We start from the raw sequence: 546015 nt of genomic DNA, 5'->3' as shown, positions 1-546015 counted from the left end.
ATAAATTTTGTTAAAAATGGAGTGAAAAAATGTAAGACAAGCAAAATGTAAATGAAAAATGTTATCCGAGGTGAAAAAAGGTCGCCGGAGGCTGATAAATAACGCGTCCTACAAAAAAGGACCGATAGGAGTTGACTGTGACTCTGGTTGCGGATGACACGGAGAGAGCGCGAGTCGCCTTTGGCTCTTCGCTCCAGCTCAGAATTGAAACAAAAACAAGTAGAGTAAAGTAAAGAAATCTGAGGTAAGCTCGGCTGTATTTGAGGCCGTAGTAGCGAGGCGGCTCGATTGATTGCGTTGCAAGAAAGGCCAGCTCTCGTGCCTTCCCACCGATTCCGATACACTTACCAGGAGCTGGAACACAACTGGACAGATGGAGGCTACGCAATGTGGATACAGGTGCTGGCTCTGCTACAGGTTCTTTGATATCTTCGACGCTACCATACCATACCATTCACCTTTTATTCATTTTTTCACTTTTATTTTTACCTCTATATGTACATTTATCTTCACTTGCCCACCACCGGTGCCTACTTGTTAAAATTGCCTCGGAGATCGCGATCCAGAAAAGCGAATTCACAGGATGCTCCACGATTTGCTTTTATTTGTTAACTATACCGGACCTGCTTTGATAGTTAGCAAATCATTTTTTATTAAAGATTGATTTTTTTTTCAACTGAACAAATTAATATTGAAATAATTAACAAAGAAAAATAAGTAATATTTATCATTTTAAACCTTAATCAGCTTCATTTTCAATAAAATCATAAATAATACTTTGAAAAATAAGATTAATGACTATTTTTCTGGTAATTATTAATTATTAATTATTAAATAATAAATCTCATTATAATATACAGGAATTAAAGCTATCTAGAATGCTACTCAGTCCCATCTTACATAAATTTCATCACTAATAAATGAGCTGCATAACCATTAAATATTTATAGTTACAGAATATTGGGAATTAAAAGTGACACCAGCATAAAAGTCACCAATAACATTCAAATTAATATTTCAATAACATATTTTGAAAATTGCATTGAAAAAAATGATTCGATAATGTGTTTTTAAAAGCGCCTGATTTAAATGCTCTTGAATTTTTATTCCGATAATTAATTAAAAATTCTTCATTTCATTTAGTTTGCTTTTATTTAATAATAAACCTTATTATTCTTCCAACTTTTTATTCCCAAGCTGAAATAGCTTTTAACAAAATTAATAATTAGCTTTTTTATAAAAATAAAAAAAATGTTTATTACGTTTTGATTAAATAAGTTTATGATTTTATTTTCAGTTTTTTTTTTCAAAATTTGTTCATTGTACATAATACAGTAAATTTATTTATTTATTAATGTACAACCTTACTAATTGAACTATAAATATATAGAAGATAATGAATTAGAAGATGTAGAACAGAGATCAATAGGATTGTTACAGTATTCTTCTGAATGTAACATGCCGATAATTACAATGTATTTGTAACCGAAGTCGGTATTTACAATTGAGAAAATTACTCTGTCAAGTGTCTCTTGTCGCTGAAAAATCCTCGGTACCATCTAACATAGTAATAGCTACCATTTTTCATTGGAAAAATAACTATTCTCTTCTCTACATATTGTTACACCCCCAGCTCAAAACAGTGACGGCCCCGATGTCATTATTTCTGCAAATATCTCCCAATATTTCTTTTTAAACTAACTACAATTCTATTTTTCTTTATTTTTACCGAAAATTTAGATAATTAACGCCAATTTCCACAATATTGTAGTAAATTTGAGAAGAATAAATTCTCGCTAATCAATAAGTAACTCGAAATTTCTAATCATAGACTGATAGAAGGATTTAGTACGGAGTACTAAACTGATTTAGTAACAAAATTTTTATTCATTTATTTGGGAGAAACAAATATTTTGTACCCATCTATATTATTTGTTACAGTTTAATAAATGATTTCTTTATATGAACAAAGTCTTATTACATGAAAATAAATATTTATTTCCACCAAATAATATTTAGTAACAGGTACTAAATATTTCTTTGGCAAGTAGATGGCGGTAGATGGCTATGCTTTAATTCCAATGTTTATGTGATACATAACTTATTCACTGACTTAGATTATTTTATTCAGCTCGATTTTGGGAGATTTATCAAACCTTTAAAAACACACATACTCCCAATAAATGTCTTCTATTTATGTCTTTTCTCAGTGGAGTTTATTTTACATTTTTCAATTTGTCCATTATTGATATGTTAAAAACTTGTTTAATTTTAAATTTTATAAAAGTCTCAAACAAAAAAATATAATTTAATGAGATTCTTTTCTTTATAATACCTAAAATTTTTCTTAAAATTATTTTCATTTATTTTAGGTTAAAAAGTTAGGTTACAGGCTAAAATTAGGTAAAAAATTAATTTTTTTGATACCAATAAACGATTTATTGAGTAGCAATAAATCGTTTGTTAAATACTACTGGATATTTATTTGGTGGAACTAAATGGGCTTTAATTAATAATTTAGTACCTATTACTAAATATTTGGTAATGAAAGGTTTGTTACTAAATCATTTAGTATCTGTTACTAAATCCTTCTATCAGTGTAAATGCTGTAAATATTATCGAAATGACAAGTTGATCTTTAAAACGATAAATTATTTTTAGTTTTGGATATTGACGTCTCTATAATCGGAATAAAAATTCTATTCAACCGAATAAATATCTAATTAGTCAATCAACAATACAATTATCACTTAATTTAATAAATAAAATTACTAAACATACGATTTTTAATGAATTATTATTATTTTATCAACTAAAAAATTATCAAAAAAATATTATAAACTTAAAAGATTAACTGATCAACGATCCATTTAATGAGATTAATTATTAGTTTATTGGTTTAATAGTTTTGTTAGGTTCGGCATGTCTAAAATAGGTCTCGCCATTTATTAGTATAGATATAGATTATTTAAGATATATATTTAGTTTATTTAGAGGACATGTTATTCAAAAATATAAATACTATTATGAAAAGTTAGTTAGAAGGGTAATGAAAGGTTTGTTACTTGAAATCGTCTTGTATCTGTTACTAAATCTTATTAAATAGAACTAAATTCTTCTATCAGTGTAGTATCTAAAACTAAAAATTGTCAAGCAATAATTCTCAACCTAAATTAAGAACATAACTCCTTGCGTGTATAAATCCAAATGTAAGCACCTTGCAGATTCCCTAACCGCCCTTTCCACGAAGCTAATCTAAAAGCGAGCAAGTACTTGCTAGAACACAATCGAGCACTGAAAAAAAAAGAAGCCGAGTCTGTTAATTGTGGTTCATCTGTTGTTACATTCACCGAGAGATAAATTGCGGAATTTATCTCTCTTCTCGGGTCTTCCTCATCGACATCGGATGCTTCTGCAGCAGGAGCACACAACCAGCTCCAGGTAGAAGTACGGGTACTTGAGCAGTAGCTGGGCTAAGCAAAGGTATTCCAGAGTGGCGAACCCAAGGCGGCCACATCAAAGGGAACCGACTCTTGCCATGCTTCGTATCATTCATTCCTCTCTCTTTCTTCATCTGTTTCGCCTCTTCCGTCCCTCTTGGTCCCATTTGCAGTCTCTATCTATCTTCTCGCAGTATAAGTACACCGAGCACCGCTTTCAGCTCCACCGACCGCTGAAATTCACGCACATGCGTTTGTAGTTTATATTGAATCAGATCGAATACCCGATCCAACAGCAACTACTGTACCTTGTACCTTAACTCACGCTTTACATTGCTGCGCTACACGTGAGACCGATGTTCGATCTTCGATCATTCCGGTTCAACTGGTGTAATACCTTGCTTTACAAAAGCTACTTCTTAACTATTTCGCTTCATTTTTTTGCAGAAGAAGAACAGACAGAAGATTCAGTACAAGTATTGAAGACATTTAGAGAAGTTTTGACAAACTTATTTGATTATTAAACCTATAATATACAACCTACTTTTGAATTTCGCACGCCTTAGGTGGGACAACTCAATTATTTCCCCTTTTTATCAAGAAATACGGAAAGTATATCATTTTTAATCGAGCATTCTGGTCTAGGAATAAAAAAAAATGAAATTGTAAAAATTTTAGATATTCAAAAATGTCCGACACGGAAAAAAAAAACTCGAAAAATAACAATATATAGTGTAACGTGGCGCTCCGGGATGAAAACTGGAAAAATTACAGTTTAAAATTGTAATTATTACAGATTTTATAAGAATTACATTGTATAATGTAATATTTACATTGAAAGCTTTGAAAACCCCCATAAAAAAAAATATAAAAAAAATATATGTCGAAATATATTTTAAATATATTAAAAATCTATAAATATATAAAAAATATGAATAGTAAATATATTTTTAATATCTAACTTTTGGCCGATTTTCATATATATTTTAAATATATTTTAGATATATTCAAAATATATCTTGAAATACATAGCTAAAAATATAGAAAAAAAAAACATATTTTGAATATATCTAAAATATATTTGAAATATATATGAAAATCGGCCAAAAGTTAGTTATTAAAAACATATTTACTATAGATATTTTATATATTTTTTATAGATTTTTAATATATTTTTTATGTATTTCGACATATATTTTTTTTATACTGTTTTTTCATGCTGGAATTAACAATCAAAATTTGAATTTAGAAAAATGTTATTTCGAACTGTAATTTTTCTGGTTTTTAATACGACGGGACACTTATTACTATTTATGATATAATTTTTCGAGTTATCTTTTTTCCGTGCTTAAGAATTCTTCAAAATTTCCAATTATTTTACTTTTTTAGATTAGTAATGAATATTTTAAAAGCTTTTTAAAGATCAATTTTTCTTTTTGAACATAAATTTTTCTGAAAGGTTATTCTAGTTAAACATTAAAAAAATTTATACATTTGAAACATTCATCATAAAAATTGTTAAAAATTTATATTATTTACGAAATTAAAGGTATTATTTAAAAACTTGAATCTGTAAATACATTTTTCAACACAATTGACATATTTCAAGTTGTAATCGACCTTTGTAGTCTTCCAAATATGACTAAATTGAAGTTATTTCTAAAAATTTTAGAAATTCCTAAAATGATTTTTAAATTTTACTTTGTTGTTTAAAATTTTCTTATACATTCTCAAAATACAAATAAATAAATGATAAAAAAATAATTTGTTGTTTTTTTTAGTTTTTAAACACATCCCAAATTCGTACCTCATAAATATTTTGTGAACAATTTACTCAATGATTGATAACAACAAAAAAAAATTAAACAATAAATAGCATATTGTAATTACGAGTGCGACCTTGGATCATTTCCTCACTTAATAGGTGATGACAGCATTTTTATCACTATCTATATTTAGATATATTTATAAAACATTGCTCGCGACTGGGATTCACGGATGATAATAATAATGATAGTAAATATATTGTTTAGAGACAAATAATATTCATTGTGATCATTCTGACGCTTAGGAGCGGAAGTCGAGCACTAATGCATGACCACTGTGTTTTTTATGACCCACATACCGTGACTACACATTCTGTGACGTCACGTCCTCTACATTGAGGTGTTTTTAAGTCGGATTTCAAATTGTCAATTGGTTTGACGGTCAATAGCACTAAATCTAATATTATAAAAACTTATTTTGATTTTATGGGTTTTTATATCAAGGTCAAAATCGATGTCGCTGTCCAGAAAATTGGATCGATAACGAGCTAATAATACTTCTCTAAATTGTTAGATAAAGTAATTGAAGAACATTTCACAAGTCTCAATTTTTTATCAAAAGTCGACAAAAATGGAAGCAAAAATAATTATTTTTTCCGTGATTTTTCTTTTAAAAATAACTCCATATTTATTTGAGGAGCGTGAATTCGAAAGTGCGCAAATAGTATTGTTCTACTCGCCATTGGGCGAGAGCAGAGCAATCAGAGGGCAGATTGTTATCTATTGGTTCGTTGAAGAATTTGTAAAAGGCGATTTTTTGGCGCTTTATTATAACTCGGAAGACGAATTGCTTTTTACTTATCAACCTGCAGAAATGAGCGGTTATGTGAAAACAGGAGTGTCGCCTTCGAAGGAATATTATTCGATGGATTCTACTTATGTTGAACAGTGCACAGGTAACAACCATGCTATAGCCGAAAAAAATTAAGATAACATTGATTAATTTTGACTTAATTAGGGTACATTGGAGCTTGGTTTAGAAATGATACTCTAAGAAAATCTTCTTGCCTGTCTACACATCCCGACTGGATGAATAAACATCAGGATATTTTGATGAATATGACGCTTAGGGAGTTGTTTATCCCAGGTACTCATAGTTCTGGATCGTACAGTGAAGAATTGCCGCCAACAATTATTCAACGATACACAATTACACAGGTAATATGTAATAATTGGTGGAGGTTATTCGCACTTAAAACTGTTTTAATGTACTAACTTTCGGATTGAGCTCAAATTTTTGCCGAAAGGTGAGAGATATCGGAAAACTGATGAATGCTTTTTTTGCAGAAAATAAAATTTCCTATAGAAAGTGCCTCATAAGATTTTTTGTGTCTTCACTGATAGAAGGATTTAGTTCTATTTAATAAGATTTAGTAACAAACCGTTCATTACCAAATATTTAGTAATAGGTACTAAATAATTTATTAAAGCCCATTTAGCTCCACCAAATGAATATTTAGTAGTATTTAACAAATGATTTATTGTTACTCAATAAATCGGTTATTGGTATCAAAGAAATTAATTTTTTAACTAATTTTAGCGTGTAACCTAACTTTTTAACTTAAAATAAATAAAAATAATTAAAATAAATAATTTTAAGTAAAAATATAAGGTATTATAAAGAAAAGAATCTCATTAAATTGTATTTTTTTGTTTGAGACATTTATAAAAATTAAACAAGTTTTCAGCATATCAATAATAGACAAATTGAAAAATGTAAACTAAATTCCACTGAGAAAAGACATAAATAGAAGACATTTATTGGGAGTATGTGTGTTTTCAAAGGTTTGATAAATCTCCCAAAACCGAGCTGAATAAAATAATCTAAGTCAGTGAATAGGTTATGGTTCACATAAACATTAGAATTAAAGTTTAGCTATCTACCGACAATACTTGCCGAAGAAATATTTAGTACCTGTTACTAAATATTATTCGGTGGAAATAAATATTAATTTCCATGTAATAAGGCTTTGTTTATATAGAGAAATCATTTATTAAACTGTAACAAATAATATTGATGGGTACAAAATATTTGTTTCTTCCAAATAAATGACTAAAAATTTTGTTACTAAATCAGTTTAGTACTCCGTACTAAATCCTTCTATCAGTGTTCAGTATTTAGTCCAAAATTTCAAGACTTGATAATGTCATATATGTTTTTTCTTTCAAAGGAGAAGAGTATTCTAGATCAGTTAATTTCGGGTATCCGTTACCTGGATCTAAGACCTTGTATTATTGATGACGAATACTGGAACTGTCATGGAGAATACGGTATTCAACCTTTTGGAAAAATAATAGATGATATTCTAGAATTTATCATCAATACTAACGAAATAATTATCGTCGGCTTTAAAGAATTTCCACGAGGTAAGTTTTTTTTTTCAAAATTCATTACTTGCAATTTTCATAAATAATTTTACCAATTCAGGATTTTATACGAACAAGAATTACGATGATTTTTTGATCTACATCACCAAAAACCTAGGATCTCATCATATCTTTCCCTATCCAATAAGCAAGAACATAACTCTAGGTGACGTTTGGCAAGAAGGGAAAAGGATTATAATATCTTACCTTGGAGAGTACAACGGCGAAAGAGATTTATTATGGACCAAAGTACATCACCAGTGGGGTAATGTTCAAAATGCAGCACAACTCGAAGGATTCATTACTAGTTCGGAAAATGACGCCAAAATAAGCACTTTGTAAGTTTTTGTTCATTAAAAATTGAGATTATCATTATTCAAAGATTATATTTGTTGTAACTGAAATTGTGGAACGTGTGTATGGATTTAATAATGTTTTACAATCAATTATCTATTTATCAACATTCAATTGACACCTTGACATATTGTTTAACTAGTTGGGTTATTGTTGACTATATAATTTAGACAGATGTGGAATAATTAAATTATTTGAGCTCTGAAGAAGTCAAAAAATTTTGATGAAACTTTGGCAAGAATAATAAAAAAAAAAAAAGAAAAAAAAAATTCCACATATAGTGGTCCTTATTCCCCGATATTCATATTTAATTATTCAAAGACTTTTGAACTTCCAGGCGAGATATTCAATATGCGAGCCTCAGAGCGATGATGGCGGTGATAACATTGGATTCTTCAATGATAATAGTAGATGCTGCGCTTCATTATTTTGGACGCGGTAGAAAATCATTGCGAGAACTCGCTGTTGAAATTGGCCCTTTAATTACCATGTGGTTTAACGAAGAACACTTTAGAACAGCAAATATCGTGGCGGTTGATTTTTCTGATACCACTGGACTCGTCGAAATCGCTATTAGAAGCAATATTAATCGCGGGTCAAAAAATTTATAGTTAAAATTTTTTTTTTATTTCATTAATTGTAAAGAATATATTTCTAAAAACTTAAATAAAAATTGTATTTTGTAAATTTAATATGAAAACCTGCGTAGAAAACATTTTCTTGTGATGAATCACAAGTTGAAACTTAAGTGTCAAAAAACACTTAATAGCTAATTACTTTGATAACGAATTAAAGATAACACACCATTCTGATAAAAGATTATTTTTTAGTCAACAATCAACAGCAATAAAAAAATGTTTAAACTCCATAATATTATCAATATTATCAGTGCAATAATTTTTATTAAAATTTTTGGCAATTCTTCGGCAAATAAGTGTAACACCAATCAAATAATTTTGTCCTATGCACCAATTAATGATAGCCATCAAATCAGAGGTCAGATTGTTATTTATTGGTTCTTAGAAGACTTCAAGCTAGGTGACAGTCTCGTTCTTTATCCTGATACAAAAGACTTATTTTTTACATACTTTCCGACAAAACGTAATGGTTTTGTCAAAACGGGAATAGCACCAGTAGACACGAGGTACTCGATAGAGTCGATGTACATCGATCAATGTATAGGTAATTTAAGTTCAAGCCATTTAATTATAGTTTATAATAATATTTTTTTTTTCACTTAGGTTATCACGTAGCTTGGTTAAGGAATTTTAAAAAGCTTATGTCGACATGTTTGTCATCTCATGCGAACTGGATGTATGATAACAGAAAAATATTTGAAGATATGATTCTTGCTCAGCTATTTATACCAGGAACGCATAACTCGGGATCTTACAGATACGAATTACCTCCGACAATTTTAGATCGATATACAGTAACACAAGTAATTAAGTATAAATTAACGAATTATTAATTTATTGAAATAACAACTTGAAAAAGTTTTTTGATCTGCTCATTAGGGTGCGTCAAAATTTAATCTCTAAAAGCAGCCTTTTAAAATTGAAATTTTGTGTTCCGCTTTTAGCAGGAGTTAGGTTTGGGCATTTTCTGAGATATTTTGATGTGTCAGGATTTATTTGATGCTCACATAATTGTTTAACAGGAATTTTGTTGATGCAATTGTTCTGGAATTTATAAATTTCAAAATACGGCCAAACGAAACTCCTGTTAAAAAATTCTAAGAGTATCAAATAAATTTTGACACACCAAAATATATCAGGAAATGCCCAAATACAACTCCTGTTAAAAGTGAAACTCTAAATTTCAATTTTAAAAGGTTGCTTTCAAAGATTAAATTATGACGCACCCGACTACTCATATATAATTTTTCCTGATATAAAAATATGCCATTTGGCTTAATATGTCCTAATATTACTCAATATGCCCATATTAGACCCGATATGATGATATGTCCATATATAATTTTTTGAAAAAAGTTAGTTTTATAAACCTCCAACAGGTCGCGCGTGGTAGCTAAATTTTCTCGCTACTAGAGAGCTAAATTTAAGATGCTTAGATCTAAACCAAAAATCAATTTTTTGTTAAAAGTTAGTTTTGAAAACCTCTAACAGGTGGCGCCTGGTAGCTAAATAGTCTTGCTCTTAGAGAGTTAAATCTATACTTATAAATAGAGAGCCAGTTTTTTTGTCTGGTTATACTGCAAAAACTACTGAACCGATCGGAATAATACTTATACCATAAGATGCAGCGTGTTTTGGAGAAGGTTTGGGTATATGATATGGTGGTGATTACTTATCCAGAACCTATTTTTTTTTTACTAAGAAATAATGAATTTTTATTGTACCTTAATTTATTCTATTCGATTGTCATTTGTTTAAAATAAATTTATTAATTCTATTGGTTATGTTTACATACTAGGCAGATTTCTTCACTTATGAGACCTGCAATTTCTCTAACTGAAACATTCAATGCTCATTAAAAATTTTTTTTTTCAAATCAATTATTATTCATTTTTGTAAGAAAAACACGGAAATGTTACAATGATTGCACATTGAAAGTTACAATGAATTATTAAATCCTATCTTGTCCAAATTCCTGAGATAAAAAATTTAGTTACAATGAATATTAGCTAGAATAATTACATGGATAAAAGGTGGATGCCAATTCAACAGAATTGGGAATCTGTGCAAGTTAAAACAATACTCTAATTAAATTTCAAGTCTAGATCTAAAAATACAATTCTATAAAGCGCCCAGCGGAGCGGTCGAGTAACAGCTAGTTTGAAATATTTAGATCCAAACCAAAAATCTATTTTTGATTCTCCTTTTGAGCTTATATGTGAATGTTTTTATTTCAACAAAAACCTTTAATGGCCGAATATGATCAGATCACGCCTGAAGTATTTTAAAATGAAAATTTTCTGACGAAATTTAAAAAAAAATTTGAACAATAACGTTTTTTAAATAGGAAAAGAGCGTTATGGACCAATTACTCACCGGAATACGTTACTTGGACATAAGACCATGTATTGTTGATAATAAATACTGGGTTTGTCATGGACTTTTCGCTATGCAGCCTCTCGACGATATCTTTAAAGACATTAAAGATTTTTTGGACAACACTATGGAAATTGTTATCATCACCTTTAAAGAATTTCCTCGAGGTAAGTCTTTTATAGGCTTACTAATTTTAAAATGAAAAAAAATTTACACTCTTCAATTTGACTTAGGATTTGAAACACTTGACAGTTACTCAAACTTTCTGAGTTACCTTTATGATGAATTTAAGGGATATTATCTAGAAACGGTCCAAACTCATCAAAAGACTTTGGGTGAAATTTGGAAATCCAACAAAAGACTTATTTTTAGTTACGTTACTGAATTCGAAGGTGAAATTTATAGATTCTGGGCATATGTAAAGCAGCAGTGGGGTGATGTCAAAAACGATGAAGAACTTGAGAGTTTTGTTAATGAATCTGAAAGCTCTGCCAAACTTGAATCAAAGTAAGTTGATTTATCAATGCTTGATGGTAGCTCAAAATTTGTTCATTTGCAGCCGTGATTTTTTTATAACGTACCTAAGAGCAGTGATGGCCGAAATAACATTGGATTCTTCAATGATAATGGTAGATGCTGCGCTTTACTATTTTGGACACGGTGAAAAATCACTACGCGAGCTAGCTGTTCAAACTGGACCCTTGGTGACGATGTGGTACAAAAAGAGACACTTCGAAACGGCGAATATTGTAGCCGTGGATTTTATCGATACCACTGGAATCATCGAAGTTGCCATTTGGAGCAACATTTACCGAGCTAAGTGCGATATGTCAAATGAGAATTAGGTGACCGTCTTGTATTTTCATTTTCATTTTCATTTTCATGCAATAATTACCTACGACAAAATTTTTCGATTAATTTTCGTCAGATTCATTTGTCTTGTGATAAATTTTAGTTTGAGAAATTATTGTACTTGAGATATTTTTGTATGCGTAATTTTTGCTGAGAAATTTTGACATGGGTAATTTTTGCGAGTTAATAAAGGCAGGGAGCAGTCTAATTAATTTGTGCAAATGAGCAATAAATCTCTTTGCAAAGCATGTGTTATTGATTCTTTGAATAAACTTAGACTTAATGTATAAATCTGTCGAGCGAGCATTTAAACAAACATTCAGCTAATTTGAATATCTTCTAGACTTTGGTTTTAATGCCTCAATAATATTTTTTCTTGGATTATAAATTCCCGCTTTGAAATTTGTTCATGCTTGCTTCAAAAGTATGTTTTTAACTCAATATAATCTAATTCTCAAACCAACATACATATTTTATTGGGATAAATAAAAATTTAAACACCAGAAGGCGCGTGAGAAAACAACAGCCATATTACTGATGACACTTCATCATCATTTTTTTTTTTTTTTATAGTTGTAAGTTTTAATTCTTTAAATCAGAATTATTCACTCATTTTTTTTTATTTAAGAAAGATTGTAAACGATGAGCAAATAAATCTAAATGTTAAGGATTTTTTTCAGACTTCTTGTTTTGAATAATTAATAATAAAAATAATGATGATTAATTCAAATTAAAAAAATTTTGAAAATTTGACACTTGATTGTAAATATTGAGATTGAATTAATATTAATAATTCACTTGTTGAATTTTAAAAATAAACCAAAAATCATTTTGTTATTTTCAAACATGATAATATATATTTTACTAAAAAATTTATTTTATTTTTGGGCTCATAAAAAATTTTATTTATTATTTATGGTTGAATTTAATTGTCTGTCACTCTTGTAATGTTTTTTTAAATTTCAGATTTAAAATTTTTCTAATCGAAAAAAATTAATTTTCAAGAAAGATATTCTTAAAAAAATGAACAAATGCTTTTTTAATTTTTCCAAACCATACTTATGAATAAATTTATTCTGATTCTCTGATTATCATCAATATCATAGAATAGAATGATGGCGGTGATAACATTGGATTCTTCAATGATAATAGCAGATGCTGCGCTTCATTATTTTGGACGCGGTAGAAAATCATTGCGAGAACTCGCTGTTAAAATTGGCCCTTTAATTACGATGTGGTTTAACGATGAACACTTCAGAACAGCACATATTGTCGCAGTTGATTTTTTTGATACCACTGGACTCGTCGAAATCGCTATTAAAAGTTATATTAATCGCGGGGCAAAAAATTTATAGTTAAAAATTTTTTTTTATTTCATTAACTGTGAAAAATATGTTTCTAAAAACTTAAATAAAAATTGTTTTTTGTAAATTTAATATAAACACCTGCGTAGAAAAAATTTTTTTGTAATTCAACTTCAGTGTCATAAAACATTTTATTGCCAATGACTTTGATAACGAATTAAAAATAACACACCACTCTGTTAAAAGATTATTTTTTAGTCAACCATCGACAGCAATACAAAAATGTTTAAACTCAATAATATTATCAGTGCAGTAATTTTTATTAAAATTTTTGGCAATTCTTCGGAAAATGAGTGTAACACCAGTCAAATAATTTTGTCCTATGCACCAATTAATGATAGCCATCAGATCAGAGGTCAGATTGTTATTTATTGGTTCTTAGAAGACTTCAAGCTAGGTGACAGTCTCGTTCTTTATCATGATACAAAAGACTTATTTTTTGCATACTTTCCAACAAACAGTAATGGTTTTGTCAAAACGGGAATAGCACCAGTAGACGCGAGGTACTCGATAGAGTCGATGTACATCGATCAATGTACAGGTAATTTAAGTTCCAGCCATTTAATTATAGTTTATAATAATAATTTTTTTTTCACTTAGGTTATCACGTAGCTTGGTTGAGGAATTTTAAAAAGCTTATGTTGACATGTTTGTCATCTCATGCGAACTGGATGCATGATAACAGAAAAATAATTGAAAATATGACTCTTGCTCAGCTATTTATACCAGGAACGCATAACTCGGGATCTTACAGATACGAATCACCTCCGACAATTTTAGATCGATATACAGTAACACAAGTAATTATGTATAAACAAACGAATTATTAATTTATTGAAATAACAACTTGAAAAAGTTTTTTGATCTGCTCATTAGGGTGCGTCAAAATTTAATCTCTAAAAGCAGCCTTTTAAAATTAAAATTTTGAGCTCCGCTTTTAGCAGGAGTAAGGTTTGGGCATTTTCTGAGATATTTTGATGTGTCAGGATTTATTTGATGCTCACATAATTGTTTAACGGGAATTTTGTTGAAGCAATTTTTCTGGAATTTAAAAATTTCAAAATTTGGCCAAACGAAACTCCTGTTAAAAAATTCTGTGAGTATCAAATAAATTGTGACACACCAAAATATATCAGGAAATGCCCAAATACAACTCCTGTTAAAAGCGAAACTCTAAATGTCAATTTTAAAAGGTTGTTTTCAAAGATTAAATTTTGACGCACCCGACTACTCATATATAATTTTTCCTGATATAAAAATATGCCATTCGGCTTAATATGTCCTAATATGACTCAATATGCCCATATTAGACCCGATATGATGATATGTCCATATATAATTTTTTGAAAAAAGTTAGTTTTATAAACCTCCAACAGGTCGCGCGTGGTAGCTAAATTTTCTCGCTATTAGAGAGTGAAATCTATACTAATAAATAGAGAGCCAGTTTTTTTGTCCGGTTATACTGCAAAAACTACTGAACCGATCGGAATAATACTTATACCATAAGATGCAGCGTGTTTTGGAGAAGGTTTGGGTATATGATATGATGGTGATTACTTATCCAGAACCTATTTTTTTTTGACTAATAAATAATGAATTTTTATTGTTACTTAATTTATTCTATTCGATTGTCATTTGTTTAAAATAAATTCATTAATTCTATTGGTTATGTTTACATACTAGGCATATTTCTTCACTTATGAGACCTGCAATTTCTCTAACTGAAACTTTCAATGCTCATTAAAAATTTTTTTTTTTCAAATCAATTATTATTCATTTTTGTAAGAAAAACACGGAAATGTTACAATGATTTCACATTGAAAGTTAGAATGAATATTAGCTAGAATAATTACATGGATAAAAGGTGGATGCCAATTCAATAGAATTGGGAATCTGTGCAAGTTAAAACAATACTCTAATTAAATTTCAAGTCTAGATCTAAAAATGCAATTCTATAAAGCGCCCAGCGGAGCTGGCGAGTAACAGCTAGTTTGAAATATTTAGATCCAAACCAAAAATCTATTTTTGATTCTCCTTTTGAGCTTATATGTGAATGTTTTTATTTCAACAAAAACCTTTAATAGCCAAATATGATCATGCCTGAAGTATTTTAAAATGAAAATTTTCTTACGAAATTTAAAAAAAAAATTTGAACAATAACGTTTTTTAAATAGGAAAAGAGCGTTATGGACCAATTACTCACCGGAATACGTTACTTGGACATAAGACCGTGTATTGTTGGTAATAAATACTGGGTTTGTCATGGAACTTTCGCTATGCAGCCTCTCGACGAAATCATTACAAACATTAAAGATTTTTTGGACAACACTATGGAAATTGTTATCATCAACTTTAAAGAATTTCCTCAAGGTAAGTCTTTTATAGGCTTAATAATTTTCAAATGAAAAAAAATTTACACTCTTTAATTTGACTTAGGATTTGAAACATTTGAAAGTCACTCAAACTTTCTGAATTACATTCTTGACGAATTTGAAGGATATTTTCTAGAAACGTTCCAAGCTCATCAAAAGACTTTGGGTGAAATTTGGAAATCCAACAAAAGACTTATTTTTAGTTACGTTTTTGAATTCGAAGGTGTAATTTATAGATTCTGGACATCTGTATATCAGCTATGGGGTGATGTCAAAAACGTTGAAGAACTTGAGAGTTTTGTTAATGAATCTGAAAGCTCTGCCAAACTTGAATCAAAGTAAGTTGATTTATCAAAGCTTGATGGTAGCTCAAAATTTGTTCATTTGCAGCCGTGAATTTTCCAAAACGAACCTAAGAGCAGTGATGGCCGAAATAACATTGGATTCTTCAATGATATTAGTAGATGCTGCGCTTTCATATTTTGGACGCGGCAGAAAATCACTACGCGAGCTAGCTGTTCAAACTGGACCTCTGGTGACGATGTGGTACAAAAAGAGACACTTCAAAACGGCAAATATTGTAGCCGTGGACTTTATCGATGCTACTGGAATCATCGAAGTTGCCATTTGGAGCAACATTTACCGAGCTAAGTGCGATATGTCAAATTAGAATTAGGTGACCGTCTTTTATTTTTCATGCGATAATTACCTACGACAAAATTTTTCAGCAAAAATTTCTTATGCAATATTTTATCCTAGCAGTAAGGTAAAAGCCCTAATTATTGACGGGGGTCTCAATATTGCCACTTTAAATTATTTTTAAATATATTAAATTATCTGTAATAATAATAACGATCAAATAAATTTTTATTAAATTCTAATTAATTAAAAAATAGAAAAAAAGCACTTTCAATTAAAAATATTAAATATTAATTATTAATAAAAAATAAAGTTAGCACCAATTCATCAAATCAGCTTACGAGCGTCTATTTTCTTAACAATTTTGGTTAGAAAAGCATTTTTTTTAACTGCCGAGTTTAAATTAATTTTTTCATGTAATTATATGATCTATTTTTTTTATAATCAACAATATATGAAATATTTATAAAATTAAATAATCGAAATTAATTGTATGCTTTATAATATTTAAATAATGGGAGTCAATAACTAGTTCATAATTTTCATGGTGAATCTCATATTGACAGCCAGTCGACAGGACCATGACGTCTTTTTTTTTTAAGTATAAAATACGTTATGCGATTATTTACAAAGTTTTCAACTGTCAAATAACTCGGCGTGTTTTGGTGTTAAATAAGTTTTAAACAATTCGCGTGCCTGAAGGTTAAAGGACTTATAACAATTTATGCGCTCTTTTACCTTTGCAAAGGTAAAAGGGCGCATATTTTTTTTTTATTGCCAATCGAGTAGTAGACACATTCTGCGCTTAAAATTGAAAAAAAAATTACAAAGGTAAAAGGGCGTATATCTTTAATTATACGCCCTTTTACTTTTAAGAAATTGAAATTTTGGTGATCTAAAGGTGAAAGGGCGTATATTTTTTTTTTTCGGCCAGTTAAGAAAAGAACATATTCGTAGTTTAAAAATGTGAAAAAAAAAACGTTCTGTGGTAGTAGCGGCGTAAAACCTCAACTATACAATTTTTTAAAGTCAAAAAAGACAATATATTCAAAAAAACAATAAATTACGCGTGATTATTTTCTCGCTTTTTATTTTGAGAAATAGTTATTATAAAATTTGGATCTTGGATTGTTGATCATGATGAAACAACTGTTGTGTGAACGGCACCAGTAGTTACCCAAGTGTCATAAAAAAAATGTTGACTTTTTGATAGATTTCACTCAACAAGAAGTTGAAAAATTAATAATCGTCAGCTTAAATTCATCAAAACATTAACAAAACTATTTTTTAACTCACCTTAGAGTTATGGCGCCACTAAACCATAGCAGTTTTCTGTTTTTTATTATTTTGCTTTTTATATTTTATTGTAAAAAATGAGATTGTGAGGCGTGCACTTTTGGAGTTTCCAAAATTTTTGAGTATAACTTGTCTTGTGAAACTATTATTGACCATTTGCTATGAAAAATACAATTTTTAACTTCCCGCTACAAAAATCGAAAATTTTCAAAAATCGGGAAGTTATTGTTTTCACCCCGTTTTGCAAAAACCGAGTTTTCATCAGATCTCGACGTTTGAAGGTCACAGGAAGCTTCCCTGACTATCCCCGCGAGGTTGTCATGGCGTCTGTATGTATGTGTGTGTGTGTGTGTCATACTAAAACTCGACGCTAGCGCCCCTAGCTCGAAGAGCTCAAAAGCATAGGAAAACAATCTCTTTGAGCTTGAAGAGCTCAAAATAGCCAATAAATTGTATTGGTGCAATTTTAAGCACATAAGTATGGAATTAACGGGAAGTTGCAGGGATGGCCTTCAGGGTCAACCGTTTCCCTAATTTTTTTTTTATACGCAATTTTACCTTTAAGTAGTACTTTTCTTAAAGGTCAAAGGGCGTATGTCTTGAGATACGCCGTTTCAGCTTTAGGATATCAACTTTTTTTTTTTCACAGATTTTTACGTTTCAGATAATTTCAAACCGAATGGCAAAAAAAAAATTTTTTATACGCCCTTTCAGCACAAATCCCTATCAACCCTTAGCTATAAGTCCTTTTACCTTTAAGCACGCAAATTATTATTAATTAAAACATAATAATAATAATAATAATAGTGATTACTTTATATCAAGTTTTGATAAATAAGAATATAACCAAATGATTCGACGCATGCGCAGTAAGGGCGTCAATAATTGAGGTTACGGTACGTCAATAATTAGATCAATCAGTTTTTTAACCCGTCAATAATTGGTGTATCCAGATCATCTATTTAACTATTTAAAATTAATTAGTAAATATCACTGATTATCATTTTAAAAAAAGAAATTGATTAGTTAAAACATTACATAAGACATTACCACAAATAAAATTCAACGATATTTATATTTGATTGTTAAAAAAAAATCAAATCATAACTTTGTCTCTTATAGCGTCAATAATTGGGGCTTTTACCTTATTTTCTCATGGTAAAAATATCTTCGAATATATTTTCTCAGACCAAAAGATCTCATACGCTTATTATATACCTTAACGCACAAAAAAAATTATAAAAGGGCCATTTCATGGTTGAAGATACATAAGCATTTTCGTAAATGATGATTAATTTTCGTCAGATTCATTTATCTTGTGATAAATTTTGGATTGAGAAATTGTTGTACTTGAGATATTTTTGTATGTGAAATTTTTGCTGAGAAATTTTAACGTGGGTAATTTTTGCGGATTAATAAAGGCAGGAAGCTGTCTAATTAATTTGTGCAAATGAGCAATAAATCTCTTTGCAAAGCATGTGTTATTGATTCTTTGAATAAACTTAGACTTAATGTATAAATCTGTCGAGCGAGCATTTAAACAAACATTCAGCTAATTTGAATATCTTCTAGACTTAGGTTTTAATGCCTCAATAATATTTTTTCTTGGTTTCTAAATTCCCGCTTTGAAATTTGTTTATGCTTGCTTCAGAAGTATGTTTTTAACTCAATATAATCTAATTCTCAAACCAACAAACATATTTTATTGGGATAAATAAAAATTTAAACACCAGAAGGCGCGTGAGAAAACAACAGCCATATTACTGATGACACTTGTCATTTTTTTTTTTTTTTTTATAGTTGTAAGTTTTAATTCTTTACGTCAGAATTATTCACTCATTTTTTTTTATTTAAGAAAGATTGTAAACGATGAGCAAATAAATCTAAATGTTAAGGATTTTTTTCGGACTTCTTATTTTGAATAATTAATAATAAAAATAATGATGATTAATTCAAATTAAAAAAATTTTGAAAATTTGACACTTGATTGTAAATATTGAGATTGAATTAATATTAATAATTCACTTGTTGAATCTTAAAAATAAACCAAAAATCATTTTGTTATTTTCAAACATGATAATATATATTTTACTAAAAAATTTATTTTATTTTTAGGCTCATGAAAAATTTTATTTATTATTTATGGTTGAATTTAATTGTCTGTCACTCTTGTAATGTTTTTTAAAATTTCAGATTTAAAATTTTTCTAATCGAAAAAAATAAATTTTCAAGAAAGATATTCTTAAAAAAATGAACAAATGCTTTTTTAATTTTTCCAAACCATACTTATGAATAAATTTATTCTGATTCTCTGATTATCAATATCATAAAATAGAATGATGGCGGTGATAACATTGGATTCTTCAATGATAATAGCAGATGCTGCGCTTCATTATTTTGGACGCGGTAGAAAATCATTGCGAGAACTCGCTGTTGAAATTGGCCCTTTAATTACCGTGTGGTTTAACGAAGAACATTTCATAACAGCAAATATCGTCGCGGTTGATTTTTTTGATACCACTGGACTCGTCGAAATCGCTATTAGAAGCAATATTAATCGCGGGGCAAAAAATTTATAGTTAAAATGTTTTTTTTTTATTTCATTAATTGTAAAAAATATATTTCTAAAAACTTAAATAAAAATTGTTTTTTGTAAATTTAATATACACCTGCGTAGAAAAAATTATTTTGTAATTCAACTTCAGTGTCATAAAACATTTTATTGCCAATAACTTTGATAACGAATTAAAAATAACACACCACTCTGTTAAAAGATTATTTTTTAGTCAACAATCGACAGCAATACAAAAATGTTTAAACTCAATAATATTATCAGTGCAGTAATTTTTATTAAAATTTTTGGCAATTCTTCGGAAAATGAGTGTAATACCAGTCAAATAATTTTGTCCTATGCACCAATTAATGATAGCCATCAGATCAGAGGTCAGATTGTTATTTATTGGTTCTTAGAAGACTTCAAGCTAGGTGACAGTCTCGTTCTTTATCATGATACAAAAGACTTATTTTTTGCATACTTTCCAACAAACCGTAATGGTTTTGTCCAAACGGGAATAGCACCAGTAGACGCGAGGTACTCGATAGAGTCGATGTACATCGATCAATGTACAGGTAATTTAAGTTCCAGCCATTTAATTATAGTTTATAATAATATTTTTTTTTTTCACTTAGGTTATCACGTAGCTTGGTTTAGGAATTTTAAAAAGCTTATGTTGACATGTTTGTCATCTCATGCGAACTGGATGTATGATAACAGAAAAATAATTGAAAATATGACTCTTGCTCAGCTATTTATACCAGGAACGCATAACTCGGGATCTTACAGATACGAATTACCTCCGACAATTTTAGATCGATATACAGTAACACAAGTAATTAAGTATAAACTAACGAATTATTAATTTATTGAAATAACAACTTGAAAAAGTTTTTTGATCTGCTCATTAGGGTGCGTCAAAATTTAATCTCTAAAAGCAACCTTTTAAAATTGAAATTTTGAGTTCCGCTTTTAGCAGGAGTTAGGTTTGGGCATTTTCTGAGATATTTTGATGCGTCAGGATTTATTTGATGCTCACATAATCGTTTAACAGGTATTTTGTTGAAGCAATTTTTCTGGAATTTGAAAATTTCAAAATTTGGCCAAACGAAACTCCTGTTAAAAATTTCTGTGAGTATCAAATAAATTGTGATACACCAAAATATATCAGGAAATGCCCTAATACAACTCCTGTTAAAAGTGAAACTCTAAATTTCAATTTTAAAAGGTTGCTTTCAAAGATTAAATTTCGACGCACCTTACTGCTCTTATATCATTTTTCCTGATATAAAAATATGCCATTTGGCTTAATAAGTCCTAATATGACTTAATATGCCCATATTAGACCTGATATGATGATATGTCCATATATAATTTTTTGATAAAAGTTAGTTTTGAAAACCTCCAACAGGTGGCGCATGGTAGCTAAATTTTCTCGCTATTAGAGAGTTAAATCTATACTAATAAATAGAGAGCCAGTTTTTTTGTCCGGTTATACTGCAGAAACTACTGAACCGATCGGAATAAGACTTATACCATAAGATGCAGCGTGTTTTGGAGAAGGTTTGGGTATATGATATGGTGGTGATTACTTATCCAGAACCTATTTTTTTTTGACTAAGAAATAATGAATTTTTATTGTAACTTAATTTATTCTATTCGATTGTCATTTGTTTAAAATAAATTTTTTAATTCTATTGGTTATGTTCACATACTAGGCAGATTTCTTCACTTATGAGACCTGCAATTTCTCTAACTGAAACTTTCAATGCTCATTACAAATTTTTTTTTTCAAATCAATTATTATTCATTTTTGTAAGAAAAACACGGAAATGTTACAATGATTGCACATTAAAAGTTACAATGAATATTAGCTAAAATAATTACATGGATAAAAGGTGGATGCCAGTTCGATACAATTGGGAATCTGTGCAATTTAAAACAATACTCTAATTTAATTTCAAGTCTAGATCTAAAAATGCAATTCCATAAAGAGCCCAGCGGAGCGGGTGAATAACATCTAGTTTGAAATATTTAGATCTAAACCAAAAATTTATTTTTGATTGTTCTTTTGAGCTTATATGTGAATGTTTTTATTTTAACAAAAACCTTTAATGGCCAAATATAATCAGATCACGCCTGAAGTATTTTAAAATGAAAATTTTCTTACGAAATTTAAAAAAAAATTTGAACAATAACGTTTTTTAAATAGGAAAAGAGCGTTATGGACCAATTACTCACCGGAATACGTTACTTGGACATAAGACCATGTATTGTTGATAATAAATACTGGGTTTGTCATGGAACTTTCGCTATGCAGCCTCTCGACGAAATCTTTACAGAGATTAAAGATTTTTTGGACAACACTATGGAAATTGTTATCATCCACTTTAAAGAATTTCCTCGAGGTAAGTCTTTTATAGGCTTACTAATTTTAAAATGAAAAAAAATTTACATTCTTCAATTTGACTTAGGATTTGAAACACTTGACAGTTACTCAAACTTTCTGAATTATCTTCTTATCAAATTTAAAAGATATTTTCTAAGAACGTTCGAAGCTCATCAAAAGACTTTGGGTGAAATTTGGAAATCCAACAAAAGACTTATTTTTAGTTACATTTCTGAATTCGAAGGTAAAATTTATAAATACTGGACACCTGTAGATCAGCAATGGGGTAATGTCAGAAACGTTGCAAAACTTGAGAGTTTTGTTAATGAATCTGAAAGCTCTGCCAAACTTGAATCAAAGTAAGTTGATTTATCAATGCTTGATGGTAGCTCAAAATTTGTTCATTTGCAGCCGTGATTTTTTTATAACGTACCTAAGAGCAGTGATGGCCGAAATAACATTGGATTCTTCAATGATAATAGTAGATGCTGCGCTTTACTATTTTGGACACGGTGAAAAATCACTACGCGAGCTAGCTGTTCAAACTGGACCTCTGGTGACGATGTGGTACAAAAAGAGACACTTCGAAACGGCGAATATTGTAGCCGTGGATTTTATCGATACCACTGGAATCATCGAAGTTGCCATTTGGAGCAACATTTACCGAGCTAAGTGCGATATGTCAAATGAGAATTAGGTGACCGTTTTATATTTTTCATGCAATAATTACCTACGATAAAATTTCTCAGCAAAAATTTCTTATACAATATTTTATTCTAGCAATAAGGTAAGAGCCCCAATTATTGACGGGGGTCTAAATATTGACACTCTAAATTATTTTTAAATATATTAAATTATCTGTAATAATAATAACGATCAAATAAATTTTTATTAAATTCTAATTAATTAAAAAATAGAAAAAAATCACTTTCAATTCAAAATATTAAATATTAGTTATTAAAAAAAAATAAAGTTAGCACCAGTTCATCAAATCAGCTTACGAGCGTCTATTTTCTTAACAACTTTGGTTAGAAAAGCATTTTTTTCAACTGCCGAGTTTAAATTAATTTTTTCATGTAATTATATGATCTATTTTTTTATTAATCAACAATATATGAAATATTTATAAAATTAAATAATCGAAATTAATTGTATGCTTTATAATATTTAAATAATGGGAGTCAATAACTACACGAAGAAAAAAATGTTGCTATTATCACGATACAGTATAGTGATGATCACGATCCACGTATGACTATACTTTAGATGCGCATATGTCCAATCTAGTGGATCGTGATTATCACGATCCACATGGATTCGGATATGGAATGTCTATATTGCTATGGTTTATAGATGATTATTAGTTGTTTTTGATTAAATGTTAATTATATGTTATTGCAAATTATTTTTTTTTTAGTTTTTTCGTATATTATTGTTTTAAACATAAATACGAATTCCTTTTATAGCTTGATTAGTTTAAAATTTTTGTGTAGTTCATATGACAGTCAAGAATTAGGTTAGGTTTAAAAATGTTTAAATAATGACTGACAACAGTTGGAATTTATTTTATCTGACTTTTTTTTTATTTTTAAAAATATTAGTCTAGAAATTTGTATTATTGATATATTCATTAAAAATACGCAATTATTTCTATCATAAGAAAAATATTTTTTAATGGAATTTTTACTTCTTTATTACTCCATGTACTTTGTAAAAAAAATAACATATTTTTGCGTAAAGTAGTATGGGATCAAATTATTTATGCTAAAAAAACCTTTTATGAAAACACAAATGTTATTTATTTAATACAATATATAATGTTCATAGTTTTTCTTTATCAACGCAGTAGAATTATATATAATAACCACGGACACAGCATTAACAGAGTTAACATAGGAGGATTTATTTCTTTACTAGACCTTCAAAAAACGACACGAGTTTTTCAAAATTCCACTCGAGTAATTTATCAACAACCCAATTGTCCATATCGCTGTTAATATAAATTGGTGCAATTCTCGCTATTTCCTTACCAAAATTGTAAATGAATAAATTCGTAAGTTTCAGACTTGGTTATGTGTGGTGGCGCTGAACGCGTCGTGGATAGATAGATAGATAGATAGAAAAATTTATTTGATCCTAGAGTTCTAAGCTCCTTCAGGACCATCAACAATACATAAATTTTATCATTTACATGTATACATTTGATACAGTGTTTTTAATACAATTTAAATATTTGATATTAAATTATTAAAAGTAAGAACATATTAATTCTTAAAATAATAACATATTAACAGAGAAATAATAACATTAACATTTATTGTAAGAAGAAGTCATAGCAAGCCTGTTGAAATTGTTCGAAATTGTCAATTAATGTAATGGATAGTGATAATCACGATCCGTTTCGCTTTAGTAACAAAGCGTTTTAAGATATTCACTACACAGTTGAGCGTGGTATTCAGTATTCACTGTTTCGAGCATAACTGTATTCGTATGGTAAATATGACAATACTGTTTTGAGCTAAACACGATACTTCGTTCACGATCCACTGGATCGCTATAATAGCAATACTTTTTTCTCCGTGTAGTTCATAATTTTCATGGTGAATCCCATATTGACAGCCAGTCGACAGCGCCATGACGCCTTTTTTTAAGTATAAAATACGTAATACGATTATTTACAAAGTTTTTAACTGTCAAATAACTCGGCTCGTTTGGGTGTTAAATAAGTTTTAAACAATTATTATTAATTAAAACATAACAATAATAATATTGATTACTTTATATCAAGTTTTGATAAATAAGAGTATAACCAAATGATTCGACGCATGCGCAGTAGGGGCGTCAATAATTGAGGATACGGTACGTCAATAATTAGATCAATCAGTTTTTTACCCGTCAATAATTGGTGTATCTAGATCATCTATTTAATTATTTAAAATTAATTACTAAATATCACTGATTATTATTTTAAAATAAGAAATTGATTAGTTAAAACATTACTTAAGACATTACCATAAATAAAATTCAATGATATTTATATTTGATTGCTTAAAAATATCTTCGAATATATTTTCTCAGACCAAAATTTCTCATATGCTTATTATATACCTTAACACACAAAAACAATGATAAAAAGGCCATTTTATGGTTGAAGATACATAAGCATTTTCGTAAATGATGATTAATTTTCGTCAGATTCATTTATCTTGTGATAAATTTTGGATTGAGAAATTGTTGTACTTGAGATATTTTTGTATGTGAAATTTTTGCTGAGAAATTTTAACGTGGGTAATTTTTGCGGATTAATAAAGGCAGGAAGCTGTCTAATTAATTTGTACAAATGAGCAATAAATCTCTTTGCAAAGCATGTGTTATTGATTCTTTGAATAAACTTAGACTTAATGCATAAATCTGTCGAGCGAGAATTTAAACAACCATTCAGCTAATTTGAATATCTTCTAGACTTAGATAAGGATTAAGTAATTTAATAAGCTATTGGAACCTCAGTAACGATCAAGCGTCATCGAAATCAAGCCTGAAAATGATTTTAGTTTCGATAAAAACCACTATCAGTATTATTGTAATTATTTTTGTGACTAAAATTCTAGGAAATATTGAAAATTACTCTACTAATGAATTTCACACGGCTCAAATAATTATTTTCTACTCACCACTGAACAGTGAATTGATAAGAGGTCAAATTGTCATCTATTGGCATGTGCCAAAATTAATTGAAGGTGACACTCTGAACCTGTACTACGGACACCCAGATTTGAACGAAATAATGCCGATTTATTCCTACGAACCCGAGAACAAAAGTGGTGTCGTCAAAACAGGAATTCCTCCAAGATATGCGCTTTATGACGTGAGTTCGAGTTTTGTTGAGCAATGCACAGGTAAATAAAGATTAAGGAGACATTCAATCGGTTCTTGTTTTAAGGATATATTAAAAATTTGGTTTATTTAATTTCGATACAACGTTTTGCCACTTTCGCAGCTTCTTCAGGTACTAAAACAGACAGTTATAATAATATCCTTAAAACAAGAACTGATTGAATGCATTATGAACCATGGATATGACCGCGAATAACATTACTACACTGAAAAAAAAAAGTTTTTTTGTACCAAGGAAATGTTTCCTTATGGATAAAAAATTGGTATTCTTATGATTAAAATACGAAAGTTTTTTAACCAGAAGAATACAGTTTTCTCACTGTCAAAAAACTAGCCTTATAATAAAACGTGGTATCTTAAGGTTAAGAATACCAGTTTTTTTTTAATCAAGAAAACTCGAGCAAAAAATTTAGTATTTTAAGTGGAAAAAAAAATTTTTTTTTTTCAGTGTAAGACATTTTATCAATCGGTGTTTAAAGTTTGTTAATATGAAGCATTTTTTAGGGTACTGCGGTGGTAAACGAAAGTTTAATACTGTTAGACTGCGCGCAGTCTTTTATTCTGGGGCCCGATAATCCAGGAGAGGGGAAACGCAAATTCTCCTGAAAAACTGAAAATATTTACTGACGATTATGAAAATTATTCTAAGAATGCTGCTAAGTAATTAAAATTTATTTATTATTTTATTTTAAAATATTGTGTCTTTTAACTTGTCTATAGTTGAATTTCTTTTTTAGATCATGGGATGACGACCCACTAAACTTCCGAGCGATGATGGCTGCTGTAACTTTGGATATGACCTCAATAGTAACTGATTCAGTTGCTCATTTTTTTGGCCAAGAAAGTAATTCTTCGCGCGAAGTTGGTACCCAAGTTGGGCCACTAATTACTGTATGGTACAACGAAAATGATTGTACATTGGCTAATATTGTAGCTGTTGACTTCATCGACGCAACGGGAATCGTCCCAGTTGCGATTTATTGGAATAAAATCCGGGAGGAGCAGAATTATGCAAAAAAGATTAATAGCTCAAATATTTAACAGTAGAATTTATTAGTGTCTTTTTTATCGGGTGTTAATGTCAAGTTTTAAATTTATTGGATGAAGATTAATTGATAATTATTGTAAATTACATTGCGATACTGCTGATTGTGCGACTGCGTCATCAACTTATCAGTGTGACTGCCGAGAATTAAGAATTATGATTAAAGAAACTTTTGCTAATCATTTATTCGTCTTATTAATTTTTGAAAATAATATTGCTATCATAGGTTCAATTGTTAATTAATTGAACCTATGAACAAATTAATAGAACCAAAAAACTATTTAAAACTCCTTCAAAAAATTTACTAACCAAAAAATATATATAATCGAAAAATGACACAAGTTTTGGTCAAAACCTTTTTGAATCATCAAAATTTAACCAAATTTAACTATTTATTACTTTTGAAAATAAAAATATGAACATTACAAAATTTTTATTGCTCTTTTAATTATTTAGATGATAAATTAACAAGCCGAAAAAATATCAAACCATAAAAAAGACATAAATTTTGGTTATAACTATATAAATGAAATTAAATTCAACTATAAAATCCATTTTATAATTAATATATGCTCATCACAAAATTATATAGCTTAATACTTTGCATATAAAATTTATAGGGCAAAAAATCCAGTTATTGACACTGGCCTAATTATTGCCACTTGCAATTTTATTTTAATTAAAAAAACGGTGACTCGACAAAATTTCCCCGACAGAATCTCCTCTCTAAAATCTAATTTTAAATTATAATATAATAATATACACAAAAACCATGATAAAAGGGCACAACGAGATTTTAAAGCGTATTTTGTCGGGGAGATTTTGTGGTGGAACCAAAATTTTCGAATTATAAATTTTAAGATAATTGGTTTTTTGAGAACATTTTATTTTTTTAATTAGAATAAAATTGCAAGTGTCAAACAACTAGGCTAGTGTCAATAACTGGGTCTTTTACCTTATCTACAAACCAAAATGAATGACTAAAGGAACTTTAATAAGCGCAAAATTAGAAGGTTCCACCACAAAATCTCCACCACAATTATCTTAAAATTTTATCTGAAAATTCAATCTGAAAATTATATTTATTAATTTATCAGAATTGGTTTGTTTTTTTTTTTTTTTTTTGATTCCACCACTAGATTTTACGAAAATTGGTTTTTTGAGATTTTATTTTTTTAATTAGAATAAAATTGCAAGTGTCAAACAACTAGGGCGGTGTCAATGAATGGGTCTTTTACCTTATATACAAATAATGATGAATGACTAAAAAATTTTAATAAGCGCTAAATTAGAATCTATTTGAAATTATTAGCATATAAAACTTTGAAAAATGAAGAAATCCAATACCTTGTCAATTATTCTAAATATAACAAAAAAAAATTACATTTTATCCTATAAATTTTCCAAAGCTAAAATTTTCTAATTTAATTACATACACTGCAAAAAAAATTATAAATTCTATCGCAATACGATTGAGCGTATAGCTTATACTTATGTTAAATACGCTATCTGTATAAGCTATACGCTTAAGCGTATTGCGATAGAACTTATACTTTTTTTTTCAGTGTAATCATAATTTCCAAAATTATTCTATAAAAAAATCAAAATTTTTCCTATATTCAGACACTACCCTTTAAAATATCTAAGAGTTTATTCACTCCCATTTTTATTTTTTTTTTTTTGTATATTAATTAAAAGTAATATAAAGTACAAGGCGTTGGTTTAAACCAATGCAGCCCATCACTCTCATCTGATATCAATAATCCACGTGGCGCCACCTCTCGGCAAATTGATCAACTACGAGGTCTGTATAAAGCGCAAAGCGAGCGTGTGTAGACTGATGGACTGATGGTTGTTCTTCTTTATCACCCGCATATCTTGCAGAGATTCACGCCTCTAGGCGCAACAATAATTATTTCTACGAACATGATTATAATTCATGCACGAACAGCACATAACGATAAAAAATAATCTTACGGCGTGTCCTCAATACCAGCGATGTTAATGTATGATAGTCAAACTGAATAAAATATTTATTTATTCTGACCATAAGCACACAGGTTTGTTTTTATTTAATTTTGCGTTAATAATCTTCCACAAAAGATTAAATTTTAATTTTAATCTGAATAAAATAACAATAAATATCTGTTCAATTAATCTTTTTCATTATTCGAAGGTACTTTGTGAATATATTGTTCAATTTAGATTATATTGTAGCATTTTTGTTTCAGTCCGTGAAAATAAAAAGTTGTTACCGAGTGTAGAGTGTGACGATTCACACGTCTAACAGCCAATTAACGTCGGCAAACTGCTTAATAACATAACGGTCAATTTGCCGCCACCTATTAGTATGAGGGTAATGATACCTCCACGAGATCATTTATTGTTAATTATTCTTATACATATATATATATATATATTTGCTATGTATACATATACCACTTGCGTTCATCAAGCGTCGACAACTAAATTGACAACTAATTGAAATATTACTCAAGCAAACTTGTAATATAATCCACAGTTAAGTTGTGTCCCAGCTTTATAAATATGTTTATAATATTCTTGTTCAAACAACACTTAGACACTTTAGTAGTGCAGTGGTTTATTGACGTTCAACCTCTTCAGAATTAATCTTTACTAGCAATGGCAGTCACTTAGTGACTGCCGTGACTTGTTAATTATAAATACATAAAATTTTGCTTTATTAAATAATGACGTTTGTTAAATTGCACTGTACTTTTTCAACCATTGACATTTTTGAAGATATAAGCTCATCCCGATGTTACACTCATCAAGAGCTTTCATTTGAGTACCCACATGCATTTTTGATATATTTTTCATATATACATATATATAATATATATTTTAAAGATATAAGCTCATCTTGATGTTACATTCATTAAGAGCTTTCATTTGAGTACCTACATGCATTTTTGATATATTTTTCATATATACATATATATACATATATATATATATATATATATATATATATATATATATATATATATATACATATGCTATATATATATATATATATATGTTGCTGCTATATATAGCCATATATATATATATATATATATATATATATATATATATATATATATATATATATATATAAATATATGAAAAATTGATGTGGGTACTCAAATGAAAGGTCTTGATGAGTGTAACATCGGGATGAGCTAATATCTTTAAAAATATCAATAGTTCACGGGATACAGGGTAATTTCTTAATTATGTATCTAGAGATAGAGCATTTTCAAATGCAGCCTAAATACTTATCATCATAAATTGACTATTGATAAAAATGATATGAAACCTTGAAAAAGCACAACTCCAGGTTAAGACTTCCAACGATACCAAATTTAACCATAAAAACCCATTTTATCAAATAAATACACTGGCCACAAATTTTTACTTATTATCTTAATAATATAGATTATTATCCGCTTTATTAACATTTTCACTAATTTTTTAATTTTATCGCTTGCAGAAAATAATATAAAAAATTTGGAAGCCCATAATTTAAATTTTTGAAAAGAAAAATTCAAAGAAGAATCTTCTAGTCTAGAGACAAGAATTTAAGACACCAATATCTTTATAAAAAATTCCTCAAATTTTTTTTTGTTATTTATTTATTAATTATTTTTAGAATATAAAAAATTCATTGGAAAATGGATCATTAAAAAATTTTTATTGCCAAAAGAAAAAAATTAAAATAAAGACTACGAATCTTCCGAAGTTACCATAAAGAAAAAAGAAAAGAAGCGTCTCCCCAGCAACCGGCAGACTAAAAAGGTTGTAGCCAATGAAACGGAGATGTAGGTGGTTTTAACTTACATATCTGTTGGATCGCGTGGGTGTCTCACCGCGCTCAAAATGGTGCCCGCGATATATAAACAACCGACATCACAAATCATCCTTGTAAAATTCTTAAGAATTTTAACTTGTAACCCTCGATAGGAAGAAACGACCCGCTAAATACCGGTTGTCCAAGCATACAGATAGTTTTTCGAGTTTTTATTGTTGGGCGCTTATTTAACGATCGATATCTGATCTGCAATCGATATATTCCGAGACTTACTCACATCTTACGTCTTACATATTGGATGAGATCTCACACCGAGATCCATTTCGAGGTCCTTGGCCTCGTGTCCTCTTATCCTTGCATCATAATCGAGGCGACGAATCATCTACTCAAGTATGTAATGTAACTAGAAAACCAATTAAATCGTTCAATGGGATCCTGTTCTATGGCCACCCTGTAGACTGTAGACTGTAGACTGTAGATCAAAATTATCTTATGATAATAAGGTCGCTTCTAGTTCTCCGAGCTAAGCTCCATTCTCTGCATCCAGCTTGGCTGAAAGATGCAAACAGGTTCGCGGTTCCACTTCTTGCTTCTCGATGACGACAACTTCCTTTTTTTACATTAATTTAGATTGCTGATTTGCAATCAAGGCAGCTTAGCTTTTCCATTCACTTTTGCTTGACTATTTATATTTTACTTTTACTTAGAAAATAAAATTATCTTGAACTGAGAAAATTCGCAGGATAAAAGCCGATTTTAATGCCTCAATAATATTTTTTCTTGGCTTCTACACTCATAGAAGGATTTAGTACAGAGTACTAAACTGATTTAGTAACAAAATTTGTATTCATTTATTTGGGAGAAACAAATATTTTTTACCCATCTATATTATTTGTTACAGTTTAATAAATGATTTCTTTATATGAACAAAGCCTTATTACATGGAAATAAATATTTATTTCCACTAAATAATATTTAGTAACAGGTACTAAATATTTATTTGACAAGTAGATGGCGGTAGATGGCTATGCTTTAATTCCAATGTTTATCTGATCCATAACCTATTCACTGACTTAGATTATTTTATTCAGCTCGATTTTGGGAGATTTATTAAACCTTTAAAAACACACATACTCCCAATAAATGTCTTCTATCTATGTCTTTTCTCAGTGGAGTTTAGTTAACATTTTTCAATTAGTCTATTATTGATATGTTAAAAACTTGTTTAATTTTAAATTTTATAAAAGTCTCAAACAAAAAAATATAATTTAATGAGATTTTTTTCTTTATAATACCTTAGATTTTCACTCAAAATTATTTATTTTAATTATTTTTATTTATTTTAAGTTAAAAAGTTAGGTTACACGCTAAAATTAGTTAAAAAATTAATTTCTTTGATACCAATAAACCATTTATTTAGTAGCAATAAATCATTTCTTAAATACTACTAAACATTTATTTGGTAGAACTAAATAAGTTTTAATAAATGATTTCTTTATATGAACAAAGCCTTTATTACATGGAAATAAATATTTATTTCCACCAAATAATATTTAGTAACAGGTACTAAATATTTCTTTGGCAAGTATTGTCGGTAGATGGCTAAGCTTTAATTCCAATGTTTATCTGATCCATAACCTATTCACTGACTTAGATTATTATATTCAGCTCGATTTTGGGAGATTTATTAAACCTTTAAAAACACACATACTCCCAATAAATGTCTTCTATTTATGTCTTTTCTCAGTGGAGTTTAGTTAACATTTTTCAATTTGTCTATTATTGATATGTTAAAAACTTGTTTAATTTTTAATTTTATAAATGTCTCAAACAAAAAAATCTAATATAATGAGATTTTTTTCTTTATAATACCTTATATTTTTACTTGAAATTATTTATTTTAAGTTAAAAAGTTAGGTTACACGCTAAAATTAGTTAAAAAATTAATTTCTTTGATACCAATAAACAATTTATTGAGTAGCAATAAATCATTTATTAAATACTACTAAATATTTATTTGGTGGAACTAAATGAGCTTTAATAAATGATTTAGTACCTATTACTAAATATTTGGTAATGAAAGGTTTGTTACTAAATCATTTAATATCTGTTACTAAATCTTATTAAATAGAACTAAATCCTTCTATCAGTGTAAATTCTCGCTTCGAAATCTGTATGCTTGCTTCAAAAGTATGTTTTTAACTCAATATAATCTAATTCTCAAACGAACAAACATATTTTATTGGGATGAATAAAAATTTAAACACCAGAAGCCGCGTCAGAAAACAACAGCTGTATTACTGATGACACTTGTCATTTTTTTTCGGTCAGTTGTAAGTTTTAATTCTTTACGTCAGAAGACCGTCTTCAAGGTTAATTATTATTGTAATGCATAAATAAATACTATTTTTTATTAGAACAAAATCCAATATAATTAATAACTACTGGGTGTAGAGATTTATCCAACTAACGTATGCAATTAAAGATTTTTATTTACTAGATAATCTTAAAGTGTCTGACGTTGATTATTTAGTCATTAAATATTAAAGATATTAAACAATAACTAGTTTCTTATAATTCGAACAATTGTTTATTTAATAAGATGACCCTGACATCATCACAGATTAATTATTTTTTCATAAGAAAAATAATCTACAGTGGATAATTGTAACTACATGCAAGCTCTAATATTTGTAAACTAAAATTTTAACAAATTAAAAAATGGATTTTATTTTATAATCAGGATTTTATATGAGTATTGTAGAAATTAATTGGTTAATAATTTTAAAATTTATAGATATATTTTAGAAGCTAATTAAATAATAACCTGATTGAAAAATATTTGGTATTTTCAAAATAAGTCGGTATTGTCTTTAATCAAGAAATCGAAACATTTAGCAGAAGAACTGAAATTTTGAAGAAAAAAATTTTCTGAACCATATTAAGCCTCAAATTAAAACTCTGGGATGATCCTGAACAAAAATTTCTCCACATGAAATTTTTTCACTATACCGAAAGACTTTACAGCCTTAAGAAAAGCAAGAAACAGAAAAATATTTGCAAGAATCTCCGGCAGTAAAAGTAGCGAGCTGCAGTTAGAGGTCGCATAGGTGATAGATTTATGAGGCAATACATCTTAGCGCATCACATCCATGCACTGAAGAATATTAAATTTAACAGCGGATTTTTTGCAAGCATTTAGTGGTAGCAAAGTCAATGCTGGTTGCTGCTCCAGCCGGGTTCAGTTTAAACTTAAACTCAGCTTAGGTTTTGCTGGAGTGATGCTAACATTGTTATTATATCTTTGCGAGGATAATTGTTTCCAAGGAACCCGAGACATGCCTTAGAGACCTTGGCTGATGGGAACCACGGAGTAGGTGTTACAAACCTTACGGGGCGTTCCAAAGATATTACCAACAGTCACGACTGGCACGACATTAGACGTGCCAGTTCTACCTAATGTTTTTACAAGCTTTCATGGATTTTTGATAAACATCAGTCCTCTTGTTCGGGAGTCATCGGAAGAAAGGGATTCATTTGTTCAGAAATTCTTGTTTTTTTTTTCTTTTATTTCTAAACAATTAAAGAGATCCAAGTACCCTTCTAGTGTAAAGAATGTCTATAAAAAAATAATACGTATAAATACTTTTGTTATGCATCTTAAAATTAATTTTTAAATTAATTAATAACATTTTTGAGGAAATTTCCGATAAATTTATCCATTAAATAATTATTAACATTTAATTGACTAATAAAAAATACAGCACTCTGAATTATCAGTATACACTTGACAACACAAAAAGAGTTCCCTAACCTTCAAATTTATTTTTGTTTACTGTCTAACTAAAATTACTAAGATCCTCTAGCATTTATATAACCGCGGTTACTTATGCTTTAAGTAACTGCGCAAGCGGTGTTGCCAAGTCAAATACAAGACTTTAAAGAACGCAAGTTCCGAGTGATTTTTCATAAAAAATATAAAATATCTCCGTAATACGTTCGGAAAGCTACTTTTTTATTGTTTTAATCTTTAGCTTATTATTTTTTCAATCAAATTCAATGAAAATAAAATTTTTTTTAAATCGGTAATTGCATTAAATTCTTAACCAAATACCGGCTGGTGGAATCTCCATTCACATGTAAAAATTACAATTTTCAAACCTAATTATTTCATTAAATATCCCGGAAACCGACTGTTTTTTATTAATTATTATGCTACGTAGATTGAATTTACAAATTTTCAAGTTTTAAAAATTTGACTACTTCGCGTGAATCTCCTTAATTATAAATTAAAAAATTTTCTGATACTTAAATTGGCTATATAAGAAAACACATATGGCTTAATATATTTTTCTATGACTTGATATAAGCCTATATTAGGCCTGATGGCCATATATACCCATACATAATTTTTTTATCAAAGTAGTTTCAAAATTTTCCGCCAGGTGGCGCATAGTCGCCAAATCTTCTCACTTCCAGAGAGTTGTTTTTGAGGAATTATGTATTAAAATAATATTATAGGTAAATAATTTATATAATATAATAATCTACTACGTAGATTTAATTTACAAATTTACAGGAAGTTTTAAAAATTAGACTACTTCGCGTAGATCTCCTTAAAAAAAAAATAATAAAAAACGAAAGAAATAAAAGCGCTGACTCTTGTGTTGCCGGACCAGTAATAACCCAATAAATCAGAGTACCTGGCGTTGCAATTACGTGTTGTGATGCTGCAGTGGAACCCCTCTTAAAGTTAAAACCCATCCCCACACGTAAATATTGCCCACGCAGTTGGTTATTCCACTGAGCATGTTCTTGGCTCTTGATTTTTTATTTTAAGCTATATTTTTAATCTCGAGCTCTCACGACTCACGACCCCTAGTCCGGTCTCCCTGGTCGGCGTTTCTCAAACTAAAGAGTCCAAAAAGTCGAGGCTGCAGCCAACATCCAACACCGTTATTGTTGCTTTGCTTTTTGTTTATTTATCTTGTTTTACTCTTACTCTCCTCCATGGGAAGCGTCCCGCCGTCTCACGGCTGCGTTTGGTAGCTTTAATTGCAACTTACGAGACTGTTAATTCACCAGTGTCAGCCTGAGAAACTTTTACCGAGTCATCCACTATTTTTACAGGCCCTATACTCCCAGCTAGAGCTTTTAAAGAAAAAACTTACATCCGTCCAAAGTGTTTTTTTATCCTGTCATTATTTCACCCTCCTTTTATGTGGGTACAAACTTTTTTTTGCAAAACTCTCGAAAGTTTCGAATTATTCGATTGAAAAAAATTCATTATGGACATTAGGGTGGTAATAATGAGACAAAGTTTGGTGATTGCTCGTATAATGTCTCTATCGATAGGTAATTATATTTTTTACAAGATGGGTTTATTCAGACGAGGAAATTTAAATTAGTAATGGAGAATTAGTGTTGTTGCAATGAACAAAAATTTACTTCAGTTTGGAGAAATAATCTTGAATCAAAAAAAAATTTTTTTGAATGTCTAGTTCGAGAAAAAAATTTAATGAATCTTTTTATTCAACAATATTGATGATAAATAGAGATTAGAATAAATTTATTCAAAAGTACGCTTCGGAAAAATTGAAAAGAAATAAATATAATTGATTTAAAAAAAAAATTATTTATAAACTAAATGAATGTTTTTATTCAAAAATTTAGTTTCTTGAAACTTGATTTTTCTAGTTAGAAAACTTTTTATAATAATATAAAATTATATGTAAAAAATAAAAAATGAAATAAATTTTTGAGTAAAATATATATTACAATGTTTAAAAATAACAAAATGAATTTTTCAATAAGTGAATTTGTTTAATTAATTAAAACTTTCTTAAATATTGACGTTTTTAAAGATATAAGCTCATCCCGATTATACACTCATCAACAGCTTTCATTTGAGTACCCACATGCATTTTCATATATTTTTCATATATTCATATATATATAAATATATAAAATATATGAAAAATTGATGTGGGTACTCAAATGAAAGCTGTTGATGAGTGTAACATAAAGATGAGCTTATATCATTAAAAATGTCAATAGTTCACGAGATACAAGATCATTTCTTGATTACGTTAAATTGCACTGTACTTTCTTAACTATTGAGGTTATAGAAGATATAAGATTATCCCGATGATACACTCATCAAGAGCTTTCATTTGAGTACCCACATGTATTTTGATATATTTTTCATATATTCATATATGTAAATATATAAATATATGAAAAATTGATGTGGGTACTCAAATGAAAGGTCTTGATAAGTGTAACATAGAGATGAGCTTACATCACTAAAAACGTCAATATTTCACGAGATAATTTTGAGTAAAATATGTATAATCATGTTTAAAAATAACAAAATGATTTTTTCAAAGAGTGAATTTGTTTAATTAATTCAAACTTTCTTAAAATTGACGTTTTTAAAGATATAAGCTCATCCCGATGATACACTCATCAAAGGCTTTCATTTGAGTAGCCACATGCATTTTGATATATTTTTCATATATTCATATATATAATATATATAAATATATGAAAAATTGATGTGGGTACTCAAATTAAAGGTCTCGGTGAGTGTAACATCGGGATGATCTTATATCATTAAAAATGTCAATATTTCACAAGATAAAAGTCATTTCTTAATGCAGCCTAAATACTTATCATAATAAATTGACTATCGGTGAGAATGAAATGAAACCTTGGAAATGCAAAAATTTCTTTGCAATTACACTAAATTTTACTGAAAAAACTGATTTTATGACTATCCTGGAAACAAAATTTTTCTAATTCTTTTAACAATATAGATTATTTTTATTATTAGTTATTTAAAACTATAAGTCCAAAAAAATGGTTAAAAATTGTAAAAAAAATTAATTTTTATACAACTGTAGTGAATAATTGAAAAAAAAAAAAAAAGAGTCTAATATTGAAATAGCAAAGATGTTAATTCAAAAAAAAAAAAAATAAAAGGGAAAATAAATAATCCGTAACACCTAAGGTGTGAGGATGTTTTGAATAATGGCTTCCTGATTCACGGTAATAGAAGGCAAATTGTTCTCAAGGTAATTCTTTCTCGGCTTAACCAGGGCTTTCGACGACTTAGCATCATCATCTCATAAACGTGAGCGCAATAAAACCGGCATCACATGGAGTACATAAGTACAAAAGCAAGAAAATAACAACATATCGTGAAATTCTAAATGGAAATAAGAGTATATACTTTATTTTTCATCGCATTGAGCATTCATTCCGTTCTCCATTCTCCGGTCTCGATTCTTGAGCCGATGGATCACGACCACAACCCGATCGGCGATCCCGATGCTTCCAGGATTGAAACTTTTAAGAATAGTGCACAAAGCCAGCTTATAATGCAGCCACCAATAACTAAAATAATAATAATAAAAAAGAGTTACGTGTACGATCGAAATGGAGCGTCAATTACAGGTGCCTGAGGCTTGTTCTCCACCACTCGATCAAAAACGCGCTCGGCTATACATCAATGCCATCTATACGTATAATCTCGTGTGTCGACTAGCCTTCGCCTTTTTTTTCAGCCATCCACTCCAGCGAGATATTTTTCTCCTGGGACCAGCCTCCTTACTGGTGCATCCACACTCGAGATATTTCTAAAAAACCTTCTGCAAATCGAAATGTGCATGCCTAGAGCGCTTTTGTCATGGAAATTAGATGAATTTTGGTGATTTGTTGCGTTAAATTCGTATTTTTAAAGAAAAAGTCTCTCTTTTGACAGAAAAAACGCCATTTTCATAATATTTAAATTTAATTAATCTTAAAATAAATTTTTTTGCTGTTTTTAATAAAGAAATTTATTTTTGATTAAAAATTATAAAATTTTTAAAGAAAAAAAATTTTTTCGGTAATTTTTTATGTCGAATTTAATTAATAATATATAAAAATTTGTAATTTCTCGTCGCTAGACTCACAAAAAATTGACTTAATAAAAAAATAAAATTTTTTTGGAACTAATAACATAGTTTTAGAGATTTTGAAGAAAATTGTGAATTTAAAAAATTATTTGTGACTCAAAATAAATACAAATTTGAACCAATAATTTTGAAGAAAATTCTTAAACTTAAAATTATTTTTAGTTCAAATAAATTTTACTTAATTCATAAATTTTTCCAAAAAAATTTTATTTGATTAAAAACAGTACTTTTTAATCAAATATTTTTTTTCCAGTTAAAAATAGCAGAGAATTTTTTTTCCTGAATAATTGACCGTTAAAAAATTGAAAATTTAATCAAAAATTTTACTTAAACTTTATTTTTATAAAAAAAATTTTTTTTTCAATTTTTTTAGTAGAATTTTTGATCAAATTTTCAATTTTTTCACAGTCAATTAAAAAATTTCTTTTTTTATAAAAATTAAGAAAAATTTTTTTTTTTTCTGAATAATAATTGACCGTAAGAAAATTGAAAATTTAATAAAAAATTCTACTTCAACTTAAAAAAATAAAAAAAAAAAATTTTTTATAAAAATAAAGAAGAAATTTGATTAAATTTTCAATTTTTTTACGGTCAATTAAAAAATTTCTTTTTTTATAAAAATAAAGAATATTACTTAGAATTGTTTGCCATTTTCAGAACATTTACTTACACTGAAAAAATATATATGCGCATATATGCTGACAAAAATACATATAGGTCGCACATATAAAATATATACGCCACATACTTTTTTTTTGCCCCGTATATGCGGCATATATTTTTTTTCAGTACGGGTATTAAAAAATGAATATTAACAAAACCGAACTCCTATTCGCCATTAACGGTAAAAAGCTGCTTACGATACCAAACACGATAGATGGAATATGTGCGGAAAATAGTTTTGAGCGACTAGACCAGCAGATAAAACTAGTGAGTACTAAATAGACAAAGACACCGTTTAGAGTGCGTGTTCACCCCGAACGTGGGATCCTCCATGTAATTTTTCCTATTTCTCTGTATTGTGTATTAAAAAGGCTGATTGGCGTTAGACGCACGCCATTATGCCGAGTTTTAGCTTTCCCTTCTCCTCGTGCGGCTTAGCTGGCACCTCTTCTACGGGATAGGGAACGGGAGATATCCCATATACACATAACACTAAGTGTATATCCACAACATACACCAGAGCAGTCCACGGCAACGTTATTCGCTGTTTCTGTTATATTATGAGCCGGTATAGTACGCGGAATAGAAAGAGGAGGAGAATGAGAATGAGTAGATGCGAGGCTGGCACGCGATTCACGAGGATATAGCGTGTGCACCCACAACATACGTCCCGTGGAGACTTGCTGACTAGCATACACCTCGGTTTTTATTTTTTTTTTTCAGTTATACTGAACATACTTTTTACTTTTGAGGGAAATAAATTTAAAATAGAAAACACACGCGTCTATTATATATATTGAAAATATTTACGCGATGATTGATGGTTCGGTGCAAGTTGCCCCAAAATATATAAAGGTGTTATTTTATTTGTGGTTTTATTTTACACTTGCATGATTTGGAGTTATGTTTTTTTTTCCGCTTGGAAAATATACAAAAATAATTTTTTGATCTCTATATTTTGTAATTTTGATCAAAATATGATTTATAAATTTTCAAATAAATTTTGAAACTACTGTAGGGATCAATTTAAAAATTTTATTAGCTTGTAAGCTTAGAAAACTATTAATTTTTTTGAATAACTTTCAAATTTATTTAAGAATTCATTTTTGGCACTTAATCATTCAATTTTTGAGATAAAAATTGAAATTAGTCCTGCCAAGTAACTTCTCAAAAATCAGATGATTTATTTGGAAGATATTAATAAAATTTAAAAATGATAAAAAATAGTTCTTTTTCAAATAAATAATAAGTTTTTACGATATAATCTATATTATTAAGAGAATAAGCAAAATTTTGTGGCCAGTGTATATTTATAAGATAAAATGGGTTTTTATGGTTAAATTTGGTATCGTTGAAAAAGTCTTGACCTGGAGTTGTGCCTATTTATAGTTTCATATCATTTTCACCAATAGTCAATTTATGATGATAAGTATTTAGGCTGCATTCGAAAATGCTCTATTTCTAGATACATAATTAAGAAATGACCTTATATCTCGTGAACTATTGACATTTTTAAAGTTATAAGCTCATCCCGATGTTACACAAGACCTTTCATTTAAGTACCCACATCAATTTTTCATATATTTTATATATTTATATATTTATATATATGTATATATGAAAAATATATCAAAAATGCATGTGGGTACTCAAATGAAAGCTCTTGATGAGTGTAACATCGGGATGAGTTTATAACTTTAAAAATGTCAATAATTAAAAAATGACCTTATATCTTGTGAACTATTGACATTTTTAAAGATATAAGCTCATCCCGATGTTACACTCGTCAAGACTTTTTATTTAAGTACCCACATCAATTTTTCATATATTTTATATATTTATATATATGTATATATCAAAAATATATCAAAAATGCATGTGGGTACTCAAATGAAATCTCTTGATGAGTGTAACATCGGGATGAGTTTATATCTTTAAAAATGTCAATAATTGAAAAATGACCTTATATCTTGTGAACTATTGACATTTTTAAAGATATAAGCTCATCCCGATGTTACACTCATCAAGACCTTTCATTTAAGTACCCACATCAATTTTTCATACATTTTATATATTATATGTATATATATATATATATATATATATATATATATATGAAAAATACATCAAAAATGCATGTGGGTACTCAAATGAAAGCTCTTGATGAGTGTAACATTGAAATGAGCTTATATCTTTAAAAATGTCAATATCTAAGAAAATACAATGCAATTTAACAAAAGTAATTATCTAATAAAGCAAAATTTTATTTATTTATATTTCACAAGTCACGGCAGTCACATAGTGATTGCAAGGTTTCTAATTATATGTTAAAGCTCACATATTGTAAAATACATATTTTTAAGGACTTTAAATTAAAAAATAATAGAAATTTTTACCAATAACCAGAAAAGTCACCCGGATTTGAATATATTATTTTTCTCCTAAAATTTCTCGAACAAATTTTGAATTTAAAAATAAACTCCGAAGGCGGCTCTTAAATAAAGAATTTAGCCGATTGGTGGGTGAAAGAAAACGGTGTAGGCGGCGCGAGTGTCGAGTAGAAGATTTATTACGCGTGGGCCAGTTTTTGCATGGAATGCGGCCGGAAGATTTTATTTTTATAATTTTTTTGAATTTTTTCACTCAATAAGTTCGCTTTTTTCAAACACACTAGCATGAAATTGATAAAACACACTTATTGTGGCTTGCGGGGGATGCCGACCACTTTCATCCGCATTTCTGTGTCCGTAAATATATTGAAGGCAGCTTACAATTGCTATGTAGCTTGAACGTATGTACTCATACGTAGAACATAAGGCCCAGACAGTCGGCACGAATTGTCGAATCACGCAACATATCGGCTGGAGGTTAACCCCATCGCACCTCGCTAATTCCATTAATCTACACTGGCACCCTAGCGGTTTCTCAGCCCCAGCTAGAGTGTATTATTTATTTTACACAGACAAATTTAAATCAATATTTAATTCACCTTTATACGTTTGTTGAAGGTATGAACCTTACACCGCTCTATTTTACCACTCTTATTATCAACACTTTACTATTGACTACTTAAACTCTTTTGTTCGAGCTGTTACCGAGCACACAAATCGAAATTAAACTGTATAATCAACCGCTTTAAAGATCAACCTTTTTCAATGGGTTATTATTTATTTTTATTCATTCATCTATTTTTAAAATATTCTAAAAATTGCATTTAAAACTAACTAAAGAATAAACATCACCATAATATAAAGGGATTAAAGCTATCTAGAAAGCTACTCAGTCCCATCTTACATAAATTTCATCACTAATAAATGAGCTGCATACCCATTAAATATTTATAATTACAGAATATTGGGTATTAAAAGTGACACCAGCATAAAAGTCACCAATTACATTCAAATAAATATTTCAATAACTTATTTTGAAAATTGCAAAGAAAAAAATTATTTGATAATGTGTTTTGAAAAACGCCTGATTTAAATGCTCTTGAATTTTTATTCCGATAATTTACTAAAAATTCTTCATTTAGTTTGCTTTAATTTAATAATAAACCTTATTATTCTTCCAACTTTTTATTCCCAAGCTGAAATAGCTTTTAACAAAATTAATAGTTAGCTTTTTTATAAAAATAAAAAAAATGTTTATTGAGTTTTAATTAAATAAGTTTATGATTTTATTTTCAGTTATTTTTTTTTCAAAATTTGTTCATTGTACATTATACATTGTACATTATACAGTAAATTTATTTATTCATTAATGTACAACCTTACTAATTGAATTATAAATATATAGAAGATAATGAATTAGAGGATGTAGAACAGAGATCAGTTGGATTGTTACAGTATTCTTCTGAATGTAACACGCCAATAATTACAATGTATTTGTAACCGAGGTCGGCATTTACAATTGGCAAAATTACTCTGTCAAGTGTCTCTTGTTGCTGGAAAATCCTCGGTACCATCTAACATAGTAATAACTACCATTTTTCATTGGAAAAATAACTATTCTCTTCTCTACATATTGTTACACCCCCAGCTCAAAACAGTGACGGCCCCGATGTCATAATTTCTGCAAATATCTCCCAATATTTCTTTTTAAACTAACTACAATTCTATTTTTCTTTATTATTACCGACAATTTAGATAATTAACGCCACTTGCCACAATTTTGAAGTAAATTTGAGAAAAATAAATTCTTGCTAATCAATAAATAATTCAAAATTTCAATAACATATTTTGAAAATAGCATTGAAGAAAATGGTTTGATAATGTGTTTTTAAAAACGCTTGATTTAAATGCTCTTGAATTTTTATTCCGATAATTTACTAAAAATTCTTCATTTAGTTTGCTTTAATTTAATAATAAACCTTATTATTCTTCCAACTTTTTATTCTCAAGCTGAAATAGCTTTTAACAAAATTAATAGTTAGCTTTTTTATAAAAATAAAAAAAATGTTTATCACGTTTCAATTAAATAAGTTTATGATTTTATTTTCAGTAATTTTTTTTTTCAAAATTTGTTCATTGTACATTATACAGTAAATTTATTTATTTATTCATGTACAACCTTACTAATTGAATTATAAATACATAGAAGATAATGAATTAGAGGATGTAGAACAGAGATCAGTTGGATTGTTACAGTATTCTTTTGAATGTAACATGCCAATAATTACAATGTATTTGTAACCGAGGTCGGTATTTATAATTGGGAAAATTACTCTGTCAAGTGTCTCTTGTCGCTGAAAAATCCTCGGTACCATCTAACATAGTAATAACTACCATTTTTCATTGGAAAAATAACTATTCTCTTCTCTACATATTGTTACACCCCCAGCTCAAAACAGTGGCGGCCCCGATGTCATTATTTCTACAAATATCTCCCAATATTTCTTTTTAAACTAACTACAATTCTATTTTTCTTTATTATTACCGACAATTTAGATAATTAACGCCACTTTCTACAATATTGTAGTAAATTTGAGAAAAATAAATTCTCGATAATCAATAAGTAACTCAAAATTTCTGATTATAGTATCTAAAACTACAAATTAATTATACTTAAAAAATAAAAAATAACGTTAAAAAAAAATTATTTAAGTAAGAAATTAAGAACGGCTGTATAAACAACCTCAAAAAGCTTTAATTCATTATTTATTTCCCTCATGTGAGTTCCAAAGTCAGCGATGAATATTCACGAGTAAGAAAAACGATCAGTCTTATCGTGACGCGAGTCCCTTAACTCTTCCCTCCCTCAGTAATATAACACAACTATATTGCATATTTATATATATATATATATATATATATATATATATATATATATATATATATATATATATACATATATATATATATATATATTTACACATACATCCATCCAGATACATGATCTGATTTTTATTATGACATGAACGAGGAGGAGACGATCCCCGTGGACATAATCCATGCCTCAAACAGCCGTTCTTTCTTCCCTCTGGTTTCGTTTAGCAAAAACACACACCCTCATATTTCTTATCGTCCTCCAGCGCGACTAATAAATCCCCTTTATCATTACACACACATCCACGCTCAACTGCTGTACAAAGTATCGTAATCTTACCGAAGATCGGTCTCTTAGACGTAACGCATAACTCCGTTTTTTATTTTTCACTTCCACAACATAACGTATTACTATTATTATTTTATTAATATAATCCTTTATCCGATTTCCGATAACTCGCAAGATATCCCGATTTTATCTTAACTTAAATATAAAAACCGCGAAATTATAAATCACAAATATTTTCCATTGTATCTAAAATGTTTTTTTAAGTTTAAGCATTTGGTGGAGATTCGCGTGCAACAGGCGTATTTACAAATGAAAATACCTGGCCCTTACCCCCCTCCCCTCCCTTCTACCCCTCAAGAGGTTCCTTTACGTCGAACGTTCATCTCGCTGAATTGGAGGTCGTGCATCACACAAGTCTGGCAGGATAATTACTGACCTCACTATCTTACTGCTCTTTCTTTGGACCAACATACCACATATACGTGATTGATAGACACAGACTCGCACTTTTCAACCCTCCAAAGGATTTTTATCCCTGGTGATTTTTTTTGCATTCCTTATTTCGTTAAAAGAAAGATTTTTTAGCAAATTCCGTAAATTTTTTTCTTATTTAAAAAAAAATCGACGATTAAAAAAATTTTAAATATTAATTATTAAATTTTTAATTAAATTAAATTTAGTCTTTTTATCCCTGGATATTTTTTTTGCATTTCTTATTTAGTTTAAAAAGAAAGATTTTGTAGAAAATTCCGTAAATTTTTTTCTTAGTTTAAAAAAAATTGATGATTAAAGAAATTTTAAATATTAATAAAATATTAAATATTAATTAAAAATTTTAGTATTTAAAAAAATTACAATATAATTTTATAAAATTTAATTTTAAAAAATTTTTAATTCAAATGAAAAAAAATTGAAAATTTTTTCAAGCAAAAAAAAATTAATTAGTGATTTATAAATTTATTAAAATTGTAAGAAATTTATAAGAAGTCTGCAAAAAAAAAGAAAAAAGAACCGAATTTGCAAATAAAAAGTGATCGAATAGCGTGTTTCGCATCAGCGGGAGCATGAACGCCAGGTGGAGCCACGCAACGGACCGTAAAGGCTTTTATTCTTGTATTGAATATCGGGTACTCGGTATACAGATACAAGTCAAAAATACCACAAGACAAGAACACACTGCAGACAAGAGCACGCAGCACACGTTTTTGTTGTTATTTTGTATTCTTAAAATTTAAACATGCATATCATTATGAAAATTGCGTTTCAAAGGTGTAGCCGATGAGCCAGTTGCCCAACGGGATTACATTTTTAATATTATTCACGTCGTGTAGCTTTCTTATAAAATCGATCGAGACTTGAAATCGATAAATAGGGACAAGAGTTGAAAGTCTGTGAGAGAAATTGTCCAAAAATAATTATTTACATCAATTTTTCTTAATTAAAGAGCAAATATTTAACTAATCCTCAATTGCTCAATTGTAATCTTTTTTTGGATTAATAATTTTATAAATTATAAATTATTTTCGATTTTCATTTATGGAAAATGAAAATAAAAATTCAGGGATTTATTTATTATTTATTAATCAACATTTATTTATTCAATAATATTTTATTTAATATTAAATAAAATAAAAATGATAAATAATTAAAAAAGTTTATTTTAAATATCAGGGTGAAATTTAACCAACCAAACTAACTAACTTTTCATAATAGTATTTATATTTTTGAATAACATGTCCTCTAAATAAACTAAATATATATCTTGTGACTAATGCAAAAAGGGCACATAGCTACAGGTTAGTAGGGATCCATGCTAAAAGGGCGCATAAAAAAATTTTTTTTTGTCATTCTTCTTGAAATCACTCGAAACAAAAAGATATGTAAAAAAAAAATTCGAGTATCCTAAAGCTAAAAGGGCGTAACTCAAGACATGCGCCCTTTTAGCTTTTAGAAAAGTAGTGCCTAAAGCTAAAAGGGCACATAAAAAAATTTAAGTTTTTATAAAAAATTTTGATAAATAGCTTCACAAGACATAAAATAAAAAAGGTTTAATGAATAAAAAAAAAAATTTCTTACCAGCCGGTCCCTACTCGGAAAAAACAAGATGACACTAGGTATCATCCCAGATTATACTCCGCGATATAATCACTTTTTTTCACCATAGTGTTTATATCTGTGGTGAAAAAAAATTTCAGATAGCAGCTTAAAAAAATCCAGATTATACTGCGTGATATCTGGATTATACTCATTGTAATCTGGATTATACTAACTACTATCTGAAATTTTTTTTACTCAGTATAATGCGGGATGATATCCAGTGTCATCTTGTTCTTTTCGCGTACGATTGCAGCTTCATATTTCTCTTCTAGACAAAGAATAGAAGCCATTTATTGGGAGTATGTGTGTTTTTAAAAGTTTAATAAATCTCCCAAATTGAGCTGAATAAAATAATCTGAGTCAGTGAATGGGTTATGGATCAGATACACATTGGAATTAAAGCATAGCCATCTACCGACAATACTTGCCAAAGAAATATTTAGTACCTGTTACTAAATATTATTTGGTGGAAATAAATATTTATTTCCATGTAATAAAGGCTTTGTTCATATAAAGAAATCATTTATTAAACTGTAACAAATAATATTAATGAATACAAAATATTAGTTTCTCCCAAATAAATGACTAAAAATTTTGTTACTAAATCAGTTTAGTACTCCGTACTAAATCCTTTTATCAGTGTAGCGATTGACAGTAAAAAATTTTCCAAATTAATTGACACAAAAATGATTAGTCGTAGAAGCTTGAGGTTCAAAATAAAGCATGTTTTTGGGGTCCGTCTGGGCCGTGGGCCCACGGAGACGTAATAACACGTCGCGGAGAAGCCATCACGAAAGAAAGAACGAATTAGGGTAGCATATCTCTGGGTTCCGCGAAGTTGAGCTCGACAGAGTGAAACCGCGTATTTATTTGCCTTTTTTATTTCATTTTCATTCTTTTTTAATGCTCACTTATAACCATTTGTATTTTTTTTTTAATTTTTCGCTGGGCAAGAGACCGATAGATCCCTCGCCCGGCGTTCACCACTCAGACTTTGGACTCCGAGCGGAGTTAGTAGAGCTGAGACCGATTCCCGGTCTTATATTCCGCAAAGCAACTTCCAAAGTATATCTCTCTCATGCGCAATTACGGGGGCCCAACGGCTGCGGCAAACCCGGCATTATCCCCAATTATCCGCCGTACGTCGAGGTTAGGTTAGGTTTTCGGGCCCGAGGGCCCCGCGTGGCGAGCACGAGGCGAGAGTTGCCGCAATTCCCCGAGGCTGGCGCCCTCCCCTGTATCTCAAGAGAGAAAAATCCTACAAAACCTCCACCTCACATCTCAAAACTCTAGAATATGGATATATTTATTATGTTTATGTGTGTGGTGACTATTACGAGCAGCTATTAGCTCGCCACGGAAAAGAGTTATCCGTCATGATAGTTCAGGCTCAGGGCAAATTGTCAATTCAACGCGGTATTTCTAGATTTGCATTAGATTGTACAATTCCCGTCGGATTTTCAAACTAAAAATTCACCGTGGAAATATTATTAAATATTCATAAGCTAATTCTATAAAATTAAACCCTAGGCGCTGCATATCATTCGAGGTTTCTATGCTTTGAGTTAACAAACTGCCAATTAAATCTATAGGCTGCTTTAAATTCTGTAAAAAGTTTCGCCAAGGCTGTTGACTCCACGAGGGTGTGGATTTTTTTTTTTTTTTAATTAAACTAGGGCATTTATCGAAATGTTACTGTCTTGTCTGCTTGAAATTGTGCAGTATTTTAATTTTTAACTGCAATGATTAAAAGGTAGAAAATATTCTCCAAAGTTTTGGTTTAAGAATTTTTTAAAGCATCTAATTTATTTAATATCTAATAATTTTTCCATTAAATTATAAATTTTTTATTTTAAGTTACTAAAAAAGCCGTTATAGATTTTTCATAGGATTCAAGTAAAATTTTTAATAATAGTTTAATTTTTTGGCAAATAATAACCAAATTTTGCATCATCAAAAAGGTCTTCACGTAAATTTATGGCTTTAAACAATTTTTTTATTTTTAAATTTTTTGTATCAAGCTTTTGGGCAAATTTTGAATAGTTTTTTAGTTCTAATAAATTATTTTGTCAAATTTGTCCATTAAATAATTAATAATTAATCATATAATAGTAGTATTATTTTAAAAATTTGTCTTAGAGGTACCTAAAGTGTATTTTGTAATAAAAAATTATTAATAATTACCAACAGTTTCATAATTTAAAATAATTATTTTATTTTTGGTTTATTTTCCTAAAAACTGAAATAATAAAATTTTCTAACAAAGAGTTTAGAACATTTGTTACCTTTTCTGACAATAACAACCAGTAAAAGTAATTTCCGGTGTCATTTAAAATTATATCTCCAAAATTACAGTGAATCTATTGCCGAAATAATAAATAATAAATCTAATAGAAAGAAGAAATAGAACTGCGTAGGATACCAGCAGGCGCGATCTTCAGCTGCCGTTTTGGAACACATGTACTTTTGATTTATTCGAAGCCTTTTTCTCGTATTTTCATATAGGTAATTTCGAAATCGATTATTATTGTAATTCGTCTGCCGTTAAATTCAAAATGTGTTTTCTTATTTCCGATAAACGAAGCACTTTCTATTTAGATTCATTAATTGTTGAGTTTTTCTTTAGGCTAGCCTTTGGGAAGACAAAAAAGCGAGGGCCGTCAGCCAAGCCCTCTAGGACCCACCGGCCTCTAATTACCTAAATTTAACGAGTCTCTGAGAGAAGTCTCGTTTTGTCATTTGTTTGTTAAGGCGCCGGAAGTTTTAACTAATTGATTATCTGCTAATTTGTAACGTTAGTCAAGAATTACTTGAATTTTAATAAGTAATTAGTCTGATAAAATAATTTTATATTTCATTAAGCAAACTACCAAATCTTAGTATTATTATTCTTTATTTAATTTCATTGGTTTTTTTTTTTTTTTTTTTTTTTTAATTAAAAATTATATTTTTTTACGCAGATCAAAATTTGGAACTTCAAAAAAATAGAATTCAATTTTTAACTTCCCGCTAAGAAAATCGAAGATTTTCAAAAATCGGGAAGTTATTGTTTTCACCCCGTTTTGCAAAAATCGAGTTTTCATCAGATCTCGACGTTTTAAGGTCACAGGAAGCTTCCCTGACTATCCCCGCGAGGTTGTCACGGTGTGTGTGTGTGTGTGTGTGTGTGTGTGTGTGTGTGTGTGTGTGTGTGTGAAAGTATGTGAACCGCTTATAACTTTTGAACGGCTTAACCGATTTCATCGCGGTTGGTGCCATTCGAAAGGGCTTGACCAAACTTAGATTCTAAAAACTATTTGGACCGATTCAGATCAATAGATTTTGAGAAATCTTCAAAAAACTGAAAAAAAATTTTTTTCAAATGTGGTTTTTTTGGAATAACTTTTAAACGGCTCAATGGTTCAATTCCAAAAACCAATCAGCTCTTAACCTCAAAAAACCACGTCGATCGCCACCAGTCTGGTCAAAATCGGTTGATTCGTTCGAGAGATATCGTGAACGAAAGAAAACCGAAAAAAGTGTTTTTTCGGAATAACTCCGAAATTTCTAGCGCGATAAATTCAAAATTTGAGATTCTTTATGAGGCTTAAAAAACTGCGTCGAATGCTGCCAACCACGTGAAAATCGGTTTATTCATTGAAAAGTGATTGCGGTTTAAAAATTCAAAAAATAGTGTCTTATCAAATCCCTATCAGACTTTTGAGCTCGAAGAGCTCAAAAGCATAGGAAAACAATCTCTTAGAGCTCGGAGAGCTCAAAATAGCCAATAAATTGTATTTTTGAGCTCGAAGAGCTCAAAAACGTCATTGGTGCAATTTTAAGCGCCTAAGTATGGAATTAACGGGAAGTTGCAGGGATGGCCTTCAGGGTCAACCATTTTCCTAATTTTTTTTGAGTAATTTTCATGAATTTTTTTAACACAGAAGGAATTTATAAAATTTATCAAAATTATAAGAACATTTTAAGAATAAATTCAAGTAAATATTGTAAAATTTTAAAAGAATTTTCTCGGAAATTAATAAAAATATCAGCTGCCTTTATAAATTATCATTAGAGTGTTATTTATCTTTTTTTTTTTCAAGACCACAATTTTTATCGGAAATCAATAGCATTCAAAAGATAATTTTTATTTAAATCAAAATTAAAAAAAAAATCATTTTTTAGCGTTTAAATAAAAAATAATTATTTTTATAATTTTTCAAGACATTTTTTTACAAGAAAAAAATAATATTGTTCTGAATTTTATGCACGGCATAATTTTATTAAAGGAAAACTGCCGGTCAAATTTAAAAATAATTGATTGAAAATTTTTTATAAGCAATTTATGGAAAAAATAAAACTTTTTCCGAATTATTGTGAACTTATTTTTGTTTTAAATTAAATTTTAACCTAAAATTAAAGTTAATTTTTTCTAAAAATAATTAATAATAAGCAAGTAACTAATTATAATAATTGTATTACAATTGAAGAGTAAAAAAAAATTTTTTATAGATTTAATAAAAATTCAAAAGAAACTTGAATAAATTTTCAATAAAAGTATTTTTAAAAAATTAAAAAAATAACCCAGAAAATAAAAAAACTAAATCAATAATAATAAAAACGAAGAAGCTAGAAAAAAATAAAATTTCTTTGAGTTTTGTTTTAAATTAATTTTTAAACTAAAATTAAAGTTTATGTTACAAAAATTATCAATAATAATCAAATAATTAATCATAATAATAATTGTAATACAATTGAAGAATTAAAAAAAATTTTTCATAAAATCATTAAAGATTCGAAATAAATTTTCAATAAAAAAATTCAAACAATAACCCAGGAAATAAAAAAACTAAATCAATAACAATAAAAACAAAGAAGCTAGAAAAAAATAAAATTTCTTTGAGTTTTGTTTTAAATTAATTTTTAAGTTAAATTTTAAACTAAAATTAAAGTTTATGTTACAAAAATTATCAATAATAAACAAATAATTAATTATAATAAATAATAATAATTGTATTACAATTGAAGAGTAAAAAAAAATTTTTCATAGATTTAATAAAAATTCAAAAGAAACAAATAAATTTTCAATAAAAATATCTTTAAAAAATTCTAAAACTAACCCAGGAAATAAAAAAACTAAATCAATAACAATGAAACAAAGAAGCTAGGGTAGCAGCTGAGGAATCAGAGCGTCAATCCGACGGCATTTGATCCCTCAAATCAAATCATATCATATCATATCAAATAGGTATAAAATGGGGCGTTTAATAAAAAAAAGTATCCTAGATTCCTGGCGCCAGTTCGCTGTTCCTTTTGCTTTACTATGTATAAACATAAAAATAAAGATAGATCAGCGTAAAAAATAGAGAGTAAAAAAGGAAAAGGACGAAAAGAGCCAGAGGAAGAAGCCGGACACATCACGCGTATCCGGGCTATCATTATCCACATCTGCCGACTCCTGAGCTCGGAACCATAATTACAGTTCTAAACACACCGCGTATTCCGTCATCTTTATATAAAATACAAAACTTATAGCTTTCGTCCTTTGTTTCCTAAGTAAACCCTAAGGGCAAGTCCGTCTGAGCCAAAATATTTCTGTCATCCTTATCCTTCTATCCCTGTTTTGTTCACAATTGTGAAGCAATACAAAATCTATATACTATATTTACTTGCTTAGATTAGATTATTGTGATGATTATTGTGACGGTCCTTTTTTCTATTCACTATTGATTATTATTTTTTACCTTTAACTTACAGAAGACACTTTTGTTCTTTGGAAGAAATAATGAGCTGGTAATTAATTGGTACACGTGTTGAACACGCGCCGTACGAATTATCTCAGCAGGATGTCCAGCAACCTGTCATTTAATGTGATCTAGGAAATCCTCGTGTTTTTTCACAGTACTGGCTATTAACTTTTTATTTTACTTCACTGCTATTTATGAATAAGATCGCCAAGGAAATAGAATATATATCTATGTGGATGAAATATGTAAGAGGCAGCTTTCACTGGATTTTTTATAGAGTCGTTTTGTAGAAATAAAAAAAGAGGTAATTGTCATTATTGAGAATAAAAAACTCGGAATTAAATGAGATGAAAAGTTGGCTTAGTACTTTCTGTACTGGAATTTACTTCCCGACGGATATGTTTGCCGTCGCTGTACTCTCTGTCGATCACGAAAGAAAATTATTTTTTTTTTATTAAAAATTTTTTATGTTCAAAATAAAGAACTAATAGCGCTTCTATGATACAAAATTTAAATAGTAATTACTATTTAATAATTTTTTTTATTTTTGGTAAAATGTATAAATTATAATACTATTTTCTATTCTCAATTTCAATTTATTAAAATATCAACTATATTAATAAAGAAATAAACTTTGATAGAAAAATGAAAGACAAGTTTCTTAAAATTTTGAATCTGAATTTTTATAAAATATAAATTAAACTTTATTAATTATAATAATTATTATAAATAATTATAGTTTATTATTTTTATCTAAATAATGAAGTGGGAATTATTAAATAACAAAATGATATTTCTAAGCAAGCCAACCCATGAAAAAATTTCTAGTATGTCCATATTAGATAATTTAATCTAATAGACCATATGAAAAAATTTAATTTCATTATACATCCATATGTGGTTGAATATGTCCTAATATATACCTTAATGAGTTCATAAATATCTTAATATGACCATAAACACTCATCTATAATTTTTCGATTAAAATTAGTGTCAAAAATCGCCACTAGAGAGCGAATGGTCGCTAAATTATCTCTTTACTATAAAAATTATTTTTTGACTCTTTTTAAGAGCTTATTGGTCATTGATTTTTAGATTAATCGATTACTAAACCATTTTTATTGAATATGACTTGATAATTGGATGATTTTTTTATTCTTGTCCATATCAAAAAATTCAATGTGAATATACGTTCATATGTGGCTGGATATGTCCTAAAATACCTTAATAAATTCATAAATGGCTTAATAAAGTCATAAACACCTATATATAATTTTTCGCCTAAATTAGTGTTAAAAATCGCCACTAGAGAACGCATGGTCGCTAAATTATCTCCTTACAAGAGAGTTCACTTCTAAAATACTTATTTCTAAGCTAAGAAATTTTTTTTGACCCTTTTGAAGAGCTTATTTGTCACTGATTTTCATATTAATCGTTTACTAAACCATTTTTATTAAATATGAATTGATAATTGAATAATTTATTTTCTTGTCCATATCAAGAAATTCAATGTCAATATATGCGGCTGAATATATCCTAAAATACCTTAATAAGTTCATAAATGGCTTGATAAAATCATAAAAAACTATCTATAATTTTTCGCCTAAAATAAGTGTTAAAAATCTCCGATAGAGAGCACATTGTCGCTAAATTATCTCATTAACAGAGAGTTCAGTTTTAACATACTTAGTTCTAATTAAAAATTATTTTTTGACTCTTTTTAAGAGCTTGTTTGTCATTTATTTTCATATTAATTGATTATAAAACCATTTTTATTAAATATGACTTGATAATTAAATGATTTTTTTATTCCTATCGATTTTAGAAAATACTAGTATACGTTGCGCGAGCAAGCGCGCATATGAATATTGGTATGGAATTATATATATTTTCATGCTAATGATATATTTGACTAATCACGTGACGAATAGTTTGTTTACATGATATATTTTCATATTTTTATCTAAATTATAAGAGTGGATTTTGATAATTAAATGATCTTTTCTCCTATCTCTTAGAAAATATTTTGATAGTAAAGCAATAGACCTAAAATAAATTGTTTGACACCAATAACAAAGAGCCTTGAAACAACTTAGTAACAAAAAGACTGAACGGTGAGCAAACACCTGATGATGATGATGATGATGATAATGATGATGATAAAAATTAAACAAGCTTATTAAAGTAATTGATGCCCGGAATAATCAACAAATCAACTCGATTAGTATTTTAAAAAGGTTGATAATTGAAGGAGGTGTGGTGATCCAGAGAAACCAGGAGTCCGTGTGATAACTAGGAGGATCTTATCTCTGTTGCTCCCAGTTTCGTGGAGCCATCGTAAGCGGGATTATTCACCTTTACCTCCAGGGTTGCCCTTTTTGCCTGTGCCTCTTCTTGATCATCAGCTCTTCTTCTCCAAGTATTCTCGTTCTGGTTATGGCCCTAGCTCGGCATCAGCATGGCCCCTCGCATCGTATCCCTCGAGGGAAGATCAAGCTTTTGAGGGCACCGCATATCCGCGCCAACCACGCCCACTCCACCGTTATTTACCTCCGTCCTCTTCTGGCCTTGCAGAGCACTTTTATTGCGGTATGTAAGCCGAGAGTCTGGACATTCAACATTCAGCATCCACCATCCAACATCCAACATCCAACATCCAACTTCTACATCCTCATCCTCGTCCGTGTCTTGCTCTTAAAGCTTGCATGTGTGCTCATATCAAGTGGTATTCTCCAGATCTCCATGCACCAAGCCCGGGAGCGATAGATCCTTCTGGCATCAATAACCGAGCTGATGCTGCGCCCACCGACCGACCAACCGACGGAGCATTCCCTTTTCTTATTCTTATTCTTTATTTTTTTCACTCGAATTTTTCGACGTTTTTATGGACCAAGTCGTTTTTAAACACCAGGATCCTTAAGGCCTCTCCTCAGGCGTTGTTGCTCTTCTGAAATATATTTCAGCTGGCCATCATCCCTTCTAGGAGAACGAATCCTCGAGTCACCAATAAAAAATGGGGAAATTTTCTAGGAAGATTTTCTTTGTTGGTAAAGAAATAAATAAAATTGCCGGGTTGCTAAAATAAATAGAGGTTATCTAAGATTACTGCTTCCAAGAAGCAACATCAAACATCCGATGCATACAAATGACCTTTTTTAATGATGATGATGATGATAATAACAAACGTGGAAAAAGATGAATAATTTTAAGTTGCAGTGTATTAATCTTTTAGCAGAAAACTCGTAACTGATGCCTCGAGCATTCGAAGGAAGACCGAGACATGACCAACCAGATGACCAAGATACACTGAATAAACTAAGAAAATACAGAGCTACTGCTCTTGAATAGTAACCTTATAATAACTTGGATAGTTCGTTGAAAAACACAGTATTTTTTTGGATTTTTGGAAAAAATTTACACTAAATTTATAAAAATTCAATATATTAAAAGAAAAATTTTTGGAACAAATATTTTATCAAGAAAAATTACAAATAAAAAAATTTTTTAATTGGAGAGATGAAATGATAAAAATTAACAGACGTTCTAACAATTTTTTTGCTTCATTTAAATGCTAAAAATTTGTATTCATAATTTTGACACGTGAAATTTTTTTCTAAATTTTTTGCATGATAATTTGTGATTAAAAAAAAATTGTAAAGGTAATAAAATGTCTGTTAATTCCAGTATTACATAATTGAACTGTAACAATAAATACACGAAATGACTATTAGGTTAAAAAACACAGTAATTGCAAAATTTGTAAATGTTTTTTGTATTGTTGCATTTTTCATTGATTTACGGAAAAAATTTGATGTTTTTTTTTACAAATTTATTTTTAGATTAAAGATTAAGTAATAATCTTAAGTAATTAATAAAGATTAAGTAATAATGTTTTGAAATGAGAGCCGGGAGTTTTTTTGATAGAAAATGGAGAGACACAATAAATATAAAATATCTGTTAATTATTCCTTGAAAAATTCACGAAGCGACACCAAAAAAATTCACACAATCGAAGAATGCTAATTTCAGAAGGAAAATTCAGGAGAAACTTATGGGAAGCTAGCAAGCTAAAACAGGTGTAACTCCTGGCAACAGTAGACACCAACTGATCTCACATATAACAACGGATAAAATTGTTGCGTTTCCACCAAAAATAATCCCTCAATTTTAAAAATGTTTTTTTGTTGTTTTACTCTCGCTCGGTTGCTTTCGCTTACCGGAGAGGCTGAGGATAAAAAGTGCAAAATTGTGGTAATTTAGGATCCCCACTTAGAAGACCGCGCCCGGGAGGACCGTGATCATCAACATCCTTGGCTTTCAAACTGAGATCTCTAAGTCCGAATGCTCGAGCAATGGCAGGTCTGATAGGGGCGGAGCCGATTGCATCCTCATATGCATACTCATATCTTGGATTTAGTTCATAGAATAAAATTTTCTTTTAAATTGGAACAATATGTAGAGAAGAGAATAGTTATTTTTCCAATGAAAAATGGTAGTTATTACTATGTTAGATGGTACCGAGGATTTTTCAGCGACAAAAGACACTTGGCAGAGTAATTTTCCCAATTGTAAATACCGACCTCGGTTACAAATACATTGTAATTATTGGCGTGGTACATTCAGAAGAATACTGTAACAATCCAACTGATCTCTGTTCTACATCCTCTAATTCATTATCTTCTATGTATTTATAATTCAATTAGTAAGGTTGTACATTAATAAATAAATAAATTTACTGTATAATGTAAAATAAACAAATTTTGAAAAAAAAAAACTGAAAATAAAATCATAAACTTATTTAATCAAAACGTAATAAGCATTTTTTTTATTTTTATAAAAAAGCTAATTATTAACTTTGTTAAAAGCTATTTCAGCTTGGGAATAAAAAGTTGGAAGAATAATAAGGTTTATTATTAAATGAAAGCAAACTAAATGAAATTAAGAATTTTTTGTAAATTTTCGGAATAAAAATTCAAGAGCATTTAAATCAGGCGTTTTTAAAAACACATTATCAAATCATTTTTTTCAATGCAATTTTCAAAATATGTTATTAGAAATTTTGAATTATTTATTGATTAGCAAGAATTGATTGTTCTCAAATTTACTACAATATTGTGGAAAGTGGCATTAATTATCTAAATTGTCGGTAATAATAAACAAAAATAGAATTGTAGTTAGTTTAAAAAGAAATATTGAGAGATATTTGCAGAAATAATGACATCGGGGCCGTCACTGTTTTGAGATGGAGGTGTAACAATATGTAGAGAAGAGAATAGTTATTTTTCCAATGAAAAATAATAGTTATTACTATGTTAGATGGTACCGAGGATTTTTCAGCGACAAGAGACACTTGGCAGAGTAATTTTCCCGATTGTAAATACCGACCTCGGTTACAAATACATTGTAATTATTAGCATGTTACATTCAGAAGAATACTGTAACAATCCAACTGATCTCTGTTCTACATCCTCTAATTCATTATCTTCCATATATTTATAATTCAATTAGTAAGATTGTATATTAATAAATAAATAAATTTACTCTATACTGTACAATGAACAAATTTTGAAAAAAAAATAACTGAAAATAAAATCATAAACTTATTTAATTAAAACGTAATAAACATTTTTTTTATTTTTATAAAAAAGCTAACTATTAATTTTGTTAAAAGCTATTTCAGCTTGGGAATAAAAAGTTGGAAGAATAATAAGGTTTATTATTAAATGAAAGCAAACTAAATGAAATTAAGAATTTTTTGTAAATTTTCGGAATAAAAATTCAAGAGCATTTAAATCAGGCGTTTTTCAAAACACATTATTAAATCATTTTTTCCTCTGCAATTTTCAAAATATGTTATTGAAATATTTATTTGAATGTAATTGGTGACTTTTATGCTGGTTTCACTTTTAATACCCAATATTCTGTAATTATAAATATTTAATGGTTATGCAGCTCATTTATTCATGATGAAATTTATGTAAGATGGGACTGAGTAGCATTCTAGATAGCTTTAATTCCTGTATATTATGGTGAGATTTATTCTTTAGTTAGTTACAATGTTTCTTGGTAATAATTACCAGAAAAATAGTCATTAATCTCATTTTACAAAGTACTATTTATGATTATATTGAAAATTAGGCTAGTTAAGACGTAAAATGATTAGTATTACTTGTGTATTTTCTTTCATCCGGGTAAAGAAGATGATAAATAATAAATCTCTTGTTAATTTTCCATCAGTTCAAAAAGATGTCAAGCAAAATTCACAAGAAAGAAAAGTACCGTTACTCCGGAAATGCGTGAGTGTGATATATGCATGCATAAGTCGACTCAAAGTTGGTCGGTGGCTAAATCAAACTAGATATATATAACCCGTACAAAGTAATATGTACATTCATACAGAGCGGAGTATTATATTGCAAAGACAGGATGAAATAGGCGTTTGCGAGTTTACACGCGATGTATTCTCCGTACGTCATAAATATGTAAAGACTCTGCTTAGCAAAAATATATCATACATGAAGGTACATTGTACAAGTACCCAGTGCTCAGTACCACCAACGCTGACATGAAGAACCAGCACAGGAGTCAAGAATTCTTGGGTTTCTGTTTTATGAATGTATAAATATTACAAGTATGAGAAGAATTTTAAGTTGGTGAGATATCTCAAGGGTCATCATTGTCTTTCATCGCTCCATTGATAATTACTCCTTAGCATTACGCTCAAACTATTCCTTGATTCAAGTTTTATATGCTAAATTATTGAATAATACTTTAAAAAATTTATCTCAAGCTTAATTTTGTAAATATTAATTATATTTTTCTAAAATTTGATAAATCCTGACGTTAAAAATTAAAATAATAAATTATCAAAATTAATATTGTATTTAATTAAATAAAATCAATTACTTAAAATGAAATTAATTTTTTATAATGGCAATTTTAAAAATTTTTTAACTAATAAATTATTATAGAGAAAATTTATAAAAAAATTATACTTGTATAAATTTATAAAAAATATTGATGCACTTTTTTGAAAATATTAAAAATTTTTGAACTGATCTATATTATTAAGAGAATAAGCTAAATTTAATGGCCAGTGTATTTATATGATAAAATGGGTTTCTATGGTGAAATTTGGTATCGTTGGAAAAGTCTCAACCTGGAGTTGTGCCTTTCCATGGTTTCATATCATTCTCACCAATAGTCAATTTATGATGATAAGTATTTAGGCTGCATTCGAAAATGCTTTATCTCTAGATACATAATTAAGAAATGACCTTATATCTCATGAACTATTGACATTTTTAAAGATATAAGCTTATTCCGATGTTAAACTCATCAAGACCTTTCATTTGAGTACCCACATCAATTTTTCATATATTTATATATATTATATATATGTATATATGAAAAATATATCAAAAATGCATGTGGGTACTCAAATGAAAGCTCTTGACGAGTGTAACATCGGGATGAGCTTATATCTTTAAAAATGTCAATAGTTCACAAGATACAAGGTCATTTCTTAATTATGTATCTTGAGAACTATTGACATTTTTATATTTAAAGATATAAGCTCATCCCAATGTTACACTTATCAAGACCTTTCATTCAAGTACCCACATCAATTTTTCATATATTTATATATATATTATATATATGTATATATGAAAAATATATCAAAAATACATGTGGGTACTCAAATGAAAGCTCTTGACGAGTATAACATCGGGATGAGCTTATATCTTTAAAAATGTCAATAGTTAAAAAAAATACAGTGCAATTTAACAAAATTCATTATTTAATAAAGCAAAATTTTATTTATTTATAGTTCATAAGTGACTGCAAGGTTGCTAGTAACAATTGTTTTTTTATTTTTATTCAATAAAAATAAATAAAGAATTTAAATTCATCAATAATATAAATAAAATTTTTTATCCTAGTGAAAAATTGTATACAGTGCAAAGAATTTGGTAATTAGAAGCTACCGAAGAAACTGACCCACATCTCCAAGATCTGAAGCCCCAGCACATAATCTTGGACTATTTCTCCACCCGAGGCTGAACCCGGCCTCGAATCTCGGCAGGACCTCGAGCAAGAGCATAGTAAATAAAAAATGATCCAAGGACTGAAGACTTATCGTCATTTACAGTACACGGAATCCGGTGAGGTGACCCGGGGCGCGAATACGAATGAGAATACCCCAGAAGACGATGTTAGGGACAAAGACGGACCGTTTTTGAGGCTCAGTTTGAGATTGAGAGCACCTTAGGCACCGGAGCTGCTGCATACCGACCGGGTCTAGCCACTGCTCTGCCCTCTGTAATTATATACCAGCACAACCCTCCGAAATATTTATTCTTCTTGTTTTCGCCGGTCCCCGGGCTAAATTTTAGACTGCCCAAAAAACGACCAAGTTATTCTGGGTAAAGTTACGAAGTTACGTTTCAACGTTCCGAGCATTAACGAGATTAGATTTATTTATTAATCAGATGTGGTATCGGAAAACGGGTTTTCCCGTTTCCGAGGAACTAGCTGATCGCTATCTGGTGTACTTATATGCCTACGCTTCATGTTACATGTTTGTTTTTTTTTTTTTTTTTTTTTTAATATATATTCATTCGATATGGCTGATTCTAAAGTGATGAATATTTATGCCTGATACGTTGAATCATTTTAATTGCGATTAATACCGAGAGTCACAGTTCGCTGCTAGAAAACTTGCTGATGTTATTTTTACGCGATTCAATTTCTAAGCATAATAATGTTATTAAATTATTATCCTCTTTAATCATATTGTACGGCTATATAATATTTTATAAATTTATAATATATATTATTATAATATCACAACTTTGTTCGTAATTTTTTTTTTTTTTTTTTTCAATAAAAAATTGCATTTTAAAATAAAGAGAGGCAAAAATATCTCCATAAATTTTAGATGTAATAATAATTAAAATTTTAATAGTAAATAAATTGTTGGAATATTTTTTAATAATAAATAAATTATTCGGATATTTTTTTTATTTTATACAATGATAAAAAAAATTGAATTTTTAATTAAAAAAATTATTTTTAAGAATTTTTTAACTGAGTAAAATTAAAAAAAATTTTTTTTAATTTTTTTACTGAATAAAATTAAATTGAGACAATAAAAATTTTATAAATTAAAAAATTTTAAACAATTGAATTTTTTTTAATTATTTATATGATTTAAAATTTTTTTCTTGGCTCAAATAAATTTTTTTATCAATGTAAGAAATTTAATTTATTAAAAAAAAAATATCAAATGTTTATGTTAAATTTTTATGAATAAAAAAATTGCTATTTTAAAATATTCCAACAATTTTAAGCGATAAAAAAATTATAAGCACTTACCGAACAGCATTCTGCATCTAAGAATTTCTTCATGAACTTCCAATAAAATTTTTCTGCAACAAAATGAAAAAACATAAAATTTAACGACACTTTTACTCGACCAAAATTAAAAAGAAAAAACTATCCATAATTCTTAGAAATAAATAAAATTTTAACGACTTACTGACCGCAATTTGCTTAAACTTTAAATACAGTATATAATGCATCTATTTGGTCTAAAAATGACGATGATATAACGAACAGTAGACGGTAGGAAGGAAAACCCAGGAATTAAATTAGCGTTTATATAAATCAAGTCGACGTGGCTAAAATACTGCTGACTAGCACGATAAAACGATAAATTCGATCACATTAGATGCAAAAATATCGATCGGTATTAAGTACAACAAATAATATATGTAATGCATATAATAATAATAATAAAAGAAAAATACTATGCTCTAATTAGCAAAGTTAGGTTCATTTCTTATCAGCGTAATAAGACTTGGCTAAAGACTCGGACTCTAAAGAGTAAAGAGGGGAAGGCAAATTCTGGGAATCAATTTGCGAAAATACGAAGCCGTTTGCCTGAGGCTTTCACCAGCAAAAGATAACCAACGTGCGATACGACTCTCAACATATAACATATCGTTTCTTAAACTTTTTATATTTTTATTTTCATTATTTTATTTTTTACTTACACACTCAACCCCCGGATGTTTCCAAACGTTTCGCGGAAACCAACGCCGTGCCCTCGCGTGTTTCCCGTCGTCTTTCAACTCTCATGCTATACGCGTGTTCCCTTATTGACTCTTTTTTTAAATTTTGCATTTATGTTCCTTGTATCACCCAAAAAAACAACATGTTTTATTAGTAATCTGATGTTTAAAAAATTTTTGAATAATTTATTCAGTAATAAAAAATTAAAAATAATTTTTATTTTTAATAATTTAAAAAATAAAAAAAAAAAAGTGAAATAATTTTTAATGAGTTTAAAGTAAGAAAAAAGCGAGTCAATAGAAACGCGCCACCTTGCAGTCACTACGTGACTGCCGTGATTTGTAAACTAAAAATAAATAAAATTTTGTTTTATTAAATAATGACTTTTGATAAATTATACTGTAATTTTTTAACTATTGAAATTTTCAAAGATATAAACTCATCCCGACGTTACACTCATCAAGAACTTTCATTTGAGTACCCACAAGCATTTTTGATATATTTTCCATATATACATATATATATGATATATATTTTAAAGATATAAGCTCATCCTGATGTTACACTCATTAAGAGCTTTTATTTGAGTACCCACATGCATTTTTGATATATTTTCCATATATAGATATATATAATATATATTATATGTATAAATATATGAAAAATTGATGTGGGTACTCAAATGAAAAGTCTTGATGAGTGTAACATCGGGATGAGCTTATATTATTAAAAATGTCTATATTTCACTAGTTACAAGTCCATTTTTAGTTATGTTTAATTGCACTGTACTTTCTTAATTATTGAAGTTTTTGAAGATATAAGCTTATTCCGACGTTACACTCATTAAGATCTTTCATTTGAGTGTCCACATGCATTTTTGATATATTTTTCATTTATACATATATATTAGAGTGGTCCAAAAAAAAAAAGTTTTTTGCCTATCATCTTAAAAGCTTCTCTAAGGTATAAAAAAAATTCCCTTCAAAGCGCAGCTTGATATCTCAATTCTTCATGAAGCTCAATGAATTTTTATTTTCCCATTTAAATAACACGTAAAAAAATTTTATTTACGTTTTTATCCAGCAATAATACGAAAAAAAATTTTTTTGTATTTTTCGTCAATTATTCTTGTAGGAAATTTAATTCTCTACAAAAAAGTACTGAGGTAGTTTCTTCGTAATCTTAACGAGTAAAAAGTTATTGAGCTTTAAATACTTGCACAAAAAAAATTTGAACGAAGATAGTTTCAAAGCAACTTTTCGAAAACTTTTCGGTAACTGCATGTATTTATTTCAAAATTTATCAAACTAGACTGTTTCTAATATAATTAACACATGTCTTTTGGTGAAGTATTAACTGTGAATGATGAATAATTTCTCTCATTACAATTTGGATATTTTTTCCTATGAGCAGTGATTTATTAAAATTGAACTTGAATTTCATTACGGAATCTGAATCAAGAGCAAGCTAGTACTTCCGGATGTATACCGAATTTAATTTTTTTATTTAAGAAGATGTAGGACAGGTAGAACAGGTGAATATTTAAATTTTGAACATGATGCTGGGACGCTTTTTGACCGAATGAAAAATCACGAAACTTTGCAGGAGTACGTAAATAGAAGTCCTTCGTGAATTGATTCTTTTATTTTTAAATTTAATCATTGAAAAAAATGATAAATAAACAAGTAGAGTTAGTGCGGAAAACTGCCTTATCTCAGGAGTCATCACATATTTAAGTAAATAAGCTTGACTATAAAAAAATTGCTAATAAACATACAACCAATATAATCTTTGAGACTGATTTAATTTTTTGGTTATTTCTTATTTTAGTTTATATGACTTATAAGACATAATTATTAAAATGCAGCTAGGTTGAAGTAAAAAACTAATTGTCAACAAAAAATTTAATTTACTATATATCTTCATGTAGGCCGCAAGAGAGTGCTAAAAGTAAATTATCTAGTTTAATTTTTTTAAGCAGTGGTTAGAGTATTTACAAAGTCTGGTAATCTCCTTCAGTGCATTTAACATGTGGTTCAAATAAACAAACCGATATATTGAATTGTCATTTGTTATCACTGGTCCAGACTGAATGACCGATATCAGACTGTATACTATGTTTTTAAGAAAAAAATATAAATGACTTAATCAAATACTTTAAAACAGAAAATGTGATACAACATGGATTCTAAAATCATATCTGATTAAATTTTCTTTTATTGCGAATATTTAAAGCTTAATAACTTTTTACTTGTTAGGATTACGAAAAAACTACCTTAGTACTTTTTTATAGAGAATTAAATTTCCTACAAGAATAATTGACGAAAAATACAAAAAAAAAATTTTTTCGTAGTTTTACCGGATGAAAACGTAAATAAAATTTTTTGATGTGTTATTTAAATGGGAAAATAAAAATTCATTGAGCTTCATGAACAATTGAGATATCAAGCTGCGCTTTGGAGAGAATTTTTTTTATACCTTAGAGAAGTTTTTGAAACAGCAGCACTTGAAAAAAAAAAATAAAAATGTTTTTTTTGGACCACTCTAATATATATATATATATATATATATATATGTATGTATGAAAAATTGATGTGGGTACTTAAATGGAAGGTCTTGATAAGTGTAACATCGGGATGAACTTATATCTTAAAAAAAAGTCAATAGGTCACAAGATACAACGTCATTTCTTAGTTATGTTAAATTGTACTGTAATTTCTTAACTAGGGACGTTTTTAAAGATATAAGCTCATCCCGATGTTACACTCATCAAGAGCTTTCATTTGAGTACCCACATCTATTTTTGATATATTTTTCATATATACATATATATAATATATATAAATATATGAAAAATTAATGTGGGTACTCAAATGAAAGGTCTTGATGAGTGTAACATCAATATGAGCTTATATCTTTAAAAATGTCAATAGTTCACGAGATACAAGGTCATTTCTTAATTATGTATCTAGAGACAGATCATTTTCGAATGCAGCCTAAATACTTATCATCATAAATTGACTATTGGTGAGAATGATATGAAACCTCGAAAATGCAAAAACCCAGGTCAAGACTCAATAATATAGATTAAAAATAATTTTTATTTTAAATAATGAATAATTAAAAAAATTAAAACAAGTATAAAATAATTTTTAATGAGTTTAAAATAAGAAAAAATAAAAGCGTAATTTGCATTTTAATTTAAAATAAAACTCGCATGATTAAAATTATAAAAATAATTTAAATTGGTCAGTATTTATTTAATCTATTACAAGTTTTATTTATCATGTAACAGAGTTAACCCATCAAATTGCACCGTGATATTAACCAACGTCATGCAAACAGTATAAACACACTATATGATACCAGCGAGTTAACTTGTTTAATCTTTAAGCCATGATACCGTTTAATTCGATAACCATCAATAAAAATTCGCATACTTTTCTCACTTATTTATACCTACTTTTAATTACAACAAGATATATTGCTTTCGTTTATATAACAGCCTGCATAAATTTTAATTCAATGATTTAAATTGAACTTTAATCACTAAATAAATTATTTTCTTGTGATTGAATATCGAAAATTAATGTCTTTATTGAAGCTATGAATTTTAATTTTTGTAATTGTTCATTATTTCACAATAAAAATTTTTTTTAATTAAATAACTAAAAACTAAAAAATTATTTAATCATAAAAAAATTTTTATTGTAAATTTTTATATAGCTTAAATCCAAACAATTCCCTCAATTTAAAATATCCGAGGTCAAGAAGTTAAAACCAACTCATAGTTGAGATCATTGATTTCACATTAAGCTTTGTTTGGCTATTTTTTTTTTTTTTTATTTTATTTCTTGGTGCTGTTGGATAATAACAATAGTTCTAACAATGGACTGTAGAATATATATTTGATATTTGTGTGTTTATCCACACAGCGAGGAAAAAATAAAAATAGAGAAAATGAGGTAGAGTTGTATTGGATAAACGGAAGGGCGCAAATATCACGCAAAGTTATGGGCGCAAACGACCGCAATATTAGATTAATGTCCCTCGTATGTCTTTTATTTCAATATTATGAATGTATATGTGTGTTATTCATTAATTTAATTATTTTTTAAATTTACAAGATTGAATCGAGGTGAAAAATGCCAGGCATTTATCTTATTTTATATAATTGAGTTGAATGCTAGAAAATTGCTTACAAGTATACAGATAAAAAGTATTTTGCTTCAAGTAAATATTTTTCTCGAGAAATATTTACATTTTATAAATTAAAAAATGTTATTTGGGTTTAAAAATTTAATTGTTTTGATATAAGTTACATATTTATTCCACTCAAGTATTTTATTTTTTTAGTTTAAGGCGACAAAATTAATTTAAGATATCAAATTTTTTTTAATTTATATTTTTGGAGGAAACTTAAAAAGATTTGGGAATAAAATTTATAAACCAAGAAAGCAATTTTTAAAACAATAAAATCAGCTTATAATACTAAAATTAGCAGACGTTTAATAATTTATATATTTATTTTTTTATTACTTAAACTAGCAATCTTGCAGTCAATGTTTGACTATCGTGATTTGTGAAATATAAATAAATAAAATTTTGCATTATTAAATAATGACTCTTGTTAAATTGCACTGTACTTTCTTAAATATTGAAGTTTTTAAAGATATAAGCTCATCCCGATGTTACACTCATCAAGAGCTTTCATTTGAGTACCCACATGCATTTTTGATATATTATTCATATATATGATATATATAATATATATAAATATACGAAAAATTGATGTGGATACTCAAATGAAAGGTCTTGATAAGTGTAATGTCAGAGTGAGCTTATCTTTAAGATATATCTTTAAGAATGTCAATGGTTCACAAGATACAAGGTCATTTCTTAATTATGTATCTTGAGAACTGTTGACATTTTTAAAGATATAAGCTCACCCTGATGTTACACTCATCAAGAGCTTTCATTTGAGTACCCACATACATTTTTGATATATTTTTCATATGTATGATATATATAATATATATAAATATACGAAAAATTGATGTGGGTACTCAAATGAAAAGTCTCGATGAGTGTAATATCGGGATGAGCTTATATCTTTAAAAATATCAATAGTTCACAAGATACAAGGTCATTTCTTAATTATGTATATTGAGAACTGTTGACATTTTTAAAGATATAAGCTCACCCTGATGTTACACTCATCAAGAGCTTTCATTTGAGTACCCACATGCATTTTTGATATATTTTTCATATATATGATATATATAATATATATAAATATATGAAAAATTGATGTGGGTACTCAAATAAAAGGTCTCGACGAGTGTAACGTCAGGGTGAGCTTATATCTTTAAAGATGTTAATAGTTCACAAGATACAAGGTGATTTCTTAATTACGTATCTAGAGATAGAGCATTTTTGAATGCAGCCTAAATACTTATCATAATAAATTGACTATTGGTGAGAATGATATGAAAGCTTGAAAAGGCACAAATTAAAGTCGAGACCTTTGCAATGACACTAAATTTCACCAAGAAAACCGATTTTATCATATGACTATCCTAGACACTAAATTTTTCTTATTATCTTAATACAAATAAAACTAAAAAATTGCACTATTATTTTTAAAATTTTACATTCGTAGAATTATAAAAAAAATTTTTTTTTCATAAATTTTTTAATATACTAAATTATCAAATTTCTGTTAACTTTATTTTCATAATTAGCTTTCTTCTTCTACATTTTTAATTAAAGAAAATTTTTCATATATAAAATTAATTTTATTTTTTGCGCAATAAATAATTAATTAAAGCCTAAATAAATAAAATTTTTCAATATAATTAAATAAAAATTAAATAGAATAACACATCATAATTCCTGATTAATTTATATGCCGGCTAAAAAACCTGAGAAATTTAATCCTCTAGCAATACTTAGTACTTGGCTCGATGAATATACATACCTTGCGGATCTCCTCCTTCTCATTCTGGTTCCCGTGCAGGATCCTCAGAGGATCTTGATAAGACAGTGGCGGTTGACAAAGGGCCCTAGAAACGCCCGGCAATATCCGTGGAACCTCTACGTCCGAGGGCGTCCATATTTAAATCTTTCACCCCCTTAAATATCGCGTCCCCCCGGCCCACCCACTCCCTCTTCTCTCCGGTGAATTCTATCATCATCTCTCGCTCCCTCCCGCACTCGAGCAATATCTCTTGGTCGGACGCGAGGTTTTAGCTTCCCATCTTCCACCGTTCCTCCCAACTTACAACTTCCAACGTCTACGTCCTCACTCTACTTTACCATTCATCGCCTCGGGATCTTGTTTATTACCGTATTATATATACTAACTACTAACGTTCGCTACTCTACTCGCATTTAAATATCTCCTGCATGAGCCTGAAAATAAATATTAAATTTATAATGTAATATAATTATTATTATAATTTTAATCTTAATAATAAATACATTTTGTGCCCACCTATATCTCGCACGCGCTATTTGCTTCACTGCCAGTTCCTTGAACAGTGAAAATTTTATGTAGCCAAGAATTGGAATCAGAATTTTTAGTATACATTTTTTTTAAGAAATAATCTATATTATTAAGAGAATAAAAAAAATTTTGTGTCCAACAAAGTCAATTTATTATGATAAGTATTTATGCATTCGAAATTGCTCTATCTCTAGATACATAATTAAGAAATAACCATATATCTCGTGAATTATTGACATTTTTAAAGATATAAGCTCATCCCGATTTAACACTCATCGAGACCTTTCATTTGAGTACCCACATCAATTTTTCATATATTTTATATATTTATATATTTCACAAATACCATATATATATAAAATATATAAAAAATGCCATGTAGGTACTCAAATGAAAGGTCTCAATAAATATAACATCAAAATGAGTTTATATCTTAAAAAATGTCAATTATTAAGAAATGAGCTTGTATCTTGTGAAATATTGACATTTTTAAAGATATAAGCTCATCTTGATGTTACAGTCATTAAGACCTTTCATTTGAGTACCCACATCAATTTTTCATATATTTATATAATTCACAAATACCATATATATAAAATATGTGAAAAATGCATGTGGGTACTCAAATGAAAGGTCTCGATGAATGTAATGTCGGGATGAGTTTATATCTTAAAAAATGTCAATAATTAAGATATGACCTTGTATCTTGTGAATTATTGACATTTTTAAAGATATAAGCTCATCCTGACATAACACTCATCGAGACCTTTTATTTGAGTACCCACATCAATTTTTCATATATTTTATATATTTATATATATGTATATATGAAAAATATATCAAAAATGCATGTGGGTACTCAAATGAAAGCTCTTGATGAGTGTAACATCAAAATGAGCTTATATCTTTAAAAACGTCAATATTTAAGAAAGTACAGTGCAATTTAACAAAATTCATTATTTAATAAAGCAAAATTTTATTTGTTTGTACTTAACAAGTCACAGCAGTCACGTAGTGACTGCAAATTTGCTAGTTTTTATTAAATTAACAGACATTTGATAATTTTTTTAGCAAAAAAATTTTTAAAATAATTAATTCAAAAATTTTTAAATAATTTTTTATTTTTTATTTAATTTTTTAATGTCAAATGTTTGCTAATTAATTTTAGTATTATTAAAAAATCAAAAAATATCTGACAATTTTTTAAAATATTTGATAAAAAAAATTAATTTTTTTTATTTTAATTTATTTAAAATAATAACAAAAATTGTCAGATGTCAGATATATTTTTTTTATTATACATTAAAAAACTTACCTGAAGTCTTCTTTTAACCCAAGACGATATTTATAAAGATCCACCGCCGATTTAGATTTTTTATTTTTAATAATCATTAAATTATCAATTCCAAAAAAATGATTAAGTTGGAACTGGAAGGTGAACAAAACTGGTATACTGAGGCGTACATATTGAATTATTCAAATCACCAGATCAACCTCCTACTTGGACTTGTTTATTATCCATATGCATATGCTCAAGCTGATACGCGCCGGCGAGGCCCAGAAGCCACGACAAGAAATATTGCCCATTTTTTTATTCTCTTAATATTAAATCCACTTACTATTAATGATATTAATATTGCTAATATTTATTTTTATTTAAATCACGGAAAGATTGACTCCAAAATTTCAAAGCACGCAACCGTCATATATGACATAAATATCCGAATTTAATTTTTAATTTTTATACGCGAAAAAACGCAAGATTAATTGAAATTTATATAAATTACTAAGACTTGCGGGTCAAATAATAATTATTAAGTATTTAAATAATTTACAACAATGAAAAAAGTGATTAATTGAACAAAATTGCGGAAGAAAAAATTGACGAACTTGCTCCCGTGGTAGCTGGCGCCATCTTGTGAATGTTTCTGCGCACTGCGTCGCAATAGAGCTGCGCGTTAAAACGCGGGAATTTGAATTTTTAAGAAGTTTCTTCTGTACCGACTAGATGTCGATAATTTAATTTAAAAAGATAAATTTATAAAATTATTTAAATTAAATTAATGATTAAATCAGCTGACTTTTAACAATTTATTTTTTTTTTTTTTTTTTTTTTTAATTAATTATAAGAAAAAATATTTTTAAAACATTTTTGAATAAAATTTTTAAAAAATTTTAGATGTAGAATTTTTTAAATGAAATTTTTTGACAAATGCAATTATAATATTTTATATTATTTGTATATGTATGGAATTTTTTAATAACAATTTTTTTTATTATTTATTCCAAATCAATTATTTCAAAAATAAGTTTTTTTTAAATATGCAATTTTAATTTAAAAGACGAGCGACCTTGCAGTCACTATGTGACTGCCGTAACTTGTAAACTATAAATAAATAAAATGTTGCTTTATTAAATAATCATTTTAAATTGCATTCTACTTTTTTTTTAATTATTGACGTTTTTAAAGATATAAGCTCATCCCGATGTTATACTCATCAAGAGCTTTCATTTGAGTACCCACATGCATTTTGATATATTTTTCATGTATACACATATATATATATATATATATATATATATATATATATATATATATATATATATCCCATAATAAAATTGAGATTGAGATGAAATGTATGTGAAACCAATTTATTCGTGATGTGATTGGTTGAAAATATTTATTCTCATTCTGATTGGTTGAAAGTGAATATAATATTCATAAACTACACATAAATATATCATGACCATAAATATGAGGCGCGCGCTTGCGCAAATTTGAATTCCAGTCCACTCTTATAATGCAGATGAAAAATATGAAAATATCATATCATGTAAGCATACTATTCGTAACGTGATTGGTCGAATATATCATAAGCATGAAAATATATGCAAACTCTATAGTCAGGCGCGCGCAAATTTGATTTCTAGTAAACATATAAATTATATGAAAAATTAATGTGGGTAATCAAATGAAAGCTCTCGATGAGTGTAATGTCGGGGTGAGCTTATATTTTAAAAAATGTCAATAGTTCACAAGATACCAGTTCATTTCTTAATTATTAAAATTTTTAACTTCCCGCTAAGAAAATCGAAGATTTTCAAAAATCGGGAAGTTATTGTTTTCACCACGTTTTACGAAAATCGAGTTTTCATCGAATCTCGAAGTTTCGAGGTCCTAGGAAGCTTCCCTGACTATTCCCGCGATAGTGTCTGTATGTATATGTATGGATGTGTGTGTGTGGATGTATGCAAACCTCTTATAACTTTTGAACGGCTTGACCGATTTGATCGTGATTGGTGCCATTCGAAAGGGCTTGACCAAACTTAGATTTTGTTTATATTTTGGAACGATTCGAACCGGTAGATTTTGAGAAATTGCAAAAAAAGTACAAAAAAAATTTTTTTCAAATGGGGTTTTTTTGGAATAACTTTTAAACGGCTTTACCCATCAATTCCAAAAACTAATCAGCTTTTAACATCAAAAAACCACGTCGATCGCCGTCAGTCCGGTCAAAATTGATTGATTCGTTCGTGTGTTATCGTTGACGAAAGAAAACCGAGAAAAGTGTTTTTTCGGAATTACTCCGAAATTTTCCGTTCTATCAATTTAAACTTAAAGATTTTTCATGAAGCTTAAAAAACTGCGTCGAATGCCACCAACCGCGTGAAAATCGGTTTATTCATTCAAAACTTATTGCGATTTGAAAATTCAAAAAATAGTGTTTCATCAAACTTCTATCAAACTTTTGAGCTCGAAGAGCTAAAAAGCATACAAAAGCTATTTTTTTGAGCTTGGAGAGCTCAAAATAACACACAAATTGTATTTATGAGCTCGAAGAGCTCAAAAACGTCATAAGTGCAATTTCAAGCGTTCAAGTATAAGATTGGCGGGAAGTTGCATCAGGGATGGCTTCAGGGTCAACCGTTTTCCTAATTTTTTAAGATATAAATCCTCAGGGATCAGTATTGGGTCCAATTCTATTTCTAATAGTTATAAACAATGTGGTCAAAAAGCTAAAATATTGCAATCATGGCTTATTTGCAGACGATAAATGGGCTTACTTGCATTTCAAGTTATATCATCTATATGAAGCAGCTTCAAAATTGACTACTGATGCTCAAGCAGTAGCAGACTGGGCTCGTGAAAATGACCTTGAAATAAATTACAAGAAGACCAAAGTCATGATCTTGGGAAGTAAACATAAATTGAGACTACTTGAAAACTTTGAGCTACCAGAGATCATTATAGATGGCAATGTAATACCATATACAAATTCAACCAAACATCTAGGAGTCCATCTCTCAAATAATCTTTCTTGGGATACGCATATCTCGCAGGTATCACGCAAAGTTTATGGTTCACTAAATAGTTTAAAACGTAGGAAGAACTTTCTGTCTACACAGACTCGCAAGTTATTAGTCTCTGCTACTATCCTTCCTATTATTGACTATTGCTCAGTAGTGTTTCTCAACTTATCGAATGAACTTGATTGCAAATTGCAGCGACTTGTTTATAATGCTATTCGATTCATTTTTAATCTGAGGCGAGATGAGCACATCACACCATATCGACGGTCATTAAATTGGTTAAATGTAAAGTCACGGAGGTTATACTTTCTAGCCTGCGTGTTCTTCAAATTGTTATCAACAGGCGAACCAAAATTTCTACGTGATTTATTTATTGAAGAAGACCCTGTTATCAGACGATCACAAAGAATAGCCAGCAGAAATAATAATGTCACTTTTAAAATACCCAACTTTGTTACCACAATCTACGAGCATTCGTTTGTTATATCAGCTATACGGTTCTGGCAAGATCTACCTCCTGAAATTACAAATTCTCTTGGTCTAGAATCCTTCAAAACAAAAGTATTTGATTTTCTTATAAATCTCGAACAATGACAAAATAGTGAGCTGGTTAATAAGTTTAATATGTTTAAAAACATTATGTCCATTTGAACATTATATAAATTCTATATTTTATACTATCATGCAAATTTCATATTTCCATTATGTATATATTAGCTGTACTTATGTGAATTATAATTTTATGTATATCATTTTTGCCATTCGGCTTTGTGCCTTGGCATTTACACCAAATAAATAAATAAATAAAAAAAATAAATTCATTTGGATGTTCCATTCATCGAGACATGGCATTTTTTATATATTTTGTACACAATCGTGATGATTAATTTAAGTAAGTTTTTAATTTTACTGAAAAATAGCCGTTTGTAAACTAGAACGTTTATTAACACTAAATTTGGAAATCAATTGATAATGTTATTTGTAAAATTAGTCGCAAGTAAAAAATTATGTTAATAAAATTAGCGAAATGGAAATTTCACCAAACATAAATTCAGTCATTCATAAAATAGCGAAAAACAAAAATCTGTGGCTACTTGAATTGAGTCAATTCTTATTGCAGAAACTTACAAAATTAGCTAATTGTAAACCTTACGAATTATAAAATTAGCCATTTTTAAACTTCTTATAACTTTTGAATAGATCGGTCGAATCTGCTCTAATTTTCAGAAAAATGTGGTAATGTGAGACTCATTCTTTATTTTTCAGGAACTGTGTGTGTTTTTGCTTTTTTTATAGTTTAGTTTGAAGTACCCAAAATCAACTAAATTAACTAATTTATAATGCTAACTATACAGTTGATAAATATTATTTGCAACGGAAGGTTCGCTACAGTGATAAGCTTAGAATTGTTTTTTGAATACTTAGCAGTTGTTGATAGGACTATGTTTGATTGTAAAATCAAACAAAATGTTATGGAAAAAAAATTATTTTAGGGTAATTAATTAGTTTTACATTTAAAATATTTAATGTGTTTAAGTATTCGGCCCTAGCGTGTTAGACTAATAGACCGGGAACTTCCGAGTTTTAATTTATTGAGAATGATAGGTTTGTTTGAATAATTGATGTAGTTGAATAATTTTAATACATATATTGTTTAAATCCAAAATTATTATTAGTTTTTACAATAATTACAATTATTACACAGTGATTGAAGTTAACTTTTTCTTTCATATAACTATTTTACAATATTACTAAATTCACAAATATTAATAATTTAAAATATACCTGATAAAAAAATTGATGAACCTTGTTGATTTAATTTGTTTTAGTTGGTTTCACTTTACGATTTTACTTTACCTTTACAAACGTTTTACTTCGTGGTCTATTGAGACTTATTTAAACTATGCACGATGTCACCACTAGAGAGGTCAAAGCACGAAGAGAGCGAACACTCAGAAGTTTTCCGGGTCCGAGATTTTTGCGGTCTGTTAATTGTTAATTGAAGGGAGAAACCAATGCCCAATTAGCGATCGAATTTCGGGGACTCACCCGCTCTCCGGATGTTTCGGAAAACTACTATAGTGGCGGTCTACCTTGTATATTGACGCACAAGTATAGGTCTCAGGTTATGCACTCCCTAGCGGTTTCGGTGCCACCGATAAAACTCTGTAGAAACTCGTCCGAAATGCAGCGTAACGACGGAGTATAGCCGGCGTATATGGGGAGTAAACTCGGAGTATTGTGTGCAGTTGTGACACATAAGGACGATAGGGGTTACTTGGTGTTTAATTGGTATCGCTACGGAGTTTGGTTGGAGTATTGCTGGTGTTCTTATAAAGTTTTCCCTGAGCTTTATCAGTGTTTTTTCGGATTTTCTGTCGAGTTTAGTCGGCGTCTTCACCGAGTTTTTGTGGAGCTTTCCAGGAGTATTTTGCGAGTTTCATCGGAGTTTTCCGATGGATAATGAATGAAAAACTGAAAAAATCATTTGGACAGACCGGGATTCAAACCCGAACCATTTGGCTCCACGTCAAAGGCTCTACCGGTTAAGCTATCCCAGACATCGTCCATACCTTCTATTCAGTCACCTAATAAGACCCACCGAGTAATAAACACCACTGTCTATCTTACGGAAACCGATTAAAGTTTTGAATTGCTTCATTTATTAATAAAATTCTAATTTTAGTTATGATAATATTGTTTCAGTGTATTATCAACTGTAAACTTTTGAAAATTTTTTTTTTGATGTCACTTTTTTTATATATCGTATATTTTACTTATAACCTTTATAATATATTTACAAATAAATAAATAAATTAATAAAAGGTACACCGTAAGTGAGAAATGATTTATTTATAGTCATCTTTGTGAAATCAAAATTAATTTTCATGTTATAAAGTATCATTAATCGCGAGTGAACTCCACAATAACACTATTAAAACTCCGAAAAAACACCAGCGAAACTCTTATAAAGCTCCGCAAAACATCAAAAAAAACTTGACAAAAACTCCATAGCAACTCCGAAAATACTCGACAAAAACTCGACGAAAATGCCAAAAAAACTCCACAGCAACTCCGAAAATATTCAACAAAAACGCTAGGAAAACTCCATAGCGACTCCGAAAAAACTCGTCACAAACTCCAACAATACACTATTGTGACTCCGTATCGTAACTGCACACAATACTCCTTGCATACGCCTCTAAAACTCCACGTAAACTCCGCTTATGCCCCGATTAAACTCCGAGAGGGAGTTAACTCCATAATAACTCCGCGTAAACTCCGAGTTTACGCTGAGTCGTCGAAACCGCTAGGGCTGTACATTTGTGATAATGGATAGGCGCATCTATACACACACACACATATGCACACAGAGATCTTAATGTTAACTTGTACTTTACTATATGAAAAATTTAAATATTAACATTTCTTAAATTAATTAATACGTAATTAAATTATTTGAGCGATTAAACTACAATTAAACACTTTATATTAACAATCGACTGAAAGTTTAATGGACAATTAGTCAATCATTGTTAATAATTAATTAGTAGTTCAATTTGTTCATTCATATATCTTAACATTTAAACTCTATTTTACTTTGTAGTTTTATTAATTAACTATTTATTTTGAGTCATTATTTGTCTATCTTTATCTTTAATTATTTATTATTCTTAACACCTGTCTTAACTAAAATTTATTTTCGGTTATAGTTAAAAAAAAATGTTGTTCAAGAGTTTTCCTTATTATTGCAAAATTATTATTTTTCTAACTTAATTTATAAACTCATTAAAAGATATTTTTCTTAATGAGTTTATAATTACGAAAATTTTCACCTAGACTTTATTGCCACAGTGCATTTAAGAGTATCTTTAGATTTGAAGATTTCTGGATAATACCTAATATTTCTTTCAATCGGCTACAAATTCACTTACGTATAACAAAACTCCCATTTACTTGTTTGTTAATACCTTAAAGCTTTATTAACTGTTAACAAATGATTTCTTAACATCATAGGATTTAATGAATATTTATTAACAGTTTATAAATTATTTATTAAATGTTAATAAATATTTGTTAACAGGTAACAAATATTTATTAACAGTTAATAAGTAATTTGTTTAGTACAATTTATTAACTGTTAAAAATATTTATTAATGGTTAATGAACATTTGTTAACTGTTAACGAATATTTATTTAAAATAAAAAGTAAAAATAGCAATTCCCTTTTGACACTTTTTATAACCTTATAGCTGGAATACATGATAATAATTAAATTCACTAAATAAATTAACGTTTTTAATATTTAAAAATATAAAAGATAATTATGAGCTATGATAAAATTTGGTATTTTATAATAAATGTTATTATAATGTAATATAATTAATGCAAATAATTTATAAAGATGATTTTTATTTGTAAGCCATATTTTCTTTATATCATATGACATTGCAAATTGCAAGCGAAACAAATTCACTCTATAAAATATTTACTAATTGTTAATAAATATTTCTTAACTATTAATAAATACTTATGAACTATTAACAAATGTACTTTCCACCCAAATAGATATTTATTTAATGTTAAAAAATATTTATTAAAATTTAATAAATTAAATAATTGTCTTCAAATAAATTAAATTATTAACAGTTAATAAATCCTTCTATCAGTGCATAACCCATTCAATTAATTAAACTAATTTTGTTACTACTCTAATATCAGCATAAGAGATATAACAATAACGGATAGACTGTTCTACCAGGAGCATCCACTGATAGAAGGATTTGTTTATAGTTAAAAATATTTGTTAATATTTAACAAATCATTTATTAGAGACGACTTTTTAGTCCTTAACAAATATTTCTTAGTATTTAAAAAGATTTATTAATATTTAATAAATGAATATCTGAATTATTAAATACAAACAAATCATTTTAAATACTAAGAAATATTTGTTTGATACTAAAAAATGGTCTCTAATAAATGATTTGTTAACTATTAACAAATATTTTTTTAATACAAATAAATCCTTCTATCAGTGTCGTAAATGTCGCCAATCAGTATGGGTCTGACGCCCATAGTGACATTGGCGTATCAGCTATAACTATTGTTGATGTTACTATTCCCACCATAGCCAAATCATCTATGCTGACCATTTTTATATCGAATCAAAATCTTCTAAGCCATACAGTATAGTGTTCACACCCATAGTGACATAGTGATATCCACAATGTATTTCTTTCCGTGTATGTGGAACCCATGCTGAATCCAAATTAGTAATTTGGAGACTAAAACATTCTTCATAAATTTGTTTGATCTTATCAGATAACGATCTTCGATTCCTTTCCAAATTGAATCCTCCACAAATGTAACAAAATGAATCAGGACTTTTATTACACAGATGAGAATTACTTCTTGTAATAGTATACTCTCCAGTAGCCAAGTTTCCCACTTCTGAAGAGCTGCAGTCGCTTGATGACGGCGCCTGCGAGCCTGATTTCTCACCCTGACCAGACGCCGATACTGGGGCTCCGACTCCCTGCATCGTAAAGTACTTATCACTTGTACCTGCCATGACGGCACACATGCCGTTAACCCAGGGACTCTGCCAGATGGTTCTGTTGCCCACCGTGTCCACGTGGAGATGCCCTGGTTACAGGCTCAAGCAATTAAGTCTTCAAAAGTCAAAAACGAAAGTAAAAAAACAAAAAATAGTATATTACGCATCTAGGGCAGTAAAAAAAGAAATGTCTCAGATCACATGTAATTGTTGTCCGAGGCGAAGCCGAGGTCAATAAACATGTGATCTGAGGCTTTCTTATTTACTGCCCGTGGTGTGTATACTATTTTTCTCCTCGACGGAGGCGGAAAGCGGCATTTTCGTTTAGCGCAGCGGGAGGAAAATTGACGCTTTCCGCCCGGAGGTGAGAAAAATTACTTTTTTCGGAATTTTCGAGAGTTTGTGTGATTTTTTTACATTTAAAACGGCTCGTGGTCTCTATAAAGTTTCAATTCATATTCAGCGGATCGAAATACATGAAAATCACGCTTAGTTTAGTTCCAAAAAAATTTTTTATCATTAAAACTACCGATTTTTTAATAACAATTTGATTTTTACAAAAATTCAAAAAATTGACCAATGTCTTATAAATTAAATTTATCATAAAAAAAATTGCATTTTTTATAAAATATATGATAACTGAACATTTTTAATAATTTCTAATTATAAAAAAAAATTGTTAAATAAATTATAAGCTAAAAACTAAAATTCGGAATGAATATCATTTTTAACATTGATTCTTATATGTTATCGACTTTATCTCTCTATTGAAATTAAATAAAAAGAACAAGAGAATTTATAATAAGCTGTCTCATTTGGTTTTAAAGTTTAGGTCTGGATACTTAGTTTGGATTTGAGATGTATTTGCTCGTTAACAAAAGTGACCAACTCCCTTAAAAATTAAGTAAATATCATTGTTGCAATCAAAGTTTGCCTAAATTTGAAACAAAAAAATGATATTAAGATAATTCGATAAAAAAATAAATTACGGAAAAATAATAAATTAGCAATAGACAATAGCCAACAATAAAAAATTTAATTTCAACCGTAAAATTCTAAACTTTCTTAAGTAAACAATAGACTTATGTAATTAAAAGATTATCAATGGGTCATTAAATCTCATCAGGGATAATACTTCAACTGAAAAATAAGGTAAGGAAATGATGACAAGGAATAATAAATCAATTGCATACCTTTATGTTTTGAAAATTTTACTAAAGTTTAAACTATTTATTTTTGAACATAAATTTTTGTTTTGACAAATTTTCAACAAAATCAAATTGTTGTTACAAGGAAACAAACTATTTGGAGCGTAATTGGTCAAATGTATCATAAGCATAAAAATATATATAAGTATATATAAGTAATACTTATACATATATATATAATGAGTACTCATATATAATTCCATACTAATTAATAGAATTTAAACTGTCATTTAAGCTAATAAATCATTTTTAGGTTTGATAAGAACGAACAAATTAGCTTATATTTTGAAGCTTGTACTGAATTCTGTAAGAGGGCGAAAATGTTGAAAAGCAAGAATCTTATCGGCCTCCATTTTGTAACTCTTACTCATGATGCACCTATATAAAGTCCGCGATTTCTAAATCTTTCCTTAGTTATGTTCCAGAAACTGCATTTGAAATAATTTTCATGGATATAAATTTCAACGTAAGTTCAATTAAGCCAACATGCTTTGCAATCAGAGCACGTGGAAATCTCAAATCAAGAATGGAATTTCACGGAAAATTAGTTTCTTTAAAAAAAAAAAATTTCTTTTCTTTAACTAAAATTTATTTTTAAATCAAAGTGAATTTTTTCGCGGTTTCAAAATTTTTTATCTCGAAGCACGTGAGTTTTTTTTATCTCAAAAATAGACGCGTGTTTATGGATTACGTTTTATGGAATACTTGTAACTGAATTTATTGCAATTAATAGCATCTGTAAGAACGTTTTAAATTTTAATAATCTTACCAATTGTGCGATTCATTTTCCAGGTAGGTTCTTATCCAAATTTTGTGCAATTCCGCGGATTCCAATTATAAAAAATTGACATTGTTCCAAAAACATCCAGTGATTTTCTAAAGAAGGAAGTAATAAATAACGTTTTATGGCAACTCGAAACGATTTAGTGCGTGCAATAATGTCAGGAAATGTGCGTAAAGTTAAAAAAGTGTTAAGTAAACTCCGCAAATTCGATGTCAAATTTAGCGGACTTTTAATAACATTAGCAGTTAGCCGTAAAGAATCGAAAATCGCCCAACTTCTGATCCAACATTTCGCCAGTTTGAAGCAGCAGAAGAGAAGTTATTCTTTCACCACTCCATTGTTGTACGCATCTTATCTGGGGGATTTGGAAGTAGTCAAGAGTCTAGTGAAAAATGGTGCGAATTTGAACGGTCAATCAAGAAACGGGTGTTCTGCACTTCATTTCGCAGCTTTGAGCGAGCGTATCAACGTCCTTAAGTATCTGACCAGACACGGAGCACGTGCTGATTTGAAAGGCCGAGGAAAAGACAACCGTGGATTCACACCGCTGCACTACACCTGCATCTACAACAAAGTAAAGTGTGCCAGCATATTGGTAAAGTACAATAGCGAAGTAGTAAACCCAAAAGGCATTGATGACATCCATCCAATTCAGCTTTCTGTCTCGTACTACAATTGGGAAGTAACATCACTCTTGTTGAATTACGCTTCCAATATCAACCTGACTTTTTCTGAGAGTATTTATGAAACGCGCAGGGATCCTTTCGACCAGATTTTTGGGCTGCCAAATGAAGAGCCGACTTTGCTGCACTGGGCAGTGATTAAACGCGATCTACCCATTATCGATTTGTTAGTTAACAGAGGAGCAAATGTTAATATAAAAACAAAATCGGGTATAACTCCACTTATGATTGCTGCGCAAGTAAACGAATTGGAACCACTTCAGATGATTTTGAACCGACGGCCTTCTGTCAATGACGTCGACTCTTTTGGTAATACCGCTTTGCACTATGTATACAACGTCCGTGAAGCCCACCAATCTCGGTATTTCTTTTTGACTTCTCCTGATCCGCAACATGACAAGGAAAAAATCGAAATTTTGATTAATAATGGTGCTAATATTTTCGCTCAGTGTTCGTTTAAATTTAATCCGAATTTCATATCAATTCTCGATCTCGCGATTTACTTTGGAAGGACTCTGGCAGTTCGGTTTCTTTTATACATGACGCCGTTAGGATTCAGAAATTTGGACTATTCTCTTATAGAGTTTGCAGCTTTTGATCTAAAGGCCATCGACGAAGATATTAGAAATGATTACACTATTAAAGAAAGTTTACAAGTTGACGCTTTGTTGTTGCAGAGTTTTTTGGCAGCTTTTATCGAAAATCGGCATAAAATTGGCTTCTACGCAACTGAAAATACTCTGCAGAACATCAAAGCTTTTGTTTCGAAAATTCAAAGAGATAATGCGGACTTTTATTATTGTGAGGACAAAAGATATATGTTAGAAAGTGAAAATTTTTTAAAGAGTCTACAAATGGGACCAAGTGGAATTACTTGCTGGGATTTTATTGTTCAAGATCGAGAGAAATTGGTGAAACTTGCTTTTAATCAGGATTTTTTAGTAGGATTCGATTTTTATAATTTTTATCGTGAAAAGTGTACCTTTTATTATTCAAAGTGGTTTTCGTATAAAGTTAACTATGCCCTAGCCAAAAGCGAGACACTAGGAAAAAGTATTGAAATAATCTCGAATTTATTTCAGCAAGTAATTCCTTTTGATTGCTGTGAGTATATTGCTTATTGTTTTAGTAACAAAGAATTAAAACAATTGGTAGTGAAGTTTCAGCCGCCTAACTTCAGATACAGAAACTTTTAAAAATTGAAATTTAAGAGTTTACATCTGACGTTACATACACTGATAGAAGGATTTATTTGTATTAAAAACTATTTGTTAATAGTTTACAAATTATTTACTAGAGAGCACTTTTTAGTATTAAACGGTGGGTGTCATATCTTTCACCCACTCCTTTGTAATATAATTTAATTATTATTATTTATAATTAGTAATATCTAATTATTATCATTATTTCACTATTATTATTATTATTATAATTATTTGATTATTATTATTATCATATACAGGGTGTCCCAAAAGTCACGGACGCCATTGTAGCATCTGAAGAAACAAATAATTCTGAGACGAAAAATCCCTTAGCCATTTTTCAATTAACCGCATAGATAAATAATTATTAATTAAGAATAACGTCTCTTTATTTGTTAGAGAGAGAGCGCCAGTGTCTAGTAAAGTATGTGCCAAACAAAGACACAACTAACTGTATGACTAACTAGTTTCTATAGCTACGTAGTCACACATATTTACTTACACATTCACACGTGCAAGCGTCTTCGTTGGAACGCACTTGACTTGACACTAATGATCTCTCTCTAACGCATAAAAGGACGTTATTTTAATTAATAATTAATTATCTATGCGTCTGATTAAAAAATGGCTAAGGACTTTTCGTCTCAGAATTATTTTGTTTATCAGATGCTACAATGGCGTCCGTTACTTCTGGGACACTCTGTATAATTATTTAGTCAATAATCATTATTGTTTATTAGTAATGGTTAATTGATGTAGTTATTATTTAAGTTGTAGATTTTCTACAACGTTATTAAGTTTTTTCTTAGAAAACGGTTTCTTAGCAGAAACGGTTCCGTCAGTAGTACTTTCAACTCCCGCGTGAAGTATTTGTTACTGCGGTTTGCAATAGAATTTACCGCAAGATTGGAGTAAATTCAAATTATTGACTTAGTAAAATTTGACGCATATTGAGTAACTGTTATCATTTATATAATATTTGTAACTACAGAAACATTTACTGCAATCTTGTAGTAAATGATACTGCACATTATTTTCCGTGCTATAAACAAATTCTTCTATCAGTTTATTATTATGTATCGGTCATCATCATAAATAAAATTATTAAAATCACCTTCGATCGATCCCATGGCAGAAAATCGCGTTTAAATTAATTTTTCTTAATTTAATCATGGGATCTCATCGCATAACATCCATCGAAGGTACTTTGGTAAGATAGCGAATTTCTGGGTGTTTTTAATTAGAAGTTAGCTATTTTACTAGGGTACAATCGATATCACGCATCAGATATATTAAGGTGAAACCCTGATTATAAATACTGATTGAAAAGAATTGAAAAGCGGTCACTCTATGCAAACTCTATATCTATAATATATATAAACACAAGAATTGAAATTATTGAAAAGAATTCAAATTTCATCATTATCAATTCTTTTCAATTAATTTTTTTAAACAGGGAAGACCCAGTTATTGACACTGGCTTAGTTATTGACAGTTGCAATTTTATTTTAATTAAATAAAACAAATCGTTTTTAATAAATTAATAACCCTGATTAAAAAATCTAATTTGAAATGATTAAAAATTATTTTAAATTATTTAAAAAAATCTGATTTGAATACTATATAGATATACAATTAAGGGGGGAAATACGTGTAGAAGGCCGTTTTCATGCTGATTTTCATTAATTTTTTTAAGGTATAAGAAATTAATATTATTTATTGAAACTATCAGGTTATTTTATACATATATTTATGAGTATTTTTTCGTATTAAACAATAATATAAGTTAACAAATAGCGGAGATATCAGCTAATACACATCGTAGGTTGTCATCCGATTTAGCAATCTGTGTGCAGTACGGAAGCCACAATTTTTATTTGAAATCAATGGCACAGAAAAATTACTTCATTTATATGTGTATCTTCCATATGAACCTCAATTCCACAAAAAAAAAGTAAAAATTTCCATTTTTTACAGGGCTGTAAAATTAAGTCGTGATTTTTTATCACTTTTTCATACATTGTCTATTAAAAAAAAATAGTTTAAATAAAAATATCGCTTTCGATTGAGGTTCATATTCAAGGTAATTGTATAAAGCAAATTATAAGCCATATCGCAAGATGATTGGTTTAAAACTCTTTGAGCTAGACTGCACACAGTTTTGAAAAAACTCGTTTCGAGAAAAACGCGTTTGAAAAAAAAGTGACAGAAAAAGTTAATGTAAAATAGTATTAAAGTAATTAATAAATCGCTTATAACTTTTGAACGAATGGAAATTTTGACTTTAAATTTTCAATCTATATTTTTGAATAGTTTAACAAGCGATTTATAAAAAAAAAAAAAATTGAATCGTTTTAAGCCTGTACACGTATTTCCCCCCTTAACATTAAGGTAATCATTTAAAATCATCTTTCTGAATCAAGGAAATATAATTTTTTAATTATAAATTTTGAGATAATTTGGTTTTTTGAAAACATTTAATTTGTTTTATCAGAATAACAATTACAAGTGTCAATCAACTAAGCCAGTGTCAATAACTGGGTCTTCTATTTTACTCTAAAAAAAAATACTGGAATCAATAATAATCAACTGATATTAAAATTAACAGACATCGACAATTTTTTTTTTTTTTTTTTTTTTTTGTAAGTAATAATTTAGTTTTAGAAATCTTTAAAATTGACAGATTGTTAATTTCAGTTCCATACTTATGAAATAAGCTTTAATTTAGAAATTGATAGACATAATTATTTATTTATTTATTTATTTAGTAGTAAATTAACGGTTGTGCAATAATTATTGAAAGTGTAATTGTAATTCTTTCACGACTTTAATTTATTTATTTGTATAGCAGCTTAAAAAAATCTCTTTTCGGATTTTGTATCTACATATCAAATTAAATTAAGTTATTTATTTGTTAATTTAGTTATTTAGTTGTTAATTTGTTAATGTACAAAAATTATTTATTGTTAAATTATTCTTATTGCTAACACCAAAAATTGTTACAACAAAAAAAATAGTTGTTAAATACAATAATTTAAAAAATATATAAAATTTATTTGTTATTCCTAACTTATAAACTAATTAAATATAATATTATTAAATTAATTATATTAGAATATTAATTAAAATTTCAATTTTTTCTTAAATAATTTAATAATATTCATTATAAAAAAAAAATCATTATAATTTTATAAAATTTTTAATTTAATTATTCAAGACTAACAATTTTATTTTTTTATCATTTTTTATTTATTAAAAATTTTTTAATACTCTCTGATTCAAGCGCCAATATTTAAAATCATCCCGATAATAAACAAAAGTAATAATTAAAAATAAAACTTAACATAATATTTAAACTAAAAATAAAATTTTCGCAGATACCAAAATTTAAATTTTCCTAGACGACAAATTAGTTATAAATTATTATTACCATTTCCTTTTGTTATTAGAAATACAAAATTTAAAAGTACAATTAAAACTAAAGTTTAATTCCCTTTCATAGTGCATGACCAGGTAAAATCAAAAAGAGATAGAATGATAACCTAATGAAAAACTCATTAACCATCCCTACTGACCTGTGAAGTTTGTCTGCCACAATAAGGGCTTGTAAGTTGTCTGCCACAATAATTAAAGTACTGTCTCTCCAGTAAACTCTAGCTTCAGTTCGACAAGTGAAAAACTAACTTCTATCCGTTTAAATTCAAAGATAACCAACGTGTTTGTGAAAAAATCAATGATTTTCCAAAGAAAATAATAAGTTAACAATTATGGAGGCTCAAAAAAATTTATTCAGTGCTATCATCTCCGGAAATGTGAAAAAAGTTATTAAATTATCAAAGAAATTTATCCTCAGTGGTGCAAAGTTCAGTTCTTTAGTATTATTAGCAATCAGACATAGACAATTCAAAATCGCGCGGTTTTTGTCCAAAATGAGTATTAATACTGCACTCCATTTTGCCGCTATTCGCAACTATGCTGACTTAGTTAAGTATTTATTGAAGCAAGGAGCTTTTGCGACTTTAGAAGGTTGCGGAAAATACAATCCTGGGTTCACACCTTTACACCACGCTTGTGAAATGGGTCATTTTAAGATGATTAGAATATTAGCGAAGCATGATAGTTCCGTTGTAAATCCAAAAAATCAAGACGTGATCCATCCATCCATAATGTTCATTCATTCAAAAGTTATTGCGGTTTGAAAATTCAAAAAATAGTGTTCTATGAAATTTCTATCAGACTTTTGAGCTTAAAGAGCTCAAAAGCATAGAAAAGGTATCTTTTGGAGCTCGGAGAGCTCAAAACAACACACAGATTGTATTTTTGAGCTCGAAGAGCGGCCAGGTATTAACGGAATTAGCGGGAAGTTGCAAAAAATTTATTTGCAAAAAAAAAAAAAAAGTTATTTCTAATGTATATAACTCAAATTTGTGATAAATACAATAAATTAATAGCAAATATAAAATTTTTAATGTTATGCTACTAAATACTCCTACAACATCCCCAGACGTGCTAACAGAGCACTGGGGAGGGGTAAGTTAAGATAGGCCGAGAAGCACCGCTGTCCATTTAGGGTTAACCGTTTTCCTAATTTTTAACTTCCCGCTAAGAAAATCGAAGATTTTCAAAATTCGGGAAGTTATTGGTTTCACCCCGTTATGCGAAAATTGAGTTTTCATCAGATCTCGAAGTTTTAAGGTCACAGGAAACTTTCCTGACTATTCCCGCGATGGTGTCCGTGCGGCTTTATATATATATATGTGTGTGTGTGTGCGTGTGTGTGTGTGTGTGTGTGTGTGTGTGTGTGTGTGTGTGTGTGTGTGTGTGTGTGTGTGTGTGTGTGTGTAAACTTCTTATAACTTTTGAACGGCTCAAAAATAAAATTTTCAAAAAATCGTTTTTTTTGGAATAATTTCTAAACGGTTGCATCGATCAATTCCAAAAACTATTCCGCTGTTGAGTTTGAAAAACCACGTCGATTGCCACCAGTCCCGTCAAAATCGGTTGATTCGTTCGAGAGTTATCAAAAACGAAAAATTTCAAAAAAAGTGTTTTTTTTGGGATTACTTCGAAATTTCTTGTTCGATCGATTAAAACTTAAAAATTCGTTATGAGGTTTCAAAAATTGCGTCGAATGCCACCAACCACGTAAAAATCGGTTCATTCATTCAAAAGTTATTGCGGTTTGAAAATTCAAAAAATAGTGTTTTATCAAACTTCTATCAAACTTTTGAGCTCGAAGAGCTCAAAAGCATACAAAAGCTATTTTTTTGAGCTTGGAGAGCTCAAAATAACACACAAATTGTATTTATGAGCTCGAAGAGCTCAAAAACAAAATAACTGAAATGTTGTGCGTTTAGGTATGGAGTTAGCGGGAAGTTGCAGGGATGGCCTTTAGGGTCAACCGTTTTCTTAATTTTTTTTCTTTAAAAATAAACTGTCCAGCAAATTATTTATAATTTTTTATATTATCTAAACATAGGATGTTAAAAATAAATTTATCTTGCTGTAATTTATTTGTTAAAAAAATTCTAAAAATTATCAAAAATCTGCTAAATTAATTTTTAAATTTAAAATTTCGCGCACTTTTCTAATTTCGCGCGCTTCTTCCACAGAAAAGAACTACTAGCGCCAACGTGGCAGTAGATGAGGTTAAGTCGCTGTATACAAACTTACCAAGAACAGTGTTCGGTGTTTGTTGTTATTCTGTAGATCAGACTAATATATAATTTTATTTAATTACATGTCAATTGTCATAAGATTGATAAAATTTAAAAGAAAAAATGTTTTCAACGAGTACGCAAAAAAAATATTGGATTTTTTCAGATGAAAAAGATCTGACAGCTTTAAGGCAAAAAGCAAATGCCGCTTACGTTGATAAATATGGTTCAAAAATGACAGTATGTATTTATAATTAAATATTTTTTTAATTATAATTAACTTTTTTTTAAATAATACTAAAATCAGCTGATACTTGTCAAATTTTTTTATTATTATTACTAATTAATTACACTAAAAAAAAATGAAAATTAATTTAGCAGACATTTGATAATTTTAAGAATTTTTTAGCAAGTAAATTATGGTAAAAAATAATTATAAAAAAAAATTGACATGTAGAAATTAAAAAAAATTAAAATGCAATTTTTGGAACAAATTTGGTTGTTTAAAATAATTAAAAAATAGTCAAGTGACTGCTAACTTTAATGGCATTAAAAAAAAGGCTTTAAAAAAATAATTTACTTTTTATGACAAGTCTAATAATTATTTGTACTTAATAATTTATTTTTTTATTTATAGCCTGAAGAAAGAGAGCTGTATTTTTTATCTGATACAGAGGAACGAATGCTGTTAAGATTTTATGAACTTCAATTACGAGATTTTTGTAAAAGATTCTCTCCACCAATGCCGAGAGCTACCATCGCGACAGCTTTGCATTATTTCAAAAGATTTTATTTAAGAAATAGTGTTATGGATTATCATCCCAAGGAAATACTCGTCACTTGTGTTTATTTAGCTACAAAGGTATTTTATTCAGTTAAATTTAGTCAATAATTGTTAGCTATTTTATGACACTTAAATATGAGAATTAATTCAGCAGATATTTATTAATTTTAGGAATTTTTTTAACAAATAAATTATGAGAAAAAAAATTGACACGTTGAAATTTTAAATGCAATTTTTTAAAAACAGTTTTTCAGAAAAGATTTATTTTTTAAATAAAATTATCAAGTGACTGTTAACTTTAATGTCATCACTAAAATTAAAGAACTTTTGGTGGTTTTTTAATTTTAATAATTTAACTAAGCCTTCAAAATTATTTTTAAAAAGTGGCAGTCATAATTTTGTGTAAATTCTAAATGTAGAATTTTTTTGTCGTATATCATGGTTGTTTATTTGTATGATAATGAAATTAAAAGACATGTGATAATATTTTTATAAATAAATTACGACAAAAAAAAATTTGATCAATGACAATTCTAAAAAAAAAAAGGCCATTTGACAGTCGAAATGGATGTAGATTTCATGATAAATAATGAAGATACTACTAGGGTTGGATACGAAAAAAAAAAAAAAATTTCTGTTTGATTAAACAACAATGACGTCAAAACGAATGCAAAAGTAAAATTTCATTAAATCTGTCTGAGAAAGTAGGTGATTTTTAGCCTAGACTGATGAAGAGGTACACAAATTAAAGCTTATTTGATAAGCTTTCAGATGCCATTCATAGAATTTTAATAAGATATCGCGTTCAATTGTAATTACACGGAAATACGGTAAAAGTGAAAATTTTTGGGATTTTTTAAAATTTTTTAATTGCTATTATTCCTAAACTATTTAATTTGGAGAAATAAATAAGTACACAAATTATAGCTTATTAAATAAGCTTTCAAATGGAATTTACAGAAATCCGATAGGATGTCGCGTTCCATTGTTATTGCACGGAAATAAGGTAAAAGTGAAAATTTTTTGCGATTTTGAAAATTTTTGAATTGCTCTCATTTCTAAACTAATCGACAGATTTAGCTCATCTTAGAACTTACCTCGGAAATCATCCTAAGAATAAGTATGTTACGTTTTATTGAGATCCGTTTAGCATTACGGAAGTTAGAGAACAGACAATGCCGATTATATCGTATATATTATATATATGTATATATAAATACATACATATATAAACTTTTGAACCATATGCATTTTCTGAATCCGCTTAACGAGCTGAGTCGAAATAAAGCAAAATTTTTCAAAAGTTCCGTCATGAGGACCAATGCAATAGTTAGATTTCTATGAAATCTACTAAAAACTAAGAATACAATTGTTACGTCAGAACGCAACTAAAATTAATTATTTTTATCCTAGCCGTTAGGCTAATAGATAAGGATCTGAAGCTTATGGGAATTGGTTAAATTAAATAACAAAAAAAGAAATAAAATTAGAATTCAAATTATTAGATGTATTCAAAAATTCTAATACATTACTTTTGGACTTACACTATATGTCGATGTCACCGCTTCTTGCCTGTTTCAATAAAAAGAATAAGAAAAAATATAAAAAATAAAAGGAAAGATAAATGCAACTGAATCTACTTTAACTTGACTCGTAACAACGTAAAATTTTACTAATTATAATAGACTGAGGAAAATATTGTGTTACGTTAACCTACTAAACTTGACCTCGTGTTGAGGGTGTAAAAACTAAAACTGGACTACTAGAAAACAAAAAAACTGAAACTGACAAGAATTTTAGGTGGTGACATTTTCCTAATTTCTATGTTTGGGGGAAACTCTAGGCCAATTACAGTAACACCAAGTAGTCACGAGTTTCCCTTTCTTCGAGAGGGCCCAACGTTTCGGGTAGCGCACTACTCCCTCCACGTTGTCTCAAAGGCCTGTTGTCTCCCTTCTCTTAAATTCTATGTTAACAATCGAAACGTAAATCATTGTTAAATTTTTACTTTGTTAACTAAGTTATTTATTTAACTAAATCTAAATTTACATTACTGTAGTTTATTTGTTTATTCGGGAGATTCTATTAAATTAATTAACCGAGTAATTAATTTATCGTAAGTTAAAATGTTTCGCGAATTATATTTAATTCGAAATAAACCTTATAACATTTATTTCCTTTTTCTAAACTTAAACTATTGTTATTTATTAATGTTATTTAACTATTAATATTTTAAGTATTTTGCTTTATTATTACATACGTTGGTGTTCCTTATTTAAATTATTATACTAAATTATCATTATTGAGGAATATTATTTCTTTCAATATTCAAATTTGTTACTTAGATTATCATTATTTAAAGATATTATTTTTTTATATTATTCAAAAATTTGTTTACTTAAAATTATCATTATTTAAAGATATTATTTTTTATATTATTCAAAAATTTGTTACTTAAAATTATCATTATTTAAAGATATTATTTTTTATATTATTCAAAAATTTGTTACTTAAAATTATCATTATTTACCTTTTTTGTATTATTTAAAATACTGTTATCTTTATAATATTTTCTCTTTCTGTACATTTATTTTATTATCACAAAAAAATTTCTATTCCGGATCTAGACAAAGGTTAAAGTCCATTAGACTATTTGTTCAGGCTCGGAGCTCTTGGTCGGCCCAACCAAACGCGGAAAATTCCCAAGATGTAACTAGATAAATAAGACTATTTCCTTGAATGTTCGGGTCATAAAATTATGGTTTACAACCCGACCCATATAAACCGATTACCTGGCGTAAAATAGAAAAATAAAAATATTCTTTTTGGAAAAATTACTAATGGCAATGTCTAGAGAGGAAAGTTTTAAAACAATAAAATAAATGTATGTAAAAATATGAATTATTAGTGGATAATTTATATCCAATTAATTTAAAATGTCGAACGTTGAGTCCGACATAACACCCCCATCGTTTGATGGAAGTACGATTGAAATGAGTACGACATCAGTTTGATGATCGTACTTTAATTATTTTCAAATTATTCTATCAATTAATTTATAAAAGTTCGGCCTCCATTCGTCGCTGCTGTCGCTGATAAATCCGTTGGAGTTGACGAAACTGGTTGGTCTTTTGGGTTAGGCGAAGCTGCTGGCAACTTAGGGTAGAGGTCAGGGTTCATTATCGGGGCTGTAGGTCCATTTCCTGGTTCAGGATCTTGTCGTTGAGCACTCGTTGGATCGTTTGGTTCGGCTAAATGGAGCAATAGGTGAGTTGCTGAGGCCCACAAGGCTGCAATTAATTTTACTGACCATCCATAAACTGAATGGAGAGTGTAACCGTGAATGACTGTATCCGCAATTGCCTTGAACATCTTTGCGATGACGTAGATTCCAATTACTCCGGCGCTGAAGGTTCCAAATTTCAGGAACTTCCCCAGGTCTTATCCCAGGCGTTTTCTGCTAATTTTTCCAGGGCCTCCTCGTCCAGTAGATTCATTACCGATGGTTGGTTGCTGTATACTCCGTTGGTGATCCTCTGCATAACGTTGGCAACTATAGCGTTTTGTTCCATAGTGAACATTATGCGGTTCTTCATGTCGTTCAACTCCTTTTCAGTGTACACCCCACTTGTGGCTAGATGGTTCGGATTCTTATAATTCCATGTTACCTTCGTACTAGGCTTTAAACTAATTGGAGCTACGGTCTCGACAGGACTAGGCAGGAGTTTATACCAAGTTTGTCCCACCAAGTAATATTGAAGGAGTAAAGGGTTGCAAGGAATTTCAGCTGCCTGTGTGGTAATGACATGAGTGCGAGGTGTGAGGAAAAGAGTTTGATTCCCTCTTCTGACTGGTAATCGGTTGTAACATTTTTCTGCTGCCCAAAGTTTTAGCTCCACTGGCACACACTTAACTAGATGAATGACCTCTCCCGCTAAGATCGCCATGTAACCTGGCCCTCCCATGTATCGGTAGGCGAACTCATCTGGCTGGGTCGCTGCTATCGCTAGGCTATTTCGTAATATCTCCCTCTCTATTCTACAACGGTGTAACAATACATCTCTATACAAATCACGGATCTGAGACCTAATGAACCTTTCTACGTATATAAATTTTGTATTCATGTAAAGGAAAATATCCATGTTATCTGAATGCATAGTTACGATATTCTCTTCATTTAACATATTTAAATCGGATTTTTGAACAATAAAAAGCTTAGGATGTTCGGTTCTAAGTATAGGTAGGCCGCATGAGGTCTCTTCCCCGGTTACAATTAATGAAAAACTCGTATCTCTTACATTTACTGAATATATAATGTCATTATTTGTTTTGAGCTTAGTTACGGCTCCTTTGTACAGTACAGAATAGGTATTAGCCTTACAAAATTTTTTAGGTAGAGGGTTCCAGAAGGTATACCCTCCTTCAGGGTCAATACAAGATCCCGTTTCTAACTTGCAAGTGGATCCTGATGGCATATAAATTTTATTAGATTCAGACTTTACTCGGGCCCAAGAGGATTGAATTGTGATCGTTACGCTTCCTGTGACTACAACATTGTCCCAGGTACCGTAAGGATCCGAATATTGGCCCCTTTACAAGTTCCATCAAGACCCGCTTTTCCTGCAAGGGTAATACTACGAGTAGTAGTCGAATTTGGTGTTAAACCATCGATTATTGCGTTACCGAGGTGAAACGTGCCATGATCGTGCGCTATCTGACACGCTTCTCGCTGGATCGCATGGACATACCCCATATAGGCATTATTAACTATGTATGTATGTTCCCAATATCCGCAATAATAAATTAATCGAGTCACTTCAATTTTACATTGAAGGATCTCGGTATGTTCAAAATCATTTAATTGTAATAAATGTATGTCTACTAGGGTTATGTCCACATGATCCGGTTCAATATCGCAATCATCTATGTCCACTAACGATATGGTGGTCATGTTCGTTATTTTATTACTACAATCATTTCCTATAATTGCGTAGCTGTAATAAATAAAATTAAATAAGAAATACAAATACGAAATAGCCATTGGTATATTAGTTCCCATCCTGTAAAACAAATAGTATTAATAGGTGGAAATTAAGGTTTAAAATCAGGATCTGGGTCCTTTCGTTTCTTGTCCCCTTTCGTTTTAGGTTTCATTTTCGTTTTGTTTCCGAAATTTTCGTTAATTTTAACCGATTTGGATGTACTGTTTTAATTTGATTGTTCATTTTGATTTGAATATTTCCGTTAGGTAAAACTTGTAAAATTTGGTAAGGTCCATCATAATGGTCACCAAATTTGTTTGGTTTAGGTCCCTTTAGTAAGAATACTAGGTCGTTTTCTTTAAAATTAACTACTTTTAAATGTCTGTCATACTGAATTTTTGACCTTTCCTTAGCATTTATTAGATTCTCTCGTGCAAGTTTTCGGATTTCGATTAGTCTCGTTACTAAATCTTTGATATAATTGTTATAAGTAGGTAAGCAATCTAAATCATGGAGGGGTTCTTCAGAAGGAACTCGCGCAACCTTTCCATAAACTAATTCAAAGGGAGTGAATCTGGTTCCTTCATGAACGGAAGTGTTATACGAAAAGGTGGCTACTTCCAACCATTCATCCCAGTCTTTTCCTTGTTGACATATTGTTTTAAGAATTCCCCTAACACATGATGCGATCTTTCCAAAGAACCGTTAGATTGGGGTCGGAAAGCCGTGGTTTGGATCTTCTTAATTTTAAAACGTTTAGCGATTCGCTGCATAAAGGTACTGACGAAATTCCGTCCTTGATCTGTAAGTAGAGCTTTTGGGGCCCCATAAATACAGATGAAACGTTTAATAAAAACGTCAGCAACAGTTACAGCTAACATATTGTTAATAGGAATTGCTATACAGAATTTTGAAAAGGAATCTTGTATCGTCAAAATATATTCATTACCTCCCTCTGAAACTGGCAATGGACCGACAATATCCATTGCGATCTTTTCGAAAACAGTTCCCGGTGTGTCGGTAATGAGCATAGGTTGACGAGTCTTGATTCGTACTAGTTTTTTTAATTGACATTCGAGGCATTGTTGAATGCGACGTTGAATGTCATCTTTTAGACCCTCCCAATAATACGTGTGCTTAATCCTATTATACGTTTTAGAAACTCCCTTGTGTCCCCCAAGAGGAGCTTTATGAGCTTCATAAAAAACTCTGTCACGCTCCTCAGGTGAAACGTAACGAACTTTCCCTAGACAGACGATAACCTTGATATTGATCTGACTACTAAAAACTTCGGTCAACATTTTTTGAACCTCTATCCAAGGCACATTAGCGATGTGTTCGGATGAGGCTATGGAGAAAGTATTCAAATTTTTATCTCGTAAGATGCCCTTTAATTTTACTAAGGTTTTCCCGATATTGCTTTGAATGCGCAGTGAAGATTCCCCACTGGCATTCAGTACAATTAACCCAAAGTAATTTTTCTTGTTAATTTTAGTCCAGAAAACTTGTCCTGTTTCTATTACCCCTACAAACGGTAATTTGTTTAATTTCTTTAAAGCTCTTGAACCGTTGTCACAAGGACAACCGTTCGAATCAAGGAAGTATACTAAATTATCTTGTCTATATTGAAATAATTCTTTTGACGTTACTATATTTGGTGTTTGTGTTGGTAAAGTAATATTGTTATTCTCAAATGCTACAGTGTTCCCTATTCGATTTGACTCAACATCGGATGGTTCGTCATCCTCCGTATCAGAGTCACTACTCTGGGAAGTTTCCGAGTCTGAACTTGATTCAGCTCGTTCGACTTCCACTGGATTTTCCAAATTAACAACCACTTTGCGTGGCCTTCCCCTACGTACCTTAGATAATCCGCATGTCTTTCCGGGGACTATCTCCGTACCTTTTGATCTGTCAGCAACCGGTGACAACCGAAGTTTAGGGGATTCTGGTTCGTTTGATTCTACTGTTTGAGTTGTGTTATTCTGTGTAATCTCTGACTCAGGCCTGCCAGCAACCGGTGACAGCTGAGGCTCTAGGAGTTGTGGCTCCTGAAAATTATCTGATTCTACAATGTTTTTCTGAGAGTTCTCGAAATCATCTATTTCTTTTTGTAATCGGTCTTCTAAAATTTCACGTTCTTCTATCCTTCTTTGAGCGCGGGTTGTAACGTTAACTGTTTCTGTTGGATTTCGTGATAACGCGTCTGCATTTAAATTAATCTTTCCTGGCTTGTAAATTACGGTGTAATCGTATTCCGCTAAACGTAACCGCCATTTGAGAATCCTCGCGTTACCGTCCTTTGCGGTTCGAAACCAAACTAACGGTTTATGATCAGTTACCACAGTGAAAGCTTTACCGTATACATATGGTCTGAAATTTTTAACCGCTTGTACAATCGCTAAAGCTTCCTTTTCGTAAGTGTCATATCGTAGTTCAGCTCCTCGCAGGACCCTTGAATAATACGCGATTGGAAGATCTCGACCGATCTCTCCTTGAGATAACACGGCTCCCAAAGCAAAACCCGACGCATCCGTAGTTATAATGAATGGTTCTGTAAAATCGGGGTATTGAAGAACCGGAGCGGTACATAATGTTTCTTTTAAAATGTCAAAAGCTTGCTGAGTTTCCTCAGTCCATATAAAGTCTACTTCTTTCTGTAATAGCTCGGTTAATGGTTTAGAAATTTTTGCAAAGTTCTTAATGAATCGGCGGTAATATCCTGTTAAACCCAAAAATTCTCTGATGTTTTCTGCGTTTTTGGCACCGGAAATTTCCTAACTGCTTCAAGCTTCGACGGATCAGGTTTTAAACCCTCTTTACTAATGATGTGACCTAGATAATTTACTTCGGATCTAAGGAAGTGACATTTTTCGGGTTGTAATTTTAAATTGGCTTTTCTCAATCTAGCCATCAAATCATCTATGTGTTTTTCGTGTTCCTCCAAATCTTTAGCAAAAACAATAATGTCGTCCAAATATACAAACATTGATATTCCTTGGAGTCCCGTTAACACCGAATCCATCAATCGTTGAAACGTTGCAGGAGCGTTTTTCAATCCGAAGGGCATACGAGAATATTCCCAATGACCTTGCGGAGTGGAGAACGCTGTCTTACAACTGTCTCTCGGATCCATTTCGATCTGATGATAACCGGATGCCAAGTCGAAAACGGAGAAGTATTGCGAACCTCCCAATTGATCCAGAATCTCTACAATGCTCGGCAAAGGATAGCGTCTGTAATTGTTCGTTCGTTCAAATTTCTGAAGTCGATTACTAACCTCCAACGTTTATTTCCTTGTGAGTCACATTTTTTGGGTACAATCCAGATGGGACTGTTATAGGGCGACTCCGAAGGCTTAATAATGCCTGAGTGGAGTGCCTCGTTAATTTGATTTTCTACTTCTGCCTTTAAAGAATGAGGTAATCGGTATTGCTTAGTCGTGAAGGGAACATCGTACATTGTTGGGATTCTATGTTTGTAATTATTAGTTGAACCTAAAGGTTCACCAGGGATGTGGAAACAATCTGAATATTTTCTTAATAAATTTTCTACATGAATTCTCTCTATTTTCTCCAAATAATCTAAGTTTATTAAAGGTTTTAATTTTTCAAATCTACATTCATCGAATTGATTTTTAACTACTGTAAATATTCTCTTTGTGACTCCAAGGTTTTCGATTAGATTTTCATAAGAATTTTCTGGATCAATCGTACGAGGTGCGTACGCTTCTTCTACCTCTCGTATAGCTAAGATTGGAATTTTAATTCCTACTTCATCATTAGTTGTGTTAAAGATCTGCATATAAGCTCGGCCATTACTAACACGGACTAGACAATTTCCTGTAAAAACTCCTTTACAGATCTTAACTCGAGGGAGGTAACCCTCCTTTAATTCCGGATTTTTGACCTTAATAAAAAATGTTGACTCGCTCCGAGGAGGTATATACATAACTCCGTCTTCAATTCTATTTGTTTTTTTAAAAGGGTGTTTGACGTTATCAATTTCTAAAACGCGGTTTTCGTAATCTATTTTCGCTTTGTGTGAAGAAAAGAATTGGGAACCTACAAGACCGGCATGAGGAATTGCCATTTCATCCGGTACAATATGGCAAACCGCTTCCTTTCCGAATAATACCAAACGAACACTACCTAGAGTAAATAAGGGTACATCCGCTATTCCGTGTAATTCTATTATGTCCTTTGAGTTTATTATCGAAGTTGATTTTACATATTTTCGTTTAATTAAGTTTGGAGAGGCTCCTGAGTCTAACATCATTATTATATCTTGGTTTTGGGGCGATTTGCCTGCAATCGAATATGGCAAATCGTCCCAGTCATAATTATTTTCTATTGTCATTACTCGATATTGTCGTCCAGGGTAACTTCCTGAACTACATGGACTGGGCGCACAGAGCGATCGTTCATCCCTGCGCCCGAAGGGTTGAACTGTACCCGGTTTCCCTGGGAGATTTTCATATTTTTTAACGCAAAACAATTATCTTCGCTGTGAGACCTACTATTATGATAACCACAATATTGTGAAATTGGTGTTACTCTAGAATTACCGGTTAAGGTAGGGCAATTTTTAGCTAAATGCCCGTGTTGACTGCATAATTGACATCGTACGGCTCCCGAATTCCTATTTTCACTATTTCCCATTACTACTGGACAAGCTTTCGCTGTATGTCCATTCATATCGCAGACTTGGCATTTACTTTCAGGACAATTTCTTGTAGTATGTCCGGGGGTTTTGCAACGATAACAAATTACGGTTCGACTTTGACTATTTGTTTCGTTATTACTATTATTTCCTTTGAAGTTATTATTATTATTAGGTTTATTAAACTGATTATTATTACCATTATTAGAGGCAATATTTTGATTATTGACTTTATTATAGTTGTTGTTATTTAACGTTTTCTGAGAAGCTATGTTACCGACATTACTACCCGACGTAAAATTAACCGGTTTATGAGGTGTGCCCTTTTTCTTTTCTTCCGTCTTATTTATATTCGAATCTTTCCTTGATTCCTTTCGTGCGTTGATTTTGTGTTCGATTTTAAGAGCTTCCCGGAGCGCATCTTCTGTCGTTTGACAAGATGGCATCCTATGGTCAATTTCGTCGTTTAAATTTTGAATGAAACATTCTGAAATGGACTTATCTATTGTGTCTTTAAATGCTGCTATTTGCTCAGGGGTTGCTTCAGGGTTTTGAGTTTGATAGCAATCAACTATTTCCCGACCTTTCCTTTTTAATCTATTCACGAACTCTGTTACCGTTTCGGAATTTCCTTGAAAAATACAGGCCAGTTGCCTCTGTAACTGAGTAATTGACGATACCGGAATATAAATTTTTTCAGATCTCTGATTAAACTTTCTATATTAGCAGGTGCTGTGTTATTGAGAGAACTTTTGACATCAGTACTTAATTTACTAGAATATATTAATTTAATTAAATTTACTTCCGCGGCTTCAGGTAACATTCCTTTCGCATCCCTGCAGCATGTCGCAAAATCTATTAAGTCACCCGGATTGCCTTGAAAACGGGGTACGCAGACTAACGCGTCGTTTAATGATATGTGTTGATTCGCGTTTAATGCCATTCTTTCTAAATTAAGTTCGATTTCTGGGTCGTTATTATTAGGTGGATTAACTACTAGATTTTGAGGTGGATTATCAACTACTTGAACTTGAGGTATATTAATAACTACTGGAACTTGAGGTTTTGGGTTATTAGGTGGTTCTTCCTCCGAGCTTTCGTCGTCTGTAAATTCTGGTATTGAAAGAGCGGATACTCCTACGCCAGAATCTTTAAAAGTTAAATTATGCTTCTTTTCCCGCTTAACCAAAGGTAACCCAGGAAGAAGTTCTTGTTCTGGCTTACTTCTCAAAGAATAGGATGATTTAGGTTTATCATCAGACATTTAGTTGATTAAAACTTCGGAAAATTCTGTGCTCATATTCTCAATAGATAAAAATTAATGTTTTATATTGGATAAAAATAACAAATAAAAATAAAAATAAAGAAAAGAAAAAAAAAAAAAATTATTATTTTTTTTTTTCATTGAGTCAAAAATTCATAAATTGTTCGATTTAGATTATTAATTATTCCTAGTATTCAAACATGAGGGACTATTTTTCATGAAAAATCGAGAAATTTCAGTTATAATCATATGAGCCTACCAAATTTGTTTTACCCCGAAAATAATTTTTAAAATAAAATAAATTTTTAAAATAAAATAAAATTTAACGAAAGGTTCCAAAAAAAAGTGTATGTATAACCCAGTAAATCAATTAGTAATAAAATTTTATCGAATTAAATTTAAAGCCTGGTTAATTCTTAAGTTAATTGTTCGTTGTAAAGTATTAGGACAAAACATTATACAATATTTTGAAAATAAAATCAATAAATCATAAAAAGAATTTTAAATAAATTTAAATTTTAGAGTATATCTAGTTTAATTAACTATAAACTTTATGAAATCTATCTTTATTCCGTAGTTTTTGGAAAAGAAAAAGGAGGAAAAAAAAAAAAAATATAAAAATAAATTTTAAGTAAAATTTAAAAATGTGAATTTCTGTATCAAATATTTCTTAGTAATTTTCCACATAAAGCTTCATGATCCCGGCTGAGCCCCCAAAAATGTTACGTCAGAACGCAACTAAAATTAATTATTTTTATCCTAGCCGTTAGGCTAATAGATAAGGATCTGAAGCTTATGGGAATTGGTTAAATTAAATAACAAAAAAAGAAATAAAATTAGAATTCAAATTATTAGATGTATTCAAAAATTCTAATACATTACTTTTGGACTTACACTATATGTCGATGTCACCGCTTCTTGCCTGTTTCAATAAAAAGAATAAGAAAAAATATAAAAAATAAAAGGAAAGATAAATGCAACTGAATCTACTTTAACTTGACTCGTAACAACGTAAAATTTTACTAATTATAATAGACTGAGGAAAATATTGTGTTACGTTAACCTACTAAACTTGACCTCGTGTTGAGGGTGTAAAAACTAAAACTGGACTACTAGAAAACAAAAAAACTGAAACTGACAAGAATTTTAGGTGGTGACATTTTCCTAATTTCTATGTTTGGGGGAAACTCTAGGCCAATTACAGTAACACCAAGTAGTCACGAGTTTCCCTTTCTTCGAGAGGGCCCAACGTTTCGGGTAGCGCACTACTCCCTCCACGTTGTCTCAAAGGCCTGTTGTCTCCCTTCTCTTAAATTCTATGTTAACAATCGAAACGTAAATCATTGTTAAATTTTTACTTTGTTAACTAAGTTATTTATTTAACTAAATCTAAATTTACATTACTGTAGTTTATTTGTTTATTCGGGAGATTCTATTAAATTAATTAACCGAGTAATTAATTTATCGTAAGTTAAAATGTTTCGCGAATTATATTTAATTCGAAATAAACCTTATAACATTTATTTCCTTTTTCTAAACTTAAACTATTGTTATTTATTAATGTTATTTAACTATTAATATTTTAAGTATTTTGCTTTATTATTACATACGTTGGTGTTCCTTATTTAAATTATTATACTAAATTATCATTATTGAGGAATATTATTTCTTTCAATATTCAAATTTGTTACTTAGATTATCATTATTTAAAGATATTATTTTTTATATTATTCAAAAATTTGTTTACTTAAAATTATCATTATTTAAAAGATATTATTTTTTATATTATTCAAAAATTTGTTACTTAAAATTATCATTATTTAAAGATATTATTTTTTATATTATTCAAAAATTTGTTACTTAAAATTATCATTATTTACCTTTTTTGTATTATTTAAAATACTGTTATCTTTATAATATTTTCTCTTTCTGTACATTTATTTTATTATCACAAAAAAATTTCTATTCCGGATCTAGACAAAGGTTAAAGTCCATTAGACTATTTGTTCAGGCTCGGAGCTCTTGGTCGGCCCAACCAAACGCGGAAAATTCCCAAGATGTAACTAGATAAATAAGACTATTTCCTTGAATGTTCGGGTCATAAAATTATGGTTTACAACCCGACCCATATAAACCGATTACCTGGCGTAAAATAGAAAAATAAAAAATATTCTTTTTGGAAAAATTACTAATGGCAATGTCTAGAGAGGAAAGTTTTAAAACAATAAAATAAATGTATGTAAAAATATGAATTATTAGTGGATAATTTATATCCAATTAATTTAAAATGTCGAACGTTGAGTCCGACATAACACAATCATTTAAAAATAAATTCTTAAATAAAATTCTGAAATAGTCAAGTGACATTTGTTTTTTTAAATTTGAAATTTATTAATAATAAAATTTTTTTATAAACATTATTATTAAATAATGAAAATAATAACATTTATAAAAATTAATTTTATTATTTATAAACTATATTCAACAGGTGGAAGAATTCAACGTCTCAATTTCACAATTTGTCGCTAATTTAAAAGGAGATAGAGAAAAAGCATCAGATATTGTTTTAAACAACGAATTATTGTTAATGCAACAATTAAACTATCATTTAACTATCCACAATCCTTTCAGACCTGTAGAAGGTTTTATGATTGACATTAAAGTAAGTATCAAGTTTAGACTTGTTATTTAATACTCAGTTGGTTTATTTTTTATTTTATTAAATTAATTAATTTTATTAAATTAATTAATTTTATATATTTTATTAAATTAATTAATTTGATTTATTTTATTAAATTAATTAATTTTATTTATTTTATTGAATTAATTAATTTGATTTATTTTATTAAATTAATTAATTTTATTTATTTTATTGAATTAATTAATTTTATTTATTTTATTGAATTAATGAATTTGATTTATTTTATTAAATTAATTAATTTTATTAAATTAATTAATTTCATTTATTTTATTAAATTAATTAATTTCATTTATTTTATCAAATTAATTAATTTCGTTTATTTTATCAAATTAATTAATTTGATTTATTTCATTAAATTAATTATTTTATCAAATTAATTAATTTTATTTATTTTATTGAATTAATTAATTTGATTTATTTTATCACATTATTATTTTGATTTATTTAATTAAACTAATTAATTTTATTAAATTAATTCAATAAGATAAATAAAATTATTAAATTAATTAATTTTTTTTACTCTATCAAATTAATTAATTTTATTAATTTTATTGCATTAATTTGATTCATTTTATTGAATTATTTTATTTTATTAATTTTATTTAATTAATTAATTTTATTCTTTTAGACACGATACAGTTCCCTAGAAAATCCAGAACGATTGAGGTCTCACATTGATGATTTTCTGGAAAAAGTATTTCTCACAGACAGTGTACTTCTTTACGCACCTAGTCAAATAGCTCTGGCAGCTGTGCTTCATGCAACGTCCAAAATTTCTGCTAATTTAGATAATTACGTCACGGATATTTTATTTTCAGCTGAGCAGATTAGTGGAATTATTGAAGCTGTAAGAAGTAAGTTGATTTTATATTGATAAAAATTTTTTTTTATTTTAATTAAGAGATATTTTTTTTTATTTTTTTCTTTTCGTTTTAATTAAAAGACCTTTTTTTTTATTTTAAAAATACTATTTTTTTTTTTAATTTTTAAATTAGAAATCCGATCGATGGCTAAAAGTATCGAAATACCTAATAAGGAAATAGTTAAAGCCCTTGAAAAGAAATTAGAAAAATGTCGAAACCAAGAGAATAATCCCGACAGCGAAATGTAAGTTATTAAAAAAGCTTATAAAATATTTTTAATACTTACAATTAATAAAAAAAAAAAAAATTTTTTATTATTGTATTATATTTTTCAGCTATAAAAAAAGAATGCAAGAAATGTTGGATGAAGAAGACTTACACGATGATGATAGATACGCTAAAATCGTGAAAGATCAAGCAGCCAACGACGAAAAAATTCTAGGAGTTGATAGAATTAATTAGCCTTCAATTTTCCTAATTTTTCCTGAGTTCCTCCGTTAATATTTCCCAGGTTTTTCTTTTGAAATATATTTTCTTAATTTAATAAGTAAAAAAGAGAGTAAATAAAATATGAAATCTCGAAAGTGTATTTAATTATAAATGCACAATTAAAAAAATATAAGTTAATTTAATAATAACTGTGGTTATTGTTATTGAATATATATATATTTTATATTAAAAAAAAATTAAATTTTTTCACGTATTTTGTGACATTGATTATTTAGCTGAATCTTAAATATTAAAAATAAAAAAAAAATTATATATTTTTAAATATTTTATTTAAAAATAATTTTTTTTAACAATAAAAAAAAAATTAAACAATAAAAATCAGTTTTGACAAAACAAATTAACAAATAAATGAATAAATAACTAATATTAATTCAATAAGTACTAAAAACAACCAAAAACAAAAATTTCTTTTAGCTGCTATAGAAATAAATGATAAAAGTCCTAAAAGGATTACAATTTCATTTTTAATACTTATTGTTTTCACTATGATTAATAAATAAATGAATAAATAAATAAATAGGTTAATTTATTTTTAAATAGAAGCTGAGCTTATCGGTAAAAATTGTCAAATAACTGTTGATTTTAGTATCAGTTAATTTTTAATGATTCAAGTATTTTTACTTTTTTTATTCTAATATATCTGATGCGCGACATCAATTGTACCCCAGTAAAATAGCGAACGTCCAATTTAAAATACCCAGAAATCCACTATCTTACCCAAGTACCTTCGATGAATGTTTTGCGAGGAGATCCCATGATTAAATTAAGAAAATTAAATTTAATAGCGATTTTTTACCATAGGATCGATCGAAGGTGGTTTTAATAATTTTAATTATGATGACCGATACATAGTAATATCGCGTGACTAATGCAAAAAGGGCGCATAGCTACAGGTTAGTAGGGATCCATGCTAAAAGTGCGCATAAAAAAATTTTTTTTTGTCATTCTTCTTGAAATCACTCGAAACACAAAGATCTGTAAAAAAAAAATTCGAGTATCCTAAAGTTAAAAGGGCGTAACTCAAGACATGTGCCCTTTTAGCTTTTAGAAATGTAGTGCCTAAAGCTAAAAGGGCACATAAAAAAAATTTGTTTTTATAAAAAATTTTGATAAATAGCTTCACAAGACATAGAATAAAAAAGTTTAATGAATAAAGAAAAAAATTTCTTAACAGCCGGTCCCTACACGGAAAAAACAAGATGACACTGGGTATCATCCCAGATTATACTCCGCGATATAATTACTTTTTTCTCACCATAGTGTTTATATCTGTGGTGAAAAAAAATCTCAGATAGTAGCTTAAAAAAATCCAGATTATACTGCGTGATATCTGGATTATACTCATTGTAATCTGGATTATACTAACTACTATCTGAAATTTTTTTTTACTCAGTATAATCCGGGATGATATCCAGTGTCATCTTGTTCTTTTCACGTACGATTGCAGCTTCATATTTCTCTTTTAGACAAAGAAGAATTTTGAAAAAAACGCTCTGTTACGTAATAGATTTTTTAATTATCTATTTCGTATAGCAGGGTGTTTTTTTCAAAATTGTCATTTGTTTAAAAGAAAAACATAAAACTTCAATAGCTTTATAATCATGAATGCACCGAGGATAGTACCGTTTCTTGCAGTGAGTGCGACGCGAGAAAAAGAGGGGATCGGTTGTTTTTAAGTACTTAAAATAATATTGAAAAAATAATAATTTTTAACTATTTTTATACAAGCAATGGATAATTAAATTAATCGAAAACTAATGGGATTGAAATAATTTTCAAATAAAAAATAAATTAATACAATCACGCATATTTTGCAATTTTTAAAAAATATTTTTAATTGTAATTTTAAAAGAGTCTATGTTGAGTTAGAATACGCCTCTTTCGTGTGAATCTACCGTTTTTTTTTTTTTTTTTTTTTTTTTCAATTTTTAGGCTAAAAATGAGCATTTTAATGAATTATTTAAAAAAAAAAATTTATAAGCCCTTTTAGCTTTAGGTCATAAAATTTTCAAATTCCTAAAGCTAAAAGGGCGCATAAATAGAGACATACGCCCTTTTAGCTTTAGGAAATCAATGGTTGATTTTTCGATGAAGAGTATGTCAACTAGTCGATTGGTGATAAAAAAAAAAATTATGCGCCCTTTTTGCATTAGTCACGCGATATGTAACGTCCAATGTGAGCATTTGAAGGTCAATTTTTAAAAGTCAATGTGTCTAAAATTAGGCGGATTAAAACTTACTACCAACTGCTTTAATTCCTCGTTACTAAAACAATAGGCTATGTACACACAGCAATCATGTGGAATTACTTGCTTAAATAAATTCGATATTGTCTCAATACATTCTTCCAATGTCGCACTTTTGGCCATTGCATAGTTAAATTTATCCGAAAACAATTTTGAATAATAAAAGGTTCGTTTATCACTATTAAAATTAAAGAAATCAAATTTTGCTACTAAATCCTTATTAAAAGCAAGTTTCACCAATCTCTCTCGATCTTCAACAATAAAATGCCAGCAAGTAATACCATTTGGTCCCATTAGTTGGCTCTTAAAAAGATTTTCACTTCTCAATAGATATTGTTTGTCCTGACGATAATAAGTATCCAAGTTATGTGTTTGAATTGTAGAAACGAAAGCCGTGACTTTCTCCAGAGTATCTTTCGTTGCCCAGATGCCAACTTCATGTCGATTTTCTATAAACGCTGTCAAATAACTTTGCAACATCAAAGCGTCATCTTGTAAATTTGTTATAAGAGCTCGATTATTTCTACTACCTTGGTCGACGGCCATTATATCAAAAGCTGCAAGCTCTATCAGAGAATAATCCAACTGTCTGGATCCCAACGACGTCTTGTATAAAAGATACCGAACTGCCAGAGCCCTTCCAAAGTAGATTGCAAGATTAAGAATTGATTTTAAATTCAGATTAAATTCAAACGAACACTCAGCGTAAATATCAGCTCCAGCATTAATCAAAAGTTCTAATTTTTCCTTGTCATATTGCGAATCAGGAGAGTTCAAAAAGTAATACCGAGATTCGTGGGCTTCACGGACATTGTATACATAATACAAAGCGGTAATTCCAGAAGAGTCAATGTCATTGACAGAAGGGTTTTGTTCCAAAAGAATCCGAAGTGGCTCCAACTCGTTTACTCGCGCAGCAATCATCAGAGGAGTTATTCCCGATTTTGTTTTTACATTAACATCAGCTCCCTTGTCAACCAACAACTTGATTATGAGTAGCTCGGTTTCAGCGACTGCCCAGTGCAGTAAAGTCGGTTCTTCATTTGGTAGCCCAAAAATCCGCTCGACAGGATCCCTGCGCGTCTCATAAATACTCTCAGAAAAACGTAGATTGATATCTTTAATGTATTTCAATAAGAGTGATGTAACTTCCAAATTGTTGTATGAGACAGAAAGGTGAATCGGATGGATGTCGTCAAGGCCTTCTGGATTTACTACGTCGGTATTGTATTTGATTAATATGCTAGCGTACTCCACGTTGTTGTAGACGCAGGCGTAGTGCAGCGGTGTGAATCCACGGTTGTATTTTGCTCGGCCTTTCAAATCAGCACGGGCTCCATGCCTGATCAGATACTTAAGGATGTTGGTATGCTGCTTCTTAACTGCGATATGGAGTGCAGAACACCCGTTTCTTGATTGACCGTTCAAATTTACACCATTTTTCACCAGAGTCTTTACTACTTTAAAATCCCCCAGATGAGATGCGTACAACAATGGAGTGGTGAAAGAATAAATTATCTTCCGCTTCTTCAGGCTGGCGAAACGTTTGATCAGAAGTCTGGCGATTTTCGATTTTTTACGTCTAACTGCTATTGTTACTAAAAATCTACTAAATTTGACACTGAACTTGCGGCGTTTCCTTAACACTTTTTCAACCTCACGCACTTTTCCTGACACTATTGCACGCAATAAAGCCTTTCGAGTCACCATTGTAGTTTATTTCATTCTGAAAACGTCGCTGGATGTTATCGGAACAAAAGTAATTCAAGCTTTCTTTAATTTTCTATCTCAATTTTTCGAACAAAAAAAATCATTTTTTTCGATTTTTTTTTCACACGATTTTGGGCAGTTCCAAATTTTCAGGGAATTTTCCACCATAATGAGAACCAATAAGATTCTTGCTTTCCAGATTTTCTCCCTCTCCTACAGAATTTTACACAAAAATCCACAAAAGTCGCTTCGTTTGTCCTTGCTTAATTTAAAAACTATTTACATAAATTATTCTTAATTCAAATTTTACCCTGATTAGAAAAAGAGATTTGAAAAGATTTGAAATTTCTTAAAGAGATTAAGAAAAATATAAATACATAAACTTTGCATTTGTTTAATCTTTTTAAGTCTTTTTTTTTAATTAAAGTATTACAATTTTTAGTTATTATTGATTAAATTTCTTTAAATAATATTACTTATCTTACACTTGTTTAAATTTATAATATATAAATGTATAAAATTGACTTATTATTCATATTTACTATTGGAATATTCAATCTCTATTTTTCGATGAATGACTCATAAATAATCTAACTATAAAATTCTATTGTTAAACTACTGTAGAATTTTGCTATTGAATGAAATTCTTTTCTCTATTGTCTTTTGCTAATTCATAATTTCTCCGAAAGATTTTTAACTTCCCGCTAAGAAAATCGAAGATTTTCAAAAATCGGGAAGTTATTGTTTTCACCCCGTTTTTCAAAAATCGAGTTTTCATCAGATCTCGACGTTTGAAAGTCACAGGAAGCTTCCCTGACTATCCCCGCGAGGTTGTCACTATGTCTGTGTGTGTGTGTGTGTAAGTATGTGAATCGCTTATAACTTTTGAACGACTAAACTGATCGGAACCAACCAAACGGCGTTCTAAAGAGTTCCCTCAAACTTAGATTTCCTGAAAATTTGAACCGATTCGGACCGATAGATTTTGAGAAATTTTGAAAAATCTCAAAAAAAATAAGAAAAAAATCATTTTTGAAAGTGGTTTTTTTGAAATAACTTTTAAATGGCTCGATCGATCAACTTCAAAAACTAATCCGCCCTTAACCACGTCGATCGCCGCTAATCCGGTCAAAATCGGTTGATTCGTTCGAGAGATAGCGTGAACGAAAGAAAACCGAAAAAAGTGTTTTTTTCACATAACTTCGACATTCCTTATCGGATCGTTTTTGATGAAATAGAATAATTTTTAGAGCTTAAAAAACTGCGTCGATCGCCGCCTAAAACGTAAAAATCGGTTGATTGGTTCGAGAGATATCCTCGACGAAATATTTGGAAACAAGTGTTTTTTCAACATAACTCCGATATTTTTTGGAATAACTTTTAAACGGCTCTACCAATCAATTCCAAAAACTAATCAGCTTTTAACATAAAAAAACCACGTCGATCGCCGCCAACCGCGTAAAAATCGGTTTATTCATTCCAAAGTTATTGCGGCTTAAAAATTTGAAAAATTGTGTTTTATCAAACTTCTATCAGACCTTTAAGCTCGAAGTGCTCAAAAGCATAAAAAGTTATCTCTTCAAGCTCAGAGAGCTCAAAATAACATATAAATAGTATGTTTGAGCTCGGAGAGCTCAAAAACATCATTAGTGCAATTTTAAGCAACTAGGTATGAAATGAGCGGGAAGTTGCACGGATGGCCTTCAGGGTCTACCGTTTTTCTAATTTTTTTTTTTTTTTTTTTTTTTTTTCAAAGTATCTTAGTCTATTTTGTTTCTAGCTTAAATTTTGCTTACAAAAATTCACTTTTTGAAAAATTTGGTCACTCGTTAACCAGCAATTTTTTTTATAATTAAAAATTATTACAAATGTTAAGTTTTCATATATTTAACATAACAACGGCAATATTTATGTTCTATATTATTAGAATAGTTTTTTTTCAATAATAATAAAAATTTAAATGTTAATTTATGGAATTTTTTCTATTATAAATTAAATTTACAAGACATCTGTCTATTTTTTTAATTTTATATGAATTGAATAATTATTAAAAAATTCTATAAGAATTTTCAAAAATTACTATTGCATGTTTAAAAAAAAAAAAACTTTTTTTTACATAATTGATTTGTGATAAAAATTGTTATTAAAAAATTGCATGTCTATAAATTAATAGTATAGTAAATACCTAGGCCAGTGTAAGAAAAGTCTTAGATTACCTGTAATTGTTGGGTAAGACGAAGAAAACTTTTAAGTTTAAAAAAAAAAAAAAAATAGAAAAAAATTATTTTTTTTTGTTCGAAAAATTGAGATAGAAAATTACGGAACAGTTCCTTTTAAATTTTAAATATATATTTAAATCAAAATTTTTAATTTTAAATTTTTTGTCAACAAAATAAAATACAACAAATAAAATGATATAAAAGAGAAAATTTAGAATAGAGTCCAGTACTTCCGTTTATTGTATGAAAATTATGATCTACTCCTAAATTTATTAAACTTTTGGCCATTTTTAAACTATTATACCGAACTGCGTATTTTAACGGAGATTTTAATAAATTATATTCTATTTTCTGATCATCCGCACTAACACCCATTTTGGTCAACAGCCGCGTGATTATGAATTTTTTGTATTTAGCACCAATTTTGCTGGATCTATATTTTTTAAATATTTTATTAACTTTTTTCACATTTCCGAATATGATAGCACTCATTGAATTTTTTCGAGCCTCCATAATTGCTAACTTATTATTTTCGTCACAAAATCACTGAATTTTTTCACAAAAACTTTGATTTTTTTGAATTTAAACGGATAGAAGTTAGTTTTTCACTTTTCGAACTGAAGCTAAAGTGTTTACTGGAGAGACAGTACTTTACTGATGGTCGGTTGTAATTGAGATCCGACAACTAGAGATCCCGATGAAAAACTAACTAGGATCTGGAATTTGCAATATTTATATAGGGTAACATTCAATCTCAGGTAGAAGGCGCCATTATGGGGACTCTATACCTGCCCCAAAATCTTCTACTATGGCTATGAGCCCTTATTGTTGCAGTCAAGTATTTAATGTCATTAGTAACGGTTAATCAGTTTCTCATTAAATTATAATTTTGTCTCTGCTTAATTTTACCTGGTCATGCACTATAAAAGAGTCTTAGATTTAAATTTGAATTGTAATTTTAACTTTTCTTTCCTTGTTCGATCAATTTAAACTTTAAGTTTTTCATGAGGCTTTAAAAACTGCGTTAAATGTCACCAACCACGAAAAAATCGGTTCATTCATTCAAAAGTTATTGCGGTTTAAAAATTCGAAAAATAGTGTTTTATTCAACTTCTAGCAGATTTTTGAGCTCGAAGAGCTCAAAAATATAACAAGTGTAGGTTTGTGCATTTAAGTATGAAATGAGCGGGAAGTTGCAAGGATGGCCTTTAGGGTAAACGGTTTTCCTAATTTTTAACTTCCCGCTAAGAAAATCGAAGATTTTCAAAAATCGAGAAGTTATTGTTTTCACCCCGTTTTGCAAAAATCGAGTTTTCATCAGATCTCGACGTTTGAAGGTCACAGGAAGCTTCCCTGACTATCCCCGCGAGGTTGTCACAGTGTCTGTATGTGTATGTGTGTGTGTGTGTGTGTGTGAAAGTATGTGAACCGCTTATAACTTTTGAACGGCTTGACCGATTTCATCGCGGTTGGTGCCATTTGAAAGGGCTTGACTAAACTTAGATTTTGAAAACTATTTGGACCGATTCAGATCAATAGATTTTGAGAAATCTTAAAAAAACTTAAAAAAAAAAATTTTTTTCAAATGTGGTTTTTTTGGAATAACTTTTAAACGGCTTAAAGGTTCAATTCCAAAAACTAATCAGCTCTTAATCTCAAAAAACCACGTCGATCGCCATCAGTCCGGTCAAAATCGGTTGATTCGTTCGAGAGATATCGTGAACGAAAGAAAACCGAAAAATGTGTTTTTTCGGAATAACTCCAAAATTCCTAGCGCGATCAATTCAAAATTTAAGATTCTTTGTGAGGCTTAAAAAACTGCGTCGAATGCTTCTAACCGCGTAAAAATCGGTTTATTCATTCAAAAGTTATTGCGGTTTAAAAATTCAAAAAATAGTGTCTTATCAAATCTCTATCAGACTTTTGAGCTCGAAGAGCTCAAAAGCATAGGAAAGCAATCTCTTTGACCTCGGAGAGCTCAAAATAACCCATAAATTGTATTTTTGAGCTCGAAGAGCTCAAAAACGTCATTGGTGCAATTTTAAGCGCCTAAGTATGGAATTAGCGGGAAGTTGCAAGGATGGCCTTCAGGGTCAACCGTTTTCCTAATTTTTTTTTATTACATTATATCTAATAACTAATAAAAAAAATACTTAATAAAGAAATAGTAAAAGCCCTTCCCCTTTTTTTTTATTTTAAAAATATTATTTTTTTTTCAATTTTTAAACTAAAAACCCGATCGATGGCTAAAAGTATCGAAATACCTAATAAGGAAATAGTTAAAGCCCTTGAAAAAAAATTAGAAAAATGTCGGAACCAAGAAAATAATCACGACAGTGAAATGTAAGATATTAAAAAAGCTCATAAAATTTTTTTAATACTTACAATTAAAAAAAAAAAAAATTTTTTATCATTTTATTATATTTTTCAGGTACAAAAAAAAAATGCAAGAGATGCTGGATGAAGAAGACTTGCTCGATGACGACAGATACGCTAAAATCGTGAAAGACCAAGCAGCCAACGACGAAAAAATTCTAGGAGTCGATAGAATTAATTAGCCTTCACTTTTCCTAATTTTTCCTGAGTTCCTCCGTAAAAATTTCCAAGGTGTTTCTTTTAAAATATATTTTCTTAATTAAATAAGTAAAAAAGGGAGTAAATAAAAAATGAAATCACGGCAGTGTATTTAATTATAAATGCACAATTGAAAAAATATAAGTCAATTTAATAATAATTGTGATTATTGTTATTGAATATATATATATTTAATATTAAAAAAAAATTTGATATTATTTCACGTATTTTGCCGTCGATAGTCCAAATGCGTTAGGTAGTTTATCGAATGCGGGACATTTTGATACATTGATTGTCCTGGAAGATTTGTCGGTAAGGGCTGGACGATTGGCAAAGACGGTGGTAGTGCTAGAGGGTTCACATGTGATGGTAGCAACGGTGATGTTGCTGCTTGTGGTTGTCCAGGGTAATTGAAAAACCTGGAACAGTGATCATTTTTCAAGTAAATTTTATTTATTCAATAAAAAATAAGTCATTGTACTTAACTTACTCCATAATATCAAAAATTTTTATAATAATAATATTAATAATAGTAATTAAATTTTTTTTTTCAGACTTTTTTAAAAAATCGATCTATTTGATCAAAGACACAAAGATTTTCGAGGATAAGAAAATTTTTTTAATGAAAAAACGAATAAAAATCGAAAAATTGCTTGTAATGGTGATTTTTGGGAAAACATTGAATTTGAAGCTTCGGGGCACTAAGAAGAAAAAAATCGCAGCGCTTTAAATTTTCAGAGATTTTCCAGGACACTTTAAGGTTGAAAAATTACTGACAACATCTTTCGTTCATTCTTTTTATCAAAAGTTATACCAAGTTATCCAAATATCCTTAATTAATGCGAATGTTTATCTTTTTTTCAGTCAAAGTTTTCGCTTCGAAAAAAATTTTTTCTCTAAAAGTTATTCAAAGTATCTCATAGAGAATATCGTGTTGTTTTCAAAACGCTCCTTTGATTTTTTATACGATCATTATTTCCCAAGTTATTGATTATCAAAGTTTAAAATAACTTTTTTTCTGAAAGAGCTTTTAGGTGAAATTATGGGAAAAAATTTTTTTTGGTAGTTTCTTTAGGATTACTCCAGAACCAAACACGATAAAAAATTTTTATGGTCAGATCTGAAAACTAGACACTTGGAGCTACAATTTGCTTTTTTCGTTCTGCTGTACAATAATTTTCCTCCGAATTACACGGCTGCCCAATTTTAAAACACAGTAACTGCAAAATTTTGCATCGTGCCTCATAGCGCGAAGCGCGTGAGGTTGTGCTTTATACTCGACTCGTCAAGGTCAATCAATTTTGTGATCTTTAAATGTCTCTATCACAACCATATTTCACTTATACAATAATATAGGTAGATGTACACGGAGAAATCACTTAAATCAAACCACTTTTTACTTTCTAAAATCATTTCTTGTTGCTATTTTGAAAAAAAAAAAAAAACGTTTTGAAAAAAATTTTACGTGGACGTTCGGATGTCACCCCCATTTTGATGTACTAATGATTACTGCCGAACAAACTGATATTTCAAGACCGGACCTTTTTATTAGTTTACGAATGCGATGAACTGGTCCGTATTTCATATCAGTAGCCTAGTTTACGTATTTTTTTTTTTAAATTGAATTTTTATTAAAATTTATTACGATATAACCGTACAAAGACAAACGAATTTTTCTTATTTGTCACGTGAAAACTATGGCGCCACTTGATAAAGCTAGATTTTTTTAGACTGCGTACGCATATAACAAGAAAAAAGGGCGCTGATATTTAAAAAAAAAAAGTACTCTGTAAGAAATTACTTAATTATAATTTTCTTTTTATTTATCAGTTACACAATTTATTTTTTCTTAAGAAATGAATGAGCGTTATGAGGCGTGCACTTTTGGATTTTTCAAAATTTTTGAATATTACTGCATTTTTTATAACTTTTAGACCTTAATTTCAAGTATTTTTTCTTAAAAATATTTATATTCAAGTATTTTCTATTCATAAATAAAATTTTACATCAATTGGGCAAGCAAACTTTTTTTTAATAAGAAAAATTAAAAAACATTTCTAAATGTTAGTTACTGTGTTTTGAAATTGGACAGCCGTACAGCTTGTTGAAAATTACTCAGAAATTAAAATTTTTTTTATATGTCTTAATTATTGTGACTAGTGTATTAACAGGCGAGACCATCTTTTTCTCGCTTTGCTCTCACGGAGTTCAACGAAACTATCTCTGTCGCACTCCCAACAGCAGATCAATTGCAGTTTCGATTGGTTTCACGAAACGAATGAAATTTTTGAAAAAAACGTTTTGTGGTGAAATAGTTTATTAAATTATCTATTATCTCTAAAAACGTTTTTTCAAAATTTCCATTCGTTTCGCTAAGCCGATTGAAACTGCAATCACTGGTCTCGCCTGTTAAATAAATTTTAATTTCAGTGAGTAACAGCAGAGAAGAGTTATCCATTGAGTAAGAGACTAAACTTACCACAATCGATCACCAACAAAAATAGGTCTTGGCGCTGGTATGCCTAGACTGGAGTAGTACTGCTGTGCAAACAGCTCAACATCATTAGTATACTTGCGTTTCCACTTGGTTCGCCGATTTTGGAACCAAATTTTAATCTAAACAATAAAAAAAAAAAAAAAAAAAAAAAAAAAAAAATTTGCTTTAATATGGCTTTAATAAGTCATGAGACAATGTAAATATATCATTTAAATGATAAAATTGATGATTTATTTTGCTAAAAATAGGCAAAAATAATGCTCCGGGTGAGGATCGAACTCACGACCTTAAGATTATTTTTGGGTGTAAAAATATCATTTAAATGATAAAATTGATGATTTATTTTGCTAAAAATAGGCAAAAATAATGCTCCGGGTGAGGATCGAACTCACGACCTTAAGATTATGAGACTTACGCGCTGCCCACTGCGCTACCGAAGCACTTGAGTGGTAGGAAATGATTCTCATATTTATTCGGAAATTCTTAAAAAATAATTTCAATGTTCGGGCAAAAAATAATGGCATGACAAATGCGTGTTGTGTGTCTTAATTATCGTAGTATGACATTAAAATAAACGTTTTTATTCACGCGGGGGTGGGAGCCAGTCAAAAGCTTCGAGAGTGGCGAACGCGGCTCGTTAACTCTGAGAAATATTGTGACAGTTATGTCCCGGCTTGAAAGACTGAATTTTACGCTACTTTTCAGAGCTTTCAAGTTTTTTATTTATTGGAGTATTAAGACCAATTTTTTTTTGTAGTCTGTTTTATTTTTTGAGAGAAATTTTCGCTCTTAAATTTTTTCTGGACTTTTTTTTATTTATTTATTTATTTATTTAATTTATATGCCAAGGCATATTTTTTGTTTTTACATTGTAAAAATTTTATCGAGTAAATTCTTAATTTTTTTTATTAAATAAAAAAATTTTTATTCGTTTAAAAATTACAAAATACATTTTTGGAAATTTAAAAATTAATATAAAATTTTTTTAGATTGATATGAAAAATTTTACGTATTTTAAAAAAATTGCATAAATATTTTATTATCATTAAGCCGTAAAAATTTTTGGAGTGAATTTTTTATTGAATAAAAATAAAAAAAAATTTATATCAGTTTAAAAATGACAAAATACGTATTTAGAAATTTAAAAATTAATTAAAAATTTTTCTTAATTTTATGAAAAAAATTTTTAATATTTTTAAAAAATTGCATTAATATTTTTTTATAATTTTTTCAAGTAACATTTTTATATAAATTTTCTCTATAATAATTTATTTATTTAAAAATTCTAAAAATTAAATTTAATTAATTAATTTTATTTAATTAAACGTAGTAATTTTAAGAATTTATTGTTTTTAAATTTTTACCTCAAAATTTATCCCCAAAATAAAAAAAAAAATTTAATTCAATATTCTAAAATCAAATTTTTAAAAAATTAAATTAATATTTACAAAATTAAACTTGAAAAAAATTTATTGAAGTATTTGTCATTAATTTTTGGATTTAAAACTTGTTTCAGCAAATTAAAATTAATTTAATTTAAAATCTTGGATAAAAATTCATAATTTCCCCCAATTTTACAGTAAATTAATTATCTTTTCGATTTTATTTATTTATTTATTATATTTTAAAACAAAAATTGATAAAAATCTCCTAATTTAATAGTAAATTAATTATCTTCCCGATTTTATAACAAAAATGGATAAAAACTCGATTTTTTCCACTAAAAAAAAAAAAGACATAATTTTTTACAGCGTATTATCATTGTTTTAGAGTTTAAAGGGTAGTTAGGTGCTAATTGATCGTAGACAGAAGCCCTAGACTCTTCTAATTATATGAAAAATAAAGTGAAGAATGGCGCCAGTGCATGAGCGGTACACATGTGGCTCTGTAAGTAAATATGCAGCCATAATTCATGCAGTATTGACCTAATGACTCTAAAACCCCTCGAGAATTACAGAAGAAAGGAGAACAAGAAAGGACGAGCATTATTAATAAGCCCTTGTACTAAGAAATCCATAAATTTTCATTGTTCAATACAAATAAAAATAAGCCAGGTATTTAAATTTTAAAGATAAAACAAAATTACTTTATTTTGTGAAAGACATTTGTCATTTTTAATTTATATAATGTCTTGTCATTTTTCAGAAGCTTTTTCCGGTTGTTAAAGTATACATTCTTATTTCTAAAATAAGAAATTATTAATTTAAAAATTTTATTTGTAAATTAAAATTGATTGGAGCGGAAGGACCCTTCTTTAGATCGTGAGTAATTTTTAAAAAATAATAAGAATAAAAAAAAGCTAATAAATGAGATGAAAAATTCTTAAAATTCTTAAACAGCGTGTTCAAAAAATTCTCAAGTGTTGATTTGTTAATTAACGAACTTAATAATCCTAAGTCATAACTAACGCATCATATGCAGTCTCGCCTTTTTATCCTTCTCTGGCGACTGTCGTCCGCTTTTTTACTCCGCAATTAATTAAAATCAACTATTAAATATAAAAAGCAGTGACATTAATAAATTATTTTGCAATGTAAAAACTTGTGAATAATTACCTGAGTTTCTGTGAGTTTTAGACTCTTGCTCAGTTGCAGTCTCTTAGCAATACTCAGATATTTACTCCGCTCGAATTCAGTCTCCAGAGACTTTATTTGAGCGGCAGTAAACGCTGTACGCGGTCGTTTTTTCTTATCATCCTCACTGGTTACGCTCCCACTTCTTTCGGTAATCTCTTTATCACTGGGATCTATCGCGGGGTTTATATTACCGCTGCTGCTGGTACAAACTTCTATAAAAAATCTTTTATTTTAGTTAGAGTTACATTAAACTTAAAATTGGTTCAATTTTTTTTTTATTTTATTTTTTTTATTTTATTTAAGAGCCGGTCCCTATGATTGCAGCTTTTCATTTCTCGTCTAAACAAAGAAGATTTTCGAAAAAAACGCTCAGCTACGTAATAGATTTTTTAATTATCTATTTTATAGCTGAGCGTTTTTTTCGAAATTCTCATTTGTTTAAGAGAAAAACATAAAACTGCAATTAGCTTTATCATCACGAGTGCAACAAGGATAGTACCGTTTCTCGCCGTGAGTGCGACGCGAGAAAAAGATGGGATCGGCACTTAATAATAGTATATTACACACCTAGGGAAGTAAAGTAAGAAATGTCTCAGATCACATGTAATTGTCGGCCGAGGCGAAGCCGAGGTTGACAAACATGTGATCTGAGGCTTTCTTATTTACTTCCCGTGGAGTGTATACTATTTTTTTGCTCGACGAAGGCGGAAAGCGGCAACTTTGTTTAGCGCAGCGGGACGAAAGTTGCCACTTTCCGCCCGGAGGGCAAAAAAAAAATTTTTTATTATTTCATTTAAGGTATTACCCTCGCGACTTCCGTCGTCAAAAGTTTATGCTAGAATGTATGGTACACATACTGGATAGTAATTATTGACAAGCTTAAAACTTTTTGCTGTTTATGTACTTATTTCAGCCAATCACGAACGAGAAACTGATCGTTTGAAAAGTCTGGCAACACTGCGTGAGCGTTGAGGCATTTTATAGTGGTTATACTGTAGTGTTTTGGACTAACTGTAGACTAACCTCTGTTTTGACACATGCGTTTATTTATTTATTTACATACATTTATTCAGAAATATAATTACAATGTCTGAAAAATTGACTTATAAAGGACGATTCATAAAAAAAGTCCTTGAAAAACGACAGAAATCTCTAGCAAATATGAAAATAACAATGCAAATAACAAATAGAAAAAAAATAATTGACAATAATGTTTTGTTTTTTCAGAAAAATCAGTAACTAATTTTTTTATGTTGATGTATTAACTGATTTTAAATTTTAGTATTTTTTTTATTTTTTCATCTGACTATTATTTTTATAACTTATGAAAGATTAATAAATATTATTATATTAAAATTGATAACTTTTTGAATTTTTATAAATATAGAAAAATACTTATTTTCATAAAATAATCATTGTTATTTTTTTTAAATAAATAAAATTAATAACTATAATATTAAACCTAACGTAAATTAAACTTTTCAAATTTGTCAGCGCATGCGCGTCTCATACTTCTTTTGCGGCTCACAAAACTTGCGCTGTTGCCACAGCTTTATTAACGTATCCCCTCCTCGGCTAAAGTCTGGTAAATTTTTCATTACTTATTAATAAATATCTCTGAAACTGTGTGGTAATTATCAATGATTTTTTTTTTTTAAATTGTTTAGTTGTTAGTTAACGTTACTCTAGTTTTTTAAAAAGATCCTAAGAAAAGTTTCTAAGATATAAAAATGTTTGTAGGTAAACTTTTCGATATCCCGTATACCGTAATGTATAAGAGCGTTCAAAACTCAAACTTTGAAATTAAATATCTCGGAAACTAGATGGTCAAAAATTCTTAAATTGCGCCAATCGATGCAGAATTATATAGATATTAATCTGCCAAAGTTTTAAAAAAATCCTAAGAAAACGACTCTGGCGAGGGTAGTACCTTAATAAAAAAAAAGAAGAATTCGCTCCAAAAATTTTTACGGTGTAATAATAATAATAATAATAATAATAATAATAATAATAATAATAATAATAATAATAATAATAATAATAATAATAATAATAATAATAATAATAATAATAATAATAATAATAATAATAATAATAATAATAATGTATATTTAATATATGAAGATCGGTGTTTTTTAAATTTAATAAATCAAAGATAGTTAATATTATAAGCCAGCTACCCGATCCAAATTGTCGGAGAATGACTAATTTTTCATTATTAATTGTTCACCATAATATTTTATCGGTATAAAGTCTCAATACCATCAGAGAAAATTTAGGTGACGATAACAATTAATAGTATATTACACATCTAGAGCAGTAAAATAAGAAATGTCTCAGATAACATGTAATTGTTGTCCGAGGCGAAGCCGAGGTCAATAAACATGTGATCTGAGGCTTTCTTATTTACTGCCCGTGGTGTGTATACTATTTTTTTCCTCGACGGAGGCGGAAAGCGGCATTTTCGTTTAGCGCAGCGGGAGGAAAATTGACGCTTTCCGCCCGGAGGTGAGAAAAATTTGTTTAGACAATTATTATTATAGAAAGATGTAATTTGCCACGCAAAATTGTAAATTCGAGTAGCTTACAAGTCTTCAAAAAAGAAGTATTTAAGTATTTATTAAATCTTGATAATTAAACAAATTCTAATAAATAACAAATTTAAATTAATTCATTGAAAATCAAAGATTAAAGTAAGGATGAAGAAATTGCTATTCGTAAAATTATTATGCTGAGTTATCATCTGATCTGATGACATTAAAATCCTATATTTTAAAATTATTGTTTTTATACTTTAAGTTCCAAGTTTAATATGATTTTTTATTACCTTGTTTATATATAAATAAATTGAATTAATTATAGTGCAATATTATATTATATTATATTATGTACTCACAGAAATTGCTTTCTTGTAAAAACTGTATTTACTATGTAATTGAAATTGCCATTTGGCCTGTGCCTTGGCATTAAATAAACAAAATCTAAATCTAAATCTAATTTTTTTACTCAGTGTAACTTTTTTCAGTGACTGAAAAAATAATTCGGACAGCCCAGACCAGGACTCGAACCTGGATCTTTTGGTTACGCGTCATATGCTCTACCAGTTAAACTATCCGAGACCTATCCGTAATTACTATTCAGTTACACTGAGTGAAAAAATTACATCTTTCTCTATAAATAATTATCTAAACAAATTTTAATTGTTATCGTCACCTAAATTTTCTCTGATGGTATTGAGACTTCATACCAATAAAATATTATGGTGAACAATTAATAATGAAAAATTAGTCATTCTCCAACAATTTGGATCGGGTAGCTGGCTTATAATATTAACTATCTTTGATTTAATAATAATAATAATAAATTTTTTTTTTCTAGAAACAAAATTAAAAATAAATCATCAACATGTTTGTAGTCGAGTAAAAATATGTCAAGAATATTTCACTCACCAGAAAAAAACTATCTGTTTTAAAAAATGAAAAATGGGAAATTGATTTTAACCGCGATGTAAAACCGTGAAAAAAAGGATCCATCGAGCATGTGTCATCGTAGATGAGTTTCTAGTGACACAAAAACTAACTCTTTTCCGCTGAGATGATTAATGGGCGGATAATTAGAAGCTGATTCCCTGGATGAGGCTCTCAATGCAATATATAAATATATATTGTACACGTTTAGGGAGCAGAGCTAGAAAAAGAGCCAGAGCGGTCTTTCGATGGACCAAAGAGTCGCTGGAGGGACATTTTTCATTTCGGGCGAGTGTAAGACATGAGACGACACGACGTGTGTTATTCACAAACACATAAATGGGCCCTCTCTCTTCATTCCGTTTTATTTATATTTATTTTATTCATTCTAGGCGAGTCATTTAAAGGCGGATAAATATAAACATAAACAACGTGCAAGACACGTATAAAAATGTCGCTGGTGCGATAAAGATTCCCTGGTAATTGGCCGGCGGAACAAAATTTGTCTCTCAAGGAAAATTTTCTATTATTTTTCATTTTTTTTGTTTTCAATTTTTCATTTAAAATTTATACAATTTTTTGATCAATTTTTAATTAATTAATTAATTTTTTTAATATCAAAAAATTAAATGACCATCTTACCCAATTTTTTCCAAATTACAGAAATTAAAATCCCCAAATACTTTTTTAATTACTAATTTTATATTCTTTTAATAATTTTGTAATCAATTTTAATCAATTAATTAATTTTTTTAATAACTAAAAATTAAAGGACCATCTTACCCAATTTTTTCCGCGCTAAAAAAATAGAAAAAATTAAATCCGACGGAACTAAAATACTTAAACGTGATAAATATCCCAAAAAACTTTTTCAATTTTTAATTTAATATTCTTAAAATTTTTTTAAAATAATTTTTGGATCAATTTTAATCAATTAATTAATTTTTTTAGCTAAAAAAAATCAAACAACCATCTTACCCAATTTTTTCCACGCTAAAAAAATAAAATCCGACGGAACTAAAATGTATTTGATATTTAAACACGATAAATATCCCAAAAAATTTTTTAAATTTTTAATTTTATGTTTTCACAATTTTTTAAAAATAATTTTTCGATCAATTTTAATTAATTAATTAATTTTTTTAGTTACAAAAAATTAAAGGACCATTTTACCCAATTTTTTCCGTATTACAAAAATAAAAAAAAATAAAAGCCGATGTCTAAACGCAATAAATATCCCAAAAATACTTTTTCAATTTTTAATTTGATATTTTTACAATTTTTTAATCAATTAATTAATTTTTTTTAATACCAAAAAATTAAAGGACCATTTTACCCAATTTTTTCCTTGTTACAGAAATAAATAAAAAATTAAAAGCCGACTGAGCTAAAATGTGTGCGATGTCTAAACGCAATAAATATCCCAAAAAACTATTCGTAGCTAAATATTTCAGGGGCTACGAAGAAGCGTTTACTGGCTACTAATTGTCAGATGGCGACGTAATTGTCGCATTTCTCAAGATTTTTTAGCTGATGGCAACACGGGGCGTTACCGCAACTCCCGATCTAAGTGTAAGTCTAAAATCGTATATTAAGACTCGTTAAACTTGTTGTTTCTTTTCGTTTTATTGGACATACATTTTATTTATCGCTTCGATAGTGACAACTCAATTTCTTTGCGGTAATAGAAATAGTAATGTAATTATAATTAAGCGAACTTATTTACTTATTTTCTACTGTGATAGGAAGCTCTCTTTCCATGTCAAAGCTATGTTAAAGAGTTTGAAACTGTTTAAGTGCAGGAATAGAACACACCACGCCTTATAGTTTACCTAATTGCTTTGAGCTGCGGTGAACTTGTCTCCTAATTATTCGTTGATTGATGGCTTTTTACGCATTCTACAAATATTTGATGCGCCTATTATAAACTCTTTAACGTCAGCTCTAATTAAATTGTCATTCTGCAAGTTATTAAGCGACGGCTAAATCACAGTCAATTAAATTTGTTTCAACTGATTTATTTTTTTTATTTTTTACTTTTTTTTTTCTTAAGAAAGTCTTTAACTTTATATAAATTTCAAATTATTAATTAATTATCAATTAATACGCTACCATTAAATTAATTTTTTAAAAAATCTAAAACTCAATTTTTTACTGATAAATTTATAATAAAATTTATAAATTACTAAATTAATTTTTAAATTTAAAAATTTAATTTTTAATTTATTTTTATTTGAATTTTTAACTTGTATAAATTTTTATAATTAAAAATTTTTAATTTTTAATTAAAACAAAAATTTATTATAGTAATTTATTAATTACTAAATTAATTAATAGACTCAAAAATTTAATTTTTATTTGATAATAAAAATCATCCAAGTTCAAAAATATTAAATAATAATAAATCAAATATTTAATTAGAAAAAAAAAAAAAAAACTTATTAATTAATTATCAATTAATATGCTATCATTTAATTAATTTTTTAAGAAATCTAAAACTGTCAATTTTTTACTGATAAATTTCTAATAAAATTTATAAATTACTAAATTAATTATTAGATTTAAAAATTTAATTTTTAATTAATTTTTATTTGAATTTTTAACATATAAATTTTTATAATTAAAACAAAAATTTATTATAGTAATTTATTAATTACTAAATTAATTAATAGACTCAAAAATTTAATTTTTAATTAATTTTTAATTGATAATAAAAATTATCAAAGTTCAAAAATATTAAATAATAATAAATCAAATATTTAATTAAAAAAAAAAAAAAAAACTTATTAATTAATTATCAATTAATATGCTATCATTTAATTAATTTTTTAAGAAATCTAAAACTGTCAATTTTTTACTGATAAATTTCTAATAAAATTTATAAATTACTAAATTAATTATTAGATTTAAAAATTTTAATTTTAATTAATTTTTATTTGAATTTTTAACATATATAAATTTTTATAATTAAAAATTTTTAATTTTTAATAAAAATAAAAATTATTAAAGTTGGAAAATATAAAATATTTAATTTAAAAAAAAAAAGAAAAAAACTATTAAAATAAATAGATCTTTAAAGTCAAAAAGACTTTGATTAATTGCTATATAACGTAACGGACAATTAAAAAAACTTGTATAGTGATTACTTAAATTCAAACGCGTGCCTAGAAGTTTTTATCCTCAATATATTAAGCGAACTCGTTGGAAAAGTAAATATTTATATTCATTATTTCAAAACAACTTGGAATACTACCCTCAACATAAAAATCGGAAAGCTTTTAATTTATGAGGATAAAAATAAAAATAATGTAAGCCGTAAATTTATACTTTAAATTTGTAGAATTTGTTTGATGATTAACAATAAAAAATTAATAAGATGTTAAATTTTATTTTGCAGAATCTAAGCGAAATCTAATCAGGGAACAAGGGAGTTTACCACCGGATTTCCATGGCAAAATTAGCAAGACAGATAAATACTGACGTGAGACCAAAAACATTGAGTAGGCGTGGAATCTGCAGGAAGCAATGGATCAAACAACTAACCAGGGGCCGTAAGTAGGGCTACAAACTACGAATGCTTCATATTTTATTATATTACTTTACTTATGTCTTCTGTACTTTGTTAAATACTCTAGATCTTCTATTCACGCGACTCGATTCGGTTCCTGCGATCTACGATCTACGATCTACGATATTGTAGCTTTACTTCTATGGAGCGCGGGTGGAATACTCCGTTCAAGGGTGGGAATTTATCTCTAAAACTGTGAATTAATTCAGCAAAAAACGCCGTGCGTACTTGTACTCACTGTCACCTTTTCCTGCGATAAATTTTATGAGAAAAGTATGCCCTTTTCTTGGATCAAGTACATCCGCGGTACGAATCACAAAGTTGATAGTATTCAATGAGTTCCGCAAAAAAAATTTACATCCTCCAGATTTTATTTAGACTGACTGGTGAGTATAAGTGATTTTATTGAAAGTTTACTTTCAATTTTATTTAATTATTCATACTATGATTTTGATTAATTATATTTAGATAAGGCGAGTGTGAATGTAGATGATATACAATTGTTATTATTATTATTTTAATTTTTAAAAAATATATAATAATAATCATAACTAGCAATCTTGCAGTCACTATGTGACTGCCGTGACTTGTGAAATATAAAAAATTAAAATTTTGCTTTATTAAATGACTTTTGTTAAATTGCACTTTACTTTCTTAAATATTGAAGTTTTTAAAAATATAAGCTCATCCCGATGTTACACTCATCAAGAGCTTTCATTTGAGTACCCACATGCATTTTTGACATATTTTTCATATATACATATAAATATATAATATATGTATATAAATATATGAAAAATTGATGTGGGTACTCAAATGAAAGGTCTCGATGAGTGTAACATCAGGATGAGCTTATATCTTTAAAAATGTCAATAGTTCACAAGAAACAAGGTAATTTCTCAATTATATTAAATTGCACTGTACTTTCTTAACTATTGATGTTTTTAAAGATATAAGCTCATCACGTTGTTACACTCATCAAGAGCTTTCATTTGAGTACCCACATGCATTTTTGACATATTTTTCATATATACATATATATATATAATATATGTATATAAATATATGAAAAATTGATGTGGGTACTCAAATGAAACGTCTCGATGAGTGTAACATCAGGATAAGCTTATATCTTTAAAAATGTCAACAGTTCACAAGACACAAGGTAATTTCTCAATTATATTAAATTGCACTGTACTTTCTTAACTATTGATGTTTTTAAAGATATAAGCTCATTACGTTGTTACACTCATCAAGAGCTTTCATTTGAGTACCCACTTGCATTTTTGACATATTTTTCATATATACATATATATATATATATATATATATATATATATATATATATATATATATATATATAATATATGTATATAAAATATATGACAAATGCATGTGGGTACTCAAATGAAAGGTTTCGATGAAAGTAACATCAGAATGGACTTATATTTACAAAAATGTTAAGAATTAAGGAATGACTGCTGCATTTTGTTAACTAACGACGTTTTTAATGATATAAGCTCATCCTGATGTTACACTCATCAAGAGCTTTCATTTGAGTACCCACATGCATTTTTGATATATTTTTCATATATTCATATATATAATATATATAAATATATGAAAAATTGATGTGGGTATTCAAATGAAAGGTCTTGATGAGTACAGTGTCGGGATGAGCTTATATCTTTAAAAATGTTAATAGTTCACAAGATACAAGGTCATTTCTTAATAATGTATCTAGAGATAGAGCATTTTCGAATGCAGCCTAAATACTTCTCATAATAAATTGGATATTGGTGAGAATGGCGAATTTTCGCTCGAAATATTATTATTATTATTATTATGATAATGTTAAATTAAATTTACCATAACTTATTCCAGGTTCTGACGAAGTAGATCCAATATCTGGATCTTCAAAAATTTCCATTTCATCTGTTGAAGACATTGATGAATCTGGTACCGTTAATCTTGTTTCTTGATCGTAAGCTATAAATTTATCAATTAAATTTTTTTTTTTTTTCCCAATACATAATCATATAATTAATTATAAATTGCTACATAAATTTTAAAAATACAAAAAATATAACACTCGTAAATTTTTTCCATGAAAGTTTTAAAGAAAATATCAATATTATATTTTACTAAAAATTTCTTTAAACTTTTTTTTGTTATTAAAAAATTAATGTAGAACTCTTTAACATTAACAAAACAATGAAATTTAATTTTATTAAAAAAAATACAAATTATTATTCAATATTATAAAAACAATTTTTTAAAAAATAATTTTTTTCAGAAATTCTTAAATTAAAACTGAAAATTTCAATTTTTTTCCAAACTTAAATTAAAAAAATTAAATTTAAATTTTTTTTTTTAAATTAAATTCAAATTTTTTTTTAAATATCAAATTAAAATATTTTTTTTTAATTTTAAAAAACTTTATTTAAAAAAAAAAAATAATTAATACTTACATTCAAATGAATATAAATTATTAGAATCAATAAATTGATTAACGGGAGGATCTTTTCTTAAAATCCTTTCAATACTAAAAGCTGAAGATTTATTACTACTTAAATTAGTATTGCAATTAGAACTTTCATTAACACTTGTACTTTCTTCCATTTTAAAAAAAATAAAATCAACAATTATTATTATTTAATCACTAATCATAAAAATCAAACAATAATAAAAATCACAACCGAATAAAATGGAATAAAAAAATAACTTATTGATATTAATAATAAATGAAAGCGAATGACTCCCTTGTCATCGAGATTAGTCTCAGTTAAGCACTAGCTGTAAACTGTAAAGATAAAGATCATCGAGGATCAGTGGAGGACAATATTTTATAAATTTGCCAGAAAAAAAATTTTTTTTTTATTTCTAGTCAACTTACAACTAGAGTGGAAGGGTAAGAGTGAGGCGTAAACCGAAAATCCCACGTGCTGATGACGTACCAAGTGGATGGACCAATGATGCTGGATACTGGGCGTTACTTGGCAAGATCATCAACTCGAGATGATGATTTAGGGGTGAGCAGTTGAGCTTTTAATAATCATATAGTCAAGTGTTAACTTTAACTAACTGTATATGCATATAGTTATAACATATAATAGAGCAGAATGGTTAAATGACAGTAATGAAGTCTCGATAAATTTTGCATGTTCATTTTAACATCTCGCCGCCTAACCGTGGCGTGTAGCTTAATAAACTATTCGACTATACTTAACTTTACACTGTCGTATAAAGTTTCTCTACTTACTATTATTAATACTAACTACTAAGTCATTAATTTTATTCACTTGTAATTTAGATTTTGCATCGTTATTTTTTTATTATTTTTATTTCTAGATACATAATTAAGAAATGACCTTGTATCTTGTGAAATATTGACATTTTTCAAGATATAAACTCATCCCGATGTTACACTCGTCGAGACCTTTCATTTGAGTACCCACATCAATTTTTCATATATTTTATAGATTTTGATATACCATATATATAAAATATATAAAAAATGCCATGTGGGTGCTCAAATGAAAGGTCTCGATGTATGCAACGTCAAGGTGAGCTTATATGTTAAAAAATGTCAATAATTAAGAAATTACATATTTTGAGAACTATTGACATTTTCAAAGATATAAGCTCATCTCGATGTTATAGTCATCGAGAGCTTTCATTTGAGTACCCACATCAATTTTTCATATATTTATATATATATATATATATATATATATATATATATATATATATATATATATATATATATATATATATATAAAATATATAAAAAAAACATGTGGGTACTCAAATGAAAGGTCTCGATGAGTGTAACAGCGAAATGAGTTCATATCTTAAAAAATGTCGATAAATAAGAAATGACATTGTATCTTGTAAAACATTGACATTTTTTAAAATATAAGCTCATCCCGATGTTACACTCATCGAGACCTTTCATTTGAGTATCCACATCAATTTTTCGTATATTTTATATATTTATATATTTCACAAATACCATATATATAAAATATATAAAAAATGCCATGTGGGTACTCAATTGAAAAGTCTCGATGAGTGTAACATCGAAATGAGTTTATATTTTAAAAAATGTCAATAATTAAGAAATGAGCTTGTATCTTGTGAATTATTGAAATTTTTAAAGATATAAGCTCATCTTGATGTTACATTCATCGAGACCTTTCATTTGAGTACCCACATCAATTTTTTATATATTTTATTATATATTTATATATATTATATATATGGATAAATGAAAAATATATAAAAAATGCATGTGGGTACTCAAATGAAAGCTCTTGATAAGTGTAACATCGAGATGAGCTTATATCTTTAAAAACATTAATATTTAAGAAAGTACAGTGCAATTTAACAAAATTCATTATTTAATAACGCAAAATTTTATTTATTCAAGTTCACAAGTCACGGCAGTCACGTAGTGACTGCCAGGTTGCTAGTTTTTATTATTTTAATAATAATAAAAAAATAAAATAAAAATATTTATTTAAATGATTAAATATTTTATTTAATCTTTCTACAGTGCGGATAGCCTCAATTTAATGCAATTAATTTAACAAAAAATAATTCTTATTGTTTTTTTAATTTTAGTTATTTTTTTAAAACCTTATTTGGTCCAATTCCAATTAATCGCAATTATATACAAGCCTACTTAAAATATTTTTACTCAAATATTTATCAAGTAATACGCTACCATTAAATTAATCTTTTAAAAAATCTAACACTTTCAATTTTTTACTCACAAATTTATAATTAAATTTATATATTATCATAAATTACTAGAGTAATTAACAAAATTATCAAGTAAAAATATTTTGGTAGACCTGTTGGTTTTTTTTTTGACTTGATAAATTAATTATTGAATTTAAAATGTTAATTTCACATCTGCTGGGTTGAGTTTCCGTTCCACGTGTTGTTTTCATCGTCATCATCATCCCCGGAGTGTAATCGATGAACGTTACCTCTTGCTCTTACAGTAGTGCTTGACCCACCGAGCGTCCTCCTAATCGAACTATTTCAATCATAAATAATGCATGTTAATAGTAATAAGAAATTAATTGCTCATTAAACATAGAAAATTTACCCAGGTTGACTAACATTAGGGCGCGAACCAGAAGAGTAGACTCCACCGGTTCGTGACTCTCCAGTGGAACCTCTGGAATCGCTAGTGCGGTCATTGGGACCTCTGTTACCCGAAAAATACCCTGTTATGTAATTAAAGACAGTAACCAGAGGTGCGAATAGCGCCCACATAAATCTTGAGATGAAATTTGTGCCGTCTGATGGAATTATCGCTGATGGTTTTGACTGAAATGATAATGATAATAAAATTCAAAATTTTATAATAATAATAATAATAATAATAATAATAAATAGCAATCTTGCAGTCACAATTAAGATATTTTGTATACTCTGTATATGCTTTTGGCCGTTAGAGGACTACGTCCTACGGCCTCTTTCAATAAATTACAATTACAATTACAATTACTATGTGACAGCGGTGACATGAACTATAAATAATAAAATTTTGCTATATTAAATAATGACTCTTGTTAAATTGCACTGAACTTTCTTAAATATTGACGTTTTTAAAGATATACATGCATTTTTGATATATTTTTCATATATACATATATATAATATAAATATAATATATAAAATATATGAAAAATTAATGTGAGTACTCAAATGAAAGGTCTCGATGAGTGTAATGCCGGGGTGAGCTTATATCTTTAAAAATGTCAATAGTTCACAAGAAACAATGTCATTTCTTAATTATTGACATTTTTTAAGATATAAACTCATTTCGATGTTACACTCATCGTGACCTTTCATTTGAGTACCTACATGGTTTTTTTTATATATTTTATATTTATGGTATTCATGAAATATATGAATATATAAAATATATGAAAAATTGATGTGGGTACTCAAATGAAAGGTCTCGATGAGTGTAACATCGGGATGAGTTTATATCTTGAAAAATGTCAATATTTCACAAGATACAATATCATTTCTTAATTATTGACATTTTTTAAGATATAAACTCATCCCGATGTTACACTCATCAAGAGCTTTCATTTGAGTACCCACATGCATTTTTGATATATTTTTCATATATACATATATATATAATATATGTAAATATATAAAATATATGAAAAATTGATGAGGGTACTCAAATAAAAGGTATTGATGAGTGTAATGTCGAGATGAGTTTATATCTTGAAAAATGTCAATATTTCACAAGATACAATATCATTTCTTAATTATTGACATTTTTTAAGATATAAACTCATCCCGATGTTACACTCATCAAGAGCTTTCATTTGAGTACCTACATGCATTTTTGATATATTTTTCATATATGCATATATATAATATATATAAATATATGAAAAATTAATGTGGATACTCAAATGAAAAGTCTCAATGAGTGTAATGTCGGAGTGAGCTTATATCTTTAAAAATGTCAATAGTTCACAAGATACAAGGTCATTTCTTAACTATCTATTCAGCGACAGAGTATTTTCGAAAAAACCGATTTTATCATGACTATCCTGGAAGCGAAATTTTTCTTATTCTCTCAATAATAATAATAAAGATAATAATAATAATGAAATTTTGACTATTATTATTATTATTATTATTTTTGATAGCACTATAAAAATAGAATTTCAAATTAAAAAAAAAAATAATTACATTTTTAACCGGTAAAATAAGCACAACAGCAGTAGGAACAAGTTCAAGCTCTACAAGTGTCTTATCATCATCTTCCTGACTTAAATCCTTCCTGGGGAACGACGTGGACATTGAAAATTGCTGGAATGGTAGCTCGATATTATTAACAACATAAGCTCTTAATTCTCTGAGTGTACTCGTCGATTGGAATGAACCAGTGTGTGGGTTTCCAGAAGGTAATCTGAACTGTATGCGAGCTGTTCCGTCAGCAAGGAACGCCCTTGATGGTGGTGGCAAAGCTGGACGCTCCTCTGTGTTATTTTGTTGCTAGAATTTATCATTTATCATTTTAAAATTGTAAAAAATATTTTATAATTAATTATTATCAATTAATTGTTATTAATTAATTAATTAAATTACCAGCAAAGCTTGCTCGCGTTGTTTTCGCTCAATTTTATCCTGAGCAATTTGAGCCCTGATTCTCTCCCTAGCCTCCAATTCAGCAGCTTTTTCCTTCATTCGTTCTTCATGCGCTAATTTCAACTCTAAATCCTGTTGCTTGCGCTTGGCGCTTTGGACATTTTTACCCATCTCTCGTCGCTCCATTTCTCTCAATCTTTCTTTTTCTCGTTCTTGTTCCAATCGCTGTTTTTTTTGTAGTTCGATTAATTTTTTAGCCCGTTCTATTTTTTCCTAAAAAAAAAAATCAATAATTAGAAAAATTGCAATTTAAAAATTAATTGAAAAAAAATTTTAATACTTTAATTTAAAATTTAAATATATTGAAAAAAATTTTAATATATTAAAAAAAATTTTAGTATATTGAAAAAAATTTTAATATATTGAAAAAAATTACTTCAGCGGATATTGAACTATCTACATTAGCATTAGCATTAGCATTAGCACCCGATGACACTGTAGTACTTTCAGGAACATTGTTATTACTCGTAGAAGTCTGGGGAGTATTTGAAACAGTAGCCTCAGCATTGGATTGTTCCATCTTAATAAAATTATTTGACGCGTCTCTTTTTCCAGCTTTTGTCAAAACTGAGTCTATCTTTTCCTTTAAACTCGTGGGAGTGACAGTTCCTGCGACTATCTCCAGTGGCTTGCCATTGTCGCCAATAAAAAACAATGATGGTACTGGTACCAATTGATCTAATCAATTTTACGTTAAGAAAAAAATTTTTCCACAAGAAAAAAAGTAAAATAAATTTTTTTTTTAACAGCTGATGATTTTTTTTTAACAAATAAATTATTATAAAGAAAATTTTGTAAAAAATTTTACTTTTAGACATCAAAAAAATATGAAAATTTTTATAATTTTTCTTATTGAAAAAATTAAATTTCACATGTGGAAAATTTTAAAAATTTACTTGTAGTTTAATTAATAAAAAAAATTAAAAATTGAAGGTCAAATAATTTTATTATCATAAAAAAATTATTATTTTTTATTGTTTTAAAAATAAAAAAAATTATCAGCTGTTTGCTAATAATTAAACTTAATTTTTTATGACATTAAAATTAGCAGTCACTTGACAATTTTTTAATTTTATTTATTAAAAAAATTAGTTCCAAAAAATTATTTTTAAAAAATTGCATTTTTAATTTCTTTAAATTTTTAGATGTCAATTGTTTTTTATAATTTTTTTTGCTATAATTTATTCATTATAAAATTTTAAAAATTATTAAATATCTGGTAAAATTAATTTTCATTAATTTTTTGATACTGAAATCAGCTGACACCTGTCAATTTTAAAAATGTTTATTAATTTTGACATTAAAATTAGCAGTCACTTGACAATTTTTTAATTTTATTTAAAAAAAAAAATTGTCCTAAAAAATGATTTTAAAAAAATTGCATTTTTTATTTTTTAAAATTTCTACATGTCAATTTTTTTTCTAATTTTTTTTGGCGATAATTTATTTGTTATAGAATTTTTAAAATTATTAAATGTATGCTAAATTAATTGTCATTAAATTTCTATAATTTTTATTAATTTTTACGTATGGAATTTTTTTATTAAATTTTTTGATAATTTAATTGCTGTAAAGTTCTAATGTTGTAAAAAAAAATTCTAATGGCTGTCAACATAATTTTTACTAAAGTATTGATACTTAAAAAAAAAAAGGATACAAATTTGAGCAAAAAATTTGTAAGACTCGCTGCCAGATTCGAGTTTTATTGCAACAAATTCATCTTTCTCCAAGGATGATGACACTTCTGGTGTATCGATCACCTGTGACGTTTCCTTTGATGCATCATCCTCACCTGCAACCACAATTGCACTGAGTAATAATATTTATTTAACAATAAAAGTCATCGAGGGATCAAGGTGATAAAAATATCAAGACCAAAAAATCTTGGAATAATTAATGGCCCCCCGAAGATGACATTTAAAAATATATAACCTACCAGCAATAAAAACTACAAAGATTGCGTTTTTGGACTTAGAAGTCGCGACAGCATCGTTAATGCTTCCAGGAAACCACTTCATTTTTCTAACAAATAAATATTTGAATAATTATCTGAATTTTAAATCACAAAATTTTGTTTATCTCCCGAAAACGTTTGCTGACGTAATTAAAGTATTATTTAGCTGTCGATCATATGAACACGATAATTTGACACACAATAGCCATTAAATAAACAGTAATTATATCAATATTTTTTATTTGGGTACATATTTTTACTAAAAGACGAGCGATGGCGCTACTAGTTTGTTTTCAATTTTTTTTTTAAACTCAAAATTCACCAAAAAAACAAATAATATTAAAATCAGCTGATCACTGTCAATTTTTTAATTTTTATAAAAAATCAACTTTACTAAAAAAAAATTCTCAAAATTTTAAATAACAATTTTTAACTTCCCGCTAAAAAAATTGAAAATTTTCAAAAATCGGAAAGTTATTGGTTTTACTCCGTTTTTCGAAAATCGAGTTTTCATCAGATCTCGACGTTTTGAGGTCCTAGGAAGCTTTCCTGACTATTCCCGCGAGGGTGTCACTATGTCTGTATGTATGTGTGTGTGTGTGTAAGTATGTAAACCTCTTATAACTTTTGAACGGTTGAACCGATTTCATCGCGGTTGGTGCCATTCGAAAGGGCTTCGCCAAACTTAGATTTCCTGTTAATTTGAACCGATTCGGACCGATAGATTTTGAGAAATTTGGAGAAATCTAAAAAAAAGTAGGAAAAAAAATTTTTTCTGAAGTGGTTTTTTTGGGATAACTTTTAAACGGCTCAACCGATTGATTCCAAAAACTAATCAGCTCTCAATTTTGAAAAACCACGTCGATCGCCGCCAATCCGGTCAAAATCGGTTGATTCGTTCGAGAGATATCGTGAACGAAAGAAAACCGAAAATAGTATATTACACACCTAGGGAAGTAAAGTAAGAAATGTCTCAGATCACATGTAATTGTTGGCCGAGGCGAAGCCGAGGTCAACAAACATGTGATCTGAGGCTTTCTTATTTACTTCCCGAGGAGTGTATACTATTTTTTTGTCCGACGAAGGCGGAAAGCGGCAACTTAGTTTAGCGCAGCGGGACGAAAGTTGTCACTTTCCGCCCGGAGGGCAAAAAAAGTGTTTTTTCAGAGTTACTCCGAAATTTCTAGTTTGACCAATTGAAACTTAGAAATTCTTTATGAGGCTTAAAAAACTACGTAGAATGCCGCCAACCGCGTAAAAATAGGTTCATTCATTCAAAAGTTATTGCGGTTTGAAAATTCAAAAAATACTGTTCTATAAAACTTCTATCAGACTTTTGAGCTCAAAGAGCCCAAAAGCATAAAATAGGTATCTTTTTGAGCTCGGAGAGCTTAAAACAACACACAGACTGTACTTTTGAGCTCGAAGAGCTCAAAAAAGCGGCCAGGTATTAACGGAATTAGCGGGAAGTTGCAGGGATGGCCTTTAGGGTCAACCGTTTTCCTAATTTTTTTTTTAATTTTCACCTGTGCAATTTTTATTAAATTTTATTACTAAAAAATTATTAAAAACATTTTTAATGTCAGTTAACTTTAGATTAATTAGATTAATTTATTGTTATGCCAAAGCCAATTTGGCCATGCAGATGGCAATATTCAGAAATTAAGTACATAAATTTGTTTAACAGTTAATTATACAATGATTATTTGCTATACCTAAATAATGACAAAATTGATATAATAAGTATTTATAAATATTAACGATTTTACATATTAAGTAACAATGTTAAAAATAAGAGTTTAATTCTGATAATAGTAAACAAATAAAACGATTTAACCAATTATAGTAAATAAGACAATAGAGATTAAATATCCAGATTAAATAAGTAATCGAACAGTTTATTCTTGAAGATTTCTAGGCTAGATGAGTTAACAATGTCTACTGGAAGTTCATCCCAAAGACGTATGACCCTTACAACAAAAGAATATTCAATCAGCCCTTGACAGTCAACGTACTAGCAACCATTTTAGTATCTAAGAGAACAAATTATGAATTAATAACCACCTAACGTTTTTACTTGTGCATTTACTATATTTTTAATATTACTTATTATTAATCTTATCTATTTCATAAAGCTATGTTGGTATTATTTATTTAATATGCTGGATGGATCACAATTTGGATTGACTATTTCAATTATTAATATAATGCCCTTGGCCGCTGTCTCTCCTTATTGTAATAATACACTGATAGAAGGATTTGTTTATAGTTAAAAATATTTGTTAATATTTAACAAATCATTTATTAGAGACCACTTTATAGTCCTTAACAAATATTTCTTAGTATTTAAAAAGATTTATTAATATTTAATAAATGAATATCTGATTTATTAAATACAAACAAATCATTTTAAATACTAAGAAATATTTGTTTGATACTAAAAAATGGTCTCTAATAAATGATTTGTTAACTATTAACAAATATTTTTTTAATACAAATAAATCCTTCTATCAGCTGTGTAATGTATAAATTTATGTATTTGTATCTCATTTGTATACTTATGTGGCCCTGTTAATGGCCATTGGCTGTTGGGTCTTTCAAAAAGAAATAAATAAATAAATAAATGAGTTGTAGCAAAATTCGGCATTTTGAAACTACTGTTTTTCTTTGCTGCTAATCTTTCAGAGTGCCTAACAGTAAGATCTTTACAGAATAAATCTCGCAAGTAACAAGGTTTTTCTATGTCTAAAAGTTTATAAAAATAGCAAACAACATAATAAATACGGCGATTTTTAATAGACAGCCAACCAAAAGTTCACGTCTGTAAGGCGTGATGTGTTCGTCACGCTTCAAGTGAAAGATAAAGCGAATAGCTGAGTTTAACGCACGTTGAAGTTTACGATCATTTTCATATAATGAATTTGTTAAAACAATAATGCAACAGTCAATTAGGGGTAAACTTTAGTATCTTAAAAAAAAATAAAAATCAAACTGTCTCTTTATTTTAAACACTTGTCAGCTGACACTGAAATTTAACAGCCACCTGTCAGTTTTTTATATTTTAATAAATGAAAATTAAAGTAGCAGATATTTAATAATTAAAAAAAAAAATAAATTAGTGCAAAAAAATTGACTTGTAGAAATTTGAAAAAATTAAAAATGCAATTTTTTATATGATACTGAAGTAAACCGTCAGCTGTCAATTTTTAAAATTTTTTTAACAGATCAATAACAATAAAAAAATGGTTTTGAAAATTTTCCCTTGTAATTTTTATTAATTATTACATGTGGAGCTTAATTTTTAATTAAATTTTTTTTATAATAATTTAATTTAATTGCTGTAAAATTCTAAAAAAATTTTTAATATCTATCAACTTCACTGTCATAATTTTTTAAAAACAATTTTTAGAACAAATTTCTATGAAAATAAATTTAGCAGATATTTAATAATTTTTAGAATTTTTTTTAACAAATAAATTATGGCAAAAAAAATAAGAAAAAAAATTGGCATGTAGAAATTTAAAAAAATAAAAAATGCAATTTTTTGAAACAAATTTATTTGTTAAAAAAATTAAAGAATTCTCTAATGACTGCTAACTTTAATGTTATAAAATAAAATAAAAAAATTATTAAATAACAGCTGACTAATGTCATTTTTTATAACTAAATAATTGTTAACATATTTTAAAAATGGTTCTAAAAATTTTCATTTGTAATTTTTATTAATTTTCACATGCGGAACTTTTCAATAAAATTTTTTTATAATAATTTAATTGCTATAAAATTCTAAAAAAATTTTTATTATCTGTCAACTTCAGTGTCATAATTTTTTAAAAACAATTTTTAGAACAAATTTCTTCATTAAATAAAATAAAAAAATTATTAAATAACAGCTGACTGTAATGTCACTTTTTATAACTAAATAAATATAAATTACAATAAAATTAGCAGTTATCAGAGAATTTTTTAATTGTTTTTTAACAAACAAATTTGTTCGTTGAAAAAAATTGCATTTTTTGTTTTAAAAATTTTTAAATGTCAATTTTTTTTTGCCATAATTTATTTGTTAAAAAAAAAATTCTAAAAATTATTTAATATCTGCTAAATTCATTTTCATTAATTATAAAAATATTTTAATTAAAAATTTTATGTCTAGCAATTAAAAAAATTACAAGTGTAAACTTATAATAATTAATTTTTAAATTAATAAATTTGTCAGAGGTCAGCTGATTTAAATATTTTAACACCAGGCGGCAGTAGTCGTAAAAGACTAAAAATTTTCCGCAATTTAATTTCAAAAAAACTCCGCTAGATGTCAGTGTCATTAAATTCAATAAACACAAAGGTGTATTACATCTTCTGGAAATAATCTCACAGACTACAACTCGAGTTTCATCTATACAAATTTTAATGCGTATTTTTTCGGCTTCCTCATTGTTAAATTTACAAATCAGGTAAAAAATCTAACAAATTACTTCTTAATTACCTGCTATAATTACTATTTACTCTTTTTGAGACATTAACCTAGCAATGAAACAATAAAAATCCGCCTGATTGTTTTACAATCATAAATATAAATAAAATTATATTTATCGTATCGTAATCGGTGGTCGTGTTTACCACGTTGGTGGTTTAGAAATGGCGGAAATAATATAATTACATACTCGTAAATTAGGTTATCTTTAATTACAACAATTTATTGCAGACAAGGTGTTGAATATTGTGAGCGCTTTGACAGCCGGTTCAATAATGGAGACAGAGTCAAGGCGAAAAGGACCCCGGAGTCCAAGCGCAGATTCAGACGACTCGTCGCGCAGAAGACGCTCGAGGAAGTACGACCGCGACAGGTCGCCGTCGCCTAGACGCTCCAGGTACAGAAGGTCCAGGTCCCGAGGTCGGTCCGGCTCACGGGAGAGAAGGAGGAAAGACCCGGCGAGGAACTCTCAGGACTGGAACAAGCCCGGGCAGAACCAGGCCCAGACGCCGACAGCTGCTGCTTATGCACCGCCGGTTCTTAATCAATATCAGGTATAAATCTAGAGCAGAGATTATAGCTCCGGTGGACTCTAGAGCTTGTTATTTTATTTTATTATTTATTGTTTTTTATCTATCGATTGTGTTTGACATGACATCAAAGTTAGCCGTCACTATTTTTTAATTTTATTTAACAAATAAAATTAAAATTAAGTTAGCCAACATCTAAGAAATTTTTTTTTTATTGAAAAAATTATTACAAAAAATTAAAAACTGTAATTGCAATTTTTAAAAAATATTTTTTAGTTCTAATTTAATAAATAAAAAAATTTTAAACGTTTGCTAACTTTAATATTATCAAATTTGTTCCGAAAAATCATTTTTAAAAAATTGCATTTTTTTATTTATTAAAATTTCTGCTTGTCAATTTTTTTACTCATTTTTTTTTTAACTCTATTAAAAAATTCTTAAAATTATCAAATATCTGTTGAATTAATTTTAATAATGTTAGAAGTTTTTTTTGACCGTTTTACTAATTTTATACCTCGAACAAATTCATTTAAATGCATTTTTAATTGGGTTGCGGTCAACCAGTCAGATCAACAGCATTCCAAATTATCAAAACTTTAGAAAATTTAAAATTCCGCTACATTCAAAGTTTATAAAATACATTAACTTAAATAGAATACCAGCCGAAAAACAATTTTGTAAATTATAAAACACCGGGTTATCGAATATAAGTAAATATAAATCTTATATTCCTCAAGAGTTAAAATTAATTTGATTTCGAAAAAGGTTCATTCCGACGTATATTCATCCGAATAATGATCCGGCCGAAAATTACTCATCCAAAAAATTGGAAATTTTTCTTAGATGGTCCACCTTTACAAGCATGAAATTTGAGTGTTTTATATACATGCTTGTAAATTAAAATAAAATTAATTTAAAAAAATGAATTAATTTAAAATTAATTTAAAAAAATTTCTAATCTAAATAGAAAATTATTTACATTTTTCGGCTAAATGAGTGTTCGTCTGTTCATTCATTTTGGCGTACAAATTTTCGTTGTTATGTTTTTTAATTTATTGAGACTTTTTGTGACTTTGAAAGATTCTATTAATATAGCTTTAGTTTTTTCTTTATTTAAGACTATATTTTTCGGAATTTTAAAATTTTTAAAATTAATTATTTTAAATTACATTTAATATTTACTTTCTAAGTTCTAGTAACTTATTAATTCGGAATGTTGTCAATCTGACCAGTTGACTGCAACCCTTTTAATTTACTAATTTTTAAATTCCCGCTAAGAAAATTAAAAATTTTCAAAAATCGGGAAGTTATTGGTTTTACTCCGTTTTTCGAAAATCGAGTTTTCATCAGATCTCGACGTTTTGAGGTCCTAGGAAGCTTCCCTGACTATTCCCGCGAGGGTGTCACTATGTCTGTATGTGTGTAAGTATGTAAACCTCTTATAACTTTTGAACTTCGCCAAACTTAGATTTCCTGTTAATTTGAACCGATTCGGACCGATAGATTTTGAGAAATTTGGAGAAATCTAAAAAAAAATAGGAAAAAATTTTTTTTCAGAAGTGGTTTTTTTGGAATAACTTTTAAACGGCTCGACCGATCGATTTCAAAAACTAATCAGCTCTCAATTTTGAAAAACCACGTCCATCGCCGCCAATCCGGTCAAAATTGGTTGATTCGTTCGAGAGATATCGTGAACGAAAGAAAACCGAAAAAAGTGTTTTTTCAGAGTTACTCCGAAATTTATAGTTTGACCAATTGAAACTTAGAAATTCTTTATGAGGCTTAAAAAACTGCGTAGAATGCCGCCAACCGCGTAAAAATAGGTTCATTCATTCAAAAGTTATTGCGGTTTGAAAATTCAAAAAATACTGTTCTATAAAACTTCTATCAGACTTTTGAGCTCAAAGAGCCCAAAAGCATAAAATAGGTATCTTTTTGAGCTCGAAGAGCTCAAAACAACGTACAGATTGTATTTTTGAGCTTGAAGAGCTCAAAAAAAAGCGGCCAGGTATTAACGGAATTAGCGGGGTTGCAGGGATGGCCTTTAGGGTCAACCGTTTTCCTAATTTTTTTATTCTACAATTTATTTGTTATAAGAATTCTAAAAATTATCAAATTACTAAATTAAATGATGCTAAAATTAATAATAATAAAATCTAATTTTTTGATTTTTTTTCTCTTATTAAATTAGAACTAAAAAATATTTTTTTAAAATTGCATTTTTTAATTTATTGAAATTTCTACTTCTCAATTTTTTCACTCATTTTTTTTCTAACTTTATTTATCAAAAAAATTCTTAAAATCATCAAATATCTGTTAGGTTAATTTTAATAAATTTATCAGTCTTTAAATTAAATGATACTAAAATTAATAATGATAAAATGTAATTTTTTGATTTTTTTTCTCATTAAATTAGAATTAAATATTTTTAAAAAATTGCACTGATAGTTTTTCAATTTTTAAACAAATGAAAATTTTATTTTCAATAAAAAAAAATTGTTAAAATTTTTAGATGTCAGCTAATTTAATTTTCACCTAAATTAATTTTCATGGATTAGATTTGACACTTTATTTATGACTTATAGGCTCCGCCGCCGCCAAACACCACTCAGCCACCTCCACAGATTCAGCCGTACAATCAGGGATATAACTACAATTATAACTACAATCAGGGGTACGACTACGGTTACCCACAACCGGCTGGCTATCGCAGTGTAAGTTGATCGCTTGATTAATTATTCTTTGATTATTTTTCTTTATTTAGTATCATAATATAAGTTTGCGGTTTCAATAAGGTGGTCATTGCTTTTTTAGGAAGAAAAATTTTTTATTCAAGTTTGACAATTTTTTTGAGTTGAAAAAATTTTGTTAAAAAAATTTAGAGGTTAGTTTTTTATTTTTCTCATTTTTCAGTCATTTTATTCTATAATAATTCTATAAATAATTAAAAAAAGAACATATAGTTATAATTTTGCCATATTTTAGATGATAAAAAAATATTCTAGGCAGTATTTTTATAAATTAATTAAATGAAAATAAATAAATAAATCTTCAGGTGAGATGGCAATTTAAAATGGCGGATTAAGAAGCCATAAATCACATCAATTTTAATGATACTGAAGTTAGTTGACTTAAAATTTTAATACAATAAAATTACATTAAAAAAAAGTCAATAATTTTTTTTTTTAAATTTTTAATTGTGGAATTTTTTTATTAAATTTTTTTAAAAATAATTTAATTGCTATTAAACTATAAAAAAATTTTTATTGTCCGTATAACTTCAGTATTTATTTTTAGAAGCCTAAAAAAATTTATTTTTTTACTGATAAAATTTTTTAAGTCTTAAAAATATTTTTTTCCACTCAAAAAAAATTTATTTTTACAATTTATCTAATTACATGACCACCTTGTTAAAAAAAAAAAAAATAATAAATAAAACGAAGAGTCGGCTGCGTTCCTGAAAATAAAAATTTAACTCGGCAAGTTTATAAATTAAACAAAAAGTCTAAAAAAATATATATCTATATGAATATTTATCGTGTACAAGGTACTTTTTACGTATAATCAGCTGAACATATTGCGTAATGCGTAATTACCACCAAAGCAGTAAGTATTCACCGCGTTGTTTTATTTTATTGATATGGTTGATGATTCGCCGTAAATGATTAAATAGTACCAAGAATTGCAAGGTAAGAAAATCCACAGGATTATAATTTTTTTTTTTAACACCTTCACCGTAGCGATCGTTGATTGTACCAACAATATTTATAGGATTACCCACCACCTAATTGGCAAGGAGGACAAGTACCTTACAATAATCAGCCAGCGCCCGCTCCGCCCGCAATGACGCCAGCGATTGATCCACCGCGACCTGTTGAAACTGCTCCTTCTATCGGAGCTGTTTCTCGTCCTGAGGAGAGCAAAAAAGAAGGTTCGTTTTAGTTAATTTTAAAAAAAATTAATTACTCTGTTATTTTCCTTGATTTTGTTTAAATTAATTATATTTTAGCAATTGCAGCTGAAAAAAAACAACAACAAGCGACGTTGTTGAAACAGCGAGAGGAATATGTTAGAAAAACTACGACCTTGCAAAGAGAGTTAGAAATTTTAAGACAGCAGTGTGATGAAATTGGTAAAGAAGATGGTCGTGAAAATCGAATTGTCAAAGAAAATCAAAAACTACAGGTAAATTTTATTTTCTTATTGTTAACCCTTCAGCACTCTCGCAAAACGATTTACTATCATTACTCGCGCGATGAGAAAAACTCTCACGCCTTATGTGGAAGCGCACGCATGCTTATAGTCCCTTTAATTTAAAAAATCTTAAATAAAATAAATTTCTTAAAAGAAAAAAAAATTGACTTATTTGAAAATAATATTTAATAATAATACATCCAAACATTAATGCACTCTTACGGGAACCTCCGAATTGTACCGATCAGACCCGATTTTTTAAATTCTGACCCCCCTACTTTACTATTGCGATGAGAAAATATCTCACAGAGTTAATAAAATTTATTTTATTTTTTTATAGTATAGAACAATTAAAATAATAATATTGCAATCTGAAATAATAATATTAATTTTTTGACAGATAGAAAAAAAATCACATAGTCATTCCATTTGAAATTTGAAAGAAAATTTGAGTTATTGATGAGCGTGAGAGAAAATTTTACAGCGAGAGTGCTGAAGGGTTAATTAAAATTAAAATAATTATTAGCTAAAAATTTATTATTTTTTATATTACGGAGAAAATATTGGACCTGTAAAAAAATTTTTGAAACAATATTTCCAAATTTAATTAAAAAAAAAAATGTTTCTTGATTTTTTTAAAAAATCAATATTTTCGCTATAATTTTGAAAATAAAATTCATAATTATCAAAAAATTGGAATCTTTTATTATATTAATGCTAATTTTAGAATTCTAGCTAAAATATTGATTTTTTAGAAAAATCATAAACATTTTTTGCACAAAATTAAATTTTGAACAACTTTTGTTCAAAACATTTTTTTATATGACCATATTTTAGTTGTAATACAAAAAAATAAAATGATTTATTTTAAAATTGCGCCAAAAAATGTAAAACTTTAATTATAAATCTTAATTGCACGCCTCATAAGCGAAACATTGAGGTAGTGCTCTATTCTCGACATTTCAAAAAAAGCAGTTTTCTCGAAACTGAAATTGATTTTTTTTTATTTATATCGCACTTACAGGCTAATATGAGTGCACTAATATCAAGTCAAATAATTTGTCAGGCACATAAAATATATTTCAATAACAATTATTTTGTTTAACATAGTAAATAATAACATTAAAAATAATCTTTTCTGGACATCCGTGTGTCTGTGTTTATGAATTGAAAAAATGATCGTACCGTAATAATTTTTTTTTTTTTTTTATTATCTAAAGTAACACACTTAGGACTTTCTCAATTAATATGAGCTTTCAATTCACTGTCGTTAAATTATTATTTATAAAAAACTGAATTTTTTTGTATATCTATCTATAAATTTTATCATAGTATTTTTTTTCTTCACTTTTGAATTACGGCGCCACTAAACCATAGCAGAGTTTTCTGTTTTATTATTTTGCTTTTTATATTTTATTTTAATCAATTTTATTGTGAAAATAAGATTTTGAGGCGTGCACTTTTGGATTTTCCAATCATTTTTTTTAAATTCTAGCTAAAATATTAATTTTTTTTTAATCATAAATCATAAGAAACATTTTTGTACAAAATTACATTTTAAACTTAAGTTCAAAAAATTTTTTTATAAAATCAATATTTGAGCTGTAATAATAAAAATTTTAACGATTTCTTTTGAAATTGTGGCAAAAAATGTAAACCTTTAATTATGAATTTTAATTTTCGAATTCCAGCTAAAATATTGGTTTAAAAAAAAATTATAAGAAACATTTTTTGTTAAAAATTAAATTTTGAACTTATGTCAAAAAAATTTTTTTATATGATCAATATTTTTGCCTTAATATAAAAAATTGAATTGAAAAAAAATGTAGGCCTTAATAATCAATATTTTATTTTCCAGATTGAAATTCAAAATAAAATGAAGTCAATTCACAATGTAATTGACATGTTAACCGGAATAATCGGCGACAAGGCGACAGTCGATGACCTGAGAATAAAATATAAGTCGGACGCACCATTGAAGCGCGGGAAGAGTCCTAAAGAGGACTTTCCCAAAGCTAAATTAATGGAGTCTCCAACAAAATCCTCAAGCTCGGAGGGAGACCGCGAGGCTAAAGCCGAGCGCGAGCGTAAGCTAAGATTAAACGAAGAGGATTCTAAGCCAACTTACAATTTTGTACATTATGACCCGGAAATGCATTGGTGTAAGGTCTGCGATATCTTTCCTAAAACAGCTAAGGAATATTTGAATCATCTTCACTCCAATGAACATAAAGAAACTTGTCTGGTTAGTTCATTAATTATTTTTTTTAATTAATTATTTTTCTAGTTTTTAATATAAATTGTAAGCATAGTTTTAATTGTTAATTCTTCAGCGAATAATTAACATTTTTAAGTACTGTGTACGGTGAGACAGTAATGCAAATTTAGATGCAATTTTTTTTAAATTATTTTTAATTAATTCGTTCTAATAAATTGCTATTTTGTTAATGTAGGAAAGGAAGATCGTGGATATGCCCTGGCACAAACGTAATGGCGAGGGAACGGAAAAGGAAGTACCGTATTACCCCGGTCTGCCGACTAAAAGGACTCCCATTAAAGGTATGCCTTATAAAACAAGTATTTATTTTTACTAATTAGTATTATTATGATAATTTGTAGCATTTGCACTGTCACAAGTTACTTTTTAATAAGTATTTTTAATTCTATGGTATGTATTGAAGATGAGAATTATTTTAGAGTTGATTAAAAAATTATTCATCAGTTCTTTGATAATTTTATTACATCGTTTTTTTTGTTTAAAATTTTTTTTTTGATTCAAAATAATTTATTAAAATTTTTTCGAAAAAATTTTAATAAATTTTTTTAGAAAAAATTTTAATACATTTTTTTTAGTTTTTTTTATGAAGAAAAAAAATTTTTTTAATTATTTACACTAAAAAAAAAATAACAAAAAATTTTTATTAAAAAAAAAAATGAATAAAAAAAAATTTTTAAGCAAAAATTTCAAGAAAATTTCGGAGAAAAATTTTTTAAAGAAGAAGAAAGAAGAAAAGAAGAAAAAGTTTTTTATTTAAATAAAAAAAAGTGAAATAATAATTTTTGTGATAAATATTGTGAAGTGTTAAGTGACATGTGTGTTATAATTTAAATTAATTAATATGTTGTAATTATTAATTATTAATTTAATTTTAAGATTAGTTGATAAGTTAAATTATTTATTTAGTTATAATTGTATTTATGTTGTATTGTAAAAAATGTAATGTATTAAAAATGGTTATCAATAAAAGACTAATAAAGAAAATTTGGTAACTTTCAGAGAAACATTAAAAAGATACACCGAGTGAAAAAAGGGGAAGATAAATAAATAACTGTAAAAAATTAATTAGGAAATATAATAAAGAGCAATAGGAGACTCTATCAGCATTGTAATAGTTATCTTTGTTTTTTCAGTGCATTGATTATGTATCGTGGCTGAGCATAAGGTCATTCTTTATGAACTTACGAATAATAGTTTATTTATAATTGGGTTTGTTTTTTGACTAATATCATGTTTTTTATTTTTGGTTATAGGCTTGCAATTCTTCAGCCCGGCTACTGCTTGGTACTGCAGGCTCTGCGATTCTTGGATAGGCGATCTCCACTGTGCTAGTCTTCATCTTAAATCTAAACGTCATTCTGAAAACTTTTGTGTAAGTATTTTTTAGTTATTTTAATTACGTTCATTAAAACTTGTGTAGATATTCGTGTAAATGATCGTGAACTATTGATATTTTTTAAGATATAAGCTCATCCCGACATTACATTCATCGAGACCTTTCATTTGAGTACCCACATCAATTTTTCATATATTTTATATATTTACATATATTATATATATGTATATATGAAAAATATATCGAAAATGCATGTGGGTACTCAAATGAAAGCTCTTGATGAGTGTAACATCGGGATGAGCTTATATCTTAAATAATGTCAATAATTAAGAAATGACATTTTATCTTGAGAAATATAGACATTTTTAAAGATATAAGCTCATCCCGATATTACACTTATCGAGACCTTTCATTTGAGTACCCACATCAATTTTTCATATATTTTATATATTTACATATATTATATATATGTATATATGAAAAATATATCAAAAATGCATGTGGGTACTCAAATGAAAGCTTTTGATGAGTATAATATCGGGACGAGCTTATATCTTTAAAAATGTCAATAGTTAAGAAAGTACAGTGCAATTTAACAAAAGTCATTATTCAATGAAGCAAGATTTTATTTATTTATTGCTAGTAATTTATTATTTTAAAATTTTTACATTAGAATTTATCAACAAAACTTTAAAAAACAAAACAACCTTTATAAAAATTTTATTAAATAAATCTTCTAGTCAAATTAAAAAAAAAATACATTCTAAAATCTGCAAAAAAAACATTTTTATTTTATTCCATGTAATTAATTTCTTAAATTTCAAATTAATAATTACAGAACTATGTTGACCAAAATCCTCACTGGGAAACCGACTGGATGGCAGACCGCGAGAAGGCATTTTCAGACGAGCGTCAGAAGCAAATGCAATTAGAGCTCCAAAAGCAAAAAGAAGACGAGCCTTCGGCAAAGCCCAAGAAGTCTAAAAAGTCCAAAAAGAACAAAAAAAAGTCTAAGAAGCGTAAGAACAAGAGTAGCAACAGCGAGTCAAGCAGTGACTCAGAGAACTCGTCAGACCAGGAGTCGGACCAGGACACGTCCAAGAGCATCCGCGTGGCGATGCGTAACAAGATGAAGGCCTCGACCCAGGCGATCCTCAACGAGGAGATTGACTACCACGGAATAAAATTAAAAGGTCACTGGTCCCAGGTCGCCGGGGCTAAAGATCCCGAGAACGACGACCGCGCGCTCCTGAACTCTATCCGCGACAAGCTGAAGGCCAAGCAGGAAGAAGAGATAAAGCGCCGGCCAGGAGTGATTGTGGGTTCGGATGGTCAAGAGATTAAGGAAGGCAACGGGTTCTCGGACAAGCCGTCGGAGTCGACTTTGGAGGCCTGGGGGCCCAAAGAGCCACCGAAGCCTTTTTGGATTAAAAAAGACGAGGACAAGGCCCAGACAAGACAAGACCAGGGCAAGTCGGACATTCCCAAGCCGGAGGAAATTCCTAAGCCTCATATGGGCTTCTGGACCAAGCAGCAGGTAATTTATATTTATTTTTTTTTTTTCTTAAATTAATTTTTTTATTAAGGAGATCCAAGTACCCTCCTAGTGTAAAGAATGTCTATAAAAAGTAATACGTAGAAATACTTTTGTTGGGCATCTTAAAATTAATTTTTAAATTAATTAATAACATTTTTGAGGAAATTTCCGATAAATTTACTCATTAAATAATTATTAACATTTAATTGACTAATAAAAAATATAGCACTCTGAATTACCGGTATGCACTTGACAACACAAAAAGAGTTCCCTTATCTTAAAATTTATTTATGTTTACTGTCTAACTAAAATGACTAAGATGTTCTAGCATTTAAAAAACCTTGGTTACTTATGCTTTGAGTGACTGCGCAAGCGGTGTTGCCAAGTCAAATACAAGACTTTAAAGAACGCAAGTTCCGAGTGATTTTTCATAAAAAATATAAAATATCTCCGTAATGCCTTCGGAAAGCTACTTTTTTATTGTTTTAATCTTTAGCTTATTATTTTTTCAATCAAATTCAATGAAAATAAAATTTTTTTTAAATCGGTAATTGCATTAAATTCTTAACCAAATACCGGCTGGTGGAATCTCCATTTACCTACATGTAAAAATTACAATTTTCAAACCTAATTATTTGATTAAATATCCCGGAATTCTAGTTAGTTAGTTACAGATTTTCTAGTGTATAGGCGTGATAACGCCCCTTTACACTCCTAACCCTTATCATTTGCTTAGTTACTGCCTTAACTCTGCATTATCATTGCGGCTGTGGACCGACTTGTGCCTTCTGTACCGTATTCACCCTGATCCTCACCACTCGGCTAGGAACAATAACATGGGAAAACCACAGAGAAAACCCATGTTAGTACCCTGATAGCCACAGTTTCAGACCAACCAAGTTGGTGTCAGATAGTTGCCACCAACTTAGCGACAACTTGCGGTCAACTTCCGAATTTGTAACTGTTGGCGCCAAGTTGGCTACAAGTTTCTGAGAAAAAAGAGACCAATCTACTGCCGCAATATGTCGCCAAATTTCTTGAGAAACCTATCGTCAACTTGGTGTGAAAAAGTTTCAGAGCAACTTTTGCCGACAACTTGGTGACAACTTGGTGAACAAGTTGACACCAACCGAGTTACTTTCCAAGAGTTGCCGCCAAGTTGGTGACAAGTTGCGGCAGTAGATTGACAGAAAGTTGCGGCCAACTTGGCTATCAGAGTACAGTCGGAGCTGGGTTAAGTCTACAGTGATTGATAAGAAACTCTTCTTTATCGACCACTGGAGCATTAGGCCCTTCTCCTACCCTGATAGCCACGCTTTGATTAAAAGTAGTTGCATTTCAGCAGTTACAGTTAACTTGACATCAAGTTTGCCGTAAATTTTTATAGTACAATAGTTGTAAACAAATTGAATGCAATCTACAGCCCCAATTTGAATACAAGTTAACACCGAACTTTTAGTTAAATTGTACTACAATTTTACTACAACTTGAATAAAATACTTGTACTGCAAGTCTTGACGTCAAATTGCACTGTAACTTGTAGACAACTTAAGTAAAAACGTTTGGTTTGCAACTTTTTTCATCAAGTTGGCTACAAATTTCGGCAGTAGATTGAATAAAAGTTTAAGTTAAGATGGCTATCAGGGTAGTGTGCAGAGATCCCTCGCGCTAGCCAACGCTGACTACAATAGTCACTCATTCAAGTTGTTGCTTAAAATGGGTGATCACCCAAGTCAGGCGTGTGCCGCCCGGCTATCTCTGCCACTTCCAGAGGCTGGCAATGTAACGCACATATTTTTAAATATAATTACTGAAAAATATTGGTGCGTGCCGGGATCGAACCCGGGTCCCACTATTTCGAAAAGCGGGCACTGAGCCGACTAGGCTATTACCAACCTCATATCCCGGAATTCTACTGTTTTTTAATTTTTTTTATTAATTATTAGGCTACGTAGATTGAATTTACAAATTTTCAGGAAGTTTTAAAAATTTTACTTCGCGTGGATCTCCTTAATAAGTTTTATTAACTGTTAGTAATTGATTTTTTAGGGACGGCCTCTTTTACCCAGATTCCGATTACACAGATGGCGCTATTACCCAGATCCCTTTGACACATATCCCGATTACGCAGATAATTTAAATTTTTAAATGATAAATGCCATAATAAAGCCAAGCACTAAAAGTGCCTGAAATTTTTAAATTGCCGCCATCAAAACATGCCGGATGAGCATGTAATCTAGCTATTGGTTGAATTTAAGGTTCAAGGTGTGCACGGAGCGCTTTATTGAAGTATCTACAGTGTATATGTGTAAAATCCCGCGTTGGTTGAATTTTTTATTAGATACTTGATATAATGAATCAACAAATGAATCAACAAAATTACAGGTTAAAGATTAGAGCTATATAGGTAAGTAAACATATTTATTATTTATATTAAAAATTCGGGTTTGAAGTTTAAATATAATTAGTTCAATTACCCCCAAGCGGGGATGAATCGAACCATTTGACGCGTTTGCATAAATTAATCATTTAAGAATCAATGTTGTTTATAGACTAATTTATGGATCGATAATTAGAGAAGACATAATAAATTACCATTGAAAAAAAAAAAAATTAGACAAACGGTTGACCCTGAAGGCTATCCCTGCAACTTCCCGCCACTTACATACCTAGGCGCTTAAAATTGCACTAATAATTGCGCTCTTCGAGCTCAAAAAAACAACTTATGTCTTATTTTGAGCTCTCCAAGCTCAAAGAGATAGTCTTTCTATACTTTTGACATAGAATTTAATTTCACATAACTTCACACTAATAGATTTGTTTATAGTTAAAAAGATTTGTTAATATTTAACAAATCATTTATTAGAAGCCATTTGCTAGGCCTTAACAAATATTTCTTAGTATTTAAAAAGATTTATTAATACTTAATAAATGAATATCAGATTTATTGAATACAAACAAATCATTTTGAATACTAAGAAATATTTATTTAACATTAAAAAATGGTCTCTAATAAATGATTTGTTAGCTATTAACAAATATTATTTAATACAAATAAATCCTTCTATCAGTGCAGTCAATTCGTTCAAGAGATATCATAAACGAAAGAAAACCGAAAAGTGTTTTCTGCACATAACTTCACATAATTTCACATAATTTCAGTCGATTCGTTCAAGAGATATCATAAACGAAAGAAAACCGAAAAGTGTATTCTGCACATAACTTCACATAATTTCACATAATTTCAATCAATTCGTTCAAGTGTTTTTTCCACATAACTTTACATAATTTTGCATAAGTTCACATAACATTTCTTTTCGGATCGTTTTTGATGAGATAGTATAATTTTTAGACTTTTGAGCTCGAAGAAGCATAGAAAAGCTATCTCTCCAAGCTCGGAGAGCTCAAAATAATACATAAATCGATCCAATTATTATACGAGGGATTTTCAAATCGAAAAAATTTACCCTGATTCGTTCTTATATTTGGTCCTATTTTAATTTTTACATATGTTCACTTATGTACATTTTCTTTATATATTTCAATATATCTTTTAATATATAATATATATTAATATATATATAACTTTACTTTTTTTTAATAAATATTTGTATTATTTTTAATAGTTTTTAAATTTATTAATTACTATTGATTTTATATATTTCTTAATATATAAAGATTATAATCTATAAAATTTTTAATTCAAAGTAGGGGAGAAGGGGGTCAATTGAACCCAAAAATTTTCATCAATTTTTTATTATTCGAATTAAAACTAAATAATATTTTTTTTTTTCTTGGAATGGTAATTTATTATGTCTTCTCTAATTATCGATCCATAAATTAGTCAATAAACAACATTGATTCTTAAATGATTAATTTATGCAAACGCGTCAAATGGTTCGATTCATCCCCGCTTGGGGGTAATTGAACTAATTATATTTAAACTTCAAACCCGAACTTTTAATATAAATAATAAATATGTTTACTTACCTATATAGCTCTAATCTTTAACCTGTAATTTTGTTGATTCATTTGTTGATTCATTATATCAAGTATCTAATAAAAAATTCAACCAACGCGGGATTTTACACATATACACTGTAGATACTTCAATAAAGCGCTCCGTGCACACCTTGAACCTTAAATTCAACCAATAGCTAGATTACATGCTCATCCGGCATGTTTTGATGGCGGCAATTTAAAAATTTCAGGCACTTTTAGTGCTTGGCTTTATTATGGCATTTATCATTTAAAAATTTAAATTATCTGCGTCATCGGGATCTGCGTTAAAGATTTTCTGTGTAATCGGTTATCTGAGTAATAAGTAATCTGTGTAATAGAAAATCTGTTTAATCACAATCTGCGTAATCGGGATATGTGTAATCGGAATCTGGGTAAAAGAGGCCGTCCCATTTTTTAACATCATGGGATTTAATAAATATTTATTAACAATTAATAAATTATTTATTAATTACGATTTGTTAACAGTTAACAAATATTTATTAACAGTTAATAAGTAATTTATTAAGTACAATTTATTAACTGTTAACAAATATTTATTTAAAATAAAAAGCAAAAATAGCAATTTTCTTTTGACACTTTTTGTAACCCTACAGCTGGAATTCATGATAATAATTCAATTTACTAAATAAATTAACGTTTTCAATATTTAAAAATATAAAAGATAATTATGAGCTGTGATAGAATTTGGTATTTTACAATAAACGTTATTATTATTATTATAATGTAATATAATTAATCCAAATAATTTATAAAGATGATTTTTGTTTCTAAGCAATCTTAATATCATATGAAATTGCAAGCGAAACAAATTCAATCAACAAAATATTTATTAACTGTTAATAAATATTTGTTAACTATTAATAAATACTTATTAACTATTAATAAATGAACTTTTTTCCCAAATAAATATTTATTGAATGTTAAAAAATATTTATTAAAATTTAATAAATTAAATAATTGTCTTCAAATAAATTAAATTATTAATAGTTAATAAATCCTTCTATTAGTGTATTAAATTAATTTTTTCATTAAATTAATTTTCTTGTTAAATTAATTTTTTTATTAAATTAATTTTTTTAATAAATTAAATTTTTTTTTTAATTAATTATATTTATTTTAATGATAATTAATTTTTGTCAGGTCAACATGCCCGCTAAAGCTCAAGAAAAGTCTCTGTCCGACCGCGAGGATGACCGCGAGCGAGATCGTGATCGCGATCGCAAATATGACCACAAAGACGACCGCGACAGGAAGTATGATCGCAGAGACCACGGCAGGTATGACAGTTACGACAGACGGGGTCGTGGAGGCCGAGACCGTGATAGAGAAAGAGACAGAGACCGCGATCGCGATTATTATGACGATAGGAACGACAGGAGGAAAGACAGGCGTCCTGATGACTCTCCTAGGCGCTGGAGAGACAGTCCTAAGAGAGGATATGATAAATACAAGCCTAGAGATGAAGACTCTAATGATGAAAAGTATGATAAAAAAACTGCGGACGCGAAGAAGAAAGTGCCCCCGAAAAAGCCCCCGACGTCGAATCCAGGGAAAGGAAAGCTTCCCTTCATTGGAAGACTTCCACTTTTTAAAAAGAAAGAGGAGAATAAGCCAGAAAAAGATATCACCCCACTGCCTTATACTACCAGCAAGTTTGAAGATACTCCGAAGGTGCCGAATGAGATTATTAATCCTCCTGGAGTCGTGCATATTACTAAGCTAGCTGGACCTGTAGTTAGTAATAATGTCCCGGTTAGTAAACCGGCGATGAAGATTCTTGTTGCTCCGCCACCTCCGGTTCTCAATGCGCCTAAAACGGCAGCTAATCCGCCACAGGTAAGATTTTTTGTTTGAGAAAATTGAATTTTTTGGGAAATTTTTTAATTGTTAAAAATTGGAGTTAATTTTTTTATTTTAATTGAGAAATTTAATTTTGTTATCTATATTGTTGAGAGAATAAAAAAAATGTTGTTTAAGAATTAAGAAATTACCGTGTATCTGGTGAACTATTGACATTTTTAAAGATATAAGCTCATCCCGATGTTACACTCATCGAGACCTTTCATTTGAGTACCCACATCAATTTTTTATATATTTTATATATTTATATATATTACATATATGTATATTTAAAAAATATATCAAAAATATATGTGGGTACTCAACATCGAAATGAGTTTATATCTTAAAAAATATCAATAATTAAAAAATTACCTTATATCTTGTAAACTATTGACATTTTAAATGATATAAGCTCATTCCGATGTTAAACTCATCGAGACCTTTCATTTGAATACTCACATCAATTTTTTATATATTTATATATTTCACAAATACCATATATATATATCAAATAGATAAAAAATGCCATGTGGGTACTTAAATGAAAGGTCTCGATGAATGTAACATCGTAATGAGTTTATATCATAAAAAATATTAATAATTAAGAAATTACCTTGTATCTTGTGAAATATTGACACTTTCAAAGATATAAGCTCATTCCGATGTTACATTCATTGAGAGCTTTCATTTGAGTACCCACATCAATTTTTCATATATTTTATATATCTATATATTTCACAAATACCATATATATGAAATATATGAAAAATTAATGTGGGTACTCAAATGAAAGTTCTTGATAAGTGTATCATCATGATGAGCTTATATCTTTAAAAATGTCAATATTTGAGAAAGTACTTGTAATTTTTTCAAATTTTCAATGTTTCGCCCAAAATAATTACAATAATAGTATATATTATAAAAAATGATCTTTTTTTAATCAAATTATTATTCTTCATAAAAAATCAGACAAAAAAAATTCACAAGGACCTTTTTATAGCAAATTTAATTTCTTAAAAAAAAAGTCTCATATTTTCAATATTTTTCCCAAAATAATAAAAGTTTTTAAATTATACCAATATTCTATGTTAAATATCCAAAATACATAAAAACTCAACCTTTTTTTTACTGAAAATTAAATTTCAAAAAAAAAAGTCTCTTATAATTTTTCCATATTTTCAATAATTCTCCCAAAATAATAATAAAATTCTAATTATTAAATTATTGAAAAAAAAAATAAATTTTCCAGGTAGTAGACATGGAAATAGAAGACCAACAAGAAGAAACGATAATCGAGGACACAACCAACGACACCTCGAAAGCAGCGACGACCTCCTCAAAGCCAACCCCAGCATCAACGGCCATAACAACCGCATACAGCCAGCCGCCACCGTTCATGACGAGCAACGCAGCTTACGTCCCGGGCCAGCAGTTTCCAGTCCGACCACCAGTGATGCCGACGACGATGCCGACGTACGCTCACCCTCCACCCATGCAGACGGCGTACGTAGCCCCTCAAGCCATGCCAATGATGCCCATGGAGACGCCGATGGTGGTCGAGGGCGTCCCGGCGGAGCCCGAGACCGATAAACGCGCCGAAGGGCCCCTGCCCGAGGACCTCCAGGAAGCTCTCAACATTATTTTCCCCAAAGACGAGGTCGAGGCTCGAAAAGACCTCCAGGCCGACAACCATATCATGTACGCCTCTATGTACAGCAGCATGATCGGGTGCGTCGGGTACGGTCCCGAGTACATGGACCAGCCTCCTCCCGAGATCACTCAGGCCGAGACCGAGACCGAGGCCCAGCCAGGGCCCGATGACCTCAAGATGCTCGGGATCGACGAGGGTGACACTATTTTTTAATTTTACTCTTTTGATTTTCCGCAAGTTACTTTTGCGCAGTTCAACTTAATTTTTCTTTAAAATTTTGTAATAATTATAATAATAATAATAATAATAGCTATTATTATCAATGTTTGAATATGAGAAATCTATTCAGATATTATTAATGTTAATTAGTATAAATTAAACACTCCATTTTAAATAATTATTATGTAATGTAATAAATTTAAATTAAACATTTTTCTTTGTTTAATACTAATTTATTTAGTTAAGAATTTTTTTTTGTAGGCAATCTTGTAAACTATTGACATTTTTAAAGATATAAGCTCATCTTGATGTTATACTCATCGAGAGCTTTTATTTGAGTACCCACATCAATTTTTCATATATTTTATATATTTATATATTTCATAAATATCATATATATAAAATATATAAAAAATGCCATGTGGATACTCAAATGAAAGGTCTCGATGAATGTAACATCAAAATGGGCTTATATCTTAAAAAATGTCAATAATTAAGAAATGATATTGTATCTTGTCTACTATTGACCTTTTTACAGATATAAGTTCATCCCGATGTTACACTCATTGAGACCTTTCATTTGAGTACCCACATCAATTTTTCATATATTTTATATATTTATATATATTATATATATGTATATATATATATATATATATATATATTATATATAATATATTATAATATAATATATTATAATAATATAATATATTATATATATATTATATATATGTATATATGAAAAATATATCAAAAATGCAAGTGGGTACTCAAATGAAAGGTCTCGTTGAGTGTAACATCGAAATGAGTTTATATTTTTAAAAATGTCCATAATTAAGAAATGACCTTGTTTCTTGAGAAATATTGACATTTTCAACGATATAAGCTCATCCCGACGTTACACTCTTCGAGAGCTTTCATTTGAGTACCCACATCAATTTTTTATATATTTTGTATATTTATATATTCCACAAATACCATATATATAAAATATATAAAAAATGCCATGTAGGTACTCAAATGAAAGCTCTTGATTAGTGTAACATCGGGATTAGCTTATATCTTTAAAAATGTCAATATTTAAGAAAGTACAGTGCAATTTAACAAGAGTCATTATTTAATGAAGCTAAATTTTATTTATTTAAAGTTTACAATACTCTGCAGTCACATAGTGACTGCAGGTTGCTAGTATTTAATAATTTTTTAAAATTAAAATTTGAGCTAATTTTTTAGAGTAAAAAATTCTGAAATTTTTACAAAATTTACTATTTTTTTAATTATAGAAAATTTGTTAATGATAATTTACAATTGAAAAATTATTAAAAAAATTTTAATTAATTTTTTTTGCAATATAAAAATATTTAATAATAATTTGAGCTGATTTTTTTGAAAAAGAATTTTTTTACGGACAATAGGAATGAATTAAAAAAATATTGAGCTATACTATTAATTATCACTTTTAATTTATTACATAAAATTACATAAATACTGCACAATATTAACATTTTATTCACTTAGGCATTTTATAACTTTAAAACCAACACCGGCAACAATTCATTTAATTAACAAGCGCATCACATTTTAATAATTGACCAGAATAATATACAATAACTAATTACAAATAATTAAACCAAAATTAATTACGTAAAATAATATAATGGCACAAAAAATTTTCAATTTAAAAGAAATCTGCGGAATTCAGTCAGTGGAATGAACTAATTACATAAATTATTTTACGTGGCGAAAAAAAAAAGTGTAATTGCAATTACAATATTTAAATTGTATAGGAATGCATCTAATTAAATTTTTTTTTTTTTTTTTTTTTAATTACTGGTATGTATTTGTATTAATATAATTTTAATATTTATAATTGTAAAATTCAACACATTTTTTAGTGGCAGATATCTCAGTTTCCTTAAAACTAATTAGTCACAGTAATTGATTTTCAATCAATCGACAGAATTAAATCTGGAGTACTAGACCGGCGCTGGAAATATTATCACCGCCGCCGGCAGTCTGGCTGGCCTCTGTGCAGACTAAAACAGGCGCGACGCAGACTTCCACCGCGTAATCTTGGAGGCTGGTCTTCAGGATCTCGTCCCAGCAGGAAACCGGTTTCTCGATGTCCAGTGGGATACGCTTGCCAGACACTTTCGATGTCGAGAAACTCTCGTCCATTATCAGCGTTGCTTTTTTTACGTCAATCTATAAATAAAATATTATTTTTTAAATAATATTTTTTAATATTGTTTTTTTTTTAATATTTTTTTTTTAAATAATATTTTTCAATATTTTTTTTGTTAAATAATATTTTCTAATATTTTTCTTTTAAATAATATTTTTTATTTATTATTTTTTATTAAAAATTTATTAATTTATGATTAAAATATTTTTATTTAATTATTTTAGATTTAAATAAATTTTACAAATTTAGAATTATTTTTTTTTTTTTATAATTAAAAGGATTAAATGTCTACTAATTTAAGCACTAATACGTCGGCGATGAACTTTTTAAATGTCACGGCAAATGACAAGTTTTCACCTTAAATATGTGAAAGAAGAAAACCTCTAACATTTATGACATTTTATTTTTATAATACTGGAGAATTTTACATTTGTTCATTTTTTTTGGTTTGTTTGAAAAATAAATTACCACTTAGAAAATTAAGAAAATAAATGCTCTATCTCTAGATACATAATTGAGAAATGACCTTGTATCTTGTGAAGTATTGATATTCTTAAAGATATAAGCTCATCCCGATGTTACACTCATCAAGAGCTTTCCTTTGAGTACCCACATCAATTTTTCATATATTTATATATATTATATATATGTTTATATGAAAAATATATAAAAAATGCATGTGGGTACTCAAATGAAAGGTCTCGATGAGTGCAACATCGAAATGAGTTTATATCTTAAAAAATGTCAATAGTTAAGAAATGACCCTATATCTTGTGAATTATTGACATTTTTAAAGATATAAGCTCATCCCGATGTTACACTCATCGATACCTTTCATTTGAGTACCCACATCAATTTTTCATATATTTATATATTTCACAAATACCATATATATAAAATATATAAAAAATATCATGTGGGTACTCAAATGAAAGATCTCGATGAGTGTAACATCGAAATGAGTTTATATCTTAAAAAATGTAAATAATTAAGAAATGACATTGTATCTTGTCAACTATTGACATTTTTAAAGATATAAGCTAATTTTGATATTACACTCATTGAGACCTTTCATTTGAGTACCCACATCAATTTTTCAAATATTTTATATATTTATATATATATTATATATATGTACATATGACAAATATATCAAAATTGCATGTGGGTATTCAAACGAAAGGTCTTGATGAGTGTAACATCGAAATGAGTTTATATCTTAAAAAATGTCAATAGTTAAGAAATGACCCTTTATCTTGTGAATCATTGATATTTTTAAAGATATAAGCTCATCCCGATGTTACACTCATCAAGAGCTTTCATTTGAGTACCCACATAAATTTTTCATATATTTGTATATATTATATATATGCTTATATGAAAAATATGTGAAAAATGCATGTGGGTACTCAAATGAAAGGTCTCGATGAGTGCAACATCGAAATGAGTTTATATCTTAAAAAATGTCAATAGTTAAGAAATGACCCTATATCCTGTGAATCATTGACATTTTTAAAGATAAAAGCTCATCCCGATGTTACACTTATCGATACCTTTCATTTGAGTACCCACATCAATTTTTCATATATTTATATATATTATATATATGTTTATATGAAAAATATATAAAAAATGCATGTGGGTACTCAAATGAAAGGTCGCGATGAGTGTAACATCGAAATGAGTTTATATCTTAAAAAATGTAAATAATTAAGAAATGACATTGTTTCTTGTCAACTATTGACATTTTTAAAGATATAAGCTAATTTTGATGTTACACTCATAGACACCTTTCATTTGAGTACCCACATCAATTTTTCAAATATTTTATATATTTATATATATTATATATATGTACATATGACAAATATATCAAAATTGCATGTGGGTACTCAAATGAAAGGTCTTGATGAGTGTAACATCGGGATGAGCTTATATCTATAAAAACGTCAATATTTAAGAAAATACAGTGCAATTTAACAAAAGGGATTATTTAATAAAGCAAAATTTTAATTTTTTTTAGTTCACAAATCACATAGTGACTGCAAAATTGCTAGTTATTATTATTTTGAGCAAAATATGAAATTAAATTTCCTATAAAAAAGGTCCTCATGACTTTTTTTATGTATTTAATCTTTCAGACAGAACCTTTAAATCAAGAAATAATTTAATTTAACAAATAAAAAATTTTTATTTAATAAATTAAAAAAAAAAAATTTTTTTTTTAATTTTATTAAATCACTTAAATCTCCTCTGATTGATTCGTAATAACAACCAAGCCTAAAAAATAAATATTTACACTCGCAAACAAGATTACTCACATTGCTGGTTCCGCAAACATGACGATGAGCGACAAGGGAAGCCTTAGCAGCCGCGGCCATCGTATTCTTCCACTTGGACGACTTGACGGTCAATATCGCCTGGTAAGCCAGAGTGTGTACGTGGATTCTCGTGAGCTCACGTGCGCCCTGGATCTCCTTGCCCCGCATCCTCACCAGCTTGAAGAGCACCCGCATGTAATCCAATATTGTAGCGACTCGCGGACTGGAGTCCGCGACCAGTGAGATGTTCCCGTGGTACATTGAATTGTAGAGGTTCGCGACCTCCTGCTCGTTCATCCCCAGGCTGTCCGCGTACGGCAGGACCATGTTCTCCAGGTCTGTTATCAGGTCTTTTTCCACGAATGAAGCCATCTCAAAGTGGATCCTCGTGCTCGGTAGCTGGCTTATCATCTGCTGGCGGATTTTATTCAGTCTTTCTTTTCTTACTCCTGAAAAATTTTAGTTCAATTATTAAATAATTACCTTATTAGTAAGAATAATAAATTATACTGTTGGTTTATTATTATTATTATTGTAAGTTTGACGTTATTATTCAAGAGCGATAACAAGTTGTTAAATATTTTTTTTTTTTTTTCAAGTAATTATTTTCATAATTGTTGAAGAAAATTTTTTAGCTTAAGCAAATATTTTTTTATTTGTTGTTTAAATATTTTTTATGATTTTAAATAATTTAGATTGAAATTAAAATAAAATAAAAATTTTTTATGAAAATTGTAATGCAATTTAAAAAAAAATGAAAAATTAGAAAAAAAAATTATTAATACAAATTTAAATAATTAAAAAATTTAGCTATTAAAAATAGAAAAAGGAATGATTAATAAAAACTAGCAATCTTGCAGTCACTATGTGACTGCCGTGACTTGTAAACTATAAATAAAATAAATAAATAAAATTTTTCTTTATTAAATAATGAATTTTGTTAAATTGCAATGTACTTTCTTAAATATTGTCGTTTTTAAAGATATAAGCTTATCCCGATGTTAAACTCATCAAGAGCTTTTATTTGAGTACCCACATGCATTTTTGATATATTTTTCATATATACATATACATATTATATATTTTAAAGATATAAGCTCATCCCGATGTTACACTCATCAAGAGCTTTAATTTGAGTACCCACATGCATTTTTGATATATTTTTTATATATACATATATATAATATACATAAATATATGAAAAATTGATGTGGATACTCAAATGAAAGGTCTCGATGAGTGTAACATCGGGATGAGCTTATATCTTTAAAAATGTCAATGGTTCGCGAGATACAAGGTCATTTCTTAATTATGTATTTAGAGATATTTTTGAATGTAGCTTAAATACTTATAATAAATTGACTATCGGTGAGAATGATATGAAACCTTGAAAAGGCACAAATTTAAATCAAGACCTTTGCAATGACACTAAATTTCACTAAAAAAACCAATTTTATCATATGACTATCCTAGACACAAAATTTTCCTTATTCTCTTAATAATATAGATGTAAAAAATATTAAAAAACTTTTTTTAATAAAAATATTTTACAATCAACATTAGTTTACTAATCTTAGTATCATAAATTTTTTTATTATTCCTAATAAAAACTTTTTGTTGTCACTGATAATTTATCAGCTAATAAAGATAGCAAACTTACTAATACATAAGAATGTATCAATACATAATAATATAAAAAATATACTCACCATCAGCAAAAGGAAAATTATCCATCATCTGTAGTCCACTGACAACCAGCAAATCAGGCTTGAACTCCTTCAGAGCTTTATCAAAAGCCTCCAGAGAACTCACAGTCGGATTGTTGTTGTCATTGTGAATAATATATCTATTAGCCCTGGCGCTGGTGTAAGGACCCCATTGCTCGCCGCGCTTGTACTCCAGGATTAGGTGAATGTCATCCCTGTCAACTTCTCCCCCGACGACTTCTATGTCGTCGGGAATCATCAGCCTCAAAGAGTCAGTCATTTTGGCGGCCAGCAGGACATCACAGCCCTCTTTGGCGAACCTCATCGCCATCACCGGAGCGTTTCCTCCGATTGAAGAGTAAGAAGAGTCAAAGGTCCTGGCCTTGGCCACCAACTTGTCAAACAATTGTTCATTCCTCATGTAGCGCCTTTAAAAGATAATTAAATAAATTAATTAAAATTTAACAACATTTTTTTATTTATCCTTAAGGACTTTTGTAAATGTTTAATCATTTTTTATTTGCAAGGATAAATGCAGTGAATATTATCGAAATGACAAGTTGATCTTTAAAACGATAAATTATTTTTAGTTTTGGATATTGACGTCTCTATAATCGGAATCAAAATTCTATTCAACCGAATAAATATCTAATTAGTCAATCAACAATACAATTATCACTTTATTTAATAAATAAAATTACTAAACAAACGATTTTTAATGAATTATTATTATTTTTTCAACTAACAAATTATCGAAAAAATATTATAAACTTAAAAGATTAACTGATCAACGATCCATTTAATGAGATTAATTATTAGTCTATTGGCTTAATAGTTTATTTATTTATTTATTAATAATATATGCCAAGGCACAGGCCGAATGGCAAGGTATTTAATACAATGAAATTTGTGATGACTGTATTGTAAGATATAAATATAAATATAAATAAATAGTATAAAATATAGATAGTATAGTATAGTAACAATAATGCATAGATTATATATAAATTTTTAAGTTATAACATCATATAATGGTTTAGATTTAAGATTTTCAATTTGTTTAATATTAACTTAAGATTTAAGTAATACAATTACTAAACAATTGATAATTTTACAATTTTTACAATTTTTACAATTTTTAGAAGTCAGTAGAGATTAGATAATCATACATTTTCTTTTTAAATATTTCTAAGGTGGTTGCAGCTACTATATCAGCTGGTAACTTTTGCTATAAACGTATTGCCAAAATTGAAAATGAATGCTCAAGATGTAAAGTAGAAAAACTACACTGATAGAAGGATTTGTTTATAGATAGATAGATAGATAGAAAAAATTTATTTGATCCTAGAGTTCTAAGCTCCTTCAGGACCATCAACAATACATAAATTTTATCATTTACATGTATACATTTGATACAGTGTTTTTAATACAATTTAAATATTTGATATTAAATTATTAAAAGTAAGAACATATTAATTCTTAAAATAATAACATATTAACAGAGAAATAATAACATTAACATTTATTGTAAGAAGAAGTCATAGCAAGCCTGTTGAAATTGTTCGAAATTGTCAATTAATGTAATTTCGGCCGGTAACGAGTTCCAAACTTTTATACCATGAATTAGGAAAGAGTTTTCATAAATTGCACAATTACTTCTTGGCAGACGTAGATAATCATTCCTGACGTCACCTCTCCTTAGCACAATCGGCAGAAATTCTAAATTCGATTTAAATAATTGACAGTAATTTAACTTAATTTCTTTGTAAAATAAACAAGCTATGAAATAATCTCTTCTAACATCAAGTTTTAACCAGCCTAATTTTTTATAATACGGAGTAGTGTGCTCAAATCTCGAAATTTTAAAAATATATCTTATACATGAGTTTATTTTACGCTGCAATCTATGCTGTAATTTGCCTGAGATGTTTGTATAAGCAGCACAGCAGTAATCGAAGATGGGAAAAATCAAGGTCGTAACCAATTTTATGCGTAACTGTTCATTAAAAATTTCATTATTAATTTTTAGTTGCGCTAGCGTTTTCATCGCACGATACATACGCTTACAACTTGATTCTCCCACGATAGAGTATTATCAATTATCAAACCCAAGTATTTAACTGATTGTACATATGGAATCACATGATTACTGACAATTATATTTTGGGCACTTTTACAAAAATTACTGCTAACTCTCTGCCTACTTCCTAGTATAATTTATAGTTAATTTATAGTTGAAAGATTTGCTAATATTTAACAAATCATTTATTAGAAGCCGTTTGTTAGTCCTTAACAAATATTTCTTAGTATTTAAAAAGATTTATTAATATTTAATAAATGAATATCGGATTTATTAAATACAAACAAATCATTTTAAATACTAAGAAATATTTATTTAATACTAAAAAGTGGTCTCTAATAAATGATTTGTTAACTATTAACAAATATTATTTAATACAAATAAATCCTTCTATCAGTGTAGGAATAAAGTAATTTACATTGTTGTTTTTACTCGCTAATCTTTCTGAGCGCCTAGCATCGTCTTCTACAAATAATTCCCTTAAATAAATAGGTTTTCCAGTATGTAGCAACTTATAGAAATATGTAGCCAGAAAATATGTTCTTCTCGATTTAACCGATAACCATTTCAATTTGGATCGATAAGGAGTTATATGTTCATCTCGTTTAATATTAAAAATAAACCTTATTGTACAGTTTACTGCACGCTACAGTTTTAAATCATTATCAGCATTTGAATCGATTAGTACAACCGAACAATGATCTATCAGCGGAAGAATAGTAGCCGAAACCAATAATTTTCTGATATCAGAATTGAAAATATTTTTTCTCACTTTTAAGCAATATAATGCAGAATTTATCTTTTTTATAGTTTGAGAGATATGAGTTTTCCAAGATAGATCATTATTTATGTATAAACCGAGGCATTTAGTTGAATTAATATAAGGTAATTTTACATTATCAATAGTTATGGATGGAAGAGTAGCCCAGTCGATTAATTTAAGTTTACCGTTCCCGTGTAAAAAAAAAATTGTCTTAAAATTGTCGTTCGTTTAAGATCTTAAACGTGACACAAACCAAGACTATTTTAAGACTCTTTTAAGACGCCAAAAAAAAAAAAAATAAAATCCGAGAGCAGATTTTTGAAATTTTGCTTCTCGAATTTGTTGTAAAAATTAATTTTTATACATTTTTTAGACGATTTTACGACTTTCTAACCGCAATATTTTTGAGCAAGATGTTTTTAAATTGAATTTAAAATTGTTAAAAAATTATCATCCGGCAATTTTAAGACTTTTTTAAGACGTTCCGTTTTAATGTTCCGGGGCTCTGTCGCTGTTAGCGCATCTTAAAATAGTGTCTAAATTTATTTTTAAGATTTTTTTAAGACCAATTTAAGATTATTTTAAGACAATTTAAAGACGCTCCATAATAATTTTCCGGAGCTGTCATTGTGATATCATCTTAAAAAAGCCTGGAAATTTTTTGATAATTTTTTTAAGACATTTTTAAGATTTTTTAATATTATTTTAAGATTTTTTTAAGACTATTTAAAGACGCAAAATTATTAAGAAGCGTCTTTAAATTGTCTTAAAATGATCTTAAATTAGTCTTAAAAAAAAATTTTGAGACTATTTTAAGAAGAGCTAACAGCGACAGAGCTCCGGAACATTAAAACGAAACGTCTTAAAAAAGTCTTAAAATTGTCGGTAGATAGTTTTTTAACAATTTTAAATTCAATTTAAAAACATCTTACTCAAAAATATTGCGGTTAGAAAGTCGTAAAATCGTCTAAAAAATGTCTAAAAATTAATTTTCACAAAAAATTCGAGAACCAAAATTTCAAAAATCTGCTCTCGGAATTTTTTTTTTTGGCGTCTTAAAAGAGTCTTAAAATTGTCTTGGTTTGTATCACGTTTAAGATCTTAAACAAACGACAATTTTAAGACAATTGTAAGACGTTTTTTTTTTACACGGGTTAGTTCCAAGAATCATCGCTTTTGTTTTACTGTGATTTACTATTAGACCATGTTCACGAGCCCAATCAGAGTTTGGCTTAATAGTTTTGTTCGGTTAGGCATGTCTAAAAAAGGTCTCGCCATTTATCAGTACAGATATAGATTATTTAAGATATGTCGGAAAAGCATTATTAGGGGCGTTAGTACAGTCCATTGGATTCGTTTATTCAATTATTTATAAATTTAGAATAATTAAAATATACGCTAACTTGTATAAACAATACTACGATTAATTATCCAAATATAATTAATATACAAGGTAAAAGCGCTGGGGAATGAGACCGAGAACGAATCCGGGGTCAGCAGGATGTATGCGGTCTTTACTTGATCAATGTTCAACGAGAACTACTCGTCTCAGTACCCTAAGTACTTCTTCTCTCAAAAAATATTTCGACAGCCCTCATTGTCTGTCGATATCTTTAACTGTATACTTATTACTTCTATCCTGTGACCTCGGCTACGTTTGGTGACCATTGTCACTCCGGACTCAAGCCCATCGCCATAGCCATAAAAATTATAATCGGCTTAAGTTATAAATAATTATTAAATATTCTATGCTTTACAATTTTGCTTGAAACTAACAGACAAACTAAAATATTGGGAATTTCCCTATCTCTAGGAAAACCCAGCTCGATATTATCTCCGACAGATATATATTTAGTTTATTTAGAGGACATGTTATTCAAAAATATAAATACTATTATGAAAAGTTAGTTAGTTTGGTTGGTTAAATTTCACCCTGATATTTAAAATAAACTTTTTTAATTATTTATCATTTTTATTTTATTTAATATTAAATAAAATATTATTGAATAAATAAATGTTGATTAATAAATAACAAATAAATCCCTGATTTTTTATTTTCATTTTCCATAAATGAAAATCGAAAATAATTTATAATTTATAAAATTACCAAGCCAAAAAAAGATTACAATTGAGCAATTGAGGATTTATTACACCCTAAAATTTTCTTCTAAACCCCCTGCATTTTTTGTTACAAATTTTGCCTATATTTATTTAGTCGTTTCTTCAGTTAGTCCTTAATAAACTTTCTATTTATTAGCATAGACAAAAACAAGTTATAAAATTAGCGAAATTAAAAATCAACAAATAAATTAAGTTTATGTAAAGTAAACTTTTTAAATTATTTATCATTTTTATTTTATTTAATATTAAACAAAATATTATTGAATAAATAATATTGATTAAAATAAATAATAAATAAATCCCTGAATTTTTATTTTCATTTTTCATTAATAATTTATCAAATTAATTATTTTCCAAGCCAAAATTAAATTATAAATTATTAATATTAAAGATATATTATATTCTAAAATTTTTTTTTAAACCTTAAAAATTTCTTCTTGAAAAATCACTAATTTTTTCTTAAACGTAGTAATGTAAATAATTTATTATTTCAAATTTTTTACATTAGAATTTATCAACAAGACTTTAAAAAACGATCGAACCTTTATAAAAATTTATTAAAAAAAATCTTCTAGTCAAATTAAAAAAAAATACATTCTAAAATCTGCAAAAATGATTTTTTAATTACTTTGCAAAATTTCAAATAAAAAATAAAAGATTCCATATTTATTTACTAATTTCTTGTTAGTCTTAAAAAAAAAATCTTTTTATTTATTAGTAAGCTAAAAAACAAGTTTATAAAATCAGGAAAATCTAAAATCAACTTTCGCTTTGTTAATTCAGGTTTTGAAATTAAAAAAAATAAAATTCCACTTACTCAGCAGCAGCCCCATGACGAAAGTAATAAGCGAAACTCTTTAACAATTGCTCCTTGGTGTCAATTTCGTCATAGTGATGGGGATCTCCGAGCTTTTCGGAGTACTTGAGCAAATATTTCGCATCAATATAAACATCCGCACAGGCACCATACCCTACCGCTATTTTGGGCTTAACCACGATCTCATGTTTGGACTCCAAGTGCTCCAGTCCATTTAAAACATGAGTTAATCTGCTCCTTAGCTCAAGATCGCTGTTCCGGTAGTAAATCGCGATTACTATTATAATTACCGATATCAAAGTGCCGAAAGTTATTTTACTTGATCCCATAATTTTAGTCAATGATTAACCACTTAAAAACTCTATTCTTCATTAAAAACTACTGTAATAATTAATTAATTACATTTATTAACGATTAATTTGTTATACAAATCATGACGGCAGTCGAATCGGAACTGGGGGTGAGGCTGAGCTTTGAGCTACTGGAGGTTTAAATCGCCATTTTTAAATGACGCGTTCAGAACTGAGTTAGCTTATATTAATTTAATGTTTCTTTTTTCCTCTTATTTATCTATTCGTCGGAATTATTGGTATTTCTCTGGGAGGGAGAACCGAGAGTGGGGGGGGGCGAAGACGCCCTCTGGAGGAGGCTTGGCTGAATTACATACAACAGTGCTAATAGAGAAAGATCGCAGGGTAAATATGGCGGCGGCTGGTATGGAGGAGAATAATTTTTTATGGGAGCGTTTTGTCCAATTATTGGACATATAGGCTTGATACTAAAATTATTTATTTATTTATTCAATTTTTATGTCAAGGCAAACTAGCCGAATGACAATAATATAAATAATTTTTATAATAAAGTACACGTATAACAATATTAAATATATAAGACTAACAGCATCATATTTTAAGGAAGTTAATAATTTTGAATGATTTAATAACATAGTTGCAAAATTCAATAGTACTGTGCTATTTGCGAGTAGACGTAGAGAGAATATTTCTCCTATATTTCAGGCAATTTAACGTAGCGTAGGCTTTAAAATTATAAGATAATATTTAATAAATTTTTTTAGTTATTTAATTAAATTTTAAATAACACTAGAATTTGAATTTGCGCGCGCAAGCGCGCGCCTGACTGTAGCATTTGCATATATTTTCATGCTTATGATATATTTGACCAATCACGTTACGAATAGTTTGATGCCACATACATTTCATCTCAATTTTATATTAGGATTTTTGTTATAAATTCTTGAAACTAGCTCCAAGATTTTTGCCGCAAATTTATAATAAATGGTTGTTATGTCCAAGGGCGTTTAAGTGGTAGCGTAAACGGTGGAGGTTTGGACTAACGGTTTAAAGAATACGCAACGGAGTTTTAATTCCGTTGTTTCAATTATTTATGTGGGACGTTTTCGACGGACGAATTTACCACGCCTTCGTTTGAGACTGAACACGGATTTTATTAAGAATAGATGTACTTACTCTTTGCAGGATTTTTGTTGTTACCGGATCCGTGATTCCGGGGCTGCTGTTAGCGCCTTTTCCTTGAATTGGCCCTCTGGTTGATCCTTGCAGCGGATGGAGTTGGATGGATTTGGGGCTGCTTACTTTAAGGGCTTCTTATTTTTAAGAAATGAATTAACTCGAAACTGATTTCACTTCTTTTGATATTTATTTTCATAACCACAAAACTTACACTTTCACAATTTTAATTTTAACGTAATTTATTTTAATGAATTTTATTGATTTGGTTGAGCTAACGTCCTCCAGTCCCCCGTAGGGTAAAGTGCGCAAAACTAGCTTTTAGGAAATTTTGAATAAACTTAATGACCGAATTCTCGCCTAAGTGCAGGGCAAATTAGAACTTTGAGAATACGACTCTCTAAGATACTTAAAATTAATACGTGGCCTGCCGGTTAAACCGCGTCCAAACTTCCTTTAAGTGCAGTGCAAATTAAAGCAAAGGACTCTACAAGGCACGGGCCCGTCAATTAAACGCGGAAGTCGAATTAATTAACAAAGACAAGGCGTTGGCTGTTGATCGCCTTTTTAAATACTCGCGGTGCTGAGGTTGCAGAAGTCCCCGCTAGTTAACCAGCAGTCGCGTAGCTTCTATTTTATTGTGGCTTTCGCGCATGGAGAAGTCTTTCATCTGCGCGGACGATTTAAATTTAAAGAAAGAGAAGAGAGAAAAAAATTTGCGGGTGGACATAACAGGTTCTAATTTTTTATATTACGGCGAAAATATTAGTTTATATTTAAAAAAAAAAAATGTTTATGATTTTTTCAATAAATCAATAATTTCGCTGTAATTTCGAAAATAAAATTCATAATTATCAAAGAATATGAAGTTTTCATTATAAATTTTAATTTCAGTAAGGTAAAAGACCACATTAGTGGCACCTTTAATTAAGGATTAAAGATTCCTATTTGTGGCAATTTTTCTTTCAATTAAAAAATGTTCTACTTGGCACACTGATAAAAAAATTATCTTGACTCAAGAGCCAAAATCTTGAACCAAGAATACCATTTTAAAGAAATTGTTTTCTTGAGTCAAGAGAATAAATTCTTGAAACAAAGAAAATTTTTCTTAGAACAAGAATAATTTCTTGACACAAGAATTTATTATCTTGACTCAAGAAAATCATTTTCTTCAAAATGGTATTCTTGGTTCAAGAGTTTGGCTCTTGAGTCAAGTCATTTTTTATCAGTGCATAAAAATTAAAAATCTTAAAGATTAGAAATAATATATTCATTATTAAAATTAATGATTTCATTAATTAAATAAGTATCAAAATCAAAGAAAGTGTCAGTAATGAGGTTTTTTACCCTATTACAGCGAAAACACCCAGTAAAAAATTTTTCGTCATTGTGAAAAGTGTAAAAATTTTTGTGTAGAATACTACACTCTAGTGTGTAGAATTTTACATTCTCATGTGTTGATTTAACACACACTGATAGAAAAATTTAGTTCTACACTGAAAGAAGGATTTAGTAAGGAGTATACAGAAAAAAAAAATTAGGAAAACGGTTGACCCTAAAGGCCATCCCTGTAATTTCCCGCTACCTCCATACCTAAGCGCTCAACAATTCACTTATTTTTTAAGCTCTTCAAGCTCAAAAATATAATTTTTGTGTAATTTTGAGCTCTCCGAGCTCAAATAAATCGCTGTTCTATGCTTTTGAGCTCTTCGAGCTCAAAAAGCTAATGGAGGTTTTATAGAACACTTTTCTTTGAATTTTCAAACCGCAATAACTTTTGAATGAATTAACCGATTTTCTCTCGATTTACGGCATTCAACGCAGTTTTTTAAGTTCTTTAAAGAATCTTTAAGCGTAAACTGCACTGATAGAAGTATTTGTTTATAGTTAAAAAGATTTTCTAATATTTACAAATCATTTATTAGAAGCCATTTGTTAGTCCTTAACAAATATTTCTTAGTATTTAAAAAGATTTATTAATATTTAATAAATGAATATCGGATTTATTAAATACAAACAAATCATTTTAAATACTAAGAAATATTTATTTAATACTAAAAAGTGGTCTCTAATAAATGATTTGTTAACTATTGACAAATATTATTAACAAAAAGGAGTAATATTGAGGCTATTACCACTTCTGAGTAGTGGAAACTGAAGCTTATAAAAAGAGCTTTACGATGCATTTTACCGAATTTTGATATCTTGTCTCGATCAGTAATTATATCAAGTTGAAGTAGTAAAAACATCAATTTTTACGATTTTCAAAATTTCAAAATCCTGTCATTTCCAAATTACTCGCCCGATTAAGCTCATCTTTATCAAAATTTGTCTTGGTGCTCGTACTTCCTCAAACGGGCTGGTGAAAATCGATAGATAAAAGCATGCTGAGTTTTTGAGAATCGGATCGGTCATTTAAAAGATATTTAGAACGCTATCGTGCTGAATCGTGCTGATCCGCGTTATATCGTATAAATATATATATATATATAAATACATACATACATATATAAACTTTTGAACTATATACATTTTCTGACTCAGCTCGACAAACTGAGTCAGAAAACGACTAAATTTTTTCAAAGTTGCGCCATGACGACGGCTGCAATAGTTAGATTTTTATAAAATCTACTAAAAAATAAAATATGAGTACAATTTTTTTTTGTACAGTTAAAAAAAATTTCAACCCCAAAGTCTACTCAATTGCAGAAATATTTAAAATTATAGGTAAAAAAAAATCAACAGCCTGATTTCAAAGTCCATTAGATGGTGTAATTACGGAAAATAATACGTGATATTACGGAAAATTACAGAAAATGAAAAAAAAAAACTAACTTGAATAAAATAAAATTTTTCACTGAGCTCAAGTACACCCAAGTTTTCTATTTGCAGGGGCTATAGGATGTCAGTAAGTCCCCCTGCAGCTCAGCCTTAAGCTAACAAAAAGTGACCTGAAGAACAATCCTCTCGCCCCAACCCCCTTTGCCGCATTGTGAGTAATAAGGGACCATCCGTAGATAATGACTCACGATATTCCGGATTTTTGGACTCCTCTTCTCTCCCCAAATGTCTAAGAACTAAAACTAAATCTCTAAATCATTAAAACTAAACTTTCTGACGCAACATCACCCTATGAATAAGTAATCATAGTTACTATTTATCAATAACTATTCATTTTTAATTTTAATTTACTATAAAACATTTTGAAATTAATAATTTTTCTGTTTAAAAAAAAAGTTAAAAATTTTTAATTCTATTTTTTAATATTAATGTATGACATGACAAATAGATAGCTAGCCTAGTTGGGTGACAAGGAAAGAAAATGTGGGACGAATATTCGGGAGTTGCAACTAAACGTATATTCGTTATCATCTATTGCATTTCGTACATTAAACAATGCAGTAACCCGCATACCGTCCTTAAGTGATTGTTGATTATTACATTCAAATATTAATCCAACATCGTTTATAAATATTGTTTAATATTTTTTTTTTAAATTAGATACTCTTAATTACTACTGAGACTTAAGTAATAGTCCATCATATTAAAGTTGCACGGACAGTACCCCGTAAGTCATAATAGAATCTAAATTTTTTTTTCATTAAAATTAAAAATTTTAATACGAAAATTCATTACAATAATTAAACCGTTATCTAATGTTACGTTCTGGATTTTCCAGCTCATATTTTTATAATTTACCAGGCAGATGTCTATAGGAGATCTATAGATTCCAGGCGCACCCTACTCTTCGATACTCTATAAATTTTTAGAATAATTATTAAGGGTATTATATTTAAAATAATACACACGATTATATAAAATTAAAGTAAATTGTTTAATTAATTATATAATTTGGGCCAGATGGCACCGGACATACGTCCGGAGCCCCAAGATGATTGTCGCCTGATTGCTCAGGGCAGACTCCTCTGGATTTGCATCCAGTACAATAGATTTTAATAATTAAATGTCGCAACGCCGCATCTCAGGTTACCCTAGTGAACACCATCGAGGCCCGAATCTCATGCAGCGTCATGAGTTTTGAATTCGAGTCGCGATGGCGTTCGCAGAATTTCTTTATCTCCTCGTCACTCCGTTAAATAATTCTTGCAGCGGAATGATCGAGGTTTTATTTAATAAAAATAATTTCTAAGAACCGTCAAATAAATTTCGAAATTCGCTAGAACGTTACACTAACATTATTATTAATTAAAATAATTTAATAATTTAATTAACAAAAACAATAAATAGTCAACGTCTGAGTCAAGTATTTTTTCACAAAATGTGGACCTGGCAACACTGCGCTTAACAGCTGTTTATATTTATCCCACCGTGTAGTGTTAAGTTGAAAAACATAACCCGCAAAAATACATAGGAATTATTAAAATTCAAAATTCGCGCGTTATATTCTGTGCAACGTTGCCACACTGCGCTGAATCACGTGGACTATTTATTTTTAAATATGTCTATTTATTTATTTGTTTATTTTCAAATATGCGGATAAAGAAAAGTGATTTCATTTTAGTGGTAAAACTTTCTTATAAATTATAAATGTAGTTTTTTATTATAATCATTATTATCATTAGTGTTTTAAAGTTTAATGACTGGTTATGATAAATCACAGATTATACAATTGATCTTGTCTTGTTGATTTTTTAAGGGAGTATTCTACTGTAGAGGCATGAATTTCGCCCGGTTTTAGAAGCGCTGTACGAAGGAAACAAAAAATATTTTTATAATCAATTTTTTTATCATTTGTTTATTGATGTTTCATTATTACATAAAAAAATTATTAAAAAAAAAAAATTAAAATTGACAAAGTTATGAGCAGTCAAAGTGGGGGGTAAAAAAAAAAAAGGGTGTCCTGGCGTGCATTATTCCAGCCCTCCTGGTGATCTGAAACATAAAAAACAGACGGATTCTTAATTATTATAGATGCCGCTATCGTACAAGCCTTGGATAAGTTAAAAAAAATTTTTTTTTTAAAATGGCGGCAGTTTGAAAAAAAAAACTTTTTTTTTTTCATATTTTTTTAACAATTCCGAATTTTTTAAAAATACTAAATGAGAAGTTATAGTTTTGGACAGGGTTCACGAGATGAAGCGACGTATAGAGAACATCCTCTTCAAATTTGAAGTAAATCAGTTCATTAGAACTCGAGATATCCTTACCGCCAGCTCGAAAAAAGTAGTTCCGAGAAAAACCCGTTCAAAGTTTTGAGACAAGTTTTCGACAATTTTACTTGTAGAATGGTACAGAATACTTACATATTTTTAATCGGCGATTCCTGCTTTATATAAGAATCCTTCCTCTACTTCAAAATGCTCATTCTCCGATGTTCTCTTGTGAAGACGTGCAGTTCTACCCTCCTTTGACGCCTCTGAAGTCCGGAGTTCCGAGCGCTCGATACGCGCTTCGTCCCGTCTCGCTTCAAAAGCATTAGCTTCTGGGCCAATCGTGATTCCCATAACATCTAAGATTTTTAATATAGGTATAAAACCTTCATTAAAAATACTAACTGCGAAGAAAGTGGCAATTTCAATTGTCTTCGGTCCAGCGTGAATGTGCTTCGGAGCAAAAGTCCAAATTAACGAATTCAAAGATTCGTTATTATTTTGGGTTTCAGAACCCAAACATTGTTCCAATAAAGAATCAGCTGATAAACTTTTATAAATTGGTTTTATTACTTCTAAAACTTTGTCATTTAGAGGAGGATTTTTGTGGTCAAATTCGTCAATAGTGCCGTCTTCTATTGCCTTCTGATACTTGCACCAACTAGATGAACAATTCATGTGCTGAGGATTTTCGTTAGTTGAAATTTTATAAAAGTAAGTTGCCCACATCTCTCTTTATGTCTTCAACAGAATCTGGATTTCGACGAATTGCCAAACCATAATATAAAGACAATTCATTGATAAGCTTATCAGTGAGTTTACCAGCGCCTTTGCCACCAATACCTTTATTATCTTTTTTTGCTTTACGTAACCATGAACCCATGCGTCTTTGAACATGCCCAACACACTCCTTTTTTAACTTCCCGCTAAGAAAATCGAAGATTTTCAAAAATCGGGAAGTTATTGTTTTCACCCCGTTTTGCAAAAATCGAGTTTTCATCAGATCTCGACGTTTGAAGGTCACAGGAAGCTTCCCTGACTATCCCCGCGAGGTTGTCACGGTGTCTGTATGTGTGTGTGTGTGTGTGTGTGTGTGTGTGTGTGTGTGTGTGTGTGTGTGTGTGTGTGTGTGTGTGTGTGTGAAAGTATGTGAACCGCTTATAACTTTTGAACGGCTTGACCGATTTCATCGCGGTTGGTGCCATACGAAAGGGCTTGACCAAACTTAGATTTTGACAACTATTTGGACCGATTCAGATCAATAGATTTTGAGAAATCTTTAGGTATATTAAAGCAAATTTTAAGGGAGTTGGGAAAGAACGGATAGGGGAAAGGGGGGACCTACTCAGTGGGAATTTTTTCCGTAATTGAAAAAATAATCAGACAGCCCAGACTGGGAATCGAACCCAGATCTCTCGGTCACGCGCCAAGGGCTCTACCAGTTAAGCTATCCGAGACAAGTACTGACTACTTTATTCAGTCACGTATATTTTTTCAAATGTGGTTTTTTTGGAATAACTTTTAAACGGCTTGATGGTTCAATTCCAAAAACTAATCAGCTCTTAACCTCAAAAAACCACGTCGATCGCCACCAGTCCGGTCAAAATCGGTTGATTCGTTCGAGAGATATCGTGAACGAAAGAAAACCGAAAAAAGTGTTTTTTCGGAATAACTCCGAAATTTCTAGCACGATCAATTCAAAATTTGAGATTCTTTGTGAGATTTGAAAAACTGCGTCGAATGATGCAAACCGCGTGAAAATCGATTTATTCATTCAAAAGTTATTGCGGTTTAAAAATTCAAAAAATAGTGTCTTATCAAATCTCTATCAGACTTTTGAGCTCGAAGAGCTCAAAAGCATAGAAAAGCAATCTCTTTGAGCTCGGAGAGCTCCAAATAACCCATAAATTGTATTTTTAAGCTCGAAGAGCTCAAAAACGTCATTGGTGCAATTTTAAGCGCCTAAGTATGGAATTAGCGGGAAGTTGCAGGGATGGCCTTCAGGGTCAACCGTTTTTCTAATTTTTTCTACAGTCAACGCTTTCTGTATTTGACTCGCCCGTACAGAACCATTCTCTGTATTTGACTCGTCCTTATCCATAAGAGCTGTGTAAAATCGTCAAATACAGAAGAAGAATGTGGTCAAATACAGAGAGCGGTCAAATACAGAGAGGTCCAATACAGAGAGCGTCGACTGTACCACCGGATTATCATTGTAGGGGTTAATATCAAGAATGCCCTTGAAAGTAGGATAAAGGACATAAGTAGGAACTCGGGAACGCCTACCGTCTTTTGTTAACTTGTAGCGGTCGGACCGGAACCGATGCTACGTCACTAAAACGGCTATAACTCATGAAATAATAGGAATTTTGAAAAATCCTTTTAATGACATATTTTTGAATATCTAAACTTTGAAAATATGAAAAAAAAATTTTTTCGATTTTTTCAAAATTCTACAGTAGAATACTCCCTTAAATCATCATCATTTAAAACATTGTAATTTTTTATATGTGAATTTAAAGAATTATTAAAACTTCTAACATTTTAGCGAATGTTTAAATTTTTATCACAGTATTAAAAATTTTTCATTTCTAATTTAATAATAATATTGTTAAATCTTTACGGCGGATTTTTTATTCAAATTTTCTTTACTAAATTTTGTGAACTATGTTTGAATTTATTAAAAACAATTGTTATCAATTTTTTTTATTAATTAATAAAAAAAATTACAAAATTCAAGATTATTTTTTAAATTAAAAAATGAATCTTCATGCACGAGGATTTAAGCGTAACTTTATGAAAAAAAATTTAATCAAATAGTCGACAGCTCGTTTAAATGAATCACTAAAACGTGAATCATAATTTCAAAAATAACCTGGTTCATTTTTTTTTGGTAATGATTTAAAAAAGTTATTACTATTTAATATCTCAACGTTTTAATAAATAAATTTTTTTTCAGTCAAAATGATTTTCAATCAAAAAAATTTCTCATCTTTACTTTTATTTATTAAAAATAAATAGTACATTATTTTTGAAGGCTAAAATCCATAATAGCTAAATTTAAAATGCCTGAATTTTCTCGAAAAATCACGTATTTTCATTGTATATATTTTCAGGTATGACTCAACGAAAATAAAAATTCTAGGAATTTTCCATTTCTATTCTATTGTTATACTTCAAAAGAGTGTCTGCAGGATTATACCTGCTAAACGAGTATAGGATCCTCGAAAAACGGTTAGAAAAGAAATTGACGTCATAGTGACACACAATTTCAAAACCAATCAACGTGCGGCATACTATGCCCAGAATGGCCCACCATCCCTTCCTCCCGACAAATTTTCCGGCTTAAATACAGGCTTGAGGACTCAACTACTCAGTTCCAAATTCTAAATCACAGTGGTCAAAAGTTTAGCTAGTAAGTTAAAAGGCCCAGTTATTGACACTTGCAATTTTATTTTAATTTAATAAAACAAATCGACTCTAATAAATTAATAAATATAATTTTTGAATTATAAATTTTGAGATAATTGATCATTCGAGAACATTTATTTCTTTAATTAAAATAAAATTGCAAGTGTCAATCAACTAGGCCAGTGTCAATAACTAGGTCTTTTACTTTATAGAATATTTCATACAATTTATATTTCAAATTCAAGAATTGTCGGTAATCAACTTATTAAACATGAAGATTGTGTACTGTATTGCTCTTGTCGCTGCATTGGCTTTGTTCAGAGAATCATCAGGTAAGACTTTTATTCTATTAAATTTGCAGTGATTCCAAAACCATGTGATTTTCTATTTTTATAAAAATTCGGAAAATATTTTCTTTTTTTTTTTTTGTATTAAAAAAAATTTTCGTTTTTTCTAGAAATAATTCATTGAAATGTTTTAAAGAGTAAAGATAATTTTTTTGTAAACGAATTAGAGCTGAGCTTAACAAAATTCTTTCGTGTAAATTTACCACTCACGTGGTTTAATATAAGAGCGTATTTAACTAAATAATTCACTAATTAAAAATTTCAATAATTCAAAGCCGACTTTCCCAATCCAAATTTTGGGCATATTTCAAAATTTATTAATTCATACCACGAAGTTTCGTCATGAGCACTCATGACGTCCTCAGGTGAAACTACAAATTATTAAATTATATGAATTAATTTTTACATACTTTTTACATTAAGTTCCAATGCTAATAACAAAAATTAAATTATTTTATATAAATTTTTACTTAATATAATTCAAATTAAGTCGAAAAACATTTTTTAATTTTATAAATCACGTGTATAACTTTTAATATAATAATGTTCGTAGATTGCACTTTTAATTATCCATTATTCTAGTCAAAATTTAGTCTTTTTTAAATTTCACTTTTGTACCTGCTAATTTTTACAATGAACATAATAGTTAATTTATATTATCAATAAACAAAGTGAGATTATTTTATATATCCGGAGTGTGTTGCATGCGTTTAGAATTTGAGTAACTATAAATTGTAACCCATAAAATAACATTGGAATTACAGTGTTCGTTATTATTAATAGCGCGCTCTTTTTTAAGTTTTAAACTTATGCTATATTTATTTTTCTGAAATATTAATTAAATTTGTATATCATCTATGTAACGATTGTAAGTCTGTTCTTTTATTCATGGATGTTAGTCTATTTTTTTTTTTATATATATTGGGTTATATTACGTGTATTGGGTTAGAATATTTTTGTTTCTTTAAAATAAAATCTTTCTGTTAATTATTTTGTGAGATTGAGTTTATTTATGTAACAATATATTTTGAGAATAATAATAAAAAATATTTATAATTTGTTTTTGCATCGCCGGGAGATTTCATTAACTTGAAATATTGAAATTTGAAAAAGCTGAAGAGCTTTTTGTACCGAAATTTTTTTTTTTTAATTTTTATTTTTATGCAAATTCAGAAAGTAAAATCATACTTCATATTTTGAAAGAATTTTCACAGTATTTTAAAATTATAACAAATTTTAAAAATAAATTAAAATTGATACTGTCAGTAGTGTTTTAGTAAAATTTGAATTGTTGGCTGGCAGTACGGAGACGTTAGCATGTATAATTATTGTTACAGTTAATATTTTATACTATACATAATTTATTTGTGCTATTATTACAAGAAAATATCTTATTGTAGGATTTGAATTAAACCATGCCGAGGCCATCCGTGTACACAGAGAGGTAAAAACTACTGAAGTACCAACCACCATTGAGGCTATACATGAACGCACGGACGCCGAAACTACTGAAGTACCAACCACTACAGAAGCTACCCGTGAACACAGAGACGTCGAAACTACTGAAGTACCAACCACTGCTGAAGCTACCCGTGAACGCAGGGACGCCGAAACTACAGAAGTACCCACCACTACAGAAGCTACCCGTGAACTCAGAGACGTCGAAACTACTGAAGTACCAACCACTGCTGAAGCTACCCGTGAACGCAGGGACGCCGAAACTACTGAAGTACCAACCACCATTGAGGCTATACATGAACGTAGGGACGCCGAAACTACTGAAGTACCAACCACTACTGAGGCTTAAACGAAACATGTCGTTTCTCTCAAAGAGCTGAGACCACTGGTCTCTGCCAGGACTGAATAGTTTTGAATTTAATATGACTGTATAACTACATTTACATGAACTTTTTACATGAATTTAGTTAGGTATCTGTACAATAAATTATTAGTACTCTCGTATGAGGAGCATTAAAAATACATACTCTTTGCATTTAATTTATTTAAATTATACGTACATCATTCTTTTTTTGATCATATTAATCTTTATCTTCATTTTCAAATTTGAAAACTTAACACATTATATTATCCCCCATGAAAAAAAATATATGTCGAAATATATAAAAAATATATATTAAATATATTAAAAACCTATAAAAAATATATAAATATCTGAAAAATATGTATAGTAAATATATTTTTAATAACTAACTTTTGTCCAATTTTCATATATATTTTAGATATATTCAAAATATACCTTAAAATACATAAAAATTGTATTTTACATAGCTAAAAATATAAAATAAAAAATTAGGACGACGGTTGACCTTAAAGGCCATCCCTACAACTTCCCGCTCATTTTGTACTTAAACGCTCAAAATTACACATTACGTTTTTGAGCTTTTCGAGCTCAAAAATATGATTTTTGTGTCATTTTGAGCTCTTCGAGCTCAAAACTCTAATAGCAGTTTAATAAAATACAATTTTTTTAATTTTCAAACGGCAATAACATTTGAATGAATGAACCGATTTTCGAAAAATAAACTTTTTGAATTATTTATCATTTTAAAAAATTAATTTCTCTGATAACAATGAACGATTTATTGCGTAGCAATAAATCATTTGTTAAATACTACTAAATATTTATTTGGTGGAACTAAATGGGCTTTAATAAATTATTTAGTACCTATTACTAAATATTTGGTAATAAAAGGTTTGTTACTAAATCATTTAGTATCTATTACTAAATCTTATTAAATAGAACTAAATCCTTCTATCAGTGTATTTAATAAGATTAAGTAACAAATTCTAAATGATTTAGTAACAAACCTTTCATTACCAAATATTTATCAGCACGACTTTACTAATTAAGAGTAAGTTACTCTTAATTAATTACAAGTAAAGTATTTTTTTATTGTTTTTTTAAATACATCTATAAAAATAATTTTTTGAGAATCTTCTTGCTTATTAGTGCATTGTAGTCATATTATTTTTTTCATTTACTTCAAGAGTATTCAAACTGTCTACATTGTGATTAATAATATAAAAAAATTGTTTTAAAAGAGACGAATATATTGAACTTTATTCGGAAAAATCAAATTAATAGCCGGAATTTTTTTAATAAAACAATTACATTTGATTGTTATTAAATAATCGACGAAAAATTCTTTACTCTAGTAAAATTAATTAAAAAATTTTTCTACTCAACTCAAGAAAATTAATTTCTTCAAAATTATTTTCTTGATTCAAGTTAATTATTTTTTCTGTGTACATCAAAAAGCTTCATTAATATTAATTAAACACTTTTAAAAATGAATAGTTTTGTTTTCTGCGTTGTCTAGCTCTCGAAAGTTACTAAAACGTGACTGAATAAAACGAACATCATTTTTAAGTAACTTGAGACTGGCATCAAGTTGATTGAACTCTGCTAAAGTTCTGTCCATCATCTTCTCAACCCTCGATTGATGTAAAAGATAATCATTGAACAGCGATTTCATTTGAAGTTTAATACTCGAGAATTTATGCTTCATCTTTTCAAATCCCTCTACAGCATCTATTTAAGCCAATAAATAAATAAATAAAATAAATGAAAAAAAAATTTTTTATCATATTGAGAAAAGATTACGAAAGAAAATTTACCATCCAGCGCAATAATGCCATTATCGAGCGTTATATTTATTTTAGATGAAACGCGTTTCTTCAATTGTGGAGCGATATATTTACACTCATAGACTCCTTCATCTTTACTACTTACTCCTGAGACAATTAAATCTTCGGTGAGTTTATAAGAATCCTGGTCATTCCATGCTTTAGAGTATCTGTAAGCTATACTAGCATTCTGAAAGTAACATTATTAGTTTCCAGTTTGACGGTAAAAAATTTAATCGAATAAAAATGAAGCACTAATAATTAATGCTGCCACTGATAGAAGGATTTGCTTATGTTTAATAAGCTTTATTAACTGTTAATAAATGATTTTTTAACATTATAGGATTTAATAAATATTTATTAACAGTTAATAAATTATTTATTAAATACGATTTATTAAATGTTAATAAATATTTGTTAACAGTTAACAATTAATAAGTAATTTATTAAGTACAATTTATTAACTGTTAATAAATATTTATTAATGGTTAATGAATATTTGTTAACTGTTAACAAATATTTATTTAAAATAAAAAGCAAAAATAGCTATTTTCTTTTTACACTTTTTATAACCCTATAGCTGGAATACATGATAATAATTCAATTCACTAAATAAATTAACGTTTTTAATATTTAAAAATATAAAAGATAATTATGAGCTGTGATAGAATTTGCTATTTTACAATAAACGTTATTATAATGTAATATAATTAATGCAAATAATTTATAAAGATGATTTTTGTTTATAAGCAATCTTCATATCATATGACATTGCAGGCAAAACAAATTCACTCAGGGCCGGTTTTTCAATCCGGGATAAAATTTATAAAATTTTATCCCAGATAAAAGTACTGCCATTATGATAAAAAAATAAATAATTCAGCACAGTGATATTGCCTACGAGTAATTCTCCTTGAATTTAGTCACTTATTTTGAATTAAAATAAATAAAAATTAGCCACATGTCACAGAAATATTCACCTCCAACTGTGACAACTTCCTAATTGTAAATAAATAAAATAAAAATTAGGAAAACGGATGACCCGGAAGGAGATCCCTGTAACTTCCCGCTAATTCAATACTTGAGCGCTTGAAATTGCACTTATAATGTTGTTGAGCTCTTCAAGCTCCAAATTACAATTTATGTATTATTTTGAGCTTTATGAGTTCAAAGAGGTAGCTGTTCTATGCTTTTGAGCCCTTCGAGTTCATATCTTGCGTTTGACATATACACCCTGATAGCCAAGTTGGTCGCAACTTTCCGTCGATTTACTGCCGCAACTTGTCACCAACTTGGCGGCAAGTCGTGGAAATGAACTCGGTTGTCACCAAGTTGTCGGCGAAAATTGCTTGCGAAACTCTTTCGCACCAAGTTGACGACAAGTTTCTCAAGAAATTTGGCGACATATTGCGGCAGTATATTGGTCTTGTTTTTCTCAGAAACTTGTAACCAACTTGACACCAACAGTTACAAATTCGGAAGTTGACCGCAAGTTGTCACTAAGTTGGTGGCAACTATCTGACACCAACTTGGTTGGTCTGAAACTGTGGCTATCAGGGCAGAGTGTCCCAGAAGTAACGGACGCCATTGTAGCATCTGATAAACAAAATAATTCTGAGACGAAAAGTCCTTAGCCATTTTTTAATCAGACGCATAGATAATTAATTATTAATTAACCCTTCAGCACTCTCGCTATGAGATTTTCTTTCACGCTCATCAATAACTCAAATTTTCTTTCAAATTTCAAATGGAATGACTATGTGATTTTTCTATCTGTCAAAAAATTAATATTATTTCAGATTGCAATATTATTATTTTAATTGTTCTATACTATAAAAAATAAAATAAATTTTATTAACTCTGGGAGATATTTTCTCATCGCAATAGTAAAGTAGGGGGTCAGAATTTAAAAATCGGGTCTGATCGGTACAGTTCGGAGGTTCCCGTAAGAGTGCATTTGTGTTTGGATGTATTATTATTAAATATTATTTTTAAATAAGTCAATTTTTTGTTTTAAGAAATTTATTTTATTTAAGATTTTTAAATTAAAGGGACTATAAGCATGCGTGCGCTTCCACATAAGGCGTGAGAGTTTTTCTCATCGCGCGAGTAATGATAGTAAATCGTTTTGCGAGAGTGCTGAAGGGTTAAAATAACGTCCTTTCATGCGTTAGAGAGAGAGAGCACCAGTGTCAAGTCAAGTGCGTTCCAACGAAGACACTTGCACGTGTGAATGTATAAGTAAATAAGGTAAAAGCCCCAATATATGATCATGTACCAGTATATGATCACTCCATGTATTTGTATATCTATACAAACATCTCAGGCAAATTACAGCATAGATTGCAGCGTAAAATAAACTCATGTATAAGATATATTTTTAAAATTTCGAGATTTGAGCACACTACTCCGTATTATAAAAAATTAGGCTGGTTAAAACTTGATGTTAGAAGAGATTATTTCATAGCTTGTTTATTTTACAAAGAAATTAAGTTAAATTACTGTCAATTATTTAAATCGAATTTAGAATTTCTGCCGATTGTGCTAAGGAGAGGTGACGTCAGGAATGATTATCTACGTCTGCCAAGAAGTAATTGTGCAATTTATGAAAACTCTTTCCTAATTCATGGTATAAAAGTTTGGAACTCGTTACCGGCCGAAATTACATTAATTGACAATTTCGAACAATTTCAACAGGCTTGCTATGACTTCTTCTTACAATAAATGTTAATGTTATTATTTCTCTGTTAATATGTTATTATTTTAAGAATTAATATGTTCTTACTTTTAATAATTTAATATCAAATATTTAAATTGTATTAAAAACACTGTATCAAATGTATACATGTAAATGATAAAATTTATGTATTGTTGATGGTCCTGAAGGAGCTTAGAACTCTAGGATCAAATAAATTTTTCTATCTATCTATCTATCTATCTATATTCACAAATATAGGTATACAAATACATAGAGTGATCATATACTGGTACATGATCATATATTGGGGCTTTTACCTTATGTGTGACTACGTTAGCTATAGAAACTAGTTAGTCATACAGTTAGTTGTGTCTTTGTTTGGCACATATCTTACTAGACACTGGCGCTCTCTCTCTCTCTCTAACAAATAAAGAGACGTTATTTTTAATTAATAATTAATTATTTGTGCGGTTAATTGAAAAATGGCTAAGGACTTTTCGTCTCAGAATTATTTTTTTCATCAGATGCTACAATGGCGTCCGTGACTTTTGGGACACCCTGTATATTATTAATTTATAATTGTGTTAATTAATTTAAAATAATTTAAATGACTCTATAAGAGGTTATTATTATTTTTATGATATATTTATTTATTTTTATTTAAATAAACGACCAAATTCATGGAGAACTAATTGAGAGCAATATCACGTCGCTGAATTATTTATTTATTTTTTTTTATTTTATTGGCGGTACTTTTCTCGGATAAAATTTTATCCCGGATTGCAAAACTGGCCCTCAACAAAATATTTATTAGCTATTAATAAATATTCATTGAATGTTAAAAAATATTTATTAAAATTTAATAATTTAAATAATTGTTTTCAAATAAATTAAATTATTAAGAGTTAATAAATCCTTCTATTAGTGTAGGATTTTACTAGTTAATGTACCTGATTAGGAATTTTCCAGTCAAGTAAATACAAGTGGCCGTGAGGAACAATAACAGAACATCTTAATCTTAACGTTCTACCAGGAATTAGAGACTTAGGTGAATTGTTAATTATTACTGGGTTGTAGAAAGTTGAATTATCTAATTAAATGGTGAAAATATATTTTTTTAGATTAATTTTATTATAAGATGGGATTTTATTATATTTAAGGAATGAGTTTTTATGAAAATTTACAATTTCCTTTTGAAAATTACGGACTTATTAATTTACTTGATTTTTAGTAAAATTTTTTTAAATTGTTTTTAATAGACTTTAAAATAGAAATTTAATAGACTTTTATGAAGTTTAAAATTTGAACTTTGATAAAATTTCAGAAATAAAATTTGACACAAGCTTAAAAGTTTATTTTGATGAAAATTTTATAGATATTTTGGAAGTAAAATCTAATTTTATTAAATTTCATAAAATATTATAAAAATATTTTTTTCAGGGTATACTTTTATTTTAAAATGGATACAATTAAATAATAAAATTTTATCTACCTGTAACTTTTAATTGATATTGAACCATTTTATTCTCAAAATCACCATCAGCGTAACAAAAGTATTTTCCAGAATCAGCCAATGTAATATTTTTCAGCGTAAATCCTCTTTCAGAATCATGTATAATATTCAAATTCCTTTTCGTTGTCTAAAATTATTATTTTATTACTGTTATAAAATTCACAATCTGTAATAAAAAAGGTTAAAAAATCTTTATTAATTAACTTACCATCATGAATTTAGCCTCCGTATTTGGCGAGGTTGATCGACACGAAAAAAATACGTCATTCCCAACATTTTCTTGCAAAATATATTCATACCAAGATTCTTCAACAAAAATAGACTTTTCTGCTGCAATAAAAGACCCCAGAATAATTTAAAAAGATTGTTTTTTTTTTTAATAATTTTTTTGAATTAAAGATTTACATTTTATGTAAACATAGGTCCATGCAACATCGGATTTGTTAAAGTGATCGGGCGTTAGGCCGATCCATTCAAGTCCGCCCCAGCTCTCGGCAATTAATTTATCACTTTCGATGCAACCGTACCATCCAGTTTCTTGGAAGATAACACCTTCGCGTATGAATAGAGCCGAATATTTTTCGCCGTCAAATTTGTAAGTAATATTCGGTTTATTTGAAGAACACTAAATAATTTAAAAAATTATTGACTGTTTAATTGTACTGATACTTTTTGTAAAAATTTTAGTTTACCTGGTATTGGTATCTTTTCGCAGGTTGGATAATATAATACTGTACAAGTAATTTAACAGATTATTTAACAAAATTGATATTTTTATGAGAGTTTTTAACTCACCGTACAAGATGTATCAGATGAATAGACGAATGTTACATTTTTATGACCGGTACACTCCAATTTTAAAGTATCATTTTCTGATAAAGTTATTTCTTTAATATTTGGAATCAATGATGGTGGACTAGCCCAAGATTCTACGGCTAAATTATTAGTAAAAAATTTATAATTAGTACACTGATAGAAGGATTTGTTTATATTTAATAAGCTTTATTAACTGTTAATAAATGATTTTTTAACATCATGGAATTTAATAAATATTTATTACCAGTTAATAAATTATTTATTAAATGTTAATAAATATTTTTTAACAGTTAACAAATATTTATTAACAGTTAATAAGTAATTTATTAAGTACAATTTATTAACTGTAAATAAATATTTATTAATGCACGGAAAAAAGTAAACTGTAATAAATAACAGTCGATTTATAATAAGTAATGATCAACTGCTAAAAATTACCATTTCAAACAGTAAAATCGTGATTTTACTATTCACTTTATAATATTTACCATCTAAACGTTACAATTTACTCTTTACATGGAAGAAAATACTATTTCAAACAGTAATATTGGCTATGTGAATGTCTAAAATGTTTAAGTATAATAATTAAGAATTCAGACTTTGATATTTATCATTTCGTACCTAAAAAATGATCTTATGATATGTAAAAAGTATAAAATAAAGTTAGTAAATTTCTAATACAAGCAACGTCAATATTTACAAAGTAAAACGGTAAATTTCAAACACAACGCTAAAAATAAAACGGTAATTATTGACTTATTCGGACTGATAAAATGTATATTTTAAAAGTATAATTTTTACTGTTTCAAACGTTAAATTCTCCCAGAGTGAGACCCCCTTCTCTTTCATCTGAGTTCCCCTTCTCCTCATAATATCGACTATACAGGGTGTCTCAAAAGTCACGGACGCCATTGTAGTATCTGATGAAAAAAATAATTCTGACACGAAAAGTCCTTAGCCATTTTTACACGCTTTATATTAGCTTCACTTGTATGTCAGTATGTCAGTATGTAACTCTCCGTGGGTAATTTGCGCGCCTGAATATTTTTGATAATCAACAAATAATAGTTTAAAAAAACTAAAAATCACGCTTTTATAAATAAACCAAACTAAAAAGTAAAAATAAATAATAGTATAAAAAACTAAAAACACGCTTTTATAGAAAACCAAACTAAAAATAGAAAATAAATTTTAATAAATTTAAATTAAGAATAGTGTTAAAAATTTCAATAAATATAAATTAATAATAGTGTAAATAAAAAAATGTATTTTATTTTAAAAAAAGCGTGGGGTGCATGGTGTCAATAGTTATAAATATTTTATTGACAGATATGAGTAGAGTGATTATCATTTTGATAATATCTTAAAAAGCACCCCACGCTTTTTTAAAATAAAATACTTTTACACTATTATTAATTTATATTTATTGAAATTTTTAACACTATTTTTAATTTAAATTTATTAAAATTTATTTTCTATTTTTTAGTTTGGTTTTCAATAAAAAGCGTGTTTTTAGTTTTTTTAAACTATTATTTTCAATTAACCGCATAGATACAGTCAACGCTCTCTGTATTTGACTCGCCCGTACAGGACCATTCTCTGTACTTGACTCGTCCTTGTCCATAAGATCTGTGTAAAATCGTCAAATACAGAGAGGTCTAATACAGAGAGCGTCGACTGTAATTAATTATTAATTAAAAATAACGTCTCTTTATTTGTTAGAGAGAGAGCGCCAGTGTCCAGTCAAGTATGTGCCAAACAAAGACACAACTAACTGTATGACTAACTAGTTTCTATAGCTAACGTAGTCACATATATTTACTTACACATTCACACGTGCAAGCGTCTTCGTTGGAACGCACTTGACTTGCACTAGTGCTCTCTCTCTCTCTAACGCATGAAAGGACGTTATTTTAATTAATAATTAATTATCTATGCGTTTGATTAAAAAATGGCTAAGGACTTTTCGTCTCAGAGTTATTTTGTTTATCAGATGCTACAATGGCGTCCGTTACTTCTGGGACACTCTGTATATTGAAATGGCAATTTTTACTGTTTGAAACTGTAATTTTTAAAGATGAAAGAGTCGTTATTTACTATAGTGACAGCTACTAATCACTTATTTTGGATATTAAATTATAAATTGTGGCTTTTATACTTTCTACATTAAGTTCTGTAATATTTATATTTTTGCCATCCCGATGTCCAATTTACTGTTTGAAACTATAAAAATTAACCGGAATCCGAGTGAATATTACAGTTTACTTTTTTCCGTGTGGTTAATGAATATTTGTTAACTGTTAACAAAGATTTATTTAAAATAAAAAGCAAAAATAGCAATTTTCTTTTGACACTTTTTATAACCCTGTAGCTGGAATACATGATAATAATTCAATTCACTAAATAAATTAACCTTTTTAATATTTAAAAATATAAAAGATAATTATCAGCTGGGATAGAATTTGGTATTTTACAATAAACGTTATTATAATGTAATATAATTAATCCAAATAATTTATAAAGATGATATTTGTTTATAAGCAATCTTCATATAATATGACATTGCAAGCGAAACAAATTCACTCAACAAAATATTTATTAACTGTTAAGAAATAATTGTTAACTATTAATAAATACTTATTAACTATTAATAAATGTACTTTTCTCTCAAATAAATATTTATCGAATGTTAAGAAATATTTATTAGAATTTAATAAATTAAATAATTGTCTTCAAATAAATTAAATTATTAATAGTTAATAAATCCTTCTATCAGTGCAGAAACTAAAAAAAAATCAAGCAATTATAGTTCATAAGAATAGTTTATAATTTTAAAAGTTTAATTTTTAAATTAATAAACAATTATATTTTTATTGCAATCGTTTTCTTACAAGTTTTGTAATTATTAGTGCGGTTAAATTATTAGTAAAAAATTTTTAGTTATTAAAAAAATTATAAAATTAACTAAAAATCTAAATAAAATTGTTAAATAATATTTTTTGAATTTTAGAAAAATTACAATTTAAAGTATTAATTTTTTTTAATTAAATTAAAATTCTTAATTTATAAAATTAAAAAAAAATAAAGCAATTATAGTTTATAATTTTAAATTAAAATTTTAAAAATTTAATTTATGAAGAACTAATTTTATTTTCAGTTAAAATTTTATTATTATTTTTTTTAAATCATACCGTAAATATGAACAAGCAGAAAAAGTGCTCCAAAATTCTTCAAATCCATAATTTTTAAATCAAACAAAAAAACACCTTTTAATAGTATAAGAAATAATGCATGAAAAATTTACTTGAGCTTGAATTTATACCGATAAAATACGCCTGTTGTTATTTTTTAATCGTTCGGAAAAAACCCAAAAAACCCAAAAATTCCAGGCATTTTACTGACATCGATAATAACAATTGATTTCTCAGAAAAGAGGCCATTATTTAATAAAGTTGTTGTTAACTTACCAGCACTTATCTTTACTAATGAGTAAATTCGATTAATTAGATCCAATTTTTTATTTTTATCAAGAAATAATTTATACATTAAAAATAAAAAATTTTAATTAATAACCACACATAATTTTAGAGATCAAAGTTAATTAATTAATTAATTTTCCTAGCTAATAAATAATAAAAATCCTACACTGTAAAAAAAGCGGTGTTAAAATGGACTCATTTTAACACCGCTATGTAACACCTGTGTAGCGGTGCTCTTTTGCGGTGTTAAAAATTAGGTGTTAAACCAGTGTAATATCGGTGTAACCGGTATAATACCGGTTTAACAGTAGAATAAATTTACACCGTATCGGAATATAAATATTACATGATCCATAAAACACGATTAATATTCAGTATTTATCAAAATGAGACAAGTAACATTTATTTAAGAATTTTCAATTTATAAAATTACGCAGAAATCGATTTAATGAATGTTATACAAGTTAAATAATATTTACAATATTAAATGTTTAGGAACAATATAATAATTATTTTCATCGTAACCATGATGTTTCTCACAATATAATGGATGTTTTAAACATGAAAAATCTACATGTGTGCAAAAATGAATTATCTCTATGAAAATCATTTAAAAAACGTTCAAAATTGTCGTAAAATTGTTCTAAAAATGTTTTAAATTTGTTGTAAAAACACTCTAAAACTGTCCAAGAAATGTTTCAAAATTGTCTCAAAAATATCCGAAAAATGTCTCAAATATATTCAAAATTTTTTCTCAAATAGTTAAAAAAATGTTTTAAGATTATTCAAAAAAGGTTCCATATAAGATTTAAGGACAAAATTTCAACTAAGGTAAAAGCCCCAATAGATGATCACGTACCAGTATATGATCACTCCATGTATCTGTATATCTATATTCACAAATATAGGTATACAAATACATGGAGTGATCATATACTGGTACATGATCATCTATTGGGGCTTTTTTACCTTAAATTGCTTTTTTACCTTTAATGGCTTTTTTACCTTAAATTTTACCTTAAATTGCTTCAAATAAATTGCATTGATTCTAAAATTATCTTAGAAGTATTCCGAAAATCTTAAAAAAAATAGTTAAAAGTTATGAAATGATTACTAGAATCCATTATTTTAGAGTTTCCAATTATCTATATGATGTCCTAAAATTTTCCTTTAATAATGGTGTTAATTAAAGTAACACGGATCGAAAATTTACACCGAGAGAATTTCACAGCATTATTTCACACTACACGGCGGTATAAAGTGCTCTGGATCCATTTTTACATCGAAATTTTTTACAGTGTATTTATTTTAATCAAAAATTTTTATCTACTTAATATATTATTATTTTCAATTTTCTAAATTAAATATTAACTTTTTTTGGTTATTTATCGTTAATTATTAAACATAAAAAGTTTAATTATAAAAATTGTGTTGGTTAAAATATTATCAACACCGGAAAATTTATAACACCGATTTAACACCGAAAAAAAATATTTACACCGCAACCGGTGTTACTGCTACACCGATTTTGGTGTTGAATTTAACACCGTACACCGCATGGACTCACACCGGTTTTTTTTTACAGTGTAAAAATTAATTCAAAAATACTGATTCAGTTTAGATTTCATCGACGCTAATTGCAATTCAATATTCTTGCTAACGGATTGTTCAACCGCGTTTACAATCAATGCTTCAAGCCCGGATTTTATCTCCTGGAGTAAAGAATCCTTCAACCCAGCGATTGCTTTAGCCAAGTCTTTCTTACTGGAACAATTAACAAGCGGCGGTTTCTTCAGCTGGAGGTTTATCTTCGCGGAATTCGTTTTCCTACCCGAAGAAGCTGTGCACACATATTCGCCCTGGTCACTGATGTCTGCTTTATCGATAACCACTTCCTGGACTAGGACACCTGCGCTCATGTCACTTTTTAATTCATAATTGTTGATAGATACTCTGTCACTCTGAAATTCACGGCAAGAATCTTTAAGTGTTGTTCAATTTAAAATTAATTTTTGACAGATAAAACGCAGCTTGCTAACCTGGTGAGGAATTTTCCATCCTAAGTAATAAGGGTTCTCATAAGAAACTTCAGCAGTGCAATTTAATCTGATTTGCTCGCCAAGAATCAGATTGTCTTCGTCAGGCTTACTTATTACTAGATTGTAAAAATCAGCTAGTTTTTCTGAAACGAATTATTTTTTCTAATTAAAATTGAATTAAAATTCAACTGCACTGAAAAAAAAATTAACTTGATTCAAGAGAAAAATTCTTGAACCAAAAATATAATTTTGAAGAGGGTAATTGTCTTGAATCAAGACAAAAAATTCTTGAATCTAGTAAAATTTCCTTAAATCAAGAATATTAAGTTCTTCAAAATTATATACTTGATTCAAGAACATTTTTTTTTCTGTGTGAAAATGTAATTTGGATGCTTACTTGTTACATGAAGCATGTAGCTCATTGTGTGATGATAAATGTTATCATAACATTGATAATACCCAGAATCTTTAGTGGTTACATTTCTTATAACAAGTCCTTCTTTTGAATTATATGAAATTCTTATTCCTTCCATGTCAATTTTCTGTAATATTTGCTTTTTTAATGAGATTATTGGCTCTAAAAAATTTTCATATCAGGCTGCATATAAAAATAAAATCTTAAATAGTCATTATAATTATTAATTTTTAATTTATGTCTATGAAAAAGCTTCTCAGAATAGTCAAAAAAAATTACTTTTACTTCAGAATTAAATATCTTAGGTATAATTCTCTGGTAGTGAGAAAATTTAGGTATCATGCGCCACCTGTCGGTGACTTTAAAAACTAAATTTGTCCAAAAATTAATTGTGGGCACATCAAACCTGATAAGTTTATGCATGATATGATAAAGTCAATTTTCATTCAGGCAATATGTAAAAATAAAATTTTAAATTATTTTTTACCTATAAGCTTCTCAAAATAGTCAAAATAAATTATTTTCACTAAAGTCTTAAATATCTCAGGTGTAATTCTCTGGTAGTGAGAAAATTCAGCAACCTTGCGCCACCTGTCGGTGACTTTAAAAACTAACTTTGCTCAAAAATTAATTGTGGGTATATATGGTCATATCAAACCTGATAAGTCTATAAATGGTATGATAAAGTCAATTTTCATTCAGGCAATATGTAAAAATAAAATTTTAAATTATTTTTTACCTATAAGCTTCTCAGAATAGTCGAAATAAATTTTTTTTATTAATGACTTAAATATCTCAAGTATAATTATCTAGTAGTGAGAAAATTCAGCAACCCTGCGCCACCTGTCGGTGACTTAAAAAACTAACTTTGTCAAAAAATGATATGTAGGCCCGATGAGTCTATATATGGTCTAATACAGTTAATTGTCATAAAAAAATTTCACTCTCGTCTTAAAAAATTTAATTTATAAAAATAAAGTTCTTGAATAATACTTACTTCGTCATCATGATAACAAATTACACCGTAGTCCGGAGAGTTCACTTTACAAGGAAGGACCACGTCATCGCCTATTACTTCGTACAAATTTTTGTACTTCCCAACATTATCGTGGAATGCTTGTCGATTTGCTAAAAACAAATGAAAATGAAAAAAAAAATGAAAATTTGATCAAGCTTGAATTGGAAAGAATCGGTAGAATTACATTTAACATAAAGATAAGCCCGTTGGACATCAACTTCTTTAAAATTTTCAGGACTTAAGTTGATCAACGAAGCTTTTGAACTTAAATTTATCTAAATCCACGCAGCCGTACCAGCCAGTGTCGCCATAGACAGTTTCTTTCCGTTTTGCTATCGCTTTGTGCGTGTTGCGGATGTACTGATGCTTTATTTCTAGGTGCGATTGAGGGATCTAGGTAAATAATTTTCAGGAGCTCTGATAAATAAAAAATTTCAATTGCTAAAAAAAATTTTCTTTAAAAATTAATATTAAATTCACGGTAATCGTAGAACGGATAGCGCGGCTTTATCATTTGTCGGTAAGTGAGATCATTTTAAAGTTTTATTGAACTATTAAGAAATTTTTTAACAAGTAAATTATAGCGAGAAAAAATTTATTTAAAAAATTCCATTTTCAGAAGCTCTAAGAAATTACAAGTCCAATTTTTTTACAAATAATTTTTTAACTTAATTTATTATTTAAAATAAATTTGAAAATTGTAAAGTGTATACTGATTTCAACGTCATAGATTTTCCATAAGTTTACACAAAAAAAAAAAAAAAAAATAAACTTGAATCAAGTAAATAATTTTGAAGAATAAATTTTTTCGTAATTTCTATTTAAAAAATGATAATAATTTAAATGCCGAATTATGTCTCACAATTACATACACAGTGAATTTAACGTTAATTTTAAAAGAAAATTTATTTCCGTATATCACTCACGCTATAATGGTTCCGAGGATGAATGAATGTGATATTATCTAAGCCTGTGCATTCTAATTCTAATAGATCGCCTTCGGATAAGTGAATTTCATTTAAATCTAGTTGTTTTCTAGTTACGTGTCTCAACGAAGCTGCAATAATTTTATTTTTAGTAAATTTTTGTCCAGCAAATTATTCTGTAGTCTTATTTAATTTTTCGTTTGTAATATATCATAGATAAATAGTGAGACAGTGAAGCTCGAAAGAGTGAATTTCATTAAAATTTAATTAAGTTTGATAGAGGTAATTTTAAACCGATAAAATAACTATTTGCCGTATTATTAAAAGTATAATTACTTTTAAAAAAACAACTTTAAGACTTTCACCGGCAGTCAAATTTATAGATAAGTTATTGGAAATAATTAATTTTTTTTTTATTGGATAAATATTAATTTGAGCTTTTAAGTAAAGTCAAATTTTTATCGAGCAAAAAAAATAAATAATTCTTTGTTTGAAAATAATGATTGATTTTTTTTGTCTTAATTTATTGTATTAGCTTTGTGTAAGCTTAATAAATTATTTTAATGCAAAATAATTTTTTTTTTCGAAAGAAAAAAAATTTTTGATCAAATATTCATTTTATTAATTATTAAAAAAAAAATATTTACTCTTTATTCCACTGTTGGTTAGTTGAGAAGATGCTTTCACTCCAAATATCAGCGATACTGTAAATTAATAAAATAATATTAATTTATTTTCCATAAAATCTTCAATTTAAAATACTAATTATCAATATTTTATGACTTTTTTTAATTAATGTGAAAGTATATTATGATTTCCCGTAATAATTTTTGTTTCAATAAAAAAATTAGAACGATAAAGTTTTATAAAATTTATAAATTTTTAAAAATATTCGTAAGGATTTAAAGTAAAAAATTTGAAACTTACCGCAAAAATAGCAGAAAAAAGTACTTGAATAATTAAAACGCATGTTTATTTGTTCGGAAAAAAATTAAATTATAATAAAACTGTAATTTTTAATTATTTGTGGATGACTAACTCTCGAGACTAATTGTAAGGTTAATGTTTAGACACTCTGGCACACTCTCAATTTAAAGCAGTGACTCTTATCATACTAGACGATGATTGGTTCAATTTAAATGGATTTTTCTAAAAATATATGATCAATTCTTGCATCAAATTTGGTTGCGAGTTCATTCCTAAGTAACCGATAAGCAAATTGATTTTTGAGATTATGGCTATTAATATATTTGACCTGTCAATATTCAATGTCAATTAAATTAATCAAAGCTATCACTTGATAAGATACTGACTATTAAATTAATTGATAGTTTGTCGAGTCTCATATTCTTTGTCTAGTGGAATTTTTCGAAAGATAGAAATTACGTCAGCGTCAAATTGATAATACTTTTGCCTACGAGCAATTTTATTGGTCGTTATATTACTACATAGTTAATGCAATGAAATGGTATAGATAAACCTTTAAGATATCTCTTCACTCTTTTGATTTCGAAAAATAAAATTTTTATTTTTAAAAGAGTGAATTCTACAATAAATTAACAAGATATATTGTTAGAAAAGCTGACTCATAGCTTACATAAGATACTTTAAAAGCATTTATTTGAAATATTTTTTACTTAAATAAATTTATGAAAATTTTTAATTCTAGAAATTTGAAAATCGAAGCAGAGTGCGACCTAGAGATCGTCGGCCCGAGTAAAATGACTACCCACACTTGTATATTAAGTGAATGATTAATAGAAAATTAACTGATTAATATTTTATTAATCAATTAATCAAAAATTTGACCCAAAAGGTATTGTAATGTGCGAGTAGTCTCCTTTGGTGAAATTTTCTCAGCTTTTCAACAAGCCTACTCAAATTGCTCTAAAAAATTCCTGAGCCTCTAAATTCGAACTTTTTCTCTTAATTTTCATTTAAATTAGATTTTTTTAAATACATTATTAATTGTAAAATTTGACTTCATTTCAAGTTCATTTTTGAGACTATAATTATATATTTATAACTGACCTTTCATTATAAATTGTTAATCAAAGTTATATGTTGATAAGATATCGCTCATAAAACTATATTTATAATTTGTCTAATGGGATTTTTAAAATGATAGAAATTCCGTAATTTTTCTAATATTAGAATATTCTGGTCTTAATGTTTTTATTCAAAAGTAATTTTATTAATCCTTACATAAGTGCAAAATTAATTAGAAAATGTCCTAAAAAACACGAAAAAAAAATTCTGCAAATAGATTATTTATCCATATTTCAAATCCATACATAAAATAATTTTAGTCGTAAGCTCTATTATTAAATCAATTTCTTGGTTACAAAGAAATTAAAAAAAAAACTTCAGAAATTGTTTGCATCCACTGGATCCACTTGAATTTCAACTGCTTTTAACTTCTGGTACTCTTTCTTAGCATCTATCGGAAAAAAAATTACCATAAGCACAAACATAAAATATCAATCATCAAAAAAGTATGGAGAATTTACCTTCCATAGTTACATAAATATAGGAATAAACTATATCTTCTATATAACACCTATAAGGGCCCTCATCATTTTTCGTGAAATTGTGTAATGTGAATTTAATGGTCGATCTTTCTAGACATTCTGTTATTTTTAGCTTCGGAATAGGCTTGAAAGTAATTCTAGATTTATCGAACTGATAAAAATAATTTTACAATGAAAAATTAATTATTAATAATTATAAATAGTATAATTATAAAATATTAAATTTATGTTTCGAAAATGTTTAAAATACAATTTTTTTGTTTTAAATAATCCAGAATTTTCGGTACCTTTGAAAAAGGGTAAGTTAGAATAAGTCGCAGCTCTCTGGAAATAGGTACAAGACCTGCACAATGTACTCTCAGCTGGCCATCTTCTACCAAATGTTTAACTGAGTATCTGATCCGCGTTGGCTTTTTCATAGCAATAACATTGCAGTTTTCTGATAAAAAAATGGCAATATTAATAACCATAAAAGATTAATCTTTAATTATTATTTTAATTACCATTAACATCAACATAGTAGTCGAGTTCTTCAGTTCCTTCTTTATTTACACATTGGTATCGTCCTGAATCTGCAGAAGTTACGAGTTTCAATGTAAACCCTATTTTTGGATCGTAAGTTAGTCGGTCATTGAGTTCTAGTTCCTAAATTGATTCAATGGATCTAATTAGTATTATTTTTGAATATTAGTATTATTATTATTATTATTGCTTTATTCATCGACCATGAAGTCGAAAGTTTATGCGGCTGTCCATATAAAAATAATACATAGTATAGCATTTTATGAAAACAATAAAAATGAAAAATAGATGTAAAAATAAATAGTAAAAATTGAAAGTTTAAATATGTTATTAAAGTCCAAACTATATTTGAACAATTCAATCAACGTAGATCACTCGACCTTATTGCAAATTGCATATAACAAAAAACTCAAGTAATAATGTAATGTAATGTAATGATCTAATCGAAGTCGGTCTTGAAGTAAATTTTCATAAAACTAAAGTTATGATACTAGAGAGTAATAAAAAACTTAGAAATGTGAACAACTAGGATTTGCCTCAAATTATCATTGACGGTAATATTATACCTTATGTAAACTCAACCAAACATTTGGGCATACACCTAACTAATAATCTTTCTTGGGATATCCATGTGGCTCACATTACTCGTAAGGTCTATTGTACATTAAATTGTCTAAAACACAGAAGAAACATACTCTCTACTTCAACGCGTAAACTACTAGTCATGACTACCATAATTCAAATTGTTGAATACTGTTCCATAGTTTTGATTGACTTATCCCAAAGGATAGACTACAAACTTCAACGTCTTATAAACAACACCATCAGATTCATCTTTAATTTAAGACGAGATGAGCATATCACTCCCTACAGGCATTCATTAAACTGGCTCACGGTTAAATCTAAACGAATGTACTCGTTAGCGTGCTTCATCTACAAACTTCTAAAATCAGGTGAACCAAAGTTCCTTAGAAGTCTCTTCGTTGAAGAATCCACAGATATGTTAGAAGATCGGAAAGAATTGCTGCTAAACAAATCAATGTGTCTTTTAAAATGCCAAACTTCTCAACTACTACTTTTGAACATTCCTTCGTAGTTTCTGCGATCCGAATTTGGAGGGAATTACCATTTGAAGTCACAAATTCACTTAGCTTAAATTCTTTTAAGACCAGTACTTTTGAATTCTTCATGAAACGTCAACGAGATAATGAATCTTAATTTCAAACTTTTAAAGGAGACAATGAATCCTAATTTTCAAACCTTTGATATTCATTTACACATTTCTGTTACATGAGTTTATCGTTCTAGATCATCTCAGATTATCATCTTCTATAATTTGTATAATTTTTACCACTGAGTTTAACTCTTAAATTTTTAATGCTCAATTTTTATACTCAAATTTATTTTTAACTTCCCGCTAAGAAAATCGAAGATTTTCAAAAATCGGGAAGTTATTGTTTTCACCCCGTTTTGCAAAAATCGAGTTTTCATCAGATCTCGACGTTTGAAGGTCACAGGAAGCTTCCCTGACTATCCCCGCGAGGTTGTCACGGGTGTCTGTTGTGTGATGTGTGTGTGATATGTGATGTGTGTGTGTGGTGTGTGTGTGTCTGTGTGTGTGTGTGTGTGAAAGTATGTGAAACGCTTATAACTTTTGAACGGCTTGACCGATTTCATCGCGGTTGGTGCCATTCGAAAGGGCTTGACCAAACTTAGATTTTGAAAACTATTTGGACCGATTCAGATCAATAGATTTTGAGAAATCGTAAAAAAACTGAAAAAAAATTTTTTTTCAAATGTGGTTTTTTTGGAATAACTTTTAAACGGCTTAAAGGTTCAATTTCAAAAACTAATCAGCTCTTAACCTCAAAAAACCACGTCGATCGCCACCAGTCCGGTCAAAATCGGTTGATTCGTTCGAGAGATATCGTGAACGAAAGAAAACTGAAAAAAGTGTTTTTTCGGAATAACTCCAAAATTCCTAGCGCGATCAATTCAAAATTTGAAATTTTTTGTGCGGCTTGAAAAACTGCGTCGAATGCTTCTAACCGCGTAAAAATCGGTTTATTCATTCAAAAGTTATTGCGGTTTAAAAATTCAAAAAATAGTGTCTTATCAAATCTCTATCAGACTTTTGAGCTCGAAGAGCTTTAAAGCATAGGAAAGCAATCTCTTTGAGCTCGGAGAGCTCAAAATAACCGATAAATTGTATTTTTGAGCTCGAAGAGCTCAAAAACGTCATTGGTGCAATTTTAAGCGCCTAAGTATGGAATTAGCGGGAAGTTGCAGGGATGGCCTTCAGGGTCAACCGTTTTCCTAATTTTTTTTTCTTGTATTTGTCATAATTGTATTCCAAAGTAAAGTAAAGAAAAACGATCAATTCTTAATATCTAATATTTTTGAAATTTTATATTTTCATTAGTCATACGTGTACTTTTATTGTAACTCTTTTTGTATACTTTTGCCATCTGGCTATACTGCCTTCACTGATAGAAGGATTTATTTGTATTAAATAATATTTGTTAATAGTTAACAAATCATTTATTAGAGACCACTTTTTAATATTAAACAAATATTTCTTAGTATTTAAAATGATTTGTTTGTATTTAATAAACCTGATATTCATTTATTAAATATTAATAAATCTTTTTAAATGCTAAGAAATATTTATTAAGGACTAAAAATTGGCCTCTAATAAATGATTTTTTAAATATTAACATATATTTTTTAACTATAAACAAATCCTTCTATCAGTGTTGGCATTGAAATTAAATAATAAATAATAATATAGAGAGATAAATTAAAGCGTTTTATTGTTGATCATTACCACTCCATTCATAAGTAGCTTGACTTTCTGTTCGGGTAAAGTTGGATGACATGGAAATACACCATCATCACCAGTTTCTAGATGGAGTGTTTTTGTTACATTCGATTGTCGTGCTAAAGGTGCTGCAATTTAAATTCAATAAAATATATTGATATTTAGTAAATATTCTTCTTTAATCTTCAATAAAAATTTTTTGCGCAGTATTTTTTCTTACCTAAGATGAAATTTTAAATATAAAATTAAATTTTGACTTTTGATTTTAAAACTAAATAAGGTAAAAGCCCCAATAGATGATCACTCCATCTATTTTTATATCTATATTCACAAATATAGGTATACAAATACATGGAGTGATCATATACTGGTACATGATCATCTATTGGGGCTTTTACCTTACTAAAATTTATTTTTTCCTTAAAAATTAAATGAACTATATAAAGTTTTTTATTATAATTCTTGTAAATTAATTAAACATTGTGTGCTTTAATTTACAAATTAAAAAATTTGAACTTACCGTAAATGTATAAAAGTACAAAACAAAAAAATTTAACACCCATTTTAAAGCGCAATAATAATCTACGAACTTATGTGAAGTTAACTTTGCAAAAGAATGCGAGCAAATGAAGATAAAATCTTGGCTTTATATTATTACTGCTATGACGTGTTTACTAATAGTTCAGATAACATAAATGTTGTGAGTAATTATCTATCGTTACTTCTGAATACTAAAGTGACCTAGAAAAATATTATGAAACTAAGATATTGCAATTAGACTACAATGTAGAAAAAATCAGATGTTTGTTATTTTAAAAAATTGCCACTTTTTTCCATTGAAGAAATAATAATCGATCATGCTTTCATCAAAACAATATTTTTTAGCTATGATAAAATTAAATAATTAATTTTTTTATTTAAAGATTCGGATTCTGTGATTAATATTTAGAATTTTAAAGTCAAAAACAATTAAATTTATTACTTTCCGACAGTAAAATTTTATCACAGCTTTAATTGCTATTTAATGACTGTTACGTTGAAGAAACTAAAAAACAAAGTCATTACAGATCGGTCGTGAAGAAAAACATCTTTAGTTCTGATAAAGATGTAAAAAATAAAAAAAAAAAGATGCCTTACCTTTTAAAAAAAATTTTATGACCTAGTCATTTAAAGAATGTAAAAAAAATAAAAAACTCGCTTCCATTAAACATAATTTATTGAATTAATTACTCAGTTAACAATCGACTTTTCAAATTATCTAATATTTCAGTCATCCTGCTTTCTAAATTACTCTGCCGTAGCTTTTCCTCCTTTTTGTCCTGTAACAAAATTCGCAATCAATAAATCCATCAAAGATACAAAAGTAACAAAGAAAAAAAGTGCAAAAAGTAAAAAATCAATTAACTAATATCTCCACAAATTTTTTTATTACAACAAAAGATTACAAAACAATCTTCAGTTTCTCGATCGACCGCGAACTGACCGAGTTGAGTCAACATTTCTCTTCACATTAATAGGAGTCGAGAATTGACCTCTATTCTCATTCACAATCTCGGGATTTCTATTTCTAGACCCAGAAGCGCCGCTTCGTCTCCGATCTGTTCTTCGTTTTGTTTCTTCCCTTGAAGAAACCGGAACTGAAGTTGAAGCTGGCGCTCTCCTGGGACTCACAGGAGTTGAAGTTGAAGTAGGTTCATTTCGAGGATTCGACGTTGAAGTTGAAGCCAAACTATCTCTTCTTTTCGGCGAACTGGACCTTGAAACAGTAATTTTTTCTTCTAACTTTCTAGAAGTTTGCGACAAAGTTCTAACAACTGGCTCTTCCCTTTGATCTCTTTTATCACCAATTGTGCTCACAATATTTCCTCCTTTATTGGTCGAGATATTCTGGTCCCTCGCCGCTATCCTCTTAGCAATCCTCGGGCCCAGATATTCCGGATTAGCTCTGATGAAAGCCTCTCCGCTTGGTGGAAATCCTTGATTCATATTTACGAAATTCGGATCATTCTGATATGAAGCAACGCGCTGTGCAGTTCTTTCAAGCGAATCTGGCGAGTAAAAATATTGCACAGGCTTGTAATAAGGATTCAAGTTTCCAAAATTATTGTAAGGTTGCCCTCCAAAAGGAACATTTTGAACCCTTGCATCATTTCCTGGCGAAATTGCAGAATTTTGATTATACTGTGGAACATTTTGCAAATTCTGCTGAGGTTGCCTTACAGATTTTTGATTCTGCATTTCCTTTAACATTTCAGCCGCAACATTTCCTTCCTCTTCTTCCTCATCTTCTTCCTCACCCTCTTCTTCTTCTTCTTCATTATCATCTTCATAATTCTCCTCCCTCAAATCTTCATTAGAAACATTCTGAATCTCATCATCCTTCTCATCCTTAAGATCATACTCCTCATACTTATTCTGCTTGTTCAAATACTTCTCCGGAAGCTTTTCCACCGAGTCTTCAGGAACATCGATCTTCAGCGGCTCGAAGACTCCAGTCCTCGGATTTTTGTACTTGGCAAAAAAGTCCGCAACACTAGGATCAATTTTTCCATCGTGTTCCAAACTGTGACCGTAACTATTCATCAATTGTCCGCGGAAAGGTTTGATTTCTATCGGCAAATTCAGTCCAAATCCTTTCGAAAATTTGGGAAACTTCGGAGCATACTCTTCCGGGCTGCTTAACGACTCCTTCAGCTTGGCCATCATCTCCTCACTAGATTCGTTTTCATCCACCTGATTCCCTTCAGTCTCCTTACTTGCCTCCCTTTCGTCTTCAAGCTCTTGAGACTCATTTTTCTGATACCCATTTCCACTCAAGTCTTTTTCTCCACTTTCTGCAGAACTGGGCCGCTCTTCAATACTTTCTGGTGCAGGTGTGGGTTTAGGTTGCGGCTTTGAAGGGACTCGTGGGTCTAGAACGGGATTTGGTGGATCGGTTGCAGAAGGTGCGGTTGAAACAACCGAAAGCAGCGGCTTTGGGTATCGCAGATTTTCGGCTAGAGGAATTGGAATTGGAAAAAACACTGGTTGCAATAATGGTAGGGGACTTGGAGGTACTGGAGCAGCAGTAGGAGCTGCAGTAGGAGCTACAGGAGCTGCAGGAGGTGTCCCATTTCCGTGGAAGATCCCTTCGTACCTTCTTAAGTGATCTGCGATGTTTGTTCCATTTCCAAAATTCACTACTCCAGTAAATCGCAAAGTTTCTCTTTGTCTTGGAGAGTTTGCAGCTGTGGCCATCGTTGGAGCAGGATTGGGGCTTGAATTGACCACTCGAGCATTCCGTAGGTCCAGCGTTATTGGTCCGAGTTGCATTGATCCAGAATTTGGCAACGAAGCAATCTGAATTGGCGTTGTGTTGTAGCCTAAAGCTTGAACCAAACCTTGCAAAATGATCCCCAGGGCCCTTTTGTCCCTTATATTGTCCGCGAAATCAATTTCTATCAACTCGGTTTCATTTTCTAGGCTACCAGGAAACTCTAAAGTGTACAGAGTCTCTTTAGTTGCCGTCACATTTTGATCTTCCGCGAGCACTTTTGAAAGAAACAGAATTAAGACACCAAAAATGTTAACTAGATTCATTTTGAACACTTTTATTTTGTTAGCACATGATTTCAGCGGAAAGTTGAGAGTTGGTTTGGTTACAGAATGTCTTGGATAGACTGACAATCACTGACTGAAGCTTGAAGCAACTACATTGGAACGGAACATTGGAATAGGCTTTTTTGCATAACGCCGGAAAGTTAAGTTATGAAAATTTCACTCGGATTGTCATTACAAACCCATTGATTTGATGTCAAGCCATGCGAGAAGCATACTTGGACATTTATTACAGAGAAACAGGCGTGCTGTTTTTTTTTTTTTTTTTTCAAATATTTACTGACGTGGAACGCAATCGTTTAATTGTAATCATTTGGACGGAATTGTATCCAAATAGATAGTCGCCGATTATACAATCTTTGTCGTTTGTCATTATTCACTCGATAGTCACTTTCGATGTCTAATTGGGTATAGGTTATTGATTACTGCTGAGCATTGATATTTATTTTGAAGATATTGTGGATTATAATGGTAAAAATAGTGAATTGTTGGAAAGAGAAAGAGACTTTCGATTTTCAATAGTCTTTTAGTTCAAATGTTGTCGCGGTGGCGAAGTGAAAGGCTTGTTTCTTTTTCTGTATCAATGAGAACTGTCAATTCAATAATAAATTCGATTCTTGCTTCCACTTTTTGTACACAAATTTCTGAGATCTCTATTTTTAAGTTTTTTATTTAAAGTAGTGTTAAAAATCTTCAACAGAGCGCGCATGGTTGCTAAATTTTCTCACTACAAAATAGTTTGATTTAAAAATACGAATCATTTTTTTTAAATTTATTTTTTGCATGATAAAAGTGTTAATTTTTATATTAAAAAATAATGTAAGTGTAAAATAAAAAAATTTTTAAGCTTTTTTTTCAACAAATTGCACATTATAAAATTATACAGAGCCAAAATTTTTATAGAAACATTTATTTATTATTTTTATATAATTAAATAAATAATTTTTTCTTAACATGTTATTTTTTAAAAATCATTCTTTTAAATTTAATGTAACTTTTTTTTTTTTACGTAAGTATGACCGAAACTGACCTTTATAATTTTATAATTTTTATAAAATAATTTTTGAAAATATCAAAAAGATAAAAAAATTTTTTTTACTATCGAATTGATCAGATAGAACCATATTAGGTCTTATATAAAAATTGGCTGCATCAAAAAATTTTTCCCCGATTCAAAATCATTTAAAAAAGTTTCCAAAAATTTCTGATATAAGTTTTTTATTTAAAGTAGTGTTAAAAATCTTCAACAGAGCGCGCATGATTGCTAAATTTTCTCACTGCAAAATAGTTTAATTTAAAAATACGAATCATTTTTTTTTCAATTTAATTTTTTCATTATAAAATTGTCAATTTTACATTAAAAATAATGTAAATTTAAAATTAAAAATTTTTAAAGCTTTTTTTCAACAAATTGCATTTTATAAAATTATACAGAGCCAAAATTTTTATAAAAACCTTATTTATCATTTTTATATGACTAAACAAATAATTTTTTCTTAACATGTTATTTTTAAAAATTTATTCTTGTAAATTTAATGTAATTTTTTTATTATGTAAGTATGGCAGAAACTGACCTTATAATTTTTATAAAATCATTTTTGAAAATATCAAAAAGCTAAAAAAATTTTTTTACCATCCAATTGATCAGATAGAATCATATTAGGTCTTATATAAAAATTGGCTGCATCAAAAAATTTTTCCCGGTTCAAAATCATTTAAATAAGCTTAATTAAAAAAAATGTTAATAACTTTGCGATCTTAGAACAATATAATAGGAAATTATCATTTCCAAAAATGGATAACATACCGTCAGTATGTATATTATCATATTATCCAAACACTCTCTTTAACAGTGGATGGTAAGAGATGGTAACTGTACTGACGGGAAGCAGGGAACTTTCCGAAGCGACTGGGAACAAAAAAGGGTGAAACAACCCCAAACAAAACACCCCTTGTGTGTCGTGTGCAAACGTAGAATAATTTATACTGCGTAAATTTCTCCGATTACGGCAGTAAACACTCTTCAAATAATTTTGAATCACACCAAAAATTGTGCATTTTCTACTCCAGCATCGTGAGAAATAAATAGTATTGTGCAATCGTGCTTTGATGTGTTATTCAACATACCCTCAATCGATTTTCAATGTAAGTTTTTAGGATATCTTCACAAGCTGTCAAATTTTTGTCTGTTTCCTTCAAAAATTTTAATTGTCAAGCTATTTAGTTAAGAAATATATAATCATTTAATAAATAAATAAATAAATAAATACCTTGAGAATAAAAGTGAGTTCTTGAATTTTTCTCAACTTGTGCTGGTCATCTTCAGAAATGCCACTTTGATTAATTGGCAACATTTTAACATTTATAAAATTAATATTGAGTTTGAAATTTGATTTGTTTATTTGATGGAAATATTTACTGTGCGGTCTGTTTATACGCTTGAATTTATTGATATGTCGAGTTGGTGTTGTGATATCGCTCGGTTGCTTGGATACATGAATGGCCAAAATGTATATATGTTATAAATTGATTTTAATAATAATTTAACAGTTCTCCTTCATATCGACTTACGTTCAGTGGTTAATTTTTGATTTTGTCATTGATTGAATTAAATACAATGGACTCAAAATAATTTATTCTTATCAATTATTGGATTTAATCTTTCAATACTCGTTTCTGTTCGTTGTAAATTAATATTGGCACTTCAATGATTTGTTTTTATCAATATTTACTCGAGAATTAATAAGAAAAAAGTTTCAATTTTTATGAAGCTAATTTAAAATAAATAAATTTATATTTTAGTTATAAAATTAATTATGGATTAAATAAAAAATATTTTAAAGGAATTTTTGGTGAAATAAAACATAAATTTTTGGTAATTATCCATTTTTAAAATTTATTCTTAAAAATTTTAATAATTACATATTTATTTTCTTAAAGTTTGTTAAAAATAGCAAAATTAGAAAAAAATGAAGTTAAAAAATTTTATTAATAATTTTTGGAGAAAATAAAAATTTTTTATAAAATTACAAGCATCAAAATTTATTAAAAAAATATTATTATAACAAATTTTCATAATTATTATTATAAATTTGCCGTGAAATTTAATTTAAATAAATAAATAAAATATTAAATTAAATTTTATGAATAAAATTAAAAAAAAAATGTTTCCAAATTTTTTACAGCAAAAAAAAATGAAATTATTTTATTAAAGTTTGTTAAAAATTAGAAAGAATCATTTTTTTAGAGTCTAATTTTTTACAAACAATTTTTGGACAAAATAAAAATTTTTATAAAATTAAAAGCATCAAAATTTATTAAAAAAATATTAATATAACAAATTTTTATAATTATTATCATAAATTTGCCTTAAAATGTAATTTAAAAAAATAAAAAAAAACGTTTCCAAATTTTTTACAACAAAAAAAAATGAATTTTTAATTTTCTAAACTTTTAAACATTCAAAAATTGTCATGAAAAATTTTTAAAATTCTGTTTTAACACAAAATAAAAATAAAAACAGAACAATCAACTTGAAAATCTCATAATAGGGAAGAACAATTGATCCGATTGTCGTCGAAATATATTTATAGTAAATAGCAGAAGGGTTTGGAGGACATTTGGAAGCAAGAGCCTGAAAAATGTCAGGTTTGAGCGTCCTTAGAGCCGTCCTTATATGCCGGGTGGATGATGGACGGGTGAAAGAAGTGGCCAATGTGGGCCGGTTCCGGCGTCTCATGTGACATGCACATCACAAACTTGGCTGCTTTGTTTTCCTGGTCTTTGATTGAACACGCGGTTTCTTTGTCCTTCCACCCCATTTCTTCACAACGCTCTTTCGCCTATCCATGGAACATTATCCAGGAGCCAACAATCCGCCTCTCTTTCTTTATTCTTTGTGCCTCTCGCCTGCATTTTCCTCTTTTAATTCAGAGATAAAAATTCCGTTTAGATGAGAAAACCGCTAACTTTTATACCTTCGCTGGCGGCTGCTAACAGGTGTCTCGTTAATTGGCCCAACTTGCGCAGGAGGATAATAAAAACTCTTGGCGTGAAAAAAGTAAAATAAAGATGTTCAATTTTTTTGGACATGATCTGCTTATTGAGGTCAAGCGTAAACTGTTTGGAAGATGGACCAGTTTTCATTGATGTGATTGCTCCACCTGACCTCAAGAAGGGTCCAGCCAGATTTCCGTATCACCACTCTTGTACCAAAATAACTTCTGTAAACGAAAACCTGTTGGCTCGCGTGCCGAGGTCCGAGTTCACGCCGCTCAATGCTCTTGTTTACTGTCAATTCCACCCGGGAGATACCAGAAAGACTGGTCCACAATGGGATGCTGAATAATCTCCTTATTAATATTCCCGACTAGAGTGACCGGTGTCCAGTTGGATTGTTGGAATCCTGTGATACGGCATTGTTGCTCTCTCCCGACTGTATTCACCGCAGAATCATCACGGTTAACCCTTTTTGACTTGTGTCTAACTCGGGTGACTGATCACCCCTTCCGTTCAGAATCTTCATGCCAAATGCCACCAGTCGACATAATTATCTCGCTCTTATTATATTAGCTCCACGGGAAATCCCCTTTATTTAATGTTAATAGCGTTTATGGATATTATTATTTGGCTATCATTATCAAAAAAAATTTTTTTGGATGCTATAATTCAGTTCTCTTGGTAATTTTCAATTTTTGAATTTTTTACAGCATTTTATTATTAAAATATATTTTAAATATTTTATTTATTTACTTTCTTTATAAATAAACTTAACAAGGGCCAATTAAAGGGTTACAAAAAATTTTAAAAAAATTTAATCTAAATAGCGCAAGTAGCTATCAATTTTTAAGACGTTATATTTAACAAAACATTAAATTTTTAAAAATTAACAATTATTTTTTCTTTGAACGATTGTGTATATATTTAATTTTTATTTATAAATAAACATTAACATTATTTTAAACAATATATTTAACTAGAGAATTGACAATATTATTGCTAATTATAATAATGACCAAAAATAAAAATTTTGACGTTCAAATTAATTAATTTTTAATTAATACTTGACCAAAAACAAATTAATTTCTTAATATTAGATTTTTATGTTCAAAATTTAAAATTTGAACATTTAAAAAATTTTTAAATATTCTTCCATCGAATAAATTTGAAATTAATTTTTCTTTTTATTATTGATTAATATTCAGTACATTTTAATAAAAAAATTTGAAATATTACAATTTTAATAACCAGAATTTTAATTTTGAATATTAAAAATATTTTTTTCAATATTATTGCGATATAAATTGAAAATTATTATTTTTATTTATTAGATCAATTTTTAATAAATATTTCTTTATAAAATTTTGTGCTGTTTTGGTTAAAAAATCAAAAGAAAAAAAACAATTTTATAGAATTTTTTAAATCTTTTTTTTTCAGTAAAATTTCCTAATTTTGTTACTAAATTATCCTTATTCTACAAATAAAACAATAAAAACTAATTAAAAAAAATTTTTGAAGATTACAAAAGTCTAAATTTGAAATTTCAAATTTTTTTTTCTAAAAAACATTAATTTGATAAATTTTCAATAATAAAAAATGACAAAAATCCAAATTTTATAAATTTTGCATTAAAATTTAATTAAAAAGTCACCAAAAAAAATGAGTAAAAATAGAAAAGAGAACTCAGTAATTTTTCTTATTATCAAAAATAAATCCTTATTTCCAGGATGATGATACCATGAATCAGCATTTTATCTAAAATAAAAAGAAAAACATTGTTGATAGGCAATAAAAAGCCTCATGAAAGTAAGAATCCCTTGCATATATTGTAAAATGGCCGGTACAGCAGAGAAATCTTAGAAAGCTTTTTGCTGAGGAAAAAATACGATAAATCCGGTAACACAGTTAATTTACCGAATGGGGTTGTCTGTCTAGTCCTAACATGGCTACTACTACTCTTTACCATCCGGTTGATCTATTCTCATCGGTCTTCACCAACACAGAGGAGCACGAACCCCGTAAAACCCACACACACACACACATATATCCGGGCGATCTCGATGGAGTCTAATAAAAAGCATCCCCGTGCCGGGCTCGAGGGATGCGGGGTCAGAAGTCCATTCGGAAAATGGAGGGACCCGTCCAACTAAATCTGCCCGATACCGGACTCCAATTGTCCAACGCGCAAGTTTAATTCGCAATTTGATCGCCAATTTTTGAGGGATAAATTTTCCAAAATTTATCCCTCAAAATTTAGTCAGAAAAATTTTTTCCTTCGTGAATTTTCGGGAGCTTGGAAGTTTGTTTTTATTTATAAGTGACTTAACTTCCCGGAGATGTAAGACTAAATTTGTTCGGTCTGTTAGGAAGACGTATGGGAGGCGGCTAGTCGTGGCCAGGGTTTCGACTCGACTTCCGACTTTCTCTGCAGAAAACATTGAGTCTGAGGGGCTGCTGCTGGTGGCCTTGCTGTACTATATACTATATACTACCCTTACTTTATTTTATGTTTGTATGTATGTATACAGAGTTTTTCTCACTCCAAGCTCCTATCCAGAGTTCACCGCGCAAAGACGCTATAAATTTAACTCAACTCTCTTACTTACACTGGTCTCTTTCTCGCTAAAATATTATGTAGCCCACGTAATCCTGGCCAAGTTCCGAGTACAGGCGTCGATGCGTAAATTCTCAAATTTACCAAATAACTACTTTTACGGAAAACAAATTTTATAGTCCTTGGTTTGGGTGCTTTCCAAAAATTATTCATGGAAATATTATCGATTTTTATTTTAGAAAAATTGTAGTCAAATTTTTTCTCATTTTTGTTTAAATACATATAAATTCTGTCTAAGATTTCTAAGATCCGAAAAAATTTAATAAGACTTTTTTAGTAGAGAATTTAATTTTCTACAAAAGGTATCTTATACTTTTTTAGGATGGTCAATATTTTGAGCAAAATAATAATAATAATAATAATAATATCTTTTCATTTTTTTTTAAATCAATATTCTGTCAAAATATCAAAAATATCGAAGTATTAACAAGACTTTTTTTCAGAAAATCACTATGTGACTGCCGTGGCTTGTGATCTATAAATAAATAAAATTTTGCTTTATTAAATAATGACTTTTGTTAAATTGCACTGTATTTTTTTAAATATTGACATTTTTAAAGATATAAGCTCATTCCGATGTTATATTCATTAAGAGCTTTCATTTGAGTACCCATGTGCATTTTTGATATATTTTTCATATATACATATATATAATATATATAAATATATGGAAAATTGATGTGGGTACTCAAATGAAAGGTGTCGATGAGTGTTATGTTGGAATGAGCTTATATCTGTACAAATGTCAATAGTTCATGAGATACAGGGTCATTTTTTAATTATGTAAAATTGCACTGAACTTTCTTAACTATTGACGTTTTTAAAAATATAAGCTCATTCCGATGTTACACTCATTAAGAGCTTTCATCTGAGTACCCACGTATATTTTTGATATATATATATATATATATATTAAAAATTGATGTGGGTACTCAAATGAAAGATATCGATAAGTGTAACATCGGGATGAGCTTGTATCTTTAAAAATGTTAATAGTTCACGAGATACAGGGTCATTTCTTAATTATGTATCTAGAGATATAGCATTTTAGAATGCAACCTAAATACTTATCATAATAAATTAACTATCGGTAAGAATGATATGAAACCTTGAAAAGGCACAAATTCAAATCAAGACCTTTGCAATGACACTAAATTTCACTAAAAACACCAATTTTATCATATGACTTAGATACAAAATTTTTCTTATCCTCTCATTAATGTAGATAATAAAAAATTGATGAAAATTAAAAGTTAATCAAATCTTTAGTGAATAAAAATTTATGATTAATGATATTTTGTAAAGTTTAAAAGAAAAATCTCAAATTATTAAAATTGAACCTCAGAAAAAAAATATTACAATTTATTTAAAAATAAAATTTTTCCATAAACCTAATTTCTTTCCATGAAAATAAATTCGGGCATTTCCGTGGTCGGATATTCGACTCGAGCAAGCCCAAAAACAAAAAAGAAAGCCTCATAAAAATGACATAATAAAAAATATCGTCCATAAACGTTAGGTGATTCCGGAGCGGAAATCTTGGCCTAAGGCTCAACCAATCGAATCTCACAGAAAATTTAACACCCCTAAGAAAAATATATTTATAAACGAATGCCCATTTCCAATTCCATCAAATCTCCGGCCGTCGCATCTTCACTTTCACCTTCACCACTTTTTCTCCCTTTTCTGTTATTTCTTTTTTAAACTTACATATACCAAACATGATCCAGTTAATTTTACGTCAGACTGACTCGCAAATTAAATCTTCCATTCCGAAATAAAAATTATCTGGCCCTTCTATTAATTTCCACCTAAATTAGTATAATAAAAAAACTCTTAGTTATTTTTAATTCAAAAATAAACTCTTGTTAGTTTACAGATAAATAAACAAACATTAAACGTGTTTTATAAGCGTTTATGCTTGTAGCAAAAAGAAAAGCTTGAGATATTTTCCAACTACAAACTAGACAGATCACAAAGAAGAAAAATCCCCACATTCTCTATCAACCGTAGCAGTAGCAGCGAATAGAAGTATAAAGAAGAACCAGCGAGAGAAAGAGAAAAAGATAATAAGTTACCCCATTGGAAAGTCGTAAAAGAGCACGCGATCCTGCTCATAAATTAGGATCGCGACAAAGCACACACTGGACTGACTTCCCCAAATACTCCTCTCTCTGCTTTACCTTCTACATTTCTTACTACAGCTTGTAATATATACGTCCCTAATATACACTCGTATAACCGGACTACGCCGTAAAAAATTTAGAGTAGATTTTTAATTTATTTAAAATTCACTCCGAGAAGAATTTTATTTATTTTATTAATAAAATATTTTATTATTAATTATTCTATAAATAAATAAATAAATAATAAAAAAAGAACTCCGCATTTTCATTTAATAGAAAGAAATTGTTATTTATTATAAAAATTATAAAATGCCTGTTTAAATATTTTGAAATTAATATAAAATTTTTTTCTTAGTTTACGATAAAAAATTTTTAATATTTTTAGACCACGCTTTTTTTTTCTGGAACTTTCAATTTTATTTTTTGAGCGAATTTTTCGGCCCTAAATTTTTTCTGGACTTAAATTTTTTCTATACTTACATTGTGAATTATTAAATAAAAAAAATTTTTATATGTTTAAAAATTACAAAATACGTATTTAGAAATTTTAAAATTAATGTAAAGTTTAAAATAAATAATTTTAAAAAATCAAAATGAATTTAGCAAATAGTTGATAATTTTAAGAGTTTTTCTAGCAAATAAATTGTGACAAAAAAAAAAAAATAAAAAAAATTGACATTTAGAAATTTTAAAAGACTAAAAATGCAATTTTTTTAAAATGATTTTTTGGAGCAAATTTATTAAAAAAATTGTCAAGTGATACCTAAATTTAATATCATTTTTAAATAATTAAAAAAAAATTGCATCAATATTTTTTTTTAATTTCTTCAAGTCACATTTTTTAATAAATTATCTATAATAATTTATTTGTTTTAAAATTCTAAAAATTTTCATATAAAATTTAATTTTATTTAATTAATTGTAGTAATGTTAATAATTTATTATTTTTAAATTTTGACCTCAAAATTTATTAAGAAAACTTTAAAATAAAATAATCTATATAAAAATTTAGATCAATGTTTTAAAATTAAATTTTTGAAAAATAAATTTAATATTTACAAAGTTAAATTTTTTAAATTTTACATTTGAAACTTTTTTTAGTTAATTAAAATTTATTTTACTCTGAAAATTTGTATATAAAATTCTTTATAGTTTGTAAACCAAAAAAAATTCAAACTGACAGTCCTGAAAAATAAAATAAAAATAAACTCTCCAATGGAGTCATTAAGGTTAAATTTTAGTATCGACCATTAGGAGCTCGCTGTTTTAAAAGTATTCGAAAGGTCGCGGCACAAATAAAACCCATTTGAGTGGTACATAAAACATAAATATGGCTACTGGAAGACTGCGGTTATATGGATACGTCGAAACAATGGGAGGGTGGATGGTTTGCGGGTTAGTGCTGCTGGAAGCTAGTAACAAGAACAGCCTGGTATAATTTTAAGAATTCCGAGCACGTTCCCAACCAATGCCAGCAGCCAGCAGTAAAACAAATACGCGAAAGCTCACCAGTCTTCAGCTCCTATCCCTTTCCGTCGAGGACTCTGGCCACTATTGCGCTTTCATATGTACATATAGATATATGAAGCTCGTTATATGCTACGTCAAAGAGCAATAGCACGTATGTCTTTACCGAAAGCTCCAATTCCGTTGTTATGACTCGGCATCGTCATTGGTTGCTTCCTTTATAATAAAACCAAGAAATTTTTCGGTCTAATTGGCTTATCAAGAAACGAACCTCGTAAAAAAATTTTTTTAAAAACCTAAAAAAAAATATTAAATTGAATTTTATTAAATAAAAAATATAATTTACTTATTTTTTGTATTAATATAGGATTTTTTCAAATAAAAAATAATTTATTTATTAAAAACTACTTGACATGCATTTATATAACTTTATAAGATCAGATTTGTCCATAAATAATTTTTTTATCAAAGTTAGTTCTGAAAATTGTCAATAGGTGGCGCATGGTAGTTAAATTCTCTCATTACCAAAGAGTTGAGCTTTTTAAAATAATATAAAATTGAATTTTATTAAAAAAAAATATAAATTACTAAATTTTTGTATTAATATAGGATTTTTTCAAGTAAAAAATAATTTATTGACTAAAAATGACTTGGCATACATTTATATGACTTTATAAGGTCAGATTTGTATATAAATAAATTTTTATCAAAGTTAGTTTTTAAAAAATCCAACAGATGGCGCATGGTCACTAAATCTTCTTACTACCAAAGAGTTGATTTTTTAAAAATTAGTCATAAAATAATTTTAAATTGAATTTTATTAAATAAAAAATATAATTTACTCATTTATTGTATTAAAGAAAAATTTTCTTCAATAAAACATAATTTACTAATTAAAAATGACTTGACATACATTTATATGACCTTATAAGGTCAAATATACCTTTAAGTTAAATAAATTTTTATCAAAGTTAGTTTTTAAAATTTTCAATAAGTGGCGCATGGTCGCTAAATCGTCTCACTACCAAATAGTTAAGTTTTTTAAAATGTCCTAAAAAAATATTAAATTGAATTTTATTAAATAAAAAAATTAATTTACTTATTTTTTGTATTAATAAAGGATTTTTTAAAATAAAAATAATTTATTAATTAAAAATAACTTGACATGCATTTATATGACTTTATAAGGTCAGATTTGTATATAAATAAATTTTTATCAAAGTTAGTTTTTAAAAAATCCAACAGATGGCGCATGGTCACTAAATCTTCTTACTACCAAAGAGTTGATTTTTTAAAAATTAGTCTTAAAATAATATTTTTTTTTGTCTTTTTCAAAGAATTTATCTGTTAATTTTTTTTTTAATTTAATATAATAATCAACGAACATATTTAAAAAATATATCGAAATTAAAAATGAATTTGGGATCGATTTAAGCCATATTGGGATTGATTTTATTTGATTGCTGAGTTTTGATAAGTTATAAATTATAATTGTAATAAATGTATAAATTAAATTGTATGACAGGGTATAGTAATAGCAGTTACTAGTAGTAGGAAGAATGCAGAGTGTGTGGCGGAAAGAGGGGAAGGAGAAGAAGGTGGATAGTGAAGCATCGCCTCTAGGTGATTTAACTAATCTTTCATCCAACACCTTCATCCTCACATCCTAAGGACGTTTTGGGATCACGGGAATTGGATTAGTAGTGGCGGTTCCTAGCTCTCTCTTGAGTAAGACTTGAACTATACTCAATTTGAACTCCAAGATCGAAACTGGAAAGAGGAACGGGGAGGGGAAGGGTTAGTGGAACGAGTGGAACCACCCAAGAAGGGGTACTGGGTACTGTGAATTGCTAAATCACATTTTACGTGATCACCTATTCAGAAAGTTATTCCTGGCTCCACCGTTGTCACTTACTTGGTAATGTATATCTACATACATACATTTGGATAAATACGCTGAGTACAGATACACATTCCACTTTCCACTTCCTACTTCACTCCCTCTTTCAATCGCAATCCCAACTTAATTTGGTTAATACTTTATTGTAATTAGGTTATTTACTTCTTGTAAATTTTCAGTCATTTTTGGTTTTTCTTGTCTTAATTTTTTTATAGTACTATAATTTTATTTCATGAAATATATAGAATTTCAGAATATTAATTAAACCGTACGTCTTCGATAAAAGTTCCATTAATTCAAAATTTATATTTATGAATAATTTTATTGGATTTATATTTTTATATTATCAAATTTTATTGTTAGTTTTTTTAATAATTTTTTATCAATTAATATTTACTAGTCACTATGTGACTGCTTTGACTTCTGAACTGTAAATAAATAAAATTTTGCTTTATTAAATAACGATTGTTGTTAAATTGCACTGTACTTTCTTAAATATTGACGTTTTTAAAGATATAAGCTCATTCCGATGTTACACTCATCAAGAGCTTTCATTTGAGTATCCACATGCAATTTTGATATATTTTTCATATATACATATATATATTTTAAAGATATAAGCTCATCTTGAAGTTACACTCATCGAGACCTTTCATTTAATTACCCTCATGGCAATTTTGATATATTTTATATATATGGTATTTGTGAAATATATAAATATATAAAATATATGAAATATTGATGTGGGTACTCAAATAAAAGGTCTTGATGAGTGTAACATCGAGATGAGCTTATATCTTCAAAAATTTCGATAGTTCGCGATATACAAGGTCATTTCTTAAGTTTTTGTCAAATTGCACTGTACTTGCTTATCTATTGATGTTTTTAAAGATATAAGCTCATCCCGATGTTGCACTCACCAAGAGCCATCATATGAGTACCCACATGCATTTTGATATATTTTTCATATATACATATATATAATATACATAAATATATGAAAAATTGATGTGGGTACTCAAATGAAAGGTCTTGATGAGTGTAACATCAAGATGAGCTTATAACTTAAAAAATGTCAATAGTTCGCGAGATACAAGGTAATTTCTTAATTATGTTAAATTGCAGTGTACTTTCTTAATTATTGACGTTTTTAAAGATATAAGCTCATCTCGATGTCGCACTCATCAAGAGCTTTCATATGAGTACCCACATGCATTTTGATATATTTTTCATCCATACATATAATATATATAAATATATGAAAAATTGATGTGGGTACTCAAATGAAAGGTCTTGGTGAGTGTAACATCAAGATGAGCTTATATCTTAAAAAATTTCAATAGTTCACAAGATACAAGGTCATTTCTTAATTATATATCTACAAATAGAGAATTTTTAATTTTTATTTGACAAAAAATTTTAATATCATTATTATTATGCTTTACTTGTACACCTCTCGGTTTTTACAAGGCTGATTCCTCTTTTTCTCCTAGCTCTACGCTTTTTCTATTTCTCATATTGGACCTCAGCAAGTCCCACCCGACACTTCATTTCTACTTTTAATTTTTGCGGCTGTGGACCGACTTGTGCTTTCTGTACCGTATTCACCCTGAACCTCACCTTCTCAGGCTGTTGGAACAGAATCATGGGGAAACTACAGAGAAAACCCATGATAATACAGTCGGAGCTGGGCTAAGTCTACAGTGATTGATAAGAAACTCTTCTTTATTGACCACTGGAGCGTTAGGCCCCTCTCCTAGTGTGCAGAGATCCCTCGCGCTAGCCAATGCTGACTAAAGTGGTCACCCATTCAAGTTGTTGCTTAAATGTGTGATCGCCCAAGTCAGACGTGTGCCGCCCGGCTATCTCTGCTACTTCCAGAGTCTGGCAACGTAACGTAACGCACATATTTTAATTATAATCACTGAAAAATATTGGTGCGTGCTGGGATCGAACCCGGGTCCCACTCTTTCGAAAAGCGAGCACCGAGCCGACCAGGCCATTGGCAGCCTCTCAGAAAATTTTTAATATTATTTTTAATTAATAATTCTTAATTTTTAATAAACATTTTGTTAATACATTATTAAATTAAAATTTAAGCAAAAAAAAAACCTAAATTATATTTTTTCTTTAAACATTCGTCTCAATAGAAAATTTTTCCACCTAAAAAAACAAATTTTAACAAAAAACTCGATAAATTAATTAAAAAAATGACTTTGACAGAAAGGTAAAACTTAAGAGCGATAAAAAGAAGAGGAAAAAAAAAATAAGGCTGAAGCAGCATTTGAGAATATTCAAAGTAATCCCGGGACTAGCAAACAAGACTGGGCAGAGAAAGAGGGTGAGTCTCCCTCGTCGCACGACTGAGTTGCCAACCCGAGTAGCGCCCGGGGGAGGCAGGGGCTCAACCAGGGGTTAGTTGTGTTGCAAGACGAGGGTAGGACGTTTGAGGTCAGTTCGGGGCGGTTTTTTCGACCCTCGACCGGCTAGCTCGCTCAATACTCCGGCGATCCCGGGTGTCGCGCTGACCAATGGTCTGCCGGCTTTCCCCACCCTCCGAGCCGCTGACCAGCTCCCCATTGGCTCCCTCCGGCGACTTTCTATCCCGATCTCGTTGTGTATCATTTCACATCAAATGATATCAATTCTAAAGTGGAACGCTACTTTCTATCGATCTCTCCGCTTTGTTTGATTGACAGTCGCTAATTTTTTAATTCCAAGTTTCGGTTCTGAAATTCCGGAGAAGTTAATTTTTAACGTAACCTCCTATCCAGAATTTCAATTCGATCAATTATTTTCAAGCCAGGTTAACGTACCAGCTAACAATGGCTTAATATAATCAATGAACTCCATTGATTTATTTATTGCTCTCGATTAATGTAAATTTTATTGAATCTCTTCAATATCAGTCGCTAAATTTAATATTTTATGTTTTGACTCTGATGGCTTTAAATAATTATTTTTCTCTTGCAAATTAAAATTTAATAGTTGAGAGAATTTGTTTAAAATTTAAGAGTTGTAATAAATTGTTATTTATCGAAAGAAAAATTTTTTTGGGTCAAATTTTGAATGTTTGATATTTTAAAAATTTTTATTGTCTCGTAAAAAAATTTGTATGGAATTTATGCAGTAAAATAAATTTTTATTTATTACTTTTAAGAGTATTTTTAATCTAAAATAAATTTTAACCAGCTGAAACATGTTTAATATGCAAAATTACGGATAAATATTTTTAAAAATTTATCTCAAGTTTAAATTTGAAAATATTGATTATATTTTTTAAAAATTTGACTTTAGAATAGTGGAATAAATTTTTCTAAAGATTATTTTGAGGTAAAAAATTAAAATTAATAAATTATTAACATTTCTACGTTTAATTAAATAAAATCAATTATTTAAATTTTATATGACAATTTTTAGAATTTTTAAACAAACGAATTATAGAGAGAATTTATAAAAAAATACTGTAATTTTTTAAAAGTATCTAAAATTTTATACTAATTTAAAAATTTCTAAATATTTATAAATAATTTTTTATTTTAAATAAAGAATTCATTCTAGAATTTTTTTATAAATAAACTAAAATTCTTTTTATACGGCTTGATTAACAAATGTTTTATAAAATACATAAAAATTAATAATTATAACAATTCACATTTTATTCTCTCACATATTAATAAAAAACTAAAAATTCTACTTGAAGAAATTATAAAAAAATATTGATACAATTTTTTTAAAATAGTAAAAATTTTTTTCATCAAACTAAAAATGTTATATTAATTTTAAAATTTCTATATGCACATTTTTAAATTTTTAAACGAATAATAATTTTGTATTTTTAATAAAGAATTTTTCTATAAATAAACTAAAGTCCTTTTCAGCCTGCTGGAAATTTTTTTTTTATAAAATAAATAAAAATTAATAATTATAATAATTTACTTTTTATTCTCTCACATATTAATAAAAAACTAAAATTTCTTCTCTAGTTGATATTATTGAAAGTGACGCTAAAGCAGACAGAAACTTGAAACTTAGCCAAAATTCGCTCGCAGCTAGTCCGAACTTAAGGACACCTTAAAGTTTGCCGAATTCGATCGGATATCCCAACATATAACACGAAGAGTTTGCTGACGTTACTGGCTGTCCCTCTCCAGATCCCGGTCTACTGTCTCATCCGTGGTGTTACCAAAAGGTTCTTATAACTACCCACTATCCAGCAGCCCGCAGACCCTCCCACCCTCCAGCCTCACTAGCACTTGCCGAGATCCAACTGTCCCTCCAGATCCAGGCTCCAGACTAGTTTCGCCTCAACTTCATCTACAATTCACAATCCACAATCCACATAAATGATTGAATCCCTTCCGTTCCTCGGAATTCTAACTCCGCTCTATAGAAATCAAAATTAAAATCAAAATCTCGGCTCGAAATTTCTCAATTTAATCAAACCAATTTTTAGTCGGACTCAATCTGTTGTCAAAAAATTCTAAAAAATATTTACAGCGGACATTAAGATGAGATTCTAAATGTTTTTCGACTCGGAAGATCTCGGGTCTCCAGCTGCCTACTCTCTGGTACGGCGAGCTTATCGCGGAGGACAAGGAGGGAACCCGAGGGACTTTGGGCTCTACGGAGCTGGATCAAAGGAAGAATTATCAGGGTTGTGAGCGCAGTCCGGGATTTCGTCTCGTAGGAGACTTACCACATGTAAATAACCTCCGCAGGCCTTTCTAGTCTCAGTGTATCCACCGCCCGACACCCACCGCCCAAGATCTTGTCCTACGTAAATAACCTCAGCTTTTTTATAGATAACTCCTTTGTTCGGGATTTAACTCACTTCTTTTATTCTGTTTCACTTGATTTTTATAATTTTATTTCTATTTTTTTTTTTTAATCAATTCTTTAAAATTGATTCTCAAATTATTCAATATTATTAGCTGAATTTTTTTTAGTATTTATTTAAATTTAATTAGTTATTTTTTTTATTCCTCGGTCATTTATTTTGTATTGAATTTTTTTATTAAATCTTTGTAATCAACTTTTTTATTAAATCTTTGTATTAAAATCCTAAAAAATTTATTCGGCTTTTTATTTACAAAAAATTCATTAAACGATTTTTAAAAATTTTATTTAAATTTATTAATTAGTTATTTTTTTTTGTTCCTTGGTCATTTTTTATGTATTAAACTTTTGTAATTAATTTTTTTATTAAAACTTTGTATTAAATCTCCAAAAAATTTATCCGGCTTTTTATTAATAAAAAATTCATTAAACAATCTTATTTAAATTTAATAATTAGTTATTTTTTTTTGTTCCTCGGTCATTTTTTATGCATTAAATTTTTGTAATAAATTTTTTTATTAAATCTTTGTATTAAATCCCCGAAAAAATTTATCCGGCTTTTTATTTACTAAAAATTAATTAAACAATTTTTTAAAATTTTATTTTTCAGTTTTTTGATATTTTTTATTACTTGTTAAAAAAACTCGGCTTAGAAATTTTTTTTTTAATAGAAAATTTTAAATATTGTAATTTTTTTGAAGAAATTTTAAAATTCAAAAATAAAAAAGTTTGTAGATTTTTGTAATACACCCTATACATATTTAGAATATTCCTCCGGGTATATTCAGTCGACGTCACGACTCGACATTTCCTTTTATTTAAAGTATGCAAAGAAGCAGGGCACTGTGCGCATCCTAACAGACCGAAATCAACCCTTATACGATCGGGTCTTTTACGAGCGGATCATCGGAGGCACCAATCGACATTAACATTTTATTTTATTCTCAATATCATCTATTTTTTACTATTTCATAAATACCTGATGCTCACCCGCCTATTTTATCTCCAGCACGCAAACCTGGAACAAAAATATTTTTAAAACTCGACCTTTTTTATTAAGAAAAATTTATGGTAAATTTTACGCCCAGAAAAATATGTAAAATTTTTTTAAATTTTTGATTTGAAGAAAATTATAAGTACAAATAAAATAAAATAGGATGTTTACTAATAAAATAAAACAAAGAATGTAGAAAAATGAGAAAAGTCAGAAGAAGAAGAAGTAGAATGAGGGAGAAGAGAGACTTTTATTAGCCCTGACTTGGCGCCCTAAAATGCTTGTCGTTTGCCTCCCAGATTTTCATATGTTTTCATTCACTTGGAAAATTACAATGCTTTACGGTATCCGGTGAAATTTTTTTTTATACTTTCCTCTTTTTTTTTTTATTAAAAAAATTTTTTTCTTTAAATTATTAATTAAAATTGATAAATATAATTTTTTTTTTAAATAATTAATTGAAATTATTTTATGTTGTTTTAAGAATAAAAAAATAAATATAAAATTTTTTTTATAAATTATTAATTAAAAGTATTTAATGTTTTTTAAAAAATTAAAATTTTCTTTATAAATTTTTGTTAACATAATTAAAAAAAATAAAATATTTTTTTTTGTTTAAAGAGCTTGTAAAATATTTGAAAATAAAAAGCTCCAGAACGTCATATTGTACAAGAATGCTAACATTTATGTGAATAACGGACACCGAGGGTGCGTCTGTTCTATCCAAGTTTTATTTTATTTTAAAGTTGTACGGCGTATAATGTAAAAGAGGCCACAAGTTGCCAGCGTTAGAATACCATTTGGACAGAACACAAGTCGCGGGGAAAGGAAAAACACATAAAAAACATATTTCGGTCCACCATCACAACGACGACGACATTGCCAGGGTGGACGACGGGGTAATATATCAAAGGGAATCGATAACACTTTTTTGACTCGAGAATAAATACAAGATGCTGAGTGAGATCCACTGCTTTCTTTATTTTTACTTTTTTAGAGAGGATAAATATTTATTTGGTAAACACTAAAGACTGTACTTGTGAATTGTTGATTTTACCGAGTAATTATTTAAGAGATGCGTGCGGTGTTAAGTCTACTTTGAAACTGCGCTTGACACTTTTTTAACAGGGGTTGATTTTTAAGGTACTAGTTGTCAAACCAGGTATGTATCCCCTCTACAATTTTATTATTATATATTATGTACGTTGTTTGATAAATAAAAGTTTTATTATTTTTATTTTTATAGTGTTCAATTTTTTTAATAGTTAAAAAAATTTTAAATATAATAAAAAAGTATTTTTAAATTTTTTAGCTAAAATAATAATAAAAACTAGCAACTTTGCAGTCACTATGAGACTGCCGTAACTTATGAATTATAAATAAATAAAATTTTGCTTTATTAAATAGTGAATTTTGTTAAATTACACTGTACTTTCTTAAATACTGACATTTTTAAAGATATAAGCTCATCCCGATGTTACACTCGTCAAGAGCTTTCATTTGAGTACCCACATGCGTTTTTGATATATTTTTCATATATACATATATATAATATATTTTTTGAAGATATAAGCTCATCCTGAGGTTACGCTCATCAAGAGCTTTCATTTAAGTACCCACATGAATTTTTGATATATTTTTCATATATACATATATATAATATATATAAATATATGAAAAATTGATGTGGGTATTCAAATGAAAGGTCTCGATGAATGTAATGTCGGAGTGAGCTTATATCTTTATAAATGACAATCATTCACAAGATACAGGGTCATTTCTTAATTATTGACATTTTTTAAGATATAAGCTAATTTCCATGTTACACTCATTGAGACCTTTTATTTGAGTTCCCACACGGCATTTTTTATATATTTTATATTTATGGTATTTGTGAAATATACAAATATATAAAATATATGAAAAATTGATGTGGGTACTCAAATGAAAGGTCTTGATGAGTGTAACATCGGGATGAGCTTATATCTTGAAAAATGTCAATATTTCACAAGATACAAGGTCATTTCTTAATTATGTTTGTAGAGATAGAGCATTTTCGAATGCAGCTTAAATACTTATCATCAAAAATGGACTATTGTTGAGAATGATAAAAAACCTTGAAAAGGCACAAATTCAAGTCAAGATCTTTGCAATGACAAAATTTTTCTTATCCTTTTAATAATATAAATTAAAAAATAACCTGAAAAGAAGAGATGAATTGAAAAAAAAAATTTTTATAACATAAATTTTTTGACTTATTCCTGATTTTATCACCCCGAATTATTTTTACACATTTTACAGCGTAATAAAATTTTTTTTTTTCAAGCATACCATTATAAAAATTTATTGAGGAAGATTTTACATACAAATTTAACGATCCATTAATTTTTCAGACTATAAAATATTTCATTAAATCATCAAATTTTGCATTTTCTGAATTTTTGACATTTTATATGAAAAAAAGTAAAGTATTGGTTATAAATATACACAATATGTAATATGTATGATTCAAAAAGAAGCCTCTAGTATGAAAGATTCGATTTATATCAGCATCGAACGGATCACGCGCTTTTTTACGCTCCCCCAAACTCAGAAACTTTTTCGCGTATCATTTTTCGATCGCGTGGCTACCGAAGATGACTCGTCGCGTTCCCTAAGTTCCTCAGTCAGCTCTCGACATATCCTACATCTTACATCCTAGGAAGGGAATCAAAGAGAGTACATAAGCCTACTCGACTATATAAAAATATCCCTTGTAGCTCAACTTCGAATCTCATACAATATTGGACCGGGACTCGCCGACTAGACGGTGAAATAAAATTCTTTGTGCCTGGCAATCTCCTCAATCCTGAAGAGTCCTCCCGCCTTTTTTAGCAATCGCGTCACATGATTAAACCATTACACATGTGACATATCTCCGAATCTCAACATTCATTTTCTCTTTTTTAATTTTTGCATGCGTTATATTTTCTACATCGATAGAATATCTTCCGTAGTATAGAATGGCAAGTGATAGGTATGAGCTAAGGAGAAGCTTTATAACGATCGATTGGCATGAGGTGTATCTGGGGGTTGAGATAGCCGCATCCGCTTCAAGGAGCACGATGAGAAATTGGTGAGACGAAAATTCTTTTTTATATTTATTATGACATGCTAAAAATTTTTTACATTATAAATAATCTTATTTTTTAATCTATATTATTAAAAGAATAAGAAAAATTTTGTAGCCAGGGTATTGCAATGGTCTTGATTTGAATTTGTGCTTTTTCAAGATTTTATATCATTCTCACCAATAGTCAATTTATGATGATAAGTATTTAGGTTGCATTCGAAAATACTCTATCTCTAGATACATAATTAAGAAATGACCCTGTATCTCGTGAACTATTGACATTTTTGAAGATATAAGCTTATCCCGATGTTACACTCATCGAGACCTTTCATTTGAGTACCCACATCAATTTTTCATATATTTTATATACTATATATATTTCACCAATACCATATATGTGAAATATATAAAAAATATCATGTGGGTACTCAAATGAAAGCTCTTGATAAGTATAACATCGGGATGAGCTTATATCTTTAAAAACGTCAATAATTATAAAAGTATAGTGCAATTTAACGTAATTAAGAAATGACCTTGTATCTTGTAAAATATTGAAATTTTTGAAGGTATAAGCTCATCCCGATGTTACACTCATCGAGACCTTTCATTTGAGTACCCACATCAATTTCTCATATATTTTATATATTTATATATATGTATTTATGAAAAATATAACAAAAATGCAAGTGGGTACTCAAATGAAAGCTCTTGATGAATATAACATCGGGATGAACTTATATCTTTAAAAACGTCAATAATTATAAAAGTATAGTGCAATTTAACATAATTAATAAATGACCTTGTATCTTGTGAAATATTGACATTTTTTAAGATATAAGCTCATCCTGATATTACACTCATCGAGACCTTTCATTTGAGTACTCACATCAATTTTTTATATATTTATATATATTATATATGAAAAATATATAAAAAATGCATGTGGGTACTCAAATGAAAGCTCTTGATGAGTGTAACATTGGGATGAGTTTATATCTTTAAAATTGTCAATATTTAAGAAAGTACAGAGCAATTTAACAACATTCATTATTTAATGAAGCAAAATTTTATTTATCTATAGTTGCTAGTTTATTATTATTATTGTTATTTTGGGTAATATTTTGAATATAAATTATAAATTTTTTAATATTTTTGATATTTTAGTCAGAATATTAATTAAGGAAAAAAAAAAAAATGATCGATATTGTCAAAAATATTTAAAAAATAAATAAAATATGTAATACATGTTTAAATCGTCGAGGATTACGTATAAGAAAAAATAAAAAACTTGAAATTCATTCTTATCCCTCGGATCATGCTCCAGCGAATTATCTACTATACTTACAACTCTATATATCCAAACATGTAATGCACATAAAAAAAAAATAAAAATAAGAAAGAGTAAAAGTAAAAGTACTACTGTACAGAGCAAAGAGTAAAAAGCATAAAAATAAAGTAAAATGCGAGCAGAGGGAAAGCTTAAGACCAGCGCTCGGGTTTTCATGTCGCGCATGGGCAACTCTTACGTCTTTTTATTTATTAATTTTTTTTTTTTTTTTAAGGGAAACTCCGTATAAATAACAATATTTTTGGTTACACCGCGAATTCGAAATGAAGAAAAAATTTTTGTATGAGCTGTTGAAATGTTGCAATTTTAATATTTCGTGAATTTTAAAAATTTAAGAGTTTACGGAAAAAAAGAAATATATGCGTGTATATTTTAAATGTATGTACATAAAAAAGTCCAGAATGGGGCTCGGAAAATCGAAAGACTCGTAGAGGCGTAAACAGACCACCATTACGTTCGATTTCAAAATAAATTGAGCGCCATAAAAAGGGCGGTCCATAAGAATACATATGACCAGTTTATCCCGGGCTACTTTGGCTCCATAGATTGCCTCTGTGATAAAAATACAAAGTAAGTATGGCAAGGTTTTGAGTAAAGCATAAAATATCCCTCCTTTACTACACATACACACTTACGAGTGTTCGCTGTAAATTTAGTTTCTAAAATAAAATCGCAAAATGCCATGGAAATTTTTTGACTGAGTTTCGAGAAAACGGAGCAGTGAGCTTGAGCTTTTCAAATGGCCGCTGTTCCAAGGCGATAAGAACCGAGGGAGCGATGCGTGATGTCCAGGGGGTCGACGAATGGCCCGTCACTTAGTCTCGTAAATCATAACCTGGTACATTGTACGGGTACTTTTTAACTGATAGGCAAATGGGATTTTCAAGTTGGTTATTTTTTTTAAATCTTGAAACATTTTAGACGGGATATTTTTTAGGAGTTTAAAGTAAGGCTTAGAGATTTTTTTTATAGAATGAAAAATATCTTATTTAATCAACAGATTTCAAGGACATTTTTTAAAAGTCTTAGATGACAATTAGAAAAGTAATTTAATAATTTATACGTGAATAAAAATTTTTTATTAATTGAAAATTGATGTAGTAGCCGGTAAAACTAAAAAAATAAACGACAAAAGAAAGATTATTGCTGTAGGACTAATTTTAAGAAAATTTAATCTTTAGTAGTGAGAAGATTTAGCAACCATGCGCCACCTGTTGAATTTTTTCAAAACTAACTTTGAAAAAAAATTATTCAAAGGTATATTTGGCCTTCTAAGGTCATATAAATGTATGTCAAGTCATTTTTAATTAATAAATTATTTTTATTTGAAAAAATCCTTTATTAATACAAAAAATGAGTAAATTATATTTTTCTTTTAATAAAATTCAATTTAATATTATTTTAGGACTAATTTTAGAAAACTTAACTCTTTGGTAGTGAGAGGGTTTAGCGACCATACGCCACCTATTGAAATTTTTAAAAACTAACTTTGAAAAAAAATTATCCAAAGGTATATTTGACCTTCTAAGGTCATATAAATGTATGTCAAGTCATTTTTAATTAATAAATTATTTTTTATTTGAAAAAATCCTTTATTAACTCCAAAAATGAGTAAATTATATTTTTTTTATTAATTTGGACTTGTGTCATCATATCAAATCATTTTAAGAGAAAATGGTCACTTTTTTCATGAATAAAAATATAATTAAACTTTTTTAAAAGCTAAGTTTTTAAATTCAAATTTTTGTAAGAAATTTATTGAAAAAAATATTTTAAAAAATTCGATTGAATTAATTTTTAAATTAAGACAATTTTGATATTTTTTCTCCAAAATTTTGCTAAAGATTTATTAAAATTTTGATATTAAAAAAATTACCTGAATATTAATTTGTCAATTGAAAAAAATAGATAAATTTTGAATTCTAAATAGGCGTAATAATAACTTTAGTAAAAAATGATCGACTATTTTCTTTAAGAAGTCCAAATTTTCTCTAAAAAATCCATCGCAACCCTTCCGATCTTCTCAATAAACCCAGCGCTTTTTTTCTCACGCGATTCCCTCGTTTTTTATTCAAAAGAGTCTATACTCAGTATCGGATCCTCAGTTCGGTAATGATTCTTCAACCCTTTGGACATTTTTAGTCAAGGGGTTGGTTTCGCAAAGAATGAGGCTAGAGTTACCGATCCCAGGTATAAACCAGTGAATAGCGAAAGGGTTGCTCTTGCAGTAGCTATTTTACAGCGGAACGTTACGCAAAAATATATCGCGGGTCTGATTTTAAATATTTGAATTAATCCCGACTACCTGGCTCAGAAAGGATCGAACCTTTTTTGCATCTGGCGTCGGGCGTCATCGGGAGATCGTCATCCTTCAACACAATATCACCCAAAGCCTCTCCATGTTAAATTATGTTAATGGATTATCCTTCAGCTCCATGTAGATTTATGTATGAAAAAGCAGGACGGCCTCGGGTTTTCAGGTACCGGGTACAGGAGTAACAATTGCCGGGCCCGATCTTTTTTCACCCCTTACGTTCCATTTTCTCCGATATTACGCTTACGCATGCTAAACACTAAACTGTTGCTTTTTATTTATTTATTTAATAAGATGGATATCGCTGCGAGTTTTCACGCTAGTTTCCTGTCGGAATCCTTCCCCACGTGCTTACGCATGCATATGTGGATAGCCGATCGATCGGTGGATGTATTAGATACATTTTACAGCGTATGTATATTGAGGCACGAGTTTACCGCGAAAGGGATGAGCACGAGCGACAGATGGGTTAAAAAAATTGTGAAAAGGATTAGGGATGCGGTGAATTATCGATCCGGTTTATGAGTTACGCATTTTTTACTTTTCCGTTACTTTTTTTGGCTTTCAGGATTGTTAATCCCGGCTTTCGAGAGTGACTAATGGATTTCATGAAAAATTTAAGGGTTGATTAATAATTTTCTATTTTTATTATACAAATTATTTAACCAAATTTGGGACGTTTAACTATTTTTATTTTGTCCTTTATAATTTTTTTTTAAAGGCTAATTTTTATTTAAGATTATTTAGTCAAATTTATAATTTTTAAATATTTTCTAGAAAAATTTTTTTTAACTCAATAATTAATTAAATAAGAAATTGACTTACTAGATAATTAAATTGAAAAAAAGTAAGTATAAGCTTCTTAAAGAACCCAAAAAAAAATTTTTTTATTTAGAACTAAATATTTTTAAATCAACTTTCTGGTAGTGAGGAGATTTAGCGACTATGCGCCGCCTAGTGGAAATTTTTAGAACTAACTTTAATTAAAAAATTATATATTGATATTTATGACCATATAAGGCTTGATATTGATATTTTAAGTAATATATTGACTTACTAGATAATAAAATTGAGAAATAATTAAGTATAAGCTTTTTAAAGAAGCTAAAAAAAAAATTTTTTATTTTAGAACTAAATATTTTTAAATCAACTTTCTGGTAGTGAGAAGATTTAGCGACTATGCGCCACCTAATGGGAATTTTTAGAACTAACTTTGATTAAAAAATTATATATTGATATTTATGACTATATAAGGCTCGATATTGATATTTTAAGTCATATATTGATACATCAAGATATATAAGGCCTTATTAGAAATTTTTTCAATAAAATTAATATTAAATTTTTTATTAAAAAAAAAAAAATTAAAATTCTAAATTTTTTTCTTAAACAAAAGAAAAATGAATGCAAAGTGACAAAAGTCAAGCGACCAACAGATTTGTAATTCAAAGCGTCTATTGTAAATGCGTAAGTAATAGATATCAATGATGGTCTCGCCGATAGCGATCAGTTACGAGGACTCTTTCTGAGCATTAGGGTACTTTTGACTCTAACTTTAGTCAAGTAGTCCTGCAGTCCTGGAGATTTTGGATAATTTTAAACGCGTCCGAGCGTACCCAAGATCGAGGGTCCTCGAGATCTAATGTAAGATCCAAGATTCTTGTTCCAGATACTCGCTACATGCCGCATCATTCGTCATGGCTCATATCAACTTTATAATTTTTTCTAAAATCTAAAATACAGTAAAATGAAGAGGATAAGTAATACGTGTTTTCTAAAGCAATTTTAACCCCAATATAACACAACATCCTGTTTCAGATTGTTGGTACTCCAGTAGTTTTATTTTGTAGTTTTTTCACCCAAAATCAGTCGCGACCCTCGTTCCCTACGTCTTTATTTTCTGAAAAGCGCGTAATCTACCCCAATGGGGTGAATCGAATAAGCCTGCTATTGACTTGTGTTACTACTGCTACTATTGCTACTGACTGAGGCAGGTTGGTCATTGCAGGTACACTTCACTGACATCTAATCTCCCTTTTTCATCTAAAAAATTTTTTATTGCCGAAAAAAATTTCTAGATTTAGGGGAATTCTCAATGTCAGGTGTCGAGTCAATTGTCGGGTTTATTTGAAGATATTTCACACTTAATACTTTTTTTTTTAACTTTAATTTTCTATAAAAAAAAAATTATGAATAATTTTAATTGGAAAAATTTTTAAATCAAAATTCTGTTTAAAATATCAAAAAAATTTATAGAGAATTTTATTTTCTACAAAAAAGGTCTCATAATTTTTTCCTACTTTCAATATTTAGCCCAAAATAATAATAATAGTCACAATAACTGCGAAATTGAAAATTGCGTCATCTGGTAAGTCAAAACTAAATCAACCCTTTGCGTCATATCACTCTTGCTATAAATTAAATATCTCCCTCGACTTAAATCGCGTGGGCAGGGATAGAAACTTTTATACCATCTTGCTAAAATGAATTCTTCCTAAAAAAAATTAATAAAATAAAATATTTTGTAGCTGGATGCAATGTGGGGCAGTTATTATTTAATATTGTATTCAAATTGAAGAATGCGTGTGACAGAGGCCTGCCAGGTATAGCGACCCGGCCTTTTCATTAGCGATCTGAAGTACTCTACTCTACTCGGTGAGAGCCTTTTTTATCTACACATAAATTGGGCCAGGCCCAAGGGGTCTAAACCCTTTCGGGTCGCATACCTGGACCCCCACCAGATTCAGATTCGCTCTCAGGTAAGATCCCGGGTCCTATCACACCTTCCTAGACATTTGAAAGTTCTCATCGCTTTCAGTCTACCTTCAAACTTATTCTTGTGAAGATCTCGGTGGAAAATTACTCTCGCGATTTTATAGGTAAGTTTTTTCTTTATTATTTATATTTTTTTATTTAATCTTCTGACTTAAACATTTTTCCAACCTAAATTTGAAGCTTAAAGTTCAATAAAATATTTTTGTAGTGCGAAATTTATCACGAACTTTTTTTTTTTTTAAGTACAATTTATTCTTATGAATTCTTTTTAAGTAAAAGTGAAGAAAATTTGCTTTAAATGTTGGAAAAAATATTAATATAAAATTATTTGAATTAATAATGTGTTAAAATTATTTAAAATTAAATTATTAATAATTAAATTATTAAAAATTTTCAAAGTAAAGTTAAAATCAAACATTTTGCATTATGAGGCGTGCAAAACTTAGAAAATTAAAAATATTAATTTTTTTAATTAAAAAAAATTTTTTTTAACAAGTTTTAATTCTTACAACAATAAAAAAATTAATTTTCTTTGAAATAAAACCAAAATTTTAACCAAAAATATTATTTTGGAAAACTTCGACTAAGTAAAAAATTTCTCAGTCCCAAAAATTTTCTTCTTAATATCATTTTATTAAAGATTTATTTTTCTTTCATAAATTCAATTTTTTATTAATTACAAAACTAAAAAATTCAAAAATAAATCTCAATGTATTATTAAAAATTAAAAATTAAACTGTTCATTCAAACGCGAATTAAAAATTTATTTGACAAAATTAAAATAGATAATAAATCTCTTGAACGATAGATAACTACAATATTGAGTGCTTCGATTAATAATTAAAAATAGGTAATCGATAATCGCGAATAATTAATTAAAAGCTTGCATCGAAAATTCATGGAAGCTTTATATTTAAAGGAATATTATTATTGTACTTCATTGATGATAAAATGGCGTGGAAATAATTTCAAAAATAAATTACAAGGGCTGGAAAAAATCGTTCTTATAAAATACGCTTGGTCAGCGTTTTTAGGGTGATAAAGAGCGACCCTAAGTCCGGCGACCAATCAGATTGCAGGGTCTATTTTTTATATCAATGTGATATGAGGGTGGGTTTGATGTAGGAGAGGAGAAAAATGGCGTGAAATATTTTTAATGGCTAAATTTTTTGGTTATTACCATTATTGCACTGAAAAAATATAAATTGTGTCTAGAATTTCTTGAAATTAAAATATTTTTGACAGAAAAAAATTATTTTGAATAAAATAAATTAATTTAATGCAAAAGAAAAATTCTTGAACCTATAAAAAAAATTTTAATGAATTTTACTTGACTCAATAATTTTTTTATCAAAATTAATAAAATTGAAGAAAATAAAATTGTTAAAAATGATTTTTTTAATTAAAGATTTTTTTGCTTTTAAATCAAATTAATTTTATTTAAAGTTGATGACTTTAATTGATAATTATAAATACGGGAAGTTATTTTTGTTTTTCAGTAATTAACGTAAATGATGAATGGCTGAATTAGATATTAAGAAAGCCGTCTTGTCTCCGGGGGATTAAAATACCCGGGCGGTGGCTTATTGATTGCTAAGACATTTATATGGTACTAGTGGTTGAATTTTAGACAATTATGTCATAGACGAGATTTTCAATGAACCCACGGTTTATTTAGTACCTTGGTCTCAGTAAGTCGATTCAAGCTTTAAGACGTCCCACAGGATGTCGAGGTTATGCTTCATTCATTTTTCGAGAAATATTTTAGTACCGAGAGCGCAACAACTGAAATAGACGGACCCGTTACTTGCTCGGTGCGCTATTATTCATTTACAGTCGAATCTTTTTTTTCTGGATTTAGAAACTGATACAATATTCTTCATTCGATTTGACAGAAATTTTTAAGATAAAATTTTTTACAACTAAAAAAAATGGTCAAAATTTATATTCTACATTTTATTTTTGAAGAAAAAATTCAATTTTTCGTAATTGCTAATTTTCACAAATAAAAACAATTTTATAAGTACAAAATAATTTTTTTTAATTATTTTAGAGTTTCTAGATGCGATTTAAAAAATAAAATTCCAAAAATTGTGATTAAAAAATTTTCTACAGTCAACAAAATAAACAAATAATTTAGTCAAAATTTTAAGTTTTAATTTTTCTTGAAAAAAATTTTTTTTTAATAACATCATTTAAATTAATTCAATAAAAATTAAATTACTGTCTGAAATAAATGATAGAAAAATTTTTAAGAATTATTGCAGTGAATTTGGTCGCGTGTCCGGTTTTTGACCCGCGAAGGTTGCGAAGCCTCTTGTATGACCCAGAACGCCCCAAAACGGAAGTGTAAAACTAGTTTTGACACATCGACCACGTGCCTTAGGGTTCTATTCTTAAGAAAGAATGAAGACTTACCCCTAAAAAATAAAAATAATAATAACAAAAGTATATTATGCCAATTTGGACGAAGCGAAGATTGTTGGAGTGATTTATCTATGATATTGATATTATTATCTGAATAACCGTACAATTGAGGACTTAAGGAGTCTATGTATCAATAAAAGTGGCGAAAATAATGAAACGAATATACGGAGGAACAAAATAATAATAAAGTGTACAAAGGATGTATATGTGTGCTCTCATGCAAAAAGTAAGATGCCTCTTGTTATCCTTGTTATCTCGAGTAAGCGGCCGGCGAATTTATGTGTACCTTGCGGAAATAGCCGAGAGCATCTCGTTAAAAGAATATTTGTGTACGTATATATCTTTTTTATGTACATTATATACCTACCGGTATTTATCAAAAAAGATAAAAAAATCAATGACAATAAAAACTTGTGCGTTTTTTCTCACGCATGTTATGTCGGGTTTTGTTTTTATAAGGGACGATTTATTTTTGAAGAGTAAATATATTGAGTTGGTTAGAAAATTTGTATTTTTTTTTAAGGGATATTTTAGTCTAGAAAAAAAAATAAAATTAATTATTTATTAAAATTTTAATTATTTAGGAAAATTTTGCCACTAAGTTAGACTCAAAATTTTGAAAATTAATTGACACTAGCAACCTTGCAGTCACTATGTGACTGCTGTGAGTGTGAACTAAATAAATAAAATTTTGCTTTATTGAATAATGATTTTTGTTAAATTGCATTGTACTTTTGTTACTATTGACGTTTTTAAAGATATAAGCTCATCCCGAAGTTACACTCATCAAGAGCTTTCATTTGAGTACCCACATGCTTTTTTGATATATTTTTCATATATACATGTATATAACATATATTTTAAACATATAAGCTCATCCCGAGGTTACACTCATCAAGAGCTTTTATTTGAGTACCCACATGTATTTTGATATATTTTTCATATATACATATATAGAATATATATAAATATATGAAAAATTGATGTGGGTACTCAAATGAAAGGTCTTGATGAGTGTAATGTCGGGGTGAGCTTATATCTTTAAAAATCTCAATATTTCACAAGATACAAGGTCATTTCTTAATTATGTTAAATTGCACTGTACTTTCTTTACTATTGATGTTTTTAAAGGTATAAGCTCATCCCGATGTTACACTCATCAAGAGCTTTCATTTGAGTACCCACATGCATTTTTGATATATTTATCATATCTACATATATAAATTATATATATATATATATATATATATATATATATATATATATATATATGAAAAATTGATGTGGGTACCCAAATGAAAGGTCTTGATGAGTGTAACATCAGGATGAGCTTATATCTTTAAAAATGTCAATAGTTCACGAGATACAGGGTCATTTCTTAATTATGTATCTAGAGATAGAGCATTTTCGAGTGCAGCCTAAATACTTATCATCGCATAAATTGAATATTGGTGAGAATGATATGAAACCATGAAAAGGCACAACTTCAGGTCAAGACTTTTCCAACGATACCAAATTTAACCATAAAAATTCATTTTATCATATAAATACACTGGCCACAAAATTTTACTTATTCTTTTAATAATATAGATGATATTTCAAGTTCTATAATTAACCGATCTACTTGAAATTTAATATCAATTTTTTTAATACATCCTTTTAGAGCTCTTGTAAGAATAAAAACATAATTTCAAGTTTACTATTTTTTAAAAAATCTTAAAAGTAAAAATCGAGCTTTTTTTTTTAAATATTCACAATTATTTACAGTAAAAATTTTTTTTTTTTCTGAGGTAAAGAATGGACTAATATTAAACAAATTACTCTTCTTCACCCCCTCCTTTATTTGTCAGTAATTTTTTTTCGTTAAAATATATGTTAAAAAAAAGAATCAAAAAATATTTGTTATTTTTTTTTAATCGAGCTTTAAAAAAATTCCTAATTTTATGCTTTTAGACTAAAACATCCCACTAAAATATTTTTCACGGAGTAAAATATAAAAAGTGTCTAAACTAAAAAAGTAAATTCAACTGTTAATGCCGTAGTTTAAATTTGTTGTTCGATTTTCCAAACAGCGTAAATTTATTCGGTGATCTATGTTTATAAATAAATATATATCAGCGAAGCCCTCGTAGGCTGGTCCCGCGGGAGCTTAGGCGGAGCCGCTGAAAAATTGAAGACGGTCTGGCAGACCTAAAACTGCATTCGAAGTGACCAAGGGTTGACGTCTTGGTCCCTGGAGAAAAACAGCCCCATCGAATTTGAATTTAAATTCGTTGATTTTCGCTCTTTTTCTCCGTTTTCTGTTTTTCATTTTGGAACGCCCACCTGCCCGGTACATCCATATATTTATATACTTATACATATATAACTTTTCCAAATTACCACCCGAGCTAAAGTACTTTTACTTCTGAAGTAAGGACTTGCTAAATTTTTTATGTGAATTGGAAATTTCTTTCATTTCTTTTATTTTTTTTTGCCAACGAAAAAATCCACATAACTCGTGCTCACTCAAGTCCGATATATTTTGTTGTGCCTCGCTATTGCACGTCAAGAATTTAACCGTGTAATATACGATCATACCTGAAAACGGAGCGAACATATGCCAAAAAAACTAGTCGCTAAATTCCGGTCATACTTGAACCCTTTTTTTTATTTATGTCTTTTCTTACCTAAAATTTTATTTCTGCATGAATAAATTTATAAAAATATTCTTTGTCGATAAATTTTTAAATATTCTTAATAATTTAATTTTTTTTTTAATTTTTTTAAAAATTTAATTTCCGTCATAAAATTTTGGAATATGGTCAATTTAAAAGATAAATAAATTGCCATATATATTTATATATGGCTTTATATGGCTTTAATATGGTCATATATGATTTGATAGGTCTTAATATAACAATATATGGTTTTATATGGTCACATATGGCTTTATATGGCCATATATGGCTTAAAAAGGCTTAATGTAGCCATATATGTCTTGAAAAGAAAATATATGGCTTATTATAAGTCTGTAGGGTTTTTTGGAGTCAGATTTGACTTAATATGGCCATATATAACTTTATGCGGTCATATATGGCTTGATATGGCCATTTATGGCTTGGTATAGCCAATGATGTGGCTTGATATGGCTTAATATTGCCATATATGTCTCGGTAAGACGATATATGGCTTATAATAACTCTATGTATGGTTTTTTAGTCAAATTCAGCTATATATGGTTTTATATGACCATTTATGGTTTGATATGGCTACATATGGCTTTGTATTGCCATATATGTCTTGATAAGACGATATATGGCTCATAATAACTCTCTGCATGGTTTTTTAGAGTCAAATTTGGCCATATATGGCTTGATATGGCCATTTATGTCTTGATAAGACGATATATGGCTTATTATAAGCCTGTATGGTTTTTTAGAGTCATATTTGACTTAATATGGCCATGTATGACTTGGTGTGATCATATATGGCTTAATATGGCCATATATGTCTTGATAAGACGATATATGGCTTATAATAACTGTATGGTTTTTTGGAGTCATATTTGGCTTATTATGGCCATATATGGCTTGAAATTGTCTTAAAAAAATTCTTTTTACAATTTATTATTAACTTTTGATTAAAAAATTCTCTCAAGAAATTTTTGGTCTAAGATTTTGAGAATTTCGAACCATAAAAAATATTTCTAAAATAATTAAATAAGCAAAGAGAGGTCGACATAAATATTGAGGACAATAAACAGCAACACGAGATACAAAACCGATATGGCAATAAATATCCAATGAATTTCTGGCCGGGTGGGCTCTCCTGGCGCCCATTTTTTACTTTATTTTTTCCGACAGAAGCATCCCGTAATAAAAAAAAAAGTAAAAATGACACACAGAGAGAAAGAGAGAATATAAAAAAAATGAAAAGGTAAAAGGTGAAAATAAAGCAGCGGGAAGGATAGAAAGGGTGATTGGAACGGGTGCATCCAGACAGAAGCTCTGGCCCGTCGGGTGACGTCTCGCTACAGAACCCAAAACAGTTCGCCCAGCTACAACAACTTTTTTTTTATTTTATTTCATTCTATTCGATTCGATTCTTTCTACCTCTATTTTATATTTTTGACTGTTTTGCCGGGATGTACGCTGTCATTTATATAGTTATTTATTTTCCGTACGTGAGACGGGTCGCGGGGTCGCTGAAAATCGTCACTGTCCGTGGGATCCATGTCGATATATGTCGATCTTTAGATTTTTAGGTCTCGCTTACACGAAATGTAATGCTCACGTAGTGTACACGATTTAAAATGCATTGTGGAGTCGAGTGCGGATTCTTTAACCCTTGCCCGGGTGATGGAGAATCGAGAATCGGGAATAGAGAGCGTGTTGTTACTGAGGAAGGGGACGCTGCACCGGCTTGAGGAGCCTCAAGGGGCGCTCGTCAATATAAGGGTGACATACGGGATTTTTTCAACAGATAAAAAAATACCTAAGTTTATATATATCTATACATAAAATATAAAATGACATCCCTTTTACGTGTGAGGATTACAACCGGATTTTGGTTTTCGCGTTTCATCTGGAGTAAAGCCGATTTTCTCATTTTAGGAAAGGCATCATCCTTATAGTCTATAATACGACACTATTATCATCATTATTCTTGTTATTATTTTTTTTCTTATTAATTTTTAATATATATTTTATTAACTCAAATTAATTATAATAAACTATTTTTTATTTCTTTAAATCAATATTCTGTCTAAAAAATTAAAAATATAATATGAAAAAATTCATAAGGACCTTTTCTATAGAAAATTTAATGCTATAAAAAAAAGGTTTTTTGCAAAATTTTGAGTTAATAATTATTGTTAATATTTAGAGTTTGAAATTTAAAAGTTTTTTTCTTCGGAAATTAAGGAGCTTTCTTTGTTTGCTTTTTTGAACTATTTTTAATTTTAGTATTCAGATAAAATTATAAAAAAAAAAATTGGGTACTAAGTAAATTTTTAATAAATAAAATTATTTATTATTTTATTAATATTTATTTATTAATTAATTAATAAATAAAATAGTCAATAATTATTTACTAAAATTATTAATAATATTTAGAGTTTGAAATTTAAAAGTTTTTTTCTTCGGAAATTAAGTCAATATTCAAGAAATTTTTTATGATAATATTAATAAATTCTTAGCAAAATTATGGAGAAAAAAATCAATTGATATTTACTAAAATTAGTATCATTGAAATTCAGTACTCTAAAATTAATTAAAATTTTTATTTTCAATTTAAAAACCAACTCAATAATCAATCGAATTTTTTCCAATGATTTTTTCGAAAAATTACTTACAAATTTTGAATTTAAAAAATCGAATCAATAAGTTGGCTAATTTATATTAAAGTACTCGCGGGTTAAAATCTTAGTTAAGAGATATTTGTAATTAAAATAAAACTATCGATAAATTTAGATGTTAATAATTATTTAAGGACATTTTATATGAAATATTACTAACAAAATGGCCAATTTTACTGTAAAAAAAAAAAACAAAATTAAATATTTTAGGTGTAGTAGGGTAATAAGGGTAATATGGCTTCAGCATACTTACTTAAATTAAATACCTAACAAAATAATAGTAGTGATAAAAAAAAACATTTTTGAATTTTTACTAAAATTCATATTTTGTATTAACGATCAAAAATACGTAAAAATTTACGAGAACCTTTTTTGTAGAAAATTAAATTTTCTACAAACAAGATCTCCTATAATTTTTCAATATTTTGCTCAATATAATAAAAATAATAAAATAGGGTCAATAAGTGTCATAAAAAAAAATATGACTTCGTGATTACGCATTAATTTTTTTTTTTTCATGCGTACGCATTTCTCACTTTAATTATTCCCCATTAATTCCGTAACATACTCTAATTTAAATCATTAGATAAAAATACTTATTTTATTATTATATATTACAACTTTCAACTATTACAAAATTAACATTGTATTGAGCAGTGAATAAGCGTCTAATGAGAGAGCAATACACTTTTATTAAAGTTTAATTCCAAATAATAAATTTAGGGTTACGGGATTGGAATAGTCTGCAGGTCATTAATTTGAACAACCCGTACTTTGTTGTGATACAGGTACCGAGGTATAGAAAATTTTTTACGCAGGTATGCAATCCTTTCAATCAACAATAATAACAATCGATTTGGAAAAAAAAGGATAAAAAGAAGAGAAATGATTTTTTTACCCCAGATGGGTGACTGCGAACACTCGCCCCGGACCGATAGAAAAACACTCCGCACTGTCATATCGGGACTAATATATTTTTGATCGATATATGTGTATCTTTATGTATATACGCATAAAATGAATTGCTTTTTGCTACCTCGCAGCTTCTGTATTCTTTTCCCACGACGGTACTACTCTGTATAATGTCTGCCGGGTTATGGCTCCGGGTGAAGAGCAGAGGACGGGGCTGAAAAAACCGTTGTCCAAACAAACATTCCTATTGTACAATTTTTTAACACAAACATTTTTTTAGTCATAACATTTTTTATATTACACCCAATATTATTTTTGTTTATTTGCTTTTTTTTTTTGCGTTTGTAATTTAATTAGTTTATAGTTTTGAACTAAATTTTTTTCACAAAAAATATAAAATAAAAAAATTACAAGGATTATTTTAGTATAAAAGCATAATAAAAGCCCTTGATATAATTGGTTTCCCAGATCTTTAGTATTTAAAATCAATAATTAAAGTGTTAAAAAATTAAAAATATTCTTCTCAAATACAGATAATTTATTAACTATAGTTTAATTATTTAAGCAAGTATGCTGAAGCCATATTACCCTTATTACCCTACTACACCTAAAATAATTAATTTTGTTTTTGTTTACAATAAAATTGGCCATTTTGTTAGTAATATTTTATATAAAATGTCCTTAAATAATTGTTAATATATAAATTTATCGATAGTTTTATTTTAATTACAAATATCTCTTAACTAAGTCTTTAACCCGCGAGTACTTTAATATAAATTAGCCAACTTATTGATTCGATTTTTTAAATTCAAAATTTGTAAGTAATTTTTCGAAAAAATCATTGGAAAAAATTCGATTGATTATTGAGTTGGTTTTTAAATTGAAAATAAAAATTTTAATTAATTTTAGAGTACTGAATTTTAATAATACAAATTTTAGTAAATATCAATTGATTTTTTTCTCCAAAATTTTGCTAAGAATTTATTAAAATCATAACATAAAAAATTTCCTGAACTGACTTAATTTCCGAAGAAAAAAACTTTTAAATTTCAATTAAATATTATTAATAATTTTAGTAAATAATTATTAAAAATTTACTTAGTACCCAATTTTATAATTTCATCTCAAAATATCTATATTATTAAGTATTTAGGCTGAATTCGAAAATGCTTTATCTCTAGATACATAATTAAGAAATGACCCTGTATCTCGTGAACTATTGACATTTTTAAAGATATAAGCTCACCCCGACATTACACTCATCGAGACCTTTCATTTAAGTACCCACATCAATTTTTCATATATTTTATATATATATGTATATATGAAAAATATATCAAAAATGCATGTGGATACTAAATGAAAGCTCTTGATGAGTGTAACATCAGGATGAACTTATATCTTTAAAAATGTCAATATTTAAGAAAGTACAGTGCAATTTAACATAATTAAGAAACGACCTTGTATCTTGTGAACTATTGACATTTTTTTAAAGGTATAAGCTCACTCGGACATTGCACTCATCGAGACTTTTCATTTGAGTACCCACATCAATTTTTCATATATTATATATATTTATATATATTATATATATGTATATATGAAAAATATATCAAAAATGCATGTGGGTACTCAAATGAAAGCTCTTGATGAGTGTAACATCGGGATGAGCTTATATCTTCAAAATATATGTTATATATATGAAAAATATATCAAAAATGCATGTGGGTACTCAAATGAAAGCTCTTGATGAGTGTAACATTAGGATGAGCTTATTTCTTTAAAAACGTCATTATTTAAGAAATTACAGTACAATTTAACAAAAGTAATTATTTAATAAAGCAAAATTTTAATTTTTCTTGGTCATATATTGACTGCAAGGTTGCTAGTCAACTATTATTTTTTTATTTTATTTTATTTAAATACTAAAATCAAAAATAGGTCAAAAAAGCAAACAAAGAAAGCTCAGAATCAATAAAAAAAAAAAAAAAACACGAAAAGCTTACACAGTCTAACTGACGGTTTAGATTCATTTGAAGGAAAAAGTATTGAGGAAAATGCAAATGCTCAGGGCATCTGGCAACAATGGCCGTGGCGGTCTTGCCCCTATTTTAAGGGTCTGGTTGGTTTTCGGGGGTGGTCGGTGGCGGACGGTCCTCACCCTTGCCCTCAGCCTCAGCTCAGCCACTAGACCGGAGACGTAGCCTACGAAGACCAACAGAAGCTTCAGTCTTAGTATTAGTAGCAGAGTTAGTGTAAGTGTTAGTGCCCACGTAGACGATATGAAGGAACGGAACACCAGATGAGCGTCGAGAGACGAGAGACGAGAGAGTGGAAAGTGGATAGCAGACCTTTGTAGAGTGACGTGGTTAGCATCCCACGGATAGTATAAGTATAAGTAAGGCCAGGGGGCTGGGGCCGGGGGTCGGGCGACGTTTGGCCGGCCATGCAAAGTAGGAAGAAGGAAGAAGGGAGCAAAACCCAGCCGGTACGGGGATTCAAACCCCTGATAAGGGTGGACAGCCACGATCGATTAGAGGCTACTACTACCTACTTCTATCCCTTAGCCAACCATCTCACCCCCGACTGCCGGCTACAGAGTCGAAGAGTACAACAGTAGAGTAGAGTAAGAGTACCTTATCCAGTATCCAGTGGCTCTCACTCTTTCGGCTTGAACTCACTCACTCCCACCCTTCACCCTCTTCCTCTTTCTCTCCGACCGTACTTTTGCCCCCTCTGTATATTTTATCTGCTGGGTGTTTAACTGCCAGCCCAAAACCCCAAACCAGGGACCATCTTTCACTCGGCCGCTATGGCTATCCATATTTCGGGGTTGCCGGCTGAATTTATAATCGAAAGTGTTTCATTTTAGGAAAATTTGTTATTAGAAGTTTTATAATGCACATATTGTAAAAATTTTATATTAAATTTTAATTAGCTTAATTTATCTTAATAATTAATCTTAATTTATTGATTTAGATTAATTTATGACTAATACGCATACGTTTACTATAAAACATTTTTAAATGTACTATGTGCAATTGATAAATTTTGTTATCAGTCTCGTTATAGTCCACTGTAATAAAATTTAATAAAAAATTTTTATAGTGCAGAAAAAAACTTAAATTGACGTTTTTAAAGATATAAGCTCATCCCGATGTTACACTCATCAAGAGCTTTCATTTGAGTACCCACATGCATTTTTGTATATTTTTCATATATCCATATATATAATATATATAAATGTATGAAATATCGATGTGGGTACTCAAATAAAAGGTTTCGATGAGTATAACATCGGGATGAGCTTATATCTTTAATAATATCAATAGTTCACAAGATACAAGGTCATTTTTTAATTATGTTAAATTGCACTGTACTTTCTTAACTGTTGACATTTTTAAAGATATAAGCTCATCCCGATGTTACACTCATCAAGAGCTTTCATTTGAGTACCCACATGCATTCTTGATAAATTTTTCATATATACATATATATAATATATATAAATATATGAAATATATGAAAAATTGATGTGGATACTCAAATTGAAGGTCTTGATGAGTGTAATGTCGGGGTGAGCTTATATCTTTAAAAATGTCAATATTTCACAAGATACAGGGTTGTTTCTTAATTATGTATCTAGAGATAGAGCATTTTCGAATGCAGCCTGAATATCCAAATTTTGTAATATTGATCATTTATATAATTTAATCAATTCGTTATTCTTTACAGTGAAATAATTACCGAAGTAAATCATTAAATTCAATAAAAAATTTTTTCACACAAAAAGAAATTAAATTGAATCAAGAAATTAATTTTTAAAAGTTTCAGTGTCTTGAATCAAGACGAATAATTCTTTAATCAAGTAAAATTTATTTAAACCAAGTAAAATTTCTTAGTTTAATCATTTTTCTATTCAAATCAAGAAAATGAAGTTCTTCAAAATTATCTATTTGATACAAATTAATTTTTTTTTTGTGTGGGAAAACTTTTTATTGAGTTTAATGATTTATTTCGGTAATTAAGAGAGTAAGGAAAATTTTTACTCTAGTGTATTTGTATGATAAAATAGATTTTATTGGGTAATTGTGTATTGTTTTAAGATTGCATGTAATTTTCGAGAAAATTTAATATAAATTTTTGAATTTTTAGAATAAAATAAATTTTAATTAGAAAGTTTGAAATTCAAAATTATTAATTAATACTTCAAACAATTTATTTCAAATTTAATTTTGTAAATATTAATTGTATATTAAAAAAATTTAATTTTAGAAAATTGAATTAAATTTTTATAAAGATTATTTTGTTTTAAAGTCTTGTTGATAAATTCTGAGGTAAAAATTTTAAAGTAATAAATTATTATAGAGAGAATTTATAAAAAAATAATACTTGGAAAAATTAAAAGAATGTTAAAATAATTCCTCCATAATTAAGTTTATCCAAAATCTAATTTATAAAAAAATAAGTAAGCATTTTTATGACTCGCGTGTTATTGACATGACTGACGGTGGTATGAAAATTTTGGGTAAGGTACAGCCGAAAGAATAAAAATAAGAGTTCGCGTTCGAATAAGAGCCAGAAGATGAAAAAGGAATTTAATATTAAAAAACTGTCATTCTGTGTCGATATGAAAATTCCAGAGACAGCGGCTACATTTTTTTGCTCGGTTTATTTTGCTGCCTCTTCCCTCCTCCTCCTCCTCCTCTCTTACTCTCCCTATCCTTGTACTTTGTTTATTTATTTAGCGAATAAATTCCGAGCGCAGCTGAGAAATACATTTAATTTGAAAACTCCACATTAGGCATTAAATATTAAATATTAAAACATATAAAATTCGGACTGCGTTTAAGAGTAAACTGGAGCACGATAAGCGCGATTATTACGCTCGTAAACTCAAGCGGTACACGGATGCCGGATATTACAAGCTGAAAGCTCGTTAAACTTTCCCCTGAATGTCCAAGAGATTCTTCGCCATGTGCAACCCACTCGCCATATTTACATCCTTCTATATATTTATTTATGCTCATATATTTGCATGCATACTCGAGAGTTAATTCTCAGGCTCGAGTGCTGCAAGGACATGTCAAGATCCAAATTATAAAATCAGCATGTCGCATATATATTTATATATACAACGTGTATATATGAATCTTTGTCTTGAAAATGGTCGAATGTTTGAATGCGTTTTAGTTTGCATTTAACGTCAACTCGGCTTCTACCTTCACTCTACACTCTACAAGACAGGGGTAGAAATTCTCATTCTGGGACTAGACCCTCGTTCTAGACCGTGACAATAATCCTAACCCTCGGACATTATTTTTAAAATTAAAAACCATTTGCTAAATTAAAAAATACACTTTTGGGGTTTTAAGGACAATACTAATTTATTGCTTTTTTTGAGGGATGCCCGCAAGGGGAGAAACGGTTTAAAGTTTATCTGTGAGGACCAATTTTTTGGGAAGGATAATCGAGGACAGGGGTCCTTTTGGTAGTTATTTTTGACTAACAACGATGCAGTCACTATATGACTGCCGTGACTTGTGAACTGTAAATAAAATTTTGCTTTATTAAATAATGAATTTTGTTAAATTGCACTGTAACTTCTTAAATATTAATGTTTCTAAAGATATAAGCTCATCTTGATGTTACACTCATCAAGAGCTTTCATTTGAGTACCCACATGCATTTTTGATATATTTTTCATATATACATATATACAATATATATTTTGAAGATATAAGCTCATCCCGATGCTATACTCATCAAGAGCTTTCATTTGAGTACCCACATGCATTTTGATATATTTTTCATATATACATATATATAATATATATAAATATATGAAATATCGATGTGGGTACTTAAATAAAAGATTTCGATGAGTATAACATCGGGATGAGCTTATATCTTTAAAAATGTCAATATTTCACCAGATACAAGGTCATTTCTTAATTATGTTAAATTGCACTATACTTTTATAATTATTGACGTTTTTAAAGATATAAGCTCATCCCTATGTTATACTCGTCAAGAGCTTTCATTTGAGTATCCACATGTATTTTTGATATATTTTTCATATATACATATATATAATATATATCAATATATGAAAAATTGATGTGGGTATTCAAATGGAAGGTTTCGATGAGTATAACATCGGGATGAGCTTATATCTTTAAAAATGTCAATATTTTACAAGATACAAGGTAATTTCTTAATTATGTTAAATTGCACTATACCACTATAATTATTGACGTTTTTAAAGATATAAGCTCATCCTGATGTTACATTCATCAAGAGCTTTCATTTGAGTACCCACATGTATTTTTGATATATTTTTCATATATACATATATATAATATATATAAATATATGAAAAAATGATGTGGGTACTCAAATGAAAGGTCTCGATGAGTGTAATGTCAAAATGGGCTTATATCTTTAAAAATGTCAATAGTTCACAAGATACAAGGTCATTTCTTAATTATGTATCTAGAGATAGAGCATTTCGAATGCAGCCTAAATATCCAAAATTTGTAATATTGATCATTTATATAATTCAATGAATCCGTTATTATTTATAGTACAATATTTTAACATACAATTTTTTAACGCAACAATTGAACCATTAAAAAAGTGCTTATCAGAAAAATAAAAGAAAAAAAAATTAGTAAGACATATTAAAGAGTAGTAGTTGTAAATTAGTTTATCTTATTATCAGAGTAAACAGAATTGCCGGCTCCATCTGTATTTGAACTTATCCCGTACTATGAAGCGCGGGAAATCCATATTTACGCAAGAAACCACAGATACAAAATCTCTGCTAGTAGATACCAGATAGAAGATAGGAGATAGAAGATAGTGAAGGAAAAGAGAAGACTCCTGCTCGAGTTGAGGATGAGCAAAGAGACTATTTTATCTTGTACGCCCTTTAGGCGGTTGCTCGATCTAAGAACTTTTGCACACACATGTAGCTCCGTCTCCTATCCGGCGGACTTTATTTACTCTGGCGTCCTACGCGAGTCTCAAGGAAATTCAATAGCCGATAAGAGCATGAAAAATAAACGCGATTAATTTATGAAAATTCATCCTCTCTATTTTTCATTTTTTTTGCTCCCCTCAGCTTGGATTTGAGGCGAATTTTTCGGTCCATGACACGTCGATTAGATGTTATTTGGGAAATTTATGTATGGATGTATGTGCATAATGCTGTACGTTTATGTATTTCCGTCCGGTATGGCAGTCACCAGTGGATCGGCGTAACCGAGCGGTCGTAATGGCAATGGCACTCTTTCCACGGCCATGGGGAGTGATAGATTCTCGCGTGCCGGGGAATGCTTAATGGAAAAATCCGGGCTTGTCACGTACAGCTCCGTCGGCGATACGTCAGTGCTTTTTTACGTTTTTTCCTCATTCCTATTTTTATACTTTTCTATTTTGTAAATTCCGATAGAAAAAGTTACTCGCTCGGATTATTCACTCATTTTTTAGATATTTTTAGTCAATTATCATTTTTATTCTGCACTAATAGAAGGATTTATTAACTATTAATAATTTAATTTATTTGGAGACAATTATTTAATTTATTGAATTTTAATAAATATTTTTTAACATTCAATAAATATTCATTTGGGAGGAAAGTACATTTATTAATAGTTAATAAGTATTTATTAATAGTTAACAAATATTTATTAACAGTCAATTAATTAATAAAACAGAAGATTGCTTATAAACAAAAATCATCTTTATAAATTATTTACATTAATTATATTACATTATAATAACGTTTATTGTAAAATAGCAAATTCTATCACAGCTCATAATTATCTTTTATATTTTTAAATATTAAAAACGTTAATTTATTTAGTGAATTGAATTATTATCATGTATTCCAGCTATAGGGTTATAAAAAGTGTCAAAAAAATTGCTATTTTTGCTTTTTATTTTAAATAAATATTTGTTAAAAGTTAACAAATATTCATTAAACATTAATGAATATTTATTAACAGTTAATAAATTGTACTTAATAAATTACTTATTAACTGTTAATAAATATTTGTTAACTGTTAACAAATATTTACTAAAATTTAATAAATCGTATTTAATAAATAATTTATTAACTGTTAATAAATATTTATTAAATCCTATGATGTTAAAACATCATTTATTAACAGTTAAGAAAGCTTATTAAATATAAACAAATCCTTCTATCAGTGTAAGGTCTATTCTAAGGTTCTATGGTTAATTAGAAATGTTCTAAGGTCTGAAAATATGTCTTATGTAATCAAATTAAAATTATTTTATTTTATTTATCATTTTTCATTGTTTCTATTGATAAAAACTTGCGATTCTTTTTAATTATCAAGGTAATGAGGCTTGGATAAAAAATAAAAAATATTGAATTTAATCAACAAGTTTTTATATTAATAATTACTCAAGTAAATTTTAAATATTTGTAAAAATAATTAATTCTATCGTAAAAATATAAAACAAAAAAATTACAAAGAATATTTTAGTATGAAAGTATAATAAAAGACCTTGATATAATTAAATAGTTTCACACATCTTTAGTATTTAAAATCAATAATTAAAGTGTTAAAAAATTTAAAATACCCTTCTCAAATACAAATAATTTATTAATCATAGTTTAATTATTTAAGTAAGTATGCTGAACCCATATTACCCTTATCACCCTACTACACCTAAAATATTTAATTTTGTTTTTGTTTACAGTAAAATTGGCCATTTTGTTAGTAATATTTTATATAAAATGTCCTTAAATAATTATTAACATCTAAACCCGCGAGAACTTTAATATAAATTAGCTAACTTATTGATTTGATTTTTTAAATTCAAATTTTGTAAGTAATTTTTCGAAAAAAAAAAAACATTGGAAAAAATTCGATTGATTATTGAGTTGGTTTTTAAATTGAAAATAAAAAATTTTAATTAATTTTAGAGTACTGAATTTTAATAATACAAATTTTAGTAAATATCAATTGATTCATTAAAATTATAACATAAAAAATTTCCTGAATTGATTTAATTTCCGAAGAAAAAAACTTTTAAATTTCAAACTCTAAATATTAATAATAATTATTTTAGTAAATAACTATTCAAAATTTACCTAATACCCAATTTTATTAATTTCACCTTAAAATTATCTATATTATTTAGAAAATAAGAAAAATTTTAATAATTATTGACTCAAAAGACTTTTAAACGGACTCTCCAACCCTTTGAATTAAAACAGAAGCCGAATTCAGCCGAACTTTAGAATCTAACAACCAGCCCAGCGCCATCTATTAACAGCGTCACTAACTACCCGTCGATAATTCAGCGGCCTGGTAAATTCTCCAGCTCATAAACCAGCAGGGGTTTTCATTCTTATTCTAGTTCCTCGTCCACAATTATTTTTATTATTATTATTATTATCCCCCCTTGAACTTTAAAACAGCGAAACAGCCGTTGTCCCTCGTACCCCAGTTTCAACCCTAAACCCTTTCCCTTTCTCCCTTCTTTCTACAATAGGCCGTGCCCCCTTCTGTACAGTCCCTTCAAAAATCTCCCAAAATTTCCTTCAGAATAAATTAAAAAAATTAAAATAAAAATTCTAACTAAAAAAAAAAAATAAAATAAAAATTAAAATGCAAATTTATCTAAATTCAAAACTGAATTCTAGATCTAAAACTCCTTGGGCGGTTCTCGACACGTTGGGACTGATTAATTTAGCAAATTAACCGTTCTTACATATATAAATATACATTATATATATATATATATATATATATATATATATATATATATATATATATATATATATATATATATATATATATAGTTGCTAGTGTGCAGTACAGAACGTTAGTTAAGTTCGAATTGGATGTCCCGCAAGTTGGTCGCGAGGAGCTTACGGTTCGCGAGCTCGAGACGAATTAGGGATGGAGAAGGAGTTAGGGGGTGGGTTGAGGTGAGTCGAGTTCTATTCGTTGGTTCGTATTCTGGGAATCGAATTAGAGGCGTCAGGATATTGCGTACCGCTCTGGGAGCCTCAATTGTTTTAAGTCGACATCTCCGGGACTTCGGGACGAGATCTGCAAGTCCGGACATTGAATTTGAACTAAACTATCGGGTTGGGTATCGAGTTATCGGCAATAACTTTATGTCTATAACTATCCTTTGCTCTCTATTTTACATACACAGATATATAGATATAGATTTGTGTGTCAGGGGATGAGAACCATCACGTGTATTTACACCTTACAGATGTCAATTGGGACGTCTGATTGGGGCGTTTCTCATTTCGTCAATAGGAAATCATTTCACGCAGTCAATTATTCGTTTAATTTACAAAAAATTTTGTTTAACATTTAAAAAAAATGTTTTTTTGTGGTTTTTTTAATTTTTATAAAATTTAAGTCGTAAAAAAATTATTATTAATTTTTTTTAGAAAAAATGAACATTTTTTTTTATTATCAAATTTAATATATCGATAAAAAAATTAAAAAAATAAATTTTGAACTATGAAACAATTTTTTTGATTGTAATAATTATATAATAAATATTTAAAATATTATAATTTAATAATGATCTATATTATTGATAGAATAAGCAAAATTTTGGAGCCAGTGTATTTATATGATTAAATTTAGTATCGTTGCGAAAGTCATGGCCTGGAGTTGTGGATTAGTTTTTTAATTTTTCAGAAATTTAGAATTTTCATTTTTACATTCCCGCGTGCCTAGTTTTAGTAAGTTTAACTAAGGGTAAACTAGTGTAAGGTTTAAAACTCACGATAAATTTTTTTCCAATAATCATTATGTACCAATCGAATCGTTTTTGAATCCTCTACAAGGTTTTGCGACTCAAAAGTTGATTAGTCTATTATTTTTTGAGAAGTTCAGTATTTTCGATTTTACATGCCCGCGTGCGTAGTTTTAGTAAGTTTAAGTGCCGGTCCCATCTTTTTATCGCGTCGCACTCACGGCGAGAAACGGTACTATCCTTGTTGCACTCGTGATGATAAAGCTAATTGCAGTTTTATGTTTTTCTCGTAAACAAATGAGAATTTCGAAAAAAACGCTCTGATATAAAATAGATAATTAAAAACTGTATTACGTAGCAGAGCATTTTTTTCGAAAATCTTTGTTTAGAAGAGAAATGAAAAGCTGAAATCATAGGGACCGGTTCTTAACTAAGGGTAAACTAGTTTAGGTTTTAAAACTCACGATAAATTTCTTTCCAATAATCATTGTGTACCAATCGAATCGTTTCTGAATCCTCTACAAGGATTCATGGCCAAACAGTCCGTTAGTTTATTAATTTTTCAGAAATTTAGAATTTTCATTTTTCCATTCCCGCGTCTCACATAGTTTAATATATAAATTTTTTAAGAGATTTAAAGCATATTGTTCCTTCAGTTAGAAATTCTCGAAATCAATCGAAAAAATGGATTCTCATTCATTTAAGATTAGAGCGCGTAATTTGAATTTCTAGTTTCTTATTAAAAAATTCATTGAATAATTTATAAAAAAAATTAGAAAAACGGTAGACCCTGAAGGCCATCTGTGCAACTTCCCGCTAATTCCATACCTAGGTGCATAAAACTGCACTAATGACGTTTTTGAGCTCATCGAGCTCAAAAATACAATTTATGTGTTATTTTGAGCTCTTCGAGCTCAAAAGTCTGATAGAAGTATCATAGAACAATATTTTTTTAATTTTCAAACCGCACTAACTTTTAAATGAATCAACCGATTTTCACGCGGTTGGCAGTATTTGACGCAATTTTTTTAGTTTCATGAAGAATCTTCAAGTTTGAATTGATAAAACTATGAAATTTGGAGTAATTAAAAAAAAACACTTTTTTTGGTTTTCTTTCGTTCATGATATTTCTTGAACGAATTGACCAATTTTGACCGGCTTGACGGCGATCGACGTAATTTTTTTATGCTAATAGCTGATTAGTTTTTGAAATTGATCAGTGCACCCGTTTAAAAGTTATTCCAAAAAATGTCGGAGTTATGTTAAAAAAACACTTGTTTCCAAATATTTTATCGAGGATATCTCTCGAACCAATCAACCGATTTCCACATTTTTGACGTCGATCGACGCAGTTTTTTAAGCTCTGAAATTATTCCATATCATCAAAAACGATCCGAGAAGAAATGACGAAGTTATGTCAAATAAACACTTTTTTCGGTTTTCTTTCGTTCACGATATCTCTCGAACGAATCAACCGATTTTGACCGGATTAGCGACGATCGGCGTGGTTTTTCAAGCTTAAAAGCGGATTAGTTTTTGAAGTTGATCGATAGAGCCGTTTAAAAGATATTCCAAAAAAACCACTTTCAAAAATGATTTTTTTCTTATTTTTTTTGAGATTTTTCAAAATTTCTCAAAATCTATCGGTCCGAATCGGTTCAAATTCTCAGGAAATCTAAGTTTGAGGAAACTCTTTAGAACGCCGTTTGGTACGTTCCGATCGGTTCAGTCGTTCAAAAGTTATAAGCGAGTCACATAGTCACACACACACACACACACACACACACACACACACACACATATACAGACATAGTGACAACCTCGCGGGGATAGTCAGGGAAGCTTCCTGTGACCTTCAAACGTCGAGATCTGATGAAAACTCGATTTTTGCAAAACGGGGTGAAAACAATAACTTGCCGATTTTTGAAAATCTTTGATTTTCTTAGCGGGAAGTTAAAAATTAATTGTAATTCAAACTAGTCCAGAAAAAAAGGACTTAAAATTGTCATAATTAAAATTAATGAATCCTCTTAAATAAATAAACAGAATAGCAGATAATAAAAGAAATATTATCTGAAACGAGTACGAGTATGAGTATCATAATCAGTATCACCGACAGACAGCCAAGTTAAAGTGGGCTTAATGAAATACAAAACAGTTAAGTTTTTAGATGCTTTAATTCCGACAAGCTCTGCGGACTCTGGCTGGAGGAGTCTTGTCGGCAGAAACACTCGAGGACTCTCCTGAAGCCTGTTCGCTTCTGGATACGCTCTGCTGAACGCTTTACTCTCAACAAAATTTAAAATATTTTTTATTTTTATCATATTTCCCGTTGATTTTATTCAAGTGGCTCATGAGTTCATGGACAGCGAGCAGGGATGGAGGCCTAGGCTGACTGGCTTAATTGGGTCCGCCATTTCGGAGAAACCTGAGCGTCATCCACCATCCACCCCTCATCGCAACCGCTACTATATATTACGCTAGCTACTAAAGGGTTGCTCGCTGTCCTCTTCAACTCTTTGCTTCACTTCCAAGTTTCTCTCCTCTCCTCTCTCTTCTCGTCCCTTCGGCTTTGCTTTGCAGACCAGAGACCAGAGACAGAGATGTAACTCGCCGACAGCCGACCCTAAAGCGGGAACGGGCTTTGTTTTCGCCACCCCCGTCCAATCCACCGCCATTTTGAATTTATGATACCCTGTGTGTCCTGCCGGCATTGCCACTGTGTGTAAGATCTTTCGGACACCCGCTGACGGAAAAGTTTCCTCGTTAGCGGATAATGTAAAGCCGACCCTTCGCCACCCACCGTTTCGGGGTTTAACCCCGAGTTTACATTTTTTTTTAGTTTTATTAACGAAATTTTTAATTACACACGGGGAATATTGACTTTTGTTAATTGAATGTCTCTATTTTATTATCGTTCGCTTTTTTTTTTGTACAGATAAAAAGGAGCTTGGAAAATTTCCGATGGAAAAATTGACAATTATAAAATTAACGTCCTGAATTTTTTTATCAAGAATTCAAAATTTCAAACTTTAGATCCTAATTTTGGATTTTTTTTTAGTGAGAGTAAATTTAAAAATTTTAAACTTCTTAAAAAATAATAAACTAACCTTGTACACAGAAAAAAAATTAATTTTAATCAAAAGAAAAATTCTTAAACCAAGAAAATAAGTTTGAAGAATTTCAGTGTCTTGAATCAAGACGGAAAATTCTTAAATCAAGTAAAATTTCTTAGTTTAAGAATTTTTTTTTATTTAAATCAAGAAGATTAAATTCTTCAAAATTATTTACTTGATTTAAATTAATTTTTTTTCTGTGTAGAGGATGCAAAAACAATTCAATTGGTATATGGGTGATTCTCTGTAAGGATGTTTTTTGCTGTGTCAGGCATTTTTTTATTAGAAAAATTGTTATTTTGTTACTAAAAAAAATTTGTTACGAAAGTAAAAAAAACATTTCTATTTGGAGCATTGAAAACTAAAATGAAATAAATTTTGGTTTTTTTTGCTATAAATTCGTAGATCACCGAAATAACAGTCCTCTGGGCTGTCCCATTCCCAAAATTAAAACTTTAAAATTAAATTTTAAGTTATTCGTCCATAATATCTAATTTAGTCCATAATGTTTATAAACTTAATTAGTTAACTAACAATCTTTTTCAATAAAAAGTACCGAAGATTAATTTGTTTCATTAAATTCATTAAACCAAAGTTTGTCCCAGGCATTTTGAGAACAGTCCCCTGCCAGAAGTTCAAAGCCAAAAAAAAAATCCAGCGTGTTATTTTGTACCTTTTGTAAGGTTTATAAGGACCTAACTAGCCTTGAGTTAATAACCATAGGGCTGTTAGCGCTTTATCGCCATTTTATTTAGTGTCAAAGCACCGTTTGTGCTGGAAATATGTGTCTGGGCCACTTCAAAACTCAGTCCCCTGGCAACTATTTTTATTTATAATTTATTTATAAAATTGGATCCATAAGTCTTAATATTATTCTAATTAATGTAAACATTCATTGAGAACTTGAAAAGTTGAATGCATTGAAATAGTTTGCTTGATTTTTCTAAATTTGATAAAAAAAAAAACAGTCCCCTGTCATGTTATATGGTAAAAGATACACAAATATCGAAAAAGCAAAAATTAAATCGGCTGTTTATTTATTATGATTAAGCTGATAGCTTTGTAGCCCTTGTTAATTTTTTTTCTAATAAAATCAAAAATAATTTGGTCGGACAATTTTGTACAGATTTAAGACGTCCTTACAGAGAATCACCCATATAATAATTAGAAGGAATAAATTTATCGAAAGTTTTAAAGCCCAACTTCACTAATAAGCCTAACTTCAAAAATTTTTTGCTTTATTTAACATATGATAAAAATTTTTTTTGAAACAAGTAAATTTATTTATCAATATAATTTTTGTATTTTAGAGAAAAATGAATTATTTTCGAATAAGAAGAATTATATTGAGACATTTGTATGTATTTAACAAGATTTATTTATTTTGCTGACTTCAGGTGGTGAGAGGTCATCATTCATCTCCTGGACACAATACCGCAGGCTCAAAAACTAGAAATGTGAGGTTGCTTGACCCAGTCGCAAGCATCAAGTGTCTGAAGGGATGCTGGTACATGGACCTATGAACCGAGATTTTAAAAACTTGTTTTCTATATTATATTGTAAACCATAACTCAGAAGCTTATTATTATTTATCCCCACAAAAACTAAATCAGTAATCCTGCAAAAAAAAATTTTGAACTCAAGAAAATATTTTATAGAAAAAAATTTATTTTAGAAAAAGTGAAATTTATTTCTCAAAAAAAATTTCTGTTTTCTCCAAAATTATTCCGATTTTTTCAATTTTTTTGGACCAAGTTAATTTTTTTTTTTCGTTTTCTAAAAAATGTTATTGATTTTTTTTAATTTTTTAATTAATTACTCCGCGTGAGAATTTTTTTTCAATCTTTTGTTTCAATAAAAAAAAAATATTCTTACAAAACTTGAGATTTATATTTCTTCGATCGTCGATCCGTGACGTATTGTCTCGCCGTCGTCGCCGTGGCCGCGTGAAAATAAACAAAAGACGCATGACACGCACCACTCGGGAATTGTATCGCCTCGAAAAATCCAATTTCACTTTCTCTGCAATTTTCATCCCCTTCTTTGAAATTCCGTGATTAAAAACCAAATAAAATAAAAAAACGCGGTCATTTTTCCAAGAAAAAAACGAAAATTAATTAATTAATTATATTATATTAATTAATTAATTAAGAAGTAAAATTTTTCTAAAGTCTCTTCTTTAAAAAATCAGCAAATAAAATGAATATTCTATTAACATGTGTGTAATATTATACTCTGTGTATATTTGTCCAAGCAATAACTTGGCATCTAGAAGAAGAGGAGAAGAAAGAGGGGAATAAATATAAGAGTAAGAGGGTTGTGTGTTGGCGAGTAATACACAGAATACACCAGAGTAGAAAGTACAGAGTACAGAGTACAGAGATGAGAGAGAAGGAGTTAGGGGTAGTAGTAGCTTGGCGACACTCAACGTCTCCTCGAGCTCTTCTACAAGGGTCCATCTCGTAGCAACGCCCACGGGAACTCGAATCGATAGCGACGCACTGCTCTGGAAACTATGAATTTCAAAAACATTTTTTATATTTACATCAATCATTATTATGTCTTTTATTTTTAGTTTTATTTAAATACCCAAAGTTGTTTTTACGTCAAAAAAAAATAAAAATATTTTTAATGTTTAGTTTTCCAAACAAAAAAATTTTTTTTGGGTCAAAAATATTTTAGTAGAAAATTTGTTAGATTTTTTGGAAAAAAAAAAAAAAAAAATATTTTCAATTAATTTTACGAACAAGAAAAATTTTTTTGGGTAAAAAATATTTTATTAAAAAATTTGATAGATTTTTTTTGAAAAAAAAAAAAATATTTTCAATGTTTAATTATACGAACAAAAAAAATTTTAGGTAAAAAATATTTTAATAAAAAATTTGTTCGATTTTTTTGAAAAAAAAAATTAATTAAAGGAACTGTTGACAATAATTTGAGAAATATTTGGACTGTATGGGTAAAGGTTATCATTTATGGTATGGATAAATATTGATATTGATATTGTAAATTGATTAAGAGGTGGCGAGGGGAAGCTCCCGGTTTTTTGGTAATAACTTTTGTTTCAGTGGGAAATCCGTGGGGCAATAAATTAAACGCAACTACCCTTAAGTGACGGGCAGAGTCTACCCACCTCCGAGTATTCCGCGTATAACTTGACTCGGTTCCCAAAAGACTGTCTTATCTTTTTTATACGTGTTTCACAGTTTAATTTACAGTTGGGATTTAAATTATCAGGGTTCATTTTTTTACCAAAGTTTTACTGAGGTAAACCTTTTTTATTTTTTTTAGAAATAATAATAATAATTGAGTTTTTAAAAATTATTTAATGTCAGAAAAATTATCATGTATTGAAAATACGAAAAAATAATAAGAAACATTTTTTGTAGAAAATTTAATTCTCTATAAAAAGTTTTTTATTACTTTTTTTTTCATTCATATTTTTATAGAATATTAATTAAAACTAAAAATTAAAAAATTGTATTAATATAATTATGATTATTAAAATAATTTTTAAAAAATAATAATAGATTTTTCATAACGATTTTTAATTTTTAATATATTCTTTCTTAAAAAATTATTATTGTTGATATTTACAAAAAATAAAACATCAAACTTGTATTTAAGGGTTGAGGATTTAATGAACAATAAAAATGAAATATAATATATTGATATGAAGTGAAAAGAGTGATTACCGGTGTTGTAAAATTAGTCTACATGGCGATTGTGGTCACTCGGAGTGACATGTATCAAGCGAAATCGAATAACTCGTTTTTACTGGTCGATCCAGTCTAGCTTATTCCCGGGACATACACAATATACAATTTACAATATAATAAACTACAATGTATTATGTATTATACTGTAACACGCACACATACAGAGTGAGACTCGTCCGGTTTACTATAATTTTTTATTCAGTTTCCCAGTTTCGTTTTTGAGGTGAACTTTGCCCCAGAAACAGCCCCGCGCCTGTCAACACACAAGGCGCGCGCTCGCTGCTCGACATGATTAATGCCTCGTGTCCACAATATTTTTTTCTTTACATCAACAAAATTATAGTCACAATCTAGATAAACATCTATGTTCTTTTATTATTTATTGCCAATAATTTAATTTCTTTTTTTTTAGTTTTACAATTAATTTTCTGCGATTCTCAAAAATTTCTATCTATAAGCCAAATTATCAATTGTCCAAAAATTGATAAAAAATTCCTTGAATTATTATTAATATCTCCATTTTTTTAATTTTCATTAGTCATGAGTTTTAAATACTAAATTTTAAAACTTTTTTTAATAAATAAAAATTTTATTAATTCAAAAACTTTTTTGTTTCAGGTCTAAAAGATTATCACAAATAATTCAATAAGTTTTTTGAGATTAATAAAGAGTGAAAAAAAATCCTTAGATCCTTTTTTTTTCTTCCTAAAAAATTCACAAAATTTATATTAATATTAATGAATATTTAATACGAAACCCAAACATTTTTAAATAAAAATAATCCTATATCCTTTTTTAATTCCAATAATTTACAACAATTGTTATAAAAACGAAAATTACGGAAATTAAATAATAATTAATAAAAATTAAATCCTAAATCCATGTTTTGAATCCCAAAATTTCAAAAATGTATACTGAAAATTGAATTATCATTAAAAAAAATTAAAAAAATATTGAAATAATAAAATGATAAATAAAAAGAAACCCTAATTCCTTTTTTTGATTTCCAAAATTTCAAAAATTGGTAAAAAATTATTAAAAAAAAAATCAAATTTACGGAAAAAAAGAATGAAAATAAATATTTGTTTTTTAATTTCCAAAAAATTCAAAAATTCTTACTAAAGAAATTAATTATGATTATAAAAAGAGAAAAATATTGAAATGATAAATAAAGAAAAACCCTAATTTCTTTTTTTGACTCCCAAAATATTAAAAATGGGTAAAAAATAAAAAAAAATGAAATTTACGAAAAAAAAGAATGAATCAATTAATATTTGTTTTTTAATTGCCAAAAAATTTAAAAAATGCATACAAAAAAAAATGAATTATGATTACAAAAACAAAAAAATATTGAAATATTAAAATTATAAATAAAAAGAAACCCTAATTCCTTTTTGTTGACTCTCAAAATTTTAAAAATTGGTAAAAAAATCAAATTTACGGAAAAAAAGAAATAATCAATAAATCCTTGTTTTTTAATTCCCAAAAAATTCAAAAATGCATACTTAAAAAATTAATTATAATTACAAAAAAAAAAAAAATATTAAAATAATAAAAAGAAACTCTAACTCCTTTTTTTGACTCGTAAAATTTAAAAAATTCGTAAGAAATTACGGAAAAAAAAGAATGAATCAATAATAAATCTTTATTTTTTAATTCCCAAAAATTTAAATGAATAATAACAATAATTATAAGAACAACAAATAGTGAAATACAAAGACATGTGTTCCTTTGTTCTTGATTACAGTAGGTATTCACATAAATGTATATAAAGAGAAAGGAGAGAAAGCGTTTGAAGGTGGACTCAGAAGTTTATGCCAGGGAATTCCAGGCCTCAGATTACAATTTGGGTCCAAAAGCATTCGCCAAGGGTTGAGAGAGTTAAAATGGCCGCCGGCAAAGGGTAGTTTTGCTGAGTATGCTTTAGTAGTTGCACCAGTATTATTATACAACCGTCTCACTAGTATTTGTCAGAAGTGCTCGTGGTGGCAGGAGTTGTAGTAGTGAGTAGTCAGAGAGAAGAGAAGAGAAGAGTGTGAGGGCGGAAGGGGCTGCCGGGTTGAAAGGGGTGAAAGCGTGCACCGAGTAGACTATTCGGACCGCCGAGGGATAAAGAGAGAGGTCGGTTGGTCGGTCGGTCGGAAGTAAGGGTCGCCGGAAGGGGTTGGAGGCGGTAGACGCTAGCCACAACCCCTTAAGGGTCTCCCAGCCAACCTATTCCTTCATCCCCCGTATCCCTATTCATCTACATTTACATTTCCCTCTATACAGATATTTACATACACCTACAGATATTTACATTTACATTTACAGCCAGAGTTATTTTCAACCCCCCGGAACAGTCTTGTTATTATTTCAATCCTGCTAATTATTTTGCCGATCCATGATTTCAACCTTCGTCCAAATTTTGGATTTTCTATCTTACTTAATACTTCTCAGTAAGAGAATTTGGTTTTGAACAACAAGAATGCGGGGTTGTGTACTCTTATTCCGACACCGCAAACACCGCGTCGGACTCTGTGGAATTTTTACACCCCGAGGCGCTCGAGAATTTCGCTGTTAGCGAGAGCTATTTCAATGGCTCTGAATAAATAAAAGTGTGGTGTGTGCTTGTATCGCTGAGGGTAGTTTCTCCGCTACTATAAGATCTGGATGAATTTCTAGGAGCTGTGAATTATTTTATTTTATGTCTTGGTTTGTGCTGCCAAGATTTTTAATGGAATTTATTGGACCTCTTGTTTGACTGTTTTTATTTTGGGATTAATTTAAAGTTTTAGCATTTGGAATTTTTAAATTAAAATTTGGGCAATTTTGGAGTCATTTTTAGTGAGTTAAAATAATATTGATTATTATTACACTAATAATAATAGTAATTATTGATATGAATAACAATATAATCAATTTAGTGAGTTAAGTAATTTAAAAAAATTTGGTAACATTTTTTTGGACAAAATTAATTACTTTTTTAACTTTCAGCAGTTTAAAGGGTTTTTTTGAAATAACTTTTGAACTCTTCATCCAATCGACTCAAAACCTTTTATTCACTTTTTAAGCTTGAAAATCCGCGTCGATTGCCGCCAAAAAAATTGAAATTGAACGAGGCGTTCTATAGATATTAAAGTTTGAAAATTAAAGAAAAAAAGGTGTTTTAAATCTTAAGATTTTTGAGGTAGAAGCTCAAAAATTAAAAAAAAATTTTTTTTAATTAATTTTCATGACAAAAGTAAGTAATATATTTTTTTTTCAATATTACTATTGTGTTTAACAAATTAAAATTTGATCACTTATACTTAAATTTAATTAAAAAACATTTTTCTAAAGTAGTAAAATTTGATAAATAAAATTAATTAAAATTAAGAATCAAATAAATGAATATAATTTAACAATTAATTATATCGATAGTCTAATTATCAATTTGTCTAACTCCTTATTTTGTAGAGGGTGATTTTTTAACATTTCGATGTAGCAATAGTCCAATTATAAATCATTTGAATGATCCAAAATAAAATATTATACCTCTATTAAATATTAAATGGTTTTTTGAAGTGATTATAAATTTTTAATTAATTGTTTTTTCGTACAAATGGAAAATTTTCTAAAATGAAGTTAGACAATTTGCTAATTAGAATGTCGATATAGTGAATGAATTGAAACTTGAAGAATTTTACGATTATTTAAAAATTTTGAGACTCTTTATAAAAAATAAATTTTTATTTAATAAATAAAAAATACCCAATTATAATAACAACCCAAAAAAATCCCAATTATCAATCCAAGTAATTAAATCCCTCGAAATAAAAACGAAACCCCATTCCATAATCGATCGTTAATTTTATTTTAAATTTACAAACTTTATAAAGTTCCTCTTTCAAGGTCTTCCAGCCGTTGCTCGAAACTTTTCCCGATATAAAAGATCGGGTTTTATTTGTAAGCAAAAAAATAAATACTCTAAAGAAAAATAATTAAAAAATTCAATTATTAATCTCAATTAACGCCCCAACAAATAAATTCCAAATTAATTAATTACCAAAAATTACTAAAAAAAGTGTCCGTCCTCGGACCAGTAAGAGGGTAGAAGCTCATGAACACAAGACACAGTAAAGTCGTCGGTCGACGGTCGTCTCGGTCAATACCCACCGGACAAGATGGCCGACGCATATAACCCAACACCGACTCAAAGTTACATACATTTATGTACTCAAATGTATAATATAACCCGTGCTTGTTCCCCATGCCATCTCTTACCTACGACTCCATCACTTCCTCTCTACCTTACACCCTATACTAGGTACCTTATACTAGCAGTACCTAGTAGCTACAACTCACCCTCCAGCTTCAGCCTGAACTACCCAGCCCTCATCTTCGCCGCTCGAAAGCATCCGCAGCTTCCCTGCATGCTTTCCTCCGGCTCCGAGTCTCGCCTCCACCCTCCACCCTCCACCCTCTACTCTGCCCACTCACTGAGTTGCCTTTACGTTTGGTATCCTCTGACGTCTCCCTCTAACAAAACCCTCACGGTCTTCTTCACTACTCACCCTTAGGACTTTACGGACACCGAACTTGCCCGTTATTATCTACCACTGCTCTCAGTAAAATGCCAAGCTACTGCTCTATATCTACCTCCTCCCCCCTCCCTCCTACCTCCTCTCCACTTTACTTTACTTCACTCCTGCACCGAGATATCAATGTGAGTGTGTGTATGCAAATATCTGTTATATGTTCGCATCTTTTGCTGCTATATATCTGTGTGGGTATCTTTCAACCAAAGTAACTAAACGGACCCCGTGGATATGATATGTATTACGCACCTAGGTGTGTAAAGAAATTATTTTGACAAATAAAACCTGTTTGCTAAGCGAAAAGACCGTGCAGTTCTTTTAAAAGCTTTTATACAGATGGGCTTTTAATGACGATAATTTATTTTTTTTTCTTTTTTTATTACTTTGAAAGAAAAAATTGTAGATTTAAAAGACTCGGCGATTTTCGGTAAGTTTATTTTAGGCTGGAAAAAGTTTTAGATCTCAATTTATAATGATAAAAAACGACGAAAGAACAAGATGACACTGGATATCATCCCAGATTATACTCAGTGATATCTGTAGTGAAAAAAAATTTCAGATAGTAGCTAGAAAAATCCAGATTATACTGCGTGATATCTGGATTACACCCATTGTAATCTGGATTATAATGATAAAAATCCAGATTATACTGCGTGATATCTGGATAACACCCATTGTAATCTGGATTATACTCATTGTAATCTGGATTATACTAGCTACAATCTGAAAATTTTTTTCACTAAGTATAATCTGGGATGATATCCAGTGTCACCTTGTTTTTTCAGTGTAGATGGCACAATCCTGATATATATGGCCTGCTACAGAAATTTTTTTCATTGAACTATATATCTGAAACTTAACTCTCTTCTAGCGAAATGCTTTAGCGACTATGCGCCACCTGTTGGCAATTTATAACATTACTTTTAGTCAAAAATTATATATAGACTGTCATTTATTTTTTTTTTAACTATCAATTTTGTTCAAGATAATAAATCTTGAATAAAGAAAATTATATTGAAGAGTTTGAGTAAATTTTTATTAATTTAAGAATTTTTCTGATTGAATTAATTAAAAAAAAATTTTTTTTTTTTAATTGTTCTGGTTCAGAATTGTTTCTCTTGATTCAAGGTCAATATAATTTTAAAAATATTTGTTTGAATAAATTTTATTTTAATAATTTCAATAAAAATATAACAAAATTCATTAAAGTCTTTGATTTAAAATAAAATTTATTGAATATTAAGTCTACTTATTTTTGAATATTTAATTTGGAATGTTTAATAGAATTAATGTAAAATTTTAAGATATTTTGAAATAAAATTGTTGCTTTGAAATTCTTTAATAAATTAATTACTTAAACTTAATTTAATGTAAGCCATGCAAATTGTTTATTACATATTATAAAAATTATAATTAAATAAAACTCACTATTAATTTCAGCCCCATCATCTTTGTTGAATTAATTGGTCACAATATTGAAAACTATAAAAAATGTACAAAAAGAATAATTATTTACTTGAGTGAATAAAAATAATTAAAACTATATGGATGATTGATTTTTTTAATAACAACCCTTCCAATTAGTAGGAATCAGATAGTCCTATTACTTGGATAAATAGGAAGCGTGAACACGGGAGCGTGTAAAGTTTCGGGTTAACGATAAGGTCATAGCCGAGAGCGTGGATTGGTCAGCAACCCCGGGTGGACAATCCCAGTCGCCGATTGGTCCAGACCCACCCTAAGTGTGACGAATACTGACCCTTCGGGGGAGGGTATGCGCTCCCACAAGCGAAAGCCGTTTGAATCAACACTATACTACACATACTATTATTATATATATTCTTATGCTTACATGCTCAGCTTTAATTAATTAGAAACATCTGCTTTAATAAACTTAATTAACAAGATTATTATTATTATTATCATTAAAAAAATTATAGAAAATACTAATAATAAAAATTTTATTTGTTTTCTGTTTAAATAAATATTTTGTCTAAACTATGAAAAAATTTCTTAATTATGTATTAAGAAATGACCTTGTATCTCGTGAACTATTGACATTTTTAAAGATATCAGCTCATCCCGATGTTATACTCGTCAAGACCTTTCATTTGAGTACCCACATCAATTTTTCATATATTTTATATATTTATATATATTATATATATGTATATATGAAAAATATATCAAAAATTCATGTGGGTCCTTAAATGAAAGCTCTTGATAAGTGTAACATCGGGATGAGGTTATATTTTTGAAAATGTCAATATTTAAGAAAGTACAGTGCAATTTAACATAATTAAGAAACGATCTTGTATCTCGTGAACAATTGACATTTTTAAAGATATAAGCTCATCCTGATGTTAGACTCATCAAGACCTTTCATTTGAGTACCCACATCAATTTTTCATATATTTTATATATTTATATATATATTATATATATATGTATATATGAAAAATATATCAAAAATGCATGTGGGTACTCAAATAAAAGCTCTTGATGAGTCTAACATCAGGATGAGCTTATATCTTTAAAAACATCAATATTTAAGAAAGTACAGTGCAATTTAACAAAAGTCACTATTTAATAAAGCAAAATTTTATTAATTTATAATTCACAAGACTGTAATGTTGCTAGTAATTATCAAAAACTTAATTATTATTTTTATAATATTTGACATATATTGTCATATAAAACCGACAGATCAGGGCCAGCAAGTACCACTAGCACATTGTCTCAAACCTCTAAATATATCTACCAACTCTATACACCCGTGTTTCTGACGTCTAGATTAGTGTTCACCATTGTTGTTACGTCACCAAAGCCAACACGCATTCAGAGCAAGAGGGTACTGTACAACTTACAACTGGTACTCAATATCACAATTAATCACCCAACAAATAAATATTTTAATAAAAATTAAAAATTAAAATTAATTTAAAAAAATTAATATTAGTTTAACAGAAAATAAAGGTAATTGTGGGTGTTTTGACATTATTGTAGCTTAGTAGATAAATTATCGGAAAACTGTGGTGACGTGAGTCTCGAGATCTATCATATCTGTAGTGGAAGGTGGAAGGTAGAAGGCAGAAGTATGTCGGGAACCGGTTGACGGATGAATCCAGAGCGAACAATGGAGCTGCCCAAAAATTAACGGCATTGTCCTAACTTTGGCTTCCAGGTTCTCGAGTCAACAGTATAGATTAATTATTGCGTATCTCTCTTGGTTTGTGTTGTGCTCCGGTATTAAATGCTTTCTATTATTGTTTAATGCTTACAACTCCCTCAACCCCTTCTCCTTACCCTGCACCTTCTTCTAACAACTGTTCATGTCGTTTAATTAATTATATTCAAATCAACAAATCGGTAGTGAGTTTAGTGACTAGTTGTTAGAAATAAATTGTATCGCTTAAAATAATTCAGGGAATTTTTTCTTGCATCCAATAAATGTTTATTTTTTGTAAATTATATTAATTTTAAATTGATAAAATAGTCAATAATTATTTACTATAATTTTTAAAATAAAAGGTCACAATTAGCGTAACATCAGGAAGAGCTTATATCTAAAGAATGTCAATAATAAAGAAATTACGTTTTATATTGTCTACTGATGATATTTTTAACGATATAAGCTCATCCTGATGTTACTCTCATTGAGACCTTTCATTTAAATACCCACACGATTTTTTTAATATATTTTATATATATGACATTTCTCATATTTGTGAAATATATAAAATATATCAAAAATTCGTGTGGGTATTCAAATGAAAGGTCTCGATGAGCGTAACATCAGGTTGAGCTTATATCTTAAAAAATGTCAATAATAAAGAAATTACATTGTATTTTGTCCCCTGATGATATTTTCAACGATAGAAGCTCATCCTGATGTCACGCTCATCGAGACCTTTCATTTGAATACCCACACGAATTTTTTATATATTTTATATATTTATATATTTTACTAATACCATATATATAAAATATATAAAAAATGCAATGTCGGTATTCAAATGAAAGGTCTTGATGAGCGTAATTGCAGGATGAGCTTATATTTAAAAAAAAGGTCAATAATAAAGAAATTAAATCGTATTTTGTCCCCTGATGATATTTTTAACGATATAAGCTCATCCCGAAGTTACACTCATCGAGACCTTTCATTTGAATACCCACACGAATTTTTTATATATTTATATATTTTACTAATACCATATATATAAAATATATAAAAAATGCAATGTCGGTATTCAAATGAAAGGTCTTGATAAGCGTAATTGCAGGATGAGCTTATATTTAAAAAAATGTCAATAATAAAGAAATTAAATCGTATTTTGTCCCCTGATGATATTTTTAACGATATAAGCTCATCTCAAAGTTACACTCATCGAGACCTTTCATTTAAATACCCACACGATTTTTTTAATATATTTTATATATATATATAACATTTCTCATATTTGTGAAATATATAAAATATATCAAAAAATCGTGTGGGTACTCAAATGAAATGTCTCGATGAGCGTAACATCAGGATGAGCTTATATCTTAAAAAAAAATCAATAATTAAGAAATTACGTTGTATTTTGTCCACTGATGATAATTTTAACTCATTACCTTGATAATTAAAAAGAATCGTAAGTTTTTGATTAGTAGAAACAATAGAATATGATAAATAAAATAAAACAATTTTAATTTGATTACATAAGACATAAAGGATAAGAAAGCGCGGTGACCGTGGCTGTAAACGTGCCAAGTTTGTTAGAACAAGAAATTAGTCGACCGTTAAGCAAGATAACCATGAGACATTAATGAAAACAATCTTCAGACGTTGCGTCTATTAATATCTAAATAAAATTGATTTAAAAGAAAAATATTAATGTATCAATCAATCATCCCAATTGCAGCGATAAAATTTATTAAAATGAAAATTTAATAAATTAACTTGACAAATTAATTTTATAAAGTAATTATTAATTTACAAATTAAAAGAGAAAAGAGACGTAACAAAATTGAAATAAAATAATTATATGAAATTCGATTATTCCGATATTTGGATAATGTAATTTAATTATAATTAACTTTAATTATAAAATAAAATTATAATTTGTGTCTGAATTTATTATTCATAAAATAAATTATTTAAATAGAAAATTAATGAGCAAGTACAAATGATTTAAACATAATACGCGGGATAATCAAGCAAAAAAATTGAGAGACATTGATAACTATTGCATAATATATATAATAATAATAATTATTTTTATGAAGATCTGAATAATATTGTATTAGTAATAATTTTAATAAAGAAAGTAAGACAGATTTTTAATTAACGATTCACTAGAATAATTTTTTTGGTGTTGTTATTTTCATTTTTTTTTTTTACCCTATACTTTTATATCAAGCGGATATTAACGAGGGATAATTAAAAATGCGATGCCGAGGGCATTAGTTCTTAGCAGCTGGGGAGTTAGATTGTTATTTTTATTATTTTTATTCGCGACTAGCGTAACCTCGCGTCCGCTCTCTAGAGACACTCTTGTCAACGCTCGCTAGATATGTATTTTATTTCATTTTATTTTATTCTATATACTGTATGATGTATGAGATGAATGATATGTGTGCTAGGGATATTTACTAGGCATACATGTAAATACGCGGGACGCGTAAGGGTGCAAACAAGGGACGAAGGAATGTGGAATATGGAGTGTAGGGTGTGGAGTGTAGAGCGTGCCCCATTCTTAGGGTTCCATTTGATCGACAGGGGCACGGGGACCACAAGCTTTGGGGTTTTTACGCTAGAGGGATTAGTTGTTGATTTTGATGTTAGATTTATTTAGAATTTTTAGGAGTCGATTTGCTGCATTTTTTTTTCTTTTTCAAAAGGAATATTATTATTATTATTAAAAATGAAATTTAATTAATATTTTGCTGTATTAATAATAAAAATCTAAAAAATGAGAATACTGATGAATCTTTAAGTCAAGAATATTATTTTACAAATTCATTAATTTAATCTATACTATTAAGAAAATAAGAAAAATTTTTAGAAGTCGATTTGCTGGATTTTTTTTTCTTTTTCAAAAGGAATATTATTATTAAAAATTAAATTTAATTTATATTTCGTTATTTTAATAATAAAAATTAAAATGATAATAATAAATTTTTAAGGCAAGATTATTATTTCATGAATTCATTAATTTAATCTAAATTATTAAGAGAATAAGAAAAATTTTGTCTCCAGGTTTTCAAGGTTTCATTTCATTCTCACCGATAGTTAATTTATTATGATAAGTATTTAGGCTGCATTCGAAAATGCAATCTCTAGATATATAATTAAGAAAGGACCTTGTATCTTGTGAACTATTGGCATTTTTAGTGATCTAAGCTCATACTGATGTTACATTCATTGAGACCTTTCATTTGAGTACCCACATCAATTTTTCATATATTTTATGGATTTGTATATTTCACAAATACCATATATATATATATATATATATATATATATATATATATATATATATATATATATATATATATAATACATAAAAAATGCGATGTGGGAACTCAAATGAAAGGTCTCGAAAAATGTAACATCGAAATGAGTTTATATTCTGAAAAATGTCAATTATTAAGAAATGACATTGTATCTTGTCAACTATTGACATTTTTGCAGATATAAGCTCATCCTGATGTTACACTCATCAAGACCTTTCATTTGAGTACCTACATCAATTCTTCATATATTTATATATGTTATATATTTATATATATCAAAAATGCATGTGGGTACTCAAATGAAAGCTCTTGCTGAGTGTAATATCGGAATGAGCTTACATCTTTAAAATTGTCAATAGTTAAGAAAGTAGAGTGTAATTTAACATAATTAGGAAACTACCTTGTACCTTGTAAACTATTGACATTTTTAAAGATATAAGCTCACCCCGAGGTTATACTCATCAAGACCTTTCATTTGAGTACCTACATTAATTTTTCAGATATTTTATATATTTGTATATATTATATATATGTATATATGAAAAATATATCAAAAACGCATGTGGGTACTCAAATGAAAGCTTTTGATAAGTGTAACATCAAATTGAGCTTATGTTGTTAAAATATATATTATATATATGTATATATGAAAAATATATAAAAAATGTATGTGAGTACTCAAATGAAAGCTCTTGATGAATGTAACGTCGTGACGAGCTTATATCTTTAAAAATGTCAATATTTAAGAAAGTACAGTGCAATTTAGCAAAAGTCATTATACTACTCATATTTTTTAATTTTTATTAAAAGTAAAGCTTTTAAAAATTATAAAAATGAACTATAATTAAAAATATCTAAAAAAAACTATTTGAGAGCCATTTTTTTAAATTTATAAATAATAAATTTAATAAAATACTTATCCTCAAAAAAAATCCAAGAGACTATTTAAATTTACAATTATCGTATTAACTATCAATTACTTCTAATAATAAGGAGGAGGAATAAATAACAGCATTATTTTTAAAAACAATTTTGTTTATTTCGCACAAGACATACACCGTATCTAATCATAAATGTCGATCGTTAAGTCCAAACACTATTTTAATTACTTTAATTCAATATATTTATATTAATATAATATAATATTTATAATTTATAATAAATAATAACTGAGTTGTCGATGATTTGTTGATTTAATTCCTTACAGTTTCATTTAATTAATTAATTAATAACGTTCGGACTGGACTGTCTTGTCGTTGAGTCAGTTTCCTTTTTATTTCTTTCCTCTTCAATCTGTCTCCTTATCTTCGTATTGACCAAATATTATCAAGTCTTCATAATAATCTATCAAAAATCCTACAGAGCTCCCGATTAAATACTCCATTTTATTTAATTACTTATAATTATTATTTTTATTATTATTAAATCGCTTCAGTCACGTCTAATTTTTTTTTCCCTTGTCCAATTACTCATTCATCCCTGGCTCAATTTTTATTTTTTTTTTTTACCTCAAAGAGTCTCTATATAATATAACTACTCGTGAGTTTTTAAACTAACGTTTTTATTTTTATTGGAATAATTACTGTTTATTTTGTTACCCTGTATGTAAATAGACGCATTTTATGACAGAATAAGTGACTTATTTTCCAATTTTCAAAAACTTTCCTTAAAAAAAAAAAAAAAAATTTTTTTTTCTTATTCTTTCATTAAAACACGTTTTAAATATATATGTAGTACAATTTAAATTACAGTAAGTGTAAAAAGGACGAAGGTAAGGACACAATTTAAATAAAAAAAAAAAAAAAATTATAATTTAATAATTTATATTACGTTTATTTATTTTACACTACTGCGATAAATAAAAAATGAGTGACAAGTCGTAGAATTAAATTTTTGGTAATTATTTACAAGTCGGGTCAATTATTTTAATTTTTATTTTTTTGAAAAAAATTTCTATTTAATTTCATTCATATTTTTTATTAATAATTAAGATTTTGTTAATTAATTAATAATTAAGATTTTTATTAAGATTCTATTTTTATTTTTGAAAAATAAATTAAAAAATTAACAATTTAAAAAAAAAAGTTGACTATCACAATTTTAAAAAATTTATAAATTTTTAAATTTGAAAAAAAAAATTTAATTTTTAAATTTAATAAAAAATTGTGATATTCAATTTTTTTTTAATTATTTATTTTTTTATATACTTTTCAAAAAAAAATATATCAAAATGATAAAAAAAAATTAAAATAGAAATTTTATCCAAAAATATGAGAGCTAAAAATTTTTTCCAATTTTTGAAGACAAAAAAAGCTATTAAAATCTTTAATTTTTTTTTTTTCACGACATTATATATCATAAATGCGTCTTAAAAACAAGCAGAATAAAAAGAAAATTTAAAAATATCAATTTTTCACCTAAATATGATCAAAAATAGAGTAAACCCCACTTGTAAATAATTACCAAAATTTTTAATTACCATTTAATCAATAAATTGTTTCCTTTAAGCTCAAATATGTACGACTAATTAATAAAGTCTTACCGCGTACGCTGGGGGCAGTGCTATTGTATGTACAGTACTGGATATTTATTAATTTTATTATTTATTAAATAAATAATTTTATTTATTTGTTTTATTATAAACAGGGACAGAGAAATTGTCTAATAAATCAGCCTCTCAACTAGTAATAATCGATTTAATTTTAATATTTTTATTTAAGTAATAAATGTACTTTTTTGAGTACATTTTATTTCGTATGGGTATTTAATTTTATTAAATGTTTCATTTTATTTATATTACTTTAACGCTACAACTAATATCGAGACTATTTGATATGAGTGTATTTTTTTATTTAATTACATTTTATTAATTACCCATTTTTTCACTCACTCTCACTTTTTCGATTATTGTTTCAATAATCAAGCTTATTGCCTACTTTTTAGGAACAGTTTTATCATTCAAAAATTTTTTTAATCCCCCGAAAAAATTTTTTTTTTTAAATAAAAAATGAAATTTTTTTGTAAGAGTTAAATAAATTTTTTTCTGCTTTAAAAATATTTTTTTATTCAATTTTTATGATTCAAAATGTTTTTATTTTAAATAAAAAATTTTTTAATTCAAAATTTTTTATTTTCATAAAAAATTTTTTAATACAAAATTTTTTAATTTAAAAAAAAAATTTTTTTTCTCAAATAAAAAATTTTGAAGATTTCAAAAAAAATTTTTGAAATTTTTGGTAAAAATTTTTTTAAGAATAAAAATTGACTAAAAAAAAAATTGTGTCTTAAACCAAAAAAAAATTATTAATTTTTTGTGTATTAAAAAAAAAATAATAAATAACTGATTTTTATAAGAAAAAAAAAAAAAAAAAAAAAAAAATAAACGAGGGATTTTTATTAATTGAAATAAAATTTAAAAAATTGATACGAAAATTGAAATTCAAACGAATGCTTACAGCATTAACAATCAACTGCAATAAATAATAATAATAATAATAATAATAATAATAATAATAATAATTATAAAAATAGTAATAATAATATTCAATAATAAAAAAAAACAATCACACAAAATCCCCGAACAATTTTCAAAACATGAAAATCCCTCTGGAGGCGATGATCATCCTTAATAATAATTAATAATCAATAGCGATAAAAAAGAGCTTTAAAAACAACTTTGGCATCTTCCTACATCAACATTAAAAACAAAACCTCAAATGCTTATCATAAATTTAAAATTAAATAATCAAAAAATAAAATCTAATATGTAACTAATAATAAACCGTAAACGTAACCATTAATTAATTATAAATTAATAATTAATAACTCGCTCGGAAAACAATTTACACCTTCCGATAATTTACAATGTACAAAATAAAATAACCAATTACATATTCCATCCTCGCATCTACAATATCAATATACATTTATTTATATATATTTATTTATTATATATATATTTACCATTAAATAAATAATCTTCAATGCGATAATAAACTTGCTATCGTGTATTTTTTTTATTATTTATATTTATATATTTATATATCTCTTAAAACTACCTTAAAGTATTTAAAATTATTATTCACATAATTTTCATACATATAAATTATTTATATACTTCTGGATGCTCCAGTGGTAACCATTAATCTTAGTATCGTTAAGTATCTTCAATGGTTTCTTCAAACCCCGTCATAATAATAATAACTAATAATAATAACCATCAGACTTGTCCCTAATAAACAGTATAGGGCGGCTGGGGCCAGAGCGGCGGAATAGGCGGCGGAAGACTGCCGCTCCAGGATCAAGTGTCCTTGGTGCTAAGACTTGAGTCCTCGTCCTGGCTCCCGGGATAGGGCAGTCCCAATTTGGGTCCCTGTTGAACAACAACGACGCACTTTCTCATATGTTTTTCCAACGTACTAGGAACCGAGAAGGGCATTTCGCAGAACCGGCACTTGTAAGTATCTTTCCCGTGCCTACCGTGAGTTTTCATGTGCCTAGTGAGCTTGGAACTCTGAGCGCATGCGTAGGAACAGAGCTCGCACTTGTAAGGCTTCTCACCAGTGTGAGAGCGCCTGTGCACCGTCAAATTGGAACAGTTTTTAAAAACCTTCCCGCAGTACTCGCAAGTGTCGTTCCTGCCGTGGCGTTCCTTCTTTAAAAGCGGACTGGGCAGTCCTTGAAGTGCCAAACTGGACGTGGTGGCCTTGGTGACCTTCCGGAACTCACTGTTCTCCAGATAATGCGCACTAGGCAGCCAAAGGCCCCCAAAATCGGGTCCAGCGCGCGGAAAAGTCCCCGAGAAAATGTTCGCAGTCGCGGAAGAATTAAAATTCGGAGAAAGAGCGCTGTCCTTTTCTTTGTTGTTGTTCAGGGAGTTCGTGAGATTCGAGGGACTCTCGGTTTTAAGGAACCCCCCGCGGTGGTTCTCCTGGAGGGCCTGGCGGTAGGCTTCGGAGTACTGAGCAATATTATTGAGGCCGAACTTCTCCATAAGATCGCCGACTAAGCTGGGCTTTTGGTCGGGTCTTTGGAGGCCCTCCTCGGAACTCTGACCTTGAGTGGTACTGAGGTCCTCGGGAGTGTTCTCCTCCTCGGTTCGGGTCTTTTGGTCCGTCTCGTCGCCCTCGTCGAGGTCCATGTTCTCGTCGCAGCTGGAACCGTCGTCAGGAACGGTCTCAACGCTGCCTTGGGGGCTCGCGGGGTTTAAAGAATCGGAGTGTTCTTTGCGCATGTGCTTGCGGAGTTCCGAGAAGTTTGAGAGTTCGACGTCGCAGACCTCGCAGCGCGCTATGGCGCCTCCGTCCTGGGACTCCTGGAACTGGTGGTCTTTTTCCTGGTGGCAGCGTCTGTGGACAATTAGGTTCGACTGGAATCGGAACTTTTTATCGCAGACCTCGCAGGTGTAGACTGTTTCTGCGGAGTCTGTGATTATGGGGGTGGAGGGGGGATGGCTGGTTTTATCACTGTCGGTGGAGTTGTTGTTGTTGTGCCCGGGAGGGCTCTGGTTGTAGCAGGGGGAGTTCCCTTTTTGGGTTAAAGCGTGGACTCTCAGGTTCGCGGGGGTCGTGGGGCTGGAGGACAAGTGCGACTCGCTGGAGGAGTTCTGGGGGTTGTTGTTGTTGTTGTTGTTGTTGCTGTTGTTGTTGTTGATGTTGATGTTAGTTGGCTGGGCCGCTAAAGGGGCCTGGTGGGACTGTGGGGTGGCGACATTCGAAACGATCGTGGGATTTGTCGGTGGATTCGTTGGAGCCGCGCCTAAGGGCGGATTAGCGAGGCTCCTTAGGCGCGCCGAATAAAAATCCAGATTCGCTTCGAGTTGGGGTGGGTGGCCCTGGGTTCCGAGACCCCGCGCGTGCGAGAGTTCCGTTAAATTAGCTAGGTTCCGGGCGTTGTTCAGGGTGTCTAAAGAACTCCGGACGAGAGGGTCACCGAGGTTCAGCCCGTCCATTGCGCGGAGCGGGTCTCCGAGGTTCTGGAGGTTCCGCGTCGCGGTTTGGAGGTCCTGGAGGCCTCGGTAGCCTGCCAGGGGGTTTAGGGCTAGAAATTCCGGCCTGAACATCGGGGGCAGGCTCCGTTCCAAGTGCTGGGGCAGTCGCAGGAAACTGTGTAGTGGGTCCGCGACTAGGGAGGAACTTTGAAGTTGCCGGCTGCTGCTGGAACTCGAGGTTGTTCCGCCGGAGGAATTCGCTGCGGAACTTCCGGTGGATTTTCCGCTGAGGTTCAGGTGGTTCGGCGGGCTCAGGTGGTAGGAGTGACTAGGGTTCGGCGTCGGTGGGCTCGGCGCCGGTGTGTTTGATGATGTGTTCGCTGAGGAGTTTGGCAGGCCGTATAATCTTGCTCCGTGGACGCTTTGCACGTGCTGGATCAGGTCCCACGCGGATGTTAGGCGCCGCGAACACTGCGAACATTGCAGGCATCTTGGCTCTGAAACATAAAGTAAGGGTGATTGTTAGATTTTTTAAATTCTAAGGTTTTTTTTGGATTTTTGGAGGTGGTTTGGTAGAACATGAATTTTGGTTTAATGGTTAGAGATATCGAGAATGCTAAAGACCTTTTTTGTAGAGAATAAAATTTCCTACAAAAAATAAATTTTATAACTTTTTGATATTTTTAGTCGAGAATTTTAAGGTTTGATTATTTTTTATTGATTTTATGACAAAAAGTTTGGAAAATCCAAAAGTGCACGACTCATAATACTCATTTGATTAATGACATTAAAGTTAGCTGTCACTTGATCATTTTTTAATTTTTTTTTAACAAACAAATTTGTTTGAAAAATTTATTTTTTAAAAATTGCATTTTAAAATTTTTTAAATTTCTATATGTCAATTTTTTTTTTGCTATCATTTATTTGTTACGTAAACTCTTAAAATTATTAATTATCTGCTAAATTAATTTTTATACTTAATTATGAAATATTAATAAAATAAAGAATATGAAAAAAAATGTATGAAACAGCAAAAATAGTACGATAATGTGCAAGCGCCTCTAGTCGGATAAATGTACACAAAATATATAGTCTTCTGGTTTTTGTTTTATTTTATTAATTGTATATAAACGACACTGAATTACCAAGCCATTCACATTCGGTGACCTACAATTCTTCCAAAGAATTAAAAAAAACAAAATTTAACTCTATTAATGCATTTTTTTGGAAGTTACAGTGTTTTCAGAGTTTCATACATGACGAACAGAAAATTTTTTGACCTATTTTGATGTTTTTTTCCGTTTCTATTGCATTAAATAAATTTTTTAAAAGTGTTAAATTAATCTCTGTTAAATTATCTTGACAATAGTTTGCAAAATATATTGATTTCGTGAACTTACGAGACTATAATAGTAAAAATAGTTGCCGAAATAAGGAGAAAAAAATTTTTCGATTGTAAAGTACTCTCTGATGCTTCGGATGATTTTTTCAGCCTTTTAAATTTAAAATAATTGAGAAAAAATTTATATAAATTTCCCTGGAAAAATGTGTTGGTTGGCAATATTGTTGAAGTAGATCGAAACACATGGCGCTGGGTAGCGATGACACCAGAATGAATATGCGGTGAAAAATCCCGACAAATATGATATCCGGGATTAAAAATATTGAAATTCAAAACCCGTAGGCGCCCCCACCTCCCCACCTCCTAAGGCTGCCGGAACGAATGTCGTTAAGGGTCAGTTTCACAACCCCCGGTTATGACAATGCTTCCTTTCCTCCGTTAAATTTCGGGTTATATTATTTTTTAAATCGCCTCACGGTCCATTTTACTCTCCAGCCCTTACCAAAAATGAAACCGAGACGAGCCCTCGCGTCTGTGATTATGGAGGCATGTGTGAACTTGCAATTCGATACAGCCGCGGCCGACTTACTTGGAATTCTATAGACGACCAACTGATAATAAGGATCACCATCTAGATGTCGACGAAATGATTTATTGATGGATTTTCTTTATTATTTTTTTTACTTTAAAGAAAAATTCACGGTTAAAAATAATTTTTCAAAAATTATTCAAGCTTATTAAATAATAACAAAATTTTTTTTAATCAATAAATGAATTTTTATGCATGCATAAATTTTTAACATAAAAATTGAGCAAGCAGTATAATAGTTTATTTTATTTTCTCATTGACGTTGCGGTTAGAAATTTTTAGCGTCTCGCCTTTTATGTGGCGAGTGACACAACGCAGTGGTCACTGAATGTTTATTCATAAAAGCGCAATAAAACTATCCAACAAAGAAAAATTAACTTCCATATAAAGATTTATAATCTCAATTATTTTAAACAAAAACGACAACAACAGAGCAAAAGGATTTTTTTACATAAAAATGCACCCCACAAAGTGCATTCGTCGCATACGTTATCCAATCGATAATTTAATATCACGCGAGATTAAAGAACCTTTTACCGTTTACCCATCGCAAAAACAATAACTACGTCCTGAGGCCAAAGCTGCACTATTTCATTACATTGCAATCCGCATTTTTGCGCCAAAACCTTTCGCGGTAATTACAAACAGTGACTCATATGTAAATACAAGGCTTATACTGGTGAGGTTTTGTAGATTATAGTGAATGTGAATTTGGTTGTGGAATTAAATAGGAGAAATTGAATGTAAGAAACTGAATGCAAGGTATTAGGAGATGTAGAGTTGGACTACTTGTCATTGTGAGGGTCCTTTGTCATTTTTTTATGCATGAGAAAGGAAGTCCGCGAGATGACCAAAAGAACCGTTGGCTGTTAAACAATGCCATTCCGAACGATTAACCCGTAAACTGCCTTCCAGGCCAATTTGACGGGTAATTTAGAGGGAAAATCACTTGGCCACTACTACCCTTCCTTACTTTTATACTTTCCCATGATTTTTTTTTAAGAAAAAAATTTTTTATTTTATTTAAACGTTTTTTAATAAAATTTTTTATTATTATTTGTAACTTTGCAGTCACTATGTGACTGCCGTGACTTGTGAAATATAGATAAATAAAATTTTGCTTTATTAAATAATGATTCTAATTAAATTGCACTGTACTTTTTTAAATATTGAAATTTTTTAAAACATAAGCTCATCTTGATGTTACACTCATCAAGAGCTTTCATTTGAGTACCCACATGCTTTTTTTATATATTTTTCATATATACATATATATAATATATATTTTAAAGATATAATCTCATCCCGATGTTACACTCATCAAGAGTTTTCATTTGAGTACCCACATGCATTTTTGATATATACATATATATATAATATATACAAATATATAAAATATATGAAAAATTGATGTGGGTACTCAAATGAAAGGTCTTGATGAGTGTAACATCGGGATGAGCTTATATCTTTAGAAATGTCAATAGTTTACAAGATACAAGGTCATTTCTTATATATTGACATTTTTTAAGATTTAAACTCATTTCGATGTTACACTCATCGAGACCTTTCTTTTGAGTACCCAACGGGATTTTTTATATATTTTACATATATGATATTTGTGAAATATATATAATATATAAAATATATTAAAAATTGATGTAGGTACTCAAATGAAAGGTCTTGATGAGTGTAACATCAGGATGAGCTTATATCTTAAAAAATGTCAATAGATCACAAGATACGTCATCTCTTAATACCATAAAAACCCATTTTATCATGTAAATATACCGGCAATAAAATTTTGCTTATTCTCTTAATAATATAGATTATTTTGAATAAAATGTTAAACATACGAAAAAATTATAAAAAAAAATTTTTGTAAAAAATTTAATTTTCTACAAAAAAGTTCTTGCCAATTTTTTCGTATTTTTTATTCTTTAGAAAAAACACGAATTTTATAGTTGTTACTAATTATTTTTCAAGTTTATTAAAACAAAAATAAATAAAAATAAAATAAGAGACCTTTTTTGTTGGAAATTAAATTTTCTATGACGAAGATAAAATTTTTCAAATTTTTGATATTTTAGGGAGAATATTGATTTAAAGAAAAAAAAAGTTTTCTTCAATTGATTTTTTTTAAAAAAAGTATATTTAATTTTTTATTGCAATTTTTCAGCGGCGTATTCTCGAAACTCCAGCTAAGCGACTGGTTCTTGTCATCTATTAATCGGAGTTTGGAATTAATTCGAGTGACAGTTGCTAAACTAAAAAGTAAACAAGTAAATACGAGAAAAGCTTAAAGGAGATGATAAATCTCGGGTATGAATTGAACTTGTTCGCGAACTTTTAAAATGTCGCCGTTATTGTTTGCCGCAGTTGTGAAAGATTAAATAAAATCCGAGAGAGACCGGGTATCAAAAAGGCGAAAGAGAGATGAGCAGAAGAGCAAGAACAAGAAGGAGGAGAAAGAGGAGGAGGAGGAGGTGGAGGAAAAAAAGAAGGGCGACGAGATAAAGAGATCCTAATTGGAACGTTCTCTTTAGGATTTCTTGAGACGTATCGGGTAATCTTTGTAGCTGAGAGATAGACTCTCGAGAAAGAAGAAGAAAAAGGTCTTAAAGTACAGCTTTTAGTTTTTTTCGACATCAGAGCCCGATTGATTGTAATTTCTGGAGTGTCTTTACTTGCTGGAATAAAGTTTAAGTAAAGGCTGTACTACTTAGTATGTATAAATCCAATTGATTAACTATTTGTTTTACGCTCAGCTGTTCCCTGTCCACCCACGGTCTTTTTTTTTATTTCTCGAGGTTTGATTTTCTGGAAGGAGGATTTCGAACCAGAGCCAGAAGCCAGGAGCCAGATCAAGGATAAGAAGTTGTGTGAAAAAAATGGTAATGGAGAGTCGTAGTAGTCGGAGATAAGCAAGTGTCTGAGTATATTATGAAGGTGTATCGATTCGAGCTTTCATATGCAAACCTTGTGAGCTGACATCCCTCAGGATTATTTTTCTCTTTATTCTCTGGCTTTTTCCACCCTTGGATTTTTTATTTTTATGTATAAATACGTAACTGCTTTATTCGCGAGTGTGTTACGTTAAATTTAAAATGCATTCTTTATGTTCTAAGTCAGTTCTAAGTTAACAATATCTTATTCTATTCATTTTATAGAAGGGCAATATTAACTATTTTTTAAAATTTCAAGTCCAAAGTTGATGTGAGACCACTTATGGTCATATAAGATCACATATGAACAATGTAAAACATCGATGATCATATGAGATCACATTTAAAGCATATGGGACCATATCTGATCACATAAAGCCACATATAATCAGAAATGAAGCATACAAGACCTTAAATCTTTATAAAAGATTACATTTGATCATAAAAGTTTATATGTAAGGCATATAAAATCACATATTGACCATATAAAACCACATTTGATCATATATGAGGTATATAAGGCCCTGAATAATCATATAAGACTCCATATGATCACATAGAGCCACATATAATCAAAAATGATTCATATAAAACTATGTAGGATCTTAATTGAAGCATATAAAACCTTGAATCTTCATACAGGATCACATATGATCGCAAAAATTTATATTTAAGGCATATAAAATCACATATTGACCATATAAAACCACATTTGATCATATATGAGGTATCTAAGGCCCTTAATAATCATATAAGACTCCATATGATCACATAGAGCCACATATAATCAAAAATGATTCATATAAAACTATTTAGGATCTTAATTGAAGCATATAAAACCTTGAATCTTCATAAAAGATCACATATGATCGCAAAAATCTATGTGCAAGCCATATAAAATCACATATTGAGCATATAAAACGACATTTGATCATATTTGAGGTATATAAGGCCCCGAATTTTCATATGAGACTCTATATGATCTCATAAAGTCACATATAATAAAAAATGAAGCATATAAAACCATATATGAGTATATGAGGTCACACATGATTTTTTAAGAACTCATATAATCATATTGTATCATATATGAAGCATATAAAACCTTACACACATCTTTTACCTATTAATAATTGATATTAAATAATTTATTTACATATCTCACGTTAAAAAATTACAACAGATTGGAATTTACTACAAATCTTTAATTAAAAAATTTTTTATATAAAAACTATTACTTGAATTCTATAAATTCTTTAATAATTTTAAAATGTGATAAAAAATTTAATGATTGACCATTCAATTAATCGTTAATAACCTCAACCATAAATTAGAACGCAGGTGATTAAGTCTACAGTAGTAGATAAAATAGTTATGTCGTGACAGTAACAGAAACCACTTGGACGTTAGTTGATCGAATTAAAAATTTTAGATATTAATTTTACAAAATATCAGTGACTTTTAACAATGGATAAAAGATTGATGTTTCTATTAATTTTATTTGTCATTGAATTGACACATTCTAAGCCGCAAGAAAATAAAACTCTAGGTGCTTGGGAAATTAATTTTGATGGGAATTTATTCAGTGAGGAAAACTGTGAAGCTGTTCTTATTTCGCCGCAATCACTTCTTGCAGAAGCCGAGTGCGTTCAAAGGTTCGTTTAAAATAAATAACTTTTATCACTATTATTTTACTGATTTTAATTAAATCACTAATGATTTTTTTAGGGGACTTAATATCAGTGATGCTCACATTTCCGTAAATTACCGACACGTTTTAGGCGTGTACGTTAATGTGGCCACGATAAACAAGAGCAATGTCCATTTTTCCGAAGGCATAAAAGAAAATCTCAATATAATTGTGTCAAAAATCGCGTTATTGATCACTGATCAGCCGGTCATATCTTCGGATTACTCGAAATTGTCAACGGCTGCGTTGGTCCTCACTTACAACGATCCTTGCGGGTACAAAGAGGAAAATTTGATAGTCGAAATGGCGCTAAGTAACGATGGATTGATTGATTTCACGCATTGCTTTGTTCCTGCGTTTAATGAGACTGACATTAATGTCAGTCCTTGCAAAGCTTTGGATGACAATATTTTTTGTACTTACAACAAGGAGGTAAATTTTTTATTTTTTATTCATATTTTGTATGGTAAATTTTTGTAATAGATCAAATTAATTATTGATATTGTTTGCAGATGCGCGACAAAAATTTGAGGCTAAGAAATTTTGTCTACTGTCAAAAAAAAAGTGGAGAAGAAAAATTTGTGATTGGAATGCTGATGGAAAAGACAATAAATGATTTGAAAGGGTTAAGTGATTCGGAAATGCCCGAAAAATTTTTTGTAGAAAGTCTTATTGCGTCAGGATACATTTATTTTTAGTAAATTTTGAATTTTTTATTTTTCTTCATCCATTTTTTAATTTTATATTAATTTTATTGATAAATATTTGAAAAAACTATTTGAAAATCAAAATTTTAATTGTACAGAAAATGATCGTGGAAAATTTATTAAAAATAAAAAAAATATTTTTAATTGTACCTGCGTTAATCTTAATTTCTTGTATGAGATTTTATGTATATACGTTTTAAAAATAATAAAGTACATGTATAAAAAAAATTGTTTTTTTTTTTTTAATTATTAGATTTGATATTTATTTAAAAATTAATAAGCTTATATATTTTTGTTTTTTTAATTAAAATTTTTCTAGTGGAAAAAAATCTATAATAATTACTGCCAATAAATTTCTCTTAGCAACAAGAATGTGTACAGAAACTTGCAGCGCGGGAGTCTTGGGTTCGAAACCCGGAGCGGGTTAGTGATTGACATTAATTTTTCCAAAATTTATTATTTAAAATTTTTTAAAAATTTATCATTTAAAATTCTCTCAGAAATTATTTTAAAAATAAATGATACTCTTTTTATCTTCAAAAAAATTCTAATTTTTTTTTTGGATTAATTTTAGATACTTTTTATATCTTTTTAATGATTAATTTTTGACAAAAATCAATTAAAAATTTTTAAAAAATTTATTTTAAAATAACTGATACTTTCTTTATCTTCAAAAAATTTCATTTTTTTTTAAATTAATTTTAGATACTTTTTATATTTTTTTAATTGTTAATTTTTGATAAAAATTACTTAAAAAATTTTTTATTGATCATAAAAAATTCAATAAATACTAATGTGAAATTTAAAAAAAAATTTGGAATTTAAAATTAAAGTAACAAAAAATTACCATGGATAAAAAGTTTTTGAGAGTATGTATCATTTTTATTTTGTCTGGGTCGCGTCTTGTACAAGATTATAAAGTTTGAGCCAGAAGAATAAATATAAACATAAATAAAAATAAAAAGGGATGAAAAAGTGAGACAATTCCGGAGATAGAGCCAATTCGCGGGCAATTCTCCTTAGCCCTCGGCGACCCGGGAGTCCGGACATCTCGCCGAGGGTCTGGTCTTGGGATTTGAGTTCTCGACCGAGTTATAGACGCGATAAACAGGCGGAAAAGGGAAAAGCACATATGGGGCCACCAAGTCGTGCAGTCACAGTTCACGGATCACGTCATATTGCGAATATCGAGACACTATAGAGATTGAGAATTAATATTCCAAATATTCCAGACAGCTTTGACACCTATCAAGCCTTTGTGTCGGATCAAAATTTCATCTGGTTTTTAATTTTAATGTTTTAGAAATAAAATAAAATGACAAAATTATATAAATCGAACACGTGTGCCGATGAATAGACAGGGTGGCCTGTCCAGTGGGACAAATGAAACTAAATAATGAAAAGTAAAAAATATAACAACATCCCCTGCACTGTATCGCATTGAGATCGCAGAGTAGCGTATGATCGCTTATTTGATACGTTCTAGCTTGGACGAGACGAGCAGACCGATGCCCTCGGACAATAGTACCGCAGATTACGTTTTTTAAATTTTAAATCATAAAGCCCAGGGGGTCACAACTGTCCACTGACAATCGCTTTTGTTCGAGAGGTTGCTGTACAAGTGGGTGGAGAATAAAAGTTTATGTTGGACAGAGGTAGTTTATTTATTTATTTATTTTTGGGATCTGATTTGAAGAGTATTTTTTTTTTTTTTATTCTTGATGCTAAAGTGTTTAAAGTTCTAGGTCATAATAACAATATAGAGAATTATTTGTAATAAGGAAGAAAATTTTAAAAATTTTTTAATTAAATAAAATTTTTAATATTAATATTTAGTTTACTATTGAAAAAATTTTTTTGATATTATTTTAATAAATTTTTAGCAAAATTTTGGAGAAAAAATTAATTGATATTTATTAAAATTTATATCAATATTATTAAGAGAATAAGAAAAATTTTGAATATTCATATGATAAAATCGGTTTTTTTAGTGAAATTTAATGTATTACAAAGGTCTTGGTTTGAATTTGTCCCTTTTCATAACATTCTCATGATAGTCAATTTATTATGATAAGTATTTAGGATGCTATATCTCTAGATACATAATTGAGAAATTACCTTGTATCTTGTGAAATATTGACATTTTTAAAGATATAAGCTCACTCCGAGAGTACCCACATCAATTTTTATATATTTTATATATTTATATATATTATATATATGTATATATGAAAAATATATCAAAAATGCATGTTGGTACTCAAAGGAAAGCTCTTAATGAGTGTAATATCGGGATGAGCTTATATGTTTGAAAATATCAATATTTAAGTAAATACAGTGCAATTTAACATAATTAAGAAACGACCTTGCATTTTGTGAACTATTGATATTTTTAAAGATATAAGCTCATCCCGAAATTACACTCATCATGACCTTTCATTTGAGTACCCACATCAATTTTTCATATATTTTATATATTTATATATATTATATATATGTATATATGAAAAATATATCAAAAGTGCATGTGGGTACTCAAATGAAAGCTCTTGATGAGTATAACATCGGGATGAGCTTATATCTTTAAAAACGTCAATATTTAAAAAAGTACAGTGCAATTTAACAAAAGTCATTATTTAATAAAGCAAAATTTTATTTATTTATTTTATTTTTAATTAAAAAACCAACTTAATAATCAATCTTTTTTTTTTTTCGTAAAATTTCTAACAAAATACGAATTTAAAAATTCAAATCAAGTATTAATTATCTTTTTTTTTGTTTATTAAAAAAAAATTCTAGACCTTATTTTTTTTAACTCAATAACATTTTTCTAGCATTTAAAAATTGACTAAACATTTAATGTTTAAAATTCAAATAAAAAATTCAAAACAATAGAGACGACAGGATGGGATTCAGCTATTCATACCGTATAGATTGTACCTCGTGTGCTCGCACGAGACAAGATAGGGAGCGGAACTGGATTTAACCCTTTCAGGTGAGACAGTAAGCAAAGCTAAAACATCTGATGATCTCTCATCTTCTCATTGAACTCGTCCACGCGCGCAACCTCGACCCTTTACAAATTAAAGCTCAACACCGGACTTTTTGTGATACTTTTTTGCCCAGCGAATCCGCGTGGTCCCCCGAGCCCAATTAGAGTCGTCCTATTGTCGAGCCACGTGGTGATCACGAGCCACTCAGTGTCTTTTGCAATTCTCTTTTTTTATCTCTCGAAAATTTTATACTTTTTTTTAAACAAAATAAAAAAAAAACTCACCGGAATTAATAGTATTGGTGTCAGCATCGACGGACTCGGTCTTGACTTTCTTGGTGAGTTCCTCCTTGTCCTCGTCGTTCTCGGTCCGTCTCTTGGGGGTCGAGCTCGCACTGGCTCTTAGCTCGATGGGGCTGCCACTGTCGGTCGCGCTGACCTGGGGCGTAGGAGGGCTTTCGACTCTCCCGATCCTCTTGTTTATCGGCGCGGATATGCTCGGCACCGAGTTAAGCTTCTCGGGGTCCGCGGATTTCAACGCCAGAGCGTCCTCAGGGTCGGAGTCCTCGTGGGCCGTCGTCGGGGGAGGACTATGACACCCCTGGAGGGTACGACAGTGGTTTACCTTGTGCTCTATGAAGCGGACGATCTCGCTCAGAGGGTACGAAATCCGACAGCCTCCACAGTGGACTGTGTCCGGCGGAATCGAACCTTGTGATGGTTCCGCTGTAACGATAAATACATTTTATTTATTATTATTATTTTGAGAAAAATATTGAAGATGCAGAAAAATTATAGACCTTTTTTGTGGAAAGTTAAATTTTATAAAAAAAAGTCATAGTATATTCTTCATATTTTTGATATTTTAGACAGAATATTGACTGAACAAAATTGCATTATCTGTATTATTAAAAAAATAAGCAAAATTTTGTGGCCAGTGTATTTATGTGATAAAGTGGGTTTTTATGGTTAAATTTGGTATTGTTAGAAAAGTCTGAAGCACAACCTGAAGTTGTGCCTTTCCAAGGTTTTATATCATTCTCACCAATAGTCAATTTATGACGATAAATATTTAGGCTGCATTCGAAATTGCTCTATCTCTAGGTACATAATTAAGAAATGACCTTGTATTTCGTGAACTATTGACATTCTTAAAGATATGAGCTCATCCCGATGTTACACTCATCGAGACCTTTCATTTGAGTACCCACATCAATTTTTCATATATTTTATATATTTATATATATGTATATATGAAAAATATATCAAAAATCCATGTGGGTACTCAAATGAAAGGTCTCGAAAAGTGTAACATCGAGATGAGCTTATATCTTTAAAAATGTCAATAGTTATGGAAGTACAGGGCATTTTAACAAATATCTTGTGAACTATTAACATTTTTAAAGTTATAAGCTCATCCCGATGTTACACTCATCATGACCTTTCATTTGAGTACCCACATCATTTTTTTATATATTTATATATATAAATATATGAAAAATATATCAAAAATTCATGTGGGTACTCGAATGAAGGCTCTTGATGAGTGTAACATCAGGATGAGCTTATATCTTAAAAAATGTCAATAGTTAAGAAATGACATTGTATCTTGTCAATTATTGACATTTTTAAAGATATAAGCTCATCCCGATGTTACACTCATCGAGACCTTTCATTTGAGTACCCACATCAATTTTTCATATATTTTATATATTTATATATATTATATATGTATATATGAAAAATAAATCAAAAATGCATGTGGGTATTCAAATGAAAGCTCTTGATGAGTGTCACATCAAGATGAGCTTATATCGTTAAAAACGTCAATAGTTAAGAAAGGACAGTGCAATTTAATAAAATTCATTATTTAATAAAGCAAAATTTTATTTATTTATAGTTCACACATCACGGCAGTCACGTAGTGACTGCAAGGTTGCTAGTTTGCAATTATTATTGTTAGAAAAAGTGAATAAAATTAATTATACATAACAATGTCACTTTGATGAACAAAAATTTATAAATTTATCAATTAAAAGAAAAATATTTTTTACAACTAAAATCACAAAAAAATAGTGATAGAGCGAATTATTAATGGCGTAATAAAAATACGGGGCCAAGTGTAATCGAGATTTCTCGAGTCAACGAGTGATATTATATTATCCGAGTCTATCTCTGTGAGTAGATATATATAATAATTCAGCGTGACTACTTCGGCCGCAGAAAGAGGTCCGAGGTCACCCGCAGACGCAACAATTCACTTTTAGGGCCCTCAGACTTGATACCATGTACTTCTTATATTATATTCGATGGTATTATTCCCAAAAAGGGAGAAGTATTAACATAGAGATTGGCATTAGTGGGTATCGATTTTTCACTTGAATTATTTTTCCCGACTATTAGATTCCCTTTTTTTAATCCCCAATATGCTCATAAGTAATAATTTACGTAAATTCAACAATTAAACTTGCACTTTTTATATTTAAATTCAATTTTATATTTAATAGAAAATGAATTGGTTAATTCTCGAATAATAAATTCAAAAGTTGTACATAGTAACAATATTAATACAGAGAAATAAATTTGAATTTATTACGACCAGAAATTGGAGATTACAATGACGGAGCATAAGAATTACAATAATAATAAATGATAATAAATAATAAAAGTATGTAAATAAAAGTATTTTAAATTCTTTTATCTCGTTTAGTCCTCGTACTCTGCATATTTTAAACTAAATATATACAGACATATTTTAAAAAGTCCATATCTGGGTACCAGTCACTTGAGATAAGTGATAATAGATTTTCTGGGGCGGAGTCACACATACGGAAGACTTTAAAGTCCATTGCGCAAGCCAGAAGGTCCAAGGATTCTGATTGAGAGTGCAGGCCACTCCTCGTATAACATATTTAATGTATGTCGAGTTTTATACGAAAAAAAAAAAATTTGAACTCAGAAAATTCGTAGGAAAAAAGCCGATTTTATTGCTTTAATAATATTTTTTCTTGGTTTATAAATTATCGCTTCGAAATATGTGTATACACAGAAAGAAAAATAGTCTTGAGTCAAGTGTAAATTTTCTTAAATCAAGAAAATCTTAAGGAAGACTGAAAATTTCTTGAATAAAGTTAAAATTTCTTGAACGAAGTTAAATTTTTTTAAGCCAAAAAAATTTCTTCTTGCTCCAAAATAACTTCGGTCTTCCTTATAATTTTCTTGGTCCAAGAAATTTTTTTTTTCTGTATACACTAATAGAAGGATTTATTAACTATTAATAATTTAATTTATTTGAAGACAATTATTGAATTTATTAAATTCTAATAAATATTCGTTAACATTCAATAAATATTTATTTGAGTGGAAAGTACATTTATTAATAGTTAACAAGTATTTATTAATAGTTAATAAATATTTTGTTGAGTGAATTTATTTCTCTTGCAATATGTCACATAATATGAAGATTGCTTATAAATAAAAATGATCTCTATAAATTATTTGCATTATAATAACGTTTATTGTAAGATACCAAATCCTATCACAGCTCATAATTATCTTTTATATTTTAAAATATTAAAAAGGTTAATTTATTTAGTGAATTTAATTCTTATCATGTATTCCAGCTATAGGGTTATAAAAAGTGTCAAAAGAAAATTGCTATTTTTGCTTTTTATTTTAAATAAAAATTTGTTAACAGTTAACAAATATTTATTAACCATTAATAAATATTTATTAACAGTTAATAAATATTTGTTAACTGTTAACAAATTTTTATTAATATTTAATAAATCGTATTTAATAAATAATTTGTTAACTGTTAATAAATATTCATTAAATCCTATGATGTTAAAAAATCATTTATTAACAATTAATGAAGCTTATTAAGTATAAACAAATCCTTATATCAGTGTGCTTGCTTCAAAAGTATGTTTTTAACTCAATATAATCTAATTCTCAAGCCAACAAACATATTTTATAGGGATGAATTAAAATTAAAACACCAGAAAGCGCGTCAGAAAACAACAGCCGTAAAACTGATAACACTTGTCATTTTTTTTCGGTTAGTTATAAGTTTTAATTCTTCACGTCAGGAGACCGTCTTCGCGGTTAATTATTATTGCAATGCATAAATAAATACTATATTTATTAGAACAAAATCCAATATAATTAATAACTACTGGGTGTAGAGATTTATCCAACTAACGTATGCAATTAAAGATTTTTATTTACTAGATAATCTTAAAGTGTCTGTCGTTGATTATTTAGTCATTAAATATTAAAGATATTAAACAATAACTAGTATCTTATAATTCGAACAATTTTTTATTAAATAAAATCATCCTAACATCATCACAGATTAATTATTTTTATATAAGAAAAATAATCTAGTGGATAATTGTAACTACATGCAAGCTCTAATATTTGTAAACTAAAATTTTAACAAATTAAAAAATGGATTTTATTTTATAATCAGGATTTTTTATGAGTATTGTAGGAATTTACTGGTTAATAATTTTTAAATTTATAGATATATTTTAGAAGCAAATTAAATGATAAACTGATTGAAAAATATTTGGTATTTTTTAAATAAGTCGGTATTGTCTTTATTTTATTAAAAGATGTAAATATTATGAAAAAAATGTGATATTTTATACATATAATAGTGACCACTGCAATGTACTCATTATTTTGATACTTTCACGCGTCAAACAACCACCCACTCACCTAACCCCTCAGACGAGAGACTGAGGCGAGGAAAAAATGAATATAAATATGAGTATGAATACTAAACACATCCGACCCGGTTTGATTCGAAAAAAAATTAAAAACGCGAATGAATAAAAGTAAAAAACAGTATTATACATAGTACAGTAGTTTAATACTGTACGGGATGACTTGAATGGTGGACCATGCTACGAAGAGTCCGTTATTCGCCTACGATTCAAAAGCGCTCGGTTAGAAATGAGAGACGCGCGACCAGACCGGTCGTTAACGACAATGGGCTTTTGTTTTTTCGGGGGCAGATGTTAGTCTCAACACACTGAGATTCTGTGCACCTATAAGAGAGATGTTGTAATATTTCTGTGTGTGAATGGGGAGCGTGCAGACGAACACGCGATACGCAGTAGTACGGTTTTAACCCTTTTTCTTAACCCTATTTATAATCAAGAGACACATCCTATCCTTTTGGTTTTTTGCAGACTTAATCTTTTTTAAATATTTTTACTTGTGTATATATTTTTACTTGACAAATTTTTTTTTAATAAAAAAGTTAAAAATAAAAAAAAAAATTTTTTTCTTTTTTAATTAATGTTATTATTTTGATAGAAGGATTTGTTTATATTTAATAAGCTTTATTAATTGGTAATAAATGATTTTTTAACATCATAGAATTTAATAAATATTTATTACCAGTAAGTAAATTATTTATTAAATGTTAATAAATATTTGTTAGCAGTTAAAAAATATTTATTAACAGTTAATAAGTAATTTATTAAGTACAATTTATTAACTATTAATAAATATTTATTAATGGTTAATGAATATTTGTTAACTGTTAACAAATATTTATTTAAAATCAAAAGCAAAAATAGCAATTTTCTTTTGATACTTTTTTTAACCCTATAGCTGGAATACATGATAATTATTCAATTCACTAAATAAATTAACCTTTTTTATATTTAAAAATATAAAATAGAATTTGGTATTTTACAATAAACGTTATTATAATGTAATATAATTAATGCAAATAATTTATAAAGATGATTTTTACTTATAAGCAATCTTCATATCATATGACATTGCAAGCCAAACAAATTCACTCAAAAAAATATTTATTAACTGTTAATGAATATTTGTTAACTATTAAGAAATACTTATTAACTATTAATAAATATACTTTCTTCTCAAATAAATATTTATTGAATGTTAAAAAATATTTATTAAAATTCAATAATTGTCTTCAAATAAATTAAATTATCAATAGTTAATAAATCCTTCTATCAATATACGAAAAATTTTTTGTAGGAAATTAAATTTTCTGTAAAAAAGCTCCTCATTTTTTTGATATTTTATACAGAATATTTAAACAAAATATAAAAAGTAGAATTTTACAAAACATCAAATTTCACTGCATAAAAAAAAATTTACAAAATTTTTTTTTCTCCTAAGATGTAGAGTGGATAAATGTCACGTATATAAAAATAATAAAGAGCAAAAATGCAGATAAAAATCATGAGTAGAAAACTTGAAGATTGTAGTTAAGCGACGGGAAAAATAAGAAACGGGTAAACAGTTACGGACAACGGAATTTTATTGTGTTGAAAGAGAGTGTGGTAAAAGATGGAGATGAAGATGAGAGGAAGAATAGCTGGCGGAAGTGCCCGGGAAGAACAAAACCGAGAATAGTAAGTAAATAGTGAAAACTAACTATAAGATCTGGGGAAGAATAAAATCTTATGGGTTGAGCAGTGGCACATACTCACACAAACTATCATATATATATTACACACAAAAATATGGGGATGGAGTATAATGGACAATATTGCTCGGGTATAACTTGGATTGCTTATAAATTGCTCCATACATTTATAATACTGATACCGACATAATATATTTTTATACTGGTTGATTTTTGGGCAAGACGTTGGAAAATTTTGCTCTGTGTCGAGGAACAGTAATAGTAATAGTAACGAATTGAGTGGCTGAGAAAATAGTGGATAGAATTGTGAGTTGCGAGGAGGAAATTCGATGTTAGACGTTATGTCTCTTGCTCGGGATCTGGAATGTCCCGAGGCAGCCGCTTGTTAGAACGTTCGTCCTGTCAAAACGTCCAGAGGACACATTGATGCAATCGAATTACGATCATCCCCGGGGCCGTCCCGCTCAAACCAATAATTTCATTATCCATTAGTATTGGGTCGCGCCAATTTCCTCCAGGTTTCTCCCTGCGCCCTGCCGATATATATCTTTACTAGTCTCTACATCTAGAAATATATAGACATATAGATAGATGTACAGATGAACAAGCCACCCGACGTCATGTCATGTGTTCACGTACTTCACTACCCCCATTGTTACGTTCGGTTATAAATCCAGAGACTAGACCGATACAAAAAACCGATTGATTAATTCAAATTCAATTATTATATGTCGATATATAAATTTCATCGAATTACTTTTTTAAATGACAACTCGATATTTAATTATTTGCCTTCTGGATTTTTTTTTTGATGGGGAGTCAAGAGTTCGAATAAAAAAAATTTTTTTTAGCCTCGGATTTAATTATTGAAATTTAAAGTCAAATTAATTGATAGTTTGGAGTATAAAAATTTTTTTAATTTATTTTTTATATAAATTATTGAAGAAATTAATTAATTCTTTTATTTAGAGTTTAATTTTTTTGTTAAATAATTTTTTTTGGACTAACAAAAATTTATGAATTAATTTTTGATAAAAATTAATTAAATCTTTAATTTAGAGTTAAATTTTTCTGTTAAATAATTTTTTTTGGACTAAAAAAAATTTATGAATTAATTTTTGATAAAAATTATAGAAAAAATAAATTAAATTTTTAGTTTAGAGTTCAATTTTTTATTAAATAATTTTTTTTGGACTAAAAAAAATTTATGAATTAATTTTTGATAAAAATTCAAGAAAATTAATTAAATCTTTAGTTTAAAATTCTATTTTATAATTAAATAATTTTTTTACTGTAAAAAAATTCATTTTTTAAATAAAAAAAAATTGAGAAAATTAAAAATTTTTTATCTGAGACGCAAAATTAATGTCTAGAGTTCGAATCCTGATCAAAGTAATTTTTTTTACGATAAATCTGAATGAAATTAAATATACTTAATTTAATTTTATAAAATAAAATTATTTATAATAAAAAAATATTGACAAAAAATTCAATAAATAAAAATACGAACCAAAGTATCGATTAATTTTGTACGCCATAAAGGATTTAAAGTATAGACCACAAATTTGAGAACAATAAACCACAAAATTACCGAACTAACTCCTTAATTTAATTAAAAACAATCACATTTTGCGTTAAAAGTAAGCTCCTGCTCAACCAACGGCCTCGACAAACAAAATGAAGCTTCTGTAACCGAAATTTGATAATTACAAAACACACATGAGTGTAGATCGGTCCATGCTTGAATGCTGACTGGGTTAGACGGCGAGGAGGGGGCCGGGCCCCAGTTACATCAAAAGAATTTAAAATAAGGACCCTAGCGCGCGCACACTGCCCTCCGTCAGAATCATTTCTTGCGAGGAGGGGTGGGGGCCTTATTTCCACTCACATACTCGCACATGTCCATCTATGAGCAGCAGAGTTTAAATTTGAGACGGAGAAAGAACGGCTTTCTATGATTTTTTGTCGTCAACCCTTACCAGTGTCTCCTTCGGGCCTTTCACCCAGAGCTGCTTTTTCTTCCCCTTTTTACGGATCCGTTTTTTAGAGAGCACCCTCGTGCTGGGGCATGACGCGCGATATCCGCGCCCCAACAAAGAAATCGCCGTTTTTCCTTTCCCATACTCTCCCCACTCTCTCGCGGATCCTGTCCTGGTATGACAGTAAAAAACTCTGGTACGTTGCGAGGATCAAATGCGAATCGTTTTTTTTATTTATATACTGCTTATTCTGGACCTTGTCATACCTTGTACCTTATACCTGTATCCTGGGAGTTTTTTAATCCTCCTGTTTTTTTCCGGTAACGTGCCCTCGATTTTTTTGCCAGTAGTTTTGATAGTAAAAATTATTTTTATTTGCAATGGGCCATTTTAATAAAAGTTATGTTTTTTATGAATTATTTGTTGTTTTTTTAGAACTAAGCTTAAGACAATTTTCGATAAAAAATTTTAATAATTATTTATTTTCAACTAGCAACCTTGCAGTCACTATGTGACTATAAATAAAATTTTGCTTTATGAAATAATGACTTCTGTTAAATTGCACTGTACTTTCTTAAATATTGACTTTTTTAAAGATATAAGCTCATCCTGATGTTACAATCATCAAGAGCTTTCATTTGAATACCCACATGCATTTTTAATATATTTTTCATATATACATATATATTTAATATATATAAATATATAAAATATATGAAAAATTAATGTGGGTACTCATATGAAAGGTCTCGATGAGTGTAACATCAAGATGAGCTTATATCTTTAAAAATGTTAATAGTTCACGAGATACAAGGTCATTTCTTAATTATTGACGTTTTTAAAGATATAAGCTCATCTCGATGTTACACTCATCAAGACCTTTTATTTGAGTACCCACACGCATTTTCATATATTTTTCATATATACATATATATAATATATATAAAATATATAAAAAATTGATGTGGGTATTCAAATGAAAGGTCTTGATGAGTACAACATCGGAATGAGCTTATATCTTTAAAAATGTCAATAGTTCACAAGATACAAAGTCATTTCTTAATTATGTATCTAGAGATAGAGAATTTTCAAATGCAGCCTAAATGCTTGTCATAATAAATTAACTATCGGTGAGAATGATATGAAACCTTGAAAAGGCACAAATTCAAGTCAAGACCTCTGCAATAATACTAAATTTCACTAAAAAAAACGATTTTATCACATGAATATCCTAGACACAAAATTTTTCTTATTCTCTTTATAACATAGATTATTAGAACAAATAATAAATTTTTATTAAAAAAAATTAAAATAACTTACAATTAAAAATTGTTTAACTACCTTTTGAACCTCAAATTTTTCCAAGTACTTTTTTATAAAAATAAAACCAACTCTATCTCTAAACCGACAAGTGACGATAATTTATCAAAAATAAGCACAATACCCAATTTCAAGCCCATTTAAAAAAAATTACCATCTCACAATTCGCAAAATAAGAAACCCTTTCCCATAAGTCTCTCCAGGAATCCCAGGAGTCCATCTAAAAATAATTACGGCCGTCTATTTTTCATAACTCATACATAATAAAATCGCTATAAAATAAAATCCGAGTCACGGTACCCAAACAAAAAATGACAATGAAAAAATAACGTATGTCAAAAATCGGTTTAAAATATTTGACGAGGAAAATGCCACTCATCTTATATTTTATTTTTCACACATTATATTTATCCGTATATACATATATACATATGAAGACCAAATTCTGTTCTGTTCTATGCCGGACTGGGTTCTCACGGCAAGTGAATGGATCACATTTTGGCTGAACATGTCGTCTATCGTGGGAGGATCGGAATCGTGAGTCGGTCTTTTGTGACCGACACTGAGTAGTGTGCAGGACATTGTCCATTTACTACACTCCATTTACCAGACTACCGTACACTACACACATATATATGATGTGTATACAGGATATACCTTGCTATACAACAGGTCCCGGGCCCAGTAGAAACTGACCTGTCCCCTCGGGACCTTTTCAAGACGTCACTGCTTCTCCATCCCATACACAACACAACTCACAACATACAACACATATCTATATCTACTCGACAATCCACAATAATATAATAAATATATATTTCCTTTCATCTAAAAAAAAACCCTTTCGTGATTTTTGATCAAAAAAAAGGAAAGAAAAATAAAATAAATCATGTGGGTACAGTTATGATCTTCCCAGGTGCTCCAGGTGCTTTCACTTTTATAGTTCAATCCTTCTAAAATCCGTTCTCACGCGTTTTACTTTGTACTTTGAATTTAATTTACGCGGCTACTCCTACACAACTACACCGGATAATTTTTCTTTTGGCTTCTGTATTTACACGTTTTATTTTTTTTTAGATTTTGGGGACAGTGAACTTTAATAAAAAAATTTATTACATTAAAGTTAGCAGTCTTGACCATTTTTTAATTTTTTTTTTAATAAACAAATTTTATTTTAAAAATTATTAAAACTAATTGCATTTTTAAAATTTCTACACTGATAGAAGGAATTATTAACTGTTAATAATTTAATTTATTAAGTTTTAATAAATATTTTTTAACATTCAATGAATATATTTATTAACAATTAATAAATACTTAGTTGAGTGAATTTGTTTCGCTTGCAATGTCACATAATATGAAGATTGCTTATAAACAAAAATCATCTTTCTTAATTATTTGCATTAATTATATTAAATTATAATAACGTTTATTGTAAAATACCAAATTCTACCACAGCTCATAATTATCTTCTATATTTTTAAATATCAAAAACGTTAATTTATTTAATGAATTTAATTATTATGATGTATTCCAGCTATAGGGTTATAAAAAGTATCAAAGGAAAATTGTTATTTTTGCTTTTTATTTTAAATAAATATTTGTTAACTGTTAACAAATATTTATTAACATTTAATAAATCGTATTTAATAAATAATTTATTAACTGTTAATAAATATTTATTAAATCCTATGATGTTAAAAAATCATTTATTAACAATTAATGAAGCTTATTAAAAATAAACAAATCTATCAGTGCAGTCTTGACCATTTTTTAATTTTTTTTAACAAACAAAAAAATTGCATTTTTAATTTATTAAAATCTCTACAGGTCAATTTTTTTGCCATAATTTATTTGTTAAAAAAATTTTTAAAACTATTAAATTAATTTTAATAATAATAATAATAATAATAATAATAATAATAATAATTTGAAATATAAACAATTTAATTAGACAATTTATTACACGGTTCAACAGATAATAATAGTTATAGTCAGTACCTATGGTTTCAAATTCGTCGCGTTGTTAAGCTGTACACACATTTGTTATTACATGGGACGCCGCGGAGAAATGAATGCAAGTTGTGTGATACGATGTACAATAAATCCAGTGAAAAGTAAAGTTTTGCGGTGCGTGGCTAGCAGAGGTATCGCGAGCGAGCGGTAAAAGTTCACAATGAATTCAAACAACACAACAATATAATAATGTAACGAGCACCGTGATATTCACCGTGAGTTATAATTAACCGGTGGTAGTTTGACGTCGGTTGTAACTGGTGGACACACAATGTCGCGGGTTTGCGATTCGCTACATCTTCATAATCCCAAACGTAATTATTATTATTGTAATTATTATTACTGGTGGTGTACATTTGTAATATTACCTACGTTTTATTCACTTTCTATTCGAGGCATATATTAATGATAAAATATAAACAATGACAATTATGTTCAACGTATTGTAAATTTTAGATTCTCGATTTTAATTAATTATTAGCAACCTTGCAGTGAACTGTAAATAAATAAAATTTTGCTTTATTAAATAATGACATTTGTTAAATTGCACTTTACTTTCTTAAATATTAACGTTTTTTAAGATATAAGCTCATCCCGATGTTACACTCATCAAGAGCTTTCATTTGAGTACCCACATGCATTTTTGATATATTTTTCATATTTACATATATATAATATATATAAATATATAAAATATATGAAAAATTGATGTGGGTACTCAAATCAAAGGTCTTGAAGAGTGTAACATCGGGATGAGCTAATATCTTCAAAAATTTTAATAGTTCACAAGATACAAAGTCATTTCTTACACGGAAAAAAGAAAACTCGAAAAATTACAGTATAAAATGTAAAATCGGTCCCGTCGTAATCAAAACTAGAAAAATTACAGTTTGAAATAATATTTTTCTAAATTTAATTTTTTAATTTAATATTCAGAGCTTTCAATGTAAATTTTATATTTTACAATGTAATTTTTATAAAATCTGTAATAATTATATTAGAAACTGTAATTTTTCCAGTTTTCATCACGAAGCGCCACGTTGCATTATATACTGTAATTTTTCGAGTTTTCTTTTTTCCATGTAATTATGTATCTAGAGCCATGTAATTATGTATCTAAAACCCATATTATCTTAATAATATAAAAACTCTTAATAATATAGATTATCATTTTCTTTTTTTTTTTTTTTGATATTATAAAGTCAGCAAATATTTACAATTAATTTCAACAAAATTAAAAACATATTAATAAATATTTATCTGTTAAATAAAATATTTGTGTTGGTACCCAGTAGAGAGTGAAACTGCAACACGATACAGCAACAGCTCCAGATATTTATATATTTAATGTTTACTCTGTTCTGTTGGGGATCTCTTCAGACTTGAGACTTCTCGACTAGACCCAAAACACTTAATATAATGCTTAATACTATTCTAACACCAAACTTTTCTGGTCGGACACTGCTGTAGATCTCGTCGCTTTACATTGGTCGCATCTTCTATACATAAACATATGTATACAATACACAACTCTAGTCTTATAGAATACATCCGAGTTTTAGAGTTTTAAGTCTGTTGTGTTGTGGGTAAATTATTTATTCTTTAAAAAGTAAACCTTATAATAGCCCGGATAAGTTACAAGTTTCAAGTGGAGAAGAACTGTTTTCTTCTTTAATATTTTGGAGTTTATTTTTCAAATTTAAGATCTAGTTAATTATTTTTAATTCATTTTAAAGAAATAGAAAAAATTTAAGTGTGTTTTTCAATAAGGAAACCTTCGAGTTCCCCAAAAAAATTCAAAAAATTTTAACATACAAATATATTTAGAGCCCTCGGACAAGAAATTATAAATAGCGGCTGAAGTTGTGGAGCAAGTTCACGGGAACTCGGTATAGTGTTATATATTATATATATAAATATAAAGTTTAAGTTATTTAGCGTAGCGGAGTAAGTGAGGGAGACAGTGGGAGGATGTTTTTAGATTTTGTTATGTTTTTTCTCGCTCTTTTTACCGCTCAGGGTTAGCTAGGAGTTCATATTAATATTCAGATAACTGATCGAGTAGAAATAAGATCAAAATCTGTCTTTTCTTTTTTTTTTTTTTTTTATATATTATTAATAACTAGCTGGCTGACCTGAGACATTTTTTGTCCAAATTTTAAAGTATTTTCTCATAATTTTTTTTCATCAATTAAATTGATCAAAATCGCGCTATTTAGTTATTAATTACAAGATTAAATCTTGTAAGAAAATAAAATAAAAATAATTAAAAGATTAAGTTTTTTTGATTGAAAAAATAAAAAATTACCCTTTTTTTCCTTAAACGTATAAATAATTATAATATTAATAATAATTTGAGAAGAAAAAAAATTAAGATAAAATCTCGATTTTTTTTTTAATAATAATGTTTAAATCTCTATCAAAATTCTGTTTATTTTACAAGATTCTACTTTGTCACATGTTAGAACAAAATAAGTATAAATAAATAAAAGACAGTAGAGTGTCTTTTCATACGTATTCATATACATAATAATATACCGACTTTGTACCGTAATATATGCAGATATCTGATCAACAAAGATCTCGTGGAAAATCTCCTATGGGAACGCCGGAAGCTCGTTATTCAGATAACAAAACTATTTTTACGCGTCGCCATGTTACTTTTTAGAAACTTTTTACTTTTAAGAAAATATTATACGCTATGTTGTTTAATTTAGTGTTAATAATTCCATGCTAGTATGTAGTATGCACTGTTACTGCAAAGAAACAGGGAGGGATAATTGAATTGTTAATAGCGGCCATTGCAATTGTACCATTGGCTCACGAGAGTCAATAACTCCGCGTGATATAATTTTTACAAATGTAACTTGATGTAACTATTGTAGTTAATTGGAGAAATGTTGAGGCAAGGGTTCTTTTTTTTACCGGCCATTTTTATCTTTTATATTTCATAATAATTTATTAAAAATAATTATAAAATTTCTTGTGGATCAAAATCAAATAATAAAAAATTTTTCATTAAAAATTGATAAAGATCTTTAATATAAATCAAATTTCTATCAATAGAACTCCATCTACACTGATAGAAGGATTTGTTTATATTTAATAAGCTTTATTAATTGTTAATAAATGATTTTTTAATAAATATTTATTAATAAATTATTTATTAAATGTTATTAAATATTTGTTAACAGTTAACAAATATTTATTAAAAGTTAATAAGTAATTTATTAAGTACAATTTATTAACTGTTAATAATTATTTATTGATGGTTAATGAATATCCCTATAGCTGGAAATCATGATAATAATTCAATTCACTAAATAAATTACCGTTTTAATATTTTAAAATATAAAAGATAATTATGAGCTGTGGTATAGAATTTTGTATTTTACAATAAACGTTATTGTAATGTAATATAATTAATCCAAATAATTTATAAAGATGATTTTTGTTTATAAGCAATCTTCATATCATGTGACATTGCGAGCCAAACAAATTCACTTAAAAAAATATTTATTAACTATTAATAAATATTTGTTAAATATTAATAACTTCTTATTAACTATTAATAAATGTACCTTTCTCCCAAATAAATATTTATTAAATGTTAAAAAATATTTATTAAAATTTAATAAATTAAGTCTTCAAATAAATTAAATTATTAATAACTAATAAACCTTATTAACTGTTAATAAATGATTTTTTAACGACATAGGATTTAATAAATATTTATTAACAGTTAATAAATTATTTATTAAATACAATTTATTAAATATTTATTAACTATTAATAAATACTTACTAACTATTAATAAGTATACTTTCCTCCCAATTAAATATTTATTGAATGTTAAAAAATATTTATTAAAATTTAATAAATTAAAAAATTGCCTTCAAATAAATTAAATTATTAGTAGTTAATAAATCCTTTTATCTGTGTGGAACAAAAATTTCATAATAATTTTTTTTAAATTTCTTGTGGAACAAAATAAAATATTTCAGCTAAAATAATAAATAATTTTCAATAAAAATTGATAAAGATCTTTAAGATAAATCAAATTTCTATCAATGGAAATCTATTTAGGCCCTTTTTTTATTACTTTTTTTTTAAGCGCTAAAAAGCTACCAAAAAAATGAAGACTCAAAAAGTAATAAATAAAATGTATTAAAAAATAAGTTGAAAGGTTTAATGTAACAGGTAGATAAAAAATGGGACAAGGTGAGAAATAGGTACAAAGTAATTGAATATAATCTTATAATATTATAGGGGAAGCACTTTTAAACTGCTGCATTACTAAAATCTCTAAAGTGTTTAAAGTGACCCTTAGCCCAGTGGTCAGGTAGAAGCGGATGCTGGAAAAAGGATCTGCCATACAAGCCAGTTTTTATTTAAGCGTGTGTCTAAGTGTGCAGGGGGAGACTGCCCTTCTTCTCTCCGCTCGGCCAACTTACATTATATTATTGTATATATTGTATATATTATATTATGCAGAGGACAAGTGAGTATGAAGGAGCGACAAACCGTGCATAATAGGAGCAGATCATTACCGAAAGGCATTCGCACCTAGAAGAGGAGGGTCTCCTCGGACAATGCCGGACAATGGCCTGGGAAACCGAGACTCCACAACATAAAATGCTAAATATAAATATCTATTCTTTTCTTTTCAACCTGACTTGGATTAGACTTAATCTTTAGTCTTTTTTGTCTGGTGGTTTATTTTTTACAGTCTTATTTATGTTTTTTAATTTACTAGCGAGGAAAATTGTTTTGGAAATGCCTTCTGTCTCTGCAAGCTCGATTGGGGAGCAAATTTAGGAGCTAATAACCCATCCCCGGTCTGGGTTACGGCCATTGCCCAGATTGGATTGACGATATACTGTCGTTGATAATAGTTGGATTTGCGGAGATAAATATCGGATTACTATAAAGAAAATTTAGCTTTTTTTTTTAGTTTATGACTTAATTATTTTATTTATTTTGTTAATTAATTAATTTAAAATAAAGAAGATAATATTTGAAAATTAATTGATGAAAAGTAAGAAGATTAATTTAATTTTTTAAAATGTATTTTAATTATTATAATGATATTAATTATAATTAAAGAAGAAAAGATCTATTATCATAATTTGAAATTAATTATTAAAGTTAATTAAATAAAGATAAAAGTCTTGGATTTATTGACGTAAAACATTAATTTTTTAAGAATTTATGATAATTTTATTAATGTGAATAAGTGGGAAAATAAATTGTAATGAATATTGAGAGTAAAATTATCTTTTAATCAATAAAAAAGCATTCTGAGATTTATTATTGTAAGAAATTAAATTTGAGATATTTATAATAATTAAAATTATGAAAATTAATTGAATTAAACAATTTATTAAGAAATAATAAAATTCTTAGATTTATTATCGATGTAATAAAATTAAAATTTATATTTTTTTTTAGTATTAATAATTAACAAGATAATATTCTGATTATTAAAAAAAATATCTATTGATATAATTAAAAATTAAACGATAAAATTTTTAATAAAATAATTTTTAAATTGATTTTAAATAATTAATAACCGAAATTTTGATTAGAATTATTAAAAATCAATTATTTTACGTCAAAAAACTTCTTAATTTTTATTTAAATTAATTCAATAAATTGAATAATTAAAAAGTAATAAAATTCTCAGATTTATTATCGATGTAATAAAATTAAAATTTGTATTTTTTTTAGTATTAATAATTAACAAGATAAAAGTCTGATTATAAAAAAAAAATATCTATTGATATAATTGAAAATTAAACGATAAAATTTTTTATTAAAATATTTTTTAAATTGATTTTAAATAATTAATAATAGAAATTTTGATTAGAACTATTAAAAATTAATTATTTTACCAGAAAAACTTAATTTTTATTTAAATTAATTCAATAAAAAAATCATAAATTCTTCAAAAAAAAAAAAATATTTAATATCGATTTTAAAAATATCAAGTAGCCAACACCGACGACTTGTCTGACTGGTGATGTGCCGCCACCTGGCCGTCATATTGTCGAACTAAACATCTTCTGTCTATTGTCTTATTACTTATCACAAAAATTGATCAGTTTTTAATTTAATTATTAAAAAATCTTTCTAATAAAAAGAATTTAAGCTTGTATTAATATTAAAAAAAAAAATAAAAATGAAATAAAATAGTTTGGAAAGTAACAATTTATAATTCTCGAAGCATAAGACGGCTTACGTTACCTGGGCGCGTGCTGAGCCCAGTGTCTGAGAGGATGAGACAAAAAAGGGGTAACGCCACGCGCCAGGTTAATCTCTACTAAAGTCAGCGTGTTTTTTGCCGAGCCGTTTATTTGAGCTCGCGTCGCTGAATGACCTAGAATAATAATAAAATAAAGAGTAGGCCTTGTGGAATAGAAGAAAAAATAGAGAATAGGAGCTGTAGACTACTGAAGACAGCTCGAGAAATAGAAGAAAAATACATAAGAAGAAGGAACATGTGAGGAAGATAAAATAAAGCAATGCAACGCTTGCTTAAACTATTCAAAAGTAAAGGCTGAAGGCTGCTTTGTAATTTATAGTAATCAAAGACAATATTATATGAATGTGTGATGGTGTATAGTATAGAGGCATATGTCTCGCACGTGCCGACACCGACACCGACACTAGATGTACTCGATGTTTGTTAAATAACATCTTCCAACTCTTTAAGCTCACGGCGGTTCTTTAGCGAGATTATTCTGCCCTAAGTACCGCCGACTATTTTCATTCCGACGACGCTTTTGATTCATCGCCGTTTTGTTTATCCTTAGCTTGTTTTATTGCAAGGGGTAATTATCATTGTTAGATATTTTTTATTGTTATTATTAATGTTCAATAGAAACAGTCAATAGAAAATTAGATAACTCTCTTGTTTGTAGTCTTAGTGAAGAAAATATTTTAAAAATTTTTTTAATGGAAATCTTGGGTGTTTACACGGATAGAAGGATTTCTTAGCATTTAAGAAGATTTCTTTGTATTTAAGAAATTATTTCTTAAACATCATTTCTTAGCATTTAATAAATATTTCTTAGTATTTAATAAATATTTTTTTGTATTTAAGAAATATTTCTTAATATTTATATTTCTTAGTATTTAAGAAATATTTCTTAAATACCAAGAAATGATGTATAAGAAATGACTTCTTAAATACAAAGAAATCTTTTTATATACTAAGAAATCCTTCTATCAGTGTACACAGAAAGAAAAATTTCTTGATTAGAGAACAAAATTCTTGACTCAAGAAAATTTTCGGGGCTTTTTTTATAAAAAATTTAATTTCTTAAAAAAAAAAGATATCATTTGTTTGTATCTTTAATATTTTACTTGTAATAATTATAAAAATATTATTAATAAATTTTTTTTTTCATTTTTTATTTAAATTAACATTAGGTCTAGAAAATTAAACATGCGGAAAAATTTATAAGGAATTTATTGAATAAAATTTATTGACTGGAGAACAAAATTCTTGGCTCAAGAAAATTTGTCGGGTGCCTGAAGGAAGACTGAAGTTGTGTTGGCCGAAGTAAAAATTTTTTGAAATTCTGTTCTTGGTGGGTCATTTTTTCTTAATTCAAATTATCATAAATACTTGATACAATAAATTTTTATATTTGATCAAGATTTTTAGATACTTTAGGAAAGCAGCGCCACTTACTTCTGAGAAAAAAATTTTCTCACCTTGAGAAAATTTTTCTCTTGAATATTTGATACCCATTTTATATTATTTTAGCGTGCAATTATACATATTGAATGAAAAAAAATGATGAAATATTATTTGATCTTCTAATTTGACATGTTAATCGATAAAAATATTAATGAGAATTTACTTCTATCTTTATATTTAATTTTTTGGAGCAAGAGGCTGAATTTTCTCAAAAAAAAAAAGATTTTCTTGACTTTAAAAATTATTTTTGATCAAGATACGTATTTCTTAAAGCAAAAGAATTAACTTTGTTGGAATAAGTGAAGTTTCTTGTCAAAAAAATTTTTTTTTTCGCTCAAGAAAATAAGTAGGAAGAAAAATATTTTCTTGGCTTAAGTAAACCTTTTTTTCACTTATCACTTATCACAGTTTAATGGGTGATATTTATGATTGTGATTATTTTTTTTATTGAAGTAAATAACTCTTTTTTAAAAATTTTACAAATAGACTAAATATTTTTATAGCAATAAATTTAATTAAAAAATAAATCTTATAATAGTTAATTAAATTTTTACTGTTAAATTTTAAAAAAATTTTATAATTTTTTTATTAAAATTTTGTCTTTATTTTATAAACAATAAAAATTTCTTATTAATTAAAAATGTAGTTAATTAATAATAATATTAAAAAAATTATTAACTTTGTAGGTTTAGATATTGATGTAAATTTGTGAAGGCAATTTTATAATATATTTTATAATTGTTAAATTATTTTAATGAATTTTTAATAAAATGATTGAGAAAATTATTTTAAAGATTTAAATGGCCAAAAAATTGTAAAAAAAAAAATAATTAATGAAAAAGGTGAAAAATAATGAATGAAAAATTAAAGATACGTTTGAAAAATAATAAACGGTGTTTATTCATAAAATGATGAAAGAGTACAAAGTGTAAATAATATGAAAACTAAACAAAAAATATTATAATATGTATTCTGTATAAATTCTGGGTAAAAATATAAACTGTGTATCGAGTGAATAAGAGTCGCTGAATGTTGTATATAGTGAGTACAAGTCGGGTAAGAAGTAAAGGAAGAATAAAAAGAATTATAAAACTCTTGCCCGGAGTACCAGAGTTAGTTTAAGTAGAGATAGAAAGTAAAAGCAGACGGAGTTAAAAAAGTGAGGAGAAATTATTAAGTAGGGTGGGTGGGGGTTTTACTTTTTTAAAAAATAAACTCGCGCATGACATTGCCCTAGCGACGTTTGTCACGCCGACTTATTCGGATACTAATTAAAAATTCAAACGCCGACACTTTAACTAGTTGCGCCCTTTTTACTTGTGGATTCTTATCTGTTTTTCTTTTTATTCTGCCAAGTCTCTGTTGCTGATTTTATATTTTTATCTTTTTATTTTGATATCACTTCCGACGGTTCGACTGACACTTGAATTTTTTTTGGTAAATTATTTTTATTCTTGTATTTAGGATAAAGTATTTACCAAATTTTTATATTAATAACAAATTCAACTACTAGGATGATTTATTTTAAAGATTATAATTAACCTTTTATAGATTTGTTAAAATTAGTATAAGGAAAAAATTTATTGGATAAAAAAATTTAAGATTGTTTAGTTGAAATAATAAAAAATGTAACAAACTAAAAAAAAATCGTCTAAAAATTTTGCTGATGTCTTTTAAATTCTTTATAAAAATTCTAATTTTTTTGAATGAAAAAAAAAAATAAAATTTTAAATATTGTAATAAAAAAAATGTGGTGTTATTTTTTAAAGAATTAAAAGAATCTTAAGTACTGAATTTTATGAAAGAATGCAGAATTTAAAGTGATCAAGACAATTATAGAAATTTTTTTATTTAAAATATTTAAAGCAGGAATAAAATTTTTATTTATGAATGAATCGAACTTATAAATTAAAGAAATTAATAAAGAAAATTTTGTAATTTAAATTTATGTGTGATAGAATTTTTTTCAATTGTAAAAAGTGATCAAGTTTATTTTTTTCAGTTATTTTAACGAAAAAAATACACTAAAATTTTCACTGGTCGAATCATAAAAAAATCTTAGAAAATGTATGAATAAAAAATGTTAAATGTTTTGCTAAACTTTTCAAAATTAGTGTATTTAAAAAAGAAACAAAATTCTGAAAATTTTCACACACTTAAAAGATAATTTTATTAAGAAAATTTGGCACAAAAAAAGAATTCATTTAATTTTGATAATTATCAAGAATATTTTTTTTCTCTAAAGAATGGGTCGAATTGAACAAAATAATTTTTACCCAATTCAAACAAGCTATTCAAATATTTACCAATGATAGTAAAGACAAATATTATTGACATTCTTTAGCCAGAAATTAATAAACTAAAATTATGAATTTCACCAACAAAAATTTGTTTTTAAAATTTTACCATTCTATAAAAAAACTCCTAAAATAAACCACCAAAAAAATAAAATTTAAGAGTATTTTTGACTTAAAAAAAAATAAAGTAACCAATATTACCTTGAGCGATTCTAACAGCGGGCATTTTGATCCTCATGGTGCCGAGGAAGGAGCTTTTCCAAGCTCGGTACCAAAAATCCAAGGTCTGTAGTCTAATTTACCAGTAACTAAAATCACTAGTGAGTTCTTTCTCGCATTGACCAGTTCTATCTCCGCGGCCACATGCTTCCAAGTGAAATAAAATCCCAGCAAATTACAACCATCTACTACTTCATTCAGATTTAAATCCCTCGGTCATTTCGACCGTCTCATCATTAATACTACTAATTACAATAATAATAATAATAATATAATAATCTTACAAGAAATCCCACTATTTAAATCCCGTATCACCGTGATCACAATTTTCTAATAATTTAAATATATAATAAAATAAATAAATAAACACCTCACTCGGTCCACCTCTTGTCCACTCACAACAATAACCACTCGATAATAATAATTTAATTTAATTATATTTATTTAAAATCACTTCACTTGCTTGCTTAAATAAATATCAGAGATTATTTTGAAATGACATGTCGAATTATTTTGTTGAACGGACGGTTTTTAATAAAATATAAATAAAAATAATTAATATTGTTGATATTATTGTTTGTGAAAAATCTATAGAGAAGCGTGGTCCAGATACGTCGGATGCTGGTGCTCCGGCGTGGACCTCGGATGATCGTCCGGCATGGGTCGTATCTCTGAGTGGACTGTGCCGGACGTGCGCCTAGTAGTGGCTGGTTAGTTGTGTCAGGAGCTGCTGGTGTGTGTCTCTCTCGGTCTCGGTGTCTCGGTCGGGCACTGTGCTCCGGTTCGGACAACTTCGGCTCGCCTCGTAGCTCACCATCCACCATCCACCATCCGTTCGTCTCTCTATCGGGCTCTACTACTACCCAGCCGGACTCGGGACACCCCACACGTCCTCGAACTCTAACTCCGCTGCGCTTTGCCGAGAACTCGTACACCACTGGGGTAGTTTTCACCCCGAGAAGAGTGGGGGCTGCTCGCGCATCGGGATACCTACATTACACTCTACATCCACATGTCTTGTTGTTATTATTATTGTTATTATTATTATTGGCATTGTTAAAGAGTGGGAAAGGGATGCTCAGCGAAAGGCGGGCTGACGAGAAGAGAAACAGAGTTTATCAGTTACTGAGGCTCTGAGAGAGCACACCGGATATGGAGGGATTCAAGATTCTGGAGTAATCAACTGCGCGGGTGGCGGAAATTTTTAGGTGGGGAATATTGTGAATTGTATAGATGTAGCGTGTACTCCTCTACTCTTCTCTATCTGGACCGCAGGTTACATTGTTGAGGTGGGGGTGTTTATACACGCGTTTTTAGTCTCCCGCCAATATTGTCTGTTATTATTATTATTGTTTTTAAAAGATTTTTTTTATTGGTAATTTTGAAGAAATTTTTTTTTATTCAAAGATTTATTATCTATATTATTAAGAGAATAAAAACAATTTTTTCAATTTATTATGATATTTAGACTGCATTTGAAAATGCTCTATTTCTAGATACGTAATTAAGAAATGGCACTGTATCTTGTCAACTATTGACATTTTTAAAAATATAAGCTCATCCCGATGTTACACTCATCAAGACCTTTCATTTGAGTACCCACATCAATTTTTCATACATATTATATATTTATATATATTATACACATATATATACACATACATATGCATTTTTGATATATATATATATATATATATATATATATATATATATATATACATATATATATATATCAAAAATATATCAAAAATGCATGTGGGTACTCAAATGAAAGCTGTTGATGAGTGTAATATCAAGATGAGCTTATATCTTTAAAAACGTCAATAGTTAAGAAATGACCTTGTATCTCGTGAACTATTGATATTTTTAAAGATATAAGTTCATCCCGATGTTACACTCATCGAGACCTTTCATTTGAGTACCCACATCAATTTTTCATATATTTTATATATTTATATATATGAAATATATGAAAAATATATCAAAAATACATGTGGGTACTCAAATGAAAGATCTTGAGTATAACATCGGGATGAGCTTATATATTTTAAAATGTCAATATTTAAGAAAGTACAGTGCAATTTAACAAAAGTCATTATTAAATAAAGTAAAATTTTATTTATTTATTTATTATTATTATTATTTTTAAAGGAATTTCTGTTTTTGTTGAAGTTGTTGAAGAATGAAAAAAATTTTTCAAATTTTTATTGAATATTTAATTTCTTTTGTAAAATAAATTTATGAAAATTATCATTAATAAAAAAGTTTGAAAAGTTAAAATGAACTTTTTTATTTTATTGTTTTATCAAAAACATCTTCTTTTTTTTTTTTTGTATAAAAAATTTTCATTAATAAAATACTGAAAAGTTCCTTTATTATTTAATGACCCAAATTCTTGTCTAATTTTTCAATTTAAAAAAGAGCATATTTTGTAAATATATTCATTAATAAATAACCTTGTTAAAAATAAAATGTCTTGAGAATAAAAGCATTAATTTGTCAAAAAAAAAATGTATCCTAAAATGATAATAATAAATGTGTTAGTAATGAAAAGAAATCCAAATATTATAATCTCTGGTTTATAAATAAAAAATGATAGCAAGCGTATCCTGTTATTTATATTTCCTTCTTCATTATATTTACTCAAGTACGCTGTAGTTAGTATCAGCAATCAAAGAGACTTTAAACATTTTTAAATTTTCCTCACATCAGTATCCAGCGTATTCCCCAGTATTTATACATCTGTATACTTGAAATATCTGTGACGATAAATTAAGCGCCCTTTAATTTGTTCTTGGGCACTTACTAGCACTTTAAGTCGTCCTAGGGCGCCAAAAATATTTCCCAGTCACTTTACTGTCTCTTTTCTATTCCATAAACCTCTGTCCTCTTTCTGGATACTAAATTCTCTAATACTTCCGCTTTTAAAATTACTTTTAATCTTTAATTCTCGTGTCCCAAATTTATATCGAGAATTTTTCCAAATTTCTTCTAATCAAATAAAAAAATTAAAAATTAATTTTAGTTCTTGAAACTTTAGAGGAATAAAACAATCTGCGAGGAAGTCGACAGCCTAGACTATAAAATAAAAATAAAATACAACACGAAAAGCGTGTCGGTGTCCCCAAGAGGACTAAAGAATTCCTGAGAAACTGTAAAAATCTAATTCCCGAGCAGAAAGCCACGAACTGACCGCGTCTGATGAGATTTTGCTTTTGAGTAACAGCGAGCCTCTCTCTTCTCTCTCTTCTCAATCTCTAGTACCGCGATCTTTACACGTACTCGAGAAAAAATACCGAGAGAGAGCTCGCGGGTGACGAACAAGGCCTCAGGCTTGGGGGAAGGGTAAATAAATTTCATAGTACGCTATTGTATGTATTATGTACGTCTATATAGTGATCGTGTAATGCAGTTGATAGGGACCCGCGTTTGATGGTGTGATGCCGAGTTGTATAATAGTTTTCGTAGTTGTGGAAATTTAAAAGTTTTAGCGCGAGCGTCGACCGTTGAGAATACTGATTATAACCTTTGACCATCGCAGACAGATATATATTGCTTTTATTTTATTATTTATCGAATCTTTGATATTAATTTCTTTACTTTAATTTGAGGAAAAAATTATTTTTATTTTATTTTTGAGTAAACTATTGAAAATATGAAAAAATAATGAAAATTTTTCTTTCAGAGAATTAAATTTTCTATAAAAAATATTTTATGTGACTGCAATTACTTGTGAACTATAAATAAATAAAATTTTGCTTTGTTAAATAATGACTTTTGTTAAATTGCACTGAACTTTCTTAAATTTTGACGTTTTTAAAAATATAAGCTTATCCCAATGTTACGTTCATCAAGAGCTTTCATTTGAGTACCCACATGCATTTTTGATATATTTTTCATATATACATATATATAATATATATTTTAAAGATATAAGCTCATCCTGATGTTACACTCATCAAGAGCTTTCATTTGAGTACCCACATGCATTTTTGATATATTTTTCATATATACATATATATAAAATATATAAATATATGAAAAATTGATGTGGGTACTCAAATGAAAGGTCTCGATGAGTGTAACATAGGGATGAACTTATATCTTTAAAAATGTCAATAGTTCACAAGATACAAGGTCATTTCTTACACAGTAAAAAATTTTTCGTCAAATTTAACACAAAAATTTGTGTTGATGACTTTTTTTACACAATTTATGTTGAATCAACACTCTATCGTGTTGAATCAACATGCTAAAATGTTAAGTTCTACACACTAAAATGTTAAATTCTACACAAACATTCTTACACTTTACACAATGACGAAAAATTTTTTACTGTGTAATTATGTATCTAGAGATAGAGAATTTTTGAATGCAGTCTAAATACTTATCATCATAAATTAACTATCGGCGAGAGTGATATGAAACCTTAAAAAGATACAAATTCAAATCAAGAGTTTTGCAATGACACTAAATTTCACTAAAAAAACCGATTTTATCATATGACTATCCTGGATACAAAATTTTTCTTATTTTCTTAATAATATAGATTATTTTGGATAAAATATTGAAGAAAAAATGATGTGAGATTTTTGGTTGAAATTCAAATTTTCTATAAAAGAAAGTCTCTATGAATTTTTTCATATTTTTCACAGAATCTACTTTAATTATTTTCTCATCAAATATTCATTTTAACTTTTAGTAAAAATTCAAACATAATTTTCAAAATTATTCAATAAATTTTATCCTCAAAGTGACTTTTTACTAAAAATATCTAACTGTCTGAAAGACTTAAAAATTCATCATTACTCTAAAATTTTAAAACCTAAATCATAAAAGTCCTGTAAAACAAAAAGCATCTCCATTGAAAAGTAAAAAACCCGAAAGCGGAAACACGTGACTCGTAATAAAGCCAGATTTAAAATAAAAGTTTGAGGAGAGTGGGAGGGTGGGAGCGTTAATTCTGGCCAGCGGTCCAAAGGGTGAAAAAAGCAGCAGCAGGGCATGTCAGTCCATTGGGTACAAAAATACAAACATAAATGAAAAAAATAAAGTTAGGTGACTCTTTATACATTATATATCTGGAAGTCCCCGTTGTTAAAAATTCCTATCCGGCATATAGTGATAGCAATACCCATATAGTTGGACTAAAGTAAAGAGAAAGACGGTCTAAGCATCCTGTTGGGGGTTTTAAAGATTATTTTTACTCCAAACTCGAAAGCATCAGATCGGAGCAAAAAACTATCTGTCTGGCGACTATTACTATATAGCCATATAATATAACCGGGCTTGGTAAGCCAAAGCTCGCTCTCGTCGTCTAGTAAATGTAAATCTCATCTGTATTATTCCGAGTACGAATACGAATGCAAGCCATGGAGTATAGAATATAATAAGTAAAGAGCACATGTGCGACGTATCGCTTTAACCAAACTAAACGTTCATCTCGAGCCGAGTGGTCCAGTGTAATGCGAATAGAATAAGGTCTTGGTCCTCACTATTTTTATTTTTATTTCCATTTTTTATTCCTTCCAAAAGACCGCTAGCTTCTATCCGTTTCATTTGGTCTGTCGCCTTCGTGGGAGTTTACTCCACTACTTATTTATATTTATATTTATATTGTATGTGGAGCCTGGATTCTGTATGCAAGCACGATACCGTCTTAAAGAAGTTTATGTACGGACGTATGTGGATATGGATGCAGAGTGCTAAGAAACGTACTAATACTCAAGTGAACCCGAACCAAAACAACTGGCTCCTGTCATTGACCCTCGCACTCTGGACTTTTTTTAAAAATACTCCGCTGCAATGCCGACGTATAGACACATACGCTCGGACGCACTTTGTTTGTCGTCTTATAAACAGTTTTTGGAGACGGAAATATTTTTTTCAGAGAATTTATAAGAATTTTTTAGTTAATTAGTTATCCAGTCTGTTATAACAATTTTTTTCTCTAATTTTAAGTAAATTTTTTATTACGAAAAATTAGAGAAAAAAATTCTTGTATTAGATAGCCAATTAACTGAAAAATTTACACTGATAGAAGAACTTATTTCTATAAAAAAATAATGAAAATTAAGTTAGCCGACATCTGAAAATTTTAAGAATTTTTTTTCATTGAAAAAATTATTACAAAAAAATTAAAAGAAATTTCATTTGTAAAAAACTTAAAAAACTTTAAGTGCAATTTTTTAAAAATATTTTTTTGTTCTATTTTAATTATTGAAAAAAAAAAATAATAATGTCGGCCAACTTGAGTATTATCAAAAAATATTTGTTAATAGTTCACAAATCATTTATCAGAGATCACTTTTTAGTATTAAACAAATATTTTTTAGTATTTAAAATGATTTGTTTGTATTTAATAAATCTGATTAAATATTAATAAATCTTTTTAAATACTAAGAAATATTTTTTAAGGACTGAAAAATGGTCTGTTAAATATTAAAAAGTATTTTTAATTATAAACAAACCCTTCCATCAGTGTAAAACATATTATAAACCAGTCTTTAGGAAAAATAAATATTAATAAGAATATTTTTATAATTTAATATTCAAATAATCAATAGTCAGTTTATTTAGATTAATTATTTAAGTTTTGGGCCAAAAGTAAGTAACTCAAATTTTGTACGCTTCTATATATTGCTGAAGGAGCGTAAAAAATTTTTTTTCTCTAACTTTAAAATTTGAATTTAAAATTTTTAAAATTCTTTAGTTTAGATTTTTCTAAATGTTTTTTTTTTTTTTTAATGCCGATATTTTAGTGTTTCGGCTTCAGATTTTTGTCCATCAAATTTGAAATATTTTGAACAAAATCATGCTGAGAATCGCCGTAAATTTTGCTTTAAAAAATATAAATAAAAAAAAAACAAAGAAAGTATTTTTTTATTTCAGCTCGAAAATATTTTCAACATGTGACAGAGCTCGGGTTACACTTGAGTTTGAATATTATGAGGGTACGTGAAAAAAATTAGACCGTGGTCACTTGTGTGACTCTCGTTTTATTGCTGTCTCAAGAAAACTACAGAGAAGGGTAATAAAAAAATTTACTGGTTACGACTTTCTCAATGTGACGATGGAGTAATTTACTGCACGTTGTAAATTATAAAAATCAGATTAAAAAAAAAACAGTACATTTTCCGTTGGATTTTAAAATGTGGTCCACATATGTTGTTTTATTTATTCAAAATTTCCACTTTCCAGCCAAATAAAAACGTATTTATTTAAAAAAAAAAAAACATTTTAAATGGTCAGTAAAAATTTTAATTATTAAATAAAATTTTTTTAAAATGAAAAAAAAAATTTTTAAAAGTTCCGTGACAGATTTAAATATTGTACGAAGCACATGTGAACCAAAAATATCTCAAGTCCAAGGGAATGATCTCTCGGCTGTCCTCCTATCCTCAAACTAGGTCCATCAGAACCCGTCAATTACGTTCAGAAATAATTCTCGACTGACGAAGAAAGAAAGAGAGAGAGAGAGAGAGGTGAAGAGAGAACTGAACAGAAGACACCCGAAAATATCTAACGAACTAAAAACTCTTAGCTCTGTCCCCACACACATGGTCCAAGCCCTTTTTCCGCTCAGCTTCTCCGGTTCCAGATGCCCGCAGTTTATAAATAAACAATGACAGCCGCGAGAACTCCCATCCCACTAATAATAAAACCCCGTACTGGCCCGTCGTATTACCCCCAGAGCAATTACATTCGAGCTAAAGCTCACATGAACTTCCCATGGCCTCTCAAGATAAAAAAATCTTCCACCTTTCCTTAAATTTTTATTCCCCGTTCGTGGAAAGCAGGATAGGAAGTTTTTTAAAATTTCTCATAAAAATTTTCGCACGGACCTGTGTACCCTTGAGTTACGGGGGGTCGCGCTAAAAAACTCTCGTGGGACCCAAACCCGATGATCGGGGAGAAAATATTATATCAAGCTATTCTGCAACTGTTGTTATATTATATTATATGTATGTGTGTAGAAAATCCTCCACATAAATCTGTAGAAATCATACCACATGTTTTTTACCTATAAGTATTTTTTAAGTGCCAGTTTTTGAGTCCCGTTTTTTATCCCGCTAGAGCAAGGACGGTGTTTAGGGGAGGACGTTCAATATTTTTCCGCCCGGAATAAGAGAGACGGAAACACCTTGTAGGGAGAATTTGTAATAATAATAATAGTGGTGGTTGAAAAAAATATTACGGTACTCAAAGTGGCACAGATTCTACGACCGGAAGGTGGATAAAAAATACCGATGCCGATCCTGGTAAAAAAGTTTACTAGCACAGGGGTACAGCGAGTTTTTTACGTCAAGCTGGTGGATTTTTATCCCTTGGAGAAATCGTGAGAATCCCGTTTTTTGGAAATTTTTTGCCGGTGTGGGAATTTGGGGAGTTAATTTTAATTTTTGAGTAAAATTTCTGATAATAATAAATCAAAAATCAGGAAAGCGTCTTGTTTTTCTAAAAAATTGTTGTAATTAGTATTATTATTTTTTTATCTTTTTTATTTTTATCAATTACTATTATTTTTGTGGGTTGCAATTACTAACACATCGATAGTCTACTCATTTAGCAATCTAATTATTAAATTACTGTACTATTTATAAGTCATCTTCCCCCATAAAAAAAAAAGTATATGTCGAAATACATAAAAAATATATTTTAAATATATTAAAAATCTATAAAAAATATATAAATATCTATAAACTATGTATAGTAAATATATTTTTAATAAGTAACTTTTGGTCGATTTTCATATATATTTTATATATTTCAAATATATTCAAAATAAATTTTTTTTATATTTTAAGTTATGTATTTTTTATGTACTTTAAGATATATCTTGAATATATCTAAAATATATTTAAAATATATATGAAAATCGGCCAAAAGTTAGTTATTAAAAATGTATTTGGGGGTTGTTATACATTATACATTTTTTATGAACTAACTATTGTAACTATTGACCCTGTTAATGGCTTAAGCTGTTGGGTTTGTTTATTTGAATACATAAATAAATAAAAATCATTATGGAATAATAAAATCTAAAATTTCTAGGCTAAATAATAAATATAAAAAAAAAATGATCAGAAAACTTTTTTATATAAAATTAAATTTTATATAAAAAAATTCTATATAAATTTTTTCATATCTTTAATTTTTTAGACATAATATTAAACAAAAAATAAAAAATTCTTATAAATACTATTGATTTGAATTTTTTAAAATTTATCGGTTTAAATTAAATTTTAATTTAATATTGAAATAATGAATAAATAAATAATTGCAGCAATATAATTTACTAGTAATTAAAGAAAAGTAAAAAAGTAAAAACTAACGGAACTCGAAAATAAAAAAAGATCCCACTTTAGCTGATTTTCCCTCTCCCGGCGTCTTACAGTTCCCTTTTCGGCAGATGGCCAGCCAAGGGGTAAGAAAAAACCGGGTATAAAAACGGGGTTTTTTATTTCTATAAAAAGCGATTGAAAAACGGACGCAGGGCCTCCGAGTGACGCTCCGATGGACCACGTGTGTTCCACTCCCTCTCTCTCGCTCGACACTCTTCCTCGCGCTATTTAGTGCCAACACACATGCACCGAGCACCGAGAAGAGCAAAGTACTATTATATACACGAGCAGAGCAAGAAGCACAAAGAATAGATGAGTATCGCGTTCTTTTGATCGCCTCAAGGATCCATCCTCTATCGTATTACGGCATTGAACATTTTTTTAAATTTACCGTTTTCAACGTGAACCTTATACGCCTCGCGTAAACATTATACTCGCTCAATGCTCTGTGTCTACTCTATTTAATAAAGAATCCGTATCATTCATCTCAAATTGAGCCCCGTCAATTTCCCTCCCACTTTCTTAAAAAAAATATATTAATAAATTTTAGCCAACAATAAATTTTTATTAATCTATTATTCATCCCTCTTAAAATAGCTGGATCAAATAATAAACGTCAATTAAGCTCAATAATTAATTCTCATTTCTAATGCATAATAATTTCGGGTCTCATCTAATAATTATCCGCTTAAAATCATAAGATAGTAGATGAGATATTAATAAAACACTCATCAGCTTCTCCTATTTTTGATTTCCATCAAAATTTTATACCTTATACGTACACAGAAAGAAAAATTCGTGACTGGAGAACAAAATTCTTGGCTGAAGAAAATTTTCGGGTGCCTGAAGGAAGACCGAAGTAGTGTTGGCCGAAGTAAAAATTTTTCTCGAAATTCTATTCTTGGTGGAAGCAATTTTTTCTTAATTCAAATTATTATAAATACTTAATACAATAAATTTTTATATTTGATCAAGATTTTTAGATACTTTAGGAAAGCAGTGCTACCTACTTAAGCTGAGAAAAAAATTGTCTCACTTTGAGAAAATTTTTCTCTTGAATATTTGATACCCATTTTATATTATTTTAGCGTGCAATTATACATATTGAATGACAAAAAATGATGAAATATTATTTGATCTTGTCATTTGACATTTTGATCAATAAAACTATTAATGAAAGCTTACTTCTATCTTTATATTTAATTTTTTGGAGCAAGAGAGAAATTTTCTCAAGACAAGAAAATTTACTTCTATCAAGAACTAAATTTTTTGAAGCAAGAGGCTGAATTTTCTTAAAACAACAAGATTTTCTTGACTTAAATAAATTTTTTTGGATCAAGATACGTATTTTTTAAAGCAAGAGAATTAATTTTGTTGAAATAAGTGAAATTTTTGGTGTCGAAAAAAAATTTTTTTTGCTCAAGAAAATAATTAGGAAGAAAAATATTTTCTTGGCTCAAGTGAACCTTTTATCCTGTGTAGTTATAAGAAAAAATAAACTAATTAATTTTTATTTCTCAAAAGGAAGGTCATAAATATAAACACCAGAAGCGCACCTATTAAAAAATAATTTGAGTAAATACCCCCTTAGCTTGATGTCACTCGAACAAAACAAATAACAATAAAATGAGTTTAAAAAATGACTCGGTTGTGTAGACATTACTCATTAAATTTTCTCCTTAGACTTATTTATCCCGCGATCCTCTCTAACTATGTTGTGTATAGTGCAACTACGGAAACGACTTAATCGTTCCGCATATTAATGTGGGAATGCCTACAACGGGGAGCCGCGAGACAATAGGACTAATTTCACGGTATCCGGAAATGGATTCCGGATCTGCCTTTTCCTCGTCTTCAGTACAAACTCTATAGTAAAATAAAAGTATCCCGGTTAAGTTCACAGTCTTAGTACACTGTTAGTCCAGCGGTATCGCCCTAGCAATTTTTCCCCTGCACGCTACACTTAATTCTTCTTAAAGACCGCGATACCTGTTCCATTATTTAAGCCATCGCAAGCTGCTACATTAGACAACAAACTGCCTTCAGACTTACAAAGGATACGTTTAATGAAAAAGATTGTTAATATGGCGAATGTTTCTTCCCACGCCGGTCAGCTGGTCTCCGGCCTTTGCTAGTTATAAAAAACTCCTTAGTTTAAAGTCTAAAGGTCTATAGGCTCTACCTTAGATCACTATTTAGCTATATATACTTTTATACTGCTATACTATTACTTGCTCCCTTTTCTACTTTAATTTTTTTTCGCTGGAGACTGGTCAGTCTATTTCCACTACCTAGACCCTACATTCGGGTCTAGGGTCAACGGGACTTTTTTTTAATTCTTCGTAAGTGTTAGATTTGGGTTTTTTAAATTAGGGGAGATTATATTTTTGACTTTTTTTTTTTTTTAATAAAATTTAAAATAAATACACAGAAAAAAAGGTTTGATTGAACCAAGAAAATATTGTTCTTCATAATTATTTTCTTACGCGAAAAAAATTTTTTTTGACACAAGAAATTTCATTTATTCCAACAAAATTAATTCTCTTACTAAGAAATACGTATCTTGATCCAAGAAAATTTATTTAAGTCAAGAAAATCTTGATGTTTTGAGAAAATTCAGCCTCTTGCTCCAAAAAATTTTGTTCGTGATAGAAGTAAATTTTCTTGTCTTGAGAAAATTTTTCTTTTGCTCCAAAAAATTAAATATAAAGATAGAAGTAAATTTTCATTAATATTTTTATTGATTAATATGTCAAATGGGAAGATCAAATAATATTGAATCATTTTTTTCATTCAATATGTATGATTGCACGCTAAAATAATATAAAATGGGTATCAAATATTCAAGAGAAAAATTTTCTCAAGGTGAAAAAATTTTTTTCTCAGCTGAAGTAGGTGGCGATGCTTTCCTAACGTACACTGATAAAAAAATTGACTTGACTCAAGAGCCAAACTCTTGAACCAAGAATACCATTTTGAAGAAAATGATTTTCTTGAGTCAAGAGAAAAAATTCTTGAGCTAAGAAATTATTCTTGGTCTAAGAAAATTTTCTTGAGTCAAGAATTTATTCTCTTGACTCAAGAAAATCATTTTCTTCAAAGTGGAATTCTTGGTTCAAGAGTTTGGCTCTTGAGTCAAGTCAATTTTTTTATCAGTGTATCTAAAAATCTTGATCAAAAATAAAAATTTATTGTATCAAATATTTATGATAATTTGAATTAAGAAAAAATGACTTCCACCAAGAATAGAATTTAAATAAAAAATTTTACTTCGGCTAACACAACTTCGGTCTTCCTTCAGGCACCCGACAAATTTTCTTAAGCCAAGAATTTTGTTCTCCAGTCAATAAATTCCTTATAAATTTTTCCGCATGTTTAATTTTCTAGACCTAATATTAGTTTAAATAAAAAATGAAAAAAATTTATTTGTATTGCTATTTATTTTTTCAATATTATTATAATTATTACAAGTAAAATATTGAAGATACAAAAAAATAAGAGACCTTTTTTTCTAGGAAATTAAATTTTCTATAAAAAAAAGTCATCATAAAATTTTTCATCTTTCATATTTCAGCCAAAATATTAATTCAAACAAAATAACTATTCTATTTTACATCTAATTAGAATCAATATTAAAATAAAATTCAAATAACTAACCAAAAAAAAAAATTCCTCTCCTTTGTTCCCGACCAAAATCACAATGAGATTTTTAGCCTTTTAAAAATAGTCAGATACCACGAACTGGCCAGAGGTCAGTAACTCCTTGGAAGAAAGCTCCAAAAATAGCCGTGACTCCGGATACCGGGAGTTTGCTAAAAAATTAAAGCTCCGTCTTGATGTGTATCAACACATAAGAAGAAATAAGCGCCATTGCCATAACAAGAACAAAAAGAACCTGAACAGCAAGCGCAGTAATAACTAAGCGTACATACAATACAGCAGCCTAGCAGTAAAATGTGTGGTGAAGCGCATCATCGTATAATATCAGCGCCACGCGCGACCTTCTCTCCCACCTCCCCTCCTCCCTCCCTTTATTGCGGCTGCTAGTACACAGTGCTGGTATGGAAGTTACCCATTTTTTCGCGGCGATGTAATAACAAGCCGAGTGGTATTGAGTCAAAACGGATTATTCGCGATGGGAATGCATGTGATGCAGACACATGTGTGTAATGAATACTCCCGTACATATGTGTACACATACCGGCTCCTTTATTCGTACCGCGTATCCCCATTTCGATTAACTTAAATGTGTAAGTACAAGTAGGTACTACCTACGGCTAACCATCAGTGAAGGGTACGGAATAGATGCGGGGGAGTTGGAAGCCGGGAATAGATCTGAGTCGGTACTCAGGATCCGCGATCCGCGATCCTTGATGCTCTGTACTATGTTAATCTATTCCATGTAACGTATGCACAGTTTGACGGGGTCTTTCTCTTTTGGGCTCTGTACTTAACTCTTTGCCTGTATAATGTGTATATATCAACTCGGTACATATTGTAGCCTTTTTCTAGTGATGTGTGTACATAAGGATGCCACATCACGACTCATTCTCAGGCACGTTCACGCCGAGCAGTGAAAGTCTTAGGTCGCCGATAGATCCAGCACACATGCCGACCAACCACAACTAAACTATCAGTGGAAGTATAAGTGTAATAACTCAAGTATAAGTATAAGTTGAGAATTAGAGAGAGAGAAATCCCGACTGGGATCGACGCTGTCAGCGAGCCAGATTTTCCACGCTCGCGATTTATAACTGATGTTTGTTTTTTATCTATCTAAGCTAATTTTTTTATTTATCTTACAGGTTTTGTAATTGATAATTTATCGATTTATCTATTACACAATCGGTTAATTTGCTGCTAATGAATTTAGATCGGAGATATTTAATTAATTTTTTTGGTATTTTGTACTAAAAAATTTTTATTTTAATTTTTTATGATTTAAGAGAATGTTTGTCGAATTAGGATTGAGCTGAAATTTAGGGTGAAAGAAGAGAGATAGCGAAAAAATGGTAACTATTTTTGTAGGAAATTAAATTTCCTACAAAAAAGATATCATAATTTTTTTTTCTTTAGTATTAAGCTCAGAATTTCAAGATTTAATTACAGATTGTTTTTCGAATTAATTTTAATTAACTATTAATTACTTTTAAATTTTAGTGGATGTAAAAAAAAAAGAATATTAATAATTAAAAAAAAAAAAATTGTATATTTAGAAACTAGTAACCTTGCAGTCACTATGTGACTGCTGTGACTTGTAAACTATGAATAAATAAAATTTTGCTTTATTAAATAATGATTTTTGTTAAATTGCACTGTACTTTCTTAAATATTGACGTTTTTAAAGATATAAGCTCATCTCGATGTTACACTCATCAAGAGCTTTCATTTGAGTACCTACATGCATTTTTGATATATTTTTCATATATACATATATATAATATTCATAAATATATAAAATATAAGAAAAAATGATGTGGGTACTCAAATAAAAGGTCTTCATGAATGTAACATCAGGATGAGCTTATACCTTTAAAAATTTCAATAGTTTACAAGATACAAGGTTATTTCTTAATTATGTATCTAGAGATAGAGAATTTTCGAATGCAGCCTAAATAATTATCATCATAAATTGACTATTGGTGAGAATGATATGAAACCTTAAAAAGGCAAAACTCTAGGTCAAGACCTTTCTAATGATACCCAATTCAACCACAAAAACCCATTTTATCATATAAATACACTGGCCACAAAATTTTGCTTATTCTTCTAATAATATCGATAATTTAAAATATTTTTCTTTAAAATTTTTCAAAACATAATTAATGGAAATTTTCGTTCATGTAAAAAAAAAAAATAAAAAAGTACATCAGAAATGGCTGTAAAATAAAATCAATCGATTTTACGTCATTTTGAAACCTATGAAAATTATTACAACAAAAATTTCCCAACGAATGACCACCCCAACTGTCTACTCATCCCATTACCGCCCCAAAAGATCATTAACCAATAAGAGAATTTGTTCTCCAAACTGTAACTGCTCCCTATAAAATACAAAACACAAAAAGACTTTTTTATCAAATCATGACGTATAATTTTGAGGATTATAAAAAACGAGTCATTGTCCAGCGAACGTTTAAAATTTTAAACGATCGAGTCACGTTTTTTACGAGTTGGCGACCAGCCAAGTAAAATAAAATGAGTGAGAGTACAGAGTACAAGTTAAGTCGGGTGTCCGAATCCGCCGAGTCAGCGGAGATTATTTACGCTCAGCTCTGGGCCATTATCCGTCAGGGAGTGTGTCATATTTGCCTATGATTGACGATTCGCCGAAAAGAACAAAATATAATGTAACGTGTAAAGGAGACGACGCAACACCCAACCGATCTTGATCTGATGCATCCAGCTTCTGAGTTCCAACAGTGGGTAAGAGCAAACAGACACAGAATGACGAACGTCTTTCATTCATTTCCGCTTTTTCATTCATATCCATATCCACTCTGATTCCCAATCTATCTTCGTCCTCGTCACTCCCTCGCACCACATTTTTGCAATCTATTATTATATATAATAATACATATATACACACAGACTTTTCTCCCTCATTGTCATTATGCCACACATTTTTTATGCTTTTTTAGTTTTATTGTCCGTGATTATTACCGGTTGGTTAGGTGCGACAGATTATTTCACGTCACCTCAAAATATAATCAGCTGGACCCTTGGACTTTTACAATTCAAAGGAAAAAAGAAAAAATACATTTCTCTGCTTTCTAGTGAAAGTAAAAAAAAAATAATGTTTTCTTTTTTTATGATTTTAGTTTGTCGGACAAATAAATTTCTTTGTTTGGAAAATTTTTTTAACTTGTGGAAATAAAAAATTTTAATGTAAATTAAAATAATTAAATACTAGCAAACTTGCATCACTATAAGACTGCCGTAATTTGCAAACTATAAATAAATAAAATTTTTCTTTGTTAAATAATGACTTTTGTTAAATTGCACTGTACTTTCTTAAATATTGACGTTTTTAAAGATATAAGCTCATCCCGATGTTACATTCATCAAGAGTTTTCATTTAAGTACCCACATGCATTTTTTATATATTTTTCATGTATAACATATATTTTTAAGATATAAACTCATTTCGATGTTACACTCATCAAGAGCTTTCATTTGAGTACCAACATGCATTTTTGATATATTTTTCATATTTACATATATATAATATATATAAATATATAAAATATATGAAAAATTGATGTGGGTATTCAAATGAAAGGTCTCGATGAGTGTAACATCGGGATGAGCCTATATCTTTAAAAATGTCAATAGTTCACAAAATACAAGGTCATTTCTTAATTACGTATCTAGAGATAGAGCATTTTTGAATCCAGTCTAAATACTTATCATCATAAATTGACTAATGGTGAAAATGATATAAAACCTTGAAAAGGCACAAATTCAAGTCAAGACCTTTGCAATGACACTAAATTTCTCTAAAAAAAAAAAAAACCGATTTTATCATGTGACTATCCTAGACACAAAATTTTTCTTATTCTCTTAATAACATAGATTTTTTATAAGTAATGTTCAATTTTGTCAGCGCTGGAAAAAAAATACTTAATTTAAGACAAACATTCTCTTGAAATATTGAATCTTAGAGATTATAAGTTTGAATTAAGTTTAGAAATTCAATCGTGGCTGCAGAAAATAAAACTAAAAAAATAAAAAGAAATTTTCTATTTAAGAATTTTACTTAGTTAAAAAAAAATTATTTTTTGAACAGAAAATAAATTTTTGAAATTTTTATAAATGTTGAATTAATAAAAGACAAAAAATTTACTTCAAAATACTTTTTTTTCACTTAAAAAAAATTTCTTCAAAATCAGATAATTTTTTTCAGTAAATTGAATATTTTTAATATAATAAATTTAATTTTATACCTGTCATAAAAAATTCTCTAATAAAATACTTTGACCCTAAAAAAAAATTTCTATCAAACTAAATCCGGCAATAAATTAATATCTAGATCAAAAACTGATTTTAAAAAAATGACTCGCGATAGATCAGATTTACGTGGACATAAAAGTCCAATTGTCGGGATTAAAAGCCTTGGAGTGCGCGAATAAAGCCACGGTGTAATGTAAGAAGCAAAAGAAGGTGTGAGGAGATATGACAATATCCTGTAGACTGTCCGGCGCTCCGGGCGTCCTCATATCCCATATCTTATATCCTATACACCGGTATATTGAGCCCGACAAATCGAGATAAATTTGGATTTTTCCTGAGGGCGTCAGCCGGCCGGTAAAAAATAAACCAGCAGCAATAGTCACTAAGGAAACGGGGGACGGACACGGTAAGGTATACAGGGTATTAAAAAGCATCATGGGCATGATATATTTGTACAAATGGAGAACACAAAGCTGAGACGTCTAATCGTTTTAAGCTTGCCCTGGACCGCTCACCGATGTAAGGAAAGTACGTCAAGCTTGCGAAATTTAAGTTTACACAGCCGTACTCCCGTCCAATCTCTTGCTCTTTGCTCTACTCCACTGTACTCAGTTGTTGCCCGTATCAAAAGTTTAATTGAATTTTCGACCGAAGGCCTACCACACTGGAGATTAGGATCTCCATTCTTGGCTACTCTCCCGTGTGCTTCTTATATTATATATTATGTATTATATATACCTTCCATTATTACGCTTATTATTATTATTCTTATGCTCTGACTTTATTCTTTGATAATTCTTTACACGCGTTTACCTCACTAATTCCAACTGTTATGATTCTATCATTGTTTACTTAAAAAATAGTATCGATCATCTGATGAATTTTTTGAAAAAAATAAATTTATATGTGCTAATAAATGAAGAGTTTTTTTTCAAAGAAACTACTAAATAAAGATACATTCAATTTTTAACAAAAAATACACTTATAAACTAGATTTTTTGGCATAAGATGATAAGTATTTAGGCTGCATTCGAAAATGCTCTATCTTTAGATAAATAAATAAGAAATGACCTTGTATCTCGTCAATGATTGACATTTTTAAAGATATAAGCTCATCCCGATGTTACACTCATCAAAACCTTTGATTTGGGTACCCACATCAATTTTTCATATATTTATATAAATATTTTATATATGTAGATATGATAAATATATCAAAAATGCATGTGGGTACTCAAATGAAAGCTCTTGATGAGTGTAACATCGGGGTGAGCTTATATCTTTAAAAATGTCAATATTTAAGAAAGTACAATGCAATTTAACATATCATTATTTAATGAAGCAAAATTAAAATTTTTTATAGTTCACAAATCATGGTAGTCACATAGTGACTGCAAGGTTGCTAGTTTATTTTAATCGACATTTATTTATTCAATAATATTTTATTTAAAATTAGATAAAATAAAAATGATAAATAATTTGAGTTTATTTTAAATATCAGGGTCAAATTTAACCAACCAAATTAACTTTTTGTACTATTATTTATTTGTTGATTTTTAATTTAGCAAATTTTATAGCTTGTTTTTGTCTGTGCTAATAAATAAACAATTTTTTCAAGACCTAACTAAAGAAACTACTAAATAAATGTCGATAAAATTTGTAACAAAAAATGCAGGAGATTAAAAAAGTTTATTTTAAATATCAGGGTGAAATTTAACCAACCAAACTAACTAACTTTTCATAGTAGTATTTATATTCTTGAATAACATGTCCTCTAAATAAACTAAATATATATCTTAAATAATATATATCTATACTAATAAATGGCGAGACCTTTTTTAGACATGCCTAACCGAACAAAACTATTAAACCAATTGACTAATAATTAATCTCATTAAATGGATCGTTGATCAGTTAATCTTTTAAGTTTATAATATTTTTTCGATAATTTGTTAGTTGAAAAAATAATAATAATTCATTAAAAATCGTTTGTTTAGTCATTTTATTTATTAAATAGTGATAATTGCATTGATTGACTAATTAGATATTTATTCGGTTGAATATAATTTTGATTCCGATTATAGAGACGTCAATATCCAAAACTAAAATGAATTTATCGTTTTTAAGATCAACTTGTCATTTCGATAATATTCACAGGATTTTTCCTAAATAAAAAATTCTAAACATCTACAAAATTCCGTAAAAATTGCTTTTTTTTTTTTTAAATAATGAAAATCGAGGATAATCCAAAACATGAAACGATTAAATTCATCGAAATAACTCTGCGTCACGGGATTACGATAGCTTAAGTGACTGATATTACATATGAAAGACCGCTGACTGGATACGTGAGTATGTGCTCAGCTGATGTATGTTCTATATAATATTCCACATGTAATATGTACTCGCAATCGAAGTCGTTCCAAAAAATTTAATACCAAAAAAAATTCTAACAAACTTTTATCCCGGTAAGATATGGTGCTAGAGTAACTAAATAAAATCCTTTAGTTGCTCTGAGCCTCAAATATTTACACACCATTTATCAGTCAGCTACACATTACCGATAATATTTATATTATTTGTTTGTATTTATAAATGTTGACTAGTTTTAACCTTAATTTTTCAAGGTCTAGCCGAAATATCGTAATTGTAATTCGTAATTAAACGACTTTACGTCACTATTTTCCACACCTGTGCCTATTGTTTTGACATGTGTCCTATTGTTCGGGGAATCCCTGGTCTACGTTCATACATATGTACATTTATTTAAATGTATGTGTGTAAGATGAACGGATCCACAGTTAAAGGCATATCAGAAATATAATCCACGGACACGCCTGTGTCACTTCTATTCGAAATGAAATGCGGGTCGTACAGTTGGTCATAAAAAAACACGACTCATTGCTCACCTAAAAAGTTATATCTGGCATTTTTATCACAACTCTTTTATTTAATTAATGTTTCATTCTTTACTTTTCCAATTTTTAAATCTAAACTTTATTTTTGTTTCTTTTTTTGAGAATTTAATTAAATGATAAATCGAGGCTTCGTTTTTTATAAATATACAGTTATATTATATTTAAGTGTATTAATAGAGAGTTGAAAAAATTTTATGTTTGAATACAAAAGTAGGGACCGCAGTGTGGTCAGTTGCCCCATCGTGGCCCGCATTGGCGAGCCAACAGGTGAGGGCCAAGATAAATTCGATCTGACCCTCATCGTCGGATGTCGAGTGCATGTGGTTTTTTTTTAATTTACGTGTAATTATGTAAATCGAATACGAAAGTAAATATAAATAAATGAAAGCTGGCTAGAGACGATTTAGGACAATTAGTAGCTTTAAAATATTTTTTTTTGGGCATTAAGAGTAAAAAAAAAAATTTTTTTCTCACTTAAATTTATTTTGAAATAATTTAAAAAATTATTTTATAGTTAAAAAAATAGAAAAAAAAATTTTTTACACGAATTTTTAATCAATTACTCAAAAAAAATTTTTTTTCAATTTAAAAAACTCAAAAAAATTTTTTTTTGACTTGAATTTGTTTTGAAATAATTAAAAAAATTATTTTATAGTCCAAAAAATAGAAAAAAAAAAAATTTTTACACGAATTATTTAATCAATTATTCAAAAAAAAATTTTTTATTCACTTGAATTTGTTTTCAAATAATTAGAAAAATTATTTTGTAGTTAAAAAAAAATTTTTTTAATGTTTTAGAACAAGTAGTAACTTAGAAATTTTTTTTTTCTGATCAAAAATTATAAAAAATTTTTTTAAATGAATTATTTAATGGATTATTCAACAAAATAATTTTTTTTCAATTTAAAAAAATTTCTTAAAATGTTAATTATAGCCAGAAATAATTGAAGCAATTTTCTTGAATAAAAGTTTAAAAACTAATAAAAGAAGAAAGTATTGAAATTATTAGACAATAAATTTACAATCGATCAATAAAATGAAAAGACATTAAAGTTCTCAAGATGAGATATCTGGATAGTTAATAATAGGAGATAAAGTGTGTAGGAGTGATCATCAAAGTCTCAATAATAACGTCCGTATCTATAAAGCAAAATAAGAGACAAAACAACAATAAGAATAAGCAAAAAAACAAGTTGAGTCGAGTTGAGACAATGAATTACGGTACTGAGCAGAGTACGAGTGAGAGTAAACGGTACGGGGTACGGGACAAATTCTTCTTACTCTACTCCTATAGTAATGTTAACATTATTATATTATATTAACATTATTATTCCTCTCATTCTTATTCTGTTTTACATAAACTTTCTTGAGAGGAGGTGGCGAAGGCGGGCCACTGAGTTTCGAGCATGTAGAAAAATAAAATAATGCAGGGGACGAGATGACGAGCTGAGGAAAAAATGACAATCATCGTCATTTTAATAGTATGCAAAGGGGCTAAATGATATTGTATTGGTACCTTTGGATGTAAATATACATGTGATATGATGTCTACACGCTACAGACTGGATACTTATTCCAAGACCGGCAAGTGTGGCCACAATAGCGTTATATAATGACAAAGACACCACACACACAAACAAACAAACTTATACAAACTTGTCTTGGCAATACCTTTCGCTGTTTGGTTCTCTGGCTCGACAAAAGGCGCGGCGTAGGGTCATCCTACTGGACCGGACATGTTTTGTCCGGTGTCATGTATGTCTACAAGACCCTCACTCACTCACCTCTAAAATATCTATTCTTTGGTGTTACCTACAAGTCTAAATATCTTGTTGATACATTGTGTTCAATTATCTCTTCTATTTACCTTCTTAACTCCTTTGGTATTCTAAATAATTTTTTTTCTTTGATTTGAATTATTCAATTTCTTATTATGTGGAAAAAAAATTTATTTTCAATAGAATTATTCTAATTTTTTTAAACTTTAAGCTAGGAGTTTTGGTATAGTCATTTTTTTTAATAAAATTAAAATTTTTAATTTTTTTATATTATTAATTTTTGAATTAATAAAATTTAAAATTTTTTTATATTATTAATTTTTAAATTAATAAATTTTAAATTAAATTAATAAATTTTCTAATTTTTTTAAATTATTAATTTTTTTTCATTTTCAATTTTTTTAAGGAAATTTCTATTTGATTTTATTGATATATTTTTTTTTTTTTTGAAAAATCCATTAAAAAATGAAAAATTAAAAAAAAAGTTTATCACAATTCTAACAAATTTTCAAAAAAATTTATAAAATTAAAAAAAAATTGTGATACTCAATTTTTTTTAATTGTTCATTTTTTTATGTATTTTTCAAAAAAAAAAAAAAATATATATATATATATATCAAAAAAAGATAAAATAGAAATTTTATCCAAAAAAATGAGCCAAAATTTTTTCCGACTTTTGAAGGCAAAAAAAGCTATTAAAATCTTTATTTTTTTCTTTAACATTTTTGATTATAAATGCGCCGTAAAAACAACCAGAATTAAAAAAATATTAATTTTCCACCTAGATATGGTCAAAAATAGAGTGAACCCTTGTAAATAATTACCAAAATTTTTTAATATAAATTATTTAAAGCAAATTAAAATAAAAAATTTTCTGAAGTCTAAAAAAAATAAAATTGACGTATTAGCTAATAAAAAAGATCCTTGATAAATAGAAACACTTGTCCTCATTACACACATAGAGCCCACAGCAATAAAATAATTATCATCAGCACAATTAACGAACCATCTTTCTTTCCCAACACAATTCCAATGCAAACCAAAAAAAAAAAAATAAATAAACACCTCTAACATCTTGAAACAGAATAAGTTAAGTATTCCTTCTCACCTTAAATGCCCAGGAATGATCTTTCACGATCAAGCGCCAGGACATAAAATCCCCACAACTAACTAAATGAACTAATCTGAATAATTACCCGTGAACTTTCGTTACAGCTCCTCGTCCGTTGACAAAACCATCCAATGATTCCTATAAATAATTTATGACTAATATATTAGTTAAAAATCAAGAATGATGATAAGGAAGCTTCAGAAAATGTGAAATGGACCGTAGTTGGCAGCTGGTGCGACCAAATTACTTTTTGTCTAGCTTATGATCCTCAGCGAATCAACAGAGGATCCAGGGATTGGAATTTTAGAAGTCAAATTGGTCGCGGTGGTCGCGAGGTTAAAAAAATCTAAACTACTCTGTAAATATCCACGGCTTATAAATTTTCTTCTCGGCTTAAGGGTCGGATAAATTATTAATGTTTGCTCTGGAGTAAATATCCTATCGACGACAAATAAATATTAAATCGATGTTATAAATTTATGGTTTAGTTGAGGAATAACGATAAAAATATGCGGTGCGTCTAAGAGATAAACTGTCTGAAAAATTGGGGACAATAGATTTCCGTTGGTGTCGACATTTAAATGTATGTATTCATATATAATACCTCACTCAGCCTCTACTCTGCTCGGTGTATCGACTGACGAGAGGTGTGGTCAAAATTATTCAAACTGACCCGGACTCTTTTTTTTATTATTTATATTCATTTCATTTGTGTATATACCTTCAGCTTATTCTTTAGCTCACTTGGCGACACTTTCTAGCCTCTACTCACACTCATATTCGTGTTCAGATATATAATAATATAATATAATGTAACCCATAAGCATAAGCATAAGCATAAGCATAAGCTGCACCCACGTATTAAATATTATTATTTTCAGAGTTGAGGTGTTTTTTATTTCGGTACTTTAAATTCAGTCAATCAACCTCTTCTTATCTGTACGCTGTACGCTCTACAGCGACCCAAAACCTTTTTATTTGGAAGAACCACACATGCACTCTCATTCGCTCCGGAGTTTCATTTTTTTTAAATTCAATGGTAATTTCTCGCCGGAAGTCTATTCAAAAATTAACTCACCGGTTCCGCTGGCTCTTCAAGATGACGTTATTCCTTAGTTTACTGTTTTTGGAACTGGACGTGCGTGCTGCCGTACCTGGAAAATTTTTTTTTCATTAATTTGGGTTATTAGGAATGTTTTTTTTTCTTTTTTAAATTACTCACCGGTATTTTGATGTTAATGATGATGAAGATGATTTATTAGTTTTCACTAAACACTACACTTCTTATTGCGCTCACTATTCACTTTTTTTATTTAAGCACTACTTATTTTTATAAAACTCATTTATTATGCGTATAAAAAAAAAAGAAAATAACAACACTTTTTAAGTTAATATAAAATTTAAAATTAATTTACCAGATATTTGATGATTTTTTTAACAAATAAATTATAGCAAAAAAATGAGAAAAACAAATTTATAGAAATTTTAAAAAATTATTTTTTAAAAAAAATTTATTTGTTAAATAAAATTAAAAAATTTTTAAGTGACTTAACTTTTTAGTGTCATAAAAACTAAATTATCATTCATAATAAAGTTAGCTGATATTTAAAAATTTTTAGAATTTTTTTATTGAAAAAATTATAAAAAAAATTTTTTTTTTTAATTTCAATTACAAAAAATTTAAAAAACTGTAAGAACAATTGAAAAAAAAATTTTTTTTAGTTATAATTAAATAAATTAAACAAAATCAAAAAATAAAAATGTCGGCTAACTTTATTATTATTTAACTCTGAATAATTATTAAAAAAAAAAAAATTTTATACAACTTGAGAGTTTTTAGACTTACCACATGATGGAAGTTGATGCGCGTTGATTTCTTGAAGTGCTCCAAAAAGAAGAACTAAAACACTTGATCACTTGTCAACTCTCAAGACACTTGTTAAATATTTTAATTAAACACTTGATTACTAATATTACTAACTACTCACTATTATTATTATTTCACTACACTTAAAATAAATATTCAACTTCACTTAATGTCATTTTGGTATTTTGTTCAAGAATTAAAATTTTATATCAAAATTTATAATTTTTTTAATTTTGTCGAATTTAAAAAAATAAAATTTTGTAATTGCAGAAAACTAAAAAAAAATTTTTTTTTACCACTAAATTAATTAAAAAAATTAAAAATAATTCAAGTCTGTCCATTTTAGTGTCATAAATATTTTAAAAACATTTTAATAAACATTAGACAATTTTTATTACTTAGATAAAAATTAATTTAGCAGATATTTGATAAATTTTAAAATTCTTTAGAATAAATAAATCATGGCATAAAGAATGAGAAAAAATATTGATATGAAGAAATTTAAAAAAATTATAAATGCATTTTTTTAAAAATAATTTTTCAGAAAAAATTTGTACATTAAATAAAATTAAAAAATTATTTAAAAATTAAAATGTCTTAAGAAAAAAAAATATCAAAGACAATTAAAAAATGTTTTGATTTATAATTCAATAAAATTTATCAAGTTCATTATTAAAATTGTCTTGTGTGAATTAAAATGTTCCAGAGTTCGATTGTAACTTATAAAAAAATTATTTACCGTTCATGTTTGACAAACAAAAAAAAAACAAGTGTGACGGACAATGTCCAGAGCAGCGAGGATGAAATTCGACACCTCTCAATGTTTGTATGAAATATTTTCTGATTTTTCCACGAACGTATCTATCAACACTCAGCTAAAATAACATAAACAATAAATTTTAATATTTTTACTCTATTTATTTATTTATTATTACAAAGAAAATTTATTACCTTCCATATTGCGTCTCTTGTCCGCTGATTCACAAGCTTTGGGATCAATTAATTCAATACATACATTATTTTTGCATTAAAAGTCATTCATTTGTTTAATTAATCTATTGTAATAATTTATTTTTGCATATTATTGTTATTTACTTATTATTTAACAATAATATTCATTTATTTAACCGGAATGTAAAAAAAAAACGACAATGACGTGGCAGTTTCCGAGCAAGTTGTGAAGTTGGCGACAGAAGCACTTATAGTTCTTATTTCTGCCGATAGGAGGCATGCGCGAAGGAATTCAAAATTATTGGTCGGTTGAGCGACGCTCTGATTGGTCGGTTTTAAATTTTAACCGTTAACTCGAAGGAATAGTTCTCAGATTGCACACTAGACTCAACAGTTGTAAAAATGATGCGTCATTGTTCTCGGGTCATCATCCGGACGATTTTAATTGATTAAATAATTAAATACTTGATTAAAATTAAAAATAAATGCAAAAAAATAAAGAGTAGGATTGAATTATTAATAATTTTTATAAATTTTCATTAGCATTGTCGATAAAATTGCGGGACGGATAATTATAAAATTTTGCTGTCATTTTTGCAAAAGTAAAAAAAAAAAATTAACAATAAAAATAAAACAAAAAATAAATTAGTGAATAAATAAAGAAGTAAAATATAATAAAGTTATTTTTTGAGTAGTGTCGGTAGAGCTTCGCGAAAATTCGTGGAAAAATCGATCGATAAATTTCTCGGAAGCAAAGGCTTGAAGTTTTGTTCCGAGCTACAGACAGATTTTATTGTTATGATTATTATAATACTGAAGTGAAGTGACAGGTGACTTTTAGAATTTTTTTTGATAAATAAATTATTATGAAAATAACTTTTAAATAAATAAATTAGATTATTAATGTAATTTATTTAGTAATTTAATTTAATTTTTTAATAATTTAATTTATTTAGTATTTCATTTATTTAACCGAAAAGTTAAAAAAAAAAACGACAATGACGCGGCAGTTTCCGAGCAATCTGCCTAAAATTTGCGACAGAAACACTTTTAGTTCTTATTTCTGCCGATAGGGGGCATGCGCGAAATAATTCAAAATTATTGGTCGGTTGAGCGACGCTCTGATTGGTCGATTTTAAATTTCAACCGTTAACTCGAAGGAATAGTTCTCGGATTGCTCACTAGACTCAACAGTTGTAAAAATGACGCGTCATTGTTCTCGGGTCATCATTCGGACGGTTTTAATTGATTTAATAATTAAATACTCGGTTAAAATTTAAAATAATTGCATAAAAATAGAAATCAGTAATTAATTATTGATAATTTATATAAATTTTTATTAGCATCCTCGATAAAATTGCGGGACAGAGAATTATAAAATTTTTCTAAGTAATTTTTACAAAATTAAAAATAAAAATGAGAACAAAAATAAAATAAAGTTATTTTTTGAGTAACGTCGGTAGAGTGTCGCGTAAATTCATCGAAAAATCGATCGATAAATTTCTCGGAAGCAAAAAGGCTTGAAGTTTCGTTCCGAGCTGTAGACAGATTTTATTGTTATGATTATTATAATACTGAAGTGAACTGACAGGTGACTTTTAGAATTTTTTTGATAGATAAATAATAATAAAAATAATTTTTGAATAAATAAATTAAACTATTAATATAATTTTTTGATAATTTAATTTATTTGATCGAAATGTTAAAAAAAAAAACGACAGTGACGCGGCAGTTTCCGAGCAAGCTGTGGAATTGGCGATAGAAGCACTTATAGTTCTTATTTCTGCCGATAGGGAGCATGCGCGAAGGAATTCAAATTTATTAGTCGGTTGAGCGACGCTCTGATTGGTCGATTTTAAATTTCAACCGTTAACTCGAAGGAATAGTTCTCAGATTGCTCACTAGACTCAACAGTTGTAAAAATGACGCGTCATTGTTCTCGGGTCATCATCCGGACGGTTTTAATTGATTTAATAATTAAATACTCGATTAAAATTTAAAATAATTGTATATAAATAGAAAGTAGTAATGAATTATTGTTAATTTATATGAATTTTTATTAGCATCCTCGATAAAATTGCGGGATGGAGAATTATAAAATTTTGCTGAGCCATTTTTGCAAAAGTAAAAAAAAAAGAGAACAAAAATAAAATAAAAAATGAATTACTAAATAAATAAAGAAGTTAAATAAAATGAAACTATTTTTTTTGAGTAACGTCAGTAGAGTGTCGCGTAAATTCGTCGAAAAATCGATCGATAAATTTCTCGGAAGCAAAAAGGCTTGAAGTTTTGTTCCGAGCTATAGACAGATTTGATTGTTATGATTATTGTGATAATGAAACTAACTAACGGGTGATTTTTAGGATTTTTCTTAACTAATAAAATATTATAAAAATAATTTTTAAATAAATAAATTAAATTAAATTAAATAAATTATTAATTTAATTATTTTATAATATTTTCAGTGAAGGAATTTTTTTTTTTAGCCAAAAAAATTCCAAATTTTTAGTAATTTCAGTTTTATTGTGATTATTGTTATTATTATCGTTATTTCTACTACTGTAATTTTTGTATCGTGAACATAAGTTGATAGTGATATTAATTGTTAATTGAAAATAAAAAAGTGAAGTGAAAAAAAAGTAAATATATTCAAAGTGTGATTTTATAGTTCAGTGATTGTTTTAATTGAAATTTAAGTGCGTAGTTAGTATAGTAAGTGAGTGATTATTGCTACAGTGTCAGTGGTGCTTAGAAGAAATCAAAGCCATTGTTGGATTACATGAAGAAATAAATACATTTATTATCCATTTATTATCATAAATAATATGCAACTGGTGAGTATTTTTTAGTTTCCTTAAAATTTATTTGGAAATAAAAATTAATAATTCAATTTTATTTTACAGGTATTTTGGCTGCGAAATTGATTATTTTGGAAATCCAGGTATTTTGTGATACAAAAATAGTGTATTGCAAAGACAGTCGACAAATTTTTGTTTTTATTTTATTGAAAATTAGAAGTTATAAAAAAATTTTGTGCAATTTAAGAAATTATTTTGGCTTTTAATTACTTAATAATTTTCGCTAGGTTAAAAATTACAGAAATATTACAAAAATTTATTTTACTCAAAAATTGTCGAGTATCTAGAATAACCAACCGAGCAGATACTGACAATTTTCAAAATTTCTTATCAAATTGAACAGTTATGTCAAGAATAGTTAAAGACTTGCAAATATGAATCACGTAAATTCTTTATTGATATTTTAAAAAATTTATTTTATTCAGAAATTGTCAAGTGTCTAGTGGAATAAAAGGAGCAGATACTGACAATTTTTAAAATTGCTTTTTATAGTTGAATGATTAATCAGAAAATAATCAATAAATTCCATGAATTAGTCTTTAAGTTATTTTTATGTATTTTAAAAAATTTATTTTATTAAAAATTAAAAACAAAAATAAAAATTAGTTTAGCAGATATTTGATAATTTTAAGAATTTTTTAACAAATAAATTATAGCAAAAAAAAATTGACATTTAGAAATTTTAAAAAATAAAATATGCAATTTCTTTAACATAATTTTTTGGAAAAAATCTATTTTTTAAAAAAACTTAAAAATTGGTTAAGTGACTGCTTACTTTAATGTCATAAAAAAATTAATATTTATGATGGTAAATTCAAAAGTTATTAATTAATTAATTAACGATAGGAAATTAGATCACAAAATTGCACATATGATTTTTTTTTTTTTTTTTTAATAATTTAAAGAAAAAATTGTCGACTGTCTATACTATTAATTTCACAATGTCTTCTTCCAATTGTATCAATTATCATATTCTGCATCATCCAACAGTTGGTGAGTAATTTAAAAAATTATTGGAATAAAAATAAATTTTACAAAAACTAAAATAAAATGTTTTGGCATTTAGTAAAAATTTTTGGATATTTTATACATACAATGTTTGTTGACCGCGCGGTATGACGTTTCATGATGCATCGTCCGGCTTTTGTCACTTTCGGGTAGCTTACCGTAGAGTAAGAGTGACTACATAAAAGAAGGGAATAAAAATAAAATAAAAATGGAAATGAGAATAAGAATGAGAATGGGAATAATAAAGATGAAAGAGTGCAGCGAAATAGCCACCCACAAAATTAAACCGCACGTATGAATGGACAGCGCCTGAGCCGGAGCCCGAAGCTGCGGTTTGTATGCGATGGCATGCTCCAGCTCGTCCTACACACAACCAAAGTATTCACCCGGACACATAACACTACCCTGTATGATAGATGGGTGGCGCAAAAACCGCCAATGCTGATTGATTAGTCACGCTGGTCGCAGCTCCAAATAGCCCTCGAGCATTCACACATCCTCTATATAATACCACGGCTCTTCAACTAAATAATAAAAATATTTTTTTACTTTTTTTAAATTCAATGCTTTTAAAAAATATTTTTATTAATTTTATCAGTCAGTTTTTTTTCTATAAAACTTTTTTTTTAATTATTTTCACGCAAAATATTTCATTAAAAAAATTTTGCAATAATTTTTGACTTTAAAAATTAGAAAAAAAATTATTTTTTAACACAAGCTAAAAAAAATATTTTTGTAAAATTTATCAGTTATTTTTTTCTCTATAAATTTTTTTTTTTAATTATTTTCACAAAAAATATTTGTCTAGAAGTTTTCTGGAATAATTTGTGACTTTAAATATTAGAAAAAAAAAATTTTTTTTAGCACTAAAGCTAAAAAAAATATTTTTATAAATTTTATCAGTCATTTTTTTCTCAATAGAATTTTTTTTTAATTATTTTCACAAAAAATATTTCTCTAAAAATTTTCTGGAATAATTTGTGACTTAAAAAATTACAAAAAAAATAATTTTTTATTTTATTTTTAACACTAAAGATAAAAAAATATTTTTTTTCTATTTTAAACTCAATTAATATTCTTTTTTTCATAAATTTAATTAAAAAAAAAAAACTGTTTTTTAATTATTAAAGCAAGAAAAAAATTATTTCAATCTTAAAAAATCAATAAATGAATTCTAAAACTCAATAAAAAATTAAAAAGAAATTTTTATTAGCTTTAAAATTGACGTGAGATGTTCCATTAAAATAACAACTCATCTATTGATCATCTCCTCGCTCTCAGATAATTATACATTTAATCATATCGTGAATAATTAACAATTTCTCGAGATGTAACCTGTTAATTCCGTAATGAGCCTCGGATGTTAAAATTTACAATCGAAAATCGTGAATAGAGTCAAGAATAATTAATAACCCTGATTAATGCACTCCGATAAAATGTATGTCCCATGTCCATCATCCACTATTTCACGAACTCATCAATAATTTCTTCAATTTCCTTATAATTATTTAATGAGATCCAAGTACTCTCCTAGTATAAAAAATGTCTATAAAAAAATAATACGTAGAAATACTTTTTTTATACATTTTTAAATTAATTAATAACATTTTTGAGAAAATTTCCGATAAATTTTTATTAATTATTAGGCTACGTAGATTGAATTTACAAATTTTCAGGAAGTTTTAAAAATTTGATTACTTCGCGTCGATCTCCTTAAACATTTATATAATTAAAAACCCCGTCTAAATTTTAAAATTTCCAACAAAAAGTCTAATTATCAAGCCAGCAATAAATCATCTTTGAAAATTAATAATACTTTCCTTTAAAACAATAATAGCCCCCATAAATTTTCATTAGAAGTCCTGATGATGCCCGCGGAAGTTCTAATGCAAGCTCATAGAATAGAAAAAAAATATAAATAACAAGAATAGCATAGAAGTATAAGAAGAAGTTTCGCACGATCGTGCACTCGTGGCGAGGTCACCGGGGCTTCGAATGTTGGTCACTGCATGCGACGTGTCTTGACTCGGAGTCTCTCCTCTTCTATCACCCGCTTCGTCCTCCTCCAAACAAACTCTCCACATCTACTATTATATTATGTACAGCCTCTTAGTCTGTACTATTACAATAATACTTCTCAAGATGGACCTTAGGATGTAGGTGGACCCGGTCCACTCTGCCTACCCACTCATCCTTCTTTCTCCGTATCAGTTATACTTATTTATATTCTTATCTCATCTCTCACTCGCTAGGTGTCTCTCTCTTCTCACAGACACAGACTAGCTCTTGCGAGTACATAAAGTTCATAGGTAAACAGTTAACCAGGACTCAATAGCGATCATCTTCTTGCGGACTCTGTCTGCTTAAACTTGTCTGCACTCTCAAGATCGTGGATCGTGGCTACAGTTAATAATAAAAATCTCCCGACCCGCGGATAAATTTTATGCTTAAGATATAATACTCTGTACTGCGATTTAAATCTTGTCGGGCAATAAAAGACACCGACATTATATATTAAATATCTTATACATCTTTAATTTAACTAATGTTGAATTATAAATAATGTGTGCTTTACAACTCTGTAATTTCATATAAATTTATACATATTTCCAGCTAAAAGGATATTTATTGAAGCTAAATACCAAATCTCAAGTCTCATCTCACCTATTTTTGCAAACATCTAGTTAAATTTAATTAAATAAAATCAAACTAAACGGTTTAGGTTGTACTCTAAGCTTCAGGTGGTCTATTGAAAAGAGTCTGAGAAGAATTAGTTGGGTATATTATGTATATAGAAGGGTATGAGATGGAGGAGTACTGTAGAATATATGTATGTATTCCATATTCTGTAGATGTACATACAGCCAGTCAGATACAGAGTGCAGAGTTGGAGGTAGACATGGACATCGTGAGTGTAACTCGCGGCGGCACTTGCCAGGTATATAGGGCAACTGTAGTCTCACGGTTTCCGCGTGCTATTCATCTGCATGGCACATAACCATGCGATGCAATAGTCATCAACATTACTCTACTCGGACGCTGCTTATTTTAATATCATTTTCTTCTTTGGGTCTATGGGATTTTTTGAGATTGACTAACGGAGATTGGAAGTTTTAGAAATTTTTCATTTATTATTTTTTTCGTAATTAATTTGATAGAAAATAAATAAATAAAATTTTGCTTTATTAAATAAGGACTTTTGTTAAATTGCACGGTACTTTCTTTAATATTGACGTTTTTAAAGATATAAGCTCATCTCGATGTTATACTCATCAAGAGCTTTCATTTGAGTACCCACATGGATTTTTGATATATTTTTCATATATACATATATATAAATATATAAAATATATGAAAAATTGATGAGGGTACTCAAATGAAAGGTTTTGATGAGTGTAACATCGGGATGAGCTTATATTTTTAAAAATGTCAATAGTTCACGAGATACAGGGTCATTTCTTAATTATGTATCTAGAGATAGAGTATTTTCGAATGCAGCCTAAATACTTATCATTATAAAATGACTATCGGTGAGAATGATATGAAACTTTGAAAAGGTACAAATTCTAGTTAAGACCTTTGTAATGACACAAAATTTCACTAAACAAACTAATTTTATCATATGACTAGAAATAAATTATTTCTGATTATATAAATAATCATAATTATTTTTCTAGTCTTCGAATTTTAGAAAATAATAACTTTATAAATTCTTTATTTTCGATTATCATTAACGGAAAATATAAATAAAAACTTAGAGATTTATTTATTCACTGTGCAGAAAAAAAATATAAAAATAATATAAACAGTTGTCCGGCATGAAAAACACCAAAGATAATAGATTTCTGCGCGGCAACCTTTAATTTAAAATAAATCTAAGAATACTTAGGTCATGAATTATGATTACAGCGGGAAAGAATGAAAAAGCAGATAGTTGACGCGGTCGGTAGACCGATGTCACGAGGAGGTCGAGTCGCCACCAATTATTCATTAAAATTTTCTTAATAACAATAGCAATAGTAATACTCGGCTCTATAGAGAAAGAGAAAGAGAAGCGCCTTTGCTGAGGCGGAGAGTGAATAAAAAGTACGAAAGGTGGCTCAGTGTACAGTACAGGGGATCCCGCGTCCTCTACTCCATCCAAGGATCGCCTGTACTCGTGTGACGGAGCAGATAAAGCCCGCTCCGGTAAATCGTGACGCTGCTAAGCGGTATTCAGATTGCGCTCTTAGCGGTTTCCACTGATTTTTCCTTTCATTTATATTATTTTTATTCTGACCAAGCGAAATGAGACAAAAGGAGTCTTCTAGTGACATCTAATAGAATTTTTTAATTGAAAAAATTTCTATCTTATTGATATGATTTTTATTAAAATTAAAAAAAAAAAATTAACTTCCAAAATTGAATTAGTCTCAAATTTTTTTTAATCAAAATATAAAATAGAAAAAATAATTGCTAAATTATTAAATTGAGTAAATTAAGATTGGATATTATTATTAAGTGTGAAAAAAATAACGAGAACACCTTAAACTGCTGAGCGATCTCCCGGGAAACCGACAAGATTGGTATCACAATACGGATGTATAATACACGTCACGAGAGCTTGAGAATGTCTCGTACTCGGTATGGGTCTTGTATTATGTATTCGCACGTATCTTACCTCGCTGAGTAAAGGATATATACATGTATAAACACTGTATATCATACATCGGTGAGGAGTACGCACACAGGCTTGATATACATAAATATAAATATAAATATACATGGATTGGATATGTATACATGTATCGAGCACTGAGTAATGTAATAGTCAGCAGAAAACGATAAAATGTTTCGCCGTCTAGTGCCTCGCCTGATCGGCTCTCACTCTCACCGACTAATCTCACCGAGATATAAACTCCTCATTATTAACCACCTCCATAACATACTTTTTTTTCGTGGAGATTTGGAAAAGGATTTGGTCGGTCAAAATTATGTATTTTTATCAAATTTCAGGCTTTTAAAATTATTTTTTTCTCCAAAAATAAGATTAAGTAAAACTAGACATTTATTAAAATGTTATCCAATAAACAATTTTGTTTTTTTAATATTATTGAATTAAAAAAAAAAAAATTATTTAATTGAGTAAAAAGAGCTTTTCTAGCCCAAGAACAAATTTTTGAAGACTAAAACATTCTAGGTTTAAATTAATTTCTTTTTTTGTATAGCTGAACAAAAAAATATGTTATAATTATCAATAAGATTATTTGTAGTCACAAATTAATTTTTTTTTTTTTTTTAAAATGAGAATAATTATGGTAAAACATTGATTTTCAAGCAAAACCCGCGGAAAAAATTTTTTATGCATTTTTTTACAAAAGAAAAATTTAGTAACTATTTACAAGTAGGCTCAACCCCATTTTGGGCTATAACTAGGTGAAAAATTAACATTTCGACGTTCTAATTAGCAAATTGTCTAACTCTATTTTAGAGAAACTTCTATTTGTACTAAATAAACAATTCAAAATTTATCACCACTTTAAAAAACCATTTAATATCATTATAATATCTAATAGAGATATAATATTTAGATTTGAATTATTCAAATAATTTATAATTGGATTATTGCTGCATGAAAATGTTAAAAAATTACCCTCTAAAAAATAAGGATAGACAAATTTCTAATTCGACCGTCGATTTTCAAATTTTTTTTTATTCTGCTTATTTTTACGGCGCATTTATGATAAAAATTTTCGTGAAAGAAAAAAAATAAAGATTTTGATAGCTTTTTTGCCTTTAAAAGTCGGAAAAAATTTTGGCTCATGTTTTTGGATAAAATTTCTATCTTATATTTTTTTGATGTTTTTGTTATATTTTTTTTTGATAAGTACATGAAAAAACGAATTAAAAAAAAAAAGTTGAATATCACAATTTTTTTTTAAACTTATAAATTTTTTTAAAAATTTCTAAAATTTTTTAAAATTGTGATAATCAACTTTTTTTTTTTATTTGTCCATTTTGCATGCCTTAAGCGCGAAGCGCGCAGGTATGCTCTACTCTTGCTTAAAAATCGTGATTTCGATTAAAACGTGATTTTCATAATTTAAACGAAAAAAATTATGGATAAAAAGCATATTGAAATAAATAATAGTAACTACAGAACACGTTAAAAAAATTTTCTTATCGATTAAATAAGATTTCTCAGAAAAAACTCGTTTTTCTGATGAATTAAATGAATAAGAGCGTGGTATTCACGGGAACTATGGGCTTGACACCACAACTTTGTCAAAAATCACTTTCACGATTTAATTTTTTTTTTGTTTTATTCCTGAGGAAGTTTATCAAAACCCTTGTGAAAATTGCGTGTCAAAATAATTCCGTTTCGATACAGTTAATTTTTTTCGATTGTCAGTTCGGTGACTTTTTCTGCGATTTCGGCAGCCATCCACTCTTATAATTTAGATGAAAAATATGAAAATATACACAATAAGACAAACTATTCGTAACGTGATTGGTCAAATATATCATAAGTATGAAAATATAGATAACTCCATACTAAATTCACACGCGCGCTTGCGCGCGCAACGTATACTAGTATATATTATTTTTCATAAACAGAATTGAAATAACTATAAACAAGCAGAAACTATACATACATGATGGTATAATTACTAACTGTTTTATCATCTGTTAAAATTTTTCTTTAGTTCGACCTACAGAGGGGATAATACTACTCGCGGGAAAATTCAAATTAAAAACGAATAATTTTTGTTATGATCTAAATAATTTATGTATGACATGAGCGCTTAAGGCATGCTCATTTGGATTTTCCAAACTTTTTTTATATATTTTTCAAAAAAAATATTTCAATAAAATCAAAAAGAAATTTCGTTCAAAAAAATAAAAATTGAAATGCTTGACTCTTGTAAATATTTCCCAAAAATTATTTTACTACCCAATTAAATTAAATTCTAAATAAAATTTTTTAGTCAGCTCTCTATCTCCCAGTAGCCTTTCCATCTTTCTCCAAAAGATTCTTTCCTCTGAATAACTAAAATCGGAAACTTTCCTAAAAACTAAAATCACGAAACAATGCAGAGATAAGTTTGTGGGAGATACGGTGTCAGATCCCGCGATAGACACCTCGCGTACACACACTCTCTCTCGGTCTCTCACACATAGACAGAACAGCTCACACAGTCTCGAAGAAGACGTGCCAAGAGGCTAGGCCGCTGTACTAGCCGATCAGCGAAGTGAAAGTTAGATGTGTGGGCACGGGATGCGCACGAATTCATTTTTTCGGCCTATTCTCTATCTCTCCCGCTCCTGCTGCACCTAGAACAGAGTACAGAGAGCCTAGAACATCGAACATATAACACAAATCCAACTGGGGATACCGCAATATAAATACTAGAGACTAGAGACTCCTTAGCCTGGAGCCTGGAGCTAGACCAGCAGACTTGGGACTAGGACTGGTGTTGACTTGAGCATTTGCAAATGTTCCCATGTACTTTTATACTTATAATACTCGAGAACTCTTAACTCGCACACTGCACACTGTATTCTGCATATGTATGGCCGGTTTAGGTTCAGTCGTAGTAGTTGTAGGTATATAATACAAAACGATCACGAGAGTATGAGGCCTCTACTCCTCTGCTTCTATCCTCACTGTGCAGTTGCAGTATCCACCATGAGTATATGACTACTAATACCGAGTTTTCCTGTTTGCTAGTTCAGTGTGGGCACACACACCGCTAGACCAGAATTTAACCTATGTACTTGTATGTAGTTATATTTATACATATATCTTGTGGCCTAACTCCGTGACTTATCGACTTGGTGCCTACTGATGTGTCGTGTACACGAATCGAAAGGCCTCATAGATTCGACCATGTGATATCCAATTGTATCGTATGCTTCTCATGTTTTTTTTTTTTATTTATATTATTTATGGTATAAACGGAAATATATTTTTTATATAATAAAAATTAATATATATAGAGCATTTCGTAATGACTACTTTTGAATCCAATCTCCTTTAATTAAAAAAAATATTTTTTATCTCGTTAAAAATTTTTCTAAAAAAATTCAAATTTTTTTATACAACCTAAAGAGGCTTTTTTATTTTTTTTTTTTTTTTTTAATAATTTTGGTAATTAGTTACAAATTCGTTTTTTTTTATCTACTTTTCGAAAAAAAATATATTGAAAACATCAAAAAAAGGTAAAATAGAAATTTTATCCAAAAACATGAGAGCCAAAATTTTTTCCAACTTTTGAAGGCAAAAAATCTATCGAAATCTTTTTTAATTTTCTTTCACGATATTTTTAATCATAAATGCGCCGTAAAAACAAGCAGAATATAAAAAAATAAATTAAAAAATGTTAATTTTTCACCTAGATATGGCAAAAAATAGAGTGGACCCCTTGTAAATAATTACCATAATTTTTTTTTTTAATTTTAAACACAAAGATCTATCGAATTTTTCATTTTTTTTGAAAAAAATCATTGAATTTTTTCATTTTGTCATTTTTTACTTTTTTTTTTGTTTCAAAAAAAAATTAATTAATCCTTTAAAAAATCTAATTTCGAACTACACCTTTTACTCTTTTTACTAAACATTTCAAAAAATTTGTTTTTTTAAAAAAATAAGTGGATAATTTTACTATATTTTAGATCCTATTAAAAATCCACCGAGAAATTATTTTTAAAAAAAAGTCCAACTTAGAAAATGGTCAATTTAATTTTAAATATTGCAAAAAAATTCATTCAAATAAATAAAAAAATTTTTATTTATAATAAAGAACAAAATTTCACTCTTATCAACATTTCTCAAAGACTTTTGAAGAAATAACGGAAGTAAGAGAGGGTTTATTAAGAAAAGAAACGATTAAAATAGGGGTTTACAACAGAAGTCATTGTCTAACAACCTCGATGAATTAATTACACCGTGAATAGATGATGATAAGATAAAGACGCCGGTTAAGATCCGAGATCCGTTTTGTTTTTTAGAGGGTGCAAGACAACGAATATCGATCCCCAGAACAATTGATGGTTCTGTCTCGCGTCTAAATCTATCCGAGGGGGTAGGATGATGACAGTTGATTTGTTATGGTCAAGGGAAGAGTCGATTGATGGAATTTTTTGTCCAGTAAAGATTGGAGTGCTTTTTTCACCAATAATTTTTCATTTTTTAGAATAAATAATCCTCCATTAATTAGCTCGCTAGAAAAATTTATCTCGATGTAAAATTTCATGCACAGGGCCCTATCGCAGTACAAATAAGATAAGAGAGTAATTTATGGTGGTCACTGAAAAAAAATTTTTTTAAGAAACTTTCTTACGTAAAAAAACTTAATAAACTAGCAACCTTGCAGTCACTATGTGACTGCCATGACTTGTGAACTATAAATAAATAAAATTTTGCTTTATTAAATAATGACTTTTGTTAGATTACACTGTACTTTCTTAAATATTGATCTTTTTAAAGATATAAGCTCATCCTGATGTTACACTCATCGAGATCTTTCATTTGAGTACCCACAAGATTTTTTTTATATATTTTATATATTTCACAAATATCATATATGTAAAATATATGAAAAATTTCATGTGGGTACTCAAACGAAAAGTTTTGATGAATGTAACATCGCAATAAGCTTATATCTTTAAAAATATCAATAATTACACGGAAAAAAGTAAACTCTAATATTCACTCGGATTCCGGTTAATTTTTACAGTTTCAAGCAGTAAAGCGGACATCGGGGTGGCAAAAATATGAATATTACAGAACTTAATGTAGAAAGTATAAAAGCCACAATTTATAATTTAATATTCAAAATAAGTTATTAGTAGCTGTCACTATAGTAAATAACGATTCTTTTATCTTAAAAAATTACAGTTTCAAACAGTAAAAATTGCCATTTCAATATACAGTCCATATTATGAGGAGAAGGGGAACTCAGATGAAAGAGAAGGGGGTCTCACTCTGGGAGAATTTGACATTTGAAACAGTAAAAATTATACTTTTAAAATATACATTTTACCAGTCCAAGCAAGTCAATAATTACAGTTTGATTTTTAGCGTTGTGTTTAAAATTTACCATTTTACTTTGTAAATATTGACGTTGCTTGTATTAGAAATTTACTAACTTTATTGTATACTTTTTACATATCATAAGATCATTTTTTAGATACGAAATTATAAAGTGAATAGTAAAATCACGATTTTACTGTTTGAAATGGTAAGTTTAGCAGTTTATCATTACTTATTATAAATCGACTGTTATTTATTACAGTTTACTTTTTTCCGTGTAAGAAATGATGTTGTATCTTGTCACCTAATGATGTTATTGAAGATATAAGCTCATCTTGATGTTACACTCATTGAGACGTTTCATTTGAGTACCCACATGATTTTTTTTATATATTTCATATATTTTATATTTATGGTATTTATGAAATATATAAAATGTATAAAAAATTAATGTGGGTACTCAAATGAAAGGTCTCGATAAATGCAACATCAAGATGAGCTTATATCTTTAAAAATGTCTTTAGTTCACAAGATACAAGGTCATTTTTTAATTATATATCTAGAGATAGAGCATTTTCGAGTACAGCCTAAATACTTATCATAATAAATTGACTATCGGTGAGAATTATATGAAACCTTGAAAAGGCACAAATTCAAATCAAGATCTTTGCAATGATACTAAATTTCACTAAAAAAAACCGATTTTATCATTCGACTATCCTGAAAACAAAATTTTTCTTATTCTCTTAATAATATAGATTAGTACACTGATAGAAGGATTTATTTGTATTAAAAAATATTTGTTAATAGTTAACAAATCATTTATTAGAGACCATTTTTTAGTATTAAACAAATATTTCTTAGCATTTAAAATGATTTATTTGTATTTAATAAATCTGATATTCATTTATTAAATATTAATAAATCTTTTTAAATACTAAAAAATATTTGTTAAGGACTAAAAAGCGGTCTCTAATAAATGATTTGTTAAATATTAAAAAATATTTTTAACTATAAACAAATCCTTCTATCAGTGTACCTACTTATTAAATACATGCGGTTTGAATCCACTGGAAAAAACTTCTTTTAACCCCGCGGTAAAAATGAAATAAAAGTTAAATCAAAGAAAACACAGGACAACATCAATTACGATTGAAAGGCAACCGAAAGAAAAATATTGTCATTATTTGGGTGGTCCACAAAAAGGAAGAGGGAGTGTTCAATATTATATCCTAAGCACTAATCTCGAGTTGCCTTATGAATACCACGGGCACGGACAGTCCGGGTTTAGTCCTTCGGCGTTGACCGACGCATCTTGCATCCTGTCGTTATCCATCCTTGCGTGATCCATGATCCATGATCTATACTATGGGATAGCTTTTCTATATTTATCCAAACTAAAACCGTACGTGAGAAGGCATACGTTTAGGCGTGAAACGATCCGTAATTCGTCAGGGTCCGGCTTATTTTTACTCGACATAATAATAACCAGCATTCAGATCTTCTATTTCTATTCCTCACAAAGTGGGTACTAGTCTGTTGTATCCATCCAGCTAAACTCATCTTCATCCTCAACTTATTCACCTTTACTTTGTGTCTCCGAATCACAATCACATTTAATATCCCAGATATTCTTCACAAATCATCTTCACTTTGCTATATACAGATTTAGCTCGACTTATTATACAGCAAATAAAGCTAGAATTTATTATTTAAAATTTTGAATTTAGAATTTAAATAAAATAAAAAGTAAGACGTGATCCAGATCGAGATTTTTTATCTGAGAACACACAGGGTGATTGTAATCGAGAACAATGAAAATACACTTTATCAGTTTGGATTGAAATTTATTTTATAATGATATATTTATATGTTTATATTTATACGAGCAAGATGACATATTATATTGTATATCGGAGCGGACGTTTAGTTCCACGAACGGATACGGCTTGTTTGTCCAGATAAGGGCACAGGTGGGGCAGTGGACAGTGCAGTATTTCATCTCTCAGCCAACAGCCACGTCCGTTTTTTTATTTTCATTATACATATATACTCATATTAGTTTATTCAGCGATAAAAACACACTTATCCCCTGCTAGAGCTTCAGTTTCTTAAAAACTTTATAAATTTTACAGGTTTGCTTTTTATTAAGGTAACATTTTATTGTTGACAAACATTCTTAGTTAAATTTACAGAAATTCATAATTTTTATAAATATTTTTGGGAGTAAAATTAAATTTTGTTAACAACGTCCAATTTTTGCCTTAGTTTTTCGTTTATAAAATCGAGTACTTTTCGGCTGACTATCTTGTGGAGTCTTTTAAGTTTTTTTGCTAGAGTTACAGTAGCAGAAGTCTGAAATAATTAATTTTAAAAATTGAAACTTAGAAAAATTATTAGTTATTTTTTAATTGATAAAAAACATTTTTAATTACTAAATTTTGGCTAATTTTCATATAAATTTTATATTTTTTAAATTAAAGAGATCCAAGTATCCTCCTAGTGTAAATAATGTCTATAAAAAAATAATACGTAGAAATACTTTTGTCATGCATATTAAAATTAATTTTTAAATTAATTAATAACATTTTTGAGGAAATTTCCGATAAATTTACTCATTAAATAATTATTAACATTTAATTGACTAATAAAAAATATAGCACTCTGAATTACCGGTATACACTTGACAACACAAAAAGAGTTCCCTAGCCTTCGAATTTATGTATGTTTACTGTCTAACTAAAATGACTAAGATCTTCTAGCATTTAAAAAACCGCGGTTACTTATGCTTTGAGTAACTGCGCAAGCGGTGTTGCCAAGTCAAATACAAGACTTTAAAGAACGCAATTTCCGAGTAATTTTTCATAAAAAATATAAAATATCTCCGTAATACGTTCGGAAAGCTACTTTTTTATTGTTTTAATCTTTAGCTTATTATTTTTTCAATCAAATTCAATGAAAATAAAATTTTTTTAAAATCGTTAATTGCATTAAATTCTTAACCAAATACCGGCTGGTGGAATCTCTATTCACATGTAAAAATGACAATTTTCAAACCTAATTATTTGATTAAATATCCCGGAAAGCTACTGTTTTTCAATTTTTTTTATTAATTATTAGGCTTCGTAGATTGAATTTACAAATTTTCAGGGAGTTTTAAAAATTCGACTACTTCGCGTGGATCTCCTCAATTTATAAATTTTTATTTATAAGACTCTTTACTGAAAAATTTTCTAAAAATTCGTATACTTACATCAGTTATTAAACTGAAGACGACTATCATCAAAAATATCAAAAGAATAAATTTGTACATTTTAGTGTTATAATCTTTAATTAAAAAAAAAAATTAGACTAACACTCTGCTGGAAGTGAAGGCCCTTATATACTATAATTGAAAAACTAGGCTATTTTGTAACAAAAATCTAAACATTGGATAAAAAAGTCAAGAGTAATACCTCAAAATTACTTAAGATTAATTGCCGTTAAAGATAAGCGGTAATCGGAAAAAATAGACCGGAAAAAATAGACCCGAAAAAAATTTTAAAATTATGAAAAATTCATATTATTTCATTAAAATTATTATAAAATAAAAATTATAATAACATTAATAATTTAATAAATCTGAAATAATATGAATTTTTCATAAGCCTATATTTAAATTAAGATAATATTCTGTCCTTATTAAATAAAAAAATAGAACGAAAATCGAAAGTGATACATAAAATAATTGGCCATAAAGCGTGGCCTAAAAAACTTAGGAGGATAGCTGGAAATTCTCTTACGATTGACACCTGGATAAGCCGATATAATCGAAAATATATCGAAGTATATTCGAAGCAAGCAGTAATAGCAAAGAAAGTAGAGTATAAGTACTGGTGTTCCATATACTCGGCAGTTTCCCATGAACCTAACTGTTCGATACGTTCGTTCGTTCTATTCGGGTCTACTCGCGATGTTTGACGAGATCTCGTTTCAATCCAGCCCGCCGAAGAATCAAACGGTACACAGCATCACTGAGAAAACCCCGGTTCTGGTTCACCTATAGAACTCGCTCTGAAAACAAATGTAAGAGAGAGAGCACCGGGATTTTCGGTAAAAAATACTTGCAGAGTGCCGGGAATGGTAAAAAAAAAATATCCTCGTCTTAAAAGTATAACATAACATAACGGAATCTGTGGAAAGGGGGATTTTATTCAGGGGAGGATCGCCAGGGGTACATGTGCATGTATGAGGAATAAAAAACTTTAGAATAAGTAAAGCAAACTTAAAAAGAGACCAACGTAAACGGGTCGAAAAAACTTGAAAAAAATTTTAGAGTTTTTGTTGAATAGTTTCCTCATACTCGTACTCATACTCATACTCTACATGACCTCGATGTTACTCTTATCTTTATGATATTTGCGAGCATTATCTAAGCATATACATGGGATTTATTTAAAAAAATTTTATTATTTATTTGTTTTCTTTTTTTGGTCTTATCTGCGATAAATTATTTCGTTGAGTGTGTTTTAGTTTCGTTTTATTAACATGAATTAAGAGCGGGTACACCTGGACGCAGATGGGGGAAGGGGGAAGGGGAAGGAGTGGATGAAGAGAAGATGTATAGAAAAGAGTTGCGCGTGCTTTGGACAATAAACGGGTCCACTTTGAAACAATGCGGCTATCTGATAGTCTTTTTCAATCTGAGCTCTTCTGGGGCTGGGGTGACATGAGGGCTGTCCACCGCAGACCGATCATACGCCTCGATTAACTAGACTGGGCATAAAAGACTTTTGCTTGTCCGGTTTTTTTTTTTGGTTAATTAATTGATTTTAATTATTACTTTAGTTGATAAGAAAAATAATTTACGGTAAAATTTTAAATATTTTTTCGCTCTTTTTATATTTTTAATATTTTGCCCAAAATAAGTACAATATAATAATTTTAATTTTAAATTTTATTTGTATCTATATTATTAGAGAATAAGGAAAATTTTGATTTCAGGATAGTTATATGATAAAATCGGTTTTTTTTAGTAAAATTTAGTGTCATTGTAAAGGTCGACTTGAATTTGTGCCTTTTCAAGGTTTCATATCATTCTCATCGATTGTCAATTTATTATGATGAGTATTTAGGTTCCATGATAACTGATCCCAGAAATTTGGTCACACGACAACTAATCCCAGCGACAAGTGATCCCACCAACATATTTAGGCTGCATTTGAAAATGCTCTATCTCTAGATACATAATTAAGAAATGACCTTGTATCTTGTGAACTATTGACATTTTTAAAGATATAAGCTCATCCCGATGTTACATTCATCAAGACCTTTCATTTGAGTACCCACATCAATTTTTCATATATTTTATATATTTATATATATGCATGTATGAAAAATATATCAAAAATGCATGTGGGTACTCGAATGAAAGCTCTTGATGAGTGTAACATCGGGATGAGCTTATATCTTTAAAAACGTCAATAGTTAGGAAAGTCCAGTACAATTTAACATTATTAAGAAATGACCTTGTATCTTGTGAAATATTGACATTTTTAAAGATATAAGCTCACCCCGACATTACACTCATCGAAACCTTTCATTTGAGTACCCACATCAATTTTTCATATATTTATATATATATTATATGTATGTATATATGAAAAATATATCTAAAATGCATGTGTGTACTCAAATGAAAGCTCTTGGTGAGTGTAACATCGGGATGAGCTTATATTTTTAAAATATATATTATATATATGTATATATGAAAAATGTATGTGGGTACTCAAATGAAAGCTCTTGATGAGTGTATCATCGAGATGAGCTTATATCTTTAAAAATGTCAATATTTAAGAAGTACAGTGCGATTTAACAAAATTCATTATTTAATAAAACAAGATTTTATTTATTTATAGTGACTGCAAAGTTGCTAGATATTAAATTATTTTAATTGATTTTTTTTTTTCAGGAAGATAAGAAATAGAAATTTTTTAATCAATAAATACTCGAAAAAAAAATTTTTGTAAAAAAAAAAATCTCGTGAATAAAAAACAAAAGTAGGAACTGAGTAATCATCTAGTTCATCAGGTAAATAGTCTCTGAATGGCGAATGGCGTATAAGACCGTGTATGTTCTAGTATAGTTTTCAGTTACAAGCCGTGAGTTATATTAAGAGTTAAGTGTGTATTGTCCAATAAATTGAGAAGACGAGTTAAGTCGAAAGTCACGGAGACGTTGCCGGTAATGAGGCAAAACATACGCCGCAACATAAACACAAGTATAAAGAGTAAAAGAGCATAGAACATAGAAGTAAACTCAGAGGATAGATGAAGACCATGGAGGCCAGGCAAGGCATCACCGACTCGTTCCTAGTACTATCATATCCCAATACAACCTCCAACACATAGATAGGACTGAGACCGCGACTGGTGTTTCTCACAGACGACGCTGGTCCCATCACAACTTTCTCCACACATCCTACATAAATACCCGGTACATAGATTTGCAGTAAGTGCACTCGTATTCGTATAGGTCATGGCATCGGGTCAGGAATGCCCTTAATAAAGTAACCGAGCCGACAGAATCGCGTATCCTCAACTCAACTCCTGCTCTAGTCTCTGCTCGTTAAAACACCATCATGCTGATGTTGCTCCACTACCACTTTTACCATTTACCATCACCCATCAACCATTACCACCTTTTTCTATTTTTTTTTTCTCTTAACTTTTTACCTCACCATAATTCGTTTTATTCTCGCGGATAAATTTTCTCACATTCGCGGAAACTATCACGGCTCATTGCTTATTAATAATCGATGATTAAAATTTATTCATTTACATTACCTTTTTGCGTGGATTTTATTAAAGAAAGTCACCCGAGAGTTCTATTTGGATAATTAATGCTAATTAGATATAGACTCATCTAGCAATAGGATCTCTGGCGCTAGTATATATATCATCATGTATTATATGTATATTGGTATATGTGTCGCTGAATGCTGAATCAAAGCATCGATGAGATGTGCAATTAGATAAGAAGCGCTCGGTGAGGGGGAGGTAAATTGATTCGATGAGTTTGATCATCCGATATACAATTATACGAGCTTATGCTTATGCTTCAGGTTAGTGTCGGCTATTCAATTCAATTGTTATTGTGGTTTGTTTATTCAGTGTTTTCTATTGAAAGAATTTGTCTATTGAAAATTTTTTATTCATACGGGAACTTTGTACCTTTGAAAATTTTATATTTTATTGATGGAAATTAACAATTTTTTATTGTATTCATAATAATGACTATAATAACATGTAAAGATTTAAGTTAAATATGTGAAAATATTACAAAGAAAAGCCTACTCATATTTAATAATAATAAAATGGAAATTTTGCTTTATTATATAGTGACTTTTGTTAAATTGCACTGTACTTTTTTTAAATATTGAGGTTTTTAAAGATATAAGCTCATCCCGATGTTACATTCATCAAGAGCTTTCATTTGAGTACCCACATGCATTTTTGATATATTTTTCATATATACATATATGTAATATATATAAATATATGAAAAATTGATGTGGGTACTTAAATGAAAGGTCTTGATGAGGATAACTTCGGGATAAGCTTATATCTTTAAAAATGTCAATAGTTCACGAGATACAAGGTCATTTCTTAATTATGTATCTAGTGATAGAGAATTTTCGAATTTTAGGTAAAATATTGAAGATGTGGAAAAACCATAAGAGACTTTTTTTTTAGAAAATTAAATTCTCTATAAAAAGTTTTTTATAATTTTTTTCATATCTTTGATAGTTTAGACAGAATATTAATGTAAAAAAATATTTATTATCTTAATCAATTTTGAGATTAATTTTCACCGTGATTTAAACTCGAATAAATTCCCAGTAGACAGTAGGTTATAAAAACTTTAATGAAAGAAGTAATTAGCTGTAAAAATGACCGGAAGATGGACATGAAATAAAATGAGCGATGACTTAAAGATAAGAATAGTGAATAGTAATATTAAAGATGATATGAAAAATGAAAGAAAATGAAGGAGTTGTACGTAGAGCTGGAAACGAAAGAGGATGTGAGGGCGTGAGAGTCCCCGAGTGTGGGAGAGTACAAGGCTTATTGTGGCGACTTTGAGAATAACAACAACAGCAGCATAAGCAGGAGATACAACAACAGCAGCAACGTTATACACATACGTAACGTGACCGAAGTCTCATTTCTCGTGTGAACTGACCACATGGGTCACGTACCTATTATCATTTCCCCCGAGTCCCCAGTCCCGAGTGCTCTTCCAGCGACTCTCGTAGCAAGGTATAAAGACCAAAGGATAGGTTTAGGCCGCTACCTATGTTCTCTAACTTTTATTCTACCCACCGACGAAAGAATGAAATCTAGATCGCCGGAAGTCGCTCGTAATTAACGCCGAGCACTACCGCTTTACTTCGCCGCTGCATATACCCACCACTCGTGTAACATTTACACGACTCGACTCGTTAATATCAAAGGATAGGTGGATAGTTTCAGCGAGGAGAGGACTCTTAGCGAATTATTTTATTATATATTACTCGGGATTTATTATATTAATACTTATGTTATTCTGGGTAATGAGAAAGAGAGAAAGCTTATCAATGTACGACTCTCCAGTCTAGTTATGTACTCTTATTTATTTGCACACATGCATCCATTGTTTTAATTAATCATAGGCGCGAGTGTTTATTAAGCTTGACAGAGATAAAATCTCCTTGTGAAACTTTGGTCTTAATTGCTATTAATTGATGGGCTAATTAACATTTTTTTAAATAAATTCAATATTTAAAATTTAGATTATAAAAATTTTTTGATTTTTTTATCCAAAATTTCGCTAAGAATTTATTAAAACTAGCAACCTTGTAGTCACTTGTGAACTATAAATAAATAAAATTTCGCTTTTTTAAGTAATGAATTTTGTTGAATTGCACTGTACTTTCTTAAATATTGACGTTTTTAAAGATATAAGTTCATCCCGATGTTACACTTATCAAGATCTTTCATTTGAGTACCCACATCCATTTTTGATATATTTTTCATCTATACATATATATAATATAAGGTAAAAGCCCCAATAGATGATCACGTACCAGTATATGATCACTCCATGTATTTGTAGATCTATATTCACAAATATAGGTATACAAATACATGGAGTGATCATATACTGGTACATGATCATCTATTGGGGCTTTTACCTTATATAAATATATTAATATATGAAAAATTGATGTGGGTACTCAAATGAGAGGTCTCGATGAGCGTAATGTCGGAGTGAGCTTATATCTTTAAAAACGTCAATAGTTCACAAGATACAACGTCATTTTTTAATTATGTTAAATTGCACTGTACTTTCTTAATTATTGACTTTTTCAAAGATTTAAGCTCATCATGATGTTACACTTATCGAGAGCTTTCATTTGAGTACCCACATGCATTTTTGATATATTTTCCATATATACATATATATAATATATAAATATATGAAAAAATTGATGTGAGTACTCAAATGAAAGGTCTTAATGAGTGTAACATCGGGATGAGCTTTTATCTTTAAAAATGTCAATAGTTCACAAAATACAAGGTCATTTCTTAATTATGTATCTAGAAATAGAGCATTTTTAAATGCAGCCTAAATACTTATCATAATAAATTGACTATCGGTGAGAATGATACACAGAAAAAAAAATTAACTTGATTCAAGAGAAAAATTCTTGAACCAAGAATATAATTTTGAAGAGGGTAATTGTCTTGAATCAAGACGAAAAATTCTTGAATTGAGTAAAATTTCCTTAAATCAAGAAAAATGTTCTTAAATCAAGAATTTTTCTATTCAAGCCAAGAATATTGAGCTCTTCAAAAATATATATTTGATTCAAGAACATTTTTTTTTCTATGTATGGAAACAAAATTTTTCTTATTCTCTTAATAATATAGATTAAAACATTAAAAAATTTTCTAAATATTGAATTAGTTTCTGAAGTAAATACAAAAAATTCTAGTAAATTATTATTGACTTTATTTGATTCAATTTAAAATTTTAAAAAGTAAAAAATTTCATTTTATTTTTTTCATTATTAAAAAAATCTCTGAGTTATTAATCAAATAACTAAAATTTTCTCAAAGAATTATTACTAAAATCCTATCAAAATTAATTAAATCAATTGTCCAACAAATTACCCCAAAATTTCGGCAAATCATTGCACCAAACTTGAAAAAATAATTATTCATAAATTCAACAAAATAAACTTATGAATAAAAGGGTTGACATTCGGCAGCTGCGTTGCGTAAGTAAAGCGATCATCACCGACCAGCTGAGTATGAGAAGTTGAGGGTGACTATAACAACAACAACAATAATAATAATAACAGCAAAATAAAAGATTCGTCGAATAAAAAGGGTCAGTGACGTTCTGTTGCGTTAGTGTATTTAATTTCTCTTTGCTCAAACGCTCTGCGGCTGAACGGATCCCGCCCCCGCACTAGTGTGCCATACGTGTTGCGTTATACATATATGACATGTATAAATGTTATGAATCCTTGCAGCTCTCGGACGCAACATTGTACTGACTCATATCACATAATACCTACATTTCATCTGGACCATCGCCATCAGATTTACTCAAAGGGGTTTATTTTCCGTTGCGTACATGACTCGCCGTCATGCACATGTGGAGGCTGCATATATAGCAGTTATTATTATGTATGAATTAGAGTCAGATGTCGTCACCTTTGGCACCCCCACCAGCTTCAATAATAACTGTCAATATCAAATATTAAATATTAAATAATAATTTTTAATACAAGAAAAAAAGTAGAAAGTAATTTTTAAAAATTATCAAGAAAAAATTCGTTAAAAGTCAACAAACTATCACGGTTGTATCTACCGCACAAGAGGTTTTTTACTTTATTTTTTACACCCGACAGATTTTTTCTAAACATGCCAGGATAAAAGAAAGGGTAGAGAAAAATTTAGGGGCTGGATGGCCATTAATATATTTTTTAATTCACCCCTGCTTAGCATACCTATTCTTACTTCTATTATCCCAAGATTGAGTGATTGAAAAAAATAGTGAGCAACTATTCTGTAAATATTCGCGAGCTTGTATACAACCTATCATACCTTCCTTCATATTTTATTAATCAATTTTTTTTTTTTATTGAGATACAAACCGAATATTTTATTCATTTATATTTATCACGGTTCCGTTTTAATGGAACGCACATCAAGAGGTCAGTAAAACTAGCCCCGGGTGATTCGCGATGTAGCTTTCAGCTTTGATCACTAAATAGCTCGCTGGATAAAAGATAATGGTTTATTCATTACATTTGTTTCAGTAATTAATTCACACCTCAAAGGACGTTGTGTGTTTTTGTTAATAGTGGAAATATATATTATGCCAGTAATTATCCTCTGGATAATTTATTTATTATGCATTTTAATTTTTTGAATGGTTTAATTAGTTGATTAATTAATGGCAATTTAAATTTATTATTTGTTACAGCCATTATAGAAAATTTATTAAAAGATTATAGAATTTTTATTTTTTACACAAATTTTTCATAATTTTCATTTTAGTTAAAAATTTATGCATCAATTAACATTTTTATAGAATAAAAAATTTATTAGTCGATTAAATTAAAAAATAAAATCATGTAAACCCCTAATAAAAGCCAAGAACATTAATTTTTACTTTAGAACTAAATATCTTAGATTTAAATCTCTGCTAGTGAGAAAATTTAGCGACCATGCACCACCTGTCGGAAATTTTCAATACTAAATTTTATCAAAAATTAAATATTAACATATATGTCTATATCAGGCCATATATAAACATATTAAGTCATATAAAATGTATCAGAAATATTTATAGCCATATTAACAAATTTTTATAGGGATAAATTGATTAAAATTTTGATTTTATAACAAATTAGAAACTGTAAAAAAATCTATAATATTTATTTGTATAATTACTGATCATATGGGTCCATATTGCGAAAATCTGCCTATTAGTAAGTCACATAAAAAAAAATTGAACCTAAGGCGAAAAAAAATGATGGATTATGAATAAAAAAAAAAAATCACGGAATACACATAATAAAAATAATGAATATTTACGGTAAACTATTTTTTTCGTCGTCATACAATATTGCGTTATATGTATGGCGTAATTTGACCAAGAACGCAACACAAAAAGAATAATCTAAGCATATATACAAATACAGGAGGGTTTTAGGCATCCACAAATACAAAATCATCCCTCATTTTCTCAGTATCCGAAAATCGATTTCATCATTCATTGTCTCGTGTCTCTTGCTCCGACGCGTTTGCATATGGCTAACCCAAATACAGACTCTTATACATATATCGTAACCCATATGGTCAGCCCTTCGTACTTGATATTCAGCTAGGGTACCTACACCTATACTCGATAAATTACCGAGTATTATAATATGTTAAAAAAATCTCTTAGGCCTTTAATAAACACCTCAAAAAATTTAAATATTTCATTTGATAATTGTCATGTAAAAAATCATAACTGACAAATTATAAATTTATTATTTAACCCTCGGGAAATTGATTTTAAAATTGATTAATTTAAATTTATTATTAAAAAATAAATAATTAAAATTATCGTCGTTATTTAAAAGCACCTGGTAGTAATTTTTTTAAAATAATTTTGAACGTAATAATTTTTCGCATGATTTTAAAACCGTAAATTTTTTTCCCGAACAAGAACAATTTTTTGCCCGGTTAAATTTTTTGTTGTTTAAATCTTGACGTACATATCTCGGAGGCTTACGGCTTGCGATCGGTTACGATTTCACACCGATTATAATAAAGTAAGGGAGAAAAAAAAAGCTGGCAGTGACAAAAAGCCTCTGGCCGGTGGAAAAACAAAAAAAAAAGACTGCAAAAAAGTTAAATAAGTATATAATAATTCCGTGGGGATAACTGAACCCTTTTGTACCTTACACTCTCTCGTGCTCGCTATCTCACCGCAATACCCCAACTTTTTCAGGGTAGTCTTTCTCCGGTGTATTGCCAGGGCCAACGGATAAAATCTAAATTAACTAAATTAAAGGGTCTTCATTTTTTTCATCAAAAATTTCCACTTTGCATACAATTTATACACACGTTTTTTGCCTCGGCTTATTGTTAAATTTCGTGGGTCACTTTTTTATGAATTTTCATTTATTTTTTCGTGGGTATTTTTTCATATACTTAAAGCTCATACACACTTTGGTATTATATTTTATTATGCTAGGGATCATGAGTAAGAACGTCGTTGAGAACTCGATTTACGGTTACGAATAATCACTCTGTGTAATTCGAGACAGGCGCGTTGCATTTAGAATTATTTATATTTTTCACAGGTGGTATTTTGTTATTTATTATCTATATTTTTAAGAGAGTAAAAAAAATTTTGTCTCCAGGATAGTCATATAAAATCGGTTTTTTTAGTGGAATTTAGTGTCATTGCAAAGGTCTTGACTTGAATTTCTGCTTTTACAAGGTTTCATATTATTCTCACCGATAGTCACTTTATTATGATAAGTACTTAAGCTGTATTTGAAAATGCTCTACCTCTAGATACATGATTAAGAAATGATCTTGTATCTTGTGAGCTATTGACATTTTTAAAGATATAAGCTCATCCCGATGTTACACTCATCGAGACCTTTCATTTGAGTACCAACATCAATTTTTCATATATTTATATATATTATATATATGTATACATGAAAAATATATCAAAAATGCATGTGGGTACTCAAATGAAAGCTCTTGATGAGTGTAACATCAGTATGAGCTTATATCTTCAAAATATATATTATTTATATGTACATATGAAAAATATATCAAAAATGCATGTGGGTACTCAAATGAAAGCTTTTGATGAGTGTAACATCGAGATGAGTTTATATCTTGAAAAACGTCAATATTTAAGAAATTACAGAGCAATTTAACAAATGTCATTATTTAATAAAGCAAAATTTTATTTATTTTTAGTTCACAATTCACGGAAGTCACACAGTGACTGCAAGGTTGCTAGTAAAATAAATTCGATTTGTAATTTGTTTGATAAAAAAAATTTTCAACATTATATCAGCATTTAAGAAAAATCTCCGTATTTATCAGTATAAATTTTGTACTAATTAAATTTAATGATTTATTTTCGATTGAAATTTAAAAGGAAAAAGAAAAAATCTTAAAATAAATTCTTAATGACAGCCTTTAGACACCCAGCGGAAGTAAAAACTATTTTTATTTTAAAGCATGAAGACATACTAGTTCAATCATCGAGAGACGAGAGTCATTAATTTTCCCCAAACATTTCTCGGACAAGAAAAAATAAATTAGGAATTTTTTTCTCCGTATATGGGGTAACTATATTGATGATATTCATAGTTAAACGCACACAAATACAAACGGATGTACATCAAAATTACGTATACAAAGTAGGAGAAAGTGAATATCGATCTTTGTTTGGCAATAGATTGTTAGCCGGTGAGCTAGATTGCTATTGACAATAAAATAGTGCGAGTTTTATTTCTCCCACTACTGTTTTATTCCTCGGATCCGGGTGTATGCAGAACGTACTGTTATGTACAGTACATATATCTATTTAATATATATAGAGCCTTAACTTGGTATGGTCATCTTTGTGCGTCCCCTATTTGAATACGCGTGGCCCGGCATAGACAAGAGAATGACACGTACGAAATCTCCCCTATTATGCGTAAATTTTATTATTTTTACCCCAAATGTCCTAAGGACCCACGAGTCTCGCGCTCGCCCAGGTCACAGGTCAAATTGCACATGTCCGGTGTACACTTACCCTCCGGCAGATTTTTTTTATATGGATTTTTTGACCCCCAAAGTCATAACGCACTTATAAATATTTTTTTTCGCCATAGTAGTCGAGTAACAAAAGTCTTAATTATTCAATTATTTGTTTTTTTTAGTCCTAAAAATTTTCTAGTTAATAATAAAATTATTTCCAAAGTACTAATAATGTAAAAAACATTTTTAAAAGCATTCATAATAATAAATTTAATTCATTTTCTTTCGATTGAAACAAAGGAATTTTTTTCCTCGCGTCTTTTGAGATCAAACGAATTTTTTAAATGTTTCAAATGGACAATTTATTATTCTAATTTTCTAGTTGAATTCGTCTTTATAAAATTCTACGTTTGAAAGCAGTTTTTTATTTTAATTGAGTGAGAATTAATAAATTGATCTTAAAATTTACGAAAAATAAAAAAATTTTTTTTATTTCTAAATATATAGAGGCTTTATTAGAGTTCTTTTAAAAATATTTTTTTTCAATTCATTTTCTTTTATAAATCACTAGCAACCTTGCAGTCACTATGTGACTGCCGTGACTTGTGAACTATAAATAAATAAAATTTTGCTCTATTAAATAATGACTTTTGTTAAATTGCACTATACTTTTTTAAATATTGAAGTTTTTAAAGATATAAGCTCATCCCGATGTTACACTCATCAATAGCTTTCATTTGAGTACCAACATGCATTTTTGATATATTTTTCATATATACATATATATAATATATATTTTAAAGATATAAGCTCATCCTGATGTTACACTCATCGAGAGCTTTCATTTGAGTACCCACATGCATTTTTGATATATTTTCCATATATACATATATACAATATATATAAATATATGAAAAATTGATGTGGATACTCAAATGAAAGGTCTTGATGAGTGTAACATCGGAATGAGCTTATATCTTTAAAAATGTCAATAGTTCACGAGATACAAGGTCATTTCTTAATTATGTATCTAGAGATAGAGCATTTTCGAATGCAGCCTAAATACTTATCATCATAAATTGACTATTGGTGCAAATTATATGAAACCTTGTAAAGGCACAAAATTTTGCTTATTCTCTTAATAATATAGATGAATTTTTGAGAAAAACCATATAATCTATATAATTATTTAGATAATAAAATGGATAGCAAAATAAATTTCAAACAATATTGTAAACAGAAAATTAAGCTAAAGTTATTTTATTTATAATTCATAACTCTCGGCAGTCACATAGAGACTTATTATTATTAATGAATTTTGAAAGTAAAACTCCCGAGTAATAATTAATAAAAAATGTTAATAAATCCGTACTTTCACCTAATTACTCATTCTTAAAACAGCAAACAATTATTCCTTACTCGAAAAAGTAATCCTAATTGTTCTTCGCATCACTAAGCCGCATCTCGTCTCCGTGATTAGCATATATATGTGTACAAGCATTATATTATTGTGCAATAAAACAAGTGGGTAAAACAATTATCTCTCTTGTAATCCACCCGTTATGGTTATTACGCGGAAATTTGCGTCAGGTGCAGTAACACACAGCAAGAGTAACACGTATCAGCGACTTCTGATCTCCGATAGTTAGTTAACTACAAAACCTTCTCCTCTTTCTATTCCATTTATCCTTGCATTACTTTGCTATCATCATAAATATCATAAATTTCTCCTTATAAATTTCTACGGTCATAAATTCTATCGATACAAATTTTAATAATAAAAGTAAGGAAAATTTGTAAACTTTTTGATCGACTTTTGCTTGCACAGTCATCGACAGTTCAGTTCTTATTCCGGAGGGTTGTGCAATAAGGATTATGTAGTATGTGCATGTGGATAGTACATAAAGCATCCGTGGAGGTCGACAGTATTGACCGGTGGCCCTCTTGGTACCGGTTGGCACCAGCGAACTCGGGCCAGATAGGAGTAAGGAGCCCAACGCCCACCGGTACATGGATACTCCTGGCTGGCACCGTCTATCGAACAAACTGACCAGTAGTCACGATATATAAGCCGCCAGTAACAGCCTTCACCTGCTTACACTCCGCTTTTACACCTTAACTATTGTATACAGGTACTCAGCTATTCGCTATTGCCTTTCGACTCACCCGATAGGATCTATACTTAATCCTTCTGAAAAAAATTCTGGCCGTGAGAAAAAAATTTACGCTCAATACTCTGAGCTTTCAGCGATTGATACGATGATTAAGAATTTTTCATTTACATTATAAAATTAAAAACTATTTAAATTTATTCTAGTCTAAAAGTACGAATAAAAGCTCGATAAAATAACCAAAAAATATTTTTTCTATATATTTTTTTTACCATTTATTTATTCATACTCAAGAATTTATAAAAAAATAAAATTTTTTTTAGCAAAAATGATGAATTTTTAAAAAAAGAAGTCGATTTTTTGCATATTTTTCACTTTTTGGGATTTTTTAAAAATAATAAATACAAAAATTTTCAATTTATTTTATTTATTTATTTATTTGAAGAGTTTAATGCCAAGGCGATAGCCAAATGGCAAAAGTATACATTTTAATTATGTTAAGGTAGCTCAAGACAATAATAATAATATTTATTGTTTGTTAGCTTTGCTATTTACAATATATATAAACATAAATAATTTCTTCAAATAAATAAATACAATAAATACATATATACATTCTTAATAACTATTTATATTTTTAAAACCATCAGCATTATTTATAATATAATTTTTGAGCTCTATTTTAAATATATTTAATCGCTCTTCATTTATTATGTCACATTAGTAATTTGTTATACCAATGTAGACCTCTATTTACAATTGTTTTTTCCGCAATAATTGTTTTTGTTTTTCTTATTTTAAATTTGAAGTTATTTCTAGTTTCATAATATTCCTCATTAAGTTCAAATTCATTGTAAAGATAATCAGGGTAGAGCCTATTTTTTACTTTAAAAGGTACACATAATCTAGTAAAACATGACTTTAAATTATTTTACCATTTAATTCTGAATATTTTTCTGTGTGCGGATTGAAATTAAGAAATTAAAAAAAAAAAATATGTATGATAATCAACAAATCTCTGAAAAATAAGTTTATGTAAACAAACAAAGTAGTAATAGAAATCATTCAATTTATATGGATGAATAATTAGTTGTTTTAGGTAGATCACATCAGGTAGATTCCTTAGTAGCAAAAGCAAAAAAAAGGTATTTCTGACTAGTTTAGTAGATTATTTTACTAAATTTCAAAAATATGTAAAAAACCTATCGATCTTTTTAAATTTCTAAACTACAATACTCTTTGAATGGTCAATTATCCATTAAATTATTTGTCTGAGGCGTCAATATAAGGTCAAAAGTTCGAATCCTGATCAAAATAATTTACAATTTTTTTTTTCATAATTTTAAAATTCTATTTTTTTTTATTTCTAACTTATGATACCCCTTTAAAAAAAAAAAAAAAGTATCCATTCGTCCATCTCTGAAAAAGTATCTAAACACTTTCCGTCTATTTATAAATATTTTTTGTCCATTGAAAATTTTTTTCACACACTATCTCCACCGGTCTCCTTGTCACATCATCGTCATACAAAACATATAACATATAAGATAAAATACATATAATAACACATAATATATATAAATATATAACAGAAAATACAATAAAAAATGGTGAGAGAAAGAGTTATGCTGGTAAGATCGGCAGTTGCGAGGGGTATTGTCTTTTTTGTGTCCCTCAAGGTGAATCTGAATCTGAATTTTTTTATCCTGGCAGACACACAAGAGCGTGCCCATGCAGGTAATAGAAAAGAAAGGGTTCATAAAAAATGATCGCCAGGATCTTGGGGATAAAAAACTGGCATTAGAGATGCTCTCTTCATCTCTTCTGAAAACTTCTCGAGGGGTCACCGGCATAAAAACTGAGAGGACAAGGGGCACAGGGACCAAAGGTTTCAGCAGCTGGTCCTACAACAGATCCGATAGATCCGACCCAAAGGATTCTACGCCCATTCTCTATTTTCGGGCAACTACTCCCGTCTTATATTAATTTAACCTTTTTTTTTTACCAGGCACGATAGTATACATTAGTATTGAGGAATTGCGTTGTGTTGGTTGTTAGTTGTAGCTTGGACGAGCTTGAAAGGACCTGCGATCTCGACCTCTATCTTACATTAGGACCCACGAGATTTGATGACCCTCACTGCTCGCTTCCGATCTCCGTGCCCTCGATTTCGTTCAATAGAATCATTGGGTACTCATCTTATATCCTTTTCGCTTCGCCTGGAGCTTCGGACGGTTTTTTATTCGTTGGAATATTCTCTACAGACACCCTTCAACTTTCTACCGTGCCCAATAGCCAGATTGAACCCTACCGTAGTTTTTTTCTCACGATCTTCTTGTCACTCATTCTAGAACCGATTTTTATCGAATCCTTTATTAATTATTGATTTTATTAACCTTCACACCTACTTTACATGTCAAAGTAACAATCATCAGGTATTTCCAACTGTTTTCTTGGTGATCATTCTATTTTTGACTCGTTAATGCATCAATTCAATTGGTTACCGAGCTATTATGTGAGCTATTGTAACAAAAAAAATTTATTTCTCAATAATAGTACCCTGTAACATTTTATTTTTTTTAAATTCAGCTGACCCAATGTCGTAAAAAATGTTACTTCGCAATTGGATACTTTTAAAAGGATAGTCATATGATAAAAACGGTTTTTTTAGTGAAATTTAGTGTCATTGCAAAGGTCTTAATTTGAATTTGTGCCTTTTCAAGGTTTCATTTCATTCTCATCGATAGTCAATTTATGACGATAAGTATTTAGGTTGCATTCGAAAATACTTTATCTCTAGATACATAATTAAGAAATGGCCTTGTATCTTGAGAACTATTGACATTTTTAAAGAGATAAGCTCATCCCGACGTTACACTCATCGAGACCTTTCATTTGAGTACCCACATCAATTTTTCATATATTTATATATATTATGTATATGAATATATGAAAAATATATTAAAAATGCATGTGGGTACTCAAATGAAAGCTTTTGGTGAGCGTAACATCGGGATGAGCTTATATCTTTCAAAATGTCGATATTTAAGAAAGTACAGTTCACTTCAACATAATTAATAAATGACCTTGTTTCTTGAGAACTGTTGACATTTTCAAAGATATAAGCTTATCCCGATGTTATACTCATCGAGACCTTTCATTTGAGTACCCACATCAATTTTTCATATATTTATATATATTATATATATGTATATATTAAAAATGCATGTGGGTACTCAAATGAAAGCTCTTGATGAGTGTAACATCGGGATGAGCTTATATCTTTAAAATATATATTATATATATGTATATATGAAAAATATATAAAAAATGCATGTGGGTGATCAAATGAAAGCTCTTGATGAGTGTAATATCGGATGAGCTTATATCTTTCAAAATGTCGATATTTAAGAAAGTACAGTGCAATTTGACAAAAGTCATTATTTAATATAGCAAAATTCTATTTATTTATAATTCTCAAGTCACGGCAGTTACAAAAGTGACTGAAAAATTGTGAGTTATTTTTAATTTTATTCCAAATTTTTTTTTTTAATGATTGAAGTTTTTGTAAACATTCATAGCAAATTTATTTATTTATTAATGTGTAACCTTACTGATTAAGTTATAAATATATAGAAGATAATGAATTAGAGCATATATTTTAATATTTATAGTATTCTTCTGAACGTAACATACTTATCATTTTACATTGCAGAAATAATTATTTCATTTCATCATAAAATTTTTTAAAACTTTTAAAATTAGAATTGGACTGACTAATGAAAAAATCAAGTAATTAAAACAATAATTTCCTGAAATATAATGAGTAATGAGAATGAGAACAGGTTAAATATCAATAAAATAATGAGAACAATAAAATAAAAAATAAAAAGAGATGATTAAGTAAATGGTTTATTTGATCGTAAGTAAAACGCGTTATCGAATCGCCTCGAGTCCCGAGTCAGACCATAACGTCGAGAGTGTGATTAATAATTAAATGTGACTTATGAAATATGATGAGTAAATAAGAGCCGATTCACGGACTAGACTACCACAACTCAGCAGCTCGCGATACATACAACATATTTGTGTAAGTAATGTGTAATAAGTTACAATATTATAAAATGGTGAACAATAGTGGCAAGACAGCCGGCGGCGGACGCTCGTTCCTATGAGCAATAAATTAATTTAAACATCAAAATCCCGTTTGCTTCTCGTATCACTATCACTATCATTATCATTATTATTATTATTGTTATTATTATTATTATTATTATTATTATTATTATTATTATTATTATTATTATTATTATTATTATTATTATTATTATTATTATTATTATTATCATTGTTACTATTATTGTCGTAATACCTGGTCTGGGTGCGAGATCTCGAGCAGTTGACTGTATCAATGTTACAAGTCGTATGTTGTGTGTGTACTTGGGCTAATACTCGGAGACGTCACCGCGGGCTTATACTTAAGGCTCTTTGGAATTTTATTCGTGTGTGGTCATGCAACAAGGCAATAATATGTCGCCACGTTTGTGGAGAAGCAAACAATTGTACAAACACTGCTGTATTTCATGATAACACATGTGTGCAAATAGCCTTACGTAAAACGTTTTATGCTTTTTAAAACTGGACCAGATATAGTAATCATTGTAATTATTTTTTTTTTCAAGTATTTTTTACTATTTTTTTAATACAAATTGAATTTTTGGGGGATTTTTGATAATTTTATATGTTGCGGAATATTTAGAAAAAATAAGGAAGATGAAAATAATTTTAATCTATTTTATTTTAAGCAAGAAAATTTAGTTTTGCATAAGATTATCTTTTTAATATTTTTTTGAGTCAAAAAAATTTAATTTTGATATATACCGAAAAAATTTTGAACAAAATTTTTTTTTAGAAATTTTAAGTTGTTTTAAAACAAAAAAAAATTTTTTGAGACGAAAATTTTTATGGTTGAAGGAAAATTTATTTCAGTTAAGAAAATTTTGGATTTTTTAAAATATTTTCTTTATTAAATTAATTTTTTAATATATTTTCTAAGTAGAAGTGAAATTTAAAAAAAAAAAAACTATTGGAAATTCGTTTCTAAAAGTTAAAAATTAATTATTTTTTGTAAAGATTGATTTTTATTTTTCACCATAATTTTTCAACAATATAAAATTATTTAATGATTTATATTTTAAATTAATTATCAATAAAAAAAAATATATTTACTATTTTCTTGTAAAATTCAACAAATTTTTTAATCTCTAATTTTATATTAAACATAATTATTTTTGTTAGTAAATATAAAAAAAAAAAAAATTGGGAAGTAGTCTAATTTTTATTAAGTATTTCCATAAAATAAAAACTGAATTAAAATCAATAAAAAAATAACACTTGAATTTCTTTTAAAGATTAGACCTATAAAACCATCTTCTAAATTTTAATCTTCAACCAATAATAATAACAATTGTCATTTAAAAAGTATAAACTTAGATGTCAAGGTTAAAGCAACCCCACCCTGGATCATCCCCTCTCTGTTAAAAATATATAAATATGACTACATACTACATAGCACAAAACAGATATGAGTTTCATACATCTATATAATATCTCTCACGTCTTAAATATATATCTATACGGAAAGGAATAATAAAAATAACACCCGAAAAAGTGGAAAAGATACTGGCTGATCGGACAAGAAAAACCGGGCAGCGCTCTCCAGCGGTCAGACCCGGAAGCCAGTTGATGAGAAGTAAAAGGAGCATGCGCCTAGGGTCATTAACTACCAGGTATCTGCCGTATCGATCGTTCCCTGCTACACGCTACATCTCAACGGCAGTGTGTTCGTAGGTAACATAAATAGCTACATCGATAGAAATAAAATAGAAGATAGAAAGTAGACGGGGAACGCTCGGATTGGGACTCAAGCTTGTGGGCCAGGCTCGTTTTGCTTCCTTAAGGACGCGATAGATGGGCCTGACATTGTCGGGCAATCCCGAATTGCGAATAGCGACAACTTGAGCCTGTCAAAGACATGTAGGAAATTCTAAAAGGGGATTTTATAATGTATATTATATAATATATATATGCTCAGTGTGGGTAATGTATATTTATATGTACGTAGATTCGTATTTTTGCAAGTATAAGAGTTGAGTAGCGTCGAGTAGAAGTAAGATTCTGCTCTGAAATGGGGGATGATAGGTATGCGATACAGAGACAGCATTCACTACCCCTCAAACGCAGATTCTGAGATGTGATCAAAGAAATGAAAAAATTTATATGTATATCAAAAAGAAAATTTTTATTATATTGGGATAAGAGACTGTCGATATGAAAAGGAATTTTTTTTTTTTATTTAAGGAATAAAATTTTAGGGGTGGGTAGATTTGATTCTTTGTTATCAATTTAAAAAATTTATTTATTAGTTGATTTATTTATTATCAATTCAGAAATCAGTAATAATAAAAATTTTTTGTTTTTTGTTTGAATTAATATTCTGAATTTAAAAGAATATTTTTTATAAGAAATTTAATTATCTACAAAAAAAGTCTCTTATTATTTTTTTGTATCTTTAATATTTTAGCAATAATAAAAATAATAACTATATTAACTATAAATGAATAAAATTTTGCTTTATTAAATTATGAATTTTGTTAAATTGCACTGTACTTTCTTAAATAACATTTTTAAAGATATAAGCTCATCCGATGCTACACTCATCAAGAGCTTTCATTTGAGCACCCACATGCATTTTTGATATATTTTTCATATATACGTATATATATAATATATATAAATATATGAAAAATTGATGTGGGTATTCAAATGAAAGGTCTTGATAAGTGTAACGTCGGGATGAGCTTATATCTTCAAAAATGTCAATAGTTAACGAGATACAAGGTTATTTCTTAATTATGTATCTAGAGATAGAGTATTTTCGAATGCAGCTTAAACACTTCGAATGCAACCCATTTTATCACATAAATACACTAGACACAAAATTTTGCTTATTCTCTTAATAATATAGATTATTTAATCAGTCTACATAACTAAAAAAATTATGAGGAGACTTTAATCATATTAAAATTGACATTTTTTAATTAATTTATCAGTTTAATGAAAAAAAAAATATTCTAAAATTCTATTCTTGTTATAATATAACAAAAATCAATTTATAGTTAATAATAAAATTCTACATCAAGGTTAATATTATTATTTTGGATGAAATATTGAAGATACGAAAAAATGACAAGATTCCTTTTTTTTTTTTAGAAAATTAAATTTTCTATAAAAAATGTCTAAATTAATTTTTTTACACCTTTGATTTTTTAAAATAAATATTGACTTAAAAAAATTATTATTATAAAATAAAGAGCAAGTTTGAATGTAATTTAGTAAAAAAGTAAGAAAAAGAGTATTTTCAAATGCAGCCTAAATACTTATCATTATAAATTGACTACTGGTGAGAATGATATGAAACCATGAAAAGGCACAACTCCAGGTAAAGACTTTTCTAATGATACCAAATTTAACTACAAAAACCTATTTTATCTTATGAATACACTGGCTACAAAATATTACTTATTCTTTTAATAATGTAGATAATAATAGTGTTAATTTGAAATTTTATAATTATTGTTGTTTATATAAAAAGTTATTTAGTTGAATTAAATTTTATTTCTTAATTATAATGATAATAATTTGAAAAAAAAAAATTTAGTAATTTTTAAAATAATAATAAAATTAAAAAGAAAATATTTGTAAATATTAAATCGAATTATTGATGTACGAGAATTGAATTAATTATTATATTAGTGTTTAAACAAAAATTTTATAAGGTTATTTTAAACGGAAAAAAATGATACAAAAGTAAAATAAAATTAATAAAACGAAACAGCAAGATGTTAATCGGTGGTTAAACAAATTCATAACGATACCAAGTTAGATAATAATAAAAGAGCGATAAAAGTATACAAGTTACGATAACAAAGTTTATAAGGAGAAAGTATTCTGTTTAAAAGTTTGAAGGCCGAGGAAGTTTCCCCATTAACCCGCCGACAATTATCTTATGAAAAACCCGTCGACAATGAAATAAGGGCGCTCTACGACCAGGAAACCTTCTATACAGAAATATACATCCACATTTATACTATAATCCGTACCCGTCAGTGAAACTACGTGCCGGAAGAAAAAGAATAAGAACGCAATAATAAAATGAAAAGGGAAACTTGTGAATGAAAGTATAACAGCTTGAATTATTTTTCCGTGCATCGACCTCCTCTGAATAATTTGAATAACTCTGCTAAAACTTTTATGTCTATATCTCGCCATTTTTATCATTATTATTATACAAAATACAATATATTTTTCTGTGGGGTGCTGGTGCAGATAGATCTTGGGCTCACTTTCGCGCTTTTCACCCAGTTGGCAGCCAGCCAGAAAACTCCCCGGAAAACAAGGTAAGAAAAAAAGCCTCAACTTTGTTTCCTTCGAGATAACGACCGAACTTTAATCCGCGGAAACCTACTTGTAGTTCTTATATCAAGGTTCAGCAAACATACCACCCCCGCTGAGAAAATCATCATATATTGTAAATTGCTTTGTAAATTTATTAATTAATTATAAAAAGCACTCTCGTTTTTTTCTTTTTCTGGGAATAAAATGATAAATTTGAGAGAATTGAAGAAATAAAAGAGATTGTGATCGACGTGGGGTCAATATGAGGATTTTCTCGGCTCAGACTTGAGACTCCAGTGTGTCCACGGGGCTACAGCTGGACCTGCGCGTGAGTGTAAAGAGATAAACTAACGCGGATTGGCTTATGGAGAGTCCGCGGGGCGGTTCTAAGCCGGTTTAGGGGGTAGTTTGCTTTCGGCACTCACCCTCGCTTTTACCGGTGTATATGTGTATTAGAGTGTTTTATTTGAGAACAATATTTTTTCCTCGCTGAAAAAATTCTCTCGAATTATTAATTTTTAAAGGTCAAGTCTTGTCGTTTGTAAAAAAATGTTTCTCATAGCTTGCAAGCTCTTTGAATAATTGCTTGAGATTTTTTTACGAAAAAATGTCAATAATTAAGAAATTACTATTTTAAATTAATATTTTTAACGATATAAGCTTATCTTGATGTTACACTTATCAAGACCTTTCATTTGAATACCCACATGAATTTTTCATATATTTTATATATTTATATATTTTATAAATACCATATATATAAAATATATAAAAAAATCGTGTGACTACTCAAATGAAAGGTCTCGATGAGCGTAACATCAGGATGAGCTTATATCTTAAAGAATGTCAATAATTAAAGAATGACGTTGTAATTTGTCTACTGATGATATTTTTAACGATATAAGCTCATTCTGGAGTTACTCTCATCGAGACCTTTCATTTGAATACCCACATGAATTTTTTATATATTTATATATTTTACAAATACCATATATATAAAATATATAAAAAAAATCGTGTGACTACTCAAATGAAAAGTCTCGATGAGCGTAACATCAGGATGAGCTTATATATTGAAAAATGTCAATATTTAACAAATCACGTTGTATTTTGTCTCCTGATGATATTTTTAACTATATGAACTCATTCTGATGTTACGCTCATCGAGACCTTTCATTTGAGTACCCACATGCATTTTTGATATATTTTTCATATATACGTATATATAATATATATATAAATATATAAAATGTATGAAAAATTGATGTGGGTACTCAAATGAAAGGTCTTAATGAGCATAACATCAGGATGAGCTTATATCTTGAAAAATGTTAATGATTAAGAAATGACATTGTATTTTGTATCCTGATGATATTTTTAACGATATAAGCTCATCCTGTAGTTACACTTATCAAGACCTTTCATTTGAATACCCACACGATCTTTTTCATATATTTTATATATTTATATATTTTACAAATATCATATATATAAAATATATAAAAAAAATCGTGTGACTACTCAAATGAAAGGTCTCGATGAGCGTAACATCAGGATGAGCTTATATCTTAAAAAATGTCAATAATTAATAAATGACGTTGGATTTTGTCCACTTTTTGTTGCTATGGTAACCACTTTGGCAACTGTTTAATATTAACGAATAAAATTTATAAAAATATTAATAAATCAAATTGTTGATAATAAACATGTTGGCAAAAGCGCGCTCAATTTTCTAGCTTAAGAAAAAATTCATTTTTAAATTGACGAAAATATCGTATTACACTGGACGTTCCGGTTTGTAGACGACTAATGACCTCCGACCCAGTACTCTTGCAGGTGCTAATTTTTCTCCTTAGCTCGTTTTACCCGCGCTGTTGTATAATAGCCAGCCGGCTAGCTAGCCTCCTGAAAGTCGAGGGAGGAATTTAAAGTAAAGAGGAATTTAAAATTGGAACAGAATGAGAAATGGGAGAATATTGAGCTCTCGATAATCGATAGGAAACGAATCCCGAGAAGAGAGGAGCCAGTATTGTTGATGGTACCTCTCCTGGCAGCAAAGGCAGCGTTATATATAAGAGATGAGTGTACTATAGAGGAGTTGAGTCGAATGGCCGAGCCCGGCCGCCAAACAATCGATATATGCGTTCAAAATGGCCGCCAGGACCACCACCCACTGCTCGACACTCGGATCCATCCGCTCCCTCGTCCGCTGTCCCTGTCCCGCTACACACAACCCAACCACCCCATAAAGCCTCCACGTATGCCTTCATAGAAGCTCTTTAGCTCCGGGACAACCCCGAAGCTCCCACCCTCCTTCGAGGCTCCGAGAAAGCTCTTCTGGAATTCTAACGCTGTATTACATCGAATAAATTTATCGTAATTGTGAGAAAAAATGTCCCTTGGAAAAATATTTCAAACACTTTTTTTAGTCTTTTCAACAATTTTACTGTTTAAATATTTTTAAAATCAATTTTTATAAAATTTATATTTAAATATTGAATTTTATATTTGAGGTTTTATTTAATTTTTTTATATAATATATAATTTTATTTTAAACATAGAATTTCTTTTTATTCAATACTTTGATTTGATACAAGTAAATATAGAATTTTTTACATTAATTTAATTATTTTTTGGTTAGAAAATTATTTTAAAGAATTTTATCATCTTTAATCAAGAAAAAAAATTCTAATTAATAAATTTTATTTAATTTGAATCAAAAAAAATTTTTTTTTGGTTAAAAAATATTTCTTTTTGGTAAAATTAATTTTTTTTTTCAATTTTTTTCATTGAATTGAAAAAAAGTTAATTTGATTCAATATAAAAATGATTAAACTAAGAAAATAATTTTAAAGAATTTTCCTTGTTTTGAATTAAACAAAAAAATTTTTAAATCGTCAAATTTACTCAAATTAAGAAAAATTTTTGAGCTTAACAATTTTTTTAGCTTGATTTAATAAGATCTAATTCTTCTAAATTATTTTTTTAGTTCAATGATTTTTTTATTTGTTCTAAAAATTCTTTAATTAATATTTGAGATTTTAATATATTAATTAACAAATTTTTGTTAAATTCAAAGAATTAAAAACCTAAAAAAAATATTTCCAATTCAATATTTTGTCAAGAAGTCAGTGGGTTAAAAATATCGTTGGTGGATTTATTACGGGGGCTTAAATGAATGAATTAAAGCGTGTCGAGTCTGAAGTCTGTTTGGAAAAAGTGGCAGGAGCAGGAGGTTAGTAAGTAAAAATAAAAGAAAGCAGAGAGGAGAGAAAAGGAAAATAAAACAGAGGAGGAAGAGAGAAGCAGCGAAAGAATTTAACCGGAGACGGGTTCACCCACTTACCCCGAGGGTTTATTAAAATATAATGGCGTTATCGCGGGCGAGGGGGAAAAAAGAGCAAGAGTCTGTTTGGAGGAGCAAGGAGAAGAGTGAGAGTGAGAGTGAGTTTTAGTTTGAGGAGAAAAAGAAGAAGAAGGGGGCGTCGGCTTTAAGAGCCAAGTTTTCTTAAGTGTTCTTAATTAGAAGGTACCTGTTGCTTCGGAAAAAAGTGGGTCACGGGCGTTTTATGCCCCGACCACGCTTTTCACTGCTCCACTATTTTCTCCCGTTTCCGTCCAAGTCGCTCAGAGTCATTATTTTCCTCCTTACTTACTTTTAGCTTTCACTGCCTTATTTTCTTACGCCAACTCCAACGCAAACTCTTCTTACTCCTTTTTCTTTCGACCTGTTATACTTTTCTTAACTCAACTCTATTTCTCACTTTTCTCTACTCCCGAGATTTATTTTCCAAGACTGCACTTTTTTTTTTGTTTTTCTACTTCAATATTTAACAGATTGCTCTTTGCACTTGACTGAGATTCTTCTGTCATCTCAGTATCTCGTAATTAAAGATTTAATTTTGAGAATTTAAATCAAATCTGTCATAAATAAAATAAAATAAAAAAGCAGCAATGATAAAAATTAATTTTTTAATTAAAATTCAATAAATTGTCAAGCTAAAAAAAAAAAAAAATTAGCCACTGATGTTTGTTAAAAATTCCAACAATAATCTAGTAAATAAAATCAGAAAATTTTTTTAAAAGTCGTTTTTATTTTAAAAGGCAATTTAAATTTAAATTTTATATTTTCCAAAATTTTTTTATTTAAATTTGTAAATTTTTATGATTTTATGAATTTTTAGATTTCTAAATTTTTTGTGTCAAATTTTTGAAAGAGTTTTGAATAGTTTGTTGGTTAAATAAATTTTTTTGCTGATATTTGCACGTTAAATAATTTGTGATTGATTCTATAATATCGAAATTATTTTTAATAATTATTTCAAAAGTACCTAAACTATTTATATTGTCATTAAAATTTATTTAAAAATGTAGAGCAAAAATTTTGAACTCTTAACAGTAATATCTACTTCTAGTTTTTGAAAATTGAGTTCAATAAAATTTATTTCCAAAAAAAAATATTAAAAATTTCTCAATAAAATTTTCCGTATCAAAAAAATTAATATAAAAATTTTTCTAAAGAAAAATAATTGGCTAAAAAATGTTTGCGATTGAACAGTTGGACTAGACGGTGACTGTGATTGATTTTATTAAAAAATTAAATCTAAGGACGAAGTACCAACTGATTACGGGGAATAGTAAATGTATCGCCTGCGGGTCTGGTGGTTGGGTGTTAGGTTTTGATGGCAAGTACAAAGCCGGTACTCTGGTGAAGTATACAAATAATATAAAAAATATATGAGAGGTAGCTTGCGAACGAGGAGGCCCGCCCCGAGATACCTTGTTACCCCGGTGAGAATATTTAAATCGCAACCCTTTCGGTTATTGAAAAGAAATCTCGCGACCCTTCGATCGAATTCAATAGCATCGATATTCAAATTTATTTTTATTTGTATTTGTAGCCGAGCTTGCTCACTCTTCCTCTTCCACCCCGGGACTTTTCTCATCTGGGCTCTCGGCTTTCGTCACGTCAATCTCAAGCCAAATAATCACCAGAGGAACCGTTAGATCCTCCATTCCCTTTTTAAATTTTTAATATTGTAACGATACAATTTGCATTTTTTTAGACTTAAGTAGAACGGAAACAGCAGCTGGAAGTTACATGACCCCGCCAGTACATCTAGGCGTTTCTTACAATGTCTCATCTAAAATCAAATTGGGTTACTTTGTGACAGTTACAAAAAATTTTCCTTTCTTGTAATTTTTTTCTTTATCTAAAAGAATTATGTCAGAGATTTTTCTTACTTTTTTACTAAATTACATTCAAACTTGCTCTTTATTTTATAATAATAATTTTTTTAAGTCAATATTTATTTTAAAAGATCAAAGGTTTAAAAAAATTAATTTAGACATTTTTATAGAGAATTTAATTTTCTAAAAAAGAAGGACTCTTGTCATTTTTTCGTATCTTCAATATTTCATCCAAAATAATAATAATAACCGTGATGTGAAATTTTATTATTAACTATAAATTGATTTTTCTTATATTATAACAAGAATAGAATTTTAGAATATTTTTTTTTTTCATCAAACTGATACATTAATTAAAAAATGTCAAATTTAATGTGATTAAAGTCTCCTCATAATTTTTTTATTTATCTAGACAAATTAAATAATCTATATTATTAAGAGAATAAGCAAAATTTTGTGGCCAGTGTATTTATAGGATAAAATAGGTTGCATTCAAAGTATTTAGGCTGCATTCGAAAATACTCTATCTCTAGATACATAATTAAGGAATGACCTTGTATCTCGTGAACTATTGATATTTTTAAAGATATAAGCTCATCCCGATGTTATACGCATAAATACCTTTCATTTAAGTACCCACATCAATTTTTCATATATTTATATATATTATATATATGTATATATGAAAAATATATCAAAATGCATGTGGGTACTCAAATGAAAGCTCTTGATGAATGTAATATCGGGATGAGCTTATATCTTTGAAAACGTGAATAGTTAAGAAAGTACAGTGTAATTTAACATAATTAAGAAACTACCTTGTATCTTGTGAACTATTGAAATTTTTTAAGATATAAGCTCATCTCGAAGTTACACTCATCAAGAGCTTTCATTTGAGTACCCACATCAATTTTTCATATATTTATATATATTATATATATGTATATATGAAAAATATATCAAAAATGCATGTGGGTACTCAAATGAAAGCTCTTGATGAGTGTAACATCAGGATGAGCTTATATCTTGAAAATATATATTATATACTAGACGACCCGGTGAACTTCGTATCACCTACATAAATATATATCATAAATATATATATTTGTGAAAAGTATAGTCAAAATTTAATACAAAATTCTTATTTACATTCAATGCAACATAGTTATACACTTAATCAATTTAAAGCTTTTTGATGGACTACATTTTTTATCTTTTTTTGCGGTGCGTAAATATATAAAGATGATGGTTTTCCGATTCACGAACACAGGACGTATAATTTCCCATGCACGAAATAGGGAAACTCCGATTTGATTCCGTAAATTTTCAACGACTGGCCTGGCGATTTATTTATGATCGTCAGTACGGTTTGAACGTGAGATAGCTCGTCCCACATCTCATTAACTGGCATGACCTTAGTCAGGTTGTCTTCTCCTTGGTATTTTGAAACAATAACAATCAAAAAGTTCTTACGCACTGACAAACTGATAATAAATAAATAGATTTTATTAATCGGCTTGAAATTAATAATCCAGTGTTTGAAAAATGCATTCATTTTCAACCGTTACATTTCCGCAATCATAAAATCAATTAATTAGTTATGTGATTAGCAAAAATAACATGTATAAAAAATTCTTAGTCCGTTGACTGAATAACTACATGTCATGTTAAGTTTTGAAAACCTTACAATGACTTTTTCCCCGCTGCCAAAGAGACGATTATTCTAAGGAAATTTTTATTAAATGTTATTGAAGTTTAATAGATATGTCCTTAATTTCATGTCTCAAAAAGTCCTAGTTTATGGACAAAAATATTTCTTACATTCTACTCACCACTCTGACACAACCTACATATCAATTGAATTATCACGAAATTCGTTTTTGGTTGAAATCTAATCATTGACTAAGAAAAATATTTAAATCGGTTGACCTTGAAGGCCATCCCTGTAATTTCCTGTATCTCTTGAGATTCTTTAAATTTTATATCTGTAGGAACTGTATTTGAAGAATATGAATTTTTTGACAATTATCACTTCCGCACTCCTATGCGGGGGAAGAATTTCGTAAGATCCTATTCGAGATGATGTCTACATTGTAAATAAAATATTCCAACAAAACTTCGAGTCCATAAAAACTATCGATTGGAATTGAGAAATTTTCATGGCTAATGTCCCCGCAATCCCTTTTGAGGTTAGAATTTGATGAAATCCACTCTTAGCTGAACTTAACATCATACACGAAGATTCCTACTAAATTTGGAGTCTGTAGAAGTTACAGTTTGAAAATGAAAACTTAACATTCTAACACCCACCCCCGTAATCCTTATTAGGGGTGGGTTGTAAAATCCGCTCTTAGATCATTTCCGCATCACATATGAAAGACTCCACCTAAATTTGACGTCTGTAGGATCGACAATTTGAAAGTTAAAAATTTTCATTGTCAATATCCACCCCCGCAACTCCCTGTGGAGCGAGCTATCGTAAAATTCGTTCATAGATTATTTCTATATCTCTTACAAAAGATTCCTACCAAATTTGGGAACTATAGGAGCTATAGTTCAAAAACCGGAATAATTCATTGTTAACGCTCCCGCAATCCCCTTTGGGGGAAAATTTTTTAAGAATTTTTTTACATACAAACCTTCTCCTAACAATTCTGACGATAACAAAAAAAAATTTAGCTCAATCGGTCCAGCCGTTCTCAAGTGATGCGTGGACATACATGCGGCATTTTATTTTTATTTATATAGATATGTATATATGAAAAATATATAAAAAATGCATGTGGGTACTCAAATGAAAGTTCTTGATCAGTGTAATATCAAGATGAGCTTATATTTTTAAGAACGTCAATAGTTAAAAAAGTACAGTGCAATTTAACAAAAATCATTATTTAATAAAGCAAAATTTTATTTATTTATAGTTGCTAGTTTTAAATTATTCTATTTTGAGTATTCTTTCGAAAAAAATTTTTTCAACCATCAGTATAAAAAATGTCCTAATAAAAACCCAAATAAACGTATAATTGCGCTTTTATTATCTTCAAAAAGGATAACTATCGAAAGCGTAAAGTCGAGCTCTCGACGAGTGCCACCTTTAGCTGAGAGTTTATAATAGTACAGTGCCGTCGGGTTTTAGCTGGCTGTCATCAAGTACCCTCGAGAGTGCTGCAGTAACTTGGATGGACTATCTCCAAAATCGACGAGCCCATCGAGTACCCTCGAAGATAAGAATCAAATAAAATGTGTTACTCTTTTATACACACTTCTACATATATTTATATATATGTATATGTACCTAGGTACTGTTAAAAAAGGTGCGAAACCTAGGCATGCATGGGTGACCTCATTGTCATGCCCGGTCTGACGTCTTAACTAAGTCCTACGGGCTCTTCACTACAACTTTTTCAGCATTTCACCAGTCCACCCCACCAATCCAAAGGGTTGTTCCCGTTTAGTTGGTAGTTGGTAGTTGTAGTAACGCGGATCCATCCGTTTTTTATTTTTAATTCTATTTCTCCATCTGCCTCGGGCATTGGAAAAACAATTCCAATCCCAATCCTAGATCTAGACCGAACTATTCCAGTAGAACCAGTATCCTGACGAGTTCATTTAACGTTTTTAAGATTAAGCCCTTTTGATAACAAATAACAATATTTAAATCATCCTTCGAATATATCAACCCTTTTATTTTTTAATAAGTCACTTATGAAATTGCTCATCCAGGATTTTAGAGAAAAAATTATTGGTTAGAAAATTTATGAATTTTTTCGATTAAATTTAAATTTATCTAGTGCTTTACATTGAAAAATGTAAAGAAAATAAAATTAATTTAAGAGAAAGCTCTCGAGTTTAAAGAGCAAACTTTTAAGAATAAAAAATAAAATTAGTTTGAAGAATATTTTTATTCTTGAACTAGTAAATTTTTCTTGGCTTGAGTTAACTTTATTTCATTCAAGAATTTTTCTGCTTAAATCATAGAAATTTGTAAATTTTTTGGCTCAATAATTTTTCTCTTCAATTAAATTAATCTTTTTTCTAGTAAATAAATTTTATATTTTTATACTGAAAAAAATCAATAATTTTTAGCCTAATTCATTCTCTTGAAGGGATTAATCATTTTTAATCAAATAAATTTTATTTAAACCAAAAAAAGTTTTTTTATTAAACAAATCATTAGAAATTAGTTTTTTTTTCAGTGAATAAATTTTAAAATATTTTTACACTAAGAAAAAATCATCAATTTTTAGTCTAGTTCATTCTCATGAAGGGATTAATCATTTTTAATCATATAAATTTTATATAAACCAATTAAAAATTTTTTAATTAAACAAATTATGAGAAATTAATCTTTTTTCCAGTGAATAAATTTTAAAATATTTTTACTTTGAAAAAAATCATTAATTTTTAGTTTAGTTCATTTTTTTTGAAGGGTTTGATCATTTTTAATCAAATAAATTTTATTTAAACCAATTAAAATTTTTTAATACAACAAATTTTTTTTTTCTAAATAAATTTTGATCTCAAAACATTTTTAAAAACTTATTTTTCTTCAAATTTGAAAAGTTATTGAATCAATTAAAATTTACAGTTTTTTCTGATCAAATAAATTTTATATTCAACAAAATCGTCGATTATCTTCTACTAGTCTGATTAGGAATGCTCAAAAGTAACAAGATAATTATTAATGATAGAAAACCGTGGAATCAATCGTATTTTCCGGTAAAAATCGCATTGTTATAAATCAATGTTGCACATAAGCTCATTGTCAGATAATGTAGATCGTGTGTACAGTGTCTATTAACCCGCAGTACATATAATAAGTATATAGACATTTACTGAACTCGTTCCGGTGTCGGAGATGATCATTAATAACGCGCTTGCCGTCTATGAGGATATATGATGCATCCGGGCAATCTGCTCATCAAAATCACATTACGATAACCAATAAACCGAGTGTCTAGCCCGACTAGCAAGAAATTTAAAGAGAAGGGTGTAGTGAGTGATATGAGTGAAGTTAGTCAGATTTTACCGAGTCAGAGATCGAGAGATCGACCCCATTGATATCCAGGTAAAGAAATGATTCGAGAGACGAAGACGGGGACTAACTTGCGTAGGACCCGAGGGGGTCCCACCTGGGACCGAACAACAAAACTTACAAATACACAGCACAGACTATGACGCACAATGGATCCGCGTGTCGGGGCCCCGTCACATGCTACGTGGTACATGGTACCCCTATTTTGTGTTTTATGTTTTATGTATGCATGCGTTAGTTATATATTCTGAATATTTTAACCCTTACACTTTTAGTCTTTCTGAGAGCATCACACCAGTAACATCGATTCTTGCTCTACTTTTTCAAATTATCTTGTCTTCTGATTTTTCCTGGTTGTCTTTTTAGGTAAGTTTTATTTGTGAATTTTTATCTGTGGAAAGACTCAGTGGTTAAGAGGTCTGACTTATTTGGTGGTAAAAAAATTTTGGTATAAAATTATTTTATAAACATTTTCTGAAAGTGATTTTTAGTTTTTTAACTCAAGAATTTTTTAGTGAATATTTTTTGAATCAGTTCTTAATTTAAGAAGTGAAAAATAAATCCTAATACTTTAATTTTTGATAAAAAACTTTTTTTTTAACGTGATTGGATCCAAAATTAGTTAAAAAATTTGATAGTTTTTCAGGATAATTAATTTCATTTTTTTAATTTTTTGCAACCACTTTTTACACAATTAATTTTCACCAAGCTATAGATTAGTCTTTAGACTACAATTTTTTATTAAAAAAATTAGTTATTAATGTGGTTAGATCAGAAGTTAGTTAATTTTTAAACCTTATAGTTTTTTTGACAATTTATTATATTTTATTCTATCCAAAATTAAATTTTTTTAAATTAATTTTTATGAAGGGAAAAATGAATCTTCAAACTTGAATTTAAAAAAAAAAATTTTTTTTTAAATTACTAGATCAAAAGTTAATGATAATTAAATTCAAGAATTGAAAGAAAAATTTTATTTAAATAAATATTTTAAAATTAATTTGTGATATTCTCAAAAATTCTGATCTTAAATTTATCATAAAAATTTATGTTTAAAGTTCTAAAAAGTAACTTTCGTCAAATAAAAATCCATCTATTTTTTATTTATGAAATTAAAATATTTACAATTCTTGTATATGCAGAGCATTATAAGTCATCTCGAATTGGATATACTGGAGACGTCTCACATTATCCCGCGAGACGTCGAAATGAAACTTTTTGATGGACTTTCCACTTTCCAGACTGAGACAAACTTGTCTCGTAATATACATCTAGCATTTTTACCCACTTTTCATATCTTATATTTATTTTATATTCGCCTTCAGCATAAACACAAGCATGACATGATCCGCGACAAAATACCTTCGGACATTAAATTCACATAAACGTCCTTACTTCTATTCGTTATTTCTCATATTCGTCAAATACTAAAATACTATTATAAACTTTACCGCCACATTAAAATTTATTTCGATAGACAATAGATAAAACAAACTTTACCTTTAAATAAATTTAACACCTCTTCATCAATAATTTAAATTATAATAATAAAACAAAATTAATTCGACTCAAATAAATTATTTTAAAGAGTTTCAACAAAAATCTGTACAGACTTAAGAATTTTTTGATCACAAAATAATAATTTAATTTTGAAATTTCAATATAATTATTTGAACTGTTAATTTTTAAAGAAATTTCCTTTTCAAAAATTTCTCAATAATTTAAAATAATAAAATTTTAAAAATAATTTTTTTAATTCAAGAAAATTTTTAAAAAATTAATTACATTTTTTTTTTTTTACTATGTATTTTTATTTACATCCTTAAATTACATTTATTTACTTTCTAATAAATAAAATTCCATTGGTAGCAAGGCAAGGGTCTCTTCGGACAATTAAGTCCATGGAATAGGTCAAGACCGCCCACCGAGCACGAGCTGACCACTGGTCATAAAAAGTCGTTTGACCATATAAAATTTAATTACGTAAGCAATCGCGTAAGCAAGTAAAGCAAGCGAAATCGTGCATTAAACAATTAAAGTGCCGTATTATGTTCAAATTAAAATTAAAACTGTGAAAAATATCTATACGGTAGAAGAAAACAAATACAAATCACATGCAATGAATAATGCTTGCAAATTACGGCAAACCGCCTTGAAACTCGGACATAAATCACGGCTCGTGCCGACGTACGGAGGAGTGACCGGTGGTATAAATGTATACAGATAGATATTATTATTGTTATTGGCGAGTGTAGGTCAAAGCCGTACCGGTTTCGATATGTTTCCTGTTGTTGGCAACTTCTGGTTTTTTTATGGGCTCTGGGTCACGAGGTACGGTCACTAGGGTCAAGGGTTAGCCCAAACAACTCTCAGGTCAGTTGTCCGTCGCTACTTTTTAATTTTTGATTTATTGCTATTGGTTTATTTAGTTTTAATTTATTTGGTTTCAATTTCTGATCATTTAAGTCACTTACAATTAAATTATTAATAATTTAATAATAATTAATCATTAAACAGTCGGTTAAAAAATAAATAAAATTAAATATATTAAAGGCAATTTATTTTTTGTTAACAAATTAATTTATTGGAATTTTTTTTCATTAATTTATTTAATTTAATTCATTATTTTTAATGAAAAATATTTTGAAACTTTAATGGGGCGATTTTTAGAATTTTTTATTAAATAAATTATTAAAAAGATAATTTATTAAAAAATACTACTAGTAAAAATAAAAAAAAAAATATTTATGCAATTTTTTTCAAAATTAATTTCATTATTAATTTAAATAAAATCCTTGAAGTGAATTTCAGACTTATATAATTCGTTAAAAAACTAACATTGCTATTGGTTTATTTATTTTTAATTTATTTGGTTTTTATTTTCCGATCACTTACGTCCCTCACAATTAAATTATTATTACTTTAATAATTATTAATCATTAAACAGTCGGTTAAAAAATAAATAAAATTAAATATATTGAAGGCAATTTATTTGTTTTTAATAATTTAATTTATTTGGAATTTTTTTATTAATGTAATTAATTTAATTAATTATTTTTAATGAAAAATATTTTGAAACTTTAATGGGGCGATTTTTAGAATTTTATATTAAATAAATTATTAAAGAGATAATTTATAAAAAAATACTACTTGTAAAAATAAAAACAAGATAGTTATGAAATTTTTTTCATAATTAATTTTATTAATAATATAAATAGAATCCTTGTGAATTAAACTAACTGAAAAAATAATATCACGGCAAACACCTAAACTATAAATTTCAATAAAACAGGGGATTAATAATAAGGAAATTTAGAAATTAACTGGCTGTAATTGGACAGAATAAAAGGTACAGTTATAGACATAAGGGCGTGAATATTCCCGGAAATTAAAATTTGCTGCTAAATTTATTCCTTGTTATCCGCGACGTTAATTAAGTTTCGCAAAATCTTTTCATTATTTCCCCCACACTGATAGAAGGATTTGTTTATAGTTAAAAATATTTGTTAATATTTAACAAATCATTTATTAGAGACCGCTTTTTAGTCCTTAACAAATATTTCTTAGTATTTAAAAAGATTTATTAATATATAATAAATGAATATCAGATTTATTAAATCCAAATAAATCATTTTAAATACTAAGAAATATTTTTTTAATACTAAAAAGTGCTCTCTAATAAATGATTTGTTAACTATTAACAAATATTTTTTTACAAATAAATCCTTCTATCAGTGCAGTTGACTTAAAAACTAACAATTATAATCCCCAACTTTTCTCAAAAAAAAATTTCAACCAGTCCAAGTTACCCCGCGTACTACAAAACTCTTGAGTTCTCGAAAAAAATTCTCATTTCTGCGTATCTCCCTTCAAAGAACGGATAAGGAAGTGAATAAAAGAAAATAAAAAAAGTAAGAAGCATTTGAGCATATGTCTTTTGCATGGCTTGTGTACCGAGACGTTTTGAAGCATCTTCGACACATGAATATATATATAAATGTACAAAATATATATATATAAAAGCGCGGAGTAAAATTGCCTGCTAGCGTTTTCATCCCCAAAGGCACACGACATCTATATACCTTATTTTCTCGTTCTCGCTTACTCGTTTTCTTCAATTTGGTACGTACTCAGTTGTCGAGAGTACGTAGCATTTGGTGTGTGTTCCATGCAGTATGCAGTATGCAGAATGCTCAATATAGTATTATGTGTATATAAGGCAAAAGTATAGAAGCACAGTGCCTGGAAGTGTATTGGGTGCTGTACCTAGACGGTTAAGCTTACTTCTGCAGTAGCAAACTGTGTCTGTACCTTGGTATAGTTCTCTATCTGGAAACTGGAAGCTGGAGCTTCAAGGTAGAAGTAGAAGCTGCAAGAGGACTTTGAATTGGTTGCCAGCGGCTTAACGTCGCTTCCACATCCAGAGCTTCGTTCTGGTTACTGTGTCTTCTCTTCTCTTCTCTTCTTGTGCATCTACCTTCTCATCCTCATCCTCATCCTCAGCGCGGACTACGCTTGCCAGGCTTACACCAATATGTGCCAATTTTCGTGTATCCTGGTTTAAATCGCGATATATTAAGCTTTAATAAGCTCTTCTGTCATCTATATTTTCATTTCTTTCCTTTATTTTTGGAAATTTTGCAGATACTTCAATTATTTATTTTAAATATTTTAGATTTTTTATTTGGAAGTACCTTAATAAGTCAAATTGTTCATTTTTAATTTAATAATGATCAAAAATAGAATCTGATTCAATTTTAAATAAATCTTAAGAGAAATTTTGAAGGTATTCAAAAGAGAAATTTTTGGGAAGTTTCTTTGAGATAACTTATAAAATATTGGACCAATTGGTACAAAACCTTGTATACATTTGTTTGGCGTAAAAAGCTGCGTCGAATACCGTCAAAAAAATCAAAATCGAACAACGCGTTCAAAAGATATCCTAGTTTGAAAGTAGAAAAAAATAGGCTATTGTGAAATCATCAGATTTTTTAACTTAAAGCTTAAAAATAAATTATTTGGTAAATTTTTTTGAGATAACTTTCAAAATATTGAACCAATCGATTCAAAACCTTGTATACATTTTTTCAGGATCAAAAACTGCGTCGAATGCCGTCAAAAAAATCAAAATCTAACAACGCGTTCAAAAGATATCTTAATTTGAAGTTAAAAAAAATAGCTTTTAGAAAATCGTCAGATTTTTTAATTTAAAGTTTAAAAATAAATTATTTGGTACATTTTTTTGAGATAACTTTTAAAATATTGGACCAATTGGTACAAAACCTTGTATACGCTTGTTTGGCATGAAAAACTGCGTTGAATATCGTTACGAAAATTAAAATCGAACATCGCGTTCAAAAGATATCCTAGTTTGAAGTTAAAAAAAAATGGTTATCATTAAATTGTCTGATTTTTTAACTCAAAGCTTAAAAATAAATAAAATAAAAATAAATAAAAAATAAATAATGCTTATTTAGTAAATTTTTGAGCTTTCTTATCGATACAGTTGTGTTTAATATAATTTTTGTGGATCAAAAATATTTATTTATTAATAATTATTAATAATAATAATAAATTCTATAAATTTTAGAATAAATTGTTAAAATATTAGAAATAATAAAGTAGATGAAGTCATTTTTGAAAAGTGATTTAATAGTGCTTCATGAACAATTCGAAACCTACAAAGAAACCCTTCTACGACAGAGTTCTGAAACTGCCTTGATGCCTCGAAGCAAGTACTGGTACATACTGTGTAGTACATACTATACTTATAATGTATTATATATTATATATAAAATGTTTAGTATGTAATGTACTGTGTATAGGGTGTATGTATGTGTAAATGTATATTATATAGAGAGACTTCTCCATATTGACTGGTGGGGCTCGTTGAGTCGACATGATGAGGAATGAGGATGAAGGATAGAAGGAACAGAACGGAAGACCCGGCTGACGACGTTCCTGCGTCACAGGCAAGCCAACCTCATACTCGAGCTCATGATAAAGGATGAGGCAAAATGGGAAATGCATATATAACATTCGGAGGTTGATGAGAGAGAGCTAGACGCCAATTGCTCGAGTTAACTTGAAACTAATTTAAATTTACCTCTGTACTGGTGTCCTCCTTGTAGTTCCTAGTTCCTCTACCTGTGCTGTAACTTTCTACCTGTTTCATCATCCGACGAAGTTACTTTTTGAAGTTATGTACAATTATAGCTAGGGGGTAGCAAATATTGAGTGGCTTCGTATTTTTGACGAGCTCTTCTCGACATTCTAGTTAGTTTGTTTTTAATTGATGTTTTGTTTTTAGTCCCAACACTTGTAGAAATTATTTTTGTAATTTGGAAAACTAATAATCGGATCAAGTTTAATTTGAAAAATTTTTAATTAAAAATTAAGTTCTTATTGTTGATTTAAAAATTGAAATTAATAGTTAATTTTTTTAATTTGAATCTCAACGATTTCATTAAAAAATTCATTTTTTAATTATTAATCCAAATATTTGACCAAAAAATTAATTTTTTTTATTTTGATCTCTATATTAAAACTGAAAAAATTTATCTAAATTTTGAACTCTAACAATTGACCTCATAATTATCTAATTTTAGCAATTAAACCAAAAATTAATTTTTAAAATTTGTATTCTAATATTTTAAGAAAAGCTTTAATAATTTTTAATTCAAAATTGAATTTTCCGTCGAAATTTATGAGTTAATAAATTTGGACTTCTGATAAGGACATAATGTAAAAATTTTGAACTTTAATATGATCTAACATTGTTGTTGATTGAAAAATTTAAATTAAAAATTAATTTTTTCAATTTTAGTCTCAACGATTTCATCAAAAAATTCATTTTTTGTTTATTAGTCCAAATATTTAAACCAAAAATTAATTTTTTTTTTATTTTGATCCTTTTATTTAACCTGAAAAAATTTATCTAAATTTTAAACTCTAACAATTGACCTCACAATTATAGCAACGAAATCGGAAATTAATTTTAAAAAATTTTGACCCAATATTTCAAGAATAACTTTCATAATTTTTAATTCAAAATTAAAATAAAAAAGTGAATTTTCCGATAAAATTTATGGAGTAATAAATTTGGAACCCTGATTAGGACATAAAGTAAAAATTTTGAACTTCAATTCAATCTAACATTGCAAAAAATAATTTTTAAGAATAAAATAATAACTTAAAGTCATTTAAAACCAGAATTGTTCCAAAAATAACTCATATATTCGTTTTTTAAAATTGATTTAAATTCCGAACAAACATCTCGACCAAAAAGTAGAGTAAGCCTGGACACTTGCGAGTTATCAGAGGAGTTGTGACAGAAGATCGGGGATCAGCGGACGGGCAAAGACGAAAGACGAGAGGTGAAGAGTGGCGTGGGTTGATGGTGGGTGGTGGGTGGTGGGTGAATGATGTTTAGGGCTGGTGGGTGGGAAGAATGTATTCGAGATAAGGGTGGTGTGAGGACAGAACGGAACTCGGGAGCACTCTTACCAGTAGAGCACAAGAGAGCAAGATGCGCACGCGTTCTCGATGTCAACGTCGTATCGTTGTTCGTACGTCGTCCTATAACTGACAGAATGTTGTATAAAGCCCGTACCCCTCGCCCTCTCGTCTTTCGTCTTGAGCCCAGAGGGTTACCATGCCAACGGCACACCGCGTGACGTAACCACCCACCAACGTACCCGTTGAAACAAATGAAGGCACGTCCTATCCCGTCGACGATCGACCTCCTTCAAGTCTGCAAGCACGCCGTTCCCATACCCCAAAACACCCCAATTTCAACATCTATTTTCTCTTCTTTACCTTCTTCTTCTTCTTCTTCTTCTTTGACATTTACTTTTACTTTGGTTCTCTTCTTTCCGCACCTTCTTCTTATTTTTATCGTCAAGACCATCCAGAACAATTTCAAAAGTTACGAGGGACGTAAAAATTTTATCTATTTTTGTTTTTATTCAATTTTTAACTTTTTACTTAAAAAATTAACAAATTCTAAAAACCAAGACAACTTTTTTTTATATAACTTTCAAACTCTTGGAACAATCGACTCAAAACTTTGTAGTAAATTTTAGAGCTTGAAAAACTGTGTCAACATACTCAAATTTGAACCACGCGTTCAAAAGCAATCGTAGTTTAAGGAGATCCAAGTACCCTCCTAGTGTAAAGAATGTCTATAAAAAAATAATACGCAATAATTCTTTTGTTATGCATCTTAAAATTAATTTTTAAATCAATTAATAACATTTTTGAGGAAATTTCCGATAAATTTACTCATTAAATAATTATTAACATTTAATTGACTAATAAAAAATATAGCACTCTGAATTACCGGTATAAACTTGACAACACAAAAAGAGTTCCCTAACCTTCTAATTTATTTATGTTTACTGTCTAACTAAAATGACTAAGATCTTCTAGAATTTAAAAAACCGCGATTACTTATGCGCCGAGTAACTGCGCAAGCGGTGTTGCCAAATCAAATACAAGACTTTAAAGAACGCAAGTTACGAGTGATTTTTCATAAAAAATATAAAATATCTCCGTAATACGTTCGGAAAGCAACTTTTTTTATTGTTTTAATTGAAAGCTTATTATTTTTTCAATCAAATTCAATGAGAATAATAGTATATTACACATCTAGGGTAGTAAAATAAGAAATGTCTCAGATCACATGTAATTGTTGTCCGAGGCGAAGCCGAAGTCAATAAACATGTGATCTGAGGCTTTCTTATTTACTGCCCGTGGTGTGTATACTATTTATCTCTTCGACGGAGGCGGAAAGCGGCATTTTCGTTTAGCGCAGCGGGAGGAAAATTGACGCTTTCCGCCCGAAGGTGAGAAAAATTTTTTTTAAATCGTTAATTGCATAAAATTCTTAACCAAATACCGGCTGGTGGAATCTCCATTCACATGTGAAAATTACAATTTTCAAACCTAATTATTTCTTCAAATATCCCGGAAAACAACTGTTTTTTATTTTTTTATTAATTATTAGGCTACGTAGAGTGAATTTACAAATTTTCAGGAAGTTTTAAAAATTTGACTATTTCGCGTGGATCTCCTTAAAGATTTTCAAAAATTGACTATCTTCTGGTTTTTGAGCCCGGGGTTCAAAAATCAATTAATTTGTAAATATTTAAGTATTTTAGGTTTTTGAATAATGATACAGATCTGCGAGACATTTTACAGAGTTTTTTCAAAAATTTAATGCTTAAAATTATGTCCAAATTTTTTTTGGAATTATCTGTGACAATAAATTGATCTGAAGGATTATTTATAAATATTATTACAATAAAAAAAATAAACTATTGATTGTGACGTTTTTTATCTCACCAAAGATACGCGTCCCCATATAACAAATAAAAAACGCTGAGAAAAAAACGGCCTTTCACCCCACGGAATATCATCTAGCAGGTATCCCTCTCAAATATATATAGTAATAGATTGAATATCGGCATTACTTGTATTTTATTTAATATTTTTCATACATTGAAAATGTAGAGTATACCTGAGGAGCGGAGACATCCCTAGGGATTTACTCTCCCAGCATCCCCCGGAATCCTTTACAGTTCGGATACACCTATCGTGGAATACACAGATCGACAAAATACGCTCACCTGTCTCGGCTACGGGATTATATTTGTCGTTCCTCGGCACCCTACTGCCTGCAGGTTTTTCTCTTTTAGTCTTTTCCCATTATAAGTATATATACGGGGAACTGAAAAATATACTGAAAGAGACACACTGATCAAAATGACTTGTATTTTGAGAAAGACACACTCAATGCTACCCAATAGAGTTTTGACAATAGAAAAACAACGTTATTGGCTTTTCACAATAGTATTTACCGAAAATAACCAATTTGAAGGGATAATCAGTAACTCGTGGCACTTGAAAATAATAAAATAAGTGTTATAATTCCCTACGACAATAATTACCAGCGTTATTACATTTTATTACTAAATCTCGGCGGGTTGTTTTATTATTTATTACGGCATTCCCTGCTCGACCCTTCGCTCATTAAAATTTAAGTTATTCCAATTAACTTGTGAGTGTGATGTTTTAATTATTACGGAAAATATTCGGGTTATTTTTATGATACGATTAATTTAAGTTAATTATTTTTCTGCTTTATATTGTGATCCTTTGAAGCGACATAACTTTGATAAATATTTGGTGGAATTTCAGTAAATTATTATGAATTTTTTTATAATTATTTATGAGAGTAACATGTTAAAAAAGTAAAAAAATAAACAACTCAAAGATTAATTAAATAGTTGATTGTTTCAAAGTAAATTATTAGGAATAAATATATAGACGCAAAATATGTCAAAACTCATGAAAAAAATCATACATATAACCTGTTGTAAGTTGATCTGATCAAAAATGGCCATATCAAGCTTAATATGAAAAAAAAAATGTATTATTATAATTTTTAACTCTTATTAATAGGCGCGCAGTAGCCCTATCGGATCCGGCCCTTGCTTACCAAAGCATTGGACCAGGTTCGAGTCCGGCGTACACCAATGAATATTTTCAATATTTAAATGTATTATTCTGCTCAGGCCAAAAAATAAAACGAGTTCCAATCTCAAAAATTTACCCCCTACCGTACTCGCTCATGACCTCAGTAGTTTATGCGACTTTAAACAAATTAAAAAAAAAAAAAAAAACTCTTATTAATTTGATAAAAAAATTAATTATTTTATTGGATTGGGCTAAAATTAGTTTAGAAGTTAAGTAAACTCAAAACTAGCGACTTATCAGCTTTTCAATAGACAGAAAAAAAATTTTTTTATGTAAAACTAAATATCTCAAACTCAACTCTCTTATACCGAGAAAATTAAGCGATTATGCGCCACCTGTTGGATTTTTTAAAAACTAACTTCGATAAAAAAAATTATAACTCAGTATTTATGATCATATTAACCTACATATAGATATATCAAGTCACATACGGATATATCAAGCTTAATATGAAAAGAAAAATGTATTATTATAATTTTTAACGCTAATTAATTTCATAAAAAATTAATCATTTAATTAAATTGGGCTAAAATTGGTTTAGAAGTTAAGTAAACTAAAAACTAGCGACTTATTCTTAGCTTCTTAAAAGAAAAAACGATTTTTTTTAAATTTAAAATTATATATCTCAAACTCAACTCTCTTGTAGCGAGAAAATTTAGCAATCATGCGCCACCTGTTGGATTTTTTTAAAACTAACTTCGATAAAAAATTTATATCGGTATTTATGATCACATTAAGCTGCATATAGATTTATCAAGTCAAATATAGACATATTTAGCCATATATATCCTGATATGGCCTAATATAGCCAATTTTATTCTTAAAAATTTTTTTCTAGGAGTTTAAAAAAAAATTCAAAAACTAATGTTCGATAAGTAATTAATTATGAAAAAAAAAAATTTACTAAAGTAGGCAATAAGAAATGTAATAATTTAAAAGCCTTAAAAACTTTTAATGGGAAGCAAATAAAATAAATGGGTAAGATAAAAATGTAAAACGCGTAATATCTTTTTATCGAGGTAGAGTTGATAGCTCGGGGATGATAGCAGCTGATAGTTGGAAAGGAGAATCCTTGACGTAGACTCAGACGGGAGATTCTCATTTACGTAAAAGTTCGCGTTGGCAATGACGTTCTTTACTCTTTAGTTGTTTTCTTTAAACTAAACGAACAAAAGAACTCTGACACGTTTAAAATGAACGCGCTACTTGTTGCTTAGACAAAGAGAAGACGGTTTTCGCGTTCGCGTTTGGAACAGGGACAGGGGGTAAATCTGTGCCGTAAGAAGGAGGCTCCTTTATTTCTGGAGCCTCGGGAGCGAGGAAGACGCGAACAAAAGTTAAGTGGAACGAGAAAACTGAAAGTAAGTAAAGAACGAGGAAAGAATGATGGCGATGGTGCAACGGTAGCGGGAAGAGTCGTAACCGTCGACGTCGACGTCGACGCCGCCGGTACTCTTCTTTTTCATTTTGTTTTCGCTGGTACGGCGCGAATAGAAGCGCGAGCAAGACGTCGGGTTCAAGAAGTCGCAATTAAAAATCTAGTTCAAGGTTGTCACCCCCACACCATCTCCATCAGCATCAGCATCACCAGAGGGTCACAGTCTCTCTACTCCTTCCTGAGTTCGAGAAATTGTGTCACCGAGTTCTTTACCCTTATACACTTATTTTTTTTATTTTTACTTTTTCTTATTATTATTCTTCTTCTTCTTCGTCACTACTTTCACTCTTAAACGACATTTTCATTATCTTTCGTCACTTTTAACATTTTTTCCTGCTAGCTTATTTTTAAATCCTACTTGTTGAATCTTCATTATTTTTCATTTTTAGTTTCTTTTTATCAATCATTTTGTCACTTTTTTTTTTCAATTACATAGACATGATTTTCTAAATTTAGTGATTTTATTTTGTAAAAAAAAATATTTTACCCCTTAGTACTAATTTAAACAGTAAAAATCAAATTTTTTATTAATCCAATATGTTTACAGATAATTTTTAATGTCTTGATGTTAAAATTTATCATATAAAGCCTAATAAGGCCAAATATAATTTTTTGACTAAAGTTAGTTCTAAAAACCTCAAACAGATGGCGCATTGTCGTAAAATTCTCTCGCTAGAAGAGATTTAAGTCTAAGATATTTAATTCCAAAGTAAAAATACCTTTTTCGATTATCCAAAGGAAGCTAATAAGTCACTGAATTTTTATTTAAGCATTTTTTTTTTTTAAATAAATTGCAAGTGAAATATAAAAAATTCCTAAAATTGTCAGATGTTTGGTAATTTAAATTTGATCCACTCTTTGATATCCAAAATATATCACCCATAAAAAGTAATCCCTTGAATCCTGAACAAAAAAAAAATAATAGAATAAATTCAGCATAAAAAATAGCATATATGAATTTCTAATTTCCCATGCATCAGAAAATAACTTTATAGTTATTGAGAAAACACTATAGCTTCCGCAACCCTTTGGTTGTTCGACTGTCATTCGCGTCATATAAATCAAAATCAGCAGCATTGTATCGAGAGTATAATAAAAAAAAAAAATCGGTCAAGCCAGGGCGAAACAATTGAGCTCAGGTATAAAAATACTGCGAAAAAATATACATAATAAAAATAATATTTGATGCGTGCATATACGAGCGAGGATAGTGCCAAAAGTTTGGAGCCTCGTTTGGGGTTTTACGTATCGGTCGGATATACATATGTATGTCGACCGAGGACCGAGGGTACAATGTATTCAAATTGGAAGAGGAAGAAATAAAAAAAAAAGGGTTGCCCTTTCGACGGATGATGGGTAAAAAATGCGACAGACTGGTTAACGAACCGAGATGGTCCATTGAATACCGTCTCAATGGGATGGATGCTGGATGCTTTTTCACGTATCCATTATTCTTATTATTATTTATATGTATCCGATGGATATTGTGAATGCGTTGCATAGTTTAACTGTTTGTGTTTGCGTTAACTAGCGAGATGTGTCCCACGAACATTACCATATGTCACAAAAGATTATTTTATAAGCTCTATCGTTTCACCTTTTTTTATTCGATATTGTGTTCGATTGGAAATTTTTTTTTCGGGCTCATTAATGATTGGTGTAAAAAGGTAATTTAATATTCGGTTTTTGTTAGAGGAAATTTATTCAGGGGTAACATTTTTTTTAATAATATTAAAATTTTAAATGAAGATTATTATCTATATCATAAGGGAATAAGCAAAATTTTGTGGACAGTGTATTTATATGATAAAATGGGTTTTTATGGTTAAATTTAGTATCGTTGGAAAAGTCTTGACCTGCAGTTATGCCTTTTCATGGTTTTTTATTATTCTCACCAATAGTCAATTTATGATGATAAGTATTTAGGCTCGATCTCTAGATACATGATTAAGAAATGACCTTGTATCTTGTAAACTATTAACATTTTTAAAGATATAAGCTTATCCTGGTGTTACATTCATCTAGACCTTTCATTTGAGTACCCACATCAATTTTTCATATATTTATATACATAATATATATATATATATATATATATATATATATATATATATATATATATATTATATATGATAATATTTATATATGAAAAATAGATAAAAATGCATGTGGGTACTCAAATGAAAGCTCTTGATGAGTGTGACATCGGGATGAGCTTATATTTTTAAGAATGTCAATAGTTAAGAAAGTACAGTGCAATTTAACATAATCAAGAAATGACCTTGTATCTTGTGAATTATTGACATTTTTAAAGACATAAGCTCACTCCGACATTACACTCATCAAGACCTTTCATTTGAGTACCCACATCAATTTTTTATATATTTATATATATTATAAATATGTATATATGAAAAATATATGAAAATGCATGTGGGTACTCGAATGAAAGCTCTTGATGAGTGTAACATCAAGATGAGCTTATATCTTTAAAAACGTCAATATTTAAGAAAGTACAGTGCAATTTAACAAAATTCATTATTTAATAAAGCAAAATTTTATTTATTTGTGGTTCACAAGTCACGGAAGTTATATAGTGACTGCAAGGTTACTTATGATTATTATGTTGGGTGAAATATTGAAGGTAAGAAAAAATGATAAGAAAACTTTTTTTAGAAAATTTAATTTTCTATAAAAAAGGTTTTCATAAATATTTTCATATTTTTGATATTTTCTACAAAAAAAAAAATTTTTCTTAATATTAAAATTTTTCTTGTCTTATCTCAAAATTTTTATCATAAAAAATTTAATTTACCGAAAATAAATAATTCAAGATAAATTTTTTACCAAGGAATGTACTTACATGTCATAGAAAAAATACAAGTAAAGGCAAGGCCGCGATGAGAACGGAAGAAGGTCCATGGAAATTCGAGATCTATTTCTTTTGTCGCCTCTTTCACATGGAAGTAAAGTAACCCTTTTTATTTCACATTCTTCCTCATAGTCTCTTTTATACCGTGTCTGAGATGACATGAGGACTGGAAACCCTTTAAAATTTACGTGACTTCATGTCTATCGGAATATTCCCCCTTTAGATCGCTATGAATTCATCCACCTTTTTATCCGGCGAATAGGTATCGGGTTGACAAAGGAATTCAATAATTTTCCCTTTAATGAGTCTCTGTGATCTGTAAGGAAAAATTCTCCCATTAACACAAAAGAGTTATTTATTTATTTGGATAACTCTAAATGAAAATGAACGAAAACGGGTGTGACTTTGGGCAATAAATAAAAAGTAGAATAAAAGGTGAACGACCGAAGTTAACCCTGGCCTGGATAATAACCCGAGTCTTGTGAATAATTCAACTACCTAGAAATAATGAGAAAAGAGTTTTCTCGGCCAAGTTTTCTCAACTATTTTTCCTTACCCTCGCCAACATTTTTCTATCCACTTAACTTTAATGCATACCCGCATGTTATAACACTTTAAGAGCTTGTAAATAAACCAAAAGATTTTTCTCACTATTTCTTTTACTCTATAAATTTATATAAGTCGGCAAAAATTTTATTTCAAAATCGAATATTTTTTTTTTCTCATAAAAAATTTTTTAAATAATCATATATGGTCTATATTCATACATAATTTTTAAAAATATAAAAGTTAGCCATATTGAGTCATAAATGCTCATACCTTATTTAATATATCTTAAAAAGCTCATTTATAATTTTTTTCAAAATAAGTTCTAAAAATTCCCAACAGGTGGCGCATAGTCGCAAAATTTTCTCACAACCATAGAATTAATCTTGAGAATATTAGTTTTAAAATAAAAATCATTTCTTTTGACTCTTTTAAGAAGCTTATCTAACATTAATTTTTATTTATAATTGACTATTAAATTAATTTTCGCTTCATATATATGGTTTGTGTCCATATATAATTTTTAATTATATAAAAATTAGCCATTTTGAGCCATACATGCCCATACTTTGCTTAATATACCTTGAAATATCCATATATAATTTTTTATAAAAATTAGTTCTAATAATTCCCAGCAGGTGGCGCATAGTCGCAAAATTTTCTCGCTACCAGAGAGTTTATATTGAGAATATTAGTTTTAAAACTAAAATTATTCCTTTTGACTCTTTTAAGAAGCTTAACTAACATTAATTATTATTTTAATTAATTATTAGATTAATTTTTGCTAAATATGGCATCTTTATGACAGTAAAAATTTTTAGAATGTATAAAAATTAGAATAAAAAATTTTTTTTATTTTCAAAATAGCCTCGGACCATATCAAAAAAATTTATTACTTTAAAAATAAATATTAATGCTTAATAAAAAATCCAGACGATAACATTGACTTTAAAATAAAAAGTAGAACAAAGGTTGTATGCTAATAAAGCCGTGGAAAAATTAATAAGACTACAATTTGGGGATAGAAACGTCAGTTTATTCGAGATTGGTCCAGCAGGGGGCATGAACACGGTGATATGCTAAAACAAAGAAACTCTGGGACAAATTACGGATTCAAACGGCTCCCTCTTTGTCTTTTCATGTTTATTCCTTTGTTTTAGCTCGCCGACTGCATTGTTTAGCGCCCGAGGGGCCACCGCTTTGTTATTATTCCCAAAGCTTTTCTCTCTACTCCTTTTCTTCTGTTTTGTTTTATTCAAACTCGACATATATTTCCTCGTTTTTTTGACTCTGGCCCCGCGACCTCACTCGACTACCCTCATTGTCACTAACCGTTTGCTTTTAATCCAATACACAAACATTTGAGTGACAATTTTGGCTCTCACACCAAAAATTTTCAGCATTTACTTTAATTAAAATCGTACGAAGTTGATAACGCGAATCGGAAATTGATAAATGATTAAATATTTCGACTGAGAATTTATATTTTTAGATATAAGTCCGCAGTTGCTTAAATCTATAGACTCAGAACTACTGTAGGACGTGTAAGTGGATAAAGGAGGAAACGAAAGAGCGTTAACTGACAAGCGACGTGACAAGACTCAAATTTTATTCGCTTCAGGAATATAAAAATAATGTACTTTCTATAAATGTTTCTGTTCTTAGAATTTATATTTATACTTTTTAAATATTTAATTTAAATTGTAATTTTAATTATTATGCAATAGTAAGTTGATATTTTCGAACTTTTATTAAAGAAAAACTTCAAATTAAATTATTTTATTAATAATTATTGTATTTATTCATAAAAATCAATTTTAACTAAATAAACTTTAAATATTTCACTGATAAAAAATTACTTAAAAACTTTTAAAGCTTTTCTAAAAGAAAAACTATGAAATTTTTAACTATAGAAAAATTATTTCAAGAATTATTAACTTATTAGATTGCTGAAAAAAAAATTTTTTTTTTCATTTAAAAAACTGATAAATTTTTTAACTTCTTTAAAAAAAAATTTTGAACCAAAAACACTTCTTTAAAAATATTTTCCAATTCAAATAAAGCAGAAAATTTCTTGGTACTAGTTAAATTCTTTTAGATTAAAAAAATTTCTTAGTTTAAGAATTTTTTTCTTAATTTAAAATAATGAAACTCTTAAAAATCATTGGTAATTATTTATAAGTGGAGTCAACCACATTTTGGACCATAATTAGGTGAAAAAATTAATATTTAAAAATTTTTTTTATTCTGCTTGTTTTTACGGCGCTTTTATGATCATAAATATCGTCAAAGAAAAAAATAAAGATTTCGATAGCTTTTTCGCCTTTAAAAATTGGAAAAAATTTTGGCTCTCATATTTTTGGATAAAATTTCTATTTTATCTTTTTTTTAAAAAGTACAAAAAAAAGAACGAAAAAAAAATTGATCAATTTGATAAAAAAAAAAAAATTAACAAGTTTTATAGATTGATCCTACTTGTAAATAATTACCAAATAATTTTATAATAATAAAAAAAAATTATTTCTTTCGACCAAAATCAACCTTTCAATATAAAATTTCAATCTCTTAAATAAAAATAAAAATCAACGGCTAAAAAATAGTATGTGGAAGTAAACTTAAGAACAAAAAGCTGGATTTGATGGAAAAAAAAATTAACAGGGGCTATAGATTGATTCCACTTGTAAATAATTACCAAATAATTTTATAACAATCAAAAAAATTATTTCTTTCGAACAAAGTCAACCTTTCAATGTAAAATTTCAATCTCTTAAATAAAAATAAAAATCAACGGCTAAAAAATGGAATGTGGGAGTAAACCTAAGAACAAAAAGCTGGAATATTCACACACGTGAGTAAAATATTTGGTGATGGTATTGGTCAGACGACCTTCTGGTGGTTGGCTTATGCGGGTTTGGGTCGGAGGGGTGAAGCGTCTGTGGGTTCGGGCGAGGGTGAGCTGGAAGCTAGGGACAAGAGCAAGGATGTGGGGTAGAAAGTACAGCGAAGGGTGAAGGGCTGCGGGGAAGAGAAGAAGCTTCGAAGGAAGAGAGCTGCGAAGGCGGGAGAGCAAGGACCACGAGATCAATATGTATGTAGGGTGGATGTGGACTTGTGGGTCGGGGGTGGCCAGCCTCTGATTGGCCAACGACCACCGGGAGGCCACGCCCAGCACACACACGCTCACACACTCACACACTCACTTGTCCTAACTTTGTTGGGCTTAAACCGTAGAATATCCGACAGCGGAGCAGCTTGGGGCTCAACTCGGGCTGAAGCTTGGGCTGGGTTGGGTTGTGGGTGGTGAGCACCACATGCAACCGAGTTCAAGTGCTTCTCGCGGTGTTCGCCACCCATCGCCCGTCACCCGTCACCCATCTCCCATTCACCCACCGACGCCTGTTACTGCTACACCGAATTCGCTGGAATCATCGAAAATTGAAAACCCGAGCGTGCACCAGCCCTGTCTTACCACGTCTTACCCACTCTCTTTGTGTTTATGAACGCCAGCACCGTCACTCTCTACTCTACTAGACTCTCTACACTCCACCGGCTTTAAAATCAGACTCTAGACACTCCGGATAGGAATCTGGATAGAAATAGCAGCGGAGGAAGGACTCTGTGCTTCTGTTATGTGCTAAGACTGCATCTTGTACTGCAGAGTTGCAGACGAAAGACGGAATAAGGAATTCCGAGGATGGGATTTTGCTTCAATCGGTTTTGGCACGCCCTCCTATCTGGGCAATGTCAGTTTAATCTTTTTTCGAGGTTTTTTGAGGGTTAATTTAATATAGTTAGCTTTTATTTAACGCTCTGAGGTTTATTTTGGGGATTCGTTAATTAGATTGGACGCTGATTGGAAAATTAACGATCCGAAAAAAAGAATTTTGAAAGAAGAAAGTTAATTTTAGTTAACTTTTTAAAAGTTAATTTTAATTAATTAATCAAGTTTTTAAAAGTTAATTTTAAGAGTTTAAATATGATAGAGAAATTTTTGGACGGAAAAATTGGTCATTTTAGATTTTTTTTTATCAATAAGCAACAAAATCTAGTAGTTCAATAATTCTTTAATTAGTTAAAAACGATCTCTTTAAAATTATTTTTTTTTTTTTTTTTTTTTGTGAACAAAGACATTTTTTATCAATCTAAATGAAATTTTATAAAAAATATTGAATAAATTCTTTGAAATTATGTTTTTGATTTAAGATTTTTCTTTTTTTCATCAAATTAATTTTTTTATCAATGTAAATAAAGTTGTAAAATATATTTTGACCAACTTTATTAATAAAAAAATTATTGAACCAAGAAAAATTCTTACTTAATAAAAATTAAGTTGTTTCCGGATAAAAATATTCTGATAGAAAAATCATTTTTTTCTTTCAAATCAGGCAAAAAAAATTTTAAGTAAAAAAACGATGCGTTTATTCAATTAAAAATTTTTATTATTTCTCTTATCAAACTTGAATTTAAAAAAATGCATTATTTATCTACAGTAAAAATTTTTCCTCAAACTAGAAATAAATTAAAAAAATATCGAACATTTGTCAGGTGTTTAGTTCATTCCATCAAATTACGCCAATGAAGGTAACAAAATTTCAATAGATCCGTCTTATTTCACAATATACAATCCAACACAACTAACTTTCTTTATCTAAGAAATTCCTCGCGAAATGAATGCTCGAATAAAATGAAGTAATTGTAATCTCACTAGCGACTGAAACTTCGAGACATATATAAGTATACAAGTCTTACTCATTCGAGTTTTCATTCATAATTAGAGAAAAAACAGAGCGAGTAGTAAGCGGGGATATTTTAGCGCGTGCTTACTATGCCGCGTAGTACGCTTGAGCGTAGTAGAAAGAAAGAGTCAATGAAGAAAGTACCTATACTTACTAGCTTTTAAAGTAGGAGTAAAACACCCAGAGGTAAGGAGTAAGGAGTAGAGTAAGAAACTACCTCTCCCTCCTCTCTCTCTCTCTCTCTCTCTTGCTCGTCTACTGAGTCAATGAATACTCTTAAGAAAGAACTTTTAAATGCTCCGACTTCCAATGAGCGATGCGTTAAGTACAGCATTCAAGAGTCTTGCTCTCTTTTTCTCGTCATTCCACCACCAAGCTGCTTCGTTTCCCTCCTTTCCTTATTAGTAATGCAAGTAGGTTAAATTATTTTTATTTTATTTTACTTTATCACTTTTAAAGTGCCAAGATAGAACCCTCGTCAGATACCAACCAGCTTTATTGTTATCATTGAAATCAGGCATTCATTTTTTCGTCTGCTACTTGTATTGCTGAGCGAGAAAAAGGACGGGGGTGATTTACATATCGAGATAAATTGGTACTTTAAGTTTTTTAGACCTTGAAAAGGTCACTTTTAGATTTTTTGGCCAATTATAAAATTTTATATGGCCATATATGGATTGATATATTAATATATACCCATATATAATTTTTTAACCAAATTTAGTACTGAAAATTTCCAACAGGTGGCATGTGGTCGATAAATTATCTCGCTACCAGAGAGTTAAGTTTAAAATATTTTGTTCTAAGGAAAAATTATTTGTTTTTAACACTTTTAAACTCATCTGAAATTAATTTTTATGGCTTGATATGTCTATAGGACATATTGATAGCCTATATTATTTTTTATATGAAAATTGGACACATATATCCATAAATAGTCACTTTAAAAAATTATATCTGTTCATAAATGGCTTAATATGTCCATATATTAATTTTTTATATGGCTTGATATGAAAATTGGCTATATTATGCCATATATGTCCATATATGGCTTAATGTGTTGTGATATAACCATATATGGCTTGATATATGAAAATATACCCATAAATAATTTTTTAATCAAAGTTAGTACCGACAATTTCCAACAGGTGGCGCATGGTCGCTAAATTATCTCGCGACTAGAAAGTTAATTTTAAAATATTTAATTCTAGAATAAAAATTATTTGTTTTTAACGCTTTTAAACTCACCTGACATTAATTTTTAGATTAATTTGCTACTGAATCAATATTTAGTTAATAAAATATATTCTTTAATGCACAAATTTAAAAAAACTATTTTTATTATTATGCATAAGCCATAAATATAATTTTCAATTTTTTTATATGTAAAATTTATTGAGTAAAGACAATTTTTTGTGAGATTCCTCGCGTGTTCCAATAACGAGCTAGTGTGTCTCGCGAGTTGTGATTTTAGATTTTCGAGGGTTTTTAAAAGCACCCCAACGCACCCGATAAACCAATCACCTAGAAGTAATTGCATACTGACGAGCACGATATTACTTTTTCCCATGGCAACAGTTGTTTGAGGGAAACCCCGCGGGAAATAACTGAGAGCTTGCTTCGGTATGTACATCTTTTATATTTAAATATATATACATTACATGCATTTATACATTTTTGCATCCAGGGTGCGCGTTTAATGTATAGATGCATAGACGATCCTTTTTCACTTTTATTTTACCTGACGTACAGTTTTTTTAGAGTTTTTAGACCTCTACAATTAAAAATCGTGTTTTAACCATTTTTTTACTATTAAATAATTTTTTTTTTTTTTTAAATTATTTTAATTAAAGATAATTTTTTTTTAACATATTAAAATATTTCCTGCTAGAAAGCCATAAAAAAATGATTAAAAAAAAAATTTAATAGTATTTATCAATATAATTTAATTCATTTAATTATAAGCACCATATTTACATTTTTAACTAATTTTCAAGTCATAAAATTCAAATTTACTGTCCAAAAAAAATTTGAAACATTTTTCAACCATTTTATTATCTATCAATTTCATAAAAGTGTCCCAAAACGTAAAAATAATTTTTTTTATCATTTAATAACATTATAATTAACAATATTGATAAATTTTAAATGAAAATGAAGTTAACCGACATTTCAAAATTTTTAGAAATTTTTCATTGAAAAAATTTCAATTAAACAATTAAAAAAAAAATCGTCACATGTAAAAAACTATAAGTGCAATTTTTTAGAAATATCTTTTTAGTTGTAATTTAATTAATAAAAAAAATCAAAAATTTTAACACGTCTGCCAACTTCAGTTTCATAATTTTAAATGATTTAAGCTCAAAAAAAATTCTTTTTGTCATTAAAATTTGAAAATATACTTATTAAAGTTATTTAAAAAGAAATACTAATTAATCAAAGTAGCAAAAAAAAAGTACTAACCCAAGAAACAAAGAGCAAAAAACAGCAGCAAACAAAAAGAATGGAGTAAAAACATTTAGGAATAGAAATAAGGTATTGGAAGAAGCTCTAGGCCGGCCAATGGCGCTCCATCCCGCGGCGAGGGTGAGTTTCCATAGCAACTGGCACACACTCGGCGGTCTCCACCCTTGGACAAGCCCAATCGATCGAGGTGTGCTTCGGCCGGACGAAACTACTCACCCTCTATATCACCCTCCCACTCACCCTCACCCTCCATATATATATATATACACCTCTACTCGACTCAACTCAGCTCTGGCAGAGACTACGCTGGCTGTTATTTGAATGGTGAGCTAGTAAAGGATACAGAGGGAAAGCATTTTCTCCCTCTCACCCTCTTGTTCGTTCCCACTAATACCAATGCGAATCTACATAGCGGGGACTAAAAAGAGAAGGATTTCAATGTGACAGAGTGTTACCCTCCTGAGGGCTGTAGTTCTATGGCTCTGTAGGTGTATAGATCTATCAATGTGTGTGTGGCTCTCACTCAGTTATGTGCAGTGTACTATAAAGAGCTTCGGCTTGAGCTCGAGCTTCAGCCACAGCCACAGCAGCCTATATACTACTTACACAGGGTTTGTACCCTCTACTGCTCAATAGCGAGGGGATGCCGTGGACAGAAATCAATATAAGACGAGACGGCATACTCGCTCACTCACTAGCTCGCCTCTTCTTCCTTTTCCTCTCTGTTGTGTGTCTCTCATGTTTTCGATGAGGACGAGGGTTCACCTCCGCCCCGCAATCCTCACCATCGACTCTCAACTTTCTTCTCTCCAGCACATTTCTTCCCCTGGGCGTTCTCGCTCTCGCTCTCGCTCTACCATCAGGGTGGACTACACACTACACTCACGTAGTTATGCAAATATTCCGATGGATGTGTGCACACATATTTTCACTATCTTGCGCACTAACCATTTTTATCTAAGTTAAATAACTTTTTACCTTCGTCAGCTAATTATTTTGAGTTTTATTTAATTACCTGTGAAAAAAATTTTTCACAGCTTCATCTATATTATTAAGAAAATAAGAAAAATTTTATGTCCAGGATAGTCATATGATAAAATCGGTTTTTTTAGTGGAATTTTGTGTCATTACAAATGTCTTGATTTGAATTTGTGCCTTTTCAAGGTTTCATTACATTTTGACCCGTAGTCAATATATTATGATACGTATTTAGGCTGCACTCAAAGATGCTCTATCTCTAGATACATAATTAAGAAATTACCTTGTATCTTGTGAAATATTGAGATTTTTAAAGATATAAGCTCATCCCGATGTTACACTCATCAAGACCTTTCATTTGAATACCCACATCAATTTTTCATATATTTATATATATTATATATATGTATATATGAAAAATATATGAAAATGCATGTGGGTACTCAAATAAAAGCTCTTAATGAGTGTAACATCAGGATGAGCTTATATCTTTAAAAACGTTAATATTTAAGAAAGTACAGCGCAATTTAACAAAAGTCATTATTTAATAAAGCAAAATTTTATTTATTTATGGTTCATTAGTCATGGCAGTCACATAGTGACTACAAGATTGCTAGTTTTTTAATATTTGATCTGTCTATTTTAGGTCTGACATTAAAATTGCCAATATTAGACCATATACAATTTTTTGATCAGTTTTAATTTTAAAAATTTCCAACAGATGGCGTTTAATCGCTAAACTTTCTCCCTTTTAGAGAGTTAGGTTTAATTATTAATGATATTTTGATTTTATTAATGTAAATTAATAATATTGATGATTAGATACTAATGGATTGAGTAGTGAAGACTTAAATAGTCAGCCGACTGAAAAGAGATTGAATTAAAAACAAAAATTGCCGGGTTGACCAAAATAAAAAATGCCGAAGAGAAGAATGAGATAATTGGCTAAAGAGTCGTTGAACTTTTGAATAATTCAACCTTGAAGATCGTCTTACTGAATTAGTATTCGAACGGGTTTCTGTAATGAAAAGGGCTAATGATTTCATTCCCACATTTAGTGTCAATCAAATTCCCAAATTTTATCAACTTAACTTCTGGTGAGACATCAAGAAAAATATAATTACCTTCAATTATTGTACACTTTCCCTTAATCTTTAATTTCACCCTTTGAATAAGCCTTGGAAGTTTTCGGCAGTTTTAATTTGACGTTTTTTAGAATCTTTAAAGCCAGTTCACAAAAAAAAAATTTTATTTAGATATTTTAATATCCAAAAAAATTTTTTTTTTAAATTGTATTATTTAGTAGTTAAAGGATAGTTATATGATAAAAACTTTTTTTTTTTTTTTTTTTTTTTTAATGAAATTCAGTGTCATTGCAAAAATCTTGATTTAAATTTGTGCCTTTTCAAGGTTTTATATAATCCTCACCAATAATCAATTTATTATAATAAGTATTTAGGCTGCATTCGAAAATGCTCTATCTTTAGATATATAATTAAGAAATGACCTTGTATCTCGTGAGCTATTGACGTTTTTGAAGATATAAGCTCTACCCGATGTTACACTCATCGAGACCTTTCATTTGAATACCCACATCAATTTTTCATATATTTATATATATTATATATATGTATTTATAAAAAATATATCAAAAATGCATGTGGGTATTCAAATGAAAGTTCTTGATGAGTGTAACATCGGGATGAGCTTATATCTTAAAAAACGTCAATAGTTTAGGAAGTACAGGACATTTTAAAAAATATCTTGTGAACTATTGAGATTTTTAAAGATATAAGCTCATTCTGACATTACACTCATCGAGACCTTTCATTTGAGTACCCACATCAATTTTTCATATATTTCATATATTTATATATATTATATATATGTATATATGAAAAATATATCAAAAATGTATGTGGGTACTCAAATGAAAACTCTTGATGAGTGTAACATCAGAATGAGCTTATATCTTCAAGAACGTCAATATTTAAGAAAGTACAGTACAATTCAACAAAAGTCATTATTTAATAAAGCAAAATTGTATTTATTTACAGTACACAAGTTATGGCAGTCACGTAGTGACTGCAAGGTTGCTAGTTATTTCTTAATTAAATCAAAACAAAAATAAGATTATTTATCAATAAAGAAATTAAAGTCCTCAGGGAGTTTTAAGCCGATGAATATCTCAAAATAAATAACAAATAAAGCCTAGCACGTAAAAAAACTCTAGATAAGACTTAGGCGTCACCCTGTATCACATATACATCACACAACCGGGATCAATAGAGGGCCAGCGAGTGTGTGGAAGGAATATGGGGGAGTTTAGGTATCCTGTGGATAAGGGAACGGTATCCATAAATTACGCGGGAGCTATACGGGGTAAAAGTCCTGTACAAGAGCTCATACCGAAGATGCCGAGAATATATATGGAGACTCCCTTGCTCTTACTTACACCCTGATCTGGCTCTATACAACTTCCGCCGTGACTTCGGTTTCTGGTGCCTAATGTGAGTGGAGGCATTCTTATTCACGGTTCCGGCAATCCTCGTCCTCATCCTCCGAGCCATTTGCTGTCGCTGGCACTATTACGCTGCCCGTGTTGTGTTTATGGACCTCATCGAGTTCATCGAGACCTGAACCGAAAACGTGGCCCCTTCCAACAGAACCTCTGGGCGGATTGTGGGACTATAAATTTTGCCATCAAGTTGTTTAGATATTTCAGGCTACCCAAAACCGAGTTCTTCCCACTTGCTTTTATTAAACTTCATAATATTTTTAGTTTTAGATTTCAAATTTTTTTTTACTCGGGTAATTTATGACGTTTAGTTTTTTATAAAAAGTAGCAAAAGTTTATCAAAAAAAAAAAAATATTTTAAAGATTTAGAAATAAAAATTAATATTTTAAATTCTACATTAATTAAAAAAGAAACAAATTGTTGAACTAAAAAAAACATTATTAAGAATTTGATAATTAAATTAAATAAAAATTTTTTCTTGTTTTAAAGAAATTTTAATTAATTTAAGATTTTTTTAAACTTACCTTAAGAAAATAAAAATTTTCCAAAGGATTTTTTTAGTTTAAAATTTAAAATTTCGAATAAGAAAAATTTTTTTTAAAATTCTAACATTAAAAAAAATTTGAATTAATTAAAGATAAATATTATTTAACTAAAAAAATTATTTTAAACAATTTAATTCTTTAAGTAAACAATTTTTCTTGTTTTAAAGAAATTTTAATTAATTTAACAATTTTTTTTACTTAATTTAAGAAAATAAAAATTTTCTAAAGGATTTTTTGGTTTAAAATTTAAAATTTCGAACGAAAAAAGTATTTTTAAGTATTTTAATATTGAAAAAAAAATTGAATTAATTAAAAATAAAAATTATTTAACTAAGAAAATTATTTTAAATAATTTAATAAAGCAAAAAAATTTTCTTTAATTCAAATAAATTGACCCAAGAATTTTTCTGTTTGATTTTAGCTATTAAAAACCATAAAAATAATTATTTTTCTTCAATCAATTCAATTTTTCTATCAATTTAATTATTAATAATTAAAAAATTTCCAGAAATAAAAAAAACCTTTCTATTGAAAAAAAAATTAGGAAAACGGTTGACCCTGAAGGCCATCCCTATAATTTCCCGATAATTCCATACCTGGGCGTTTAAAATTGCATTTACGAAGTTTTTGAGCTCTTCGAGCTCAAAACTTTTCTATGCTTTTCTATGCTTTTCTATGCTCTAACTTTTCTATGCTTTTGAGCTTTTCAAGCTCAAAAGTTTGATAGAAGGTTGATAAAACACTATTTTTTGAGTTTTCAAACCGCAATAACTTTTGAATGAATGAACCGATTTTCACGCGGTTGGGGGCATTCGACGTAGTTTTTTAAGTCTTATGAAAAATTTTTAAGTTTATATTGATCAAACTAGAAATTTCGGAGTAATTCCGAAAAAACACTTTTTTGGTTTTTTTCCTGCACGATATCTCTCGAACGAATTAATCGATTTTGACCGGATTAGCGGCGATCGACGTGGTTTTTCAAGGTTAAGAGCTGATTAGTTTTTGGAGTTGATCTATGAAGCCGTTCGAAAGTTATTCCAAAAAAACCACTTTTGAAAAAATTTTTTTTTTTCGTTTTTTTTTAGATTTTTCGAAATCTATCGGTCCGAATCGATCCAAATTGTATCCAAAATTGAGCCATTCAATAGTTATGAGAGGTTTACATACTTACATACACATACACACACACACACACACACACACACACATACATACGTACATACATACATACAGACATAGTGACACCCTCACGGGGATAGTCAGAGAAGCTTCCTGTGACCCTCAAACGTCGAGATCTGATGAAAACTCGATTTTTGTAAAACGGGGTAAAACCAATAACTTCCCGATTTTTGAAAATCTGAGATTTTCTTAGCGGGAAGTTAAAAAATAATTTTTCAATCGCAAATAATTCCTTTGTTTATTTACAGCAAAAAAGTGGCAGCTCGGAAGCTGAGTAATAATGACAGTTAAGCGAAGAAAAAAAAGGAGCTTTTTATTGGAGTAGAGCGCAAGCGAACCAGCACAGTCGAGGGAACAAAGCCACGAAAAAACGAAATAGGTAAAAAAATAATTGTCTATAGCAAGTGATTTCTTGAATCTGCATTAACTAAAGTGCAGAATGTAAACGCGCGAGTGATTACGCTCCTAAGGGCAACGCAACGCGCGTTAGCAAGCAGGGGCTTGATTTGTCATGTGGAAAAGCTCATACTCCAGCCAGCTCTCTCTCGAGAGGGAGAGAGGGCAAGGAGGGGAAATATTGAAGGTGAAACAAAGAAATAAATTCTCGCGGGATTTGGCTGGTGATGTGCGCAAACATAAAAAATATCTCTTTATAGATGAGGGTGTAAATATGTGTGGGTGTAGGTGCGGAGAGGGTCTGGGGTTCGAATTCGATTCGTCGGAAAAACTGTGCGTTTTTCTCGCTGGTAGAATGGCCGAGACGTCACCTGAATACATTATGTGTGTTCCACCCCTGGGGCTAGGATATTGAAATTTTTAATATCGAGGCCAGAAAAAAATATAAAAAATGATAAAGCGAGTGATAGAGGATGAGGACGATGGAAAACTCCGCTAGAGAAGGGAGGGGGGTGTATATAGATCTGTGGGAAGAAAGAAGAAGAAGAGAGTGGGCGTAGGAGGATGACGGATGAAGAGAATGTTCATGGTCTCGTGAAAAAGCACCCTCACTTCACACACTTTTTTATTTTTCTTCTGCTATTACGTATTTCATTTTTCTGTAGCATTATTAATATACGTATACTATCTATCTATAAATATAAATGCATGGATGTTTTGATAATGCATCTACAAATGAATGGAATCGATATTTCTACAGTATAATCTACCAATTTTTATGCAGACATTTGCGATGTTATTCTTATTTTACATACGTATAGTTTTTATTAGTTGTACTTTTCGAAAGGTAATACGCTGAGAATTTTATTAGTTTTTTAAATTAGTTAAGAATATTTTTGGACATTTGGAAAATTCATTTTTGGATTAATAATTGGAAATTATTAATTATAAATCACAAAACTTTTGGCTTAATTTTTGCATGAAATAAAGTTTACTTAATCTAAAAATCATTTTTTAATTTAATCATTTTTTTGATTAATTCAAGAATATAAAAATTAATTTTAGACTAGCAACCTTAAGACTGCCGTGACTTGGGATTTTTATTAAATTGCACTGTATTTTCGTAACTGTTGACGTTTTTAAAGATATAAACTCATCCCGTTGTTACACTCATCAAGAGCTTTCATTTGAGTACCCACATGCATTTTTGATATATTTTTCATATATACATATATATAATATATATAAAAATATGAAAAATTGATGTGGGTACTCAAATGAAAGGTCTTGATGAGTGTAACATCGAGATGAGCTTATTTCTAAAAAAATGTCAATAGTTCACAAGATATATGGTCATTTCTTAATTATGTATCTAGAAATAGAGTTTTTTCGAATGCAGCCTAAATACTTATCACAATAAATTGACTATTGTTGAGAATGATATGAAACCTTGAAAAGGCACAAATTCAAGTCAAGACCTTAGCAAAGACACTAAATTTCACTTAAAAAACCGATTTTATCATATGACTATTCTGGACACAAAATTTTTTCTTATTCTCTTAATAATATAGATAAAAAAATAAATTTTAGGATTAATTAAAACTTATTTAAGCTAGCAAAAGTTTCTTAATTTTGAAATTTTTGTATAAATTTAAATAATACGAGAATTAAAATGATTAAGAAGAAATAATTTTGAACTATCATTTTTAAAAAAGAAAATAATTATACAAATAGTCTTTTTAATATAAACTAAAAATAAAAAAAATTAATAAGATATCAATAAATATAAAGAACTATTGAAAAAAATTATTATACTTATCTTAAAAAATTGATTACTATAAAAGTCTCGATAAAATTTATCTCCAGCAGGCCAGGTTGTCGAAAATAAACGACTACTTTCGTGAAATTCACCAAATGAGATTTCCATCATATCAAAAGTGGAATCGATCCAAGCTTCTTACACTTATAAATAATATAAAATATAAGGGTGACAGTTTTATTTCGCCGGTTCTCAATGACGGATGCTTGCGTTGAAAAAATTCCGCGTGAAGAAAAATATATATTTTTTTACACAATAACCCGGGGATTGTCGGGTTTGGTTTTGGGAGCCGGGGGATAACCAATTTGCATGCTTGGCAATTTATAACTCGAGAAACATTCTAACATAGTCACCTTCATATTCCGAGTAAATGCCGCGTGATAAAAACCATAAAAAAACACATAAATATATTTTCGGGTTTGGAATAAAAAAATAAAAAATTTAATTTTAAATCTGCAGATGCAGAGCAAAGATAGTTGCTTTATATACTTTTTAAAAATTATACAATGTGAAGATGATCTAGTTTTATTTTATTACCTGAAGTGGATCGGATGGTTTGGCGACCTAACCGGGCTCTCGAAAAATACACGACGATAATTTGCCGTCGGTCATCGGACCCCGACGCGTGTCCGGCGATTCAGAGAAAGAAATAAGAGTAAAGGTAAAAAAGTCGGTACCTGAAAAGCATTTAAGGAACGGGTTTGATAGGCGCGACGTACTTCTGGCATTGGACAGGTCATCCCCTGTGACCCGGGGCGTGCGGCTCGGCCCCGACCCCTTTGGCGGTCAAAACAGGCGGAAACATGCCCTGACCCTCGTATATCAAATCCTCGAGCTTGGCCACCGATTTCATTCTTCCCAGTCCTGAGTTGTGAGTTGTGAGCTGTCCCTACTACCCCCGTCGTGCCAAACAAAATGTCGTTTGTCGTTTTCCTCTGATTTATCACTAATTCCCGCTTATTTATTAGTTTTCATTATTTTACGGTCACTGGAACTAATTTTATGGTCGGCGATAACTCTTACCGTTGCCGACGAGCCCACTTTTTATGTCTCGTTATTTTTGGCCGAGATAAATTCACTAAAATAGTCCGCAATTTTAATAACAAATTTAGAACGTCTTGTTTTTATTATTATTATTATTCAATTAGCGGGTGAAGTGTCATTTATGATTAACTCAGATTACTGAGGCGCTAATATATCATGGGATGGGTTTATTTTTATTCGACAATTCGCGAAATTATTTTGTACCTCAAGACGCTGTTCTATAAACTGTAATTATTTATAATTTCTTCAAATACGGAATAAAATTAATTATTGATTAGAATAAAATTAAGAGACATTTATAATGAGTTTAAAATAGTTCAAAATAATTTTTTTGCTCAATTTAAGATGGTTAAATTCACCCAATTTTTTTCTTCATTAAAATTCTCGTATTTATAAAACAAGAATTGATTTTTTGACTTAAATCAAAATTATAGCCAGCTCTTCAAATTAATTTTTTTGTTCCAAAATTCTAATTAATTAATCACTTCTATTTTTATATTTTTGAACCCAGCAAAAAAATTTCTCAAAAATTAAGGGTAAATATTTACAAATGGGGTGCACAATTTTAATTTTAATTTTTTTGAACGAAATTTTTATTTGATTTTATTGGTATATTTTTTTTTAAATGCATAAAAAAATGAATTTGGCCTAGATATGGCCAAAAATAGGATGAACCCCACTTGTAAATAGTTACCAAATTAAGTTAGCTTAATCCAAGAAAAATTAGTCAATTAATATTGTATTCAGCTTGATTAAAGCTTTCAAAATTCTCTAAAATTATCCTTTTTTTCCAAATTTTGTCAATGCTTCCATTAGTACATTTTAGAGAATGTAAATTTATGTTAATTCTCTTAATTCAACACAAAAAAGTGTTAAAAATTTACTGCTGTGTCCAAAAAATTCATCAAATCCCAAAATAATCTATACTAATAAATGGAAAGCCGGTTTTTTGTCCGATTATACTGTGAAAACTTCTGAACCGATCGGAATAATACTTACACCATAAGATGCAGCGTGTTTCGGAGAAGGTTTTAGTGCATGATATGGTGGTGATTACTTATCCGGAACCTATATTTTTTTGACTTAGAAATAATGAATTTTTATTGTAACTAAATTTATTCTATCGATTGTCATTCATTTAAAATAAATTTTTTAATTCTATTGGTTATGTTTATATACTAAGCAGATTTTTTCACTTATGAGACCTGCAATTTCTTTAACTGAAACTTTCAATGCTCATTAAAAATTGTTTTTTCATATCAATTATTATTCATTTTTGTAATAAAGACACGGGAATGTTATAATGATTGCACATTAAAAGTTACAATGAATATTAGCTAGAATAATTACATGGATAAAAGGTGGATGCCAATTCGATAGAATTGGGAATCTGTGCAAGTCAAAACAATACTCTAATTAAATTTCGTCTAGATCTAAAAATGCAATTCTATAAAGTGCTCTGCGGAGCGGGCGAGTAATAGCTAGTAATTTATATATATTTATATATTTTTTATGTATTTCGACATATATTTTTTTTATATTTTTTTTTTTCATGGGGGAAAGTTTTCAAAATTCTATAAAATTGTCCTTTTTTCCAAATTTTGTCAATGTTTCCATTAGTGCATTTTATAGAATGTAAATTTATGTTAATTCTCTTAATTCAACACAAAAAAGTGTTAGAAATGTATTGCTGTGCTCAAAAAATTCATCAAATCCCAAAATAATGACTCATAAAATTTTTCTTAGCTCAAAACACCGATTTGAAACGTAAAAAAGAAAAAAAGAATACCACCCCAAATAATTACAAAACTCAAACAAATCCTTCTATCGCCTACACAAAATCCTCTTTCGCATCTTAATCCATCACATATATATTTATTAAAATCTAAAGACACAACTATATCCTCTTTCTCGAGAAAATAGCATTATATTGTGGGGTTGTCGTCATTACACTCACGTAGATAGAGTAACATTATATTTTCCTTTTCGCTTTTGGAGCACGGAACGTTATTACATCCGTGGTGCCTGGATAGACGGCATGGCATATAGCTCGAGCCTCCAATAGACACACAAAGGTGGAGAATACAGACACATAAGGGAGGTTTTCCCAGCATGTGTGTATTCTAGAGCATGTGGATGTGTGTGTATGCCCGTTAGCTTTGGTGTCGGCGCAGCGGGGTGTTTTGGGGCTCTCTTGCTCATTACAGAATCTCCACTCTGCAGATTCAATATTCTAACCAAAATCCCTAGGGCAACGACGATGAGGATGAGGGAAAGGGGCGGGAGGAGACGCGAAACTTTCCAACCGTACACTATACTCTCAACGACGTGAACACGACGTTTGAGCACAAGAAATAGCTTCTACCTAGATCTTGTCCGCTTTATCTCGCTCAAGCTCAACTACTCTTACACTCTTCTCTCCTCTCTCCTCTTCTATTTTCCTCCTTGCTCTACTCTTGCTGGTAAACTCAACCCTCACAACCGACACACGGCATTCGGTCTATAATTTTGCTGCAACGTCAGTGCAAACTTGTAGTCCACACACGAGACACAAAGCTCCGCCAAGTTATTAGACAATCTCGTACTTTATGTTCTAAACCCAAAGTTAAATCATCTTTACTTTGTCATTAAACTTTTTACTTCCTTTGTATTTATTCGCTGAAATTTCCTCAACAACTCTGCTTCAAGATTAACTATTAATCACTTTGCTGTTTATTTTTTAACCCTTCATGCCAGAGAACTCATCTGTGGTGTAAATTACACTTGTCGACAATTGCCATGTAAAAGTTCTTTTTTTGAATCAAAAATTCATTTTTTATCGCTTTTAGAAATACTTTAGGCATTAATTGAATAAAAATTAATTTTAAATGATTAATATATATTAAATTTATTTTTTAAATAATTTTTAATAAAAAAAAATTATTTTAGCGATAGAATTGACAAAAAAATTGATGAATCAGTCAATTTTTAAGCTTCAAATTCAAAATTCTAATCTGACTCTTTTTTGAATATCTTTAAACTGTAATATCTTTTTAACGTGTCGTTCAATTTTGATTTTCTTGATAGCATTCGACGCAGTTTTTCAAGTCCAAAAAGTGTATACATAGTTTTGAGTTGATTAGTCCAATAATTTAAAAGTTATTTAAAAAAAAACTTGGAAATATTTGAAACATCTCAAAAATTAACTTCAAATGATTAGTATATATTAAATTTATTTTCAAAGGGAATTTTTTGGAATTATTTTCAAAGGTAAAATGCTCAAAAACTCATCAATTGGTCAATATTTAAGCTTCAAACTCAAAATTCTAATCTGACTCTTTTTTGAACATTTTTAAACTGTAATATCTTTTGAGCGCGTGGTTTGATTTTGATCTTTTTGATAGCATTTGACGCAGCTTTTTAAGTCCAAAAAGTGTATACATGGTTTTGAATCAATTAGTAAAATAGTTTAAAAGTTATTTCAAAAAAACTTGAAACATCTCAAAAATTGACTTTAAAATTTATTACAAAAAAATCTTAACAAACTTCTATAGTTCTCAAAAATTAGAAACTTGAAAAAACTCTGATCAAAATCAATGACTTTTTCTTCAAAAATTATCGCAATTTTTTAAAATCAAATTATAGTTTCTACATGTAGAATTTTTTAATTAGTTTCTTTCTAAAAGTTTTCAAATTTAAATTAATTTTAGTATCATTTAAATTTCTTTATAAAAACCAATAAAAGATTTTTAATCTGCAAATTTCCAAAAATCTATATAAATTACTTAAATTAAAAAAAGAATTTAATTAAAATTGAGTCTAAAGTAGGCTGACAAATATAGGTTCGGCCTTGAAACGTAAGCGAAAAAATAAACCGTCTGTAATCCGTTGGATTTAAATATAATGCAGTTCGGAGTGTCTATATGTAAGTATTCATAGAAATATATGCATACATATAGGCGTAGATAAAAAAGTTATTCAGATTCAACTCTTGGATATTTAACGCGACTCTAATGAGGTCTATACGTGTCCCGGAACCCAAAATCCAATGCAAAGGTACATAAACTGCTTATACATTATATTTATATAAATCCAGGTATAAATAAATTTTTTACTCTAATGCGACACATTGTGGATCGATTCCTCGAGTCGTAGGCCCGGGATCCTCAGGTATAAATTTTAAAGCTTCGGCTTTCGCGATAGCCAGACCCGCGGTGGATAGGAAAGGGAGCCTCGCAGCTTTAAAAATATGTCCGTCGCGCTGCATATGCAGAGATTCAAATTCAAATGAGACCGCGGATATTGTAATTCCAAGTGCCAAGGCACCCCTTTTTACTTCTATTTTTATTATTTTTTTAGTTATGCAGACTCACAGCTGCCAGACCTCAAATTATATACCTACGCTCTTTTCCGTTTATATTAATATCAACATTAACATTAGCGTGCCCATGCCCTCCGCACGTTGCTACTTTCTAACAAATTTGAATAATTCTCTCAATCAATCAATCAATAAGCTTCTTTTGAAGCAAAGAAGTGTAGAAGAAATTTTAAAACCAGGAAGTGAGCTCAGATATTTGGAGAATTCGAGGAATGTAAGGAATATTTTTAATCGCAGGTAGATGTTTAGGGAGAGTACTTTAAAGACACATTATTTCAACCCTCGGAAATTCTTAGCGAGCTTAGAAAACGCCCTTGTACCTTGTACTTTATACTTGTTTTTACTTCGTCATTCATATACTCTGATAATTGTCGTAAAGTTTGTCTTTTAAATTAAGTGACTTATATTTCAAGTTTAAGTTATATTACTTTGTATAAGATTTTTTAACCAAGAAGATAATTTTAAGAATTTTTTTATTTTGAATAATTCTTGAATTAAAAATTTTTTATTAGTTTAAGGAAAGTTTTTTGCATTGATTCATAAAGAAACTCTTTAAAATAATTTTTTTGTTCAAAAAAAATTTTTTTTAGTGTTCATTTGCTGGAGAGATTTCTCTGAAAGTTTAAATTTGATCAAACAAATTTATTTATTTATTTATTTATTTATTTCCTTATTATAGACCCAACAGCTTACGCCATTGACAGGGTCACTTACATATACAAAATAATCGGTGTCCTTATAAATATGATAAACTTAAAGCTCAAAATAATGACATTGTACGGTGCAACTTACATGGTTATATATAAAAAAATTAGGAATTTTGTAATGATCCTGTTAAAAATATCAACTTGATTAAAATAAAAAATATAATTTTAAAAATTTTGATGACCTTAAATCAATTAAAATTTACCAGCAAACTTGCAGTCACTATGTGACTGCCGTGATTTGTGAATTATAAATGAATAAAATTTTGCTCTATTAAATAATGACTTTTATAAAATTGCACTGTACTTTCTTAAATATTGACGTTTTTAAAGATATAAGCTCTTCTCGATGTTACACTCATCAAGAGCTTTCATTTGAGTACCCACATGCATTTTTCATATATACATATGTATATAAATATGAAATATATGAAAAATTGATGTGGGTACTCAAATGAAAGGTCTTGATGAGTGTAACATCGAAATGAGCTTATATCTTTAAAAATTTCAATAGTTCACAAGATACAAGGTCATTTCTTAATTATGTATCTAGAGATAGATCTTTGCAATGACACAAATTTCACTAAAAAAAACCGATTTTATCATATGACTATCCTGGACACCAAATTTTTCTTCTCTTAATAATATAGACTAGAAAAATTTCTTAGAAGCTTTTCTGCTTGCTAAAAAATTACCAAAATCTTCAAATTTTCTCAAATTACCTAAAAAATTTCTTCACAATATCAATTATCAATATACTTAAATTTCTTCTTTCTCCGATCAAAAATCAATTATTTTTCAGCTAAATACACAATTCTTCTTTCAACTTCAAAAATTACCACCAGATAAAATCCCAAAAATCAAATCTCACCCTCCAAATTCCTCTCACACTATTTCTTCTCCCACCTCCGACTAATTTTCCCCCTGAAATTTATCTATTTGATGAACGAGAGATCGTTTTCTTAAAAAAGTAGATAATTCCTCGAAAAAGGTTGAGTAGCATTCGTTATCAACATTTGACCCCGGTAAATTCCCAGCAAGCTCTCAGTTCAATTCTTCTCCCCTCTTGGAATTCTAGAAGTTTAAAAAATCCGGTGGCATTTACCTCACATACACATATTCAGATCTCCGAGATTCGATACGTGGATGGCATCCCCGGGTTAGAATTCCCTTGGGTGGAATGAGGATGTGGCAGAGTATGTAGAGAGTCTGGATCTGGCGCCCAAGTTGGTGCTAGGCGCGACCCTCGTCAAAATGGACGCTAAGCCCGTATAACTCTAACGGGATTCTCAATCGTGGGTTTGCGGGCTGAAGTGTTGGAGTCGGTGTGTGTTGGCTTCACTGGTGTGGGCGGATGTGCGAGTCTGCCCAAGGGATGGAACGGGGGGTTGGGGAGAATAGCTTGCTGAGTAGGAGGATACTGAAGAGTGAAATACGGGAAACGGGAAGGGAGATCGGGGTAGTTGCTAGTTGGTAGTTCTCTTGAGGGTGTGGGCGTCCTTAAAGATGGCGGCGTAAGGGATGGCTAAGGGCACGAGGGTGAACACGAGAGGCAATATATCACCGGGACAAACCCTCCGAGAAAAGGGACCTCGAACGTAACGTAACGTCGGTGCCCATTACCGGGAGCCAAACCACCCTATCTTTATTTTTATTCCTGTATTCTAACTTTTTGGTAACTTGTTCGGAAAACGTAGCCGTAGGGTCCGACAAGAGGTAATCGACTAGATATTGAGACACGCACTACACTACTCGATATTCTCCGAAGCTCTTCCTTTATTTTCCTCACAGGCCTCACAGCTATTCCATTTCCGAGGGGATTTACCTACTGAAGACCAAAAACACTCGGAAACGGACGCCATCGCCCTCGGGGACTTTAATATATATTTATATACGTGAATATCCTGATATTGGAACTCCCTCCCTCAATTCAGGACATTTTTTACCCCGCGTTCTGATAGGGGATGACTTATTTTATGCTTATGCTTATAAGTTAATGCATGGGATGAATAAATAACAATGTGCACAAGAACATGTGAGGGGCTAAGGCTACTATAGCTTGATTTTTAAATTTTGTTGTAAATTGGCTTCTTATTTATGGCTCGGATGTTTTTTTGACGGAATATTAATAAGATTTAGCTTGACGGAGGGAAGGAAGGTACTTGAGAAAATATTTCATTTTCGGGAACTGTAATGCACGTTTTTTTTATTAATTTTCGGTAAATATTAAAAACTTTAAATACACTGATAGAAGGATTTATTTGTATCAAAAAATATTTGTTAATAATTATCAAATTACTATTAGAGGCGATTTTTTTTGGCATTAAAAAATATTTCTTAGTATTTAAAATGATTTGTTTGTATTTAATTAATCTTTTTAAATACTAAGAAATATTTGTTAAGAATTAAAAAGTGGTCTCTGATAAATGATTTGTTAAATATTAACAAATATTTTTAACTATAAACAAATTCTTCTACCAGTGTAGGTTCCAAAAAATTAAAAAAAATTTTGGAGGACATCCTGCGCTTTTTTTTTGAGAAGATAAAAATTATTGTAAGCCTCAAGGTTGAAGAATGTTAAATTTAAATGTTTAATTACTGTTTAATTTGGTGGAAAAGAATCGAAAATAACATTCATCACTCTAACCCTCACTTAGAATCATAAAAATGCTAATAAAGTGATTAATTCAATTTACTAACCAAGATTTGACTCAAATATCCAAGTTAATAAATCAATTTCTTGAGATTTTATTCGTGTAATTTAACCTATTTGAAGTATTAAGCGGATTATAATGTTGGTTCGTAACACCTCCCCTACGGGACCAATTAAATAAAATATTTTTATTGATATTTGTACGTTTAATGTTTTAAAAGTGATTACTTATATTATAACTGTATAATTTATTTATTTATGCATTGATATAAAAATATAATTAATTTTTTTATTTTGAATTAGCAGAAAAATTCTTAAATTAGAAAAAAAATATTTTTTTTCTTTTTAAAAAATTATTTTGACTAAAAAAATTAAGTTATGATTTATTATCAATTTTTTTGAAAATTTTAAAGAAAGAAAAATTTGAATTTGACTTTTTAAGCTCAAAATTTCGATAAAAGTTTTTATTATTATAAATTGAATTAAATAGTGATGTCTAAATTAATTTCCGACTTTCTGACGGATAAATACTAAAAAAAAAAGAAGTCAGTGACCAAAATAATAAAATAAAAGTAATCAGTATAAATAGTTACAAAAAGTGCAAGCTCATGTAAGTAAAAGTGAAAGAGAATAAGTGAAAAAAAAAAGAACTAGTGGGAAAAAAGAAAGCGCGAAGCTGCGGGTGGGTGGTGGTGAAGGGGGAAATGGGGATGAGAGCGAGAAGGGAAGAGAATGAAAGCTCGGCGTTTTCGCAGCGAACATCGAGCGTGTAATTCGCTCTTTAAAGAACACTTGGACGATAATTAAGCCGCGATGCTGAAGACCGGGGGCTGGGGTGAACCGGGGATGCAAGAGGTTAGGTTAACCGAGATGCGAGAATTCGTTAGGAGCTATTTCAAAAGATCCTTTCCTGTTTATTTATGCTTTTTTTCTCGTCTTTATTTCCAGTCTTGTTTTTATTTCTAGCTTTTTTTTTTTTTTTAGTTTGCGCAACATGAAAAGACACGCGAGTATGTTGTTTTAATTAGCGCTGAGAAGGGTAATACGACTAACTAACCACATTTACTTCATAATCCTCTACTTAACTTTTTATGTATACATTAATGTTTTATAAATAAGGCATTATTTATTTTTGTCTCTAGGCTTTTATTTATTTATTTTTAATTATAATCATTTTATTTTCAGGTGTTTAACAATTTTTTCTTTCAGTTTAAATTAATGAATTGCAAAATTATTTTCAAAATACTAATTTTTAAATTTTATCGTCATTTATTAATTTATTTAATATTTAAGAAAGAATTATTAAACTTACTAATTAATTAGAACTAAAACCTAATCATAAATAAGTTCCTTAAAGGTGAAAAAAAATTTTTTGACAATAAAACTAAGTTTTAAAAAATTAACTCTCTTCTAGTGAGACAATTTAGCGATCATGCGCCACCTGTTGGATATTTTTAAAACTAACTTTAGCCAAAAAAAACTATAAATGGCCAAATTAAAAATTTTTTACGGGCATATATCATCAATTTTGAATAAATAATTATAAAAATAACAAATATACACATAAATAAAATTTAAGAAAGTAAATTTTGATTTTTTTTATCAAAAATTAATGGATAGATGTCTCTTGTTAATTTCAATCTTATAATTTTTTTTTTTTTATTATTATTATGTTGAACAAAATATTAAAAATGATAAGAGACCTTTTTTATAGAAAATTAAACTCTCTAAAAAAAAGAAAAAAAATTTTCTGTAGCTTCAATAGTTCGTCCAGAATATTAATTTAAAGAAATTTGTACTTATTATTTAAAAACTTGTTAAATTTTCTCTATACTAACCCAAAATATCTCCATTAGTTGATTAGAACTAAAACCTAATCATAGATAAGCTCCTCAAGATCTTAAAAAAATTTTCTTACAATAAAATCAAGTATTAAAAAAATTAACTGTCTTTTAGTGAGACAATTTAGCGATCATGCGCCACCTGTTGGATATTTTCAACACTAAAGTCCGTCAGAAAACTATAAATGGCCTTATTAGAAATTTTTTACGGGCATATCTCATTAATTCTGAACAAATAGTTATAAAAATAACAAATATATACATATTAGGTTACATTTAGTCCAAAAATAATAATTTCCATTAACCTATCAAAGTTTTCTCCCACTCTGAAAACCAAATCTCCAATTTCCAAGCAATTTATGCTAAGCGATTCACCTAAGGTCGCCAAAAAGTCAACAAAAACCCGGCTGCTTAGATCCCTGGGTCACCAAAACTCGTTTACGCACGTGTCCATCCAAACCAGTTCCTACCAAAGTAAAACTCTATATCCAGACTATTGAGCTGGATCTTTAATCGAAAAATAATTAACCCTGAAAACAAAAAGTGGTAGTACCAACTGAGAGCTCCTGGCTCCCATTAAGCCGAAAGCCCCAGTAAATTGATTAGAATTAAAGGGTTGCGGTGTTGGATAGCAGAGCCACCCCCAGCTGAGTTATACCTCGAGTTTGAGTTTAGCCTCTGTTTTTAGGAGTGGAGTGAGGTGCCTCTGAGGAATTGAGAGTACAACGGTGACCACAGCCTCGTCGCTGATTGGTGGAGTCAGCGTTTGTGGCAAGATGGCTGCTCGAGGGCAGGCATTCTCCCTCTTTATCTTCATCTTTATCTTTCTCTGCTCTCTCATTCTGTACACAACCAGCATCCACAACACACACTGGATATATATAATATGTAACGCTGTGGCCTCGGCTCTAGACTACTCCACACTCCTTATTCTAGACTACACCCTACCCTAGATCTGGAAACCTCGAGCAGGATCCTTCTCCAGCTTCTTCTTGTTCTTGTTCTTGTATATGTGTCAAATAGATGTATGCACGTGTACCAAGCACCAGTTTTGAAACAATACCGGCGTTCCAACCTCCACTCAACTAGCTCTAACTCGGAAAACCTTTTCCTTTTTCAGTTGCGGGTCTCCTCTTCTGTTTTCCAGAACAAGTCTCAACTACCGAGAGGAGAAACTTTAATCCACGTCTCTACTAATTTTCCTACTTTGCCTTAGCCTGTTCTTGTTCTCAGACCAACCCTCCTTTCTTGCTCCTTGTTCCTTGTCATTGTCAACCGAAGGTTATGTGGACCCATAAATATATATAGAGCTGAGCAAAGAGAATGTGATAATAAGGACAACTGAAGCTTAATTAGTTAATAGTTGGTGTTAGGTGCTACTGCAGCTGCTGCTGCTGCTGGTGCTGGTGGAGGTTCTTTTGGAGTTTCGAGCTGGGACGAGAGATTAATTGCATGGAGGAGAATATTGAACGGTTAGGGGCGAATGAGGAAATCTTTGGTATTATTAGACTTTAATTAACGGAAAAGCTTCTGATATTTGTGTTTATGTTTGATGTTTTGGGTTTGTTGATTTTTTTTTGGTCAAAGAAATTTTATTGGTCGCTTTGGTTTGAATTTTTTTGGAAGTTTCAGGGTGACCATTTTTAATTGTTTTTGGCAGCTAAAAATTAAGGAGTTAATTCTGCGGTAAATTTAATTATAATTGAAAATTTGGTAAATATTTACAAGTAGGGTCAAGCATTTTAATTTTTTGAATGTATTTTATTTGAATGAAATTTTCATTTTATTGCAATAAAAAATTAGTTAAAAAAATATATTATTTATCTAAGAATCAAATTATTTTTAAATGATTAGATAATTTATTTTTTTTTAATTTTTTAAGCAAAGATAAATTAGAAATTTAATCCTTGAAGAATTTTATTCTAAAAAAATTAACTTGATTTAAAATAGAAAATTTTATAAAATTATTTTGAAAAAGTAAACTTTTAAATTTAGCAAAAAATTTTTTGAATTAAGAAATTGTTCTGGATTTGTTTTTTTTTCTTTTGAGCCGAGAAACAAATGTTTTCTGCTTATTCAGAGCAAAGAAAATTAAAAAAACAATTTTTTTCTCTTAAATCAAGTTACTTTTCTTGTCAATTTATGTAGATTAAATTAAATTAGCTATAAATGATATATGTAAGGACTTTGTAAGTATGTATGTATATACATAGATATTTGTAAAATACTTTGTAAGCTTATGGAAGAATTTGAAAATAAAAGCAAAAAGAAAAACTGGAGAATGATTTTTATTAAACTCGATAAAACGTGAGACAACATCGTACACCCTTTCATCCACGTAAATAGCCTGTAAAATAGGAGGAAAATCGAGCTGGATACTGGAAACTGGAAGATACGCGGTCTCGTTTTCTTTCTCCTCCTCCTCCCCTTTTTTCTCTTTTCTTCGTTCTTCAGTAAGTAAACACCCGCCTTATGAATTTTAAGCAGCGGCGTTACGTGTGCATGAGTGTTGAGTGTGCTAAGTATTTTCCCGTTTGACAACAACCTTTTACCCTACCTGATGCTGATGATACTCCATATAAAACACCTACACTTCCTTCTAACCCACGATCTAACCTCACACTCTCGTATTATATAGACAATAAAAAATACAAGTTTCGTTCAACAAATACAAAATTACTCGCAAGTAGATATTTTAAAAAATTTATCTCAAGTTTAACTTTGTAAATATTAATTATATTATTAAAAAATTTGTCTTTGAAAAATTAAACTAAATTTATATAAAGATTATTTTGTTTTGAAGTCTTTCTGATAAATCTTGATGTAAAAATTAATTAATAATAAATAATTAATTAATTAATAATTAACGCTACTACGTTTAATTAAATACAATTAATTATTTAAATGTAACTGAAATTAATTTTTATATGGCAATTTTTAGAATTTTAAATAAATAAATAAATAATTATAGAGAGAATTTATAAAAAAATGTAACTCATAAAAATTAAAAAAAAAAATTATATTAATTTTGAAGTCTCTAATTATGCATTTTTTAATTTTTATTAAAGAAAAAAAAAAGAATTCCTCTACAAATTTTTACAGTGTAGTAAATATAAACAATTAATTAACTTTTATTACCTAAAGTCGAAAATTCCTTATATAGAATTGCAGTCTAATTGTTTCACCGCTATTGTAAATGAGAAGGAGGAGGAGGAGGAGGAGGAGGAGAATGGGAATGTGTGTTTATAATAATAGTCGATGTACACGAAATGTTCTTGTAGTTTAAATGAGGGTACATATATCCACGTTGTATTATATAGCGACAAGGAATATAGAGGGATATAAGTTGAGTGTAATCCGTCGTCGTAAGGTAAGTTGATGGCACATTGGAGAACACGGGCTCTGGCTCGGGTTAGAAGTGGGTGGAAAGGTTGAGGATGAGCGAGAGGAAGAAGGGAGAAGAGGACCCTATAGAAGACACATGAGTGAAGGTATGTAAACTCCTGTGGGATTCTTAAATGCTGCACTACTCCGAAAGCTATTAACTGGAGCTATTAAATGCCTTTAGCTCATCTCTCAAACTCTCAAAGGCACTATTATTGTTGGTGGGTGATAAGGTCATACTTTTGATTTTTTAAGGTTTGTATAATTATTAAAAAATTTTAGGTTATTAATAATATTTTATTTATTTTGATGTAATAATAATTTCAAAATGTAAATTTTAATAAAGATTAATTTTAATAAAAAATATATTTTGTAAAATTGTTGATAATTTTTATTTACAATCCTACTCCTTATTTTACCAAAAAAAAATTTTTTTCTAGTTAAGATATGACTTATTTAAGTAATAAAAATTATATAAGTTTAATATGACTTTTATGTTATAAATTAATAAATTTCAATAGATAAAAACATTAAATTTTATTAAAAAAAAAATCTTTATCTAAGAAAATCATTTTGAAAAATTATAAGTTATTCTAAAGAGTTAAAAAAAATTATTTATTAATAAAAAATTTCTTAATTCAAGAATTTTTATAAGTGAAATATTTAAATTTATTATTTCAAAAGAAAAATATTAATCATATTTATTTTTTAAATGTAATAATTTGCTTCTATTATTAATAAATAAACAAATCAATAATTTTATGTCCAAATTTTGGTGAATAAGACATTAAATCTTTCTCTAAAAAATATTTTTGTTACAAAAAATGGCTTAAAATTTCTATTGTACAGTTAAATAGTGTAAAATTACTGTTTGTATCCAGTGTATCTTTTTTGGCCACTTTATTTCCAAATTATTATATAAATCGACGTTCTAATTAGCTAATTGTCTAACTCCATGTTAGAGATTCTTCCATTTGTACGAAAAAACAATTAGTTAAAAATTTCTTGTCACTTTAAAAAACCATTTCATATTTCGGCTGCCCAATTTCAAAACACAGTAACTAACATTTAAAAATTTTTTTCAATTTTTCTTATTAAAAAAAATTTTGCCCGCCAAATTCATCAAAAATTTGATTTGTGAATAGAAAATACTTGAATATAAATATTTTTAAGAGAAAATACTTGAAATTAATGTCTAAAAGTAATACAAAATGCAGCAACACTAGAAAAAATCAGGTATAAAAATTTTGCAGTTACTGTGTTTTAAAATTGGGCAGCCGATCTACTAGAGGTATAATATTTTGGTTTGAATCATTTAAATTATTTCTAATTGGACTATTGTTATATCAAAATGTTAGAAAATCACCCTTTAAAAAATAAGGAGTTAGACCAATTGCTAATTAGACCTTTCAAATATTTCTATAATCGCAAGATGAATTTAATTTGTATAAATGTACTAATTAATAAATTCTATAATAATTCTATTTGAATAGTTAAATTTTTCTCAAATTAACTAAAATATCGTGGCCAAAAATGGTCCTAAGATGGGCAAAGCCGGTATTTTTACCCTAATTATCCAAAAAATTTCTCTTTCTATTTCCAAAAAAATAAATTTCCCCTATCAATCTTTCGTCCGAAAATCCAGCCAATGTAAATTAACAATTCCTCTTGTAAATAAAAGAGTAAAAGCCATAAAGCATCGAATGGAGCTCCTGAGAGATTGATGGTCTAAGTAACTTCAATTAAATTTGAAGGCAGCTTTTTTCGTAGCGTAGGAGAGTAGATAAGAAAAGAAAACTCTTGAGATTTTTATAAAAGTCACACACTGATCCCCTTATCCTCAATAAATGTAGTATGTAGAATGTCGACCTTGCTTTATACTGCTACAACACGATCACTGAAATTTTCTCTCCTCTTCCATCTTCTTTCTCTCTGTCTTCCTCCGGCCTCGTCTGCTCTCCGGTTTTACTAGAGTTCGATTTAGAATTTAGTATATAGGTATTCAAAGCCCGGGATTGGTGGACCCTGGCCACGCCCTGCATATAAGGGTGAAAGGTAAGGGTAGCTACCCCCGGCCGCGAGCACATACGTCCTCATGTCATGTGTGGGTAAGTATATACAGTACATATGCAGATAGCTACTGTACACTACATGCTATGTACTACATACCTTATATACCTCACCTACCCTTTCCACGATCCGCGATCCGCTGTATTCTATAGTTTGATATATACATATATGCTATATGTTATATGCATAGGTAGGTAACGAGCAGAGACGGACTTGATAGAACATGACACATGGCCACGGGCGAATAAACAGGGTGCGGCTTTACTCCTATTCTACCCTCTGTTCCTCTCGACTCTTCCTACGATCCTCTGTTCCTCCACTCGTGCTTGTTACGTCTCGCTATGCTTCCTCGACTCTCAATGCTAGAGATAAAGATTCTGCATCTGCATTTAAGGAATTACAGAGGATGTCGATGCGATAAAAGGATCTGTGGGTCTTGATTAATTAATTTGGTACTCTGTTTTGGTTTGTGGGTTCTTATCGTTGAATTTTGGATAGATTTATCTCTTAATTTTAATTGTGTGAAAAATAAAATGTTTGATTGATAAATTCAGAAATTAGTATTTTGAATTTTTTATAAAAAAATTAATAGGCAATTTTGAATTTAATTAGGATTGAAATTTTTTAGAGAAAAAATATTAAATAATTTTAAAACAATGTATACATATTAATTAAATCTACCAAATTATTATTTTGTAATGATTTTGGTAAATTTTTAATAATTTAAATTTTGAACAATTAAATTATCAATTTTTCATTGAGATTTCTTTTATAAAAAATTATTTTAGAGATACTTTAAAAATAAATTTTTGCAATAAAAATTTTATTTCTATTGAAATTCTTTTAGAGAAAAATTTAAACAAATAGTATACATATTATTTTAACATACCAAATTATTATTATTATTTTTTTTTTAATAATTTTGGTAAATTTTTAATAATTTAAATTTTATACAATTAAATTATCAATTTTTTATTAAGACTTTTTTTATTAAAAATCATTTTAGAGGTACTTTAAATATAAATTTTTTAAATAAAAAATTTATTTCTATTGAAATTTCTCATTGAATAAATTTTTAATTAATTATTAAACATATAATTAGGAATTTTATTTTTAAAAATTAATTATTGAGGATTAATCTCAAAAGTTTAGAAATAAATTGGATGGAAAATATAAATTATTCTTGGAGATGTATTTATAGGACATAAAGTATCTAGATAAATTTATCTTTTGAAATTTATAAATTATAATAACTAGTTTAGATTCGTTACCGACAGAGTGGATGAAACCATCCCTTACCGAGATAAAATAGGGGCTGAAGGTTTATATTAAGGGGCAGAAGGTATTGAGAAAGAAGCAGCGTTCGTTGGTAATATAGAAAATATTTTATTTTAGTATTCAAAAATTGACGGTGAAATTACGGTTTATTATAATAATTGTTTATTTATTCTTTGGATAGTAGATTTCTTTAGTAGCTAATTTATACAGAAGAAACGCTTTTGAAAAAAATAAATTTTAATGAATTTATTTATTTAAAAATAAAATAAAATTAAAACTAAAATTAAAGGATTTGTAACAACAACAAGATTTATTTATAAAATTTTTAAATTCTATTATTGAATAATTACTTTTTATAAAATTACATTTATGTACAATATAGTATAAGTAAGTTAAAAAAAAATAAGCAGCTGAGTATCGGTATTTATTGTCGCAGTTTACCATTTTGCGCGAACACTCCAGTCTTTAGGTTGCCAATTTAAGCATCTAGAATCTATCCTGATAGACCGCTTTGCCATTGCTTCTGCATGGTCTATTATTGTTTTTCTGAAAATATAATAATAATCTATATTATTAAGAGAATAAGAAATATTTAGGCTGCATTCGAAAATGCTCTATCTCTAGATACATAATTAAGAAATGACCTTGTATCTTGTGAACTATTGACAATTTAAAAGATATAAGCTCATCCCGATGTTACACTCATCAAGGCCTTTCATTCGAGTACCCACATCAATTTTTCATATATTTCATATATTTATATATATGTATATATGAAAAATATATCAAAAATGCATATGGGTACTCAAATGAAAGCTCTCGATGAGTGTAACATCGGGATGAGCTCATATCTTTAAAAACGTCAATAGTTAAGAAAGTACTGTGCAATTTAACGTAATTAAGAAATTACCTTGTATCTTGTGAAATATTGACATTTTTAAAGATATAAGCTCATTCTGATGTTACACTCATCAAGAACTTTCGTTTGAGTACCCACATCAATTTTTCATATATTTCATATATTTATATATATGATATATATGAATATATGAAAAATATATAAAAAATGCATGTGGGTACTCAAATGAAAGCTCTTGATGAGTATAACATCGGGATGAGCTTATATCTTTAAAATATATATTATATATGTATATATGAAAAATATATCAAAAATGCATGTGGGTACTCAAATGAAAGGTCTCGATGAGTATAACATCGGGATGAGCTTATATTTTTAAAAACGTCAATAGTTAAGAAAGTACAGTGCAATTTAATAAGTCATTATTTAATAAAGCAAAATTTTAATTTTTTACAGTTCATAAATCACGGAAGTCACATAGTGACTGCAAGGTTGCTATTAAATTAATTAATCAGATTAAAAAAATATTAAAAAATGCAAGACTGAAAAAATAAAAAATTTTCCAGTTTCTATATTTAAAAATAAGAGCCAAAATATCTAAAATTTCCAACTTAAAATTAAAATAAAAACTCACTCATTAAGCGTAACGATATATTGCCCCTTGTAATAATTAATAAGCCCCAAGTGCTGTAAAGTCGAAATAACATCTTCCTTTTTAATAGCAGTGAGCTCGCAGATTTCATTGATAGTAATCTGTGCTTTTTCATTTTCCACCAGCGGCTTAACATTGATAAGAATATCCACAATCGTGTGAGTCCAGTAGCTCCTATAAGACAGCAGGCCCAAATCAGACAGCGGTTTTTCTGGAGATCCAGTTTTTCCTTCAAATTTAGACAACTCGTAAGAAAACTCGATCAGGAGTTTCCCGTAACCTTTTCTCTGATACGGTGGCAGGGTGAGGATACAAGCGACGTTGTAGTCTTCGGTGGATTCTTTCTCTTTAGAAAAATATCCGACGATGTGGAAGCCCCTGCTGTCGAACTCAGTCATCGCGTAGAAGAGGAACGGGTCGGTGTCGTAGTAAAGAGTCTTGTGGTCCAGAAAAAGCTTCGCTAAAAGACACAAATTCTGTGCGTAATTCTTGTTCTTGCGTCCGTCGATTTCAAAGAAAGAAATTGAGCCCTTGCGGTAGATTTCGTTCCCTGGCGGGTGTCTTAAATTGCACTTGACTAGATGCCGCTCGAGGCACTTCCGGCTCTTGCGGTATTTAAGACAGAATTCACAAATATAAATGCAGGGCAGCGTGACCATAGCTTCGGGGTAGGGACTGAAGTACCAGGGCCTGATCCGGTGGCGACCCAACTCGATTAATTCGATGTTCTTCATGCGCGTCACCACGTCGTCGTGGTGGTGCGTCACCATCGACCCCGTGGGACGCGGACCAGGTGTTTGCTGGACTCCGGAAGGGTTTGTGGCTTCTTGGGAGTCTTCGTTGTCCAAAAAAGTCCCCTTTCGCTTCCTCGAGATCCGCTTCTGAAGTGCAGCTTGGAACGCCGCGGAGCCGTTCACTGGCTCGGTGGGGGTGTTCGTTGGGCTTGGAGGCCGGCTGATTTTTTTTGGAGTCGCGCATCCTGTCCCTGGAGCTGTCGTTCCGTCGCGGTGAGGGTATTGGACCTTTCGCGTGTCTAATCTCTCTTCTGTTACCCATTCGTCCAATCTTTTGTTGACTGTAAATTTTTAAGAAGAATATTTTTATTTTTTACAATACATGATAGTCAATTTATTATAAGTATTTAGGCGGCATTAATAATACTCTATTTTCAGATGCTTAATTAAGAAATGACCTTGTATTTTGTGAACTATTTACATTTTTTAAGATATAAGCTCATCACGATGTTACACTCATCAAGACCTTTCATTTGAGTACCTACATCAATTTTTCATATATTTTATATATCTATGTATATTATATATATAAATATATGAAAAATATATCAAAAATGCATGTGGGTACTCAAATGAAAGGTCTCGATGAGTGTAACATCGGGGTGAGCTTATATCTATAACTACGTCAATAGTTAAGAAAGTACAGTGCAATTTAACATAAATAAGAAACGACCTTGTATCTTGTGAACTATTGACGTTTTTAAAGATATAAGCTCATCCCTGTGTTACACTCATCGAGACCTTTCATTTGAGTACCCACATCAATTTTTCATATATTTATATATATATGTATATATAAATATATATCAAAAATGCATGTGGGTACTCAAATGAAAGCTCTTGATGAGTGTAACATGAGGATGAGCTTATATCTTGAAAAATGTCAATAATTAAGAAATGACATTGTATCTTGTAAAATATTGACATGTTTAAAGATATAAGCTCATCGCGAGGTTACACTCATCGGGACCTTTCATTTGAGTACCCACATCAATTTTTCATATATTTATATATATTATATATATGTATATATGAAAAATATATCAAAAATTCATGTGGGTACTCAAATGAAAGCTCTTGATGAGTCTAACGTCAGGATGAGCTTATATCTTTAAAAACGTCAATATTTAAGAAAGTTCAGTGCAATTTAACTATAATCATTATTTTATAAAGCAAAATTCTATTTATTTATAGTTCACAAGTCACGGCAGTCACATAGTGACTGCAAGATTGCTACTTATAATTTATTTTTCTTTTTTTACTATTGATTTTTTTTATTTTTGAAATAAATATTCAACAGTATTTTAAATAATTCTATGATTCTCTATTTAATAGACATTTAAAAATTTTTTAGGTTTATTATAACAATTAAATTATAGCAAAAATAATTTACTAAAAACAATTCCATATTTAGAAGCTTTAAAAAATTATAAATGACATTTTGTAATTTCAGGATCATTTTTATTTTTTCAAGATAAATTAATTATTTTTTAAGGTAAAAAAAAATATTAAACACATAAATACTTACAATCAACATAATGGACATAATAATATTTAACTGGTCCAACGTCTTTTACACTAATTAATTCCGCCAATGCTGTGAGAAAGAAAAAGATAAATATTATTAGCAAATTGAGGTGTCAAAAAAAAGTAAACATAAAATTCAATTTATATGTCAAGTACCAGAAAAATAAATAAATTTTATAATAACAATAATTATTATTATTATTCTTTATTATTGATAAAAAAAATGAGTAATAACAAAATAAACAAACAAAATACAAATTGAAAATTGAACTCGGTGTTTATTGACTTAAAAATTACATAAATAATAAAAAATAGTTTAATTTGGTTAAAAAAAATGATATTATTATTAAAATTAATAATAACTTACTCCAATCATTGGTACTGTGCATACGAACCGGCAAACGACAGCCTTCTTCAAGTAAATTCTAAAAAAAATTAGGTTATGATTGTGACTTTAACAAATACTTGCGATCTGTTAGTGACATATTTGAAGATATTTAAATTCTGAGGGTGAATATTTACCAGTGAGTCACATAAGGAGTGAGAGTCCTCATTGTCACCGATCATTTTTGTTAATTATCTAATGTAAATAGTTTTTAATTATATTTATGTTTGTCGAGTTTTTCTAAATCTTATTCTGACGCCGAGTGTTTGAATGCTACTGACTGCAGAGAGCCACTGTCACTCGCTCTTTAGGTACGGCAGAATTAAACAGTAGATGGCGGTAAATTTTAATTTTTTAACGCGGAAAATTTTTAATTATTTAAAAAATTTTTGGAATAAAATAATTAAGATCAAAATTTAATAATTTGAAGATTTTTATTTTTATTTTTAACTTTAATTATTTTGTTTAAAAAATAATAAATTTTATATATTATAAATTTATTATTTATAAAAAATTAAAATTCAAGGATTTATTTCAATCAAAATTTATTTATTAAATAATATTTTATTTAATATCAAATAAAATTTAAAATTAATTAAAATTATAAAATTAATAAAAAAAGTTTCAAGACTGTTTCTGAAAAACTTAGCAAATTTAATAAACAATTAAAAGAGACAATACAATCATTTAAATTTGGTCTGTTTTCAAAAACAAGTTATGATATTTAAACTTTTTCTTGGAATCACAAATAATAAAAATTTTAAAATCAATAGTAGGCTCTGAAAGTTTACATATTCTTCTCTACACAGAAAAAAAGATTTCTTGACTGGAGAATAAAATTCTTGGCTCAAGTAAATTTTCGCGTGCCCGAAGGAAGACCGAAGTTGTCTTGGTCGAAGTAAAAAATTTTCTTGCAATTCTATTCTTGGTGGAAGTAATTTTTCTCAATTCAAATTATCATAAATACTTGATACAATAAATTTTTATATTGGATCAAGATTTTTAGATACTTTAGGGAAGCAGCACCACCTACTTCAGCTGAAAAAGAAATTTTCTCACCTTGAGAAAATTTTTCTCTTGAATATTTGATACCCATTTTAGATTATTTTAGCACGCAATTATACATATTGAATGAAAAAAAATGATTCAATATTATTTGATCTTCCCATTTGACATGTTCGTCAATAAAAATATTAATGAAAATTTATTATCGAGATATTTAATTTTTTGGAGCAAGAGAAAAATTTTCTCAAGGCAAGAAAATTAACTTCTGTCAAGAACTTAATTTTTTGGAGCAAGAGAGAAATTTTCTCAAAACAAGAAAATTGTCTTGATTTAAATAAATTGTCTTGGATCAAGATACGTATTTCTTGAAGCAAGAGAATTAATTTTGTTGGAATAAGTGAAATTTCTTGTGTCAAAAAAAATTTTTTTTTTCGCCCAAGAAAATAATTAGCAAGAAAAATATTTTCTTGGTTCAAGTGAACCATTCTTTCTGTGTATGGAAACTCGCGAGCGTGTGCAATTTTCTGTACTGCGATGCACTTAACATTTATTAAATTGGTGACGCTTCGCGAGGAAGTCCTCTTGCAAACGGACACGTATCCTCAGCAATTACTGTGGTGAAGTAGGTACTTCATTTCAAAGTATCACTGAGTCATTCTCACGCAAGCAATTCAATAGAATAGGCGTGTTAAAAGTGACTATTTATTTAAATAATGAAAATTTATTCGCAATTTCTTCAGTAAATTTTCTTAATTTAGCAAAATAATAATCGAATGATTCAAATCATTGATGATAATGAAAGCAATTAAGGAAATTAATCTATCTTTTTTATTCATAAGTGTAATTCAGTGCAATTTGATAAAAATTTACGACTCTTCAACATCCAGCAGACCAACTGTTCACTTCCATGCTGTAAGTTTTTGTACTTTTTTAATAAACTTTTAAGGTCAATCAATTATAAATAATATTTACATTTTTTTGTAAGCTACATTTATTTTTAAAAGATTTTGTAAATTTTGATTCTTTAAAAAATTTTTGTAAAACGCATGTGATGTGATACAAATGAATTTTATTATTATTAATTGTAAGATTATGTAATAAATAATTAATTAAAAAATATGAATTTCAAACAGCGTAAGCTGCTAGAGTTGTGTTTTCCAAATGAACTTAATCCCGTTGCAATTTCGGTGGATTTGCTCGACGTAATGGACGAAATGCAGAGGAATGAAGCCATAAACTTCTCCATCCTGGTAATTGATCAAGATTTCAGCTCAAAAGTCATTAAAAAATACTTCACACGCCACCCCAGTTATCTAATAACAGCGGATTCGATGAAAATCCTGCGGAAAACGCTTCAAGAAATAAAATCATCAACAATTTGGAACGTGGCGTCGGTGATTGTTATGATTGGAGAAGACTGCGACCGAGCAGCGGAAATTCTTCAGGAAGTTTGGAAAATTGAAGCTCTTAATTCTTTTTACGTTTGTCCGAACAAGTCTTCAAGTGAGAGCGGAGCAAGTAAATGATAGCTGGACACTCTATAGACAGCCATTTCGAGATGGTAAGTCATAGCAAGATCACAGTATAATTTTTATGCTTGCAATCCCTCATGGTTCACTGCAGTATGAATTTTTTCACAGAACAGAGTATCTGTTCCAGCGTTATATTCGACAAGACCCGTTCGCTGGACGGATATTCTCTGACAGGCAAAGAAAATCGAGTCTTCAAAGGAAAAAAAATTTCGCCAGAAGTATTTACCGATCTATCACCCAGTGAACAATATGTGTTTATTGAATTGTTCACTGCATTAAATGTTACACCGGTCATTCATACCAAAAATACAGCTACAGCTGATTTATTCGTCCTGACAAAATTATTAGCCATTGGTACGTACGATATGTTGTTAGAATATAAAAAAAGTGTAAATGGCTTGCGTACTGCCTGAATATCTTCTCGATGATATTACGATCGGTGACCTCCACATATCGAAAGAATCTTTCTTTAAGAAGTATAATTTTCTAACGACGCGAAAAAACTTTTCACTAAAAAACAAAATCGATAAAACTGCTATGCACTTGGTTGAGGCTGGTTTTATTGACTATTTCGGAAAAAAAAGTCCAGTGAAACGTTACATAAAGAAACAAAAACTCATTGATTGGATTAAGGCGCTTGAACAGGAAGAATTTTTGGATTTACCTGATTTTTCTTACTTTTTTTGGTGTCTCGCTTTTATTGTATCCTTTTCAATTTTTGTGTCTTTGATCGAATTCGCCATGTATAAACTCAAAAATTATGTCAAAAAACGAGCGCGATAATTTGAAGTTAAAAAACTTAAAATTTAACGACGAATCGCGAATTTTGTTAAACAAAATATTTTAACAGCGCAAATTGTTTACGTCTCTATATATATTTATCGATTACCGTGCAATGTGCATGTTCCAACAATTATTTCCATGTAGCTCTAAAATATAACGTTTGCAATACAATATATTGATTTTTTTTATTGACTTCATTATATCACACGTGTGACTTTGAAATTGCGACCGTAAATTTTTATATTTTTTTACTATATTGTCTATTTATTAATTGCAATTTAAATAATAAAACTCACACTGAAAATTAGCTTTCGGATGTTTGTCTTTAGTTTGATAATTTATTTTTCCAGCAAATTGCTCGGCTGCCCAATTTCAAAACACAGTAACTAACATTTAAAAATTTTTTTCAAATTTTCTTATTAAAAAAAAGTTTGCGCGCCAAATTAATGAAAAATTTGATTTGTGAATAGAAAATACTTGAGTATAAATATTTATAAGAAATAATACTTGAAATTTAGGTCTAATAGTTATACAAAATACAGCAATACTAGAAAAAATCAGGTATAAAAATTTTGCAGTTACTGTGTTTTAAAATTGGGCAGCCGTGCTATTGATTGATAAATATATAATTGTTAGCCGAAAAATGGCGCACTAATTTTAATAAAATAAAAATAAATTTTCTATTTCGACATTTTTAATTAAAAATAAAGATAAATAACAAAAAATTGAATGTTAATTTTTTTAAATAATTTCCTTTGAAATATTTCTTCCGTATGACTCTGAAAGAATTTTTTGTAATGTACAATTTTAAAGATTAAGGTTCTTAAATTAATGTATTTATTAAAAAAAAAAAAAAATTCTGATTGATAAAACTTATTATAAAAGCAATTTTTAGTCATACGTAATTATATACGTACATAGGTACATATATATATATTTTTTTATTCATATATATGTATAACAGTAACATCACAGTGGCTTACAATAAATCATAAAATATCCAAATCGGCATGCGCTTCTTCATTATCTTTATTATATTCTCAATTATTTTAAATATTGTTCAGCAATTTTTTAAAAATAAAATTCCACACACAAGTCGTTGATTTATAAACAAAAAAAATTTTAGCTTACAAATTTTCGATATTATTGATACACTCAACATCGGAGAGACGGCAATAGTCGGACACTGTCCATTCAGGAAACAAAATATATTAATATAGTTTTATTTTTAATACACAAAGTCTCGATTTATCGAACAATATACCATGATTCGTTCATCAAAGTGATGTGAAACACATTATTTATTAGCTTTATATTTATATATTTTTATTTACAAGTATGATAAAATATAGTCGGAGATACAAAGACAGTTTTATTATTTGTACTGATAAACTATAGTTAATTACTGATTATTGATTATTAATCGATGGCCAATGACAAATATATGCATCATGTATTATTGGTATATATTTTTAATCACAACAATCGTATCGTGGTTTTTTTATTTTATTATGATTTATATTTATCAATTATCATATATATTAATATTATTATTATCGATTATATGAATGTTTATATGATAGAGAATTTTTATGGAAATTTACTTTCGTCCAGTCGTTTATTTATATTCAGAACAATAAGACACTTATCAGTTTTAATTTTTCATAAGGAAAATTCATTTTTTTTTTTTTTTTAATTAATTTTAGCTGAATTTTTTGAGCGGAAAATTTTTTTAGAAAATTAATAAAAAATAAAATTTCTTTTAAATTAAATTATTTCAGTAAAAAAAAATGTTTTTATTATTTATAAAATTATACATAAAAAAATTTTATATTGATTCCAAAAAAAAAATATTAAATTATTAAATATTAACTATTAAATTATGAGAAAAAATTTAAACACTAATAGAACGATTTGTTTATATTTAATAAGCTTTATTAACTGTTAATAAATGATTTTTTAACATCATAGAATTTAATAAATATTTATTAACAGTTAATCAATATTTATTGAGTGTTAATAAATATTTATTAAAATTTAATGAACTAAATAATTGTCTTTAAATAAATTAAATTATTAATAGTTAATAAATCCTTTTATCAGTGCAATAAAATTAAAAAAAAATTTTTTTTGAACATTCTAAAAGAATTTTCCCCATTAAAAAATGTATTTTAATTTTTTTTTGGTGTGATAAATATTTTATAGCCTTTTTAAAAAAAATTGGCTACTGAAATTATGAAAAAAATAATTAATTTTAAACTACAAATAAAAAAAAGAAAAAATGAATGAATGAAGGTACTTACAGTAACACATTTATTAATAAATATATTTATATATATCTATATATGTATACAATAGATTAATTAATTAATCAATGTATGAATTAATTAATTAATTAACAGTCGAAGCAGGTTTCCTCAGAAGAATAATCGAACATTTTTATTTATATAATAATATAGCTTAGATATAAATCCTGCTCTGATAAAATTCCTGTAAAATTTCAATGATCAACGGTTTGTATTCAATTATCAATTATTAATTATCAATAATCAACAATAAACACAATAAAAATAATTGTGTAAAGAAAATCTTCGGATTGACATAGTATAAAAAATATCTTTCATATATAATGTTGGCAAATGATAATAAATAAATTATTTCAACTATTATTTTTATTATTAATTATATCAACTCTTTATAAAATTAATTCGGCAACGCATCCGCTGATTAGATGGCTTATAATTTATCTTTATCCAGACTATTAAAGATACAAAATCTACAATAGAAAAACGGAACTCATTTAAATATTTATTTATTTATTCAGACACTCAAATATATATATCAACGACTTTACTTCTCAAAGTTTTCTTTTTTAACATTATTATTGTATATAATTATAATCATAATCATTTCAATATATATTTGTTATTAAATATTTTTTTAATTTTTTTTAATTTGCTTTATAAATTTTACAAGGAATTTTTGTTAATTTACAATACTAATTATTTATATAATACAGATTGTCAATATTGGCATAACCTTTTTTTTATATATATATATTTGTCCGTTTTTATATAATTTATTTTCTTAAAAAAAAAATAAATTAACTAATTTTTAAGGTGGCGCAAAAAAATGACTAATTTTTTTTTTAGAATTTAAAAAAAAATTTTAGGTCACTAATAAATTTTTTTTTATTAATTTGACACGCTAAGTAATATAATTAAAGAGAAACATATTAAAAAAAAGCCTGAAAAATTATAATTATTATTAAATTTTAAATTAAAAAAATTTATCTGGCATTTTTTTAAGTTTTAATGATTAAAAAAATTTTTTTAATTTTAAATGAGGCTAAAAAATTTTTTTAAAAGCTCGGAAAATAAAATTATTTAATTATTTCTGCGCTACGCTACTTATAAAAAATTCATCACTCGAATAACAAATAATAAATAATTTATACATAATTATAATTCAAGTTTTCAAGGGTTAAAATAATTTTTTTATTAACAATAAAATTAAAACTAACGAATGAGTAAAAATACTAGCTTGTAAATTGAGTATTGAGTATACGAAAAACTTGAATTACAATTTTGATCAATTTCTTATAAAATATAACGATATCCAATGATTATTTTCAACGAGGATACTCGATATGTTTAGTGTGCGTTTGACGTTTTACATAATAATAATAACAGCAATAACAAATAAATAATTATTAATAAAACTATCCTTCAATTAATAATTATTTATTTGTTAATGTAATTTTAAATTCCGTAGTCAAAACTCTCTTGATTTTGTATCCTCTTCTGGTAGTCTTCTAAGTAAGTGTCGACATTTCGGTAAATTCCGGAGTTTGCTTGGTACATTAGAGTCTCTAGTATCCGTTCGTTTTTTATCGCTTTTGATGGAAGAACAATCTGAAATAATCAATTAAATAAACTTTGCCTTTATTAAATAATGACTTTTGTTAAATTGCACTGTACTTTCTTAAATATTGACATTTTTAAAGATATAAGCTCATCTCGAAGTTACACTCATGAAGACCTTTCATTTGAGTACCCACATGCATTTTTCATATATTTATATATTTATATATGTGAAACGCTTCATAATTACGTAATAATTACCGTAACTCCTATTCTTTCCCGCTTCACAGCATTATTTATATTTGTAAAAATGTGGAACGCTTCACGATTTTGCGTGTCATTTACACGCATTTACACGTCATTTACAAATATAAATATAAATAATGCTGTGAAGCGAAAAAGAATAGGAGTTACGGTAATTATTACGTGAAGCGTTCCACATTTACGTAACAGGATATTGGTAGGAAAGGATTGAGAAAGGAATGTGGAGAGGATCATCTTAATGTGAGTTTATAGAATATGCGAGAAAAAATTATTAGATAGCTCGGACTGGGATTCGAACCCAGAACTTTCCGAAGACAGGTCGGCAGACCGGCTACAGTAAGCATTATTACGCATTATATATATATATGAAAAATATATCAAAAATGCATGTGGGTACTCAAATGAAAGCTCTTGATGAGTGTAACATCGAGATGAGCTTATATCTTCAAAAACCTCATTATTTAAGAAAGTATATATATATAAATATATGAAATATATGAAAAATTGATGTAGGTACTCACATTAAAGGTCTCGATGAGTGTAATGTCGGGGTGAGCTTATATCTTTAAAAATATCAATAGTTCACAAGATACAAGGTCATTTCTTAATTACTTTTGTAAAATTGCACTGTACTTTTTTAACTATTGACGTCTTTAAAGATATAAGCTCATCCCGTTGTTAACGACAATCATCAAGAGCTTTAATTTGAATACCCACATGGTTTTTTTTATATATTTTTCATATATACATATATATATATATATATATAATATACAGTAGAACCTCTATAACTCGAACTTGAAGGGAGAGACAAAAAAATTCGATTTATAGAGTTTTCGAGTTATAGACGGTTTCAAGTTAGGCAGTAACTGGTTTCATCAAACTGTTTCGCAACATCCTTTTTTTTTGACTCATCTTCACTGCTTCACTGTTCAATAGTTTTATTAACAAAATTTTCTTATACAAGAATTAATGTTCTTGAAAATTTTCAAAAATATATATTCTTAGCTCAAGGACTTCTTAAATTGATTAAAATAATTTTTACTTAATTTAAATAAAGCTATTCTCTTGTTTATCTATTACTCAAAGATAAATATTGATGCTCTTCTCTTCAGAAATCAATAATTAGTAATAATAGAATATTTGGTCGTCATCGAATTTCTTGAACCAAGAAATTGTTAATTGAGTAAAAGTATTTTTTTTTCTCAGTAAACGGTATAATAATTTTACAATTGCCAACAGAAAACCTGACGTCAGCTATGAATTCTATTACCATTTCGTAGAACTAATAATCTAAATAAGATATTTACATACGGTAATAATTTTTAATTCGAGATAAAGAGGTCCGAGTGTATGTATTCGAGTTATGGAGGGTAAAAATGTACAGAAACAGCTTGTAGGGACTCACTAATTATTTCGACTTATAAAGGGTAAAAATTTCGAGCAACGGAGGTTTTACGGCCTGAAGGGAAGGGGATGAAACATTTCTTCGAGTTGCGGAGGTTTTCGACTTATCGAGGTTTGACTTAACGAGATTCTACTGTATATTTTAAAGATATAAGCTTGTCCCGATGTTATACACATTAAGAGCTTTCATTTAAGTACCCACTTGCATTTTTGATATATTTTTCATATATACATATATATAATATATATAAATAATATATATAATATAATATATATAAATATATAAAATATATGAAAAATTGATGTGGGTACTTAAACGAAAGGTCTTGATGAGTGTAACATCGGGATGAGCTTATATCTTTAAAAACTTCAATAGTTCACATGATACAAGGTCATTCCCAGTAAACACGTTTACGTCAATGTGACGTCAAAATGACATTGGGCTATGTCAGGATTTACGTAAGATACAAGTCACGAATGAGTCATATATGACTCATTATTTCACACTTCTTGACGTAAGATTCTGACGTAAAAATATGACGTAGTCATGACGTCAGTATTATGTCTCAATGACATTTATGACGTCAATATGACATACCTGTGATGTCTATATCATGATAATGATGTCATTATGACGTAAAAGTGATGTAAGTGATGTAAGAATTGTACCTCAGAAAAAATATTAAAAAAAAATTTCTCAAAAATAAAAAGATGGCAATTTTGAAATTAATTATAGTGTTGTGGACTTATTACAAAGTTTGAAACACTAGTTATATGTTGATACTTGATGAAAAAATCCTGAAATATGCTGGGCTTGAACTTGGGTCCTCACGTATGTTAAATAATGACTCACAGATGGTATCGGTATTACGTAAGACCGTGACTTGTCACTGATGTAAACGCATGATGTTAAACTTACGTCAAGATTACGTACAACCGTGACTTGTCACTGATGTAAACGCATGATGTTAAACTTACGTCTTTATGACATACAATGATGGCATTAATGTTACGTAATATTGTAGTTTATATATTATGTCAGTTGTACGTAATATCTAAGTCATTTCCGTTACATCATAGAGAAGTAATAAACTTACATCAGTATGATGTCAAAAATATATCATATATTTTTACATCATAATTGGATCACAAGACAGGTCAATTTTACGTCATATTTACGTAAAATATTGTGACATTCCTATGACTTATAAATGACGTCATATTGAAGTCATGTGTTCACTGGGTTTCTTAATTATCTATCTAGAGATAGAATATTTTATACTTGAAAAGACCCAAATTCAAGTCAAGACTTATTTTATTTTAGATAAAAAATTAAAAAATTAAAAACACTAACCCTAATTAATTCCTGGGGAGTTATTCGGTATAACTTCAAGTCCTTGCTGAGTCTCTCCATGATACATTTAAATTCATGCTTAGCGTCGACTTTAGAGGACTTGGTTTTAATTCTGTGCTTGGCCCAACTGAGCATTGCCTCGAACTTTTTAATTTCAACGACTTCTAACCCGCGACACATTATTGTCTGGACCATGCTCTCGCTGAGAGTGAGAAAATGGGGGCTCTGGAAGAGTTGGTACGCCCGAGTCTCCACGAACGCGAGGATCATGTTCACCAGCTCCGAGGCGGAAGTGTAGCGCCAGTAGTAGTTCTCCAGGGCGCAGAGCATTACGCAGACTATTTCAATCCTAAGGAACTGCTTCGCATGGTGGAAACACGCTTGAAGCAAGTCTGGAAGGTCGTAGTGCTCTGCGGCGCAAATTAATCCTGGGATGTTGCTGCAGGTCAAAGGGCAAGACCCCGTGTGCAAGTAGTCTAACAAAATTCCAAAAGTTTCGGGGTCGAACTCGATTATGTCAAACTAAAAAAACAATATTTATTAATATTGAAGATATTTATTAATATCTTTTAATAAATAATTGATAATAATAATTATTAATAATAAATTTACTTCAGTTTGAGCCAATTTAGCACGGTCGACTTTCTGCGCGTCAGCACAAACACTCAGTCGAGGAACTGCTAGTGACTGGGCAGCTTTTTCCTTTTCTTTTGCTTCTTTGTCTGATAAAAGATAAATAATTTATTTCTTTTTAATTTTTTCCAAGTCAGCAAAAATTTTATTGTGTAATTTTTTTTTTATTCAATCAAAGATAAGATACATTTTAATAAGTCATTTTTTAGAAGATAAATTTTCGTAAAATATCAAATTTTTAAATATTAATTATAAAGTTTTATTATTTTCTTAATCTTTACTTTTATTATTAACAATTTTGAAAATTTATTTCTTCTTTTTCCTTAAAAAGACTGAATTAAAAATAAGCCCGCCAATTTTACGGCATTTTATTTCCATTTTTAGACCTTATTTTAGAAAACGAAAATTTTTTTTATCATTTTAAACTTTGTAAAAATTAAATTTATAATATTTTTTAGAGATAAAAATTGTAGGAACGTAAATTTCATACTTTTTTATATTATAAAAAAATTTTTACCTTGGTTAAATAATAAATATAGAATCATTTTATAAAAATATTTAATTTAATAACAAATATTTATTTTAAAAAATGATTGTGATTAATTATTGATACAAAGTAAAAATAAAATCCTAGTGAAAAAAATCGATTAATTAATTAATTGAAAGATAATCGATAATATCAATTTAATGTTCTTGAAGTAATAGACGACGTACTCTAGATACCAGGTGTCATTTAATAAAAAATAATTCAGTAACTTAAAATATTGTCGTCAATTTATTGACATAGTCAACTATTTATCTGATTTTTCTATGACGTCTGATGTTTAATGAGTTATGTGTAATATGTATTTAATTAGATAGTAATACAATAGTGAGGTAAGTATAATAAGGCGTGTGTAAATTATCCAAGTCAGTCGCGATAAACTCGTACTGTAAATTGGATCAATTTAACAAAAAAGATGATTATTAACTGGTATAAGGCAATAATTGTTTTAGGATTTATTGCGGGAATCAATTGTAAGATGAGATATTTAAACGGAAAAAATGAAGTAGTAGAGACGAATATGAAGAAAAGATGTGGGACAGGTTTATTGAACGGCGAGAAAACTAACACCGAATTATTTCCGTGGATGGTCAATATTTATGTGATAGTAAACACACCTGAACGTAGAATACGCTCGACGTCGTATTTTTATGGAACTATTATACATCCGAAGGCTGTTATCACTCTTGCGAGCTTTACGCCGAGGTAAATAATTACTTTTCTTTTGTAATTAGACTTTAAATTTATTATTAATGATTTTTATTGTTATTTTTTTTAATATTAATTATTTTTTATTATTATTAGTTAAATATTTTAATTTTGGCTTTATTTTATTTTAAAAAATAAAAAAAATCAATAGTACATACTTAATAATTTGTATTATTATTATTATTATTATTATTAAATGTTTTTTTAAATTTTTCATATTTTAAAAAATTCTTTTGTAATTAATTTTGAATGCTAAATTTTAATTTTAATAATAATAATAATAAAATTGTCTAAATTTTTAAGTGAAGCCGCTAATTTAGTAGTAAGTACCTCAACAGACGTCGAAAAAAAATACCAAGAACGAACTGTAGCAAAAATTTACCAGCACAAAAATTACGAAAGCAAAATATTCATGGCGACTGCTCATGACATAAATGCATATGACGTTGCAATTTTAATTCTTCTCACCCCGTTCTACTTTAACGGGTTAATAAATTCTATTTATTTGCCCACTAAGTATTCCGAGATCGATAGGAATAATTGTTACTCATTTCATGCAACGATTGACGGTAAAAATTAATGATTTCAAATTTTAACAAGACTTTAATTGTAAGACATTGGTCGTAATTTTAGGTTTGGAAGATATTGAAATGAAAAGAAGTAAGCATAGATTGATAGCCACAGAAAAATGCCAAGATTTTGATAATTTTGATAAATTAAGTGTCTTTTATGATAGTTTTATTTGCAGTGAGACTGAAAGTTACCAGAAAAGTCTCTGTAGCGTAAGTATTTCCAATTTTTTTTTATTTTTAGGCTTCAATTTACGGTAAATTTCATAGTATTTAGTTTTATAATTAATAAAATTAAAATTAAAAAACATCTGACCATTTTTTCGGTATTTTTAAAAATAAATTTGTGCCATAAATAATTGAAAGAAAAATAGTTTTTTTTGTTCAAATTTTAATATGAACAAACAAAAAATTGTAAAAATTGTCAGATGTTAATATTATTTATTATTTAAATTAAATTTTTAATTTTATAGTTCGGAAATGCAGTTCCACTAATTTGTAAAAACAAAAATTCATTTAATTACTATCTCTCTGGAATTTCAATAAAAAGATGTAATAATAAATCAAACGTAACGCTCAACGCAAATATAGTCCATGTGTCTCATTGGATAAAAGGCGTATTAACAGAAGAAAACTTGAGTCATTAATAATAAGCAATAATAATTAATTTGTTAAAAAAAAAAAGAATGATCAATATTAAATTTGAATTGATTTTTTTCTTTAAAATTTTTCTCTAGACTTTTAGCAGAATTTTTGTAATTAATAATTACTAAAAATAACTTACTACTGCAGTCTTGAGAAGAAGTCCACCTTTTTCTGTCCTCAACTTGTAACGTATTGCTCCCGTGCTTCCTTATACTCCTCCCCCAGCCGGCGGTGATGGTCCCGAGCCTCGAAAACGCTCTCTTTACCATCGGCGACGAAGGCACACTTTTGGGCCTAAACAGATTACAGCCAGTATCTCACAGAAACGGTTAAACGGCACCTCGGGGTACGGAGAACATTTTTTATAAATTAGTTTTTAAAAATTGGGAATTTAAATTAGGGAAAGGATGTTTAAAAATTTTTTTAAAAATTCAGGGAGGATTTTAGTCTAGAGCACAAATTTAGAATTTTTTTTAAAGCTTAAAAAAATTACTAAATAATTTTTTTATTAATGTTTTAAAAATTTTATAAATTTCCAGACTAAAATACTCTTTAATTAAAAAACATGCAGTGCAATGGACGGGACAGGATGTGCCGTAAAAAATTTGTTAATAATAAAAAACTATCACTGCCATGCAATTAAATTTTCTCTTAAATCTCACCGTCAATTTTAATTAAAAAAAAGAGCAATTTCACCAGATGAAGAAAAAGAAAACTTAACCAATTAATTAAACTTGAAATTTTAATTCACATCCGGAGTGTTTGATTGGATTAGAAACTAAATTACAAAAGTATCGAGACGTAGAAAGTAATTGAAAGAATCAATTTATAAGTTATATTTCTCGATAAATAAATAAAAAGTTGTTACAATCATAGTAAGACGGTGAGATAAAAAAGAAAACAATGGAAGGAAGAGTATACCTAGGGCTTTCAATGTCAGGAACTTGTAGAAAGTTTGAGCTCTTTGGTTTCTGTGGACTGAGCAAAGTTGGCGCAGGTCTCGCCAGTAGCTCCGCGACGGGGACTTGAGGACTGCCAAACCCGGTTTGGATTCCGTACAGCATTTCTTGGAATACCCTGAAGGATAAAGTTTACTTTTTCTATTTAATTAATCTCACAAACTTTATTAACTTGTCTGTGCTCTTCTCTGTCTTCTGTACTTAAGTTTATTCGAAGAACACTAACAAAAAGTTTGGAAAATCCAAAAGTGCATGCCTCATACCGCTCATATAATTTATAATTACTGAATTTTAAAACATAAAAGTGCTTTTATTAATTTTTTTTATTTTATAGAAAAAAAAATCGTGCTTTTATTATAAATTCAAATATTTTGCGGCATATTTTTATTCAATTACAATTAAATGACACCGAATTATGCAGCCATATTTAATACGAAATTAGCTGATGTAATTCTGAAGCTAATAAAAAAAATCCGGTCTCAATTCGTCGATTTTTTTTGGGAGTTATCGTGTTTACATGCACAGAAAAAAAAATTAAATTAAATCAAGAAAATATTTTTGAATTTTTGATATTATTTTGATTTAAATAGAAAAATTTTTAAACTCAGAAATTTTGTTTTATTTAAATAAATTTTACTTAATTCAAAAATTTTTCTCTTAATTTAGTAAATTTAGTATTTTATAATATAAAAGTGCTTTTATTAATTATTTTTATTTTATAGACAAAAAATCGGGCTTTTATTTTAGATTCAATTATTTCGCATATTTTTCTTTTAGTTTTTTATTTATTAATTACAATTAAACGACACCGAATTATGCAGCCATATTTAATACAAAATCAGCTAATGTAATTCTGAAGCTAATAAAAAAAAATCCGGTCTTAATTTTTCGATTTTTTTGGGAGTTATCATGTTTACATGCACAGAAAAAAAAATTAAATTAAATCAAGAAAATAATTTTGAATTTTTTATATTGTCTTAATTTGAATAGAAAAATTCTTAAACTAAGAAATTTTTTTTTATTTAAATAAATTTTATTTGATTTAAAAATTTTTCTCTTAATTCAAGTTAATTGATATTTTTTTCAAATAGTTTTTTTTGAGTATCAACATTTTATTTTATTTTTAAAAAATATTGGATTATTTAAAATTTTTTAATAATTAATAATTAAATTATTAATTTAAAAATTAATAAAAAAAAACTTACCTGCTGCGAACTCCAAGGATCGCGCGCACACCAATAAACCTCACTTTCTGCTTCTGCTGCCCGGGAACTAGAAAAGCAACGTCGAAGAGGTTCGCGTGTAACTGGATGTTATCCGCATTGTTTAGGAAGACTCTCGTGAAATCTTTAGCCAGCTGGTCGTAGTCCTCGAACTGGTCTCTCACCGAGTCCAGGAGCGGCGAGGACGGCCTCATGTGGCCGATAGGTCGCCAGGATCCTCGCCGGTAAGGCTTAGGAATTTGCCCGGTTTCCGCGTGGTTCGCTAGATTCGCTACTATGTCCTCGAGCATCTGGCTTCGGGTTCGCTCTTGCATTCGCGCGAATTTCGGAGCTGAGTAACTTGCGCGCTCTCCGTTTACTATTTTTGTTAAGATCCATTCGCGGAACATTTGACCTGAAAGATTTTTTTATTTAATTGAAATAAAATTAATTTAATTGAAGTAAAATTAATTTGATTGAAATAAATTTTGTAAATGGCGAAATCTAGTTCGGGGTAATTAATAATAGCTATAAGTGATAGCTATTTCTTTAGACCGGAAATTGGTAAATTATTAAGATTTGGAAGTTGAACTTTTACTTTATTGATTTTGAAATTAATTTTTCTATTATTCCATAATTTATTTTTAGAAATATTTTTTTTCTCATCAAATTTGATTATAATTTTAAAAATTAAATTTTTATCAATTATTATTTTTTGAAAATTAAAAAAATAATAAATTATCACACTTTAATTTTTCATAAAATTATTTAAATTTTTAATTGAAAAAAAAAATTTTTTTTTAATAAAAAAAAATTATTTAATTTAAATTAATAAAAAACTATTGATTTTTTCTAACGAAATATTTTTAATTAATTTATCAATTATTAGATAAAATATCTAAAAAAATTTTTTTTCATAAATTTTAAATTAATAAGCTGATTTATAAATTATATTTGCATTAATAATTAAAATTAACTAAAAATAATAAATGAAATTCAAATTTTAAAGATTAATTTTTAATAGATAATTATTAGACTTTAAAAAATAATATCTCATAGATATTGCAGCTAAAAAAATCTAGAAGCAAATTTATCAGCTTGTTATTTTTACAAAAAAAAATTGCCCGCGAATTTTTCTTTATAAATGAAATAAATAGTCTAAATATATTAAAGCAACCTTTCTCAAAGACACTTTGCTCCCACAAATAGGGTTTGTAAGCGCCGACTTCATCTCGGGTGACAACAGAGACCTCGTATCTCGTAATTTTCCTCTTTATCCTCGGACTGACACGCACGATGATAAAAGTGTGGAGGAAATGAGATTTTATACAAGCGGGGCTGAATTGTGTATTGTCCGCCTCAAGGAACACCACGCAGACGATATCGTTGCCGATGTGTCGCTTCCTTTGAAGCTGGAAATTCAAATTATCGTACAAAGTATGAAAAATAAAGTATAAAATGCCAAGTATAAAATTTCCATGCATTAATAATGAGAGAGAAGCACTAACAACGACAACAATAACAATAATGATGGAAATAGAAGATACCTTTTGAGGATCGTGTTTTTCGTAAGGCAGTAGAGTAGACACGTGGAACATGATCTCGATGTTACGCCAGTTAGTGTAGACCGAGTAGAGACCGGTGAGGTCATGGACGGTGTCGAGACCGCCTTTGTACTTGTCGAAGCCCTTCAGCCGGATCTTGTCCCCGAGAATCTGGAGGAACTCCTCGAAAAAAGGGGAGCTGTCGTTGTTGTCGAGTATCTCTTCCTCCGTGTACTGGCCCTCTTGCACATATATCACTCCGACTTTAAGCTCGGACTTTATGAACACTTGATCCAGCTTCAGCAGCTCCTCCGGAGTATCTGGCAACTGTCCCAGAGTCAATGCAGGATTTATGTTCACTTCTTTACCCAGGCTTTTTACTACTTCTTCGCGGTTATATCTGTAATTTTTAAATATATATTTTGATTTTTTAATATTTTAAAATTAATTCAAGTTTGAAATAAATTTTTTAAGTTAAAATGATTGATTAACATTTTTTTTACTTTAAAAAATTTTTGAGATAAGAAATTTTTGTCTGACAGTAATTTATCTATTTTTTTAGAACAGAAATAATAAAAGAGAAATTTCAAGATAAATTTTCATTTTTAAAATATAAGAAAATTTAATTTACTCCTTTAATAAGAACGTATGTAGGACAAGACTACATGGATCTGTGTAATGAAACAAATATTTTACCTTCTACCAGAAAAAAAAACTTAAACACATAAATTACAATTTTTTTTTATAACAAATTAAGACATCTTTTAAATTGTCAGTCTAATTTTTATTAAAAAATTCTTTTAAGTATTTAGAATCCTCAGTTTTATCAATAATCCCTCAAAAATAATTATTTCATATATTTGAATTTCCCAAATTATGAAAACTTTCAATTGCAAGTTAGTTATTAAAAATTTCAATAATTACCACTTAATTTTCAACAATGTAATAAAAACTTCAATGAATACGATAATTGATAATGATTATAATTATCGAGATTAATAATCTACATTATTAATAGAATAAGAATCATTTTGTTTCCAGGATAGTCATATGATAAAATCGGTTTTTTTTAGTGAAGTTTAGTGTCATTGAAAAGATCTTGACTTGAATTTGTGCCTTTTCAAAGTTTCATGTCATTCTCACCGATATTCAATTTATTATGATAAGTATTTAGGCTGAATTCGAAAATACTCTATCTTTAGATACATAATTAAGAAATGACCTTGTATCTTGTGAACTATTGACGTTTTTAAAGATATAAGCTCATCTCGACATTACACTCATCAACACCTTTCATTTGAGTACCCACATCAATTTTTCATATATTTCATATATTTATATATATGTATATATGAAAAATATATCAAAATGCATGTGGGTACTCAAATGAAAGCTCTTGATAATTGTAACATCGGGATGAGCTTATATCTTTAAAAACGTCTATAGCTAAGAAAGTACAATGCAATTTAACATAATTAAGAAATGACCTTGTATCTTGTGAAATATTGATATTTTTGAAGATATAAGCTCACCCCGACATTATACTCATCGAGACCTTTCATTTGAGTACCTACATCAATTTTTCACATATTTATATATATTATATATATGTATATATGAAAAAAATATATAAAAATGCATGTAGGTACTCAAATGAAAGCTCTTGATAATTGTAACATAGGGATGAGCTTTAAAAACATAGGGAATATCTTTAAAAACGTCAATAGTTATGAAAGTATAGTGCAATTAAACATAATTAAGAAACGACCTTGTATCTTATGAACTATTGGCATTTTAAAAGATATAAGCTCATCCCGATGTTATACTCATCAAGACCTTTCATTTGAGTACCCACATCAATTTTTCATATATTTCTTGATTTATATATATTATATATATGGATATATGAAAAACATATGAAAATGCATGTGGGTACTCAAATGAAAGCTTTTGATGAGTGTAACATCGGGATGAGCTTATATCTTTAAAAACGTCAATATTTACGAAAGTACAGTGCAATTTAACTAAAGTCATTATTTAATAAAGCAAAATTTTATTTATTTATAGTTCACAAGTCACACAGTGACTGCAAGGTTGCGAGTTCCTATCAAAAAAATTTTTAAAATGTCTAGGATCATTAGTTTCATCAAAAATCCCTCAAAAATAATTATTTCATATTTTAGAATATCCCAAATTATGAAACCTTTCAACTGCAATCAAACTTCCAGTTAATTATTCAAAATTTCAATAATTACCCACTTAATTTTCAATAATGTAATAAAAAAATTCAATGAATATGATAATTGATCATAATTATAATTACCGAGATTAATAATTAATTAATAAATTAACATTGAAATAAAATCAATAAATAATTAAGTCAAATCCTCTTCAAAAAAAAAAAAAAAAAAGATTACAAGTACCGTCGAACAATTAAAATTGATACCAATAAAATCCCGCATTAATATTCATGATGCATATGATTTTCACGCGGAATATTAATCCCCAAAAATTAACATAATTAATAATTAATAAGCGAGTAAAGCTGACCTATCAGCAAAAACGCAGCTGGCAGGGATGAGCCCGTGAACGGTGTAACTAATAGCTCTAACAAGAATCCTGAACTGATCGCGCCCGCTAATGGTCTCCTGCTTGATGCTGAGGATCACAGGGCCCAGGTCCTCGTCGTTGGTGAAGTAGTTCCAGTGCTCGGACCCGTAGAAGTACTTCTCGTAGGTCTCCTGCTCGACCGAGGTCAGCTCGAAGCCCTGGTTCTTCTCCCACTGCTCCTCGATGGTCGTCTTCTTCCGGGGAACATCCTCGTCCTCGAGCTCGTTCTCCTCAAACAGACACAGGTCTCGGCGCTTGTTCATCATTGAAAGCTCCGCTTGCTCATCAACTTGCTCGGGATCCGTGAAATCACGGTCGCTCTCGCTCTCGTCCCAAATTGTGTCCGATGTTATTTGCGGCCGCGAGCACTCGATCCAATATCCTGGGGTCGGGATTAGATTGTGGGGAAATTCTTTACAGAACTCATCTGGAAATTGATCAATAACATTTTTTATTATTAAACTATATAAAAAAAATTTTTTTATAATTTGGGAGACAAATTGAGGAAAAAATTAAATTATTATAAATGAAAATTCATTTATAATAAATATTTATTAAAACAGTAAAATTTTTATTTTAACAGTTAATTTATGATATTTATTATTTTAATATTAAAATTAAATAATCACACGGAAAAAAGAGGAAAATTTAGAGTTTTTAGAGTAAAAAGAGGTCCTGGAAAAGTCCCGGATAAATGAATAGTGTCCTTTGTCCCTGACGCTAGATTATAAAACTCAAACTCAAATTAATATTCAGGTTCAAATTTTAACAAAACTTATCAATTTATTTTTTTTTTATTATCAATATTATTAAATTACCTAATTTAAACATTAACAAAAATAAAACAGTGCTGGTTTAATAAACGAGACAAAGATGTGCGCCGATAAATTTAAATTTGGTGACAAGGATTTGACACGACATGCTCAGCTGATTTTAAAAACATAATTACACGGAAAAAAGAGAAGTGGAAAAGTTATTTGTTGTTTATTTATTTTATAACTAAAATATTTATTTTAACAGTTAAATTATGAGATTTATTATTTAAATGTTACAATTAAATAATTACACGGAAAAAGAGGTAAACTTAGAGTTTTTAGAGTGAAAAGAGGTTCCTCGTAGAAAAAACTGCAATTATTACACTTAAAACTGTAATTATTGAGAGTACATCTTGTAATAATGCAATTACAATTTAAAATACCTAATTTTACAACTAAATGTATTTTTAGCTGGATGAAAGTTTAAACTATGTGGAGAATTTTTATAATTTTGGTACACAAATTGAGGAAAAAATTAAATTATTATAAATGAAAATTGATTTATAATAAATACTCATTAAAACAGTAAAATTTTTATTTTAACAGTTAATTTATGATTTTTATTATTTAAATGTTGCAATTAAATAATTACACGGAAAAAAGAGGAAAACAGAGTTTTTAGAGTGAAAAGAGGTTCCTCGCAGAAAAAACTGCAAGTATTACACTTTAAACTGTAATTATTGAGAGTACATCTTGTAATAAAGCAATTGCAATTGGAAATACCTACTTTTACAACTTCAAATGTATTTTTAGCTGGATGAAAGTTTAAACTAGAAGTTACTTATTGTTTTTAAAATTATTTATTGATAAATTAATAGTTAATACCTTAAACTTTAGAAATTTCGATTTATCGGTGAATTTTTTAGTTTTATCAGAATAAATGTATTCTTAATTGAAAGAATAGCATTTAAAGTGTCAGCTACTAACTATCGGTAATAATAAATATACTGTGAATTATAACAGCTGAACCTGTAATTCGAGAAACTCTCAAGCTCAGTTATCGAAATTAAAATAATTAATACCAAAAAATTACAGTGTGAGATATTAAATGTAAGAACGAAATTAAAAAGTTTAAATCTTTTACTATTATAAACTGTCAAAGGTTTTAAATGAAACTTTCATAGTTGCTGTCTCATACATAATATAATTTTCACAGATTCACACTAGAGGGCCTTGGTATTAAAAACTCTAAAAAAATCCTAGTTAAAAATTGAATTATTCCATTAATTTTGTACAAAATTACATAGTCTAAAAATCAGTTTATTTTATATTTAATAATATTAGTAAAATAAAAATACAAAAACAGTGAAATACAAAAGATTTATCAAAATATTGTTAAGAAGAAAACAATTATATGAAAACGACGACCCTCGCGACTCTGAAAAGGCCCGTAATTATTTAAAAATATTCATAAGAAAAGTTTTAACCGCGATGGTTATAATTTTAAATTTCCCTGAGTGGAGTAGAACAAAAAGGAAAAGAATAGACGATAAAGCCTGCATAAAGATCAGGATTAGCATAAAAGAAAGAGCTTTTTTGTCGGTAAGGCTTTACCCTAAGCCTAGTGTCTCCATTGAAGACTTAGGCGCACTAAGTACCCCGTAACACTCAGGACAGTCAAGTCTTGTAAAGAGCTGAGTGGACCATGAGAAGCCAACCACTTGTTCCGTAAGACCCTTGATTCCTCTTCCATCTTCTTCTTTTCTTCCTCGTGTTCTTTTGTCTGAAGTGGTGTCGTAGTCAAGTCACTGTAAGGTAGAACACCAAGCTGTTTTTAACAGGGCTCGGTATTCGAACTTAGAGTGAATCGCCAACGACTAGATTTATCTTCATTGCTCCATATAATTTCAATTCTTCATTTATTTATTCATGATCCTTCATTTCATTAATTGATTTGTCTTTTCTTCTAAATTTTATTAATTTATTCTATCTAATCTAATTTATTATTAGAAAAGGTTCTTGTGGTTCATTTTTGAAAGGATTCGAACAATTTTAAGCAACATATATTAATAATAATAATAATTTGATTATTTTTATCTTCTTGAAAATAAATTAAAAAATTCTAAATTAGTATTTTATTTAAATGCTTATATTTTGAGAACGATCGATCTTAGAAAATTTTTGCTGAGGACCTTTTTAGTAGAGCGTAAAGTTTTCTTGAGAATTTATTACTCAAAAATATTTTACGACTAATAGTTCTAAAGTTATGAAAATTCAAAAATAAAAAAGATTTTTTCCGTGTTATTTTAATATAGATTTTTTTAATAAGAATTATTATCTATATTATTAAGAAATGATCTTGTATCTTGTGAACTATTGACATTTTTAAAGATATAAGCTCACCTCGATATGACACTCATCGAGACCTTTCATTTGAGTACCCACATCAATTTTACATATATTTTATATAGTTATATATATATATATGTATATATGAAAAATATATCAAAAATGCATGTAGGTACTCAAATGAAAGCTCTTGATGAGTGAAATATCAAGATGAGATATCTTTAAAAAAGTCAATAGTTAAGATAGTACAGTGCAATTAAACAAAATTCATTATTTAATAATGTAAAATTTTAGTTTTATCAAATTTTATTATTATTATAATTATTATAAAATTAAGAAATAATTTGTTATTAAATACTAATTTATAATAAGTAACATGTAATATAAAATGATGATAATAATAAAGCATACAGTTAAAGCGTTATTGTAGAGTTGTGCGAAGTATAAAAGTATAGAGTACAAACCACCTGTGGCACATTGTCTGTGTGTATGAGTCAAAGTATTTTCTCGCTTAACTCCCACAAACTCAAACTCCGACGTCTTTACTCTAAAACTTATACCCTTGGATAGATATTTAAACTGAGAAATGAGTTTTGATATACGCAGTTAGATATAAACTCGGTACTTTAATTTCACGAGCTCTGTTTTGTTGTTTGTTTCCGTTGCTCGTTTTTCTTGGGAAACGAAATTTAAAAGTTTTTAAGTCGTTTCGGATGGAAATAATAAAAGTAAATGGGCCAGTAAAGAGCAGGGTAACATTTTATAAGTATATTTATTTATATGTATATTCATATTATGTACCTGAGCAGGCCTGAGGCGGAAGAGGGAAAATGAGGGTCGTTGAAGACTTTCGCCTGGCCACTGCGCAGCCCAAACTTTGAGGCTTAAAGCTGCGCAATTGCTGCATGAAGTCCGAGCACTCCATCAGCGCGACGTCCGCGAAGTGCAGGTCGCAGAGAATTTGATTTTTGAACCTAGAAAAAATTTTAAAAAATTTTTAAGATTAATTTTTTTTAATTATAACAAAAAAATTTTTATTAAAAAAAATATTTTTTAATTTTTTATATTAATTTTTTTTAATTATGACAAAAAATTTTTATAAAAAAAAATATTTTTCGATTTTTTTCGAGCTTTAGAAAATTTATTTTTTAATATAATTTTCCTTTACATAACAATTACACAACGAGGTACGTAACTAGACCTCAGATTAAATTTCCTGAGGACAACGGACTGGAATAAAAAAAAAAAAAGTAGACAATAAATTAAAATTTAAAAAGAAATAAAAATAAAGATGTTTGCTCACCGTCTCGCTCTCTTCTGATTGGGTCCCGTGAGATTGAGGCCACAGCTGTTACATCTCAGACACTCCTCGTGATAGTGATTGTTGTCGTAAGGCGGCGACGGTTCTGTTGCAAATAAACAATTTACTCCGATCGAATTATTAAATCTTGAATTTTTATAAATAATATTCAATTTTATTATTTATCTTATATCCCTCGGCTATATTTGATTCATTATTATGTGGCGGAGGACAAGGGTAAGGGTTTTTTTTTTATTTGGCTCCTTTAATTCCTCCGGAGCTATCAACCGCATACATATCACGGAATTTCATCAACACGCTACGGAATTTCGATATAAACCCATTATTCGACCGCTCTCTTGAGTATTCCTTCAAAGAACTAATATTTTTAGACGTAAATTGTTTTTTTTTCTTAATTACAGAAAAAAAATTTTTTAATTTTTGAAATTATTTATTATAAATAATCATATTATTAAGAGAATAAAAAAAATTTTGTCTTCAGGATATTTATAAGATAAAATCGGTTTTTTTAGTGAAATTTAGTGTCATTGCAAAGGTCTAGACTTAAATTTATGCCTTTTCAAGGTTTCAAGTCATTCTCACTAATAGTAAATTTATTATGATAAGTATTTAGGGTGCATTTGAAAATATCTCTAGATACATAATTAAGAAATGACTTTGTATCTTGTGAACTATTGACATTTTTAAAGATATAAGCTCATCCTAATGTTATACTCATCAAGACCTTTCATTTGAGTACCCACATCAATTTTTCATATATTTATATATATTATATATATGTATATATGAAAAATATATCAAAATGCATGTGGGTACTCAAATGAAAGCTCTTGATGAGTGTAACATCAGGATGAGCTTATATCATTGGAAATGTCAATATTTAAGAAAGTACAATGCAATTTAATATAATTAAGAAACGACCTTATATCTTGTGAACTATTGACATTTTTTTAAATATAAGCTCATCCTGACATTACACTCATCGAGACCTTTCATTTGAGTACCCACATCAATTTTTTATATATTTATATATATTATATATATGTATATATGAAAAATATATAAAAAATGCAAGTGGGTACTCAAATGAAAGCTCTTGATAAGTATAACATCGAGATGAGTTTATATCTTTAAAAACGTCAATAGTTAAAAAAGTACAGTACAATTTAACAAAATTCATTATTTAATAAAGCAAAATTTTATTTATTTAAACAAACTTATAAAATAATTTATTAAAATTTTCAATTAATTAATTTATTTATTAAATATAAGCATTAATTTTTTCATTTTTAATTAATATTTCATGGAGAAAAAATTTACATTTAATTTTCTGTCGAAAACTAATTTATTAAAAATTACGAAAGTTAATTAAATAAAAAAAAAAAAAATTCTTCTATTAGCGTAAAAATATTGAATAAAAATTTTCTAAGTAGAACTAGTCAATATTGATCAGCCCCATGGGACGCGATATAATTTAATTATTTTTAGTAACACATTTTTAATGATACAATTAAAAATTAAATAATTAATTTCCTTTGTGTGGACATAAAAACGAATAAGGAAGAAGGATGGGCAGATAATTTAAAAATTTTAATGAAACAATTAAACAGAGCCGGGTAGTTATGATTGAGGATAATGAAATGGGTGAAGTTAAATTGGAATAGACGTAGGTTTTAATTAAAAAAAAAAATAATTATGATACAGGGGAATAAATATAGAGTGAATTGAACAGCAAGTGTATAGTACACCATTTGTATAGAACAGCAAGTGAATATACAAATAGTATTTATTAAATCCGCGTATAGAATAACAGTATCGATAAAATATTTCTTGGACGTGTGGATGAATAATGATCCTGCTCTGTGTAAAATAATTCAAAAATACACACACATTTGAGCGCTCGATTGTTTTGTTTTGTTTACTTGTTATTGATACTCGGATTAACTCAATGTTTCGAATGCTGGGAAGAATAAAAAGATTCGACGTGTTTTATTCCTGTACGCTTTATAGGTCATTTTTATACACACTCCAAACAGTCTTTTTTAATTAATAGAAACAAAGTTATAGCACGTTTTATCTCGGGAATTGATGAGCTCTTTTGTTTTAATTACTTTAAGCTATCGATTTGATTTTTATTTTTTTTTTAAAGTGATTTCTACTCAGCTTGGCAATTAGAAATATTTTTTGAAACTGGTTTTTGAAATTTTAAATATCATTTAATAATTTAGAACGATAAAAATTATCTATATTATTTTATAATTAAAATTATAAATAAATTTTTTACCAATATTTTTAATCTTTAAATTCAAATTTCTTTATTTATTTATTTATTGCATTAAACATATGTTTTTAGCAAGAAAGGTCGCCACAGAGATAAATAAAGTTATAAAAGCTTTTAATAATAAAAAAATAGTATGTACAATGCAATTATAGCTTATTTTTTTTAATACAAGGTATAAAATCAAAATTAAAATTCAAAATTAGTTCAATTTAAATTAACTTGAGATTCTTTAAAGCAAACAAATATTAAATAAACAGGAAAATAATCCTGGAATAAATAAATAAATAACTAATTCAAATTTCTTAGACCCTCAATTACCAAAAAAACATTTAAAATTCAGGAAGTGTACGAAAAAAATATAAACAATTTAAACTCTACATTATTTAACAGTAGAATTATTTTTTAGTCAAATAAAAATTTTAATTATTTATTTTTGTTTATTTAAAAATTGACAAAAAAATAAATTGTTGAGTAGAAAAATCAATCTTTGAATTATTTTATAGTCAAACAAAAATTTTAATTATCAATTTTTTTTGTTTATTTAAAAATTGACAGAAAAATGGATTGTTTAGTAGAAAAATCAATCTTTGAATTATTTTATTGTCAAACAAAAATTTTAACTATCAATTTTTTTTGTTTATTTAAAAATTGAAAAAAAAATAAGTTATTAATTAGAAAAATCAATTTTTAGTCGGACATGAAGAAAATTAATTTTTTCTTTTTGTAAAAAATAGATTTAAATTGAAGAGAGGAATTGTAAGTAGTAGAATCATTTTTTAGTCAGACACAATTTTTTTTTAACTAATTTTTTGTAATTTTTCAAAAATCTAGTGAGATAATTTCAATTTTCTTTGATTTAATAATAAATACTATTTTTTATTTCCAAGATAAATTTTTTTATCAAAAAAAATTAAAAATTTCTATTTAAATTCTGATTTAATAAATTTATAATTATTTTCAGTAATTTTTTAATCTTTACAAAAATTGCCTCAAAATTTTAACTAAAAATTTTTAATCTTAATTTTTTTCTCGTCTTAAAAACTTCTTTTTCCTCTCACACATAATAATAATTTATAATTACTTTTCTTTTAGCTTTAAAATTTTTTTTAAAACCCTCTTAACTCAATTAATCATCTCTAAGTTTACCTTCTCAAAAGCAATCTTTTAAAACTCTGCCCTTAAAATTTCCATCAAAAGTAACCTAAAAAAATATTTACCTCCCAAAATCAACAACACAAAAGCTTGGAGCTTAAACAGTAATAAATTGACAGTAAAGGCCGTCTATTAAATAAACCAAGGGTCGATAACAATCAGAACAATCACCGGGTGACACATGAAAGGCTAAATAAAAATAAAAATAGAGAAGGTAGTTAAGTATACCTGCCAGCTAGATAAAGAAACGTCTCTAGCAAGATTGAGTCGAATTGATAGGCTGCCGATCGAATGAGAAGCACGTGGCCTTGGGGTGTGGATCGATGTCGCGAGGATATTTTGCGCATACCTTCCTTATCACCGGCAATACCTTATCATTATCACTATCAAAGCCTTAGCATACTCACAATTCCGTCACTCCCATTAACATTTAAATTAACATCAACATCTACATCCGTCTCCTCATTAGTCCCTCCCCTTTTCTCTCCCACAAAACTTTCTTACTTTACTTTTTACCCCCCATAAAAATTTATTATTTTTTTTATTTTTATTTTTATTTTTAATCATTTTTCTGCACAAAAATTCTTCTAAATTTTTTAATTAATTTTAATTTTTTATTTTTAATCATTTTTCTGCACAAAATTTTTTATTTTTTATTTTTAATCATTTTTCTTCACAAAAATTCTTTTAAATTTTTTAATTAATTTTTATTTTTTATTTTTAATCATTTTTCTGCATAAAAATTCTTCTACATTTTTTTTATTAATTTTTAATCATTTTTCTGCACAAAAATTCTTCTAATTTTTTAATTAATTTTAATTTTTTATTTTTAAAAAATCACTTGCACTGATAACAGCCGCGAAGATACATAATAATAAATAAATAATAATTTTATCGTCAAATCAATGAAATCTTTAGTAAGGACACCACCCACCGCGTGGTTTAATGAAAAATCGAAGTGTCACTATCATTCTCAAGAGTCTTGTCTGTACACCAGATTAATAAATAACAATAACAGTTGTAGCAATAATAATCATAATAATAATAAAAGTAAAAATAATATTGATAGCTATGATCATTATTTTAGACACTGATTGGAAAAAAAAATTTTAAAACAATTTAAAAGTCACGTGTGAGTTTTAGAATAAAAATAAAGCAAGAGGTCGCTATTATTTTTGATAGATTTTTATAATGAATTTAAAGAGTTGGAAAAGACAGAGCGAGACCCGGTTTGGTGGCATGAGGATGTCATACTGACAATGAGGATTGTTGAAAATATAAATGATAGGGGTTTTAGATCTGTTTTTATCAACGACTGCCGTGCAGCGACGTTTGTTTGCGTCAACTACTCGCGCTGGCGCAGATCGGAGAGTGCCAACTGATTGGAGGAGCTGCTACTCACTCCTATTGGGGTTGGCAGCCAGCTTGAGAAGTGAGTCGTGGGAGGATAAGGGTTGCAGGCGGGAAGGTTTGAAAGTGTAGATAGAGATTTTAAGGGTTACCTGTTTGCGTGCCGCTGTCAAAAAAGGTACTCGATGTTTCGACCGTCATCGATTGGAAGGTTCCGTCGGTTATTTGAGCTGAGCTGTCTCTTCGGCCGCGGTAACGTTGTACCTTGATGGTAAAATAGTTTTTAGGAAAATTTTTATTTCTTTTTATTTATTTAATAAATTTTAGAAAATTTTTTTTGCTATTTTTTGAATTATTTAAATATTTTAGGAAAATTTTTATTTTAAATTATTATTGAAATTTAAATAAAAAAATTTTTTGCTATTTTTAGAATTAAAATTTATTTAATAAATTTTAGAAAATCTTTTTTGCTATTTTTTGAATTATTTAAATATTTTAGGAAAATTTTTATTTTTTTTTATTTATTTAATAAATTTTAGAAAATCTTTTTTGCTATTTTTTGAATTGTTTAAATATTTTAGAAAAATTTTTATTTATTTAATAAATTTTAAAAAATATTTTTTGATATTTTTTGAATTATTTAAATATGTTAGGAAAACTTTTATTTCTTTTTATTCATTTAATAAATTTTACAAAATATTTTTTGCTATTTTTTGAATTATTTAAATATTTTAGGAAATTTTTTATTTTAAATTATTATTGAAATTTAAATAAAAAAATTTTTTGCTATTTTTATAATTATTAAAATTTGTTTTAGAAATTTTTATTGAGATTTAAATAGAAAAAAATTATTTTTTGAATTATTATGTAAATATTAATATCGAGGAGGAAGTTTGAAGAAAATGAAAGCAAGGATTTTATTAAAATAAGATAAACTTACAGTGTCGTCACTTTGAGAACTCTGTCTGCGGAAATTACGGCACCTTATCATTTCCTCGGTGGTACTTTGGCGCCTGAATCCCCGGGACATTAGAATTTCTTCTGTGGTAGATTGTCGGCGGATAATTGGCGCGTGTTGGATGCTCCCAAGACCTCGAGCGCAAGGACTCGGGTCTCTTGAGGAGCATGATGAACTGTCTGGTGATCTGGAAGAATTTTTTTGATTAAATATTCGCTAATATCAAGACATAAACATTTCAAATTTTTACAAGTATGCATTGTTAATAAACAAATTATTTATTATTTAAAATTAATAATGAAAATTTTCCATAATTTATATTTTTTTTAGTTAAATTAAATATTTTAAAAATATAAACTCATCCTGATGTTACACTCATCAAGAGCTTTCATTTGAGTACTCATATCGACTTTTTAATTAGCAAATTGTCTAACTCCATTTCAGAGAATCTTCTATTTATACGAAAAAAACAATTAGTTCAAAATTTATTATCACTTTAAAAAACCATTTAATATCGTTATTATCTAATAGAGATACAATATTTAGGTTTGAATCTTTCAAATAATTTATAATTCAATTATGGCTACATCAAAATTTTAAAAAATCACCCTCTAAAAAATAAGGAGTTAGACAAATTACTAATTAGACCGTAGATATGCACTTTTGATATATTTTTCATATATACATATATAAATATATGAAAAATTGATGTGGGTACTCAAATGAAAGGTCTCGATGAGTGTAACATCGGGATGAGTTTATATCTTTAAAAATGTCAATAGTTTTCAAGATACAAGGTCATTTCTCAATTATTTTTGTTACATTGCACTTTACTTCCTTAACTATTGACGTTTTCAAAGATATAAACTCATCCTGATGTTACACTCATCAAGAGCTTTCATTTGAGTACCCACATCAATTTTTCATATATTTATATATATTATATGGGTGATTCTCTGTAAGGATGTTTTTTGCTGTCCCAGGCATTTTTTTATTAGAAAAATTCTTATTTTGTTGCTAAGAAAAATTTATTAAGTAATTTACGAAAGTAAAAAAACATTTCTGTTTAGAGCATTGAAAACTAAAATGGAATAAATTTTGGTTTTTTTGCTATAAATTCATAAACCACCGAAATGTCAGTCACCTGGGCTGTCCCAGTCCCAAAATTAAAACTTTAAGATTAAATTTTAAGTTATTCGTCAATAAGATATAATTTGGTCCATAATGTTTATAAACTTAATTAGTTAACTAACAATCTTCTTCAATAACAAGTACCGAAAGTTAATTTTTTTCATTAAATTCATGAAACCAAAGTTTGTCCCAGGCATTTTAAGATCAGTTCCCTGCCAGAAGTTCAAAGCCAAAAAAAAAAAATCTAGCGTGTTATTTTACCTTTTGTAAGGTTTATAAGGATCTAACTAGCCGTAAGTTAATAACCGTAGGGCTGTTAGCGCTTTATCGCCATTTTATTTAGTGTCAAAGCACCGTTTGTTCTGGAAATATGTGTCTGGGCCACTTCAAAACTCAGTCCCCTGGCAGCTATTTTTGTTTATAATTTATTTATAAAATTAAATCCATAAACATTCATTGAGAACTTAAAAAGTTTAATGCATTGAAATAGTTTGCTTGATTTTTATCAATTTGATAAAAAAAATCAGTTCCCTGGCAGTCAGTCCCCTGTCATGTTATATGGCAAAAGATAGACAAATATCAAAAAAGCAAAAATTAATTCGGCTGTTTATTTATTATAATTAAGCTGATAGTTTTGTAGCCCTTGTTAATTTTTTTTTCTGATAAAATCAAAAATAATTTGGTCGGACAATTTTGTACAGATTTAAGACGTCCTTACAGAGAATCACCCATATATGAAAAATATATCAAAAATGCAAGTGGGTACTCATATGAAAGGTCTTGATGAGTGTAACATCAGAATGAGCTTATATCTTTAAGAATGTCAATAGTTCTCAAGATACAAGGTCATTTCTTAATTACGTATCTAGAGATATTTTCAAATGCCGCCTAAATAAAGTCAATACCTTTGTAATGACACAAAATTTCACTAAGAAACCTATTTTATCATATGACTATCCTGGATATTTTTCATAATTTTTCTTATTCTCTCAATAATATAAATTATTTAAATTAAATTAAATTTATTTACCAGGATAAAAACATATTATAAAATTTATATTTAATAACTACAATAATTATTTCATAAAAATTCACATTAAAATTTTATAGCCACATAAAATACTTCAGAAATAAAAAAAACTCCCCATCTTTTTATTAATTCTCAATTCTCAGTAGACACAAAGTGGCTCCATGTCACAAATTAATATTTCTATTATTAACCAATTGATTATAATTATTATTATTTATAAATACTACCTAGCAGGCCGTCCAATAATAGTAGTTGATTGTCTGCGTAATCTAGAAGGTCTTCTTTGTCTATTAGGACTAAAGTCTCTTTTCTCAGCAGTATTTCTGTCAGGACTCAGATGACTTTTGGAGTCCCTTCGCCTGGAGTAAGATGCCGAGTCCGGACTGAGCGAGTCTCTTCTCGCTTTGCGTCCTGAAAGAGTGTTTATTTTTATAAGCAAGCCAACCAATCAATTAATCATAGTTATGATCCTCAAATAGCTTTCTTGCTCGCGATATAAGATGCAAGAGTATCACCTCCGTCATCCGGATCGGGCGAGAGCGTGGGCTGGCTGCTGCGTCGCCCCGAGGGCGACTCGTCAATCGTGGCGGCCTGACGCGTCAATCTTGACAGCTTGCTCGAGGAGACCTCCTTCCCCTTGCCGTAGTAGCACTGGGTCGTCGAGTCGCGGCGGGTCGTCAGAAGAGGGTGGCTGGGCGTGTTGTGGACGCTGGGGGAGCCCACGGGACTCAGTCCGCCGGACATCGAGGCTCCGGGCAGCGGCAAGTTGTTTAGAGTGGGCGATATTGACGGAGGCGTCGTAGATGACATTATTATCGTTGGTGTGTTCATTCCCGGCTCTAAAGTCAGGTAGTTTTTCTCCGCTTTAATGTTCTCCATCGACGGCGGCTTCGGGTCAGTCCCGAAGGATTTCGTTTCCGGCGTTAGGAAGTTCTTTGATTCTTGCCGCTCTGACAAGCTTCTTTGGGCTTCTAAGTGTTCTCTAAAATTAAGAATTTTTTTAGTTATTAGTAGATTTCATAGAAATCTAACTATTGCATTGGTCCTCATGACGGAACTTTTGAAAAATTTTGCTATATTTCGACTCAGCTCGTCCAGCGGATTCAGAAAATGCATATGGTTCAAAAGTTTATATATGTATGTATTTATATATACAGAGTGTCCCAGAAGTAACGGACGCCATTGTAGTATCTGATAAACAAAATAATTCTGAGACGAAAAGTCCTTAGCCATTTTTTAATCAGACGCATAGATAATTAATTATTAATTAAAATAACGTCCTTTTATGCGTTAGAGAGAGAGCGCTAGTGTCAAGTCAAGTGCGTTCCAACGAAGACGCTTGCACGTGTGAATGTGTAAGTAAATATGTGTGACTACGTAGCTATAGAAACTAGTTAGTCATACAGTTAGTTGTGTCTTTGTTTGGCACATACTTTACTGGACACTGGCGCTCTCTTTCTAACAAATAAAGAGACGTTATTTTTAATTAATAATTAATTATCTATACGGTTAATTGAAAAATGGCTAAGGTCTTTTCGTCTCAGAATTATTTTTTTCATCAGATGCTACAATGGCGTCCGTGACTTTTGGGACACCCTGTATATATATATATATATATATATATATATATATATATATATATATTAGGGTGGTGCAAAAAACCGACTATTTTTTTTTTTAAACTCAAGTGAAAAAATGTTAATTTTTGATGTTTTAAGAGCCCTCACCAAAGGACAGCTTAAAAAAAAATTTTTAAGAGGTCACTCCAAATTTTTTAAAATTTCAAAAATCGTCAAAAATCGATTTTTTTTTTTTTTTAATTTTTTTCTCGTTATTGTATAATTTTATAGACCAAAACAAATAAGTTTCTGCAAGTTTCAGTTCAAAATTTAAATTTTGAAAGGTCACTCATATTTTTTTTTTTTTTTTCTTTAATTAGTCATATCGCCGACTTTAAGTGTTGGGAGTGGTACGTTGGGGTCTTTTTGGTTTGAAAAAATCTTAACCTACGCGGCAAGGTCAAGGTCGGCGATATGACTAATTAAAGAAAAAAAAAAATTATGAGTGACCTTTCAAAATTTAAATTTTGAACTGAAAATTTCAGAAACTTATTTTTTTTGGTCTATAAAATTATACCGTAACGAGAAAAAAAAATTAAAAAAAAAAAAAAAATTCGATTTTTGATGATTTTTGAAATTTAAAAAAATGTGGAGCGACATCTTAAAAAATTTTTTTTAAGCTGTCCTTTGGAGAGAGCTCTTAAAACATCAAAAACTATCATTTTTTCACTCGAGACTCAAAAAAAAAAATAGTCGGTTTTTTTGCGCCACCCTAATATATATACGATATAATCGGCATTGTCTCGTCTCTAACTCCCGTAAATTCAAATAATTTGAATAAATCGAATAATTTATAATCGAACTATTACTACATCAAAATGTTAAAAAATCACCCTCTAAAAAATAAAGAGTTAGACCAATTGCTAATTAGATCGTCAAAATGCTTATTTAGAGAATTTTTCTTAGTTTAATATTAAAAATTTTAAATATTTTTTTTTTAGTTTTTACAAGTAGAATTTTTTTATAATTTCTCTCTATAATTATATATTTGTTTTAAAATTCTAAAAATGGCCATATAAAAGTTCATATTATTTAATTGAATGTTGTAATGTTAATAATTTAATAATTTATCATTTTTAACTTTTTACTTCAAAATTTATCCACAAGATTTTAAAATAAAATAATCTTTATAAAAATTTGGTTCAATGTTTCAAAGTTCAATTATTAAAAAATATAATTATTATTTACATAATTAAACTTGCGATAAATTAATTAAAGCAATTATGAGTAATTTAGCATTTTAAACTTGTTTTATTTAAATAAAAATTTATTTTAATTATCAAAATAATATTAATTTAAAAATTTATTCACAGAAAGTAAAATTTAAAATGTTAAGTAGAAATATCAATATTTAGTCAGACATAAATATTATTTTATTTCATAATAAAAAAAATTAAATTATTAAGTAGTAAAATCTGTCTTTAGTCAGACAAATATTTAAATAAAAAATTTTCTTTAAAATCTTTAAAGTAAAAAATAAAAATAAAAATCAGAGTTTTTTTCAAAAGAAAATTTTTCTCTTGCTAAGTATCTTCATTCATCTCTGACGTTGATTAAACAAAAAAAAAATAAACCAACCTAACAGCAGCAGAAGCAGAGCTGTCAGTGCTAGAAGCGCTGGGCCTCTGATCCATCCGATAGTACTTGGTTGGTGTAATAGCTCCGGCATCAAGGGAAATCTGAGATTGCTGTGATTGTTTGCGTTTGTGATGACGACACTGATGCTTGCGTTCCCCAGCCGGACCGCCGACAACACTATCCCGCCTCGTCCTCGCGCTTTCCCCGGAGCCTCTCCGCGAGTATCTCGACTCGCTGGATCCTGGACCGTCCAAATTGAATTAATTAGTCAACTAATTAGTCAATTAATTAGTCAATTAAAATCAAACAGATCAAAATTAAATCAATGAAAAAACAAACCTCGACGTCCAGTCGGAGTCGGAGAAATAACAGTGGGCTGCTGGGGCTGCTCTTTCTTATTCCAAAGTTTCGCGAAGTCATTTTTGAGATCACTTATAGCCGAGTCTCTCCTGGACTTGCCGGTGACCGAGCTTTTGATCCCGCTGTCGACCGAGCTTTCGCGACGCTTTCTCATACTCGCAGCGTGCCCATCGGTGGTTTGCTGACGGGACCAGGGCAAGGATTTCGCGATGTCTGCCAGGGTTTCTCGCCGACAGAGCTTGTTGCCCGATTTGTTCTTGTTCGAGCTCCCTCCGCTGCTCCAGTCTCGCAAAATGTCCGCAAGACTCGAGCGACGGCGACGGCCATGGTGGGTCGGGGAACATTCTTGGGTTTCGTTCGGTGGAGATAGTGGCGCTCCGATTTGGGCTGCTGAGTCTCTTCTTCCTGTTCCTTGCATTAGATTTTTTTAGTTTTTATCATTTTTATATCAAACATTTAATATTAACTCAGTTTTAGTCATTTTAATACAAAATATTTAAGAGTTTTGGATTTATTATTGCGTAAAAATAACAATAAATCCAATATAATAGTTAGGTGTGACAAGAAATTATTTAAAAAATTTTTAAATTTGAATAAAAAATTGAAACTTTGATTATATAATAATTTTTTTGGACAGAAAATCAAATTTTAAGAAAATAATCTTATGATTTTTTTATATTTACTAAAGCTTGTTAGAAATTCAAATTTTTTTGTAAAATTTTGAATAAATTTAAAGATATTTCAAAAATAATAAATAATTTTGTACTATTTATTCTATAAAAATTACAATAAATTCAAAATAATATTTTGGCGTGATGAAAAATAATTTTTTAAATTTTAAATTTCAAATTTTGGATGAAATATTGAAGACATGAAAAAAAGATCAAAATCTTTTCGATAGAAAATTTAATTTTCTACAAAAAAAAGTCTCTTATGATTTTTTTTTGTATCTCCTATATTTTACTAACATTTAAATTTTTTATTAAAATTCTTTGTAATAATTGGCAGTACAATCAAAATTGTAAAAAATCTCTTTATTATTGCGAAAAAATTACAATGAACCTAAAATAACATTTTGGTGAGATAAAAAAAAATTTTTAAACTTTTAATTTCCAATTTTGGATAAAATATTGAACGTATAAAAAAATGATCACAATCTTTTCGAAAATAAATTTAACTTCCTACAAAAACAGTCTCATGATTTTTTTCTATCTCTTATAGTTTACTCGCAAGTCGAATTTTTTTTTTTAGAATTCTTTATAATAATTGATACTACTTTCAAAAATTAGTAAATAAATCTACAATAACATATTGGCACACTAAAAAACAAACTTTTCTCCCAAATTAATTCCAACTGAGCACTAAAAATGACTCAGATTATTGCCAAAAGTTTTTCGTACTCCCTCGGCGCTCTCTTAAATTCAAGTCACGTCGCGACCCGGCTGAAATTAATCCAATTAAATCGGAAATTCATTATTCATTTATCACAAAAAATTGCGAGTGTCAAACCCAGCAATTGACAATCAATAATTAATAATTAATGATACTAATTAACAATTATTAACCATAGAATAATTAATTGAAAATAATATCAATTAAACTAATTATCGACACGGTATGAAAGATCAATTGTACAATTATTAATTAACTCTAACAAAATTAAATTATGTTAATTAATTAAAAAGAACCAACCACAACTCACCTAGTCGATGCTTCAAAGTCAATTCCTCGACCTGTTCGCGCATAAGATCATCCCAGCCATTTCCTCCCTGCCACACTAAGCCGACTTGATGGCTCAGTATCGGGAGGTTACACACGAAACAGATGGCCGTCATTGTCCTGGAAAAGTCCCGGATAAATGAATAGTGTCCTCTGTCCCTGGCACTAGATTATAAAACTCAAACTCAAATTAATATTCAGATTCAAACTTTAACAAAACTTATCAATTTATTTTTTTTTTATTATTTAATATTATTAAATTACCTAATTTAAACATTTACAAAAATTAAACAGTGCTGGTTTAATAAACGAGACAAAGATGTGTGCCGATAAATTTAAATTTGGTAACTAGGATTTGACACGACATGCTCAGCTGATTTTAAAAACATAATTACACGGAAAAAAGAGAAGTGGAAAATTTATTTTTTATTTATTTATTTTATAAGTAAAATATTTATTTTAACAGTTAAATTATGATATTTATTATTTAAATGTTACAATTAAATAATTACACGGAAAAAAGAGGAAAACTTAGAGCTTTTAGAGTGAAAAGAGGTTCCTCGTAGAAAAAACTGCAAGTATTACACTTAGAACTGTAATTATTGAGCGTACATCTTGTAATAATGCAATTACAATTTAAAATACCTAATTTTACAACTAAATGTATTTTTAGCTGGATGAAAGTTTAAACTATGTGGAGAGTTTTTATAATTTTGGGACACAAATTTAGGAAAAAATTAAATTATTATAAATGAAAATTGATTTATAATAAATACTCATTAAGAGAGTAAAATTTTTATTTTAACAGTTAATTTATGATATTTATTATTTAAATGTTGCAATTAAATAATTACACGGAAAAAAGAGGAAAACTTAGAGTTTTTAGAGTGAAAAGAGGTTCCTCGTAGAAAAAACTGCAAGTATTACACTTAAAACTGTAATTATTGAGAGTACATCTTGTAATAATGCAATGACAATTGGAAATACCTAATTTTACAACTTCAAATGTATTTTTAGCTGGATGAAAGTTTAAACTAGAAGTTACTTATTATTTTTAAAATTATTTATTGATAAATTAATAGTTAATACCTTAAATTTTAGAAATTTCGATTTATCGGTGAATTTTTTAGTTTTATCAAAATAAATGTATTCTTAATTGAAAGAATAACATTTAAAGTGTCAGCTACTAAGTATCGGTAATAATAAATATACTGTGAATTATAACAGCTGAACCTGTAATTCGAGAAACTCTCAAGCTCAGTTATCGAAATTAAAATAATTAATACCAAAAAATTACAGTGTGAGATATTAAATGTAAGAACGAAATTAAAAAGTTTAAATCTTTTACTATTATAAACTGTCAAAGGTTTTAACTGAAACTTTCATAGCTGCTGTCTCAGAAATAATATAATTTTTACAGATTCTCTAGAGGGCTTTGGTATTAAAAACTCTTATAAATCCTAGTTAAAAATTGAATTTTTCCATTAATTTTGTAAAAAATTACATAGTCTAAAAATCAGTTTTATATATTTAATAATAGTAAAATTAAAATACAAAAAAATTAATTAAATTTTTTCCACTATTCTTTTTTTCTACATTTTTAGTAAACAAATTTTTGGCATGCTTCAAGGAGAACATTTCAACAATTAAATTAATTACTTAGCGCTGACTAACTATTGAATAAATATTTCAATTGTTATAAACTGGGCAATTTTTTGAATAATTAATTTTATCTGTCAAAAAATTGCCGAATAAAGTCGAGCCGAAGTATTTGAAGTATTTGAAGTATTTCGCCCCGGCTGAATAAAATTCTCAAATAAAAAATTATGAATTAGCCTTGTAATTGCAATTAATAATTAAGAAACCAGAAGAGAGATTAGTAAAGATGACAATTTTTAAAAATTTTTAAAAATGAAGAGTAATAATAATAATTAAACGTGACGCAGCGTCATTCCAAGCGGATGCAGATAAACTCTGTAGAAATGATGTTAAGAAATTGAGATTTAGATTAAAGATTGGTCAATATAAAATATAAATATCAATCAGACATGTGTATAAATCATGTTTTGTTGCTTAGAACAATAACTGCTTGCTAGTAATTATTATTGCGCTTTAAAATAAACTTTATGTTTAATTTAATAAATTAATTTTAAAAGGTTTCTATGGTCGACCTGTAATGTCGAAGTCTCGGGCTCGGCGTCGACATCGCATGGTAACCACCGGGTCTACCTGTAAAAGACACACATTTTTTTCTTCTAAATATTATATTCCCTCAGTACCTTGCCAGGTATTCTTATTTTTTATCTTATTCATGCTTCAAATCCACACGCCAAGTCCACTGCAAGATGCATTTTTTAGTTTTTAGTTGATGGAAAATTGTAGGAAGTAATTAATGTTGGAAATGAATTTTAGAAACGCGAAATTTATGAGGGATTAGGGATGGAATATTAATTCAGAGGCTTGAGTAATGATAATAAGAAAGGATTTATTAGAGAATATATAAATTGTGGCAGAATAAATTTAACTAATGGACCTTAATAACTGGGTGTGCGAGTCGTTAATGGGCTAGATTAATGCCGAGTATTATTTGTTATTAGTATCTGCGCATGAAATGTTATTTTTTAGCTTTAAATTATTAGTTGTTATTAAGTAGCTATAAGTGAGCAGGTGGTTTTAATAATCTGAGGTGCAACTGAAACCGCTGCAGTTGAACATAGTTCGGGAGTTTAGTTTCCAAGAATTTAATACCCTGATTAGCCTTTTAATATCAAGTTCTTGATGATATTAAGTAGTAAGTAGGTTTTTGGCTTTTATTTTTATAAAATTAATTCATTTTATTTTTAATATTCTATCGAAAGAATCGAAGATATGAAAAAATTTATAGAGTTTTTTTTGTAGAAAATTTAATTTTTTACAAAGAAAAATGTCATCAATTTTTCGTTTCTTCAATATTTTTGTCAAAATAATGATAATAATTTTAATTTAATAGACATTTTTTAAGACATAAGCTCACCCTGATATTACAATCATCGAGACCTTTTATTTGAGTACCCACATCAATTTTTCATATATTTATATATTTTATATATATATGTATATATGAAAAATATATCAAAATGCATGTGGGTACTCAAATGAAAGCTCTTGATGAGTGTAACATCGAGATGAGCTTATATCTTTGGAAATGTCAATAGTTAAGAATGTACAGTGCAATTTAACATAGTTAAGAAATTAACTTATATCTTATGAACTATTGACATTTTTAAAGATATAAGCTCATTTTGATATTACACTCATCAAGACCTTTCATTTGAGTACCCACATCAATTTTTCATATATTTATATATATATATATATATATATATATATATATATATATATATATATATATATATATATATATATATATATTATATGTATGTATATATGACAAATATATCAAAAATGCATGTGGGTACTCAAATGAAAGCTCTTGATGAGTGTAACATCGAGATGAGTTTATATCTTTAAAAATGTCAATAGTTAAGAAAGTACAGTGCATTTTAAAAAATATCTTGTGAAATATTGACATTTTTTAAAATATAAGCTCACCCCGACATTACACTTATAGAGACCTTTCATTTAAGTACCCACATCAATTTTTCATATATTTATATATATTATATATATGTAGATATGATAAATATATCAAAAATGCATGTGGGTACTCAAATAAAAGCTCTTGATGAGTGTAACATCGAGATGAGCTTATATCTTTAAAAATATTAATATTTAAGAAAGTACAGTGTAATTTAACAAAAGTAATTATTTAATAAAGCAACATTTTATTTATTTATAGTTCAAAAGTTACGACAGTCACATAGTGATTGCAAGGTTGCTTGTATTTTATTATTCTTAAGAATTTTAATTTTTGAAAATTATAATAGTAATAATTATAATTATGAATGAAAGAAAATAAGGTATGAATAGAAACAATTTAATGAAACATAAATGAAACACAAGCGACCTCGACTAAAAGACATAATTAACAACAGAGTTTCGACGAAGCAACTAGATAAACTTCAATGCTATAAAGACATTACAGAACAGAAATTACAGCAGTACACGATAAATTACTTCTGAATAAATCTCATCCTAGATTATTATTATTATTTATTATTGTTGAGAAAAAAAAAGTTAAATTATTAAACATAGTTCTGTTCCAATCAATTATTGAAAGACAACAGATTGCATTAAATAATTTAATTAAATAAAGAAAAAAAATATTTTATCAAAAGTTTATAAAGTTTTCCTCGAGTAAACTAAATACAAAATAAAGTTTGTTATTTAATAAACAAATTACTCTTTCCGCTGTTTCGGAATACTCGGTTTATTTGAATCTACAAACGCTTTAATTGACATACCAATGACGCGGTCGCTCAGCTATTCAATTAAATTTAAATTTCATTAGACTCTTTAGATTCTCTTTAAACATCAACAGTCTCTTTCTTTTCTTCATTTACTTTGTATCAATTTTTTTTTTTTTTTCAATATTGTACAATAAATTTATTTTTAGAAACTCGTTCAAGTAAAAAAAAATTAATTAACAATTTTTTTGATCGATAAAATTAATTAGAAAAAATTAAAAAATTTTTTTTAATTAAAAAGAAATTTTTAAATAAAAAACTCGGTCCATTTTTCTTGAAACTACTCACCGCTAGAATACTATTGATTTATTAAGATTTATGTAATTTTGCGGCTCGAAACGGAATAATGCGAGTGGAAAATTATTACAGGGTGAGTGAGTTATATATATAGCATTACTCAACAAAATTGCTGAATATAACTTAGGGTGCCCCGAAAGTCTGTATTTACGATTAAAATAGGTAATCACGTGTGATTAAACGGCTGCTTGCAGTATCAGCTGGGTTTACGTCACACTTATAAGTTATAACATTTACTTATAAAAGAAAAATAAAAATAAACTTCAATCTAAATTAAAATCTCGTCATGTAAATTCTTAATTTCATCTTAAAAAAAATTCTTATCTCACAAACTTAAAAAGAAATCTCAATTATTTTTTAACAACGACTACCTGACTTTCCTGATAAAAAAGCTCTAAGGTAAAAGAACCCTCTGATTTTAATTATTCGATTAAACATTTATGGCTTTGTTCGGGAATGTATTATGAGGATAAAGTCTTTGTAGAATTTAGTAGATTAATTTATTTTAACCAAAGATTAAAAAGTATTAAATTTTTATTTATTCTATTTATTATAAAAATTTAGAATTTTTAAAATAAATTATTTAAATCACCTATCAGTAATTTACAAAAAATTTTTTTTACAATTTTAAAATCTGAGATTTTATATTTAGCAAAAAATTCTCAATCTCTAGATACATAATTAATAAATAATTTTGTATCTTGTGAACTATTGAAATTTTTAAAGATATAAGCTCATCCCGATGTTACACTCATCGAGACCTTTCATTTGAGTACCCACATCAATTTTTCATATATTTCATATATTTATATATATGTATATATGAAAAATATATCAAAAATACATGTGGGTACTCAAATGAAAGCTCTTGATGAGTATAATATCGGGATGAGCTTATATCTTTAAAATATATATTATATATATGTATATATGAAAAATATATGAAAAATGCATGTGGGTACTCAAATGAAAGCTCTTAATGAGTGTAACATCGAGATGAGCTTATATCTTTAAAGTCGTCAATGTTTAAGAAAGTACAGTTCAATTTAATAAAAGTCATTATTTATTAAAGCCAAATTTTATTTATTCTATTGTTTTAAATTGAGAAAAAAAAATTCTTTAAGAATTTTTCTACTCAATTTAAGGCAATTAAGTTCTTCAAAATTATATTATTGATTCAAATAAATTTTTTTCTGCTCATAAACATTATCAGTAAAAATTTGTTTTTTTTTTTTTTTTTTTTTAATTTTACTTCAAAATTTTTTGTTCCGATTATTTAACACTTTTTTATGTCAATTCTTTAAATTTTATTTATTTATTTATTCAGATTTAAATGCCAAAGCAAAAAGCCAGATGGCAAAAATACAATAGAATATAATTAAAGTACAAGTAAAACCATAAACATAGTCATTTTCAATATGAAAGATTGTGACCCAAAATGACAGCATAAATAGAAGATATACAAAAGAAAAAATATGAACAATCATAGATTTGTGCAGTGTAATTTTGTTTTGTACATATCAATATATACTATAAATTATTTTAGAATATTTTCAGACTTTCAAAATCAACACAGAAAAGTGTTAAAATTTATTCCTAATTTTTTTCAAAAATTTTTTATTGTAAAAAACTGCTACCAATTGTTCGAAAAATTAAATTCCTTAGCGATTAAATATATAAACACGTGTCAAGCCACAAGACCGTAGAGTGCAAATACACACACTCACCCGACCAAACTTTAATCCCATTATTCAGATTGATACCCGGGATCCATGAACCAGAACCGAATGGAACGAAGTAGAACACTGGAACTGAGTGTGGAGTCAAACAGCTGGGGTTGATTTAAATTCACCGTCAACAGAAGGTCAGCGGTGGGGCAAAGGGTGTGTGGGGTTGTGAGTGATGGTCTGATGGTTTCGAACGATCATGCGGTTTCAGTATTGATGGTTATACTAACACCTACTTCAATATTACGCACTGCTATTTTGTCATCAACAATGCCTACATATGTATAACGTCTCAATGCCTTCAGTTTACCCAATACTGTATAGTAATACGCATATAGATCTGTTCGACCGCAAATACGTTTTGATATGGCTTAATATACAATATTTAGTGCATATATAAAGGCATGCTTGTGTGGGTGTTTAATGAACGCTTATGTAAGTCGCATTGTTCACCGAATCTGCGGTTTTCCGCAGTTAATTACAACAGAAGCCAGATAGCGAAAAAAGTTATCTTCCGTCTAGAGACTAAAAAAGAGAAACAACGGAGCAAAAAACAAATATAGAACAAAATAGCTTGTTTTGTTGTGAGTATTCACAATAGAGTTATCCAAATAGAAGAAAAAAACTAGGTGAATTTTTTCTGTTTAGCTGATCAAGATTGTTTGTGCGGAAATGCTCACTGGTGATGTTCATCCGGTGGAAATTAATTTTAAATTGAAAATCAGGTTCCGTTTGTTTTTTAGAACACGTTGATTAGTTCGATATAGGAAATAGAACGGGTGTTTTATTTTAGAGACAAATTTAGAGCTTGAAAAAATTGATAAATATTTTTTGAATATTTATTTATTCATATTTTAGAAATATATAAAGAAAATTCAAAAAAAATTTTTTTAATTCAATTAAGGTGTCGTTATACCTCCCCCTTAACTTTAAACTTACGTTAATTAGTTGGATATAGAAATAGAACGGGTGTTTTATTTTAGAGACAAATTTAGAGCTTGGAAAAATCGATAAATATTTTTTGACTATTTATATATTCATATTTTAGAAGTATATAGAAAGAAATTTGAATAAAAAATTTTTTTTTTCGGTTAAAATGAGATTTTTTGGAAAAAGAGACAATTTTTTTGCCGAATTTTTAGGTTGGGAATTTTTTTTTAATATTAAAAATACAAATGTTGAGTTTTTTTTTATTAGTTGGGGCTGTAGAAGGATACATTGAGAAGGTTTATAGAAAATATTGAGTAAATCGGTTGGTTAGAATTTGAGATTTTTTGTCAATTGTATTAAAAAAGTAGTGTTGAGAAAAAAACGCTCTTAAAAATTTGGGTTTTTATTTAGGAGCTATATTTTTGTAAATAATTGAAATTTTGAATAATTTTTGTTATAAAATATTCTTGATTGTCTAAATTTGTAAAATAAGCAAAAAAACAAATTTAATTTTTCAATTTTTAGACTAGAAAATTTTTTTAATACTTTAAATAATTAAAATTTTGATTAAAAAAGGTTCTAAAATTTCTAAATTTGTAAAATACGCGAGAAAAAAATTTAATTCATCAATTTTTAGACTACAAACTCTTTTAATATTGTAAATAGTAAAAATTTTGATGATATTTTGTTTTAAAATATTCTTGAGTGTCTAAATTTGTAAAATAAGCAAAAAAACAAACTTAATTTTTCAATTTTTAGAGCAGAAATTTTTTTTTAATATTGTAAACAATTAAAATTTTGATTAAGAAATATTTTTGAATTTCTAAATTTGTAAAATTCGCGAAATAAAAATTTAATTCATCAATTTTAAGACTAAAAACTCTTTCAATATTGTAAATAATAAAAAATTTGATAAATTTTTCATTTAAAATATTCTTGAATGTCTAAATTTGTAAAATACACAAAAAAAAATTTTTCTGCCCTCCAGGCGGAAAGTGGCAACTTTCGGCCCGCTGCGCTAAACGAAATTGCCGCTTTCCGCCTCTGTCGGACAGAAAAATAGTATACAAACCTATGGCAGGAAAATAATAAATATCTCAGATCACATATATGTCGACCTCGGCTTCGCCTCGGGCAACATATATGTGTTCTGAGACATTTCTCATTTTCTTGCCACAGGTGTGTAATATACTATTTATTCATCAATTTTTACATTAAAAATCCTTTCAATATTTTAAATAATTAAAATTTTGATAAAATTCTCTTTAAAAGAATTTTTGAAGGTATTAATTTTGAAAATATGCAGAATTACTTTTAATTATTAATTTCTAAACAAAAAAATACCTTTAAATTAATTTGTTCAGTTTTATTTAAAATTTTTTACAATTTATTAATATAAAATGAATGTTTTAGCCGTGAGGTACAAAGAAATAATTTAAATTTCCACATCAATATGAAAGTTAGCAAAGAAAAAAGAAAAAACTATCTTTTTGAGTGAAAACGACTGTAATTAAAGCTTTTACAGAATTTTCATGAAAAGGTCGACAGAAATTTAATTAGCTTTTGAATGAACCCGGGGCTCTTTTTTCGTCAAAGAAAGAGGAAAATTTTAAAAACTGAAACATGATGACAAAGACTTTCCGGGATCGATCTACCCTTTTTCCTTTTTTCCGTTCGGTTGATAGCCCGGGGAACGGAAAATTGAATTTTTTGTCAACTGAGCAATAAACCGCCGATTAAGTACCTACTTTATTAATTAATGTGCAATAGAATTGACCGTGTTAAATATAAATGGAGTAATATAATGGAGGGTTTTAATCAATAAGCGATGGTCGACGTTAATCGTTTATTTAATGATAAAATAGAATAATAATGATAATATTAATGACAAGTATCAAATATTTATCTAAAGCTTCGTAAATTTAAGTGCAATTTATTCACCGTGAAATTGTGACAAGTCTCGTTCCTGGTTTAAATAAAAAGTAAATAGAGACGGAAAGGAAGACGTTGAATAAAAAAATATAAACTAAAGGAATGAAATTACGAATGAAAATCTTTAAATGAAAAATACAAGTTCAGTAAAAATAATGAGGTCACTTAATATTTTCTTCCTTCGGAAAAGTAAACCAAGTAATGAAAGTATCTTCAGTCGAGGTAACTTGACTTAACTAAACTAAACTATTTTTATTATAAAATATTATTTACGCAAGGAAAATTATTACATTTAATATTTCCCGGGTTAAACTTGTTTAATATATTTTTCTCTAATAACTGCCAACATTCTCGATAAATTAGCAATTTTAAAAGTTTTATTCGCTGAAATGAAACAGACAACTTTTTGTCGGCGGGATTTTAATCGAAAAAAGTCATTTATTTAACTTTAATAGCTTTCATTTGTTTGTCATTTTTTTTTCTGAGTTATATTTTTATTATTGCTGTTATTTATCCATTTGCAATTTAATATCGGTGGTTTATTATTATTTCGGAAATCAATCACACTTCTTGTTGGACCCGGATAAATGGATTTTTTGGTACGGACAGATTTATTAAAACTTTTTCAGAGCGTAAGGGAAATTTTTGATAAAATGAACAAGTTTTTATAACAACAATTATTCAAATATTTTTTATAAAAAAAGTTACAAGGGTTATTTTAGTATAGGATAATAAAACCCCTTGATATAATTAAATAAATTGAAAATAAAAAATTAGGAAAACGGTTGACCCTGAAGGCCATCCCTGCAACTTCCCGCTACTTTCGTAATTAAGCGCTCAAAATTGCACTTATTACATTTTTGAGCTCTTCAAGCTAAAAAATATAATTTTCGTGTAGTTTTTAGCTCTCCGAGCTCAAAAATCTGATAGGAGTTTAATAAAACACTATTTTTTGAATTTTCAAACCGCAATAACTTTTGAATTAATGAACCGATTTTCACGCGATTGGCGGCATTCAACGCAGTTTTTTAAATTCTATGATATGTTTTCAAACATAAATTGATCAGACTGTAAATTTCGGTGTAATTCGAAAAAAAACACTTTTTCTCATTTTCTTTCGTCAACGATTACTCACGAACGAATCAACCGATTTTAACCGGCTTGATGGCGATCGACGTGGTTTTTTAATGTTAAGAGCTGATTAGTTTTTGAAATTGATCGGTCAAGCCGTTTGAACGTTATTAAAAAAAAACATTTGTAAAAGTTTTTTTTCGCAGTTTTTTTAAGATTTCTCAAAATCTATCGGCCCGAATCGGTCCAACTTGTATTTAAAATCTAAGTTTAGTTGAATCCTTTCGAATGGCACCAACCGCAATCAAATCGGTCAAGCCGTTCAAAAGTTATGAGAGGTTTACATACACACACACACACACATACACACACACACACATCCATACATACATACAGACATACAGACACCATCGCGGGAATAGTCAGGGAAGCTTCCTAGGACTTCGAAACGTCGAGATCTGATGAAAACTCGATTTTCAAAAAACGGGGTAAAAACAATAACTTCCCGATTTTTGAAAATTTTCAATTTTCTTAGCGGGAAGTTAAAAAGTAATTTAATTATTTATTATTATTATTATTTCTGTTATTTTTTTTTATATTGTAGGTAAAAATTACGAAATAAAACCTGTAGATAAATTTTTGACTATGAAAGTTATTTTCGAAAGTAAAAATGGCATTATTATATTGCACAATCATGAAAAAAGAACAGAAAAACAATTCTTTTAAAATTTTAAAACAAAGTAAAAAATAAAATGTTACGAAATAAGATATCAACTACTTTACTTTTGTGTCAATTATCGAAATTAACTTTAAAACTTAATTATTTTTTGATTAGTCGAATTATTTTTATCCATAGAATAGATGATCTTTCAAACTTAAAAACACATAGAAATTGTTTTTTAAAATACAATTATGCGATTTGATTAAAAATTGATTTAATTAACAAACAAAAATATTGAACCAAGAAAATTATTTATAAAAATTAGATCGATTTGAATCAAGCAGTAAAATTCTTTAGTTAAAAAATTGTTCTTAGTTTAAATAAATTTCAATCAAATAGATTAAGATTTAAAATATGGAAAATAGAGAAGAAAAAAGTTGAATAAAATCAAAAATATTAATAAAAATTAAAAGAATATGACTCTTGAAAATATTCCCACGAGTTGTTTTCGAAATACCGGATAGTAGAGATAACAGTATCATGTGATTGTGTCGTAAGAATTTTCTCCATGTTCTTAAAATAAAGAAATGAAATAAAAAGATATATAATTTTAATTGTTTTGTTTTTTTCGAAATTCACCGACACTACTCTCGCAGTTTCTATCAAATGTTTCTTTTTGACCAATCGAATTCCTAACTCCCCTTCCGGGGCTAGCGAAGTTTCATATATAAATGACGGATTTTAAAGCCACTGTGCAGTTTTGAAGATTATGCTTCTTAGTAATAATCATCAAAAATGAAGAACTTCATAGTTATCTGCTGCGTTTTGGCTGCCGTTTTCGGTCAAATAAGATCTGTGGCAATAGAACATCCTTCATGTTCCAGCATTCAATTCGACAAAGTGACTGTGAATATCTCTGAGGTAAGCCTAAATAAGCCTATTACTTTATTTGCACGCCTCATAATGCGAAGCTTTATTCGGGAAATGTAAATAAATTACTTTGAAAAAAAAAATTAACTTGATTCAAGAGAAAAATTCTTGAAGCAAGAAAATTTGAAGAATTTCATTGTCTTAAATCAAGACGAAAAATTTTTGAATTAAGTAAAATTTCCTTAAATCAAGAAAAATTGATTAGTTTAAAAATTTTTCTACTCAAATCAGGAAGATTAAATTCTTCAAAATTATTTACTTGATTCGAGTAAATTTTTTTTTTCTGTGCAGCAATTACGTCTTATTTTTTTTCTAAAAATAAAATGAACGTTATGAGACATGTACTTTTTGTTTGTTTTAAATTTTATTCGAGTATAGCAATATTAATCATTGATATCTGCAACGAAGCTTCTATATAGCTCTTACAAAATAAAATTATTTTAGATTTCTGGAAATTACTTCGGATGTGTAGACAGTCCCAATAAACCTCCCGAATCAAAAGATTGTATTAGACTAAATTTGGTGCCCACTAGTTCCAACAGTTGGGAGTCACGTTTCTTTTCAGTTTCAAAAAAGTAATTATATATTTTATAAATTATGACTATGCTCTGTTTTTATATGATGATATTTATTTGTCTCTTTGAATATTTAGAGCTGGTAATGGAGAATCTTTGACTGCTGATGCGACTATTAAGGACCAGGAGATTGAATTAGCATACAATTCGTTGTACAGCACTATGCCACCAATAACTTTCACCGCACTGGACATCAATAGTGACTACCTCATTTATTTGGGATGCAAAGATAAAATAGAGTAAGTTCAATCTAAGAGATCAATAAAATTCAAAATTTACGTTGCGGTTTTTATAAATAAATTTCGTTCTTTTTAGAAATGGGTGGATTGCATATTTCGCAAAAACTCTTGAACTTTGCAAAAAGTACAGACACAAACTAGATGAATCAATTCAAAAATATAATCTTACCTCCATATCTTTGGTCAATGTTAATCACAATAATTGCGGCTCATATAAAGTTTAAATTGAGTCATTCAATTTAACATGTTATATGAAAAAAAAAAAAAAAATGCAACACGGCAACGATTTTAATAAAATTATTCCAAATTATATTTCAAATCAAATCGAAAAACTAAAAGGACAATTTATTATTTTTTTAATCACAATACAGTAAATCTTGATGTAATTTTATCGGAGATTGATATAGTATCACATGATTGTACAACACAAAACAATTATTTTAAAATTTTGGGAGCGGGGGGGGGGGGGGGGGCAGGCATCAAATAAAAAATAATTAATGTAAAATCAAATAAAAATAATTGAAAACCATTTTTTTTTTAATTTTTAGATTAAATAAAACTGAAATTTCTTGAATTCAACAAACATAATAAAGATTATTCTCGATTAAAAATAGAAAAAACGAGCATATTATCTGAAAATTAACAATAATTAATAAAAATCAAATTAAATTGTTGTTACTGCGTACATTTTTCTAAATAATTAATTAATTAAATAAAGTTGATCCATTTTACACACGTCACTGTCAAACTGAATCTCAGTACAGTACAACCTGGTTATAAGTTACATCGGAGGATCTACTCACTCCTATGACAGTTATATTTTTATCTATATATGAAATATTTCATGTAAGTAGAAGAAAGGAAGAAATATAACCAAGTTGTATTGTACCATCAATCGTAAATGATCAGCATAAACAAAACATAGTTAGTAACAAATGACTAATGTCAGTCGCGGTAGCGAAAACATCTGCTCCCGCTGTTATAGAAGGCGAATGTGTAGCTTAATCAATTCACGAATCTTTAACTTTCTGCCGCGAAATAGGTGCAAAAGATGCGTACTTTCGACCGAGATATAAAGAAAAAGTTTGTTATTTATTAAAATTAACAAACTTGCAGTCACTATGTGACTGCCGAGACTTGTGAATTATGAACAAATAAAATTTTATTTTATTAAATAATGACTTTTGTTAAATTGCACTGTAGTTTCTTAAATATTGACATTTTTAAAGATATAAGCTCATCCCGACTTTACACTCATCAACAGCTTTCATTTGAGTACCCACATGCATTTTCATATATTTTTCATATATACATATATAAATATATGAAAAATTGGTGTGGGTACTTAAATGAAAGGTCTTGATGAGTGTAACATCGGGATGAGCTTATATCTTTAAAAATCTCAATAGTTCACAAGATACAAGCTCATTTCTTAATTATGTTAAATTGCACTGTACTTATTTAAATATTGACGTTTTTAAAGATATAAGCTCATCCCGATGTTACACTCATTAAGAGCTTTAATTTGAGTACCCACATGCATTTTGATATATTTTTCATATATACATATATATAGTATATATAAATATATGAAAAATTGATATGGGTACTCAAATGCAAGGTCTTGATGAGTGTAACATCGGGATAAGCTTATATCTTAGAAAATGTCAATAGTTCACGAGATACAATGTCATTTCTTAATTATGTATCTCGAGATAGAGTATTTTCGGATGCAGCCTCAGTACTTATTATCATAAATTAACTATTGGTGAAATTTGTATGAAACTTTGAAAAGGTACAAATTCAAGTCAAGACCTTTCTAATAATACCATATTTAACCATAAAAACCCATTTTATCATATAAATACACTGGCTAAAAAATTTTGCTTATTCTCTTAATAATAATGACAAAATTTCGAAAATATTAATTTAATTTTCTAATTAGAAAAAAACTTCTAAATTTTAAACCCAAAATATTATTAATAAAAATTTAAATAAATAATTGTTTATTTATTCAAAATTTCCCGAAAAGAGTCCATAATAAGTATCCTTTTTATTTTCTGACCGTCCTTGGCGTCTTCTTTGCAAGTAAATTTAATAAATTCTTGCTCGGAGATAAAACCTAGATAAAATACTGAGTAACAACTGGGAACATCAATAAAATGGTAAACAGTAATGGTAAATGGAGCGACGATAAGTCGCTAACGAGAATAATCAGTAACAAGAGACACAAGTGGATTTTATTCAGATGAACCGATCGATCTATCGAGTGGAGCGCGATTGAGTGCAGCGAAGAGCCAAGCTAGTGAACGAGAAAATGGGTATTCAGTTCGAATACAAAAGCCTGGAGGTAAAATGCATCGAGACTTTAATTACTCCCAAGCAAGGCTAAATTTTACGCCCACTTTAACCCCCCTCACTGTTTAATTCTTTTATTTTATTTTTATTTCTCCTCATTGTTAAAGCAGTTTGATTTCTCCTCTATTTTCTTCGCAAACTGTTTGATTATTTTGCAACGCGATAGCGACAGTTTTTTCCCTCATGAAAGTTTAGAACTTTTTGAGTGCGCGGGTGTTTTCGTCTATTTATGGAGCGAAGGGCGAGTGGGTGAGTGCGTTACGTGGGAATCAAATTAGTGGCGAGTGAGGGGCAAACAAGCCGTCTAATGGAACACTGCAACGTCGTTACGCAAATGTGTTTGCGGCCTGAAACCGAAAGTAGAGTACAAACTACTCAGGAAAGTGATATTGTATGAGTAGTGGCGGGCGAGGAGGAATAAAAGGAGAAAAAATAGTATAAGGTTGAGCTAGACGTCAACTCATTTACTGCTGCTTTTTTTCTGCTTTCTCTGAGGACTTTTAAAGACATACTCGCGGGAATTTCGGTCCCAAACACTCTTCATATTTTAATATAAAATATATTCTTTTGAATATTAAGATTTTTTTATTTTTTTAAATTGTCAAAAAAAATTTTAAAGAAAAAATACTGTCAATAATAATTTAATAATATTTTTATTGTTAATGTTCATAAATTTTCACCGAAATTTTGGAATAAAAATTTAAGTCAATTGATATTTACTAAAATGTTAACCTATATTATTAAGAAAATAAGAAAAATTTTGTTTCCAGGATAATCATATGATAAAATCGGTTTTTTTAGTGAAATTTAGTGTCATTGCAAAGGTCTTGTGCCTTTTCAAGATTTCATATAATTATTATCGATAGTCAATTCATTATGATAAGTATTTAAGTTGCGTTAGAAAATGCTATATCTCTAGCTACATTATTAAGAAATGACCTTGTATCTTGTGAAATATTAACATTTTTATAGATATAAGCTCACCCCGACATTACACTCATCGAGACCTTTTATTTGAGTACCTACATCAATTTTTCATATATTTATATATATTATATACATGTATGTATGAAAAATATATCAAAATGCATGTGGGTACTCAAATAAAAGCTCTTGGAGAGTATAACATCGGGATGAGCTTATATCTTCAAAATATATATTATATATATGTATTTTGATCTCATTCAAGATTGAAAATTTAAAATATTATTTTTTATGTTAACTTTTATTTACTTCTTCGTATTACTCGATATATCTCTGTTTTATTAAAATTTATAATTAAACTTTATTGTAAATTTTTAATTATTAAGTACTTTTGTACTGAGTTGTATGATATACAAATGAAAACCGATGTAAGACACTGTATTAAATACTGATGGCTCTGAAGTAGCTTAGGCTCCAGAGTTAATAAAAATTTTTATCTATCTATCTATCTATACATATATTCTTTAAAATTTCCCAGAATTTATATATAAGAGTATATTCTTGCATAAAAGAAATTTTTCTAACTAAAAGTATTTCTTCTTTCTCAGTGTATAAGTATTATTTAAAATAATGAATCTAACATTGCAATTCATATACGGGTACATTATCTAAAATTTTGATAATTTATTGTATTATGGTCGTTTCTTTCAATTTTTCTGACGGCGCCTATATTTATGATGGCGTCTATATTTATGACGGCGCCTATACCAAGTCAGGTAATTACTCTAAGCTCATCACAGGAAATTTACTTTATGCATTTTCAAAGAAACCGGACGAAACGTTCAATGACTATTTTATTTTAAATGACCTTTCTTATTTGAATGGTAAATTATGACAAAAAGAAAAATATGCAGATCCTAACGGCGTGCCACTATAGTCTAGTCAACAAGTTCAAAAACGTGTTAAATAGAAATGAAGCTCCTAAAAATATATGCGATAGCTCATTCGATTCGGAACGACGTCTAGAAAAATGTTTCTTAAGGGTATATTAGCACATAAAAAATTGCGATTGTTATTAACAAAATAAGATAAAAAAAAAGGTATTTAGTTTTTCGTGAATAACTTTTAAAATAATGATATTTAAGGGATTTTAAAAAAAGATCCTGAAAGAGAGGGAAATTTCCAATAAAAAAGTCTAATCTCCCGGAACTCTATCTATATTATTTATAATTTTTTTTTAACGCTGGAAATAGGGCTCCGCGAGGGCGTTACAGCATAGGCGCGCCGTCTAAAAAGCCGGTATATCACCTAATATAATTTTTTTTTAATATTAAATAACAATTTAAAAATTTGAATGAATTATGGTGTAATCTAAACACGAACGAAAAAAACCTCGGTGAAAAAAAATTTTTTTGTCGATTTTTCAAAAAGTTACACCATTGTTAATTAACTAATTTTTTTCCAATCTCTGTTTTTATAAATTACGGCATAAAAGTTTAAATAATTGGTCTATAAATTTTTCGCTTCGTGGAGCTCTTCTTATTTAGGTACTTAATGAAGTTATGTGAAAAAAATTTATTAAAGTTTATTATTTTGTTAATTATAATTTTTTTAAATTAACTAAAAATAAAATTTCTAAAAAATGTTACTTTTCAAAATTTTAGACTCTTTTTAACAATAAAAATGAAATATTTTAGAAAATATACCTGAGAAAAAAAAATTAGAAAATAAATTCAATTATTAAATAAAAGATGTCATTTTTTTGTAAATAAATAATATCGAGAGCTCCAGTAGGAAGTGATTAAGGCTTATTTTAATAAATAAGTAATTAAACTTCAGCAGAGTATTAATAATTCAAGTGATAAATGAATGAAAAATGATCTGTAGCAGAATATAAATTGGGTTAGTATAAATTTAAATTAATATATTATTTAAACAAAAATGGATATTGCTAGTATTTATGCGTAATTAAAAAAATATTTTATCATAGAATAAAAAAAGTTCTTGGGTCCGTAGCTGTATCTATATTATTTAACAATTTATAAGCTATGGAATTTCAAAAAATGTAAAAAAAATTAAAAATTTTTATAAATAAATGCTTATAACAACTAATAAATAATAGTTATAGAATCGACTTTGAATTCATTTTAAAGATAAATAAATCCTTTACAAAAATGACTTGAATGTTCTTTACCGTATCTCTAATAGTTTAAAAGTTATAACAATTTATAACTTGACAAATTATGTAACGGCTGTAATTTCATTGTTATATAATATTTAAAAGTGCTGTAAAAAAAAAAAAAAATTTTTTTCTATACTTCGTTATATATGGTTGTTTTTGTAATTTTTTGACGTTTTCGCAAAAAAATATAACGGTTAATATTATTTGTTTATAACAAATTGTTAAGTTAATAAACAATTAAATTATTAACAAAAAAAATTAATTTCTCTGTTTTTCCATTGAAAAGGTTCAATGATGATTTTTAAGAATAAAATAATTTCTTAACTAATTATTTAAACAATTGAAATATAAAAAAAAACGATTATAAACAATAAAAAAATTTATTTAAGAAAAAAAATTTTTTTTTTAAATCATCATTTCACCTATACAATAAGATAGTAATAAAAAATTTTTTTTAAATCCCAAATAGTCTATTTGTTTATAAACAATTTCTTAACAAATGACGTAAAAATTTTTTTTCCAATGTTAATTAATACCTATATTAGATGCAAAAACAGCAATAATAAGATATTACCAAAAAAAAATTTTTTTGATAACATTTTTTAGAAATTTCATTTTTAGTTAATTTAAAAAAATTATAATTAACAAAATAATAAACTTTAATAAATTTTTTTTGCATAACTTCATTAAGTACCTAAATAAGAAGAGCTCCACAAAGCGAAAAATTTATAGACCAATTATTTAAACTTTTATGCCGTAATTTATAAAAACAGAGATTGGAAAAAAATTAGTTAATTAACAATGGTGTAACTTTTTGAAAAATCGACAAAAAAAATTTTTTTCACCGATGATTTTTTCATTCAAGTTTATAGATTACACCATAATTTATTCAAATTTTTAAATTGTTATTTAATATTAAAAAAAAAATATTTTAGGTGATATACCGGCCTTTTAGACGGCGCGCCTATGCTGTAACGCCCTCGCGGAGCCCTATTTCCAGCGTTAAAAAAAAATTATAAATAATACAGATAGAGTTCCGGGAGTGAGGACTTTTTAATTGGAAATTTCCCCCTCTTTCAGGATCTTTTTTCAAAATCCCTTAAATATCATTATTTTAGAAGTTATTAACAAAAAACTAAATACTTTTTTTATCTTATTTTGTTAATAACAATCGCAATTTTTTATGTGCTAATATACCCTTAAAAAACATTTTTCTAGACGTCATTCCGAATCGAATGAGCTATCGCACATATTTTTAGGAGCTTTATTTCTACTTAACACGTTTTTGAACTTTTTCACTAGACTAAAATTGGAATAAGTATTACTGCATGTAGAAGTATTGCACTTATATTATACTCAATTATTTTTACTGTAAATATTCTGACTGTAAAAATACTCGCCTAATCAAACTTTTCATTCTGTAAGAAATGAATCTTTTTATTTGCAGTGTTCAATTTTCATTTATTCATCCGGCATACGCGAAGCGTATGAGGTTGTGATCTATACTCGCCTTACAAAAATCAAGTGCTTTTTTGAACTTAAATTGTCTCTATTTATTCTGAAAATTTTAAAGAAAAAATTTTTGTAGGCGCTTAGACTCGAACTTATAACTAGCAAAATTACAAGCACTATTTTCATAGAATTATAAAGTATTAAATGAAAAGATTCTTTCCTTTTTCATGTTCAAATAATAGTATACTTATTGTCATATTTAGTCTATTCAATAATCATTTTATTGTCATCAAGCGTCATTGCTTATCCAATTGTTAGTACATTCAGTAATTATCCGGTCAACTAAAGTGTCTAATCACCAAATCTTACCTGAATAATACGTTCACATTCGATATGCCCTTACCTGGGTTTTAAAGGTTAAATTTTGGGGTACGCACTAATGAGTTGTATGAAATAAAGGTACATACTTCCTATTTTTGAACCATAGCCAAATTTTGCTGTACTAATGAGTAATGAGGTACTTGACACTGTTAGTATATTTTCAAAATCAGTCTTAGGACATTCTTCAGAGCGATCACTTCGCAATCTACTCTGAGTTATTTTGGCTTCAAGTGCTTTTCTAAAGTGAAACGTTGTATAATTTTTTTGATTAAAATGTCTGGAAAGTTAAGAATTATGCTTGCTTTGGACGTGCTGAGGCTGCCTGAAGAAAAAATCATTCAAGTAGCCAAATTCATGAAAAAAATCCAACTCAATGCGATCGTCGATGGAGAGATCGACTTTTGGGAATTTAGCTCCGAGACCATCAGGAGAGTTTTCATGATGGTCCAGACGATTGTGAAAAATAATAAGCAGTCCATCATGAGTTTGGAAGAGTTGAAGCAGAAAGTTCAGCAAAATGAAACATTGCTGAATGCTGTTGAAAAATATTTCCCAAACTTTTTAATGCCAAAAAAGGAAAATAAAAGTGATACTAGCAGCAGCAGCAGCAGCAGCAGCAGTGATAGTAGCAGCGACAGTAGCAGTGATGAAGAAGAAATTGAAAAGACTTCGCATGCTAACAACTTCGAAATGAATTTTCAAAAATTGTTAGAATGCAGCTATTATTGCAAGATCTTTACTGATGATGAGAAAAAATCAGTAAAGATGACAATCAAGAGGGATATTAAAGTAAATCTTGATCAAAGTGAGAGTGAAAGTGAAGATGAAGATGAACCTGAGAAGGCGACCTACTCGGATCCAAGGTGTATTAAGGTATCTGTGGCCTTAGAACGCCTTGATTCTATTCCGACATCATTGAATAAAAAACCAGTGATGTTTGGTCAAACCATCAGCCAGCCTACCAGCCAAGCTAGCAGTCAAGCTAGCAGCGAAGCTAGCAATCAAGCCAAGCGAAAAAAATCACTGGGAGCTCAGGAAAGGATTTTGAAACGATTTAGGCAATTCAAGAGAAAAAAGTGAAAAACCTGAACTGTAATCAGGATTTTGTTTATTAATTTATGTATTATAACTTAAATTTTTGAATATTTTTGAACTTTTTTTTGTAATTTAAAGTTTTAATTTAAAAGTTAAACTTTGGTAAATTTTTAATTTTTTTTATATTTTTCATTTTTTATGTAATTATAAAATTATACTTAGTTTTTGTAAATATGTAATTTTTATAAATATTGTAGATAATAAATTTAAACCTAAGTTTTTAATTTTTGTAAATATTTAATTTTTATAAATACTGTAAATAATTTTAATAATGTAAATAAGTAATATATTAATATTTTACTAAAGATATAGTAAGATTAAATAAAAATTTTTTAATAAGCCTAATTAATGTTTTTTTTTTTTATTATAATTATTATAAGTTAACAATTATTTTTATTTGACCGATTTTGTATGTATAAATTAAAGTTTATTGCCTATTGGTCAAGTGACTAGTTGATCTAATTCAAACCATCATTACCTTGTTTTAAAAATAAAAAAAAATTTTTTTTATTTTAGAAAATTTGGCAATTTTTTTTCCAATTAAATAAAAAAAATCGGCCCTGCCCGAGATGAGCGGGAATATTTGTTAAATTGATAGAAGTTTTTTTTGAGATAATAAAATAAAAAAAAAAGTGACCAACTTTGAAAAAATAACGATTTTGCTAAAAAAAAAATTGATTATTTTATATAATTGATCATATTTAGTTTTTTTTTTTTGTATTTCTTCGAAAAGTTCATTCAAAAACAAAAATTAAAAAAAAAAAAGGTACCCAAAGGTCAATGTCTAAAAAAGTTATGGCAATTTGAAAATAAAAAAGCCCCTTTTTTGGAAAATTCATAAATTTTTTTGGGTTGGATAAAAAATTTGAAAAGAATGATAAAGGTTCAGCTAAATCTAAAGGGATCGAGTTCAAAAGTGGTCGATTTGGCACACGGAAAAAAGTAAACTGTATAATATTCACTCAGATTCCGGTTAATTTTTATAGTTTCAAACAGTAAAGCGGACATCGGGGTGGCAAAAATATAAATATTACAGAACTTAATGTAGAAAGTATAAAAGCTACAATTTATAATTTAATATCCAAAATAAGTGATTAGTAGCGGTCACTATAGTAAATAACGACTCTTTCATCTTAAAAAATTACAGTTTCAAACAGTAAAAATTGCCATTTCAATATACAGTCGATATTATGAGGAGAAGGGGAACTCAGATGAAAGAGAAGGGGGTCTCACTCTGGGAGAATTTAACATTTGAAACAATAAAAATTATACTTTTAAAATATACATTTTATCAGTCCAAGCGAGTCAATAATTACATTAGTTTGATTTTTAGCGTTGCGTTTAAAATTTACCATTTTACTTTGTAAATATTGACGTTGATTGTATTAGAAATTCACTAACTTTCTTTTATACTTTTTACATATCATAATATCATTTTTTAGGTACGAAATGATAAATATCAAAGTCTGAATTCTTAATTATTATAATTTAACATTTTAGACATCTAAATAGCGAATATTACTGTTTGAAATAGTATTGTCTTCCATGTAAAGAGTAAATTGTAACGTTTAAATGGTAAATATTATATGGTGAATAGTAAAATCACGATTTTACTGTTTGAAATGGTAATTTTTAGCAGTTGATCATTACTTATTATAAATCGACTGTTATTTATTACAGTTTACTTTTTTCCGTGGATGGAATACCCCATATGTATAAATGAGAAATATATAAAAAATGCATGGTGGTACTCAAATGAAAGCTCTTAATGAACGTAACATAGGGATGAGCTTATATCTTTAAAAACGTCAATATTTAAGAAAGTATAGTGCACTTTACCAAAAGTCATTGTTTAACCCTTCGTAGGTAGCGTGTCTTTTCCGAACTAAGTTAGTCGCATGGTGAGCGCTCTGCCGCCGTGTTAAAACGTACGCGCTGTTGCCAAATGTAAACTAATACTATTTCCTTGTGAGACAAAGTATTTTTCAATGTTTTATGACTAAATATAATTTTATTTTTATATTCAATCATAAATTTAATTGAATAACAAAATTTTTTTTTATTTTTATCACATGTGACATTATTAAATTCAATCAAAAAACTAATTTGAAAAATTGGCATCCATTAATTTTTTTTTTTTTTTAATTCGTTCACCTGAAATTTTTTTGTTTTTTTTTTTTATTTAAATAATTAGTAATATATAAAGCCAGACATCTGTTAATTTTAGTATGGTGTATTATAAAATAATTTATTTATCAATTGTATTATTATTACTATTTTTATATAAATAATATTTAACATGAGTGTAATTATTACATTATTTTGAACAAATCACAAGTTATAATGTAAACAGTAAAAACTAACCTCAAACATTACTTTATTTTTGTACCTCACATGCGCTAAAACAGATTGAAATAATGGCGGTAACGACATTCGGCAACAGCGCAGTTAGAAAATTTTCCGGAGGCTTACTCGCACCGGGCGGCATAGCGCCGCCCGGTTCTGAAAATTACTTTTTTAATTTACTTCGTATATATTTTTATGCTTTTTTATATCGTTACAATTTTTAGAAAGGTTAAAAGAATGCACTTAATTCTTTTCAAAATTATCAATGAACTTAATTTCGAGAGAAAAAAATGCAAAAAAGGCGGCGCCGCGCTCATTATGCGACCTACGTAGGGTTAATAAAGCAAAATTTTATTCATTTATAGTTCACAAGTCACGGCAGTCACGTAGTTCTGCAAGATTGCTAGTTTTTAATATTTCATCTCTAAATTTGCCTCCATCTAACCCTTATAAATTAAAAAATTTAACAATTAACCAACCAAATTCATGATAAATAACCAAAAAGAAAACTAATTTCAAATTCTCTAAAATATGTAAAATAACGGTATAGAAATGAAGTACAACATCAAAATACCGTCCATCAAAACTTTTCCGACTGTTTTGCCCGGGCAGGAGATGAAAGAGGTAAGGTGAATGTGGAGCGTGCATGAACTTGCGATTAAAACAGTTCTAGAATTTATGTGAATTCATGACAGGAGTCTGATGTCTGATGTTCTCTGTTCCGACGTACCAGCCAGTTTACGTGCTCTTGTTCCCTAGTTTGAGTCTCCTCTCCTTCTATCCGTACACATTATATATTATTCATGTGTGTAGTGTGTAGACAGAGATATAGATATATATTTAGGTTGTTATTGATGTAGATGTCATGTGATGAATTTAGTTTGCTAAATAATTAGATTGTTGGTAAATTACTGGGGAATATATTAACATTTAAGTACTGACTCTCATCCACTTTCTCGCGTCAGTATCATCAGTGAATGTCATTCAACGCACTGTTAATAATATATCTATGTTACTTTATTGAATTTACTTTATTTAATCGTAATTATATCAATAGAATATAATTTGCTTACTAATTTTCTTTTAATTACTATTTTATTCTTATTTTTCTATTTATTTATTTATAATTTTTGCTTGTCAGTAATATTTTATTTCAATAAATAAAGAGTTTGTATGATTATTATTATTATTATTATTTTTACTGATAAAAAATTAAAAGAAATGTTAAATATTTTTTTAAATCAACAAATAGTCGACGTAAAATATTTTATTTATTAAAAATAAAATATTAAAAAAGTTTGTAAATAAAAAAAATTAAAAAAAAATATTATTACATCATAAAAATAAAATATTACAACAAACGTATTTTATTATTCTTTTTTCAATTGTTTTGCTGTTTATTTTCTAATAGCGGATTTTCTGTTTATATTTAGAGAGGTAATAGTCGAAAAATAAATTTCTAGATGGGAATAAAAATTTTATTATTTTTCTTTCAGAAGAATTTCTTCATAAGAAAATTCTATAATGATTTATTGAAGCGTTAAAAAAGTTCTACAGGTTTTTTAATGCAAAACTTCTTATAAACTTCATTCGCTAGTCAAACTTCGCCTGTTAAAAATTATTGCGCAGAGCTTTAGTATACTAAAATAATTGTTTTTTAATTAGAAAAAAATTGATCCTTTTATACTTAAAATTTAATTAAAGAAATATTCATTATTTATAACGACAAAAAATTTGAACGACACTAATAAATTTTATTTAATAAAAATAAAATTTCAGGTAAATATGAATCATGCATAAATATCAATTAAAGCTAATTGCTGACGGATAGTAAGCGAAATTCATTGGGGTATAAATAAAAAATTATATACGATACGAATACTGGTGACAGGGGTGAGAGCTTTGTATACATATAAATTAAATATAAATTTTAAATACAAATATGACTGTGACATGTATATCTGACATATATAATCGATTAATAATAATAGTAAAATAATACTAAATTCTTCATTTTTTATTTAAATTAATATTCTGTATAAAATATTAAAAATATGAAAAAATCTATTGTTTTTTTGTATCTTTAATATTTTCCTAGAAATAATTTTAAAAAATATCAATACATGGAAAAAAGAAAACTCGAGAAATTACAATACATAATGTAACGTGGCGCTCCGTGATAAAAACGGGAAAAATTACAGTTTCAGATTGTAATTATTACAGATTTTATAAGTATTAGATTGTAGAATGTAATATTTACATTGAAAGCTCTGAAAATTCACATTCAAAGTTTGAATTTATAAAATGTCATTTTGAACTGTAATTTTTATAGTTTTTAATACGACGGGACAATTATTGGATTATTACTATTTATAATGTTATTTTTCGAGTTTTCTTTTTTCTGTGTAATAAATTTTTTTTAAAAATAATTATTCTGTTTAAAATATCAAAGGTATCATAAAATTTATAAGGGCCTTTTTGAAAGAAAAATTGACTACAAAAAAAAATTCCTTTATCATTTTTTTGTATCTTCAATATTTTTCTAGAAATAATTAAAATATAATTTCTAACCTTTTTTTTTAAATCATTATTCTGTACACTGAGAAACAATTTTATTTAATAGTAATAAAAAAGTTTATTTGAACTTGAAAAGAAAACTTAGTTGATACTAATAAAGTTATATTTCATATGAATAAAATTTTATTAGTATTTAATAAAATTTTCTTAAATACTAATATATGTTTATTAAAATAGCCACGAGCGTCGCTTTAATTTGCTGTTATTTATACGAATACTAAGTCATTAAAAAACATCTAATCTCAAAAAAAAAAAAATTAATATTTTTAAGTAAAATCTTGTAATAAATATCTCAATAAATAAATAGTATAAAGATTTTTCAACGAGACATCCTAACTTAACCTACTTGTTTACTCCCCCTTTCCTTTTATTAGCCAAATAAACGTTTTATTAAATAGTAATAAAATTTTATTACTATTAAATAAAATTGTCTCTCATTGAATATCAAAGATATCCAAAAATTTATGAGCCTTTTTGAAAGAAAAATTGACTACAAAAAAAGTCTTCTATCATTTTTTTGTATCTTCAATATTTTATTAGAAATAAAATTTCTAATTTTATTTTTTTTACTAAATAATTATTCTGAATAAATAATCAAGGGTATCAAAAAATTTATGAAAGCCTTTTTGAAAGAAAAATTGACTACAAAAAAAGTCCTTTATCATTTTTTTGTATCTTCAGTATTTTTCTAGAAATAATTAAAAAAAAATTTCTAAGCTTTTTTTTAAAATCATTATTCTGTATAAAATATCAAGTATACATATCGATGTTCTAATTAGTAAATTGTCTAACTCCATTTTAGAAAATCTTCCATTTGTTCGAAAAAACAATTAGTTAAAAATTTATTATCACTATAAAAAACTATTTAATGTCTAATAGAGGTATAATATTTTGGTTTGGATCATTCAAATAATTTATAATTGGACTATTGCTACATCAAAATGTTAAAAAATCACCCTCTATAAAATAAGGAGTTAGACCAATTGCTAATTAGATCGTCGAGATGAAAAAATGTATGAGAACCTTTTTGAAAAAAAATGAAATTTCCTACAAAAAAGTTCTCAAAATCATTATTTCGTATTTTAAATATTTTATGCAGAATAATAATAAAAAAATATTTAAAATATTGAATATCACAAATAATAATAATAAAAATTGTCATATAAATTCCACGTTAGAATATGGGGGTGTGAGGGTGAGAATAAGTCTCAGAAACGTACCTGGAAATCCGCGTGTCGGTGAGTCAACATCCAAGGAGCTAGCACCGCCGCCCTCACTGAGTAGGATCCCGGAATCGAAGGAAGACGACATTGATCGTTTTTGTTTACCGGGTCCTCCTCCACGTGCACTTCCACGTCCTCCTCATCCACTTTCTCACTCCCAAACTTTAAAATCCTGTTACTCAAGTTATTTCTACGACACGTTAAAATTTACACCTCAATTTACTATTTTTTATTTAAATTAAATCCAAGATTAATTGCGTAAGCCTAGTATCGCTTTGCGAAGCTATCCTAGAAGCGTCTAAGGGTGAAATGTGCATAAGCAATATTATTAAAAATAAATAATTTTAGATTGAAAAAAGGTGTTGATTTAAATATTGAAGTTTTAAAGCCAATAGATTGCTAGCCACTAATTAAATTGGCCTGCGTACGGTCAGATAACTACTACTATTATTATTATTTAATTATTTAGTTAATTATATTAGTTAGGTAGGCTAATAACAGCAAGCTAGCCCACAAAATTATTATTATATCGGGAGATCAAGGATGCGGAGGCAAACTTTTAACCCTCGCGTGATGTACAAGTTTGCCTGATGCTATTTGCGTAATGCATATTGATAAATAGTTGCGGTGTAATTTTCGGTACGCGGACTCATCATTTTCATCAAGGTTTATGTATCATATATTTTGATTATAAGCTATGAAATATCATCAATATTCATTTAGAACATTGCTATCAGTTGGTTTAGAGTCCGGGATCAGTTTAGGAGTCTGTCAATATTGTAAATTAATTTACTCCGAGTTTGTATGCTATTGATTAGATGAATTAATATTCCGATGTTGTCAACAGATGTTATAATGTTTGCAATAATAATAACAATAATTATTTTAATTCTTTAGATTATTTTTTTCCTTTAATTTACTAAATTTAAAAAATTAATTTTAACAAAAATAAACGTGCAAATAACAAATTTTTAATTTTTTATATTTTATACAAAGGAATAATTAAATAAAATCGAAAAAATTTTGGTAAATATTTACAAGTGGGGTCAAACATTTTAATTTTCATTTTTTTGATTATCAAAAAGTTTTTTTTCTTTAATTGTTTTGTTAGTTAATTTTTTTTAATTTTATTGGCTCCAAAATTAACTTATAAAATTTTGATATTTTTTTTTTAATATTTCTAGCCCAAATTTATTTAAAAAATTTATTTAAATTTTAATTGACTATTTTTGGAATAAACAACTTTATTAAACAAAAAATTAGCTTTATGATTAGTATTTTATTTATTTCAAAATTTTTCTAACAAAAAAATTTCAGAATTTCAATTTAAAAAATTTTTATAATTTTCATTTTCATTTTTTTTAACGAAATTTCTATTTGATTTTATTGATATATTTTTTTAAGTACAAAAAAAAAATGTTATTACAATTTTAAAAAATTTTACAAATTTTCAAAAAAATTTCTAAATTTTTTAGAAAATTTTGATATTCAATTTTTTTTATTGTTTATTTTTTTTGTACTTTCAAAAAAAATATATCAAAAAAAGAAAATATAAAAATTTTATCCAAAAACATGAGCGTCAAAATTTTTTCCAATTTTTGAAGGCAAAAAAGCTAACGAAATCTTTATTTTTTTTCACATTTTTTTATCATAAATGCGCCTTAAAAACGAGTAGAATTTTAAAAAAAATTAAAAAGTGTTAATTTTTCACCTAGATATGGCCAAAAATAAGTAAACCCCACTTGTAAATAATTACCAAAATTTCTTAAGTAGAAATAAAAATTATCTATGAATATTTTGTTTAACTAACATGACAAATTTTGATTTTTTTATATTTTATACAAAAGAATAATTAAATAAAATCAAAAAATTTTTTATTTACAGATTTAAAATACATGTGAGAGGTTGAGGCAACGAGCAGAGAGTGTGTGCTGATACGTGAGTACAGAATATTCAATTTCTGAATTTTAAAATGTAATTTAATATTTTAATTAAAAATATTATGCAGAATTTTATGATAAAATAAATTGATCTATTAAATTATAAAAATATTAATTAAAAAAAATATTTTTTCGCATTAATATTAAATGTCAGCTTTAGTTTCACATTCGTTATTTGACGGGTCAGCTGATTATAATAATAATAAATTAAAAAAAAAATAACATGTTGATAGACTTTGAAATGAAATTTTATTTTCTGTATGTCAATATTTCGATTACTTCATTTATTAACAAAATATAATTACGATATATCAAAGCTTTAAATGAAAACTGTAAAAAACAAAAAAAAATCAAGGATTGAAAAGAATACTTTACTTTAACATTTGCAACGGTGTATGAATATTCATACCTCTATTTTTTCGAGAATTGACCTTCAAAAAAGCGATTTATAGGATGGAGAGTAGAATAGAGAAAAACATTTCAATTTACAAATCAGGTCACAGGATGATTTTCCGCCCCTACCTGGTGAACGTTGGCGAAACCGCACAACTCGATCAAATGGGAGCGCTATACGCTTGTACGGATGAAATAGATTCCTAACTTGATATATATGTTTGCATTATTATCAAGCATCACGATATTGCGAGGATCGGTGTTTACGTTTTATTTGTGTGCAGAGTACAACAGTATCCATGCTGCATATAATATGGGTGCCTGTCTAATATGAAATATTCTGTCGTATTAATGTTCAACAAATATTCCGAGGTACGCTGACTCTGCTCTGCTGATATTCACGGTAAGTTCCAACCACTCGCAACACGATTAATCTCATTTTTATTGCCATCCAACCGAATTATTCACATTATTTTGTTATTAAATACCAATGGAGATAAAAATAATAAAAATCAATGTTAGTTTTATAAAGTTCAATTTTACTTCTCTTTAATATCATCATCAGCTATTAAATAAAAATTAAGGTTGATAATTTCAATTTTATTTATTTATGTTTAGAAACAAAATAATTCAAATTAACTTTTAGATTTTTTAATATTCAAAAAATCACCATGAACACAAAAGGACTGATTTTATTTTTAATATGACAAGAGATCGAATTATTAGTATGAACTTTACTCTAATAAAAAAAAAAGTATTCAGGCTGCATTCGAAAATTCTCTATCTCTAGATGCATAATTAAGAAATTACCTTGTATCTTGTGAATTGTTGACATTTTTTAAAATATAAGCTCATCCCGATGTTACACTCATCAAGACTTTTCATTTGAGTACCCACTTCAATTTTTCATATATTTATATATATTATATATATGTATATATGAAAAATATATCAAAATGCATGTGGGTACTCAAATGAAAGCTCTTGACGAGTGTTAGATCGAGATGAGCTTATATCTCTAAATACGTTAATATTTAAGAAAGTTCAGTGCAATTAAACATAATTAAGAAATGACCTTGTATCTAGTGAACTATTGACATTTTTAAAGATAGAAGCTTATCCCGATGTTATACTCATCGAGACCTTTCATTTGAATACCCACATCAATTTTTCATATATTTATTTATATTATATATATGTATATGTGAAAAATATATCAAAAATGCATGTGGGTACTAAAATGAAAGCTCTTGATGAGTGTTACATCAAAATGAGCTTATATCTTTAAAAACGTCAATATTTAAAAAAATACAGTGCAATTTAACAAAAGTCATTATTTAATAAAACACAATTTTGTTTATTTACAGTTCACCAGTCTAAATTAAGAAATTATTCTTACTTTTTTCACAATTTTTTTTTAAATATTGCAAATTAAACAAAAATTGAGAAAAAAATTTTTTTTTGCCGAACAACAATATGTTTTATCATAATAAATGCTTTATAAATTTTTGAGAACTTATTTTTGCATAAAAATAATTTTTTTTTTAATTAAATAAAAATCAAATTTTTTTGCGTTAATGAGGAATTTTCGATTCAGCTTTGACAAGCTCTATCACTTAAACTAATCATTGGTTTAGAAAATGTTTGATACAAAATTTATTACAAATTAATGCTCTATAATTTTGAATCAATAAATTTTCTGTCATTTTAATATATTTTGAGTTATTTAAAAAAAATTCTAAAATTTATCAATTTTTTTCGGCTATTATCTATTTAGCAGAAAATTTGGCGAGTTTTAACAAAAAAAGCTTCGAGATATGTAGTGAGTAATTAAATTCCCTTGTAAATAAATTACAAACAAAGTCACGTTAAAAGCCATCTGTATAATGAAATAATTTAAAAAGTGAAGTAGAGGGAAACCGAGATGGAGAACGAGAACGAGAACGAGAAGCCGAGCTTGCACTCGATGTAAATGGGTTAGGGGAAAAAATACTCTGAATTTAGTGAGCCAAATGGAAATCGATCGTCGTTTCGTGGAGCGTCAACTCAAGTGAGACCGGAACCAGAATCAGAGCCGAGAGAATATACCAGTACTGTACTAGTACTGTAAGAGTTGCAACAGAACAAGTATCCGCTTAGACCCACTACACACCCAACACCTAGCTCCGTCTTTTCTGGCTGGAAGTTTAAACTCCCGCTGCATGTCCTAGCAGGTGTGTGTCGGTGTGGGTATGTGTGGGCGCTCACGATCTCTCGAGACTAGTATAGTAGTACAGACAAGCGTACGGGCAAACATCCCACGTTCTTGTTCAGTAAAAGCACATTGTACTGGGAGGAAGCGGCGAATCTCGAACTAAATTCGCCATCGCCTGTTGATAAAAAATTCCTTGAGATTTTCGCTCACGCTTGCCTACTCTTCTTCTATTTCTGTTTTTATATATCCATATATTGTATTGTAGATATATATTGACAAACTTTTAGTGTGCATTTATTTTTAGACTATTTTTCCTCAACGGATATCTTTATTTGTTTATATGGAAGTTTCCTCGTGCATGCATTATTTATTCCTATCAATTTAATAAATTTTTTTTTACGTGCGTCATTTCATTATTTATAAAGTGAAATCAAATTCAAAATTTATTATGAGACTAGGGATAGATTAAAATTTTTTTGTTCTTAATTGACGTTCTTCAATAAAATAATTTTTATTTTTTTGAATAAATTTTTAAATAGATTAATTAACATTTTTATTAGTGGAGCCGTCACTTAATTTTTAATAAATTTAAATGAGGAGCTGAGTTTCAAAAGGGTATCTTTTCATTTTTGATTAATCGAGACAAAAATCTAGTTATCTTCAATTATAAATATTTGTATTGAACTTTTTTTAATTTAGCTATAAAGTGCTATCGATTCTGAAGCTTCTCGAAGTAATTAATATTTAAAAATTCAGAAAACTGGTATTTTAAAATATGAAAAGATACCCTTTTGAAAATCAGCTCCTCAAATATGAAATTACCTAAAAAATTAATTGAATTTAGGTTATTAATAGAGCTAAGCACGATTAATTGACCATTGAAAATTTAATGAATAATTGTCGATGCCAAACAATTCAATTGTATAAAGATTTCTATTGTTAGTCGCAAGTTAAATTATATTATACTTCATCTAGAGAATACTTCAATAGAGTTAACCGAAGTTATTCTCGTCATCTTTAAAAGCTTAACTTTGAAAATTAATCTGATTATTATCATAATAGAAATTAGGAAAATGCCCAAATAATAATAATAATTAGCAACTTTGCAGTTATTATGTGACTTCCGTGACTTGTCAACTATAAATAATTAAAATTTTGTTTTATTAAATAATGACTTTTGTTAAATTGCACTGTACTTTCTTAAATATTAATGTTTTTAAAGATATAAGCTCATACTGATGTTACACTCATCAAGAACTTTTATTTGAGTACCCACATGCATTTTTGATATATTTTTCATATATACATATATATAATATATATAAATATATGAAAAATTGATGTGGGTACTCAAATGAAAGGTCTCGATAAGTGTAATGTCGGGATGAGCTTATTTCTTTGAAAATGTCAATAATTCACAAGATACAAGGTCGTTTCTTAATTATTGATATTATTAAAAATATAAGCTCGTGTTGATTTGACACTCATCAAGAGCTTTCGTTTGAGTACCCACATGCATTTTTGATATATTTTTCATATATACGTATACATAATATATATAAATATATAAAATATATGAAAAATTGATGTGGGTACTCAAATGAAAGGTCTCGATAAGTGTAATCTCGGGATGAGCTTATATCTTAAAAAATGTCAATAATTCACAAGATATAAGGTCATTTCTTAATTATGTTAAATTGCACTGTACTTTTTTAAACATTGCCGTTTTTAAAGATACACGGAAAAAAGTAAACTATAATAAATAACAGTCGATTTATAATAAGTAATGATCAACTGCTAAAAATTACCATTTCAAACAGTAAAATCGTGATTTTACTATTCACTATATAATATTTACCATTTCAACGTTACAATTTACTCTTTACATGAAAGAAAATACTATTTCAAACAGTAATATTCGCTATTTAGATGTCTAAAATGCTAAATTATAATAATTAAGATTTCAGACTTTGATATTTATCATTTCGTACCTAAAAAATGATATTATGATATGTAAAAAGTATAAAAGAAAGTTAGTGAATTTCTAATACAATCAACGTCAATATTTACAAAGTAAAATGGTAAATTTTAAACGCAACGCTAAAAATCAAACTGATGTAATTATTGACTCGCTTGGACTGATAAAATGTATATTTTAAAAGTATAATTTTTATTGTTTCAAATGTTAAATTCTCCCAGAGTGAGACCCCCTTCTCTTTCATCTGAGTTCCCCTTCTCCTCATAATATCGACTATATATTGAAATGACAATTTTTACTGTTTGAAACTGTAATTTTTTAAGATGAAAGAGTCGTTATTTACTATAGTGACCGCTACTAATCACTTATTTTGGATATTAAATTATAAATTGTAGCTTTTATACTTTCTACATTAAGTTCTGTAATATTTATATTTTTGCCACCCCGATGTCCGCTTTACTGTTTGAAACTATAAAAATTAACCGAAATCCGAGTGAATATTACAGTTTACTTTTTTCCGTGTATAAGCTCATTCCGATGTTACACTCATCAAGAGCTTTCATTTGAGTACCCACATGTATTATGATATATTTTTCATATATACATATATATAAATATATAAAATATATGAAAAATTAATGTGGGTACTCAAATAAAAGGTCTCGATGAGTATAACATTGGGATGAGCTTATATCTTTAAAAATGCCAATATTTCACAAGATACAAGATAATTTCATGTATCTAGAGATAGAGCATTTTTGAATGCAGCCTAAATATTTATCATAATAAATTTACTATCGGTAAAAATGAAATGAAACCTTTAAAAGGCATAAGTTCAAGTCAAGACACTTAATTTCACTGAAAAAACTGATTGTATCATACAATATGACTATCCTGGAAAAAAAATTATTCTTATTCTCTCAATAATATACTAGATAATAATAATTTTTCTGAAAAGAAAAGTAAAACATATCTTTTCAATAAAACTAAGTAGCTAAAACTAATAAAAATAAAAAAAAAGTTTCCGTCATAAATAAATAAATCTAGCGAACAAAAGCACTTAATCGCAGAATGTAATACCCGAGTAGACAATAGAGAGTAACAATAGAAGCGTATACTGTTTCAGTAGCGAATAGTAGATAAAGGCCTACACAATATCGTACTGGACATTCCGCGGTATCAAAAGCGCCTACTGGCCGGCGAACGTGTCCAGGCTTTTAAGCTCCATCGATTTTGTATGGCAGCAGTACAGCCTATGACTGTACGTATGTTTACCGACGACACCTGCTCCAGGACACGCTGCGTGCCTCTAAATTATTTCCGCCGCCCTGACCTTTTTTTATCACCTTTCTCTTGTCGGCTAATGCGGGAAAGACATCTTGTAGTCCCGACCCTTGTTACCCGACATGGCTCTTAGTCTTACTTCTTACTTCTGCTCTTGCTTCACTCGCTCGTTAACTAAAGTATGGCCTAAAAGAAGAGGTTCATCCGCGAGATTATGGGGTTCTTTTACGTCCTAGATGTAACGTATAAAGTATAAGGTAAAAGATGTACTGGGTAAATTCCAGTAAAACCTAAAGTAGTTCGCTAGACTACCAAATTGTTTAACGGAGGGTAAATTAAGTCGGCCTCAGACACTCCAGAGAATACAGAATTTTATTGCGCGTTTGTGTGTTGCCAAGTACATTAAGGTTTTGGCTAAAAGGTGCGTAAATTTACGCAGGAAAAAATTTTTTGATGTCAGAAAATTTTTTTTTACTAAAAAAAAATAAAAAATTACAAAAATAAATTTTTTAAGCTTTTAATAACAAAATATCAATAATTGTAATGACTAAAAATTAATTTGACTCCAGAAAAAAAATTTTGATGTGTCAAAAAAATTGTTTTTACTTAAAAAAAAATAAAAAAATTATGAAGTTTATTTGAATAAAATTTTTCATGCTTTTGATAACAAAATATCAATATTTGTAATGATTTAAAAATTTTATTTGACTAGAAAAAAATTTTTTAACCAAGAAAATTATTTTGAAGTTAAATATAAAAATTTTTTGATGTCAAAAATTTTTTTTTATTTAAAAAAAAAAATAAAAAAATTACAAAAATAAATTTTTCAAGCTTTTAATAAGAAAATTTCAATATTTGTAATGATTAAAAAAATTAATTTAACTACAGAAAAAAATTTTTGAACTTAGAAAATTATTTTGAAGTTGAATATAAAAATTTTTTGATGTCAAAAAAAATTTTTTTTCTAAAAAAAAAATTAAAATAATTACAAAGGGTATTTTAATTAAATTTTTCAAGCTTTTGATAAGAAAATATCAATATTTGTAATGATTAAAAAAATTAATTTGACTCAAGAAAAAAATTTTTTAACTAAGAAAATTATTTTAAAGTTAAGTATAAAAATTTTTTGATGTAGAAAAACATTTATTAAAAGAAGCAAATTTTAAAGGAAATATTTTTTCTCAATCGGGAAATTTTTTATGTTTAGAGGATATGTTTTTATATATGAGATTACACGGCAGGAAATTACTCGCGGATTTAATCCGTCACGTCTCAGTCGTATGCGCGTCACGAATAACTTTATTTTCTGGGTAAAATTCCTGGATTTATACCAAGTTTTTCGGGCACGTGTTATTACATGCTCTTTTTATTTTGTAACGAGTTACGTGGTTCTCGGAAATAGAAAAATTTATGAATTTGAATAGGGTATTAAAGTTAAACAAAAATTTTAACACTTTGTTTTAAATTTCATAGAAATTATTCAAACAATTTAATGAAAAATTAAATTTGTGGCTCTTGATTTTTATTTCTTTATTAAAAAATAATTTTTTAACTTACACGTTAAATATTTAAGTTCTCGTCCATATTTAAAATATTTTAAATATCTTAATTTAAAAAATCAGCGAAACGTTGCAATTCTTATAATTTATAACTTAATTTATTATCCAAATTTATTTAAAAATTAAACATTAAACTTTTTGGTAAAAAAAAAATCAAAATTGTATAATTTTAATTTAATTTTTTAATGAAAAGAATTACAATTTTTTTATGGATGTAAAATGTGTACTTAATAAAACTTTTTAAGCGAATAAAAAAAATTCTATAGTTACAAGCATGTTCTCGACACTTTGAACTTTATGACATTTTTCACCGCGAGAATATTTCCCAGAGGTCATTCGAGTACCAAAAAAATAAATTTATTTCTATTATTAGTAACCAAAAAATAAAAATAAAAATTTATTCTGACAATTTAAAAATTCCAATTATTAATAAAAAATAATTTTTGTAAAATTTAATAAATTCTTGCCAGCGAGTGGATAAAAAATTTAACGCTCCAAGTGGCCGGTTAATACATAATGGGATTCATGAATCGATAAGCGGTTTATCAACTATTAAAACGCGGAAAAAGAATCTCCAGCCGGGATGAAACTGGAGCAAAAATATTCTGCACCCGACGGATGCACGGACGCGCGATTATTCCTCAAAGGGCGACGCGAGTTCCAGGGCAAGCATGCTATTATGAATTTGAAAACAAATTTAATATACGAATAAACAACTAATAATAATAATAATAATAATGATAGATTGGGAATAAAATGAAGAATATTAAATATTAAATATTAAATAGAGAATGAACCGGCTAAAGAGTCAGCAGACAACAGTCGATGTCCTGGCCAGAATCAACAGTTTGCTCTATCGATTGGCCGCGTGCCCATATGCCGCTGGGCCGAACTCATCACTCAAGTTTTTCCCAGGGTCTCTTAGGAGATTTTTCCCAGGCTTATAAGTACTGTCCGCTAAATTGCTGAGAGGTAGCTATTAACTTGTAAGACTGTCTGTTTTAATTTGGGTCAATTTTAAATATTTACTATTTTAGTATTGAATAATTGTTTTTTCTTTTCTTTATTAAGGCTTGTAACATTTTTTTAAAAGTACTTTGCATATACACGCCCTCCCCCTATTTGACCGTCCCATTATTATTTTTAAAATATTAATAAATAAGAAAATAATCTATATTATTGAGAGAATAAGAAAAATTTTGTGAACTATTGATATTTTTTAAGATATAAGCTCATCCCGATGTTACACTCATCGAGAGCTTTCATTTGAGTACCCACATCAATTTTTCATATATTTATATATATTATATATATGTATATATGAAATATATATAAAAATGCATGTGGGTACTCAAATGAAAGCTATTGATGAGAGTAACATCGGGATGAGCTTATATCTTTAAAAACTTCAATATCTAAGTAAGTACAGTGCAATTTAATATAATTAAGAAATTACCTTGTATCTTGTGAACTATTGACATTTTTAAAGATATAAGCTCATCCCGATGTTACACTCATCGAGACATTTCGTTTGAGTACCCACATCAATTTTTCATATATTTTATATATTTATATATATTATATATATGTATATATGAAAAATATATCAAAATGCATGTGGGTACTCAAATGAAAGCTCTTGATCAGTGTAACATCGGAATGAGCTCATATCTTTAAAAACGTCAATATTGAAGTAAGTACAGTGTAATTTAACATAATTAAGAAATTACCTTGTATTTTAGAAACTATTGACATTTTTGCAAATATAAGCTCATTCCGATGATACACTCATCAAGACCTTTCATTCGAGTACCCACAATAATTTTTCATATATTTATATATATGATATATATGTATATATGAAATATATATAAGAATGCATGTGGGTACTCAAATGAAAGCTCTTGATGAGTGTAACATCGGGATGAGCTTATATCCTTAAAAATGTCAATAGTCAAGAAATTACAGTGCAATTTAAAAAATATCATTATTTAATAAAGCAAAATTTTATTTATTTATAGTCATATTTTATTTAAAAAATGAATTGAATTTATTTAAATTTTTAATTTGAGAAAAAGCTTTTAGAATTTGTTTATTTTTATTTTTTTTTTTCAACGATTAAAAAATAAAATCATTTGAGCTTTTAATAAAAATTGAAGGAAATTAATCAAAACATTTTTATTCAATATAGAATTTATAAAATTCCTGTTAAAAGCAAAGATAATATCATTAATTTTAAAAATTTTAATTAAATTTAAAATTTAAAAAATAAAAATATTGTATTAATTAATTTTTCTTTTTGATGAAAAATTTTAACACTAATGAAATAAATATCATAAATTATGATTGACATTTATTTTAAAAATAATAAAAAAAAAATAATTATTTTAACAATTCAATTTAATTGATGAAAAAAATTTTGAAACAGTTTTCGGACAATGGAGTAACAAAAGAATTCCAATTAATTAAATGCTCGATATTAATTCACCATAAAGTTTATTCCATTGAATTGAATGTATAAATTGGATAAAAATAAACTGACATTCGATTTATCATTTTATTAGATTATATGTGTTTCGTTTGTTTATTTATTTACACGAAACAAATATGAAACCATCGAGTAATTGAGTTTACTCGAGTATACACATTCTCTATATGTTTAAATCAATAAATTTTGCTGGAGGCAACATTTCACCGTTTCGTTCTCTCACCCTCCAGTTACATCGCGTATTATATATAAACATACATAAATGACTAGACATATGTGTTGGAGGACACCCACAAGTGGTTTACAATTTCCTCAGCGCGTCAACTTGCACCGTGTCAGAGCAGAGCAGAGACTAGTGAAACTATTTGTTATCTCGAAATAACGCCGGGGTGATTTATGGACTGATGCGAGAGGCTAGAAGGGGTGGAAACTAGTACTGATAAGTTATTAATATACTGATTAATAAATATCAGCAAGTTTATTAAATTAAGTATCTAGTTGAATTAGTTTCTCCAATAATTTTAAAAATATTTCAAAGTTTTTAAATATTTTATTTTTTTCTAGTCAGAAAAATCCACAATTTTTATTTTTTTCAGACTATTTTGCTAATTTTAACTCAAAGTAATCCTTAGAAATTCAAAAAAATTTTAATAGGCAATTTTTGAAACTTTAAAAATGACAAAAATATTTTTTTTAAGTCATATTTTATCTTTCAAGCCTCTACAAAGGTCAAAAATCAATTAATTTCTTGATTTTCGTTGATTTTAAGTTCAAAAGTTGATTTTTAGGCTGAATTCGAAAATGCTCCATCTCTAGATACATAATTAAGAAATGACCTTGTATCTTGTGAAATATTGACATTCTTAAGGATATAAGCTCACCCCGACATTACACTCATCGAGACCTTTCATTTGAGTACCCACATCAATTTTTCATATATTTTATAGATTTATATATATATATGTATATATGAAAAATATATCAAAATGCATGTGGGTACTCAAATGAAAGCTCTTGATGAGTATAACATCGAAATGAGTTTATATCTTAAAAAATGTCAATAATTAAGAAATGACATTGTATCTTGTTAACTATTGACATTTTTCAAGATATAAGCTTATCCTGATGTTACACTCATCGAGACTTTTCATTTGAATACCCACATCAATTTTTCATATATTTATAAATATTATATATATGTATATATGAAAAATATATAAAAATGCATGTGGGTACTCAAATGAAAGCTCTTGATGAGTGTAACATCAAAATGAGCTTATATCTTTAAAAACGTCAACATTTAAGAAAATACAGTGCAATTTAACAAAATTCATTATTTAATAAAGCAAAATCTCATTTATTTATAGTTCACATAGTGACTGCAAGGTTACTAGTAAATTATAAAAAAATTATTGAATGTGTATAAATTATCTTTTAAAAAAAATCTCTAGGCGACCCACAAACATTAATCAAACTCACTAGTAGTTAATTTAAAATCCTTTCACTAGAAACAAATCAAAATCATCTCTATCTCTTTGATCTCCAAAATTACTCATTTAAATCCTTCGCTCTAAATTTTCTCTCTAAAAAAAAAGAATATTCCCTCAAACATTGATTCCGCTTTTAATAGCTTCCTTTGATACCGACAAAATGGCCCGTTTATTATTGTCAAATATTAAATATTAACCAGCAAACAACTAATGACAAAACAGGTTGTTTAATAAAAGTTATTAAAGCCGATCAAGTGTGTTTAGAAGCTTAACGATTTTGCCGATGCATGGTGATCTATTTATACGCTGTCGCTGCTACCTGTTGGCTGCGTTGCAGCGAGCACACATACTATACAAAATGTAGGTTGTGTTAGTATCAGCAGAACTGCACAGACGGCGGTACTATACGAAGAGAGAACACGTTGGGACTGTGGAGAGAATTAGGTCAGGGTGGAAGTGGGTCAGCGCGAACCGAGTCACAGTAATATCTAAGCCCTCCTCTCTCTTTGGAGTGATTCTCTCCCCTCCCTCCCTTCCCTTTGAGCAGTCCTTCACTCTTGTTACTCGTTACTCATAAAGGAAAATAGAAAATGTATAAATAAATAAATAATAATAACAGTGATCAATAATGATGCAGAAGATGGAAATGGTAAATAGGACGGGGAGTTGCCTTTTTTTGTTTTTTGGAGTAAATATTGGCGAGCTTTCGGCTATTTACGGCAAACTAGAGGGCATTCGTGACCGGAAAAGATTAATGAAAGCTGACAGACTAAAACAGAAGGTCAGATGATATTTATTTCCAGATCGTATTTATGCGGACGAGCTTTCAGACATGGAATGAGATTAGGGTTGATTGTCACTGTCGGGGACATATTTTATTATTTTTTTTTTAGCTTTCACGTTTGAGGAAAAATTTTAGGCTCTGAATTTTTGGAAATATTTTTGGCTATTTTATTTTTACGAATCTTTAAAATTTAAGCTAGATTTTTGAAATTTTTTAGTTTTAGTTTCAATAAAAAATTATTTTAGAAATTTATATTGATTTTTTCGCTTAAAAATGACAGCAAAATTGATAAGGACCTTTTATCTAGATAATCAAAATTTTTTATAAAAAATGTATCATGATTCTTTTATATCTCCAAAATTTAACCAAAAGTATCAATTTTGAAATTTTATAGAATAATTTATTAGTTTTAAATTTAATAAATAAATATATATTTAATATATAAATTATATTTAATAAATATTTTTTAGAAATTTATATTGATTTTTTGTCTTAAAACTGACAGAGAAAAATTGATAAGGACCTTTTTTTGTAGAAAATTAAATTTTCTATAAAAATGAATCGTATGATTTTTTTTATCTCCAAAATTTAACAAAAAATATAACTTTTGAAATTTTATAGAAAAATTTATTAGTTTTTAATTCAACAAAAATTTTTTTTAAACTTTAAATTGATATTCTGGCTTAAAAATAAGAGATAGGGACAAATTGATGAGGACCTTATTTGAGGAGCTGATTTTCAAAAAATTTTCTTTTCATATTTTAAAAGAGCAATTTTTTGAACTTTTAAATATTAATTACTTTTAGAATTATAAATATTTCTAAATAAAAATCAAATTGTAGCTTCATAACCGATAGCACTTTATAGCTAAATTAAAAAATGTACAATAAAAATATTTATAATTGAAGATAACTAGATTTTTGTCTCGATTAATCAAAAATGAGAAGATACCCTTTTGAAACTCAACTCTTCATTTATTAAAAGTTAAATTTTTTACCAAAAATGTCTATTATGATTTTTTGATACCTCCAAAATTTATTCTAAAATATTAATTTTGAAGTTTTTTAGTTTTCATTGTTTTTATGATTTATATTGATATTTTGGCTTAAAAAAGAGAGATAGAGAAAAATTGATGGATCTTATTTGTAGAAAATTAATTTTCCAACAAAAAATGTTTTATAATTTTTTCAAATCTCCAAAATTTAACCCAAAATTTTATAGAAAAATTTTTTTTACTTAATAATCCTTTAAAAAATAATCAATACGATTTTTATTTAGCAATATTTATAATTTAACAACCCTCAAGTGTCCCTCAATTGGGTGTTGCCCTAGCGATCACTAAAAAAACGAAGTAACTTCCCTATAACTTTAATCGCGCTAATAAAAAGGCCTGTTAATCGCTGGAAAGTAACGGAGCTGAAAGGAGTTAGAAAGTTTTTAACAACAACTAGCTAGAGAAGTTACACCCGGTTTTACGAGTGGAGAATAGTGAATTTGCCTAATGGCGGAAGAGATAACGCCGAGTGTTTATTCACAAATATAACAATAAATCTGAATGTATATATATAATGTCAGGCTAATGTTAATATATCGTGTAATGTATAATAAATTTTGTAGGTGGGAAAAGAAACTCAGTCCCTAAACTTTTATTTCAATCACAAGATTAATCATCGGGGACGTTAAGGCAACTTCTGAGCCCGAAAACTCTAAAATACTTCTCACTTTATTCAGCCCCTAGCTTTGAGTTACGACAAATCATCGGATTCAACTCACTGAAAGCTTGAATTACGGAATAATATTTTATATTATAACTTTTATTTTTTAATTTCTTTATCTGATTATGCTGTAAAAAAATTTGGTAGTTATTTTCGTTTAAAAACAAACTTGTAGAAGAATTTATTACAATTTTTAATTAATTTTTTTATTTAATTAGAATCAATTTATTTACTCATTAAATTAAAGCAATAATTTTTTAATTTTTAATGAGTATTTTTTGAAGATTTCTTAAAAAATTCTAATAATTGCCATATAAAATTTAATTAAAGTAATAATTTATTATTATTAACTTTTTACCTCAAAATTTATCAACAAGACTTTAAAACAAAATAATCTTTATAAAAATTTACTAGCAACCTTGCAGTCACTATGTGACTGCTGTGACAACTATAAATAAATAATATTTTGCTTTATTAAATAATGAGTTTCGTTAAATTGCACTGTACTTTCTTAAATATTGACATTTATAAAGATATAAACTCATCCCGGCATAACATTCATCAAGAGCTTTCATTTGAGTACCCACATCAATTTTTATATATTTTTCATATATATATATATATATATATATACCTATATATGATATATATATATTAAAGATATAAGCTCACCTCGATGTTACACTCATCAAAAGCTTTCATTTGAGTACCCACATGCATTTTTGATATATTTTCCATATATACATATATATAATATATATAAATATATAAAAAATTGATGTGGGTACTCAAATGAAAGGTCTCGATGAATGTTATGCCGAGATGAGCTTATATCTTTAAAAATGTCAATAGTTCACAAGATACAAGGTCGTTTCTTAATTATGTTAAATTGCACTATACTTTCTTAACTATTGACATTTTTAAAGATATAAGCTCATTTCGTTGTTACACTCATCAAGAGCTTTCATTTAAGTACCCACATGCATTTTTGATATATTTTTCATATATACATATACATAATATATATAAATATATGAAAAATTGATGTGGGTACTCAAATGAAAGGTCTTGATGAGTGTACCATCGGGATGAGCTTATACCTTTAAAAATGTCAATAGTTCACAAGATACAAAAGGTCATTTCTTAATTATGTATCTAGAGATAGATAATTAGTATTTACAAAGTTAAGCTTGAGATAAATTGTTTGAAATATTTTTCAATTACTTTAATATTATTAAAACCAAAATTTTTTAAGTAGACACTAAAATAAAAATAATCATAAAATTCAAGTTCATTAAAAAGCTCACCAGGAAAGATAGAAGAGAAACACCTAGACGAGAACAATTAGGCGGTTCCTTAACAGGAGCCGGCAGTTGCATACGACGAGGGGAATAAAGGGGTTGCGGGTGACGTGATAGAAAGTAAAGCCGCGTTTGCGGCAGCGAGCCGAGGGAGAGCAGGGGCACAGTACACCAGATTCTGCCACCTGTTGCGATAAAACGGTTTTTACCCCCCGTGGTCGTCAGCCACTCAATATCTGAGTTAAGGTGCCAAATACTTACTCATAAATAAATATTCGATTGATTTCTCGTGTTCGACGTCTTGTAACTCTGATCAAAATCCCCGACTCGACTCTCTTAGTCCTTTATTTTTATTCCCTTATTTTTTTTAGCTCCCGTTTGCAAGAAAATACAACTTTATTGCCCATATAGATCGTAAGTCCTGTTATTTAATATCACTTAAGTGATAACAGGAACTTTTACTCCCGTATTATCGCTCTTTATCTTCTATTCGCGTTTTTGTTTTATTACCTTCTTTTTATTCATTTGTTTATGCGTAATACTTATTTTTTATCTTATACGAGGAATTTATTCCCTTTTTTCCATTATTTTTTATCACATTACCGTTAAATTTTTATTATTGCCGTCATTTGAGGGATGAACCTTTAATTTATGCAAAAATAAAAACTTTACATTTAGTTTCTAAATTTATAAATCATTTTTATAAAAAACTACAAGGTTTAGTTTGTTAAAAAAAATTTTTTTAGAAAAAAAAATATGAAATTTAAACCCTTATAATTTTTATCATTATAAAAATTAGAAAGGTTGGCAATAGCCTAATCGGCTCGGTACCTGCATTTCGAGCGAGTGGGACCAGGGTTCGATTCCGGCGCGCACCAATCTTTTTCAATGATTATAAACTAAAAATATGTGCGTTTCATTGCCAGCCTCTGTACCGGTCGCGTTTTCTGTGGTTTTCCCAGATAGTTATGGAGGTAAAATGTCAATATAGAAGTACCCTCCATACTATTTAAGACCGTAATGCAAATGTAGGTACTGATTATAACGCGTAAGTCGGCCACAGTCGCAGCACATGTGTGTCGGGTATGAAAGAAAAAATCCCGACATGCAGGGGGGTGGGAACGAAAAAGTGGTTGAGAGTTATAATAACGGGATTGATGATAATATTGCGGAGAAAAAAAAAAAAAGTGGAGAGACAATAATTCCCCACCCTCCCTTGTAAAACACTCTACAGTGATACAAGTAAAACCATCCTCCTCCTCATTATAAAAATTAATAAAATCTATTTTTACAAAGTCACAATTGGTAAAAAACAAATTTTTCTTTTTTAAAATTAAGTCTAAAAATAGAAATCAAATGCCGTAAAAATGGCCGAGTATATTTCGACACCAATGTTGAAAAAAAAAAATTTTTTTTTTTTTCTGAATTTGTTATAATTTAAAAGAGATAATTCTAAACTTTATGTTAAATAAAATAAAATTATATTTGAAAAGTACTTATATTTTTAATTACTTTCAAATAACTTTGCTTTGAAAAAAAAATAATTTTTTAAATCTATGTTATTAAGAAAATAAGCAAAATTTTGTGGCTAGTGTAGTTATATGATAAAATGAGTTTTTATGCTTAAATTTGGTACATAATTAAGAAATGACCTTGTATCTTGTGAACTATTGACATTTTTAAAGATATAAGCTTATCCCGATGATACACTCATCAAGACCTTTCATTTAAATACCTACATCAATTTTTCATATATTTATAGATATTATATATATGAAAAATATATCAAAAATGCATATGGGTACTTAAATGAAAGCTCTTGATGAGTGTAACATCGAAATGAGCTTATATCTTTAAAAACGTCAATAGTTCATAAAGTACAGTGAAATTTACCATAATTAAGAAACGACCTTGTATCTTGTGAACTATTGACATTTTTTAAAATATAAGCTCATCCCGATGTTACACTCATCAAGACCTTTCATTTGAGTACCCACATCAATTTTTCATATATTTACATATATTTATATATATTATATATTATATATATGTATCTATGAAAAATATATCAAAAATGCAAGTGGATACTCAAATAAAAGCTCTTAATGAATGTAACATCGGAATGAGCTTATATCTTCAAAATATATATTATACATATGTATATATGAAAAATATATCAAAAATACATGTAGGTACTCAAATGACAGCTTTTGATAAGTGTAACATAGGGATGAGCTTATATCTTTAACAACGTCAATAGTTAAGAAAGTACAGTGCAATTTAACATAATTAAGAAATAACCTTGTGAAATATTGACATTTTTAAAGATATAAGCTCATCCCGATGGTACACTCATAAAGACCTTTCATTTGAGTACCCACATCAATTTTTCGTATATTTATATATATTATATATATATATATATATATATATATATATATATATATATATATGTATATATATATATATATATATATATATATATATATATATATAAATATTAAAAATATATCAAAAATGCAAATGGGTACTCAAATGAAAGCTCTTGATGAGTATAACATCAGAATGAGCTTATATTTTCAAAATATGTATTATATATAGGTATATATAAAAAATATATCAAAAATGTATGTGGGTATTCAAATGAAAGCTTTTGATGTGTAACATTGGGATGAGCTTATATCATTATTTAATGAAGCAAAATTTTAGTTATTTATAGTTTACAAGTTACTGCAGTCACATAGTGACTGCAAGGTTGCTCGTTTTAATTAAAAAAAAATAATAAAACTAGTTTTTATTATATTAGTTAAATTTTAATTTAATAATAATAATAATAATAATGCCGCGGAAAATAATGAGACGATTAAAATATATATAAAAAGAGAATTAAAACAACAATGAGATCGTGAATATAAATATAAAACGTTTTTCAGTAATGAATTATTCGTAGGCATTTATAATTTGCAGGTAAATTAAACGCCCGATAGATTTAAAATATTCTCTTGTGTAAAAAAAAGACGATAATGATTATACCATGACGGATCGGATAGAAGGAAAGACTATAAGTATGTCGATCGCTGAACGGTGAGCGGCTTTTTAGAGCGTGCAAATTATTTTTCCATCGACGTTTTTTACATCGCAATCATCCTTTGCTTGTCTCCCTAATTCATTTTTTTAGAAAATTTCATCCACCCCTGTCTTGATTTTCATTTATTTTAATATCCGCTAGACTATACTATTTTAGAAACGATTCTAATATTGAGTCCAGTTAGTGTTTTTAAATTTCCGGAGTTTGAATAAAAAACTTTTTAATTAATACTTTTTTGTTAAGATCTTTTGTTGCTCTTGTCAAGCTTTGAAGGAAAATTCTCCAGCTTGTTCTGATTCATCGGCTTCGCTAACAGGGTCATACTATATCAATACAATACTGTTTCTATATACATATATATTATATTATATATGTTATATTCAAAAGTATATTGAAAATTTTTATTAATAGATGTTTTATAAGTAAGTTTTTCATTTTTCACTTTTATTATCTGCAATAAATTAATTTATTAATATTTTACTCTTGTATTTTTTCAATTTCAAGTAAAAATATTAATTTTTTATAAAATTAATTCCGTGTCAAAATTATTTCGAAGTGAGCAGAGAGAAATTTTTGTATAATTTTTCTGGAGGGTAGTTTTTTCCCTGTATTTCAATTTGCTTGGATGCTTATAAAAAATATTTTTCTTTCCTCTAGGGGATGTTTTATTTGATTTTTGTATTAGTAAAAAAGAAATTAATATATTAAATAAAAAATTACTTCACTTTGAATAAAATTAATTGACTTGATAAAAAAATTTCAAACAGAAATAAAATATTTTATAAAACTTTTAAACATTAAATTTATTAAAATAATTTTTTTTTTGGTTCAAAATTAATTTTTTTATACAAGATAATTTTATAAAATACAACAAAAAATAAATTCGATTTAAAAAAATAATTTTTGAGAATTCAAGTTGAAAAAAATTCTTTAAACCAATTAATTATTTTTTGGCAATAAATTTTCTTTGAATAAAAAATTTTTCCGCCTTTTTTAAGACAGTTAAATTATTTAAAATGATTAATTTAAAAAATTCTTGAGTAAATTTTCAAAACTAAAAACCATTTAAAAAATTCCACACACTTCCCACAAACTTTTAAACCCAATAAAAAACCCATTTAACAATCAACAAATTACCGAGGCAGGAACTTATATTAGTAAGCCCATTAAAAACAAAACCCACATATATTAACCGGCTTGAAAAACAGCGAGTCACTCTCGAGCAATAAACCATTTATCCCTAAATAATTACATGAATAACAACAATAATTAGCGTATAAATAAATAAATAAAAACAAATAATCATGCTGCCTAATTATTGTAATAAATCACAATAATTAAGGTCTTAATTAAAAAAAAAAAAAAAAAAAAAAAACACGTGATTGTTTAAAAAAATCCAGGCAAGCAAAAACGGCAGCTAAGGCAGTAAAAAACTGGGTAATAATAGTAAGCAATAACTTACAGTAATAAGAGGTGTTTCGTTGCGATAAGAGGACTGCGGCGTGTAAGCTGCCCAGTGGGTCTTGTGGATACAGAGAGCAACTATTTGCTACTGAGGGGTTGCTTTTGATATTATTAAAGGCAAGGGAGTCAAGGTAGTCGCGCATGCGTCCTCTTCTTTGTCTTCTCTAATATTAAACCCTATTTTTTCTGTATAAACTCTCTACTCTCTCCGGAATATATTAATATGATACTATACTGGTACAGATAACTATAACGGGGAGGATTCTGCTGTCTTCGGTGCGTCTATTCTCAGACCAAGAAGGGATCACGTCTAAAGGGTAAGAAGTAGTAAACGAACAGAAGAGCTCAAGAATTTCAGCACATATGTTTGGAGGGCTCTTAGCTCCGAGGTTATTTTATATTTTATTTTTATAAAGTTATAGAAAGTTGAGATATAAATTTTTGAATTAAAAATAAAATTTTTTAGGATTTTATTGGCTTTAATTAACTGGGAAAATTTTTATTTGAAAATTTAAAAATACAAAAAATAATTTAATTAAAATAATTATAATATTTAAATTATTTTGAAAAGTTTTATTAATTTTAAATCATTTAAAAAATTTATTTAAAACCAACTTAATTTTTTATCAACACAAAAATTAACATAATAATTGATGCGGCATAATTTTATTATTTTAATTATAATTTTTATAAGATAAAAGTTATGAAAATGATAACAAACAAAATAGAAGAGAAGAGAGGACAAGAGGATTTCACGGAAACATTGTTAAGCTCTTTGCACGCGCTGGCTTAAATTTAAACTCGTTTTGTTTCTCGTCTTTTTTAGTTTCACGGTCGGGTCGGTTAGCTTAGATATAGTGTTGGATGTTTCGCCGTTAACGTATGAGTATGTCGAGAAGCTCTGATGAAATAAAACGAGTGTCTAGAACATTGTGCGTGTTTAATGATAATGATAATGAGAATGTCGGGATTTATTTCGATGATTTTATGATTGGGGCATAATAGTTGATAATTATTCCAGATAAGCCAGGTGATAAGAGGTCGGATTAGGGATTAAATTCCGAGAAGTCAAGTTAAATTTTTTTTTTATTAAAATTCTGTTTGAGATAAAAATCACACGTGAGGTTTATTTTGTATATATATTTGTATGTATTTTTTTTTATTCTGTTTCTGATTGATTGGATATGTCACGATGACATTTATGAGATTTTATATTTTCATACTCAGCTGAAGAGTGCTTTACAAAAATAGGGATTGATAAACTGAAAAAAAAATATTTGTTTGTCATTTTAAAAAAATGGCCATTTATTTTGCGCACTTATAACAGATTTAGTCTATTTTATTAAGAGAATAAAAAATATTTTGTGTCATTGCAAAGGTCTTGATTTAAATTTGCGCCTTTTCAAAGTTTCATATTATTCTCACCGATAGTCAATTTATTATGATAAGTATTTATGCTGCATTTGAAAAGTTTCTTTCTCTAAATACATAATTATTAAATGACTTTGTTTGAGTAGTATCTTGAGAACTATTGACATTTTTAAAGATATAAGCTCATCCCGATGTTACACTCATCAAGACCTTTCATTTGAGTACCCACATAAATTTTTCATATATTTATATATATTATATATATGTGTATATGAAAAATATATGAAAATGCATGTAGGTACTCAAATGAAAGCTTTTGATGAGTGTAACATCAGGATGAGCTTATATGTTTAAAAACGTCAATATTTAAGAAAGTACAGTTTAATTTAACATAATTAAGAAATGACCTTGTATTTTGAAAACTATTGTCATTTTTAAGGATATAAGCTCATCCCGATGTTACACTCATCGAGAGCTTTCATTTGAGTACCCACATCAATTTTTCATATATTTATATATATTACATATATGTATATATAAAAAATATATAAAAATGCATGTGGGTAGTCAAATGGAAGCTCTTGATGAGTGTAACATCGGGATGAGCTTATATCTTCAATAATGTCAGTAATTAAGAAAGTAGAGTGCTATTTAATTAAGAAACGACCTTGTATCTTGAGAAAAATTGCCATTTTTAAAGATATAAGCTCACCCTGACATTACACTAATCGAGACCTTTCATTTGAGTACCCACATAAATTTTTCATATATTTCATATATTTATATATATGTATGTATGAAAAATATATGAAAATGCATGTGGGTACTCAAATGAAAGCTCTTGATGAGTGTAACATCAGGATGAGCTCATATCTTCAAAATATATATATATATATATATATATATATATATATATATATATATATATATATATATATATATATATATATATATATATATATATATATATATATATATGTATATATGAAAAATATATCAAAATACATGTAGGTACTCAAATGAAAGCTCTTGATGAGTGTAACATCAGAATGAGCTTATATCATTAAAAACGTCAATATTTAAAAAAGTACAATGCAATTTAACAAAATTCATTATTTAATAAAACAAAATTTTATTTATTTTTTTTTAGTTTTGATATTTTATATAGGCTTCAAATATTTAAAATAAAATATTTAAAAATCATAATATCTTTTTAATTTTATCTTACAAATAATAGTCAGTTATCTCTCGAAATTTTAATTAAAAAATAAAATCCCTTGTATTAAAAAATATAATTAGCAAATTTGAATACTAAAGTAGCCCTAAAATTTGCGTTATGGGTTTTAAGTAGCCGCGGAATAAAATAAAGTTAATAAATGAGATAGGAGGGTCGGTAACTTGCTCTAACCTTATCGCAATATTATTTTTATTTTTAACTTTTATAACATAATAAAAGTGTATTAAACTTTTACCGTAAAATGAAACTCGACATTATTACGGTTATTCTATTAAAAATAAAGTATTATGTAAAACAATTATTTAAATATTTAACATAAGTCTCCGTAAATCTCTGTTGAGTCGGATTTACATTACTTGATCTTTATCTGCAGAGAAAATAAAACATCAAATAAATAAAACAACATTAATAATAATGATAATAAATTAAATAAAAATAGCAACAATGGTCCAAAAGATTTTATAAACTCTAAACTTTTTAAGCAAGTATCTATCTATATCACAGTCTTTTATCCAGCATAGAACTATTTATATGTAAATGATTCAGGATGACTAGCACGTAAAATTGAAAATCTTTGTAAGCACAATATTGCTTTTATTCGTAAGTAATATTATATATAATATCAATCAACCCATTTTACCCTTGACAATATTGACAAGATTTTTCTTAGCGCATTTAAAAAAAGATAAATGAAAAATTACGTTCTATTTGCATGTCTTTGAGAAACTTTATGCACTAGACTCTTATTATTATTGTTAGTATTATTTTGTGTTGTCTTTTTCAATAGACAGTACCGTTTAAATGACTACTGACACACTTTTAAATATCAATTTATGGATTATAGAATATGTAACTAATAAGTAATAAATACAACTGTATATAATTTACGTACATATAATTAAACGTAAAAAAAATTTTTTAAATCAAGAAAATGATTAAAAAAAATTTTTTTTTAGTTTAAATAAACATTATTTATTTCTAGAATTTTTATCACTTTTTAAATAATAATTATTATTTTTTTTTAAGCGTAGATAATTGCATCGTAAATGAAATAAAAAAAAAAATTTTTTACTTGAATTAATCTTTATCAATTTATAACAAAAATAACATTATAGAGTAAACACTAGCTGTTATTTTATTAAAGTAACTCTATAATTAGACATCAAATATTACTTTTAATTATTAATTTACTCGTTTATTGCTGTATTGATTAATCGCTTTACCGGTGGTATTAAAATTAAATTTATCTACAATAATTCCTCGTTAAATCATTGGAATCCGATTTTTTTTTTTTTTTTTTTTTTTGGGAAAGTAGTAATTAATTTTTATAGTAATAGAACAGTGATTAATGCTATACTTTTAAAAACCACAGGGAAAATATTAACGTTAAATAAACCCTCGGAAAAAAAGGTTGCGGTAATTCAACCTAAAATCCAATATCAATATCAGTTAGAATTTTAATGCGAAGCAATAAAAATTTTTATTACCGATCAAAGTAAACGAATAATTCAAAATAACTAATAAATTACCGGAGTAGATAAAAATTTCCAGGAGTTTTTTTTATGGGGAAGTAAAATTTATGTAAAAAGGTCTGCAATTTTTCACGTCAAAGATCTTCTAGCTAGAATTCAAATTAAACTATTATTATTATTGTTATATTTATTTTCTCCTTAAATAAATAGATAAATAAACAAAATTCTGCTTTATTAAATAATGAATTTTGTTAAATTGCACTGTACTTTCTTAAATATTGACATTTTTAAAGTTATAAGCTCATTGCGGTGTTACACTCATCAAAAGCTTTCATTTGAGTACCCACATGCATTTTTGATATATACATATATATAATATATATTTTGAAAATATAAGCTCATCTCGATGTTACACTCATTAAGAGCTTTCATTTGAGTACCCACATGCATTTTTGATATATTTTTCATATATACATATATATAAATATATAAATATATGAAAAATTGATGTGGGTACTTAAATGAAAGCTCTTGATGAGTGTAACATCAGGATGAGCTTATATCTTTAAAAATATCAATATTTCTCAATATACAAGCTCTTTTCTCAATTAAATAGCACTTTACTATCTTAATTATTGACGTATTCAAAGATATAAGCTCATCCCGATGTTACACTCATCAAGAGCTTTCATTTGAGTATCCACATGCATTTTTTATATATTTTTTATATATACATATATATAATATATATAAATATATGAAAAATTGATGTGGGTACTTAAATGAAAGATCTTGATGAGTGTAATATCGGGATGAGCTTATATATTCAAAAATGTCAATAGTTCACGAAATACAAGGTCATTTCTTAATTATGTATATATCTAGAGATAGATCATTTTCGAATGCAGCTTAATTACTTATTACCATAAATTGAATATTATACACCGGCCATAAAATTTCGCTTACTCTCTCAATAATATATATTAAAAATAAAAAAAATTATTGTTATTATTATCATCGATAAATAGTTGTATAAAAAAAAAAAAAAATAAAAAAGTGAAATTATAAAAACAGATGAATGGACGTGATGATGAGTAGACGAGGCCTTTGGCTCTGTTCGCGTGTGTGCAATACCTTCAGATGGATAGATAGAGGGGCTAAAGGGTGGATGTGTTGCTGGTGACCTAGAAGGAATAACGATTCCCTCATACTCAGCCATAGCTTCAGCCTCAAACTCATGGGGGATTTTAATAAGGGGACGGAGGCTTATTCATATCGACGGCGTAAGCTCTCTCTACCTATATACCATATATTATACTATATACTATATACTCCATTCTGTATACTGTATACTAACCGGCAGTGGTATTATATAGAGATAAAGTGCGTCTGCGCTTCCGAGCCCACCTGTAGCCCGCTACACCCCGACTCGCTCTTTAACGATCAATACATCATGAATATGATACATGCAAATGTGCTATTTCAATCAAGCTCATTTTCATTTCAATTTATTCCGCAAAATTGTTTTTAACTTCCTTTTATCAAGCACTCCCTCCCACTTTTCCTTCACCTTCTTCTTTCTTCCCTCACAACTTTTCATTCTTCGCGATCCAGATAAGGGTGACAGATTTTCTTATTTTGTCGCTTTTCTCTTCTCATGTATCACAGTGCTAGTACATACAAGTTTTTGGCTTGTCGGAGATCCGGTTCGCTGAATTCAAAGCCATTAATGAGCATTGTTATTATTATTATTATTATTATTATTATTATTTTGAGTAAAATATTAAAAATACGCAAAAATTATGAGAAATTTTTCTTTTAGTAAATTAAATTCTCTATAAAAAAGGTCATATGTTTTTTTGTCTTTGATATTTTGGACAGAACATTGAGTTAAAGTAAAAAAGTAAAATTTTTTGTTATTAAAATAATAATTTTCATTATTATTATAATTTTGGAGAAAATATTGAAAAGAACAAATTATAAGAGAATTTTTTTTTAAGAAATTAAATTCTCTATAAAAAAAGTCCTTATACATTTTTATATCTTTGATATTTTAGATAAAATATTGAATTAAAAGTAAAAAAATAAAATTTTTTGTTATTATAATAATAGAGCATTTGGCTCGTACCCAAAAGATCCAGGTTCGAGTCCTGGTCTGGGCTGTCCGAATTATTTTTTCAGTCACTGAAAAAAGTTACACTGAGTAAAAAATTACATCTTTCTCTAATAATAATTGTCTAAACAAATTTTAATTGTTATCGTCACCTAAATTTTCTCTGATGGTATTGAGACTTCATACCGATAAAATATTATGGTGAACAATTAATAATGAAAAATTAGTCATTCTCCAACAATTTGAATCGGGTAGCTGGCTTATAATATTAACTATCTTTGATTTATTAAATTATAATAATGATTATCATTATTATTATGATTTTAAGTGAAATATTGTAAATTAGAAAAAATTATATGAGATTTTATATAGAATATTGAATTAAAGTAAAAAAGTAACATTTTCTGTTATTATTACAATAATTTTCATTATTTTTATAATTTTGGGGAAAATATTGAAAATTTGAAAAATGAATGAGACTTTTTATTTGTAGGAAATTGAATTCTCTATGAAAAAAGTCCTTCAATTTCTTTTGTGGCTTTCATTTTTTAGACAAAATATTAATTTGAACACAAAAAGAAAATTTTTCTTTATCATCAATAATTTTGAATTTTTGAAGACGCATTTGCGCAGTAATTTTGTTATTGTTTTGGTTTTTATTTGGGTGTCTGGGTGTACTTTTGTTTATTTTTTCTGATAAAATATCGCACCTAGACTAAATTTACGAATATATAACTATTATAGATAGTAGGTTTGTTTGGGTGTCTCCATGAGTTATTTTTATTTTTTTCTATTTATTTTGGGATGAATGAACACGAAAAAAATACAAGTGAGGGGAAGCTTAACAAGGGGAGCGAACTAGGTCAAAGCTGAGTGTTTTCAACAAACAAAAGCTATTCAACTTCGGATGAATTATTTTTTGACGGAGATCAAAACGTCACTGAAATTTTTATTTAGTGCAGGATTATGTTAAATATTCAGGGTTTTGTTAGTTTTGGAAAATTATATACTTCGATAAAAACGTAAGTCATAATAATATTTTTTTTTAATTTATTTTTGATATTTTATAAGCTTGTTTTGGAGGTTCCATGATTCTTGATCCTCCAAAAAAATATTCCGGTCAAAATATCCCCGAAATAAATATTCCCGGACAAAATATCTTAAAAAATAATTAAATTTTTCAATAAAACAATTAAAAACAATAAATTTAAAAAAAAATTATCAATTTTATTTTAACACTTGTTAATAGCATTTCAACAAATATTTTATTTGAAGCACAATTTTACCGTTTTGTGCCCTTTTATCATGGTTTTTATGTGTGTTTATTCGACAATACACCAATACATAAGCTTGTTACCGTGTTGTGCACTGGAAAAAAAATTAACTTGATTCGAGAGAAAAATTCTTGAACCAAGAAAATAATTTTGAAGAGGAAAATGGTCTTGAATCAAGACGAAAAATTTTTGAATAAAGTAAAATTTCCTTAAAGCAAGAAAAATTTATTTAGTTCAAGGATTTTTCTACTAAAATCAAGAAGATTAAGTTCTTCAAAATTATATACTTGATTCAAGAACATTTTTTTTTCTGTGTGCCCTTTTATTAAGGATTTTGTGCGAGATTAATTAAAAAAATTAATTTAAAAATAAAAAAGAAAAAAATTTTAATAAAATTTCTAATCTAAAAATAAAAATATTTGTTTAGTCTCGGGGATATTTTGTCAGAGGATCAAAACTTTTAATACCGTTTTTAATTTTACAAATTTTTCCTCCGCGTTTTTTGAATAGAATTATTTTAAGGCATTTTAAAATGTGAAAAAAATTCCACGTAAAATTTTTAAAATCTAAAATTAACCCATAATTACTTTACTGACTTTGAACTTCAATAAAATCAATAGAATTATAAAAAAATAAAATTTTAAGCCGGCTTAAAATTTAAGCTAACAATTTTATTTATTTTTCTAAGCTTACTCGGTATTTTTTCTTTGTTAGTATTAAAAGTAATAAAACTTGAAAGAAAAATTAATCCTTTGTAATAAAGCTTGATCAGTTTTATCAAAATAAATAATTAGAACAAGCTCTTAATTACTTTAAATTGCTTGTAATTTTCAACATGAAACTTTATAATTAAATTAATATTGGTGCCGTTAAAATAATTACATATTCTAGTTAAATTTCCCGGAAACTAAAACATAGTTTCATTATTACGATAATAATATTATCAATCAATAAAAAACAACTTTATTAAAAACACAAAAAATTTCTTTGAAATTTTTTAAATAAAAAAGTCGGAGAATTTTTTTTAAATTTCGTTACTTTTATTGCAGTTGCGTATACGATATACATATTTTAAATATATATTTATTATATATAATATAAATTTATAAACAAACATAAACAACATGTACAGTATACAAGAGTACGAATATACAATTACAACTTAAGTACTTTAAATGTTTTATCGTATAAATAAAATTATTTCTACGGAGTTTGTTCTCAGTTCTGGAGATTTTTCGCTGTAAAAATATTTAATACAAAAAAAAATATTAAAATTATTTCTATGGAAATAATTCTTCAGAAATTTCCCATGGAATTAATTAACATAAATTAATTAACAAAGATTCGTTAAATTTATCAGTAGAATATTTTATTTCTTGAACTAAATAAAAAAAAATTGCATTTAAAAAAAGAAAATTTGAAACAGGAATTTTTATTCCGAAAAATCTCACGGAACATTGTCGCTAAAAATTGTGCGTTAATTAATTATAAATAATCTTTGGGCACGCTCTCACATATTGTCTTAATTAATTTGTAATTTGTATTTATCTAAGCTCTAAAAATGACCAAATCATCTCGTAATTAATTACTATACTGTATAGTAATAAAATTACGAGAGTATACCAGAAAAAAGTCGTCTACACATCGATATATTGTCCTACTATTTTTAATTATACGCTCATTAAATTTGATATTAATGATTTCGGGTTATTAATGCCAAAATAGCGTTTAAAAATTTTTTTTTTCTTTTAAATCTTTTTAAAAAAATTTATATAGAATAAAATTTGCAAAAAAAATAAAAAAAAAATTTTTTCCGTCCTTTTAGCTTAAAAAAAAATTTATTTATATTTTTTGCGTTCAAGCTTCAAAAAAATTTAATTTTTAAGATTAAAAATTATTAAATTTTTGTAATTTAAAATTTTATAACTAAAAATCAAAAATATCAAATTTTTAAAACAAATTTTATCTTAAAAATTGAAGAATTTACCTCAAAAACTTTTTTTTCTTTTAAATCTACTTAAAAAATTTTGTTTTGGATAAAATTTAAAAAAAAAATGAAAAAAAAATTTTTTTCCGTCTTTTTAGCTTAAAAAAAAATTTATTTATATTTTGTGCGTCTAAGCTTGAAAAAAATTTAATTTCTAAGATTAAAAATCAAGAAAATTATTAAATTTTGTTGAAATTTTGTAATTAAAAATTTTTAGAGCTAAAAATTTAAATTATCAAATTTTTAAATCAAATTTTATCTTAAAAATTATTAAATTTACCTTAAAAAAAAAAATTATTAAATTTAGTCAAATTTTTGTAATTAAAAATTTTTAGAGCTAAAAATTTAAAATATAAAATTTTTAAACCAAATTTGATCTTAAAAATTAAAAATTTACCTTAAAAAATTTCTAGTGTAAAAAAATGAAAAAAAAAATTTTTTTTTACCGTTTTTTTGGTAATAATAACGCGACTTGTATTTTTATTCGTGTGGGGGGTCATTTAGATATTATAATTATTTTATTCCTTTAAATTAATAATAATTATCATAGCTAATTAAATTTATTTAATTCAACACAAGGACTAGGAATTCAGGCGGCCATCTCGCTGGCGACACACTTGTCATACATGGCGTCCAAGACCTGAGTGAACTTGAGATGCCGCTCCTCGGGCGCGACCGCGGCTCCGCGACTTCCCCAGAGAAACTTTATATGAAACTCAGTCCTGAAGGCGTCGGTCAAAAGCTCGTCGCTTCTCCAGCCCTCTAGAGCTATTTCCGCGTTCCTCCGGAACACCGGAAGACTGTCGACCAATTTCCTGGAGGCTTCCAGGTGCGCCCACACGATTGACAGCCCACAATCCGGGGCTGAGTTCTCCCAGGGCGACAATATGGCTCCCACTAGGCCGGATGGTGCTGCTGTGCCTTTTTTACAAAAATATTTAGATTGTTAATTTTTATTTTTAGTTAAATTTAAAAAAACTTAGAAAATTTTGAAGTTTTTAATTTTTGAGGAAAAAAAATTAGCAAGAAAAATGTAAAATTGATTAAAATTGAGTCTATTTTTATACCGGGTAAATTTAAACCGAGTAATCCCTCGCAGCGACCCGACGGTATCAAATCGAACGGATTAATTCCTTTTTTAAATTCCTTTGACCCTCGCGATACAGAATTCTCATCTGATAATTTTTATTATTATCAATTCTATTTTACGACGCGACAAAGCAATTTTCAATTCAATTTATCATTTTGCAATTTCGAATTTATCGTTTTTAATTCGCGAGTTTGTTTAACTTTTTGGGAAATTTAAATTGTCTAGAATGTTTGTGAAGCAAATGCAATTTCGAGAGAAATTAATATCAAAATAATAATGTTCTAATGTGGTAATTGGGTAATTGTGTAGAGCAATTATGTGGTTAATGAGTACTTGGTATTATATCAATCGATATTGCCGTTTGGGTACGTATTTTACTCCTCATAATATTCTAACAGAGTTTATTTGATTGAAAATTATTTTTAAAATAAATATTAATGTTTAAATTGTTTAATTCATTTGAATTTCAAGTTTAAAAACAAAAATTTTTGCAAAAAAAATTTTATTACAGAAAAAATCGTAAAAAACAAGATAATTTTTTTAATCTAACGATTTTTAGAAAAATAAACTACTTTTAAATTTCAATTAGGATTTTTATATCGTTTCTTCAACGAAAAATATTGTTGTTATTAGTCATTTTGTTTGTTGAGGTGTCTAGTTTAAGGTACCGTTAATTATTTTAACAAAAAAAAATTTTTTTTAAGAAAAAATCCCAAAAAATAAAAGATACTTTTTTAAATCTGACGATTTCTAGCAAACTAAAATACTTTTAATTTTCAATTAGGATTTTTATAACGTTTCTTCAATAAAAAATATTGTTATTATAAGTCATTTTGTTCGTAAAAAAGTCTACTTTGAGGTACTATTAATTATTTTATCAATAAAAATTTTTTTCCAAGAAAAAATCCCAAAAAATCAAAGATACCTTCTGAAAGTACCGATTTCGACTAAATTACACTACTTTTCATTTTCAATTCAAATTTTTATATCGTTTCTTCAATAAAATATATTTTTACTATAGGTCATTTTGTTCGTAAAATTGTATAATTTAAGGCACCGTTAATGATTTTCCCAAAAAAAATTTTTTTTCCCCAAAAAATCCTAAAAAATCAAAAAAACTGTAAAACTGCCGATTTCTATCAAATTCGACTACTTTTAATTTGCAATCTTTTTTTTCATACCTTTCCTTCAATTAAAAAACCTTTTGCTATACATCATTTTGTTCCCTCAAATGTCTGCTTTAAGCTCATAACATTTTTTTTTGGCAAAAAAAATTTATTTCCCCGAAAAAATCCCAAAAAATCAAAGAAACTTCCCAAGACCGCGAATTTTAGCAACCAAAAAATTTTTCTTTTAATTATCAAAATTACTAAATTTTAAATGTAAAATCAAAACTATCTCTCTAAATTTATTAATCGCAATTAATACCCGATTCATCAACTATTAATACCAATAAAAAATTATTATTATATGGCCTTAATTTATGTCTATAATTACTCAAATTTTCTTCATACAAATTTGTAACTTTTTTCTTTTGTTATTTATATTTTTTATGTTTATCTACTCGAGTAGCTATGAAGTGATTGCTACAATCGGAATTTATTTGCAATTTTATTCTAATTAAAAAAATAGAATGTTCTGAAAAAACCAATTATCCTAAAATTTACAATTCAAAAATTATATTTATTAATTTATTAGAGTCGATTTGTTTTATTTAATTTAAATAAAATCGCAAGTGTCAATAACTAGGCCAGTGTCAATAACTGAGTCTTTTACCTTACTAAAATAATTTAAAAATAATTACTTTGTAAAGATTATTAACACTGTTAATGGTTACGGTTGTTGGGTTTGGTTGTAATAAATAAATAAATTATTTAATTAATAAACAGTTGATAAAGCTGATTAAATCGAATCAGTGATTATTGACCGAATCAATCCTAAATTTCAAGTGAATCATCGAGCTGTCTCTTACAATTACGCGATAAACACCTTATACAATTAAACGGAGGAAATATCAATAGACCGACAAGGATTAATTAAATCGGGAAAGCTTTGAGTATGATAATACCCACCTAAAACATCTTCAGGAGCACGTTCGCCGAGCAAAGCAACAGGAAGAAGATGTGGGAGGGTAGTATTTGGCGCCTGGGGGTTTGTACATTCATTCATGGCTCTCAAAGTGGGTCTGAGCTTGGCTTCAAAGCTGAAGGCCTCGTCAGTGTACTTTTGCCTGAGCAAATGCCAAGTGTTTGCCAGCCTTTGAATTTGCGGGACACAAAGCCCGAGCATCACGCCGCAGAACCCGTAGAGGTTACCGAGAGCGGTCTTGGTGTCGATCGCGACTTTAATCCACTTGCTGATGGTTGCTGCTCGCTCTATCGCAGTAGCCCCCGCCAGGACGGTCACCGCGACCAGCAGCTTCAGGCACTCCGATCTCTCGATTAGGTCGAGCCGAGTTTGACGTCCGTGAGGCAGAGTCGCCAGCTCTAGGCCGCTCATCCCTGACCTAGTTCCCATCCCCGGGTTCAGCACCAACTCCAGGTCCAGCCGGGTCAGGTGGGACGCGAGCACGCGCGGCGCCGAGTCGTGGAGCATTCCCGAAACTCCTCTCAGCGCTGTCGGGTCCAGAGGCCGGTGATCTCCCATTGGTAACAGGAACGTCTGGAAGCCTTCTATATCGAGGACCGAGGTGATCTCCATTGAGGGCGCTGCTACCACCAGTTGCTCCTCCGCCGATAGCTCGTACTCGCTCCCATTGCCGTTGTACCCCTCTCCCGGCTGGGAAATGTGGTGGTAATGACTCCGGATCACCACCCCTTTTATTGGTAAGCTCGAGGGATTTGTTCCGCTACCGGAGTTGTTTCCTTCGAATTCGCTGTCACCTGAACCGTTTCCGCTGTCGCTTCCTGACGCTTGATAGCCCTGCAATTTTATTTTAAATAGTCATATGATAAAATCGGTTTTTTTAGTGAAATTTAATGTCATTGCAAAGGTCTTGACTTGAATTTGTGCTTTTTTGAGGTTTCTATGTATCTCTAGATACATAATTAAGGAATGACCTTGTATCTTGTGAACTATTGATATTTTTAAAGATATAAGTTCATATTGATGTTACACTCATCGAGACCTTTCATTTGAGTACCCATATCAATTTTTCATATATTTTATATATTTATATATTTCACAAATACCATATATATATATATATATATATATATATATATATATATATATATATATATATATATAAGATATATGAAAAATGCCATGTGGATACTCAAATAAAAGGTCTCGATGAGTGTAACATCGAAAGGAGTTTATATCTTAAAAAATGTCGATAATTAAGAAATTACATTATATCTTGTCAACTATTGACATTTTTAAAGATATAAGCTCATCCCGATGTTATATTCATCGAGACCTTTCATTTGAGTACTCACATCAATTTTTCATGTATTTTATATATTTATATATATGTATATATGAAAAATATGTCGAAACTGCATGTGGGTACTCAAATGAAAGCTCTTGATAAGTATAACTTCGAGATGACCTTATATCTTTAAAAATGTCAATATTTAATAAAATACAGTGCAATTTAACATAATTAAGAAACGACCTTGTATCTTATGAACTATTGATATTTTTAAAAATATAAGCTCATATTGATGTTATATTCATCAAGACCTTTCCTTGAGTACCCACATTAATTTTTCATATATTTATATATATATATATATATATATATATATATATATATATATATATATATATATATATATATATATATATATGAAAAATATATCAAAAATGCATGTGGGTACTTAAATAAAAGCTCTTGATGAGTGTAACGTCAAGATGAGCTTATATCTTTAAAAACGTTAATATTTAAGAAAGTACAGTGCAATTTTACATAAGAAATGACTTTGTATCTTGTGAACTATTGATATTTTTAAAGATATAAGCTCATCTTGACGTTACACTCATCAAGACCTTTCATTTGAGTACCCATATCACTTTTTCATACATTTATATATATTACATATATGTATTCGGGTGGTCGTTAAAATTTAAATTTTTTCCGACGCCCAAAAAAATCCTTCCTTTTGACGAAAAACTATGCGAAAAATTTTGCTTTTCTATTTTAAACAAAAAGAACACGTGCCTCCGGTCAATTGAAGTTCATTTTTCGATAAAATGATAGTTTTTTAAAGTATTTGTCACAGTTTTTAAATTTGGGCAAAAAATCATCAAAACAGGCTTGTAGGAAATTAAATTTTCTACAAAAGGTTTCTTTCGGTTTTAGATAAAATTCATATACATCGAGATAATCTTATTAGTTTACTTATTAACTCTATTAAGTCAGTCATTTTTGCACTAAAAACTTTATATTTCCGGAAATATGAAGAATTCTCTCAAAATATCTTGAATTTTAGATATTTTCTTCATATTTTGACATGGGTAAATGATTTTCAATTTAATGATTTTTAACCCGTCAGCACTCACGTTTTAAGCATTTTGCTCACACAACAACATCCGACTTATAGAGCGGCGCTGTAGTGCAAGTGAGACACTAAAATTCACGTGAGTTCTGACGGGTTAAAATGAAATCTCTATCGGTAAGTTATCTACAACTAATCTTGTTCATATTTCCATTTGGGAGAGTAGAGCGCCTTTCTGTAAGGTCTAGACTATTAAATTGGTCTAAATCTATAAATTAAGATTAAATAATGCTGTAAAGCGGGAAAGAAGAGGAGTTAAGATAATTATTACGTGAAGCGTTCCATATTCACGTAACAGGATAATTGGGAGGAAGGGATTGAGACAGGAATTGGAAAAGACCTTCTTAACCTAAGTTCATAGAATATGCGAGAAAAAATTCGGATAGCTCGGACTGGGACTCGAACCCAGAACCTTCTGAAGACATGTCAGCTACTCTCCCACGCAAAATCGTGAGGTGTTCCACATTTTTAAAATTAATTTTAAAAATAAGATAATGCTGTGAAGCGGGAAAGGATAGAAGTTACGGTAATTATAATGTTAAGCGTTCCACATTCACGTAACAGGATAGTTGAGAGGAAAGGATTGAGAAAGAATTGGAAAGAACCTTCTTAATAAGAGCTTATAGAATATGCAAGAAAAAATTTGGATAGCTCGGACTGGGATTCGAACCCAGAACCTTCCGAAGACATGTCAGCTACTTTACCATTTGAGTTACCCGGTCTATACCAAATTTCCTTTTTGCTTATTCTATATACATTAAGCCACATCGTCCATCTTACGTTCCACATTTTTAAAATTAAATAATGCTCTGAAGCTGGAAAGAATGGGAGTTACGGTAATTATTACGTAAAGCGTTCCACATTCACGTAACAGGATAATTGGGAGGAAGGTATTGAGATAGGAATTGGAAAGGACCTTCTTACTGTGAGTTTATAGAATATGCAAGAAAAAATTGTTTATGTTTTCAGAAAAATAAAGTTTTTAGTGCTAAAACGACTGACTTAATAGAGTTTATAAGTTACTAATAAGATTATCTCGATGGATATGAACTTCATCTAAAACCGAAAGAAACTCTTTTGTAGAAAATTTAATTTCCTACAAGCCTGTTTTGATGATTTTTTGTCCAAATTCAAATACTGTGACAAATATTAAAAAAAACTATGATTTTATCAAAAAAAGAACTTCAATTGACCGGAGGCACGTGTTCTTTTTCTTTAAAATCAAAAAGCAAAATTTTTCCCGTAGTTTGTTATCAAAAGGAAGGATTTTTTTGGGCGTCGGAAAAAATTTAATTTTTAACGACCACCCTAATATGTATATATGAATAATATATCAAAAACGCATGTGGGTATTCAAACGAAAGCTCTTAATGAGTATAACATCGGGATGAGCTTATATCTTTGAAAACATCAATATTTAAGAAATTACAGTGCAATTTAACAAAAGTCATTATTATAATAAATTTCTGTTTAATTTTCACCTGGTGCGGATGATGTTGGGGATGATGTGGAGGCAAATGATGGTGGTGATAGTGTCCGCACTGATAAGGAACCCTGGGAGGTTTGGGCGGTGCAGAGGTTCCTTGACTGAGCGCAGTCTGCGAAGGAAGAAGAATTTGCTGCTGTAACGCGGGGTCGGAGATGACTCTAGTGATTTTCTGCCTGCCGAGGGACAGCGAGTTGGAAGGCGGCTGCTGGCTGAGGTTCCCCGGCTGAGGGACTCTCGGAAGAGTGCTCGACTGGGTGTGATTGGATCCGTGGAAGGACCCATGGTCATCATGCTGCTGCTGGGGCGTCAGCGAGTGGCTCCTCTGCTGCTTCCTGGGCAGACACGGCGGCGAGCTCGCTGATAAGGACGAGGAGGAGCTGAGACTGGTCGCAAGCGTGCCTGGGACTGATGTCGCGATAGAAGTCGTCGACGCCGCCGGAGCCACACACGTCAGCGGGACCGACCTTGGCTTCGGATTGACAATACGTGCTCCACTTGCTTGGCTTATGGGACGTCCGCTGCCCACGTAGAAGGTTATCAAGTCAGCGACCGTATCGAAGGCCTCGTCCTCGAATTGATATTGTGTTCGCTCATAGACTGTGTCCGCTTGTATTACAGCCTATTATTATACAACTTTTTTATTTTCTTTTTATCCTTTCTCTTTTTACATTTTTTTAGAAGAAAATAATTTATTTATTTATTTTATACATTGATTATGATTAGTAATTTTTTTTTTAATGCATAAAAAAGTCAAAAGAATATTAAAATAAATTTTTAATTAAAAAAAAATTTCAATTTAAATAATCTATATTATTAAAAGAATATGAAAAATTTTGTCATAATTAAAAAATGACCTTGTATCTTGTGAACTATTGACATTTTTAAAGATATTAGCTCATCCTGATGTTATACTCATCGAGCCCTTTCATTTAAGTACCCACATCAATTTTTCATATATTTTATATATTTATATATTATATATATATATATATATATACATGTATATATAAAAAATATATCAAAAATGCATGTGGGTACTCAAATGAAAGGTCTCGATGAGTGTAACATCAAAATTAGTTTATATCTTGAAAAATGTCAATAATTAAGAAATGACCTTCTATCTTGTGAACTATTGACATTTTTAAAGATATAAGCTCATCCCGATGTTATATTCATCAAGAGCTTTCATTTCAGTACCCACATGAATTTTTCATATATTTTATATATATTATATATATGTATATATGACAAATATATGAAAATGCATGTGGGTACTCAAACGAAAGCTCTTGATGAGGGTAACATCGGGATGAGCTTATATTGTTAAAAACGTCAATATTTAATAAAATACAATGCAAAACACATAGTGACTGCAAGATTGCTAGTTAAATAATAATTTTTTATTTTTGGAAATTTTGCAAGGAATTATTTGGAAAAAATTCGATTAATTTTTAAAATCAAAATAAATTTTAGAGTAGATAGATGAAAAAGAAATTACCCTATTGATGACGAAGTGGAGTGGTTGACCTTTCCACCTGACAGTGAGGACATAGTTACCCGGCTGAGATGCACAATCACGTACCAGAAAATCCCCGTCATTAGGAACCTCGGCCTCGGCGCCCTTTCTGCCTCCCCTCAGCGTACTTCCGTGATACCAGGCATGCGAGCGCAGATCTCTCGGATCTAGCAATCGTAATTCACGTTCCAATAATTTATGTATCGACTCATCAGGTTGCTCCTGGATTGACATAATTCTCATAAATTACTCCGCATTATTCATGCACTAGTCCTAATTATGCTCTTTATATTTTTTTCTTCGATTTCTTACCCTTTTTTACTTATTTTCAACTACTTCTTCTGACAATTAAATTAAATTATGCAATAAAATTATCAGTTACTTTTGTATAAAATTTTGCACCATAAAAAATTTCATTTTCATCCAAAAATTACTCAAAATTATTTTCTGTCGAAATTAATTAATTTATTAAACTTTAATAATAAATATTTGTTAATTGATTAACAATTTTAAAAAACAATCAAAAATTATTTATAAATTTTCAATTATTAAAATTTTAAATAAAAATTTATTCCAAAATTTTAATAATAAATATTTTTTAATCGATTAAAAATTTTAAAAAACAATCAAAAATTATTTATAAATTTTTAATTATTAAACATTTATTCCAAAATTGTATTAAATAATTTTTAAATGTCTTAAATATCTTTTTTATATTAAAAAAATTTTTTTTTGTCAAAATAAATAAATAATTAATTTTTTTAAACAAAAATTTTAAAATAAAATTTATTAAATATTTTTTTACAGCGTAAAAAATCAACTAAAAAAAAAAAAAAAACAATCTTCGTAGTATAAAAATTCAATAAAAAATCTAAATTTACCATGGATGTATTGTTTAAATTTAGCTCTGTCGCGACTTCTGGTTCGGAATCGACTTTCATCTGACGTGGAAGACATTTGCCATAATAATCCTCTAGCTCCGGGTCTCTAATTTCCTCGTCCACTCTCGGTAATACTCTAGTAACAGCAATAAAAATTACAATTACAATTACCACTGTCAAACTCACAATCAATAACAACAACTTTAAAAAACCCTTACAAAAAAATTTTTAAAAACTTCGCTCCAAAAACCAAAACACGTCCTCTGATATTTATTATAATTATAATAATAATAATTAATCAAATCAAATAATACTTGTGTATGTGCAATTAAAAACAATGTTAAATGTAACAGAAAAATTAAAGGGAATATCAGAGGCATCGACGAGCAGCTCAACACGCAGGGTTTGGTCGCGGCTCTCGAAGCGCGCGCGCACCCTACTGAACTCATCGGCCCTCGCACCGGCCCATCCACTATCCACTACTATACACACCATGCATTACATTCATATATATATATATATATATATATATATATATATATATATATATATATATATATATATATATATATATATATATATATATATATATATATATATATATATATATGATAATACAACCAGAGCCCATAACTATAACCATTTCGACGTATGCCCAACAAAGTAGAGGGGATTTGTACTTACACTCACTTACATTTGTAGATTGTAGGCATGTGCGTTTACAGCCCAGGGGGTGATATGAGTGTGAGTGTGATTCATTTCTACTCTTCCATACGGGACTTGCTATCTTTATTCATTTTGCTCCTTTCACTCGATTCTGGTATGCTCGCTTACTCACTATCCGGAATCAACGTTTATAAATAGTTTCTTTTTTTTTTTTTTGCCGATTAAATAGTTACTTTTTTTTGGGTTTATTCATTTTTTATTTAATTGAAGGTTCGAAAAAAATTTAGAATTTTTTTTTTTATGATAAAATGTATTTTAAAAATTTTGGAGTAAAAAAATTAATTACTTAAATTTTTAAGAAAAATTTAGAAGATTAAATTGAAGGTTATAAAATAGTTTCTTTTTTTTTTAGTTTATTCGTTTTTTATTTAATTGAAGGTTTGAAAAAATTTTAGACTTTTTTTTTATGATAAAATTTAATTAAAAAATTCTGGAGTAAAATTATTAATTACTAAAATTTGGAAAGTTAAATTGAAGGATAAAAAATTATTTTAAGTAATTAAATAGACAGTTTTTTTAATAAGAAAAAGCAAGAACAATTTTAATAAATTGATTTTTTTTTATTGAGGATAAAAAATTTTAAATGAAAATTTTTAAAATAAAAATTCTGAAATTTTTCTGTCAGAAAAATTTACAAGTGGGGTTTACTCCATTTTTGGCCATATCTAGGTGAAAAATTAACATTTTTTAATTGTTTCTTTTTATTCTGCTTATTTTTACGGTGCATTTATGATAAAAATGTGAAAAAAAAAAAATAAATAAAGATTTCGATAGTTTTTTTGCCTTGAAAAGTTGAAAAAAATTTTGGCTTTCATTTTTTTTGGATAAAATTTCTATTTTACCTTTTTTTTGATGTTTTTGATAAATATTTTTTTGAAAAGTGCATAAAAAAAAATAACTTAAAAAATAAGTTGAATTCCTCAATTTTCTAAAAAAGTTATAAATTTTTCTAAAAATTTGTTAAAATTAAGATAATCACCTTTTTTTTTTTTTTTTAAATTGTTCATTTTTTTATGTATTTTTTAAAAAAATATTTATCAATAAAATCAAATAGAAATCTCGATAAAAAAAAATGCAAATTAAAATTATAAAAAATTTATGACTTATTAAAAAAATTTTTAAATTAAAATTCTGAAATTTTTCTGTCAGAAAAATTTTAAAATAAAATAAAATATGAATCACAAAGCTAATTTTTTTAATAAAATTGTTTATTCAAAAAATAGTCAATTAAAATTTAAATAAAATTTTGGGCTTGAAATATTTTTAAAAAAATATAAAAATTTTATTAGTTAATTTTGGAGCCAATAAAATTAAAACAAAATTACTAAGCTCAAAAAATTAACTAACAAAACAATTAAAAAAAATTTTTTTGATAATCTTTAAAATAAAAAAAAAAACATTTTTACAATTTAAAAAAAAAAGTATTTAATGGTTACGTTACTGAAATTCTCTCCCTACAATTTAATAACAGTGTTATGTGCCTTAGCGTTAGCCGTGAGGAGAAATAAAACGCGTGGACCGAGATAGAGCACAACAAAACATTCAAGGATCAGATTCATCGTTTGACGGCCGTATCTACTTTAACTCGGCTCCACAATTTTATTATTATTACTACTATACATAGTTATGTATTATATTAAAGATATACCGAGTTTATGAAAGTCAGGTATACAAGGATGTATATGACTATGAATACCGCTGTCAAGGATTTTCTCCTGACAGGTGAATACCAGCGCTCAATCTCCATTATCCCGGTTCAATGAACAGCTAAGAAAACTAATAAAATAAATATCCAGAGAACTCATCTACGTGGTACATCCCGTCGAATAGCGGATAGGGACAATATATAAATGTATATCTGTATATATAAGAGTCGAGTACGAGTTATTGATCTTTACGGGTATCTTGATGAACGAAATTTACTGTTTGCGCATGCGTTTTATTCCGTTCGATATAATAGTTGTATCTCATATTTTGTAGATTTTTTATTTTAGAAAATAATAAATTAATATTCGGAATCACGCATTGCGAAATGTATCTGCGGATCTTTCGGCTCCTTCAAATAAAAATAAAAAATAAAATGATGGATTTATACGAACGGCTGTATTGAATGATAAACAGATGGAGATAGAGTCATAAGAATGCTGACGAAAGATAGACCTTTTATTATTTTTTTAAATCAATACTTATCGCGATTCTTTAATGTTTATTTATGATACTTAACACCTTGGAGAGAATTTAGTATTACATTTTTATGTTGTAAGTATTTAGTTGGGTATATTGAGTGGATGGAGCTCAAGTAGTTTAGAGAGATGATTAAAATACCTGTGTAAATATTTTCAGAGATTGTTTGTGTAATACTCGTGAGATTTTACTCAGAGATTATTTTGGATAGTCTAAATTATTTTTAGATTGTATTATCTTGTGGGAAATAATTTTGTTATCATTTTTTTGGGATAAAATATTTTAGAATAAATTTTTTTAATTATTTTTAGAAAAATTAAATTAATAAAATTATTGAATAAATTTATTAAGTACAAGAATGGTTAAAAAAAAAAAAAAAAAAAAAAAAAATATTGAGAATTGACCAAGCCGAGAATCGAACCTGGTTTTGTCTGAATAAGAGTTTAAAGGGCCTTTAATAAATTTTTAACTAAAATTAGTGAATTTTAAAGGTGCTATATAGATTTCTAAGACAATTAATTAATTTTTTTAACTCATTGGAGTAATTAATAATTGATAATTAGTCCTGTCATAGCAACATAATTTTTTTAATTATTTTAAAAGTACTCTATGACAATTAAAAATATCAAAAATTATTAAATAAAATTTATAAATTTGTAATTGTATTTAGTAAATAAATTATTTGAATATTAATTCAATTAAATATTATTAATACAAAAAAAGCTTAAAGACTAGCATCTTTTAATTTTTAAACTAAATATATCTATAATATAAATATAATTCTATAAAATAAAATAATCATCAATAATAATAATAAATTAAACCAATAAATTTTTTCTCAATCAAAGAACTAAATAATATTTCTATTGAAATAAAAATAAAAATAAGTGACCGCTAAATTTGTAACGCGTGCGCGAACACATGGTGTGCAATCACAGATGATAAATTCGCCGTAAAACGGCTTTACGTTCGCCTCAATTAAATTCCCTCGTAAAAAGTAACAACTGCCTCGCATTATTGTTTTTATTTTGCAGTACGATACATTTAAATTAAATCGCACTTCCACTAAATCTCATTCTTTTATAATTAATAACTAGAAAAATAATTCTTAATACTTTAAAAAAAATCTTAATGAATAATTATTAAGAGAATAAGAAAAATTTTGTGTCCAGGATAGTTATATGATATGTATTTAGGCTACATTCAAAAATTCTCTGTCTCTAGATATATAATTAAGAAATGACCTTGTATCTTGTGAACTATTGACATTATTAAAGATATAAGCTCATCCTGACATTACACTCATCAAGACCTTTCATTTGAGTACCCACATCAATTTTTCATATATTTTATATATATATATATATATATATATATATGTATATATGAAAAATATATCAAAAATGCATGTAGGTGCTCAAATGAAAGCTCTTGATGAGTGTAACATCAGGATGAGCTTATATCTTGAAAATATATGTTATATATATGTATATATGATAAATATATCAAAAATGCATGTGGGTACTCAAATGAATGCTCTTGATGAGTGTAACATCAGAATGAGCTTATATCTTTAAAAATGTCAATATTTAATAAAGTACAGTGCAATTTAACATAATTAAAAAACGACCTTGTATCTTGTGAACTATTGACATTTTTAAAGATATAAGCTCATCCTGACATTACACTCATCAAGACCTTTCATTTGAGTACCCACATCAATTTTTCATATATTTATATATATATCATACATATGTATATATGAAAAATATATCAAAAATGCATGTGGGTACTCAAATGAAAGCTCTTGATGAGTGTAACATCAAAACGAGCTTATATTTTAAAAATCGTCAATAGTTCTCAAGATACAAGTCAATTTAACAAAAGTCCTTATTTAATAATGCAAAATTTTATTCATTTATAGTTCACATAGCAGTCACGTAGTGACTGCAAAGTTGCTAGTTAATATTAAAAAAAAATATTTTTTAATTAAAAAAAATTAATAAATAAAATAAAAACTAACATTTTAGGGCTCCGAAATTTGCTGGATACTTTTCCCATGTTGATTAAATTACCGACACATTAACAATAACAATTAATAAAGACATTAATGACTAAAAATAAACTGCTTTAATTGTCTCAAATTAACTGTCTTAAACAATTAAATAAAACTCGCGTGTGAGCAAAAAAAAAGAAACACTTTGCTTAAATTAAACAAAGCAAGTGTCTGAAACTTTAACACTTACTTACTACTTATTACTTGTATTATGCAACGCAGTATAAAATCTAAAATATAATAACTAGTCGAGTGAAGTATAATAACGCGATACAGAGTAACGAGTACTGTGATATGACTGGACTTGAACAGTCTACGCAGGCATTATTATACATATGATATTAAGTGTATTATGGGTGCTCGACGATACAATATGATAAAAAAAGTAAAGAGTAGAGTGGAATATAGCGTATGGCGGCTAAATGGATGGCTAAACAACTCGAGGACAAAGAATGAGCATGTGAGAGAGCTTAGAATAAATGTAGACAGTGATAGTGATACTACCTTCA

The 546015-nt window shown here is 28.5% G+C and overlaps 18 protein-coding genes, 5 long non-coding RNA genes and 1 other non-coding gene across 42 annotated transcripts; 10 read left to right on the top strand and 14 right to left on the bottom strand.

Moving 5' to 3' along the window:
- The first annotated feature begins 5837 nt into the window (after positions 1-5837).
- LOC123262912 (PI-PLC X domain-containing protein 1-like) lies at positions 5838-8598 on the top strand. The gene is made up of 5 exons (XM_044725399.1): positions 5838-6162; positions 6225-6424; positions 7438-7633; positions 7695-7971; positions 8325-8598. Exons 1-5 carry the CDS (start codon positions 5838-5840, stop codon positions 8596-8598), a joined length of 1272 nt encoding a protein of 423 aa, XP_044581334.1.
- A 6766-nt stretch (positions 8599-15364) lies between these two features.
- Positions 15365-16259, top strand: LOC123262909. Its single transcript, XM_044725396.1, has 3 exons — positions 15365-15587; positions 15654-15927; positions 15980-16259. The coding sequence occupies exons 1-3, from the start codon at positions 15404-15406 to the stop codon at positions 16257-16259; spliced, it is 738 nt and encodes a 245-aa protein (XP_044581331.1). The 5' UTR covers positions 15365-15403.
- Positions 16260-20334: 4075 nt separating this feature from the next.
- On the top strand, positions 20335-22588 carry LOC123262904. The gene is made up of 4 exons (XM_044725392.1): positions 20335-20653; positions 20714-20913; positions 22291-22486; positions 22572-22588. The coding sequence occupies exons 1-4, from the start codon at positions 20335-20337 to the stop codon at positions 22586-22588; spliced, it is 732 nt and encodes a 243-aa protein (XP_044581327.1).
- Positions 22589-81343: 58755 nt separating this feature from the next.
- On the top strand, positions 81344-84841 carry LOC123262380 (putative ankyrin repeat protein RF_0381). Its single transcript, XM_044724559.1, has 3 exons — positions 81344-81676; positions 81744-83582; positions 84621-84841. Exon 2 carries the CDS (start codon positions 81790-81792, stop codon positions 83545-83547), a length of 1758 nt encoding a protein of 585 aa, XP_044580494.1. The 5' UTR covers positions 81344-81676; positions 81744-81789; the 3' UTR covers positions 83548-83582; positions 84621-84841.
- Positions 84842-89212: 4371 nt separating this feature from the next.
- Positions 89213-104977, top strand: LOC123262387 (cyclin-H). The gene is made up of 6 exons (XM_044724570.1): positions 89213-89450; positions 89848-90072; positions 103391-103564; positions 104232-104457; positions 104599-104710; positions 104802-104977. The coding sequence occupies exons 1-6, from the start codon at positions 89334-89336 to the stop codon at positions 104926-104928; spliced, it is 981 nt and encodes a 326-aa protein (XP_044580505.1). The 5' UTR covers positions 89213-89333; the 3' UTR covers positions 104929-104977.
- Positions 104978-113900: 8923 nt separating this feature from the next.
- Positions 113901-128729, bottom strand: LOC123262389 (barH-like 1 homeobox protein). Of its 2 annotated transcripts, none has more exons than XM_044724573.1 (5): positions 128305-128729; positions 127703-127822; positions 118778-119007; positions 116205-116341; positions 113901-114144 (listed from the first exon to the last, which is right to left on the bottom strand). In XM_044724573.1, the coding sequence occupies exons 1-5, from the start codon at positions 128453-128455 to the stop codon at positions 113946-113948; spliced, it is 837 nt and encodes a 278-aa protein (XP_044580508.1). In that variant the 5' UTR covers positions 128456-128729; the 3' UTR covers positions 113901-113945. The 2 variants fall into 2 exon arrangements, with proteins under 2 accessions (XP_044580508.1, XP_044580507.1); XM_044724572.1 differs by having other exon boundaries at positions 113902-114144; positions 118778-119010.
- Trnam-cau lies at positions 116590-116662 on the bottom strand. Its single transcript has one exon. It is a non-coding gene; the product is annotated as a tRNA-Met (tRNA).
- LOC123262397 lies at positions 117952-128855 on the top strand. Its single transcript, XR_006508937.1, has 8 exons — positions 117952-118276; positions 118368-118483; positions 122177-122559; positions 122658-122744; positions 123623-123837; positions 125663-125816; positions 127718-127817; positions 128721-128855. It is a non-coding gene; the product is annotated as an uncharacterized LOC123262397 (long non-coding RNA).
- A 1495-nt stretch (positions 128856-130350) lies between these two features.
- On the bottom strand, positions 130351-135202 carry LOC123262381 (UBX domain-containing protein 4). 2 transcript variants are annotated; one of them, XM_044724560.1, is made up of 7 exons: positions 134967-135202; positions 134688-134822; positions 133407-133708; positions 132971-133243; positions 132572-132877; positions 130953-131176; positions 130351-130880 (listed from the first exon to the last, which is right to left on the bottom strand). In XM_044724560.1, exons 1-7 carry the CDS (start codon positions 135046-135048, stop codon positions 130748-130750), a joined length of 1455 nt encoding a protein of 484 aa, XP_044580495.1. In that variant the 5' UTR covers positions 135049-135202; the 3' UTR covers positions 130351-130747. The 2 variants fall into 2 exon arrangements, with proteins under 2 accessions (XP_044580495.1, XP_044580496.1); XM_044724561.1 differs by having other exon boundaries at positions 130682-130880; positions 130967-131176.
- A 4097-nt stretch (positions 135203-139299) lies between these two features.
- LOC123262376 (zinc finger matrin-type protein CG9776-like) lies at positions 139300-157128 on the top strand. 2 transcript variants are annotated; one of them, XM_044724548.1, is made up of 11 exons: positions 139300-139438; positions 139690-140012; positions 142574-142702; positions 143760-143919; positions 144007-144173; positions 146041-146427; positions 146636-146741; positions 147714-147832; positions 148635-149333; positions 154497-155192; positions 156448-157128. In XM_044724548.1, the coding sequence occupies exons 2-11, from the start codon at positions 139734-139736 to the stop codon at positions 157060-157062; spliced, it is 3357 nt and encodes a 1118-aa protein (XP_044580483.1). In that variant the 5' UTR covers positions 139300-139438; positions 139690-139733; the 3' UTR covers positions 157063-157128. The 2 variants fall into 2 exon arrangements, with proteins under 2 accessions (XP_044580483.1, XP_044580482.1); XM_044724547.1 differs by having other exon boundaries at positions 143998-144173; positions 156448-157127.
- A 1887-nt stretch (positions 157129-159015) lies between these two features.
- LOC123262382 (ADP-dependent glucokinase) lies at positions 159016-169607 on the bottom strand. Its single transcript, XM_044724562.1, has 4 exons — positions 169062-169607; positions 163284-163708; positions 161575-162023; positions 159016-159273 (listed from the first exon to the last, which is right to left on the bottom strand). Exons 1-4 carry the CDS (start codon positions 169388-169390, stop codon positions 159031-159033), a joined length of 1446 nt encoding a protein of 481 aa, XP_044580497.1. The 5' UTR covers positions 169391-169607; the 3' UTR covers positions 159016-159030.
- Positions 169608-179004: 9397 nt separating this feature from the next.
- Positions 179005-181392, top strand: LOC123262394 (integumentary mucin A.1-like). Its single transcript, XM_044724577.1, has 3 exons — positions 179005-179075; positions 179278-179402; positions 180818-181392. The coding sequence occupies exons 2-3, from the start codon at positions 179342-179344 to the stop codon at positions 181222-181224; spliced, it is 468 nt and encodes a 155-aa protein (XP_044580512.1). The 5' UTR covers positions 179005-179075; positions 179278-179341; the 3' UTR covers positions 181225-181392.
- A 1306-nt stretch (positions 181393-182698) lies between these two features.
- LOC123262390 lies at positions 182699-187912 on the bottom strand. Its single transcript, XM_044724574.1, has 6 exons — positions 187682-187912; positions 187485-187606; positions 187256-187403; positions 186714-186853; positions 183057-183255; positions 182699-182970 (listed from the first exon to the last, which is right to left on the bottom strand). Exons 2-6 carry the CDS (start codon positions 187488-187490, stop codon positions 182723-182725), a joined length of 741 nt encoding a protein of 246 aa, XP_044580509.1. The 5' UTR covers positions 187491-187606; positions 187682-187912; the 3' UTR covers positions 182699-182722.
- A 3223-nt stretch (positions 187913-191135) lies between these two features.
- On the bottom strand, positions 191136-197303 carry LOC123262388 (vascular endothelial growth factor receptor 2-like). Its single transcript, XM_044724571.1, has 7 exons — positions 196897-197303; positions 196617-196673; positions 195023-195153; positions 194008-194152; positions 193611-193753; positions 193160-193532; positions 191136-191151 (listed from the first exon to the last, which is right to left on the bottom strand). The coding sequence occupies exons 1-6, from the start codon at positions 196937-196939 to the stop codon at positions 193170-193172; spliced, it is 882 nt and encodes a 293-aa protein (XP_044580506.1). The 5' UTR covers positions 196940-197303; the 3' UTR covers positions 191136-191151; positions 193160-193169.
- Positions 197304-198223: 920 nt separating this feature from the next.
- Positions 198224-202494, bottom strand: LOC123262392. Its single transcript, XM_044724575.1, has 6 exons — positions 202364-202494; positions 201850-201971; positions 199004-199145; positions 198788-198939; positions 198480-198651; positions 198224-198409 (listed from the first exon to the last, which is right to left on the bottom strand). Exons 1-6 carry the CDS (start codon positions 202404-202406, stop codon positions 198336-198338), a joined length of 705 nt encoding a protein of 234 aa, XP_044580510.1. The 5' UTR covers positions 202407-202494; the 3' UTR covers positions 198224-198335.
- Positions 202495-203041: 547 nt separating this feature from the next.
- On the bottom strand, positions 203042-206085 carry LOC123262379 (nucleoporin NUP159-like). Its single transcript, XM_044724558.1, has 2 exons — positions 203249-206085; positions 203042-203162 (listed from the first exon to the last, which is right to left on the bottom strand). Exon 1 carries the CDS (start codon positions 205420-205422, stop codon positions 203299-203301), a length of 2124 nt encoding a protein of 707 aa, XP_044580493.1. The 5' UTR covers positions 205423-206085; the 3' UTR covers positions 203042-203162; positions 203249-203298.
- Positions 206086-207566: 1481 nt separating this feature from the next.
- Positions 207567-207789, bottom strand: LOC123262398. The gene is made up of 2 exons (XR_006508938.1): positions 207711-207789; positions 207567-207633 (listed from the first exon to the last, which is right to left on the bottom strand). It is a non-coding gene; the product is annotated as an uncharacterized LOC123262398 (long non-coding RNA).
- A 15563-nt stretch (positions 207790-223352) lies between these two features.
- LOC123262399 lies at positions 223353-333558 on the bottom strand. The gene is made up of 3 exons (XR_006508939.1): positions 333369-333558; positions 265195-265248; positions 223353-223403 (listed from the first exon to the last, which is right to left on the bottom strand). It is a non-coding gene; the product is annotated as an uncharacterized LOC123262399 (long non-coding RNA).
- Positions 274287-309359, bottom strand: LOC123262377 (B-cell lymphoma/leukemia 11A). Of its 2 annotated transcripts, none has more exons than XM_044724550.1 (3): positions 294390-294518; positions 286744-287184; positions 274287-276693 (listed from the first exon to the last, which is right to left on the bottom strand). In XM_044724550.1, the coding sequence occupies exons 1-3, from the start codon at positions 294415-294417 to the stop codon at positions 274568-274570; spliced, it is 2595 nt and encodes an 864-aa protein (XP_044580485.1). In that variant the 5' UTR covers positions 294418-294518; the 3' UTR covers positions 274287-274567. The 2 variants fall into 2 exon arrangements, with proteins under 2 accessions (XP_044580485.1, XP_044580484.1); XM_044724549.1 differs by lacking the exon at positions 294390-294518 and adding an exon at positions 308401-309359 and having other exon boundaries at positions 274289-276693.
- A 4505-nt stretch (positions 333559-338063) lies between the features above and the next one.
- On the top strand, positions 338064-426049 carry LOC123262400. Its single transcript, XR_006508940.1, has 3 exons — positions 338064-338191; positions 411885-412015; positions 425139-426049. It is a non-coding gene; the product is annotated as an uncharacterized LOC123262400 (long non-coding RNA).
- A 5485-nt stretch (positions 426050-431534) lies between these two features.
- Positions 431535-435690, bottom strand: LOC123262384 (histone acetyltransferase Tip60). The gene is made up of 5 exons (XM_044724563.1): positions 435537-435690; positions 435382-435439; positions 435016-435084; positions 432676-433768; positions 431535-431728 (listed from the first exon to the last, which is right to left on the bottom strand). The coding sequence occupies exons 1-5, from the start codon at positions 435579-435581 to the stop codon at positions 431620-431622; spliced, it is 1374 nt and encodes a 457-aa protein (XP_044580498.1). The 5' UTR covers positions 435582-435690; the 3' UTR covers positions 431535-431619.
- A 1217-nt stretch (positions 435691-436907) lies between these two features.
- LOC123262401 lies at positions 436908-438761 on the top strand. Its single transcript, XR_006508941.1, has 3 exons — positions 436908-437316; positions 437538-437965; positions 438045-438761. It is a non-coding gene; the product is annotated as an uncharacterized LOC123262401 (long non-coding RNA).
- Positions 438762-442182: 3421 nt separating this feature from the next.
- On the bottom strand, positions 442183-521685 carry LOC123262373. 9 transcript variants are annotated; one of them, XM_044724538.1, is made up of 21 exons: positions 521607-521685; positions 499928-500120; positions 474796-474853; positions 472608-472744; positions 470885-471316; positions 470546-470786; positions 467864-468330; positions 467576-467759; positions 465170-465374; positions 464382-464493; positions 459429-459531; positions 458927-459099; positions 454962-455448; positions 452415-452811; positions 452045-452279; positions 450871-451282; positions 449628-449783; positions 448846-449000; positions 446220-446329; positions 445608-446129; positions 442183-442633 (listed from the first exon to the last, which is right to left on the bottom strand). In XM_044724538.1, exons 2-21 carry the CDS (start codon positions 500016-500018, stop codon positions 442481-442483), a joined length of 4830 nt encoding a protein of 1609 aa, XP_044580473.1. In that variant the 5' UTR covers positions 500019-500120; positions 521607-521685; the 3' UTR covers positions 442183-442480. The 9 variants fall into 9 exon arrangements, with proteins under 9 accessions (XP_044580473.1, XP_044580475.1, XP_044580474.1 ...); XM_044724540.1 differs by having other exon boundaries at positions 448846-448991; XM_044724539.1 differs by having other exon boundaries at positions 470885-471310.
- Positions 521686-531444: 9759 nt separating this feature from the next.
- LOC123262378 (breast cancer anti-estrogen resistance protein 3 homolog) lies at positions 531445-545806 on the bottom strand. Of its 7 annotated transcripts, none has more exons than XM_044724554.1 (6): positions 545474-545806; positions 540541-540676; positions 539642-539826; positions 538136-538762; positions 534225-535074; positions 531445-531983 (listed from the first exon to the last, which is right to left on the bottom strand). In XM_044724554.1, the coding sequence occupies exons 2-6, from the start codon at positions 540614-540616 to the stop codon at positions 531652-531654; spliced, it is 2070 nt and encodes a 689-aa protein (XP_044580489.1). In that variant the 5' UTR covers positions 540617-540676; positions 545474-545806; the 3' UTR covers positions 531445-531651. The 7 variants fall into 7 exon arrangements, with proteins under 7 accessions (XP_044580489.1, XP_044580490.1, XP_044580492.1 ...); XM_044724555.1 differs by lacking the exon at positions 545474-545806 and adding an exon at positions 540759-541001; XM_044724557.1 differs by lacking the exon at positions 545474-545806 and adding an exon at positions 540764-541001.
- Positions 545807-546015: the final 209 nt, after the last annotated feature.

This window comes from Cotesia glomerata, linkage group LG4, assembly GCF_020080835.1.
Source record: "Cotesia glomerata isolate CgM1 linkage group LG4, MPM_Cglom_v2.3, whole genome shotgun sequence".
In the NCBI taxonomy this organism is placed as follows: Eukaryota; Metazoa; Arthropoda; class Insecta; order Hymenoptera; family Braconidae; genus Cotesia; species Cotesia glomerata.
Note: the sequence above shows the minus strand (reverse complement) of the source record. Positions and strands in the feature narration are given on the sequence as shown.

Bases quoted from the DNA above. Each gene is read 5' to 3' on its own strand.
- LOC123262912 (XM_044725399.1), top strand. From the start codon at position 5,838: ATGGAAGCAAAAATAATTATTTTTTCCGTGATTTTTCTTTTAAAAATA. The intron at 6,425-7,437 runs GTAATATGTAAT...TTTCTTTCAAAG, and splicing joins AACGATACACAATTACACAG to GAGAAGAGTATTCTAGATCA. The intron at 7,972-8,324 runs GTAAGTTTTTGT...TTGAACTTCCAG, and splicing joins GACGCCAAAATAAGCACTTT to GCGAGATATTCAATATGCGA.
- LOC123262909 (XM_044725396.1), top strand. From the start codon at position 15,404: ATGGACCAATTACTCACCGGAATACGTTACTTGGACATAAGACCGTGT. The intron at 15,588-15,653 runs GTAAGTCTTTTA...AATTTGACTTAG, and splicing joins CTTTAAAGAATTTCCTCAAG to GATTTGAAACATTTGAAAGT. The intron at 15,928-15,979 runs GTAAGTTGATTT...GTTCATTTGCAG, and splicing joins TCTGCCAAACTTGAATCAAA to CCGTGAATTTTCCAAAACGA.
- LOC123262904 (XM_044725392.1), top strand. From the start codon at position 20,335: ATGTTTAAACTCAATAATATTATCAGTGCAGTAATTTTTATTAAAATT. The intron at 20,654-20,713 runs GTAATTTAAGTT...TTTTTCACTTAG, and splicing joins GTACATCGATCAATGTACAG to GTTATCACGTAGCTTGGTTT. The intron at 20,914-22,290 runs GTAATTAAGTAT...TTTTTTAAATAG, and splicing joins ATCGATATACAGTAACACAA to GAAAAGAGCGTTATGGACCA.
- LOC123262380 (XM_044724559.1), top strand. From the start codon at position 81,790: ATGGCAACTCGAAACGATTTAGTGCGTGCAATAATGTCAGGAAATGTG.
- LOC123262387 (XM_044724570.1), top strand. From the start codon at position 89,334: ATGTTTTCAACGAGTACGCAAAAAAAATATTGGATTTTTTCAGATGAA. The intron at 103,565-104,231 runs GTAAGTATCAAG...TTATTCTTTTAG, and splicing joins GTTTTATGATTGACATTAAA to ACACGATACAGTTCCCTAGA. The intron at 104,711-104,801 runs GTAAGTTATTAA...TATATTTTTCAG, and splicing joins AATAATCCCGACAGCGAAAT to CTATAAAAAAAGAATGCAAG.
- LOC123262389 (XM_044724572.1), bottom strand. From the start codon at position 128,455: ATGGAAGAAAGTACAAGTGTTAATGAAAGTTCTAATTGCAATACTAAT. The intron at 119,011-127,702 runs GTAAATTTAATT...GATTTTTTATAG, and splicing joins AGAACCTGGAATAAGTTATG to AAGTTTGTACCAGCAGCAGC. The intron at 114,145-116,204 runs GTAAGTTTAGTC...TCACTGTTCCAG, and splicing joins TTTGTTGGTGATCGATTGTG to GTTTTTCAATTACCCTGGAC.
- LOC123262381 (XM_044724560.1), bottom strand. From the start codon at position 135,048: ATGAAGTGGTTTCCTGGAAGCATTAACGATGCTGTCGCGACTTCTAAG. The intron at 132,878-132,970 runs GTAATTTAATTA...GATAAATTCTAG, and splicing joins AACGCGAGCAAGCTTTGCTG to CAACAAAATAACACAGAGGA. The intron at 131,177-132,571 runs GTAATTATTTTT...TTATCATTTCAG, and splicing joins TTATTTTACCGGTTAAAAAT to TCAAAACCATCAGCGATAAT.
- LOC123262376 (XM_044724547.1), top strand. From the start codon at position 139,734: ATGGAGACAGAGTCAAGGCGAAAAGGACCCCGGAGTCCAAGCGCAGAT. The intron at 142,703-143,759 runs GTAAGTTGATCG...CAATATTTATAG, and splicing joins AACCGGCTGGCTATCGCAGT to GATTACCCACCACCTAATTG. The intron at 146,742-147,713 runs GTATGCCTTATA...TTTTGGTTATAG, and splicing joins TAAAAGGACTCCCATTAAAG to GCTTGCAATTCTTCAGCCCG.
- LOC123262382 (XM_044724562.1), bottom strand. From the start codon at position 169,390: ATGGGATCAAGTAAAATAACTTTCGGCACTTTGATATCGGTAATTATA. The intron at 162,024-163,283 runs GTGAGTATATTT...AAAATTTTTCAG, and splicing joins TAATTTTCCTTTTGCTGATG to GAGTAAGAAAAGAAAGACTG. The intron at 159,274-161,574 runs GTGAGTAATCTT...TTTTATTTATAG, and splicing joins ATGTTTGCGGAACCAGCAAT to ATTGACGTAAAAAAAGCAAC.
- LOC123262394 (XM_044724577.1), top strand. From the start codon at position 179,342: ATGAAGATTGTGTACTGTATTGCTCTTGTCGCTGCATTGGCTTTGTTC. The intron at 179,403-180,817 runs GTAAGACTTTTA...ATCTTATTGTAG, and splicing joins TTTGTTCAGAGAATCATCAG to GATTTGAATTAAACCATGCC.
- LOC123262390 (XM_044724574.1), bottom strand. The intron at 183,256-186,713 runs GTACATTAACTA...TGTTACTTTCAG, and splicing joins ACTGGAAAATTCCTAATCAG to AATGCTAGTATAGCTTACAG. The intron at 182,971-183,056 runs GTAAATTTTCTT...TGGCTTAAATAG, and splicing joins TGGCATTATTGCGCTGGATG to ATGCTGTAGAGGGATTTGAA.
- LOC123262388 (XM_044724571.1), bottom strand. From the start codon at position 196,939: ATGCGTTTTAATTATTCAAGTACTTTTTTCTGCTATTTTTGCG. The intron at 195,154-196,616 runs GTAAATATTTTT...ATTTGTTTTTAG, and splicing joins AACCAACAGTGGAATAAAGA to CAAATCGACAAGCATTCCAC. The intron at 194,153-195,022 runs GTAAGTATTATT...CAAATATTACAG, and splicing joins TTTGTTATCATGATGACGAA to AAAATTGACATGGAAGGAAT.
- LOC123262392 (XM_044724575.1), bottom strand. From the start codon at position 202,406: ATGGGTGTTAAATTTTTTTGTTTTGTACTTTTATACATTTACG. The intron at 201,972-202,363 runs GTAAGTTCAAAT...TTTAAATTGCAG, and splicing joins TGTACTTTTATACATTTACG to CACCTTTAGCACGACAATCG. The intron at 198,940-199,003 runs GTAATTAAAATA...TTTTTTTATCAG, and splicing joins CTACTATGTTGATGTTAATG to AAAACTGCAATGTTATTGCT.
- LOC123262379 (XM_044724558.1), bottom strand. From the start codon at position 205,422: ATGAATCTAGTTAACATTTTTGGTGTCTTAATTCTGTTTCTTTCAAAA.
- LOC123262377 (XM_044724549.1), bottom strand. From the start codon at position 308,437: ATGAGGATCAAAATGCCCGCTGTTAGAATCGCTCAAG. The intron at 287,185-308,400 runs GTAATATTGGTT...TTATCGTTACAG, and splicing joins CGCTGTTAGAATCGCTCAAG to CGGAACCATCACAAGGTTCG. The intron at 276,694-286,743 runs GTGAGTTTTTTT...TTTATGTTTCAG, and splicing joins CACCAATACTATTAATTCCG to AGCCAAGATGCCTGCAATGT.
- LOC123262384 (XM_044724563.1), bottom strand. From the start codon at position 435,581: ATGATCGGTGACAATGAGGACTCTCACTCCTTATGTGACTCACTG. The intron at 435,440-435,536 runs GTAAATATTCAC...AATTTTTTTTAG, and splicing joins ACTCCTTATGTGACTCACTG to AATTTACTTGAAGAAGGCTG. The intron at 433,769-435,015 runs GTAAGTATTTAT...AAAAATTTACAG, and splicing joins TTATGTCCATTATGTTGATT to TCAACAAAAGATTGGACGAA.
- LOC123262373 (XM_044724538.1), bottom strand. From the start codon at position 500,018: ATGTCGTCTTCCTTCGATTCCGGGATCCTACTCAGTGAGGGCGGCGGT. The intron at 452,812-454,961 runs GTCAGCTTTACT...TAAAAATTACAG, and splicing joins AGCTGCGTTTTTGCTGATAG to ATATAACCGCGAAGAAGTAG. The intron at 452,280-452,414 runs GTATCTTCTATT...TTGAATTTCCAG, and splicing joins AAAAACACGATCCTCAAAAG to CTTCAAAGGAAGCGACACAT.
- LOC123262378 (XM_044724551.1), bottom strand. From the start codon at position 545,511: ATGGGAAAAGTATCCAGCAAATTTCGGAGCCCTAAAAT. The intron at 539,882-540,540 runs GTAAATTTAGAT...ATGTCAATCCAG, and splicing joins ATTTAAACAATACATCCATG to GAGCAACCTGATGAGTCGAT. The intron at 535,075-538,135 runs GTGAAAATTAAA...ATAAAATTGCAG, and splicing joins CCCAACATCATCCGCACCAG to GGCTATCAAGCGTCAGGAAG.